The sequence below is a fragment of the Polyodon spathula genome, chromosome 1 (assembly GCF_017654505.1).
Source record: "Polyodon spathula isolate WHYD16114869_AA chromosome 1, ASM1765450v1, whole genome shotgun sequence".
NCBI lineage: Eukaryota > Metazoa > Chordata > Actinopteri > Acipenseriformes > Polyodontidae > Polyodon > Polyodon spathula.
The window spans coordinates 13,175,649-13,705,691 of record NC_054534.1 but is presented as its reverse complement, the minus strand read 5'-3'; the positions used below and the strand labels follow the sequence as shown (position 1 = coordinate 13,705,691).

Below are 530,043 nucleotides of genomic sequence, written 5' to 3'. Positions count from 1 at the left end.
TGTTTGAATCTGGCTTAGCCACAAGTGAAATATGTTCTGTGGTCACAATTTAGCTCAGCATAATTAGACTGGCTACTTTCTCAAAGAGAGAGGCATGGGGCATGAACTGCTGCCTTACCTCCAAGGGGGAGGTTCCTCTAGGCCAGACTCGAAGCATACCAGTTGAGCAATGTGGATGGGGAAGCTTGTTCCCACTAATTGTACAACCCAACTCTGAATAGAGGGTGAATCTCCAATGAAACAAATTCCCTTTAACAAGCACTGAAAAGGTCTGTAAAAATTTTGTGTATTTGTAAAATATATAAATCATTTTGAACAATGTATCAATGTGATAAGCATTTTTCTTGCATACTGGATCAATTTCTCTATTATTTGTTTATTTAGCAGACGTCTTTATCCAAGACGACTTACAGAGACTAGGGTGTGTGAACTATGCATCAGCTGCAGAGTCATTTACAGCAATGTCTCACCCAAAAGACAGAGCACAAGGTGGTTAAGTGACTTTCTTAAGGTCACAGTGAGTCAATGAGTGAGCAAGAAAAGAAAAATTTCCGGAGGAAGAGCAAGCCCAATGTTCAAGCCCAATGAGGTCACTCAGCATGAAATTTAGTTATTTGTAAAAGCCTCAGCCAACACCAGTTATGGTACCAAAGGCCATATGGTCATCTATAGTTGAGAAAGTCAATGTGTCGGTGCTACCAGGGGGGGACAGTCACTGATGAAAAAGTGAAATTCAGCTATTAGGATAGGATGACCTGCGGAGTGAGACGATAACACCTTACCACTGCATCCCAAACAAAGCGACCCTGGGTTTGAATATGCAGTGTTTTCTCCATCTTGCCAGTTTCAGGAAGTGCACCACAGCAGCCATCCTTAGCCAATGACACCTCTGAAGGTGTGTGGTTTTATATAGCTCATAATTCCTCGCTTCTACAATGATTTGCACCTTGTAAGAGAAGGTGCAAAGTTCTTTGAGGGTCAGGAATTGCTCATATGCAAGGCAAACTCCTGACTCCTCATTATAATGTTTGCGCCCACTTAGTATTTCAAATCCCCACCCAAATTCATGTTCTTTTCTTCATTTGAATATATTTAAATATAATTTCAATGGATTAATGATGGTAAAGTGCTGATTTGATAACAGATGCAGAACGGCAGGTGAAAAACATTCTTTACAGGCATTTTTAGTGGCCGCTAATGTTCATCTTTATGGTAGCTAAACACGGTTTGCGCGTGCAAAATGCAGATTTTGGATGCAATATGGGTGTTATGCAGTCGTAAATCACTTTGCACGTATCCTTACGTCTGCCCCTCAGTGTGTGCCCCAGCATTACGGATAAGGAATGATAAATAAGTAAATTTGGACATTGCTTTTGCAGTTTTCTTATGTTTTTTTTCCCAGGGTTATATGCATTAATTGGTTTGCCATTTTTTAAATTTGCTTTACCATACCTGGGCTTTACAATGCTTACCTATGCTTTATCATGCATTCACTATACTTTATTACACTTTGCTGTGCTTTTACTGTAGTAAACTTTTTTTTTAATTTGAATTATTTTTTAAAACTAGAAGTAAATTCACTTCAGTTGAATTGTCATTTGTTTTGCTTGTGTTGTAATATATTTTACCATGACCATTTGTTTAAAAAAAAAAAAATCTTACTTTCACCTTGTAGGGTGATCTTAAAGAACTCAGATGGAAGACCATATGTGACAAAGATGTCACTTACAGAATATGACAAAGACTCAATCACTTTGAGTAAAAGAACCAATCTTTACAGGGAGAGTTAGAAGTCGCATGCTGTAAGAGATTCATGCAGGAGCCATTTTAATTGAGCTTGTTTCTGTAAAGCTCTTTTCAGTCACACAGGGTCATTTTCACATATTCTACTTTTATGGAATTACTTATTCTATTAAACCATTTCCAGTTGACTCTTTCTTCCACAGACTTGACACAAAGTAGCTAAAAAATCAACAGTAGGTTCCTGGTTATATAAATTGAGTGATGAAAGATGCAGAATTTCAGTTTAGTCTTGATTAAATATTTGTATTTGCATATAAACTGTGCTGCTCCTTAGTGTTCTCTTGTCATAACACACTACAGCTGCAACTCAAGGGCTACTCAATGTGCATTCATATCTGACCGTAGAGATGTTTGGAACCCTACTTTATTAACAATTTTCACTTCTGTACAACCAAGATGATAATTCCCCTATTGTCCTACCCAGTCATTAGATGCTCATTAATTTGCAACCTTATGTATTGAACTTGACCAAACTAAGGGGACCCCAATAAAATGAAGTCGGATCAAAATGACCACTAAAAGAATGTATTTACATCTTGTACTCAAATAGTTAAGAATTAAATTGATGCCACATGCTATAATTGTTTTTTGAAGAGGTCAACCTACAAATCCTATTATTACATTACAAATGTGATTTGTACTTAAAAAGAATCAACACATGCACAATTCATACTGTGAAAACAATACACTGTTTAGTTGTTTTGTTTCCCAAAGTTTTTTTATGATTTTTTTTTTTTTTTTTGTGGCCAAATGAGGCAGGCAGCGTTTGCAGCGCTTCAACAGAAACTAAACACTTCGGGGAAACCCAGTTTAAGAAAGCTGGATGGTACCATCAGTCACACAAGGCCAAATTGGAACTCAGACAGAAACATTTAAATATACTATTTAATATATTAATTAGGTTATTTGCATTTGGAAGGAGAATTTCTCTGGCTAAAAGAAAACTACATGGAAACACACACAACCCAAACACTGAAATGAAGACCAGAGCCCTATGAAATCAATAGTACCACTGCATTTTAATCCTGCAAGCAAGCCAGCCAAGTTAGTCCTAGAAAAGATGTGTAATTAATTTCTGAATTAGGATGTTACAAAACTAAATTTTTGAACTGTGGAGAGATAGACCATATTGCCAGTTCTGTCTTCTGTTCCTAGGCCTTGGAAAGTAGCAATAAATACAGCTTTAGTACTACTTGGTTCATTAAGAGAAATAAACAATCCCCTCACTATAGACAAATACGGTATTTGAGAATATAGCAAGGATATCACCATCAAAATTCAAACTAGTAATAAGCCAAAACAATAAAACCTTTTTGAATACAGCAAATATAACAACACTTTAAAAAGCTGGGAATAAGTAAACAGATAAGACCATTTTTTGAGGCTAAAATTACCTGACTAAAGATAGAAATGAAAAAAGAGGCTACTGTAGAAGAAATGTTTAACATTTTTGCAGGATAATTCAGAATTAGACCAAATAAATACACCCAGATATCAATGTCATTCAAGCATGACATTGGTATAACTTACTGTGAAATTAAACAATTCTATTCCCTAGTGTGAACAGCATACCAAATAAAGGCTCATTGAAGTCATGCATTAATTGGGTAGCACTCTTACCATCTTTCTTTTGGGTTGAGAAAGTCTACATTAGATACAACCCAAGTAGAACTTATGTGGTAAATAGCACTAGATGAAGACATTTTTCAGTCAACACAAACTCCTAGGTCTTTTTGATAGATTCCTTCAATTTCAGTATCTCCCATATGATATTTATAACGCATATTTTTATTGCCTGTGTGCAGTACCTTACGCTTTTCTCTGTTGAATGTCATTTGACATGTGTCTGCCCAGTTCTGAATCTTGTCTAGATCATTTTGTATGACCTTTGCTGCTGCAACCCTCCTATTTTGTGTCATCTGCAAATTTAACAAGTTTGCTTACTATACCAGAAACTATGTTATTAATGTAGATTAGGAATAGCAGAGGACCTAATACTGATCCCTGTGGTTCTCCACTGGTTACCTCGCTCCATTTTGAGGTTTCCCCTCTAATTAGTACTTTCTATTTTCTACATGTTAACCACTCCCTAATCCATGTACATGCATTTGCTTGAATCTGTGCTATGTTTAGTTTGAGAACTAATCTTTTATACTGGACTTTGTCAAAAGCTTTCTGGAAATCTAAGTAAATCATGTCATATTCTTTGCAATTATCCATTATCCATGTTGCATCCTCAAAAAAATTAAGCATGTTAATTAGACGAAAATTCCCTTTCCTAAAACCATGTTGACTGTCTCCCAGGATACTGTTACCATATAGGTAATTTTCCATTTTGGATCTTATAATAGAAGTCAGGCTTATTGGTCTGTAGTTACCTGGTTCGGTTTTGTTTCCCTTTTTGTGGACCGGTATTACGTTTGCAATTCTCCAGTCTGTTGGTACAGCCCCTGTGTCAAGAGCGTTGCATGATCTTGGGTAGCGGTTTGTAAGTAACTTCTTTCATTTATTTGAATACTATTGGGAAGATCTCATCCGGTCCAGGGGGTATGTTTATTTTAAAAGCTCCTAGTCCCTTTAACACTTCTGCCTCGGTTATGCAAAAGTTATTTAAAACTGGATAGGAGCAGGTTGACATGTGGGGATTGTTGCCTGTATCCTCCTTTGTAAAAACCTGTGAAAAGTAATCATTTCATATATTTGCTATTTTTTTTTCTTCGTCAGTGATTTTGCCATTTGTATCTCTTAGACATTTAATCTCCTCTTTGAATGTTCTCTTGCTGTTGTAATATTGGAAAAACATTTTGAAATTGGTTTTAGCCCCCTTAGCAATGTTCATATCTATCTGTCTCGTGGCCTTCCTATCTTCCTTTTTTACTTGTGTTTGCAATTCCAAGTACTCTTTCTGTGTACTTTGTTTTTGGTCCCTTTTAAATGCTCTGAATATTTTTTTTTATTGAACTATTAAACCATTTTGGCAATTTAGATTTGTCTATTTTTGAGATTTTGTTTTGCGCCACTAGTACTACATTTTTAAAAACAGCCATCCTTTTTCTGTGGCTGCTCCTATTATTATGCTAGGTTTAACCCACTGAGACTCCATATACATTTTTATGCCTTCATTAGATATAGAACCTCAATAAAAGGAAACACTAAATAAATAAAGAAATTCCAATCCTCCATCACCTGTAAAGAAACTTTATTGTAATGTACAGTGTGCAATTTAAACGGTTCTATACCAAAACATATTTATTAACTCTTAGGTTTTAGATGTATAATTAAAATACAATATACAGTAGAGGTCAGTTGTCATATACTGTTCATATCCAGAGTTCAGATAATTAGGCGGAAGTTACATTGACAATTTATTGGTAGTAATATTACACTAGATGCAAATAACAGTATATAATTTTAGCAAAAGTAAGAATACACATGGTTAAACCAAGTGAATAAACCTCATTCAAAACCGTGAGTATAAAAAAAGGCTAAAATAAATATTTTCATAACTACAAATATTTAATGATTTGTATGGTACTTACCTACTAATATGCCAACTGGTGCATTGAATCCCTGAAAATGGTTAAACACAGTGGACTGTGTCAACATGTCATGACAGGAAACAGGGAAATTTGCTCATACATTATAAATGTTATAATATTTATCACAAATCACCTTCCTATTTATATATCTATGCATAGTGTGGCAGTGATCTGAGTGCAACATCTGCAATCGATGGCTTCCATTAATGTGGGAAACCCAGCCATGTCATAAAACTCCCTTTTAATATTCTGTAGCTGCACCTGATTAAGTGGGATATTAATTTAATCGCTAACCCTATTTATCAATGCAGCCACAACCTTGATAACCACAGAGATAGTAAATAGACCGAGTCCCATCAAAGCACGTGTGACCCATTGAAATGAGCCAGAGAAATAGAAGGACAATGCTGCCAACAAATTAAGATGAGGTGGTACCATGCAACCCCTATTAGTAGGCAATTCAAGGTCTGCCTACAGAGCCCCGACAATAGCTGTCCTATTGAAAAATGCATCCTGGTCATGTTCCTCGTCGGCATTGTCAGCGTTGCAGCCAGGGTCTGTCAATCTCAAGCTCAAACTCAAGCTCTACAATTGAATTTGTTGTTGCAGCTGCCTCTAAAACAAAGGACTTAACCTGCAATACTGTTTGAAGGTGAGTTACACAGTTTTTCATTAATTAAAACCTTCCTTTTCCACAAATAATAAACAAATACAAAATAACACAGGGGCAGAGGGGGAGACCCCGTTCTGAAAATAAACAAACTGGAGGCGGATGCTCGCCCTGTTACAGAGATAAACAAAGAAGACCAACCCTATTGCACCCAAGCCCTATACAGTACAATCTGTAATCCAGGTCTCTGACTCTGTCTTTCTTGCTCTTAATCCAGTGAAATACCACGACCTCCATAACCCGATAGATTGGTTTGGTCTAAACCTCTGGGAATGTCTCAGGCTTAGTCCCAGTGCAGCTATACAAAGTTGTTACTCAGTCTTCTTCCAAGACTGCATTGTCAAGTCATAATACCACTCTAATGCCTGACATTAAGGTTGTAGTCACGTCCTGTTTACAGTAATCCGAGCTGTCTGCTAATCTGGACAAAGCAGAGGAAGGTTCCTGTATAAACAAGGGGGTCTAGGTCGTCTGAATAAAGATCAAGTAATCATTAAGCACACAGTAAATGGGTTCCTTTTTCAAGAGCAGCTGTGAACTACTTACTGTAGGCAGTGCTGTGCATACAGGCAATCATCCATGAAACCTCACATCTTGTAAAATACACCCAGATTTATCATACATTTTTAAACTACTACTGATAAGTATGATACTAGCGCCATTTACTACAACTTTTTTCTTACCAATATACTATCTTCTTTGCCGTGCTTTTACCATGCATGTATATTTTGAAGTTCAAAATAAAAACACAGTATATGCAATTTAGTAAAGTTCTCAGTGTTAAAGTTATGGATGCTTTACAATGTTTAACCATGACACACTGGGGTTTAATTGTTTAAATGCATTACTAGTTGACCACTAGTGATTTGCAATTGAAAATATTTAACAAACTGTTTCTGGGGGGTGGGGTACCTGTTTGCAGCCCTAGTGCACGCCTAGTGATCAGTTTTATACTGGCCTCATTGTAGAAGTGCCACCTTGTTCAAGCTTAGTCAGGGACATTCTCAAAGGTAAAATAAGAAGGATAACGAACAGGGGACTACTCTGGATTTGGTGGCACTTGTTACTTTTAGGAATATATAGTTTTCTAATGAATCCACTGTTTTCTGAAGAAAATTAATTGAAGAATTAATTAATTAAAATATCAAAGGAAGGTGTCATGGAAATGTATTAACATGGGAGCAATGATCATGGTATAATAAACAGATAAGTAAGGTATTAAGTAAGGCAGTTTAATCTTCATGCTATCTATTCAAAGCAGATAGTGCACTAAGGTATAGTTATTTTATTGTTTTTATTTGGCACTTGTGAATTAGTGCTTATGAAGGATGAGGAACAATGTTGAGAGAGCATCCCTTCATTGCTCTGCACCTCAGTCCTGACCTGCAGACTTTCCGAGGAATTTGGGAAAAATTGTGTGATTGTTGTGTGATGTGCACTGTGATCCAATGGGGTAGAATTTGAGATCATTAATTTCATCAGGGCTTAAATCCAGTGTAATTTAGCCACCCAGTGAAGTTTTATAAGATTCAAGATCTTTTTAGCTACCTAGCGGAAGAAATACATGCATAATGACCACATCATGATATGAACAAAAGGATGAACCTTGTTGGATGTATTTCATTCAGCTCTATCACAGGAAAAGGTGATCATAAAACACAATGACAAGCAGTGACATTAGCATCTGTAAATCTTCCCATTAAGTCTTACATAAATGAGGGGGTGGCAGTGAATTTTCTTGTCAATGTGGCAGCAATCCAACATACTCCACTGATCAAAAAACAACAGCGGGAATCAACTTGAGGGCACAGAAGTTATAGGGAAGAGATTATAAAAAAGAATAACTGCAGAAACCAGGGGGGGAGTGAGAAATGAAAAAAAAGGCCATAGAAACCCTACACTAGAGAAGATGAAAACCAAGTGCCAGAGGAGGAGGCACAGTAGTGGAAATAAAGGAAAACGCCCTTACGGCTCTGCGTGAAATAAATAAACACTCTGATTAGAAAAGCGACACCTGGAGCAGCTTCACAGTAAAGTTAGCCTGGGGGCAAATGTGTGCACACTAGAATGCACTGCAGAAATAGGAGGAGTGAGACAAAAAGAATGCAACACAAAGATCTTTAACTTGACTAGCGAAGCACTCCTCCTCTGGCTCTGTGGCGTGCTTGTCCTCCGACCAAAGGGTTTGTTGTAAGTTACTCATTAATAATAAAAAAGAGTGGAGATCATGTATAACTGTTCATGTTTTAATGAAAACTTATCTGGTACTACTATATACTGTGTTATATGAATGCTGCTTGTGTAATCGCAATGCAGTCTTTTAGCTGCATTTTTGAGTACTTTCTACATTTTATCAGAATGAGTCCCCTTTTCTCGTATTAAATATCTGGTTCTTTTCTTGTTTTTATATGAATTAAATTGGTAAATGCATATTAATATAACTATATAGAATTAAAGTTGCTGTTACTTTTTGGTACAAATTACTGCCTGCTGTTGGTTCATCTCTGTGTAATATTTTATTGTCCTGTATATGTTGTTTTGCTCTTTAGGATTGTATTTTAAACATATGTACCGTAAATCAAGCAAAGAACCAAAAGCATTGTGAACCAAAATCCTCATAATAAACAGTGAGAAGGTTACCAAGATTATATTTGTGTTACAACTGCATTCATTTAAAATTCACTAAGCTGCAGAAACGGCTGCATGGTGGGGGTTTGTGGTGTAGTAGAATTTGGCCCAGGGGGTCCACTTTGTGTACCATTAATTTGAGCTAATGTTGCCACACCATTAAATTAGTGCTGATTTCACAATGCAGTGTGTACTATGCAATGCAAATGCTTTGTGGACAGTGTTATAAGGAATATTGAGTATCTCTAGTGATGAAACACCTTTCATTGTCTTAAATATCATTGACTGAAATATCATTTTAAGTTATTCTTTAGTTAGAAAATGGTTGAATAAAACAAACAATAAAGGATATTATCTCTCTCTGTTGAAACCGAAGACTGAACTGTTTTTATTAAACTTATAGGATCCTTTGATAACAGAACTGAAAGGGAATCGTAAATATTAATGTTGTTCTATATACTTATCTATTTTATTAAGAGTATTTGAATGGAAATACTGATACTGTGCAATATAAGGCACTGTGTGTGAGTTAAATATTCTGTTCTTTGAAGTGAAAACAACGATACAGTATACAGTGTGCCATGCATAGTTGAAAAATGTATTTTTTATGTAACTTTTTCAGCTATAACACAAATAAATAAACAGACTGTAATATTGTAAATATTTATTTTTTTCCTCCCTAACTTGTAAGAGTGCCAGAGTCAATGTGACGCTCCCTCTGGAATCCCCAGTGAAGACCGGCAACTTTGCACAGCCAGGGAAGGAACGTATTGTATGACTCACTGTGCACACCACACGTCCTTGCTTTTATCAGGTCAGCCACTCAGGGACCCATGCTGCATGTAACCCGACTAACAAAAATATTCCTTTGCTGTGTGTGCCATTGTATAACCAATACACCCCGGTAATACATTGCAGTATGATATCAACCAGTATCAATGCCCGAAAATCATTGCGCTGACATTGCAGGTGGTGCTTCTGCAATGGTATACCCATGCTGTCTTTGTTTAGTTATTGTGGTCACCTGGACTTTGACTTATCTCATGGTTAATTGAGATAATGATATATTTGTTTCCAGTTGATTTATGACTTTATCACGGAATATTTCAAGAAGTCTGCAAACTGTGTGACAGAAAATGGACTTGGGATCACAAGGTCCTTTCAAACTCATACTCCTATATGTTAAATGTTATGTTTTTAACATGGCAAAGGGGCACAAACTCCTGACTAATTACAGTGCTTTCAATGCACATTAATTAAATAACCCAGCCAAAAGAATTCAAGTTTTCTTAAGAAGTTAAGGGCTTAGAAGAAGGCACAAAAAACAGGATAACAGGAAGCTGAGAGATAAAAGGTTTATTCCAACAGGAAGCTGAGAGATATAAAGTTTATTCTTGTGACGTAACATGTTCCTTTGTATAGGAAGGCCATATTTTAGGTCAAATTCAATTTCACTTACTATGACAAGCACTGTCTTTTTTTGCAAATACTTTTTTTGTATAAACATTTGGTGTTGTAGTCACTGACACATGTGCTTTGTATTAAAATTGTTTTCTACACTATGTTAAATGTATATATGTCCAGAATATTCAAGCGCAACTATAAAGACACAAACAGATCTATATACAAAATGAGCAGCAATCTATGTTTTTTGTATTGATTTTCTTGAACTAAATGCAAGGAACACAAAAAAAAAATGTAAATATTTGCTATTCATAAACACAGAAATCGCGATAAATGATACAAACACACACCACTCCCCTTCGCAAACACACCAGTCGGCAGCTTCTTCAACAAGCTTCTTGGAAAACATTGCAACACATTTTAATTGATATCAGCAAGTATTACAATCAGAACTCTCCATCCATGCTTGGAAGGACCTTTTTCATTGTTCAGTCCTCTGTCACAACACAAACCTATAACTAGAATTCCTGTTCAATCTGCATTGTGTTAACTGCAGTAATTATCAGGAATGTGCATTTTAGTCTTTTTGTCGCTTTGTCGCACATATTTGCTTGTCTCGTCTGGCGTGTAACAGCCTTTACTCTTCAGTTACATTAGGGACGTATTGAACATATGGACAGTTTAACTATTAGAAAGAAGATTCCAAAAATGCAATTATTTGGTTCCATTTCATTAAACAGAATCAAAGACTATAACTAAATGAATTGCCATGAAAAGCAACTAAAATGCTGTTCATGAAACTCAATATTAAATGTCTATTCACAGATTTTATCGGAATATTGACAATTTTTTTATGAAAGTTCCTTTTTTTCATCATTCTATGAATAACACCCTATCAGAACTTGGATCTCAGGCTCTCCAGTGGAGTGTTCTTTTGGCACAGACTGATTCACATGCCATCGCCCCAGTGTGTTGAACAGCAGAGACCACTGCTGAATTGCATAGTTGTCATTTATTTTAATTAACTAAGCTCTTGTTGAATCTGGGCAGGTTTCCATGGAATTACATTTACTCTTTTTTTGGTTTGTTTTGTTTTGTGGTGCTGGGGATATAGTGTTTGGATTGAACTTGGAGGCCAGTGTGTGGCTTTGTTTTGTGGTATTCCTTCCTTGGATCATTTTGTTTGACACTGGCATCTCAATCACCAGATGAAACAAGGGCTTGTGCCTCATACAGTACACTTATTAATCATTTGACACATGGCACTGGCTAATACATTATTTATCAAACCGTACAAGTGAACATAATTAAAGTACACTTTCATGGCACACACTATCAGCAAGTGTCTGCATATGTTTCAAACTTCATAACCAAGTATGTGAGGGTGACCGGCTAATGTAACCTTTCCTTGTTTTGCATTTAACTTAGATACTTAGTTTTTATATTTGAGATTACAGATTGAATTCATTGGTTTAAAAAAAAAAAAAAAAAAAAAATAAAAATAATATATATATATATATATATATATATATATATATATATATATATTCATCCTTTTTATTTAATCTCCTGCTTTAGTGGCTTCAAAGATCCTTAATATTGTGAGATATGCTCTTGCTTACACCATGACAGATGTTCACTTAAATACACATTGATACCTTACATCTCTCGAACGCTGTCACATATCAAATATCACTTATTTTACATTACAACTTGTATTAGTTATATATTAAGGTTTAGTTGAATCATCACATATGTGTAACTGTACCTTTCTCAATTGCACCCATCTCTGTTGTGTTTTATGCTTGTTTTTATCTCTGTGGAGCCCTAGCCTTTTTTGTTAAGATTCTGCCAGCCACCTAACAGTTTACCCAACGAGCACAGCCCATTGTTTTCAGGCCAGCAGTTCTGCAATACAGTGGGCCAACAACAGAATCAATACATTGTCATCTGTTGCAATGGGGGATTTTTGAACAGCTTTAAGGTGTTGTTGTTTTTATACTATTATTTCCTCTGCAAAGGGGATTTTGTGGTGGCGGTCGTATATACGGATATCACACTTCGCACATTCACATCATTCTGGAGAACCATTTATCATCTTGTCATGAACCTTGCTATGAACATTATTAGCATAGTTATTAGCATTCAGAAAATCAGATCCTGGGGATTTTGGAGGGTCTGTGTGCCTGTACATCGGTCCACCTGTTGACTGTATCGACAGCACAGCCTGTTGTATATGCAACATATCTAGCCTACATATATAGAATGCTTGATTTTAATACTGGCAAAGACAATGTAATGGGGAGCAGTATGATGAGACACAAATGGCTTTATTTAAATAGAGCAAATGTATCAAGAGAGTTTGGAGTTTATTTCAGATCTTTTCACATCTCTATGTAAAGCGTACATTTTTCTGTCTCTTTACTATTGCCTTCCTCTGCCTTACACATTGAAAGCATGGTTGACAAGTCTTTCCTTAGAGGGTCCATTTTTTATTTTCTTAAAGTATAACTATTAGTACATTTACAAGAATACACTGTATGAACCTTGCAACCAGAAACTTACAGACTTTGCCAGCTCGTGAACTTGGCTTAACACCTGACAAAACTTATTCAGAGCTGCATTTCTACCATACACTTATACTCAGTCTGCTTAAAAACATTAAGCTGCTAAACTTCCAGCATCTGAAACATTCTTCTCAAAGAGAACGGGATTAAGAATACATCTACGGTGCCACCATAATAGTTCAATTGCCTAAGTTTCAATAGCCATATATTTGTATATTTTAGGTTGCGTGAAACAGTCAGTTTCTCCTAAATTAACTAACTGTTAGACTTAAAAAAAAAAAGAATTACATTGTAATAACTATTATTTTATTTCAAACTGTAGCAGATTATGGGGTAAATGTGCTATGGGCCAGTCGCAATGCAAATATACCGCAATTTGCATTATGGTTACGACAGTTCGCAAAGTGCAACTTTTGTCGTATGCACTAAGAACAATATGTTAATGAAGAGAGCCGCAGTATACTAATATAAATATTATTTGCATCATCTTAGCAAGAGTTGTGCAACATTTTTTCAAATAAAATAGCGGCAGTTGAGTTGTGGTATATATATATATATATAATGTGTATACATGCAATAATCTAAATAACAGTCTTCTGTACAATGCAATCTGTTCTGTCTTCATTGTACCTATTTTAATATGATATATATATATATATATATATTATATATACATTTTGTAAAAATATAAATCTATACAGTAGACCTACGCAGTACAGCAGTAAAATCAAATGAATACCTAGCACACTTTTTTGTAGTTTAGTCTACTGGCAAAACAAAATAAATCATGCTGCTGCATTGTACACATTAGTGTACAATGCGAATAAAAGATTATTTAAAATTGAAACTAAATGATTTTAGATTTTTTACATTTTTTTTATTTTAATTACTCTTTTTAACTTGGTCTATTAGTAGCCTAGACAATTAACACACAATAGATCATAGTCCTATACAGATGCTAATAATGAGCTGGAGGGATTAGTGGCACATGTGTGCAGTCTATTGCTCCCAACACACTGGGAAACCAGAAAACCAGAAATCTCATAGAAATTTGTTTTCAAGGCTTATAAGTACACCCTGACTTTAGTGAAAATTAGGTACTTGGGTGTTCAGCTCAAAAATACATTGAGCACAACTGGCAACACACGAGAAAAAGCGGACTGGGAAATGCCAACATTGCGACTGTTTAAAACATGCTTTCAAAAGTTCTTAACAAATTGATGCAATTGTAAGTGTTGAAATTGCCTGCTGCTTTAGTGCATCTCATTACAATATTCTGCACTGTCTCCACTCTGTTTTTGCGAATTTCTGCAGGACAAAGTTCGGGTAAAGTGCAAAGAAGAACTGTGGCTGCAAAGCATTCATTAAAATGGAGCTAACAGCTTTGCATTTGTTTAGTACATTTCATGCTACACTTCCTACTGGTTTGCAACGATTGCAACAGTTTAGTACATCTACCCCTATATCTTTCCCATCCTTTTTAGACCACTTTTTTTAAATTTAGTAGTCAATTAAATTTTACTCTGTTTTTTTCCCAGTTTGATATATCCAATTGTATTTTAAGCTCAGCCAATTGTGCACCACCCCTGGGAACTCCCGTGCACGGTCAACAGTGGACTAAAAGCAATGACCTCCACACTATAAGGCGCATCCTGCAGTCTGCTTGGAGTGCCTTTACCGGATGTGTCACTCGGGAGCCTGCTTTTTCAGACTATTTTTGGGGCATTGTATCCTTCACGACAAGTGTCATAATCTGTAAGCTATTTTATAAGGAATGTTTCAGCTGTGGCAGAATTAACAAAATACCTGCTTTGTGGATAAACAAGAGGCTTTAAGATTTAAAGCTGGCAATCCAGTTTAAAATTCAACACATACACACACAAAGAAGGAAGTCCTGCGATAATATGATTGGGCTTTGCTTCAAAAGGCATGTTACAAATTTAAAAAAAAAAAAAAAAAAAGAAAAAACATAAAATCAAAAGATTATGCACAAAGGGAGATCCTGCAACCAATCATAATGCCAACAGCGTAGATTTTTCTTATTATTTTTTTTAAATTGCTTTGATATAAAAAACACAGAAAGGCAAACTTTGCTTTTCAGCAGAAATATGTTTAAAGACATAACCCACAAGAAAGATGATGCAGGGTGTGGGCACGTTTATATAAACAAACAAACAAACAAAAAAAAGATTTCCGCAATTACACTTTCAAAGGCCAAGAAGTCAGCCTTTCACAATACCAAACATATTGAAATGTATTACTGCTAATGAACTGCTTTCGCCTGCAACATCAGGCTTGCTTTCAGCAGTTTCATATGTTTCCAATGAAGATCTGGTAGTAGTTTTCTCTGTTAGTTAATTTGCATTGTTCCCCTTTTGCAATGGTACATCTTGCATGGAAATGGTAATTCATGTTGAAGGGTAGCTGTACACAATGCATTATCATTCTTTCAAGATGACAGAGAAGAAAATTGCATGTGAGAAGCGAACAAGTGGCAGCTATCAGAAGTGGAAAGACAACATTGCAGGCTTTTTACAGCAGGCCACAACAGAAAACACGCACCCATTTTCTATAAGGAATGAAAACAAAATGTCAGGCAAAACGTAAATACATAGAGTACATGACGTCAGTGAAATACTGCGCAACCCTTACAGAAAAGAAATACCATAGTGTGAGTGGTTGGTGGGCTGAGTCAGGTGGTGGTGGTGGTGGGACCGGCAAAAATACTCAGGAGCCTTGTTATGGTTTCCCCACAACAGGGGTTTTTATTTGTCTGGCCGAAGGTGGCCGCCGACCAATATTCCAACAACAAAAGAAAAATGAACAACGAAAAAAATAAAAATAGTCAAAATAAATCCCCACCATTATCAACAATGATAAAGGAGGAGACGAAAATAAAAAGCTAAAACTAACAAAAGTCCCGCACACACACTAAAGCAACAACTATAAATAAAGAAGAATATTTTCACTGGCATTCCTGAGCTGGCCTCCGGTCCTGGGCAGGTTCTAGTGCCGTGCCTCCGGTCGTTCTTCCGGGTAGTAGACTGGACAGCCGCCTCCGGTCTCTATGAACACAACACCTTTTTCACAAGCAAATAAATTACACAACACGTCTCCTTTTTTGCTACCCCCAGGACTGAGAGAGCAAGCGCAGGTCGTACCGTCCCTTAAGTACTGCCCGACCCCGCCCTTGGCCTCGGCCCCGGTCGCCGCTGTACCCAATCGGCGTACATAGTAACCCTGACTGGGGTACTTGGCGCGGCTGCCGCGGACTTCCCGCCGGTCTCGTCCTGTTTTGCGCAACGCAACCAGCGATCGGGAGGATCGACCAAAGCTCCGACCCATTGCACCCCCGTCACACATAGAGAAAAATATCACTGGGATATTATTTTATCCTCATGAAATATTGCTATATGGCTAACCCACTTATGGACATTGCTTAATCCAAGGTGTGCAATACAAGCTTTTATACACGCAACAGCAGGTCAAAACAGCTGCTCGCAAGTTTTTTGATAGTGAGATTTATGTCTGCTCTGACCTTGTATTTTACATTTTACACAGCACCCTATACTATTTCAATCTGATACAAATACATTTCACATGGATGTATCACATCAATAAAATGCCGGCAGGTCTATGGAGTTATACATTCCTCTGTGTTTGACCAACAGTGAACAAATTCGGGTTGTCATTGCAAATTCAGCATTTCCTTGTCTTTAGTCCTACCTAAATCAAATTGAAGTCCCTGTAACAGGGGGATGCTACCTGTGTGGGCCGTCACTGAATAATAATGAGTCAGATATAGAGCAGTGGGTGTTGACACGCGGCACAGACGCGCAGATTTAATTACAATACAGGTGCTGCTACTAGGGTACCAGCAATAGCCTCATTAAAAGAGACATCCTGCTCCAGGAACCTACTACACTATGTTACCCTCTCAGCGACTTCAGGTCTTTCCAACAGTCCTGGCGGAGCAGAGCCTTCACAGGCACAGTCTTGCAGTTAAAGGGTTCTGTAGTAGTTATCCTGCTGAGCAGACGCTCTCCTCAATGTAAACAAAGTGCCCCTGTCTGTAGTATGGCGGTGCAGTCGCCTCGAGCTGTGGAGCAGCACGCAGGCTCCTTGGACACACCCCTCAGCCAACCGCAGCTCAGCACTGGGAGAGCCTAACTGCTCAATTGGTTGCCTAGCAACGCATCTCCTGTTACACGTCCCAGCTCCACACATCCATGCAAGAACCAGCGACAGGGTCCTCCCAATGTTAGAAGAGATTATTTTTCTCAAATGACACAAGAGGAGACTTCCAAGTAGATTGAATATTTAAACGACTGGTATTTTCATTTTAGAAATTGCATAGCCCTCAGGGCATAAATTAATCAAATAATATAGGATAACATAGTATAGCAGAAGGTTTGATGTCAGTTATAAGCTGGTAAGTAGCCTACTGCTGTGAACAGGAAATATTGGACAGACTAAGGAGACAGCTGGACAGCTCAGTAATGTCAAGGTAGGATTTTTTATGATTTGACACAATGAGCTAATTGATTCCCTGTACTCCCAGAGTAGCTTCTGATGCATACATTTACATAGCTTTGTAGCAATCGCATGAACAACAGGACCGATTTCTATAAAAAAAAAAAAAGGATGCTTGTTTGAAGCATTACAGAACATGATAATACATGCGTTTTAACCAATTCATTGTGTCACAATGAACTCTTGTGTATTTAAATCTGATAAATAAACTAGAAGAATCTGATGTTGTCAGTTAACATGTGCAGTATGTGCTATAAATACCATGTGTATACAAAGACTCAGTGCCACGAGTCTTACTACAACACCTGTTTGGAATTTGGTAATCCTTTAGGAACAAGTGAATAAAACCTGACAGTGATCCAAGCCTCCGTTTCCCTTGAAACGGCCCACCTCGCTGACTTAACAAAAGTCAGCTCAGGTCAGCTTGACTAGTAGATCAAAGAATTGACCCTGGAAGTGATTTATTAGACCTGGCATTTATTTTGTTTTTCTAAGTTTAGATGGTTTTTTCTTTACCTTCAGTTTATTTGACATGGCTCTGAAAGTAGCTGAGCCTTTCTTTTCATGTTTCATTCTGATGGAAAAGCTGAAAAATAGCCTTTCCGAGCTGTCGCAGAATTCATGGTTCAGTCTTCCCTGCCAGACATACAGTACCTTGAGTAGATTGTATATTACAGGCTAATAAACCCGTCTCTGAGTTTTGAATTGTATTAGCCTGTAAACACATTGTTTATATTTTCTGAAGATAATTGAATGGGTAATAATCACTAAACATTCATCTTTTCCTTGCTTCTCAATTTCATCATTAGGTCAGTATTTCCATCACTTCATTTACTATTAGAAAAGACACACAGACATTGCGATAAACGTATATTGCGATAAACATATAACGCTATATTGCATATAACGTATATTGCGATATATATAGTATATATATATATATCATATATATATAATATATATATATATATATCTAATATATATGGCTGCATGGTCTATTGCATGCATATACTGTATAGTTTTACATTAGAAAGAAGTTTCATTTGTATTTAAGGTGGCTACATTTCCATGCAGTATTCTTTAAATCAACGACTTTATTTAATGATTTGTATGAGTAGGGTTGGGCTTGTTATAGGGTAAGCCCAGGCAAATTGTCTGTAGTAAAATGTTTTCATTAATAGTACTATTCACTGTAAGACATGTCTTATGCTTTGATACTCTGTGATTTTACCAAAACACGAAAGCCACAATAGACAATACAACATTTTCTCTACAATAGGTATTTCTAAGTGATATTTGCCAAGGCCAACTATATTTTAGGATTGCATTATATTACATGTCTATTTGACATACCTCCCTAATCCCATCTCCGGGGACACAATAAATTGCTTACGGAGTTCATTACACAAGGCGCTGTACATAAAAGCACAATTCAATATAATACAATTTAGCTCAATTAAAAGGGTGGTTTTTTTAAGAGGGTTAAATGCAGAATGGGACCCACAGAAATGACTAGTATTTAGCAAATGAGAATGTTACTGACTGATTCCATGGAGTACTCCCTTCAGTAGCACCAAAGTGGGATGCTTACTAATGCCTTTCTCTTTTTCTCATTATTGAAAGCTGCTAGAGATTGAAGAATGCAGGCAGATGTTGGCCAGCACGTTATTTTCCCACCCAAGATTGCTACAACTATCCTTAAAAATGACTTTGTCTAGTGGTTTCACCTTGTTCTCTTGGTGAAAACAACATTGTCATGGGAGGATTCCATGGATGAGGCATACAAGGGGAGGACTTGGCTGCTGAGGTGGAACAGTGAGGATGGAGTCTGGGTTTATCTAGTAGAAGTGGGTTGTTGGAGATTCTTTGCACACCCATGACTGGCCTCTCAGAGTTACTGTATATAGTGGACAGGAGTTTCTGCACATAGTGGCTGTATCTGACAAGGCAGAGAAATAGCAACTGGCTTTGGTTGAGGAGGAAATACAAAGGAATGAGTGGCTGAGGTAAATAAACTGGGTGGGGGATGGAGGGGAGTGGTTTTGGGACTTCAACATCACTGTCAAGCCTTCCCGAGGTGGGCTGGTCGTTGAAACACCAAAGACAGGAGGTGCCCATCTGATGACCCCTGAGAAGGGCCACACCTAGCCCATTCCAGACGGTTGTCATGCTGAGATGCCAGGGAGGTAGAGGTCTTCATGGGTCCAAATTAATCAACCCAACCCGGCCACAAACCGACAATTATTCATCTGACCCAATGTAAAATTCTTGTTAAAATTCTTGTTGATCCGATCTGGCCTGAAAAAACAGTGGAACGCTTTTCCTTTCCCCAGCTTAGTATATGCACTGACTAGATACAGTAGACCCGTGAAGACCTCTACAGGGAGGACGCGCTTTGGTCACGTTGTGGAGGAAAAGCGTTGAAGGCTCATCTATTACAATGAAGCTACATCTTGGTTAGTCCCCACCAATACTAACCAATGTTATCCTGGCGAAAGCCAAGTCCAATATTAGCATGAAGTAAATAGCTTCATAATAAAACTCCTTAATAAAACTGATCATTAGCTGAACTTGAACCAGAGTTGTCTCCTGTCTTATAACCACTGGACAGCTTGAGCAAGGAGACAGAGGTTCAATCTACTGAAAATATTTACTGAAAACAGTTTTTGTTTCAAAATTATGCAAGTTTAAATATTTTTCATATCTCTGTAAGTGTGCATGAAGCTGGGGCATGGTGATTTGTCAGTATTTGTTACGAATCCGAACAGCATTTGGGTTCAGGCCCTGCATGCACTAATAGCCAAGCATTATGTGGAACAGAAGGCTGACACAGGTTATTGGAGTACACAAATCTGCCCCACTATATCAATTGAGTCACCAAACGAGCCAACAAATCTAAAACAATCTGCTCAGCACGCTGTGTCTTGCAGACTCTTGTTCTTCTGTTTCTGATCAACAGATAACAGTCTGAAAATGTCTTATTTTCAAGATTAAAAAAAAACGTTGTTTTCCATCTTGAGTGGATTGAGACAGATTGCAGTGAAAGATTTTCACATTTTTACATGCCAAATAACTAAAAACAAATTATGCATACTGTCATTGAATTAAAGTGAAATCACCACTGACCCTAACAGTAAGACTTTATTAACAGAAAAAATGATGCTTAAATTAAGTGTGATCCCATTGATTTAAATTAAAGTAATTAATGTCTGACACAGTAGTCATTTCCTGGCAACAGCAAAGGTCAATTCTCTACAGGTTAACCATCATGGAGAGTAATAATTATGTTATAAACCAAACAAATGTTATTTCAATGATGATATTTTTTAAATGTGTTTTAAGGTTTATTATGGACTGGATCACTTAGGCTTGGATTGGATCAGGGAGGCTTATTTTTTGAGTGGCTTTTTGTAACAATTACATGTTGTTTACTGAAAAGATGTACAATCCAAGCACTTCAGATGACAAAAAATGTGATGACTTCTAGTTGAATGTAAAATATACATACTTACACATATACACATGTTTATTCATGCATATATGTTACATTACATCGTAAATATAAGAACACTGGTGGAGCTTCCTAGCTGCATACACTATTCCAGTTATTATATGTTATCAACACATTACTCATTATAAGACAAAATATGAAGCAAGCATATGAACAAAAAAAAAAAACACATTACAAAAATGCACTGGTTTCATTCAGATTCCATGCTTTTTGGGGGTGAGCATGGCTCATGGAGCAGCTAAGTAAGCTGTTAAGTAATGTTAAGTAATAAACAATGTTTATTTGAATGAACACAATGGTTTACTAAATCATACTTATTGATATAATTCATTTTTTAATTTGTGATAATGACCCAGACATCCCTTCTGACACCAAAGTTCAGCAAGTCATTTATTAACATGTATTTAGCAGTCCTATTAGCTTTAGAAGGCATTACATCCCAGATTATCAGTGTTTTTAATTGAGAATATAACATTTCTATGAAGTGACAATTGCTAAATGGTGTTCTAAGTCCTGCCTTTTCTCAGCTGGAGTCCTTAATTAAATGTTTCATTGTGTCCATTCAAACATTTTGGATCCTTCCTGAAATTGTACTGTTGTAGTGTCAGGAAAGAGAATCAGCAGGGAATATGACAGATACTCTCTAAGCTCAATAAATATTCCTCTCTGAAGGAATCCTTATGTTACATTCTGATCACCCTGATCTTTCTGAACACGTTTACTGTCTTAAAGTGGCAGTACTCAAATCAGAACATTACATCCCACCTTAACTTTTGAACATATTAAGTCCTTTCAGTCCAATTAACCTATCAGGGGGTATTGCCTGTCAGTCTGAGTGAGGTACAAAGTCCTTCAAGTGAGCAGGTGGTTTCTACGCTGTCCTTTTTAGATAATGTTTTGCAAGAAATTCTTCTGCATCTTGAGGTTCTTCCATCTGGGTGTTCTGTTGTTTATTTGGTTCTGTGGAAGGGACGACAACATCATCATCATCACCTTCCTCCTCAGAATTAGCAGCGGACGTGTGGGCTTTTCCTGGAGAGGTTTGAGATGAGATACGTTTCTGGTTACCACATGGACTCCTCTTTTAGCAGTGATCATTGTGCCATTGATATTGGTTACCTGGTATGGCTAAGGTAAATAGGGTGGTGACAGGTTTTTTTTGTGGCTTCAGGTACCAGTATATAGTCTCCAGGTGTGCGAAAGGAATGTGTGGCTCTCCTGTATTTATCTGCATACTCATTCATTTTCTCTTTGGCTGCTCTGTTCTTCAGAGACATTGCAGGATCTCTCTTTTCCTTAGAGAATGATGGCATTTTAATGTGTGGAGAGCTGCTGAACAATGCTGTCATTGGTGGGACTCCGGTAGAATTGTGTTGAGTTGCTCTGTAGTTTCTGAGGAATTTGTACAGTTCTTGGGTTGGTGTTTTTCCTTCAATGGCAGCTGTGTAAAGTGTTTTCTTTAAGGTCTTCATAAACCTCTCTACTTTGCCATTGGCTTGCGGCCAATAAGGTGTTATCTTCCTGTGCTTGAATCCAAGATATTCTTCAAATTAGGTAAATTCAGTGCTGTTGAAGGGTGGACTATTATTCCTTTTAACAACCATGGGAATGCCAAATGCTGAAAATATTTTGTATGACTGCTTTAGCTGATGTTGTTGCCACTGGCTCAACCTCAGGAAATCTGGATAATCATCCATGACATGTGTGCATGGGCTTGAAGGAAGTTCGGTCATCTTAAAGAAGCTGTTTGGTTTTAACTATACCTTGGTAACCTTCATGTGCCAGGTCAATGGTGGGGTTCTAGAACTTCTGTGGCATGACTAGTCAAACCACAAAGTAGTGTGTCTTTCTTGTGATGAACAGTTAATTCAGACTTAATGTGAAAAAATGAGATCAGACCATTTTTTTCTCATGCGGGCAGCTTTTATGTGACCTGTATTAAGTTTGTCCAGTGTCCAATTTGTACTGTAGTGATTATGAGCTGCAGATAGTTGTCAGAATTTCTTTCAGTTTGCACTTCGTCCAATGTCATCACTTTTGGAAGTGCGTGTGAGATTACAAAATGAACATGTGCTTCAGCAATATCAATTCCTGTACAATTCCCTACTGTGGACAGCTTTGTTTGGTGCCATGAGAGGTAGTCATCTGGGTTGTCTTTACCTGAATGATAAACAACTTGGTAGTCATACGCTTGTAGTTTCAGTAACCATTGTTCGATACAAGCTGGCGGCTTTGACATGGTTTTCTTTGAAGATTGGCTCCAGAGGCTTGATGAAATTGTGGCCATAGAGACAGAGATTGAAGTGAACACATCCCAGAACAATGGCAAGAGCCTCTTTCTGTCTGAGAGCATCACTGTTCAACTGGAGACAGTGTCTTGCTGGCATAGACAATTGTTTGAATTTGTCCTTGTGCATCTGTTTGACATAAAACTGCACCCAAACCAACAGGGCTGGCATCCACAACTAGCTCAGTTGTCTTCTTGGGGTCGAAGTAGGTGATGACAGTTTCACTTGTCAAGCTGTTCTTGAGCATGTCAAGGGCTGTCTGGTGCTGTTGTGTCAATTTCCAAGGTTGATTTTTTTTGTCAGTTCTCTGAGTGGTTGTGCAATTGTGGCAAGGTCAGGTATAAAGTTTTAAGTGTGCTACTTTTTTGGGATCGGCTGACATGCCATTTTCAGATACTACATTGCCAAAGAATTCAAGTGTTTTTCGGTTGTACTCACATTTGCTGGTATTCAGAGTCAAGTTGTTCTCACTCTGACTCTGAAGCACTGATTCCAGGAATTCCAGATGTTGTTTCTTTTTGGAATATTTCAGCAGCCGATGAAATTCCGAAGTTTAGACGCTTGTATCTCCATAGTCCAACACGTGTGGAGAATGTTGTTATATGACGGGACTTAAGTAGAGCTCTAGCTGGTGATAGCCTGCTTTTAAGTCCAATTTTAAAAAGACTTTTACTTTATTTAGGTCGGTGATGATGTCATCTGCAGTTGGTGTGATGTGTCTTTCTCGCACGATCTGTCCACGCACAATCTGATTTTGCCAGACTGCTTGGGCTTTGGTGCTACCGCAATTGGTGAGACCCGGGGGGTTGGACCTTCTATCTTCTCAATGATGTCAAGAGCTTCCAGTTGAGCCAATATACCTTCAACAAGCGCACATGGAATGCAGTGCTATGCAGCTGTGCTGAGGGTCTTGCAGTGTCATTAATATGCAACTTTACTTGATGATGTTTTAATATGCCTTGGAAGACTGTGGGGTGAGCCTCTATTATTTAATTGTGGGGCTGTTGTTGATGTTGTATACCATCTGAATGAGATTTAAGGCAGATGCTGTGTTGTAGCTTAGCAGAGTTTTACCTGCCTGTGGTACATCATGAAATGTGCTGGTGAGATTTCTGTCTCTGGACTCTAAGAATAACTGAAATTTGCACACACTGGCCGTAAGCTGTAGGCATACATTTTCATTTTGGACTGCTCCAGTGGTGTTTTTGAAGGCAATAATTTATAAGTTGCATTGGACATCACATTTCCTGTCTCAATTAAGACTTCTAGTGGGTCTTCTTGCACCAGTATGGTCCGTTTTGGTTGGCTATTGCTGACACGCCGAAGTTTGCAGTTGGAATTTGTGAACATATATGTGCCTTTCACTTCAGAGTCACCAAGCTCCACTTGATTTACGTGGCGCTGGAATGAGCGTTTATCTGTTAGTTTTTGTGAATTTTTCTTGTTTGCATGTTTTTGGATCTGCAAATACCTTTGCAAAGTTGTTGGCTTTGCCACAAATCCAGCAGACTGAACCTTTCGCTGGGCACGCATTAGCATGAGGATATTCACCGCCTCAGTGATGACATGTCGTTGTAGAGTTAATGCTTGACTTATGTCCTTGGCCATGTTTTACAGGCTTGTGTGAAATGGACATGGCTGAGTCAGCGTTAAAACCAATAGTCTCATTTTCAATTTGTTGTGCTTGTGATTCTGACGCTCGAGCAATGTCTAACAGCTTAGTTAGAGTAATTTCGCAGCTTTGTTGAGGAGCACCCCTGTAAAATTAGTATCTTAATTTCTTTGTCTATCTCTGTGAATTCACATGTTGCAGCCAGTTTATGCAGTCTCGCATGGTATTCATCAATGTTTTCTTTTGCTTGTTGTTTTGTTTGTCTGAATTTAAAGATGTCAAAGTCAATATTTTTTTTGGGGGGTGTGTGGCAAAGTGGCTGGTAAGGGGAACAGGTGTAGTGATGATGTGGTGCAGGAGTGATAAGCAGACAACTGTGAATCAGTGAATACGTGTTTATTATTCCTTTTTCCAGGTCTGGTGACCGTCAAATAATAAATCCCTGGCAATACACAACAATGTGTAAAGCACGGGGATGACGAAAAACAAGGCGCAGTCCTGAACAAAAACAATGGCACGGTGCAGGTGCTCAGTGCATTGATGATCTGGACGGTGCTTTCCTTGCAACAGCTCTGGAGGTGTGCTTTAACTGTCTATTGGTGTGACAAAGAACAGACAATTTCTGACAGACAGAAATAACACACAACACGTATATGGGGTTTCTAAACTCTGAGAGCTCCTCTCTCAGTCTTCTCTCTCCCACCTTTTATCCCAAACTAAGGAAAAGATCAGTGTTACCCTGGCCCCTATATGTAATCCCGCACGACATCTAGATAAACGGTTGCAGCTGCCTTATTACTTGAAGCTGCTCCTCGTTTACCTTTCAGGTCAGTACGGTCTTACAATAGAGTCTCGCTTCTTTCCAGGCTGACCGACTTCCAGGCTGACCGACTTCCAGGTCCCAGAAACGAACTGTCAGGCCAGCTCTTCCAGATACTTCTCCCGTTCTTTAGCGCCCTCACAGGTCGGAAGGGAGATTTATCATCAGAAGTCATTGTATTTCTGTCACAGGGGGAGAAATAACTTGTAAGAGATGTGTGGAAGGGGTGTGGGTAATTCACTGACTAGGAGACAGACAGGTGTACTTGAAAACACCACACAGGTGCCCAGTTTTATTTGCAAACAGTTCTTGCTTTTTCCGGCAGAGGGCACTGTTGACCGTGGGCTGCCTATCAACGATGATAGACAGCACCACTGAAATACCACAGCTGGTACGTGAACAGCAAGTGCACTCGCAGGTGCTCAAAGAAATACTAATGAAAACAGAAGGCGAAAACAACAATGGAAAATAAAACAGTAATAAAACTACAAATAAAAGGTGCTGCACTCAGCAGCATTATCCCAGTCGCTACCCACACGACCCGGATCACCGTCCTACTCTGTAGGCTAACTAGCCTGTTCTGTCACAATACGCCGGGGTCTGCCCAAGGGTTCCCCGCTCTCTCTGTCTCGCTCTGAAACTTTTTGTTTCGCCTGATTCCCGGTCCTGGATCAGAGCTTCCGCACTCTCATTGCGTCTAAGTGGGCAGACCTGAGGAAACAACTGAGCGTTAATTTATAGGGCTAACAATCTCCCAAGACGCGCCTCTCAGTCATTCAGAGAGGGGAAAAGTCCACACACCCACTTTCCCACCTCCCCGTGTCACTGCCATGACTCACAGGCGGTTGTTGGACGACAGCAGCCCTCTTCCTGCAGCCCGTGAACACGCCAGCAGAGTCAGCACAGATCTCTCCCTGTTACAAGATGTTTTAGATTTATCATATTCCTTATCCTCTCCCGTATATAACAATGTTTCAAACACATCATATACTTTCTCACCTGCGTAACGTAGCAGCATGGCATGTTTCCTTGTGCTGTCTTTCACATCCATTGCTCTGAGAAGAATTTCAAATCTCTTCAGCCACTTCTCCCATCATGGTGCTGTGTGAGTCGTGAATTTCCAAAACTGGGAAAGAGGGTAGGTCATGAAAGCCATAGCGTTTTCTTTTACTACACCGAAAAGAAGAAAAAAGTCATTTTTTAAATAATTTTTTTATTTTACCTCTTTTATTTTTATCTCTTTTATTCACGCTGATACTTTCACTTTCAGTTTTGAGCTGTCGTCTCTCGGCACACTGAAAACCGCCTTTCTCTCTTTTTTTTGTTCGTTTTCTTCATTTTCTTTAAAACTTGTTTATTTCGGCCCGCTTGCTGTTGAACAATAACTCCTGGTCTTTATTGAACTTTCCCTTTTGACCCCTCACCATTACATTCTGATCACCAGAACTTGATGAAAAAGCTTGCTGTCTTAAAGTGGCAGTACTCAAATAGGAACTTTACAGCCCACACACACACACACATTCTGTCACTATGTTAGGAAGGGGAGATAATAATCCAAAGAAAGGCTATTTAAATTTTCTCTTTCAAAAATATGAATCATGCATTTTATATTACTGTTCTAAAATACAGTTTTAAAGTTATCCACAATTTACATACCAAATGATGGCTTTTCAAGTTAGCCAGTAGTTGAACAAGACTGCCGTGACCTTTCTGTGAATAAAAGGTGGCTCCTCAGTCACATAATTTCATGCCGTCATCAATGGAATTTTTTAGATTTATCTACTGTTATTTACATATGTAAGATTTTTTTGATGAAGTTAGTCAGCTGTCGACATTTATTTTGAAGATGTTGCCTTTGAAAATTGATTACACCATAAGAATAACAAATACAACATGTTTTTACTGAAATTGTTGATGCTGTGTCCATCAAGAAACAATAGAAATAACAAGCAATGACATACAGTAAAATAACGAAATGTCAACTATAATAGCAACATACGGAACTGAGAATAGGTATAGCCTTGAATAGATTATTATTAAATGGAAGTGTGAAAGAGAAAAATGATATATAACTGTGTTGGACAAAACTATTATTTGAACCTGTGTTGGACCACAGTAAGACCCCTAAATCAGTATTATAAAATGATGCATTTCATATCATCTTGGACACACAATTAAGCATGTGTTTGTCATATAAGGCCACCAGATCTCATGAGAGACTCGTACTTTGTGTTCACTTACGTTCATTATGGAGTTTCCTGTATTTTGTTACAACACTATAGAGATTTGAGCAATTCTCAGGATACCTCAAAACATCAGTATGATTGCCCAATACTAGACAGAACTGGAGCCATTCACTTTTTAAATACTGAACAGGTTGCTATTGCTAGGCAACCAAGACAAATAAACAACAGTCTAAAAACAGTTTATTATGACTAGTGAATGGAGGCGAAAGTGCCACTTCTCAAAAACAATATGTTTTGGTCTAAAAAATAAAATAAAATAAAAAAATAAAAAAACATTAGTTTTAAAAGGTTCCTCTGAGATAATGCATTTTACCAGCACTTAAAAAAATGAGTCATTGTATTTTTAGTTTTACAGTTTACACTTAAATTATTGTAGTTTTAGGAAAATGATATACACTAAAGTTTTAGAACATGTTAAATACAGTAGCATTTTGTGAAGCTGTACAAAACATTGGAAATGTTCTTTTTGATTCTTTGATATGCAGTGAGACAAAGGAGAGGGAACCAGTGCCATCTTGCTTAATCATTAATTCAAATGTTCTATTAATCATCAACAAGTTCTAACTTGAAGAAAATGGGCTGTATTTATCTACTGTAAATTTAGAAAAAACTGAAAGGCAGGAATCTTCCTAAAATAATTATAATAATAAGTGGTTTCTGTGTTGCGGTTATAAAGCTAAGAAAAATGTTGAATGTTCACAAGATATATTTACATTTTCCAAGAAAAGGGAAATAGAATTTCTTTCTCACCAAGTTGCCAATCTAAGCTTTGGAATCTACAGGATGTTATTCATTAACCTCCTGATTGGAACTGGGTTACATTGGTGATGAAACTAAAATGTGGTTTCAATTGTAACAAATGTGAAAATAAGATTGAAAGAAATTCCTGGAAGTGATGTCATGCATATAGAATTCTCATCTTAAGGGAATAGAAAACATGACACCATGAATCAATCCATAAGCCTTCAGCGTAACTATCTTAAGCCTTTGCATTTCTATATACTGAATCTCTCTCCCCATGACGCAATGCTCTTCTGGGCAGGTTAATTAACTTTGTCTATGCTACTGTTCTTAAAGTAATTGTAACCAGCAAAATAATTCCATAAATGATACTCATTTTGCACTTCCATTAGCTACATATGTTCTGGTCATCTTGCTACAAAAAGTATATTGCTGCTCTAGAAAGAGTGCAAAGAAGAGCGACCACAGTTATTCCGGGTTTAAAAGGCATGTCATATGCAGACAGGCTAAAAGTATTAAATCTACTCAGTCTTGAACAAAGAAGACTACGCGGTGACCTGATTCAAGCATTCAAAATTCTAAAAGGTATTGACAATGTCGACCCAAGGGACTTTTTCGACCTGAAAAAAGAAACAAGGACCAGGGGTCACAAATGGAGATTAAACAAAGGAGCATTTAGAACAGAAAATAGGGAGACACTTTTTTACACAGAGAATTGTGAAGGTCTGGAACCAGATCCCAGTAATGTTGTTGAAGCTGACACCCTGGGAAGAAGCTGCTTGATGAGATTCTGGGATCAATAAGATACTAACAAGCAAACGAGCAAGATGGTCCGAATGGCCTCCTCTCATTTGTAAACCTCCTCATGTTCTTGTGTTCTAAATGTGCATTTTTTAAAGAAACACATGTTACAGCACACATGTATTTTTCATTTTTAAAAGAGATATCTGGAACCTCACTAGGTTAAAAAACATTGTCATTTTGTTGATCTTGCCTTCCAGGAAGTCTGTTACTACTTTACTTGTTTGTCATTAAACCCAACAGTGTCTTCTGTGTCAAAGCATGTTACTGTTAGCATGTCAGTCGATAAGATGAGTAGCTTTTTGGTTAAGAAGACAGTGAAGGGGTGGGGGCAATGTCAAAGGACCCAGGAAGCACAAGGCAGTCTACAAGCATGGCTTGTAAACATAGATTTGTTTTACCTAGTGTGGTACCAGATATCATGTGTTAAAATGAAAATGCATGTTTTCTAAAAAAAAACTAAAAAAGTGCATGTATTGCATCCTTTATAATAAATGTGCCTGCATGGCAGAGAAAATTATGTAACTGTTGTGTCAGCTACAAATACTTTAAAAGCACAGATATTAATGTAATAAGGCTGTTCTTATAACGGTACATGGGTACTATGAGTCATGTACACCATGTGCAATGTGCTCTTTCCTGAGGTATCAAGTGAGTACTTGTTTGGCTAAACCACTCTAAAGAAGGAATATTTTAGTTGAAAAATTACTTTGGTCTTTGTAAAGCCTCTGTGTATTTGAATTCCAATATCCAATTTTATACAATATAGTGTGTTACTTGATTACATAATAGTTTATGGCGAGTAAAGCAGTGTGCCTTCAATAGATCATCCATCATCTCATAACGTATTCAAACTGCTACCTCTAATTTAAGGATTAAAAACCTATGGTCCTATCTAAATCTTATTAGAATTCCTTAATTGAAATGTAAACCTCATTATAACCACAGAAATCCCTATTTACAAAATGCATGATTATTGTAATGAAGATAAACGTGACAGGGGCTCCCCTGGAATCAGAAATGGCGAGGCAGAGAATACCAGGTTATGTTTCTTTAAACAAAAAGTAAAACAGTTTAGACATTTTACCACAGGAGTTGGAGATTGTAAATCAGATCCTTTAGGATTATGTGGGGAATAATTCAATTACAGTACATGTTTGTTTGTTTCTTTCTTTGTAATGACACTATCCTTTGAGATTGTCTTCAAAGATTCTATAATTAGAAGAAGAAAAAAACCATTAAGTAATTACATGACAAACCAATCTCACAGGCCCAGTTCCCAAACATTTAAAATGGACAAGTAATTAAGATTGAAAGTACAAAAACTATTATCAGTGTTAATGAGTTTAACAAAGTGCAGCACACACAATTAGCCACCTACTTTTTCTCATTACTTTGCAGTGACAGGCAGCAGGGTCCTACACAGTGACCTTTTTTAAACAAGACAGGTGCCTGTACATTCTGTACTTTGTGGTAGTTTACAGGCATCAGAGATCGCTCAAGTAACAAACTGGAGTACAGCAGTGCTAATGCAACTATATTCACAGAGCACTGCATTTGTATCCAGGTGTGAAATACAGCAGACACCACCAAATTGCACACTTTATAATTGCACCCTCTGCTTGGTTGTCTGTACTGTCTTTGCATTATTGCACACAACACGCTTGAGCCACACCTGTGCATGTTTAGTGGTAAGTGGCTTAACTATGTTAGTTCTCATTGTGTTTCTCTTTTACAAGTATAGAATTTGAATAGTTTAATGCATTAGCACCATTTAGACATGGTTAGCAGAACTCTAACACACACACACACACCCTTGTTCCAGAGCCAAGTTTTATCCTGAACTTACTATAAATGGAAGTGTGGTACCAGTCTGGAGTTAAAGATACCACTGAGGAGTGTGATTACCTGCTTGCTCAAAAAGGTGCAAGTGTTGATAATGCAACATGTGCTCCATTAATGATTGAAAATGAATGTGCTCAGTGCTGTGTTTGTAATAGCTAATTTACAACGCCATCCCGATGGATAAGTTAAACACATCACACACAATAGAACAGACAAGAATCATCGGTAAGGGTTAATGTGTATAGGACCTCACAGATACATTACATAAAATATTTTGAAACCTTGTTGGCTTTTTTTTTTTTTTAGCTTCATTGGAGATTAAAATGTCTAGTTTAGTTTCTATACTTGTCTTCAAAACAACAATATTCAAAACAAAGACATATCTTGTGCATTTGGAGCAAGAAAAAGGGGGTGGGGGTGGAAAAAGGTGAATAGATAAAACAAATATGATTGGCTGAAGGTGGGTTCATCTGATTGATGCTGCCCTGGTTGGGTACAGCTCCCCCTGCATTCCATTCTGACGGCCTGTGGCAGAATAAAAGCCCTGCCAGTGTAATGTGTTGGTGTTTGTGGGGAATATTGGGTTGGCAGGAAGGGGGTTGAGTTCCATCCTGCCAGAAACACATGTGTGAATGTGGCTGGGGACTAATTAATTATCAGCTATTTCATTACAGCCCCAGCCACATTCCCACGTGTGTTTCTGCTACTGTTCCTGCCACACGGCTGAAAAGGCTTTTAGCTTCAATATACTGGGCATAGGCAGAGGTGAAGACTTGTCACCAACCTCAGAGCCGTAGAGCAGAGAGGGAGTTGACAGTGTTGAGATTAAGGTTTGTTAGGTTTTACCATTAGATTTTGAGAATATGGTTGTGATTAGGAAAAATTCACGCATAGTACCTTACTCGGTTTGAGTCTATAGCAGCTTTGTGTGCAAACAAAAAGCCTTCAGCCCTGTGACTGTGAAGGTGTGACCAATTGGGTTTGTTCAAATTAAGTTGCAGGGTAGTGTATGGTGTTAATGGCGGTGCACTGTTACCCTACCTTTCTCAATAAGCTTATTTGTAAAGTTCCCAGTTACTCAGTTTGCACTATATACTAGGCTGAACTTTACTTTGGCTGAAATACCATAAAACCTGGTTAAACTAGCCTTAATTATATCTTACACCTCATTACAAACATCAAATAACTTAGATCCCAAGGGCAATGTTCAAACGAGGGTGGACTGTGGCGACTAAAACTTAAAAAAAAAAAATTCTGTTTCCCTTTAAAAAAAAATCTTGTAAAAACAAAGTTATTAAAGTGTGTCCCATGAATTACTTTTCTGTATTAGATACATCAAGCACATTAAACTGGAATAGATCAAAAAGCCCACCAGTTAAACGGTTTCCCCCTTTATTTTTTTGCTTTGACTGGATGCCACAGCCAGTGGGGAGGAGTATGTAGGAGTTTTCCTGTAATGAAATGTAATGAAGCTGAGAGCTTCTATCAATCTACAACGACTTCTACTGTCACACTTCTAGGAAACCTGGGCCGCAGGGCTGGGACACAGATAAACATTTGTGTTTAATTAAAATGTTCCGCTCCAGCCGCCACTGAACAATAGCACTGATAACTTTGCTCTCTCTTACACTTGTAGGCTAACCCCAGTAGAAATTACTATTGTCAAAAGATAAGGCCACAAAGCGCCTGGCACACAAATGTGTCTAGCACTTAATCATAATGACGTCATCCTAAGCATGCTACTTTGCCCAGTGCTGTATGTGTGGGCTGACTTAGCTTATCTAAGCTTGAGTAGTTCACAAGTGCCCAGTCTTTCTACAGTATAGGTAGAGTACAGTGTTCATCACTGGTTAGTGTGCCGCAGGGTTTTTTGTTTTGTTTTGATTAACTAATTGTATATCACAAGGCCAAACTGGAAATTAGCTCCTGCAACTACACCAGGGTAGGATTTAAAACAAATTTAATCTATTATGTCATTTTTGCACTTCCTTTAATTAAAAAAAAAACTGACTGCAGCATTTTTACATGTAATATATCCCTCCTACTCTACACTGTGCCAATTACATAGTTATTATATTACTTAATGCATCACATACTGACTGTGATGTATTAAGTAATATAATAACATACTCTATTCATACTACCTTTAAAAAATGTTGGAAAGATAATTGTGAATGATGCGAACGAATCCGTGAAACATAATTTTGAGAATGAAAACATAAATACGTAAGAACATTATGACACAAATAAAAATATTAAAATGTGATTGTTAATTCAATGAATGGCAAGCATGTTTTTAACATATACTGTTCATGCATTATTAACGTTAGAGGGACTACATTAATCATACAGGTGTATCTCCAAAGGAGTGATTTTCTGAACCCCTTGTGCTTATAAAATGGCCTAATGTAAATGAGTTCACAAGATCCAACCAATGTGGTCATGGTGAGATTTATACATGAACCACTGAGAGAGTGGGTTATTTCAGCTGTCTTATAACCCTAAATTACATTTTAAATACAACAAAAGGTTAGCAGGGGTATTTTATTTTTCACATTTAAATATGTTCAATATTTTTATGGGGAAATGTGACAGGGTAGCATCACAGACCAGGGAGAGAGACTTTTATTAGAAATAAAACTGACAAAATACTAGATAAAACACACTTCACAAAACAAATGGCACAAGGGCCAAAATAAAAGGTTCTACAAAAACTCACGAATGTAAACACAAGACGAGACAGCACGGAACACAAACACGGACCTCCACCTCTATCACCAACATTAATTCTAAATTAACACCCTTGATTATCCTTTTTATACACCTGTGGATGTATTCAATTTTCATCTACAGCCATATCCCCACGTGTTTTGACAGGGAGACATTTAACCCCCTTCCTGTCGACCCGATATTCCCCACACAAACGCACATGTCAATTCGCAAGGATTTTTGCCCTTCTGCATTCCTCTCCCCTTGTGCGCAGTACACATGGCCGCCATTAGCCATTTCCCCCCTTGAAACACCAACCCATTCCCCTCATGTTCATCTTTATCCCATTAGACTTCCATAGGCAGGTTGAAGGGGGGCTCAGTCCATCTTATGGCGCCTTGTCAAAGGGACCAAGACCTGGTGACAGGGGATCCAAATGGGGTGACAGGGGTGACTGGAGTACAGGCTGGTGACCGGGCTGTTGCCCCAGTAGGCAGAGGTGAGAGACCTGGAGATGGCGCAGTGACCTCTGAACCCCCAGGTGGAACCAAGTAGGAGGCAGGGGGAACCTCAATAACATCTGCCAACCGTGTACTGTCGTCTGGGGTTTCAGGGGGAGCACAGTAGGCGACCAGGCAACTGTGCTGGTGGAGCATTGCCCTGAGACCCAGGCCCAGGAATGGGAGGTCCACACACCATAAAAGTGTGTCTAGGGGCACGTGGCAAGGAACCTGACCTACCGGCGGCAGATTGGTGCACAAGGGGTGCTGGTTGGAGCTGTGGTGGATGTGGTCTCTTCAGCTCCTCCAAGCTCTCTATAGATGATGTCTCTTTTCCTCCTTGTTCTGGCCGCAGCATCCCTTGCTCTGGCTGTGGTGATGCTGTGCACTCCGATAGAGTCAACGCTGGCAGCAGTGGAGAACAGACAGTGCTGTGTGAAAATGCTGCTAGTGGCAATGCTGGCAGCGGAAATGCTGACAGTAGTGCAAGGCATTCCAGCAGCAGAAATGCTCCTAATGGCAACGCTGGCAGTGGAAATGCTGACAGTGGAGAGGGGCACTCAAGAAATGGCAACGCTGGTAGTGGTGCGGGGCACTCCGGCAGCACTGGCCTCTCTGGCATTGGTAGTGCTGGCAGCGGAAATGCTGACAACAACACCAGGCACTTAACTTTAAGGATAAAAGGGTTTAAATATGTCACAACTGCATTTGACTGGATCAAGTACTTCAATAATTGTTCATATTACACATATTGTTACAGTATTTAAATACACACTCAACCCTATTAGAACCTATTCGTATCAACTATACTTAAAGAAACTAGTCAAGAGTGCTGCCATATAAATAAAGATGAAAATACAATTCTAAACAAACAATTTATATCTGGGAACATAATCCCAACAAGAACTTGGGAACAGTTACCTCTGAGTTTAAACAAAAAAAATAGCTCCTAATATTCCAACGACTAGCTAGTCAAGAATAGCTAGCCAATCCAATAGAAACCAATCTGTTCTTAAGCAGTTCCAATAATAATAAAAAAATAAATTGAAATGATTCTTTCTTTTTAAACACATTTTTATTAAATGCAGCATTGGTTTGTAGTGACATATCTTCTGTTTGTGTGTCACAGGGATACATGTTATCGTTTTAAGAGTGATGCACCAGCATCCTTTGAAGAAGACTCAATCTGCCTTCAATGTCACATGCCTTACCTACAAAGAACACCTGAGACAGCACTCCTGAAATGACAAGAGTTAACCACATTTCAAATGTATAATATTTCTACAGCTTTCTCCCTGTGTTAAAACTTTTTTGTTATGTTTGTTTTGTTTGAATCTGAAAAACAATAATAAAAAACTACATTCAACATAAATAGTATAATTAAAAAATGCCTCCTTTTAACCCTTTTCATATTTCTTCATATTTGAGATATATTGTACAACCGACCAGAGGTGTTGAGGTTATTTTGTCTTTTTTTTAATTTATTAGTGAGTGAATCACGTTGTTGTTCCTTATTGTTGGAGTATTCAAGTGAGCAATCACTTTTTCCTTTAATACAATATTGCCTTTCTCCAATGTCTGCACTTCTGCCAATACATTGGAGTGTTTTCACTTCCTAAAGCTGTAATGAAAAACAAGCTGCCATGCTGTGGAGGTCATCTTCACCAAGGGTGATGACAGTTTAGTGCGTTTTCAGCTGTGTGGGAGGGAGAGCTTTACTGTTAATTTGCACAGGAGCATTATCGAAGCCAAGCCCAGCTTTGGTGACAGTGGCAGCAGCGTACAGGCCTAGGAGGCCAGACACAGCATCTCTTGCATGCTTTTTACTCTCCTTTTTTTCCGCATTTTTAAAAATTTTTATTATATAAATAAAGACTTCCTGAAACTAAGGCAAGGAATCTGAAAACTTACTTTGGTTAAAACACATTTTTGCTATAAAATGCTTTTCTTTTTAAAAATACACATTTCAAACCTTTAAAGCTAATGGAAGTGCAAATAACATAAGATTTATGGAGTTCTGTGTACGGTACAACCACTTTATGCTCTGGAAGGAGACAGATTCTAATTGTGATGGCAAGCTTGTTTTATTGTTGTAACATTTGCGTTCTATTTTTCCCTCTCTGGTCAACCTGTGGTAGTGAATGCCTTGACTGAGTGTGATGTTTTGCAACAGTACTGTCAGTGTGGTTTATTGCTACATGATCCTAATTTCTATTTGTTTTTAAATGGCTAATAAATATTTAATTATAACTGTTCATTGAAGTAATTAAATATACTTTACCATGCTCATTTTAAACACTTCAGCACTCTCTTACCACTTTACCCGCTTTACATTCACAAGTTGTTGGCTGTTTACTAAAGCTTGGATAGGGAACAATCATAAACATGCGGCCATAGATGAGTTAAACGTATAGTTTAAATGTATAGTTCTGAAGTTTCTGATTACAGTATTCATACAGAAACCTAGTTATTATTAGTTATTATTACTTCTTTGCCACATATTTTGGTATCAGTAGGAACCAACCACAATAACAGCTTTCTGAGAGCCTCCCGCTCATCTTAGAATTACGAATTCAGACTGCTCCACAGACTTGGCCACTTAGATGGCTCCAGACAGATACTGCTCTGTGGTAGCCATAAGTAAATGTTATTTACAACAGGAAGGCCTTTCTTCTTGTAGCAATGGAAAAACAGAATAAAACAGTAAGATTGTGAATTATAAAAATACAGTAGATTAAAAAGTTCTTGATGAAAAACTTCTTATTTCATTTATAGGGGGTTTACACTTAAAGCTCCAGCCTGAGCTGTGTTAGGGTCCATTAGATTAAAAGATTCTTATCATTTGAGCCGCCCGTTGGTGCTCTAAGCTGGATCCAAACCTGCTTGTGCACACATAACCCCCGAACAAATGTGTGTGACCGAAGATGTACCCTGCGGGAGCCAACTCAAGGACCGATACATTCACAGTAGAGCAAAAAATAGACCAAAGCCATCACAAAAAGATATTCATTTTCAAAGTTAGACACATCTGATTTAGATATATGCACTTGTTTTGTAATATAATAAACACTGTATATATATCATATAGAGTAATACACTTATTCACATATCAGTTATTCACACATATACATTTTCATGTCATACTAATAGCCTAAAATGTACAATTCTGAAGTGTTTACAATTGAGTATGGCTATGTTTCCAACGGCTTTTGGCACCCCGAATGGGACGTTCTTTTACCAGAATTTTGATGTCATAATACCATCATTGTACTATACTTTGAAATGTCTGGAGAAGTAGGCCAGGGCCAGATTTGTACGACTGACATTATTCTATGGTTCAAACTGCGTCAAATTCAAGGGACACATCAAACCTGATAGAAATACACTTCCATATCTTAAGAACTGTATACATACCTCCAGACTGTAGCTGATAATACCATTAACATTTCACCAGCAAGCTGAATTCTCTGTAGCTCAATTACTACAGCCTTTGCTTGCAGTATTTAAGGTCATTGTATCAAATCTTGCTGTTGGAAAATATTTTAACACAACAGTATTTATAATAGTTATAGTTGTTGTAGCCTTTTTTGAAAATTTAATTGGTTGGGATATCTTTTATCAGACATATTTTGTTTTAACTTGAAATGAATATTACACTGAAGGTATTGATAATGGTGATAGCATTGTTGAGAGAAGATATTATATTATATTATAGCATATTGTTATATTATAGCATATTATAACTTCCATGGAATTAGTAGAAGTCGCAGTAGCATATCTGTACAATTTTTGCAAAGCACATTAACAAACCTCTTTTGGTCCATGAGGAAATCACAAGGGAAACATTAACAAGTAATTACCATACAATAAGCAGTGATGACAAGAAGAGCTGTTTTGTCAGTTGTGGCTCTCTTTTTAATGCAATGCGTGTTTGATTCATAGAACGGTTCTGATGAAGTTTGTTGTAAACTTATGCAAAAAAAAAAAGAAGACATCATCAAGTGGATTCTTTTCCTCAGGAATAATAGTACTATAGCATGCTACCTATATTACATTTTATTTAAAATCATACTTTTCTCTCAGCCTAAACTTGGCTGGAACTAAGTGTTGAACCAGTAAAATAGTGCATGGTTTTGAGTGCTGTTAACTTATTTATCTGTTTTTGTTTTTCACTTGATTCGCTGACAGTTTTAGAATAGCTGCATAATACCAGTGGTACAATACCTCCTAATTTCTATGCTGTGCTCTCTCTCTTATGCTCTGTCTTTCTCATCCTTTCTGGATATTTTTTTTTTCTGCTCCAATGTTTTTTTCATTGGCAATTGTTTCGTTGTGTGATATTGAATTTGTTAGTTCATCTTTCAGTCAAAACTCCACATTATTTTTTTTAAAAAGAGTTAATTTTGAAGAGTAAAGGGGGTTTCGAAGAAATCAACTCCCAAAAATAATAACAAGCTTAGAATCATCTGAGTTGAGCAACAAACCTTTTTGTTTTTAAAACTTAATCTCATTTTGCTCTTAAATAATATACATTTAAAAGCATTGTATAATTATGTTGTTTTCTATCCTGGTAAGAATATGAATGCTTGCGCTTTTGGGCTCATGACATATACTAGAAAGTCTTTTATTGTTAGTGGTATGAAGATTTGTTATAGTACAACTGGGCTTGCAACATCAACAGCACCACATCTGTTATCAATTAGCACCTAATTTTGTAAGTCTGAGCTCAGAAGGTTAAAGGATGAAAGGCAACAGGATGAAGGCTGAGGCAGCAGAAGATAACTTAATGCAGCTTTGGATTAAGCGCACTGGTGGAACTTTGCAGTATGAGCCACACTGAAGTCTGGTCTGACCAATGGTCTGCACCCTGATGTAACGCTAACATAGTAGGTACTCATTCCAAATGTGATTCAAGTAATAAGTACTTCAATGCTGTAATATTGTTTGTTTGAAATGATTACACTAAGAACCTTCGGTTATTACCGTATAGCAGGTACTTTTAATAGGGGATTCATTTGACTATATTGTACATGTGATAAAAAAACATTGCCAAATATAAATCAGTCAGTTATACTCTATTATAAAATATATGGAAAACCTATGGGAAGTGTTTTTTCTCCAATGTGTAAATAGCTTACTCTACTAGCTGCTTCAGTATTAAGGTATGGAACCATATAAAAATCCCCGAAAATAGACAGACCTAAAGTGCTAAACGAGTCCAAAGACTTATTGACTTAATTGACATAATAACTTAATTGTTTCTATCTACAGGATATTTAAAAATACAAATAGAGATAACTAGTGAGACGTTTAATGTCACAAAAAACTAAAACTGTCCAAACTGTTAAAATAAAAATCACTTATAACACAGGTTAGCCTCTGTCAAATGATCCAGTATACAATATGTTACCATGCTAATATTGCTTTAGGAATGCTCTGTCTATCTAGGTTGTTTCATGAGAAGTACGGGTGAGGTGACGTTTGTTCTACATATGTAAAGTTTATACTAAGTAGAAGGGCTTTTGTCTAACATTAAAAATTGCACTAATGTGAGCTCGCAATGTGCACATCTGTTAATAGCCTGGGGTAGTTTTTTTAGGGTTTTGAAGAAAACCATGTTATAAACTGCTGCTTATATTTTAAAAGAAAACTGTATATGCACTGTAAACTACATAACTTTAAAATAAAGGCAAGGAGTGGTGTCTATTCAAGTTTCAAAAACAGTAGCAAAGCTGGATATGCAGCATCAAATACCCAACAATTGAACACAAAGAAAATACTCCCAGTCAAGGGAAAGTAATACAGAATACAGGGTCCACTATTGGACTGCTTTTCTTTTATTTAACCAACTTACTCTGCAACTATGGGACTACAAAATGGAAAACAAATGTTTATTAAAGAACAAAGAGCCCAGTGCAGGGAAGTCCCAGTCTCTGCTGTAATAAGAATCACCTCAAAGAGATTTCCATTGGGAAGAACAGCTGTTTATGTGGGAGACCAGACCAAGAGTCCCTTCAGAACAAATATACTTTGGGGGAAATGTAAAAAGGACAGTGAAATAGGTGTTTCTGTATAAAGTTAAGCAAGACTCTGGAAGAATGTACTAAAGCTTTAAAATTCAATTTGAAAAGCACACTCAATAACTCAATCTTATTTCTCAAACAATGCCTCTGACACTATTGATCTACGGGGCATGCTACCTATTTCACATCTCTTCCCTTTCCTCTACATTGGTTGCCTACTAACTGTTTATTTGGTATAATGCTGGAATAGTATTGTCCTTACATGTTGTATAGTAAGGTATACTTCCTGTCCCTAAAATGGACTAACAGGTTATTTTTGAATGTCCAGTAAAAGCTTACAGGCTTATATTAATTGTAACGGTATACATGTTTAATTAGAAGGATTTAACAAAGGTGATATTGTGCCTTCCTGTCTGCCTCGCTTGTTTTTGTTTTTGTTTGTTTTTTTAGCGTATTGTGGTAGAGGACTCCAAGACTTGTTCTAAATCTGAGCAGGACCCCAGCTTTCTTGGGCCTAATGCTCCACTGTTCCTATTTGTTTTGCAAAGGAATTACAGTAATCACTCCACAGGTGGGGTCCTACATTGTTTGTGGCTGGCATCTTAACCCTATAACTCCACAGAAACCACAGCAACAACAGGCTGGGTAGTTCAGTTTATCACTGGGGTGGGAAATCTTTCCAGAGAAAGAAGAGGTTTAAATCTGTTTTAAATAGTTTATTTATTTATTTATTTTAGCTCCGTGGAAGTTGCCAATCTCAAAATATAACATCTCCTCAGTAGATGGTCCTTCTGGGGCAAATTTGAGGCATGCTAAAATAAAATAGTATTACAGGTGGGTGAGGTGGCATAGTGGGTAAGTACACTACTCTGAATTTAAATCACTAGTTCTGCTTTGATAAAAAAATTAAACATAATTTGTGAATTAGTGTCAGTACTCCACCTCAAGCTAAGGATAGACATTCAGACGAAATACTATCCTTTACTCACAAGGTTCAAAGTTCTCAAGACACTGTTGAGAGACATGAGCTGAAATCTTTCTATGCTGTATTGGAATTAATAATAGGCAGCAGTTCAATAGCCTAGAAGTATGAGGGAGCAGGATTGATTTTACCAGACCTAATATGTTGTGTTTCAAAGTAACCATGGTGATAGACTTTATGTCGGCTTTCACTATGTCTACAACAGCCACAAAAGAGGATATCGTGGCATGAGACTTGATTTATCATATCCTTTTGCCAATGGCGTGGTAGCTGGTATGTTGAAGCAATAGTAGAAATACCACTGTGTCTTAAGAACATGCGATACCAGGATGCAACTCATTAGTCTTGATGGGGAGCCATTTTCAGCTACAAACCACACTCATCTGCTGACAGAAAGCAAACTAACAAATATCAAGCTCTTTTGTTGCCTCTGGCTAGAACAAGCTGTTGGGAGAAACATTGCAGAGAATGCATTGCCTATGGTAGTAGGTTACTAAGTAAATAATGTTTGCAGTATAGAGGTACAGGGACCTTTAACATATTTCTTTTTTCAGCTCCTACTTGTTAATTTTTATACATTATACATTTTTAACCTCATCACTGTCTGCACCTTTTTCTTTTCTGTCACAGAAGACTGGTGAGCTATGTTTAACAGGTAAAATTACAGCAGCCTCGGAGCCATAGGCTCTAGTTATGGTCTGATGAGCAGTCTGTTTGTTAGCGTGGGGTTCGAAACATGAAGGTTAATTTGTACAGACAACAGTTTTAGACTTGATTCATGTAAGGTGGTATTAAATGCCTGACTTCAACAACAAGCAATCCTATTTGCTAACTCTGCTTCTCGTGTACTGTTCATCACATTTCTCTTTAAAAACACTGGTGATTGTTTTGATATTTTGATGAGGGGGTATTAATTCAACACCTCACTTGTGCTTCACAGTTTTGTCTGAATAAAAAGGCCCTCTCAACCAAACGAAGAAAATAATAATGTGGCTCAGAGCGTTTTTTATTTACATTGAAGTGTGCAGCAACGTCACATTTAGAAGGCCAAACAGAGAAAAAATATCAATGTTGCAGCAGGAAGGATTCATGTAATCTGGAGAACTACTGATAGGAAACACATGTGTTTTTTTTTTCTATGATAATAAATGAAAATGTGAATTAAACCCCACCCCCCAAAAGATAAAAACAAACAAAAAACAGAGATAACCAAAAAGAACACATTAGTAACATGTTGCAACAGACTGTGGAACATAAAACATAATTGCAGAATCATTAATTAGACAGTCATTAAATTGGTACTTAATTGACTCCAGATTGCACAGACAAGACAAGTTATTCCTAATAAACAGCACCAATCTGGCTATCAAACCGAATCCACAACACTCATGCAAACATTTAAAGAGAACAACACCCCTGGCTATAAAACACTGGGTTTAAGCTACTTCATGCACAAATGGAATTTATAAGGTCCACTCTGCTAAAGCATTATTCATTTACCACCATGCTAACTTTCCACCATTTTGTTGTAATATGAAATACACATTTTAATATTACAAGTTGTAGCAATAACTAAGGTACATTTAGAAGCTCTTATATGAACCTTAAATTGAGTAATTTACTGAAAGCTTTGGACATCAACTTTTTTTTGTTTTGTTTGTCTTCTGCAGATTGTAGATTAAAGTAAATGATGTTGCACGTAGAAGTGTCTGGCTAGTGCATAAATTCTCCACTCTAACTGTATGTTTTGTGTCAGTGACAGTTTTAAATGTAGCTCTGTGTGTGTGTGTGTGTGGGGGGGTGTGGGTGTGTGGGGAGGTAGGAGGTTCTGTTTAGGGCAGAGTGGCTGCCAGGTCAGTCAGCCATTACTGAGGGGAAAGCTGAAGCAAGTCTGAGACAAGCTAGGAAAGCCTCTTTATCAAGTGTGCTTGCCTGTAAAGAATAAAATATTACCTGTGTCACAAGTCTTTGGGGTATGTTTCCCATGTTCAATACAAGAACTGAGGGAGCAGTTAAAAGGTTATGGCAGGTCAGTGTTGCTTCCTGGCAATTTGAACTTAGCAGAAGGCAAAAATATTACACTTTTTCTTAAGAAGACATTTCCTCAATACCACAACATTAGGAACACATTTTTTAAATACAGTATGAAATATGCACACTTCAAACCTCTAATTTAGATTCTCTCTCTCTCTCTCTCTCTCTCTCTCTCTCTCTCTCTCTCTCTCTCTCTCTCTCTCTCTCTATATATATATATATATATATATATATATATATATATATATATATATATATATATATATAACCTTTTGTTGTTTTCTTTTCTCTTCAATAGTGTTTGTTATTTTTGTAAAGTATATTAGAAACAGAATATATTATGTACTGTATATGACTGCATGGTGCACATCAGTGGGATGTCGGACTTGTACTCTATAAAATCTTTAAGCCTCACAGCAACCAAATTCCAGCCAAAAAGTGTCCAGGAGTGGAAAGATGAAAGGTTTTAATGAAGCTTTATACTTTTTGTTTAGATGTATTGATATGTTTCACTTTAGAAGCATTGGTACTATATGTCTTATAACTGAGTGCTTTGAATTGGCATTAACAGCACATGACAGTAGGAGCTCAACTAACAGTTTTAATCCACAGTAGAAGCTGCCAGACTGACAGGTAAAGCCAAGGCTTGTATGCTTCTGACCTGTCTTGTGGGAAAAAAGGCAAGAAGACTAATGGTGTCTACAAGAAACTGCCAGACCTTGAGGAGCCACTGCCTCTAAACACTTAAAGCAGGAATGTACCAGTGTCAAGCACATATCATGCTAAACTTACAAAGAAGCACATGCAATACTCTGGCATTCTAACTAGCCATCTAGAACCTAACTTTGGTTCCTGAGTGTGAGGTTCTAGTTTTAAGTTGCTATTCAGAGGCCTTTACTGACTGGAGACCAACAATGTCAGCACCAGTAATACATTACCAGGGCTTTGCTTTAGCACAGAAATGGGTGATGCAGTCTATAATGTCACTTTTTCAGCCTGTTCTATAGTGGCAGTTGCATCCGTTTGTGAAGGAAATTGCAATGTTTAAAGAAGCCAATACATTTTTAGGGGCTGTTTAGGGTTTTTTTTTTTTTTTGATCGGCTCCAATCAATTTAAAATGCAATATTTAAAAAACGGGTGCATTGAGAGGGTAACTGCCAAATACGTTCACATGATGGATTATCAGCTTTTGATGTTGAGGCAACATATATTTTTTTCACTTCACTACTGCCTGTACTATCTCATTAAAAAAGCACATATGGCTAATATAAGGTCTTGTGCTGACATCTGTTAAAACAGATTGCATTTCAAAGACAGGGGTTGACTCTTGTGTGTTATTGCTTACACCATCAGTTTATTTACTAGATAAATATTTGAAACATTGCTTCATGCCACCATTTTTCAGAAACCCCCATTTAATTGTTAATAAACATACAATACATACTATTGCTTTATTACATAAAAAAAAAATCAGGGGCAGAAAGCAGTGACTTTCCATCGTGAAACTTGGTTATGTTTTTGAATGCGATTCTTATTCAACCTGCTTCTTAATTTTGTAAGATGAGAATATACATTTTTGTTAGTGCCTGCTGACTCACACCAACTTCTACCTGAACTTTCAAGAAAATGAACAAGTAGTACTGGACATTTTGCAATGAAATGCAAAATCAAAATGACATGTTTATATCTATCATTTAAATATATTTATCTATTTATAATTTCACACCCCAGGATAGACCACAATTCTTACAGAAAACCAACTACTTTTTTAGATCTGGCCCTGAGGTCAGGGGGTTACAATTTCCAAGATGCTTCTGCGTACAGTACAGTAAACTATGGAAATCAACCTGGCACCAAAAATCTGTGCCATTTTCAAAAAGGCTGCTCATTCGAGGTATCTCTACAAAGTTGTCACATAAAGCTTGAGAGAGCTACAGCTTTTTTCCCCCACTTCTTGCTAATTCCATGATTCAAGTTCCTTGGTAGAAAAAAAATTACTACTCTGGTAATGCTTAAAAATAATGTCCACTAATTCATATAAATTCCATTCGGGTCAATTGGTGATCGTATACATTGTATTATGTGGCAAGAATAAGGCTGCTGGTTTCTTTTCCATGTGCTTAAGCTGCTCTCATGGCTGTGCTGTTGGAGTGGATTTTGGATGCTTTCTCCCCCTTCTTAGAGATCTCACACACAACTTGCCTCATGCACAAGCAGCAGTTTTAAGCAATGTGGTGGGGGGCTTTGTCATCTGGGAATAGTCCTTCACCACAGATACTGATTAGCTGAGCTTCAGATGCTGCATAACTAAGTCTGTTACTTCTGAATATTAACTGCTCCATTCATTAGGATGAAGTCTCAGGCATTGTGCACATGAAAAAAAAAAGAAAATCAGCCCACACCATTATTGAATCATGCCCCCAGTTGACAGCAGGAATTTAGCACTTCATATCACATTTCTCATGCGTTTTTTTCTACGCCCACTGCTTTTAAGTAGTATTAAATTGGATATATTGCTCCAGATAGATGGTTTCCATCGTCAATAGAGGAGTTCCTTCTTTCTGGTGATGGAACCACTGTGGCTTTTTCTAACTGGATTTTGGCATACAAAACAAAGGCACAAACACATTTTCAATGAATAAAAACACAAGCAATGCATCAAAACTAATAAAAAGGTTAAAAAAATGGTGCAAATCATATCCTGGAGAAAAGTGAGAAATCTATCCAATTGTGACTTTCTAAAATAATTATCTAATCGGTCATGTAATAACTAGCCTAAATATTGAGTCAAAGACAGGCTGGATCACTGCATACAGGAAGTATATAGAAAAGTATAGAACGCAAATACTGGGAAGCCCAGCAAAATGATAGCACAATCTATACCATGCTGGGTTTTGGTCCAGTCCACCTCCAATACAAGGTTTTAAAACAAAACTACATTTATGAAACAGACCATAATTAAGTAACAGTAAGAAATACGTTCATACAAAAATACATATATGACCTTGTTGTTTAAGATATTAATAAATACATTGATTCATTAATAAACTAATGAGTGCTAATGGCAGCTGACACTTGGCAAGGGTTAACATGCATTCATCCCATACAGGAAGCTAAGCCAAACCTAGCTGGTTTGAAGACTGAAATATTAGAACATTGACCAAAATTAGCAGTTTGATTCCATCTACCCCCCCTCACCCTGGAGAGGTCATCCCCACACTACATATTAGACACAGAGTACAAGGGTGACAATGCAAGCTGCATTCTGTTATCAGTTCAAAGCAGTGGTCTGGCCCCTCCCTCTGTCGCTGTGGTTACCTCTGGAATTCTTTGAACTGGATGACCGCACAGACACTTCATTATCCTGCTCTGTGGAAGGGGGATCCCAAAAGAAGCCTACGCATGCACTCACACACGCATGCACGCACACACACACACACACACACAGGGAGCAAACTCTTCCATCTGTCACGCCTCATGATCAGCAGTACTATCATCTGGAGTCTGGGTTTCAAGAGGAAAAGGTCTCCTCCTGATAAGGCAGAGTGTAGTGACCCAACTTAGACTCTGATTAATTAAACCCCCCCCCCCCACTAATCTCTGTACTTTAAAAAAAAAATTGAAAGGTGAGAAATGGACAATGCTTGCCACTTGCAAATGAATGGTTAACAAAATAAAATGTTATATATTGTTATTGTTGGTGGTAGCAGTAGCAGTTGTATTACTAAGTTTTATCATTAGTATCTAATAATTATTTGTATAATTAGTACATGTCTTTTACTTTCAATTCTTGTTCCTTAACTGCAACAGTTCTTGAAATGGTCATTAAAAACAAGGTTTATGTATATAATTTAAGGTGAGTACAGTCATTTTAAAAAAATGATGGATACCTATACAAGCACTAAGAAACAATAACATCTAAAAGGAAACATAAAGCACAGGACCAATAGAAACTCATACAAGTGTGAGTTCATTGATTTGTTGTTTATAGTTGAGCAAGGGTCTAGTTAGAATTTCCATACAGAGTATGAATCTGTGCAAGCAGAATTAGGTACTATAAGAATAATATACATGTAAATGTACCTTTTATTTTAATTAAATAGCCCTTTGCATTACCATGTATAATATACTGATTATCCAAGAACAAAGACTTTCTATGAACTTTAATCATGACTACATGGAAACTGAACAGTTAAAGACACTTTATCTGCATTTCAAATATATTCAATATTTTTCTCTGGACTCACAATTTAGTTAACAACAGTAGCTTCTATGGGTTTGTAAGTTACAATGCTATTTTGAAGCAAGAGCAAACACGCAATTTCAGGAAAGAATAAAATAATTTTAACTACACAGAAAAATAACCCTAAAGCTCCTTTGTGAAATCTGTTTATTGCTGTTTGTATATCCTTTAAAATGCTCCATTATTTGCCTTTGTATTTGTTGGAAGAATTGCTCATTCAACTCTTTTGTATACAGCTATGGCCAAACATTTTGCTGGACCTAGAAATTTTAGGATTAAGACATAAGAAAACAAAACTACATGAACATAATTTTGATCTTTTATTTAACATCATGTAATCAAAGAAACTACAAAATGATATCGCAAGTGTCTACCGGAAGCCATACTAATTGTACAGTATTTCATATTAGATTTCGAAATGTCACATTTAAAAAAAAAAGAAAAACTTGTTAAGCATATGGAAAACTACAAAGCGGTATGTAATTCAATATATTAACACAACATTATTCAGCATTAGTTAATTCTATAGGGTGATGCAAAACTTTTGGCCACAGCTGTACATTTGAAGAGGGGGCAAGTGGGGTCCGAGTGTGGTAATAGAAGCAACAAAAGCCCCATCACCATCACCCTTTACTTTTTGCAGGGTAATGTGTAAGTGACTTAAATCATTGTAGCTTGACGATCCAGCATTAGAGCCCTTCCTGCTGTCTGCTTATCTACAAAGGACACATTAATTCAATGTTTGAAAACGTTGCCATTGTCATTTATTTTTGTGTCAATCTGATGTCATGCTGCTCTGGTAAAAATGAAATTATGTGAAAAAATAAAAAAATTGGTTCACGTTTTAAGATTACAGTAATATACCCTTCAGAAATGGTTTACAATTTTAAACTATTTAGATGTTAAAATACTAGAATGTTTTGAAAAACAAATGAAGGCGGTGTTTAGTACAAACTAGTGAACTGTCCAGTTGGTTTTTCGTTTCGTGGATGCTTCATTTCTGTCAGATTCTATCTTGTCTAGTCCCTCAGTCGATCTCCAGATGTCTTTTTTAATTTTATTTTGGTTTTTTTTCTCTCATTGAGAGGTGCTGTCTGGTCTCCTGGCTTTTCTGTTTGAAAACTCTTTGCCAAACAAGGTTTCCACAGTTGTCATGTTGTTTAAAGTAAAATTCACTTCAGGAATTGTGTAATTTATTGTGTTATTGACAGTTGTGGTGGACTGACAAATCTGTCTAAGTTTTCAGTGAGGAGGTTGCTGGTACTAGATCCGTGATGTTATGCTGGGATAACATCACAAGTCTAGTGCAAGGCTAACCCATCAGAGCTCAGGAATTTCTTGCCATTGTATAATGTTTAATAGAGTTTGAAAATTGTTCTTTAACACACCATTGTGCTTTGTATGCATGTTTGAACTTGTTATCATCTGAATATTGAAGGAGTTCCCACCTGAAACAGATACTTTATAAACAGGTTTATTGTGAATGGCCAATCTACCTAGTAGGCTGTTCTAGGAGTGTCCTTTCACACTAAATATTCTAAAATACCTACTGTATTGGGAGAAGCAATAGTGGAAGTAAAAGCATTTGCTTTTTTCTCTCAGGCTGTAGAAAATCATTATAACTTGACAAGGTCAAAGAGATTTTGAGCTCAGTGTTTATATGCGTGTACCAGCTGATGTAGTAAACAGAATCAACTCTTCAAATCAATTATAAAAACTAAAAGGATGATGTTACACTGGAATAATGTCCTGAATTAATTGAACAGGGATAATATTAATATTGGCAACCAATTGCTAGTGTGTAGACTGTATCGTATTGTGTTGTTGCTGTGGTTGTCTTTATGGATGTGGATTCAGCTGTCAGTTATAGAAGATGACATTGTGCAGTGTCATGTTGCACACAATTTTAAACCCAAGTTTGTTTTTGGGAAATTGGGGCACCTATCTCAAAACTAGGACCCAGTGAATACCCAAAGAGATGACACCCCCTTACTCAGAATGGAATTATCTAACTAGCGAACTCAGAAAGTAATTAATCAATTCAAGTGACAAGCACATGTCTCTCTTGAACGTCCTGCAAAAAATTCCACAAGGTCAGGTAACCTGCCTGGAGCTCCAGAACATTGATGTGTAGATTACAAAGGGGGGGTTCCACACACCTTGCACCCCATTGCCATTCCACACAGCGCTCCAGCCCAGGCTGAATGCATCCGTGGTGACACTGCCCAGCTCAATGCCGAGGCGTAGATGGACAGGCTGTTTCCTCCAAGAGAAAGTCTTTAGGCAATGACGAGACACTGTCAATGTGTGGTTGTGGTTCAATGCGGGCTGAAAAACCCTGCTGTTGATCCAAGCCTGTAGAGGGCACATGCACAGGAGACCCAATGGAAGGTTCTTTTATTGCACACAGATGGACTCCATTTAACTTGCTGTGTGAATTCTGAAGGCAATTGGTTGCACCTGAGCTTATTTAGAAGTGTCATAGCAAAGGGGGTGGATACTTATCTAATGAAGACTTTTCAGGTTTTTATTTTTAATTGATTTGTTTTTTCACACCCACTCCCCCATTTTTTCACACATTGAAAGTGTTGAGTAGGTTGTGTAAATCAAAGGAAGAAAAAATCCCATTTGAATGCATCAAGATTTCAGTTTGTAAGACAACAAACTGTGAAAATGTCCAAGAGGGGTGAATACTTCCTATAAGCAATGTACTCAGCCTTGTCTCATAAACTCATGTGCTTTCTTATTTAGTTTGTCTTAAATTTAAAGAGACGAACGTAAAGTAAAAGTTTTACTTTTGTATTGTATTTCCACCATCTTGGTCATTGTTTCATGTTGGCTTTTTGGTTGGAAAAGTATAGTATTCAATTATGTGTAAATAATGCAACTATTCCTATCAGTAACTAATTTATCTATCTAGTTTATGGGTGGCATTTTAGTTTCTTTTGGGAAAAATGGGGCCAAACTTTTAAAAAACTGTTCAGGAATGATACTGTTTTCTTTAAGTACAGTCTACAGTTTATTTAAAAAACAAACAAAAAAACTTAATTAATCAAAACTAACTAATGAGTTAAAGCTTTGTTAACGCTATTGATTAATACTTTCAATATTGAATAGACTGCTTATAAATCTAGTATTGGTGAATAAATCCATGCCTGTGGGATTGTAGGATGATGCATTTATTATTCACACTGCGTGTGTTCATACTCTACTTAGACCTCGAAAAAAAACCAAAGATTAAATATCACTGAAAATGTGCCTTTTCTTTTGCCTTGGACTCACAATGAACCATTTTAAAACAGAATCAGGGCAGTGACAAGCCCCTTTATGTTGCCTTGGTACCAAGTGCTGATTTGTAATAATTATAAGTGAGACACAAGAGATGTCAGTGTTTTGTTAAATAATGCCAACATGGAACACTGCAGCAGGGATGTAATGTCAGAATAAAACAAATATTTGATTTTGAAAGGGTTAACTTCCAATGTATACAGTTTTTTTATTTTTATTTTACTCTAATGTAGACAAAGGCAGTAAATATATCATTTATATCACAAGAGTGGCTGTATCTAGCATGGGATATAACATGCTTATCAGGACCAGTTTCGAATGTGTCTTTGCTTACATTCCAATCCAGTTGTGTGTTGCTGAAATGCAGGCTTCTGTAGTTCAAACAATACTGCCACCCATATTTGTAATTCACACAGAGGATGCGAGGGACATGCACCCCTCACTTTTTCAATGATGGGGAAAAGTCCACCTCACATTGCAGGAGTACTAAAACTTTTATTTCACAATAATTTATTTGTATAATCACTAGTCAGTATAGAAGTCAATGGGAAGAAAAATGGGTCACGTTTTAGTAAACATTTTTAAACTAATAGATAAACATTTGTCATAACAAACATTATCGTAGTTATTATAGTAAAGCAGAGTTCTTAACTGTAAGCAAAACTCATTTAAAGTTTGAGACTGATTGTCTGGAGCTTGGTGTTATTTAAATTATCGTCGATGCACTGTGGTTTGAGGTTCAAGCTACATCTACATATTTTAAGAGGATGGAAGCTGAAAAGCTAGAAGCTGAAGCTTTTTAGAAAACACCCTTTACCAATACAGTACTAGCATCAGTTTAATAGCAAACTGTATTTATTGTAAGTATTTCAATTGTGGGGAAACCTCAACATTTCTAGAAATATATTTCAAGGGTAATTCTCATACCTCTCATTAAATCTGCATTATGCCACACTCGCTCTAGCGCTCAACGCTGCCTCAGGGGCTGCTTGCACTAAAAGGGATCCAGCCCCCAATCTGTGTGGAGCTTCAGTGCTCTTGGAAGACTGAAGTCATGGCTTCATAATTCCATGACTGAATAGCGACTGAATAATACAGCTATTTGCCACACTGTCTTCACTCATGAAAACATTGTAAACAATTTATTGTTTTGAATAATTGCCGCAGGAATGTCTTTGGATCTTTTGATTAGACATACAAGGGATGCAATATTTTGTTATACCAGCTACAGAATCTGCCCCACCCCACACTTCTGAAATTAAAGTTATGCCATTGCTGCTGCCTATATGTGTTGAAAAACAAAATGAATTGCCATAAATGTGATTCTTCTCTGGTCCTGACCCTAACCCTAATGTAAGGTAGGTGTGGGTGTGTTGGAATTAATAACTGATTGTGGCAAAGTGCTCTGCCCCTGGGCTATTTATTTGTGTTGTATGTTAAGTGTAGTGTTTTAATGTTGGTGTATAGTCATTGGTACACGGGATATAAATGGGTCTGTGTAACACGAGTGGTTAAAATGTATATTTGTATTTAGGCATGAGGATTGCACAGCACTTCACGTGCAGGTAAAATGTAATAATATGTGAGAACAGAGAATTGCACTTTTATTAATTCATGTGCAGTTGTACCGAGACTCCAATTAAATGATTGATTAGCAATCGAGTCTCGGTACAGCTGTATAGAAACAGCATGTTTTACTTACTCTGGGTTGTGTGTTCGCTGAGTGGAGAATGGGATTGGAGACGGAGGTAACAATAATAATAACAGTTAAAATATCAGCTCACCGTGTTTGCCTGTGTAGTCCGTTTTGTTTGTCTCTTTATTTTAGCAAAAGTGCCGTGTCCCGTGTTTTTGTTTGTCTTTGCAACCTTTTATTTCCTGTTTGTTCATTATTAAATGCTGAGCAAAAGCAAACGCTCAGCTTCACCAAACTCCACCTCTCTGTTTATTTTGTGTTGGTTCCTGTTTCTGGTCTTTGTGACACTAATTTAAATCATAAACTCAGTATACAAATTCTGTAGTTGTCCCAATGCTGATAAGTCTAGTGTGTCTTTTTACACCTATGCCTTAAAATGGCAGAAATAATTTTAGATATCTATTGTTGTTTTGGACTCCGATTTTCTTGAGAACGAGTTTAGTCAAGAAATGCCAGTTACCAATCTGCCTCCGTCTTACTTATCCAAGCAGCCTGTAGCCCTTTCATTAATACTGGTAACGGCAAAACACAAGAGAGTTTAGTCAAGAAAGGTAGGAAAAAACAGAGAGGAGGTAAATTGACAGACTGAGCTCAAGGTTCTATCTAAAGTAAGATGGTTGAGATTGCGAAGGGGTCTCCAATGCCCGAAGCCCCAGGCTTGACAAAGCTTTGAAATTTTAAGAGGAAATTGTTGATCCGTTGGTTGTTTGGTTTGTCTCGAGAGAAATAAAAATATACTGATTATGTCTCTCTGTTTTCTGCCGCCAGCGAAAAGCTGCAATACATTCCAAATTGACATAGGAAGCACAGTAATATTCTCTGCATCAGGAATTACTGGTGAATGGTCATCGGCTACCGTATGCATAACCAAATAACAAAATAAGTTAATTATCATTAGTTACAGTTAAAGGCAGAGCTGGGAATTCAGTGGAGTAATTACCATGACCTCCCTCATTAAGCTGGACCTTGCTCTGGCTGAAAGCAAACAGCAGCTTCCATTTCTCTTGCAATAATATTTACACCCTGTCTCTAGCCTTAACCCCATCCCAATAATGAGTTTTGGCTCATTTACAGAACACAGTGGGTTAGACAAGAAATCGATGTGACATGAATATCTTTATATACTTTGAGTTTACTTTTTTGTATAAGGTGTGGTGTAACCTTTACTTAATTTGCAGTGTCAATCACCTTACTTAGGGCATCTATTTTACCTTATTAGTATTGTTAGCGTAATGTGGTTTGCTAATGGCTCTGGGTTTTTTTTTTTCAGGGTGAAACAATAGTATTATAGTTGTAACATTTCTTTAAGAGCACGCCAGCAGTATGAATGAGTTGTTTTCAAGAGTCACATTATATTAAAACATTGTCTGCTCAGTTGTTCCTTCAGCTCCTGCATTGTGTTAACGGTCCTGGGTTTAATTTCTGCTGCTGAAGCTGCTTTCCACTGTACCAGGGTTTAAGCAGTTTCATTAGGCCCTCACCTTTAAATCAACACTTCAATTCACAAGCACCAACACAGTATGTGGTGCTGTTTTAAAAAAAAAAAAAATTCTTCCTGATGTTGAATAACAAATGCATTAGGATAATTCCTGGAATGGTATGTTCAGCTTTTATTACTTGTCATGAGGAATTACCGTTTTATTTATTTATTTTTTAAATAGAGTACATGACTGAATGAGGCACACTTCACAGAAGACAAAGAGAGCAGACAGTGAGCTTCCAGGCAGTACGGGGCTGTCAGTGGGGGGGCAGGGTGGGGGGGAAGCTGCTCATTTCACAGCCAGCTCCAGATGCTTCACATTGGTGGTTACTTCGGTGGCTGAATACACAAACCAGCTTTACTGCCACTGTTTCTTCACACTTAAATAGAAACACAGGGAGTTAATAGTGAATTAATTAATCCCACACCTAAGTAGACAATAGTATCATACATACTATCTATCTCTTTTTAAAATTTTTACAATGGAGCTAAAATTCATTCCCATTTTTTAGTGCTGGAACAAAAATTAGAATATTTGAACAAACACTGCTTGTAATGTATTCAGAGACAAAAAAAAATGCCATTATCATTTATAAATGACTATGAATCAGATCTCATGCATAGAAAACCAATGCATAAATGATGCCTGCAATAACTACATTCTATTTTAAATAAGGTAATTACATGTGATGAATTATAATTATTTTAACCCGAGTGATTTTGTTTTACTGTCATACAAAATTATATATTTTTTCATTTACTTCAAAATGACACAATATTCAAAATATATCTGGTTGAATTTTGAAAAGGTATTAAAACATGAAACATGTACTTTAAGTTATTTGAACAAAACTGTAACTAGTAACAGTACTAACACCACTCTCATGCTTGACCTAACTGAATGATCGACCAACCAAATTCAATCATAATATTGAGTTCCAAAAATACCACAAATCAAAAAAGTGTAACTGGCCTGCTAAACAAATGGCACCACCTGTTGCTTTCAGCCATAAAACGGGAAAGTTGAAACATGCAGAAGCCAAGGTTGCTTGCGGGCTTGTCACAGCCATGGCAAAATACTTTAGCATTCCTTTGTAATAATATGACATGTTAAATAAAATATAACCCTTAATTAAATCCATTGTGTATAGGAAAAGTTTTTCACTTGTAAGTAATATTTTAAGGCATTGAAAAATAAATAAATGTGGGAGCTTTGGAGAGTGTGGGTGTTTATTAACCTCTTGCCAGTAATACTGGGTGCGATATGAATAAATGTGGACAATCAAAATTGGGTGCTATTGCGAACATTTATGGTAATGGTTCTGGATAGGTGATTCCAATATGGGCAATAGAGAGAGGTGTCTTTGGATACAACACCTACTAATTTTTTGGAGTCAAAAACAACAAACGAGAAACAAAACAATATTTCTCATGGCTACCTTGTAATATATTACTTGTGCAACTGTGATCAAAATTCAAAGTAACTGGAGCACTCTTCAGCAGCAGTCAATACGAAACTGTTCGACTGTGGGGTGTATCAACTTCAACCTCCATCTCGATTTCCTGCCTGTCACTCAGCAGCGAATGCACGCACCCACACGGCAGACTGTTACCCCGTCACATGCACTAATACCCTGTATCTTTCTGAGCAAGGGATTTAGTGGAGCTTGGTAATAACAGCTGAATCTCAGAACAATAATTGATAAATATAGTAATTGTTACAGCTCTGTATAATGGTATTTAAAACAGGATTAATTTATCCCACTTTTTACATATCTGCCCTTACTCGGGTTGCAATGCAATAGGATACGCAATGAATTACTGTATTAAATGCATACATTTACAAGCATTGTACAAAACCACATTGCAAAAAAAAAAAAAAAAAAAAAAAAAAAAAAAATGTACAAATATAATATTATGTGATTTGTACACTGAGTTATTAACTACATTGCATTAATACATGTCACACAAAGTGATCACACAATGTTTAACAATGCAAAAAAAAAAAAAAAAAAAATGTAAATTGAAAATGTGATTTTGTATAATGAGTTATTTAGTCATGCTATTAATAAATGTCACAGAAAGTATAATACAAAATAATATATATATATATATATATATATATATATATATATATATATATATATATATATATATATATATATATTGCATATGGGGGTGCATAAGGGTCTTTCTCCCAAAAGAGAGTTTCGAAATCAGGAGAGCACTGTGGGTTTAAAAAAAAAAAAAAAAAGAATTACCTGCTGTTCTCAAATATTTCTCATTTGATAAATTACCTTCAATTTCACCAAAAAAAAAAAAAAAGTCTGATAAAAATCATTATCCTTAAAATTTCCAACCTTTTGACTTTCCTGGACTTGTTAAATGGATTACATACAAAATAAAATACCTAAAGCTACTTTTAAGAATGAATAGTACCTAGTACTTAAAATAACTATTGCATATTTGTAGCAATTTAAAGTAATGAAGTAATCTCTTTACTTGATTTTAGTAACATACAAAAAACTTTTTGTCATTTCAAGTAGAACTTTATATATTACAATAAAAAAGAATGTTTTCAGTGCACTCGGAAATGGAAAAACAAATCATCTTAAACTGAGTTTGTAAAATGTTTGGCTGAGCCTGCGCTTCCAGGAAGATCCAAAGGCTTGCCCATCAAAATATATTTATATATGTAAATAAAAATAGCTTGCATTGCGTTAATGCCTCACAAATCTCTCTAGTCCGTATACACTATATTTATGAGTGTATATTTGGTGTCCTGTCAACACCTCTTAACTTTTTTCATTGGAGTTGCAAGGATTTAACTAAACATTAATAAAACACACTGTACATAGATGCACGTTTATAGTATAGTCACCTACCTTTTAACATCCCTTTAACATCTTGTAGTGTACAGTTGGGAGTGGCTGAATTCAGAAGGGAAATGTATTCAAAGTGAGGGGTAATGTCATTGTCAGTGCACTGCTCAAAGAGAAGAGAATTGCCCTTTTTACCAGGGATATCTGTGCATAGTTCCAATGTTGAGGTAACCGAGAGTACCACAGTCATCTGTAGCTGAATGTTCTGAATTATTTCAAGAATAATTTCACCACTTGAGTGAAAAGCTGCATTATTATTATTATTATTATTATTATTATTATTATTATTATTATTATTGTTATGAAACTACCAATAAAAGATTCCCATGGGTATCAAAATAATTCTAATAGACAGAATACTACAATCACAAGATCATAGTTATGCTTAGCAACAAAGACTTCAGGTGCTCCTTCCAGTAGCATAAAATCAAGTTTGTTGGTGAAGATATCAGTTTTTATCTATTATTGTGGCATACCAAACGTTCTTCAATGGATTCCATGAACTTATTGTATACGTTTATAAGTTCTATCAGACTGTATGATGTCACAGCAGCATTGCCCTGGCTACTGTACAGTATGGCTCTGCCAAACTGTTCTGATGGCACTAGGAGCATAAGAACTATAATCCCAGGAAGTTTATCTTTTTATCCTATTTTGGGTAGGTAACTTACAAACAGGTATCTCATCAAATAATAATAATAATAATAACAATAATAATAATACAATAAATGTATAATTACGTCTGGAAGAAACTAAAGGCATGTCTGTTTAAAGGTATCAATTTTCAAAATAAAGTCAACAGAAAAAAAATAAAACATTGCTCAGTTCCCAAAATCTAGCAGAGTAACCTGTCAAGTGTATAAAACTATAGGACAAGTGCACCATGCACTGCCACGAACTGAAAATAATCTCATAAAACAATGGACAAAACCTTATTTTCTTCCCAGATCAAACCATTTCAAAAGTATCAACCATGGTAAAAACAATTTTGCTGTTAACCATTAGTTAAGCACAAGCTTAAGTTCTAACACCAACATAACAATCATGCACAATGAAACACCCTCTTCTGCTAGTGTGCTATGGCTTAACAAGATTAAACAAACTTCTATAATCTTTCAAGAACGAATTTAAGGATTTATTTAGAAGGAACATTGTTGATTGCACTGAAAATAAAAGAAAACCTGTCAATGTTGTACTTACTGTAATGTTTTTACAGTTAATTTGTTCACTGAGTTACATTTCTAATTATAAAAAGTTTACAACCGTCACAGCCCCTAGGGGTTTAAAGAAAAATCAAACCGCCAGCTCTGTGAACCATCATGAGACACTGGAAACTGTAGAATCATTAAACAGTTAATTCAGGAAACCAACAGGTCATGACATCATTTCCTGGTTACCATTGCAGGATGCAAGAAAATGACTTTATAGTTCCCCTAAACCATACTTTAAAGCTTCCACTACAAAACCCTGCAGTAAATATTTCTGAAATAGAAATCTGTTTACATTGTGTTAGCTGTCAGTAAATGATGTATTTTTAAAGCTCAGTTAATTCTCTAAATCACATAAAAAGAAAATAATAATATAAAGCTAAATGTAATCCTATAGTTTATATTAATAAAATAAAACAAGAGTGGACTGAAAAGCAGTGCTCACAGAATATCACGTTAAATCTTGGCTAGGAGATGCACCAATTTTGTATATTAGATAATAACACTTTAGGCATATTCATATGACGTAACAATGCTGGAACATTCAAATAACCCAATGTGATGAAACCTTAAAATGATCTCTCTCATTTCATTATTTTTAAACCTCTTAAAAAGAACAGTGCCCTGAGGAATGTGTGCTTAAAACTGCAAATTTAATAAACCTTCAGTTTGCCCGTATCCTAAAACTAGCACACAATGTGGCAATCAATAAACCCGACGTTCAGTACAAACAGGAAAGTGGCAAAACCCACTAAAGGAAAAGGGATGCATGCAAACTATTGAGGAGGCATAAAGTTCAGCACGTGACCTTCCTGTGCCCTGTTACAACATGGTTATTTTGTCGCAGATAATAGATAGACAGACATAACTATTGATGAATTGAATGATTTTTCAGTCAATATTGTGCAGTATCTACTGTTTAACAAATATGTGCCCACCTGCTTTCGCGATGCAATAACGAACTGCCACTATAGCGTATGAAAATGTGGCATGTTTACAACCAGTAAGGAGTCAACATTCCATTTAAGAGAACGTGTGCGTCTGCAAATGGAGGGCATTTTAAAACCAAAAAAAGAGACAAAAGCGCAAAACAATTAAAAATGTCCAGCAGCCCAAGAGAGGTGGTGCATCTAAGTACAGTATGTTTTATGATTATTCAGTACTGCACGTGATACAGCTGACTGGCTCATGCCTGCAGTATAACCCACAGTACGTTGAATGATCCAGTGGCATAAAATGAGTGCAGCGGGTACCTTTAGTGCTACAGTAACTGTGCTACATACACTGTGTGTCAGACAGTCTCCTCCTCCTCCTCCTCCTCCTCTCTTTGTCTGGTCAGTTTGTCCACATGTGCACCTGATTTTGGTGAGCTAAATGAGTCATATAAAAACCGCAAGGTGTTTGACCAAATTCTCTCTGCAGTCCTGAATCATAAGGATAAAGGTTTGTTGGAACATTCCCAGCTGGTTGACATAAATTGAGAGACAATCACTTTTTTTATAGACATTACCTTATATTGGTCAGCACCTTTGTGAAAATTTAAGCATTGCAGTGCACGAAAGGTTTTTTTGTTTTGTTTAAATATAATTATATATAATATATATATATATATATGATTAGATATATATTCAATATATATATAATATATATATATATATATACAGTGCACACCAGTGCCTTGCAAAAGTATTCAGACCCTTGAACAATTCTCTCATACTACCAAATTACAAATGGTACATTGAAATTTCGTTCTGTTTGATATTTTATCTTTAAACACTGAAACTCAGAATCAACTATTGTAAGGTGACATTGGTTTTATGTTGGGAAATATTTTTAAGAAAAATAAAAAACTGAAATATCTTGCTTGCATAAGTATTCAACCCCTGTGCTGTGGAAGCTCCCAGTTTGCACAGATGAAAGAAATTGCCCTAACGAGGACACAATTACCTTACCATTGGCCTCCACCTGTGAACCATTAAAGTTGCTGTCACATTTTCTGGATAAAAACCCCACTGTTGAAGGATCATTGGTAAGGCTGTGAATCTGAAGGAAAATGAAGACCAAAGAGCATTCTACAGAAGTTAGAGATAAAGTAATACAAATGCATAGATTAGGGAAAGGGTACAAAATAATATCCAGGTGTTTGGATAGCCCAGTGAGCACAGCTGGATCAATAATCAGGAATTGGAAGCTGCATTACACAACCAAGAAAAGGCCGTACCTCAAAACCCAGCCCACAAACAAGAAGGAGACCTATGAGAGAAGCCACAGAGAGGCCAACAATCACTTTGAAGGAGCTACAGAGTTCAATGGCTGGGAGTGGAGTAATGGTGCACCAGTCAACCATATCAAGAGCTTCGCATAACACTGGCTTGTATGGGAGGGTGGCAAGAAAAAAGCCGTTACTCAAAAAGTACCATCTGAAAGCACATCTGGAGTTTGCCAGAAAGCATGAGAGTGACCCAGCTGCGATGTGGGAAAAGGTTTTGTGGTCAGATGAGACCAAGATAGAGCTTTTTGGCCAAAACTCAAAGCACTATGTGTGGCACAAACCTAACACTGCCCATGCCTTAAGACACATCATCCCTACAGTGAAGTATGGTGGTGGCAGCATCATGCTGTGGGGATGCTTCTCATCAGCAGGGACTGGGTATCTTGTTACAATTGAAGGAAGAATGTATTGAGCAAAATACAGGAAAATACTGCAAGAGAATCTGCTTCAGTCCACTAAAAATCTGAAGCTTGGGAGGAAATTCACCTTTCAGCAGGACAATGATCCCAAGCACAAGGTCAAAACAACATTGGAGTGGCTCGAGAACAAAAAGGTGAATGTCCTACAGTGGCCAGTCAAAGTCCTGATCTCAATCCCATTGAGAATCTGTGGCACTATTTGAAAATTGTGGTCCACAAGCGTCATCCAACCAACCTGAACAACTTGGAGCAAATCTGCCGAGAAGAATGGGCCAAAATCACTCCGACCCTGTGTGCAAAGCTGATACATACTTACCCCAAAAGACTTAAAGCTGTTATTGCAGCAAAAGGTGGCTCTACCAAATATTAATGTGTGGGGGTTGAATACTTATGCAAGCAAGATATTTCAGTTTTTTATTTTTCTTAAAACCAATGTCACCTTACAATAATTGATATTGAGTTTAAGTGTTTTAAAATAAAATATCGAACAGAACAAAATTTCAATGTACCATTTGTAATTCAGTAATATGAGAGAATTGGTCAGGGGTCTGAATACTTTTGCAAGCCACTGAATATATACACAGTGCCCATAGATTTGCTTGTCTGTCACTTTAAACTGAACTCCCGACTGATGTTTAGCCAGGCTATTTATAGAGCAAAAACTGCTAATTAAAATGATCCACGAGTGGGAATGTTCTTTTTTTTTTTTTTTTGTAAAAGTATATCATTGATTACATGGTGCTTTATGCATGGTTCATTCACGGAAATTTTTGCTTCACTATATGTGCATTATAGAGCGGGAGTTATTTTATTTTGTATTTTAGTCAGATGTATGTTATGTGTCCGCAGCTCCCCCCACCCCCTCCCCCGTTTATAACACTCATAGTGTCCCGAGACCCGTGTTATAGCGAGGGACACTGTATATATAATACTTTGCATAGACTATGGGAATCAGCTGTAACTATTCAGGGTCATTAACTACATTTATATTTAAAATGTACTACATTTGTCCAATAAACTTTGTGAGATATAGTGTAAAAATCTGATTTCATTAAATTACTGTAGGTGTTAGTGTTAACTAATCCAATATGTATACAGATGTGCTCAAATTTGTTTGTACCCCTCCACAAATAATGAAGAATGCACAATTTTCTCTGAAATAACTTGAAACTGACAAAAGTAATTGGCATCCACCATTGTTTATTCCATATTTAATGAGACTTCTGCACCTGTTAACAGGTAGTTTGGCCCACTCTTCCTGAGCAAACTGCTCCAGCTGTCTCAGGTTTGATGGGTGCCTTCTCCAGACTGCACGTTTCAGCTCTTTCCATAGATGTTCGATAGGATTCAGAGCAAGGCTCATAGAAGGCCACTTCAGAATAGTCCAATGTTTTGTTCTTATCCATTCTTGGGTGCTTTTACTGTGTGTTTTGGGTCATTATCCTGTTGGAGGACCCATGACCTGCGACTAAGACAGAGCTTTCTGACACTGGGCAGTACGTTTTGCTCCAGAATGCCTTGATAGTCTTGAGATTTCATTGCCCTGCACAGATTCAAGGCACCCTGTGCCAGGCGCAGCAAAGCAGTCCCAAAACATAATCGAGCCTCCTCCATGTTTCACTGTAGGTATGGTGTTCTTTTCTTTGAAAGCTTCATTTTTTCATCTGTGAACATAGAGCTGATGTGACTTGCCAAAAAGAGGATTGTGGCTTGTCAATATGCATTTTAGCAAACTCTAGTCTGCCTTTTTTATGTTTTTCTTTCAAAAGAGTCCTCCTGGGTCTTCTTCAATGGAGCTCACTTTCGCTCAAAAAGCGACGGATGGTGCGATCAGAAACTGACATACCTTCACCTTGGAGTTCAGCTTGTATCTCTTTGGCAGTTATCCTTGGTACTTTTTCTACCATTCGCACTATCCTTCTGTTCAATCTGGGGTCAATTTTCCTCTTGCGGTCGCACCCAGGGAGGTTGCCTACAGTTCCATGGACCTTAAACTTCTTAATAATATTTGCAACTGTTGTCGCAGGAACATGAAGCTGCTTGGAGATGGTCTTTAGCCTTTACCTTTACCATGCTTGTCTATTATTTTCTTTCTGATCTCCTCAGACAACTCTCTCCTTTGCTTTCTCTGGTCCATGTTCAGTGTGGTGCACACAATCATACCGAAGAGCACAGTGACTACTTTTCTCCATTTAAATAGGCTGAATGACTGATTACAAGATTGGAAACATGTGTAATACTAATTAAAGAAACAAATTAGTTTGAAATATCACTATAATCCAATTATTTATTATCTTTTCTAGGGGGTACCAACAAATGTGTCCAGGCCATTTTAGAATATCTTTGTAGAATAAGCAATAATTCATCTCTTTTCACAGCTTCTTTGCTTTATTCTATGACATACCACAGGCATGCAAGTATACATGATAAAATGGCTTTTAATTTCATCACTTTTCAGGAGGAATGAAGCATTATTTCAATGAGCTGTAAGGGTACCAACAGATATACGTCTGTATATGTCTGTGCTTATCTCAATGCATTGTGTTTTGTTACTTCCCCCGACCAGTGCACATAATTTGAGCATTCCAAAGATCCCACCCCTCCCCCTAACAGCTTACATATACATTTACCAGTATATTTAAAAAAAAAAAAACTGGACTAAAAACTAGCTTGTGTTTCCACTAGAAATAAGACCACAGCATCCCTTCTTTCATTTTTCATTGATGTTTAATAAGTTATGCTGAATTGGTCAATAGAGAGTCTCGTGGCAGCTGATGGGGCATGTACAATTTCATTTCACATGTTATCACAAGAGAAACTATATTTTTAACCTGGCAAAATCTTGTGATGCTAAATAGAAACATAGTACAAAAAATAAAATAATAATAAAAAAATAATAATAATTGTGCCAATCAAATCAAACATGTCTGCCAGGACTTCCAAATGGAAACAAAAAAACAGGGTGATGACTACATTAAAAAAGAAAATAACAACAAATAAACCCCATGATCGCATGTAGAGATGGATCTGATGACCCTGCACAGAGATAGCAGAATACTTTCATGCAGAAACAGGGTGTAAGGTGACTAATTGCCCAACAGCACTACTAATTTAAGCTTGTCTTCCAGAGTTCATTGAATGGCAGCAAATGCTCAGTCTGAAGAAGGGAATTGCTCAATTTAAAAAAACATATTTTTTCAACCATTGCTCTTTAAAGTGTGAGTCCTAGATATTGAAGTCTTCCAATATTATAATTCTATATTATATACTAGGAAAAAAAATAAAAAAAATAAAATAAAATAAATATATTTAAAATAACATATGCAACCACTTAGCGTGGCCTGTCTACATCTCAGCAGTAAGTGAAAATACTAGAACGGTAACATTTTTATGAGCTGCAAAACCCACTTTAAAAAAAAAAAAAAAAAAAAAAAAAAAAAAAAAAGACAAGTCTGAGATATATGTAAAGAATTTCATAGACGTCCTTTGCAAAATGATTAAAATTACACCCCCACTATTTGAGCAGCTTCACAAGAGCAGACAAACATTAGTTTCTTTCGTTATTTTTTTTGCTGATTGCAGGGAGAAAAGACATTTTCTCCAGCTATTTGCAACACTTACCATCTGTAAGCTTTAAAGACCCCAATACATTTGGTTTAAAACAATGACGCTAAACTCTGAACTGCTGTGGTTCACATGACCTCTGAGCTCCCAAATGGTTAAAAACTTCCCACAAACCCCTTGTCGTTGAATGTCCTCTTTTCCTACGATAAAACTTTATTTAAATTATTTGTAAGCTCTTAACACTATTCTATTCGACCGGTCTTTATTTTTTCTTTTTCTTTTTTTTTTTTTTAAGCGTTTGCCTTAAAACAGTGCAAAATAAAATAAACCTGTGCAATAGGTCTATACTAGAATTCAAATCATTTTTAAAAACGAAAAGAATTTCAAAGAATAATTAACAATAAACAAGAGCTACTGAAAGAACAAGCACTGCTTGTTAAAAGTGGATTGTTTATCTGTCTCATTCTGTGTCTCTCTCATGTCTTCAATATTCAATTTTAAGGTCTGGCTTGGAACGTGCCTTCCATTGTCCTTCCCAGAGACATCTGCCGCTTATTGTCTCCTGCCCGTCGGCCACTGTGGTTTGCACACAATGGCACGAGAACAATACCAAGCCTGGCTTTAGCCCTGTCTTTAGTCTATTTTATTCCCCCATCTTTTTAGAAAGCATCTTGGCTTGAAGTCTGTGAATGTAGCCACTATGATACAAAACCCTGGGGGGGTTGTGAGGGAGGAAGGTTGGCACACGAATTGAAACACAAAAAAGAAGGGACAACCCCCACCTCCCCCACCTCCAGCCCACAATCTCTTCTGCTGAATGATTCCCGATGGCATGCTGGGATGTCTCTCTGCAGTTATCTTTTTTTGTTATGTTATGGTTGTTTATTAATATTATATGACGGTTCACCACCTCCTTGTCTTTTCCGTTTCATCCACCTCCTACCCCCCCTCCAGCCCTCCCTGGCTCCCCTCCCTGCCGTTTCTTCAGGTGGTGAGTTTCTGGATGGTCTGGTTGTAGTACTGGGTGGTGAGGGCCTCCAGTGGGTTCCACTGATGGGCGTGCAGCTCGATGACCTCCATCAGTAGGGAGCGTGTCAGCTGCGACTCCGATGGGCAGAGCATCTTGTCGCGCGCCGCTGCTAGTAGCTCCATCATCATCTCAGGCAGCTGTTCCTCCAGCAGTTTGCCAGTGCTTTGCAGCTGTCGGCACAGAAGAGAGAGAACAGGGGTCAGAATGCAAGATGTATCAACTGAAATGACCATTTACAAAAAACTCCTGCAGTTATTACTGGCTTCCTGTTTTCATGACTCTAGGTTACTCTTGTTGGAATTCTGCAATCCTGTAATTCAGGGATTGGCTACAAATATTCCATTTAAATAAATATGTTTAATACTAAAGTTTAAAAGTATAGGAAATTAAATGGAAACTGATACCCTTAATAAATATAGAACCTAGACAAGGCTGACAAATAATGGTTTACCTAAGGACCAAGTTTATTCCTTTGTAAAACTGTGTACATATATTTACATTAAGGTACCGGATGTATCACTGGCTGTTACAATACATTTATAAGTATAACTATGAAACAAAATATGAATAGTAGCTATGGCCCTCCACCACCACCTCTTAAAAGAGAAAATCAGGGCCTGGGGACTTAACAGCAACCACTGGTGACTACACAGATTAAAAGTCTTTTCATGTAATAATTATAAAAGAAAAACATTCTTTGATTTATACCCCCATTCAGAATGTACTACTAAAACCCATTTAATATAAGTAGTCCCCCATCACTTTCATTTACGAAGCCTTAAACAAGTGGCTTTTTCTCTTTTCTGTTTGAAAAAACTAAAACTAAAAAGATCTAAATATGCTTTGAAAACTAGAATTGTGTGTTTTTTTTCTTTTTGGTAAACAAAACAAAGTATCAGTATTAGAGATTTGTTTTCAACATTTGTATAAGGTGTACAATATATTAAAGCACAAGGATATTTTGTGCAACAATTGTGTTTCTAGCAAAATATTTATTTATGATTTAAAAGGTACTGGGGCATTGTATCTAATCACTATGCAGACATCTCTCCAATGAGGCCATTTCTTATCACAATCTCATGCCCCTTTGTATGGTTTTGAGGTATATTTCCACTAGGGGGCAACCCATTGTGTAATGACAGAGAAAGCAGCAGACATATTTTTGATTGTATTTTGAGCAACACAGAAAAGTTCCTTATTATTACTGTATTAAAAAAAAAAAAAAATATATATATATATATATATATATATATATATATATATATATATATATATATACACACACACACACACACACACACACACACACAATATAGAAAATATATTGAATTAATATTAATTATTTCTACAGATACAGAACAAGGAATGGATCTTTTACTATTTTATATATATATATATATATATATATATATATATATATATATCTATATATATATATATATATATATATAGATCATTTTGTCTAGGTAAGGAACATTCATAGACATTTATCTCATAGATAGAACATAAATTAAAGTTACAAGATATATGGGAATTTTAAATTATTTGTACTGAATTTAAATTTTTAAGTTCCCAAAAAAAATATAGTTTATTATTTGCATTGATTTATTTAAGCAGACCTGTTTTTATTTTATATTTTAGTATAACACTTTTTTATATCTGAATTAATAAATGTATGTAAAAACAAAGTTCATATCAGTTACTTTAATATTGGTCAAATACACTTTTTTTACCCTCATACAATGAAATAGCATTTAAGTTTTTGATAAGCTTCTCCATGCCCAGTATTGCTATCCTTGTGATCACCTGAATACTCTTACCTGTGAATGAACCTTAACATTCATTCCATCTCTAAAAAGTGATGCAACACTTTTATTATAAACAGATTGTACTTACCTCCATTGAACAGCACAGGACAGCATCTTCTTTGACCTCCTGCGAGTCTAACAACTGCAAAACACAGCAAACAAATACAGCATCAACAGCAGCAGACAGAACAACCCTGGATCATCTAAAAGAAGACAGGTGTTACGCACTCCGCTCAAACATAGTGCTGGCTTTTTAAATTAAAATAAATCAATAAATCTGAAGGTTACAAATGTAGGAAGGTGGTAAATGCCACACAAATGCCCAGAGCAGTTCCAATGCAACAGCTGAGCATTACATAACCAACAGAAACTCTATGCCGTTGGGTAACGTCTTCCAATCAACACAATTAACATGATTTGCGGTGTTCGCAGGATTCCATTTTTTCCATGCGGAGAAAAACAACACTGACATCTAGTATGGTGGATTGCATTACAGGGCACTATGCAAGCATTGAATTGAATACTCAATCAGCACTCACTTGTAAAGTTATATTCCACTGGTGTAAACCTGCTTTTAATTATTAGGAGTGATAACTGGCATGGGTTCAGTTGGAAAAGGGTCATTCCATATGAAATCAATCACCAAAAACCTCACCCTCCTTTGATTTGTGATAAAAAATGTCCATGCATGTTTGCCTTTGGGAGAAGTGGTTACAGTGTAAATTTTAGGCCTGAATGACATCTCATTCATGAAATACAGCTCATCAAAGTTGACCCATTTTGGACTCCCCCACCTAACCTTTCCATGGTCATAACTTACTCCATAATTGACACAGAAAGGTAGTTTCAGTGTTGTTTCAAAGTTCTCGAATAGCACTATCTCCTCATTCTATGGAAGTTTCTGTAAAGTGTAAGATTAAAAAAAAAAAAAAGTTGTGTGATTCTGTGACCTTAGACCTCACCCAGGTCAAATCGCATAACCTTGGATTTTTGTCAGTGTTTGATAGATTGCAGCCTAGACCCTTATCTACATTTCCTGCAAGTTTCATTTTCTGCCTGCCTTTGGTTGAGGCACAGCACAGAGTTCAATGCAGAGTGTCAGGTGAATCTTCTCAGTGAAGCAATTACACACCTAATACAATTAAATAAAAATATTTAGTTGTAATAGCGTATACCTCACCTGTTAAATTGAAGCTGCAGTGAATTAAATTCAGATCAGTACTGAAATGTACCCTTTATAAACTGAAAAACAAGATAAACCAATTATAACTAAGGTGACCATATGGCTCTGTGTTCACCAGGACAGTTCAGGCTTTTCAACTCACAACCCAGTACATTCTGTAAGCGTAGTCCTGCTTCTCTTAAACGAAAGAGATCAGTGAATGGTACCTTAGACAGGTAAAACATAACAGAATGCGCTGGATTGCGAGTTGAAAAGCTTGAACTGTCCCATACTGTCCCGCTAAACACGGAGCCATATGGTCACCTTAACTATAACTCAACTAAGGTGTGTCTTTAAACATTTACATATTACACTTATCAGTTTAACATTCTTGACATGTTAGTAGCTTAAATTCCACCCTTCAGACCATCAATGAACCTGTTGAACAGTTCATAAAGACTTTCACAAGCATCTCCAACATCTTCATCAACATGATTTCATCACAAAGATGCAGACTGCATATTAACGGCTGAGGGATGAACTCCTTCAAGAAAATGAATTCCTGGTTGTTGGTGATTTTGCAGAAAATTCACTTTCTTCATGCAGGATAAAGCACAATCGCACCACTGGAACAACTCTCAGACATCCAAACATTCTTTTGTTTGCTATTGGCGAGACAAAGACGGGAATTCTCAGCACATCTTATATGTTGTAATATCAGAATGCATAACTCAAGACACAGTCGCTGTTTATCTATTTCAAAACCATCTTTTGAGGTTCTTGGAGAACAAATTTGGGAGGCACCCAAGAAAAATCCATTACTTTATGACGGGTGTGCAGGGCAATATAAGAACTGTAAAAATGTCCTCAACATTTGCCAGCACTTAGAAGATTTTGGCGTGGAAGCAGAGCGGGATTTCTTTGCAAGATCTCATGGCAAAGGACCCTGTGATGGTGTAAGGGGAACCATTAAACAAATGGCAACAAAAGCCAGTTTACAGCATTCATACCATGACCAGATCCAGACTCCACACCAATTGTACATGTTTGCAAAAGACAACATTCCTGCTTTTGCTGTTGAATACTTCACGATAACACATTGGCAAGCTGAGCAAGATTTTCTGGAGCAATGATTCCTCAAGGTAAGAACTATGTCTGGCAAAAGTCCTTGTATGAGAGTTCTCCGAGTCAACAAAACAAACAGAAGAATCAATCACAGTCAAAGAGGATGTCCTACCATTTGACCAAGTGAAAGGATACAGTGTTCAGTATGGCAGTCACTGGAGGCTCGGGCTGGTGGTGTTTGCTGATCAGCAGAAACGGGAGGCTGAAATTAACTTCCTGCACATGAATGGACCAGCACAATCATCCTGTTTCCCACGCAGTCCAGATAAATTTATTGTAGACATGGGGGATGTGCTGACATGAGTGGAGCTAACAACAGCAACAGGAAGGACATGTACACCCAGAAAGACAAGAAGATGGCCAAAGCATCAAAAGCCTTGACAGGCCTCAAAGGAAAAGGGCAACTTAAGTGGGATGAGTGGTAAATTGTGTTGCATGCAGAAACATAAGGACAGAGCCCTGAAAATAAAATATCTACATTTCTACCACTTCTAACAATACATTTTATTTCCAGGCTCAGTGATTCATTGGATTTGAACAATAGTAATTACAGCTCCTGTAGAACCAGTTTAAAATACCAAACACGCACTGACAGAAGTACCACTGATGGGAACAAAATTAAATATGCACAATTCAGTATTGATTTATATTTAATTCATCTGTATTTGTTTGTTTTAGCCAATTGTGTAAAACAGGGCACCTTGGTTAATTCATTAATATATTAATAGCTGTTACAGTTGCATTAGTTCACTACAGCTTCAATTTAACAGGAGAGGTGAGTATACTCGATTGCAAATAAATATTTTTGTTTAATTGTATTAGGTGTGTAATCACTTCACTTAGAAGATGCACCTAAAACGCTGCATTCAGCTCTGTGCTGTGCCTCAACCAATGGCAGACACAAAATTAAACTTGCAGGAAATGTAGATAAAGGTCTAGGCTTCAAGCTATCAAAAACTGACAAAAATCCAAGGTTACGCAATTTTGACCTGGGTGAGGTCAAAGGTCACAGATTCACAAAACCTTTCTTCTATCTTGTATTTCACAACAATTTGGATATAATGAATATAGTTCTATTTAAGACCTTTAAAACAACACCAGCTTTCTATGTCAATTATGACCATGTAAGGGAAGGTCACTCAGGCCTACACAGTGTAACCATTTCTTCCAAAGTATTTCTTCCAACAACATGTGGAAAAGTTTATCAAAATCAAAGGCGGTCAAGTAAAATTGCCATTTTTTTGATTGATTTCATATGGAATGACCCAAAACAGTTATGTCAAAACGTTTCTCTATACAACCATACTTCAATTCACCAGTTCCTTCAATTCACTGTGCTCTGTCTCTATTGGAACAGGCAACCAACAAATTGTGAAGAAAACATATTTTAAGCAACAGATGGACTTGTATGCTGGGGCCAATTTGTAACACACCATTTCTGCGTCAGGTTCCAAAAGTGGCACCATGGTGTCTTTTTTGCCACCTTATATTTAAAAACGCTGCCGCATCTTGTAAAACCTGGCAGTTACTGTCACCACTTCTTTGTAAATGTACAAGTCAAGTACATAGAATTTATTTACTTTACTGGCAAAAAAAAAAAAAAAAAAAATGTGACATTAGCCTAGAAACCATGCTTTGAAAGTACTCTCAAAAACAAATAACTTATGATGTGTTTAAACAGTCTTTGTGAGAAAAGGCTATTGCTTAGCTATAAAACCTTATGGAACTAAAAAACAAAAAAATGATGGCGCTAAATAATTTGTGATACAGGGTATTATTAGGATCTTTGCAGTATCTGATATTATGATTTCTGAATAAAACATGTTTCTTTATTAGTTGATTTGTGTATAAACAGTAAGTCCCCAGCTCAACAGCTTGGAGGTATCACTGTCAAAACTGCAGTGTCCTGGAGGACTAGATTTACAGCTTTGCTGCTTGGATCACTGTATATCAGGATTTACTTGCACCGCAGCAAATGGGTTCATCAACAGTAGCCAATAAACAGATTTTAAAAGTTTGCCCTCTTCTGCTGCGACGCGCCTGAATAACAAGAAGACATCACACTGTTCACCAGCACATTGAGTTTGTCTGTAAGTCTTGTAAGAGACATCAAGTGTTTTTCATCTAACCAATCATAAATTCTAAAGTAAAACTAAGTAAAGTAGGGAAATACAGTATATTTACATTTCTAGGTCTAAGAACCTGCAATGGGCAGAATTAAAAACAGGCAATAACACAAGTACCTCTTTGTTAATGGTGGGGGCCTTGGATAAAAAGATGATCAAAGCTAGTGAGCAGGTCTGGACACTGTCAAAGAAACGTCTGACAGTTAGAGAAGGGGGAAAAAAAGCTTTCACAAATTATATGGCTGCAAAGAAATAAAAACTCAAAGCTACAGCCACGACCCTAGATAAAACAGGAAACCATGAGCCTGGCAACTCTAGAAGGTTGTTTTTGTTTTAACTTTGGGTAGACTGAGAACAGCCAAAGGTCAGTGGCTATGAACGGGATAGCTTTCATTTTTTTTGTTTGGTTTCAAATGTAATCTCCCATGACATGTTATTTTATTTATACTTCTTGAATTCTGAAGAAGTATAAAATTGAGACATTTTAATTTCCTTTTAAGAATTTTTTCAGTTGAAAAAACTAAAACAAAACCAATATACCAAAAAATAACAACCCATATAATAAAACAAATGAAACACACAATTTGTGGCTTTTTTATTTGCCCAAACAAATTGGCAAAAGGTGTTTAATAATAAGCATGGGCAATTTCAAGTAATGGTCAGTCGAGACCTGGGTGCTTCAAACGAAGGTCAATGACAAGAATTTTAAAAGACAACGCCACAGTCAAACATGCAGTTTTATTAATGGGATAAGTTGGGTTAGATCTAAACAGTTTTCATCAAATTTGTACAATTGTAATGTGTAGAAGAGCTCTCTTCCAAAAAAAAAAAAAAAATAGCAATCAGTTATCAGTACGAAAAATTACACGTGGCCAGTTTTAAACACGCAAGTCCTCGGGCCGTGGACATACCTGAGGACAAGGTCAAGGACAAGACCTGAAAAAATGTTCTCAAACCGGGCTCGAGGCAGAGGATCCAAGACTGCTACATAGACCACAGTATATGTGTACGCATACTGTACACACTGTACTGTGAAACCTTGAAGGCCTGTATCCTTCTCTGACAGCAATTTTATACAACTATGGCAAAAAGTTTTGCATCTCCTAGAATTTAGGATTGAGACATCATAATACATAATAAAAAACACAACAACAACACTATAGGAACATAATTTAGATATTTTATTCAGCATTACGTAATCAAAGATTCTACAAAATGATTTTTCAAAAGTCTACGGGAAGCTCTAACAGTAGTACAGTATTTCATGTTTTATTTTGAAATGTTGCATTTTTCAATTTTTGTCAGTTTTTCATTAAGTATATAAGGTAACATTATTCTACAGGTTTTAGGGCTGTGAGTTATGCTTCAAAATAGCAAATCGATTGATTGGGCATACAAAAATATAATCCTTTGAGTAAATCCAATGACTGTACCGCCCACATACATTTTCGCTGCATTCCACTGTCCGCGACGTTATTTTAATACCACTGCTGTTAAGTTAAAGCTTGTGTACAACAATTGAATGTGTGGGGTAATTACGCCTGGGTAGCTTCAGGACAAAAAATATTTAAATACTTATTCAAACAGATTGTAATCTACATAAATACGAGTTTATGAAAAAACTTATTTTTCTATTAAGTGACAGCTGCAGCATCACGCATTGCATCTATGAAACACAAAATGTGGAAATCCCTTCCTAAAACATAACAATAATAATAATAATAATAACAATAATAAATTGATTTACTTACCATAACAAATACCCAGGAATAAAAGCCTGTCGTCCTGCTTTTTTTTTTTTTTTTTGTTTACTTTGAATACACAGGAGGTGCGTATTTAAAAGCATTTTCAAAACTGATTCGCTGGTAGGATGGGGCTAGCAAATCAGATGCTAGTTAACATAAGCAAGAAACACGGCCACTGCTTGTCTGGCAGAAATACTGCAAATAGCATGGCAGGGCGTTCGGTGCATTGTCATTGCAAAAAATGTAATTATTGAATCGATTATCCAGGATTTATATCGATGTATATAAGGAGGAATTTAACTGTACAGCCCTAGCAGGTTTCATTCAATCTTATGAAACAAAATATGTTAATTCTATAGGGTGATGCAAAACTTTTGGCCACATGTGTACAGTGCCTGTTGACTTGTGGTACCCACTAAATTAGAAAAGAAAAAAGCCAAGGAAACCATAACCTTGAAGCATGAAACAATCACTGCTAGGGTTAACCTTGCACACATTATGCAGTTCATGTAGGCATAGCAAATATTCCTTTGGGGTATACACAGCTATTTATCTCATTTTCCATTAAAAAATATGTATAACTTTAGCTGTGTGAACACTGCAAGATTGATCTTCTCATGTAGTTTGCAGTTTTTTTGTTTAATGTGTTTTATTGTTTTGTGTTTACTATGGATTTTTGAGGGCTGTAATTTAAAGGCTAAAAGAAACAAAGACAGTCATATCAAATGAAAAAGAAAAAAAAAAATCCCAAAGCGAGGCCACCATTTGGAACAGAATTAGCACAGGTTTGGTAAATTAACTGTTTACATGGTAAACCGGAAAAAAAAAAAAGATGTTTCAGATTGTTCATAATCTCCCACCTAATCTGCTTTTATCTAGAAGCGTCCAGTTATTTTAGCATTGCTGCTCTGCAATGATGAAATAAAAACCCAAACAATTTTACACAGTACAGCTTGGAAAAAAACATGTTCAGTGTAACTGCTGCATGTAGTTTTGCTTTAATGCGAGTACCTAAGAGAGAGAGGCCCTGTTCAACCTTTCAATCTGCAATATGCTGGGGAGAAGTTCTAGACAATCAGACAGTAGTAAGCAATCACTTGCTCAGAAAATCTGTATACACAGGGAATATACCTTGCGAAACAGCTAATATTATGACCAACAAGGTGATGTCTTGTTCACTAGTGTGCACATGTGAAACACACTTATATGTAAAACCTAATGCATATGGAGCTCAAAAAACAAACAAAAGGTATGAGTTTGAAGTGAAACGAGTCCTACTTTACCAACTTTATTATTACAATATTTGTTTTTAGCACTTAAGATCTAGATTGAAATACTTATTACAGACACTGTATGTAGAACTACAAATAGATTTTATATTTGCCATATGACAGGTTCCTTTATGGGTAAGCTTAATATTTCCAATCTGCTGAAGCACACAAAGCTCCTGCCATTGACTGATGAATACTGTATTCCACTGCACATAGAAAGCACTTTGGTAGTCTATAATGCACCTGTTTATCATGCCAGAGAGACACAGTTGTATGGATAACAGCAGGGACTTTTTAACTTTACTGTTAACCTATACATGGATCTCAAACCAGCCAAAGCCCTACGGGAAGATCCAGTGTTCCTGGATAGTGCAAATTCTAGCCTAATTGCTCCATTGGACAGTTGGCTGCATCACAAATGGAACAAACTAGGACCTTTGCAGAGTGTCTTAGGTCAGACTGGGGGAATCTAGGGGGGAGCTGACAGTATCAAATGCATTCAGGTAGAATTAATTCTATCATAGTAAGCAGGGGTTCTGTGTTCTTTATGAAGACATGACAGGGGGTGTGAGTAACATGAGATAATCACACCCTTAGGCGTTATGAGGCACAACGCAAAGTGAAGTGCCTTAAACATTTAGAGGTGTGATTATCTAATGTTAAATCAAACAACCCTGGAGTTGTCTTAATGCTTTACTGCAACATAAATCAAAAACATTTAATTTTTTTTATATGTTCATAGAATTTTTGACTGGCATGATTGTCTAGTATGTGTGATGAGGCGGCGGCCGGTGGGCCCCCAGGGATTAATTTACTCCTTCTAGAATGTTGCTAGCCAATCAGAGTGCTTCCTCAAACCATGCCGTTGTATAATAAACAATGCATCCTTTTTGTAAACATAAAAAAAAAAAAAGAACGAACTCTAATTACAAAATAACTACAGGATTTATTTAGTTAACAGTGCTTAAAAGAAACCACATCATAATTACATAATTATAAAGAACAGCAAAATAAACTACAGAGGTTTACTAGGCTTATAAACAGGTTTCAATAATTATCTACAATTGATCAAGCAGTAGGGATCACTTTTTTTTTTTTACTCTTGGCAGACATGTTACATATTTTAATTTACACTAGCAAACATTTCGTAAGGTGAGTTTATTCAGCATGAGCATTTTTAGAGGGTGGCTAGGTGGTCGTGGCAGTGTGCCCCGCCCATGTGTGTATTTTGTATTATATGTTGCGTGTGGTGTGTTAATATTGGTATATAGGTATTGGTGCATGGGATATAAATGGCTCTGTGTAGCTTTAGTGATTTAAAATATATAGATGTATTTAGGCTCGGGGATTGAACAATCACTTCACATGTAGATAAAATATGTAACAGTATTTAAGCACGGGGATTGCACAAATTAGTTCACGTGCTGAGATTCAAGTGAATAATTAATTAGTAACTGAATCCCAGCACAACTGTATGTATATATATATATATATATATATATATATATATATATATATATATATATATAGAGGCATGAAGCACTCACTCGGGGTTGCATGTTCGTAAGTAGAGAGGAGATCAAAATAAGAATAAGAAAATATAGTAACAATTGCTACTGTGCTGGAGGGCCAGCACGATACGTGTCCGTGAGCTATTTGTTAGTGTCTGTTCGTTTTGTTTGTCTATTTATTTTGGCCCAAAGTGCCGCATTTTGTCTGTTCAACCTTTTATTTTCTGTTTAAATAAACCGGCGCAAGCAAGCGCATTCACATTTCAACCTCAGTACTGAGAATTTCTTCCAGGTCTGACGCCACCACCCAAGCCATCCTGTCACAGTGGTTTAATGCAAGAAAAAGCACCCCGAGGCCCATACATATACACACTACAGGGATGCTTAATAAGGATTTTTTAAATCATTTTTTTACTGTTATAAAAGAAAAAGTGGACAAATTAAGACAACATGACTGCTAATAAAACAGTGTACTGTTTTAACATCTGACCTAAATAGATACAAAAACATAACTAAAAACAAGTAGTCTTTTCGTCTAAAATAACACATTTATTATCTAAATCCTAGAATCTTAAATTTGTATAACTATGTTGTAAGAGGGTATTGTGATTAATGCTCTGACTAGTCTTTTACCTATGCAAGGCACAATTAAATCTTGCGAAATTCAAATAAGTTTGATGGGCTCAGATTAACCCTTTGTTGATAGCTGCCCATATCACAATTTTGGCACAATGTACCTTTTCAAATCAGCCACAGAAGAGAGGCCACAAGAGGCCATGGATACTGAAGTGCTCCTTCACCTCAAAGTGAATCTCTCCTGGGAAAACTTAGAGAACTCAACATTATCAGAGTTTGTATAAAGGACTTCTAAGCTCTACCACTCCATCTAGCATCTTGTATGATGCTAGATCCAATCCATTTGCTGCTGAAGAACATGGATTTTCTACGCTGTCAGGGAATTTTTAGTTTTACAACTGGGGCAGAACAAAAAACATGCAAGGCTTTTTTGTTTGTTTGATACCCAAATCAATGCATTTATCGTATATAATCACCAACACAGAAAATTGTTGCTTAAATTTACTTAAACATACTTGTTTAATAAAACTGCTTCCGGTGTACAGAGGTAAAGGTTGAACGAGGCACACTCGTGTTGATAAGTGGCTTGCAGTTTACTTCAGTTATCCAGACGTGCCTTGTTGTTACTGAACAAGCTGTTACAGACGCTGAAAATGATCAGGTCAATGAGTTTGGCAATAGTCATCCAGATGACAAAGACTAACTCAGAGATAAACTAATATGAATACTATATCTTGTTTTTTATTATTACCACACAGACATATTTGTAATGTTTAAAGTAAAATGGTGAGTTTGCTTATATTACTGATTGATTGCACTCTGGTTAGCGTGTAACTTCCTTAGAATTTAAAAGTGTACCAATAAATACTTCCTGTGCTAACTGTTACTCACTGTTTGCGTATCTTATAATGTGAAGAGGGGGTGGGGGTCGGACACGGACAGACACACACTCAATTTTAGCCTTTTATTTTAATTGTGGAAAATTGAAGATTTAAAAACTTATCAGAGGACGACAATAACGACAACAACGTCTTGCTTTTTTTTTTTCTACAAACTTACTGAATTTGTTTTTTCAGTCCCTTACAAGTGACTGGTAAAATTGTTCAGCCTTTGACAATTGTAGGACAACAAATGTCCTCAGCCTGTTAGCACCTAATAAACATACAGCCACCCTGTGCTACAATGAGTAATCTTTTGCATTAATCAATAGCTATTTTCTTAATTTAAGCAAAAAAGCCCTCTATGTGCAGACAAAATTAGTGCAGCTCTGTCAGTAAAATTTTCAAAAAGATAGTATAATTATGAAGTTTCACCATATAAGCATTTTGAAGGCCATATTTAAAAATAAATGCTAGTGACAACTTATTTCAGCTATGCAATATTTCTTTAGAAGCTCAAAAGCCAAAAATGTATAAAAATGTGTGTTCACAGGTCATTTCATTTTATTTAGGAATGTATTGGTTAGAGCTGAAAAACAGCAAGAAAATACCATTAGAACACACACCCTGCTCTTGAAGTTGCTGTTCACTTAAATATTCTAATAGACACTATTGGATATTGCAGACAGTTTATTGCTTAAATGGCAATATGTGATACTGACTAAGTCTGAACTAATGTGTTCTGTTGACAGAAAACAAGCAAAAAAGAAACTTTACACAAATCCCTTTTAGAGTGTTTAGGGGTGTGTTCCCACTGAACCACCAACACAAAACCAACAAATTATACATTATGAGGGGAAATGGTTACACAAGAAAAATATGCAATGAATCACAAAGTTAATTACTGTGTAGAATGTCTTGTTTAAAGCACAGAGAGACTGGCAAGTGCAAAGTTCAAGCCTGTCAAGCTATTTTACAATCACAGTTCTCGTCTCGGCTGTTAGTATAGAATGCTAATTACGAGGTCAGTGATTGATTTGGAGGGGTCACTAACAGAATGTAGCAAATGTAACACACAATTCCTTAAATGCGATTCTTCAGTGAATGGTCTCTAGGATTAACTTAAATGTGTAGTTGGGGACTTTGTAATTGGTGGGCAAAGTTTGGAAATTCCCTTTTATTTATTTATTTGTCTATTTATTTATTTATTTAATTTATATAGTGCTTTTCATAGCATGGTAACTCAAAGCGCTTTACAGACCGTATATATCACGAAGAAGAAAGAAGACAGAATAGTATAATCACACAATTAGCAAAATAAAATGATATTAATAATGATAATAAATAGTAAATATCTAGCTTGGACAAAAATAAAATAAATAAGAACAACAAATAAAATACAAAGTTAGCAGATAAAAATAGATAACAGCAACTTTATATCTAGATTAGGTTAAAAAAGCTGATCTATAAAAATGAGTCTTTAATCTAACAGAGGAAGGCAAAGAGTTCCACAGCTTGGGAGCATTAAAACAAAACACACTTTCTCCTCTCCTTTTCAATTTTACCATTGGGAGGCACAAAAGTCCAGCGATAGCCGACCTTAAAGTGCTCAGAGGTTTATTGAGGGCAGAATCTTTCTTAGGTACTCTGGTGCTGAGCCATTTAGTGCTTTACATGTTAGTAGTGAGATTTTAAAATCAATTCTAAAATGTATTGGAAGCCAGTGCAATGAGGAGTTATATGAGCCTGTTTTTTAGTTCTAGTCAGAACCCTAGCTGCTCCATTTTGAACAAGCTGTAAACATGAGAAGACATGATGTGGAAGTCCTGCAGATAAAGCACTGCAATAATCAAGTCTTACTGAAACGAAAGCATGAATTAGTTTCTCAGCATCAGCCAAATAAAGAAAATACCTAATATTAGCAATGTTACGTAGGTGACAAAATATTTTTTTGAATATGTGCCTCAAACTCAAACCAGAATCAAACATAACCCTCGTTTCTTACATCAGATTTTGTATTAGAGGTCAGGTTGTCCAAATCAATTTTTTAGGGAGTTTGCAAGCTCTAGTTGTTGCTGAGAACCTAACAGCAAGACTTCCGTCTTATCAGAGTTTAATTGCAAAAAGTTTTGAGACATCCAGCTTTTGATGTCAGCAAGATACTGTAGAGTCACCAGGCTTTACAGAAATATAAAGTTGCGTGTCATCGGCATAACAGTGTAATATTGAATAACTCTGATACAGACTCCCCTAAAGAAACAAAATACTGTCTGTTAGTTTGATAGGACTTAAACCAGTGAGAAGAGTTCCAGTGAGTCCAACCCAGCTTTTCAGACGATCAATCAAAATAGCATGATCCACAGTATCTTTTATGACACACTACCATGTTTTCATTTACAAACCTAATGTGGATGGCTCAACTCCTTCACCACCAATTAAGACTACCCTATGATAACTAATTAAAAAGTTTCAGGGTACTACATTGCAAAATGGACATAACTACATATTGGTATATTATACTACAATATATTGAGTTTATTAGTCTGCAATTTTGAGTGGTCAGTTCTGAATTATGTTCTGGACAGAAAAGAGTAGAGAGACTCCTCTCTACAAATACACTGAGGCTTGGTGGTGCTTTGATACTATGAGATATAAACCTAATAAAATAAATAATTAAAACAGTAATGTCAGGTGCTAGAATAATACAAATAACCTAGGGCATTTGGCTCCTCTTAAAGTCTGTGATTAGCACCCGAGCAGTAGGATCTGTGCAGGGGAGTGTGATAAATTAGGTTGGTTTAATGTGGAGGAATGGGGGATGTCCTGAGTGCCTGCCAAATGTATGCTGGGAGTAGGACTGGATATTGCTGTGTGTGGTTTCTACATGATGGAAGCCTTGTGTTAACATACATTTCCATCATGTATCGGCAATAACACAAAAACATCTATTAGCTGTATATAATGCATCCCCTGTAGCACAGCAGTGTAAATGTTACTTCAGATTTTTTATACACAGACATACACATCATTCAGGAACGGACAGCCCTGGAAACTGAAGGAATCCACAGATCCTGCCTTGGTGAGAGAGTAGACCCCATCCTCATCAGATTGTTGAAAGACTGAAAGAATGTCAACGAAGTATTGCCAATTTTTTTACATGGATACCAGTCCAGTAATAACTAGGCTGACAATTACAACAGCCACCAGGTTGCAATGGCCGAGTATAAACTTTATCAGTTGCCTAATTCCACAAGTTACTTGCATTTTCCCACTAGTTGGACATTAACTGCTGACAGAGTTGAAAGGTTTCATATCTCATTGTCAATCCTCTAAGTCACTCAGCTCCTGGGTTTCTATAGCAATACCTGTGTAGCTGGATGTATCTGTCAGTTACCAAGTGCCTAGAAATAGAACAGAAGAGGTACCTCCTGAACCACTGGCAATCTAATTTCCATGCATCCCAATATAGTACCAGTGTTAAAATATTCCCAGGCACTCACCTCCCTGAGACAGGTATAGATGGGACACACAAGGACTCTGAAGGGCTCCCCAGAGCTGCTCCTCATGGTACCGAACACCTCGCAGAGGAAGGTAATGAAGCCGAGCCAGCGCTCCACATCCGACTGCTGCAGCCCCTCCCGCTGTGTGAAGTCCCTCTGCAACACAGCCACACACACAGGGGTCAACCATCAATTCAGTTCAATGCAATAACATTTACCGTTTAACCAGACACAGATATTGTCATTCACTTATACACAAAAAAATTGTTGACATTTGCTTATTTAAAATGACTGTATTGCTTCTTGCACTTCTTCAATGACTACTCCAACCACAGTTACTCAAAACTTGGGGACAGTAACAAAGTATACACAGGTACAGTGTATACAAACAAACAAACAAACAAACAACAACAACATTTGGAAACTCCCAGAAGCAACCTTCATATTTTCAATGTTAACTGCATTCCAAATTAACAGAGTGCAGCAGCAAAATAGTACAAAAAATGTTTGCTTATTTTTTGTTCACCAATGATGCAAAAATTCCTATGCATCGGGACAGAAATCGGGAATGCCCCGACTATATAGGGATTGTTGGAACGTATGGATAAACTAATCGAATGCACTTGCAAACTGCACTGTGAACACAAACAAACTCAGTCCTGAAAAAAATGCAAAAGGGACCAAAAAATCTAACTTTAGCCTGCATCCAAACGAACTTGGTCCCTTTGCTGGCAGATTAGTGTGAACAGCAAGCACATTGATACATTGTTTCAAACCAGACCGAGTCTGTTTCAAAATTGACCAGTGTGAATGCAGCCTTCAAGTACAGGTCTGCTCCTTGTGAACTGGCAACCTGCCCCAACACTGACCAGCAGGGTCTAAATGGTTTAATAGGAGGTTGTTCAGTCTCTCATGCCACTTAATACAGGGAGCCACTACTGGAAAGGTTTTCAGACATGGAAAATTGCACAGCAGTTCTCTGATGTGGACCACATTTCACAAGGGAGGATGATCCAGTGACTCATTTTTACTGCTTAGCAAAGCAAAATATTTAGCCTTTAGAGAGATTTTTTTTTTTTTAACAAAACATCTAATTTATCATCTAATACATAACAAATCTGCATTTCTTGCCCTCTACTATTTTTTATAACTTTTAAGGAAGGGAATCTTTTGGTCCTAGCTCATAGATTGGTGAGGTATTATTTTATGTCCTAGTTCTGATAATAACTGGCTTTAAGATTATAATATGTTTTTGACTATACATACTTTTTTTCACATTGTGTGCGGGTTGTTCCATTTAGCTCAAAGGAGCGGTTGATGGTTGAATGTTTTTATAAGTTTCTTGATGATAAGTGGAGAGTTGCATGTTGGGGGCTGTCCCTTCTCCCTGGTTTACATTTTAAAACTCCATTAATTCTTCTACTAGTATGTCATACACTTTTTCATCACGTTTACTGCATGTCAAATATTTTTTACTGGGAAACATGTAAGTTTTGACTACATTTTGAAGAGGAAACTCCATCTGTGAATCAGAAGAATCCTACCTGAAAGCCATGTTCGGTTTTCAAGGAAACATTGATTTGGACGACACCTTGTATAAATATCTTCTCTCCTACTCTATAGCTCTTTTGGTTTATATTGTAAAAATCAAATTGTTATCCTAACTCTGAAAGGAGTATGATTTTGTGCCACTTTTTTCCTGAAGATGAACTATCTTTCACCTTTTATTTTACTGGAGTTACAAACTCCAATGAAGTCCAGTTTCTTCTAGTTTTAAAGTTATGGATGAAGCTCAAAAATCGTTGTTTGACTAATCGTTTCTGAGAAAAAAAACATGACACTGCTTTTGCTAGACAGTACAAAGGTTAAGTCATGAAATGAAAATATCAGGACAAGTATGGGTGTGTTACAGGTCCAAATGATATATTTTTTGCTAGCATTTCTCCTTCCACTTCCCCTGTACAATTCCCTCTGCCGGCTTGAAGCCTCACCACATCCTGAAAACAGCAACAGCAAGAAACCCAACTCAAAATCTACTTCTTGCATGAAAAAAAGAATATATGCACATCGAAAAGAGAGGAGAAAACAAAACAAAACAAAAAAAACATCACTTACCTAGAAACCACCCTAACCACAATGTACAGACAGTCAGTCTGGCAGAGCTATAGTCAAATTCAAGTAAATAAAAACAATTACTGTTTTGACTTCAGCTCCTTATGTATGAACAGAGTTCTTCTTCATAGAAAGGAACAGGAATATCTTAAAACAGTGTACTCTCACATTATTTTAACAGTAAGTTATACAGCCCAGATTTAATTTCCTTGCTATACATTTTTTTTTTTTTTTTGGGTGATCTGTGATCAACATAACAATAGACACATTAGCAATCATTGTTTATAAAGGATTTTTTTTTATTTTAAAAGTGCATAGGGCACTGTTATAGCGCTAAAGAAAGAGGCCAGATTGTCACTAACTAAATAATTAAAAAAATCATGATTTTATGATACATGCATGTACTGATTCAATGTTTTTGTGTTTGTCAGAAACAGACAAGAAAGACTAGCTAGATAATGGAATAAAGCCAGACGCCAAAATATAGCGTTTAAGTGCCACCATTAAGTGACTCAGTGAAATACAAATAAAGAAATAAAACAGCAGTGTGGTAATTCACGGGGCAGAGCTATGGCCCCTGAGAGTGTTTATTGACAGAGTTAGTAAACATATACACATGGAGAGAGGGGTTCCGCCTCTTCAAGGCCCAACATTTACTTGATCGATAGACAAGATAAACAGGAGGGGGGCCACCTTCTTTGAGGTGACCCGACATATGAGAGGGGCACCGTCTCTGAGGTTACCCGACATACGAAGAGGCTTGCGAACCGGAAAGAAAAACATGAGTTGGTGTTGTTAACACAAAAGAGGTTCCGGCTCTTCCTGACCCAAAATATACAGTAGGGGGGTTCCGTCGCTGAGGAGACCCGACAAACAGGAGGGGGGCCATCGTCTTTGAGGTGACCCGATATACCAAGAAGGGCACCGTTTCTGAGGTTACCCGACATTCGAAGAGGCTCGCGAACCGGAAAGAAAACATAAAGTTAGTATTTGTTAAAACATATAATGCGTGGTGTTCCGCCTCTTCAAAGCCCAACATAATAGAATGGGGGTTCCGTCGCTGAGGAGACCCGACAAACAGGAGAGGGGCCACCGACTTTGAGGAGACCCGACAAACACGAGGGATGCCACCGCTAGGGGACCCTCACAGACGTGAAAGAAGAATTCCAAAAGAAACATACATGCAGATGGAAGGGTTTGGCCGGGGGTCCCCTCTGACTCATGGAGAACCCTCCTCTATGAGGTAAATGAAGCGAAGCTTAAAGGGCTGGAGAAAGTGGAATCACTAACCCCCCAAAGGATGGACCCCCGGCTCCCCGCTGATGCAACATGAAGAAGAAAAAAGAGAGAACCGCCAATGCATAAGAAAGAAGAAAAGAGAAAACATTTAGACTAAAGAAAACAAACACTTAATATGACAAAGGGGTTAGTAAACTGTACACTAATGACTATGTGAAGACCCTCTGCACAGTGGAAAAAAAAAAAACACCTTTTCTTTTAATTTTATTTCTTAGGGGGAAATCTCTGGTGGCTCAGGCAGAAAGGTTGTCCCCACTCCGGACATACTAGCAATGGACTGATGTGCGGAGGATATTTCAGATGATGAAGAACGAATATAAGTTTCGACTAGTGATGAAGTCCAGCGCCCCATATTTTTAATTAAATGCTGGTTAATATTGGCTTTTGCAGCTGAAGTAGCTGCCCCTATTCTAAATGAATGAGGAGTGTAGAATTGCAAAGGAAGACCTGTTCTAGACACTATGGTGGAAAGGTGTGTTGAAAACCAATGCCTTGATACAATGGACCGGCTTGAATTGATAAACAAAGGGTCTGAGGATGAAATGGCCTTGCATTCTGCAATGTACTTCAACATGGAAGTGAAGGGACACAGAGGAGAGCTGATCTTAGAAAGCTGAATACATTGTCCTTGCGCAGTTGATCTGTTTTTGAAATGTGAAGAAATAAGATGAAATGAGAATCTGGGATGAGCTTGAGGTCACTGCAGCGGATACTGAGGGTAGGAAAGCTGGCAATAGAAGGTACTGTATATTCAGAACATCTCAAAAACCCGAAAAATGCAGATAGACATATGACTTCCATAGTTAAATCATCAAATGGAGAAAAACAGCCATGGCGCAGAGTTGAAATCAAGTTACTGAGAAAGTCTATAGAAATAGGCAGGCGAGCAGAAGAAGGAGCCGGAGAGCACTTGGAAATTCCTCGTAAAAGGAGACGAACCGCTGGAATTGATAATAGAGTTGGGGAATTGATGGACATCAAGCGAAACTGATGCTGAATTCCTGACAAATATAGTCTGATTGTAGCTGGTGCCAGATGTAGAGAGTCCTTTGCATGCACTATGAACGCCATGATCCAGTCCTGGTTGAATGGAGTAGGATTAATCCTGCTTTGTACACAAAAAGTTACATAACATGCCCAACCTGTAAAGTACGAGGATCTGGTAGATGGGGCAAGTGCTGATGCCATGTAATCTTGAGCTGAATTAAGAAGTTTATTAATAGTTGGATTTAGTTAAATCAGCTGATTGAACTGTGGCATTGCTGCTGGATATTGCAAAGCTGTGGGCAGCAAACTGTGGAATTTGGAAATTTGTAAACGAGAAAGAGCATCAGCTGCATTATTAAAAATGCCCGGTAGGTGGCGAGCTTGTATTAGGAAATTATTAGAGACTGAAATCCATACTAGCCGCCGCAGCAACTGCATGATAACAGGGGAAGAGAAACGTTGTTTATTTATAATATGCACTGTAGTTGAATTATCACAGTAAAATAGTATTGATTTCTTAGACCAGAGATGACCCCATAGCTGGGCAGCTGCTACTATTGGGTATATCTCTAGCAGAGCTGTGGATTTTAGATGAGGAGATATGTTTTCGATTTCCTCAGGCCATGTACTGCAAAACCATTGATTGTTAAATAGACCTCCGAATCCCAGAGATGAGGCAACAGTAAATAAAGCCATATCGTGTGGAGCTGAAATGAAATCATCATAAAACATAGAGAAACCATTCCAGTGCTGAATAAGCGCAGACCACATTTTAATGTCTTTCCTAGCTTCTGAGGAGATATTTATATAGGAGTCCAGATTTTTTGCTGTTGATGCCAGCGCTAGCAGTCGAGATATAAACGTCCTCCCCTGTGGAATGATACGTATTGCAAAGTTAAAATAACCCAGCAATGAAAGCAGTGCCCGTTTTTTAATTGTTTTACTGATCTGAAAATCTTCAATGAGCAAATGAATATGGTTAAGTTTAGACTCACGCAGGCTAGCTTCAAAACGTTTCTGTATCTAGAATGATTCCAAGGAATTCCAAAGAATGAAGGGGACCGACTGATTTCTCTTCTGAAAGCGGAATGCCAACTTCAGAAAATAAGCTTTTAAGATTGGAAATCGCTTCTGCTGGTGCATCTGAAGGAGGAGAAATTACTAAAAAATCGTCCAGCAAGTGGAGCAAGAATGGGACATGATAGACATTAAGAAGAATTCAGCATAGTGCTTCTGACAGGGTATCAAATATCTCCGGGCTGCTGCGGGCAGCTGAAAGTCAATAGGGTGGAAAAATAAAACTTCCCATGCCAGCATATACCAAACAGGTGACGGAGAGACGGATGGATTGGCATTACTTTAAATGCATCTGATATATCTGCTTTTGCTAACCAGGAACCACGACCTGCTAATTTAATTGAATGTATTGCGTCTGCAATAGTGATGTAATGCAGGGAAAATTGATCTTGGGGAATTAATGAGTTAATGCTGCTGGTGCTTGACCCCCGTGGTGCTGATAAATGAATAATGAGATGCTTTTTTCCTGACATTTTCCTCGTGGCAATTCCGATAGGATTAATTCTATATACTGGAAAAGGAGGAGATAAAAATGGACCGACTATAAATCATTTTATAATTTATTTTTCGATGAGAGATTGCACTAATTGTGGTTCTTGAGTCGCTGAATAAAGATTTTTGCTTTTGAACGAGGAAGAAGGAATTTGAGTCAGACCGGTTGAAAAAACATTTTTTAATCCGTCGATCAGGTAATTGATTAAATTACTGTGGGGATGATTCTGTAATTTACTTGATAATGCCGGGATGTTTATAGGAGTAAAGACTGTGAGCATCGGGGAAAGTCACTTGCGTTTTAAAGGGCAGATTGTATTAGCGTGAGCGTCTCCGCAATTGCTACACATGTGGATAAAATTGCATTGTCTATTCGAACAGAAGCCAGTATTGAAATTGTTGCAGATTTGTCTTCCTCCTGAAAATCTAATACTGCGCCCGTATTTGTCTTTCCTTGTAGATTGAACGAGCGGAGCTGAAAAATGTATAGGATTAGGTACTGAAGATCTGTATGAATTAGCGGCGAAACCGGGTGCTTTAGAAGTTGATGCAATTGCAGATTTAGGGCAGAGGGATGTTGAGTGAACTGTTGAAGCGCAGATCCCACATGCGTTAGCTCTTAGACCACCAAAAATTCTGTTAAATAGATCTGGGTCAGGTTGTGCCCAATTGATGATGTGATTATCTGCTGCCAATATCGCTGCTGCTTTTGCAGAGAATGCTTTATGATACTCAAAAAACATAGTCCCTCCGTATCTGACAGACAGCTCCACGATGTAGTATTCGTAGGAGTCCAATTCAGCTCTGCGGTTAGGATATACCGAGCATAACACATCTCTGAATATGGAGAAAGCAAGGACAAATTCCCCTAATGTAAGATTTTTAAGCAGTCTGGGATCTCTGGATTTTAGAGTTACTGCCAAATCTCCGCAATCCCCTACTCTATGGTCCAAGAATTCCGAAGTCATCATTAATAGTGAAACAAGATTAATGTCCTTACCTTCGAGAATGTTACATCTGATTTGTGGAGATATAGTGTGACGTCTAGCTGTAGTTGGAGAGGAGGACACGTATGTCAAGGCAGTAGCGAGGTTGTCTATTGGAGGATCTGCTTCGCTGGCTGAAATTAGGGCTGGACCGGAAGAAGCTGTAGGCGGCGCTGCAGTATTTGATGCTGGAATTAATGACAGTGCTGTAGATTGTTTTCCCTGTTCCATATTAGACACCCTTTTATGTAGATCCAACAGTTGAGAACTGACCGAAGATAGAGTATCGGCAAAAAGCTGCATAAATGATTTTTATCTCGTTAAATATTTGCGAATGTTAGATTTCAATGGCTGGCTGCTGGTTAGCGGTGCTAGTTGTGGGGGTGATTTGATCCGGAATAGACTGCCTGCTGTCTGTTTTAGGACGCTGAATGGCTGGGCACGGCTGATTATGTTTTCTTGGAGGAAAGACTGGTTCTGCTGAGACTGAATTTCAATAGAGAATAAAAAAGAGACTATCACTCCCTGCTGGAATCGCATTACCGTTTTTAAAGGAGGGTTTTAATCAATTTATTCACGGGCCAGTCCTTCCAAAACAATCGATCCGGAGGGGTGTCCTGAGGCCGAAGTCGCTTGGATCGGCGCAGATTCGATGTTTGAGTGGCAGGAACGGTAGGCAACATTTGAACTGGAACCTGGACGAGAGCCTGGTCGGGAGCCTGATCAGATGTAATTGAAATACCAGAAGAGCAGAAAAAAACGGACGGAGACTGGATGGACCCTGGATTGAGACTGGATGGACCCTGGATTGAAGCTGGAGGAGAATGATCTGGTAATGACAGAAAATCCTGGGAATCCTCTGAATCCGATGACGACTGCTGTAAGTACTCCATTATTGAGGTATACGAAAGTTGATGGGTCTTGAAATCGCTTAGGTTTATGCCAAAACGAAAAAACATAAGACAGCTAGTTAGAGGTGACTAATGTTTAAATAAGGTTGATTTAATTGATGACAGGAGACGATAGGTTGTTGGTGCCTAGCTCCGCCCCTTGAACCCCACATATAGGTTAACATTTCACTAGACAGCTGTGTGATATTTACAGGAGTACCAATCAGACTGCGGAAGCATCACTGTGTTGGAATGCACTGTAATGCCCTGCAACAGTATTAAGAAATTAACATTCCAAATAATGTATTTCTTGGATGTTCTACTTAAGCGATCAAATTCACGAGAATGAACATTTCCCCATTTCCCTGAGTGGGAGGATGACCTGGCATTACCTGTGTCTATATGATCTGCTGACACAAAGCCATGTTGTTCTACTACAATACCACTCTCTTTAACCTCTCAGTACATGAACACACACGATTATGTATTAATGAATGTGTGATGTCAGCAGTGTTTATTACTCTTACCTATTTATACTTCCACGAAATAAGTTCATGAAAAAAACAACCCTAATATAGAGTGATACTAGATGGCATTCATGCAGTTTACATACAGGGGGAGCCCCCCCTCCCAATGTTGTTTAAAGGCACCCCAGGACACTTTACAAAAGTGGTAATAACAGAAGCAAATTTTAGGAAAACAAGTCTTCAGCTTAACCTTAAAAACAGCAGCTGTCTCTACACTCATAATTAAACTGGTGAGACTACCAGAGCATTCAGAGCACAGCACTTGAGCTTTTCTCTTCTGTGCTGATAAAAAGTTTTTGTATCAAATTTGATAGAGGGATTAGAGATGATAATTGAATCTAAAAATATATAAGAGTTCATGGCATGAATTTATAATTTCACACAAAGTAACCTTGACAAAATGTAAAATTACATACTTAAACTAGATATGTTATAAAGGACATAAAGGAGGCCTTTCTTGCACTTGCTTGCAAAACATCTGCAAAACCTCTATTTCATCCCTCAAAAGGAACGACAAAACAAACTGTCTTTAACAGGGTGTTCAGTTTGTCTCCTAATTGAAACTGACTGAAAAATGATTCCTAATGGTCAGCAGAATAACTATCAAAATAATTCTTAAATAAATAAGTTTGGGTGACCTAAGAGTAGAGAAGCCATAAAGAGAATGTAAGTTCAGTATGGAAAAATATTATGCTTAAAATAAGATGATAAAAGATGTTTCTTGCTTATTCTGGAACATTACCAGTTTGTTTGTACCTGCACAACAAAAAAAAAAAATGGTCTGAACGTAGAAGTAAATTCTAATCTGCCCCAGAGCGTTGAAGAGAAACAGATCATAAAGACGATAAAACTTCTGCCACACTATGCTGATCGCAGCTGCCTAAACCCACATGAGAGCATGGAGGACAACTTTGCAAGGTGGTGTGAACACACTCAACTGGTGCCAGACAAGAGGAAGTTCAGTCTGATGCTCAAGAGGAAGATAGAGTTACGATGTGACAATCGGAATGTAACAAGTCTCACGCTTACCTCCTAATAGACACCAGCACTGGTTTGCAGAGAGCTGTGAAACTGCAACAGTGCAGGCAGCCGTGCTTAACCACAGAAAGGAGGTCACAGTGGGGAGGGAGACAAAGAGCAATTTCCGTGTTTGTTTGTTTTCTCATTTCTATGGCAATGAGCCTTCACCCATGAAAAGTAAAACCACATTTCAGATGATTGAGAGCTACACAAGATTCTTGCTCTTCCAGTTTAAAAAACTGCACTTGAGAAGGATTGTTTTTTAAACATATACAGGTAAACAGGACATGGACTGGAGGCCCTTATGCTTCTGCATGGGCAGCCAGTATAGACACAGACATCAGCTCAGGGTCTCTAGAGTTCTACACTGAAGCTAGTTCACTTCACCTTAACCCCATTAATGAGCACAAAATGATATGGTCCTGCATCAAAACTCTGCATTTAAAATACTACATTTCTGTTAAAACAAATATACATCTACATAATACTGAAATTTAAAACAAGATTAAATGTTTTTTTTTTTTTTTTTTAACACAAAATTACAGTCGTAAGGGATGAGCTGAATCCAAGTTTTGGGATTCGGCCGAACACCAAATCCATCTGAAGGAAAACTGAAGGAAACTGTTGAGTGAAAAAACAGACTAGCAGCTACTAACAAGGGACACACACAATCTATATTATACCTTTTAGTTAACAGTATTTTTATTACCTAACGGAAATATATCCCTGAATAAGATTTCAGTTTGAAACGTACACAATTTACTATTAGCCCCCTCTCCCCACAACAGAAACGTCAAAATACAGAACCGTTTACCTTTATAAGAACGGAGAGCTACATCTTTGCCTAACCCACTATTTTCTTTACTGATGTTTCAAACTGTGTCTCCTGATCTGACAGTAGGGATGCAAACAGGCTCCAGAATCTTGGGACACTAAAGAAAATTAGGTTTTGTAACTTACCTCTATAAAATGCAATGTATTCAGTAAAATGAGTGTGAATTGTGTGAACTGTCGCTAAATTAATTTAACAGTTTTACTTAGTTGTTACCAAAAGCACACACATGCCTGAAAGGATTGTTTCAATCAACCAGACCTATACAGCAGCTGATTGGCTCTGACTAGACGGGATTGTGAGAAGCAAGAGATATTAAACAAACAGAAACTTTACCTGCTATCACAAGGTTAAATGAAAGAGCGCAGGTAAGTGCAAAGTTAAGATAGTGTTTACTGTATAAAAAAATTCAAGCAATACGATGATGATTACGAGGCTCTCTGGATAGAATCGCCACCACAATTAAACAATTAAATACATTCACTAAACTGCTGAATCAATTCACACTCACTTTACATGTTGAATACATTGCAGTTTAGAGAGGTGAGTTAAAAAAACCTGGCTGCATTATAAAGTCAATAGCCATCATCTATTGAAGAAAAACATTTGGACAACAAAGCAGATTGTGGTCAAGACAAAGGAGTTGGATTCATGTTTGAGAAAAGCACACATAGCAAACTACAACAAAGGAAATGGCTGCACAGCAGTATAAAAAAATGTTATTTCAAAATGCACAATCACAGCAATAACCAAGAAGTACCACAGAATCAAGTCAACTGAAATGCTTGAAATAATAGAACATTGAAAGAAAAGTACTGGTAGAGCAAGTAGGAGAACCATCGAAGCAGCAAATTAAAAAAAAAAAAAAAGAAAAATCCCAGATTAACACCCAAGGACTTATTGAAAGGTTTTGAAGCACCAGGCACTAGAAGCTGCATGTGTGTATGTGTGCGCATATATTATATATTATATATATATATGTTGTTGTCCAAATATATATATATATATATATCTTGTTGTCAAATTTATATATATATATATATATCGCATGTAGCAGGACTGGGGGCCTGCAATATAAAAATGTTTTGTTATAGGGCAGGGACAGAGTTAAAGCCTCCCTGCGAAGGTAATTGCTTTTATTTAATGTAATTGTTTTGCTTCATTATTAATTATCACCTGCACCTGGTAATTATTGTAAATTAGAGCTAGATGCAGGGTTTAAAAGGAGTGCAGCGAGTTTGCTTGAGGCAGCTGAGAAGGACATGGGAAGGAGCGCTCTGTGTGTTTGATCACTAGTGATATATATATATATATATATATATATATATCTATATATATATTATATATATTATATAAGTTGTGTGTCACGGAAAAGTTGTCATAAGACCCCTGACCAATTCTGTCATATTACCGAATTACAAATGGTACATTGAAATTTCGTTCTGTTTGATATTTTATTTTTAAAACACTGAAACTCAGAATCAATTATTGTAAGGTGACATTGGTTTTATGTTGGGAAATATTTAAGAAAAATAAAAAACTGAAATATCTTGCTTGCATAAGTATTCAACCCCTGTGCTGTGGAAGCTCCCAGTTTGCACCGATGAAAGAAATTGCCCTAATGAGGACACAATTACCTTACCATTGGCCTCCACCTGTGAACCATTAAAGTTGCTGTCACATTTTCTGGATAAAAACCCCACTGTTGAAGGATCATTGGTAAGGCTGTGAATCTGAAGGAAAATGAAGACCAAAGAGCATTCTACAGAAGTTAGAGATAAAGTAATACAAATGCATAGATTAGGGAAAGGGTACAAAATAATATCCAAGTGTTTGGATATCCCAGTGAGCACAGTTGGATCAATAATCAGGAAGTGGAAGCTGCATCACACCACCCAGGCACTGCCAAGAAAAGGCCATCCCTCAAAACTCAGCGCTCAAACAAGGAGACTTGTGAGAGAAGCCACAGAGAGGCCAACAATCACTTTGAAGGAGCTACAGAGTTCAGTGGCTGGGAGTGGAGTAATGGTGCACCAGTCAACCATATCAAGAGCTCTGCATAACACTGGCCTGTATGGGAAGGTGGCAAGAAAGAAACCGTTACTCAAAAAGTACCATCTGAAAGCACGTCTGGAGTTTGCCAGAAAGCATGAGAGTGACCCAGCTGCGATGTGGGAAAAGGTTTTGTGGTCAGATGAGACCAAGATAGAGCTGTTTGGCCAAAACTCAAAGCGCTATGTGTGGTGCAAACCTAACACTGCCAATGCCTCAAGACACACCATCCCTACAGTGAAGTATGGTGGTGGCAGCATCATGCTGTGGGGATGCTTCTCATCAGCAGGGACTGGGCATCTTGTTACAATTGAAGGAAGAATGGATGGAGCAAAATACAGGAAAATACTGCAAGAGAATCTGCTTCAGTCCGCTAAAAAACTGAAGCTTGGGAGGAAATTCACCTTTCAGCAGGACAATGATCCCAAGCACAAGGCCAAAGCAACATTGGAGTGGCTCAAGAACAAAATGGTGAATGTCCTACAGTGGCCCAGTCAAAGTCCTGATCTCAATCCCATTGAGAATCTGTGGCATTATTTGAAAATTGCGGTCCACTAGCGTCGTCCAACCAACCTGAACAACCTGGAGCAAATCTGCCAAGAAGAATGGGCCAAAATCACTCCGACCCTGTGTGCAAAGCTGGTACATACTTACCCCAAAAGACTTAAAGCTGTTATTGCAGCGAAAGGTGGCTCTACCAAATATTAATGTGTGGGGGTTGAATACTTATGCAAGCAAGATATTTCAGTTTTTTATTTTTCTTAAAAATATTTCCCAAGAGAAAACCAATGTCACCTTACAATAATTGATTTTGAGTTTAAGTGTTTTAAAATAAAATATCGAACGAACAAAATTTCAATGTACCATTTGTAATTCAGTAATATGAGAGAATTGGTCAGGGGTCTGAATACTTTTGCAAGGCACTGTATGTATATATATATATATATATATATATATATATATATATATATATATTTTGTCACCTTTTTGCTTGCCACACAGGCTCTCACGGGTTCTTCTCCCTTCCAAATCACGACTCAACACACAGGATTCTACTGAAACAGCACTCACGCGCACTTTTAATAAACACAAAATGAAATAAACACAAAACAAACACCTAGCTCCTATTTGGAGCACTCACTAAACAAACAGGAACCTAACTATCACGCAGGACGGCTAAACCGTTTACCTGCCCCAAACATTCAAAAACACCCTTACACAATACCTCAATACGACTGCTCACTCACACAGTCGGGCTCTTCTCTCAGCAGCAGCCTGGAACAGACTGGCTGCCTCTCTTAAATACCCTGCACCTGGCTCTAATTTACAATTACCACCAGGTGCAGGGGATTACTAAACAATAAAACAATTACCCAATTAAACCCCATAACACCCAAATGTGCATTCTCACAAGGTTTTTAGCAGGGAAGGATTTTAACCCCCCCTCCCTGCTATCTCACAATATATATACATACATATATACATACACACACACACACTTCAGATTGTAGTTAATATTGTAAATCTCAATATTGATAAATAATGCATACGACTTTGCATATTCAGTCACCATTAATATAACAATCTGTATTGTGACTAATGTAATGCACACGTCCTTGTTTGCTGCATTTACACATGATCCAACATGATCACTTCTTTCCACAATAATCGACTGCACTGTCAACACACGCCTTTATCGTATCTTATGCAATAAGAACACTGCTGCAAAAAATAAGATGGCCATATTTACGTTTGCGAATTTCCCAGCTCACTCAACTTCCAGGAATGCAGTGTTTATGTCACTGTTTACATTCCCGACAAGCACTTCGCCGCAATTAAGGCTTCCTTTTCAGCCAAATATGTGAACGCACTTAGGCCCCCTAAAACCTCAACTGTGAATGGAAATTTGAGGCAGGCCAGAGACGGCCCAAGGCAAGGCTAGGTATGAATGGGGTCTTTTTGTAATGGCATTATGTGGCAAATGAGAGCCATGACCATGTCGCCTTATAACCGGTTCCGCAGTATAAAGGGCTGCCTTACAAAAGGATAAATGCAGTCAGATTTTAAGCATAATTTAGTGGATAGAGGTTGTAGTGATTTCACCTTTTTCAGATTTTCATTTTCAATTTACAGCTACGATAGGGGATGCATGTCACTGACATGTTTGTTTAATCAATATTGTCAGTTAACTGCGTACTACCTACATAGCTTCTAAGAATGACTAGTTAATTACTGTGACATTTAAAAACATATGAGGAAAAATATTTAGATCATATTAGCTAAAGTTATTAATGATCGGCCTCAGTATTTGTTAAGCAGACACTGATGTTCGCAGTGACACCACATTCACAGAAATGTACAGACGTGGGGCTACATATCAAACAGAGGCAATCACACATCCCAGTACATTAACAGTAAATCAACCACTTGATGTATTTTGCGCTGCAATGGTGTGAGGAGTTCGTTCCAGGGTGCCACTAATTCTTCTGTATACAGAAGCTGAAATATAATAAACTTCATCCAAGTGCCCGGGCTCGTAAAGGCCACTATCAGTCTCAACAGTCTGAAGACCTCTCTTGATTAGTATCTGGTATTTATTAAAAAACAGGTTAGTCAAAATGAAGCCAGTTCAGTTTTTGACAAACTGGTCTAGTGTGGTCCCCAGTTAACTAAATCCTAACAACAATCTGGGCATTGGCTTAGAGGGAACAGTGCCCCCTTACAGTCACCAACATTACTTTAGCAGGACAAACACTGCCAAGCTTCTGAGGTGTGAAGAAACCAGAATCCAAGCAGATGGTATAACTGTAGGCTAGACTCTTATATAAGTTTACCACAGTATTTTTGCATTGTATTTTTGTAGCTTTCCCATCTTTTCCCATGGTTATAGTATGTATTTACCATAATGTACCCTGAATTGCCATGTTTAATATGCTTTACCATACTTGCATTTCTTTACAATGCTTACCTATGTATTAGCATACCTATGCTTTTATTACTTTAAACTTTGTGGGGAAAATAGCCCACATTTTGAAAACTACCTTAGGATCTAGGCTAACTGGCATCCATTTTCTTAAATCATGAAGCTCAGGGCTGTTAGTGCACTGTACTTTGCTTTAAGCCAAAGTCAAGTTTGTGCCTTCACACATGAGTAAAATGAAAGCGGCAACACTGCAAATGTAAACTGAGACACCATGACAAATAACACAAAAGTATAAATGAAACAAACGCAGTAGGAACATTCAACACGAATTCTGAAAATTGTTTAAGGAAAAGGTCCCATGCATCCAATACTAATCTGGCCGTTATTTCAAAATTAAAAAAAAAAAAAAAAAAAAAAAAAAAAAAAACTACACAGGCAATTCACGGTCTTGTCTGATATAAAATCTGAATGCCAGTCCTGCCACAGTATTCCATCTCTGCCATCTATAATGTTATATTGAGCCCCATTTTCCTTTCTCTTTACATTGTCCTGTATTGCCACAGTACAGAGTAACCTTGAGCCAGGGATTTCCTATTCAAGTTAAAACTTTACAGAAGCAATGGAGAACTGTCCAAAGAAATCAATGAGCAACAAACATACAGTGTATCAGCCCAACTGTTGATACTTAAGTAGCTAAACAAATGGCGTTGAAGACTGCTGCTATGGATTAATCCAGGGCCTGAACTTATCAACAGAGTGTGGATACCGTCTGATAAAGCCTTGCTTTGGCTTGGCATGAGTTGTGTTTATGGAAAGAGATATACTTTGTCTGGCTTTTAATCAGATAGGAGTGCCTTCTTATGTAATTGTTTTACTCCACTTGTAGCAGGAAATGCACGGATAAAACTCCTGTAAGAACAGTAGGAGTCAAAAGCACCCTTCTTCCCCATGTTCTGATATCAAACTCTACATTTACCGGAACACATTCATAAAAAGCACCCTTTGTTTCCCCATGTTCTGATATTAAACTCTACATTTAATGGAACACATTTATTTTAATTAACTAAGCACACGTGGTCAGTGACACACATCTCCTTGAGGCTGTACAGCAATCTAAAAATCTGACATACGTAGTTAGGACCACCCTCGATATATCCTTGTGTATTACAAGCAGGGGATACCCAGGATATTCCAACACTGTTCATCCTATTGTGTGGTTATTCCTCAAATGAGGATGGCTGAATAAACAAGCCACACAGTTCTGTTTATATATCAAGTAGAGTGTATGGAAAAAAAAAAAAAATGGATGAATGAATTCAAGATTCCAAATTAGATCAATTAAAGTAATTCAGGCTGTAGTGTTGAACATTGAAACCGGTTTTCAGTGCAAGATGTTTTAAATGTTGCATAAAATATTATTTGTTGTTTTTTTTGGTTTATATCATGAAGCTTTATATTACTTATATTTCCTTATTAACAATATTTTCCAAAAACGCACGTCTTTACAGGTAGGTTTCATAGCACACACGTGGACTCAGTTACTTTGTATGGTGGCATAAAATCTTTGCTGTCAGTCCAAATCCCTCCTGTCACTATATCAGGTAAGTCCAACAAGAGAACAATACCTGACTTTCTGACTAAAGAGCAGTGAAAAGGCGAACACATGCCTCAGCATTAACTGTACTGTTCTTATACCACATTTAAAACAAAATCTTTGGAAACTGATATGATTAGTTTCAAGAAAAAATATAAAAATAAAACAAAAAATACAATGTCACATTATATAGATAGCATAATACCAAGTGAGACAATGTGAAGCAATTTCTAAATTAAAAATAAGCAGTGTTAATTGGTAGTAAATTTGAATACAGAAAGGTAAGCCATAAGCTGTATTTTTTTTCTATTTTTTTCATGTATTCCATTTTTTCCTTTGCATTTATATATATATATATATATATATATATATATATATATATATATATATATATATATATATATATATATATATATATATATATATATAAAACCTAACAGGACACATAAAGATTTTCACGGAACCAGCCAGTCCTTTACATTTAGTGACACATTAAGTTCCTAAAGATTTTCACGGAACCAGCCAGTCCTTACATTTATTTTTAGTCTTCCAAGATTCTGAGTAAAAATACTTTCCCATGTCGCTGTCTCTCATTAACTACCGAGTTGAACAAACACTGTTGATTTCATGGTTTTCAGAAGTTCGTTTCTGTTCCATTTTCTGTAAACATTAAATCCATTTCACCAGTAAGTTTAATTATTTTATTTCTTCTATTTATTTATTTATTTATTATTCTGTTAACTGTTGCTTGATTAAAATAAACACAAATAACAATAAACAGTGTATTGGCATTTACTTGAACAACGCAGTTGTGAAAGTAGAAGTCCAGTACATAAATATCAAGCTATAGGTATATGAAATGGAAAAACATAGAAACTACTTCAAATGGAAAAGAGTAATGTTGAAATGGAAAATCACTTTGGTGTACAAATTACACATACAAATGGTTTATTAATGTAGATTGTACACACTCTAAGACTTTCAATGTAATACTGTTGTAGCTCAATTTTGCCAGAACGTGTTGCCAGGAGAGACACTCAGATCGATGAGCAACTATACAGGTGGTGAATGCGTAGGAGTGAAAAGTTTCAAGTGTGAAAGCAAATGCAGAGTTAACCCATTCATTAATACCTAGATTTTATACTGTGTATCTACAGATAGTGGACAAAAGAATGGAAACACCTGGGTAAATGAGGGACAACAAGTATATTGAAAGCAAGGCCTTCCACACATGTGTTAATTAAGCAAATAACATCCCAGCATGCTTAGGGTAATGTATAAAAATGCTGGACAGGCCTGGTTGCCTATAATTATGGCTAGCATTTCGATGTGAAACTCGTCCTTGCCAAACTCGTTGCCCTGATCTTTAGGGTTGATTTTTTGTTTCCAGCATCTCTGAACAGCTCTGAATACGGAAGTAAACGGAACTTGAATTACAGAAGCAGTTTTATTAGACAGGTATGTTTATGTAAATTTAAAGCAAAGTTGCCTGTGTTAATGTTTATATATGATACGTGTATTTATTTGGTTATCAAACAAACAAAAAATGCCTTGCATGTTTTTTGCCCCTGCAAGTGTAAAACTAAAGAATCTTCGAAAACAGAAAATCTGCATTTTCCTGTGTTACCACTGAAAATCTGTGTTATTCCGCAGCACAGTGATTCCTAGGATCCCTGGTCATAACTCTGCTCTACAGTTACTGGAACAAGTTTAATACGCTTGTACAATTCAGCCTTTATCACCAACAACATCACTTGTAAGCTTGAAACTGATTGGTCAGTTCATGGTGTCCATGGAAACAGAAGCCCAGAAACGAAATGCTCTCAGAGAAGGAATGTTTTACTCAAGTTACATACATAATGAATTGTGGAAACAGACGCTATTTTACTGGAAGAAAATAAACATTTTGAATACTATTTACTGGAGCTTATGAGCACTGCAAAAACTAGTTTTTTTTCTTCCTTTTGAAATAACTATTTGAGGCGGCTCATCTGGCACAGTAGAGGGCAATTTAACCAGCCGCTGGCTGGAAATGAGAAGGCTGATTACTATTATGGCTTCCAGTAGACTTTTGCAGTTTGTAGTTTCTTCGATTACATGATGTTACATGAAAGACCTAAATTATGTACCTATGTTTGATTTTTTTTTTAAATTAAGTTTCATTCCTAAAATTCTAGGTGATCTTAAACTTTTGGCCATAGCTGTAAATACCACAATCAATTAAAACAAGTACAGAGCTTTGTTACCATTGTGTCCAGCAGACATATCAGCACATATTGCAATGGAGTGGTTTGAGATGTTTCTGATCAATAGTTCACATTAGAGGCCACATTCACATTAAAAGTGGACCTGTGACCTGTTGTACGTTACATGCAGCGTATTACAGCTATTGAAAAGAAAGATACCACAATACACAGTTTAGCATTCAACATTTGTCAAGTGGTAAATATCTGAGGTTTCTTACCGTCATTTCTTGTTATTTGATAAACTGATACAGTGTTGTGTTTTATTTCAGCTTATCTGACATTCTCCACATGTGTATATATATATATATATATATATATATAATATATATATATATATATTATATATATATATATAATATCGTAAAAAATAGTTCAGAAAATAGCATTATAAACAAACCCACCCAGTGTCTCACACAGTGTGGAGGTGGCCACTTTACTACCAAAAAAGGGTCAGTTTGTCTTGTATGGTACCCATGATTGAAACACTCAGAGAATCACATGACACATATGATGTCAGTAAGCATTTAGTCTTCACAGAAACTAAAAAGTCTCATTATCACAATATGGCATATTACATGTAGGTAACAGGTCAAAGTGAAGGCAGCAAAGTTTCCATAACGCTGAGAAGTTAGCATCAGAAATGGTTAACTATATATCGGTGGTAGAGTAACAGTGGTGGCTCAATAAACTAGCACTGTTGTTGGTGCCTAGATAAGAGATTCAATAGCAAAATAAATATTCAAAAAAGTGATTTGCATTTAAGAGCTACATAAAAGAGAGTAGCAAAAATATGAGCTCATTGGTGGATTTTTCAATTCTTTTTGGTCAAAGAAACCCTGGACCATAATGCTATGCTCTGGTACGTACAGCAATGAAAAATCGAAAGAGCACAATCAGTTTGAGGCAAACATGAATACACCGAGCAAAATTGAATGTAAGCTCTGTATGGTATGAAACAGCATATCTTAGGAGGTGTCTATGGGATATGATAAAACCACACTGCCTAAGGCTACCATAAATTATTAAAATCATAACCAATCCTTTTGTGAATCAAACAGCACAAATCTATCTATCGACAGCAATATGCATACATGTTATTTTAGTATACGTCTACCTATCGTAATCTGCCCATCAGCTGTCTGTCCAGCCATTATATACACTATCATATCTGCAATCTGCATTCTGAAAAATGTCACACACAGCTATCTTGACATTTAGTCAGGCACGGTGGCCAAAATGTACTTAAACCATAGAGACTTGAAAAATCGTGTTGGTTGTTTACATCTCTCTAGCCTCTTCCGTGCATGCATTATGTGAGATGACACTCAGGTCCCACTGCTTACAAAAGGTATCAACATCTGCTCTGCCAAGGAGCAACACTAGATATCATAAAGTAATCACCAACGGCATCCAGGGTCCCCAAACGGATTATCTTAGAGGTCAGCTCTTCTCTTATTTATTCCCTATCCTTTACCCAGGCTGTTCATTTTTCAATACAAATGCACACCTACTGTAACCAGAGACTCATTTAAAATACCATAATATTGTGACAGCAGTGAATGTCACTCTCTTGTTATGTTTGCTTTTATAAAACAGAATATAAAATGAATAGCAGTTATTAAACTTGGCAGCTGGTGTAGACCATAGGGATGGCTGGTTCAATATTGTATGAAGAAAGTAGTCTGCTTGAAAAAAAAAAAAAAAAAAAAAAAAAAGTACAGTGGTTTGTTGTCTATGTCTAGTTATAGAACAAGAATGAACACAGCTGTTATTATGCAAAAACAATTTTTAGAGCATGTCTTTTGAGATGCTGTGCATAGGGTGGAAGGTTAATGGTCATGCCAAAATGTAGCTTAAATATGGAAGTCATTTTTGGCTTACTACAGGGAATTAGTCTTGGGAAAAACCTGGCACAATATTTTCTCATGGATCACAAGTGGCTACAAGAACATGGAATAGAAGCTATCCGCTGTATTTAGCATTTATGCATATCTTGACCTAATTTCCCCCACATAACACAAGTAGACCAGTTAAAATACCTGCAGCATATTGAGCAGCAGACTCCTGAACTTGGTCCCCTCCACCATGAACAGGGCCATCTTGTCGCAGAGTTTGGCGGCGGTAGAAGCAAAGCTGCGGTCCGTGGCAGCCTTTTGGTAGATGGTCTTGACGATCTCGGACAGCATTTCCTCCGAGTTGGTTGAGTTCTGGGCCTCCTCCATGAACGTAGTGAGCTTGGAGTCCACGCCACTGCTGTTGTTCCGCATGCTGTTCAGGATCTCGATCAGCTTGTCCATGCGGTTTTTCTGAGGGTTGGTGGTCTCCACCAAGACTTCATCCTGTGATCGTTACAGCAGACAAGGCATGAATGAAAGAAACATTTTAAAAAAAGGTTTGGTATAAAAGTGTGCTAAACCGGACAGAAAGCAGCACATTTTTTATTCTAGTCATGTTCATTTCATACCCACTGGTATGAAAGAGCAACTGCTAAAATAAGTGTTAGGTTGAGAGCTGGTGATGTCACAATGGATTTTTTTTTTTTTTTTTTTTTCTTTGGAAAGGGTAAAAGATGGGAGTCGTGGGTTATAATTGGAGGATATCTTAGGTTGTTTTTTGTCATCCTAAAGCATGTTTTACCCAGTAAGTTAGCTTTTCTCCATCAATGTGGTTTACACTAACATGACAGTAAAAAGTTCAGTTGACCCCTTTGCACACCTGCTTTGGAACAATATCATGGTGGTGCCATGTGACAGGAATGAAAGTTCCAGGACAACCACCATTTGGATATAGGGGGCGCTGTAGCCGATGCATGCAAGTGTCATTGCATTAACTAAATAGAGCCACAATCTGAAGGGTTTCCCTATCCTTTTCAAAATATCTTGTTACATATAACTTTTTTAACCACTTTGTACAATGCTATATGGTTTATCTGATATTTAACAAACACAGTAAACTCACAATAGCCCACGATGACATTAAACATTTCATACGGTCCCCTTCCTATGTCAGCAGAGAGCAAAACAAGGAGAGACCACTTATTTATTTGAAAAAATAAAAAATAAGACCTAACAGTGGAAATACCTTTTGTTTTAGCCTTCTTCGCAGCCTCTCTTTGGAAGACTGAAGCAAGTTGACTTTGTGTCCGTCTGTGAGGCTGCTCTTGCGTTTCACCTCCGAGTTTGCCGGGGCAGACCCCTCTGGTTGGCTGTTGTCCAACTCGGCTTCCGGCTTAGTCCACAGGCCAGCCGAGGGGAGCTCCTCTGTCCTCACATTCTCAGAGTCTTTGGTGTTTCTGTTGGGGGTGTCCTTTTCACTACCACAACCGGGCGCTGGCTGGTGCTTCTGGTTGTGGTGCCAGCGGCGGTTCTGGCTATAGCCATGGTGCGAGGAGCCCTGTCTCCCTGAAGGGTGTGAGGCCTGTCCCTGGTATGGCCGGGGATGCTCCCGGTTGTGTTTAGTGTTGCTCTGTGGATACTCTTGGTGCTGCAGCTGTTGTTGCTGTTGCTGTGGTGGCTGCTGCTGTTGAGGGTGCTGGGCTTTGTTTCCACCTGGAAGTCTCTGTTGTTTCCTACAAGAAGAGCAGGTGTCATTTACCAACAGCACAACACGTGAACCTAGCACCCACAGTTCATAGAAGGCCTCTAAAAAGCAACAGCAGCTCTCTTCCAGTACTGAAAGGCTAATGCTTGCAAGTTCCTAGGGAGCATTCTATTGGCATTCTATAGGGTACTTTGTTTTAGCCCGGTGTCAAAATGGAGACAAGCTTCTTTTCTTTGAGTGTTGTAAAAAAAAAAAAAAAAAAAAAAAAAATTAACTGGTCACCATGGGTAGAACTCACAAGACCTGTACTCACTTCTTCCATGCGTGTCAACACTTAACACCTCATAAACAGGATTAGCCAAAACGTAGCTGATGTCACAATCATGTCTTCAGTGTAGCCTCATTTAAAATAACTGCAAGAAAGTACTTCCAGTTCCTTAAGCAAGGTCTGTTGCAGAGCAGTCTATCTCTGAATTTCATATGCCTTGTGTGACCAAAAGGATGAGCCTTTTTTTGCAGCGTATTATAATCCAATGTCTCTTGTTAAAAGCTTTGCATGAACCCAAAAGTCATTACCGGTGAAGCCCCAAAGACCAATCAAGCTGCAAACTCTTGAAGCAGCATGTCTCAAAGAGCAGTTCTACCCCAAATCGCGTGGCACTACAGTGCTATTGTTACTGTAACAAACAACCAAACTCACTCTCATCATCTTCATTAAGGTCTGGAAGTGTACCACTTAAGTCCTGTAGTTAAGGACTTTAAAAAATATATATATATTGTTGTTAATATTATTATTATTAATATGATGATGATGATGCAGTACTGCAACCACTTTAAAATCATACGGGGACCCAAAACGTAACAAAAAATAGTTAAATTATGATAATTATGATTATTCTGCAGAACAGTAATCACCTGTACTGCCTGCTTAAATAACTGAACATGTTTTATTATTTATGCTGCATTGTTTGAAATAGCAGTGACAATAACCTCAATAGATTCCTCTGGCACGCATTAAAATTTCATGCAAAAACACCTGGTTATAAGGCAAGGTCAACAATTCATGCCTGTCCAACGCATGTTCTTCTGAGTTGCAATAACAGAGAGGAAACCTATTCCAGCAGCACAATCACTCTGTTGCTGTGCACATCTATCGAAGTGCTGTTCAAAAGGAAAACTTGATGAAATAGCTCAGAGGCCTGCATGCACTCTCATGCGGGTAGCAAGCTGTCGTGGCCCAGCTTTTCTAAATTAAGTGTTTCATTCAGCAAAGGCAGTGTGAAATTTGAATGATACCCCTTTGTCCCTATAAGACCATCCTGATACCAGAGATAATAGAAGTCACCTGGAATAACGTGTGCAATAATGTGTGGCACGATTGATCAAATTTCACTAAAATCTCAATCTACTTCCTAATTGTATTCTGAATGTATTTAGTGCATAAACAAAGAGCAATAGTTCTGGCTTTGAAAGCTGGACAATCCTTTTCAATCACAAAGCAAATGTGCCGTCACCATTGCATTTGTTATGGTATTACTTGGTATTTTATGCTTGTCGAGGCTTGGCGACTTATTCTTGTCTGGCAAAACAAATACCAGTGTTTTACCAGAAATAATATATACTAGTAGGCATTTATGTCAACTGCAACGATCATTGATCAAAACTAGATTTTATTATTCATTGTTAGTACATGCCTATTGAAAATGATAATGAAAAATCTATTCAATAAAAGGGAAGTAAAATAGTAGAAAATCCATCCTCCGTTTAGTCTGCATGTGACTGCTGTCCTTATCGGACAAACCCCAATCCAATTCTGATATAGCTAGCCTGTGCTAAAAAGAGGACCTTCATATAAACAGATCTGTTAAGCATTTCTAAACATTATTATTACTTTTTTAAGTGCTTACTGTCAGAGTTTGAATTAATTTCATGGAATAAATATAGAATGTCACCCCTTGACGAAAATGCCCTAATGATGCTGATACTAATTTGAAATAAAGAATGTCCTTTACTCTCATCACAATAGGACAGGATAATTCTAGATATATGAAACCTCTAAATAATACATTAAGGAATTTGTATTGTGTGTTTTTAAGTAGGGGCTGGGTCTTGCTAGTCCCATGTCAGTGATGGTATTTAAGATACTGTATATGAAATGAGTCCCCTCTGAAAGTGTACACACCCCACTCTGTCCTTCTGCCCCATCTCCATTCTTTCTCTAGAATGCAAAGATCAAATGTAAATTAATGCACTGTCAAATACAGTATTCTGTACATACAAAAAGCTTTTTTCTTTTTAAATTGTGCTGCGAGTTCTAGACTAGTTACTAACTGTGAAAGCAACAGAGAGCGGCTGTGCATTAACTAGTCGAGAAGTGAATACTGAATTACAGCTTTGCTATTAAACATGTATTGTGAGTGAATGATATAATAGACACCTAAATAAAGTTGCATTTGGTGTCAGACAGATGGCCTATCATAAGGCTTTCTAAGCTGTTCCAAACATGTGTGGTAGTGTATTTTCCTATGTGAAGTTGCTGACCAGCTGCTCTTGATTTGTGCTACAGGAGAAAGCACTTGCTGTACCAGTTGATCAGTCGATGTACCGTCCCACCAGGCTACTGTAAAAACCCAAAGGAATTCTCATCACTTTAAAGTTAAACACTTTTATTTACAAGTTTGAACTTTAGACTGACAAGCCTAAAATAAGACATCCTAAACGCCTGAGCAAGGTATTCAACAACTTCATGCATGTTAGTGACCTCTGACCCTTCCCATCAATCCCGGGGAACATCTTTCATGCAGATGGTACCTTATCGACTGGCCTAACCATGGCGTCATGGCCCTTAAGAATGTTTTCCCAATAGTCAGTCAGAAGCCTTTAATGTTAACCTTTTAAAAAAAAAACAATGCTTGCAGGCACTTAGGCTTAAACTAAACAAGACAGAGACAGATATTTACGTGTTCCAACAACAGTTAAGTGAACATCAATAGTGTCTGCAATGAGATGTGGAGGACAGTTTAGGTGCACTTTAGCTTCTGCTAATGTTTAATAATCCCAATTACACAACTATATTGACACTGCCAAAAAGATTAAAATGTACTGACCCTACAGTACTTCAGCTCAAAATACAGTACAGTACCTTCAAAAGAAATAGCGAAAAAAATGTGTGAAGGTATGGATTAATTTAAAAACAGCTAACCAAAAATTGTGGAAGAAAAAAAAGCCTTACCTGCTAAAGTAAAATAATACAAAGTGTCTACAGAAAGCAACAGTACAGGTACTTGCCCTCTTCTATTTATCTCATGAATGATCAATAAAAATCAAAAAGCAGTGCAGTTATATTCTTCTGAACCAAAACTAAACGATGAATATACAGAGGCTTCAAATGACGTCAGGCGATTACTCAAAGCTGTGTATCTATTCAATATGTCTGTTTAATATTCTGTTAAACTGTGTAAAAAACAAATTGCCTCGCTCAGGCTGCAATCTGATGCTTTAAAGAAGAACTTGGTAGGGGTATGAAATGTATGTTAACTAATGTACAACACTCATTTTCTTGTTTAGGACCACTTTGATTTTGAATTAAACCAAAACATGATACTAACTCAGTTTGCTTTCAAACTATGGCGACTTTTTAAAAGTTTAAAGCAACCCCATGGCTTCAATAGAGCTCTGAAGTACATTCGGTGTACCCAGAGGCCTAATCCCCTGCTACACACTGCCTCTAGTGGTTAATAGAAATACATCAGTAAGAAATACGACACACATGTGGTAGATTGTCTTACATCCACTAGAGCTTGACCGAGGCTACTAGGTTGCTTTAAACTTTTGAGTTTTAAAAAGTCCGACTGATGTGATGATTGAAACTGTAAATTATACAAAAGTCAATTAAAAATAACAAGACATTAAGTAAGACATTTAGTCACAGAGGTCTTGCCGTCAAAGTTATCTTAATTGCTGTCAATCTCAGACACTTTCTGATGTCTACTTTTCCAAAGCCATTTGACTTTATCTTTGGAACCGCACATGAAGATATACATACCACTCTGGTGCCATGTAAGCATTTTTAATAATAGAGACCGGTAAGAGACCTGCTAAAGATAAAACCTTTTTCTATTACTATCTAAAATGATTTAATACTGTATGATGCTGCATTCAAATTACTATGGACAGAATATTAATGTGTGTAACGCAGTACTGCACTTTGTTTCAGCAAAGAGTAACTGTTGGTCATATATTTTAATAGTTAGTCCTGAAATGGACTAATAAGGAATTCAATCTGTTTGTCATTCAAATACACTCAGATACTCAGCTTTCTGGGAATGAGAGGGGATTCAGTGTTGCACATCAGAAGTCTTGTTCCAGTAATGCATTCATAAAATAACCATATAACCAATAGACCAATGTGATTAGGAAGTTAGCTGGCTTCACTGCAATGCTGTTGTGGAAAAACTGTTCATGTAAGAGTAAAGAAACTTGTCTACTAGGCACTAAATGATAGGGAAGGATTGGACCCCAATGGGTAACCAAGGGCACTATAGCTGATGTTATTGCAAAATTTATCTGGGTAACCATTTTCTCATATTGAGCGTCACGACAAGGTATTTAAATGTTTATGATAAATGTCTATGAAAGTGCAGTGGCAAGTCAAGTATTGCTAAGTGGTTCATTGGTTTAATGTAGTAATTACGTACCAGCAGAGCACAGAGGGTTCACAATAGGTCAAAGTTTAAATGAACTGGATTGAAATTAATCAGGACAGGATTGAGGTGCATTGATGGAGCTGGCTCCTTTAAAAATATCAATTCTGTAGTAATGTAAATAAGGTTGTGCCGATACTGTAATTTTCATACCGTGACGATAATATAAAAACATCGCGATATTCGATAATACCGTCATTTTCGGCTATAATGAACCTGGCCCCTAGACCCCAATAATAATAATAAAAAAGATAATGTGAGGTCTGTGAAGTGCAGGAACACTTGGAGTAGGAGTGGCTGTGTGTCACATCGGTCGAACAGCCTATGGGGGACAGGCATGGACCACAGGAGCTGCTGGTGATTGGACGAGGTGGGACTAGCTGGGTCTAAAAACAAGGGGAGTGTTTGTTGTTGTTGTGAAGCAGAGAGAGAAGCGAATAAACAGAGACAGAATAGTTCCACAGCGACCTGTTAATTGTTAGTTTAACATTGGCAGATTATCTTTGATCATGTATTAGTTAATAAATATCGAGTTAGGCCCTGAATCGACTGAAGGCTCATTCTTACTGCATGAAGGATTCTTCTTACAATATACACACAGTGTCAACATCTCAGTCTGTACGCACGTGATGCCACCTCACAGTGAAGTCAACTGTTTTGTCTTAAGAATGTGTATGTAACTATGCCTCTGAAATGAACATCATTTTATGTTGCAACAAATCTGGAAACTATATTGATCGTTTGAAAAAAAAAAAAGAGTAACGCACGCATAGCTCTGCCATGAATATAGGTTGTCAAAAAGCACTGTTTTTTGGCTTGTTCAGCAACCACGCGGCAATGCAAAATTGATTAAATAAATAACAAAAAAAAAAAAAAAAAAACCAAGGATCTGAATAACTTCTCTTTCATGTCAAACTTTTCATGTCGGATTGATGTGGAGTAAAAGATCAATCTGAGATTCTTGCATGTTGGATTAAGATTTGGTGCACTTCAAAACGAATCATGTCAGATTGATTTTAAATAGAAGTTCAGCTTCAATTCGGGATTTTTGCTTTTTCTACTGCGTCTTAATTCTTTCACGAATTAGATAAAAGCAGAATACTGCATTCATGAGACTAATAGGTACATGTAATTCTACTTTTATTCACTCTCATCTCATCATTAACTTACTCAACAGTTTACCGTTCATTTTCATTGCCTTTTCACTATAATGAACCCCTCGATATAACGAACAAAGGCTTGGACCCCAACAGGGTGTGCTGTACATCTACTCTCTCACTGAGAATGAGTTTCCCCACCAACACCACCACGTCCTGTGTTTTTTTTTGTTTTGTTTTTTATAATTCCCGGAGCATTTAGGGGATTGAAATAATACCTCCAGATCTTTAACCAGTCAGACTCTTTTCAAACCATTTAAAGCCTAGTTGTAAAACCTCTTAAAGGATCCTCACATTTGCCTTTTGTTTCTTCTTTTCAAGCAGCTGTAATGGTTTTGCTTCCTGATTTTCATTGAATGGGATTACAGTTGTCAGCCACAAATGCAGGGGGAGTAATTAAAGCAAAGGTTGTTTGCCTGCCTTACATATGGAACTGGAAACACGCAGACAGACACATGCAAATTCATGCATACTCAGTGAGGTAGAAAAAAATACAAATATAAACAGATGCATGCATGAAAGGAAACAATGCAGGCAAACTCAATCATAAAAGCACGTACAAGTCTGCATGTCAAGTGCTGTGAATTGCTGGATATACAAATTGGAAGTCAACATTAATGTACATCTGGAAGTGCAATGTTACTGATGATGGAGCAGTCATTTCTAAAACTCACTGCAACTGATCCAAAACATCCCTTACTCATCTACCATTATACAGTAAATGACCATTCCTTATACCAAGACCTCATATATTGATTGAAAAAATATTTATAAAAATGTGTCCGATTTTGTTGACTAATGTAGAATGTGGAAGGCTACTCTGGCAATAGCTTACAATAACAAAACAGAGCTGTCTCCTTAGGGACTTGCCTTTCTGATAGCAAGTGACCAATAAAAGAAAGTCAGTTACAGTAAACACATGGTTAAAATTGATGGATTGTACATTTTAGTATATAGTAGAAAGGTGCCTTATTTTAATGCATGCACGTCCTTAAGCTAATTCAGGAGACGATTATAACTATTAAATTGTATGAAACTCTCAATAACAGTATTTTAACTGCTCCTGCAACTAAGCTTCTGTTTTTATACCGTGAAAGTAAAATAAGGTCTTAAATTCATTTAATATTAGATTACTCTACAAGTGAAACTGACAACTATAAATGGAATCTTTGTAAATGTTTTGTCTAACAGGTTATGCGGTTTTATTAGGAAAAAAAAAAAAAAACAACACATATCATGCAGTTCAAAAGCAATAACACCCTCACAGGATTAGCTATCTTTGGAAGTTAGAGAAATAGAGCACCCTCTAGTCCAGATGTATACTAGCAATTAAACTGCCTTTCTATATTTATAAGTATCTTTCTATTTATCTGAACACATACAAAAGTTATACATTTAATGACAAGGAATGCAGAGGGACAAACCTGATCTCGACAATTGGTATAAAAATTCCAAGCAGTGTAGAAATAAATCAAATGGATGAAATGCTAGAATAAAGCTCTCCAGAAAATAAGTATCATTTTTGCGAGAAAAAAAGGGAATGTTTCCTGAATAGAGGCTGTGCTGTAAGAGCACATTCCTGTAAATCAAGACTAGTTCCATACTAGTTGACATGTCGGCTAAATTCAAAACATATGCACGCTTACAAAAACAGCCAACCTCGTGGGCACAGTTTCAGGTTGCTAGTAAAGTACTGATAAACTACACAGCTTTATCACCCTCTCTCTCTCTGTATATGCACTTCATATATTACAATGTACTTCCAATTCATTTAATACAAAATGGACCACAGGTTAACCCTATAATATTTATTTAATTTATTTATGTAACTAGTCTTTTTAGTTTGTCAGTTTTGTGTACCAGACATTAGTTGGCAAAAAAAAAGTCTTGACTATGAAAATGTTGGATTTTAAACCTGTATTGTAAACACAATACACAAAAGACGGTGACTAAGTACTGTGTTGTATGTTAACCATTTGGTTATTACAGGGTTAAAAAGCCACAAAACTGCTTCTGAATTCACCTTTACTGTTAATTCTCCCCAGGACATCTAAAAACCTTGATTTTGGTCGTTATTTTATATAAAGTAAGCTTTGTCTACTTTTTCAAGCTTACACTTGTATGACATATCCTGTTGATCACAACAGAAAAGAACCTCTTTATCTACTTTTCCCCATATTCTAAAGGTGTGGATTTTCATTTTCTTTGGGATTAAATAAATAATGCAGTGAACAGAATAGTCAAAATGACATCAGAGACCTAGTAAGAAGTACCATTCAACCTCACTTTTTCTATTACATTCATTCAACACATCAAGCATAGGCACTTGATAGAGTCATTCATATCTTTAATAGACACCCTCTCTACTAGCTAGTTTTTTTTTTTTTTATTCTCATTTCCCCTTTCTGTCTGGGTCTGCTTTGGCCCCAGAGGGGATAACATGCTAAAGATATACATTTTAGTGTGATTAGGATGCCCAGGGTGTGCTTTTTAAAAACATCTGATTAGAGTTTGGTTAAATGATTTAGATCTTGTAAAGTGCTCTGGTTGCCACCAATCAGATCAATGGACCCATGATTAACACCTGGTGCTATTCAGAGCATAAAACTAATTGCTTGAACCCAGTAATCACTGCTAAAAGTTGTGCAGTGAACACACTTTGCACTGTATTGTAACCACCCAGTAGGGTATATTTGATATTCCCTCCATGTACACTGTTTTGTAAAATGCAAATCGAATCTCTGCTTTCCAATTAGGATAAAGCATAACTCTCAAAAGAGTCTTTAGATCTCTGTTTTTGTTATCTAAATGCAAATGAGTCAGAACAAGCACAGTGCAGAATGATGAAACTTTAATTTTAACTGACACGACCCAGACAAATATTTTTGTGACTCGATATTTTTCTACTGGAGATAAGTTTATACACAGCCTTTTTGACTTTACTTTTAAAAGTAATAATGGCTTCTTAACCGTGTGCACTGCTTGTAAAATGCATTCATGGGTTGACTGAAGAATACAGCGGTTCCATAGCGGCTAAACTAACAACAGTAATGATAACAACTACAAGTAACGTAAGTTAAAGTATTTATTTGGACTTTGAGTTGATGTACAGTAAATTAATTAAATACAGCAGTGAGTCATACATAATACGAACAATTGACAACATCAAGCAGAAATAAATACTGTTACTTCACCCTGTGCAAAAAAGTAGTTTCTCATGTGTGGTCCAAAATAAACCATTTCTTAGTTCTTGCTTTCAATACTGTATCTATTTTAAAATTGCTGATGTTTCTGAAATTATTACACTCAATATAAAATATCTGTATATAACAATTATTATTATTATTGCTCAAGCAATAATGAATAATGTACAAATGGCTGTGGAGTCTTTAACTCCTTCAAAACTGTAGAACACTATAGAGGTCTACGAGGCTTTTCTAGTATAAAATACATAAAAAACACAAGAAAACGATATATACACGTGCCTATGTACTTTAAGGAAATGTTTTGTTCAGTTACAACGCTTCAAATTCACGGACACCTTTGGTGTGAAAGCAACTAGAGAACGTCAAAATACGATGGACTGACGCTTTCACGCGACATGCTTGGTGGAAAAAGATCTTAGAAAATCAGAAAGCGAACCTTTAGAGTACATTTGGTTTGTAGTTTATATTTTTGGGGTTGGACACATGGAGAAGAATCTTGGACCTTTGATGGACAAGAAAAGAAATATAATTTTTAGATACAGTAGTGAAACTTGAAGGTGGTTCAATTGAGACTGACCTCTTCTGTAAACCTACTGACATGCACCAGTATTTACACATGTCCTCTGCACATCCAATACACACTAAAAGGGCAAACCCAAAGGATCTAGGAATAAGAATATTAAGAATACGCTCAAAACAAAGTGACTATGTAAAACAAAGAAATGTATTAAAAACAAATCTTAAAAAAAGAGGATGCAAAGAAAAAATAGAGATGGAGTTAAGTGGATAGACTAAAAAGAGATGATCTACTAGATTATAAAAAGAGATAAAAAAAAAAGTCAAGAGTCTCATTAGTAATGACTTACTCTAAACTTTTGCCCAATATTTCTAAGATAGTTTGGAAACACTTGCGGATTCTACCTAATTCAGAAAAAATGAAAAAAAGTATTTAAGGCCCCAGTTGTAGCATTCAAAAGAGAAGCTAATTTAGGTGATATTTTAGTTCACAGTAAACATAAAAGAATAATTAACAGAAGAGGTTCTACAAATACTTGCACTAGTACATGTAAAGTGTGTAAATACATGGACAAAAGTAAAAATATAATTACACTTAAGAACATATAAAAACACATATTCACTAAAAACTAATACCTACTGTAAAAATAGCAATGTTGTTTATGGACTAGTCTGTGAAAAATGTTATGAAATAAAATATGTTGTAGAGACTGGAACAACTTTATATAAAATAATTCAGAACCACCTTTCATTAATTAGAAATAAAAAAAAATGAATGAACCATAAATGATGTAAAGTTTATAATATTAGAACAGCTAAAATTAGACAATGCAACATATAGAAGAATAAAAGAAAGTAAAAGGATAAATCAATGAACATGATTATGCCAGAGGGACTCAACAGAAAAGAATGAACTAATTAATTCCAATAAATATATAAAAGTTAAAAATAATTAAATAACAAAAATTAATTCAAAAGTTGTGCATGCTGATACGCTGGGGAGACCATATCAATCACTGTATGATAATATAAATGTAAGTTTATATAAAATAATGCTAATTAGAGTTAAAGATTTAAAGACATAAGTAAAAATGATGTCACAATTAATAGAACACCATTACGTCACATAAGAATAAATCACGGATTTGAATATAAACAATAACAAGTAGTTGTCATGCGGTCAAACACCTATAAATACCTTCAATGTTTTGATTCAAACACAGGCTCCTTTGAGAAAGATATGCAGAACATATCGTAACATTGGACAGCTGGCTCTTTGAGCTAATATAATATATACAGTGAAACAACGTACTGCCTTGGGACTGTAAAAACAGTATGTTATAACCGAGGTATGTAATAACCAGATACATGCACTTACCCGCCAAATCAGCACAAAAATCAAAACCTAGTAAAGCACTAATGGATTAATGTACATATGCAATGTATGTAGTATAAAGGTTTATTACAGAAGAAACAATATAAAACAATGTAATGTAACTAGTACTGTACATTACTATACAGTATGTAACATTCTGTGTTTTAATTATTTAATACAGTAATTCTATGTTGCCTTGGATAAAGCTCCAAGCTGTTAGAAAAATAACAAAAAAACATGTAATTAATGTATTGAATAATACTGTACTGTAATTAGTGAAATAAACAAATTAATTTAAAAAAATACAGTACAGTAATAATACATTATAGAAATAATAAAAATGATAATAAAAATAATATAAAAGTCAATACAGTTCAAGTACAGTAAACACTGCCTGTATGCTATTTTAAGAAGTCTTTTAGGCCCTGGCCACATTAGCAATTTAGAACCGAGTTAAGGGTTCAAAACCTGTTAAAAAGTGCTTAAATCTATTTGCATCCACATTAAACACGGTTCATAACTGAGTTCAACAATCGAAACCTACTCAGGAGCTAGTCTCGAACGTGGCTGTCAGCATAACTGGGTTACATAAACTGGTTTAACTGTAATCTGGAAGTGAACCGTGTTCGAGTCTGGTTACACAGTATCCTCCGATATCCCCTAGTGTTTTGCGGTAGTAAATTGCCATAATCCCCCTGGTTACATGAGATGAGAATAAAGAAAAGACAAGCTTGCATTAAAATACAGGCGGATTTACTCTTGTCATATTCCATCGGCAGTCAGATATGCTGATGTACTGTAGTACACAAAACTTAATGTGTCCAAAACACTTTTTAAATGCTCTTAGATTACATCACATATTAACAAGTTAAAGGTCTTTATTTTGACTTTTAATTAAATTAAAGAATGTCTTATCCAGCCAGATTTTCCCTTTGTCCAAATGCCCATCTATTTTGTTTACTATGGCCTGTTTTTTTTTTTTCTCCCCCATATGAATTATTCCCCTTTTGATTACTTAGGCACTTACTCGTAGCTCCTCTATTCTGCTCCTGTGTTCAATGAAAATAAACAACATTTGGTGGAAAAAGTATACATTATAGTGGTTTCTGGGATAGTCATCCAGCAAAGTGTTTTTTCATTACGGCAATCTGGACACGCTAACACTGTTGGGCCAGGGTTCAGGTAAATAGGTTTTGAACTAATTTTTTGCTCCAGTGAGGACAGGGCCTTTAACGACTGCGACAGCGACTGCTGCTTTTTAAACTTGAGCTCTTTGACAACATAATTCTGACTGCTTTCGTCCCTTTAAGATTTCTGCAATAATGTACAGTTTGTCCTTAAGTGAAATGGACGGCCGTTTAGCGCTGACCATGATAATACTGTAGAAATTACAGTAATCCACAGCAAGGTCAAGATCAACACACACACACATGTAGGACAGCTGGCTTTGACTTAATATATATGTGTGTGTATATATGTATATATATATATATATATATATATATATATATATATATATATATATATATATAATATATATATATATGTGTGTGTGTGTGTGCGTAAAAAAAAAGCTTCTCTCATATGGCGTGTTCTACAAAGATGTTTATCATGTTCAACCTCTTTTAAGAAATGTTACTGCACCAAAGTAAACCAGTTCTCTTCCAATATGAAGATGTAGATCACTATGACCTAGATTCGGATGCTCTCTTTAGACATTTCATCACAATGACATAGTTGGCAAGATATAAAAAGTAAGTATGCTATATACGAGTTCCTATACTTATATTTAGCATCTCTTGTCTGTATAGGCTTCAGAAAACAGGCACAAAAGACAATGGGCCTTGTCTGTCCCAGTAAGGACTTAAAAATAGCAGTCTGATTAAGGTTCTGTTCTGTTTCTTGAAATTTATACTTTGATTTTCTCCATGTAGAGATACTATGTAACATTTACAAACAGTTTTAAGAACTTGGAGCCACATTGATGCAAACAAACTAGTGATCTTGCATGAAGAACACTTGCTCAGACTAAAAACTATCTGGATTTAGATTCATTAAAATGTGGTCTTCTTAAGGAGACTCTCACTAACACATGGTGATGTAACTGCCCTATATTTAATTAGTACAAACTTTGCAAGCAGCGGGACATGAAAGTTATCCAATTTATGGATCTGGGGTACCAAAAGCAAGACAGGCTTTACAAAGTTATGTTCCTAAAAATTCTTTGGTCTAAATCTTATAACTTAAGAATGTCCTAATCAAATATGCATCCACGTGCCTGGTTTAAATCAAAATATTTCAAGACTATTTACAACCACTGGTAATTGTTTAACTGTGGCTTAACTAAAGTGCTCAAATTTAGTTAGTGCTATTTTGTGTTGTAAGATACAGTACTCCAGCTTTGCAAGGAAATGGGCTTTAAAACACTGCTATTATAAAAGGTTCAGTCTCCAGAAAGTGTTTATGGGTTTCTGCATGTACAGAAGCTAAGTAATGTGATTATATTCACTTCTAGTGGGAGGTCAGGCTTTTCCTTCATCTCAGAAAGTAAAAGGTGCCACAGGCTTGTGTGAGCCTTCCCCATGAGTGGGTTTAGCATGCTTCTCCACCCCTCCACATGCTGCTACATTTTTTTGTAGAAATTGCACACAAAAGGTTAGAATCACAGCAGACACACACTGTCTACATTCATCAATTTAGAGCACCCTTTTCTGGCTTGATAGCAGGACAAACAGTGGCTGTGAGCAAAAAAAAAAACAACTCATGACACTTGATTATGTCCAGAAAGCTAAGCCAAATCAGCTATTAATCAATAGGCTGAGTGTTCATGTAGGTCTAACTGGTAAAGCATGCACTGCAAACTCTTAACATATTAATAGCCCTTGCATAACCTCTATTACAGCCAAATGTTGAAGCAGTTAAGAGAATCTTTAAAAAAAAAAAAAAAAAAGAAAAAAGAAATACATCAAAATAAAAACAGCATCAAATTGTTACGCAAAAGCATGTTGATTGTATACTTCCAATTTTCAAAATGGCGTTGCATGACCTCAGAGATTCTACAAAACAAGTATATTCCCTCAAAGATGGCAGAATGGCAGCCATTTCTTTCTTTCAGGGAACACAAAGGTACAATATTAAAAATATATATCCGAAAGGACTGTGTTTTAAAATAAGCAGGCTTCCATTTAGATGTCCTGCATGGTTTTGTTGGTAAAGTACTATATGTAATTCAGAACGATAGGTTTCAGAAAATAACACTAGAGACCACACATTAACTGTGATACAGTACATCAGGGTTCCTCAATTGGTGGCCCGCGAGAGCCTTCCTTTTGGCACGTCGAGCGTCAGCTGTCCTTCATTACAAAAGCTGAAATTGCTGATATGCAAGCTTGTAATGCCGCTGATATCTACAGGGTATTTGTAACAAGTGTTTTTGTTTTTGTTTTTTTTTGTGGCAAGCTAATCAGGAACAAGTCAGCATATTCTCCAGCTTTCATTCTGATGAGATTTCATTTTGGCATGCGTGACAAATCTCCGCCCATTTAGCTTAGTGTTAGTGTGATATGAAAACAGCGGAATGGAGTAATACTATTTTCTTTAGTGCGAAGAAACTATCTGAATACTCTTACAAACATTGTTGCCCATTAATACGAAGGCAAATATCCACGTCTGTGTCTAAAATGGCAAGCAATGTGTGGTATTAACACAACATCAATAAAGTGATGCTTCAGACTTGGCAAGCAAGTCTGAATCAGGGTATACAGATGCAGGTAATGCACATAACTCAAAAATGCTTCACACTTTCCAGACACTGGCCAAACTAGCAAGGGAAATGTTATGTATAGTGATCAACGTTTTGTTTTGTTCTGATCCTATTTTCTGTTATGAGGAGAGTAAGAAACGAAAAACAAAATGGTGGTTTTTTTTCTTTGTGCAACGCCCCCTTTTCCACAAAGAGTAAGTTAGATTTGACAGTTCTCACTTGTGTGCACAGCTTAAAAAAGAATATGTCACTTGCCACTTTGTTTATTAGGAAGAAATAATAGCAGGGATAAAATAAATAAATAAATAAAAACCATAAGCGATGTCTACTTTTGTACTGTTTCTGCCTGAAATACACACATGAAAAAGTTAAGTTTTAATATCCTCTGCTTTATAGTTAATTCAGTGGAGCAAAATAAAGCCTTCATAACCTACTCTGGAATATTACCATTTTACATATAGTTTTATGATAAATAGTATTGGAAATCACTTTAATTTCGCTAGATTTAGCTGGGAATTGTACAGCATCTGATTGGAACATGAAAGTGAAAGTAGTTTTTGTATTCATTTAAATATGTTAGCAATGTACTTTGCTTAGGTATTGTTTTAAGTTATATGGTTGATTAACCTATTATGTTTGACCTGGTGTCAGAGCATTTTTTTTTTTTTAATCTTGTAAAACACCAGATTTGTGTCTCCAGTTTATTATAGAAAGGCTTGGGAAGTTGAGAGGGGCTGCTGTATTTTTTAAAATGAGAAACAGTTTGGCTTTATTATAGAAATACATGAAAAACTTAAGTGCATCTGTCTATATTTTCTTTATTTTTCATATTATAAACTGAGAATTTTTAAGAAAACATAGCAATGCGGTAACCAGTAAGTAATTGCACAATACAAGACAGACTGATTTCACATTAGAGAGAATTAAAAAAAAAAAAAAAAAAAAAAAAAAAAAAAAAAAAAAACAACACATGGGCTGTGACGGATATTCTGATAAACTGTAACATTGAAGAGATGGGCTTTATATCAGAAAACTGGTGACTGAGTTGGAAATCGAGTGTGACGGGTGAGTGCATTAAACTGTTACACACACACACACATATATATATAAAATGGGAACTGATTTTATTCTCAATACAAGGATGGTAAAACACGACTGACGTGTATCTGGCTGACTGTACTGTTAATGTATAAAATCAAGCACTCACTAAATACTAAATCTATTACCTTTTTAATACAATTGGACACCTGATTTGAAACATACGTTAAGTTGTAGTTCAAATTTATGCCAATGTCTCCAAAAACTAGAATTACCTGCTCTTATTGGGAGTTCAAAATAAAGATTTTGATGATCCACATACTTTTGTCAAGCTCAATTTGGTAACTAGACTTTATGTATACAGAAAAATGTGAAAGATTTATGTCAGTTAGTTGTATTACAATATAATTGTGTTTCACTAAACATTACATGGCACAGCCACAAAGTTAGTGTTGCAAGACCCCTGCAAATGTGGCACAGCACGTTGGCATTGGTGCAATAAGCAAATCATTAATTAAAAGACCTGTTAATGGGCACTTTTGTTTATATAAAATATACATCAAACTTTGTGGAATTGCTAAGACAGCATGAGAACAGCATTGACCTGCTGTTTAATTCACAAGGTCAAATATAGAATCTACCAGTATACTGTAATTTATCAAACACGATTTAAGTGACTGAGGATAGTTTCAACACCTTAACATAAAAAGTTGGCTTAATATGTTCCATTACAGCATATTTTGTCAGTAATGCACTGAACAGTTTTTTTTTTTAAGTAGTTTCTTAAACCCAACCATTAACCAGTCTTCAAATCAAGTCTTGTGTGGTCTCCTTGGCTGGGAAACAAGGTAAAACAAAACTGCAAGTCTAGCAGCACCTGCCAATCCCACTTCTACAGTGCCAAGCCCAGCACCTGAGCAGATGCCAGCCACACGGCAGGTGGTTAAAGGTCAAAGGCAATTTCTGCCAGGAGGGCAAACAACTCCTTATCTTCCTATAAACACACAAACATGACCTGTTCATTGCTACCTGCAGCATATCTCTCAGCTGCATTCCACTCATCACACCAGTGCACTGTTAACCCAAAAGCTGGCCTACTGGAGGAGGAGGAGGAGGAGGAGGAGGGGGTACTTCTTACACTCTGGAGAGAGATTTGACATGAACAAATTAATTGAAAATCATTAACAAGAATGCTCAAGCACAGGCTCTTAATGTTAACCATTATGTTACTCTGAAAGTAAGTAAAGCTTGAGCGGTATAATGTGCTGCCTTTATTGACTATACACCAGCTCATGTGGCACAGTCCTACTGCTATTCATTGTATTACTTTCTTTTATAAAATCTCTACTGGTCTTCAATTTCCAACATGAAAAAAAAACAATTGTAGGTGTACTGTAAAAAAAGAAAAAAAAAATTGTTGACAACCCATTAAAAAAAAAAAAAAAAAGCAATGCAGGTGGCGTTTTTCAGTATGTTTTTTTTTTTTTTGGCAAGTGTTGTAGTTAATGGTACAATAACGTACAGGTATTTTAGGCAAAATATTAACATTAAAACACATTTAGGCTTAAATTTTGTCCGTCTAATGTAATATTCCCAATAAATAACAGAAATAACCACCAAAGGGAAGGCAATTAATTTTGCTTGCTTTCAAACAATTGAGTAAAAACACATTTGATAAGACATAGTATCTTGGCATAGAAACACAGACACTACTAATTACATTTGAATCTGTGCATTTATTATTACATGGTATGAAAGAAGTTGGAGTCCCCTCTCTAGTAATAACATACATATTTTTACTCAACATACTCCAGCAGAGCTGCAGCAGGGGCTTTTGAGCTCTGCTGCACACTGACTGGTTTCCAGTGGACTGTGTTGCTGTATAGTTCACATTTGCCACAAGTTCAGTGTTTAAATATTATTTTAACAGAAGTATAAGAGAAAAAAAAAAGTTTAATTCATACTGCTGATGCAGCTGTACATAAACAACTGTAGAGTGTTTTTTTTTAATATCCTTTTTTTTGCAATATTAATGACTGTGTAAAAATAAGTAGAAAATGAACAACCATCTGAATAATGTATTGTTCTTCAGAATCACTTTGCATCATTTCTGTTTCAGTCATCGGATCCTGTTGACTTGTTAAAATCAGCAGTTTAAAGTATCCCAATGGCCTCAATACAGCTCTCAGAAATATGTGTCATCTCCAAGACATAAGGACTGTATGAGAGCTCTATTGAGGCCAGAGTTCCTTTAAACTTTTGAATTTTAAAAAGCCACCAGGCTGTGGTGACTGAAAGAGAAACATAAACACAGTGAATCTTTATAAGCAGAATACCTTAGTTCACACAACTGGGGAATTTCATACACTTAATATTGAAGCTTTTTTCTATTAAATGGTAATGCAAGGTCAACAAAGATTTCCATCTTACTAGTTTTTTGTTTGTTTGTTTCAGAAGCCATTAGATTATGTATTAATGTATGCAGCCATTTACTGTTTCAGGAAAACAGAGTTTTACATTTCACGAATATTTGCCACATTACTAAGCATACTACAACACCAGACTTTCCAGCATTGTGGCAGTGAAAAGGCTCTTCATCATCATTTGCCTCTTGTGTTGCATGAAGTGGGTCCACACAATCTTAGAAGGGCTATCATTTTCTCTTTGTAAGCAGTCTTGAACATCTGCTTTTCCTGTATCTGAAATTTATGGTTCCATTTCAATGGAGCCCATAATTGTTGTCACCACAATCCACTATTTGGCTGGGGACTGTACGCCCTCTATGACACAGAAACTTGCATAGCAACACCCAGTGCGTTTTCTTTACACTGCTGGCTCTTGTTCATGTTTCGCTCTTTGAAACCGCAACATAACAAAAAAACAAAAAACAGAATCTAGACGCACATGTGTGTGGTATGGCTTACTGAATTTAAATTGTTGACCTTCAAGCTAGCCCTTTAAACATAACTCATTTCAAGTTTATGTATTCCGATTTACATTTTTATAACTACAGAAAATTGTGTTGAAGCAAGCACCCTGTAGGATGACGGTCAGCGACATTTTCTGAAAAACCAAACCAAAATGATCCAGATAAAAGTAATCTTGATCACAAAATACAGGATTACAAAATCCAGATCACTGTTACCCAGATTAAAAGTTTTGAAAATCTCGCCCCAGGAGATGTAGTAGTTTACAACTACAGAATCCCAGTAACGAAGGGTCTTTCCAATGACCAGACTCATGTTTCTGTGAAAAATCGTCAAACACACGATGAGCTGCATTATCTGATGCTTCTTAAATGAAAGAGTGCAATATTACAAATGAATTTCAACTAGGATAATCACAGTACATGGCTCGACGGTGCACCCAATTGTTTCTGCGACCATCAACTTTGCTTTAAGCGCACGTGAGTGACCAATGCTTTCATGACCTCAAACACCAATTAAAAACACAAATTGTCAGCTTCAAATTATATAAACACACCTGAAAAACAAAAACAAGGTTTGCCAGATACATTCAAGTCAAACAAGTGTTTTTATGACTACAGATCCCACAATCCACTGCTTTTACCCTTAAGTGCATGTAACAGTGTGCTTTGATCAGTGTTGAGTACTAACGGTTTGCTTGACAGTTATAAGGGCATCAAGAACCCAAAATATTTTATAAAATCAAAAGTAAAAAAAGCAGCGGTTTCTTTTTAGTTTCTCATCCACTACCTAGTCAAGATCGGTTCATGTACATTATTGGAAGACTTAATTACGATTCCCAGGATCTGTATAATACAAACACATTTGGGTAATGATTTAAAAAAACAACAAAAAAACACATATTTAATGTTTTAAGTGCATGATAGGTATTTAAATACTATATAGTACACATACATTTAATCCATTCAGATCTATAGACTTGTGTAACATTTTTCAGTGCTAGAAACATCGAAACAACATGATTAAAAAAACACCTCAGTTTAAACACAGTGATTACTGTTAAATGCTGAATTGTACACTTACAACTATATTGTCATATTTTCTATGGGTCTTCTGGTACATATCTATTAGTGGTGCAACAATTAATCGATGCATCGATTATTGATCATGTGTCCTTAAACTTCCTGAGCTTCGATAACATTGGTGAATCGATGCATCAAACTTGAACAGTTTCAAGTCTCCTGTTGCCGGTTTGCATTAAAACCTAGTGTGTGCTTCTTTTAGTGATAATACGGTAGATAAACAATGCCAGCGTGTTGCTAGGATACGCACTTTAGGCCTCTACATTCGCATTGCATATACCCCGTGTAAAATTAGTTGAGCTGCTTCACTGGTAAATCTATGCATTTTTTTGCACAAAAAAAAGTGACAAGAACACAGCATATACGTTTTATGTTATGCATAATTATTTCAAAAGAATGCCAATATTAAATCTACCGATTACCTTCTTTTGTGTTAAAGCATGTTGTGTTTGGATTATATGGCAATTTTATGTAAAAAGAAGCTGAATTTAGTACAGTAGTTCAATTAGTCAGGATTTGTGAGATTAATTAAAATGTTTTGCTTTGGACATACAATTTTAACAGCAATGAACAACCATAGTTCAGATAGAAATTACTTCTGTTAAAATATAATATTTTTTATTAGTAACAATGTAAAGGGACACCTAATGCGGTTGCACGGATATTCTTTTCAGTTGTTAAAAACTCAAGTCCTTCATATACTGTATATATATATATTTTTTATAAATGGGAAGTGTTCTAATTTGAATGTCAATTTTTGTTGAACTATTATGCACAACAGTGTTTTTAGTTATTGGATATTCTGTTAAAGAAAACTGTATTTTGAAAAATAAAATGTCAATGCATCGATTATCGTTGATAAATGCCTATACATAAAGAAATTTGTTTAAATATTTAAACAGGCATGTTATAACGAGTACAAACATACTGAACTACTATATATAATAATTAATCTAATTGATTTTTTCTAAATTAATAAGAATAAGAATCTATTATACTAATGCAATGTTAATGGTAGCAATTAACTAAAATAGCATCAGCGGCCATTTTATTATGGACGATGTGATCGTGATGATAATTGATAACGTACCAATTATATTATTTCTTTATACAACTCCAGGGTTTCCTATTCCATTAATCTGATACCAGACAACACACTGTTATGACTGTATATCATTAAAGTAAAATAGTCTTTTTTTTTGTTCCATGGTAAAACCTCTGTAAAGGAAATTAGCAATTGACTTCGGTTGTATAGTCTGATTTTAGCATGAAATAAACTTAATTGAGAAATAGTAGGTATTTTCTTCATAGAAAAAAAAGGTAGCGCTTTAGATTATGGGGCAACTACTGGCGTAATAAGTGTGTACTTTCATGGAAATGGCATGTACCAAGCAATTACACCAAGTAGCAATACTTATTCACAAGGCCGCTTCCATAGAATTGCACAGTTGTCATCTTGTAGGAGCAGGAACAATCAATAATTACAATGTAATTACTCATGTACACATGCCTTGTATTCTAAAGTGCTAACAAAAAAAATCCTATCTGTTTTTAGGAAAGGGAGAGGGTGAGTGGTAGGAATGAAGATGGAAATGCTAAACTTCAGAGCAAGACACACTTAAGAAGGACAATGTTTTGAGCAATTATTGAAGCAACATATTGTGACAGCTCTTGGGGAAGGTGGGTGTTCTATTAGATTAAGGGAGGGAGGGGATTGTTGCGTTGTTGTTTCAGGGGAAGGCGGGCTTCAAATGGGGCATGCAAGGTGAGTGGTTGAGTCATGGTGGTTAGGGAGCCTGAGTGCCTAGATGGTAGGGTGAGGAAGTGGATCTGCTGTCCTGCAATTATGTGGGGGGTGGGCACGAGGCTATAAAGACTTGAGAGAAGCCGTGGTCCAGGGAGTCTCTAAGAGCGAAAGGGCTAGTTGGGTCACCAGTGGGTGTTCATGTTAGATGACTTCAAGGGTCCAAAAAAACAAACCTGATCCGGAACATTATCGTTTTTACCTGACTGACCCGAACTAAAGTAAAACTCGTAATAATAGACCTAGATACAACCTGAACCCAAAGAATAATGGGTTCGAAACACTACATAAGGGATGTGGACAGAGACAAACACACACAGCGGGAGAGTTGAGAACTCCAGTTCCGAGGTGCTTTGTCTCACACACAAACAAGGTACAAAACAGGAATAATTGAATTAAAAAACCAACAAATAAAAACCCAAACAAAACATAAACTCGCACATATACTTGTATATACTTGCACTTCATTTCAGATTGCTGTTCCAAAATAAAAGATTGTTTAGACAAGTCGTTTCTAGAGAAGCACATCGATTCTCCCGCTTATGACCGGCAATACTAAAAGCAGCCTTGACAGCAACACTTCATGCTGGAACACATGCATATCTCAAAATAATGCACAATTCGGCAGGGTGCAAAAGTTTAGTAAAGGTAAAACAAATATTACCAAAGAAAGTCACCATTCTTTAATAGTAATGCATAGCTTTTTGTATTATGGAAATGGGGTACACTAACTGTACAGACCGGACCCAAACCCGAGTGTTGTGCAACAATGTTCTACCCGAAACCCATTCGGACCCGTGAAGACCTCCAGTTCACATGTTCTGGAAACGTAAGGGATTCAGACAGCCTAGTTCTGTTATTTTTCTACCAGTTCCCCTTCCCTTGCTTTTATTTATTTAGAACTGTAAAATACAATCGTCTTGAGTCTTTTGAACATCACATCTCTTCAGCCTCCATCGTTTCAAACCCTGAAAACGCTACAATATACAAATACTAACTAGCCTTTGTCTTTGGTTTGAACATCAATTTATATGAATTGCTTATGGTCAAAATATTGCAATATATTTTATAAAGGAAACGTCAGAGCATCGGTTGTATATTTGAAGACGATGAAAGACGACAGGGAAAGGAGCAAAGCAAAAAGGCATTTCAGGGACAATGTATAAACAAAACATGCTAGCAACCCTATTCTTTTGTGCATTTCTAGTTTACAATCCAAGTTACCTTCAGGAGGTGCACTGTTCCAGTTCATTAACAAAGATCAATACAATACAATCATAATAAGGCAGATGATGAGCTTCAAAATGCTGTAAAGTTGTAACTCAACTCTGAAACTGTCCCAGTCTCATTATGTTTGACGGGGCCTGACATGTCTGAAAGCAAACCGATCAAAGCTTAAAGCAGACATTCTGCTCTCTGTGTTGCTAAGGCAATGGTTTTTCAAACTCTTGTTTCGTCAATCTTCAGGAGGTATGGTTAAGGCAGGTGCTGCTTCAAAGAGGGCTTTTGCATTAGAGAAAACACACACACACACACACACACACACGGATGTCAGAATGTTTGTTGAATAATGGGGGATGCAGGGATGGACAACTTTGGAGTTCTATGGTGGAATTTAGGTTTTTTTTGTACTTAATAAAATATATTTGATTATGAAGTCAGGTTTATTGTTAAGGAATATTTTTTATTCTCTGGCTCTAGTATGCCATAGGTGTTCTTCTGTGTTATTTGATCAGTTGATTTCACACACTATTTATATCCTTCCAATACTCTAACAGGGACCAATGCTGGAGAGTAACTGGCCATGAGGGACTTCCATAACTCAGCATAGAGTCCTCAGTTTCATCCTCAACAGCAAAATTAGCCTTTTATGGTGCAACTACAGTAAATTCAGACCTCACCCCCTGGGAACACCTATAGCATGAGCTTGAATGGCTACACAAGGATGCTTATTTTTAAAGCTTCTAGTAAAGTTATAAAAACCCTAAATATCTGCAAGAGCAAAGTGCTAAAAAAATCCACAAGGGACCTGTCTCCAAGACTAGTGAATTCCATGAACACGTGAATAAAAGCATTGCCAAAATCATGCGAGTAAATAAATATATAAACCATCATAAAAAACAGGATACTGAAAAGCAACTTGAGCTAACACTAACTAAATAGAACAAGGGAATATTTGTTCGTACTGTTACTTGTGGTTTCCCAAATACTTAATGGAGATTTTCATATTTTGAGTGGTTTTGGTTTATGGACAGTCAGTTCTTTCTTTGCAATCTTTCAGCAGTGTCGGTAGACAAGGGTGTAGATGATAACTTACATTCCATTCAATCCCCTGCGGAGGTTGGATGAATAGCACTTCTGTTTGGTTAATTGCTACACATCCAACCCTCTTTGATGTCCTACCTCCCTCCCAAAAGAAAAAGAAAAAAAAAAAATGGTTTTGTCCACTGGTTTAAGATGTTACTTTTCAACTGCGAATGTTTGGAAAGGGAACTAGCAGGGCCTGTCTGAGTAATCATAGACTTCGGCACAACCCCACCCCTTGGCTGAACCTTCCTTCACTTCTGGGTCTGAGGCTACAGCAATTACAGAGCAGCTTTTGGGGAGTCAGCTCTTACTAACACTACTATGCAACTGAAGCACTTAGGTGTTTTTAAAAGCTCTATTTTTATTGCAGTTTCAGAAGGTCTCACACTACTGCATTTTTGAGAGTGGCAGAGCTTCATAAAATGTAATCTGTGCTTTATGACCCATGGAGTTATTGAGTTTCAGTGGTGGATGTAGAGACTATGCCCATATTTAAATTAAAAAAAAAAAAAAACTGCCTGTTATGTTTTACTTTCTACGATGGCAACAATAATGATCGGTCATCCCTTACATGATTTAATATCCTTTTGTATTCTGTCTTTGTTATCCATGTACTCTGTGAGATTCTCTGACTAACTTTACTGACATCATTGTTGTAAAATGAGAGGTTCTTTCAAGCTATAAATCAGCAGACAACGCTATGACTGCAGGTACAAAAACATTCTATTATTTAATTTTAAAAGGTTTTAACACTTTCTAAATCAAATAATAAAGACAGTTTTTTACAATGGAACTTGAGCTGTATATGCAAACTTCAAAAGGTGTCCATTTCCTTTCAGTCCATCCACCACAACAGAGGCCTGTTCGTTTCAGTGTACAGTAAGAATTATACTCCGTACCAATGGACATAGGCCACAACAGCAGTTTGTTCCCAGAACGATAAATTACTCTTAGATGGTATGACTTTTTTTCCTGCTGGACCAGACCTGAAGAAGCAAAATGTATTTTAAGCTAGTGAATAAGCCTGCTGATTTTCCTAGCACACAACCCCTAATCTCTCGCTACTGAAAATAACTTTAACAAGAGTCATGAAGGGATATAATATAGGTAACCATGACAGAAGAATGCATATGGTAAAGTTTGTATTTACATCTTCATAAAACATACCAGTGACCATAATATGTTTTGAAACTATTATGGGGTTGACAAGATTCATTATTTGTAGGGAAGCATATACAGCTGCAAGGAACAGTCACTCGCCATTCATAACTGAATAACTGAATATATATATATATATATATATATATATATATATATATATATATATATATATATATATGTATTTTTTTTCTAAGTTCTTTTCTATAAAGCCAATATTCTAAGCTTTGTATGCAATTCTGAAAAAAGAATCAAAAAGCTCCCCCCCTCCATGTGCTAAAAGACCTGATTCAGGCAGTGAATCTGAAATGAGGTTTTATCAAATCGGCCCTACAAAAGGACCACCTGCCGTGCATTTGCTAGGGCCGCTGATTAAATGCTGTTGAATTTCGCATGCCCGTCCCCATCGCCTATTCATTTCACGAATTGGGGAGGGTGGTGAAGCACTATGCAGGATGCTAAATGGACGCTGGAATTTTGTACTCACCGCCGATCGTTCCTTCGCCTTCTGAACAGTTTTTTGGTTTGTGCAATTTCAGCTTCATTAGGTAGAGGCTGGTAGACCTGAGGGAGAGAAGAAAACAAAAATCTACTGGCTGGCTATTTACGAGCAGAAGCACATAAACAGATATGAAGTGACAGAGCTGTGACGGACGTCCTGATTGCTGCAGTTTGATTCCTTGGTGACTTTTAGAATATCTTCACAATACAGGAACAGCTATTGTATGGTTGTGTGTGTGTGTTGATCCCTAACTGTGTATAAGTATGTGAATTTATATTATTGGCATGTGTCTTTGCATGTGAACTGTTTTTGACAGAGAGACTGATTCATTATTTATGTGAAAACTGTTACTGTAGAACCACTACAGGTTTTACTATGAACTTCAATATTCACACCTGAACTTACTATTGACAAATCCCTAAAGGCTTTAGTGTGTCTCATTAAGTTCATAGTAAAGTTCAGAATGGCTTCAACTGCTTTATTCATTAATATGTTTGTAACTTACTATTTGAGATCAAACTAGAAGAAGCATTTTGTTAAAATTGTCGTAATCTGTACTGGCAAATTCTGTCATAAATGTGTCCTGTGTAACAGAACTGTTTGCACATGTGTGCCTGCATGTATTTTGGTATGTCAGAATTTATCTAAAGACATGAAAACAAGCAGGCATGCAATAAGCAGGGATGGAAATGAGAAAACAGGACATAATTCCGCATGGACTTCTCCCCTCAAATATGAACCAACAAAGAAAAAGGAACAAACAGATACTAGTAGAAGGCAACATAACTGTTCAGAATCAGGCAAATCACTTATATCCAAATGAGACTTTCTATTCTCTTGGGGCTCTCTGCTGCAATGTCATTTTCCAGACATTTCAATCAAAATGCAAGGAAAGAGGTGTCCTCAGAGGGGACAAATCAATAAAAAAACAAAAACAAAACTAAATCTTAACTGTACTGCAACCAACTTAATTGTGACAGTTGAGTGTTAAAAATAAAATCTATCTGAATGTTTTTTGTTTGTTCTTAAAGCCAGTGAAATGTTTAAAACATCAGTTTTTGTTTCTAAGCTTGTATGTGTCTATGTTTCTATGTATGTAAGTCACTCAGGTACGGACTTAATCCATGTAATAAAACATACATGTGTGTAGTTTAATTCTCCAAAGAAAATAAAATGGAAAAAATCATATTATGATACATGTTTATGACGTTCACACATATATTGTATATAAATACCCCGGTTTGAAATTTCTGGGGCTGACTCCATCCATGCTCACTCTGTAACTGATTTCTAGCAATGTATTCTTTGGAGTCACTGTTGATCAAATCACCATCTACTGTATGTGCGATCTATAATAATAATAATAATAATAATAATAATAATAATAATAATAATAATAACAACAACAACAGTAACAAGAACAAAGGTAACGATAACTATATCATTAGTCTTTGATGTCCACTGATGGTCTACCACACTAAGTCATCAAGAATTGTTCAAACACCACTTAGAAAGTTCCTCTGACTGGACCACAAAAAGTGAAGGTAAAAAGACAAAAAGGGCAATTACAAAGAATATAAATAAAGGTTTATTCTTGCTTCTTCGGTTTGCTACTGCTTGATGTGTTACTCTAAAAAGATAAGGTTCAATTACTGTAAATTAAACCTCTACTGACACTGTGCATTTGAGAGATCTCTTCAGCCTTCTGATTGGAGCTTCCAGGTGCAATCAGCCTTCTGATTGGAGGGATGCTTTGAGAACCCGCATTCCAGGCTGTGCTCTATGTTACTGTTGTCACCCCTGCTGGATTCCATATGGCAGAATTTGTGAAGGGTCTTTAGAATTAGAGGCGTAAGCACAGACTTGCAAGGTGTATAAACCAGAGGCGTAGCTAGGAATAGATTTTTACTGAGGCAAAAAAAATGACATTTTTGTCAAAAAAAACCCTGCATAGCCTGTTCATGAAGCCTGGAGACTATTAATGCAAACTGCAAAGCAATATGAGTCGCTAACTCTTTTTACCCAGTGACCCACTTTGGATGTTTGAAATTTCATGACACATTTTTTCAACAAATCTCCCATCAAAAACAACACCAACCTAAAATTACTCTATTCACACTGTTAGAAATATGTGATATTAAAAGGACAAGACGAATATAACTTATAAATATTAATAAGTAGACAAGTACACCTTCATTGAGACATGTGTTTGGTTCACTGTTACTGAACTTAACGCTGAGAATGGTGACACTGATGCTACAGCTGGAACTGGTAAGACTGGTGCTGCCACTGCTGAAACTGGTAAGACTGGTGATGACACTGCTGGGACTGGTAAGACTGGTACAGACACTGCTGGGACTGATAAAATTGCTGATACAAGTGCTAAGACTGATTGGACTGCTGAGACTGTATGATGCCACAATTAACAGTGATTTAGAAGGCTTTACTTTAAATGGTTTGCCAATCCTTCTATGGCCTGCTCTATGGAAATGCTGTAACACTTCCTCCTGGGGCATGTCTCTGTGGACACAGAGCAGGGAAAGGCCATTCAGTCTATTTTCACCCATACTGCTGCGAGAGCAAATCAAACATATTAAACTGCTTCTGGTGTACAGAGGTCAAGGTTGAACGAGGCGTGCTGTCACATTCATGCTGGAACGTAGCTGCAATTTACTTCAGTATCCAGTGCACTGTTACCACTGAACAAGCTGTTTAAACAGTGGGCATATTTAAAAAAAAAAAAAAAAAAATCTTTTGAAATATGTTTGTATTTTCTTTTCTTTTTTTTTTTTTTAAATGTACCTAGGTGATTGTTACCTTGGCAGCTGCTTCAATGTACGCTAGGCCCCTGTAAGCATGCCGTTCAACACAGAGACAGTCATAGAACAGGAATCAGGCATTTTGGCAATCCATAGTTAATTTTTAAAGTATTAAGTATTAAGGTTTTAAAAATGTAATCTGGGCATCAAATCCAATTATCATCTGTGTTAGCATGCGTTTCAAATACTTGAGTATCAAGTTTCAGAATAGTTATTATATATATTTCATTGTGAAAATTCATGTTTATATTGGTATAACGCATTTTACAGAATTATGATTTTTTTTTATTTTACAAATCGTATGTTAAATATGTTTTTTGAATTTTGTATATATACCCTGGAAACTGGAATGCTATATACGTTATTGTTATGGTATTAGGAAGCTTTAATGCAGAACTAAATTAATAAAGCAATAAAACTACAGCAAGAGCCCAGATATAATCGCTCACTTTTCAGGGGTACAACAGTAAGAACATGAATTACAGTTAAATTACCTTTGCTAACATGACTTCATGCAAATGTTGCACTATATTCAACATGGGACTAGATCTGTATTTACCAAATAGTCCACTCAACACAGTTTTAATACAAAATCCAACTTTACTTGCAAAATAATAAGCATTAAAGTTCTACTGTAAATTTGGGGTCCAATCATTTCATATAGTTTTCTACAGTAATCAGACTTGATTTCATCCCCAAAACTATAACAGTAACATACTTAAGCATTTAAAGGCAGATGTAGAGGCATCTTCTGATAGCCCCACATTCTGATTATCTTCAAGAGTTGGCGCTAAGAAATGTCCTAACCAAGCAGGACCATAGCTAGCCATGAAAAAAATCACAGAAGCACTTATGTATAGTAAGTTACAGTGTCTATCAGGGGCAAGCCCCCAAACCCACTAAACTACTGTCAGAATTGTTCGCTAAACTGCGGGCTACCAAGGGTGTTATTCCTTATTATTAGACTCTATATATATATATATATATATATATATATATATATATATATAATATATATATATATATATATATATATTTTAATCAACATTATTAATCTGCCTCACCTTGTAAAAAAAGTCGCTAATAATCCTTGGTTGTTTCAAAGTCATTCGAACACGTTTAACTAACAGTAATGGTGTATGAACTGAGCCGTACGGTGTCACTATAGTATGCAATGAATGTAAAATATTTTGAAGAACACAGAGGCTATAACAGCAGGACTTTTAATGTATGCACACAGCAAGGGATAAAATGCATTTTATTTTGCGGCAAAGCAACATGTAAAAGAGCTTAAATAAATCATTATTAGTATGATCTGAACCGAAATTCTGTGAAATTCTTCTGACCCTCTCATTTTGGTCAGATGAGTGTGCAGCATTTCAATTAACAGTCTCCGGCGTGATATCTTTTGACTGCCGCACCCTAGATATAGAGTCCTACTTTATCCTACAGATAAAGAGTCAAACTGTGGTTCACACAATTAACTGAAAGCGCTTTAGGATTAACATATTTGATGCAAGGACTGATGCACCATCGTAAGTTTGTCCTCTCATGCAATCCATATCCAATCCGCAATGTACTAAAATGTCTTACTGTCAAGAAAATTGATTCTGCGTCTGTTTTTGGGCAGTCGTGCATTCCAATAAAATCCTCGTGCATGACATAATCCTGCGCCACCCACCGTACTGATAAAAATAACTTGCTTTGCTGACGATGGAGGTTGTAACATACCAAAATTCAGTTTTGACTGTGTCAGCTTTTGTTGTTTAATGGGTGGTCCAACAGATTTTGTTTAAAAACAAACTGCAATGGTCACTTTCAATGGAAAACCACTTTTCAATGAGAACTTCCTACGCTGTGCGCAAAGGATCCCGGTACAGGAGAGCTCGAGTGAACTCTGCACACCGGGATCGTTTGCGCACAGCGTGGTGGAAGGAGGAGTCGTTCCAAAGAAATTCTGAGAATATAAGATCATGTCTTCAACATATCTATTGCTAGTTTATATATACATTTCAATGACTGTTGTTGTTTTGTAATTCTATGTTATTCCCCCCTCACCCCCCCCCCCCCCCCAAAAAAAAAAAAAACACCAATTCTAAAAATGAACACACATAGGTATATAATCATTAGTTTTCCTCAGGGGTGAAATTCTCAACAAACAAGTGCAGGTACTCATATGCACAGCCAGGTGTAAACATTTAAAACATGGAAACAATGAATAAATACTTTTCAAATGTATACATATCGGTAAAGGACAAAATAAGGCTTAAAAAAGAACTTATCAATTATAACCAAGTCACCATAAACAAGGAAGCTGAAAATACCGAAAGCTTTGTACCTCTGCTTGTATCACTCAGTCATGTACTTGCTTTAATAGAACACTTAAGTTAAACCTTAAATGACAAGCATTAAGAAATATTACACTATGTGGTAACTGCTGTAGAGAGGCAGTTTTGTTTCAAGATATCCTAAAAAAAAAGGATGATATAAAAAAAGTATTAAAAAAAAACAAACAACCGTGTTATGACCTGACCATGCTACAATAATAGCCATGGATTAGAACACATGTCTATTTCTTTTATGTATTTTGTACTTATCGTACAATAATATATTGTGTGTGTCTCTGTTGTGTTTTGCGTAGATTGATTACCATTATCTATTCCACAAGAAGATTTTCCAGGCGAGGCCAATATAAAAGAAATATATCCCTGCACCATAATCAAAGTGGCAAAAGACACATTTTTATAATGTAATATTACCGTGGTTTACTTATGCCTTTTTAAAAAAATTATTTATTCATAATGTTTTAGAAAAGGGGGCATTGTACAAATTAAAAACACCTTGGCGTTTTTGGTTTTCTTTATTATAGTCCTCGTAACAGAAAATACTAGGATCACAACAAAACAAAATTTTGAGCACTACGCTTAACATGTACTGTGTAAGTTGGGCCCGTGTTTGAAAAGCGTGAAGCACACCTACATCTGTATCCTGTATTCTTACCAAATCTGAAGCAGCATTTTCTTAATCCTGTTTTTCAATGTTAATCCCTACTGTCCCGCACATCATTTACCATTTTAGCAACTTTCATACAAATTCTGGCAATGTGGTAAATCGGTGCTAGACAAAACGCGTTCTGATAATTATTTCTAATATTTATCTATGGAATTTATGGAGAACACAGATGTGACTTTTTGCTTTCAAATTCATGTGCAGCAATGTTCGTTTCGAATATTTCAGACAGTTTCTCTGCCACACTAACGAAAATAATTATTACCTCATAATAATCAAAATTAATCATCCCGCTGTTTTCACGTTGCACTGCTAAGGTCTTCAACGAATGAGCACTGACAGAAAGTGAAATGGGCGGAGATTTGCGACCTATGCCAAAATGATCAGAATGAAAGCTCGGCCAATTAACATGCAGTGACTTATACTGACGTTAATGGTGGCCACTAGCAGCTAACAGAAACAGAAGCAGTATGAGGAAACAGAATGCAAGCAGGATGAACAGTGCTGAATGAAAGCACATTTTAGAAAGGTTGTGGTAGTGGACTGTGCGAGTGGATGGAATGCATCCGCGTTGGATGGAAAGCAGATCTCGGTCCCAGTAACCAGAACCGGCAGAATTTCACCCCTGGTTTTGCTCAAGTTCTTACAAAAAAACAAAAAAACAAAAACTGATCAAGTAGCTATGACATGGATCAAATAGCAGCACCCTGCGTTATGTGACGAGTAAGAGAGAGAACATAATAGTGAATGAAACACAATCTTGAGAAATACATAGATTTCTGTTTTCATTTATTTTTGTGTAATACATTCGCACGACCTTACATAGTTCTGCTTTTTAACCGATAAAATGCGTGCTTTCACAAAAGGGTTAGAATGTGTATGCTTAAAAACAGCATACCGTTTTTTTGTGGGTTTTTTTTCTGAATCGAGTGTCCACCAATGCACCATAACAAAACTGTAAATCGTTTGAACTGTAAATTTCAAGAACTGTGAAACTATATAAAGTCTCTCAAATGTAACCATCTAACATTATGTACGTCCAGCTGTTCGTCACTGTGATGCACAGCACTCTCCTTTGCCTGACGAAGCTGCCATTGAGTTTTTTTTTTTTAATTTTTTCGAAGCCATGTTGTTTGTACAGGTTGTACATGGATAAATCTTGACAGTTTTCTTCAAAATCTATCTTTAACTTTCCCTTCACAGACATCGCTTATTTGTACTATTGTATCACTAAGGCTGTATTTTTTCATGGTGAGCATGGATTTCACAATTTCCATGAATCAAAACCAGTGCCAATTCTCTGTGAAAATCTCCATTTCTAAAATAATACTATTTTTAACATCTAAAAATGCACTAATTAAACATTCGCTTCACCAGCGAATAACTTGTTATGTGAAACCCACTTGAACTTGCTTACCTTACCTTGTGAAACACACGACACCGAGGGCTTTAAAAAAGCTTTAAATTACACGACAGACAAGCACTATATTTAGCTCTATTTTTGCAGTGGAAAAGTGATCTATATTTTATTTCTGTAACAATTAGTGTGTGAATCACTGAAAGTATTGATTTGTTTTTGTTTGAATTAAAATAGGCTCTCTGTATTTGTATTTGGTTGTTTTATAAATGAGTGTGAAATCACCTTGGTGCCCTTGGGTTGGACTTATGTTTTGCCTTTTTCCTCCCCTAGAACTGCCTTGGTGCCCCTGAATCTTCACGCCCAACGAAGGCAACATTGCCTTGCCCTTCATGACCTTACCTTCATGCCCTGATAATAGTTCAAAATCCGAGAACTACGTGGTTAGGTGTAACTACTGGAGAATTCAATATCTTTACATCTCCGAGGCCTGAGATTGAATTCCTATTAGTCCTAAGTGGACATCAGTCCACACTACAAAATCACCACACATGGCACAATTACCTGTCTCTGCTTGAAGGAGGCCTTTAACTAAATGATAAGGGGGAGGGGGTAAGGTAAGAAATAAGGCAGTGCTTACATTTACACTTACATTTTTTCTATGGGAAATCCTTTTAGTAGTCAAAGCACTTCCAGTCTAACCACTTCTGCAAAGACCAGGATTTATGACTTAATTATCCCACAGAGAAAGTAGGTCATTTCCTCAATAAATGTTAGTGGGTCCCACAGCCATCAGTCAGATCCCACTCCCTCAGGTCTGTCTACTGCCCTTTAACACAGACTTACATGTTACTGGATTATACGGGACAGGGGCTTCAGGTAAGTCTGTGTAATGTGTAGACAGTAGAAATGTACACAGACTTGTGCAGCTCCAGAATAATAAAGCACCTCAACATCAAACAGTGTGGTGACTCAAACAGGCAACAATAGTTTCCTTTCGACTATCCCCTTCATTCACTTAGTCTTTTTTTTTTTTTAAAGAAAAATGTCTTGATAAAATAAAGTCCACTTTCTCTATGGGAGCTTTAAAACTGCTTTCCTCGCTATATATCTGCCAAATGAAAAAATGTAATTATGTATTTTCAAATCTATTCAAATTCCTTGATGTTTAAAATCTATAATGAAAAACCAAAATGGCATGCTACGCATTATATTGTCTTTAAACTCCATCTAAGGAGGCCAGCAGACACAGTTCCTGTCTCTGTGTTAACCGCTAACCTTGGTTGCTATGGTTACAGATGTGCTACAGACACACAGTACTATCAGGGGGGACAGGGCTATTTTTTAAAACAACTCTGTAACTGGTGTAGTGTGTGGCTAAACCAGATACAAGCCTCATTATCTCCAGATCAGTAATGTCTGTACAGGAAGCTATATAAAACCCACTGCTCAAAAAGTCACATTGCCCCTTGCCCTGATTTTTTATGTAACAAACTGTGTAGAACATTTAAAAATGCAGCTCTTAACCAAGTAAGATATCTTTCTTTTTTTTGGGGGGGGGAGTCGCCAATTATTTTACCCACAATTTTCTCCCAATTTGGAATGCCCAATTATTCAACTCAGCTCATCACTGTAACCCCCGCATTAACTTGACAGAGACAAGGTTGAGCACTCCTGTCCTCCAAAATATGTGTGGTATTAACCTGGTGACCTCCAAGCTACAGGGCAGAGTGCCTTTACTGGATGCGCCACTCGGGAGTCTTCCAAGTAAGATTTTTAACTGAAACCTGCTTTAACATATTTGTCCAATGATTAAAGGTGATCTAATGGTAAGAATATATCGAAATATATTATCAACTATAATAAAATACACTGTGTTTAAGTTTCAAAATATATTTATATATACACACTACAGGCCATAAGTTTGGAAGCAATAAGTGATTTCCACAATGACTGAGGGGGGTTGGGATTTTATTCCACATTTTTCCTCACAGACCCCTTACTTACTAAATATTTGGTATCCTTGAATAATCACCTCCTCTATATTAAAAAAAATAATAATAATAATAAATTAAAATGAGCAAGCTGTGTCAAGTTCAGTGGTACCCCAAATATGATCTAATTATTGCAAATGCTGAATGACTGAGTGGAACATTTGTTCTCTATTTTACCGCAGCACACATGGGACAGATTGCTGGTTAAAATAGTTTGTATATATTTAATAAGGGATGATTATCTATTCTGAGTGAGGTTATCGGGCAACAAACTCCCCAGCCCACGTTATTCTGCTCTATCTGTGAGAGGTCTTGGCAATACCATCCCCACTCCCAGCTGTTCACCAAACTATTTGTTACTTCTAAACTTTTGGCCTGTAGTGTACATTTTCAGAAGCATACATTTTTTTTATAGCACTGAAATAATCCTCATTAAAAAAAAAAAAAAAAAAAGGTAAAATCATAACTCAGTTTTTGTTTCTTGGGTGGAAGATTTTTGCACAAACCACATTTTTCATGCCCCCATTTAATGCAGCATATCTATTTTCCAAACTGAGATTTTTCATCAAGGGAGAATGAAATGCTTGAGGAAGAAGGGACAAGGGCCTCGCATTGATCAGTACTTCTTACTAAGTCGGTCAAGTCAGTCGAATGAAATCCAGCAACAGGAAGCAAACCACAGTTCGCAGGATATCAGCACCCGTCATAGACGTGAGGAAGACTTCTGTGGATACAACTAGTGATGAACCTAATGATCCTTGCGAACCCAGTCAGATGAACCAGGGTAAGAGAGAAAAGAACCTCAACGGGCACAAGCCTGCAGTTAAATGGCAAAGAGCTTGTGAGAAAACTGACACAGTAAACACTGATCTCTGTTTTACTTTGGAAAGGTTAAATGGAACAGTTGAAAAGCTGGATAAATTTAGGGACATCATCTACGCATATGTAAGCAAGATTTGGAATTGAAAAAAGGAAGGAAAAAGTACAAACTATTCCTGGAAAGTCTAGACGGCAGCAGGAGATTGAACGCTTAGTTAGAGACAGGAGGCAGTTGAGGAAGCAATGGAGAAAAACAGAATAAAGTCAGAAGGAGGGACTCAATCTGTTACAAAAGGTCATAAAAGATAAGCTTGCAACATTGCGCAGAGCTGAGTGCCTACAGAAACGCTGCAAAAAGAAACAGCGTGCGAGAAATAACTTTTATAAAGATCCATTCAAATTTGTAAAGAAGATATTCAACAGTGAGAAAAATTGCATACTAAAATTATTTGAGTAAGGAGAGATATTTGGAGGAAACACATACAGATTAAAAAAGGCAGGAGCCTATGTCAATTCCTTCAGACATCCCACCTATCAATCCACCCGAATACCAAATGGAGGACTGTGCACCCAAGTGGAAAGAAGTAGAGCAAGCTGTGAAAAAAGCAAGGGCATCACCATCACCAGGGCCTAATGGAGTTCCATACAGAGTGTACAAGAGTGCTTCTGGAGTTCTACGAATCCTGTGGAAATTGACGAAAGTGGCATAGGAAAAACGGGTTGTACCAAGAGCATGGCGCCGAGCAGGTGGAGTCTTTATATCAAAAGAAAAGGATTCTACAAGCATTGGTCAGTTTTGTCCTATTTCCCTATTAAATGTAGAAGGCAAGATTTTCTTCGGCATTACTGCTCAGAGATTGTCAACCTACCTATTAAAGAACTACTTCATTGACACTTCAGAACAAAAAGCAGGCATTCCAGGTTTCCCAGGATGCTTGTAACACATCAGCGTAATCTGGCAACAAATTCAATCAGCAAAAAAGGAGAGGAAGGAGCTCCATGTGACATTCCTGGATTTGGCTAATGTATATGGTTCAGTGCCACATGAACTTCTTTGGACAGCATTTGATTTTTTCAGCGTACCGATGATTATAACAAATTTAGTGAAAGCCTACTTTGGAGATTTGTAATTTAGGTTTTCAACTTCAGAATTTACCAGACAGAAGGATATCTACATCATCAGATGGAAAACAACACAAATGGATGGAGATGCAGATGGATCACATTAGTTTACTGCAAAGCTAAGTCTTAGTTGGTACTTATCTTGGCGAGAGCCGAGTTCAAATCAGCATGAAGTTCAACATCTATTCTCATGTAATGGAAATCTTTTCTGCTGAAATAAAGCCACTGTACTGTTTGCTTGCAAGGACATTTAACACCTTCATATGGTCATTTAATTTAGAAATAAATATGTATTTTGGGAGTTATGTTTCAGCCCTCTTACAGATTTAGTATTATGAACATACACACTGTCATTTTGCTTATATTTTAAATGTATTCTGTAGAATAGTGTCGTAAATGTTATAACAACCCATGTATTATAAAGCAAAAAAGGCAGCCTAGGTTCTAAAGAGGTAGAAATACTGTTTTGGATATGGTAGATTTGAAACGTAGATACCTACAGACGTAAAACTTTACGTAAAATGTAAAAATAAGACAACCATCATAGAAGTAATCAAATAATAAATACAAAATAAACACTTCCCTGTCCAAAGGCACTAGACACAACTGGAAGTCAGGGAGTGTTGTAATTTTTAGGATTTCAAGAGTTGGAGGAGTTGTGCCAGTAGTCTCATTTACCGTTTCTCTGCAAAGTGGTTGTCTGTTTTTCTCCTGTCTTATTTCCTATTTCTGTTAATGTTAATGCTACAGAAAACAATCTTTAGAGGGCCAACATGACCTTGAATTATATCACTCTGTTGTTTGGTTCTATATTTTGTAAAATGAACAGGTGTTTTACTCTGTCAACGAACACATGTAAATTCAGTTATTCTGGTCACATTCAATTGCCAATCACCCGAGACATGAGAACATTTTAAAACCAGCCGTGTCTTTAAAAGGGGGAATCCTAGATAAAACAGAACACAAACACAAAAGACAGAGAAAATAGAAGCCTTTTGGCTCTAGGCCCTTTTCCAAACAGCAAATTTCTCATGTGTCCCTTTGCTCTGTTTGCCAACTACATTGTGTGTATTTTGAAGAAAAGTGGTGGCAGAAAACCTACAGCCTTGACCCAATTTGGATGCAATGAAATGAACCGAGACAATGAAAGGAAACAAGCTTGCAAAAAGTTTCCTTTCCAGCAAAGCTCAGCTGAGAATCCTTCCTCGTTCATTGTATTATTCACTTATCCCTGGAAGGCTCTTTAAACGTTAGCTTTAACTTACTTTACTACCTGCCTTCAATTATAGACATGTGGAGGACCCAAACAGTATCATTCACAGTTTGGGACTGTTGGATTTTAATTGGCTCTTTTACAGCTCCACCCATTAGGACAGGGTCTGGATGTAGCCTAGTTTGCTATTGGTCCTCTTCACATACAGATCAATTCCCCTTATTTCTATTTTAATTTCAGTTTCAATTTCGAGGGATGCACAAGACAAGATGCCACAGGTTGAATGAGACATAAGTCTTTGCCTAGACATGTAACATAATTATATGACCCTTGGGATTCATGGTAGAGTAAAAGGGTTAGTGTTCAATCACCAAACATTTCTGAACATTGTTTATTTTGTTGCCTGTAGACACAAGCTTACAGACTTGAGAGGTAGTGTGTGGTCACACATTCAGCAAACATGTGCACTGGTTTCTACTCTAAGCATAGAAGGAATGCTGAGAAAAGCATGACAATTATTCCTTTTTACAAATTCTGGTGAGGTTTGTGTATTATATACCAAGGTGTGTACAGTATATGATGAGATTTGATAGGATTGTGGGAGTAGAGTAGTAGGCTGTGTGTTTTACAAGGGGTGCGTAGTTCTGGGCATTATACACAGAGTACAAGTAATATTCCACAAAGCTGTCCACTTTGAGCAGGGGGAATTAGAAATTACCACATACAATATCATGCAAACTCTGTATGCATGTAGTCCTATGTAAAATGCAACGTTGCAATACAGCTCAATAAGAACCCTAATGCGTTGACCCCCACCCCCTCTCCCCTCCCATGATGACTATTTAATTAGTTTCTTTTCATTTATTTAACTAGAAAGCGAAATTAAAAGAACATAAGTTGTTGTTAGAGTCTGTAGTTTTTTCCAGGGCATTATTATTAGTTGCTGTTTTCTGTTGCAAATTTAAAAAAACGCTGAAAACCCCCGAAGCAACGCGTTTTTGGCACTGAAGTAAACTCTGCCATCAATGCTGGATACATCACAAACGTCTGTTTCTCAGCTTCTCGTAAAATACAGCCAAGCAGAATCTGGTTTGTGTAGAAGAGTAGTGAAGACTTAACACATCATTAAGTCTGTAAACAGTAAACTGGAACAAAAGCATGAGAGCAACTTCCTCCCTTGACAAGCTGGACTTTGACAATGACAGAGTGAGTGGTTTATGGGATGGAAAAACTACAACAATATTTTATACCGGAAGCCTGAGCAGAGACCAGAACTGCTATACTATTTTGTATACATTTGGCATACAAGTCATCCAATTTTTTTACTAAAGACAAAACGGATTTGGGTCACTTTATGAAAAGGTGTTGCCAATGTATGGTTAGTAAACTTGTATATTACAATTAAACAAACAACAGGACTGCAGTTATAATTATAAATCAATAAGGGGTATATGTATAGATAAATAAGATAACATGAAAGCCAGATGATGTGTCATATTCAACGCACGTTTTTTAACGTGGTGAAATGTGACACAGTAAAATGCCTGTTTTAAATGCACTACTTGCAATATTTTTGAGAGTTTTGTCCAGTAGTTTGGCTTTTGTTGTCTGACCAAATTTATATCAGCGCTTTAGACATTTTTTTTCTTCTTTAATTCGCTGGTGCCGTACCAACTCTGAAGCCGTTAAAACAACACTACATAATAATAAAATAATAGTTTAAAAATGAATCAGGGGTATTTATTGCAGATGATAACAACTCATTAGTTTCTTTACATTGTCATCTAAAAACATGTTTATCTACAAAAAGCCAGACTTAAAAAAATAGATCAGTGTGGCAATGTTGCCTCGCCCCTGTGTATTTCTGTGTTGTATGTTGCGTGTTGTGTGTTAATGTTGGTGTATAGTCGTTGGTACACGGCATGTAATATGGGTTATGCGCACAAGTGTTTAAAATGTATATTTGTATTTAGGCAGGAGGATTGCACAGCACTTCATGTGCAGGTAAAATGTAGCAATATGCGAGCACAGGGAATTGCACTTTATTAATTCACGTGCAGTTGTACAGAGACTCCAACTGAATGATTGATTAGCAATCGAGTCTCGGTACAGCTGCATAAAAGCAGCACGTTTTCACTCACTCGGGGTTGTGGGTTTGGTGAGTGGAAAACGGGTGTGGAGAGGAGAAAGTAAAAAAAGAAAAAGTATTTAATAATAGCTGCTCATCGTGTTTGTCTGTGTAGTTCATTTTTGTTTGTCTGTTTGTTTTGGCTTACAGTGCTGTGTCCTGTGTTTTGTTTGTCTTTACAACCTTTTATTTTCTGTCTGTTTCATTATTAAATGCTGAGCGCAAACAATTGCTCAGCTTCACCAAACTCCACCTCTCTGTTGTTTATTTGTTGGTTCCTGGTTCTGGTCTGAAGTCACCCACTACAGCCGTCTTTGTGACAATCAGCCATTAGCATTACCATTTATACATGATACACATAATCAGAATGATTAAACAAATAACCCATAAGACTGTTTATTTTATTTTTTAATGCTGCTAACACAACCTATAGATTAGCTATTATCTTGCTGAGCACATTGATACTCGATGCAGTTTTGTACTTAAATATAAAAAAAGCTGTACAATTCCAAAACAGGGACGATTTAACAATTTTACTGTTTTTGACCGTGACAAACAATGCTGTTTTTGCTCTACTTGTTCCCTCAGAATATGAACTATACTGTGAACTGTGAACGACTGAGTTCAGCAGTTGTTCACATTGATTTTTAGCAAGTGAACTGGACTTGGATGCCAATCGAACAGAGACCACCTAAGAAAACTGCCGAGCTCTCAAACTGTCCCACAGATATCGATTATGGCTGTGTAATGGGCACAAACCAAAAACATTGATTTGCATGACATTTTTCCAGTTCTTAGAGCGTGCACTGTGCATGTGATATTTTCCCCATTAGTCCTGTGAGATCACAGGTCAATGCAAATCTCAAAGAATTGCAGGAAGCAAATTTGGATTCAAAGAAGTCTACAGTTAGTCGCATTTCCGAAGTTTAGTAATTCTGAGCTGAAAGATCTATGCTATTGAGGAAACGAAAGTTTACTTACGCTGCAGACTTCCTTTAATCACTTATTAACTCTTATTTCAACCAGATTCGTAAGGTAAGAAATAAATGAACAAATATATATATTTGAAAATGCTCAGGACTGATGAGTCAAAATTTGAAATATTTGGCTGTATCAGAAGGAAGTTTGTTCGCCGAAGGGCTGGAGAGCGGTGCATCAATGAGTGCCTGCTGGCAACAGTGAAGCATGGTGGAGGTTCCTTGCAAGTTTTTGGCTACATTTCTGCAAATGGAATTGGGGATTTGGTCAGAATTCATGGTCTCCTCAATGCTGAGAAGTACAGGCAGATACTTATCCATCATGCAAAACCATCAGGGAGGCATCTGATTGGCCCCAAATTTATTCTGCAGCATGACAATGACCCCAAACATACAGCGGAAGTCATTAAGAACTATCTTCAGCGTAAAGAAGAACAAGGAGTCCTGGAAGTGATGGTATGGCCCCCACAGAGCCCTGATCTCAACATCATCGAGTCTGTCTGGGATTACATGAAGAGAGAGAAGCAACAGAGGCTGCCTAAATCCACAGAAGAACTGTGGTTAGTTCTCCAAGATATTTGGGCCAACCTACCTGCCAAGTTCCTTCAAAAACTGTGTGCAAGTGTACCTAGAAGAATTGATGCTCTTTTGAAGGCAAAGGGTGGAGTGGCAGAGCAGAGCTCTGTCCTATATAGATTGCCAGGGATGGGGTTAAATTCCCCTACCTGCCTGGGTTTATTGTGTTCAGGTGGCTGGGGTTGACTAATTAACGACCAATCAGCACCCAACCACCTGACATAAAAGGAGGCCTCAGCTTCCCATTAGAGAGAGAGGAGGGAGCTGAGGAAGCAAGCAGACTGTTGTGCTTGTTGTTTTTAGTTTTGTGAATTTGTCTAATCCAGTGAAGGCATCGCCCAGCCTGGAAACCTTTATTTTTGTAAGTTTTGCTTTTTGTTTTATTATTTGTGTTTAAATATCTTTATTTTGTGCTTATTTATAATTAAAGTATAATTTTTTTGAACTGCAGTCTGTCTCTGGGCCTCTATCCACTTGCCAGTCTGTCTCAGGTGGTCGATTTGATGTAGATTTTTCTTCTGTTCACTCACTTTGCATTTTGTTAATTGATAAATATAAACTACTAACATGTCTATTTATGAAAGCATTCTTACTTTACAACATTTTTTCACACCTGCCTAAAACTTTTGCACAGTACTGTGTGTGTGTCTATATGTAAATACAGTATAATCGTAAATCTCGAAAAACTACTCACTTCTAAATCTTTTGTAGTCATTTTTGTATTACTTTAGTATAAATACATGTTAATCTGGATTCATATGTTTTTTTCTGACTTTATGTGAACGAAAAGACACACATTTGCCTGTTTTCCCACTGGAAATAGTGATATTTTGAAATATCACAGTCCTGGTCACAAAAGCAAAGTTTGTGGGGAATAATACCCATTTTCTATACTTTTGAGGCATAAGCAATTAGGAAATAACACTTACTACCCAGGAACAAAAAAAAAAAAAAAATTGTTACACAGTGTAATTTTCCTAAAGTGTATCCAGATAGGGCTAACTTTCCTATTAGTAAATCACCAAGCTGTTTATAATGGATCAAGGATTTTATTTTTAACCATTCCTATCACTGTTATCGTTGCTGAGAGATCATTTTCTAAACTGATTAAAACTAATTACGTTGTCAGTAGTTTATAGAATAAAACAAAAATGTTCATTTTACCCAAACACATACCTATAAATAGTAAAACCAGAGAAACTGATAATTTTATTTTATATAATGGTTGTGTGTATTACTTCAAACTAAAAAAAGCGTTTTAGTGGGGTTAGAAATGAAGGCCTACGAAGGCAGCCAGATGGTGTGCTTTGGGCTGCACAGCCTTGTACTATAATTACCTGTCCAGTACCTGACAGGCAGCACATCAAGAATAGCTGATTCCTCCAAGAATGAGCTAACCTTTTATTTAACACCTAGTTTAAGCTTAGTAAGGTCAAAGCATTTGTAAACAGGAAAAATGACCTCTTCATTATAATAACAGTCAAGTAATTTGAAAGGCCCAATCTTGGGCCCAAACTTCAGTTACTTTTAACGTTTAAACAGTGCCAAGTTTGCTTTTTCTGAGGGCTACATGGCCCAAGTAATGAGGAGTGATTGCTGAAGCTAATGCAGCCAACACCTACTGAGTTTCACTTGATTTAACTTCCTTTCTAAACACTGAGGAGCAGAAAAGTTGGACATACTTCATAACTTACTTTCCAGCTTTTGATTTGATTTCTCCCTTTTCGGCTCACTCCTGGTTTAGTTATTAAACTTGATGAGCTACCTTTTCCAGCTTAAGGCTTTCTCTATCATCGTCTTAGTAGTATTGACAGTAGTAGCAAAGCATTTTGAAGCGCATTACAAATCTGAGTTTTAGGTTTCTGTTGTTCTTTAAAGATAGCGCATGCTGCTTTTTCTTGTTTATTCACAGATTATCCATAGAGAAGGTACATTTATGTCTAGTTCACTGGTCACCAGAAATAGTTAATTGAGACTTTTTTTTTTTTTTAATGAGCCACAACAGCAGTATGTCTTATTACTATCACCTTTAACACCCACTCCTCTTCCAGGGGTGATTTATTGACCCCTTTATTAACTTCACCTAAATACAAAACACATTTTAGATTAAGATCCATCACTGTTTAAATTGTTAAATAAGACCTCTGTTGTCTACTGGCTGGGCAATAAAAAATCTATGATTACATCTATATCTGACAATGGAAAGGTACAAGTGTTTTAGGTTAAGTTTTAGGTTATGTTGCACCCCCTACTTCAGCATTTACTTAAAAGTTCCATTACACATTAAAAGCTGAATAGTCCACACTTTAAATTGGTTTTAATATCTATGACTTATAGTTTGTTGATGCAGTATAAGGATTAAGTAATGATAATTTTTATGAACATTTAGAAGATTATGCAACGACTGGACCCGATTGCATTTTTTTTCACAGGCGTTCCAAAACTTGTACCAAACTTCAGTTATCCTGGAAGCTTAATAGTAACATTTTGAAAACGCCACTTTCCTATTGAAGCAGCCCTTGACCACACTGCTGAATATAGCAGCCAACGGCACCAAGGAAAACTCGGCATCCTTGAGCTACATACAATGCCCCTTTCAATAGGGAGTGGAACCATCGAGTAACAACATGTCCATGTCATTCTAATTTTCTGTACACCTCAGCATGTTGTCTCTTTACAAGACTGTATCCTTACTCAATGTTCTAAACTGGTACATTGACTAAAACCAACCCTGAAAGGGAGGAGAGTCTGGGCTGCTATGTGAATGCCACACTGCCACCTTTTTTTTAAAGTGCATGCCATTTTTTTTTTTTCTTTTTTTTTTTTTTTTTTATACACCCTGTCGAAATGGTGCCTAGTTTTTAATTGCTTCTTCCAAAGCTAATGGAGTCCCTATCACTTACCGCATGTTAGCTGTGTGTTGGTGATGTCTCCAAGCAACAGTATTGCTGACACTAACACAATCAGACTCTATAGCTATTTATACTGGAGGTATGATGTTTAAAAATGCTGCATCCCTTCCCTGAGCCTAATTAGGCGATATCCCCAAGACTGCAAGGGATTGCCCTGTATTAAATTTCACTTCCCTTACCATTTAGAGGAATTTATATAATCAGTTTTTTTAATTAAATCATCAAAACCCCATCCACATGTACTTACTTCTAATGGGGTATCTGAACTGAAATATGCCAAGTGACCTGTAACTACCAGTAACCTCACTTCCCTCTCTACATTCCTTCCTATATCCACAATTTGGAAACCTTGAATAAAGGTTTTTTTTTTCATTCAACAACCCACGAACTGCAGGAAATTCCACTAAACATCCCCCCACCCATTGCAGGCTTGAGTGTCAAATATGAACCTCTTTGGCATAAATTCTCCAAACTGCTAAACAAGGTAGGTAAGAAGTTGTTTAAAGAAAGATAAAACCACAATGGATCATCATTAAGGTAAATGTTAAAAGATGAGGCGATTTACATTTATAATGCTAAGCAACTGGGTGCTACAAACAGATGCATTAAACTATCTAGGCCTTCTAATTACTTATAATATATATATATATATATATATATATATATATATATATTATATATATATATATATATATATATATATATATATATATATATATATATATATATACATACATACACACACACACACACACACACACACACATATGCATACATATACACACACACACACACACACACACACACACACATATGCATACATATACACACACACACACACACACACACACATGCATACATACATACCTGGCTGGACTGGGGGTAATACAAATGTGGGAGATTTTGCATCAGGAAGGGACTTTTGGTGGGTGAGGAGTTCGAGACGTTAGTCAAAATTGCTGAATAAATGCTTCATATTTCTAAAATCAGTCAACCTGGCCAAGGGGATGCAATATAAATGTGTAACAAACATTTTTCTATATTCTTTAAATACATACAAATGTCATGTTTGTAACATCCATATAAGATCAGTTACATGCCACTGATGTTGATTCATACACTCAAGTATTCACAACATTACTTTCCTGACAGTTATTTTTTAATGAAAAATGAACTGCCACTGCGGCACACTGTCAATTATGGAAATGCTGGCTGGTGTTTGAATCTGGCACAGAAAGAAAAACAAAAGGAAGCTAGTGGAAATGGTAACTATGCAGTTACCTTGCCAGTCAATGTAGTACTCTTCAGGCAAGATAATAATAACTGACTCTATTGTTAGTACCAGAAATACACGGGCTATAGTTCGAGTCTAAAATAAATTAACAGTTGAAAAAAACAAAAAAGTTAAAATTATTTTTGTAACATTATCTAAGTGATCCTATCCTGGTGACATCTGAATTCATTTTAGCTCTATATGGTACTTCTTGCTCATAGAGCAAATGTGGGATTTTTTTGCAAACACAAGTGGCAAAATGTTGCAGGGGTTAAACTTTGGTGTATCTGCTGTACTGAGGGGCTAGACATGTTTCTGTGAGCGCTATTGAAGCCACAGGGTGCTTTCAAATCTTGACTCGCCCAGATGGGAGGACTGAAACAAAAAGTACAAAGTCAACCTAAAAAGAGTTGTACAGTTTATGAAATACCTCACAAATAAAAGTACCTGAATTTAAAATGTTTCTTTTGGTATTTCTAAATGTACTGCTATTGAGTGTTTAAAGTTACAGTATGGAAGAAAATCTATAACAAGAAAAAAATACATGATAGTTCAACGTTATACACGCTAACTGAGATTTCATAACTATGGATAAAACATAGAAGAGAGAAAGTTGAGGGAGAGGCCATTCTATTTTGCCTTTGACAGTCCCAATAAACAGAGATCCACTCAATCCTTTGTACAGCTATACACCAATGTGATCTTTGGATTACGTACTTTCGTGTACAGTAACAAAGTATTTAACATTATACATTTAACTCCATAATGCTTGAAATTACAGAGATACTAAAGTTTCTAGCATCGGTAGGTAACTGGCTGTTTTATTTACCAAGGATGGGCAATAGTTATAAGGTCCTTGGACAACCTCAGGTTAAAATGCTGCATATGCCAGAGGATAAACCAAAACGCCCAGGTGATCAGACCAAGGTGCTACAATTTATACATTTCTCCAAACAGAACAGGGTAAGAATAAGGACACTTTGATATGTATTGCCTTTCAAGGTGAAATTAAATAATAATTAAAAAAAACCAAAACATTAGAGACAGGGTTGCCGCTTATGGCCAAAGAGACTTGAAAGAGATATTTTGAGCAGATTTATTTCCCAAATTATTTAAAACAAAATTTTAAAATGCTTTCACGCAACAAGTTGACAGCTTACCACAGCTGGGAGCACATGAGTAAGAAAGCCTTACCCAGGGCAATACTGAGCTTGTTTTATATTTGTATTCAAATGAAAAGACTGTGCCAGCAGTCAAGTCTCTGCTCATGAAGATAATGAAGAGCAATACACAAACACACACAGCTGATATAACTTTCCTTTTCAGCAAAGCCTTTCAGAATGAACCCCGAGTGCGTATGTCAATTTTCAAGGCAATTATAAGAACTAGGAACTAGGAACGTGTGGCTTTGTGTATCTCTAGCTAAGGTTTTCCACCCAAGCCCTTACTCTTCCAGCACCCAGGCTCAGTAAATTGCAGTAACATGTTGCACTGATTTGATTACAGAGATTACCTACATTTAGTTCAGCTGGTGCTTATGTAATATTTTATTATTTTATTATGCTATATACTTTAGTTTCACTTCGTCAAACACAACCACCAGAAATCAAAACAACCAACAAATTTGAGTCACTTCAGAATTTTGATGAGCAGAACTAACAATAAGAAAACGAAAGGAACAACATCCAGGATCCCATTGACAGTGGTGACCAGACAGCAAAAAGAAGGGAGGTCATGATTGTTGGGGACTCCATATTGAGAAACACAGCAAGTTCAATTCGCTGTTTGGACCCCCTTACTACAACAGTGTGCTGCCTTCCGGGAGCCTCGGTCAAGCACATCACTGAGAACGTGGACAGGCTCCTAGAATGAACAGGAGACGACCCGGTAGTAGTCGTCCACATCGGTACAAACAACATTGGAATAGACAGACCAAAATCCCTGCAAAACAAATTCAGACAGCTAGGAAGGAAATTAAAAGAGAAAACCAAAACTGTGGTATTTTCTGGGATACTACCGGCACCTTGCAGAGGACCATATGGACAGCTGGAAATAATTAATCAAAACGCATGGCTGAAGACGTGGTGCACACGGGAAGGCTTCACCTATCTTGATCATTGGACCACATTCTACAACGAGGACTATCTGTATAGACGGGATGGACTGCATTTAAATAACAAGGGAACCAGTCTACTTGGAGAAAAGATCCTCGAGCAGGTTCAGAAGCATTTAAACTAGAAAGGAAGGGGGGAGAAATCAACAAAAAAACAGAAGGGAGACTGCATCAAAACAAGAACAACAACTCAGGTAAGACAACAATTAAATGTATTTATCTAAATGCTAGAAGTATCAGAAACAAAATTCTAGAACTTGAAGCTACTGCACTAACAGGTAACTATGATGTGATAGGTGTTACAGAAACGTGGTTGTCTGAGAGTGATGGGGACGAATATAATATTTGTGGGTATACACTGTATAGGAAAGACAGGCAGGACAGAAGAGGAGGAGGGGTAGCGCTATACATACGAAACAGTCTTGAAGCCCAGGTGTTAAACCTGGACAAAGAAAATAAAACCGAATCAATATGGGTCAGAATAACGGACAAAAATTCAAAGGGCATAATAATAGGAGCATGCTATAGACCGCCAGATTCAGACGGTGAGCACAATAATCTGTTATACAATGACATTAGAAATGCGTGTAGCAAAGGAGAAGCCATACTAATGGGGGATTTCAACTTCCCCCAAATAAAATGGGAAAACCCGGTGGGTAGCGCGAAGGATGAAATAGAAATGGTGGAAATGACAAATGACTGCTTCCTAACACAATTTGTCAAGGCACCGACTAGAGGGGAGGCATGCCTTGATTTAGTCTTTTCAAATAACGAAGATAGAATAACTAAAACAGAGGTCAGAGAACCACTGGCAAACTCAGACCACAACATGGTCTCATTTGAAGTGTTTTTTAAATCCCCAAAAGTAATGACTAAAGCTAAGGTTTACAATTTTAGAAAAGCAAACTATGAAGGTATGAAACAGAGACTTACAGAAGTAGATTGGAGTAAAATAGAGAAAACACCCACAGAAGAAGGATGGTTGTTCTTCAAAAATGTAGTACTAGAGGCACAAAACAATTCTATCCCTAAAGTAGACAAATCTAAATGTAAAACTAAATTGCCAAAATGGTTTAATAGATCAATTTAAAAAAAATTCAGCGAAAAAAGGCACTTTACAGAGCATTAAAAAAGGACCAAAAAGAAAGTACGCAGAAAGAGTACACAGAACTGCAAACGCAAGTCAAAAAGGAAGTTAGAAAGGCCAAGAGAGAAATAGAAATGAACATTGCTAAGGGAGCTAAAACCAATTCCAAAATGTTTTTCCAATATTACAACAGCAAGAGAACATTCAAAGAGGAGATTAAATGTTTAAGAGATACAAATGGCAAAATCGTAGAGGAAGAAAAAAAAATAGCAAATATGTTAAATGATTACTTTTCACAAGTTTTTACAAAGGAAGATACTGACAACATGCCCCACATGTCATCCAGTTCCTATCCAGTTTTAAATAACTTTAGCATAACTGAAGCAGAAGTGTTAAAGGGACTAGGAGCTCTTAAAATAAACAAATCCCCTGGGCCGGATGAGATCCTCCCAGTAGTACTCAAAGAAATGAAAGAAGTAATTTACAAACCGCTAACCAAGATCATGCAGCAGTCTCTTGACACAGGGGTGGTACCGACAGACTGGAAAATTGCAAACGTAATACCGATCCACAAAAAGGGAAACAAAACTGAACCAGGTAACTACAGACCAGTAAGCCTGACTTCTATTATATGCAAACTTATGGAAACTATAATAAGATCCAAAATGGAAAATTACCTATATGGTAACAGGGTCCTGGGAGACAGTCAACATGGTTTTAGGAAAGGGAGATCGTGTCTAACTAACTTGCTTGATTTTTTTGAGGATGCAACATCGATAATGGATAATTGCAAAGCATATGACATGGTTTATTTAGATTTCCAGAAAGCTTTTGACAAAGTCCCGCACAAAAGATTAATTCTCAAACTGAACGCAGTTGGGATTCAAGGAAACACATGTACATAGATTAGGGAGTGGTTAACATGTAGAAAACAGAAAGTACTGATTAGAGGAAAAACCTCAGAATGGAGTGTGGTAACCAGCGGTGTACCACAGGGATCAGTATTAGGTCCTCTGCTATTCCTAATCTACATTAATGATTTAGATTCTGGTATAGTAAGCAAACTTGTTAAATTTGCAGACGACACAAAAGTAGGAGGAGTGGCAAACACTGTTGCAGCAGCAAAGGTCATTCAAAATGATCTAGACAAGATTCAGAACTGGGCAGACACATGGCAAATGACATTTAATAGAGAAAAGTGTAAGGTACTGCACGCAGGAAATAAAAATGTACATTATAAATATCATATGGGAGATACTTAACTTGGAGAAGGAATCTACGAAAAAGACCTAGGAGTTTTTGTTGACTCAGAAATGTCTTCATCTAGACAATGTGGGGAAGCTATAAAAAAGGCTAACAAGATGCTCGGATACATTGTGAAAAGTGTTGAATTTAAATCAAGGGAAGTAATGTTAAAACTGTACAATGCAATAGTAAGACCTCATCTTGAATATTGTGTGCAGTTCTGGTCACCTCGCTATAAAAAAGATATTGCTGCTCTAGAAAGAGTGCAAAGAAGAGCGACCAGAATTATTCCTGGCTTAAAAGGCATGTCATATGCAGACAGGCTAAAATAATTGAATCTGTTCAGTCTTGAACAAAGAAGATTATGTGGCGACCTAATTCAAGCATTCAAAATTCTAAAAGGCATTGACAGTGTCGACCCAAGGGACTTTTTCAGCCTGAAAAAAGAAACAAGGACCAGGGGTCACAAATGGAGTTTAGACAAAGGGGCATTCAGAACAGAAAATAGGAGGCACTTTTTTACACAGAGAATTTTGAGGGTCTGGAATCAACTCCCCAGTAATGTTGTTGAAGCTGACACCCTGGGATCCTTCAAGAAGCTGCTTGATGAGATTTTGGGATCAATAAGCTACTAACAACCAAATGAGCAAGCCTCTCGTTTGTAAACTTTCTTATGTTCTTATGTTCTTAACTACACTACAAGTATTTTTTTTAAGGTATAACATCACATGACATAGTAAAAGTGTTTTTATGAATAAAATCAAGTGTGGTATTCCTGGAACTGTTCGGCACTGTTGATGGTTTCATTAACACAAAAAAACATATTCAGGAATATTAAACTTATTGTTCATAAAAAAAGACAAGAAAATGAATTAACACTTTGTGAATAGAGCCCATTATTTCCAAACTCACAATAAAACAGAAGTATAAGTGTGCTTGTTTTAAGAAATCAATTTAAAATTGGTAAACAAATATTAAAATTAACCTTTTAATTATCTGAACAAGGATCACAGGATCTTCAAACTCACAGGACACAAAAGAGGCCAGAATGGGGAGAAGAGTTCAACGAAAAAATGGGTTTGCAGGAACCACTAGCAAAAGATGAAATGATAGTCTGTATCCATGAAAAGAAAGGAGGTTTTAGGAGGCGGTAGCTGCAGTACTGTACAGCTTTCAAGGAGTCTGCCCTCTGCTGCACTGCTGAGATAAAAGTATTCACTGGGATGCCCTTTCATGGGGGTGGCAAAGTAGTTATTCATAATTCTTCTTTAAGAAAGGTTAAGTTGCAAAGTTGCCAAAAACCTTTAGCAACGGTTTTTCTGCCTTCTTCACCAAGTGTTGCCCTAGGCTCAAATAATGCTAAACACATTCCAGTAAAGATCCCACACACAAAGCCCCAGGAAACAGGTACCTGAAGGAAAACAATGTATTGGCGTTCTGCTATTTGAGGTACTACAAACTACTACAAAAAGTCTATGGTAGAGGATTTTGTTGAATGTATTGTCAGTAATTGTGAGCCAAAACTACTTTTTTTCACTACAGTGAGATGGACATACAAGTACATCTTAAATGCCAAAGTTAGGACCAAGGAATGTACACACTGAAACCAGCTGACCCCTCCCCCCCCTCACGTCTCCTCACTCAACTTGGCTCTGGAATGTGGGTGTACCACTTCGCCGGTGATTCCAAGATGTCTGCTCACTTACCAGTAAACGAAGGCACCGAATAGCGTTGAGCATTTACAAAAATATATACCCCCTGAGAAAAGCATATTTAATCGCCTTGGAAGAGTACCAGCATGTCAAAAGTTAAGAATTGAAGTTCAGTTCTTGTATTTTCAGGTTTTGTATGTATGTGTGTTTGAGCAGACAATGAGCCATTCCTGGGGCCTGTGTTCCTTGCTAGTCACACGTTGCCGTGACAATGGAAGGAAGAGGGCGTAGGAAGAAGGTGCGGCATGTTGACCCCTATATTGTTCTCTGGCAAGGGGAACGCTTCCTCCTGGCCAAAAGTCAGTGGGCTCTGAATGTTTACAGCCCGTTTCAGACGCACTGTCACGTTTCTGTTGGGCCAAGAGTCACAGGGTTAGGCTCCATTCAGTAGTGTATGCGTCGTTGCACGTAGGCACTGGACCTGGAACCCTGCAAGCAAACTTTCATCCACTTGGGAGGTTTTGCACCACTTAACCCTAGCCTGACCACAGTGCTGCATTTACACTGTGTATATGCAAACTGGCTTGCTAGGGCCTTTAACTGTAGGCCAATATTTATTTTTCAATTTCATGTTTAACAATTTAGTTCTCATGATAGCACAGCTTGACCCTATGTGAGCTTCCCCAAAACAGCACCAACAATGCATCTCAATCCTGACCTGGCTTCTCTTGTCAAACTGTGCATAATTCATTGCACTCGAGCCAGAGATGAACCTCTTCATATTCTATTGTCAACTATACTCAGACGCCTAGAACCTCAATTTAGCTATCCTATATTTCTCATAACAACTATTAAAAAAAGAAAGTTACAGTGCACTACAGTTTTACTTAACTCTCCTATTAGGTTTCGAGTCTATTTGACCCGACTAGTTTCCAATTAGCTTAAATGTTATTTTTCTTTTCATTTTCTCTATAATATTTTATGACACAGAAAACAGAACCTTTGAGATGTTTTTTTGTTTTATTTATTTATTTTTTTTTTTTTAGAACAGGTCATGTATACAAATAAGATGTTTTGGGTCACTGTGACCCGTGGCATTTATCTATGTAGATTTGTGTGCAGGAATTAAACAAACTTCTTCAATTTGTTATTTTATTATTATATTTGGATTATTATCTCTGGAAATGGCTGCACCTGTCTGGAGATATTTATAAACAAAAAAACAAACTATATATACAAGGCAGAACTTAATTTTCACTGTCACTATTGCAGCAGCACCTCACTGGTAAACACACTCCAGAATGAGGAGCTCCCAGGTTGGCAGTCAAATAAGTTTTACTACAGCTCTTGGACTAAGAGAGCATACAAGAGTAAAACCTTTGCAAATAAAAACAGTTAATCAATTTAAGGCTGTTAAAATTAGTCTGAAATTGCATCGGGACAATATGACCCAAAACATAACAGATATACCTAAATTGTGAACATAACAGGAGGGTTAACACCAACATATTTGTATTTTAATCAACAGAGTTAAAACAAGATACTAGTGTAAGATTCCACCTTCAACTGTGATGCACCTGTCAGGAGTATCTGACTGAAAGAAGACTCACAATATCAAAGTGTCTCCACCACCCCAGGAAGAATGAAGACTGGCAATCTCGTAACTGAACAAACTGGCAGTAATTTGTCAAAATCTATATATAAAAATCATATTCGTTTGAAATCCACAGTTAACCTGTCATGTTTACAGTTTATATGCTGGGAATTTAAATAAACATCACCCCTTTGTTAAACCACATCTGGCAGTGGGTTATCAACACTGTCAGTATTTTATTTCTGACCAGATTGAAATCTCACTTTAATGTCTGGTGTACATCCTGGAAGTCTTGTAAATATAAACCTCTACTGTATATCCACAAAACCTGACAGGTCTGACTAAATAAAGCTTTGAAATAAAAGGGCTTTGAACAATTGTTTCAGCTTTAAAAAGTCTAAGAAAACCCAGTGTTGATAATTTAGAACCCTAGTATATACCAAAAAGAAACTACATCCATCACAGCATGTATCTAATGAATGAAATGAACTCAGTAACGTGGTTCCAGTTAAGATGACTAATATGTTAGTGCTCTTTAAAACCTGCTAGGTTTGCTACTTCCAGAAACACATTTTTATTGTGTACGATACACATACAAATCTATATTGTGCTGTGTACTGAAGCACTGAAAACATGGTTTTAAATCAGATGAACTAAAACAAATTAGTTATAAAAACTAGACAAAAAACAACAAAAACACACAAAACTGAAGTATTAGATACAGCAATGCATAAAACATTGACTTCTTGTTGATATGCTGGTCTCATTTTACAGTTTGTAGTTCTACTGAAAACATCTCTTCAGTCAGTCTTCTACATCTTCTTGTTCTTGGAAACGAAGAAAAACAGATTACAGATGAAACAGTCTGTAAAGTTTATAAGCTGGAGAAATGTGTTTCTAGTGTTGTGCTGTACAGAGTTGTGCAATTCATTACACGACTGAATAATAAGGAAAGGCGCCTCAGTAAAAACAGCGCAGTTTCGCAGTCGCTGAACAACTTGCACTGGTCCTCTCAGTTTAAAAGAAGAGATTGCTTGGCTGGAACACCTTTAGTTTGTATACAGGAAGTTTGCTTTGCCAAACAGCTTCCTGCCAAGGTATTTACTGTTTCTGTTTCTATTCTCAGCACATCAAAGAAAAGCTTCAAATAAGGTGTCATTCCCAAGGCACATGACTGCACATCTGGAATACCAGCGACTTTAAAGACAGGCGGCTGCAAGGGCTTCGTTTAGCAGTCTGAGGCAGGAAGCAGCAGTGCTGAAAATGAATGGGAACGCTAGGATCATCCTATTACAAGAAAACTGTGTTGTATTTCCAATGTGTTTCTATTTTATATGCTTATTTGGGTATGATATGTGGAGGTTGTTGGTGTCCTACACTCTTCCTGTGTCTAGTAATCTCTTGAAGTAATATATCTTATTAGCAGTGTGCGTCAAATGTATGAATTGTGAGTATGTTTATTAGAAGGACCAAGAGGGTACCAAAGCTGTAATGGAGAAAAGTTACCAAATGAATTGTTGAAGAATGATGTAACCACAGGTTACGTATTGAGAGGTTTGTATGGAGCTATTTTGTTAGACCAGATAAATGAAAACTCTCCTTATTCATAAAACAGACAAAGTGAAAGACACCTATATTAGTAACTTAAATGCATTTGCCAGGGGCAGCAGGGGTAATATTTTTACTGTAACAATTAAAGCTATTGGTCTTAACAGGAGTGAAAATCAATTCTCTTACCTTATATTAGCTTTATTAACATTCACTATTTATTGTGCTTAGAAACGTTAATTCAGGATATCCAACTATTTCAAATGCAACCTGTGCCTTTGCTGTCAGTGACATGGCCTTACTGCAGTTGGAACATTCCAGTGATTTTTAAATAGAACACCTGAAGTAATTAGGCACTGGCATTGCAGAAACTTTTTTAGATGGAGGGCCTTATATATGTACTTAAACATATGGACACATCACTTTATATTCTTGTTACCAAATTGTAATACTGTACTAAAGAATGGCTAATTGAGTTGAATCACAATTGGATAAGAAAGTACTAATCAAGTTTCATCCCAATTGTATGTCACACTTCTTCAACATATAGTGTATACTTATATATATATATATATATCGATATATATATATATATATATATATATATATATATATATATATATACTGTATACACAGATGCCCCCTCTACTGCATATTAAAGTTGCCAGATACCCATCCCATGCAGGGGATACATGACATTCAGTACAGTTCTGTGCTATCCCTTACCTTTTGCACGATTTGCTTTCTTAACTAATTATTTTGTTCATTTTAACAGCACTGGCAGGAGATCCAATCTTCCACCTCCACACCAGCCAAAAATAAACTAACAATGACAGCTAAGCTTGTAGCTTTAATTTAGCTACCACACAAACCAACTGTGTGATGTAAATAGGACACCTCAGTCAGTGAGTGAGCGAGTGAGTGTGTGCGTGAGTGAGTGTGTGTGAGTGAGTGTGTGTATGTGTGTCTGTATGTCTGTGTGAGAAGTCACATATTAAACTCCACTTCCATTCAACTACATCAGTGTCATCACGGCAAAGCCACTCCTGTAATCCTGCCTTGCCTAACAAGCACCCCGTTCATTACTGGTACCTTACCAAAGTCTTCCACTTCTCTGTTGACTCCACTACAAAAACATACAGATTTTTTGAGTAAATAGCTTATATATTGATAGATGGCAGGCTACGTTCCCTCTAAGAGTTTCATGCCACTGGGGTTAAAGTAACTAACTTAAGTTTTTCCAGTGTAGATAAAACTTAAGCCACTTAACAATACTATAAACAATTTATAAACATACTGTTTCAGCAAGGCAAAAAGATGTGTATTTAATTTGAAAACACGTAGATATTTAAATGCCCTACCCTACACGAGGCTGTGTGGTCCAGTGGTTAAAGAAATGGGCTTGTAACCAGCTGACTGACTCATTGTGTGACCCTGCGCAAGCCCCTTAACCTCCTTGTGCTCCGTCTTTAGGGTGAGACATTGTTGTAAGTGACTCTGCACCTGATGCATAGTTCACACACCCTAGTCTCATATCTTGTAAAGCGCTTTGTGATGGTGGTCCACTATGAAAAGATTATTATTACCCTTTACAATACACAAACAGTACATTTAAAAGTGCAAACTGATTCCCATTTAATAAATGCCAAATTTAGTCCCACGTGAAAAAACGTCACTACAGATTTCCTAAATTCTGAATAGGTTTGCAGAGATATTCACATACAGAATAATCCTTTACATTATTCTGACTGTGATGTGGTTTTCTTTCCACTGTAGAACGGTAGAATGAAATTGTGCCAGTGACAGTGCTGTTAGTGTATGTTAATATGAATGTCTCCCTGACCAACCGCAGCTCTAGTTACACAAGCTTGTACTAATGTGATTAATAATATTACTAGGACTGTACAGCCACTACTGTGTTTACATTTTTTTTTTTTTTTGTGTTCTTTCATCTGGGACTACTGACAGTAATATTGCAACGATTCTAACAAACTCAATAAATCACAGTGAGACAAATCCTGAGAAAAAACAAAAAACAAAAACTTAGCTGTGCTCTTTTGAAGCTGCACGTTCCTGGTATGTTTGAAACATTGACTGCTTCACCTCCCTGTGACTATCCCTGTAATATTTTCACTTTTTTGTACATAGTTGACTGGTATTCCTTGGGCTACGTCTTTCAGAACATGATTCTGTCTGTCCACTGCCTGTTTCTAATTAGAACCTCTGTCCTTTCGCCACACACAATGTTTGTGGCATGCATACGTTACATAACACCGTGTAACAATTTTTTTTTTTTTTTTTGTTCTTGGGTAGTAAGTGTTATATTCCTTTACCTATGTGAAAGAAAAGACACACATTTTCCTGTTTGCTCATTGGAAATTGAGATATTTTGAAATATCACTGTCCTGGTCACAAAAGCAAAGTTTGTGGGGAATATACTTTTGAGACATAAGCAATTAGGAAATAACACTTACTACCCAGGAACAAAAATTGTGTGACATAGTGTAATCAAGCTAACAGGCTTTCGTTGGGCGAAATGAAATCAAACTAAAGAGTCTGTAATGATTAATCTACCAGCACACATTGAAAGTAAATCATGCTGGCAGTCTTACACAAGAATATTTTTCAAAGCCTTAGCCACCGTGGCAAACTTGGTAAAAATGAGATGAGCCACAGAAAACATTCAGCTTGCAGCGCCGTGGCGAGCAGCTAGCGGGAATGTAGGCAGGGCCTATCCAGCTGAATGTATATAAGAAAACATAGTGGCACACTAACTGTTGTCTGAGGTAACCCATATCTACTCTGACAGAGGCGGTGGGGGATGGGGGTTATCCAGATGTGCCAAGGCTCTAACTGGCCTCTCAGCCAAACCATGTAGCTCAGCTGGTTCACCGCCAAGCAAGCATGGCACAGAAAGAGCAGATGTGGGAACACAAGACCACATCTTTAGTAAGAGCCTGGGCTATACCCACTAATGCAAGGTCTTTACTGTGTTACCCCCTGGCTGCCTTGCAATGCAGCTTGTTTTCATCATTTAACAAAAGCTTTAACATATTATAACCAGATGGTGACAAAACCATTGAATGAATTGTAGAAATATTAGCTAGGCTAATTTAGGTATGTGAAAAAACTCACATCTATGCATTCATGTCTTTTTTAATGAGACAATACAAAAACTATCAAATGGGATATGAAGTAGTTTTATTATTAATTATTTATATTATTTTGCATGTATTTCTTTTTTTTTTTAACAACGTTCCTTTGTAACCTTAACCCTTTGTTTTAATTTTCTTCTCCCTGAATTGCGCAGTTACTCTCCATCTCATCTGTTTGGTTTTTTTGCCTTGCATTTTTTACTGAGATTATTCTACATGCTCAAGTTTACATTTCCATGTAATGACTGCTTCTTCACAGTTGGCAGAGTACAAATTAAATACTAACTGTCAACGAAGAACAACCGATTCTTCTGTAGTTACTGTATCTGTATTTTAACATTACACCATTACTCTTGGAGCCTATAACTCTTTTCCTGTGACATGCAGCTTTAGATGATGTTTCTGCCTGGGAGTGCTGATTTGTCATTTTCTTGCATGCTGTGCTCAAAGTAGTCCATTATTCTTGACTCATTTTTGGATACAATATGTTATCTTATAAAAACGTGCTTATAAATAGGAAATACATCCAACAAAAGTATTATTATTATTATTTTGTTACTAGTTAGCCAAAGTGAAACACATACTTTATATGTATCCAATAATACATCTAACATGCCACGGCCAGAGTTGATGGAAAAAGTAGTAGGTAAGATCCATCACCCAGAGAAAACAGAATCTTGTCGACCGTGTGTTTGTTGAACATATTGGGAATATCTGTAACCAGATCAGATAATAAGAAGCCTTCTGCCATATAGACTATATATGTGTACATTATTGAACATGAAATAAGTTGTCCTACATTGCACATTTACTAGATAAACACCAAGGTTAACAGCTTTATGCCCAGCATATTTCTTTAAAAACAGTTAAACATTTAGGCAAAATTCTATACATTTAATACGTAGCTTACATTTAAACTATTACCCCCTAATCCAAGGTGGGGAGCACAATTTGTTTCTCTGGTAGTTCAGTTTACCAGGAAAGGTTAAAGTATTAGTCAGCCTGTAAACACATACAAGACTAATATATAATATATACTAAGAGAAAGACTTTGTTCAGCATTACCAAAAATATCTGCTTAGTTTCCTGATGCAGTACCAAACTTGTCCACAAGAAGCCACTCTACAACTTTGCAACCTTGAGTTTACTGTGCTCAATCCAACATGCACAGTACTCGCTTAACTAGATAAACAAGTCTGATAAACACTAAGGGTAAAATATTTAATAAGACAACAGTTTAACATTAATATCAGTGAAAAAGCCACAAAAAACATCTATTTTAAATTCTAATTGCTGTGTAAAGTATATTGACTACAATATATTCCAGTTTCGTCATAGGTAAACCTTGAAGCGGACAACAAAATTCAGTAATGTTGCAATCTTAAATAAATTGAATCTCCTTGTTGGAATTAAACAGTTAAACTATTTAAAAAAATTGTTTAACATCAATAAACATGTAAATAGAAGCACATTTATTATATACATAGACAGAGATCTACAATTACAAGCCTAAAAAGGTTGCACGACTTACAAGATTTATTGACTTTGTTCCCCTACGATAACCACTGATACAGCACTGATACCCGTAGATACAGAAAAATGAATAAACATACCTCGTGCTGATCTAGAAGTGAACATTATAACTTCCACACAGAATTCCAGAAAGTTACATTCTTATTATTTCCACTAGATGGCAGTCATGATCAAGTACAAATTCCATCACTTTACACAAAGTAAATGGTGAGTATAACTTCCAATAATATTTTGAGTGCCTCTGCATGCCCTCACATTAAATTCTCTCTAATATTGTAAACTAACCTAACAACTATTGCATTATAAATAAACACCTGAAAATCTGGATGCAACATGATGCAACTCATCTTCAAATTTAATGCAAATAATCCTACGGTAATAATTTATTACAATTAATTCTATTTACCTCCAATAGTTAGGCCACCCCCCTATTAAGCTAAATGTGGACTGGCTTGATTAGCATTTCACTGTATTAGGAGAGAAAGACCAAAAGCCAGAAAGTTCAGCATCACATTTGCAACTTTCCTTCTATCAGTTTATGCACAGGAGGGAAGACGAGGCTCACATTCGGCAACAAGTGTGGATTAAGGTTAGCAAATATTATATGTACAAAAGGGAAAAATACACAGGTGGACAATATTAGAGTAAAGAGCAATCAACATACCGGCAAGACTGGCAGGAACTTCTCCATGTCATTTAAATTAATGCCATCATCATCCTCGAACTTCCCTTTCACCATCCTGCAACAGAGCACAAAACAATCACATTATTGGATGGTTACAGCAGTGATGAAGGTTGGGGTCAGGCATTGGGCTAGACTGCCACTGGAACAATTTTTTCTGAAGTGAAATTAACTCTGTTTCTTATTTGTCCTAGAATTGGAATTGTGTCGTTCCATTTGTATTTTTTCTTTTCAGAGCCAGTAGGGGTAAAACGATTTGAGGATCTGGACCACTGTTTTTGGACTTGTGTGTGCAAACACTCTTTCATTATAAAAGCACTGCAGTCCCTATTCTTTCTTTGGAAAGCACAGTGTCTAAGTTAGAAATCCTTGTCACACATTTGGTGCCATCTTTGTTTATTTAAACTGTAAGCCAGGCGGATAACATAGAATGTAACATTTCCTCTGAAAGGGAGAGATTGGGGGACTCTGTACTTGAGGACCAACATGGACAAGCGAAAACATTAGAAATTGCACTTTGAATAAAACAATGATAAGGGGGTAGTTAAAAGGACACTGAACCTAATTAATGTAAGGGAAATACCTTACTGTGACACACTGCACCAAAATAAATCAAATAATTGAAGTTACTTTTTTACCAAATGTAAGCAAATTATTTTAGTGACTTTCTTATTTGAAGCTGTAGTATCCCACATGGTTTTAAAATGATTTACTGTACTTATTTCAACAAGTTGGTAAATGTCCATGTTGAAAATAAAGTAAATAATTTACGTGCATAAGAAACAACAAGGTGTTGCCTTTAGTTGTTGCTGCCTTAGATATAATATGTAAAAGTAGTGGCAAGCAGGTTTCAAGAGGAGGAGTTCACAGAAGGCTGAAGAAGAAATGTAACAAACAGAAAACTAAAGCTGATCATTAGAACTCTACTGGGTCACTAGAAACCTATTTTGTAGTTAAAAGACCAAACCTTGTTTCTTTTTGGGGACTCATACTGTCTGCTGGAATGATGAACCGACAACAAAATCAGACTCAAAACTGAGCCCTAGGTATAGCTGAAAGGCTACGAATTGTAAGTATCAAGACATTTTAGTGAACGGGGGAAAGTAGGCAGTTTATACAGAGTGGGGGGAGGTCTCTTGTTGTACAAGACTTGTGATGAGATATGTAAGGAGGACCAATAAACACTAGTAGTTACTAGGGGTGGGTATTGGGACTGAGGATCTGTATTGCGATATAGTGCAATACTGAAGACAATATTGCGATACACATTGGAATTCAACACTGAATGATGCTGATGTTGATTTTTTGCTACCAAAATAAATCTATGTAAACTATGCTTTTTGTCATTTTTCTGGAATTTAAAGTTAGAATGTAATATGACAAATTAAACTATCATATGACATGCCCAGTAACTAACTTTTGTTCCTCTGAAGTATGTGCATGTGCTCCCAATTTGAAAAATATTACAAATATATGTATTTTTATTTTATATTAAACATGTTTTTCAAAACTTGCATCCTATGCCTATGGTCATAAACATGGGTTTAATGCTGCTTTATATAAATCAGTCAGTGCAGAGACCCAGGGTTTGGCATAAATGACTGACCGTGCTTTTAACATTTAATATACATATTACAAAAGGATAAATAAGTGCTACACATTTATAAAAAAAAAACAACCAAAAAAAAAAAAACTTAATGTCATAAGCTATTTATCTGCTTTGCCTGTTTTTTTCTCAGTACCTGAATCGCTGTTTTTTGGTTTTTTTTGTCTGATGACATCAAAAGACATTCAGACTATAGTGTAGCACTACACTGTCCAGAACTGTTTGCAGTGTGCGCTGGAGATTAACTCAATCGAAAGGAATGCAAAAAACCGTGCACGATACAAACAGCCAAATAATAACTAAGCTACCTAAGACAATTTACCAAAGACATATTACCTCAAGTTCAATGTACAAATAAAAAGTGAATTTGTATAATTTGTTTTAGAAAAATCTATATTTTAATTGTTGTTCCGGTACGATAAGATGTAGGACTACACCACTGGATGTAAGGTTGGTGGTCTTGCCAGCATATTTTACTTCAGCCTTGCATAAACAACATACCACAATGTTTGATGCTATACAGCCATTCTTTTTAGATTGTTATATTAGGAAATGATTCCACACGTGACTTTGCTTTGCAGAATTTAAGCAGCTCTGTGTGCTTCTGCCATATTTTCTTTTGTGTTAGCACTGCTCGCATTATGAGCTCTCATGGGAAGTGATTACCTTGCGAGATAATAGCCGACATTTCCAGCAGACATTTCCCTGAATCAGTAACCAAAAATATCGGAATTGTTGTTGAGAACCAAATTATTGTATTGCCAGATGAATACCGCACTAATCTGTATTATCATTCACCCCTATTAGTTACGTTATCCAAAGCGTGAGCAGGAAGAGGGTCATAACCATAAGAGACAGGGTCAATGGTCATTAAACTTAAAAATGTAAACCAAAATATTAACATGATGAAGGCACAAATCTGCTTGGCTTAGGTTCAGCTCTTAGAATACAATACAAGAGCAGGGCAGAATGTTTAAGAGCTAGACATACATATCTTGTTAACAATGTTTTCAGGGCGGCAATGTGCCACAGGAGGCTAATTCACTAGCCTTTCATCTCTGGAGCCCTGGGTTTAAATCCGGAGCAGCAATCAATTCCCTCAGTGCTCTATATATGAAGTATTCATTTACCCTTCTCTGTCAATGTGAGGGAGGTGCTTTGGTGTTCCCTGGATGGGTTTCCTGTGGAACTGAGTAAAATCCAGTTTCTCAGGCTGAAGATCCCATGTTGCGCCACTGAAAAGAAAATTGGTATTTATTTCCTGTCAATACAACTACATCTCTTCAGCAATCTGCTTTGGCATCCACATACAGTAGTATTCGGCTAAGAGAACACCTCTCGCAAAGCGTTCTCTAAGACTGAGTTTATCACCAGACACAATATTAATAAATAAATAAATATGTATTACTTGTCATGAGGCACATGCATCAACATATGAAATGAATAGAGTAACTACCAGAAAAGCAATAGGCAAGTGTATGTTAAATAACTACAATAATGAAACAGACAAACTAACAATAATAAACTGTCAAAATAAATGATCACAGAACCCCTACACACGTTCAAAAGTGCTTCATTTAAAGAGTCCGGCACAAATCTGCTTGGCTTAGGTTCAGCTCTTAGAATACAATACAAGAGCAGGGCAGAATGTTTAAGAGCTAGACATACATATCTTGTTAACAATGTTTTCAGGGCGGCAATGTGCCACAGGAGGCTAATTCACTAGCCTTTCATCTCTGGAGCCCTGGGTTTAAATCCGGAGCAGCAATCAATTCCCTCAGTGCTCTATATATGAAGTATTCATTTACCCTTCTCTGTCAATGTGAGGGAGGTGCTTTGGTGTTCCCTGGATGGGTTTCCTGTGGAACTGAGTAAAATCCAGTTTCTCAGGCTGAAGATCCCATGTTGCGCCACTGAAAAGAAAATTGGTATTTATTTCCTGTCAATACAACTACATCTCTTCAGCAATCTGCTTTGGCATCCACATACAGTAGTATTCGGCTAAGAGAACACCTCTCGCAAAGCGTTCTCTAAGACTGAGTTTATCACCAGACACAATATTAATAAATAAATAAATATGTATTACTTGTCATGAGGCACATGCATCAACATATGAAATGAATAGAGTAAGAGAAAAAAGCAATAGGCAAGTGTATGTTAAATAACTACAATAATGAAACAGACAAACTAACAATAATAAACTGTCAAAATAAATGATCACAGAACCCCTACACACGTTCAAAAGTGCTTCATTTAAAGAGTCCAGCTGCCAGTTGCAAAATTATTAAGACCCTCACTGTAAAATGACTACATATTGGAATTTCAGCCTAATATCACTCCAATTATCCCTGTCATCACCGCTGGGCATCCATCTTGCAGGTTTTGTATGTGACAATGACCAAAACTGTTGAATGGGTGTGTGTGTGTGTGTGTGTGTGTGTGTGTGTGTATATATATATATATATATATATATATATATATATATATATATATATATATATATATAGTTTATTCAATGAATAGGATATAGCCAGAATACTGGATGCAGCATGCCACAAATAAGTACTGTACTTGTAATTCTACTTTTAGTCACAATCTCACTGCTATTATTATTATTATTATTATTATTATTATTATTATTATTATTATATTTAGTGCTAGTAGTGACAATAATAAATAAAATCAAAGAATAAAACAGATGACTTTAACTTACTCCAGCAGCTTATATTGTTTATTTTGGAATGTCCTTTTACTATAGCGAAAAAAAAAGGCTTTGAACCCAAACAGTGTTGTTATAGCAAGGGTGTACTATTTCATTTTTGTTATTTTTCACCTCCCATAATGTTCAAACATTTAACGGAGGGTATAAAGAAGTTTGGATCAGAATCCACTATCGTCCCTTACAAAAAAGTAATATGCTGCAAGTATACTTGTGCCAAAATTGTCTGGTTTTAGTATACTATTGGTATCCATATACTATCCCACTTTGGCACAAGTATACTTGCAGTATACAACTTTGTATATTCTTTTTGTAAATAATGGAACATAGTTCTCAAATATTGGACATTTCTTAGATTGTAATTTATTTCTCTTTTGCATACCTGCATTGTCTCTTGCTAGATATGCACCTCCATATCTAGCAAATACTTTTAGAAAACTTCTGCTCTGGATCAAAAAGCTAGAATGCTCTGCGGCTGCCCGCCAATGTGGATAACTAAAAAACAAAAAAACTAGTAGAAACGAACTAAAACATAAGTCTGGGAAAAAACAAATGGAAGTCTGGAAAAAGTTTGGGATTTTGATGTTGAAATAGTGTATGAACCCTGAGATACTGTACCTATATTGAGTACAGTGTACTTTGTACAAATCACAGTCCATAGGTCAATTATGGGCAACTTGACTTTTTTTTTGGACAACCAAATGTTTACAATGCACTGCCCAAAGGGCAAGTACCATTACCAAAATTTTGCGAGCCCTGCTATTCCAAATTGGGGAGAAAATAATAAAAAAAAAAAAAATTGGTGACTACTAAAAATAAAAAAATTTTAATTAAAGAGACATGAAAATCCTCCAGTACAGGGGACCCATTTCACTAAACAGCATGACACCCACATGTTTATGCTTGCTCTTGCTTTAGTGTTTACAACTTTGATTAATTATATATAGCTGGAGCATTACAGTGGAAAAATCAGCTTCACGATCTGTATGCAAACCATAAAACTAGGCAATCTAGGAAGGTTTGGGTGTAAAATGGAGTTAGTCCTAACATATGCTTTATTAGAAAATTTTTTAAAAATAACTATTAGAAAACTCTTTATTTGGCCGGACGGTGGTTTCCTTTCCACTGCACCTGCCCTGTGTAATAGTGTGGACTGGCAACATTAACTTTAAGTATCTGGTAGCCTTCTGTACATAAAACACGCCAGGCAAATCAGGGAGCCAGACAATCCAGACTAAGGTTTTGAGTCCTATCTCCAGGTTTAGAGGCCTATGCTTAGACATAATGCCACAAGAAAAAAGGGTTTGGGGTTATTAATCCTCAGGTGTATTTCACAGATACCAGTTTAGAAATACCTGCAATGATTTGTTTTTCCAACATTTATTTATTTATTTATTTTTTTATTTTATTTATTTTTAATAGTTTTTATTTTATTTAAATTGAACAGGCCTAACCTTGCTTAGATACTGATTAGCATGCAATGGCAGAATTTTGTTAAAATTTGTTTAGAAATGGACGCTGATGTATTTTCCATTCTTTTGCAACTTTGATGCTGAACTGCAAAGAGACATATAGTAGAAAGGTCAACAGACATAAAGCCAAACACATTACAGAACCAGGGAGAAATGGTGTGAAAACACATCTACAGTGTGTCTTACCCATGAGACTCAAATGTATTGGCAGCCCAAATGTCTGTTCCAAGGATGTCAAAAGAGTCATCTTTGTTTCCATTCTGAAAAGGAGCCAAAAAACAGAATACATAATGGGAAAAAAAATTCATAACCATAGTACAAAACGGGTTCTATTTTACTTCTCTAAACAGAGATTGTATTTAGATCCACCAGCACCAATGTTTTTTGTTTTTTTTTTATTATTATTTTCAGGCTGCTTGATAATCAGAGGCATGGAAGCACCTCTCTAGTTAAATTATATCAAAGCTCCCATAATAAACACAGGTTTATAAGCAGTTAGCACGGCTTAACTCTTGTGTACTTTTCAAGTTAAAGGGATGCCTAAAAATGTGTTAAATTCCTGTGTTTCAGACCATTTTTTTTCATCGATCCACAGCTCAAAAACCATGAGAAGTATAAACATGCCATTCAGCACAGGCACAGACCACAGACATGAACCAAGCCTTTTGGCAATCGGAAGTGAAAAAAATGTTAAACTAAGAGAGATATTAAGGTTTTAAAAATGTCATCTAGGCATGTGCAGTTCGTTCAAATCAACAGCCCCCAATTAGAACACAGTTTTATGAAAATTCCAAAACCCAACAGACCCTGTCAATCATCAGCCCCAAAACTTTGGTGTGCTCGTGGCTGTATAGTTTACATAATACAGTATAAGCTGAAGGACATAAAACAGTAAAATAATGTATTAAAGCTAATGTTTTGTTGCTGACAGTGGCACTAATGAATACTCACTGATAATGCAAGACTGAAGTCTGTTAAACCATATGCACAAGATACTACTAGAACATGTTACTGTAGTATACTATCGGTATTAACCTCTGCTAATTAAGTCTAACTATTGTTTAGAGCAACCTATGCTGTAACATGTAATTATTTAAGATTTCCTGTACTGCAACGAGCCTTGATGGTCCCCAAACATTTCTTATGTTGTTATCTATGCGTAAGAAAATGACTATTGACTATATATATATGCCTATAGAAAGTCTACAGCCCCTTTCAAAATTTTCATCTTTTATTGCCTTATAGCCTGGAATCAAAATGCATTCAAATATATATTTTTTTATTATTTACCTACACATCAGACTCCACAACTTCCAAGTGAAAATAATATTCTAGAAATTTTCAGAACATTAATTAAAAATAAAAACTGAAATAGCTTGGTTGGATAAATGTTGAAAGGCACAGATCAGGGGATGGGTAAAAAATATCAAAGGCCTTGAATATCCCTTGGAGCACGGTCAAGACGATTATTAAGAAGTGGAAGGTGTATGGCACCACCACCCTGCCTAGATCATGCCGTCCCTCCAAACTGGATGACCGAGCAAGAAGGAGACTGATCAAAGAGGCTACCAAGATGCCAATGACAACTTTGCAAGAGCTACAGGCTTTTATGGCCAAGACTGGTCAAAGTGTGCATATGACAACAATATCCCAAGCACAATCTGGCTATCTATCCACAAATCTGGCCTGTACGGTAGGGTGGCAAAAAGGAAGCCATTATTCAACAAAGCCAACCTTGAGTCCGGTTTGAAGTATGCAAAAAAAAAAAAACCACACCGGAGATTCTGTAGCCATGAGGCAAAAATGCAGATCGTTATGTTTGGCGCAAACCCAACACAGCGCATCACCCAAAGAATACCATCCCTACTGTGAAACATGGTGGTGGCAGCATCATGTTATGGAGATGTTTCTCATCGGCAGGGACTGGGGCACTTGTCAGGATAGAAGGGAAAATGAATGGAGCAAAAAGTACAGAGAAGTGCTTGAGGAAAACCTGCTGCCCTCTGCAAAAAAGCAGAAACTGAGACAGAAGTTCACCTTTCAGCATGACAACGACCCAAAGTACACAGCCAAAGGTAGACTGGAGTGGCTAAGGAACAAAAAGTTAAATGTCCTTGAGTGACCCAGTCAGAGCCACGACCTAAATCCAATCAAATTTGTGGCACGACTTGAAGATTGCTGTCTATCAACGCTCCCCAAGGAACACGACAGAGCTCGAACAGTTTTGTAAAGAAGAATGGTCAAATATTGCCAAATCTAGGTATGCAAAGTTGGTAGATCCCAATATCCCAACCTATCCCAACAGACTCACAGTTGTAACTGCTGTCAAAGGTGCTTCCACCAAGTATTAACTCAGGTGGGTGGAGACTTATCCAATTATCATCTTTCAGTTTTATATTTAATATATAATTTTTTTCTCAATAAAAACTTTTTTCCCCTTTAACAGTGTGTAAAAAGTTCAAGGGGGTGTAGACTTTCTATAGGCACTGTGTGTGTATGTGTATATATATGTGTGTGTGTGTGTGTGTGTTAGTAACATACACTCTGCCACAATTGTAAAAAGAAAATATGATCCATCAGTAGAATGAAAGTAGATCAGATCACCATAACCTGCATGTAAAAATGTACGTCATATGGACAGACTGTTAGACACAAATACCAAGATTTTGATTACATGGAATACAGAACAGTATTACCAGGTTGTATGAATACTGGATAAGCAGTTATCCTTCATGAAATAATCCTTATTCTACTCCACACCCCATATTTGACCAAAAATCCCATTAATTTGCCTAGAATGTTTGTTTACTGTAAACCACGCGCATGAATTTGTTTCAATGTCATATTTCACTATAGTACCATACAACATTATATTTGTAGGTCTGTATCTTAAGACTGTCTTTATACTTGATTCTGCCAAAAGTAGTCATCATATGGTCTGTTAAAAGCCAAAAGTTCAGAAAAGTTATGCAAACTGAGTTATTACCTTCCCTGTAGTCCTGAACTGGTTGTTTCGTCCCCTGCTACCAGACCTAGATCCAGACCCAGGCCTTGAACCAGAGCTGGGTCTTGAGCCAGTACTGTCATTGCTACTGTGCTCCCACTCAACCTGCAAAGAAAGCATTTCTTTCATTTAGAGAATCAGTTTTAATCAAATTGTCTGTTTTATTGGTAAAATAATTTGATTAGTTATATTTGGATTTTATATTGAAAAAAATGATCAAAGAAAGCATGAAAGAAAGTTTAGCAAGCCTATAAGTAAGCCTTATGCTATAAGAGGTACATCTCTGCTGGTAGAGAACAAATGAATAAACCCCTTGTTACTCAAGGAAGCATACAGCCCCTGCATTGCAGCCTGTACATGTGCCTGCTTAAAACACCTCAGCACTGCCATAGCTAGCAGAACAGGGAAGTTTGATATCAGTAAATGTTTGTGTCTTTTTTTACCCCCTACTCAAAGACTCAAAAGACTTGAATTTACTGTGCACTTGATTTCATATTTTTGATTTCGCTTCATCAATGGATTTTTCTTTTTATTAAGAACATATCTACATGACTTTTTCAGAACATAAAAAATAAATAAATGCCAATGTCATACCTACCAATGCATTTAGCATGGGGATTTTTGAAAAATGAACGAATGTCCGGGATTTCGCTAGCTCGCCCCTTTGCTGCTGCAACTTGCAGAACTGCAATTCCTGGCGTGCCTTAATAGCACCATGCCTGCACAGATGGCTGCATTGATCACTGGGGCCGGTTTGAGCCCAAAATCTGACCCTAACTTGATCCTGCTTCAGAGCAGGATCAGAACTGGACCAGAGCTTGATCGAACATTTTTAAAAAAGAGGAACTTAAACTACAGTGGCTCATTCGTAGACAAAGACAAGTGTGTTTATGTTACAGCGTGCTCTCCAATTCTTTAGTTTTGCTTCAAATAAATGCACTGTGTACTATATAGTAAACTGAAACTGGATAACAGGATAGTCCTTTTTTGTATGCACAGAATACATTTGCATCTCGTCCACCAAAACAACAAAAATATACCACTTGTTTGGTACAACTATAATATTACATACGTTGTTAAACAAACCAAATATGTACGCTGTGTCAAAACAAGTAGCCAATTCAAAAGAAAGATCTGAGTTCACATTTTTTCGTTTTTGTTTTTTTGGCCAGCACTAGAAAACTGAAAATAAACAAATAAAAATGATGTAGGCCTATATATTCTATACATATTGTTCTTGTAAATAAATTGTAATTATTTCATTTGGTTGCCCTTAATACACAAATAAGAGATTTGCATAACAAAAGGACTACCGGCTACTACTTTTACCAGCGGAGGCTTGAGACCTTCTAATTTTTATGTGCTGTTTATTATCCCTGAATGCTAAAGCGCGTTTGGCATAATGTAGATACTACTACTACTGTTAGAGCTCCTGCCTCACTGCTCAAAGGTCCTGGGTTCAAAGGGCCTTAGGGATCTGTCTGCGTGGAGGTTGCATGTTCTCCCTGTGTTTGTGTGGGTTTCCTCTGGGTACTCCAGTTTGCTTCCACAGTCCAAAGACATGCAGGCTAGGTGGATTGGCCTCTCTAAATTGCCCCTTAGTTGACCTGCGATAAACTGCCGTCCTACCCAGGGTGCAGTCCTGCCTTGCACCCTATGTCTGCCGGGTTAAGCTCCGGTTCACCGCGACCCTCTATAGGATGAAGCAATTCCAGATAATGGATGGATGGATAATAATAATAAATAATAATAATAATAATATATTTCTGGGAACGCTGAGGTTTAAATACCAGTTTGCAAGATAAATAGTTTGCCATTAAAATGCTACTAGTACCATATTGGTATTTAAGAAAATTGTATCATTTTAAAAAGTACTTTTAAAGTTTCAGTTTACAATCACTTAAAATATGTAGATGTTGCTTGAACGTCAAACTGCAGCAGGGCACAGGCGATAATGTAAACAATACCGGGCTACGGTGAGTTTCCAACTTAAAACGTTTTCTTGTTGTTTAGAGAAGTGCTTTGCTCAGTTCAGCAAATCACAAGAAGTGTGTGGAACCTTGCAAAGTGATGAAGAGTTCAAGAATTTGCTAGCACACCAAAAATGGGCCAAATATTTCGACAGGTCCAAAAACATTGAATGTTACTCAGAACTATTACAGATTGCACAGTTCTTTGCTGTTCCCTCTCACAATGCAAATGTAGAGCAAGCTCTTTCACTGATGCAAAGCCAGTGGACAAATGAAAGGAACAACTTGACTGTTGAGTCTCTGAAAGGGATCCTGCTTGTACAGCACAACTTCAGGCACACATCTTGCAAATACTTTTAGAGCTACTTCAACCACTGCTGAGAAAGATACGCTCTGCAAAGAAATATCCATGGGTATAAAAAGCACAGTTGGAAAGGGATGTCTGGTGCACAGATTTGACAGTTATTTTGCAAAGATTTATGATAGCTAAGCAATAGAGTACTGACTAAAACAGTTATATGTATGTTTGATGCAGGCCATTATACTTTAAATTGAGCTTTTCCATGTTCATTTTGCACAATGAAAGATTCATCTTAAATAAACATTGGTCATGCCAACCCCCCTGGGTAGTGTTCTCTTTTTGAGGTTCTGAAATACGGTAACCCTATCTAAAAAGACTGAGTGTGTATATAATTTCATTAGGACCTGTAATGGGGGGATATGACTGTTTAGTTAATAAATCATGTGATAGTTTTGTATTGTGTTATCTTACATGGTTTATTTTAAACAAGCTCCCCCACTCAATAGGATTCTTGAAATTATTAGCTTATTGAAAATGTTGTAAAGAAGAAACATTTTGTATTTCCTTCCCAATTCCATGAAAGACATTACTCACTTTAGGTAGTCTGTAGCAGCTATTCTGTTAAAGTCAGGCTAAACTTGCACCTAGTTTGCCACTACATTTGACATGCGAGAAGCAACATTGTGTGTGTGCAGCCAATGTGGTTCCAGTGCTGCTGAGCTGTTGTGAGCATGGGTCCTTATGCAAGAGAGGAAGAGAGAGATCAGGTGACTGCAGATACTGTAAACTAGAAGCAGGGAAAAAAGAACCAGCAGTTACTTGTAAAGGCTTCGCAGAGAACAAGAGTAAAAAGTTGTGTAGCAGAGAATGCAGAAACATCACAAGCATTATGAAATATCCACCTTGTCACATTGATTATTCTTCTATACATACACACACACCACATCCCCCAGTCTTATTTAAAATACCTCTGCTAAAACTGTACTTAACAAGGTGTGTGTGTGTGTGTGTGTGTGTGTGTGTGTGTGTGTGTGTGAGACTGTGAACAGGATGGCTTTGCTGGGGAGACGTTAGACCAGAAGGATGAAGAACAACAAAAGGTAGGGCGGTGAATCTGTGATGCTACGGCATCCAGAGTTATTGTAAATAATAAACAAAAGATTTAAACAAGACACACAAAACAAAGGGTGCATTGGCCAAACAAACAGACAGGCAAAACAAATGTGGACGAACCCAACAAGTACCGTGCTGGAGCTTCCAGCACGAAATAGCAATTGTTAATATACTCTCCTTCTCTCCCATTCTCCACTCACGAACACACAACCCCGACTGCATGAAAACATGCAGCTTTTATACAGCTCTACCGAGACTCGATTGCTAATCAATCATTCAACTGGAGTCCCGGTACATCTGCACGTGAATTAATAAAAGTGCAATTCCCCATGCTCACATATTGTTTTACCTGCACGTGAAGTGCTGTGCAATTCGTGCCTAAATACAAAATATACATTTTAAACACTTGTGCTTGTAACCCATATTGATATCCCGTGTATTTTACAAATATACGCAAGAGGCACCAAATGACACAACCAGTATCAATGGCGTCTCTGCACAGTGCTATACCTAGAACTCATAATGTAGTTTATAAAAGCAAAGAGTTAAACAAAGAAAAGCAAGTACTGTTCTTTAGAAGGTAATTATTCCCCAAGTAAGACAGTTCAAAATACTTGTCATGTCAGAAGCACTGGTTAACTAGATTAAAAAAGACTTAATTCTGAAACAAATGCAATGAAGTAATTTATACTGAATGCGTGAGCATCCTGTGTGCATTGCCTAATCTGATCTAACAACATAGGAGAGTGTCACCCTGGATGGCTTGGGGGTGATGTCTGACCAGGAAGAGAATGGACACAGTACTGCGAGTGAAGCACTAATGCGTGTATTTAATAAATATAAATAATAAGAATAAACAAACACTAGACAAAACACAGAGCAAAACACATTAACCGGCGCAAGGGCCAAAACAAGAAAAGATCTAGATTATAATTTACTGGTTTAACTATATTATTCAAAACAAGAGGATTGCTTACCTGAAAGACCTGTAACCATGTCATGGTAAGGCAGTCAGGACTGCACAAAGCAGGGATTATTTTACTGAAGAGGATTCCAGCCTCTTTTATCTCTACATTACAACCTAACTTGACAGAGCATTGTTCAGTCAGCAGAACGCTGTCGCAGAACAGACACAGTCACAGACCCACCCCTGCCTGGGATGTGGTTTCTGAGCTAAAAGGGTTTGCCAGCCCTTCATTAAAACGAAAGTGAAGTAAAAACAGCACTAATGTTACACATGTGCACATATGCCTGTTTCTTTCAAGAAACAAGAGGCTTATTCCCTTACCATTGTGTTCTGCACTAGTGGCTAGAGTTAGAGTAACAAGTAAAGGAATAAAAAGGCACCAAAAACAAATAGTTAGTATTAAAAGACAATGCTGTTTAAATCTACTGGTCTCATTCATAAAATAAAATAAATTGTTAGGTAAAAAATGTACGAAAGTAGCTGCTTTTAAACTAACATACTGTCCACTTAAATTAACAGACTTAAAATAAGTAGATGAAGGTTTCAGCTTGCATCTTCATCTTTTTTAGACCAGCATTGTGTACCCATTTGTAATTGTGTTCTTTCTTCTTCTCTTTGTTTCTACTGATTTCTTCATTGTTGTTTTATTTCATTTTACTATAACTTTTTCATATTCATATTTTATTTTAATTCATTTTAATGTAACTTGTTTTTACTTGTAAAGTGCTTTGAGATACTGCAGTATAAAAGGCGCTATATACATAAACAAACAAACTTATTGTTAAAAAATCTATTTATAGTCCAACTTTCAGCATTAAAGAATCATTCTGGTCGCCAGTTGAACTTCTTGCACTGGCATAAAATTCCCCCAGAATGCTGTTGAGGTTATCTGGATTTATTTCCTTAATTTCTAAATTTTTTTACTGTCTACTATCATTACTGTGAAAGCTGGTGCTGTACCAGTTCTTTCAAGTCTTATCTGCAAATGTGTTAAAAGAATATGGGTGGAAATTCACTCATTTTGTGGTTTTTTAACACATAAATAAAATGGCCGGCAAGCCACATTTGTCTTCAACGGTATGTTTATAAAAAAAAAGTCCTTGTTTCAGATCGGTGACTCCCTAAACTCATTCTGTTTGCGTGTTGTGATAAGTCAGTTACCAAGTTTTAAATCTGTGTTATATATCAAAATGCACAGCCCGTTGCAGCTGGCTTAAAACTAAACATCCAAAGCATTTGATGGACTCAACCACTGTAAAAGATTCAAGTGAATTATTGACGCCCAGGTTAGAGAAGAAATAGAAAAAAAGCGCCCGGGCGCCATTTCAAGCAAATACGGTTTATACCAAATGTTTAGCAGTATCAGCGACTCCTATTCAAAACTTCCACATTGACTCAAAGACACAATTGTTCGAGAACACGCTTATAAATTATGTGCTATTTTGCTTCAACAGCTGAAGCAATCCCAATCACATTTTTAACAGAGCTTCTGGTTCACGGTCGTGTTACTACTGTACACACAATACCTGCAATAATGCCAGCAATGATATTCTCAGAAGTGGTCATTCAATGGTGTCTTTTTACGAAAGCAAAATAGCCATTTCATTAGTTTCCACTTCAGACTGTTATTACTCAAGTTCTCTGTAGTGATTCATTCTGTTCAGAGACAACAATATGTTCTGCAAGGAAAAATAAGATACATCAAGGCGTCTACAACACAATTGGCCAATAAGTCTTTACGGACAGTAGACTGCAAGCAGCCACAAGAGTTCAACTGGTATTCTCTGATCCATCACACAGTAATATCGCTTGATAAAATCAGATGGTTCTTTCCAGAACTCTTCTACTAACAGTCTGAGGCAGAAGAAAAAAAAAGGCAGCTGTAGGAATCATGACATTAGGAATGCGTTTAGGAAATTATGTATCAAGGCTCCTTGTCTAGAAATGAAAACCATTTTCAGTTGCATAACAGTAAGTTGGCTACAGCAGTTATATCTGATGAGGAATCTTTAACAACAAATGTAAGATGCTGCAGTGGCACAGATCAACATTTCCCAAAGTGGCGTCGTTGCCCAAATTTGTGTGGCAGCAAAGTTTCTGATGGGTCACCAACAAATCTAAAAAATATGATGTTCAGTGCATGGTTAAGATTTTGTTTCATTATACCACTTCTTATGCTTATGTTCAAAATAAATATAATTCACATACAAATTATTAGCAGTACTCATGTCATTTAAAAAATAAAGCATAAGGTGACATTTTATGTGTGGTTACTTGTGATTTTGAAACAGTTGTTCAAATGGATGCAAAAGTAAACAGAGCAGCTTTATGGCGGCTTCAACTCATTAATAAACAGTCATGCCACCACATTCGGATCTTGTGCCAAAACAGTACTAGCATACCTGCATCAACAACTAGTCAGACAGAGGGCTTAAATTAAACACTGGGCAGGTGTCCAATTTAATATTTCACAATGTACTGGCTAGGCTTTTCTAAGTATTATGATGAATAAATTAAGGACTACACTGGAAATAAAAAGTACCAAAGCTGGTGGCAGGAAGCTGGTAACAAATAATTGGTTATTTTTTTTAATACAATACTGCCTCTTAATGTATGTCTTTGGTCACAAAAACCAAGTAGTTTTCCAGGAAGTGAAATAAGCATCCACTGAAATAACCATGTCAATTTAAAAACAAGTATATGACAAACACCTTGAATAAGTAGTCACCCATTTTCAGTAACCACACCTTTTGGCCCATCAAATAAAGTTTTACTGTTTGGTAGAAAGATACAAACACATTGGAAATTGTTCAAAAGTCTTGCATTATGTACAATGATGTGGTGTATGAGTACTGTACTCATAAAAAGGCACACATTTAATCTGATGAATTACAAGAAGAAAAAGAAAACAAGGAGAGCAACTCTGACTTCATAACAATCAGTGTCTGACCTTCATGTTATTTACAGGCCTTCTTCAAAGAGTACTACAGCCACCAGAGAAAGGATCCTGTTCATACATGTTTCATTCACACAGTGCATGGGGGAATAACAAATTAAGGCAATGTAGGGTCAACAAGCTCTAGGTTCATTTTATTTTACTTGCTTGGGCAATCAAGTTCCTGTTCTGATTAATTTTTTATGGTATGTGTTTACCATTAAAAAAAAAAAAAAACAGTGTATATCATGGGAAATAATTTGAATAGTAAATGGTTTACAGTACTGCTCATTGTTCAATGGCATAAACTCAAGTTATGATTTTATTTGTATTGCCCTAGTATGCAAATACATGCAAAATGCATTCAAACAAATACAATAATATGTTTAAGAATCTGTTTAAGATACTGTACAAACAGACTTCTCCAAAAGGGCTGTAGATTACAGTACCTTACAATAAAACTTACATACATGCATTATATATATATAATTACCTTCCACTTCTTAAAGATCGACCTGACTGTGCTCCAAGGAATATTCATTGGCTTTTAATTTTTTTTATACCCCTACCCTGATCTGTGCCTTTTCACAACTTTATCCCAGAGTTGTTTTGAAAGCTCCTTGGTCTTCATGGTAGCGTCTTTGCTTTGAATGCACTACCCAACTGTGGGACCTTACAGAGACAGGTGTATTTTTATCTGAAAATCCCATTTAAAATGCATCATGATTTCAGGTTGTAACACAACAAACTGTGAAAACGTCCAAGGGGGGTGAATATTTCCTATAGGCTTTGTAAATACATATGCTCCCAGTCAAGGAATTTAGACTGAAGAACATCTCACTTCTTACCTGATTGTTTGGTTTGGAGGAGCCCTTCCCTTTGGAAGAAGACCAGCTTCCATCTATTCTGTCTCTGCAGTCTTCGTTCCACTGGAGAGAGAATACCAGAAGTGAGAGGGTCAGAAGCATTCAATGATTTAAAGCCTACAATAAGGCTCACCTCACAATTACTAATGTACTGTACATCATTTTAATTATTTTTCACAGGAGGTCTGACTATAAAATCAATAAACATCTTTAGGCACTTTTTTTTTCAAATTATGTGTGTGCTGCCTTTTGTTTGATGAGGGGAATTAAGATAAGTTGATATGTTCCAATATATGTATGCTTGAAGACCTCAGTAGCACTTTGTAAAAGGAACCAGTTAAGTGTACATATTCCTACAGGAAAGTAAGTGACTCTAGAAAGCAGCAGTGTATATTTTGTTTAATCCATAGCGTTAAACTTAATTATATAATAAGTCTTTATTTAAACTGAAGCATCACTCCTTAAGGAGCAGGCTTTACAACAATGCTGTTGCTGTTGTGCTTGCCGGAAATCTAAAAGGGGAAAGCTGTGCGTTGCTGCTGCAGCAGTTTTTAAAGGGAGAAGGGTTGATTAACAGGTCAAGGACCATATTCAACTTAGAGATCCGCAGTGCTATCACTGAGTGAGGATGATGAAATACCACCCTTGTAATAATGTATCACCGTTGCTGTGCTGTTACACTATTGATCTCTGTTGATAAGGTCCTATATTACATCAGTCTGAGCACAAAACGTTTTGCCACATGGCTACAGAATCTCCCGAGTGTTATTTTTGCATACTTCAAAACAGGATTCAAGGTGGGCTTTCTTGAGTAATGGCTTCCTTCTTGCCACCCTACCATACAGGCCAGATTTGTGGAGTGCTTGGGATATTGCTGTCACATGGACACTTTGACCAGTCTTGGCCATAAAAGCCTGTAGCTCTTGCAAAGTTGTCATTGGCCTATTAGTAGCCTCTCTGTTCGGTCTCTTTCTTGCTCGGTCATCCAGTTTGGAGGGACAGCCTGATCCAAGCAGGGTCTTGGTGGTGCCACACACCTTTCACTTTTTAATAATCGTCTTGACCATGCTCCAAGGGATATTCAAGGCCTTTAATATTTTTTTACACCCCTCCCATGGATCTGTGCCTTTCAACAAATTTGTCCCAGAGTTCTTTTGAAAGCGCCTTGGTGTTCATGGTTGAGTCTTTGCTTTGAAATACACTACCCAGCAGAGGGAACCTACAGAAACTGCTTAATTTATCCTGAAATCATGTGAATCACTACAGTTTAACAGGTTTGTGAAGGCGTTTTGTTACACCTGAGCTAATTTAAGATTGCTATTACTAGGTGGGTGGACACTTGTCCAACCAAGCTATTTCAGTTTTTATTTTTAATTAATTTTCTACAAATTTCTAGCATATTTTTTTCACTATGAAGTTGAGGGGTAGGATGTGTAGATAAATGAAAAAAATCATTAAAAATACTTTAATGCATTTCAATTTCAGGTTGTAAGGCAACAAAAGGTGAACATTTTGAAAGGGGGTGTAGACTTTCTATAGGCACTATATATATACATATATATATATATATATATATATATATATATATATATATATATATATATATATATATATATATATATATATATATATATATATATATAGTGAACCAGAGACTCACCACACAGGCTTGTTCGGGTTCTTTTCCCTTCCAAACATGACTCAAATACACAGGAATTGAAAGAAAACACGCTTCCACACATTTTAGTTTTTACAAAAAGGAATCAAAAACAAAACAAACACCTAGTTCCTTCGGAGCAATAACTAAACATTTGTCAGGAAACCTATTCTAATAAGCCAGACAGCTAATCTGTTTACTGGCTGAAAAACACACCATTGTTAAAGATTCAAACAAAAAGGCTTTATACAGTACCTTTTTGTACGATTGAACACACCATCAATCAGGCTCTCCACACAGCAGCAGCCCTGAGTAGACTGACTGCTCTCCTTAAATAACCTAATTTACAATGATAGCCAGGTGCAGGTGATAATAACTAACAATAATTAACACATTTTCACATGTATGGCGGGGAGGATTTTAACCCCCTCCCTGTTGTGTTGTAATGTTAGAAAGTGCAGTCAGTGGCTGGTGTTTGTTATGCAGGGAAACACCCAGGAACAGGTGAAGTTTGGATAAAACCAAATTATATTAAGAACACAAGAAAAAATAAACCTAACTGTACAAAAAACAAACTTTCTTTTTTAGAAAAGAACAAGGCACAAACAAACAAAAAAACTATTTACATTCCAATAGAATTCACCTAAAGCAGGTGCTATACTCAAGACTGAGGTTATTACTGGGCTCCAAACTATCCCCAGGTCTAAAACAAAAAGACTGAACCACTGTCAGTATGTATGTGTGTGTGTGTGTGTGTGTGTGTGTGTGTGTGTGTATGTGTATATATATATATATATATATATATATATATATATATATATATATATATATATATATACACACATACACACACACACACACACATACATACTGAGAGAGAGAGAGAGAGAGAGAGAGAGAGAGAGAGAGAGAGAGGCAGGCAAACCCCTCCCTTAGACTGACCACTGAACTAACTAAATAGGTGGTTATAGAAAGTAAACAAAACATTTTATAATAATAAACAAACACAAACATATACATATGAATAACAATATGAACACCTAAATAAACATTAACAAGCAAGTGCATTAAAAACTACAGCTTTAAACAAGCAGGGGGATACTTAATTAAAATCAGTTACCCACTATTTCATTCTCAATGGTACTGCCTTGACTGCAGAAAGTCAGTACCTAGGGAAGTTATTAAAATTCTCTCCACAAGATGGCGGTTTCTCCACTACCTGTGACAAAAAAGGAGGACCTCACCACCACACCCCACTCCAGGTAGGCCAAACATGCATACAAACAAATGCATAAAAAAATCATTTTGATTTCTCTTTAAAAAGTTATATTAGCAGCAGTTACTGCAATGCATTGTCTTGGAAGTGTGCAGATTTACTTCAAATGTGTTTAGTTCTTCAGGACCCTCCCAACTGCAGGCCATTGTACCCTATATAACAGCTAAGTAAAAAGGTGTTTTTTTTTTTGTTTGTTTTGTTTTTTCCTTGTTAGACACAGATAATACAGTACATAAACATAAAAGGAAAGTCTTTGCAGTCCACTACAAGATCCACAGTGTGAGGGCCTAACCTTCACATAATATATATATACCTTTGCGTTAGTGGCAAGTGCACCTCAATAATAACTGGTGACTATTATTCTCAGGAACTAAATTGGAAAGAAAACAACAACACCATAACAACATTTATGTCAGTGATAACACTTAATTATCCATTAATAATAATAGTGTGAAGTCCAATACAGAATGTGTTTCCTACAGTTATTGGGCAGATGTAGTTTCTTACCAAAAAGATAAAATAAGTGGCTTTTATTTAAAACTAAATAAACAAATAACTAAACTATTGTGAGCGGTGTAGCCCAGAAAACACTGAAAACTGTAAACGTTTTATTTTTTTATTTTAATGAAGTAGATTTACTAATAAAAAGGATACCCACTCCAAAATGCATGGGTGCAAAGTACAAAATTAAAACAGTAGGAGAAAAACAATATTTACGTTTATTTATCAGTTTGCCAAAGAGAGCGGTGAACAATAAAGATAGAGAAGCCAGATGTGGCAAAAAGGGATAAACGGGAAAAGCAAGACCGAGAGAAAGAGAAGTAAGATACTCCTTGAACTACACTGTGTTCCGTTTGATAAAATAAAAAACCTCCATTATTGGAACCTTTGCATCGCCCTGAGTCAATACAATCTATCAATCTTTACTTTATAAAGCGCCTTGCATAGTGGACCACCATCTCAAAGCACTTTACAAGATGCAGTAACAACAAGAAAATCCATACTTTAAATAGAGAAATGCATAATACATACAGTACAAAAAGCATAATACATTAAATACAGTGAAAAATGCTAATACATGATATAGTAGCGTAAGCATATAGTTGTTGCTACATGAAATAGTATAGCAGATATCAGGCTTAAAGACCATGGAAAGCAAGAGAGAACAAGTGGGTCTTGAGAGTTGATTTAAAGTGAGCGACGGTGGGAGCATCACACACCAAAGCTGGGAGAGTTCCAAAGAGTCTGAGCTGTAAAGCTCAATCAGCGTTGTCCAAGTGTGGTGCACGTTTGCTTGGGGATAATAAGCAGGCCAGAGTCGAAGGGACATAGCAGGTCAGCAGGTTGAGGAGGTACTTGGGACCTTTGTGATGAAGGGCATTGTAGATGAGCAGGAGAGTTTTGAAAGTAATCCTGAATTTTACAGGTAGCCAGTGCAACTGGGCAAGACGGGGGGGTAATGTGTTCATGTTTTTTACATCTGGTAAGGATCCTGGCAGCGGCATTTTTAACTAGCTGCAGTTGGTTAAAGGTGCGTGCCGGGAGACCACCATAAAGAGAGTTGCAGTAGTCGAGTCAAGAGGACACAAATGCACGACAAAGTATCTGTGGGAAAGGGAAAGGTAGGGACAGACTTTGGATATGTTTTGAAGATGCTAGAAGGAAGACTTGACCATGGAGGAGATATGGGCGTCAAAGGAGAGGTTACTGTCAAGAGGCACACCAAGGCTTCATACTGTGGGGGAAGGCAGAGGGGCTACCAGGGTCGAGTTTTAAGTAGAGCATAAGAGTGAAACATGAGGCTGTGTTGAAGGATGAGGTGACTTAAGGGAAGCATGTATAGAAAGGGCTCAAGAACAGACCCTGGGGGACACCACTGCATCCAGCATAGAAAACAGACTGTATGTGTCCAGATAGGTAAGAGGACATCCAAGAGAGACAGGTTCCAGAGATCCCAGCACACTTCTGAAAGCGGTCATGAAGAATGCCATGATCTATGGTGTCAAAAGTGGCTTTTAGGTCAAAGAGGACAAGCACAGAGGGAGGACCAGCATCATCCGGAGATCATTCACGATCGGGAGCAGAGCAGTTTCAGTACTGTGATGCGGCCGGAAGCCAGACTGCAGATATTCAAGCAGATTGTTATCCATGAGATGTTTCATCAGCTAACTGGCTACAGCCCAGGGCTCTATGTTTAGATTTTTAACTACTTGCCCCTCGGGCTACTGAGCTAGTGTTTTTAATGGCCCGGATGCAATTTTATCTGGCCCAATATATTTATATATTTTTTCATGATGGTTTTGATTTTCAGTATGTTTCTAATTCTATTAAAACAATATTCATAACACAAAATACTAACAATCCTACTTAGAGCGTTGTCGTATCTGGGTATCCATTGGGATATATTACTGTGAGACTGGATATAATGTAAACGAAATGTTGAATTCACAACAAATAAAGCTGCTGCTTTATCTGCAAGTCTGGGAAACTGATGCCAGACAAGGCAAAACGTTACTTTTTTTTTCTCTGTCATAATGAAGCCTCCACTCTAAATGTTAGTCTTCATTTTTTTCATAATTACATTCTTTATGATTTATTGATTTCAGCGTTTTCCTTTTGGCTTACTGGTTGTCTAGTTGTAGAAAACCTGATTTGTAAAAGATTTGCCGCGGGAAAGAGTACCAACACAGCACTTCTGTACGCAGTCTAAGATTCTGACTGTACAACAAATATGACGCGGGCGGGAAAGTTAGGATAAGTTTGTAGTTATTTTTTTAAAAAATGGTTTGTAAATTCATTTTCAGCTTTTTAACACACTGGCCCGTTTTCCTGGATTCATGAAACAGGAGCCATATGCACTATATATTATACTAGTTAAATGTAACCGACCCAGTCGGGCCTGTGGTGCTTCATAACTACCGGCCAAACTGCACTATATACCAGCCCCGGGCCACCAGGCCATAATTAATGTCGAACCCTGCAGCCCTTTCGAGAGTTTGACAGAAAAGGGAGATTGGAGATGGGACGGAAATTGGATAAGTCAGCAGGGTCGAGGGAAGATTTTTCGAGTACTGGTATAACTCAGGCAAGCTTAATGGCAGCAGGAACCGAGCCTGAGTCCAGGGACAGGTTGAGAGTGTGCATAATGGAAGGAGCAAGATCAGAAGCACAGAGACGGACAACGTTAGTCGGCCAGGAGTACAACACATGAAATTAACAACAGCAACACAGCGTAATATGGCAAATAGCTGTAGCAAAGAATCGTGCATTATGAAGCACATTTAACATTTAAATATATATGATGCACTTAAAATATGTGGGTTTTTTTTAAGCATTACCTGAAAAAGACCCGGGTATCCGGGAATTTTTTACGACGGGTACTCGGTTCTGGATTTTCTACCAATGCCACCTCTTTATATATATATATATATATATATATATATATATATATATATATATATATATATATATATATATATATATATATATATATATATATATATATATATATATATATATATATATATATATATATATATATATATATATATATATATATATATATGTGTAATCTCTATCACACACGTACACACACTCTACAGTGCACAACTATAGTTGGAACAGGGTTAAAATGAGCTACAGGAAATACACTACTCTCCAGCACCCCTTCCCAATACTTTTTCAAGGGTAGTGTATTATACACACCTAAACTTGTGTATTTTCTGTGGCACAACAAGAAAGCAGCTCCCAGAGACTGACCTGCGAGACGCTGCATTGGGTCTTGTCACCCTCTCCGTCTGCCTCTGCCTCCGTCTTATCGGTCAGGAGCCCTTGGACCTGGTACTCGAGGACGTAGCTGTCGATGAAACGCTCCAGCTCCTCAATCTCTTGTGAGCGTGTGCTGCCAGCTTCAGAGGAAGCAGAGGCTACAGATGAGTTCTCCATGGTTGACTGCTCAGGGGGCGAGGGAGGGAGGGACAGGGCCTACAGAGACATACAATACACCATTAAATAAAGACAACAGAGTAACACAGTAAATAGGAACGGGCATTTCTGTATATTTTAATAATCGTATACACGTCATTTACTAAACGATTAAACTACTCTACTTTACATCAACATGCCACTGGCTAAAAATAATGCTTATATAATACCAAAATTCAATATGTAAAATAAATAATTTCCAATGCTTCAATTAGTAGCTCTCTATTAACAGGAACTGTAATACAAGTACAGTATTTAATTATTCATTTATTTAACCCTTCAACAGTGCTGGTAGTCACTGTATCTTTAGTGATCATTTCATTAGGTTTATTATTCGCTCCTCGGTGGAGTGAATTTTGTGGAGCAAGCTGTAATGGTTCATTGTGATTTTGCGGTACTTCTGCTGCTTGTACAAGGCATACTCTGTCTCACAGTCAACAGGCTTGCAACTGGGCCTCTCTCTGCAGGTTGGTGGTACATACTTGCATTGTAGGTGGTTTAACGTTGTCCCTGTGCTGTTCATGTAGCTCTCTCTTTAATTGCAAAGTGTGAATTTTACTTTAGTGTTTATTTTGGTAAAATGTCCCCAAACAAAACTCTATTTTATTTTTTCAAATCAGACCAGAATTTTTTTTAAATTTATTGGCTGCAATCTTGTTCATGTTCCATTTGTATCGGATTGATTATTAACATTAACCACAGGGTTTTAATTATAAATTATACCATGGCTGCCAACAATACTGCAGTGTACAATAACTCTTTTTTTGTAAAATACCACTATTTTGTAGTCTCTTGCATTAACTACATTGAATAATTAAATTCAGTTTTAATTTGTGTTTTGAATTGATTAATTATGGATCAATTAAATCACACCTGTGGGCTTTGACCGATTAAAAAAACAACTGGTCGACTAATCTTGCGGTCTCAAAAAACGGTTCACAAAAAATAAATCAAAATAAAAAATACATTGTGAAATTTCTCAATTGTGACACCATTGCTGAGGTCTATCTAACATTATTATTGTTATAGAGTGTTGTTGTAGAGTGCTGTGAAACACTCCCTCCTGTCCTCCGAAGACGGAATTCTTGACCGCGAAAAGGAGCCAATCTGAATGAAATGAATATTTTACATTTTATTTGTATTGCTATATGTAACTTAGAATAATCTTCATGCATGCCTCAGCCACAAAAACATAACATCTTACCTATATAGGATACTGACTCGGTACTATAAAATATTTTTTCTAACAGAGGCAAAAGGCACCTCCGAATCGGTTTACATCATTCTCAAAATGGAAGTGAGCTTGCAAACAAAAGTTCCTGAAGCAGAAGACATGTTTTGATAAAACCTCTGCATGAAAATCCTTTGAACAGCGCATTAGGCTCAAGGAAAATTCTAAATTATGTAAGACCATGCTAAAATTAAGTGTGTGCACAAGTAGTGTAATATCTGAATTTTAATATTGTCTGTACCACATAATGTTTGTAACTAATTTCATGAAAACTTATTCGGCAAGTAATGTTTACTTTCAGAGGCTGAAATATAACTAACAAATAACACATTTATTCATTTCCTCAATCTTCCACTGAATTTTTTGGTTATTTTTTTTACTTACACATTCAAAATCAGAGACACATGCATATGTACTTCCCGTTCATGAATGTTATAAAAGTTGCAGATGTTACTCTCCCCCAGAAGCAGCCGATGCCTGCTCTCCTGTAATCCTGCTCTACAGTACTTGGCAGATATCCACCAGCAGAGGCAGTAAAAATGTAATACTTGAACAATTTAGAGCACAGAGCAATCAACAAGTAGGCCTAAACCATGCAAAAGCTGCCAAGCGCTCTTGGGTTAAACAAACATCACTTCCCTACTTCTACAAACGGAGAGCAGAGGCTGTTCTATAAAAGCCTTTTGTTATCTTTCGGCCATTCAGACCCTGTAACCACTACTCATGCAGTGAAAGGCCCAGTAATCCTACCCTGCACATGAACCAGCTCCCTCCCTGAGTTCAAGCGACCGGACCATTCCCTTACTGTGCTAGGGACAGACCCAGCTAACATGACCCGGGACTGACAAACAAGACTGCAGCTAATCCCATGTAAATCATTGCTGGCAAAGAGGATTTGTGGCTGCAGTCACAAGCGTCTCGCTAATATTTATAATCCGTTTCATCCAAGGGCAGGGGTTATGACGAGAAGCTTTCTTAACATACTTGCATTTGAGGAGTTTTCAGGAGCTTGAGCTTCTTAAAACGAATAACAATGCGCACTACAAGCTTCCTAAAAGGACTACATTATTTGACAAGGGAGCATGTGTGGCCGCAATGGACCCTTTATTTTATGCAGCCAATTTATAAAAAGTTTACCACTGTCCATGCTGTATAAATAAACAACAAGCAGCTACTGTCAAGTCACATTTACAGTTTTGATGAAGTAAATGTTTAAAACTACTGTGCACAACAAAAACAAGCTTATTCAGCTTACATATTTTAGAAGGAGAAGACACTCATAATTTTCACATCAGGCTGACGAATAGTCTTGATCATAGCTTTGTCAATCGCTGTTTTTTATAGTTTTATAGATCTGGCAGTCTGTCGCATCACATTTGTGTCGCTTAAGGTGTGTAAGGTCATGCCACTGTGAAATTATCTTCTTGCCTGATTTAAAAAAAAAAAAACAGTTTTTGTAGAAATTTGTATTCCCATGGAAATGTAACCGCATAACACCGTGCCTTCAAGCTTATGAACTGTGTTTTATTAATGCAACCCACTTATTGAACCATTATTTGTACTAATGATACTGTAGCAATAAATCTAGAATCTAATAAAAGCACAAAAATACTCTGTAGTATTATTAATCCGAGTTTCTAAATACCCTGTCTGCTAAAAGACAGCTACAGTAGCTGCAGCCATTACATTTAGTGGTCTGTTTGTGAAGTGGTTGTTTCGCAACCTACCTGAAACCTTTTCCTGACAGTTTTAAAATCAGTAAGGCATCTGCCACAGCTCACTTAAATGTGAAAAATATGTTCCAGGTAAAAAACTGTACTCCTAGGTAGAAGGAAAATTCTAAAATGTGCAACAAAAATGAATGTCCCTCTTCAACAGCATGATTGCAGCTGTCTGTGGGCTGTTCTGAGCACAAGCCAAACTTACTCAGAAAGAACAGGTGCAGACACCTGTGAATGATTCACACTCAGAGTGCCACGAAACAAGTGTTAAGCTTTTGTGGAAGGAAATATTAAAATCACCTGGATGAGAGCCAATTGGTGTAGCACAGAATTCACTTGACAGAAATATGAATACACTGTGGCACTGATAGCAGAGGTTTTTTTTGTTTGTTTTTACCGTACATACGAAACTTTGTGCTGTTTATTCTGGGTAATAGATCTGGAGTCTTGCCAGGCCAGGGTTGAACTTTTTTTTTGTTGTTGTTGTTGTTGTTGTTATATACCATATGAACACACATGTGCAGGGTTCTCCCCAGGTCTTTTCAGCTGGGCGGAGCGTCTGTCGCCGCCGAGGTGGAAAAACCCCATCCGCCCATCTTGCAGATGCTGCTGTGCCTTTAACAGACTAGATCACTTGCACGTTGTTGGGTGTAATAAATAAATAAATAAATAGGGATACCACACGTTTTGGGACACTAGAAAAAAGTGCACTACAATGATCAATTCTAGATGAAACAAAGGTATGCATTAGTCTCTTGGCATCAGATACGGAAATAATTGGTCTAAGTTTGGCTATATTTCTCAAATGGTAAAAAGATACTTTAGTAACTTCCCTAATAAGAGACTCAAATGACATCAGGGTAAAAAATGACCGCCAAACTCTTAATTTCTAGTTTAAGTTTTTATGAGAAACTGCAAGGGTCGAGCTCATGTAATCCCACAATTCCTTTTAGTTGGTTCTGTAAGCCCACTAGCATCACCTCTGTTAAATCTGAATTCAACATTAGAAAATTCTGTGACAGCCAATGCTTGATGTCTAAGGCAAGTAGCTAATAACATCCAGGCAGCAGAAATTCCTGGCTTTAAAGACAAATATAGCTGGGTATCAACAGTATAGCAGTGGAAGTTCACTCCATGACTGCGGAAGCCGTCACCTAACGACGAAAATGAAAACAACAAGAGACCTTGAATGGAGCCCTGTGGAGCACCACAGACAACTTCCCATAATACTGATTTTACCTCCCCACTAAAAACAAACTGAAACCTATCAGAAAGATAGCATTTGAACCAGGATAGGACAAGGCCAGACAGACCTACTGTGCTTTCAAGATGATTCAGGAGGATGGAATGGTCTACAGTATCAAAGGCAGCACTTAGATCTAGAAGATTTAAAGCCCGAGTCAGAGCCTATCAGCAGATCATTCTCAACTCTGACAAGGGCCGTCTCAGTGCTACATGCAGCACGAAATCCAGACTGAAACTTCTTGAATATCCATTAAAGGTTAGACATTTCTGTAATTGAATTGCAACAACTCTCTCTAGAACCTTATCTAAGAATGGTAGGTTGGAGATTGGCCTATAGTTATGGAAGACTTTTGGATCCAAATTATAAAACTATACCAGAGGAAAGTCAACCATTTATAATTTTTAAAATGTGGGTATTAGTAAACACCAAGAACATCTTTTAATAGTTTTGTAGAAATAGGATTAAGTGTGCATGTTGTATCTCTCACATGTTGAACTGGCTCTGTCAGTTCCTGTAAGGTAATCAAAGAAAAAGCCCCCATAGTAGCCTTAATAGGTATAGTTTGTAAAATTGTGCTGGAGTCTTCCTTAACATTTATACCTATCACTCTAAATGTTTTACAGATACGTACATTAACCAAAACAACGTAAATAAATAAATAAATGAATAAATAAAAATCAAAGAATAACTAATGAGTTTATTATGAAAATTATCCTCCACTGATAAGGTGGCAGTATTTTAGTAACTGATTATCAGCGAAATCTTGATCCTTGCATCATCTCTCTTCTTTGCAGGTGCAGCTTGTTCTCGCAGCTACTTTTGACAATTCTGCAGGGATTTGTGCTACTAGAATGCCACCAACTTCCCTAGAAAACAAGTCGTCCTATTTTACAGACACACTTTGACCCTAACACTTTTCCAGTATTTCTTATTGGAAATAAGTGATAGCTCCTAAATGAAAACAAAAAACAAAGCAAGCATATTCTTTAATGTAATGTTTGTAATAATGAAAAAAGTATGGAGGTACAAAGGTTAAATTACTTACCAATCCTTGAGCGAATAATAATAATAATAATAAATTCTAGTGCTTACCATTTTTTGACAAAATGACCAAGCTGCAATCCTGGTTTTACAAGAGTAGTTTAACTTTGAAAGGTATCCAGCTTACCACTGGTTGACATTTTAAATCGCTGTAAACATATTGTGATCTTTATAAAACAGGCATTGGCTTTTTAGGGACATGTGCCAATTTTCTCAGTACTGTGTGCATACTACTGGGGAGCGCTCTGTGCCGTTCAAAAACTCCCCTGATCACACTGCAGCTCAACGAATGGGTTTTCAGGAGTACAGACAAAAATGAATAGCATCTTGCTGTGAAGGATGTGGTTTTGAAAGCTGGATGAAGTGTGTGTTAATCCATGGAAACATTTGACGAGTTCTATTCGGCTCTCCCCTGGTTTGGGTCATTGGTGTTGATTAGGCTAATATACCATTCCAAGTGAACATGTGAAGAAACAGCTGCTTGGATTTGTGCAGACTGCTGTTCTCCAGAGACAGAAAAGCAGCAATCACCGCAAATCTAACAGCATAAAATCTCCCATATCATATAACTTGTTTGCTGCATGTTTATACTTGTAAAGGGAATGGTTGTTTGTAAATGCTTACAGAAATCAACGATCCATAAGCTTTCAGAGTGCTCAGTCAGCTTCACAGTGTGTTAATAAATGCACCCACTGTTGGAGAAATGAAACATCAATACTTTCCATTATTTTATCAGAAAATAACCTGTTCTGTTCCAATTATTTTTTCACCAATGAAAACGAGAGGGTGGCGTTTCAATAGAAGCTTCACAAGGCAATGATGGTGTGATTGACAGAGGCAGCAGCCAGTCGGTGCAGTTGTATTCCTTTGATTTTCCAAAGGAACGAACAAAGGAAGATGTTGAAAACATCTGGGCTGTGGTTCAGCAAGCAGGTCGTACAGGTTGGCACCCAGAGCATCAAACAAAGAAATGCCTAAATACATAAAGACTCTCAGTGATTGATTAGTGTCCTCCCCTCATGAGTAAATGCCTCAAAACCTTCCCTGCCATTGCACAAGAACAGTGTGTTTGTACTCACTGCCTCCCTTGCCTGAAGGGAACATGCATGCCTTCTTTAGACAGTAATAACCTTAAATATCCTGAGGGGGGAGGGAAGCTTCCTAGGGTAACATCATGAGGGCAAGGCTACTTATCGAGAAGCTGCCGATTCCTATTATTGGAGCTGCAGTGCTCTCTCTTCCAAGGCTACAATCAAAAACATTGAGCACTGATTGAAGAAGAAAAAACAAAGAGAGAAGGTGATGGAGCAGTTTGAACTAAACAACACGTATGCAGCTTTGAAGTATAAATGCTGTCCAGTTTGCAATGCAGTGAAGTTGCATCCATGTTAAATCCATATCAATACTGCATGTGCTGTTAAAAGCAGGACAGAGTGAGAAAAGAAAGTCAGCAGGGGGCTCTTTACTATGTATGAGGACTATGTATGTAATAATAGTGCCTGGTTTAAGTTTTAAGCCATTAACCCTAAAAGCCATATTTTTATATATTTTATAGTGGACCACCATCACAAAGCGCTTTACAAGATACGAGACTAGGGTGAGTGACCTCTGCATCAGCTGCAGAGTCACTTACAATAACATCTCGCCCAAAAGACACAGCACTAGGAGGTTAAGTGACTGGCTCAGGATCACACAGTGAGTCAGTGGATGAGCAGGGATTTGAATCGGGGATCTCCTGGTTATAAGCACGTTTCTTTAACCCCTGCACCGCACAGCCTCCTGATCATGTGGTCACAGTCATGTGGTCTCACAAGACAAAATCCTCCATTGTGAACACCTATGCCTGCTCCTTTTATAACATTACTGTCACAAGACATGTATGTCCGGTAAAATATTACTGTTTGCTCCAAGCTTAATCTGAATACTGGGGAAATACAGTGTAAACAAATAAAAACACAATCTTCCACCATGGAACAATACATAGCATTTTAATTTAATGGTAGCAGTACTGTATTCTATTTGCCATTTACATGATTGCCTTTACCTCATTGTCTTTTATTTATAAACACATTTCATCGGTCCAAGAAAAAAACCTAACCCAAGCTTGTTGTCTGTCTATTGCCTTTCAGATTCTTTATTCCCCATGTGCTGTGTGAATGAAAACTGTTGGGAGGCCCACTGATAATGTGATGAAATGAGTAACATTGGCTTTTTTTAAATTTTAATCTGGTTTCAGTGTAATAACCCAAGTAAGAAAGGTGTTCCTGAAACTGCAGATATTGATCCACATTTAAATACAGTACACAATTCAAATTAACTTAATAATGTGTGTTTTGTTTTTTTTATTATTATTTTAAAATATGAGTTTTGTATAGAAAATAACACATTTACACTGGTTGAAACTTTCTGAATGTCATTGTTATTGAGAGATAATACTAGACAGGTTATAGAAAAGCAGTTGGTGCTGGAAATAGACATTTAGCACACAGATAATTAACCTATACCATTATTTGGAGAAATCAACGACTTTTATAAAAAATAATTATCACTGTTATTAAGCATTTAATAAGCTTCAAAATCACTGGATTTACTTTGAGACAACAGCTGTTCCACTGAAAGCGAATGCTCTTCACAACATGAACGTGCATTACTATCAGCAGAGGCTACCTTCACTAAATCCATCGGTGACGTTTCTGCACCAAATGCCCCAATTATTTTATATACATATATATTCTTCATTTTGTATAAAAGTACTCAAAAATAAATAAATAAATCAAAACACTTTAAAACGTTCTGTAAATTTGTAACAAGTCTATCTGACCAACACCACATAAATTTCAGAGACAGTCAATTTATTCCTCAGGTCAGAGGAGCAGTTGTACAGCTATGAAATAAAGGGTGAGAGAGGCAGAAAATGAACAACTAACTAGAAAGTCGCAATTAAACGAAATTGGTGATTTTTAACTGATGAATCGCAAACTGAAAATGTAATTATCGTTCAAGCTTGTGTCACTACTAAACTGTATGACAATTTAATCATATGATCATTTTAACTGCATGAATGCTGCTGTATCAGTTTTATAATACTCAAGAAGGGTCAAAACCCATTACAATGAAAAGCAATTTATTTTTTCAAACTACTTGGAGATCACAGAGGTAATGTAACAGTACTATAGCTAAAAACAAACAGCTGCCTTTGTTTTGATTCTAACAATACACTGTGCAATGCGTCACAACAAAATCATAGAGCTAATGGATTTCGCCGAGTCAGACAACAAACTGTTCATCCCCCTATCGGGACCACCAGCCAGCTGCCCCCAAACAGACAAAACACAGCAGCCTGAAAATATCACTGTGGCTTCATAGAGAACATTGTGGTTCGTAACCTGTTGCTTCATAACACACAGCTGTTTCATCTCGCTGGGATAAATAAAAACTGCAATCTTGGAAACAAGATTTAGATGTTGAAATAACACCCTTTTACGTAAGCCCAACATGAAAAATGATGAAGCTATAAGGATGCTGCCGCCTTTCATTCATTACTTTCATTCAATGAATTACAGCAAATACTAAACAAATGCACAATTGGTCCAAATTAACATTAGTATCAGCTAGTATGTACCATTATACAACAAAAGGGGTGATTGTAAGTAGAACAAAATAGGCTATTATATTAATGAACTTTACAACATTATTTTTAAATAAATAAATAAAAATAGCAGGACTTCTGCCAATGCATGGCTTTTTGGTAGAAGCACTATTTTCTTCCCCCGATATAAAGAAAATAAGCCACACCACTCCCACGTACCTTTGTATCCAATAGCAACATATTGCATATTTATTCATAACTATTATTATTATTATTATATGCTGCACTGGTTGCGTACACATTGAGTTAAAGGATATTCATGCCAACAGATAATACAATATTAAAATACCAAAGCAATACCTTGGACTGGCAGTTGTTTCTCTACAGTGGCACAAGAGATAAAACCAAGAGCATGGGCCACTTTCCCAAGGAACTGCTTCTCCAGGTCTGGCTGACGAACAATGAAAGTGCTGTGTGACAGAAGTCAGGGCTGTACATCGACAATGAACGGGATTACTGTGCCTTCAGAATCAAAGTCAATCATGAAAGAATATTAACACTTGCTCTCAGCTCCCTTTGTCTAGTAGCCCAAACTGCTTCATTTGTTTATTTTTTATTTTTTTAGTTGATAGCCTATTTTATTCAAACATAACAATAACATGAAAAACAAGGAGTAATAGTTGTATTACCACACAATCTCAGAGGTCTTCTATGTGGACTGGATATTTAATTAAAATCACTCGCTAGAAATGGGAGGCATAAAGAATTCCCAGAGACAAAGTAAAGGTGAATGGCACACCAGATCAAATACTTTGTGAAAATGAAGTGAAATGCGTATGTGAAAAAGATCTGTGTCATTGTGTCCAGAGGTTAAAACAGTGTGGTTGTGAAATGGTTAGTTTGACTGGAGAGCAGTGTTTTCACTGGTCACTCTCGTCAATTCCGAGTGTTTTTTGAAAGTAACAAAAGAAAGTTAGTCCAGTCATCACTAGTGATGACTACTTATGTTTGCATGTTGCTTGTTTCATTTTAAAACAGTTACCAATCATGTGTTGGTAGCTTAAACACAATTACATAATATGACTTTTTTCTTTTCTTTTTTTTTTTTTTTTTTTTTTTTTTTTTTTACTAATCTCAATGGAAACATTTAAAACGTCACTATCGGCGTTCCATAGATCTCAGTGGTTTCAATTGTTTTCTTTCTTTCTCTTTCTTGAAATGCACAGTACTCAAAATTCAAGAACCTGAAAAACTTGGAATTACAGGGGATAATGTAACCTGAGGGGGGGGGGGGACACATCGCCACACAAAGTTTAAATGCATCAGACAAAACAAGAAAAGAATTGGCAAAGTTTCAGACAAACTGGAAATCTCTACTCCTATGGGTTGTCTATAATGCAGAAAATATTCTAATAAACTGTAGTTCATTAGCAAAGAAAGAATGCATTTACGAAAGGCTGCCAAGATTTTGTAAAAGAATTTAACAAAACACGGCTGTACAAAAGAGCACATGAAGCAAAAGCAATGCAGCCATGTACAGAGCGTGCCACCGTCAAAACCTTCAGCAAAGAAAAGGAAGCTGTTATATCAGCTATGTGGACTGCAGATTACCTGGCCAAGAACGGATCGAATTCAGACTTTGGGGTTCTAATTATGTTCCAGTGAAGTCAGGTAAGAAACATTCAATTCATATATAAAAGTTAAATCTCACATAACCGTCACGCCAGAGGTTACTATGAAATTAAAAAGCCAAAATTATTAGCCCCAATTTGCTTTCATTGACTTCATAGATCTCCAATAAAGCCACCATTATTTGCAGTCCCAAACCAAAACCTGTTCATTACTACTGGTACCTCACTAGAACCACCTAGTTTTCCCTACATAACTAAAATCAACTCCACTTGTAAATATAGTACCATTATCAACAGTTAACTGTGAGCACAGTTTCAGCCACTGCAATACAATAAAAACAAATGTAGGAAATCAGCTTAGAGTGACACACGTAAACTTGCTAATGATTGTTGACACGCCAAATCTTGATAACATTTCTGAATATGCTTTTGACAAGGCTTTCCAATGTTGGTGCAGTGACAAAAAGTGCAGCGTTATGATTTGAATGTATTGCAGAGCTGCTGAAAATCCTCTTCAGTGTTGGAAAGGTGAAGCAAATGTACATTGTGCCAGATAGTATGTGTGTTTTGTTCAAAACAAATCTTACATAGCATTTGAAATGTAAATTTTATCAATGGAAAAGTCTACTATTTCTAGACTTTATTATTGAAAAGATATTTATGTTTTGTCAGAATATAATTAAATGTATGACTACATTGGAAAGGAATGGAATGTTACTCCACACCACACACTTGTATTTTTTAAATGAGATTTTAGTTACTGCCTTGTAACAACCGTAATATATTCTTAGTGTCCTGTTGATATGCAGTGCCTTTTAACCCTTAGCGATCCATTTATTCAGCGCTTGTCAGGCGCGTCTGGTCTAATTTATTTTCACACACGCTGTTTCATTTTTTTTTTTTCCCCCCAGAGGAAAACAGGTTTCAAGAGCGCTGCATAAGAAAGGCCATTCAGCCCCACCCCTTGTTTGCAGCATTTTTTACATACCTCTTCATAGTAGTGCATACTGATAAATCCTCTCCTGATCACTCATTTTATCACCAAACTACTCAATAATGCGATCTAAGTCATTATTTTATTACTATAATATCTCAAAAAAAGCTCTGCAAATGTCAGTGTTATTCTTTGAACTATCTTCTTTGTTTGTGTCTGTGTTGTCACTATGGTGCAGGGGAAATATGTATTGCACAGATAGGCCCCCTTTTTATTTTTGCTTCATTCGGCTCCTATCGATCTCACTTGGCCATTGAAAGGTTTTCTCAGCTATTTCCGGAAAAAAAAAAGACTATAGACATCTGCTTGATGTCTTTTTGATGATGTCGGACGTCGGACTGGAAAGTGAAAATTGCAATGTCGGATCTGGTCCCACATAGGACCGCAAAGGGTTAAACCTGTTTTACTATGAATAAAATTATTTAAGCAGCGCGTGTAAAATAAACATTGGACCCGACGTGCCTGACAGGTGCTGAATAAATGGACCACAAAATGGCAGCCCTTTTACAGTAGGTCATGGACTAAGGTAAAGTCTTCTGAAAGGACTGCACACACAACTTTTGCTGTCAGTGTAATGAGTGTCAGATGGTTTATAAGATGTTATTTCCAGGTTGCAACAGAAAAAAAAAAAAAAATAATAATAATTTATGTTGCGTGCATGGGTTGTAGTGCAGATGCTTTTTTAAGCTCCACTCAGCTGTCCTGGGCAGACCCCCAGCCAATCCGAACCTCCCGAGGAGCTCAGCACCGGGCAGCCCACCTCCTCAATTAGTTGCTTAGCAATGAGTCTCCTGTTATGCGTCCCAGCTGCTTCTCTAAAGGCACACATGCACTCCAAGAACCAGCTACAGGGTCTTTCAGGTAGCAGCAGCGTTCCCTCTAAGGCTAAAATGCGTGCATTTTTCACAGTAACTGGCAACAACCTTCGCACTCGGTTTACTAACTTTCGCAAGTTATTATCATAAATATCAACCTCAATCGAGACTCCAGCCTCTCGAGGTAAACCTATTATTTTGAGAACATTAGTGCAAAGCATTAACATAAGCATATTTTTGTCTGTCTTGCAGCTGATTCTCTGATTTCCCTCTGTAAAAATGCACGTCACATTAGTGCAGCACTCGCTCGGACACCAGCAAGTCCCGCGATTCTGCCTCTATAGAGAGTGCTGCTCACGAACTTTACAGTTTTTAACTCGTCATATAATTGAATACTAAAGTCAGTGAAGCACAATCTTCCTGCATTATTTAGAAGTATAAATACTCAGGTAAACAAATATAAATCACCACTCAAACTTTGACTTTTATTTCCCTTTTAAAAAACTACCATTTCAGAACTAATTTCAAACGTTTTGAAACTGGTAAAAATGTAATCAGCACATTAGTCGAAAAAACACATTTAAATGTAGAGTAATTGAAGAAGACATACCATGTCCATTATTTATTTTTGGCAAGTTTACTCATCATGTGACTTCACTCCATGTCTGCTGAAACTCAACATGGCGGCTGCACCAACAAAGAAAAAAAGGAATGTTTCTGTAAGACAGAGCTAAAAGAATCTGATTATCTATATGAGGATGATGGGATAGTATTCTCAGTTTTGCTATAATTAGCGTTATCATGTACAAGTAAATACTATTAAATATCCTAATGCCAGTCCCATAAACACACAGAGAATAAGAAAGCAAATAAGATGGCAACAATGGCAAAGCACTGCATTCTATTCTGAAAAACTAAGACCTAAGGTACTGCACTCAAGGCAGACCTTTCCCGAAGTTTATTTCTTTCCACGCTACCTGCTTTTAATGAAACTATAATTAGCAATTTAAACCATGGCCGTTTAATTGAATTATATTTTCTGACAACTAAGAAATGAGCTCAAAAGTATTTTTCTAGCTACACAATCCTTAAAGGAAATTGATCACTTTACTGTGTAAAGGATGTAGTCACTACACTACACACCGTTGGTTTCATAAAGACACTCTGTCTGGAGGCAGACCTCTTTAAATCATGCAAATAACACTGCAGAATTAGGAAAGAAACAACTGAGAGGATTAATTATGCATTTACGTTAAAATGGGCACTATTTAAATTACAAATCGAGTAATACACAGCAGTGAACCTGTTTTAGAGCAAAGAGTCAGTCAACACGCCTTTATCAGTGTTTCCCATTTTATCCTGATTATTATAATGCCAGTAAAACACTAAACTTAATTTGTGAAATACTGTACATGGGATTACTCTCACATGACATTGCTGGACTGTTACTAAACTGTTTCATAGTTTTTATTGTTATTGTAAATGCCAGCAATAAGCTAAACAGGTCTTTTCAAAACACCTTTATTTGTAGACTGAACTACTGTTAGCAGAAGACTCTCACAACTGAATATCATTCTCACAGCTGTGCTGGACATTTGGTTTTCTGAACTGAATATAATCCTTAGGTTTTTATGTTTATTTTAATGCCAGTAATGAGTCAAGTGATGACTACAAAAGATTTAGAAGTGAGTAGTTTTTCGAAATTTACGATTATACTGTAAATACAGTATAATCGTAAATCTCAAAAAACTACTCATTTCTAAATCCTTTGTAGTCATTTTTGTATTACTCTAGTATAAATACATGTTAATTTGGATTCATATGTTGTTTTTTTCTGACTTTATGTGAATGAAAAGACACACATTTGCCAGTTCCCTTACTACCCAGGAACAAAAACTGTGTTACATAGTGTTACCCTTTCTCAGGCAAAATGGCAAGTTTATCAGTATCTAAAAAGCTAAGAGGGAACACTGGGTAGCAGTGACAAGGAGCAAGCAACAAAAACAGCAAGCAGTTTCAGATCATGACAAGGTATTCTAAACGTTCCATTAAGCATCACTTTGAATAACTCATATACGGTATTACAATACTCCATACAATTGCAGTCACTTAGCCACATGAAGGGCTCTTGACAGAACAGTGTAGCAGTAGGGGAGCAGGGGGGCTTTGACTCTGTGTGTGCCTTTATTTTACAGCAAGTTGTCACACTACGTAACATGTTAAAGTAAAAAAAAATATCCCAGGAGTAAAGAATACGTTGTGTAGGCCTTACTTTAACCCAGTGAATTAACTGCAAAACAGACGATGCCAAATAGCAGCTCAAGTTAAACTGTTTGTTTATTCCCAAAATAAATAGTACATAAAGTTGACACTGTATTTACTTAATTTTTGTACTTTTTTTCATTCCTTGCCATTTCCGTCTCTTCACAGTTAACAGCAGCCATATCCTCCCTCACAAAATGACAGACTTTCCTTGTATGTGTGTGATTATTTATATATATATATATATATATTACACATATATAGATATATATATATATATATACACACACACATACACACACACATATATATATATATATATATAGGAGAGAGAGAGAGAGAGAGAGAGAGAGACATACATTACACTGGGCTATGATTAGGAAACATTAAAAGGAGAGCAATACATTAAAACTGGTAATGAAAATATTACCTATTTATATAAAATAAAATGCTCTCTCACAGAAGGATAAAAAGTAATATATAGCATTTGAATATAAAAACTATTAACTTTAGTAAAATTAGTCATACAGACACTGCTCGCTTCCTGATTCCTCTGTCAACAACAAACAAAGAAGGGTGTCTCCGCCTCCTCTACACTCCCACAGGCCAGAATCACCACTGTCTCAACTCCCATTGGGCAGGCAGTGTTTCTGCAGCCTGTTCTGAAGTCTTTAGCACAGTGTCAGTATTCCCTGATTGCTATTTTATTTGGGCCTATTATTAGACTTCCTAGCCAAAGGCTGGGAAGCCTATTGTTATTGTTAAAGTTTTTTTGTTTATTTTTTGTTTTTTTAATATTATTTTTTTCTTCCCAAAACTTTAAACTGCTGCTGCTTCAAAGCTGCGTGACTGATCAGGTTCTGACTTTGCAGTTAACAAGCTGGATACGTTGACTGTCAGATGCTGAAAAAATTTTGCTGCTGCGTCCTTGCAATTATCGCTGTGACGCATTTTTCGATAAAACTTTTCGAAATCTTCTTCTTGGGAACCGGTGAAGCGATTGATCTGAAACTTGGCATATATCATCAGCATTCAAACCCGCATCAAGTTTGCGAAGCAGAAGTGATAAATTTTCATGTCAAAATGGCTGCCACAAATCTTATCGAAACGCTCCCCTAACAACAAACTGCTGCTGTTTGAAAACTGTTTGTCCAACAAACTCCAAACTTGGTAGTTATCGTCCCAGTAACAATGGGATACAAATATGTCAAAATGGTTATGTTTTATAAAACAAGATGGCCACCAGGTGTAAGTTTACATCTGAAATTTAAAACTGCATCAGTTGACAAACTGTTGGTTTACTTGACTAACTCAAAACTTCACAAGCATCATCCTTGACACTGTAGCAATACAACTGACTTTTAAGAAACTCGCATTCAACAAGATGGCTGCCTGACGCATTTTTGAAAAAAAAAAAACTTTCAAAATCTTCCGTGGAACAGTTGAAGTTGCTGATTTTAAACTTGGCACATTGAGAACTAAACACGCTTAGACAGGTACTGATACTGGGGCTTGGGAGCCATAAAATTGCCTGGCAGTTCTAGTTATTATTATTATTATTATTATTATTATTATTATTATTATTATTATTATAAAAGTTTCTTTTTTTCTAAATTGTGTTTAACTTTTTATTATTGTTAAGTCATGTATTTCATGTTTTTGTCCATATCAGTTTTCATTAATGGTTGTACCCTTGAATTAAATTAAATTAAAATGAAGAACTCGCCATTGCTTCCTCTACTCCAGCTTAAATTCCAGAAGCATCTGACCAGCTCATTGCACAATGGGATATGTCTAGGATCAAGTGGAGATGAAGTTCAACCAACCCAGATTTTTTCTTTCGTGATTTACAGTTTATTAAATGTGGCATATTAGCTACTCATTTCAAGCTTGTATCGCAACACACGAATGGTGTATCGTATCGTGCTGTAGAGTATCGCAATACATTGATACACGTATATATCTCACCCCTAATATATGTATGTGTGTGTATATATATATATCCTTCATTAATTAGAAATAAAAAAAAAAAAACGAACCAATAGTACAGCACTTCACCAGTCAAGGACATGACATACATTATGTAAAGTTTGTAGTATTAGAACAGCTAAAATTAGACAATGCGACATATAAAAGAATAAATGAAAGTAAATGGATAAATAGACTGAACACAATTATGCCAGCAAGACTCAACAGAAAAGTATGAACTAATTAACTAATAAACAAAAATTGTTCAAAAGTTGTGCATGCTGATGCGCTGGGGAGGTCAAATCAAGGCTGATCCACACAGCCAGCACTGCATGATAATATAAATATAAGTTTATATAAAATAATGTTAATTAGAATTAATACAGATTTAAAGATAGAAGTAAAAATTATGTCACAATATATAGAACACCATTACATCATGTAAGAATAAATCATGGATTTGAATATAAACAGTAAATAGTTGTCATGCCGTCAAAAACCTATAAATACCTCCAATGTTTTGATTCAAACACATGCTCCCTTGAGAAAGATATGTACAACATATCGAAACGTTGGGCAGCTGGCTCTTTGAGCTAATATATATATATATATATATATATATATATATATATATATATATATATATATATATAGAAATGAAAGAAAAAGTTTAAAAGATTAAAAAATCTTTTATTTTCAGGACGTTTCGGGCAACAGCCCTTCTTCAGCTGTTTAAAAAGAAAAGTAAACAGGGCAGTAAACTTGTTGTCATTCAAGAATTGTAATTATACAAAAATTCTGTGGATGGTGTCATGATTATTAGAATAGAGTTTTCATTCCCAGAGGTTTCAAAGTTCCCAGTTTGAAGATAGATGAAATGATAGCCGTATTAGTCCAGAGATGATAGCCAAAGAGAAGGAGAAGTGATACCTTTTATTGGACTAACTAAATAATAATTATTCACAAGCTTTCAAGACCTCAAAGGTCTCTTCTTCAGGTGAAAGTAGGAAAGAGATTGATGTTTTACCAGTTTGAAGATAAACTGTCGTTCCTTTTGTTTCCCAGCAACATTTGTTCCATAGCACACTGATTGATCACACAGAATGTGATGTCTTCAGAAGTGTGATCATCAGTGATGGGCTTCATCAGAAGATACATGCTTCTTATGTGTTCTGCAAACCAGTCTGCTAAAAGCCTTTTAGTTTCCCCAATATACAATGTGTTGCATTTCTTGCAGATAATGCAGTAGATACACACACACATGTACAGATCACACATCAGTAGTGTTGTGAGTTTTGTAATTTGTAGTAATTTGGTCCAATCAGAATACAATAGTTATCCTGACTTCGCACCTCGAAGCTATAACCAATAATGTCATGCTAAACACCACAAGCTATCCTCAAACCAGTCAATGGTTTTGTTGCAAAATCCAAAAGTGTTACACTGCCACCCTCATTTAAGTTACACAGCACGCTGGCAGGGTAACTACAAGAACCTAACTGCCAAAAGTCTATTTTGCCAAACTGAGAAATCATATTCATTTCAACTGCATACAAATACAACCAACTGACGGGAACACTACTGTATAACCCAACCACAATAATATTAATTACATTCTACGATATATTACTAGTATATACTATATGCATATGTACTATAATGGCATCTCAGCCCGTACAAAAAACGAAAAAAAAAGTAATAAGGGCTCTTACATCAAAAAGGGAGGACCATGAATACAGCACCATGCCATCCATTAATTAAAAAGATTACTTTTAACATCTGCAGCATTACAAATATGACAGTTAACTGACATCAGCCTCTTGATGCAAGAGCCGTGGACTATAGAAAAGGCGTTTTACTAATCACTGGAGGAGGGGGAGGGATCAGCGGACTGCATTTCTGATAAAAATAAATAAATAAATAAAAACACAAATCACATGCGGTCTCGGTGCAGTTCGCCGTCTGGTTGGCCGATCGTCAACATTAACATCCCAGTGAGACGCTGTATTACATGCCAATTTAATAGTCCATGCGCTCACTTACGTGGCAAAGCTTGGCAAACAAACAACATCCTCCCATCTGCAGGACTTCTGATCCAATTTCCTTTTCCCTTTTTTTTTTTTTTTTGAAAAAAAAAATCTGGCTTGGAAATAAAAATGTCGATTTGTTGACTGTAAATCCTTTTTGTCATTATTTTATCTCGGACATGAACCACACCTATACATAATGTATATAACATTGTCAATTTCCATCGCACAATGAAATAAATGCAAAAAAAAAAAAAAAAGTGTCACGCATGTTGCCACTTTTCGTACACCTGTTCAAAAAATAAACTTTGTAACAACCATCTGCGTATGCACGATTTGTCATGCTGTTGTAACGGTCTGCAATACCTTCTGCCACAAGAAACACAGGACTTACAACAATGCTTGTCAATACCAGGGTTGTTATTTTGAAAGCATGCATCTTTCTTTGTCCAGCTGCACGAGCTGATGTCAATACTACGCGCAAAAATATCGACCGACCGCTCCAGTTTTAATTGTAATGATGTCCGTCTGGCTTTACTTGTATATATTGTAAAATACTTTGCAAATGAAGACATGTTAATGGAAAATCAAACATGATGGCATGTATTTATGTTACATTCTAAATATACGTGTTTTAACGTTAACAATCAAAGTGCATACCATACAGTTGCAAAACACAGGAGTATGTAAAGTATGTGCGATATGCAGTCAGTCAAGTCACCAAGGTTCATAATATATTTTATATTGCACACATTTGTTTTTTGTTGTTTTATTTTATTATTTTTTGGAGGGGGGGGGCGGTTACAAAAAATATATAATCATAGCGTTATTATGTAACAAAAATCCAGAATACGATACGATATATATATATATATATATATATATATATATATATATATATATATATATATATATATATATATATATATATAAATAAAATGAATGTTGAAACTGCATAACGGTACCATGAGTATCCACAAATTTCTGTCCGGCCTACATGAATGCGTCCCCCGCCCTAACGTTTAACGCCAGTGTCCGCCACATTCTATTTCCAGTACTTCCAGTAACACTGATTCTTCAGCCTGTGACGGATTTTGTACTTTTGTAATTCTCCTTTGTTAAGCAGCAAGCTCGTAAAACATGGTTATCATTGAGAATTAAACCTTTCATAACCCATAGAAAATCACTGCAGAGGACAACTTTTGACATCTACTATTTAACACTAGTGCTGCGTTTGAATGCTGAAAAACACAATTCCCATATTGTCAACTTCAACAGGTGAAATAAACATGTTGTTATAATAAAAAACAAACACATTACATTAAATAATAAATAATAATAAAATAAAATAAAAACCATAATGATAATGTCCATACTGTCATGTTATTAAACCCACCTGGCAGCAAGCCGCAACTACAGTTTCACAGAATCCAACCCACTGCCTGTCTCCACTGTAAACACTTAAACTGCCCGGCAAAGGAGGCTTTAAACTTGCGCAATCTGAATCATATAAACAAAGATATTCACCTAATACTGGGCTTCTAATTGATCTGGAGTGCGGGACAGCCTCCTGGTTTTAAATCCCTGGTTCCAGTCTCATGTCTTTGCTGGGTGTGTTACTGCGGAGAGAAATGTGACCAGAAGGAAAGACTGGTCCCTGACACACAGAAAAAAATGCAGGAATGTGACGTTCAGTCTGTCTTAAAACAGGACATGTGCAAAGACAAAGTGGGAATTCTGGGAGATGTAGTTTTTTTTTTTCCTCTTACCGCGGTACCGAGATACAGGGGGCAGTTGCTTCGTCCAGACGATCATATAGCATCATGTCTTCCACTTTTTGACCCCCCTCCGACATAATATAATCACTTATAAAATAAGATTTCTTCTCAAACGAATAAAATAATTCTTCATTCTTTTCTAATCTAACCCGGATCCCGGAAAGGCAACTGTTGCAATGTGATGTATTTGCTATGTGATTGTACTAAATGTTAATTAATTTATTTATTTTTGATTGATAGGTCATGGTTGTCCAGTGATTATATCGACAACACAAAACTATTGTATTCTATTATTTCTATAATAATAATATTATTGATATCACGATTAGTTTAAATGGAAATGTCTTAAATGTTTGCCACGGGGCTTTGAAGAAAAGGTGCTGGCGGGTGCAGGGGAAGGAACGGCACTCTCGGTGTTGTGCAGTGGAGTAATTACGATTCTAAGGCAATTCATTTGGATCAGGCATAAGTACAAACTCAGACCACGTTGTTTCTAAGTTTGCATTAATCTACACAGATCCAAGATGTCAGCACATTAACAGGCCATCTACTGCTAAGCCCCAGTACTACAACACCACATAACTACGTAATGTGTTTGTGATGTCATTTACTACATAATGAATAATATAACAATCTACTATCCCTTTCTAATTCAATCTTTACACATAATGGTATTAAGTCTGTATCAATTTATTTTCTTTTATTCTTCTGTATTGTAAATTACCTAGCTTTCTTTCCACACAGCTGAAGAAGGACTTCTGTTCAAAAGGTCCTGATATATACTGTCTGCGTTAACCGAGATGGTTACAATAATAAGTGCACAATTTTTTTTTTGTATATATATATAGATATATATATATATATATATATATATATAGTATGCATGGGGGTAGGCAGCAGCAGGGCTGGTAGGTGACGTAATCACAAACAGAGACATAAGCCCGATATTTGCTCCTTGCAAAGGAGCCGGCTCTTTTGTACAGCGGTATCGGTGCTATGCTTCAGTGCGAGAGGTCCCGGGTTTGCGCCCGCCCTCCGCCTGTGTGTGGATTGCCTCGCCCTGTGTGATGCGCCTGCCTGCGTTAACCTATTCCGCTACAATATAACCTATATCCGCTATATATATATCCAAAAAAAATGTGCACTGCATAAAATGAAATAGCAATAAATTATTGATGAAGGAACAAAAAGCGGTAGCAAGAATCTTACAAAACAATAACACGTTTATTGTTAAGGCAAGTATATCAGGTTACAGCAATCTGCATGCTACTCACAGCATTTTCCAAACACCAACCCCAACTACAACACCAACCCCAACTCTCAGCTAGCTCACAGGGTGCGCTTTTATAACCCTCGTTAATCATCATCATTTTACATCTAGTCTCATGCAACACTAAAAGCCACTCACAAGTTTATGCGCTTCTAATCTCTACAATATGGTAAAATTAAAACATCTCGAAGTATGGGGGATTCTTTTTATTTTATTACTGCAGCCAGGTATTTCAGAATGGAAATGTAGTGAACTTAATTCAAATTCCTGTTTTGCTTTTGCTTTTTTTTTTTTTTTTTTTTTTTTTGGTCAGTTCAGATTGCAATAACACATTACCACACCTTGGAAATCTGCTCTCTCAAAACATGCATACATGCAAACATGCATACAATAAGCTGATATTCTTAGAGAGCAGAAATACGTTAGCAATCATTTTCCCAGCCTGCCCCCCAAGTTTAGCTTGTGCAGTTCAATAGCCTGCCATTCTGTTTTTATTCAATAAACTCATAACTGAAAGCAGCCAATCCTTGTGATGGAGCTGAGGGAGTAAAACATTACACCATTACAACCATTACAATGTTCTGGTTTTGGGAGCAGTATACAGGTAGTGTGATAAAAGATAATGTGCTGCTTTAATCTACAGTCACCCTTGGCTGCATCAGTCTGGCATCTGTCACTGCGTACTGTGTGATTATAATCTGCGTGACCTGAAACTGCCAAGAAAGGTGACAATACTGTGCTGTGGTTTTTCTGCACAACACTCGTGTTTTTGCGGATGTGGGCTGACAGCAGCACTAGATCGATCTTTGTTTACACCACAATAACAGGCCAACTAATGTTCAGCAGACATTTGTAAAAAGGTCCAAACACAAAATAAAAATCCCTTGTATTTGAAGATTGCACAAATAGTTGTCTAAATCTTTGTTGGTGGGCTTTTAATAAATGTACTAACTTGTCCATTTCAGAAGTGTAAGTCTGCTTTAATATTTCAGCTTAAACTCGATTTTCTATTTTGCTCAGTGAAATGATAAATTACACCAATATGCAACAAAAAAGCTTTTTTTTTTTTTTTTAAATCAGAAATGTACAGCAGTTCTGTTATTGTCAGTACTATGCTTGTAGTACTCAAAATAATGTTTGATACTGTTAAAAGGATACATACAATAGCCAGTATAACCCTGGGATCCTTCAAGAAGCTGCTTGATGAGATTCTGGGATCAATAAGCTACTAACAACCAAATGGCCTCCTCTCATTTGTAAACTTTCTTATGTTCTTATGTTCTTAAATCCTTCCTTGAATGCAGATCTGTTCACTAAGCTAAGGTCTAAAATTCTTAGTTATGAAATGTCCCCTCTTCATAGGAAAGTTTATTTGATTTTTTTTTTTTTTTTTTTTTTTTTTTTTTTTTTTTACTAAGTCTACTAGCAGCCCTTTCCAGTCACTGTGGCTCCTATGTCTTTTGTCTGTGAGATAGGCCTCTTAAAAAACAACCTGTAAAAATGAAATGTACCTTTCCCAGGAAGTGTGATTCTTGCACCTTGCTGGAGTGTGCTCTCTATACCAGGCTCTGAGCACAGTCATAATAGCTAGTATTAAATAAGTGGAAATGCAATACTTAAAGAAATATTGCACAAATGTTACACAGCATGTTGTACTTTACATGGAATGCAGTGACCACTGAATTCATTACATCTTCTTGTTTAGTAACGGTTCCAAACACACACACACCGGCTCCCTCCAGTGGTGAAAGAAGCTCTTGCAGTTTTAAACTGAATCATGCTGTTTAAAATAAAGGCTCGTTACACAGTAAACCTAATCTCTATATTGAACTTTAAATGATGGCTGTCAAAAGGCCTGGATTTAGCACTTTATATATTGATGACAAATAAACAAGGAATATTCCCATGACATGAACAATGAAGTGAATGCATGAAGTGCACTTCCTTTATATTATTTATCTGTGTGGCTATATGATGTTTGGAAGGGGCTATGTGCCTTTTGTGGAAAACCGACTATTTAAGACACAATTGTGAGGTTAGATGAAATGGGCTCCTTACACAGTTATTTTAAGAATGTTTTTCTCAAAGTTTGTGTGATGCTCTCGGCTATGAGTGGTTTCATAAACAACAGTAGAAATTGAACTGTTTCATATATATTAAACTGTATTTGTATTCATAAAAACAAACTTTGAAAAAAAAAAAAGTCTTAAAATAACTTTGTTACATATTAACAGTACACTAATAACCATCAAATATAGCTAAATAATAATCTATACGTTTATTCTGATTAATATTGATCTGTATAATAGTGATCCGTTATGTAGAACCACCAACATTTAGGTAAATTTGCGTATAAAGATTAAAAATGGTGTTGAATGATATTGTACTCCAATTACGTAGCAGTTTGATGAAAAATAACATTCTGTTAAATGTGTATTTAAATAATCACACTTTGGTTATGATGACGCAAAACGCACTAAATACAAGTAGTGAATAGATATTGTAGCCTGCATTGGGGAAGACAGCAGCAGGACTGGTAGGTGACGTAATCACACACAAAGACATGAGCCCCATTTACGCTCTTTTGTAGAGGTCCCGGGTTCGAGGCAGCAGTGTCATGAGGGAGGAAGCAGGCAATCGGCGATGACATCAGGGAGTAGGGGCTGGCGCTCTGCAATGCAAACAGAGGGGCAGTGCGTCATCCACATCGGCCGCAACGAGGATAACACTATGTAACACAATTTTGTTCCTGGGTAGTAAGTGTTATTTCCTAATTGCTTATGCCTCAAAAGTATAGAAAATGGCTATTATTCCCCACAAACTTTGCTTTTGTGACCAGGACAGTGATATTTCAAAATATCACTATTTCCAATGGGTAAATGGGCAAATGTGTGTCTTTTTGTTCACATAAAGTCAGAAAAAAACAACATATGAATCCAAATTAACATGTATTTATACTAAAGTAATACAAAGATGACTACAAAAGATTTAGAAGTGAGTAGTTTTTCGAGATTTACAATTATACTGTATTTACAGTATAATTGTAAATCTCAAAAAACTACTCTTTTTGTAAATACATGTTAATTTGGATTCATATGTTGTTTTTTTCTGTTATGTGAACCAAATCGGAAGTGATGGTAGAAGGAGGAGCAAAGGAACCAGATCAGCGACTTATCTCAGCATCCCCAGGACCAACTGACAAGTTTGATTACAGATGGCTGAATGAAGTGACGCAGAAGAACTCCTACCCCCTCCTCCCTATCGACAAGTTGTTGGACATGGTGGCTAGCTCGAAATAGTTGATGGACCTTAAGAGCGGGTACTGGCAGGTAGCTTTTGCCCCATTGGCATGACCGAAGACAGCCTTCTCCACAGATCAGGGTCTCTGGCAGTGATACAAGCTGGATAAAGACTGCAAGCTGGTGGCCTCCGCCACCGGCAGGAGCAGAGCAGCAGAAGCTACCACTGCCACCTCCACCGCCAGGAGCAGAGCAGCAGAATCCACCTCTGCCTCCTCCACTAACAGAGGGTGAATGTCTGCTGGTTCCGTCTCCACCAACGTGGGAGAACTGCTTGCCGCTCCCACCTACACAGCAGAGGGTTAATACCTGCTGGTTCCGCCACCACCATCGTGGGAGGACTGCTTGCCGCTGTCACCTCCACCACCAGGGGAGCTGGAGCTACCTCCATCACCCGAGGGAGAGGAGCTGCAGCTGAGTTTGCCATCACCCGGGGATGCCTTCACGTCACCGCCTGGGGGAAGCCTTCATATTACTGCCCAAGGATGCCTGTTGCTCTGTATCACCCAAGGTTACCTGCTGCTCCGCATTGCCTGGGGTTGCCTGCTGCTCTGCATTGCCTAGGATTGCCTGCTGCTCCACATTGCCTGTGGAGCCACTGGTTACAGGGTACGAGGGAGAAGTGGAGCTCCCGCTGCCGCCTCTATGGCCAGGGGCTCCCCTCTCGAGTTCGCCTCCCGAGGGTCCACTGCTGCCGTCGCCTCCCAAGGGTCCGCTGCTGCCATCGCCTGGGGTCGCCAACTCTGCTTCCTGAGGGCAACGTCAGCCCTGTTTTCTCCCACAAGGGGGAGCTGCTAGCTATAAAGAAGGGAGGGGAGGTCAGGAGACCACCCCCACAGGCAACTGGGCGGCCGCAAAATTGCCTTGGTTGGAGGAGCTGGCCTGTGCAAGGTCAGCCTTGCCAATGCCAGCAGGAGGGCTGACTACCTTGGCCATTGTGGGCCAATGGAAGCCTCTGTCCCCACCCATGGAGCAAAACTTTTGGGGCTTTAAGGGGGAGGTGGCCGTTGAGGCCATGTGTGTTACGCATATGTGGCGAAGTGCCCGTCCCTATGTATATAGTGTATGTGTGCCGTTATTATTATTGTGTTATTGTTGTTGTTGCAGCGCGGACGAAAGCCACCACCATTTTTGTTGTTGTTTTTTGTGTTTTTAGAACCTTGTGAGGATGCGTGACTGTGGACTACTGAGGAGTTCATCAGCTGACAGTCGCGCATCGTTATTAAACTAGTGCAGACTCTGGCTGAGGGGTAGTAAGATAATAACTAGGTAGTTAAACCCATATGCCCAAATATAAAAGACCTGCAGATTGGCTGCAAGGGGGAGAGTGTCAGTGGACAGACGTGAGTTTAAAGTAAAGTACAAATATAACAATTGCTAACATGCAATATAATATATGTTGTAAAAGAATCTCGCACTCACACGGTTTGCTGCCCCTTTAAAATAGACCCAGGACACAGAAATGGAATTTTCTTAGCGCTGATGCGCACTTTTAATAAACATCAATCAAATAAATTAAACAAAACAAACAAACACCTAGCTCCTTCCTGGAGCACTAACTATACAGTCTGAAACCTAACTGAACCAGGACGGCTAAGCTGTTTACCTGTAACTCAAACTCTCACAGTTTCCTACAGCACTTTACCTTGACTGCTTGGAAGCAGACCACAACTTCTGCCTCCTTACACACACCAGCCCTGAACAAACTGCCTGTCTCTCTTAAATACCCTGCACCTGGCTCTAATTTACAACTACCACCAGGTGCAAGGGATTACTAAACAATTAAGCAATTAAACCCAAATGTGCATTCTCACAAGTTTTAGCAGGGAAGGATTTTAACCCCTTCCCTGCTACCTTACAATGTATATATGTATATATTGTTTATACATATATACAATGTATATATTGTTTTGTATTGTATATTTTGTGTACATGTATTGTGTGTATTGTTTTCTTTTGTTTTAATAAAAGTGCATTTTTTAAAATATCTTTGTTATTGATGCAATAGTTATTTGTCTTTAACTCACACCACACAGGGATCTGGGGTTCTTTTCAGGGTCTTGGTTTATTCACCAAAAATAGGAAGAAAGAAGGGTTGAAGAGAGGTAATACAGGGGAAAGGGTACAATTGAATAGTGTGGGTAAAGATAGAAATACAAGATGTGTGAATAATCTTATTCAGAGCAAGAGGGTGGTGGTGGCCTCTATAAGAAACAGATACACATTATCATCCAGGCCCTGTCGCCCCACACGTTACATCATATCTTGACAGAGAAGTTCAATTTAACACGTTCTATGCTTAATACAAAACACAGTATGGTACTTCATCAACAATAACACAAATTCTTTGTTATATCACATGAAATTATGCACACCCACTATCTCACTTTTCAGGGTTCCAATCTACGCAACAGGTGCTCCTAAATATAACTCTCTCTCCATCCAGAGATTTTCACGCTCTGAACAATATGTTCTGATGCAACCTCTCTTAACTCTGCCTTAAAGGAATAGTCCTGCATTTGGCCGACATAGAAAACAACTCCCTTTTTACCACCAGGTTAGATTGAGAAATGTATATAGACATAAGTATTAGTGTATGGTATGCAATAAATGCTGTATGATATCTACAGTGCCTATAGAAAGTCTACCCCCTTGAACCTTTTTCATATTTTGTTGTGTCAGTGCCTCAGAGTTTTATTAATTTAAATGATGATTTTTTCCACTTATCTACACACTATACTCCACACTGTTAAGAGGAAAAAAGGTTTTATTGAGAAAAAAATTATATATTAAAAATACAAAACTGAAAGACTCCACCCCTCTGAGTTAATACTTGGTGGAAGCACCTTTGGCAGCAATTACAGCTGTGAGTCTGTTGGGATAGGTCTCTACCAACTTTGCACACCTAGATTTGGCAATATTTGACCATTCTTCTTTACAAAACTCTTCAAGCTCTGTCAAGTTCCTTGGGGAGCATTGATGGACAGCAATCTTCGAGTCATGCCACAAATTTTTGATTGGATTTAGGTCGGGGCTCTGTCTGGGCCACTCAAAATTATTTACCTTTTTGTTCCTTAGCCACTCCAGTGTAGTTTTGGCTGTTTGCTTTGGGTCATTGTCATGCTGAAAGGTGAACTTCCGTCCCAGTTTCAGCTTTCTTGCAGAGGGCAGCAGGTTTTCCTCAAGGACTTCGATATACTTTGCTCCATTCATTTTCCCTTCTATCCTGACAAGTGCCCCAGTCCCTGCCGATGAGAAACATCCCCATAACATGATGCTGCCACCACCATGTTTCACAGTAGGGATGGTGTTCTTTGGGTGATGCACTGTGTTGGGTTTGCGTCAAGCATAACGCTTTGCATTTAGGCCAAAAAGTTCCATTTAATTTCGTCAGACCACAAAACTTTTTGCCACATGGCTATAGAATCTCCTGAGTGTTTTTTTGCATACGTCAAACGGGATTCAAGGTGGGCTTTCTTGAATAATTGCTTCTTTCTTCCACCCTACCGTACAGGCCTGATTTTTGGAGTGTTTGGGATATTGTTGTCATATGCACACTTTGACCAGACTTGGCAATAAAAGCCTGTAGCTCTTGTAAAGTTGCCATTGGCCTCTTGGTAGCCTCTCAGATCAGTCTCCTTCTTGCTCAGTCATCCAGTTTGGAGGGCCGGCCTGATCTAGGCAGGGTCTGGGTGGTGCCATACACCTTCCACTTCTTAATAATCATCATGACCATGCTCCATGGCCTTTGATTTTTTTTTTTTATACCCATCCCCTGATCTGTGCCTTTCAACAAATTTGTCCCGCAGTTCTTTTGAAAGCGCCTTGGTGCTCAAGGTTGAGTCTTTGCTTAGAAATGCACTAACCAGCAGAGGGAACCTACAGGAACTGCTGAATGTATCTTGAAATCATGTGAATCACTACAATTCAACACAGGTGGAGGCCGCTTAACATGGTGTGTGATTTTGAAGGCAATTGGTTATACCTGAGATAATTTAGGATTGCTATTACAAGGGGGGTGGACACTTATCCAACCAAACTATTTCAGTTTTTATTTTTTATTAATTTTCTACAAATTTCTAGCATATTTTTTTAACTTTCACTATTTTAATGCATTTTAATTCCAGGCTATAAAGCAACAAAGGTGAACATTTTGAAAGGGGGTGTAGACTTTCTATAGGCACTGTACATTATAATCATGATATGTTTATATTTGATTAATGAGATCTGTTGTAAAACATACCATAATATAATTTAACATAACGTTAAGAGCAAGTTATTACACAGAGTTTCACATAATAATCTTCTTATGAATGTGGACTTTTATTGTAGAAGTGAGGACCAGAGATTTGCACAGGGTACTACATTAAATTGGAGAGCTATCTGAATTATTAGTACAGTATTTGGTGCTCTGCGAGTACATCCACCATGTCAAGTAGGATTACAGATGTTCACATAAGTAATAGAATTGCACTTTAAGACAGTATGTATAGGAAGCCAATCATTTTATGCGTTTCTCAAATTATATATATACCTTAAAACACCATCTTCCACAAAAACTTGTACATTTTCTATATTAACAGGTTTAGATATCCCACGTAGACTTGATTACGTCAAAAACATTATTCTCTACATGAAGAAAAGTGTTTGTACCGACTTTCCCACTCAATTTATTGAAAAGCTTCCAAGTCACCGAGCAATTTGCCATGAAAATAATATAACTTTGTTAAAGTGAGCTTACATAAACACTTATTAAACATTTGCTTACCCCACAGTATATGACATGTCCATGAACAACATTTTTTAAAGGGAATACACATTTGGTAAGTAGTGATTTTAACTATGCATAGACATTGATTATACCGTTTATAAATATATTTATTATCTATACACCTTCTGCACCCCTACTCTGCTAATGCTGGGACCGGAGTTGTGCACCCCAGCAAAGATGGTGTTTGGCTGACTGCCAGACACATCTACTGTTCCCTCTGGTCCTGAGTATGGCCGAAGGCTCCAGGATCACATGAAGGAGGCCCATCGCTTTGCCCGGAGCCAGATGGAGACTGCAGGCTTATGATAGAAGTACAATTATGATGTCTGGAGGTGAGGTATTTGTCGAAGCTTGACAGCCACTGGCTTGGACCATGCCAGGTCCTGGAACACATCGGAGGTGTGTACCGGGTCCAACTACAACCCAGAGGACGCCTGACAGTTCTCCACAGGGATCGACTTGCCCTCTACAGAGAATAGGATCAGGCACAGCCTGATCCAGCAGTACCTGACCCCTCCTTACCTGACAGCCCCCTTCCACCATCCCCTGCCTCTGACACTCCTTTGCCTGACGACCCCATTGCTTAGCCACCTGTTCCTGAATCTTGCCTGGGAGCCCCCCACCACTTGCCCCTGACTGCAGTCCGTCGCCTGCAGTAGCCAAGAGCCTCAGGCCATCAAGGAGACAATGGCCCAGATGACAGCGCAGGCTCCTGGGTAGTTTTCTAGACTTTGTCGTTCCCTAGAGGATGAGGAACTAAGGGGGAACTGTGTAATGACTCAGGCAGTTGCACTACAAAAGGACTTGTTGACTGTCCTGTTTGTTTGTACTTTAAGGCAGATGGAGGTGGAGGCAAGGAGATAGATAGGAGTGCATGCCAGAGTGTGCAGGGAAAGTTGGAGAGTGAGTGACAGACAGAGCGCTTACGGAGCTGGACGTTGACTTAGTGAGAGTGACAGGGAGTGGTCCATGGCAGACAGTGGTGCATGGCAGACAGTGGTCTTTACTTGTTTACTTGTACATGTTAAATAAATATCTTGTTTGGATTATCCTGCCTGTGGAACACTACAATATATACATACATACAGTAAATATATACATTACTGTTTCTTTATGTTTGCCACCATTCAGATTGGTTCAGGTTGAAACTTGATCCAAAATAGTTGCTCACTAGATGGCGCTGGCTCTTACTTTTATAAAGACACTTTGACTGATCTAACCTATGTTACATATATGTCTATGGCAGATAATAACTAAAACTGAAATCTATCTTAAGCACACGTCAAAAAAAGACAAAATTTCAATAATTACAATAAGACCTCACAGAATTTAAATCATACTTTTATTTATGAAAATGTTATTCAAACCTACTTTTCTTGAAAAGAAAAGATTCTAGTTAATTTTAATGGATTCATTGATTATTTTTCTTTTACTATAAGAAAAATGACATCCATTAGTTGAAAAAGATCAAAGAAGTGTTAGATATTTTTTCAGTTTTTTTTTTCCTTTTCTAAAATGCGAATTTATTGCTCATGAAACTGAGAAACAAAGAAAACAATTACTGATTAAAAATATGCTTCTTAATTTTATCAATTCTATTTTGATTTTTTTTTTATCACAGTGATACAAATGTGTATTTAATATATTGATAAAACAATGTATAATTATAACAGTAACATTTTTTCATATCAAAATTGTATTGCTCATATTGTGATATCAGAAGATTGCACACACACACACACACAATTTAATTCTGCCGCCTGCTGAGTTCATGTTGAGTTGATCAAACTCACTAGGGATCTCTGGTGGCCATAAATGTAAATGCAGTTGTTCCTAGCAGTAGCTTGTCAGATTGCCAAATGTCAACTGTCAAAATGTATACACTTGAAGTGTATTTAATGGATCATTTGAAACAGTCGTTATGTTTCTGAATCGGCTACTTGGACTGCATTTCTCTTTTTCAAAAAACTGTTTGGAGATTAAAAAAACAAAAAAAAACAACAGTAACTACATGTTAAAGTGGTTATAGCTAGTGAATCCAGCCCTCCCATTCACTAACTCTTGCCTATTCAACAGCAATTTCCCCAAATTATTACACTGAATTCAGAATCAAAGCATTTATCTTGTCATTGTGGTAAGCTAAGATGGCATTAACCCATGGCAAAACCTAGCCTGGTATACTGGTGGTCAATTGCATACATTATCTTTGCAAGCACAAACTTTAACAAACACAGCAGTTTTAGACGGTAGTTATATTTTTCCCTTCCAGAATGTTATTTTCAGGACCTTTAGTCCTGCCCTGGGTGTTCACAGCTGGAGGTGAACCCACAACGTATAGATATAGATCTATAAACCGTACTTTTAAAAAATACTGTGACCAGGCATCGTAAATCATCATGCCAACAATCTATTCTCTCTCAAATCTTTCATGTTTCCAAAATGGCTTTATCATAACACTGTCCATTTCGAAATTTGACTGACTTTTGGTGTGTCTTCTTAAGCCACAATAAAGTTGATTCTGTTAAATCTCATTACATGTATGCCTATATTACCTTCCAAATTAGAGCCACCACTAATTAGCATAAGAAAGCCACAAGACCATCAGTTTTACTGTATCCTCCTTATTTTCATCACAGTTTTCCATTTTTAATAACAAGGTCCAAAAGCCAAAAGAAATACACAGTATCTGGTTCAAATTATGGTTTATGCTTGAACATTGGTTTACACTCTAAAATATATGATTTTTGGCAACTCTTGCTGTTTCTGCAATATTTTAATTTAGTGTAATACTGTTTTTTTAGCTGCCATTACTGAGTTTCAAAAACAAATCCATAGTTTTCAGAATATGTGTCTCTAATGGCATTGTAACTACTCAGCAGCTATTCAGTGGCAAAGGTGCAGTTCTACATTCAGCTTTCTAATAGTTTTTCTTCAAATTTCCACATTACAAAAACAAAACAAAAAAATTGCACTGCTCACTCTTGCACATATTTTGCAATGAAGAAACAGTATGCCAGTGCTCCATGAATCCTGACACTTTCTACAATTCCATATTTCAAGAAACACATGCTCATATCACAAGAGAAATACCAAAACAATTGTAAAATGTATGGCTTTGTCTTGAGGTAATGTTTATTCTTAATTTCACTTCATTTTGGGTTTAATGTACACACATGTTTCACTGGCCATCTGAAGGAAAGGGCCACCTGCAACAGAACCCTCAATAGCCTCTTGCACGAGGAATCAACATGTTATTGGACTTGGCTTGGATTTGTTTTTGTCCTTGTTTCGTTATTGTGCACAGCCGGTTTTACTCAACTAGATTCAGAATGTTGATTTCGTCAACTGATAGTCACACCTTTTATTTTTAACAGTAAAAGATAACTGTTTTTATTTTAGTCGCCATCTGCCATCACCAGAGGTTTCACTTTGTCATGTATGAATGTTGCAAAAGAAGCTATCTTCATTAATAAAGTCAGTATTCTCACATGATCAGTTACGTGAAGTTTGCTTCTGGCAATTACACCAGATGGTGTGATGCTTTTTTATCAGTTGATAATGAATCTGCCTGGTGTGATTTACATACTTCCAGGCCCTGTAACCCAGCAGTATCTGTCTCCGCTGTGATTCCAGCCATTACAGTAATTACATACTGACAATGAATAATAACTAGGTAGAGTTTGGTTTTGCAAAAGGCCAGGTGTCTGTGCACCTGTTTTTTTTTTTTCTTCTTAATAATTCATTTATAAAATGTCCAGTTATACAGGGTCCAGCTATTGTGTTAGGAACTCTCCCTTAAGTTAATTATGTACAGCTGCAAATGGGTGACACTTCACAAGGCTCTTGTAGTCATAAGGTGGAGTGCCATCCCACAGTTTTGTCATTTTTTGTTTTTATACTATATGCTGTCAATATTCTACTTAAATTAATTATATTTGCACGCTGCTATTTAACTTTTAAACTAATATTTTTGCATATATATATATATATATATATATATATATATATATATATATATATATATATATATATATATGACACTGGAGAGGAGGGCTATAGTGGAAAATTATTGACCCGAGGGAAGACTATTGTTTACGACAGGGGGTTATATTTAAAATAAATAAATAAATAAATAATTGCCATAAACTTGATTTATGCTTTTTTTCAAATCCACTATTTGACATGGTTTATAAATTTGATAAGGACATTCATGGAGGATATGTAAGGATATGTGACAAGGCAGAGGTCCTGTCTCTTTAAGTGTGAAGGTCATGTGGCTGGTGACCATCTTGGTTCAGGAGCGGAGGTACAGCCTGGAGCCAAGATGGCCACCTTTGCACAGCCATGTGACCTTGATTAGAATAACTTGATATTTAGTTATGGGTTAATGGTTTAATTGTTAATTGGGAAACTGATCAGTTGGTTAAGACACCTGTGTGCACTTACCTCTGCATAAAAGCAAGGCAGGGAAACCCTGTTGTTGGGTGTGGTGAGGCGAATGTGTCAGTGGAAGAAAGCCAGTGAAGGCTCTGCTTGTCCTGGCAAACAGAAGCAAATAAAACAGCATGAGATAAAAGAAAAACATTGAAGGCTTTGCCCAGCCTGCTAGTTTAAAGGTGTGGTTTTGTTGGGAAAACAGTTTAGCCATCCCAGTCATTTAGTTAGGGAAACCATTGTTTTGTTTAGGGCCTAAGAAGGACTAGGTGTCTGTTTGGTTTGACTTTAGAACAGTTCGTGTGGCAGAAGTGAGACAACAAGCAGTGCAAGTGTTGAAGAGCATAGACAGCAGCGCTTTACCGGGCAAGCTTAAACTCTGGGGCTTTCAGATTGGTCTATTGCCAAGACATCTGTGGCCACTCACTGTGTATGAGGTTTCCTTGACAACAGTAGAGAAGCTGGCAGCATTAATCAGTTCATATGTCAGGAAATGGTGGGACTATATGGTAAAGGGATCCTACAACTGCCAGTCTCAGCTCTAACCAAAGAGTTTAAGCACGCCAAGGTTCGAATGGAAATGACATTGGTAGAGTCACATGATGAATGTATGAGGGAGGCAGCACCTGTGTTGAAATCTGGAAGAAAGTGGGCGGCAAAGGAAGCTGTGGAAGATGCAAAGGCTGCCCTTCTTATCAGTGATATCATAGGGCAAGTACAGCATGGAAGAGGAGGCCTTGGTCTCAGTTCAGCACCTCCTACATGGCACAAAGCAGCCCCAGCTCAACGGAGGAAACTGGTAGTCAACAAGGTGCAAAAGCAGAGGGAGAGGATGAGGTGCGTAAAGGTAAACAGGGAGAATGGATGAGATGGGAGAGTGGAACAACACAAGATTGTCTGACAAGATCTATGGACAATGGAAGAGATCAAGATCAGTTTCCTCATCAGGTCAACATATGAAGTTCTCCCATCACCACAGAACCTTAGTCTATGGGTAGGTGAGGATCTGTGGTGTCCTCTGTGTTCATCCGCAGCTACATTGACACATTATGACAGGATGTAAGGTGGGTCTTAGCCAGGGATGGTTTACTTGCCGTCATGACCAGGTGCTGCGAAGTATGGCCTTAGCATTGGAAGATAAGTGCAGCATGACCAACAGGTTGCCACCAGTTCCAGCAATATATGACTGTGAACAGGCTGGCTGTAGGGTAACATCAGGCCAGAAAGGAGCATACAGAGACGAGCAGTACTGGCAGGTGAAAACTGAGACACTACGGCATGCAGTGCGTTTATTGCAAATAAACAGTTTAAACAGAAAAACAGCATATGGCACTTGAGGCCAAATTAAACAGACAGACAAAACAGTGGATGAACACTAAACAAGTTCCTTGCTGGTGCTTCTAGCACGTTGTAGCAATTGCTACATTTACTTTTGCTTACGTTTCGTTTTTACTTCGCTCCTCTCCACACCTGTTCTCCACTCACTGAATACACAACCCCGAGTGAGTAAAATATGCATCTATATATACTGTTGTGCCGGGATTCAATTACTAATTGATTATTCACTTGAATCACTTGAACTAATTTGTGCAACCCCATGCTCACATAAAATTAAATACCCTAAATGCATGTGAAGTGCAATCCCTGTGCCTAAATACAACTATATATTTTAAATCACTTGTGCTACACACTTGTGCCACTAACTGGTAGAGTTAATAGTACCATGGGGGGATACTGTGGATGTGGAGTATGAAAGGAAGAAACTTCAGTACGCTCAAGCTGCCGAAGCAGAACAGCGAGGATGGAGAGTCCAGGTTTAGCCAGTGGAGGTGGGTTGTCGAGGATTTGTGGCACACTCCACAACCCGGTTTCTCAGAGACATCTGATTCAGTGGTAAAGAGTTGCGAAGCATAGTGAAGAACTTATCTGAAGCAGTAGAGAGCAGCAGCAGAGGTTCTGGTTGAGACTAAAAGATTCTGATTGGGAATCTCAATTAAAGTAGAAAGAAAACAATGTTGATGTAAAGGAAGGTAAGTAAGCTGGGCTTAGTTGAGTGGGGGATGGAGGGGGGTGATGCTGGGATGCTAGAATCACTGTCGAGCCCACTTAAGGTGTCGTGTGCTAGTCATTGAAACACCAATGATAGAAGGTCCCCACTGAAGATCCCAGAGAAGTACCCTACTCAGCTCAGTCCAAATGGTTGTCATGCTGATGCACTAGGAAGGCTGCATTGTGGTTGATCCCTGGAGTCAGCATTACAGCCATTGTGTGTGCTGATGCGCCAGTGAGGCAAAATACGCTGATCCCTGGAGCCAGCATTATACTTCAGCCATCAACACCAGGCAGAAAGATATCTACATCATCAGATGGAAGGAAACGCAGATGGATCACATCAGTTTACAGTAAAAGTAAACTTAAAATATTCTTGGTAACTAGGACCCACATAAAACAATGGTAAAGTCCTGTATCACATTATGTGTGTGTGTGTGTGTGTGTGTGTGTATATATATATATATATATATATATATATATATATATATATATATATATATATATATATATATATACACACACACACACACACAGTGGCTTGCAAATGTATTCAGACCCCTGACCAATTCTCTCATATTACTGAATTACAAATGGTACACTGAAATTTTGTTATGTTTGATATTTTATTTTTAAACACTGAAACTCAGACTCAATTATTGTAAGGTGACATTGGTTTTATGTTGGGAAATATTTTTAAGAAAAATAAAAAACTGAAATATCTTGCTTGCATAAGTATTCAACCCCTGTGCTGTGGAAGCTCCCAGTTTGCACCAATGAAAGAAATTGCCCTAACGAGGACACAATTACCTTACCATTGGCCTCCACCTGTGAACCATTAAAGCTGCTGTCACATTTTCTGGATAAAAACCCCACTGTAGAAGGATCATTGGTAAGGCTGTGAATCTGAAGGAAAATGAACACCAAAGAGCATTCTACAGAAGTTAGAGATAAAGTAATACAAATGCATAGATTAGGGAAAGGGTACAAAATAATATCCAAGTGTTTGGATATCCCAGTGAGCACAGTTGGATCAATAATCAGGAAGTGGAAGCTGCATCACACCACCCAGGCACTGCCAAGAAAAGGCCGTCCCTCAAAACTCAGTGCTCAAACAAGAAGGAGACTTGTGAGAGAAGCCACAGAGAGGCCAACAATCACTTTGAAGGAGCTACAGAGTTCAGTGGCTGGGAGTGGAGTAATGGTGCACTAGTCAACCATATCAAGAGCTATGCATAACACTGGCCTGTATGGGAGGGTGGCAAGAAAGATGCTGTTACTCAAAAAGTAGCATCTGAAAGCAGGTCTGGAGTTCACCAGAAAGCATGAGAGTGACCCAGCTGCGATGTGGGAAAAGGTTTTGTGGTCAGATGAGACCAAGATAGAGCTTTTTGGCCAAAACTCAAAGCGCTATGTGTGGGGCAAACCTAACACTGCCAACGCCTCAAGACACACCATCCCTACAATGAAGTATGGTGGTGGCAGCATCATGCTGTGGGGATGCTTCTCATCAGCAGGGACTGGGCATCTTGTTACAATTGAAGGAAGAATGGATGGAGCAAAATACAGGAAAATACTGCAAGAGAATCTGCTTCAGTCCGCTAAAAAAAACTGAAGCTTGGGAGGAAATTTACCTTTCAGCAGGACAATGATCCCAAGCACAAGGCCAAAGCAACATTGGAATGGCTCAAGAACAAAAAGGTGAATGTGCTACAGAGGCCAATTCAAAGTCCTGATCTCAATCCCATTGAGAATCTGTGGCACTATTTGAAAATTGCGGTCCACAAGCGTCGTCCAACCAACCTGAACAACCTTGAGCAAATTTGCCAAGAAGAATGGGCCAAAATCACTCCGACACTGTGTGCAAAGCTGGTACACACTTACCTCAAAAGACTTAAAGCTGTTATTGCAGCGAAAGCTGGCTCTACTAAATATTAATGTGTGTGGGGTTGAATACTTATGCAAGCAAGATATTTCAGTTTTTTATTTTTCTTAAAAATATTTCCCAACATAAAACCAATGTCACCTTATAATAATTGATTTTGAGTTTAAGTGTTTTAAAATAAAGTATCGAACAGAACGAAATTTCAAAGTACCATTTGTAATTCAGTAATGAGAGAATTGGTCAGGGGTCTGAATACTTTTGCAAGCCACTGTGTGTGTGTGTGTGTGTGTGTGTGTGTGTGTGTGTGTGTGTGTGTATATATATATATATATATATATATATATATATATAATATTCAAGATTAGTTATATATATATATATATATATATATATATATTCAAATGATTTATTCAATCGTTTTAAATGTGACTTGTCATTGCAAGAATGTCTTCAGGCACATTGATTGGTTTATTCAATCTTTCCAGAACCTTCGTCATATCTTTACCTTGTTTCGTATTCCGATTTCCACGAATGCACCTCATCAGTACCAAATGGTATGTAAATAAATGGTGAAATGCGCCGCTGTGTCACTTGTTAAATAAACCTGAATAAGACACAAGTCAATTTGCTGTTTTCCATTCTGGCGAGTTGCTTCACCATTCTTTTAAATAATTCCATGCTTTTTTTTTTTTTTTTTTTTTTTTTTTTAATACTGCTCCTGTACATGTATTCATAATGAATTTAGAACTACTGCAGCATTTTTTAACGTGTGTAGGGGTGCTGTGTTAATTTAGTTTGACAGTTACTTTATTATTATAGTGTATTAACATACACTTGCATATTGCTTTTCCTTTACTATTTTTATAGATGTATTTATTTACTGATTGATATTGTGTCTGGTGGTCATCTCCACCTTGAATAACACTTCAGCTAACAGAACACTTTGCTTGCTTCCTGACGGGTGTTCTCTTAGTCGGACACTACTGTATACAGTACATACATATGTTCCTCCATGTTAAGAAACCTCTATCCCTGATTTTATGGTAATATTACTTTACTTTTTATTGGTAAAATTATACACATTTTTCAATATCTTCAAAAAGTACTACGTAATTGAATGTCGAAAATATTGCAATTTTTAGGGGGGGAAATGATAATGTTCTACTATATTTAAACCTGCAGTTATAATTGTAGACCGTACCAACAGTCTTTCATTTCATTGAGGATCTCCTTCCAATGCGTAGGATACTGTAACCAATCCTGTCCTAAAATTTGAGTGAAAAGGTTTGGCATCTACAGCCCAGGAAAGAGCTATAGTACCAAGACTTAAATTTAGAGGAAGACTAGGCCTTATAACAACCTTCACATGCATCTGTGACCACATGTAAGACTGTGGTGGACAGTGCGTTAAATAGGGAATCCATAAAAACAAATTACACAGTGAAATAGCTACATATGCTACAAACTGTCTCACCCCAGCAAACTAAATCGGGTAGCAGCATTGTTTGTCCAACCCTCATGTGTCTAAAATGCGCTGTATTATAAAAGACTATCACAAAAATGTTCTACTTTAAGCAAAATGTCATATAAATGTCTCCCAACTGATTTTCTGTATGCTAAATTGTGTCTCCTGGGGAAAAAAACAAAAACATTTAGGAACAGGACTAGAAGAAACTAGTGGGGTTTGCGATCCATTACACTGAAGTAAGTGACTCAGTTTTTCTCATGCCAAAAACAAGATTGGTATGAAATAACCAGACAAACATTTGATCCATATATAACATAGTAAACATATTTGAACACCCCATTACATTTGTATGACGGGTCCAGAGCTCATTTGCTCTAATATTGATATTGTTGTTTATAGCTGTCATCTTGCTTGCTGGTCTGTTGTGTTACTATGCTTTTTTGCTTCCTGATTCTCAAAAAACATGTGATATTTTATTGCACAGTATATAAGGTGGTGTCAAACCGAGTCCAAAAGTCACACGATAACATGATTACTGAACACCATGCAGGCAGTAAGCAATAAGAGGAATTAATAATAAAATCTTGTTAGAAAAACATCATCATAAACTATTAATATGTTGTTTGAAACTCGAGATGAATGTGTTTTTTTATATATACAATTCTATAAACTATTAAAGGTAAATATATGTATTTATAGATGTAAGTCTATATCTGGCATCCCCCCCCCCAGAAAAAAAATAAAACAATGGAGCCTAAGAAAGGGTGAAACAGCACAGCAGACACCATCCAGTGCTAATAGTGTCTCATTTAATGCTAACACAGGAAAGACAATGGGTTCCAAATGTTAGATTATAGCTGTAAACAACAACAACAACAACAATAATAATAATAGGAATCACTACAACACATGACTTTAGATAAAGATAATGTACTAAAGCTATTTTGGTTTAAACCACTGTGCTTTGAAACGTTAACAACGATCTGTATTTAGGTAAGGTAAATAAAGGGCCTATTGTGTAATAAGTAATTAAAAAAAATTTAACCTACTGGTAGAAAAAAAAAGTGAGCTATCTGTTTTTTTTTTTTTTTTTTAACGGGCCAATAAAAACAGCACACAACTATTACGTGTTAGTATTAAAATGTATCTGCCATCTGTCTCACAGCTGCGCGCGCACTTAAACTTCCGTGAAATAAATGTACAAGTGACCTGAAGTGACCCGTAGGGCGTGGGGTTACACAGCTTCGGAGATGCAGGACATTTCACAACAGCCATTTATAAAGCCTAATAGTTTTTTTTTTTTTTTTTTTTTTTTTTTAATTCCTAACGATACTTTTACAACGCTGTTATTGTAGCGTGCGCAACTCTGTTGCATTTGCACCGAAGTGTGAACTGTCAACACATATTCCTGGCACTAGGCTATGCTAAAGTTTAAATCACATATTGTGAAAACGAAGTTAGAAGTACTGACTGCCCTGCAAACTTATCTGCTCATGACAGGCTCTTCCTAAACTATACATAATGTCACAGCACCACAACTTTGAAACCAAAAAAAAACCCCTGAGCCCACCAAGCACCCAGTTACTTCCTGAGGTCTGACCCCTCCGTGTTGTGATTGGTACCCTTTCTGTGAGTTACGATGACGGAAATTCTCGGATTGTTTTTTGTGGAACCGATAACCACACTGATTTTGCAATGCGGTCTTCTGTGCAGTTGAATTTGTTTTGGTGCAGAAATCACGCCTTACCCTTGTTCTGATTGGATAAGAGTTTTGCTCTGCCTGAAGAGCACGTTTCTATTGGTTCATATCCCTGAACTCCGTGTAAAGAGGAGGGTCTATGTCTTCACACACACGCCGGTCATTTCAATTTTGCTTGGTTTGGGGGCTCAAGATATGCGTTAAACATTCAAAACGGCACAACATTGAGTTGTGAAATAATCAATGCAAGTACACGGTATTCCGCTTCAAAAGTCCAACTAATAATCAAAACGCGTGTAAAATGAATTTATTTAGCAACTACATTTTTAAGACCAGTACTTTTAAGCCAAGTAACTACATTTCTGTACTGTTTCGTGAAAAGTTTTTAGATTTGAAGTCAGCCACAGAACTGTGCAAATTATAGAAGGCGAGTGGTTTGTCTACTGTGGTCTCCGATGTTATCACTTTAAACCAAAAATAAACTCATGGAGGTGGGTGAGGTCCCCGCTGCTCTCTACATTATACATATATTAAAATACTACACAAGGGAGGAGGGAGGAAAAGAGACATCCGGGCCCTTTCCCTGGTCCCACTGTGCACTGACACAGCAAGCAGCTGGCACAGAGCATGAAAATGAAACATCAGAAGTGTGGTTCGTGCAGGCGACAGGGCTTTAACCCAACAGGTAAGATACAGCAGTATTTCCACTACACTATATATATATATATATATATATATATATATATATATATATATATATATATATATATATATATATATATCGTGGGCTTTTCTGTGTACGGTATGGTGTGCATGTTGCAGATTGTACTCAGAATGGTGCTGAAGATTGTCATTTAGGGATGACACAAATCCCGTATGTATAGTGTATACAACTGTATCTAATATAAGTGCCAGCTAGACCAGTAACAGTGCAGTTGGCATAGTGATGGGTTGGGTTTGTGATATACTGGGACATGAGGAAAAGTGAGAGTAGTTTGGTTGCTGCCAAAATGCAAGCTGACGCTCCAGTGTTTACGGTAAAGATTTAAGTGAAGAAGCGTGGGTGGTAGAAGAAAGTTAAAACTGGATTTATAGAGTCGGGACTACTGTGACACGGCCACACCGCACCTGCTTATAATTGAATGCTAACGATTTTGATTACAGACAGTATAATTCGCCTACTCTGTAGCTGTTTAACTCGCGAGCAGTGGGTTCACTGGGATGGGGTATATTGCGCAGAGCAACTTATGTCCGTGGACAGAATTATTGTTGTTTGGGAGGTTTAGATTTTTTTTTAAATGAAGACGTTTTTAGACTTGATATTTAAAGTTTTCAGATTGAGATAAGGTCTAAGAAGGGTGATCCATTCTTTATGCTATTGTGGCATTGGATAACGGATAATCCATTCTTCATTTTAGTGCGCCACCTTCCATCATACATACATACATAACTTAGCATACATAACATAAATAGATTGTAATAATAATAATAATAATAATAATAATAATAATAATAATAATAATACAAACTAAATGTATCCGTTGTGGTCCTTAAGATCCAGTTTGTGGGCACATAGTAATTCCCACCCTTGACACGTGTCCTAAAATAGAAAATAGCTTGTATTGCTTCAGTGTGCTGTACTCTGTGTGGCAGATACATCAAAACAATGGACCCACAAGCAGTTTGATTGAAAAGTGATGACGTTCTATTGATAGACCTGAGTTTGTCATTACATTCATTTATCATGATGACAAGTGGCAGAGCTGTTTTTATACAAGACAGCCTACGTGTTCAGGGTAGAACTAAAGCCAAAACAGTTTTGAAAAGAAAAACCTAGACACTCTCATTTACCTTTTTGTGGAGAAAACTGTTTTTTCTTATGTCAGTAGGTTTGTGCAATTTCTATTATAACTGTAACAATGTAAGGGCCATTTAAAAAATGTATTTAGCTCCCTCCCACATGGGGTCATTTTACATTTTAAATCAGTGATGTGTGAGCCCCCACAACTCCCTTTAGATTTGTATGATTCCCTTCACTAATGGATTGTCATAGTGTGCTTGTGACTGATAGTAGCTATGGAAATGGTTTTCAGAACATTTTTAGGCAGCAGCTTTAAGGGAGGTGTCAGTGTCTGAGGCTTACTAATAACGTTATGCACACACAGTGGCTTTGGTTTAGACAGATGTTTTAGGAGGTTACCTTTTATTTGTTTTCTCATCAGTGGAATTGTTTTTTTTGTTATTTATACTGTCTTTGTTTTTTTATATTTATACTGTATATACTGTAGCTTATTCCAGCTTAAATCTTTTATTCTCAAATGAAACATTTACACACACTTGTAACAACAGTGGCTTTTCTGTCTGGTAAATCCATCTCAGTTACATAAGTGAGCAGGGGGATGATGTTAAAAGTAGTTCTGAGAGGTCCATGCGGGTACATGGGAAGCCATCTTGAGGCAGGGAATGCAATTTAGAAGTTTAAAAAAGTGGTCATAATGTAAAAAAATTAAAACAATACACACACCTTACGTAAACAGTTGTAGCAACACATGGGAACATGTAACACAATAAAATAAAAAGGTCCTTATATACCCTTTAACTAATAAGTAAGGACACATTCATTTTTTCTGAAGAAATAAGTTACCTTTTTTCTGTAACGTGCCTAACGATGATTACAGAGGCACTAATCTGGATGCAAGTTAACACATTTCCAATATCTTTCACACCCAGCTGTTCAAACTAGGGCAATTTAATTTTATTTGAATTCTTCTTCCCTGGGTGAGGGGGTCCACAATCATTTGCACAAACAGGAAATTTGTGTTAAGTGAATCATATTGTAAGAAGTAATTTATAATAAGTGACTGCTAAACTTGGCTGGTTATTATCAGGAAATCTGTTTAATCCGAGTTTGTTTTAATGAGAAGAGCAAGGTTGCTGAATACAAGAGCATCACATTTTTGGACTTGTACACATGTAAAATGCTTCCCCTAGTGGGCATTTTATGTGCTGCTAAAATGAAAGCCCTTTGGGAACAGTGTGCAACAGTTCATGGATTTGGAGTGCTATGCTGTAGTGCAGATAGTGATATGAGTGGGTTAAAAGAAGGATGGAGGAGAGGTTCAAACAGTATAAATTAACTCAAGTCTTTGGTTTGTTCATAAAGGATGTTGGAGAGGAAGAAGAAAGTGCCAGGTAAATTTAAGGGGAACTGGAACTTGTGATGTTTTATTGATTTTTATAGTGCACTTTGTTTTTCATATTTCTGCTAATAAGCAATATAAAACAAAATATTGAGTATAATATATGCTAAGTGCCATAGCCAATTCCACATTAAACATCAGCATATTGCAATATTGTTCACTATGGGACTCTTTTGTGTGGTTTACTGATACACTTTAGTATATAGGTCTTACAAATTGGTTTGCAAAGATCAAAGAAGTAGTGTTAGCTTCTGTATTCTTCATATTGATTACATGTACTAAATAATGCTCCATTTCAGTCACAAGTCTGATGACTAACAGTTAGAAGTTTACCCCCCCCTCTCATTTTGAACAGCTAGTACACTCAAGTGTACAGTATGCCTATTAACTCTCCCCCATGTAACTCTGACCCCCAGTGGACACTCTCGTAACTCACCTTCAAAGGCATTGCAGTTGTATTACGTACTGTTGGGTGTACATTATTCCTTGTGTTTCTCATTTCAATTTTAGACTGTTATTTCTTAGTAGGACACATGCTTCGATGAAGAGCTCTGATTGCTTAGCTCCTTTGCTGTCATACCACATATTTGCAATAGAATTCAATGCTTTTTTTTTGTATGGCTCCAGTGTCACCCTTTGTGTGAAAGTCTAATATAAAAAGTCTAGCTTATATTATTTTTGTTGCATGAAGAAACCACAAGACCTAACACAGTAGGAACTTCCATCTGGTAATGTTTAACGAAAACAGACATTACCTCAGATACTGTATCTACAGTATTAGTTTTGCTAAGTTATTGTGCATGCAAAATAGTCTATAATGGCAAAAGAGTACATCCAGCTAGGGTGGATAATGGTTGCATAGTCTAATGGTTGAAAAGTATGAAATAGAAGTTTATGCTGATTCTATTCAGTAAAAGTAACATATATTGACCTAGGTCATATACTTCTGCTGCAGCTCTGGCACAGTTAAACTACAGATATTGTAACATACTTTACATGTTTGCTAACTTCAGTTTTGTTTTATTGTACTATTATCATACTTTTATTTTCAACGGGACGGCCGTAAAAGATATGAGGAACACACACAATGAATTGTCCAAATGTAAGAGTGCAAATGTGTTTCATGTTGCTCTACCTTGGAGGTCAAAGGCTACACCATTGTAGGAACATCCACAACTTTTTTTTTCTCCCTTGTTCTGACAAGAGAGCAGTGATTTCCTGTAAACTGTTTGTTATTTTCGAGAAAGCACTGAGTGAATTTGTAAGCATACCATCGGACAGACCCTTTTCCTCTCAAGAGATCAGAGAGTAGGTAAACCAAGGAAACTATTAAAACAAAGTAATTATTTATAGCAAATGTATATCATAGTTCCTAAATTTAAAATGTTATGGCTTCTGTTTTCTACAGATGAAACCTCAGGACAAATGTGATATTGATTTTAAAATAATTTAAGTTGAAGTTGTGTCTGTGCTGCACTTGGGTTAAATCATCCTTCAGGGGTTGCATGTCTCTTAACTCTATGTCAGGGCACTGGAGCGCTCATTTAATTAAGCATCATATTGGTGACAGGAGACAAGTGAAGCAGGAAACTTTACTTGTCTCAGGTATAGTAGCTGGGAGGGGGGTAGATTATCTTTTGCATCGGGGCTTGTGAAGCATGGCTTAAAAATATTCAAAAAACATATTTGATCCAAAGTTTCCTGTATAAAATTGTGGAAATGTAAGACTGAACCAATAACATGATTAAGTTGATGGTATCAGATTGAGAAATGTAGCTGTTTTGAATAAACTATATCACTGTTTGATATTGATAATAGGAAAATGCATTTAAAAAAAAAAATAAAAAAACAAGTGCTGATGCATGTAAACTCAACATTTGCATAATGTGGTGGGTTTTTTTTTTTTTTTTTAATTGTATCTGATAACTCTAAGCTTCATCATAAAAGACTGAAATGTTTCTGTGGCCATCTAGTGTTGTACATGTCAAGGGGAAAACTGGGGAACCAAGCAGGTGAATTAAATAGTGTTTTGTATACAGTATGCTTTACTGTTCCTGTGGTGGCATAAGGAAATTGTCTTTTCTGGAGGCTTTAGTATCCAGTATTCTCTGTGTGATCTTTGACAATCAGTATATTTCACTGTGGCAGGAATTTATCAGCCTTACAGTACTGTGTTAGTGAACATGAAATAGATTTAACCTTTAAGAAAACTACATTTTTTTTAATCCACTACATTGAGCTTCCAGTTTTCTGTCAACTGCTTATCCTTCTAATCACAGCAACATACCCAGGCACCAGTCATATATATATATGCTTAATATCTGCAAGCATGCAGTACCACAGTGCCAGCTATTGACTTAAAACATTAACATGCCATGGCTTTATACAAATTATGAATTGTGTACACGTGTGACTAAAGCACCAAACACTCTGGGCATTAAAAGTACATTCCATGAAATTGTTTGTGAGCATATATATATGAAACACACACACACACACACACAGTGCTCCCTCGCTATAATGTCGGTCTCGGGAGACACACAATGTGAGCGTTATAACTATAAATGGGGGAGGGGGTGAGGGGAGCCGCGGGGACACATAACACACATCTGACTAAAATACAAAATAAAATAAGTCCCTCTCTATAATGCACATATAGTGAAGCACAAACATTCTCACTCATGGATAATTTCTATTAGCAGTTTTTAAACTATAAATAGCCTGGCTAAGTGGTGGGAGTTGGGAGTAAAGTTGGAAATGACAGACAAGCAAACCAAGTGCGAGAAGGAGGGAGAGAGGAAGAGGGAATGGGCTCTCCCCAGGGCCGGCTGCGGTAGCGGGGCTGAAGCGAAGCTGAAGAGTATCGTCTCCTGGATAAAGCCACAGCCCCTCTCGCAGGAAAAAGTAAATCCATTAGGAAAGATAACCAAGTAATATGCCTAATATTTATTTAGTTATAAAAGGAATGTGAATAAAATGTCTTTGTGTTATAAAGAGCCAGTGTAGCTTTTCTTCAGTTCAGATACTCTATCAAAAGGGAAACACAAACAAATTAGACTGAGAAGTTGTTAAGAGTTTGAACAACACTGGTACTGTATTTATTGTAGAAATATTGCATGAATCACTAGTATAGGGAATTGGATGCTTTAGGAGCCTTATATCCAAGGTGCGTTTTAACCGAGAGCCTTATAACGAGGGAGCACTGTGTGTGTGTGTGTGTGTGTATATATATATATATATATATATATATATATATATAAAATGCATGCATGCATGCATGTTTATTTATTTTTTTAAAGAATAAATCCCTTTACTTTCCTGAATATGTGAATGTTATTAGCCCAATATATAAATCACACAGGCCTGCATTATTAGATTTTTGCATGTTTGGTTTTTGAATTCTAGGTTAATTACATTGCACTCACATAACATTAATTCAGATGAAATCCCTAACAATTGATACATCTGTAACAATTAAGTAGAATATAGTGTCTACTTCTAGAACACATATGAAAATATTTGTAATATTAGTTAGTATATACAGAAATGTTAAACAAATGGATTTCTAGCAAATGTCGTATTGCTGTAATACCTTAGATTGTAAAATGTAGATCATGTACCACAGTATTGTTTTATTTTGCGTTTCTCATCGTCATATATTTTTTGTTCACTACACATTGTATTCTAACTGATAAATGCCTATCGAGATCATACCCAAACAATCTTCAGTGTTACATATAGATCTAGCTTACACTTTTATTTATTTATTTTTTACATAATTTACAGTTCACTATGAGCTCCCTTGCCCAGAAACTCTCATAATCTGCAAAGCAAATTCTGTTTAAAAGACTGAAAAGGTGATGATAGCAATGCTGTCAGGTAGGGAGACAGTCAACAATGTGTTAAACAACTTGGCAAAGGCCAGAAATGTGTGAGAATTTGTTGATAATTTAGTGGAAAATTGATGACCCAATTGGGTACACTGTATTTAGCATTTGCAAAACTATCCAAACAGTATTTTGTTGGCTGTGCCTCAGGTATCTGAAGCCAGTCTACATGGAACTGGTTCAGCCACCTGGGGTGGGCTGGCTTGGGAGGTGGGTAGTCATGCTATCACTGGCTGTGTTTGGGGCAGCCCCAGGGCAAAGCTAATGTACTGTACTTTAGCTATCTAAATAATTCCATTAAATCTTAACTAATGTGACTTCACTTCAGATTTCCCTATAAGAAAAACCCACATATTATGGTAAAAATGTAGTTATATATTTTTTTGTATTGCAGTTAGACAAGCAATATTTTCAGACCTCTTTCAGTCTTGCACTTGCGGTTCTACCTCAGGAGGATCTGGAAGTTCTTGAAAAAGGAAACAAATGGTAGACATCAAAAAAATGTATATGCTCAAGAAGGGTCCTATCTAAAATTGAATTTTATTTTTTACATATTCCAAATTGTTTTTATGAATCCTGCGAAGGTAACCCTTATGAGACGAAGAAGAAGAGTAGCATGTATTGCACAGTACAGTGCAAATGTTTTCATAAGCATCCATTACGCATCAGTTTCCACTGGCACTATTGTAGGATGCCTAACAATAAAATCAGATCAATATAACTTTGACATTTTCGTCTTTCTCTAACAACAATTCAAAAGTCAGTATAATCCTGGTTTAAGGTTAGTTTCCTTGATTGCATAGATATTAATGTTTTTTTTTTTTTTGTTAACATAGATTTTTAAATCCATTTCTTTGTTTTTGTAATTTCACCTTTTATAAGCACTAAATATCAGTAACTTTGACAAGTGACATCTTGGCATTTTGCTTTAATATATAGTCATTATACCCCTCAATACTGATGTGTTTGTTTTTAAATTATTTGTTTGTACACTAAACTTTCATATTTGAAAACAACATTGGTATTATAAAACAAATGTTTATTATAAATAAACTACATGTTTATTTATTTTTTCTTCCACCAAATATGTAGACTAATCAAGTCCCTGCAACAAACATCTAAATTGATCTACTGTGCGAGAGTTCTGGAAATTTTGAACTAAGGCCCTGCTAAATCCAGCATACTAAACTTAACCTTTATATTGTACTGTTCCCCTTTTGTGTTTCAGATGTGATAGAATTGGGATCGTACTGAAGATAAGGAGTAAAGGTATCTACAATCACTTACATTTGCAGTCTGCTGAGTTAGCACAAAACTATTGCTTCCCAAGGACCAAGTTTGTTTGAAGGTAATGGTAAATAATACACTCATCTTTTTGTTGCAAAACTGAAATGCTGATGTTTTAAAAAAAGAGATAAAAGAAAAAACCTCTACAATGTAATCAGTGGTAATCACGATGGAAATGTATCTTTGTGTGATTACAGACGGGAGAGCAGAAACAACTCTTTTCTTCAGATTTTGTAAAATACAAATTGAGAGAGAAAAAAAGATGCCAACAACAGATAATGATTGAGAACACTGAGAAGCAATTGGCCCCATTGAGTACTACAAAGTTTAAAAAAACAAACAACACAAAAACAACACTGCAGTTATAGATCAGCTTATAGAAAGACAAAAGGAGCACAAATATACTGTCTGCATTTAAGAAAAGACTGAAAACTTTTTTTTTTCCCCTTCATACGGCTATATTTTTCAACACAATCCAGATTCCAGATATTTATATTCACACCTCAGGTCATAAGTCAAGACATTTCTCATCTTTTACACATTCACCATGAGACGGAGAACTTGTCTTTTGAGCATCAAAGTGTATCCAAATCATGCTCCCTCCTGCAACTGTGCCTGTTTTTTGTTACACAATAGTGCTGTAGTTAATTTAAATCAGAAGATCAGGATTGTTGCCGTATGTGCCAATTCTTGATGGATTTTTCTAGTGAGCAAACCTGTTAGGGACACCTTCTGGATGTTTTGTCTGGAAGTAATTTGTTTCAGACGTGTAATGGGGATGTTGTGCACAGTATTTACATAAAAGATAACACCCTGTGCCAGGAAGGTATTTAGACTGCTCTATTTCACTTCTGTTTGGTAATGGCTGCTAATGGAGTTTTCTTCACAAGGTGCAGTTAATACCCTAAGGTATTGGGTCGTCTCAGTATAACCACAAACCTTCAAGTATATTTTTGTGCTTATTAAATGGCCTATGAAAAATAAAATAATATCTTAAAAGAATACATTGTCAGTCCCTCCAGTATTCCACAATCAAAGAAACCCACACAGAATTCACACTAGAATGATGTATTCCGGTATCTGCTGCCATTATCTTATATGAAAATCAGGGTAGGCACATACAGAGGGTCATCATAATCGTGTGTGTGTGTGTATATATATATAGTAAACGATCCTCACACTCACGGATTTCGTTGCCCCTTTAAGACCAGACCCAGGACACAGAAATGGAATTTCTTTAGCGCTGACGCGCACTTTTAATAAACACCAATCAAATAAATTAAACAAAACAAACAAAACAGAAACAAACACCTAGCTCTCTCTTGGAGCTCTAACTAACATTAACGGGAACCTAACTAAACATTCAGGACGGCTAAGCCGTTTACCTGACAACAAAACCAAATACAAACTCACACAGGCTTCACGCCGTACTTCACCTTCGCTACGACTGCTCACTCACACAGTCGGGCTCTTCTCTCAGCAGCCTGGAACAGACTGGCTGCCTCTCTTAAATACCCTGCACCTGGCTCTAATTTACAACTACCATCAGGTGCAGGGGATTACTAAACAATTAAGCAATTACACAATTAAACCCCATAACACCCAAATGTGCATTCTCACAAGGTTTTTAGCAGGGAAGGATTTTAACCCCCTCCCTGGTACCTTACAATATATATATATATATATATATATATATATATATATATAAATATATATATTTATATGGATTGAATGATAAAAGTTTGGTGACATTTCTTATTATACAGTTAAACGCTCCAAAAATATGTAACACAAGCAATGAAAAACTATTAAGAATATCTGTGTTTTACAACATTACTTGTCTGCTGTAAAGATGACGTAAACATGCAAAGAAAAATGTTTTTAACTTCCATGTTTTATTTTGACATAACTTCCATGACCCCTGGCACAATATGTGTAATAATTACATTTGTATTTCATTGTATTTTGCCTCTTCTGTACTGTATCTAATATTTAATTGAACGTATTATCATGAATAAATAAATATTTGAGGGTTTCACTACCCATATCTACTGTGGGTTAATCTAAGGAATCATTTTTTGTTTAGTGTTTTCAAATTCACAAAAGCAATAGGTACAATATGCTATACATCAATGTTTTTCATATCGACAGTGGTGGTGCTGTATTAGTGAGATAATGTAGCAAGCAAATTGGTATTGTCATGTAGTTCTCTGAAATTCACTATTTTTTTATTATTATTATTATTATTATTATTATTATTATTACATTTTCTCTTTCAGTTTTGACTAGCCAGTACAGTGCTGTCGTGGCTGCATTGCATTTACTGACAGGAATCCATTTTATGTATCATAGACTTTGAAATAGCCTCTTTGAAATGTACAGAACTCTACAAACGCCTCTGTATGTATTTGCACCAAGACTACACATGCCACATGGCTGAAAGGAAAAATAATATACTTTTTAATAAAAACCCAACTACCTAATTACTTCCTGTGGCAGGATAGCGTGAGGAAAGACTCTGAAACAAGAAAAGCTGCAGTTTAAGTTCTGTTGCACACTTTTATTAAAGGAACACAAATAAAACGGAAACAAACAAACCGGGCACAAGGGCCAAAATAATAGATTTAAACAAAACAATACTGACCACAACCACTAATGTCAAGCTGGGCATTCACCTTCACCTTCACCTTCACCTTCACCTACATACCTGCACACCTGCACACCTACACACCTACACTCTACACCTTATCCCCCTCCCTCTAAATACATGTGGCCACTCCCAAATTAGCACTTACTTACCTAATTGTGTAATGGCCACACCTGTGATTGCTGGCAGGGACAGATTTAACCCCATCCCTGCCAACATTACATTTCCACACACACACACACACACACACACACTATTTATATGAAGGGCTTTCATCCTGCCACACTTCCCTTTGGAACTTGTGTCATCATAGGAGAATTATACTGATGATGCGAGAGTTAATCTATGCTAGGTGTTTAGGTCGTGTGTATCAGTAAATCGATATAAACATGAGGTCACCTTTACAAGATTCCAAATACTTACTGTTTCTAATGCACTACATATTGTTGCAAATGTATTTTTAAATTCATTTCGAGTTTGTGTTTATTTTGGCTTTCAAAAACTGCAACATCGTAGAAATATTAGGCATATTATGTGAAAAAACAAACATATAAGCAATCTATGAAAAGCATATTTCAATAACAAACCATAGATATGAAAGTAATAAATTAACTTACCACACATGCTCTTCAAAATTGCTGTTGCACTTTCTTGCAGTTTTTTTGTCTCATTTTTGTAAAGTTGTGGTTTGTGTCATATAACACCATTTTTTTTCCTGTGGAGTATGCAGTATTTAATGTAAATATTTTAAGTGTGGATTTCAGCTGGCTTTGTCAAGTATATTTAGGGATTATATACACTGTACCCAAATAATCCAAAGAACTGTGATCAGTCAGCTTAAATAGAGGGTCAAATGAATAAACGCTCATTGCTGTTCAATAAGATTTATTTTACAAGATAATGTTCTCAAATGTTGGAATACACTTCTCATGCTAAATGCTGTGACAAGAGAATGACTTGAAAAGGAACATTCAATTTTGTGTTACACTTGCTTTAGAAAATGTATACTGTGCGGGGGTGAAAGAGGTGATAAAGAACATAAAAAAACAAGCACATCTGTAACCTTTAAGTCACAAATTACTGACATGTTACAGTAGATAACAATGCAGTTATTATTATTATTATTATTAGAAGAAGAAGAAGAAGAAGAAGAAGAAGAAGAAGAAGAAGAAGAAGAAGAAGAAGAAGAAGAAGAAGAAGGTGTTTGGTTTCTACCATCGGCATCCGAATAGTTTATTAAATAATAAAACTAAAGATTTAAGTAAACCAGCACGTTTTAGCAATTGTTATTTTCTCAGTTTAGATCCAATTATCTTTTATAATTTGTGACCGAGGGACTAACCAACTGTCAATTATTAAATTATCCCATGGTCACATTCTGCTTGGGTCTACCAAGTGTGCGTGACTGTCAGGTAGTTAAAAAATCAGTAGATGACAGTCACGCATTCTCACAAGGTATTTAAAATAATAAATACAAAACGATACCATGGTGGGCGGCGTGTTGCTCGTTCGGCCAAACAATACATAAAATACAAAATAATAATAAACAAAGGGGCGGGACAATCGGGCACATGCCATCATTTCATAGGTCTGAGATTTTCCTATTTGAAAAAATGCACATATTACTTTTTTTAATGGTCATATTTAAAGCTATTAGTAATATATCATTGATATTTCTTATTCTATACTATTCTGTACATACCAGTGGCAGGGCGGAAAAAAAACTCTAAACATAATTAGAGGGTGCAGGGCAAAGCCCCGCATGGAAATTAAATGTGTTGTGTTTGTTTGGCATGTGTGAATGTGTTGTAAATGAGGTATTGTTTTGGTTTAAGAATGGGTGTTGTTGTTGTGGTATGATTTAAAATGCATTTTGTGTGTATTGTAATAATACAATTTTTTAACATTTTTTTGTTATTGCGTGGCAGCATGGATGGGTTAAAAGCCCCATCCCTGTAAACTTGTCTGGAATGTGTCCATCTCCGGATTGAATAATTTAGTGTTAATCTGGAGATAAAAACCTGCAGCTCTTCTGTGTTTGGGGTGGGCGTTTGAGAGGAAGAACGTGTGTGTGAGAAACACAGAGAGAGCAAGGAGAAAATGAAAGTAAAGTTAAGAACATAAGAACATAAGAAAGTTTACAAACGAGAGGAGGCCATTCGGCCCATCTTGCTCGTTTGGTTGTTAGTAGCTTATTGATCCCAAAATCTCATCAAGCAGCTTCTTGAAGGATCCCAGGGTGTCAGCTTCAACAACATTACTGGGGAGTTGATTCCAGACCCTCACAATTCTCTGTGTAAAAAAGTGTCTCCTATTTTCTGTTCTGAATGCCCCTTTTTCTAAACTCCATTTGTGACCCCTGGTCCTTGTTTCTTTTTTCAGGCTGAAAAAGTCCCTTGGGTCGACACTGTCAATACCTTTTAAAATTTTGAATGCTTGAATTAGGTCGCCACATAGTCTTCTTTGTTCAAGACTGAACAGATTCAATTCTTTTAGCCTGTCTGCATATGACATGCCTTTTAAGCCCGGAATAATTCTGGTCGCTCTTCTTTGCACTCTTTCTAGAGCAGCAATATCTTTTTTATAGCGAGGTGACCAGAACTGAACACAATATTCAAGATGAGGTCTTACTAGTGCATTGTACAGTTTTAACATTACTTCCCTTGATTTAAATTCAACACTTTTCACAATGTATCCGAGCATCTTGTTAGCCTTTTTTATAGCTTCCCCACATTGTCTAGATGAAGACATTTCTGAGTCAACAAAAACTCCTAGGTCTTTTTCATAGATTCCTTCTCCAATTTCAATATCTCCCATATGATATTTATAATGTACATTTTTATTTCCTGCGTGCAGTACCTTACACTTTTCTCTATTAAATGTCATTTGCCATGTGTCTGCCCAGTTCTGAATCTTGTCTAGATCATTTTGAATGACCTTTGCTGCTGCAACAGTGTTTGCCACTCCTCCTACTTTTGTGTCGTCTGCAAATTTAACAAGTTTGCTTACTATACCAGAATCTAAATCATTAATGTAGATTAGGAATAGCAGAGGACCTAATACTGATCCCTGTGGTACACCGCTGGTTACCACACTCCATTCTGAGGTTTTTCCTCTAATCAGTACTTTCTGTTTTCTACATGTTAACCACTCCCTAATCCATGTACATGTGTTTCCTTGAATCCCAACTGCGTTCAGTTTGAGAATTAATCTTTTGTGCGGGACTTTGTCAAAAGCTTTCTGGAAATCTAAATAAACCATGTCATATGCTTTGCAATTATCCATTATCGATGTTGCATCCTCAAAAAAATCAAGCAAGTTAGTTAGACACGATCTCCCTTTCCTAAAACCATGTTGACTGTCTCCCAGGACCCTGTTACCATATAGGTAATTTTCCATTTTGGATCTTATTATAGTTTCCATAAGTTTGCATATAATAGAAGTCAGGCTTACTGGTCTGTAGTTACCTGGTTCAGTTTTGTTTCCCTTTTTGTGGATCGGTATTACATTTGCAATTTTCCAGTCTGTCGGTACCACCCCTGTGTCAAGAGACTGCTGCATGATCTTGGTTAGCGGTTTGTAAATTACTTCTTTCATTTCTTTGAGTACTATTGGGAGGATCTCATCCGGCCCAGGGGATTTGTTTATTTTAAGAGCTCCTAGTCCCTTTAACACTTCTGCCTCTGTTATGCTAAAGTTATTTAAAACTGGATAGGAACTGGATGACATGTGGGGCATGTTGTCAGTATCTTCCTTTGTAAAAACTTGTGAAAAGTAATCATTTAACATATTTGCTATTTTTTTTTCTTCCTCTACGATTTTGCCATTTGTATCTCTTAAACATTTAATCTCCTCTTTGAATGTTCTCTTGCTGTTGTAATATTGGAAAAACATTTTGGAATTGGTTTTAGCTCCCTTAGCAATGTTCATTTCTATTTCTCTCTTGGCCTTTCTAACTTCCTTTTTGACTTGCGTTTGCAGTTCCATGTACTCTTTCTGTGTACTTTCTTTTTGGTCCTTTTTTAATGCTCTGTAAAGTGCCTTTTTTCGCTGAATATTTTTTTTAATTGATCTATTAAACCATTTTGGCAATTTAGTTTTACATTTAGATTTGTCTACTTTAGGGATATAATTGTTTTGCGCCTCTAGTACTACATTTTTGAAGAACAACCATCCTTCTTCTGTGGGTGTTTTCTCTATTTTACTCCAATCTACTTCTGTTAGTCTCTGTTTCATACCTTCATAGTTTGCTTTTCTAAAATTGTAAACCTTAGCTTTAGTCTTTACTTTTGGGGATTTAAAAAACACTTCAAATGAGACCATGTTGTGGTCTGAGTTTGCCAGTGGTTCTCTGACCTCTGTTTTAGTTATTCTATCTTCGTTATTTGAAAAGACTAAATCAAGGCATGCCTCCCCTCTAGTCGGTGCCTTGACAAATTGTGTTAGGAAGCAGTCATTTGTCATTTCCACCATTTCTATTTCATCCTTCGCGCTACCCACCGGGTTTTCCCATTTTATTTGGGGGAAGTTGAAATCCCCCATTAGTATGGCTTCTCCTTTGCTACACACATTTCTAATGTCATTGTATAACAGATTATTGTGCTCACCGTCTGAATCTGGCGGTCTATAGCATGCTCCTATTATTATGCCTTTTGAATTTTTGTCTGTTATTCTGACCCATATTGATTCGGTTTTATTTTCTTTGTCCAGGTTTAACACCTGGGCTTCAAGACTGTTTCTTATGTATAGCGCTACCCCTCCTCCTCTTCTGTCCTGCCTGTCTTTCCTATACAGTGTATACCCACAAATATTATATTCGTCCCCATCACTCTCAGATAACCACGTTTCTGTAACACCTATCACATCATAGTTACCTGTTAGTGCAGTAGCTTCAAGTTCTAGAATTTTGTTTCTGATACTTCTAGCATTTAGATAAATACATTTAATGGTTGTCTTACCTGAGTTGTTGTTCTTGTTTTGATGCGGTCTCCCTTCTGTTTTTTTGTTGATTTCTCCCCCCTTCCTTTCTAGTTTAAATGCTTCTGAACCTGCTCGAGGATCTTTTCTCCAAGTAGACTAGTTCCCTTGTTATTTAAATGCAGTCCATCCCGTCTATACAGATAGTCCTCGTTGTAGAATGTGGTCCAATGATCAAGATAGGTGAAGCCTTCCCGTGTGCACCACGTCTTCAGCCATTCGTTTTGATTAATTATTTCCAGCTGTCCATATGGTCCTTTGCAAGGTGCCGGTAGTATACCAGAAAATACCACAGTTTTGGTTTTCTCTTTTAATTTCCTTCCTAGCTCTCTGAATTTGTTTTGCAGGGATTTTGGTCTGTCTCTTCCAATGTTGTTTGTACCAATGTGGACGACTACTACCGGGTCGTCTCCTGTTCATTCTAGGAGCCTGTCCACGTTCTCAGTGATGTGCTTGACCGAGGCTCCCGGAAGGCAGCACACTGTTGTAGTAAGGGGGTCCAAACTGCGAATTGAACTTGCTGTGTTTCTCAATATGGAGTCCCCAACAATCATGACCTCCCTTCTTTTTGCTGTCTGGTCACCACTGTCAATAGGGTCCTGGATGTTGTTCCTTTCATTCTCTTGTTGTTGGTTCTGCTCATCAAAATTCTGAAGTGACTCAAATCTGTTGGTTGTTTTGATTTCTGGTGGTTGTGTTTGACGAAGTTTCTTTTTTTCCCTGCTTCTGCCTACCTGAACCCAGCTGTTCTGACCTTCTATCTCCCTGGTGGCTTTCAGTCTGTTAGGGGTGATGCAGACTTCCATGAATTGTGTGTGTGCCAGTTCCTCAAGATCCTGTTGCTGTCTCACTTCTTCCAGCTCCATTTCTAGCATACTTACTAGTTTATGCAAATCCTGGATCGCGCGGCACTTTACGCACACTTGGTTTAGCTCCGCTGGGTTTTCTCGGATTTCCCACATCAAGCAGGTGTCACAGATTACTGGCTTGAAGACCATGTTGAGGTTTTTTTTTTTTTAAGTTTAGTTTCTTCTGCAGCCGTCAACCTGCTTTCAAACTGCTTCGAAACTGCTCTGTACTTTTCCACGCCTGTACTTCCCCCACTCGCTGTCGCTTCCACTCGCTGTCGCTGGGAAGACTGCCTCGTTTAACTGCGTTGTTCTGCTGTGCTGTTGGCTCCTCCCCTCGCCCGTGTCTCAAAACGGCGCTGAATTTGAATCAGCTGCTCCGAGTTTCAGCTTGTTTGTTATCAGAAAAACACACGCGGCTGTTTGACTTTGAGCTGCTGCTGTGTTTCCCCAATGTCCTCTGTTTTCTGATTAAAGCAATTCAAGATGCAATTTCTCCTTTCTGCTTCGAAACTGCTCTGTACTTTTCCACGCCTGTACTTCTCCCACTCGCTGTCGCTTCCACTCGCTGTCGCTGGGAAGACTGCCTCGTTTAACTGCGTTGTTCTGCTGTGCTGTTGGCTCCTCCCTATTAGTTATCTAGCTATAGGATCAGTGAAGGTGACTGCCCAGCCTGACCTAGATATCATGGTGCGTTATGTGTTCAAGAGTTTGTTTTGGTTTAAACCATTTATTTCGCACTGTGGGCAGTGTTTTTATTTTAAATATTTATTACATTTTTTTTAATAAAAACGCTCCGCAGCATTTTCACCCGCAAGAACCTGTGTTGTGTCTCTGTCATCTTTCTGGTCTGGGGACGTAATCACTGGGCTATCCTGTGACATTACTGTTGATATATGTAGTTGTCATACATTGTCAACTCATTTTATAATGCAATGCAAAGGCAACACACTGCGTGCAGTCACTTCCTGTATAGCCAAGAATGTATTTATTAAATGTTCACAGGGTAATGCAATCTGTTTTACAAAGGTATCCTAGGTGACAGCAAAGTGGTGCAGCAATTTACTTAAAATCTCTGTTTCATACAATGCACATCAAAATTGCAAAGTATTACAAAATGAGTTGTAGATGAAGACGTTCATTAGATAAACAGTTCCAGGAAGAGTCTGTTTCGTGAGTTGCAGCAACTGGGCTGTGGAGAACGAGGACACAATTTTGATATGCTGGTGGAAACAAAGCATCAACTGAGTAGGCTGTGGCAGAGTGGCCCCTATTAAAAGGACAATAGCATCTTTGTGGTTCTGAAAGAAAAAAAAAAATACACACGCAGAGTTCTTTTGCTGAGATGGGCAGAAAGTATTAATTCAACGTTTTAACGTGTATGTGAGAAAACATTTTCCCCATAACTAACATTATACAATAAGCCCATGGGTTTATTTACTGTAACTTGTGCATAAAAAGGGCTTTCTGACATTTTCTTTCCCCAGTAAGCATCCCCTTTTCTTGTTGTAGAAAGAGCCTTTTCCCCCAATTTTATTCTGGATCATAGCCTGTAATTGTCTTAAGGGCCAAATATAGAAATTGAAATGTTAGGGTGGGCTGCCTGTGTGTCACACAAAGCCTCAGAGTAGGGTGTTGCCTGCTTTTTAATATCCTCCATAACCACTTTTGTTAGTTGCGTGGAAACGCAGTGATTGTACACAGTTCTGCTCCCCACTCTCCACTTCAGACAAGATTGTGCTCATAAAATCAGCCTGATTTAGAGGTTCCTCAGCCTAGTGCAAAATTATGTATGCTGTGTTTATTGCTTTTCATAAGTAAAAGACCTTTTTTCTTTTTGTAATCTTCAGAAACTGCAAGCATGTTTTTTTTTTTCCTTGTAGCATAATAAGTCATTTAAACATACTCATACACTTGTTAACCATAAAAGTACAGCCTGGTTTGTTGGATGTAAAAGTTATACGCAATTTAAAAGTTGGATGCAATAAGCTTGTCTGGATATGTTTTTATTGGGAAACTATTAGGGTTTTAGTTCCTTCTCCATTATTGATAGGGATGCAGTTTTACTGAAATGAGTTTTATACAATCAATTAATGAAGTACAGTTTATAAGGTTGTTGATTCCATTATGAAATATAGTTTTGCCAGGAATCATGTTGTTACCGTACATTGTGTAAATGTGGAAGTGAGCATTTTTACATGGTGACAGTGTTTTATAGTGTTTTTAGATCCACTTTTTAGATTTTAAAGTTTATTTTGGACAAAGATTTGTCCATTGGTCGCTCTCCAGGATTAATAAGTTAGTAAGTGAAATGCCTCTACACTTATGTTATCCAAACAGATTTCTATAACCAGTTCTAAACTGGGAACCTCAGTCTGACTGACAGTACAATATAAAACAATGGTGATCAACTCAAGGAGCCACATGGGAATTACAGTACATATTGGTTACCTGCAGACTTATTTTGCTGCTATGCTAATGTACACTATTCCGTTTTTTTTTTTTTTTCTGAATAGAGAAAAGTATGAAAATAATTAGTTTTCATCATAATATCTGGTACAGGCCAAAGGTGTAGTAAAAACATACCTGTGATAACCCAGCCCTTTAAAATCTGCTCCTCCTGAACTCACTTCTGTCACAGCAAGTCACAGGACTAAGAACTATAAATAAACATTTTTTTAAATGAACGAAATACATTACAGCCTGCAGCTGAAAACTGAATGTTTGTATGATGTACAGTGGTTCCTCAAAAACTCCACTCTTAATGATCCATTGAACAGAAAACTGAAACCAAGGCTAACCGTGTAAAAGATGTGGAGCAGACAAGGGAAATAGTCTATGAAACTAAATATTTTTCAATCCTTATAGGTTTGGAGAACTTCATTTTTGTTAAAGCTGCAAACTAGGCGCTGGGTTTGTAAAAAGTTTTGTGGTGCCCAGAGGTCAGGGGTCAGATTCCCCAATATTTTGGGTTAGCTGAAAGAATGTAAAATAATCTCTTTAAGAGATGTGTTTTTAAGCAACAAAATGTAACATTTTCAGTAAACCCAATATGTAAAATGATCATCACTGTGAACTTACAATGTCTAATTTTTGTGTCTATAGTATATATTGCTTGTCTATGGCACAATTTTGTACTATAAAATGGTGCTTATAGAGGGTAAATGATAAAGGCCTATTGAATACAGTCAAATATACAACAAAGTGGATGGATCTGTCACCCACAAAAGCAAAGTTAAGTGGGTTATTTGATCTTTCTGCAAAAATCATTAAGGGTCTTTTGAACTTGCAGAACTGCCAAGTGATTCAGTCGTCCTTGACTCATACATAGTGGTTTGCAAGTCCTTTTTCATTTTGTTAGGCAGACAACACACTGCCATAATATTGAATATAAAAATAAAATACACAAACATAATACTGAATATGGAAATGACAAAAGAAAGCACCCTGACACAAGCTGACCCTTTCTGGTTTCGTCACTTTATACGAGAGCCGGTAGTCTGTGAGACATGAAAGGCTTGTGTGAATGACTAGGGTTCCTAACGAAGGAGAAATAATGCTGATTTCCTTATTAAATTTATCTGTTGTGAAATGTTATTCGATAGGTACGCTGTTCCTTGCGTGTTTATGTTGCATATAAAAATATCATTCTAATCAAAAGGTTTGTAAAATTATTACATATAAGTTCAAACGTTGGTGGTGCTGGGCCCACTTTCCAGAATATTGGTGGAGCACAAGCTCAACCGGTCCATATAACCTAGTGCCTAAAACAAACAAAAAAAATATTAAAACTGACAGCTAATACCAGTAAATCCAAGTTTTATAATTGCCCCTGTCAACTGCATTCATAAAATTGCATTTTTCATATAGATTATGGTATGTAGTCATTATCACATATTATGTTTTTTGTCATGGCACCCTGGGCATCAATAAGATAAGCTCAAAGCAGCTCAATCTGACCACTCCATTGTCTCTCCAATAGAAAATCTTCTTCCAAGCTCTCTATATCCCACAACCCGTAACCGTAACGGAGGTCCCCATAGAGAATTAGTGGAGTTCAGTATCTTGGGGTAATAAAATATCTTTGATGATAGATATATTGCAACAGGATAGGTCTTGTACTGGTGTTGAAAAATGAGTTAAGACAGACAGAAAGTGGTATCGTATCGATATATTCAAAACACAAACTAATTTTACCAGTATCGTTCCTATACAGGTGTGAACAGGGCTTTAGATTAGCTGAGATTCTAATCCAAAATCTCAATTCGTAGCTCAAACCACTAGGCTACACTGCCTACAGTGGTATAAAAACATATTACCATATGAAATACTACATGGGATGTCAAAGCACAAATTCAAGTAAGTACAAAAAAGTACAAAAAAACCTAAATCCAGTTTTTATAGTTAGTATAACAGTTATGCATAAATGATAATACTGAAATCTTTGATAAATCACTCACACCTACAGTGCTGAGAAAGTTTGTGAACCCCAATGATAATTATGGAAATTCCATAATTTTACCATGATAGCCTTCTTGAATCAAAATCTTTTCTTAAATATCCAATAGGGTTTATATTAACCAATTCCATGTCTTTTGAAACAAAAAGATGTATGAATTAGACAAACAATGAGTAGTTAAGATTCAGGGTATCGGAAAAAGTAAGTGAACCCCTGGTTTTATCAGCTCAATTAACGAGATAATCAGGTTTTAAAATAATTAGGTAGATCTTCAGGGGTGAGTTTGGGAGGCCCCAACCTATGTAAAGATCAGAAACTTTGTGAGTTTGATCTTCACCATACAGGTGTGTAGAAGCACGTCATGCCACGATCAAAAGAAATCTCTGAGGACCTCAGAAAAACAGTTATTGATGCTTATCAGTCTAGAAAGGGTTACAGACAATTTTTAAGGATTTGGGGCTCCACTGTTCCACTGTCGTCCTACCAAAATCTCTCCATGAACAAACCGGAAAATCATCAAGGAAGTCACAAAGAACCCCAGAGTAACATCCAAGGCCTAGTCAAAGTCCGGACCTAAACTCCATCGAAATGTTTTGGCCCGACCAGAAGCAAGCTGTCCATGCATGGAAGCCCTCAAATGTCACTGAGTTTAAGCAGTTCTGTAAGGAGAATTGGCCAAAATTCTTCAAAACTGATGTTAGAGACTGACCAACAGTTACAGGAAACGCTTAGTAGAAGTCATTGCTGCTCAAGGGGGAGCCACCAGTTACTGAATCTAAAGGTTCACATACTTTTTCACACATGGATATTGAATGTTGAGTCATTTGAGTATAAATAAATGTTGAAAAAGTATCTGTTTTTTCATTATTTGTTTAATCAGGTTATCTTTATCTATTATTAGGACTTAGATTAAGATTTAATAACATTTTAGGTTTGAAATATGTGAAATATGTGAAAATCCTAAGGGGTTCACAAACTTTTTCTCGGCACTGTATATATGTAACTGGTTTACTTTTTGTAGCTTTTTTTTTCTCCCCAACAATCCACTCTTTATAATCTTCACCATTATATTACTAAAATGATTTGTTTATAAAGTTGTTTTATACAATACTAGTGGGTCTATAGGGCTGTAACAGGGATGTTACCTGTGTGGGTGGCCACTGAAAAATAAGGAGTCAGACACAGAGCAGTGGTTGCTGACACACCGCATAGGTATTTACAATATATACAATATAAACTCCTGCCCTACCACAAGGGCATAAAAGAAAAAAAAAAATCTGTAAAACAGTGCAGCTTGTATACCACAAATTACCACAACTATTTCCTACTAAAGTGAACAATAATAGCTGTTGTCTCTGATTTTGTACCGAAGTTCAAAGTAACATTGCAGTTAAAATGGAGGGCTCTTTTTTAATGCCTACCCCATTACCATTGAAGATTGTACATTATTTATCGAGATTACTTATGACTTCAAGGTAATGTTGCATTTTACTCTCTCATTGTTAAAATTAGAGGGTAAGTTACTCCAGGACCCAAAGTGACTTCACAACAGCACACAAACTGGCAGTTAATGAAAATAACAACCAGATTTCAAAATGTTACAGATGAAAACAGACGAGTTTGTTGAAAATCAGGAACATTTTGCCACAAGAAAAAAAGACATTGAGTGATATACATTTACTAAAACTTTTAGTAAAAGTGTAACTGGAAGAAAATGGAGAAAACAGGAAACTTCATCAAATACCAGATCAGCAATTGACAACATTGAAGCCAAGACTGGTATTTAGCGCGACACAAATATGAAGGTTCTACTATGGTAACCAAACGGACTTCACAAAAGCAAAATAAAGTTTAGTGGCAAAACAAAAGCATTACAAACAAAATAAAAACAAAGGAAGGTAAATGGCCATATGTGCTACTTTTTCAAGCTATTATAAACTGCTACAACGAAATAATAACAAATAAAGTACACCAAAGTGTGCAATAGAAAACCTGTTATTGTATATCTGGCTTCTGCTGACATGGATCCTCCGCCTTCGGTCTTGTCATTTATCTTGCCACCAGAGTTTATTCCTTGTATTATTATTATTATTATTATTATTTATTATTATTATTATTATTGATGTTTTATTTTTTTAAATGCTTGTTGTGTCACATGTAACAATTTTTTTTTATGCGCAATGCTTAGGGGAAGAGTAATGATTAGTTGTGATTGTAAGAGTAAAATGATTAGAAATGGAAGCAGCATTAAATATTTGCAAGGTAGTTTATCCTGTAGTTTGTACTGTATTTCAAATAGGTTTTTTGTATCTTTTCTTGTTGTTGTGGACTATTTGGCTGTGTAGTGTGCAAGGTATATTTGTATTTGGACTAGTTTAAGTTGTAATCGTATAATGCCTTATTTGAATTCAAAATCGTGTAGAACCCATCTCTATTGAAATAATCAGACTGGACAACACTTCTATTATTGAATACAAAGGACCAGTTTATTTGAAAATAAAACTAAATAAAGGACAAATTAAAGGTGCAACAACTAAACAGAAATACAGAAAGGAAGAATTAACTAAACTAAACAGTATAGAAAAGAAAATGCAAAGAACAACACCCCACTCCGGATAGCTGATTAGCGATCCAGAGCAATCTATGGCAGATTCCTTTAAAGGTTACAACCACATTCCTGACAGTTACTTAAGATGAAGGTTAGTCTTAACAGGTGTGTCATTACATTAATAACACAAATATTTACTTTCGTTAGTATTTAGTAATCAAAGCATTGTTAATCAGTCTCATATAGATGTGTTGGTTCAGAGGGCAATTCTTACCCTTGTGGGATAAAGACGCTCTTTGCATCCAGACAACCTTATGAGAATGATCTAATATCAAGACATCTAAATTTGGATTCTAGCTTTAAATGCAGAATGATAATTGCTTTGTAAAACCCACATCAATTTGTATGCAACACATACAACTAAACAATTAATATAGTGTTCATTAACTCAAAGCATGAATTGATAAGCAATAATACTTTTCTTACATTCTACCTCAAACAAAATGTAATTTTTAATTTATGGTTGGCTTATTCTCGAGTTCCTAAGAGGATAAAACACTACGTGTTGAATACTTAACAGACTTTCGCTCCTTTTCAGCTGCTCAAGGTTCTCCTGCTGGCAAGGAAAGGTCCAGGTTCCGGGGCCTGCCTCCCTCGCATTGTGTCTCCACACCAGGGGATGAAAGAAATGTTTTTTGCAAAAACAAGAGTCATTAACTATTTAGGTATTCCACTGAAACAGCAATTCCTCCACCAATATGTGCACTTTTCATCCGGTTATGCCTGGGATATTCCACCACAAAGCTGCTCTGCTAGCTCAATAAAAGAGATTTTATATATATATATATATAGTAAGATAGCAAGGAGGGGGTTAAAATTCCTCCCTACTAAAAACATGAGAGAATGCACGTTTTGGTGAATGGGCTAAGGGTTTTAATTGTTTTATTGTTTAGTTATCCCCTGCACCTGGTGGTAATTGTAAATTAGAGCCAGGTGCAGGGTATTTAAGAGAGGCAGCCAGTCTGTTAGAGGCTGCTGAGTGAAGTCCCGTCCGTCCCGTCCGTCCGTCCGTCCGTCCGCGTCCGTCCGTCCGTCCGTCCGTCAAAGAAAGGTATTGTGTGAAATCTGTGTAAGTTTTTGTGTGTGTCAGGTAAACGGCTTAGCTGTCCTGCGTGTTAGTCAGGGACCTGTCGGTGTATAGTCAGAGCTCCAAAATGGTGTTAGGTGTTTGTTTCTGTTTTATTTATTTTGATATGTGTTTATTAAAAGTGCGCGTCAGCACTGAAAAATCAATTTCCATGTCCTGGGTCTGCTTTTAAAGGGGCAACGAACCGTGAGAGTGCGAGGCTCTTTTACTATATATATATATATATATATATATATATATATATATATATATATATACTAGGTCTGATCAGTTAGGATATTTGATTCAATACTTAAAGGAGGTTGCCTGAAAATCCTCCCAGATACAGAATGGATGCCTGAGGGTGTTGTTCAGGAGTTTGTGGCCCAAACAATAGGGCATAGTCTCATCTGAAAGTGGTATCTCTGTTCAAGCCAATTGCAGACGGTGAGTCGTCAGATTTTCATAGATTACAGCCTTGTTGTGCGTGTGAAGGAGACTCGATTGAAAGTCGCGTCTTTTCTACTACTCTCTTCACCCGATGACTGGATAGTTTGTTTATTTAGGGCGGTGCCCGAGTCCTTGTGCAGTGTTTTCCCATTGGCTATTCTCATTCTGAGACGGCCCAGCGTTCTCAATTGGTCCGCTGTTTTGCCCCTGTCGGCTGTATTTATGAGGTGGGCTGTTTTCTGTCCGAGGTGTCAAAACATTCAAAAGCATCTGGTTTGTATGCTCTTGGAAGACACCCCTGGTGCCAAAGGATTTATTCAGAGATTGTGAAGATAAACCACTTGTCCAGTTTTTAGACAACTCTTTCTAAAAGCATTCTTTGTCAGTGGGGGAGTTTGTGACAAAAAACCAAGCAGACACAGAGAATGGACCCCCCTTCCGTGTATATTCCATTTCTGTTAATTTCATAAACAGAATGATATTATGACCCAACTTGACACTACAGCTGTCACTGTAGTTGCTGTTCTGTCTCGATGGCAGCTCACTGTGTTTATTCATTTTTAGAAAGGGAAACTCAGGAAAGAACAGGAATGCAGCACTGTGATGGCTGAAACACTTTGCAGAATGTTGATTATCGGCATGAGATGGGATGTTGGTGTGGTTCAGTTGTGCGTACCATGTGAAAGATTTCTGGGGGCGTGCCTTATAGAGGGTATTGCATCATTAATTTCAATAGGGATTTGGTTGGGACTCAAAAATTGTGCCATATTTTACAGAATGCTGGTTCATAGAGGGGCTGGATTAGATGCTTTACTGTATACTACAGTACAGGAACAAATGTTTGAATACTCTAACAAATATTTCTTGTAGGTCCAATTATTTTATCCCTATTAGAATATCCTGTTATGTTCTCTCAGTGCAGCTACTTCCCGGAACAGTTCAGGAGAACATGGCATTTGCCTCTTGACACCCAGGAGCTCTATAGTAGATACCACCAAGCTACCGACCCTTGGAGGACAAAGACCAGCCCGGCTGCCTGCCAGTAGGCCCTGCTAGAGTGTGGTGAAGTGACTCGGTCCCTGACGATTCTGCCACCCTAAACGGGGGGAACTTCACACAGCCAGGACTCAAACCTGCGCTCCTCAGAAAGTATGACTCGCTATGCACACCTCATGGTTGTGTCTTTATCAGATGAGCCACTTGAAAATCCCAGAAGTATTTTATTTGTGTATTTGGAGGTACAGTAGCTCATTTCCATTCACAATGCTAAATGAGAGGTGGAAAGAATCTATATTTTGCATATATATCACAAGTGTGGCTATGTCTATCATGTGATTTGGACTCCAATTTCCTTGAGAAGGAGTTGAGTCAGAAAATGCCAGTTAAAGATCTGCTTGCGCCTGACTTACCCGAACAGCCTGTAGCCCTTTCATTAACACTGGTAACTGCAGGAAACAACAGAGAGGCTGCAAATTGACAGACTGAGCTCAAAGTTCTATCTAAAAAGTCGATTACGAAGAATCCATGAACAGGGTTCGAAATCACTGTGCGTCTAAGCATAGTATGTTGACAGTAAAAGTAAAGATCCACCAGGTAAAATAGTCCCTGGATTAATTGATTAAAAATAAAAAAATGTTCCTGCTATTTATTTAAAATATATAATTATGGTATAAATAGAATACCGAATGATCATTTGTGATATCCAAAAAATGAAGAGAAGCTACAGTTAATACTGTTTATTTGTTTGCCAGCTAGAGCAGAAATGACTATGAAATATACCCACACACACATATGCGCAAACTATCCTATCCTATTAATGAAATTTGAACCCCCCCTCCTTTTCATGATGATGGTTTTCATTCTCCCACACCTCCCCTGAGGGATGGAATGGTCAGTGTAAACGCTTCACTCAAAGCCGATTGTAATGTCAGTGTCTGAATAGGGAAATTCACAAACTTAACAAAAGTTGAGATTAGTGCACACATACATTAGCTTTTGTCATGTGCTCACAACGAACACCTACCTAGTAGGAGTGTTGTCAGAAGCAGCGGTAACAAGGGCATGGGTGGTGCGGGCAGGAATTAGAGACTCACTAAACTCCCTTCTTCCCACACAAAATATGTCTCCTCCGTTGTACAGTTATACAGTATGACGGTCTTGTAATCTTAGCCTGTCTCATTTGCATAACAGAAGTTGAAATTCTCCAGAACACATAATCTCAACCTGTACTACTAGAGTCTTTGGTTTAGGATGACGAACTTTCACTGATGTCCCGGGGTGCCTCAGTACAGGCCACAGCCAGGCTGCAGAATGTATTGCCTTCAAGATTTTGACAAGGACTAATTTCAAGATATTGCTATTCTCTTATAAACTGTACTTGGTATGGTGCTCTGAATTACCTGATCCCTTTGAACTCTCAAGATAAGGATTTCAGTTTCTATGCTGCTAGACTAGAACTCTCTTTCTGTCTCTGTTAGCGACTCAGTGGATGTTTTCAAATCTAGACTAAAGGTCCACTGTGGCAGGGTAGCCCTACAGCCCAAGATGTTACTGACAGGAGAGAGAGTCAGAGACAGGCAAGCTGTAGTGAAGCGCTAAATGCGCACGTTTATTACCAAAAACAAACAAACTGTACGAGGGCCAAAATAAAAGGTTAAACAAAAGAATACAATAAACACCGGTTACCTAAGTAGTGAATGGCCACACCTGTGATTGTTGGCAGGGATAGATTTAACCGCATCCCTGCCAAACATACACCTATTTACTACCGACAGCCCTTTTTAAAAATATAGCATTTTTAGATTTTTGTTTTTATTGAATTAGTTTATTAGGAGTTTGTTGTGTAGACCTCTGTAAGACTGCTGTGAAATGTGCCTGTCACAGAGACGGCCGAAGTGGGCGGCGTCAGAACCAGGAAAGGTAAGGCAATACACAAAACACAGGACGGATGAAATGAAATGATGAAGACGCCTGTTGGCGCCGGTTTAATACAAAATAAAAGGTTTAACAAACACGAAAAACACAGGACACGGCACTCTACGCCAAAATAAATAGACAAACAAAAACAGACTAAACTTAACAAAACGGTGTACGGACAGACACGGTGAGCGGATACTTTCTCCTCTTATTATTACTACGACTACTGCTTATTTCCTCCGTCTCCAATCCCGTTCTCCGCTCACCGAACACCCAACCACCCGTATGTGACAACGTGCATCTATATATACTATTGTGCTGGGATTCAATTACCAATTAATTATTCACTTGAATCCCAGCACGTGAATTAATAAAGTGCAATTCCCCGTGCTCACATATTACTACATTTTACTTGCACGTGAAGTGCTGTGCAATCCTCGTGCCTAAATACACATATACATTTTTAAACACTCGTGTTACACAGACCCGTTTATATCCCGTGTACCAATGTCTATACACCAACATTGAAACACACCACACGCAACACATAACAGATAATATACACAGGGGCGGGCACTTTGTTACAGTGCCATTTAAGTTCAAGACGTTGTTCCAGTCTTTCATGTACAACGTATTCACAAACTTATCTAATCAGCTATACAGGAGCCGAAGGAGGTGGCCCAACTTGCTAATTGTGATGACCACATGGGTTTATGTCCTAGACTTGAATCTTGGACATCGGGTTTGAAGAAGCAAATTAGCCTGACCAGCTGACTGACGAGACTGAAGAAGACTAATTCTATCAGCATGTCATCACATTATATTAGCCATCACGTACATATTATCTGTTTAATTATTTATTTTTCAAAATGTCTAAAGTGTCGGGTCGCTGAATCGATACAGTATAAAATGCTCTTACAGTTTGAGTATAAAAGAATATATCAATACATGCTAGATCTGCACTTATATACCGGTATCTAAATTTAAGTACCGCATACACTTATTTATTTATTTATATAAAATTACAGCTCTCAATAACATAATTTCAGTCAAATGCTCTTTGAAAAAGCAACTATGTGTGTTTGTGTGTGTGTGTGTGTGTGTATATATATATGTATATATATAAGCATGCATGGGGGAAGGCAGGTAGTAGGGCTGGTAGGTGACGTAATCACATACGAAGACATAAGCCTTCTAATACTCCTTGCAAAGGAGCCAGCTCTTTTGTATAGACGCTACGCTTTAGTGTGAGAGGTCTCGGGTTTGCTCCCGCCCTCCGACTGTGTGTGGATTGCCTTAATGCGTTAATGGCATAAAAGGAATATTCCGTTAACCATGTAAACGCAGAATATGAAAAGAATAAGAGAATTCCGCATGCATGTATACAGAGCGTTCGGAATATTCTAGTATTCCAGATAATTCATATTCTGAATACTTGTGCCATGGACGCAGACTGATTGACTTTTTGCATTACCTTCCAAAGCCACAAAGTTTAAAAAAAAAAACACTAATGAACCCCTACTCATCCAATGGGTTTTAACAAATACTTACCAACTGCAAAATGTAGTAGTAACATTTATATTTGTTTTTAGGCAAACAACAAAACCCGTCTTTGTTGTCCATAGAAACCTGGCCGAAGTAGTTCCTCAATTGTAAGTATATATCTAGTATACATCTACACATAATGTGGTGATAACAGTGAACAAGGACATGCTGTGTTCATATCCCTTTATCCATCAGTGTGTAGGGTCCAAGCTAGAATTAAACCATTAATATGAGCATTTTCAGTTTTCACAGTACTGTGAAAAATCTCTAGTTTCTTGTGTTGTTTGCTTCTTTCCAACACGCATCCCCTGAAATATAAGTTTTAATTCCCTGTACTGGTAGAAAGCCAGCATGTTGTAACAACTTGGATGGACTGGGTTACTGCATTCCAAAGGCCCCTGATTAAAAGTCCTAATTAGTACTAAAATGCGTCAAACCAAACTGTATTACTGACTCATAAGAGGCTTGTTTATCATCATGAATGTATGAAGATACTGTATATAGTGTAAGGTTATGCACTGTAGTCTTGAAACATGCTGCAGCGACATGTTACCAGGACAGCTATAGTAGAACTCTTTACCATAACTTATGGTATATATAGCTTTGAACATTGTATAACATTATGGGTTGTGAAATAATTCATTGAAAGAATATTTGTATTATTGTGTATTATACATAGATCCATGTTATTAATTTATTATTTTTTTAAATAATCATTCAAAAACAGCTTCCATTCTGAGTAAATAATTAGTTTTCATAATATTGTATTATTTTTCATATATGCATGGATAAGGAGAAGAGAATAATTTCTGAAGGTTATCAATGGTACCATTTGGGGGAAATTCACAATTAATTTGCTGCATAGTTTAATTGGCACCGTTTTGCTCTGGAAGGAGAAATGGATGTTAGATGTTGTAAGTGATGAGAGGTAATGGAAGGATTTGATGGGACACAGTTACAAAGTGGTGGTTTAGTGAGTGGTACATACATGAGTAAGACCTTGTGACGGCATGGAGAGACAGCTGACAGGAGGAAAGAGACCCCATTGGGACTGGCAAGGGTTAGCTACCCCGGTCGTCAGTATCCAGCTCTTTGTTTTCAAAGGTAAACAGGATGCTGGCAATGGAAGGTAATTATTAGGGCATCAAAATGGATAGTTGGAGGAGAGCACTTGGCTTCTGCGACTACCACCAATTCGAGCATACATAGATGACATGACAACAATGACTACAACCGTAGCCTGCACTAATTGGTTATTGGGCAAATTAACCAATAACATTGAATGGGCATGAATGCAATTTAAGCCCACTAAATCAAGGAGCATCTCTATAATTAAAGGCAAAGTAGTAGATAAAAGGTTCTACATTAATGTTGAGGCAATACCAACAGTGTCTGTGAAGCTAGTGAAGTCTAGGGAGAAGTCTAGGGAGATGCTACACCGGGGATCTAAAGGACACAGTTTGTGTGGGAGAAGTTAGACAACAAGCAGTGGAAGGGTTAAAGAGCATAGACTGCAGCGCTTTACCAGGCAAACTGAAACTTTGTTGCTTTCAGTTTGGTCTACTGCCATGACTGCTCTGGCCACTGGCTGTGTATGAGGTTTCCTTGACAACAGTTGAGAAGCTGGAAGCTTTAATCAGTTCATACGTCAGGAAATGGTTGGGAGTTCCACGCTGCCTCAGCAGAGTGGGACTTTATGGTAAAGGAATACTGCAGCTACCAATCTCTGCCCTAACCGAGGAGATTAAGTGCACCAAAGTCCAACTGGAAATTACATTAGTAGATTCACACGACAAATGCGTAAGGGAGGCAGCACCTGTGTTGAAAACTGGAAGAAAATGGATGACAAAGAAAGCTGTGGAAGATGCTAAGGCAGCCCTTTGAATCAGAGATATTATGGGGCAAGTTCAGCATGGAAAAGGAGGTTTTGGTTTCAGTTCAGCTCCTCCTACATGGCACAAGGCAACTTAAGCTCAATGGAGGAAGCTGGCAGTCATTAAGGTGCAAAAGCAGGAGGAAAGGATCAGGTGTGTAGAGGCCATTTCCCAGGCCAAGCAGGGAGAATGAATGAGATGGGAGAGTGTGGAACAACGCAAGATCGGCTGGCAAGACCTGTGGACAGTGGAACAGAGCAGGATCAGTTTCCTCATCAGATCAGCATATGATGTTCTCTCATCACTACAGAACCTAAACCTCTGGGTGGGTGAGGATCCCCCCTGTCCTTTGTGTTCATCATCTGCAACATTAAGGCACATTTTGACAGGATGTAAAGTGGATCTTAGCCAAGGATGGTTTACTTGGCGCTATGACCAGGTGCTGCGATGTTTGGCCTTAGCATTGGAAGAAAGCATAACCTGACCAATAAGTTGCCACCAGTTCCATCAAAGCATTACACACAAAAGACAATATTCCTCCATCCAGGAGAGCAACCACCAAGAAAAGGTGTTAAAACCAAGCCTCGCCCAGGACAACTGGAAGTTGCTAGAGACTGGAAGATGCTGGCAGATGTTGGTCAACGGCTTATTTTTCCACCTGAGATTGCCAGCAGTAACCTTCAACCAGACATTGTCTTGTGGTCTGGATCAGCATGCCTTGTTCATCTGGTAGAGTTAACAGTGCCATAGGAAGACGCTGTGGGTGAGGCATATCAGAGGAAGAAACTTCGGTATGCTGAACTAGCTGCTGAAGCGGAACAGCAAGGATGGAGAGTCCAAGTTTACCCAGTGGAGGTCGGTTGTCGAGGATTTGTGGCACACTCTACAACCCGGTTTCTCAGAGACGTCGGGTTCAGTGGCCAAGAGTTGCATTGCACAGTGAAGAACTTATCTGATGCAGAAAGGAGCAGCAACTGGCAGTGGTTGAGATGGAAGGATTCTGGATGGGGATCTCAAGCACAATAGATAGAAAGCAACACTGATGTACAGGTAAGTAAGCTGGGCTGAGCTGAGTGGGGGATGGAGGTGGGTGATGCTGGGACGCCAGAATCACTGTTGAGCTCTCTTGAGGTGTCGTGGGCTAATCAACGAAACACTGAGGATGGAAAGTGCCCACTTGAAGATCCCAGAGATGTACCCTACTTAGCTCAATCCAGACTGTTGTCATGCTGATGCGCTGGGGAGACCGCACTGGGTTGTTCCCCGGAGCCAGCATCGCAGCCGTTGTGCGTGCTGATGCGCTGGTGAGGCAAAATGAGCTGGTCCCTGGAGCCAGCATTACACTTCAGCAATCAACACCAGACAGAAGGATATCTACATCATCAGATGGAAAACAATGCAAATGGATGGAGATGCAGATGGATCACATTAGTTTACTGCAAAGCTATGTCTTAGTTGGTGCTTATCTTGGCGAGAGCCGAGTTAATATCAGCATGAAGATAAACATCTACTCTCATGTAATGGAAATCATGAGCCTCAGACTGGAACTCGTATTGTAGGTATTTAGTTTCCTGAATTGATACAGATTTGTATTGTATTGATGAAATAGTAGTTCCTGTTTGGTTCAGTACATTCTATGAACAGAATCAACAACAAATATAAAGCAAACACATGTGACTGTTAAAGGATTTAGCTTTGGGATATGCAATATTTTTATTTTATTTATTTATTTATTTATTTATTTATTACCAATTTCAAAATTTAGAACCCATTGCTAATACATATACAATTCAATTTCTGATGGAAAACTTCCATCACAAAAAAAAAAAAAAAAAAAATCTTCCTCTGTTTACCAGGAGTAATCATTGGGACCAATATTAGTGTAACAGTCCTACAGTTTAAGTAAAACATTGAAGTGACTCTGCCCATATCTTTCATCTAGTAGGCAAATTATGAACAGGGTGGTGCATTATGAGGTTGTAAAAGAAAATCTGGTTTTACAGATCTGACACATTAACAGACCTGTTAGATGAGCAAGGCGGTTGAGGTGACTGTTGTCACACTTTTCCCCTATGGGTAATTCCTTAGGCTATTGGTAACCATTTAAAAATGAAATGAACGTGCTGTACAAATCGAAGACAGGGTCCAGTGTCTACCTTACCTGTGATGAGTGGTGTGCATATTGTCTTTGGTTCATCCGCAAAACAGATTCATTTTTAAGAAGACATTAACGATAGTAATGATAAATATTACAAAGCTTTGCATTTACCCACATGCTTTTGTTAAATAGCACCCTATTGAAGTAAATGAGCATATTTTATTTCAGTGCTCTAAAAAAAGGTCTGCTGTCTGAACCAAAAAATGTAAACCTCAAACAAAAAAAACCCTCAACTTTACAGGTTTAGTATTTAGATTTGAACAATTCTTACATCACATTGGGTGTGTATACAGTACCTCTCCTTTGATGTAATCTTCAAAATGAGTGTGTCTAGAAATGGGGTGTGGGGTTACTTTATTTAGACCTGAACACTGTAAACTTCCCCACACTGACCCTTCCCCTGGGAGTGGTTCAATTAATATTCTTGGTCTCTCCTTTTGAGACTAACATCAGAGCAAATGAGTCCTAAATAGATACTCGGATAGATATACACGAGTAGAGATTCTGCAAGACTTCCAGAGATTGTTCTTTAAAGATACTTTCTATAAAAAAGACTTAAGTACTGTATCTGAGTAGCGATGGTCAGGTGAAATGACCTTGGATCATGCCCTGTTGCATAACCATCATGCTTGAGGCTTTACTCATGTTTGTTTCAGATAAAGTCAGAACCCCCTCCCCACTCTTGCACACAGAATAGAAAAGAGATATATAGCTTTAAGGATGAAGCTCTCAGTATATTTTAAAGCTAAGCCTAGCTCCACCCTAATACTTTGTTAGATTAAGTTTTGCATCTCAACCACTAAATAACCATGTTTTGAGTCAGTGGCCTTCAAGCATCATTTGCCTACGTGTCAATTAATGGATTTAATGCCCAAAGGAGTGGATTTTTCTGAATTCAGGTCTGTACTGAGGTGAGCACTCTCTTAGCTTTCTTTTTCATACAGCAATGGTGCAGTATCCCTTTTAAGGCTGTGTGTCCTATACTGCTAGGTACAGCACAGACACCTAACTCTTCCTATAATGTACTGTTGTTTTCTGGTTTTAGTGAAGTGTGTGAGAACAATTCCTCATGCCCCCTGTGAACACAGCCAATGTGGTTAAATGTTGTAAGATATGATGTCACCTTTTAACTTATTATGTTGTAAATTTGATTAAATAAATCCTGGTACCCCTTAAGATGGCACATTTGGCAGTACAATAAGTTCAGTACCACTGTCCTCCTGCCACTTAATTCTGTGTTCAGATTTTGCTGCAGCAATTATAAATACAGCACATTACTGGTATGACGAGAAGCATGTCTGGGTTTGCAAGCCAGATTGTAACAGCACTAGGTTCACTAAGAGGATGTTATCTTGCAACATCTACCTCTCATGTTCACCAAGCACTTAGTCCTGCCTAATAACAACCCACCTGGGGGAGTTTTGTACAGTAAATTAAAAAAAAAAGCAACGTGGGCTAGTACCACTTATAAGGCATAGGTCTGATATTCTGAGAAGGGCAACAAAAAGGCATGCAAAAACTGGTCTGCATTCATATAAGGTCAGAGTTCCGCTTTCATGTCTTTTTTTTTCCACGTCGAGGAAAGTGTACAGAGATATGAGAACAGGCAAGATGAAAAAGATGAAAAGGTGCGTTGGTGTTTTGGGGGACTTTTAGTCGGGGAGTTTTGTTAATAAATGTCTGTATTAATTTAGGAACTAATCAAAGATTAGGGACAGGGAGTAGGGTTGAAACTGATTCAGTTCATGTGGAGCACATAAAAATGGGCTTCCTTTGTGTTCACTCACAGGAAGAACAGGAAATAACCTGCCGTTGGCATATCTAGGGTGTCGAGTTCTGGGCCACTATTGTTCCAGTGTTCTGTACAAGATGTGTTTTAAAAGCTGGAGGGTGGGCAGTTTCCTTTCTTTCTCAGTAACACCGGCAGTGGCCCTAGTTAAAGGATGAGTCAATGGCCCACATATAACTGAAGAAATTTCCCTTGTAAATTAGATGCAGTAATGTTGTGAAGTTACTTAAAATGTAAAACAAAAACAAGAGTATATTTCAGTAGTGACCATGAATACATTCTGCCATTCTGAACCTATTTCCGTTACAACAAAATATCGATCACCTAAATAGGACTGCACAGTTACAATGTACCAAGTAATCTTCATAAAACTTATATTTGGGTATGGCATGGAACCTGGCTACCTGAGACTATCAAAACCCATTTTTCTTCCATACCAAAGCAACGCCAAGCAGTGAAGCCCAAGGAACATACTGAAGCAATTAGTGGCATTAACTTTTCTTTTAACATTATTTTTTCAATTTATTTCATTTATTAAGGCAGCTACATTATGATTTACCATTACCAACTGTTGCCGTCGTTTTAAATTTAGAAGGTAGCATAACTTGTTACTACTAGAGTAAAGAAAAAAGTGATGCAATATTCTCAGCCAACACAGAATACTATTGTATTGGGAATAAACCTTGTTGTGTGACAGTGGCTGGCTTGTGAAAACCAGCTTTTCATTTCAGACTCAGCCATGGCTGTCTGTGCCCTTTTCTGCATGCTGGAACAGATATTGAAAACTGTGGGGAAAAAGAAAAAGTGTAAACCACTGGTAGCTGCGAGTTATCTAAGTGAGAGCAGCTGTGTGAGCCATGAACAGTGTGGGTGGTGTGGCAGCGTGGCAGGGTGAAAGCCCTGCCAGTGCATGTGGGTGTGTGTGGGGTGGGGGGTGGGGGGGGAGTATTATGTGGCAGGGATGGGTTAAATTCCTCCCTGCAAAAACACGTGGGGATGTGGCTGGAGCTGTGAGTTGAGTAAGTGATTGTGGCAAAGTGGTTGTAGTGTACAGGTGCTGTGTGGTATGTAATCAGGAGACAGACAATTGTAATCCACAATGAACAGGGTTTTAATTATAATTCTGGTCTGGTGACCAAAAAATAATTCCAGGCAAATACACAACAATGTGTAATGTACTGGAATAAATAAATGGGTTGCAGTTCCAAATAATACATTGTGCATCTCAGCTTGTTGTGCACTGATGAGGTTGTACCTCTCCTAATGTTGTTGATAAACGTCATTCAGAATGTCAGCAAACAAGCAGAAACCAATAATAAGTGCAGGACTGCTGTAGGTGGTGCGTGCTTGGTGTTCACTGGCACAATACTGTGCAAACAGAGGGAGGGGTTGGGAATACTGCAGAGAAAGCTGTCAGAATGGAAAGTCATTTTTGGAAAGTGATGTAAAAAATACCCCTTTGTTCTTATTAGTACAAACATTTGTTCAGTAAGCTGACTGGTTCAAATGGGGAGGGAAGTATGATAGCTGAATGGATATTTAAATGTCATATTCAGTAGTATGTGTAGCAGGGTGATGTTACATTCATGGGTCATGACTGAATAATACTAAGGCAGACACAGAGCATTGAGTGTTGACACGTTGCACATGCACGCAGATTTAATTACAATACAGGTGCTGCCACTAGGATACAAACAATGGTAGCCCAAGTGTCAGATTTAATAAAAAAACCAAAAAAAACAAACAAAACAAAGCAAAAAAAAAAAAAAAAAAAAAAAAACAAACTCTACACTGTTTGGGGTCAACCTCCCCTAATCTCATCTACTTCTGGGCTCCCAGCGTCCCGGCATCCTCACAACGACTCCGGCCTCTTCAAACGGCCTTTTCGAATGTCCTCGGCTGGGCAATGCCTTCTCGAGCACCGTCTTGGAGTGGAAGGGTTTTGTGCAGTAGTTCTCTCCTCCTAGATGTAGTCCTCTGAATAGTCACTTGGGTGATTGGGATTAGAACTCTCTTAATGGGTTACTGTCATTTATTAAACTAACAGCTATTTTTCATGTTTTTAAAAAGTATTGAAGTACCCAGTATGTAACTTGCGTTCATTTCTTTTTATGCCCATGTGGTCTAGGAAAATAAGACAACAAAATTATAGCTTTCCTGGGGAATGATTAATTGCAAATTATTCAAAGAGCATTGTCATTTTTAAGAAATTATTTAAAACTACATCTTATAAACCAGGCTAATATACCTCTCATTGTATTCAAATAGTGACAATGTCTGTGACATTTGTAACCATTACAGAGGAAATATGTGTGTGGGTCATTTATGCAAGTCTGAATATTTCAGTTTTTCTAAAAGAAAGAAAACTATTGATGACTTTTAATGAAACTGCTGTGTTCATACTTCTTTTTTACTGAATGGAAAATAGTTTTGGGTCCTTATTTGAAATGCAAAAAAGGCAAGTACTCCTTCCTGTTACTGTTATTTCTTGCTAGCTTTGTACCTTGAAAACGGTCATTTTAGTATTAGTTTTGCTGCTTTGTTGCTGCATACATAATAGGTGTTAATTCAAAACTTATTTAAAGCTGTACATGTTATAATATATGAAACTACAAATTCACCTTTTCATTTCCTGGGATCAGCACAATTCAGTATCAGTACAAACAAAGATCTGGTTATTAACATTGTATCAGACATTCCTAATGAAATAGGTGTTTATTTTAATACAATTCATTTGATTTAACAAGATATAATAACTAATACATATTTTTGGTTATTTAGATTCATTTTATGTCATTTTTTGTTTGAGACATCCTGGTGCATTTTCAAAAGTTTGAAAACCTCCTGCGGCAGTGTACCATCTGGTACCCCAGCGTGTTATGATTCGCTCCTGCAATGCTCTTGACTCGAGTGGATGCAAGAAATACCACATCAGTTCGATGTGATGTTTCTTACATCCACTAGAGGGAGTGTTGCAGGGGGTGGTTTAATGGTTGCTCTTTTGTACCGGATGTGCTCAATGGTTAGACATGATATCTCACACCCAAGTTCCTCTTTTAAAGTGCATTACATTTGAAAATGAAGTAATAGCATATAATGGTGATATAATGTACACATATTGAATCACAACTATGTTTAGTAAAACTGAATAACGGAAAGTGACGCACAGTGCACAGCCAGTATTGATTTTTATTTTGGTTTTCAGTAGAATGGAATTTAACTAGTGAATGAATGGGCTCATCGGATCCTGTTACCATTGTGACCCCAAAGAGGTTTGGTATAGAGACATGTAGAGGAATATTTAGTGGGTGTTATGTGTCTCATGCTGCCGACACTTTCAGTACCCTGGGCAGGAGTTTGCTTGAAACTGCAAGGTACATGTTCTGCCTTTTGTTGCAGCAGATATCAAAGAGATCTCAGGGAGAATCCATCAGAATCTTTGATGTAACCTGCTGCTTTTAAACCACAAGACATTTGATCACCCTACATTTTCCTTTACATGCTTCATTAAAAAACACAGCGATGTTTACCATTTTTACAGTATACTACTCTCCAGCAAAGATTGGGACAGAAAACGTTGATTCAACCTCAAGGCGCAAAGAAAATGCTTATATCATATACAGCACTCTCAGTGCCCTGCAAAACAGCTATGGTGGAGTCTGACTAAATCGGCACCCGTGTTGAACTTCATACATTAGACAAATTTCAACTTAATGTAGTTACATTTTTTTGGACTCTACAGTAAGTGCAAATGTTAATATTTGATGGAAAGTCAGTCTTTTCTGCTTCCAGACTCAGAGATATGTGTACCAAGCTGTGTGAATTTGAACTCCCAAAAAACATTTTGCTACACTCCCATTCAAAGGCTTAATTGACAAAAACAACATTTGCAACCCAGGAAAATTTTACAGCAGCTTCCCCATTGTTCCCCTGAATAATCCTTAAGAACACTCTCAGGGGGTGGAAGAAGCAGTCCTACTGTATCACACTCCTGTCTCTTCCAGTCTGCCCAGTGTCAATTGTGCCACATAGTATGGTTGTTTTGTAACCAGCACTCCTCTACTCTGAAGACTGGCTGAGCGCAGGATATTCATTTTAAATTTGACTAAGGCTATACTGAAAATCAATTAACACACAATATCCCCCCAAAGCTTAAATTTTCATGGTCACTCCCAAAATAAACTAATAATGTTAACTACCCTGTTCACTGGCTTTCCAGAACGGGGTGTTGCATTCATGGATTTGTGTAGATTTAGATCTACAAGTTACAAGTTGTGGTTAGTTTTAAAAAGCAGTGCTCACCTAACCTTTAAATATTTAATTTAAACCAGAAATGAAATTAAAACAAACACAAAGCCCAATTCCTCCACAAAGAGAAATTGTTTTCACTGTTACTGTATGTTTTATATGTTAGAGCAGACACTGGTGAGAAGACTCCCACCACATACAGTATTCATTTCATTATACATAACATTGACTCAGTACTGGCGTTATCAAACTTTTTTTTTATTCAATTAATTTTTGATAAAATCCATCCTACATATTTCTGTTTCCCTTATTTCATTATGTCAAGCTCTACGTAAACCTTTTGCTTAACATCTTGTAATCAAACTACAAAAAGAGATCGCAAAAGGCTACCAGAAGCCAAAATAGTAGTACAGTATTTCATGTTAGATTTGTAAATGTCACATTTTTCAATTTATCAGTTGTTCATTAAACATATGGAAAACTACACTGCGATATGTAATTCAATATGTTAACGTAACATTATTCAGCAGGTTTCATTCGACTGTAAGAAGCAGAATGTGTTAATGCTACAGGGTGATACAAAACTTTTGTCCATAGCTGTTTGTCAATTATAGGCCAACCCAGTATAGATTAAACACACACAACCATCACAAGCACTCAAAATTTATTTTTTGGGGAGTAAGACTATTCAATATTTATTTGGAAGAACCGGTTTAGTTTAAATTCAGCTTCAGGAAAGGTGCTACAGATGCCTGGAGCTCACAATGTTGCTTGTGGCTGGTTTTTAGCATACAACAAATATTGACATTTATATTTTAAAACAGTAAAATGGAAAGGACAGTACCAGATTGGTTTGGCTTGACCACAGAATGTATTTTATTTTTAGTTTGGGGTTTTAGTGAATATTTTTTCTTAAAATGGAGACAGATACCACCATTTTGGGGGCTTTCCATTAACTTAATCATCAGAAATAGATCATGCTTTTAAAGATAACATATATTCCCGGGTGTTAAAGAAAATTGGAACTCCCTTATGAATGATTTTATTAACTGATACTTAATCTTGTATTCATGTTAAAGTTTTCAAAGCTTTTGTTTAAATGAGTTGAACTTGTCACCGCTACAGTACTCTGTAGCAGATTCACAAAATACATTTCAACAAAATCTTTGGAAACTGAAAAATTTGTTAAAGTCACATTCATATTATCAGTAACCAACACATCAAGGATAAGTTATCATCTCTAGTTGAACAAAAAAGCTTGAGGCAACAGGGCTAGGTATGATTAAACATTAATAGAAGCATTGTACAGTCTGTAAAATAACCATGGCAACACGTGCAATTTAGCACAGTAATAATGGCTTTGACCAAGGCTTACCTTAGATATGCATTTCAGTGTGATACAGCAATTTATGATTATTTTTTTTTTTTTTGAAATTCTGAAATAGAAAACCTATACCACAGCCGTACATCTCAATATCAATTAAAGAACTGTAGGACACTGTACAGAAGTTACATCCATAACAAATAATGAGGGTGCTAGATTCCAAAATAGCTGCACCCTTGCTCTGTGGTCAGAATTTGAAGATCCAGTCCAGTCATATGTTTCCAAGGCATCACTCCCTTTTGCCTCTGCCATTTTGGTTAGCTTCTTTTCTAAATGTGTCACTGTGTTCCTGTAATTAGGCCACTAGCTTCTTTTTTTTCTTCCAGGCATACTACTGGATTTAGATGTCTCTGCCTTTGCATTGTGTAGAGTACCGATTTCAGAATTACTTTATTTATGAGTAAGGCTGTTGGCCCAAGTAGTGGCAGTTTTTGTATTACCTTCGCCCTGAAGTGCTGAATATGCAGTGAAAAAAAAAAGTGTGGATTGTATGATATGCAATTTAATATGAAAGAAATGTTACTCACACCAGACTTGACGTATCACATTTTAATTTGCTATGAGTGGTGTTTCATCTACTGTGTGTACGAGGGCCATTTATATTGGTACCCCCTAGCACATTTTCCTTTTGGACTGAACAAAGACTTGCATAAATATACCACAAGATTAATCAGATGTTACATTATGAAATGGCCATAAAAATATATGCTATTAATTTTTTCCCCCCTGCGTCTGACCACACTTGTATTAGATTCATCTCTAGCAGGGTAGCCAGATCCTCATAGACATGTAATAGATTATACATTCAATAAATAGGACAGTTGCCTATTTTTAATACACTGTTGTACAAAGGGTAATAATATTAACTGAACTGCTGTAAGGTTATATCTATAACTACTTTTAATTTAGTGTTCAGTCTGTCTGTCATTTAGACCAAAAACATGGTGTGCAATACATTCATAGGGAGCATATTTTGATACTAAACTACAGCTTTCCTTAAATTGCTTTCAGAAATCAAATACTCATTGAATTAAAGGGTTCAGAATATCTGTGGTTTGTACAGAATTTTCAAAGCTACTTTCCTACGCATAGGTTTTACCAGTCTATTTATTCATGTTCTTTTACATTTACTTAAGCATTTCTGAAACTATCTGAGGTACGTATTTTGGTCATGTAAGTAGCATAAGCAGTATTCACAAGCCCATTAAAAAGCCAGCAAATGCATAATGGTGATGTGCATTTGCTGGTACATTTTTGCTTTAAAAAACTGTGTCTGTTTATTAAATTAATTTGGTTTTGTACTCTTGACACTTTCTTTTGAGTTTTGTTAACAGCAGCCTACTCTAACATAAATTTGAGTTGTTTTTTTTTTTTTTAACTGTGTCTTTTCAAGCAAAAATCTTTTAAAATAAATAATTAAATAAACCATTACCTTCTGGTGGTTAAACAGTATTTCACAATTAAAAGTACAAAATACACTCTTCCAGTATTAACGATTAAGGTGTTTAAAATGAGTATTCAGAAAAAACACAAAGCTAATTTGAGAACAATGCGCTGTTAAGGGCATACCAACTGAAGTTTTACATTCATCAATAATCTCACACTGCAAAAAGATGCAGATTATCTGGCATTCTGAGATTGAATTTGCTAGCTCAGGTTGACTTTTACTAAGGCACTGCACACTTTGGTTTTGATATGTTTTAAGTAAGTAAAGGATACAGGGGCATTCATGTACACTGGTATTTCCTTGCTGCGAAGCTGAACACTTTGTGAAAAGAGAACAGGAAATGATGAATAATGAATATGGCTAATCACAGCCTGGCATGAAAGAGACAGGAACGGGAAATAGAGGAAAGAAAAACATGAGATGTTATGAGTTCAGAAATGAGATATGAGAAATCAGCAGGAATATAATTTGCTCAACCTGCTTCTAGTAATAGAAAGACTGGACATCAGACATTCATTCAGCAGTAGACAGACTAACATCAATCAATCCATCAAATCACATTTTTGCAACATTATTAGGTTGAAGTTTTTACAATATTAAGTAGACACATAAAAAATATAAGTATTACATTACAGTGGTTCGTCGCGTATCTGACTGCAGTGGAAGCAAATAAGGGATATGTAAAAAGTTGGATAAATGAATCCTGTTTTATATACCATTATACACAGCTGTAACAATTACTGTATTCACACAATTATTGTTTAGAGATTCAGCTTTTATTGGGGCACTCCCCTAGATCTCTTATTTAGAAAGATACAGGGTATTAATGCTTTTTTGTGACAGAGTAGCCGTCTGCCATGTGGATGCGTGCATTCACTGCTCACTGATAGGCAGGAGATCGAGGAAGAGGTTGATACACCCTGCAGGCGAACAGGATTTATTTACATTTCAACATACTGAAGAGCTCATGTGACACTACCAGCAATGGCAGCGCACAGAGTGCATAAAACACAGTGTACGAAAACTTTGGTAGGATCTACAATCTTTGGACTAATCTTCTCTGTTCAATAATAAACATTGCTGAAGAGCTTGATCATGGCGGATATGTGATGGGTGGATACACGATGGATTACTGTATATAGTAAATTCAGTATGAATTACAAAAAAATGCAAAACCATACATAACCATACATAATGTAAGCAATGTTAATAATATCTGAATAATGTTACATGTAATGAGTACAATGTGAACGCAAACAAAGCATTTCAAACACTATGCCACTAATTGCTGTGTTATTTTCTCCGAAACTGTGTTTTTTGCTTTTAACTTTTAGTGTCAAAAGGAATAAAGGATCCAATTATTTTAACTTTGAGCAAAAAAAAAAAAAAAAAAAAGCATTTTAGGATACAATCAATAGAGCGAATGAGAACCATTTTTGATTAACACTTGATTAACACATCCTCGATTAATTAGTCAAAATAAAAATAGATCAATATTCACTGTACATTTCATCAAAAACTAATTGTAAAACCCATTATGAAGAGAAACATGCTTCAGCAATCATGGCAGGTTTTACAGTACCAGGGAATCTACTTGGACTGCAATTATACTTATTTTTAGTGGCGCGTACTAACTAATGTCCTTATTAATCTCTGCCTCTGAAAAGACACCTAAAAGCTGAATTTTAGGAAGGAGGCAGTTTGAGAAATGGCCACTAGGGCATATATATGTAATAAATATATGTGGAACTCCTGAAATTGTTTTTGTTTTGTTTAGCTATTTTCAGTTCACTAACTCACTGTTGTGACATTTGAGTACCCCTAGAGGTCACTTTTAAAACTTTTCATCTTTTCTGAAACAGACCCATGGTTGAAAAGAAAGAACAGTAGTTTGTAAGCCTTGTAAAGATGATGTAAACAGAACCTGCAATAGGTATTTATATAAAAAAAGCACACATGCCATGATATTAAAATTGCTGATGCTTTATACATGGGGATTCACTTGTCACCTATGCAAATGTAGTGGTGGATGGTTCATGCAGGTTATTATGGCTACTCAGGTAAAAAGATAATACATCGTAATGTTTTTAATAAATTTAAGATAGGGGACTACAGAGTGGTGCATCCAGTAAAGGCACTCCGCTTGGAGTACAGGATGCACCCTGTAGTCTGGAGATCGCAGGTTCAAATCCAGGCTATGTCATTGCCGACCGTGACCTGGGGTTCCTAGGGGGTGGCGCACAATTGGAAGAGCGCTGCCCGGGTCAGCAGGGCAATCCATGGTACACTGCACACCAGCAATCCCTGTGGGTGATAGGGCTGATGTGCCTGCAGGTCTGCAGTGGAGCCATTCAGATCTGCAGTGTTCTCCGACACTGTAGGTCTGGTGGCTTCGCTGTGGATCCGCAGTGCGAAAAATGACAGCTTGGCAGGAACACGTTTCAGAGGATGCATGTTTCAGCCTCCAGGGGGTGGCAGCGATGAACCTGGATACAAAATTATAATTGAGCATTCCAAATTGGGGAGAAAACCAGTGTAAAAACCATTGGCAACATACTAAATTTAAAAAAACAAATAAATATAAGAGAATATATGACATATATAAAATCATTTGGAATACATCTATAAGGCCTGCAACTTAATTTATTTGTGCAATATCCCCTTTTGTTATCTGCTTGAGGAAATACTGCTTTGTTGTCCGTTGGTTGGTGCTTTTTGTGGTGTTGAACTAAAGGAATGAAGTGAAATTCACCTCCTTCTACTGTTATTAAGGCCTGTATTAAATATAAATCATTGATAAGCTTCCATACTGTATGTGTTGTAGCTTATTTTAAATTTCTCTGACAGTTATTGCAATGAAAGATACATCTATTCCTACAAAACCCTGTAGTTACGGGAAAAGTGCTTTCAAAACAGCTTGCTTCATGAAGAATTATTTTAATGTTTTCTAACTAGGGAAAATTTGGGGGGAGGAAAAAAAAAAACATATAACTGCTGTTTCTTTGCAAAACCACAGCCTTAGTAGGACTTAGTCTTGACATTCTGTAGATAAAGACAACTGTAACCTTTAAAATAATTTGATGTGAAAAAGAACAATTGGCCCACTTCCTGTGTCTAGGAAAATCCCCATAATCAAAAGATAAAAAAAAAACTAAAACATTTGTGCATATTGGTCAAACATACAGCCTCACAATCTGTATAGACAGCATTGATTGTAATCTTTCCACAGGTGTGGGCAGCAACAAAATCAGTCAATGAGACTGGAGAGCTGTGACTTCACAGTAGTCTTTAAAGACGGCAACAGTTTTGAGGAATAAATGAAAATATCATTTTAAAAATACACTTTTATTTTGAACAAACATCGTAACAAAGTAAAAGTATACACAGGGTATAACCGCACTGGTTTCCCAGCTGTGCACATGTTCCTTGTATCAAAAAATGTGGGGGCGTGGCCTCCCCAACCCCCCGGCTCCAGTGCCCCTGAGAACAGGAGTCCACATTCCTACACTCTATACCACTAATTGGCACCTATGCTGACTGCCATACAAAGAGACATCTTGCAACTCTTCTACAGTACATATGTATCCTCAGAAAGACACTTATTATTATCTGGACATGTCTGGCTAACATTTACGGTCTTGGCAAACAACAAATTCAGATACAAAATATTATGTCTGTCTCATTTACCTTCACAGTTAATGTTGCAGAAACAGGATGTTGTCACGAAGCCTGCACCTATTTCATTGGTAGGAAACCTCTACTTGGCCACAACCCCTTTAAACTTCAGTACAATGGAGGTTGCAGGAGGTATATCAAAGAAGCAGAGGGTCACATGCAACAGAATAGGTGATAATTAAACCCCAAGTTAGGGTGCCCGCTATTGGAGAGAATTAAGGAATCTTCAAGGAGAACTTGATATGGTTGGGAATGTCAGAGCTATCTTGACTAATGTGTTCTTATTTTGTTTAGATTCACTGTTTCAGTTAACACATCCAGGTGTACTCAAGCTCTTGGAATCTGGTACACTCAAGGGTAAATGTTAACCTCGCCCCCTTCAACTCTGTCTCTAGTAGATGTAAGAAGTACATTATTTAGAAGAAACACATAGGTCCAGGGGGACAGGCTACACTGAGGTTACACCTGATTATTTCAGAAATTAAAAAAGTCACCAGGATCACTGAAAGCTATTCTGGCAGTGTAGTCTGAAAATAAAGATGGAATTCATTTAAAATAAATAAAACATAAAAAAGCAAGTAAAGCCAGTAGTGAAGGGTTAACTAGCTAAGATGTTAGAGCTGCACCCCCTCCCCTAACCTGGGTGGGTAGGATGTTAATTCTGAGCTGTGTGAAAATGTGTAGGAGAGGCTAAGAAAAACATTCTGGCTCAGACAGGGAGATTGTTACAGGGGAGGGGGCAGGGAGGTGAGGTAATATCTTGGAGTGCGTGGTTAGATCACATTCCTAATTCTGTCTTCTCATGCAATGGGCTATAAGGGCTGGCAGAGACAGGAGAGGTGGGGAGAGCCTGTCCAAACCAGCCTGACAACGAAAGGGGCGTTACCTTGGCAGTGCCTCGCTGAGAACCACTGGCACTTCTCGAACCTCCCCTCACAACCTATAATAAACTTCTGGGGAATTGTTTTAACCCTCTGTTGGCTTGGGCCTGCCTCCATGAGTGTTTTAAAAAATACAATAGTCTGAAAGTTGCTTTTTTTTCAGAAAGGATTTGATTATAGACAAAATGTGTTTAATTTTACAAATCAAGTTTGTGTTAAATATGGCAGGGCTGGGAGGTTAGAATTCTCCCCTTGCCTAATTGACTAATTGACTATCAATTAGCCCTGGCCACATGCTTTTAAAAGAGTCTGAAAAGCCAGTCCTTGTTCTTGGTTCTCCATTTTTGCTGTTCTTTGTTAGCAAGCTGGAGGTGAATTAGCTGGGAATCCTGATGACTGCGTGTTTGAACCAGGGTGAGCAAAGAAAGCAACCACTCATCATCATTATGTGTGTTAACCGGGGTCCCTTTAAACCCTTAATTGAACTAATAATGTGGTTAATTAGACCATTTTAATTGTTCTCAGTTGAATTAAAAAGTTGCAACTATGCAAACTGTATAGTTGACTTGAAATCTCCAACTGTTTAAAAGCTGAAAACAATTAAAAAGGTCTAATTAAGCTAATAAATAGTTGAATTAAGGGTTCAGTTAAGTAATTGAGAACTCAGCTGGAATGAAAACCAGCAGACTCATGGTTCCCCCAGGACAAGAGTTGGGAAACCCTGATTTAGGGGATTTTAAAATGTGTATTTTAGTTTGTGCAGGGAGCTGGTTCCCGGGCAGCGTTTCAACGTCAACCTCCGTGTCTCTCTCGTCTATCAGCAGATAAACAATCGTAACAGAACACCCGTGTTACAGACTGTGGCAGGGGAATGGGGTAATAGTGTGTGGGGTAATGCCGGGTTGGCAGGGATAGGGTTACATCTGTCCCTGCCAACAATCACAGGTGTGACCATTACACAATTAGGTAATTGGGTGCTAATTAGGGAATGGCCACCTTATAAAAGGGGAGAAATTCTTTGTTTGTGGAGAGGGGAGTTAGGTGATTGTAACTGTAATTGTAACTAACTGTAACTGTGTTTTGTTAGTGACTTTTATAGTGAAGGTGAATGAACAGCCAATATTGTGTAGTGTAAACCTTTTGTTTTGGCCCTTGTGCTTTTTTCTTTGTGTTTCTTTTTATTTAATGTGTGCAACAGCACTTAAACTGTCTCTGTCTCTGAGTCTAATTCCTGCCAGTAACATCTTGGGCCATAGTGCTATCCTGCCACATTTGGTGTTAGAGTGGGTTAGAGCCCCCTAGCTGTTGAGCGTGTTTAATAAAAATGACCATGTTTGTTTATGTTCATATAGCAGAATTGTGTATGAAAAAGATATACAAAGGAAACCTGCATAAATGATGTCTGAAATAAATAATATACATTCTACACTCGTGTATACTCTGGTTTCATTAACAGTTCATTTGATAGGTTACCAGTTTTTTGTTCACATCTGAGATACTTTTTTTAAATGTAATATGATATGAATTAAATATTTGTTTCCAGCTAATCCAAAAAAATTTTTTGGAAAGAATGTTCCAAATTGAAAAACCCATGTTCATCATAACGCTACCTAAAATATTAGTCAGCAATACCACGTTATTTCTGACACTGCCATGCATACCAGCAGGAAGGACAGTTGGCCATGCCGGGGGCCACCCTACCCCTGGATGAGCCTGTCAGGTGGAAGCAGGAAAGATTACGGTTTGATCTGTGACAAAAGCAAGTACAATAAGGGTGTAGTTACTGTATATGCTTAATGACATCAACAACCAAGGTGGGGTTTCATTCCAGAACATCAGAATAAGTTTCTGTATTTAGTCCAAGTCAGATGATACTGAGAGGTTATAGGGACATTCAAAATCACTTGAGAAATGGCATAAATCAGTTACTGTACCATCTGGGTACCATATAGTGCATCAACATGTATTGTGTCAATTAGTATTTTTTTTAAAAAACTACCGAAATGTCAAAACTGAATAAAATGTCTCCATCTTTCTGACCATAAGATCTGTTGCTTCTGTTACAAAGCAGTAGTTATGTATCCCATTCAAACTTTAAATAATAAAAAAAAGAACAAAACAAAACAAAATAAATGTTTCCTAAGTAACTGAAAGTAAAGAAATCTTTTAAAAAGGAATCGGCTTTAGAAAGACTCGTAACAATTAGTATGCTTAGTAACTAACAAAAACGTCTGATTGTGAATACACAGTGGCAGAGTTGGTAGGTGTTTCCCTTGGTTCTCTCCCAGGTATGCTAAAACTGAGATAAGGTCCTACCACCACTAAGGTCCTAAATCTGATAACAGTAGAGTTCGTTAAGAGTTTGTACCTGCTTCTACAAAAAATTGAACACATTTCACTTGGAGCAGGGAGTTCACTGTGGTTTTGGAACTATCTGAGAGCCAGTCTAGATTTTGTCTGAACAAACCCAGTGTTCTTATATGAGTCACTTTCACTCAGTGGGGTGTGGTCTGTCCTGAGGTGACCCAGAACCATGGTTTGCTTGTGATACACAATCATAAGAACATAAGAAAGTTTACAAATGAGAGGAGGCCATTCGGCCCATCTTGCTCGTTTGGTTGTTATTGGCTTATTGATCCCAGAATCTCATCAAGCAGCTTCTTGAAGGATCCCAGGGTGTCAGCTTCAAGAACATTACTGGGGAGTTGGTTCCAGACCCTCACAATTCTCTGTGTAAAAAAGTGCCTCCTGTTTTCTGTTACGAATGCCCCTTTGTCTAATCTCTATTTGTGTCCCTTGGTCCTTGTTTCTTTTTTCAGGTCGAAAAAGTCCCTTGGGTCGACATTGTCAACACCTTTTAGAATTTTGAATGCTTGAATCAGGTCGCCGTGTAGACTTCTTTGTTCAAGACTTAATAGATTAATTTCTTTTAGCCTGTCTGCATATGACATGCCTTTTAAACCCATAATAATTCTGGTAGCTCTTCTTTGCACTCTTTCTAGAGCAGCAATGTCATTTTTGTAGCGAGGTGACCAGAACTGAACACAGTATTCAAGATGAGGTCTTACTAATGCATTGTACAGTTTTAACATTACTTCCTTTGATTTAAATTCAACACTTTTCACATTATATCCGAGCATCTTGTTGGCCTTTTTTCTAGCTTCCCCACATTGTCTAGATGAAGACATGTCTGAGTCAACATAAACTCCTAGTTCTTTTTCATAGATTCCTTCTTCAATTTCAGTATCTCCAATATGATATTTATAATGCATATTTTTATTGCCTGTCATTTTCCATGTGTCTGCCCAGTTCTGAATCTTGTCTAGATCATTTTGAATGACCTTGCTGCTGCAACGTTTGCCACTCCACCTATTTTTGTGTCATCTGCAAATTTAACAAGTTTGCTTACTATACCAGAATCTAAGTCATTAATGTAGACTGTGATACACAGTTGGACTCAGTGAAGAAAGAACTAGTAAGAAAACTACAGTGGAAATAAAGTGACATGTCACTTGAATTTGATATAAGTGTGAACCCTGGCAAGTTTTATTTCAGCCTTTGCCCAACATGAGAGCTTGTCTAAAGCCAGTAAAATCACACAGCACTTTGTTAGAAAGACCTACCATTGAACCTAAAACTTCACTCCTTCTTGGGTATGAGAAACATGCATAAAATCAATTTTCACTCATCATCTTGCTCACTGTAGCTTATAAATGTGTGGGTGGGTGCTCAGCCTCTTACTTGTTTGTACGTGTTCGTCTCCACTGCATCAATATACAGAGTTTTGTTCTTTCTGCATTCAAGTACTGGCTATATCAATGAATCTATGGCAAAGCTGGTTTGCTCATCAGTGCTAGAACACTATAAAACTAACCCATGTTTACTGTTCAAAATAAGTAGCAAAGGGCTTTAATTACATACATGCTGCATGACTTGTTAATGTTTTTATGCTTTCTAAAAATGGGGAAAAGATACATGGTTGCTATGAAAATGGCCACAGGTTTAGAAAACCTCATCTTGAAACTTCCATCTATGTGCTGAAGGTTGAAGGCCATCCCCACTTAACTTTTGAGCTCTGATATGGTTTTCATTTGCAGGGGGAGTAATCGATTCCATTCAACCAATAGGAACCCACAGCAAAAGGTTATGTAGGTCCAAATAAATTTTAAATAAAATAAATTTTATTTTGAGTGAGTGAGAAAAATAAATATGAGTACATAACTTTAATTTACACTATTAGCTTCCATCAATTTGATTTCCTTCATGTTTAAACATTTGGAGGGAAAAGTGTCAGGGTAACACGTGAAGCTGATTTTCCCATTTCTTGCTAAGATTGCCCTAACCTTCATAGCCTCAAAGGTGTTAGTGGAGTGAGACCTAAATGATAATTCTTGTGACATGCTCTTTCTAAAAGCAGCACTTGGTTTCTGGTGCTGCTAAACTGCCTGCTTATCAGGTAGAACTCTGTATGAGGGGGTTCAGGACAGGACCTGTAGCTGGGCTTTACATGCCAAACCCTTGAATTATTTATTCACTGGTGTTATTGCTTACACTCCTCTCATAATTCTTTTCTGGGCTATTTATCAGGACAACCCACACAGTCACACCTCCCCCTTCAGCAAATGGGCTGCCTCGCCTCGCCTCATCGCAAATTGTCTCTGTGCCAAGGTGATGCTTTTAGGTTAATATGCCTGCTATGAGGGCACCTTATAGTTTTCAGTAAAGCATGTGAAGACCGTGTTTGTCATGGTTTGAAAGTCATTTTTGAAAACTTGCACAGTAACTGGACCATCGTCCTGGATAAACCTGTTAAATTGTTATACTCCTAGAATACATTATCCATTGTGTTGGTGCTTCCACCTGATACAGTAAGTCCCATTACTCTGCTGTGATTTTTTTTACCCCCAGAGCTGCATTATAAAGGGACTAACAGCCTTGAAGATTACCCTGTATATATTAGCAAGATAAATCGTGTCAATATAGATTCATCAACTTTCAGTATTTAATATGCAAGAACATCTGTCATCTGTACAACAGGATGAGGCTTTGAGAAAAAAGCAAAATCCAACATTTAGCACAACTAATGGTTGGAATTAACATCAGATCACTAATGTTGCAATAGACTTGCATGTTAATTAAAAACCATATAAACATCAAATGTAACCACCATATATTACTGTAGTTTTTTGTACTTGCTGTTTAAAAGATTAGAATGACAAAATGTGTGCATTTTTTGTCCTAAAGCCATCTTGACATAATTCTTCAAGTTACCAGTATACTGTATAGGCTGTGGTTACAGTAGCTTGCTTGTCAGTACTTCAGTGAGCCACAGGTGTGGTAAGAAATAATTATGGTGGCTTTGAAGGGGCCACTCTCCCTACAGAGTCACTACACAAAAAAAAAAAACAGCTCATGAAGTGGTTGGAATTGAAACCTTGAGAGCCGGGGTGTTACCCCTAGTGTCCTAGATGAAGTCGAATGCATGGCAAACATTTTCTTGCATGACTAGATTCCATCTGGACTATTTCTTTTATTCCAAAAAAATGTCAATGTTTCCTCGACTCCTACAAATGAAAACAGTTCCATATCAGAGGGTCTGTACAGTACAGTGCCTGTGTTAAAATATGTGCTTTTAAAAGTATATTATAATAATCCAAACATACTTTTTTTTTTAAATAATAGGGCGATAACGGAATACTTATTGTAAAGATGTTGCCAATTAATAAGAAACTCTCACAATATTAGCAAGGTCTTGTTTCTGGCATTCAACAGTTTCTGAAGGAGTAAATATTGCCATTAAGAAAAACAAGCAATTTGCCAAAAAGCACTTGAAAATCACAGCCCATCAGTTCAGTTATTTACCAGCTGGCCATTTAAAAACTATCAAAATACAGTCTGTCTGCTACGTGGGGTGGATTTAAATCCACCAGTTGATAAGGAAAAGTAGCAAACGATTCTTCTTTTCCAGGCACAAAAGGGTCTAGTTTTGGTTTCTGTAAAAATTTTTTAAAGTGTGGGTGAAATTTGCATACAAATGGTAATCAGTGACTTATGTCTCTAACATTTGTATGTAAGTTTTACATCCAAGCTTTAAAAATCATTAGAAGTAGAAAACAGAAAAAATCCCAATTAACCAATAATCCAGGAATGAACACGTTTAGATATTTTATCAATCAAAAACTTAAAAACAAAAATGTTTTCAGTGTTTGTAAACAAAGTCCACAGCAAAGCCGAGTTTACTGAGTTGAGTTCTTAGGGAAAGGTGTTTTAATAATAACAAAATATGTTTTAATATAACTACATTTCTGATACCAACAATATTCTGTACCTTATGATATATTTAATTACAATACTGACATAAATAAAAAATATTACTTATATCAGAAATATATGGTTAATATCTGTGCATGCCTTAGAATTTCTGTTTCTCTTGGCCTATAAAAGCGTTGGAGAGCCAGACACAGCGACCGGTTTTCCCATCACTATGTTGCTCATAGTTTTCTTTTTATTTGTGGACCCAAAGCTTTACACACACGTTTTGCCTCCAAATACTTTATGTTTTTATTTTTTTTGTTTGTTTTGCCTTTTTTTGGATTTTTTTGGAATGCTCAAAAGGTTGTGAAGTTACATTTTTTATGAAAAATGTTCCACTCATCATACCAGAAGGTATCGAAATGTAATTTTTTTTGTAATAAATGAAGTTCATCCCCACACCCTTAATATTCACAATGACTCCATAAAGCCCCACCTGTTTCTCTGCAATTCTAATCAATGAAGCAAACACCCCCATTATTGACATGCTGCACACACACTATTAAACCAACCTACTGTAGCAGACACACACACACACACACACACACACACACACACACACACACACATATATAGGCATACAAAGCTTTCCCTTATGAGTACATTTATATATTTAAAGATATGTACATTTAAACAACCTCACTTTTTGATCTGTCATCATTATTTTGGCCTCTCTTGTTACATTGTTTTTTTTTGTGAGGTCAGAATAAGGACTTTTTGACATCACAACAGTGACTTGATTATAGCCATATACAGGTTTCAGTTCTAGCATTAATTCACATATTATCAAGCAATCACTAAATTAGTAAATTATTTTTTTCTTCCTCAAATATTTACAATCATTATATATACTTGTATTTAACATTAGCCAAACAAGTTGGCTTATGCACGCACCCCAAAAGCTTGCAAATAAGCATGATTTTAAGTTGTCTTTTTAAAATTATTTTATAGTACTGTGACGCTAATATCTTGGTTTGACCACGAGAGTCTTCCCACATACCAACACTGCCAAGTTAGTGTGTGAGCTGCAGATTTAAAACCTAACTTGCCTGAGTGTTATTAACTGTTCAACAGCACAGGTGGACTTGTGAGTATTTGTGCCAAATACTTTTGGTTTCGAGGTAGGGGTGGGTGTGAATTCTTATAACCGTCTCTAGGAATTTTCCTCACATGAATCAGTGACAATGTAGTACCTCAAGCACAAAGTTAAGCACTTCCCTTTCATGCTGTGAAGGATACAACAATATTGCCTGACAACAGACGGAAAGAGAGAAGATAGAAACCGACAGGCCTCTGATAAAAGGTTAGCACTGTTTTCTTTTTTGTTTTTTGTTTATATATTAATTTTTTTAAAGCTATGCTGTACTTTAACTTAAAGTGTTTTGCCTGTGAGCTAGAGATTCACTCGACTGTAGTACAGTGCCAGTGTTCTTACATTTATTGTATAGCTATCTGTGTAGAATCACAGAGCTTGGGTTGCAAAATTATTATTTATACAGTGGGTCCTCATGCTTGCTCAGCAGATTTATTTAATTTATATTTGTGTAAATTATGGTTGTGTGTGTAGGTAAGATGTGTGGACTGATTGCTAGGGCCTTGTATAGTCCGGCATATGACTAATTGAATTGATGAACTGCCACTGCTTATTGTTATCCCTTGTGTGTGTGTGTGTGTGTGTGTGTGTGTGTGTGTGTGTGTGTGTGTGTGTGTGTGTGTGTATATATATATATATATATATATATATATATATATATATATATATATATATATATATATATATATATATATATATATATAATTTTATATTATTATACAATATTTTTGTCCTTTTCCTCCCGATCTGATATTTCAGTTCTATTGCATCCCGTTTGGGCATCTGACAATATTTTCTGTTTTTTGACAATGTTTTTTGTTTATATAATTATTTATTTTGTAAAGATATGCTGAACTTTAACTTAAAGGATTTTGCCTATAAGGTAGAGATGTGCTAGGCCATAGTTTTTGTAACCTTCAAAAAAATAAATGTGGTCTGTGGGATTCTATTCTGATCTTGGGAATGTGCAATCTCTTGAGAGATAGAGGGGTATCTCTCTCTCCGTACCCCGTCTAACTCTGCAGTAAGCCACACTTACATTTTTCCTTATGTCTAGATAATCCCCAAACAAATTGTCTTGAAACTTGTTTTACGTATCCTGTACTGTTGTGTACATGTATGTATACTCTTGATATATGATGTGGTCATCAACTTTTTTGTCATACTGATAGGTCTAATTTACAGCTGTGGCTGGGTATGTGTTTTAGTGACATACTTGTTAATGTATGGCAGACATTTTAGAAATAATCTTTCATGCAATATAATTTGTTAGCTATCACGCAGCTACTGTTTCTGAAATCCTGTCCAGAATTCATTATTTAAAAAAATAAATAGTTGTGTGCTTGAAAAACTCTGTAATGCCCTTTTCTACAATCATGGCCTCTCTGCCCTGCCAGTCTGGCGTTGTGTTTGTAGAGCAGTTGATTGTCTTTTCAGAAATACCAGCATATTCAATAAGCAAGTGGTCTGAGGGAATCACAACAACACTTGTTTACATTGTTGTGCAATTAAATCTAACTTTAAATTAATCATGGGCTGGCCTTTCCATATCCTTCTAAGAAAGTAATAATGCTTTGCAGTGAACTCGCAGGTGTCCAGCTGAGCTTGTGTGTTTATTTGTGGTTTTGCTCCATAGCTACTCTGCAGTACAGGTTTGGTGAGTATGAATTGTGTCCAGTTTTTTTTTTTTTTTTTTTTTTTATATGCACATGTTTTGGTGTTGGATGACTATAGGGAGGGGCACATTTTTGAGAAGGTGAGGGGGTGGGAGGAGAGTTTTTGCCAAACCCTTTTCCTTTTATTTATTTATTTATCTTTACAATAGGTTTCATACGTATTTTCTAATTGCCTTAAACAGAGGAGGTAACTATAAATAACATTTAAGGTATATTTGTGACATTGCAAGAGATTGCATCCCTTTCCACTAAATGCTACTGTTAAGCAATAAGCCATAACAGAGTGTTGTGTTTACCATATTAATTTCATATGATGTAATTTAGAATGATGAATAATTAATAAAAATCTTGGTTGCCTAAATGATCATTGGCAGCAAGTATAGTTTTCATGGTTTTGTGAATAATTGCCCAACGCTCATTACAATGAACCAGAGGACCATGTTTACTATGTATTGCAATAACATGCTGTATTATACCACAATTGTTTTCTTTTGTGGCAAGTATTTTACTAAAATTGCTTACTATTACTATTGACTATCTAAGAAAAAACTATAGATGTGTTTTCTCTTTTTTAAAGTGTTTATAAGAGTATATGCCTACTATTGTGGTACTGAAAGCAGTGGCCCTCAACTTGTGGCACAGGAGCCACAGTCTGCCTTGCAAAGCAAGGATGTGCAGCACCCATTAATCTATACCCCTCACTGGCAACCATTTAAAGAACCTCTGTTTCTGGCGAAGTTTCTGCTAAAAGTCAACACAGTTATTCCTAAAAATGATTAGGCTGTAGAGCAACCGGGTCTGTTGGTTGTGTTGTTTTTCATTTTGTACAGTATTGGCTAGATTACCTACCATTGCCCACCTATTATGATTCTTAAATTATTAAGAAATAGTTTAAGGCTGCTCACAAGTCCCTAAATTAAAACTTTGAGTTCTTTATTTCTGGTTTGGTACCTTTGTGGGTGTTTTTCCTTTCTAAAAGTGTGTAATTACAATTTGGAATAAATTGCTTTCAGTTGCTTGATCAACTGGGACCATATCATGTTAATGTTTTGGAAACCATTATTTGTAAGCGACTTTCATTGCTCAAACACTCATACCTAAATGCTGGGTACTGCGAAATACCTGTGTTGCAGCATATAATGTACGAATCAGTTTTCTGTATCTGCCATGCCCTGTCACTGTCTCTGTTGCCCAAGCTTGTTAGGTCTGGGTGATTGACAGCCCCATGGTTTCTCTGCCCTTCCAGGCTGGCTCGTATTAATTAGTAGGTGCTAGAAAGCCTGAGGGGAAGCAGAGGTGGCAGGCAGCTGAAATGTAGGTCTAGCTGTGCAGTATCTGAACAAACTGCCAGCTTATGAATGACCCATTAGCACCGAAAAAGGTGTCCTTATTCAGCATTCAGGATTTTAAATTGTAAATTTTAAATACTGAAGGTAATCTTCAAGAAACAAGTTGCTGCCACGAGAACTGCAGTGAAGTTACAATTTCTGTTGTTTTCAAAGTCTGATACCTTTATAAAAGTTTCCCATAGTAAAAGCATAGCAAAGTGTACTAAAGCATGTTGAAAACATGGTAAAGCACAGGTAAGCATTGTAAAACACAGAGAGGTTGCTAAAGCATATTTAAAAAAAAAAAAAACATGGCAAATCAGGGTAAACTGTGGTAAATGCGTAGTATAACTGTGGTAAAAGCATGTAAAAGTGCAAAAATATCATGGTAAACTTTTATAGTGGTAATGCAATTGAATTTGATATCATATGTTCCTAACTGTAATAACAAAATAGAATACAGAAGAATATTATGCAATACATAATGCATTAGCCAAAGTTATCACTGGACCCATTTCCTTCTGCTGAACATTTTTGGCTTCTTGTATTTTATACTTACATTTGGAATATGCATATATGCTTATGATAATGGTAAACTCATTCTAGCTAATGGTCTTGTTGCAATCAGACCATGTGACCTACATCAATGGTAACATGATGCAGCAGATTATGTAGCGTTGTATTTTAAATAATTGCATGCATCTCTACATACAAAAAAAGAAGTGAACACCTTTAAAGCTTGGGTTAGCACTCCTGGAAGATGTTGTAACAGCACAGCAGTTTAAACTAAAACTGTACAGGACTTATATCCTAGAAAGTGGTTGGAGCTTACAATACCAAAATAAAGTGGGACCCAAATTCCCAAGTGGTTTTTATGAGCTGAATCACCCCCAGAGTCCCACACACACACCCCCCCTTCAACTGGAATAAAAATGGCAAATTTAAAATGTCAGCACAAAGCAGTTCTCTCTATAGTATGTTCATGCAATGACCTCCCAGCAACTGCAGATTGAGAGCTGTGGGGGTGTGGGTGTTGGCCTTGAATTATTGAACACAAGGCTTTCTGTATGAGGGAAGGGAGATAGTGAATTCTGCATACATACGCGTCTTGAGAGTCAAGGAGTTTGCTACTGCTATTGCTCCTGAACCAGAAGCGAGCAATGGTAGACATTGACCTTGAAGAACTTTCCATTAATTCCCATCCAAAGCTACCTTTGCATAATTTACTACAGGCTGTTGAAGGTGGTGAGGAGTCCCTTCTGGAACAAAAGGTGCGAATGATGAACTTTGGTGCCAGTATGGAAAGAAGGCTGAATACAAAGTAACATAGACTGTTTCCAATTACTGAGGTTTGCTTTCCAGGACTGAACTCTTTCACATACCACGCATTGGCTGAACTGGTATCACAGATTAAGATCTCCATAATGTAATGGTTCAATGAAAAGCTTCAACATTGATATTAATGCTCAAACACAATCCAACACTGGAGAATAATTGGCAGAAGAACAACACATTATAAACCATTGTTGTGTATAGAGGTTGAGGCCCAAATAATTGCCTCTCTCTCACCTGTAAAAAATATGTGTTAAAAGTACTTCCTCATCTTTTCACATGCAGACTTACTTGTACATTGTAAGGAACATAATCTATAAGCAAACTAGACACCTCCAACATGTCTCTTGTTGGGTAGAGATGATCAAAAAGTATTTCTTAAACTATTTTTTATTTCTTAAATGAGTCACCTGAGTTATTTATTGTAAGCTTTAACTTATGAATAGTGGGTTAATTACAGGCACCACCTGACAGGATGGTTCTGTGAGGGAGGTATGGACTAAGAACCCATTACATTTGTATTTTGACCCCCACAGAATGTCACCAGAAATATGGTTCTAATCTATAGAGGGCTAAAGAAATGTGAATCTCTCCCCTGCAATGATGGTTTATTTACAATCAGCCCGATGTGATCCAGTACAACTTCCAGTTTAATGTATTGAATACCAAACCTTATATAGGTGACATAGATGCATTTAAGTGAAAAAAAAACTATACATTCAGCTTATGAAGGAACAAAATAATTCAACAGTAACTGCTGGTAACATTAGTAAAAAGTGGTGGTGTATTTTCATACACATCTTTTAATGGCTGGTCTCTTTTCTAATATGGCTCTTTTTGTACATTTGCTCAGATGTGTGTTTTTTTTTTTTAATCAATGATTTGTTGCAATTTAAGTGTGTGCTAGTTTAGAGAAACAGACAAAATTGGCAAAATCTTGATCTTTTTCTCCTTGTTGAAGGAGTTCAAGAAAGGTGGATTTTCCTGAAAATGCTTTCTTATTGAGGTTGGAGTGAATTAACAAATGTAGAATGTAAGAAACTTAAAGCAGTTTTCGGTGTGTTTCTGGAGTATCTCAGTGTGTAGTGTGTTTCTGGATTATCTCAGTGTGTAGTGGCCCTATGTTTCCACATGTGTGCAAGAAGTTTCAGAAACAAGGAATCACGTTTTTCCAGAGTACTTTTAGCCAATCAGGAGTTAGTTTGCCCAAAGGAAGAATATTTATTAGGTATGAAGAGAACTATTCCTACTTTACCTTAGAGTAAGTGGGGAAAATGAGAGCTATAGTTCTTTCCAGAAGGGGAACGGTCAAGTAAAATATAAAAGCCTCACCAATTACACGATGAATGTAATTATTATATATATATATATATATATATATATATATATATATATATATATATATATATATATAGTGAAAGATCCTCGCAACTCTCACGGTTCGTTGCCCCTTTAAAAGCAGACCCAGGAAACAGAAATGGACTCTAGCACCTAGCTCCTTCTTGAGCACTAACTAAACACACGGGAACCTAACTACCTTACAGAATGGCTAAGCCATTTACCTGTCAAATAAACACTAACACCGTACCTTACTCTTGACTGCTCGAAACCAGAGCACACTTTCTGCTTCCTACCCCTCAGCAGCCCTGAACAGACTGGCTGCACTCTTAAATACCCTGCACCTGGCTCTAATTTACAATTAACACCAGGTGCAGGGGATTACTAAACAATAAAACAATTAAGTCCAGTTGCATTTTCACATGTTTTGGCAGGGAAGGATTTTAATTAAAATTAATGATATATATATATATATATATTATATATATAACTATATATATATATTATATATATATCTATATATATGTTGGGTTTTTTGTTTTGTTTTTTTGCTACATCCTATTACAGGATTCTAGCGCAAAAAAGTTAAATGTCACTCCGTCCTACTTTTTCTGGCAAGGTACTTTTTGTGGGTGCCTTCAGCTTACTGTTTGTATCAACACCCCTCTTCAGCAATCCTTGGCACGCTGTTCCACACCTGCTCCACACGGGAGTATTTTGTTTGTTTGTGGCCTATGGAGTCTGTGGAATTCTGTGTTTGGCACTGTCCTCAATTCTTACCTCAGAATTGGTAGGTATATTGTAGTCTATCTATACCAGATGTAGAATTCACAACAGTAGTGTAAATTCTACGCAAGAGAATATTTTGAGAAAACTAAATCGTATCTCATTTGTATACTAAAACATTCGGGGAAATGAGGACACAAATACTGTGAATACTACCCAGCATTCACATGGAGTAGAGCACATGCACACACACACACACACACACTAAGTATTACTACTGGCATGTACTTTTGTGTTTAGTTATGGGTGACTTCAAATAAAATGAATCACTGTGACCAACCAGATCACAACATAAAGACCAGCTCACCATCAAGACCACGCTACTATGTCAGTCTTTTTCAGAATATTGTTCTCCGTCCCTTTGGTGGCTGTATAGGGGGATTCCACAGTTTTGACTCTTTTTTCTCCTTTTCCTGTTACAGAAAGAACTGCCTCAATTAGACAAGAAAACTGGCTGCTGTGCAGAAACGAGAGACGGACATCCAAACAGGAGTAACACATGTGAGCAGCAGGTAGTGCTTCTTTTTGCAAACACACCAATCACAACCAGCCTGGTCCAAAATGATAGTTATCTGCCAAACTAACACATTGGAAAGGACAAGCTAAATGCATCAAAATGAATGTTTACCAAACTAACAAGAAAAGGAAAGGGGTTTTGTGTCTGAAGCGGATGATGTGATTAGTTGAAAGCCATTTCCTCACAAGTTTTTATTTTCATGTTGTAAATGATTAATACCTCCACTTTTAATGCCTTTGGTCATTGTCTCTTTATTTTAACTGTTTGCTTTTGTTGAGCTCATACAAGAAACATGGCATCTACCTTTGTCATAATTTTAAACAATGTTTCAGAAAGACACTGATAAAGACTAATCTAAATGTTTGTCCAAGATTGTACTATAATTAAAGGTTAGTCCAAATTATGCAAAAACTGTGTTAAATTATTCCACAAATCAATGGATTAATTTTCAGTCTCAGCTCTGTTTGGCAAATACCTACAGATAATTTGAGGATAAGGTACTTTTGTTCAAGGGTTACTTACTACTATTTCCAAATATCTGTTATTGAGGTACACCAGGTGTATTGAATATTCGTTTTTAGTTCTCGGCTGTATCTCCAACCTGATCTGAGCGTCCTTTTAAGCAGAGACTGAAAATTGTGTTGTAGTGAATTGTGTGATGATTTTGTGTGGTGAGGTCCACAGGGGCTCAGTTGAGGCCAGCAGCCTCAATTGGTTTAATGTTTCGTCGACCAACTCTGAAACGCGACACTGAGGTCTAATACATGGCATGTGCCCAGGTAAAGATTTCCACTGAGCCTACCTTGTGCCTGTGCCCAGCTCTGTCCAGGAGCCAAGTGTACTCACGACTCGAGGATCTTCACAGTCCTATCAGAGGGTAGCCCTGCAGCAGGTCTGAGTTCCAGACTTAAGCAATCAAGAGCAATGGCTGTTTTGCCAGTCAGTATTTAGTGGGTTTCGTGTTTATTTACCCTATGTACAGCCAGGAAGAGGTTTGCGGTCTTGGTTAAGACTCCTACGGGACTTGCCAAATGAGTTACAAAAACATGCAATATACTTTAATTACAGGATCCCACACATCAAACAATTTATGGAATCATTAGATCTGTGTATTAATAAACAGATAGTCCTTGAGTTAGCAATTCAAATGTAGAAATCAAAAGAGAGATCATACAGTAGAGTAGTTTAACGTGGAACAATTGATTTATCCTCAACTGTGAGAGAAGTCTCATAGAAGTAGATTATGTTATATTATTAGTTACTGCATTTAGCCCATACATAAAGTTTGACCTGGCACTATAATATGGGGGGGGGGGGGGGGGGGGGGGGGGGGGGGGGGGGGGGGATTGGGGTTGGGGTGGGTTCCCAAGGTACAAAAATACTTGGCAAGTTGCCGTGGTACTTATTATAATTTGTCAAATGGGTTCGTTTACAAATTTTGAAAAAATTTTAGTTGAATGAGTCTTTTTGCACCATATCTCAAAAAGTTATCGGATATAAAATTAATATTGAACGTGGGAACAAAATGAGTAGTTTTTAAGTATACAAACTTGGCTCCCTTGTTTGAGTACATGAGGTTCTATGAACAGGAACATTATGTGCATGCATACAGTTTACCAACACACACAAAAAAATAATCTCCTTGGTCAAAATCCTGTGACTTATTCATACCATATTGTAGTCATGTGACATTAAAATTTATGAATGATAAAGCCACATACATACATACAGTGCCTATACAAAGTCTGCACCCCCTTGAACTTTTTTCACATTTTGTTGTGTCAGTGCCTCAGAGTTTCGTGCATTTAAATTAGGATTTTTTTCCCACTTATCTACACACCATACTCCACACTGGTAAGGGGAAAACGGTTTTTATGAGAAAAAAATGATATATTAAAAATACAAAACTGAAAGATCAGAATTGGATAAGTCTCCACCCCCCCCTGAGTTAATACTTGGTGAAAGCACCTTTGGCAGCAGTTACAGCTGTGAGTCTGTTGGGATAGGTCTCTACCAACTTTGCACAACTAGAATTGGCAATATTTGACCATTCTTCTTTACAAAACTGTTCAAGCTCTGTCATTTTCCTTGGTGAGCGTTGATGGACAGCAATCTTCAAGTCATGCCACAAATTGTCGATTGGATTTAGGTCAGGGCTCTGACTGGGCCACTCAAGGACATTTACCTTTTTGTTGCTTAGCCACTCCAGTGTAGCTTTGGCTGTGTGCTTTGGGTCGTTGTCATACTGAAAGGTGAACTTCTGTTCCAGTTTCAGTTTTCTTGCAGAGGGCAGCAGGTTTTCCTCAAGGACTTCTTTGTACTTTGCTTTATTCATTTTCCCTTCTATCCTGACAAGTGCCCCAGTCCCTCCCGATGAGAAACATCCCCCATGTTGTTGCCACCAACATGCTTCACAATAGGGATGTTGTACTTTGGGTGATGCGCTGTGTTGGGTTTGGGCCAAACATAATGCTTTGCATTTAGGCCAAAAAGTTCAATTTTTATTCCGTCATACCACAAAACTTTTTGCCGCATGGCTACAGACTCTCCGGAGTGTTTTTTGCATACTTCAAATGGGATTCAGGGTGGGTTTTCTTGTGTAATGGCTTCCTTCTTGAAACCCTACAATACAGTCCAGATTTGTGGAGAAGACATTTGATGAAAACTAAGTAAAAATACAAACTGAAATAGCTTGGTTGGATAAGTGTCCACCCCCCCTTGTAATAGCAATCCTAAATTAGCTCAGGTGTAGCTAATCACCTTCAAAATCACACACCAAGGTAAGTGGCCTTCATCTGTGTTAAATTGTAGTGATGCACATGATTTCAGGATACATTCAGCAGTTCCTGTAGGTTCCTTCTGCTGGGTAGTGCATTTCAAAGTAAATACTCAACCATGAGCACCAAGGCCTTTCAAAATAACTCTGAAACAAAGTTGTTGAAAGGCACAGACCAGGAGATAGGTATAAAAAAATATCAAAGGCCTTGAATATCTCTTGGAGCACAGTCAAGATGATTATTAAGAAGTGGAAGGTGTATGGCACCACCAAGACTGTACCTAGTTCAGGCCGTCCCTCCAAACCCAAGCACTCCACAAATCTGGCCTGTATGGTTGGGTGGCAAGAAGGAAGCCATTACTCAAGAAAGGCCTCCTAAAACCCTGTTTTTGAAGTATGCAAAAAAACATTCAGGAGATTCTGTAGCCATGTGGCAAAAAGTTTTGACGAAATGAAACTTAAATGGAACTTTCTGGCCTAAATGCAAAGCGTTATGTTTGGCGCAAACACAACACATCGCAGCACAGAAAAGAACACCGTCCCTACCGTGAAGCATGGTGGTCAGCATCATGTTATGGGGATGTTTCTCATCGGCAGGGACTGGGGCACTTGTCAGGATAGAAGGGAACTTGAATGGAGCAAAGTATAGAGAAGTCCTTGAGGAAAACCTGCTGTCCTCTGCAGGAAAGCTGAAACTGGGACGGAAGTTCCTTTCAGTATGACAACGACTCAAAGCACACAGCCAAAGCTACACTGGAGTGGCTAAGGAACAAAAAGGTAAATGTCCTTGAGTGGCCCAGTCAGAGCCCTGACCTAAACCCAAACGAAAATTTGTGGCATGACTTGAAGATTGCTGTCCCAAAGGATCTTGACAGAGCTTGAAGAGTTTTGTAAAGAAGAATGGTCAAATGTTGCCAAATCTAGGTGTGTAAAGTTGGTAGAGACCTATCCCAACAGATTCACAGCTGTAATTATTGCCAAAGGTGCTTCCACCAAGTATTAACTCAGATGTGTGGAGACTTATCCAATTCTGATCTTTCAGTTTTGTATTTTTAACATATAATTTTTTTTCTCAATAAAAACTTTTTTTCCCATAACAGTGTGGAATGTCAGGTGTAGATAAGTAGAATAAAATCCTCATTTAAATGCATGAAACTCTGAGGCACTGACACAACAAAATGTGAAAAAGGTTCAAGACGGTGTAGACTTTCTATAGGCACTGTATATATATATATATATATATATATATATATATATATATATATATATATATATATATATATATATATATGTTTTCACAAATAGTCACACATTTTTGCTTTGACTGTGCTTTATAATACTTTGCTCTGCAGTTATCAATAATATACAGTGCAATAAAGTTTTTTAAAGGCAGTTGGTACCTCCTAATGGAATTTTTATTATCCTGTAGCTTCATTCCAGCAAAAGATCGGTCCTACTATATTATATCTGGCAGGTAAAGACAAAAACTGAAAACTGGATAAAGAATAACAGTTGAGAAACAGTGGAATGAAATAATCATATTTTAATTATGGCACCTGGGTGCCACCATAACCATAGCTAAAGGATTTAGTCAGTATGCCAGCCATTTTGCAGTGTCCTTCTCCAGACAGCAGGCAGTAGCAGCTGTGTGTGCTTTTGTGATTTCCAGAGAACAAATGCAGCATTTCCACTGGACACATCCATGTTTTTATTTCAAATACTACAGATGAAATGATTGCTTATTTCAGGCAAGCTAATTATCCTTCCCTGGGGAATAAATTGAACTATTCCAACACCAGAAATGTCCTTGAGTGGCACTTTGACAAATCACATGAATATGCATGATCAGTTGTAATAGAGAACATATAATTTCTGTATCAGTTTCAGTTTGGCATTCTGGGCAGTTCTTAGGTAATAATAACAATTATTAATAATAATAATAATAATAATAATAATAATAATAATAATAATAATAATAATAATAATAAATAATGCTCACTGAACATATTAAACCCCACAGGGTCAGACACTAGGTAAAAGTGAGAGCTAACTGACATTTTATTAAATCCTTGTTGTCCTTTTTTTTAGTTAATTTTCATTTGTTTGCTTTCTCACCATTATAACGAGAGAGGGTTCTGTTAAAGAAAGCCTGTATTTGTGTGTCTTTGAGGGTATGATTTTGGAAGGGGAGGGGGGGGTGCTCTTATAGCCCCAGCCAGGATTTCAGGCCTGACTGACTAACAGTCCATATTAATTGTTGCAGCCTGCTGCTTGCTGGGTTTTATCTTTGCAAATTATGCCTGAGCCTTTCTTGTTGGTGTCATGGGACAGTTTAAAGCTAGTGCTATTAAGTGCTGCCTTGCTGTGCTGTATGGGATTTACAACATCCTAAACCAAAGGCTGCTTTCTAAAACTGGGTAGAGCTTGCCAACTTTAGTAGCAAGGAATTATTCTTAATACAATATACTTGCTTTTGATGTAAAAGCTGTATCTCACTTTGGTTGAGAGCTGAGCCTTGGAAGGCAAGACCTTAAATGAACTGTTTACAACTAGTTAAAAACAATTTTTTCTTGCTGGTTTGATGCTGTTGCAGTTGCTCTATTTCTAATTATCAGAGCTTCGATCGAGATAAAATCTGCAGTACTGACTGCCCCCTTAGCTTTCTCCTATGAAATGTTGGACTATGGATCCTTTGACCATTGCTGTTTATTTTATCTGTTTTTTTTTGTTTTTTTTTATCTGAACAGCCGTTCTCTTTACATGCGTATCGGAAAACAGTGGCTTCCCAGGTGATTGTAGATGATGATACTTCACTCCTGTAGCAATCACTGATGTAACTGGGTGGACTCCACTCATCAGTATCTTGCCACTGAGGAGAGGTAATTAAAAAAAAACAAAAAAACAACAGAATGCAAGGTTGCATACATAGACAATAGTGTGTGTTTTATAATGCTATAATTCACTTAGAATACTGTATAAAATACATTGTTGTGCATAAGAAGGTAGTTGAAAAGGAAAACTATTGGTAGGTAAATCCAGTGCCTAATGGAATAAGATTTGAGGAAAAAAAAATAAAAAAAATCTCTAATATATACTTCCAAGAATATTCTTCAGTGGTTAAATGAGCTTCAGGTCATTTGATATTCGTCAAATAATGTTTTAGCATTAATGCATATTGTACTGTTAAGTGTTTTATAGCTGTGTGTATACAAAGCCCTGGCTGTGGAAGTGCCTGGTACTCTGTACATACATGCTTATCCAAAAGTGGAGGATATTTCTTATTTCATCTGGGAATATATGGAGGTTCCTTCCTATCTGTCTGTAGATGTTATGTATGTCACATTTACATTTTCATATCTTAGGGACGTAGATCATGATCTACTTTTTTACCATACAGATTGCTCTTTTTGTATTTACAGCTGTAGCAAAGAAATCAACTTGCCTAGTATCAGGTGCATCTTCCCCTTTCTAAATTTAAGTGTATATGAATACCCCCTTATTCATAGAGCTTCCCTTGGAACAGCTGTGTTGTACAGAAGTTCCTGTTTTTAGTTTTGTTAGTTTTAGTTTTCATAACTGTGGTGTAAGACCATTATTAAAATGATTATAGTAGCCATGGAATCTTGCTTGTAGGTATCACTTTTTATTTATTTATTTATTTTATTATGAATTGTTTTTAGCACCACCTGGAGTCTGTAATTCTCCAATACAGAATGGAGATGTTATGCAAAGGAATTAAACCTGTGTTTGACTATGCATTAGGTCTGGAGCAGTTGGCTTTTAGAAGTTTTTCAATGTTCAGCCAGCTGTATCTACCAGAGCAGTTGGATGTTTTTTCATCATTGAAGCACAGGGGTGTGAAGCCCTTTTTAAAATGAGTGTTTTACACCTTTAGGAGTCTATGCTGATAGATATATTTGTTTTTGTCTGTGATGAGTCACTATCAGTCCTGTTGGTTAGAGACGGAACTGAAGGAAAATGTGCTTTCAACAATACAAAATCTACTTTAGAAACTATAAAAGACATGTTTCTGGGGAGACAGCTGCATTGAATTTGGCTGCGAAGTTATTTTATCTGACACCAGTTCTCGTGTGGTCTCATATCGACTGAATTCAGATGCTCTCAGTCAAGTTCTTCATTCTTATGTCAAACAACTGCCTTAAATTGGCACTCATTTAGAGTAATGAGTAGTTTTTGCTCGGTAGGGGCTGTCGATTGAAAAAGCAACAAGACTGCATTACCCTCCAATCAGTGTAGACTGTGGTCTCTCAGTGTGGCTTCAGGGTGGAGAATATACCCACTATTATACACCTTTTTGGCCTTAGTTGCACTTGAGACTAGTCTACGTGTTCAGATCCCAGATAATTACCTATAAGCTTTTTTCCAGTTACGTGGCTGCTCAAGCTATTTAATAGTTTTGGCTTAACAAAAAACACATTAAACAATCTTACCCAAAGTAACCCCCTATAGAACATGTTCCATAGCTAAAAGAGAAATTGTACAGCAGTCCACAACCATGGTTCTATTTTACAGAAAAAGCATTCTTGACAAGATTGGATGACCTGTGTGATTCTAAAACATATATCTCTGACAATTGTTACTTTATGAAACCATTGTGAAAATTTTGTAACGCTCCAATATGCAGGTATCTAATATAAAATGTGAATATGAGAACCGGAAATACAATCCTAGAACTCCCAGATTTGCCGGAACTCACTTATTTGAAGTAGAACTCACTCGTTTTAGCAGATACATTTTCCTCCATTTTAAAGTGGCCTCACTCTTCTTGTAAAAGAAAGGAAAGTTAATGCATTTATTTAGTATTCAAAAACCGAACAGCTATTTTATTTTCAAATCCATCTCATTTTGACATTTTGCCTTTGAAATCTCTGGTTTCCTATTATTGGTTAGTGTTGATACTGGCCCCATGATTGTGTTAGTTTTAGGTTTATGCCTCAGGTTTATGCGCATGGCCCTTAAATGACATGTGCTGTGTGAAACTGTCGTTATAGTTTACTATCGGGTAAATTTCCTTGTCGACTTTAAAAGCACAGAGCTAAAACACATAACTCCAGTCTCTTTCATTAGTGTGATAAGTGATTATATCAATGCCACGACTCCCTACACTATCACAAAATAATATACATTAAAATCCATATTTTTATGGACATATAATGACTGTTTGGTTATAGGGATTTGCAAAGCATAATATGCTGGTGATCGTCTCCACTGTGTTTTGATCTATTGCTTCATGCTGAAGTATTCCAGGTTAAATGTTACATTAAAATATTTGTGGATGTTTAGTATATTTTTTACCTAGTTTAGTCTTCAATGCACTGTACTCCATCTGTTTAGTTTATGTTAAATAAAGGTAATTTTAGCTGCAGAAAGTCACATTTTAAAAGGGGAATACATTGCTTAAATGTATTTTTCCTGTACTAAATATAAAAAATAAAAAACTAACAAAAAAAAAACAAACAAAAACAGAGGGTCATATTACTTAAGTTGGTTTAAAATGACATAGTTTTCGGTGGCTTTATCAAAGGTTTGTGGCAAAACCATTGGTTGTAAAGATAGAGATTGCAAAAAATAAAAAAATAATAAAAAAAAATAAATAATAATAATAATAATAATAAATAATAATAATAATAATAATAATAATAATAATGTACATCCCTCCCTTTTCCTACTTCTAGAAAGAAATACCACAGGGCTCCAATTTGTGTTGGGGCCACATTTACAGTATTGTGAACTTTCTTTTTTGCCTCCTCCTGCCAAAGTCATTTTAACGGAAAACTAAAAATTCATTTTGTCTGACCTAAATCAAAGGGCGTCTGAGCCATGAGCTTATTACATACTGTGCTTAACTTGTTTTGTGGAGGAGGATGGGGTGTTATTATCTTTCAGCTACCCACCCTGCTATAAAAACTGGTGGCGCGACATCTCAGCATTGCAGTGCTCTTACTTTCCTCCCTGCTGTGGTACACAGGCTGCATTCTTGCTTCTATATTCCCTTCCAGGCTATTTTAAAGGGAATTGCATCTTATTTCTTTTTTACCTGGATATTCCATTTTTTTCCATTTTTAATTGGTGTATGATGAATTTCAGTTGTGAATGCAAAGCTGGCTTCTCTGTGGTCTGATGTAGAGATGAGAAAGGTCACATTGCACCTACTTCTTGCCTCAGGGAGAAACTTGAACATCTAAAAGGTGGGTGGTGTTTTTAACAACGAATTATCCAGCTTGCTGATGGTTGATTTGAAGGGACACAGGTTGCTGTGCAGCAGGATTTTTTTCTTTGTGTTTCAAAGCTTTGAAATAGAATTACAGCAGAGCAGCATGTGTTCACAAAAACACAGTATTATAGTGGCTCACAGAAGTATCTGGGCAGTAACACAGACAGCGTCTCAAGAAAATTAAAATGCAGCATTTATTTAAGATCAGGAAAATACACACCTAGTACCGTTAATGAGGGTTTGTTTTACAGTACTTCAGAATACTATAATTTGTATTTCAAGTGAGCAATATACTGTACATTTCCATGTCCAAGATTTTAGCCGAGCAAAACACACTGCTTTGACCCCAATAGAGAACATTTATTTTACTCCAGTGTGCAGTTTGCAGCATTTTTGTGAAAGGGAGATTAAACTATCAGTTTTACAAATTAGACAGATTTTTATTTTATTTTAACGATTCAGAAATTCGCTTCATGTTAAGTAGTTTGCTAATAGTTTTGTAAAATTACAAAACCAGTGTGGACTTTTTGAAAATAATATGAGGCACCCTGTTTTCAATAGCTTTTATAAACATCAAGATTATGTGGTATATTTTATTGAGACATATACAAAAAGATTTTCTCTGTCTTACTTTCACTCTGGTAACTGTATGTGTACTGCGTTGATGAATGGGAGTGGGGGCGGGAAAGACTAAAAAAAGCTTTTTGCTCAATGTTATCTGTTCTTGTTAACATTTTAGGTGTGGTGTACTTAATAATAAGTCACTCTATAGATAATGGTACAATGCCTGACACTAAAGCATGATGTGGTTGGTTCAGCAGTGTATTTTGTTAGCTCACAGAAGTATCTGCGCACAAGACACCCAGGTATACCAGTGATCTTTGCTCAATATAATCACTTGAGCAGAATTGGTGTGGGGGTGGATGCAACAAGAACACAAGGTCAACAGCACAGGGAGGCGTGAAAAGAGTGCTCAAACGTGTACGTCGCATTTGCAATTTGTTGTGAAGTCCTGTGTGGTTTTCACTTTTGTTTTCACAAAATATTGTTTTGTTGTTGGTCTTGGTGTAACTGTCCCTCAAATAACATTATTTAGTAGTTTTGTTGTCTTTCGTTTCAGCAGTAGATCTTATACTGCATGTGGAAAAAAGATGCACAGCAAACATGTGTTTTTTTTTTTTTTTTTAATATATCTGGTTCCATACACATTAAAGAAAGCTCTAATTGTGCAAGCCTTACTTTCTGTTACTGTGCCATTTCCTTGATCATTTCATCTCACAAGTATCTTCAGGGATAAAGCAAACCACTGGCTGAAAAGCATGCCAGTCATTAGGGGAAGCAGTACGCAGCAAAGCACACAGAAACCATATCAAAGCATGGTGCATGGTAATGTGAGTTTTGGAAAAGCTGGTGGTACACTGCTTAAAGAGTGAGTAGCTTCAAAAGTTAGTGAAATTGTTTTTTTTTATATTTTTATTTTTATTGTAGGTATTAACAATTATTCAGGGTTTTGCTCCAGTACCGAGTTATTTTCATCAGATATAGGCAGAAATAATAGGTGGAGGCTGGCAAAGTTGAAAGATCACATTGACACATGATTTGAGTGGAATAAGAAATAAAGCCCCATCCCTTCTCCAGTCAAGCTCAAAGCATTATTTAAAAAGAAATGGTAATCCAAAATGAAATGTGAGTTTCCTGACGACTGTTCTGTACAGAGATAGTTGTTAAGAACTTGCTATGAATTGAAGTCCAGCAAGCCTGCAATGTCAGAGAGATCTCTAGCTCAGGTTGCCTTTGTAAGTTAACCATAACAGATCCCACATGTTACGTCTTTTTTATGTCCTGGTTCAGTGTTGTTACTGTTTTATGGTTGCCTGGGGACAGGTACTGTGTGACCTGTGTGGTTTCCTTCTGTTCAATAGTTGGAACATGGCTTACACTGTCATACTTATTAATAATATTCTTCCAGTCCTCTTCAGTGCCAACAAATTAATTTCTCAACCACGTTATTTCCAAGCGAGACCTTTTTAGAGTTAATTGACAAGGTCGCATATGTGAACTGAAGGCCTGCCTAATTTTGTTATGGTTTCTAAAACATCTACACTACCCCATTGTGGTATGAAGCATTTTTAGAAACGGAGAACTATTAATTTGTTCATCATGAAAGAAGAGCTTAACCAGCATTTCTTATAAAAAATCATAAAAGACCATGTGAACCATGCTTTTTTGTGTGTGTGTAATACTGTGGCAGGGTAGCACTGTGGCTCAAGCTGCTACCAGCAGGAAGGAGACAGGCAGGAAAGCTGCAGTTTAAGCACTGGTTTTCCCATATTTATTAATTAAACACAAAAAAAACAGGAACAAACAAAGCGAGTTCAAACACAAAACACAACAATAAGGACAATCGCTACAAAACTTAAAAGGGTCAGGCTGGGCGAGGCCTTCATTGGTTTTTCTCCTTGCACACATGGCCATTCTCCGATTAACTATCAATTACCTAATTGGGGAATGGCCACATTGCATCTGTGATTGCTGGCAGGGATGGGTGTAACCCCGTCCTTGCCAAATTTACATTCATACATTCCTTTTTACACTGGCAGGACTTCTGCACTGCCACACATACATTACATGTAAAGTGTGCATTTACTAATATAAAGTGGTCTTGTTGCTGACACTATTGCAGTGGTTCAAATTACATATAGATAATTAGCTGTCCTGTTGCTTAACATTAAGATAGTGATGCAATGCATAATAAAAGCTACACCTATTATTTTCAAAGATGTTAGTGATACATGTGGTGTAACATGATTTGTTTGGAAAAAGTATTAAGGTAGAACAGGAGCATTTCAACATAGCACTGTAATACCATGGTTTAAATTGAAGACTTGCTGGTGGGATTAAACTTTGCATTGCAGTGTTTATATGCAGTAATGTTACAGCAATTCGGCTCAAATGTGTATAAATAATTAAGCTTTTTAAAGGATTGCTGTCTCGTGATTGTATTTCTTATGTCAGATTACCTCTGTTCTTGTATCCATTCACCATAATTAGAGCGCAGACATAAATTACAGAGAAATGGTGTGATTATGTTTATTAATGGCATAAGCTAACATTGACAGCATGGCTCATTCAAGAGATAACACCCCCTATAGAAAGTGTAGTCCACCTTTTGTGAAATGTGACTAGAGTCCTGGGCAGGTTGTGGACAATTTAAGTAGGTCTTTAGGATCTGGTCAGGGGTTGTATTCATTCAGTTTAGTAATTAAATATGTAAAACACAACTCTAGACCTCAGTGGCCAACTTTGCTATATAATGCCTTCCTAATGTACATATATTGAGTTGAGTCATAAGTGGAAACTTCCCTAAGGTTTGAAAAAGTCTGACAGTAGGTTGTGACTTTTTTAACAAAGAGACAAATGTTTCACTCTAAAAGTCTCAACTCCAGTAAATACACATTTATATTTTAGTCAAGCATTATATATCAAGTTTTACAATATATATTTTTTATTACACTAGAGTAAAGGCCACTGGTAAATCCTAGCAATACCCCTGATAAAAGAAGAAATGTGCATTTTAATCCACTCCACTAGGACCAGTTTGGGGAGCTGTAGGGTTATGAAATACTTTACATCCTGATATGAAGCAACATCCAAAAGATAAAGGTAAACCATAATGATATGTCTGTGCAGATTATCTGTGGTAGGACTGGGGATTTAGAGTCCTAAAGGCATGGGAGCTACAAAACAGGACTGTGGTAGAAAAGACTTCCCTCTCCTTGGCTATGTGGCACATCCCCCTCAGATCCTCCTTGCATTACAATTAAGAAGAGTTGCTTTAAACAAACACAGTGCTGTGCCTTTTAAGGGCGGGTGAGAGTTTTCTGCAATGTAAATTTCTGTTATCAAGGTTGTTGTTTCAGCCCACCAATGTTTGAGTTGGCTGGGGTTTCACCATGGGTGTGGGGACCGGGAGTGCAACCAGCCTCATGTTTACTGAACTGGTTGTAAAGGGAAATCTCTGGCTTACTGGTTTCTCTTCCTTCCTTTTAATGGCTAATATTGTATTTTAGAAAACCTGTTGCCATACCTTATAAGCCATGGTGAACATACACGTTCTTTTAATTATTCTTTGTAAAGCATTTACTGTATATGTATAGTCCAGATTGGATGTACCTCTCTGTCAATATACAATATTTACATTGTTACATATACATACACTTTGTTATGATAACTCTGATTTTTGTATTTACAACCATGGTGGGACATTTTTTTTTATATATATATATATTATTCCAAAATGTGAAAATTGTGTGATTCTCTAAGAAGCTATAGGGTAGATGGGGGTGTGGGAGGTGTCTCTGGGTGGGTAGTCATAGCAGGATCACACCTGTTTGGCTCACAGAGTGATGTATCTGCAAGAGGTAAGAAATATACCTGAAACAAAAACTACCTTTGGTAAACAAAAAGGATGAGGATTAAAGTGAAGGTTCAAAGCCATGGAATCACGTTTTGGAATAAAACTGAGCATGATTTTGAGACGTGGCAACTTTCACATTGGGATATGATTTCAGGCTTCTGCAGTCATTTGATATGTGAGTATAGTAACACAAGTGCTAACATAGCAGTGCGTGATGTTGAAGCGCAAAATATTTAATAAGTTACACACAGTAGGGGTCTATTTTAACAATCTAAACAGTGACAGATTTTAAAATCATTGTCTAATAATTTCATAAAACTGATTTATTGTGAACCTCATTTCACTGTATTATTCTTCTATTATCCTTAAAATCTGCTTAACCCTGTGCTTGTTCCTAACTCAAAACTGATAGTAGGTTATTGTTATGTTCTAAAGATGACCCAGATTATTTGTAGGAAATATTTTAATAACAGTGTTTAACAAGGTTAACACTTTCTCTGTTGTGCACTTAGCTATGTCAGGCTATGTTTACAACAAAAATAGAGGCAGCACGCTATGACTGTAGTGCTATTGTTCATGAAAAAAATTTACCCTGTCCTTTTTTTTATTATGCTATAAATTAAATGTGCAGTGCTTTAAACTAATGATATTACAGAAACATTCTAATTGAACTAATCATGGGCAGCCTGGTTATTAACAGGTTTAACTGGATCGTTCTACTTGTCACTGAGGATAATAGTTAATATGTGTTTCATGCAGATATCGCTTGTCAGCAGTGAGATCATCAGGATTAGCTTCACTGTAATATGAATAAAGCTTTGGTCAAATTTTTACAGCTTTATTTTCATCCTTTTCAACAGCAGTATTAGAGGTTATGATTCTATGATATTAAGGACCGTAAACTAAGGCTTTCCTGATTATAGCTACATGGAGAGCGCTCCTTGCTGCTCTATTTCAGGGGTTTATCACTGATAGTCTGGAGATGTGTAAATGTCCTACTACATATTGTATTTGTGATTTCTATTTATAAAACAAATGGATAGTACAAACATATTAGCTTGTTTTGAGATTATTCAGAGAAGTCTGTATAATGTACTTTTGTCAGTCATGGGGCAGCACTGTGTAGCTGTGTGATGTTTCCCTGATTGGCATACTCTGATACAGAGTTTCATTGGCCCTTTTGTAATTTATTCAGACTTTGTGTGATAAGCATTTCTTAACACGAGATTTGCAACATGATTATAGTAGATAAGGAAGATGATTCTTCAATTTTTCCCTTGAATTTGATTCATTTTGACCCAAGGAATGACGTCAGTCATGCCAAATTGGCACTGGCTAACCTCCACTGGGTGTTCCACGCTTGGAGCGTTCATTTCCAAAATCTAGAAAAGTGTAAAAAAGAATGTTCCAATCTGGGTGCCAAAAGTCGGTCTATTAATAGCAATAATCCACAGTGCATGTCTTAAAATATAAGTATTTCTTGGATTAACTTAACCAAATGTATTTCATTGTGAATTTAAGTGGTATTGGGTGAAAAAAGCTACATTTTACAGAATGTTGAGATGATGAGACAGGATACCTTGGGTGTGTTTGTTTACATTGGCCTTCACTGACATGAAGATTGGTCTGCAGTGTAGGAAGATGGGACCAAGGCTGAAATCAAGCTGTAGAACTCTGCTGCAGACATTTAAATGTCAACAGATATTTGCCAGCTTAATTTTTAAACAGGTTGTCTAGAAACAATAACACAAATGGCTTGAAAAAAGAATTGATTATTCCAATATGCTTAATCACGCTTTTCTGTACCATTCATCCTGAACCTTGGCTAGGTAACCTTATTTTAACATTTGTTCTATCGGAAAAATGGCATAACTTTTGAAGATGTCCTCCATGTATAATGCAAAATATTATCACAAAGGATATCTTTAAGTCCCAGATCAAAGTTATACTGTTTTTCCTTATAACCAATATTAGATTGCCTAGCCAAGTTTCAAGTACATTGATACAGAGTAGAGCTATGGGCAAGCATGAAATTGATATTTTCTGTGAATGGTGAATTTTCAGCTGTCAGTTCAGGATAAAATCAGCCCTAGATTATGAACCCTATGTTGTTCTTATTTAGCAGCTTTGGAGGAACAGTCTGAAAGTATCTGCACCTTTATGAGTGTCTGTGGCTGAGTGTCCCGCCCCTTTATGTTTATTAAGGTGTTTTATGTTGTATGTAGTGTGTTAATGTTCGTGATTATATATAAAATACACGGGATATAAATAATGGTTACGAGCACAAGTGTTTAAAATGTATACTTGTATTTAGGCACAAGGATTACTCAACACTTCACGTGCAGGTAAAATGTAATAATATGCGAGCACAGGGAATTACACTTAATTAATTCACATGCAGTTGCACCGAGACTCCAATTGAATGATTGATTAGCAATCGAGTCTCGGTACAGCTGCATATAAACAGCATGTTTTCACTCACTCGAGGTTGTGTGTTCGGGAAGTGGAGAACGGGTGAGAGAGAGGAGAGTGATTTAAAAATATAAACAAATGCTACTCGTGCGAGAGGACTTGCATGATACTTGTTTGGTTCGTCTACGTCTGTCTTGTGTGTGTTTGTTTGTTTGGTTGGCCAACGGGCCCTTTATTTTCAGTGTTGTGTATTTTGTTTAAATCTTTTTGTTTGTGATTATTATTATTATAATTTACAATAAAACTCTGGACGCCTCAGCGTCACAGATTCACCGCCCTACCTTTGTTGTTCTTCGTCCTTCTTCTCGTCTGACGTCACCCCCGCAAAGCCATCCTGATCACAGTGTCTGAAACATTTTACAGTTCAATACAAGCACATTGTCTTTGCCTTCTTTCAATTACATACAGTGGCATTTACAAGCAAACAAATGCAAGACACAGCATTTAGCAATAAAAAGTTTATGAACATGTTGTGCACCTATGACCGTATTCATAAAGAATTGGTATTTCTGCCATAAGACTTCAAAGCTACTGGTGTACTGCTGCTTTGTAAATCCAGCCTTGGGTGTTCTTCAGCACACAAATGTAGTTATTGTTGAATCAGTGATTGCTGCATTGAGATACACCATGATCAACTCCAGATACAACACTAATATAATCTCTGGAGATTATAATAAATGTGGTCCTCAACCAGAGCCACAGCAATTCCAGAAGTTGGACTACTTATTTTGAAAATGAAGTTATGAAAACTCATGTTTATGTTAAGACCGTAGCATCTTACTGATTACCTTAAGTAAGGCACTCACAACTTCTCTGAAGCCAACTCCCATCCTGTACATACAGGAGAGAATCACGTCAATGCATAGATTTTATCAATAGAAGAGTGGGTGACACGATGGACTTTGCTAGATTAAAGATGAAGATATCATTTTTAGAAAATTGTAGATGACCCCTTTTTCCTTCCTGTGTATTTTTTTTTTTCGTAACTCGCTTGAAAAACTATTATTAATGTTTGATGGACTGCCTTGTGTAATTTCTCTGCACAGGTAATAACAGGCAGGATATTCAGTTTTAATTGATGATCTGGTACAGTCGCTCATAAAAAAAAAAAAAAAAAAAAGCATAATTCTCTTATTCTCTGAATATCTTGTATATCTGGTACCTGTATTACTCTCTGTATATACTATGGGACCAAAATGATCGAAACAGTAGCAGATCACGCACCACTGAGATAATTAACATTTGAGTGCTAAGGCTGTAAAAACTCCTTTAGGGCATTTCTATCTGTAAAGAAATATGTAAAGCACCAGAGAGTGAGTTAAAACACAAAGGTATTTAGAGGGCCAATCCCCTCCAGGTTTAACAGGTACTATAAAATAATGAACTACATTACGGCCTTGAATGAGGTTTCATTGGTTCAATTACACAATGTAGGACGTGGTTGGAACAAAGAGCTGGTCTGGAAGGGCCAGCTTTGCCCACCTCAGATTCAGATCAATTCAATAAACCCCTGTACTCTCTCGTGTCTCACATACCATAAGGCTATGTAATGAGACTTGCCTGTCCATTTATGATCAATCTTGATATTTGAACTCCTTAACACTATTTCTCTAGGCTAATCTAGGCACCCTACCTTTCAGTTATATAAATAGTAGGCCTAATGAAGGCTATGTATTCAGAACCCAAACTTGAGGAAACTTTGCGAAGGCCTTTGTTATAAAAAGCTATTCCGCATACTAGATCTTTTTCATGTCAATATTTTCTCTCTCAGTGATGGGTCAGGTGGCTGTTAAAGAATATCATAATTAGAAGATGGATGTTTTCTCTAAAAATCATTCTGGACAGCTCTTTATATTCATTGCATGCAATCAGGACGCAACTAAGCATTGCACATTAGAGTCGTTTTGGCACATCAGTTTCAGATTTAGTGAAAATTCAGACAACAGCAGAACTAGTGCAGTTGGCAGTGCTTTTTATCAGCATAATTACCCACTTGATGAATAGGATTCAGTGGAAGTCAGTCTCCAGTGCTAGAAATATAAGTTGAATAAGCAGTGCTTATTCAACTTCATGATGCATTTTGCTTGTGCGTTTCATTCTTGTTCATATGTACAGTATCACAGGCTGTTTGAGTAGCTGTTGCGAGTCGACTTGTTTTTGTTTGAAGCTGCAAAGTGAGTCTGGATTTTGCAGATTGTGGTTGTTGTAGGTGTTACCCTACTGCTGCAGCTGCAGTGCCATACATGAGAGTCGACTTTCCCATGGCCTTGCTTGGCCCACTCCTTCAGTGCCCTCATCACCAGTGACTGTGAGAGGGTGGGCGAGGAGCACATAGCGCCACAAGGTCATCCAGCCCTTTCAGCCACAGTGGGAAGAAAGAAATAGAACAATAAATCCCTGGTTCCCTTATGTAAGTTTTGACAAATCAATGTTACACATTTTGACGTAGGATTAGGCTGTGATTTCAATATAATTCTAGTGTTGCTATCCTTATAGCAGTTTTAAAATGATGGTAATACTTTAATTTATTTTGTGCTATTTGGTATTTCTTAAAGCCAACCTTAATATAAGTATATAAGATTAAATTATAAGTGTAAATGACAGACAAATGTTCCAATAGGATTGATATAATTGTACACATAGAAATGGTATAGATTGTTGGTTGTGCCAAGAAATTACAATAAACAAGTATCCATAACAAGTATGATGAGTAGAGGGACAAAACAAGTAAAATACAATTTTTGCTATGGAAATATGCATGAGGTACAGGTTATATCTTAAAAGATGTGTATTATAAAAGGGGCCATACGTGAGGGCTCGATAAACACAGGTACATTATATTTCATACACATTGAAACAGTAACACGCACTAAAACCTAAAAAAAAAAAAAAAAATCTTAAACAACCAAATTGTGGGGGCTATGAAAAGAACAAAGGCTTTGACGTAATATTTGACTATTTTTCGCAGTTTCTGCTAAACCAAGGAACTGGATTTGGTATCTCTTGTCAACAAAAATAGGCCAGGTAATGTTTCTCCAACATATTATTTTGTACATGTGTACTGCATGTCTGCTGATTCCAATCAACTGTAAAAAGGTAATTGATAAACAGGGTTTGTCATACGCAAAGAATTAGGGTGGACTGACTTTTTCAATGAGCAAAGTTGATGATATGTTAACAATGAAAAAAGGGAGGCAGAGGGAGTGTAAGACATAAGCATTTGTATTTTATTTTGCAGATTGCATTGTTCTTAAGTACTAGTAGAACTGCATAAATGGGCACTGTGACACACACACACACACACACACACACACACACACACACACACACACATACACACAACCAGGAAAATTTATCAGGCGTTCAATGGTATTTTACATTGTAAATGTAGCTTGCCAGTTTTATTAGTTGGCAGTCATTTATTTATAATAGTGGTACAGAGGATGGTAGCATCTTTTTTACTCTGAGAACTGAATGGATTAGTGCAGCTTTCCTTTGGTTTCACAGACATCAATTAGCACTGGTCTTGGACTACTTTACCTAAGTTAGCATTGGGTAGCCCAAGATTAGCACAGATTTGGTTTTGTGAAACCAGCCAATTATGTCATAAATATTAAAACCATTTTTGCTTGTGTAGTAAAATGCCTCTTTATTCTAAATCATTTTTTATGTGCTTTTGGTGCTGCAGCTTAAAGCATTCGGGTCAGAACAGTGTGACAGAATGATCAAGGTCTTTGCTTTTTAAGTCCAAATTGCATTTCTGTGAAAATAAAATTAGAAATGTTAGTTGGGGGGGGGACAGACGGACAAAAGCTTCTCGAAATATCAATTAAAGACTCTACAGATATTTTGAGAAAATAAAAATGTTTAAAAAAAATTAAACATAATTTAGATATTTTAATGTCATGTAATAAAAAATTACAAAATTATATTGCACATTTTTTTTAACGGAAGCCAAAAATAGTGGTACAGAAATTTTATGTTAGATTTCGAAATGTCACATTTTTCAACTCTTTGTCAGTTTTTTGTTTAGTACATTGAAAACTACAAATCAGTTTGCAATTCAATATGTTAACATAACATTATTCAACCGGTTTCATTGAACTTTATGAAGTAAAATCAGTTAATTTTATAGGGTGGTGCAAAACTTTTGACCATAGCTGTAAGTTGTTTGTTATAGACTTTTAACATTTAACAGTGTGATTTCCGTTTAATAATGTTTCAAATTTTGACAAAGACCTAAAGGTACTGATTTTACTCTCTTTAGTCTGCTCAGAGACAGCCTCTACCTTGTTCAGGCTTCTCACATGTTACCTGGTACCTACATGTGTTAGATCTCCAGCAAACTCCCCCCTGCTTTGCTCCATGTGAACTGAGTTTAACTCCAGGTGTGGAGCCTGAAATAGCTGAAGGGTTTGTTTGTGTTTTACTTCTGCTAAATCAGCTGGTGACATGAGCATTCAGTGGGTGATTCAGTATTGATAGACCGCTGCCCTTGATTTATAGGGCACACACCCAGACTCAAAAGCAAATGTGTCACTGTTGTTATGAAATTGTTTCAGTAGCAACTAAAAACTCCACAAACAACCTGGCCTATTGTGCTAATTATTGGGTGTAGTGTGTAAGGTATATTTGTATTTGGACTAGTTTAAATTGGAATAACTGAATACCTTGTTTTGAATTCAAATCATGTAGAACCTGACCTTTTATCAAAATAATCAGTTTGGACCATTTTTCTAGTGAATAAATAATACAAAAACGAAGAATTAACTAAACAGTACAGAAAATAAGGTTCAAACAACAACATTCCCACTCCCGCTGGTTGACTAGCAATTAGTGATCCAACGCAATCTATGGGAGATTCCCTTAAGGTTACAACTGCATTCCTGACAGCTATTTAAAATAAAGGTTTTAGTCTTAACAGGGGTATCGTTAGTAACACAAATATTCACTTTTGTTAATATTTGATAATCCAAACTTTGTTAAATCAGTCTCATATATATAGTTTTGGTTCAGAAGGCAATTTTCACTCTTGCAAGACAGACGCTCTGCGTCCAGACAACCTATCGAGAATTATCTATTATCAAGACAGCTAAATTTGGATTCTAGCTTCTAAACGCAGAATGATAATTGCCTTATGAAACTCACATCAATTTGTATAAATCACATACAAATATATACTATAGTGTTCATTAACACAAAGCATGAATTGAAAACAATAATACTTTTCTTACATTCCACTTAAAACAAAACATTAATCTTACTTTAAGGTCTGTTTATTCTCGAGTTCAAAAGCACTACTCATTGAATACAGACTTGGGCTGCCTCCTCCAGCTGTTCCATGTCTTCAACAATACAGGCGCTCGAAGCTCTCCTGCTAGTAACGACAGGTATGTTCCGGGGTCTGCCTTCCTCTTGTTTCGTCTTCACTTCAGTGTATGAAAGAAATGTCTTTGCAAAGAACTAAGAATCATTAACTATTTAGGTATTCCACTGAAACAGCAATTCCTCCACTAATATATGCAGTCTTCGTCTGGTTTTGTCTGGGATATTCCACTGCAAACTCTGGCACTACTAGCTCAATAAACTGAATATACTTCAATTTATGTCGACTTCAAATGTTTATCTAATTCTTTCTCTGGTGATCAGTCAGGACTAAGTTAGAGATTTGATTACAAGTACTTCAGGATTTTAGACTTCTCACGCAGCAGATTCCCACACCAAGGCAAACACTAGAATAGTTATCTCGTATTAGAGTGTCTGAAAACCCTATCTCTGTCCCAGCTGGTCGCAAGCTGGATCTCCAGGTTATCACAGTTCAAAGACTGGTTTGTGTATTGGAGCCTTGGATTTCATGTCTGGAGTGTTGTTTCAATGTCGCGGTCATATTTTTGTAGGCCTTTCTCTACCTCTGTGATTGGATAGTTGAGTTAATTTGGGCAGTGCCTGAGCCCACGTGAAGTGTTTCTCATTGGTTGTTATTGTACCGACGCGGCCCCTTGTTCTCCATTGGTCCGCTTTTCTGCCCCCTGTCAGCTGGATGTGATGGACTGGTTCCTGTCTAAAGTGTCAAAGCACCTAGAACTGTCTGGGTTGAGGCGCCGAAAGCGTCATTCTACGATCGTGAAGATAAGCCATGTGTCCAGTATTTAGTTTATGACTCGTTTTAAAAGCATTCCTTGTCAGTGAGGGAGCTGGTGACCAGAAACCAAGAAGACACAGAGAATGGTTTAAGATTCCCCCATGTATATTCCAATTCTGTTACTTTCATGCACAGAATGATATGAAGACCCCCCTTGCTGATACATGGGTCTTATCAGATTGCTAAAGTCCCAGAGATCATTAAGGCACTGATAGAGTAAATCCTGTAGCGTGAAAGTCTGCTGTTAGTCTTTTTTTTTTTTTTAATTACATGCCCAGTGTTGCAACAAATTAAAACTTTACATATGTCATTTTCTTGTTGTAATGTAGTAAAGATAACCAATAAAGTAGCATTTATTGTAGAAACACCAGAGTCTTTTTTTTCACTAGTAAGAATGTAGAAATCAGTGTTTTATATTTTATCGGTAGCTACTCCCTAGTTCAGCAATGAGGTTTGCCTCTTCAGTAAAGACCCATTTTTCATTAGGTCACATTATGTGTAATTTAATATACTTAAATTGTCACTTCATTGCAGTAGAAAAATGTAGCATTTTTATTGAAGGCATTGTTAAAGTAATATTAGTTTTGCTCACTACATTTTTGTATGTGTTTTATTTTGCAGAGCTTTTGATGAAAATATGGCCATTGGAGATGATGACCTCATTGGGATCCCTTTCCCCAACCACAGTAGTGAGGTGCTTTGCAGCTTGAATGAGCAGCGGCACGACGGACTGCTCTGTGACGTCATCCTGATCGTGAAGGACCAGGAGTATCGCACCCACCGGTCAGTGCTGGCTGCCTGCAGCCAGTACTTTAAGAAGCTTTTTACTGTGAGCACTGCTGGAGAGCAACACAGTGTTTACGAGATCGACTTTGTCACCCCAGAATCCCTGGCTGCCATCCTGGAATTTGCTTACACCTCCACGCTCACCATCACCACTGCCAATGTCAAGGACATCCTTAGTGCTGCTCAGATGCTGGAGATCCAGTGTGTCATTAATGTGTGCCTTGAGATAATGGACATCAACAGAGAGGCTGATGAAGAAGGAGAAGCAGAAGAAGAAAAAGAAGATGAAGAAGAAAAAGAAGAAGATAATGCAATGGAGGCTTCAGAGAAGAAGGAACCACAGGAGGCAAGCAACATCCAGGATTGCCCACCAAGCACTTTGAAACCTGAACATACAGAGGGTCTCTTCAGTGAAACGCCAAGGGACTCCGAAAGTGTAAAACAGTTCACAGAGAGACGAAAGGAATCAGAAAGCTTAGAGGGTGGAACATCTGGGCCTTTAAGGAACTTCTCGATTGAATCCTTGCTACAAGAAGGGCTTTATCCAAAACTGACCACCCAAGACAGAATGTTGACTTTTTCCCCACTTATACCCAGTTTCCTTCCACCTATGTGGGCTGGGGAGTTCCCAGGCTTGCCCCAGATCTTGCACCACCATCACAACCACCAAGAGGTTGAGAACAGACCTTTGGATTTGGTCATCAAAAAGGAAAATATTAAAGAGGAGCTCAAGGAAGATCATCCCGCCAGTGGGTTCCCTAGTGACTTCTTGAAAGACATCATGGGCATCGGAGCCAGGAGTCAGCTGGGGCACATCAAAGAGGAAACAGACTTTAGCTCCTACCTGAACTTCTTAGGTGCCTCCCACCTTGGAGGACTCTTCCCCCCTTGGCAGTTGGAGGAGGAGAGGAAGATGAAGCCCAAGGCATCTCAGCAATGTCCCATCTGCAATAAAGTGATCCAGGGGGCAGGGAAACTGCCCCGCCACATGAGGACTCACACTGGAGAAAAGCCATACATGTGCAATATTTGTGAGGTCCGCTTTACCAGGTGGGTTGAAGCATTTCTGTTACATTGTGGTGCTGAGAAACCATCACCATTATACACCCACACACACAAACATACACACACTGATAATATTTCAGATACCTAAATTGTATATAAAGTGACCACCGGCAATGAAGTACATAAATCATTGTGTTGTAAAATGAACACTAGCATTTTTTTTTTTTTTTAGTGTCTTATCAAATGTATATTTTAATTTTAGGAAACACTTTTGAAAGCTTTCATGAACAGTTTGAAAAATTGTATTTTACTGATACAGTCTGTATATGACATTTAAAAAATAGTTTTTGTTTATTGCCATTCTAGTGTGTTATAATGCACTTTTAAAATGCTTTACCATACCTTTACATTCCTTCTGACATACCTCGCTATTACCATTATTGACAAATATCGTAACCCAACGTTACTACTCTATGCCAGCTACATTTCTGTGGTCCTATACTTGCACCTTACAGACCTTATTTTTTTTATGTATGCTTTAATGGACCAAATTAAGTTAGATATTGTTTAAACCATTCTAGACGTTTTAGACTAACAGTCCAGACAAGGTGGGTCAAATCAGGTTGCCAGGTTGCAAAATGTGAACTTCAATTTAAATATGGTGATAGATTTTAAACGTGCCACGCTGGTGACCTAAGCATTCACTCTATATACAACAGAACTTTGGCTCTAAAATAAAAGGCTTTCTGCTTCAAAACTGGCAGAATCTGCACCACCCCTTTTGATCTTTCCTACCCAATCCTTTTGAACTTGTGGAACCAACCCCCTTATCTTGTTTTCATAGTAATGTTCACCAGCCAGTCAAGAGGATAGAACAGCAGAAATGATCATTCCGAATTAATTCTGCTTTGTCTGCAGTTCGAAAGAGACAGCTATTGCCATGTATTTCCAAAGTAAATAGATTTTGTTGTCCCAACAAGGGGCGAAGGGAGTGTTGAGGTGTCTGTATATCCCTAAGGCCCAGACAGGGGGATTCTAAATAAAGGGACAGCTTTTTTAAATTTCCCCCTGCTGCTGGAGAGCCACACCGCTACATTTTTTTCACTGTTAGTTACCGATTGCCGTGTACTGTGTATTTCCCTCTGACAATTCCCATTTCTGAAGGAATAGTGGTTGATGCCGGACCATGTGCCGGTGCTGTAGCGCTGCTTCTACTTGATAAAAGCATGAAATGAACAGTGGAGGTGAAGTTTAATGTGAAATACTGTAAGGAAAATAATATGCATATTAGGCAGTCAATACATTTTCACACATTAACATTATTCTTTATATTTAAATGACTTGAACACGTTACTTTTTCCACTCGCCTTTTTCCCAGCGCTAGGTTTCGTGCCACTGGTTAGTGAATACAGCAGGTGTACAGTAAGCCCCTTTACTGTGTGCAAAACACATTAGTGCTGTTTAGTGAATGAGGCCCAAAGTGATTTGTTCAGAACAGTTTCATGAATGTCAAGCTTGTTTTTTATTTTTTAATCATAAACGGTAAATCAGTTTGATTTCAGTTTTCTATTTAATCTTTCTGTTGTATACAATAAAACCTGTCAGTATAAATCTGACTGCAGCCAACTCAAGGTAATATTATTTTTCTTTTCTAAATTTAAAACTAGTATAAAAAACAAAAGCAAGGTGTATTGTATATGTTATGTATATATTGTGTATATGTTGCGTATATGCTGTGTATATGTTGCGGTCGACATTCTGACATTCTGAATTGTTCAGTTGTTGAACAGCATATAAAATGTCTAAAAAACACAATGGGTTACCTCTTGAAAGAACATTTGCACTTATTAAAAAGGCTGAAGGCCAAAACCAACAAAAAAAATCGAAGTGAACAATTCAAAGTCGCAAGCAAACAATTTCAGACATTCTGAAAAGAAAAGAAGCCTACTTAAAAGAAACAAAGAGAAAACCTGAAAGCCAGCAGAAAGTGCTTGAATGCCTTTTGCAGGTACGAACAAGAGAATGGCTTTCTAGGCTTGTGCTAATAACAGGTAAAGATTTTGTTGAGACTTGTGTTCAAAGTGTGTGTGTGTGTGTGTGTGTGTGTGTGTGTGTGTGTGTGTGTGTGTGTGTGTGTGTGTATATATATATTTTAAAGTTCATATAGTTATCATTTACATCTTTTTTTACAGTTATTTATGCACACTGGCTAATCTGCCACAATTTTCCGGTCCCAATCGACGTCGGATTGGACAGGTTTTACAGTATCAGATTAAAGCAAAGGTCCTGTACAGCAAACACAGGCCTGTAAACGAGGGGTTTGCAGTGCGCAGGTTTACAGGTGATGCAAATGCTCCAAACAATGACAGACACAAAGTTCACTGTTCAAACAGGTCTTTTAATGCTGTTCACGGTTTGAAACCATTAACTAATAGTACTGGCTCTACACAGTGATGTGTATCGCCAGCATATAAACCACAGGGTTCAGTCCCGAAATAATACAACAAGAATAACACGCAACAAAGACATGGTCACTTTTCCTGATAGTGAGTGCTCTTAATGCAGATGCGGTGCAAGGCAATAATAGTGACAGTGGTGCAGTGTAGTCCGGGCTTGATGCGGTTCATGTTAGCCGTCTATCAATGACAAACACAGACAGTTAGCAACAAACAAACCAAAACACTTAACACTCACGATATGTTTCAACACTCTGTTTCCTTTACCGGTCCTTATAACAACCATAACAAAGGAACAGATTGTATCATCACATCCCTTGAAATACCCTTAGTCACGCCCCCTGCGATAGCTAGTTCAATCACGTATACTCCAATCCATGACTGACACATTGCATACCGCATTAGGGCGATGACTTCTGTCGTTGTGACTCCGTCCCCTTACTAGTTGGCTGGCTTGACTGACCCTGGAATGAACTGCCAAACCATCCAGTACGTGGGGCACACTGTTCCTGTTATACCGCACCCTCACAGGTCGGGAGGGAGATTGTTGACTAGGATTCATTCACTCTCTGTCACAAGGTCACATTGACTTTCTTTTTTTTTCTCCTTTAGGCAAGACAAACTAAAAATTCACATGCGGAAGCACACAGGAGAGCGGCCGTATATCTGCATCCACTGCAACTCCAGGTTCGTGCACAACTACGACCTGAAGAACCACCTGCGCATTCACACCGGCATGCGGCCCTACCAGTGTGAACACTGCTACAAGAGCTTCACGCGCTCCGACCACCTGCACCGCCACATCAAGAGGCAGAGCTGTCGAGTCTCACGCCCCCGGCGAGGCCGCAAGCCTGCAGCCTGCCGCTCTGCTAGCTCACTGTATGCTCAGAGTTCCCACCACAATGACAGACCTCTCCAGCAGGAGCAGCAGGCCGGAGGCAGGCACCTCCCCCTGACCCTTGGCATGGATATCGCAGTCTCTGGTGACAAACACTTCTTGGAAGAACGATGTCACAGCAGCAGCAGCAGGAATGGTTTGAGCTTCAGTGTAGAGGATTTGGACAACAGCATAGAGAGTTCGGCGGTCAAGCTTTCTGAAAGGAAGCACCTTCTGGAAGCAGAGCGCAACCGAGGGGTCTTCACTTTTGCTCTGGCCCATGAGGATAGCCTCCCGCACCGCCCCTTCTTCTCCGCTGGTGACCCGTGGGGCATAAGGCTTGGACACACTTCTTCCATACCAGAAGCCAGTAATTAAAAAAATTATAATAAATATACACATGCACGAAAAGGGGAAAACCAAAACATGGACTTGCAGATATGATTCCTGACAGCCCCACTTGATTGAGTGATTCAGGGTTTATTGGTGCAAGGCAAAAAGTCTTTGTACCACTTGCCAGCAACTAGCCGGCATTATTTTAGAACCTTATTTGTTTTGTTGGGTAGCAGTGTACGTTTTCACACAAACATGTTTCTAATTGTGAAGCATAATGAAGGCAATTGTTTTTAAACTTATTTGCTTGGCCATCTGACAGGAACTTTGCCCTGTCCAGCCATGTGCAAATATTCATGCAGATTTGTTTGCATTTACCTGGGTGTAAAAGTTTTATTGGGATATGTAACTTGTGTCAGAAAGTAGGTTTTCTTATGTTACTGTTTCATTTTTTTAAAGGCTAATAAAAACTACATTTTAAGTTCTGGAAGCTATTATGTTTGGTAAACTTCACTAAGTATCCAGCACAACTTTGTTTACTGGACCTTAAGCATTGGTTCTGTTGTAAAATGTGCTTCTGAACCTTTTTGCCTAGCACTCGTACACTTCAAATGGATGGCCATGTTTTTTGTTAGGTTTAACTGAACTTGTGCAGTACAGATCATCCAAACTCATGTATTGTAAACTTGAATCCCTTCACTTTGACAGTCTGCTTTGTTTTCAGTCCAGTTTATTTTTAGCAGGTAACTGCCACCCCAGGGTCACACAGTAAACAGCTATTGACTACTGGAGCACCACAAGACTACATTCAAAATCAAGAAATGGCATGCTGAAAACACACGCACACACCACCCTACAAAAAATAGGTTATGTGGTAAAGAAAAAAATAAAACTTTCAAATAAACTAATAAGGTATGTTTCGCCTTTTATATCATTATTTAAAGAGATAATGTGGAGCACTATTTACAACTAAAAAATGCACTCAGTATTTGTCCTTAAGTCAGTGTATCAAACTAATCCTTTTAGAGCCATCTGCTTCACAGCTATTTTTCTTGATTTTGATGAGGATTTGAAACTGGGGCACATTGATTCTGTGTATAGACGCTGAAGTGTTGCACATCCCATAATCCTGCCTTCTGGTCAGGGAAGGCACATGTGAGTGGGTAGTACTGTTTAAGTTTCTGAGATGGTTTTTGTAACCTTTTCTGGTGACCAGCAGGTTTTAGTTATGAAAAGTAAGTCCCTGTCTTATTTGAAGTGTTTCCATTCTTGAACTATGTGTCCTTGAGTGGCATTTCACTAGGGATTCAGTTTTGCAACATGCTTCATGAAAAAATAAATAACATTACCCAATACTATGTTTTGTATATTATGTACAGAGGGGGAAATGTGTAGCCCTTAAATCTACATATATAAATATGGAAAAGTGTAAGTAAAGAATATGTAACTTTAAGGAGCACTCATTGCAGAACGAAGTTTAGAAAATTACTTCCAACAGTTTGTCTCAGTAACAAAAAAGGGGCAATTGTCAGCCCTGTTTTTTTATTTGTTGTTATTTTTGACCTGTATTGGCCTTATTTGTTCAATGGATGACATTTCTAGATATTTATGAATATTTGAATTTGCCTTTGCTATATTTTAATAATAGAATTTTTACAATTTCCCGAACACTTGGGAGTGTCGAATGGGTCTGGGACCTGTGTTTTGATCTCTGTTCCATGCAAGCTCAAATGTACACTTGAACAGTCTTACATTGTTTGAATTGTCCTGGGTACTGACCATAAAGGTCTCCACACAACGGATGTGATGCGACAAGCGATTGTGTCATACGACACACCACACCATGACAAGCGGGTGACGCTGAAGCAACACAGAAGCGATGCGAACAAAATCGGATTGGTGTCTAAGTTTGCAATTTTGTCACACAGCAGTTAGGGAACTAACCAATGAGGAACAGCTTTCCTTGTGTGCCTTCACTAAACAATGGCCGAAGAAAAAAAAATTCTTGCAGTATCTAAATACCCAGAGTTGTACAATAAAGGACACAAAAATGATAAAGACACTGTAATGAGGGACAACATCTGGGTTCATTCCCAGGATGCTGGATATAGCTGGTGTGTGTGATTAGTTTACCTTTACTGAAATAAGCATTCTGAAAAGTTATTATGTCTTCGACATTTTTATTAGCTGTATAACAGGACTATCATACGTGTGATTTTTTTTCCAGGCGATGATACTATCAGAAGAGAATCAGCGATCACATCGTATCAAACAGTAAAAAACTAAAATATATTTGTGTGTTTTTTGTTAGTATTTAATTGTAGTATTTATACCTAGTTATTTATCATTTCTGGATGCTTCACATTACATGGTTCTGCATGTGATTAAATGCATAACCTTTACAGTTAAACATATAAAACATGAAATATGGTTTAATTACTATATATATATATATAATATATATATATATATATATATATATATATATATATATATATATATATATATATATATATGTTGCTATTTGTAATATTATATTGAAAAACACAACTCATTTGAATACATTTGAACTCATTTTGTCTCATACAGACACATTGATGGTTGTTTTGCCACGTATTAATAGCATTCTGTTTATATATATTTTTATTGCGGGGGTGGGAGAAATTTGCCATGACATTGCCACTGGTGTAAAAGGTAGTGTCACAGCGAAAATACCATTTTATCACTGGACAAATCACATCCTGTCTGATGTGTGGAGACCTTAAGAGTTAGGGCTGACTTCCCCTGGTCTTTAATGGTTTGATACAGTTATTCGGTGAAGGAGGTCTTAATATTTTACCACATTAATTTTGTATTGTTTTTATAGACCACAGTTATATGAGTTAAAACAAGAGCACCTAGTTTATTTATTAGAAAAAAAATGCAACAGTAAAAGGAACAGTGTACAGTATGTGGAAGCACATTCCACTGGTGGCATACAATTATTGTTTTCTATCTTATAAGTACTGTCATGGTCTATCCTTTTTTACAAAAATGAATCAGCAGCAGGGAGCACTGTTCTATTTTTTTGTAATTTATTTTTTGGGACAGAGTTTGATCTTGAAATCTAGTTTGATTATAGGTTGCAGTTGAGATATTTCTTAAAGCAAAAAAACAAATATCCCTGGAGAGGTAAGACCTGTTAACACTGTGTCTGAAGCAGTCGAGTTCTCCCTCTGCTACCCTAATGGGTCCTGACTGCTGCTGATCAGCTGCTGTTCTCAGTTTTACAACTACATTATAAAAAGTAGATTTCATTTTATTACTATCAGTTACTATAGGTTCCGCTGTCTATCTATCTATCTGTCTATCTATCTATCTATCTTATTTATGCGAGTGTGTAGGGATTCAAAATGCACAGCTTTATATATATATATATATATATATATATATATATATATATATATATATATATATATATATATATATATATATATTATTATATTTTTTTTATATATATTTTTTTTTATAATTACAAGTTTTTTTTTTTAGCTTGCTTGTAATAACTGTGGCCTACAAAATGATGTCTTATATTCTGTGGAACAAATTGTTTTACTTGACTTGCACTAATTGCTTTAAATTCTGAATAGTAGCTAGATTCTTTTCATGTATTGCAATTCCTATTGGTTGGCAGGACGACGGTTTGTGACACACCTATTATGCACTTTATCGTTCGAACGTGAAATACGGTTACAAAGAAATACATTGGAGTTTTAATAAACTATTCCAACCCAAATATATTCTGCTATTGAATTTAAAGCCGCTTTTTTTTTTTTAAAAACAGGAATATATATATATATATATATATATATATATATATATATATATATATATATATATATATATATATATATATATCTACAAGTCTACACCCCTTGAACTTTTTTCACATTTTGTTGTGTAAGTGCCTTTAGAGTTTCATGCATTTAAATGAGGATTTTTTTTCCACTTATCTACACACCAAACTCCACACTGTTAAGGGGAAAAAAGTTTTTATGAGAAAAAAATGATATATTAAAAATACAAAATTGAAAGATCAGAATTGGATAAGTCTCCACCCCTCTGAGTTAATACTTGGTGGAAGCACCTCTGGCAGCAATTACAGCTGTGAGTCTGTTGGGATAGGTCTCTACCAACCTTGCACACCTAGATTTGGCAATATTTGACCATTCTTCTTTACAAAACTGTTAAAACTCTGTCAAGTTCCTTGGGGAGCGTTGATGGACAACAATCTTCAAGTCATGCCACAAATTTTCGATTGGATTTAAGTTGGGGCTCTGACTGGACCACTCAAGGACATTTACCTTTTGGGTGTTAGGTTTGTGCCTAACATATCGCTTTGCATTTTTGCCAAAAAGTTCAATTTTAGTTTCATCAGACCACAAAACTTTTTCCCACATGGCTACAGAATCTCCTGAGTTTTTTTTGCATACTTCAAACGGGATTCAAGATGGGCTTTCTTAATGGCTTAATGGCCAGATTTGTGGAGTGCTTGGGATATTGTTAATCCAGTTTGGAGGGACATCCTGATCTAGGCAGGGTCTTAGTGGTGCCATACACCTTCCACACCTTAATAGTCGTCTTGACCGTGCTCCAAGGGGTATTCAATGCCTTTGATATTTTTTTTTATACCCATCCCCTGATCTGTGCCTTTCAACAGCTTTGTCTCAGAGTTCTTTTGAAAGCGACTTGGTGCTCATGGTTGAGTCTTTGCTTTGAAATGCACTAACCAGCAGGGGGAACCTACAGGAACTGCTGAATTTATCCTGAAATCATGTGAATCACTACAATTTAACACAGGCAGTGGCCACTTAACTTGGTGTGTAATTGTGAAGGATTTAGGATTGCTATTACAAGGGGGTTGACACTTATCCAACCAAGCTATTTCAGTTTTCATTTTAATAAATTTCTACAAATATCTAGAGTATTTTTTTTTCACTTGGAAGTTGTGGGGTAGGAGGTGTAGATAAATGAATATATATATATATATATATATATATATATATATATATATATATATATATATATATATATATACACACACACACACACACACACACACACACACACACCACACACATTCCAGGCTGTAAGGCAACAAAAGGTGAAAATTTTGAAAGGGGGTGTAGACTTTCTATAGGCATATATATATATATATATATATATATATATATATATATATATATATATATATATATATATAAATGATGTCTGTTCTTCACAGTAAAATAAAGATTCCCTTATTGATCTGCAAATGCTCATTTTTTATTTTTTTATTATTAAGTTCTGGTATGTGTGTCCTTGTCCATAATGAAAGAATAATGGTGCTCGCTTCAGCAGACTGCCGACTGGGTTTTCAGGTTTCCGCAGCATGCATACAAATGCATTTGAATTTGTCTTTTATTTGCAGGTTTTACCTTTGATGTGCTTTTTTTATAAACCCAAAATATACCTACAGTACATCCTTACTTTTCCTCTATATAACTTATCAAAAAATCATGAAATACAGAAGGCAGTAAATTAGTGGGCAGGGGGGGAACTACACGTTTAGTACAGTTAGGCTGTGACCTGATAGTTTACAATAAATTGAGCTTAATGAAACATACTATAAAAGAACAACATTCTAGATATAAATGGAAAAGCTTAATTTTATCCTCATACAGCACTGGTGTTCTGGCACTGACCTCTGCTGGTTGCCTACATTTAACAACCTTTATTTCACAGCCTTCCCAGGTGCTGTATCTCACAGACAAAAATGCTAGACTGTAATAATAATAATCTTTATTTTTACATAGCGCCTTTCATAGTGAACCACCATCACAAAGCGCTTTACAAGATATGAGACTAGGGTGTGTGAACTATGCATCAGCTGCAGAGTCACTTAAAACAACATCTCACCTGAAAGTCGGAGCACAAGGATGTTAAGTGATTTACTTAGGGTCACACAGTGAGTCAGTAGGTGGGATTTGAACGGGGGACCTCCTGGTTACAAGCCTGTTTTTTTTTTCCATACTGGACCTCACAGCCTCCTATCTGTACTGGTGTGAACACTGTAAAACAAGGAATGTCAGAGGCTGTGCAGTGCATCACCTAAAAAATTTTTACTCTGGTTGGAATTTATATCAAATGGTACATGGTAGCATACAGTGACTTTATTTAGTCTCTAACCATAGAAGTAACATTTTGAACAAAAGCCTCTTTCGCTCTATGCCCTTTAATAAGAAGTGCACAGTTTTCATGTCTGTTAAATGCTAATAAAATAAAATGACAAAGAAATAAGCAAGTGACACAGATAGGCCAAGACATTACAAACCTTCTCTCCCTTTATATTAAAACACAGTGCAGAATATTCAGGTGTGAACTGATTTCAAGTGGAGCCGGGATATCCTTTCAGTCTTATAATGTTACCTTTTAAATTTAGGTCACATGTTAAAAGTATGTTACAGTCAATTAAAACCATGATCGTTCTTGTTTTTTTTTTTAGCAGTTTAGCCCCTCATTCTTACTGTGAGCAGAAAGATTCTGTAGTGATTCGTAATCTGCATGAACTGGAGCTGGTATGGGTATCTGAAGCCATCAGATATCTGATTTGTACAGTCTTAGATTTAGAACCACCTGCTAACCAAACACCTGTTATTGGTCTGCCAGTATCAAAGCCTCCATATCTTTAAAAAGGCAAACAAAGAACCTCATATTTCAGCACAACCATGATAATGTTACTACAGCTTATAAAAGGTAGAAAAATAGGAATTTCAAAGCGGGACAATGATCGTCACCTTTTTGTACGTTTCTTGAATGATATCGTTTTTTGTATGTTTTGTATGTTTGCCATCATGTCTTGCTTGGAGTGGGAACAGTACATTTTCAAAATGACTGGCCTAGCAATTACAACAAAGTGCAATGGAGTCTGACCCTTAACAGCACACATTCTGAATTATAATTAACACTAACAACATTAGCACTGTCCTTTCAGTAAGTCTAATTCTTAAACAAGATTGTAAGGTGACAGAAATATTGATAACCACTTTGGGCAAACAAACAAGGAAGATTTGAGCTATTCTCATATGGAGACAATTGTACATACATGTTGAACATTATTGCACTATTCCAAAAATTCTATAAACTATATTAATATAATATATTAAAAAGTAGTACTTTTTGGGATGTGGATATTTTTTTTTTTAATCATAAAATGACTAAAGTAGTAAGCAGCCAAATGGAACTGATCATACCAACTGGAAAAAGTATACATTTAGGAATATCTTTTATTTATGTTACATATTTTATTTAAATTTCTTTGCAAAGATATCTACAAGAAGGTTTTTGACACCTTGTAAACGTTCTGAAAAACAGGGAAAGAACCACATCCCAATCTCACCAATGTAATAAAGCCATTGAAAAGGAGCAGCTGGGATCTTACTGAAGCGGCAGAGGCCTCAAAGCAGAAGGAGTTTAACATGTAAAATACAAAGAAGGATTTTAACATATAAACAACAAAAGAAGGATGTTTTAAAAACATGTTTACCCTGCAGATGGCGCCTGTGTCATTAGAAGCACAATTTCTTGGATTTATTTATTGTATCTTATTTTGAAGACAGAACAATTTTCACCACCAACACTTTAAAAAAATATAACTGATTGATTTTTTTAAATGCAATATTTTGGGTGGGAGTCTTAATTTGACTTACAGATGTAATGATTGATTGTGCCCTTATTACTGAATTTACAGTAACATTTTTCCATGGTTATAAAAGGCATTTACAATAGTTTACCATGTTTTTTACATGCTTTACGATACCGCTCTGGGATTTACATAATGTTATCTATACTTTATGCTTCCACAATTTGCCATGTTTTTACTATGGTCAACGTGTATACGAGCTCCACCTGCTTTACCACAAAGCAAATGGAGCCAACAGTATTCAAATGTCACATTATCACAAACTAGCTCAAGAAACTTGTAACCACAGGCACATGACAGCCAGTTAGACAGAGCAATAGAGGAAAATGATACAAAAAATCTTGTGATGGACCACTGTAATGTACTCACTGCCTTTGACACTGAGTACATTGTGTCACTACTACAATAACCACTTATATTTCCAGTTCCCAGAGGTGCATAATTATTGTCGTGGTATTGAATAAACATAACCAGACGCGTAATGGTACCTAATGCATATCTGTAATATGTGAATAAAGAATCGGTTGGTGGTACATCCCTATTGTTTACCTTTCACCGCTCTTTGGCTGTTCCTGTGCTGTGACAAATGTTTGTTTTGCAACGCATGGAACAAACGACAGTGAAAAATATGTAAAACCTTTTCCCACAATAAACTTTATTTACATTATGAAAAAAGGTTGGCATCATTTTTTTAAATACTTTTTTTTTTTTTTTTATTAACACCAACGCTTTGAAAACTACAAAAAATTTAAACAGGAATAAAACAAGTAAAGTGTTATCTTTGTAAGGAAGTTATTTGTAGGCAGCTCATCAAAGGTCAAAGGGGTTTGAAAATGGAAAGCTTTCAAGGTTTCGAGGTTACTGCAGTGTAGCAAACCACATGCATTATATATTATACAGTGTATCTGTATGTGTGTGTGTGTGTATATATATATATATATATATATATATATATATATATATATATATATATATATATATATATATATATATATATATATATGATATATTATCTAATTATTTGTGTCAAATAATTAGATTGGTTTGTACTAATATCAACATGATTAGCTATAACCAAAGTATATGGTAAACTGTATTGGTTTGTTGACCATTAAACGAAACTTTAAAGTAAAACAGTTTTACTTGTAGCATATGTAAACATAGTGATGTGCTAATGATTATATTTTTATATTTGTTTAGTTTGTTGTCTTTATGGATATGTAATTATAATAAACTGTAAAAGCTGTACTCTATGATTTCTTATTTGTTGTTTAATGTCAATTACTAACTATGAGAAAAGACATTAAAAGTATAGGCTTGGCTACAGCTTTTTTCAGATCAGTCCAAAACATTTCTATTGGATTGAGATCTTGTGATTGTGAAGGCCATTCTAGAACTTTTATCTTTGTTTTCTTCAAGAATTCCAGAGTTGACTTAGCCATATGTTTTGGTCATTGTCTTTTTGGAAGATAAATTGTCTGCCAGTCAGCCTACGATCAGATGATCTTCAATCACATGAATGCTTCCAGTCCCTGAACTGCTAAAGCACCCCGATTATCATGGCCAAACCACCTTTATGTTTAACTATAGGTACAAGGTTTTCTTCATTGAAGGCTGTCTCTTTTTGTTCTCTAAACATACTGTGGTCCATTTTGAGGGAAAGGTTATATTGTAGAGTCATTGGACAAGAGAATTTTGTTAAAGAATGCTTTAGAATCCTCTTCATATTTCTTGGCAAATTTTAGATGGCTTGTATTATTAATTTTCTTAAAAAGTGGTTTGCAGTGATGTCTATGTGTACACAGCTGTTCTGTGTTCAATTGTCTTTGTATAGTTATTTTGTGCACTATTATCCCTGTTTTTTTGTTCAGCGGCTCGGATGATTGTCAGTACCTGTCATTTTCTTTGGACGTCCACTTCTTTCAAACGTTTCAGTTGAATTTGTTCTGTGCCACTTTATTGCTTTGATTGTGGATTTTGGTATTCCATATTTTTTTGATACTGTTCTGTAGCCTTTTTCTTTGTTGTAGTTTTACATATGAATCTGACTCCTGTGTCTTGACAATTGTCTACTGCATTGCCAAACATTCTTCTTCAGCAGATAATTGCCTCTTTTTCTGGCTATTGACTTTATAATGTAGCTTAATTACTGTGTCGGGAACAAATATTTGAAACTGCTGAAGTGCTTTTTTAAATTTTTATAACACTTGTTTGTTAAACTACCAGAAATTATGTATGTTGGTCTTTGTCATATTAATTATTGGCTAAATGTTAACTAAATGTTCTATTTCATATGTTTTCTTGAATTATCTTATATTAAGAGTAGGGTGCCAATACTTTTGTCTGCATCTACATGTCTGAATAGTAAAATACACACAGTTTTGTTAGTACAACGACACATGGGTGGATGGATGGAGTTTTCCAGCTTCACTCAAACATTGGCTACCTCCCCCCACAAGTATTTCACGGTCCTGGTCTAATTTGCATATAAGGCAGACTGGTGGAGTGATACAGACCAAGAGCCCAACAACCACCCGCAGTCCATCTGTAGCACTACGAACAAAGCTGTCAGTCAATATCTAACTAGAGCAGGGTTTCCCAGTCCTGGTCCTGGGGACCCACTGTGTCTTCTGGTTTTCATTCTGAGTCATCAATTACTTAATTGAACCCTTAGTTGAATTATGCATTAGCTGTGTAAGATTTTTTTTAAATAGTTTTCAGCTTTTAAAAAAATGGAGAGTTCAAGTTAACTATATAATGTCATAAGTAACTTGAAAATCGACAACTTTGTGGGAGTTGAAAACAATTAAAAGGTCTAATTAAGCATATTAGTTCAATTAATGGTTTAATTAAGTAATTGAGAACTCAGTTGGAATGACAAACAGAAGACACAGTGGGTCCCCAGGACCATGATTGGGAAACCCTACACTAGAGTATAGAACTCTACTGTGGTCACTAGAGGGACCCATACCATTGCAGCCAGTGTTGGCATCATGGGAAGGGTTAAATAGACCTACATTGACCTTAACAACTTAGCTAATCAATAAACTGAAAATGTGGTTGTGGAAAATAAAAATAAAAATGTAATAAAAATACTAAGAAAGATACTTGCACACCTTGTAGATGGAATTAATGCATCACAAAATGGAAATAATAAACAACTAGAAACAAATAAAGATTTGATGTACCTTTATTTTGCAGTTATGGATCATTATTTAGGTAAACATTATACCTTTACACATAATACAATTTATTTTGAGCTTGCCTCTGAGTGCCAGTCATCTATTTGTCTTTACAAATAGAGTGAGAGTCTGGAAAGATGAGCTAAAGCAGAAAGAAAGCGAATGGTCAACCATGGGTGGGGGTTTGGTTTTGTTTCTTATTATACTCTGTCACTGGACTGATTAAGCCTGTGTTCAGACTGCATTTAAAATGGTGTTACCTCAATTATCCATTCAGTTCGAAGCATCTAGTGTATTTGTTGTATACAGAACAGGAAAGCCCCTTCCATTAATCCAGGACAGCTGGTCCCCCCACCCTCTGGCCGAGATATCATTTAAGACAGCAGATGGATAATATACTATAGGCTTTAAGATCTGTCAACAACAGTACCCATTGGTTCACAATAATGAAACAAAAGCTATAATCAGGATTATGGGAATGGGTTTCTTGCTGTTAAAATTGTGCTAACTATGAAATAAAAAAAAGTTATTCGAATCTCTATCTATCTATCTATCTATCTATCTATCTATCTATCTATCTATCTATCTATCTATCTATCTATATAATTTGTATAAAAGTTACAGTATGCTATTACTATGACTTAATAAAGGGGAATAATGATAAAACTATTAAATGGGGCAAGCTTGCATTTATAATTATAAGTCATACCAGAAGCAAACTCCTGACAGTATTTATAGGGTTACAAAAGCCCTGTAAATTCCAGCACTGCTCTGTGTCAGAGTTGCTACTCTTGTTGTTGTCTTAACAGCATACAATTTATGTAAACCTATACTGTGATTGTATATATCTGCTGGGCATCCAGTGTGAAGTATGTGCATGTGATCCTATTTCCAAATCATGCTGGTGAGTAACAGTGCCATTGACCAGTCAGTTTTGTTTGATAAGGTGAATAGTGGCATGGGCAATGCTTTACATAATTTTATTATATATATATATATATATATATATATATATATATATATATATATATATATATATATATATATATATATTCGAGAAAATAAAACATCACCTAAAGCATCACCTCCCATCTCAATATAGTATTTTAGTTGCTTATATAAGAGACTGACTGAGCATTCTGATCTTATCGTGCCCCTTGCGCTCCCTTGTCAGCGTTGCAGGTGGTCCTGGTACTGTGTGCTTTACATATTCCTAACAATAAAAAGCATACGCCAGTGGGATTCAACTGAGTACATTCAAATTGAGACGGCGACGATTCAACAGGAATTCACAAAATAAAATAATAATAATAAAAAAAAGTTTAATTCAACAGTATTCATTTTGGCAAAGCAATCCTTTTGTATACGATTAAAACGTGACCTATGTTAATATCCTAAACAATAACATAACAAGCATGGTTTTAGTTCACCATTCACGTTAGGAGAGCTATAGAAGGTGTTACATAACTAACTGAAATCGCATTTATCAAATAATTTACTGTTTGATTTATTATTGTTAGTTTTCAGCAGTATCGACCACGTGTTCCTTTTTTCATCAAACTTCAATTTCCTGAAGGGCCTATATTGTTTCTTGCGGAAGAACACGAGTGTGCTGCAACACAAATGTTTTGGGACGATTCAACTTAACCCACTGTCCTTCTGTCCCCGCCCCCTGTGAGCCGAATCTATTATGAAGTCTTCTGACAGACAGTTATGTTCACGAATCGCATCATGACTTTGAATCGTTTAACCGTATTGATAGTCCATTCCTCCCAATCGTTTTATAGGATGGGCGGGATAGACTGTGAGATTAGTTTGGTGTTGACAGATTTTGATTGACCGTCAAAGTACACCAATTAGAAGCAATCAGATCCATAGCGCCCCAGGTTGAAAGCCCAAAATCACCAATAGAAAATTAGGAGGTGGGATTAAGTGCGGGAAAGTGTAGCGTCGTCAGCTTGGGCAAGGTAGGTTGATGTGTGTTGGGGCGACAGGAAAAAAAAAAAAAAAAAAAAAAAAAAAAAAAAAAAGAGAGAGAGAGAGAGAAATGAAATCACGTTGAAATTATTTAAAATTCCGCAACCAGAAAAGTTTCCATCTTTTTGCCCTTTGCATGCAACATTTCACCCTGGGCGTTTTTGCTTGGAAGTAGTGGCTTATTTAAAATATTTCTTAACCTTTTTTCCGACATAGAAAGTAGCATAATAATATATATTTTTGTCATTTTAAAGTAATATTACTCAATCGGATTTTTTGGGGTTATTGCTGTTGTATTTTCTTGTTGTTTATTTTTTTTTTAAATTTTATTTATTTTTTATTGCTTTTAAAATTGTATGCTGTAATATCGGGGGTGGTTATGTGTTTTATCGCACGAATTTATTGTTGTATTGTCGCTCCGTAAGCAACAGGACAGGAGAGCCCGACAGGAACTGTTAAGTGAAAATTATTTTTACAATCTAATTTATGCCTCAGGAACTTTTATTTGTCAGGGTTATTTGCTAGTCGGTTGGGGTAAGTGTGTTTTCTTATTTATATACGTGTTACTGTGAATGTTTTTGTTGCACATCAACAGTGGCCTGGCCTTAACGTTATGCATGCTTGCCTAGAGTCTTCATAGTTTTTGCAATTGTTTTCTATCAGGTTGTGTTGATTTGATGTATGGGTAACTCCCATAATGACATTTCTAACATAGTCACTGTTATTTTTGTTGTTTTATATACCTGGTAACGTTACGTACCGTACGTGTAAAGTTGTCTTTACCATTTTCAGTAATGTGGCTCCGAAAACGTTTTGACGTTTTTCATAAAATCAACAACGTAAACACAAGCCCGAAAACGCCACATGAGCAATTGTTATGGTTTCTGTTTAATATAATAGGAAATACCTGTAGGCATATTCAAAAGCACCGTGGATTATTTTATTTTAGTTGCATTTTGTATTTCATTTTTTAATTCTTTAAACTGTTTTTTATAGTAAATTCATCAAGCTTTTAAACTGCATCGGCAATATTAAATTAATTAATATTTTTTATTTTCATAATATTGAAAGGATTAGTCACCGTTCTAGCCATGTAGCTCAATTCTTAAGGTTTTCATTAGAACAATAATTGTCTATTTAAGAAAACAAAACTCCTCTTTCCTCTTGTATGCATGGGCGTTTGTTGGGCAATAGAGTATTTCCCTTTTCTGCTACATTGTACATGCCACCATCCCCCAAAGTATAAAAATATTGGTTTAATGTCTGTAGTTAAGACTTGCGGCTTAAATATTCTTTACCTTTTAGTTCAATACTGCAAGGCAACCATTTAGACACAGGGCCAATAATACAGAATATATGGAAGTTGTACCCAGATTTCTTAAGTGATAATAAAGGTAACATCCATGAAGACATATTCCGTGATGGGATAATATAGAGAAATCTGTAAATCAGCGTAATTCCTAAGAATACCAAATGTTGAATTGCAACTCACTTGTTAAGTTTTAAAGTTTGTTGCAATAATATAGTGTACTACTTGTATGCTTCTTGCCTTTGACTCAAGTTTGAAGTTGGAAAAAAGTAAGCAGATACTAAGAGATGTACATTATGCACATGAAATTTGTGCTAGAATATGAGCAAATGAAAGCTTTTCACAATGAGATATAGAACTATATATTTTAGGTCTTTTTTTGATTTTGTAATTCTTATTCTTTCCCCCTTAGGTTGCCCAAAGGCAGGCGCTACCATTTTGTGGTTGTGTGTCTTGGATATACAATGTCCTCAATCCTGCCATTCACCCCACCGGTTGTGAAGCGCTTGTTGGGGTGGAAAAAATCTGCCAGCGGGTCAGGGGGAGCTGGTGGTGGAGAACAGAATGGACAGGAGGAGAAGTGGTGTGAGAAAGCAGTAAAGAGTTTGGTTAAGAAGCTTAAGAAAACAGGACAGTTAGATGAACTGGAGAAGGCCATCACCACTCAGAATTGTAATACCAAGTGTGTTACCATACCAAGGTAAGGAGGATTGGAATACAGGCTGTAACGGGTACTGCAATGGAAATTAACAAAGTTTCATTCCAGGGAGGGGTTCTGGTTTAATTGTTAGTGGCAACAAAGTAGCATTTTACAAAACCTGAAAAATCTTAACTGGGCAGCGTACATTTTACGTTTTGCTTCTTTCACACCACTCGCGTTTTCATTTATCCAGTGACAATCCAGAACATGGGCTGTAATGGCACAGTGACTGAGTTTATTGATATTTTCTAGTTTTTATTCTGTGCTCTGCTGTTACTATATGTCAGTGGTCATTGTATAATAGGTGTAGGCTAGCTGTGTTAATCTCATAGCGCTACCTTGTGTATCTTTTCAGAAGTGTCTTTAAGAATAGTATAGAAGTGTTTTTTATCCTGTGTTCTACCATATCATATGTGCTGACTCAAAGTAAAACATTTGCATTGATGTCAGTGTGAATCTCAAATGTGTTTAATCTCTTATGAGCACTGGAACTATAAACATTCCTACGACTGTATAATATGGCAGTTAATTCGATTTGCAAAGCAAGTAAGACTTAAACCTGAACAATCGTTTTTGTTAAAGTAATGTTGATGGAAGTAGGGGAAACAGGTTTCCAAAATATAGAAATGGGCACTAATGGTAAAATGTCTCTTTTTGTTTGTTGTGGTCCCAGTATGTTAACTGAGTGTCAATGACCATCTAATAGCGATGTTTAGAGGTCGATGATCTCATGTCTCAACAGGAATTCGTCAGAATGGTTAGACAAGTGGTCTTCGTACAGGTTTGACTGCATTTCTAAAAACATATGGTTAGGATTATTTGTAGCTGATCAATAAATTTACTAAGAATGGAAATCAGATGCCATTGCATCATTTTACATAGCAGCTGACAAATCTTTACTGCCTGCCATGACAAGCCTGTTGCAGTATGTATTGAGATTGCACTTACAAAACTGAAATACATCTGTAATGTCATGGAAAATGTTGTGCAAGACTTGTTTTGTAGAAATTTGGCTGTGCATGTGCCTTTTTATGTGTGTTGTACTTTCTCAGCTGTAGGAAAGAGCATCCGTTGCTGGAAGTGCAGCAAAGTTAAGTGTAGAGTAAACTATTAACCTTTGCTAATCTTTGCTAAAGCTGTTGAATTGAATGTAACTATTTCCCTGCTGAGGATGCCCATGTCTTCGTTGACAGGAATATAGTAGAGGCATATGTTATTAACAGCACTGAAACTTTAAGGACAATCTGTATTTTTAGCTTTTTCTATCAGAATCTCAGGGGTAAGAAGACTGTTGGTACAAATAACATTTCTAAAGAAACACTTGTCCAAGTATGAGAGATTTGCCAAGTGTGTTAAATAATTCAGTGTAGATTCTGGGGGTATGAGGAGGCATCTAAGTGTATTTTAGACTAACGTTTTTACATAAGCAGGGCTCTACATCTAGACTTTTTTTTACTACAGTTCCCTTGGACCACTGAGGTAGTGTTTTTACTGGCCTGGATACAATTTTAACTGGCCCAATAAGTAGTACAAATCTGGGCGCATTGTTTTATTCACTGCTGCAAATGTATTGGGGAGCTGGAAGTACATCCACCGATGACTGGATTAAAACAATAGTTTGGTGACATTAAATATAGGAAGTAGTACTAGAATTGTTCAAACGTTATGTCGGTCAGGGTGTATTCGGCTCACCACGCACCCCTGTAGACTGGCCGGGAGCCTGCGGGCTTGCCTGTAAGCTGCCCAGAGCTGCATTGTCCTCTGACACTGTAGTTCTGAGGTGGCTCCATGGTGTGCCTGCAGTGTGAAAAGACGCCGACAGCACACGTTTCGGAGGACAGCGTGTGTTCGTCTTCACCGCTCCCGAGTCAGCGCGGGGGTGGTACCGGTGAGCTGAGCCTAAAAATAATTGGCTATTTCAAATTGGGAGAAAAAAATTATATTAAAAAATAAATAAAAAATTAGTGACTGCTAAATAAAATAAAATAAATAAAATATAATATCATTTGAATACTTAAAGGTTGAAAAGTTCCTAAATTATTGGGATTTGGTAGAACTTTTATTAAGTCACAATTTACAGTATTCTTAGCCACTATACATTTAAGTTGGTCTGCCCACAGTCCACATTGACAGATTCCATGGGGGGGATTTATGTTGTCTATACATTGTTTATGGTGAATCTCGCCGGCATGAGTCTTGTGGCTGACTTTAACGACAGTTCGGTGAGCACATAGGCTCACCGGTGGAGCACCGGTGAATAAAACAATGTGCCCACTGTATCGCCCTGCTCGGCAAGTTAATAGCAGAGTAATGTATTAGGTTATGCGCCATTCAAATAAAATAAACAATCTTATGGATTATTTGTTTAACCATTCTGATTTTGTGTATTATATGTTTAAATGGTAATAGCTGATCTATTTTTTTTTAAAATCTGGCTTTATACATTTTAACATGCTTTGATTAGATGACAATATAAAATAAATAAATAAATTCACCCGATGTTTAATTTTTAAACTATTGTGTTATTTTACATACTGTTATTTTTGGCTTCAGAGTTGCTACGGGGTCATTAAATTTAAAGAAGAAAAAACCTCCGAGTTTATTTTCACTCTGGAAATCTGATAATCCTAAAATACAAGTACAGTGTGAGAAACTGAAGCTCTGGCAGAAACTTTGGTCAGACACCAAAATCTTGCCGAACTCGACAAAACTCACAAAATAGTAACAGTCAACCTTTTCTCAAGTTGCTTTGTTTAATGCCAGCATTAGGAGAGCCGTGCAGAATTGGGTAAACTTCATTATCCTACTGTAGGCATTCAAGAAATGTATTCATTAAATTAGTGAAGTGCTCCCCAGTGCTTTCTTCCACAGCAATGTGTAAGAATCTGAAACATGCTATATTAAAAACCAGAGCAATACATCAATAGCTGCCATCTTTCAATAGGCCTTTCACACACCATATAAACGAGCTGAGTGCACTTGCAAACTGCATTATGAACACAAACAGACTTGGTTCTGAAAGGAGGAAGAAAAAATTAGCTTGCATGCATATTCTTTCATGATGGTTTTTAATTTCCCTCTGTTTAATAATGTGTACTATAACCAGAGAGAGCCCATGTCTCAAATAAAGTGGCTAAGCGAAGCCTTTCAGTATATGCTATTGTAGTTATTTCAGTCATTTAACATGCACATATTTGCATACTTGTCAGAAAATGTAAATACTGTATTAGAGATTTGAAAATGTATGTGTACAAATGGTACTCATATTTTACAAGCAAACTCGCACCAGAGATGTTAGCAGCGCTAAAAGTTTAATGGATTTCTACTAATTACAATAGTAAACAAAAATCATAATACAAAATAATCGTTCTCAGATTGTTGTCGCTTGTAGCCTCTCCCAAGTCGGCACCAATCTTGCTGTCCTGTAAAGACTGTGCATGGCATTTCTGATCTGAACACATTGTATCCTAAGTCAAAATGTTAGATAATTCATCCCGTTGTCCAGCTTCCATGTGGCGTACCTGGGTATCCAGTGGTGTGTTTTTTTTTTTTTTCTCGCTGCATTCGCAGCAGCAGCAGACAAACACCTGCTATCTTGCGGACTGTTACTGTGAGACTGGATGTGAGGGCAACTAAATGTTGAATTCCCAACAAAAAAGCTGCTGTTTTATCTGCACGTCTGTTTAACTGATATTTGTTTCAATATCATCATGAAGCCAGATTAAGTGTCTTTTCTGCTCAACTCTTATCATTATTGGTTTAAATACTTTACTTTTGGCTTATTGGTGCAGTTGGTTGCTTAGTTGGGGAAAAAAAAAAATTGCCATGTTGAGGTAATGAGTATTACCAACTGCACTTCAGTACATAGTCTTAGATGCTGACTGGACAACAAATACGATGTGCGGTGGGAAAGTTTGTACGACTTTCCAGTGTTCATAAAACAGAAGTCACGTGGACTATACTATATACATTATACAGTTAAAAAATGTTACTGGCCAAGTTGGGTATGTACTTTTTTCTGCTGTCCCAGAATGTGTGTGATATCCCTTTTGCAGCATGTTCAGAATACTGCCACCAGAACTGACTTAAACCAGGAAAAGTAAACATATTGCCCATGTTTTGGCCTCTTTACACTGGCTCCCTGTGCAGTATAGAATTGATTAAGATTTTGCTCTTAACTTACAAGGTCCTGAATGGATTAGCACCTAGTTTGATGCAGGAGTTAATGACCATGTATCTTCCAAACTGTACTGTGGGATCACAGGATGCGAGGCAGCTGGTTATTCCTAGGGTCAACAAAAGCAACACGGGAGGGAGGGCTTTTTCTTGTAGAGCTCCTAAATTATGGAATGCTCTGCCTTTGTTAGGGAACTTGGGACAGTTACAGTTTTCAATTCAAGACTGAAAACACACTTTGTTTTTTTTAAATGACTTTGTTGGCATAGTGGTTTTTAATGTAACTTTAAAATTGCTGCTTTTGTGTTGTGTATAGTGTTTTAAATGTGTTATTTAAATGGTCTGACTGTGGTAGTTGTATGTGTGACATGCTGTACAACTGGATTCTGGTATATAATTTTTTCTGCTATGTGGGTTCTATGGTCATGTGACCATGGCCATGATAAAAATAAGTTGTTGCATGTATCAAACATATCTTCACATTTTTATTGGATGGTGTATGTTTATGCATGCTGTATTTTTGTTCACTTTGTGCCTTTTCTTTACAGCCATTTAAAGCTATTGTTAAAGCTGTATTTTTTCTATATTTTATATTTGCCGCTAGTTAAATTGACAAAGTTAATGGCAATGTGCGACAAACATGTTTATACTACACGCAAGGTTTACTTTTAAATGTCCAGTAATTTTAATTGATTTTGAGTGCCCAAACACACAGCTTTAAACTGAAGTGACATCAGGGTGTTTGTTTAATCACCTAATACAAAACACTTTGATTTCACTTATCATTTTGCATCGCGTTACTTGAACAATTAAGGACGCACTTTTTTTTTTATATTTATTTATTTTTACCAGTTTACATGTCGTTGTCCATCCATGAGCAGTCCAAAGCACCTTTGACCATTGTTCCATAGTCCAAATTTTGTGTTCTTGTGCATATTGTAGCCTTTGTCTTGTTCCCCTTTCTTAACAGAGGTATTCTTACTGCAACACATCCTGATTTCAAGAGTGACCTTCGTACTGTTGATTTGATGGACAACGACACCCGTGCCTTCTGCCAGTTCTGTTCAATTCAACGCTTGTCTTTCTATTCCTTAAGGATATTATCTTTTAAGTATTTCTCATCCTTTTTAGACAGCTTTTTGTGCCTTCCAGTCCTGGGCTTGTCAATTACAGATGCTGTTTCTCTGTTCTTGTTTATTATGCTTCGGATACCACACCTTGAAAATCGAGTGATGTGAGCTGTTTTACTTAGTGTTTTTCCTTCTTTATGCAATTCAAGGTTTTTATAGTAGAAAACACTAGCAGAGGCTTTTGAGTAACTTGTTGATGCTCATAATGCATCAGTAGAAAAATGTCAATAATATAGTGTGAGATTTTGGATGTTTTGGATGCAGGTCCTACAAATTAGACTTTTGAGAACATGTAAAGTGACCCAGCAATGCTTGTCCATTTCTGGCACATTCATAATGTGAGTTTCTTTGGGCAACAGTTTTTTTTATTTTTTTTGGGTAAGACTTTGATCCATGGAGTTAACAGGACACAGTTTAAAAAGCTCTTCATCTAATTAGTCTATTGTTCCTTTAATTCATTAAATGAGTCCATAACACTGGAATTGCCCACGTAGCGTGCATTGTGATACTTTTGTATAAAAAGCGCTATATAAATGCAATAAATAAATAAATGATGACTTTCATTTTGGAGTCATGGTGTGGTATGTATGTTATTGTCGGTGTCACATTCTGACACCTTTTAGATGGAAGCATTAACTACGGTAGTTCTTAACATTACGCTATGGATGGTCACGGTTCAACATTAACCATGGCCCGGCATTCCCTAACATTCTTAACCATATCTACTTCAAAGCTGATTAGATAAGGCACAGGCCACAAACTGTGTTAGCTCTTTGAAGCTTGCCTTCCAAAATGCTATCTGATTGTCTGGCCTCCTAAGGTGTCATAAAACTTACCAAGGGAAGCTATAGCTACAGTGCAGTTGTACCATTATTGTGTTAAGGTAGTTTAAAATGCTTTAAGAATAATTAATAATACATAATTTGAGAAGTTTAATAGTTATTTTAAGTAAGTTTCCCAATAAACCTGTTTTAAGTGAATATTATAAACTAAACTATTTTTAAATATTGTCCTTTGTATTATGATGTGTTTTATATGCTTGTAATCATAATTTTGTATAGAGAATGAAATTCGTGTGCTTCTCTAAAGAATGTAACTAAAGTTATATTGTATAGGAGGTTTAAATGATTTAAATCCTTTGACAACGAAATAGATGGATACATTCCATTTCTAACACACCCTTTTTGTGTGACACGCAACTGTCTGTCAAATACTGTGAACCAATGGTAGGACCAACAAGGATTTGTTTACAGTACAAGGGAACTCCTATACATCATGTTATTTAAACTTAAAACAAGGATTTTCTTCTCTCTGGGCGCTCTCTGGATTCGCTCTTTCTTCAAAACATCTCATCGCTCTCAACTCCTCAAACATTGAAGTTCTTCAACGAAGATGCAATGATGTAATCTTCAAAGCTGACCCGGAGAAGATGGGCTCCATCCAGAACGACGAAAGCTTTGCCTACAGACTTCAGAGATACCACGCTGGTGCACAACTAACTTCTATAGCGAGTACAGCTGTGTTAAGAAGACTTTGTTTTAAACCTCGCACCAACAGAATACGTATCAAACTTATATTGTGTGTTTACAAGTAACTGAACTGAAGCCATGATATTGATATCGTCACAATACGTAATGTGTGTCTATCCAACTAGATGCTGAACATTGTAGATGCGCACTAAGCCACGTGGAAGCTGGTGTGTGTATGTATATGTAAGTATATGTAATGTGTGACTGAACCAACCAATGCATGATGAACTGTAAAGACTGCTTCACTAATGCAGAACTCTGACCAGAGAGCACATCAAGGATTTATGAACATTTAACAATGCATTACTTTTCCTTGAACGTTTTTATTTTGTTCTTTATACATATGTAACTGTGAAGCCTAACATTTATTATTCTTCCTTTGAGAATATGAATAAATGTAATAGTAATTTGGATTGTTAGGTTTTCTTTTTGTCTTATAACAAATACACATCTGTAATTGATTTGAAATAATTAAACATACATAATATTAATTGTTAATCTCTCTTTTCATCTTGAATCTAGGGATAATTAAGCCAGAATTGCTAGTTCTTATTGAGGTATTGTTTATTATGGTTAATAATTACATTATTAGCTATAATGGGTATTTTCTTTAATGGTAATTGGCGAGGACACAGTTGTGACATAAACCCTAGATGTACAACGTAAATATGCACGACAACAATCTTTACATGACACGTTTGTATCAGCAGCAAGTGGTGCTGACTTGGGAGAGGCTACAAGCGACAACAATCCGAGAACGATTATTTTGTATTATGATGATTATTGTTTTAATGTGGATGAAGGAGGGAAGGGCTGCCACCCTGGGAATGATGGTGGGAGGGGTGAAGTGGGATTGATATTGGCTCGTTCGACTACCAAAATAATAGAGAATTTATTCACAAAAAAATTGTTTTAAATAGTGTTTATTATGAGTAGTTTAAATCAGTTAACCTTTTAGCGTTGCTAAGAGCTAGGTTGCAAGTTTTCTTGTAAAAAAAAAAAAAAAAAAAAAAAAAAAAGCATCATTTGTACACATACATTTTCAAATCTTGAATACAGTATTTTCATTTTCTGACAGGCACGCCAATGTGTGCATTTTAAATGGCTGAAATAGCTTCAGTAGCATATATTGAAAGCTCTCTTTGGTTACTGTACACTATTAAACATACAGAAAATAAAAACAGTCATGAAAGAATAAGCATGCAAGCTAAAGGTTTTGTTTTTCTGAAAAAATCTGAGGGGGAAGAACAGTCTGTTTGCGTTCATAATGCAGTTTACAGGTGCACTCGGCTCGTTTATGTGGTGTGTGAAACTGGTGTTTACAATATCCTGGAAGGCATATTGAAAGATGTCAGTTATTGATGTATTGGGTTTTTTAATAAGCATATTTTAGATTCTTGCATATTGCAGTGGGGAAAAAAGCACTGAGGGAGCATTTTGCTGATTTCTTGGATACATTTCTTGAATGCCTACAGTAGGATAATGCAGTTTACCCAACTCTGCATGGTTCTCCTACTGTCAGCATTAAACAAAGTAATTTGAGAGAAGATTGACTGTTTTACTATTTTGTGAGTTTTGTCGAGTTCGGCAAGATTTTGGTGTCTGACAAGTTTGTACCAGAGCTTCAGTTTCTCACACTGTCCTTGTAGTTCAGGATTACCAGATTTCCACAGTGAAAATAAACAAGGATTTTTTTTTTCCTATACCCCTCCTATTATGTTCAGAATTTAGATACATCTGTTATGTTTTGGGTCATATTGACTCGATGCAATTTCAAACTAATTTAAACAGCCTTAGATTGACTGATTAAATTAGATTTTTATTTGCAAAGGTTTTACTCTTATTCTCTTAGATCAGGAGCTGTGATAAAACTTCTTTGACTGCCAACCGGGGAGCTCCTCATTTTGGAATGTCTTTACCAGTGAGATGCTTTTGCAATACTGACAGAGAAAATTAGGCTCTGCCTTGTAGATATATATTGTGTGTTTTTGTTTTTATATAAATGTCTCCAGATAGGTGCAGCCATTTCCAGAAGTAATAATATAAATACAGTAATAAAATAATAAATTAAAGAAGTTTTGTTTATTCCTACATACAAGTCTACATAGATGCATGCCACGGGCACAGTGACCTGAAACATCTTATTTGTACACATGACCTGTTCTAAATATATATATATATATATATATATATATATATATATATATATATATATATATATATAATATATATATATATATATATATAATTTCTCAAAGGTTCTGTTTTCTGTGTATAAGTTCATGACCCCAACTTAGGAAAAGTCATAAAATATTATAAAGAAAAATAGCATTTAAGCTAATTGGAAACTAGTCGGGTCAAATAGACCTGAAACCTAATAGGAGGGTTAATTTACTGACCCCGTAGCAACTCTGAAACCAAAAATAACAGTATATAAAATAACACAATAATAGTTTAAAAATTAAACATTGGGTGCATTTATTGCAGATAACCATTTTATTTTTATATTGCCATCTAGTCAAAGCATGTTAAATGTACAAAATGCCAGATTTAAAAAAAATAGATCAGCTGTTACCATTTAAACATATGATACACATAATCAGAATGGTTAAATAATCCATAAGATTGTTTATTTTATTTTTGAGTGTTGCTAACACATAACCCAATACATTATTCTGCCATTAACTTGTTGAGCAGGGTGATGCAGTTAGTCAGCCACCAGACTCGCCAAGAAAAAATGCTGGTGAGATTCACCGTAAACATTGTATAGACAACATGGACACCCCCCCATGGAATCTATGTGGACAGTGGGCAGACTAAGCTAAATGTATAGTGGACAAGAATACTGTAAATTGTTAAGTAGTAGTCCTACCAAATCCCATTAATTTAGGAACTTTTCAACCTTTTTAAGTATTCAGATTATAAAGCAAAAATGTATTTGTTGTGGGTTTTTTTTTTTTTAATTTAATGATCGTCAATTTTTTTTAGTCATTTTTTTTTTCTCCCAATTTGGAATAGCCAGTTATTTTTAGACTCAGCTCACCGCAAAGACTATAGGGGTGCGTGGTGAGCTGAGGACATCCTGGCTGACCATAACGTTTGAACAATTCTAGTACTATTTGCCATATTTAATGTCACCAAACTGTTTTAATCCAGCCACCAGTGGATGTACTTTCGGCTCCCCATTACATTTGCAGCAGTGAATAAAACAATGCGCCCAGTTTTGTACTTATTATTGGGCCATTTGAAACACTACCTCAGAGGCCCAAGGGGCCAGTAGTGAAAACATCTCAATTTAGAGCCCTGATAGTGTTGTGTTTTAATTATTTTTAACTACTGTGTGTACATGTAGCCTGCAGTAGCAATGTGAAATGAGGCATACATGGATTCAATAACTTTTTCGCAAGCAAACCTGCTCTACTGTACTGTCCCCCTCTGCTGCTGTGTAGACGCTGTGGGGTGATGGATGAGAAAGATGGTAAAAGTATGTGCAGCACAGTCGTTGACTGGCTAGCTTAGTGTAGGAGGGTGATTTTTTTTTTTTTTCCCAGAAATTAAACCACAGTACATGAGTGTCTTGTAGAACTGCAGGACGCCTGGTATTTCACAAAAAAGAAAATGTCACATACTAAACCTGTACGTTGTCCCATCCATAAAGTATTCAAATCAACAAGTAGGGGGCATACATAAATATACAATTTGAAGTTGTGTTTGTCACTAACTCAATCGACTGTGAAAAACTGCTATAGACACTACAGGAGGCTTTACACCATGGCTAAATATTAACATTGACTATTTCAGTTGATCATGTGTGTTGATTTAAAACACTTTAATACTACTATGTTACAAAAGGCATACAATGTACAGAATAAACTGTACATGACAGAAGCACTAAAAATGATTTAAAGTATGATTTACTTATTGCAACTTTGTTTTAGTTAAAACCTAGTTCTGACATGGTTTTTCCATCTAATTTATATGTTGACCTCCATACAGACCAAAACATTTCTGACGGTCTGCATATGAAAACTGCCGTATTTATTTGAACCCATAATTGTTTACATGGGCAAAAATGTCTGAATGCTAGGGTACAGCAAGACTTAAAGTTTGAGGATGTGTTCTTACGGGCATGGGGAAACTTGGTGTTAAGCCAGGGAAGTTGTGCATTTAATTTTGATATTTGTTAGTGCTGATTAAAAAAAATAATGTACTGCTGTTGATGATCTATCTGTTCCAGTTGTACTTGGACATAAATTGTTCTGTAGCTGTCTGGAAGAAGAAAAAAATGCCCACCAGTCTTTCTAAATTTCATAATACTTTCATTTTCAGTGTGTTAATTTTCTTTTTATAAGGCATTTAACTGACTGTCTCATTGAAGTCGCTTTCTTCCAGTGCTTACCTGTGTGGTTTTGAAGAAACTATGGCATAATGTACTTTTTCTACAAAGATGTAGGTCATGGTGACTTTCATGGTAATGATACTTGTAGTGATGAATTATCCTTGCCAGGATATGCTATTTACCATTTTTTCATGCAATTAAAGTGACTATACCTTTTAAGGGTAGACCTGGTTGGGCTTTTCGATAATCTATACATTTATTGTAACTTAATGTCCTTTTGCATTAAGACAGTGCCTTGCAAAAAGTATTCAGACCCCTGACCAATTCTCTCATATTACCGAATTACAAATGGTACATTGAAATTTTGTTGAATCAATTATTGTAAGGTGACATTGGTTTTATGTTGGGAAATATTTTTAAGAAAAATTAAAAACTGAAATATCTTGCTTGCATAAGTATTCAACCCCTGTGCTGTGGAAGCTCCCAGTTTGCACCGATGAAAGAACTTGCCCTAACGAGGACACAATTACCTTACCATTGGCCTCCACCTGTGAACCTTTTTAAAGTTCCTGTCACATTTCCTGGATAAAAACCCCACTGTTGAAGGATCATTGGTAAGGCTGTGAATCTGAAGGAAAATGAAGACCAAAGAGCATTCTACAGAAGTTAGAGATAAAGTAATACAAATGCATAGATTAGGGAAAAGGCACAAAATAATATCCAAGTGTTTGGATATCCCAGTGAGCACAGTTGGATCAATAATCAGGAAGTGGAAGCTGCATTACACCACCCAGGCACTGCCAAGAAAAGGCCGTCCCTCAAAACTCAACTCTCAAACAAGAAGGAGACTTGTGAGAGAAGCCACAGAGAGGCCAACAATCACTTTGAAAGAGCTACAGAGTTCAGTGGCTGGGAGTGGAGTAATGGTGCACTAGTCAACCATATCAAGAGCTCTGCATAACACTGGCCTGTATGGGAGGGTGGCAAGTAAGAAGCCGTTACTCAAAAAGTACCATCTGAAAGCACGTCTGGAGTTTGCCAGAAAGCATGAGAGTGACCCAGCTGTGATGTGGGAAAAGGTTTTGTGGTCAGATGAGACCAAGATAGAGCTATTTGGCCAAAACTCAAAGCGCTATGTGTGGCGCAAATCTAACACTGCCCATGCCTCAAGACACACAGTCTCCTTACAGTGCAATATGGTGGTGGCAGCATCATGCTGTGGGGATGCTTCTCATCAGCAGGGATTGGGCATCTTGTTACAATTGACGGAAGAATGGATGGAGCAAAATACAGGAAAATACTGCAAGAGAATCTGCTTCAGTCTGCTAAAAAACTGAAGCTTGGGAGGAAATTCACCTTTCAGCAGGACAATGATTCCAAGCACAAGGCCAAAGCAACATTGGAGTGGCTCAAGAGCAAAAAGGTGAATGTCCTACAGTGGCCCAGTCAAAGTCCTGATCTCAATCCCATTGAGAATCTTTGGTACACAAGCGTCGTCCAACCAACCTGAACAACCTGGAGCAAATCTGCCAAGAAGAATGGGCCAAAATCACTCCGACACTGTGCAAAGTTGGTACATACTTACCCCAAAAGACTTAAAGCTGTTATTGCAGCGAAAGGTGGCTCTACCAAATATTAATGTGTGGGGGTTGAATACTTATGCAAGCAAGATATTTCAGTTTTTTATTAGGTTAGCTGTATGAATCGGCATAAACATTAAGAAAAAAAAAACAAAAAAAAACACATTTTATTTTATTATGAAGGTGCCACAAATTCAAAGCACCACCAAAAAGGTAAATCACTTTTATATATTGTACTGTTTCATAGAATTTGACAGGCATTTGTGTTTCTTCATTTGATTACTTGCGGGTTTCTATTTTAAATCAGTCTCCTTTTAAATAAAACTGTTTAGAAAAGGGGTTTCGCCCTGCCTACCTGTCCAAGGCTCTTGGGGAAGCACGCATGTTTTGCAGAGACTGTCCGGTTTGCAGTTGTCTGCGTGCCCAGGATGCGCGTCTGATGCAGGCAGCCTGCAGATAATACAGCTGCACTGTGAGGTGCAAGTCTCCTGGAGCCATTAAATGAAAACTGTGCAAAATGTACAACTCAAACGACAGCAGCGAATGGAAAAGTAAAAAAGATAAATTTAAGCCACATGAAAAACAAACAAGTAGGTAGTGAAATTATATTCCTTCCTTATGATAAGCGTTAAATTATGGTGGCCCAGCAAGTGAAAGAAATGAAGTGCTTTTTTCATGTTTACCCAGTCACAAGCCCAGAATGACACTTCAGTATGATCATGTTTACACGGTGACAAGCTGTCTGTGTTGCTTGGAACTGCGCAATTGAATTTTGGGAGTTGTTTTGTGGACCACCTGGAGTTTACTTGCAGACCCCAGGTTGGGAAAGGCTGGGCAGCTAGCACATTTGTTAGGCACGGGCAGATGAAGTTCGGAGATTTGCAGGACAGAGCTGAATTAAAATCTTTAAGTAAATCTCCAATAGAAAAAAGCTAACTTGTTTGTCATTTTCAGGTGTTAGGTTAAAACATATTAATAAAATAATTTCTGTTTTAAATAAAAAAAATATGCTTTAACGCCCTGCTGGTAGTAGTGGGTTTTTTAGTTTGTCCGTCAGTACTTGTCTTTGCCTCCTCTGGTCACTCTGGTTTTTGTGGTCTGCCTGCAGCTGTGAAAGCAGCTATTTTTAATCCAGTGAAAACATTACAATATGAATCTTATTTTTAAAAGAATGTATTTCAAAAAACTTACATGTTTGCTATGTTGATAACTGATATATTTACATAGCCACTGTTAATCAGACTGAATTTTTTTTGTGACCGAATGGTTGCACACTACAGTTTTGATGTCAACTGTAGTGACCAAAGGTGATATAGTGGGTCTCAAAAATAAGTCATATTGGTTGTCCTTGACTTATTTAATAATAAATGTGCTGTACATGTTATCTTATACTTCTGAGAAACAAATGTTTCTAATTTCTGATGCAAGTAGTTGGGTTACTGTTTAAGCAGTTCATTAGTAACGCATACAAAATATATCCATGGAAAGTCTTATCTTCTTGCTGGCATTACAATAACAAAAATATTACAGTTTAGTAACAGTCCAGCAGTGTCATGTGAGAGTAATCCTATTTACAGTACTCCACAAATTAAGTTTTTCATTTTACTGGCATTTAAAATAACCAGGATAAAATGACACAAATATTTTAAAAAGTCTTGACTGACTCGTTGCTCTACACAGGTTCATTGCTGTATATCACCCGATTTGTAATTAAGTAGCTCCCCTTTTAATGTAAGCACCAGTGTAAGTACCAGTGGTTTCTAAGCTAATTCTACATTCTTATTTGCTAAGTTAACAAGAAATGTCTCCAGAAACAAACTGTGTGTTGTGAGTATATCTTTTTCAAGAGATCGATTTCCTTTAAGGAACTGTCACGGATTGCTCGGCTGGTGACGTCAGACCAGGAAGACAATGGACACAGTCTGGTGCAGTGAATGAGCCGGTTTATTGTAAATAAAGTTTAGACAAAACACTTTTCGAAAACAAACGGGCACATTGGCCAAAACCGATAAACACACACTAAACAAACATTAAACACAACAAGTATTGTGCCGGTATTAAACCAGCACGAGTAGCAATTGTTATTCTCCAAACTGAACACCCAACCCCATGTTTGTGAAAAACACTGTTTTATGCAGCTGTGTCGAGACTCGATTGCTAATCAGTCATTCACTTGAATCTCGGCACAGTCTGCACGTGGACTAATTGTGCACTCCCCGTGCCCCCATACAAATATACCCACTTTAATCTACATGTGAGGTGATTGTGCAATCCCTGTATCTAAATACAAATATGCATTTTAAATCACTTGCGCTGCATAACCCACACTCTGTGCACCAAAACATACACATCACAAAACACAAAAAAACTTACAGGGGTGGGGCAGCCCGCCACAGGAATGTATATAGCTAGAAAAATAGCTTTGAGCTTGTTTCTTCAATTTAATTAAACAGGCATGGTTTAACATTGCTAATTATAGCTTCATTAAAGGGAGGTAGAGTGGAAAGAAATAAACTAAACAATAATTAAATATCCAATGCATTTAGCTTGCTTACTTTGGGAAAGCCCCACCTTGAGTGCAGTACCTTGGGTCTAAGTTTTTCAGCATAGAGAAGAATGTTTGCTGTTGGTGCCATCTTTTTGCTTGCTTTTTGTCCTAGATGTTTATGACTGGCAATATGATCTTTTATGGTATTGACTTGTACATGATCAATCAAATGACAGCAAAACTTGCAGACTAGTATCCCACCATCCTCCATATAGATACTTGGACATAATTGTTTTTAGCTCTGTCTTTTGGTAAAACATTGCATTTTTTTGTTTGTGCAGCTGCCATGTTGAGCCTAAAAATACTATGTCGTCACTGTTCCCTCTCAGCTTTTTAGATACTGAGAAACTTGCCGTTTTGACTGAGAAAGGGTACATTATCAATGAGAAAACTTTGGCCATGCATCAACCCTTTCAATATATTTAAAAGCGTTTAATATATACTTGGCTCATTGCTGGCATTAACCCTTTGCAGTCCATTTATTCGGCACTCGTCAGGCAGGTCAGGTCCAATTTATTTTCACACGTGCTGTTTATTTTACATGCGCAGTTTAAAATATTCAAAGGTTCAAAAGGCACTGAATCACAAAAAAACTCAGTACTGTATCTACAGCCAAGCCCCACCCCTTGTTCGCTGTATTTTTCACATACCACTTTATAGAAGTGCATACTGATAAATCCTCTCCTGATCACTCATTTTATCACCAAACTCCTCAATAATGTGATTCAAGTCATTGTTTTATTAGTGTAACATCTCAAAAAGCTCTGCAAATGTCCATGATATTCTTTGAGCACTGGATGCAGAAGCAGCTACCTCCTTTGTTATGTCTCTCTGTAATGCATGGGGCTATGAGATACGCCCTTTTATTGATTCAGCTCCTATCGGTCTCACTCTGCCATTGAAACGACGAGACCTGTGCTTTTATGTATTTTTGATGATGTTGGACAGGGTCATTAGACTGGAAAGGGAAAACTGTAATGTCAGACCTGGTCCGACATGGGACTTCAAAGGGTTAAAATAAGCAGGAAAACCTAAGAATTATAGTACAACAGTTCAAATGTTCAGCACAGTTGTGAGAATCATATTTACAGTCTTCCACTAATACAGTAGTTCAGTCTACAAATAAAGGTGTTTTGAAAAAACCTGTTTTAGCTTATTGCTCATTTACAGTAACAATAAAAAATGTGAAAGTTTTGTACCAGTCCAGCAATGTCATGTGAGAGGTAATCCTATGTACAGTACTCCAAGTTTAAGTTTAGCACTTTACAGGCATTATAATAACCAGGATAAAATATGAAACACTGATAAAGGCGTGTTGACTGACTCGTTGCTCTAAAACAGGTTCACTGCTATGTATTACCCAATTTGTAATTTAAATGGTGCCCCTTTTAACGTAAATGCATAATTAATCCTCTCAGTTGTTTCTTTCCTAATTCTGCAGTGTTATTTGCAAGATTTAAAGAGAGTCGTGTCTCCAGATAGAATGTCTTTATGAAACCAACGGTGTGTAGTGTAGTGACTACATCCTTTACACAGTAAAGTGATCAATTTCCTTTTAAGGATTGTATAGCTAGTAAAATAGTTTTGAGCTCATTTCTTCGTTGTCAGAAAATATAGTTCAATTAAGAAACTGCCATGGTTTAAATTATAGCTAATTATAGTTGCTAATTATAGCTTCATTAAAGGCAGGTAGCATGGAAAGAAATAAACTAATCAATAATGAAATATGCAATTAATTTAGCTTGCTTACTTTGGGTAAGCTCTGCCTTGAGCGCAGTACCTTAGGTCTTAGTTTTTCACCATAGAAGAATGCAGTGCTTTGCCGTTGTTGCCATCTTACTTGCTTTCTTATTCTCGACATGTTTACGACTAGCATTATGATCTATGGTATTGATTCGTACATGACAGCATGAACTGCAGCAAAACTTTATGAATGCTATCGCACCATCAGAGAATCCAATTTCTTTTAACTCTGTCTTACTGAAACATTGCTTTTTTTTTTTTTTTTCCTCGTTGGTGCAGGCGCCATGTTGCGTTTCAGCAGAGACATGGCGTGAAGTCATATCAGTAAACTCTTAAAAAAAAAAAAAAAATAATTAAAAATAAAAAAGTTCTGTCTTCAATTACTGTACACCTAAATGTGTATTTGACTACTGTGCGGATTTACATTTTTACCAGTTTCAAAACGGTTGATTTCTGAAATGGACGGTTTTTAAAAGGGAAATAAAACAAAAAACGTCAGTGTGAGTATTGTGATTTTGTTTTTTATTTGTTTATCGGAGTATGTATACCTCTAAATAATGCAGTAGGATTGTTTTTCACTGATTTTCGTATTCAATTATACTACAAGTTAAAAACTTCATGAGCATGAGAGAATCTCCAGACACCTGCTTCGCCCACCCTGTATGTTGTACTAACTGTAGGTGATTGTGTAAGACTAAGGATATTTTGCATCGAGGTGGTCTTGTCAACTCTGTCAGACTGAATCTGATGGAGCTGACCAATCTTGTAAAACTCCAAACAAAGCAAACATCTTGCTACACTGCAATGTCAAGGTGACAGCAAGTGCATAACAAATGAGCTATTTTAAGTGTGAAATGATTTCGTCTGCAAAGCGTACCGAGTCGACAAGCTATGCTTGTGCCCATTTGTTTGCTAAATTAAGAAAACCATAATTAGTTTACAAGGCCATTTGGTAATCTGTCGAGGAGAATTCAGCAAAGTGCAAAAATGTTTTTTTTTTTTTTTTTTTTTTTAAACTGACAGCAAGGAGGAGGGATTTTCTGGTGGGTACAACTCTTAATTGTTTTATTTTTTCACTGTATAACTATTTCATGATTTTTATTCAGTACATCTTTAATATAACCTAAAGATATGTAGCAAATTATTTTATATTAGATGTATTGATACTGCTTGATCATGCGCTTTGAATCTGAGCTACTGTCAAGTAGAATGTTTGTTTTATTTATTTATTTAGGGTAAATGTAAACACCGGTTTCAGCAATAATTGTTGTAGATGTTTTGTTGTATGGGTAATCTTAGTTTTTTTTTTACTGCAAGTGCAGTATAGTACTGTAGTGGTGTTCATTTGTTCTAGCAGAAAGTTAAGCATTTTTGTATTGCAGAGCGGAGACCTGTGCTATGTCGGCACCATTCAGCATTCTGAATTATACAGCTAAGTTTTACAGTGGATGATACCTCTGCTTAATAGATTTTGAATGTACAGTTCATTACTTGGCTAAAAAGGCAAAAGAGTTGGCAGAAGTGGACTGTGTAATTGCCAACTTGTAGTAGCTTCCCTATCGGCCCTTAGGGGGTGTGGGGGATGGAATGCAGTCCTCACTGAGGCCGCTTCTGCTGTTTTGATTGAAAGTGCATGTTTCACATGTGTTGGATCAGGTGGTGGTGTAATACCAGGAGTGATTCAGTTTCCTGCTTGTGGTTATCTGTCAACTCTGGTGATTAGCTTGTCTCTGTACAAATATCCCATAAAAGTAGGTTTAGAAACGAGTTTTGGTGCAATTATTTTTTTTTACATCACATGTAACAAATTGAACAAATCCATTTTTTAATTAACTTTTCAGTTTGATAACTTTTGCCAGTGGTTTATCAGATTTTCATGAGTGATCTGCTAGATTGCCTAGATTATTCCTTGTGTATAGATTATCAAAAATAAGTGCTCTTGAGGCCCTGCATGCTTAATGTATGTTTTTGTGCCAAATAGGGAGGTTGTACTTTATTAATTCTCATTTTTACAGATATGTATGGAAAGCTGCAGTATCTCAAGCTTTACTGGAAAGTTAATGACATTGTGTGAAAAATGTATATCTATTGAAAAGTCAGTTTGGCCAGCTAGGATTAATATTTTATTCAAACTTTGTTAGTGGAAAGAATGAAAAATCCATTTCTCACTTGAACATGAAGCAGGACCGTAATAAGGTAAGTCTTGAATAAATATTCACTGCTAAGGCTATAACTAGCATGTTGAAAGCACCATTCAGTACCTTAATTGCTTTGCCATGTTAACGGTACAAGCAGTTTCCACAGTGTATTGACCGTGCCGTACACTATGGTCCCGGTGGTGGTACAAGCCAGGTTAGAATCAAAAATAACTTTGAAATGTTTGAGAAACCTACTGTGTCTCAATATACAGTGCAGATCCAAATTGTGTCTGCTGTTGCCACAAAGAATCAGATTAGATAATGAAGTAAGTTGTTGGTGAGTTGTTGAAAAACTTTCTGGGCAGTTTAATGGAAACGTTTGCGTTTGCCATGGGTATTGTATCTGTGCCAATACCAATATTTAGCAGTACTGTGTAAGGGGCTGATTTGATCAACATATACTGCTAGGGTAAACCAAAACTGGATGTAGTGGTGTAATTTTGCAGCACCAGGGAATCCCCACCTGGATTGAATCAACCACCCACCTGATCTGGTTTTTAAAAAAAAAAATAAAAAAAATAGTGCCGCTAAAATTAAATGATTGCTGCAATCCGAGAGAATTCACTAGTGGTGTAAAAAGTAAATATCTATTTTTTTTTTGGTTGTGGCAATCGTGCCATGGGACAACCCCCTTAGGTTCTGGCCAATGAATTTACAGCACCAAGTAGCCTACACAAACTCTGAATGTATCCAGATATCTAGGGAACATGTGTAACTGCTTTCTCTGTATGGATCTGAGAAGTGAACATTTGTTCCCAGTATGACTTCTTGGCCCTGTTGGCCTGAAAAGCATTGCATCACATTTAAGCAAAAATAATAACTTCAGACTTTGGGTTTCTACTAATTTCTAGGTAATTTTTCTGTAAAGTGCTCATAGCCAATCAGGTTTAAGAAATGGCTTCCCTGTAGAAGTTCGATATTTTCCCTATATTTTGCTGTTCAGAAAATACTACATTCAAAAATAATTGACAAGACTACATTTAGTGGTAAAACCGATTTCTCAATGGGCTGAAATGTATTTATTTAATTATTGTATTTGTTCATTCCCCTAGGCTCTGGGTATGTGGGAGGCTTTTCATGATGGCAAACAATTTAAGAAAAAAAAAATGTATTGTAACTGTTTGGTTCCATGTCAACTAGCTAATGTAATCATTACCAAATGGGTATTAACTTCCTGAAGACCTGAATCTTGAATACCTTATACCAAAGCTGCTCTTTGAGCCTGTGCCTCGTGATAACCCTGCCCCTGATGGATTAAAAGAACTGCAGCTGCAGGTCTCTGTGCCAATTTTTCCTTTCAAGGCTGACGCGATCGGAGAGCCTTGTTCAGATAAGTGGACTGTTGCTAATATCTGCGTATTTAGCATTTTATGGAAACATAAATGGCTATAGATGCATATAGCAAAATTCTGTAAGAATGCCATCGGACACATCCTCCTCACTGAACTTGCAAGTTACCCCTGGATGTTAGTGGCAGCTACATAAAATATAATAATGTTATTATTAATAATAACATTATTTCTATTGCGTGACTCTGCAGCAGAGTGCTTCTGTGGGGAAACAGCAGCATCTCCATTGTTGTGGGCAAATCCTTGTTGCCCTCGTTGCCAGGGGAAATGCTTCTAATTTCTATATCTAATATATATATATATATATACACAAAAATAAAAATAAAAAAAGAATCCCAGGTTTGTTTACATCCTGGAGATGTGATGTAAACACAGATGCAGTTTCATTGAATTACAGCCAGACCACACCACCCCCACATTCCACTGAAATGCCACCTTCCGTTTGGGCTAGGAAGGAAGTGGGGGTGGGGCTTGTATAGCCTACAATAGTATTATTTTAGTATACAAAAAAACAAAAACATGTATTGTAATATGCGTTAAAATGACGTGCCTGGTGTTTCTAGGTAGGAGGTGCTCATACATTTTTTTTTTGCAAATCTGCCACTCAATCGCCATTAGGATATAGTATACATTGCATTGTTTGTTCCTTCCATCATTCCTGGGTTCCTTCCTTGTGAGACTTGGCAAATCTGCCTACGGAGGACAAGCACGACGGGTCCCAGAGCATGCCAAAGAGGTACTAGTTTCCTATTTGAATACACAGGGGCCAACATTTTCGTGTATTCGAATACCCAAAATAAAGAATAAAAGGCAAATATGTGTGTGTCCTGTGGCAGACGTAAAAAGTGCAAACCTCTAAAGTTTATAAACAGTTGTAGCAAGACATGGGAACATTTAACACAATAAAATAAAAAGGTCAATATGTACCCTTTAAGTCTTTGCAATGTTAAAACATTTGCTTGGAAAATACTAACCAGGGCTGTTAGCATACATGTAATGTAAAGTGTATGTAGATATTGTTTAAATGCTGACACTGCATAGCATAAACGATTATAACAATTTACCAAAATGCATGTTTCTAGAGCCTACCGCCTCTCCCAAATTCCCCCTAGTTCGTCTGGATTTTGTATATGAAATTCAGTCTTCCTGGGATCATCCAGCAACAGCTCCTGCAGTTTCCTTTATGATGGATGCCCTATATAGGGTGCATGATATGGAAAAGCTGGGGCTGGCCCTTTTTTTTTGCTGACTGAGGCATCCACTGCTGCCTTGGTCCCGGCACCTAATTTGGCAGTGCTATGCAATTATAATAGCATCCTGGCAGCCTACAGTGCCTATAGGAAGTATTCACCCCCCTTGGACATTTTTACAGTTTGTTACAACCTGAAATCTTGTGTGTACACAGGTGACTAATTTTAACAACTATATTCACCACGTGTTAATCAAAAATTAGACTCTAAAAGAAATCAATTAACTTTTAGATCTTAAGTAAAAAATAATATTCAGTCCCTATAGGAAGTATTCACCCCCCTTGGATGTTTTCACTGTTTGTTACAACCTGAAATCTTGTGTGTACACAGGTGACTAATTTTAACAACTATATTCACCACGTGTTAATCAAAAATTAGACTCTAAAAGAAATCAATTAACTTTTAGATCTTAAGTAAAAAATAATATTCAGTCCCTATAGGAAGTATTCACCCCCCTTGGATGTTTTCACAGTTTGTTGTGTTACAACCGGAAATCTTGATGCTTTAAAAGGGATTTTTTCTTTTCATTTACATGACCTACTTTCAACTTTCCTACTCAACACTTTCAATATGTGAAAAAAATGGGGGTGGGGGTGGTGTGTGAAAGAACAAATCAATTAAATAAAAACCTGAAAAGTCTTCATTAGATAAGTATTCACCCCCTTTGCTATGACACTTCTAAATAAGCTCAGGTGCAATCAATTGCCTTCAGAATTCACACAGCAAGGTAAATGGAGTCCACCTGTGTGCAATAAAAGTGGTTCACATGATTTCAGATTAAATACACCTCTAAGATCCCACAGTTGGGGAGTGCATTCAAAGCAAAGATACTACCGTGAAGACCAAGGGGCTTTCAAAACAACTCTGGGATAAAGGTGTGGAAAGGCACAGATCAGGAGAGGGGTGTAAAGATTTCAAAAGGCATTGAATATCCCTTGGAGCACAGTCAAGTCGATCATTAAGAAGTGGAAGGTATATGGCACCACTCAGAATCTGCTTAGAGCAGGCTGTCCTCCCAAACGGAGCAGCCATGTAAGAAGGGCATTGGTCAGAGAAGCCACCAAGAGGCCAATGACAACTCTGAAAGACCTACAGTGTTCCATGGCTGAGATGGTAGAAACTGTCCATGTGTCCACAATAGCTGAGGTACTCCACAAATTTGGCCTGTATAGAAGAGTGGCAAGAAGGAAGCCATTTCTGAAAAAAGCCCATGTAAAATGCTGCTTGGAATTTGCAAAAAGGCATGTGATAGACTCTGAAAAGATGTGGCAAAAGATTGTTGGGAGATGAAACAAAAACTGAACTATTTGGCCTGAATGCAAAGCGTTATGTCAGGCGCAAAGCCAACACAGCAAATCGCCCAGGTAACGCCATCCCTGTTGTGAGGATGCTATGGGGATGCTTTTCATCGGCAGGGATTGGGAAGCTTGTCAGGGTAGAGGGTAAAATAGATGGAGCTAAATACAAGCAAATCCTTGAGGAAAACCTGCTTCATTCTCAGGGGGGTGAATAATTATCTAATCAAGACATTTCCGTTTTTATTTTTCATTAACCGTTTACACAACAAATTCTCTTGCCTCTTTCAAAGTGTTGAGTAGGTTGCGTAAATCGAAAAAAAAAAATCCCATTTAAATACATCAAGGTTTCAGGTTGTAACACAACAAACTGAAAATGTCTAAGGGGGGGGGTGAACACTTACTATAGGCACTTTACCAATCTCATTTGCTGCAGTCCCTCTCCACAAACCACAGGCCCTCGCCACAACAGCTGAATGAGTTGTGCCTGGTGAACAAAAACCTGCTCCGGTTGTCCAAACTCAGACAGGCTATAGGCAGAAACCTGGCTGTGCTGGTAGCTGACAGCAGGCAGCTGTGGCTTTCCCAGGCATGGGTGCTTGACAAGGACAAAGCACTGCTGTTGGACGCCCTGGTCACTCCTGGGCATACGTTTGGTCCCACAGTTGACTAGATGCTTTAGCGCTCTCATTGCATGCAGGAATCCACTAAGGAGCTGGTTCGCCTCCTTCCCAAGCGACCACCTCCGGCACGTAAACTAACAGCAGGCTGCCGTCCAAGGGTACAGCAGCCACGAAAACTGGCACAGCCGGCTGTGCCCACTACCAGAGGCGATGCTCAGGACCGGCCCACAGGCTTTCATAGTAGGTTCCATTTGCTCTTCTGCACAAGTGCCCTCTGCAGGCCTGGTTCAACCGCAGAGTGTTCCAGACCATTTTGAATCACGACCACCTATTGACAGTGTCCCACCTCTGTGTAAGAGCACTTTCTTGATGGATCAGACGTCCCGTCTACGTCTAGGTGTAGCACTGGGTAGCGTCACCAGAAGGGAGGTCGTCACCACAGAAGGTTCCAGCCTAGGCTGGGGCGCTGTGTGGAATGGCCGGGGTGTGGAAGGTGTGTGTAACCCTGCATGGAAGGGTGTCCACATCAATGTTTTATTGCTGCCGACAGGTTTACCTGGCCTTGCAGGATGTTCAAGGGAGACATAGGCTTGTCCACTCAGACAACATAATAGTGGGGACCTACATCAACCACCAGGATGGCCTGCGGTGGCCCAGTCTCCTTGTGGCCCGCAATCTTTTGCTATGGGCGCACAAGAACCTCCTCTAACTGTGGGCAGTTGATGTGCCCAGGGCGGTGGACCTCTCAAGGAGAGTTCACAGCGCCTCAGAGTGAGCGCTTCACCCAGAGGTGGTGAGCAGAGATAGACGTCTTTGCCTCCCAGGAATCAACCCGCGGTAATGGTTACATTTCATACTTGAAAGGGAACGTTAGGTTATTATCATAACCCTGATTTCCTGAAATGGAGATATAACCATTAATCGTCAAGGTCGCTCCGTCCATTATTTGCAGCAGGCTTAAAGGAAAAATGATACAGAGATCTTTGACTGCACGTTTGATCCCTTGGGACGGGGTCACGACTGCGTCGCGTGCTCAACGAGCAGCTTTGGTATAAAGTATTCAGGATTTGGGTCTTTAGGAGGTAGATAGCCTTTTGGAAATGGTTACATTTCTATTTCAGGGAATGAGCGTTATGAGAATTACCCAATGCTTTGCAATTTCGCAATTTGTTGTGCATAACTTCAGGTCAATTTTTTTGTTTAATAGAGGCCTGTAAAGTACACAGGAGACTCGCACAACTGTTGGCCTCAATGTCACTGGTCATATATAAAGTAGATTTAAAGTTAACTTCAAATGTTAAAAAAAAAAAAAAAAAAAAAAAAAGTTGAAATTCAGTCCCATTTCAGAGAGTGCCGTAGACAATGAAATAATCTTGAAAGGGGCAGGGCTTCATTCATTATATATCGGATTCTGATGATGTACCTCCAGTATATATTGTCACAACCATCAAAGTATTCACAAGTCTTGTTTTCCATTCCATATTTTGTTTCTGGAACTGCTCCTGTTTGTCCATTGGCAGTTGTATTTAACATCCATACATATGTCAATATGTTTCTGTATCTTAACTTTTTTGTATCCCAAACTAGTCTATCATAAGGAGGCTCAAGTATATTAATGTTTCCCTAAAATAAAGCATCGTGATGTATTGTTTTAATTGCCGAGAAGATTTAAGGTTAAATCTTGAGGAGTTTATCAAACAAAAAAAAAAGGTGGACTCGAGTTTTATAAACGTTGTCTTGGTTATTCAGCAGTATTTTAAAAAGCTCTGGTGGCACTAGGGGGTTATTTCATGGAGCGGTCTATAACAAACGTTGTGTTTTGCTTTATTTTTTCATATTAAAATGTTAATGTAAGTAACCTGTTTACCTTTCTCCAAAATGTAAACCTAAATGTCATCTCATTCTGAAGTCTCCTAGTTCAACCACAGAGCTGTAATGCAACTGATTACAAAGTTTTAGCTATGGGAACTTTTTTCCATTTCTTCGTTGCATGTTTTTTGTTTCTCCATTCTGCAGGCCTCTTTTATATGAGAACTTTTTTTAAAGTGAGTTTAAAGTGAGATGGTGTACTTTACCAGTATAAATTAGATTCCTTACAAAAACTCAAATGAAAGAGGCCATTTTTGTGTGTTTTTTTTTTTGTCCATGTTATAATCTCATCATGGTATTTTTGAATGAACCATGCCCCATGTTTACATCAATTTTTTTTTTTCAATTTCTGTGCACAGCAATTGCTCTGAAATTTGGGGACTGAGTACACCAAATACGATAGATCAGTGGGATACAACAGGCCTTTACAGCTATCCTGACCAAACCAGGTGAATATTCTAAACTGTCACATGCTACTGAACAACCTCACACTAAATGGGATGCAGAAAGTGAACTTTTTTGAAATGCAAGTTCTGCAGGTATCAACCTGTTCTCTCTTCAGTGTAATGTTAAGCTTTGATTTTGCTGTTAAAGACCACACAGAGGAAGGTAATTCTCATATTGCTTGATTTAAACAAAAAAAAACCTGCATATTTACTCAAATACTGACAAGAAGAAAATTCCAACCAAAAATTTTGCTTCTCCAAGTTGTCTATTTGTAAAAAAAAAAAAAAGCAAAACTGTACTGTATGTCGATCAGTAGAACAATTCCAACATAATTCATAAAAAATTGGCTTTTTCACCACCTTCAACAAATTTCACACAAGTATAAAATATTTACTGTAGTATTTCCTTAGGTTCCCGAGGAAATTGTTAATAAACATCACAAATTAAATCTAAAAAGTTAGAGTCCAGTTAGTCATACCTTCTCGGACTTAAATATAAAACTGTACAGCAGAATGAATACTACTCTTCAGTCTGAAGATAGGGAGAATGTACTGTTTTCCTTTTGTTTATCTTATGCTTTTATTTAATTTGTCCTCCTGTCCTTGGCACTGCTGATTGGCCCTTTCTTGACCAGTAAGAGATGTAGTTGTATAATGGCTAAATCAGCTCTGCAGTAATTAAGACTGTTTATGAAAATATGATGCTATTAGGTCATTTTAATGAATAATTAAGTTTACTAGGAGACCACTTGGTCCCAATATTTTAATTTTTTATTCCTTCTAACAGCAGTATTGCATTGATTTATGAACAGAATTAATCAACTAAAGCTCTGCAATTTTACTTATTTTTCCCACCTATTTCTTTAAATTTCAGATCTCTTGATGGCCGACTTCAGGTTTCTCACCGTAAGGGTTTACCGCATGTTATCTACTGTCGATTGTGGAGGTGGCCAGACCTGCACAGTCATCACGAGCTACGAGCAATTGAGACCTGTGAATATGCTTTTAATCTTAAAAAGGATGAAGTGTGTGTTAACCCTTATCACTACCAAAGGGTGGAAACGCCAGGTATAAAATAGTGCAAAAAAGGTTTAGTGCTGTGCTTCCCTCTGTCAATGGATTTGCTTATGTAAATGCATTATTTGTTCTACTGAACTTTTTTTTTTGATCGCAGCTGTTTTTTTACTATAATGCACTTGCTTTTAGTTAGATGATGGTAAAGTGCTTGTTGAGCCTTGTTTTGAAGGTATTAAGTTAGTTGTAGTGTTTGTGGGTTTTAGGATGATGGAAATCGAAAATAGTCCAATAAAACCTGGTGGCTTTAATGTATGGTTAAATTGCTGGGTTGTAAAGGGTAATTACTTGGTGTCTTATGTAAAGCTCTGATTTTCACTTTTCATCTCTTACTGTCACTTTGAATATGAACATAAATGATAATTTTTTTTTTTTTGTTTTCATTTAATGAGGGGAGGGGGTGCAAATGTAATTTTGTAGGCTTGCTTTTAACCTTGTTTTCATTAGGAATTTCTTTCAAATGCAATTGTGAAAGAACATTTTGTTAGTTAACACATTCCCTTCACTATGTCTTTGTTTCAGTTTTGCCGCCTGTTCTTGTGCCAAGACACACAGAGATTCTAACAGAACTGCCTCCACTTGATGACTACACTCATTCCATACCTGAAAACACTAATTTTCCAGCAGGAATTGAGCCACCAAACAATTACATCCCAGGTATTTTTTTTAGAACAGTAATTAAGGGAGACAATAACTTTGGCATACAACATATCATCTTGCAGTGAAGCAAGTGTTGGGGCAGTTTTAACCTTTGCGGTCCTATGTCGGACCCTGTCCGACATCATCAAAACGATGTCAAGCACAGGTCCCTGGTAGTTTTTGCTCCGGAAAAAAGCAGAGAAAATCTTTCAATGGCTGAGTGAGGGCGATAGAAGCAGAGAGAAGCCAATAAAGAAAAAAAAAAACGTGGTGTCTCTGAGCAATACGCATAGTCCCTTCACAACGGACCATAAACAAGATAGCTGCTTCTGCATCTTGCACTCAAAGAATATCATAGACATTTGCAGAGCTTTTTGAGATGTTATAGTAATAAAATAATGACTTGGCTCACATTATTGAGAAGTTTGGTGATAAAACGAGTAATCAGTAGAGGATTTATCAGTATGCAGGTCTATAAAGAGATGTGAAAAATACAGCGAACAGGTGATGGGGGTTGGCTGGAGATGCAGTACTGATGTCATTTTGCCATGCAATGTCTTTTAAACCTGTTTTACTCTGTGGGGGGGGGGGGGGGGGGGGGTATGTATATTTTAAACAGTGTGTGAAAATCCATTGGACCTGATGTGCCTGACAAGCGCTTAATAAATGGACCACTAAGGGTTAAGGAAGTGTTTTCTCTTTGTATTTGTAGAAACACCACCTCCTGGATATATCAGTGAAGATGGAGAAACAAGTGATCAGCAGATGAACCAAAGTATGGACACAGGTACATGTCAGACTTGCAGATTAAAGATTTGCAAAAGTATTTTTTGTAGAAAACAATAATTGTGCTAGGTGTCTTCATTATGGTTAACATTTACTGGAAGATTTTAAAACTATTAGCAGCTTTGGAAAGTCTGGTTGCCAGAAGTAAATCCCTGGGGAGTGCATGCTGTATGAATGCATTTGAAGATTTGTCAGCTGGGAAACTTGTTTTAGGTTTTTATAGCAAAACAGGGTTACCAAAGTTAGAAATAGAAGAGTTTGTGTATTTAAAAATAGCATAACTTCCACACTCTTCCTCCGTTTTCAGGTTCTCCAGCAGAAATGTCACCTAGCACTCTTTCACCTGTCAATCACAGCATGGGTAAGAGCAGACATTTCCAAATAGCTTTTTTTTAAATATGCTCCTGTTTTATGCACAATTCAATGAAACAAGGATTTTAGCAGAGTTATAAGCATCCTTGTAGGGGAGTAGTAAACCACACGCAACCTTTCATATACATTGACTGCCAGCAGTTAGTGCCAGTGGTAAGTATTCACCCCCCACCCCCTTCCTGGACATTTTCAGTTTGTTGTGTTACAACCTGAAATCTTGATGCATTTAATTGGGATTTTTTTCCTTTGATTTACACAACCTACTCAACACTTTGAAGAGGCAAGAGAATTTTTATTTTTTGAAGAACACTTAATAAAAAAATTAAAAAAAAAGAAATAAATATTCACCCCCCTGAGTCAATACTTGGTAGAACCACCTTTGGTAGCAATTACAGCTGAGAGTCTTTTGGGGTAAGTCTCTACCAGGTTTGCACATCTGGATTGTGCAATATTCGCCCATTCTTCTTGGCAAAATTATTCAAGCTCTGTCAAGTTGGGTGGGGATTGTTGGTGGACATCAATCTTCGTCTTGCCATAGATTCTCATTCAGGTTTAAGTCCGGGGTTTGACTGAGCCAGTCCAGTGTCGCTTTGGCTGTATGCTTGGGGTCATTGTCCTGCTGAAAGGTGGATCTTTGTCCCAGTCTTAGGTCTTTTGTAGACTGAAGCAGGTTTTCCTCAAGGATTTACCTGTATTTAGCTCCATCCATTTTGCCCTCTACCCTGACAAGCTTCCCAGTCCCTGCTGATGAAAAGCATCCCCACAGCATGAAGCTGCCACCACCATGCTTCCCAGTGGGGATGGTGTTACCTCGGTGATGTGTTGGGTTTGCGCCAGACATAATGTTTTGCATTTAGGCCAAATAGTTCAATTTTTGCTTCACCGGACCACAGAGTCTTTTGCCACATCTTTTTCAGAGTCTCCTACATGTGTTTTTTGCAAATTCCAAGCAGGATTTTACATGGGCTTTTTTTTTTTTCAGAAATGGCTTCCTCCTTGCCACTTTTCCACACAGGCCAGATTTGTGGAGTACCTCAGCTATTGACACACAGACAGCTTCTCCCATCTCAGCCATGGAACGCTGTAGGCCTTTCAGAGTTGTCATTGGCCTCTTGGTGGTTTCTCTGACCAATGCGCTTCTTACCCGGCTGCCCAGTTTGGGAGGACGGCCTGCTCTAAGCAGATTCTGGGTGGTGCCGTATACCTTCCACTTCTTAATGATCGACTTGACTGTGCTCCAAGGGATATTCAATGCCTTTGAAATCTTTTTATACCCCTCCTCTGATCTGTGCCTTTCCACAACTTTATCCCAGAGTTGTTTTGAAAGCCCCTTGGTCTTCATGGTAGTATCTCTGCTTTGAATGCACTCCCCAACTGTGGGATCTTAGAGGTGTATTTAATCTGAAATCATGTGAACCACTTTTATTGCACACAGGTGGACTCCATTTACCTTGCAGTGTGAATTCTGAAGGCAATTGGTTATTTAGGAGTGTCATAGCAAAGGGGTGGTTACGTATCTAAGACTTTTCAGGTTTTTATTTTTAATTGATTTGTTTTTTCACCCCCCCCCCCATTTTTTTTTCACACAAAGTGTTGAGTAGGTTGTATAAATCAAAGGAAAAAAATATCCCATTTAAAGCATCAACAATACTTCCTATAGGCACTGTATATTATTTTTTTACTTAATCTAAAAGTTAACTGATTTCTTTTACAGTTTAATTTTTGATTAACACTTGGTGAATATAGTTGTTAAAATTAGTCACCTGTGTACACTGTTTCATTACGTTAATCACTGTCAATATTGCCAGTCAGTTCAAACTACTTGCTTTGTACAGGATGGGAGTTTAAAATGAAAACAATTTGATATACAATACTGTGATCCGGCAGCTTGTTCAACCAATACAAACTGAAAAAAAGAATTCACTTTCTTTCAAAATAAACAATTCTAGATAAAATACATGTGGTTTTCTGTACTATGCTAGGGGGTGGCATTCTGTTACAGGAGTTTAATCCGTCTCACTCCCTCATCCATTTTTACTTTTAAAAGTCCTTGCCCACATGGAAGTAAACGGCACAGTGCCACTGTTGAACTGACAGGAAAGAAGGACCAGAGTTAATTTGAGTGCAGCATACAGTCCCTTTACAAGTAATTGCAAACAATCAAGGTTAATTAAGGGAAATACATTTAAAAGATTAGATAATTGATTTAAGTGTCTGCTTGCAGCACGTCTTTTTTTTTCTTTTTTTTTCCCTCAATTTCCAGTACGAAACTTATGAAGAGATCTCATCCTGGTATTTATTTTAGCAACACATTGATCATTGACTCCAGACTTTCTGTAAAATGATGTACATTACATAGGTCACCAACGCCAGTATACAGCTCACAAATGGAGTGTACTTGATATAACCTAATAGCCTGTGTTAAAGTACTGTATTGTATACGCTTCCAAAATCGAACAGTATAAAGCCCTGTTGACACTTGTATCGGAATGATACCGAATTTGTTTTGGTTCAGAATATACTGATTTACAATGCCACTTTCTGTTCTAATTCACTTTTCAACACAGTACTAGACCAGTACAAGCTGCATTATATCAATATACTTACATCTGTCCGCCCTTGAGTTGCTCCGAGTCATATCGCAACTGTACCGGTATGAAACATGCTCATGGTTTCATATCGATAGTTATACAGGTACCACACTGATAACAGCTCCACTGTGAAGAAGCATTGCAATGCTGTTCATCAACGATACCGGTAGAGAGATGCTAGTGTGAACAGGACCTTACACCACATCAGCATGCATATCAAAAAATTCAATCCTTACTCCTTGAGTGCTGCAGCTGCATGAATCAGTACACCCCTAATTCTAGTCACATTTACAACACTGTTCAAGAAATGTGTTTTTTTTTTTGTCGTTTCATAAAGTGGTTTACATCCGTTACTATTCTGTAGTATGTTAAGTTGCTGCTTGTGAGATTTTATATAATTTTGTTTTTGTCTTGCTTTTAGATCTACAGCCAGTGACTTATTCAGAACCAGCATTTTGGTGTTCAATAGCATATTATGAGTTAAATCAGCGAGTTGGAGAAACTTTCCATGCATCTCAGCCCTCCTTGACTGTAGATGGGTTTACGGACCCATCCAACTCTGAGAGATTTTGCCTTGGTTTGCTCTCTAATGTAAACAGAAATGCAACCGTTGAGATGACCAGAAGACACATAGGTAAGAAGTTGTATTCAACTAAATTAGCCTTTTATTTGATCTTAACTGCAATGTGAATGGATATGTGTGTCTGCAAGCTGCTATTGTTATTGCAGTACACCCTCGCTATAACAAACCTGTTGGGGTCCAAGTCTCTTGTTCATTATATCAAGGGGTTCATTATGATGAAAGGACAATCCAAACGAACTGTAAACTGTGGATTTAGTTAATGAGATGAGGTTGTGAATACAAGTAGAATTACACGTACCTGTTCGTCTCATGCATGCAGTATTCTGTTTTTGCTTTATCCTGTTTGTTAAATTAAAATGCAGTACAAAAAAAAGCGCAAATCCCAATTGAAGCTGAATATTTATTCAAAGTTAAGCTGACACGAATAGTTTCAAAGTGTACCAAATGTTAATCCTACATGCAAGAATCACAAACTGAGCTTTTATTGCAAATCAACTCGACATGAAAAGTTCATCGGATCCTCAAGTTTTTTTTTTTTTTTTTAATTTTTTTTCTTTTTCTTTTAATCAGTTTTGCTTTGCCGTAATGGTTGCTGAACAAGCCAAAAAAGTGTTTTTTGACAACCTATATTCACGACAAAGTTTAGTTTCAGAGGCGTAGATACACAGCGTGTATTTGTTAGTAAGACAAATTTGGGGTTCAAGGGCCAGACTCGTTTTATAGCCGACGGTCCGTTATAATGAAGGGCGTTATAGCTAGGGTGTACATTATTATAATAATTATAATAATAATAATAATGTAGCATTTTCTTCATTTTAATACAATGGTTATTTTTTTATGGAGTCACAGCCTACTTTTAGTATAAAAAAACATGTTAAATACAAGCATTCGGTGAACGTTCACCATAGATTAATATGACAAAGACCAAAATACACTTTCTGGTAGTTTAACAAACTTTCTTAAATGTTTTGCTTTTTGATAATTATTTTGTCTGCAACATGTGTTTTTATAATATGTTACCTGATATTTTGTTAAACATGGGTTACTGACTTGACTTTCAGGGAGAGGAGTGAGACTGTATTACATTGGCGGAGAAGTTTTTGCAGAGTGTCTTAGTGACAGCGCTATCTTTGTCCAGAGTCCCAATTGCAACCAGAGATACGGCTGGCATCCTGCAACTGTTTGTAAAATTCCACCAGGTAAAAAAGAGTACCTTTTAATATCCGGGTTATATTTCCATATACTGGAAAGTGACGAAGATTGTTTTGTTGTCTTTGCAGGGTGCAACCTAAAGATCTTTAACAACCAGGAATTTGCTGCACTTCTTGCTCAGTCGGTGAACCAAGGATTTGAGGCAGTTTACCAATTAACCAGGATGTGCACTATTAGGATGAGTTTTGTCAAAGGATGGGGTGCAGAATACAGGTGAGTGATCTGTTGGGTCATTTTATTTTATTTATTTGTTTATTTTAAGTTAAAATTGCTGGATGTTTTCACATATTATGCATACTTATTTTATAAGAAGTTGAGCAGATTCTTGAAATATTTGACCTGGATAGTGAGTTTAAATGGCAGTTGCATCCAGAAATAAGTCACATTCACCATTTGGAATAGTGCAAGTAAGAATGCAAATATACTTTGTTTATGTGGGAATTTTGTATTTTCTAGGGTGTATTCAAGTAATAAATATGTATCAGTTTTGAAATGTGTTTTTTTTTTTTTTAAATGCTAGTTTTACAGCATATTTAATATGGCTGTCTTACTGAGTTACTGTATTGAGTTTCTGGGTTATAGAGGCAAAACACTTCAGTTATTGTTGTATTCACAATTGAATTCTATTTTGTTTTCAGACTTTTTACCACTGACCACATCAATACAACACTATTAATGAAATTGCTGGCAATACTACATTTTAATGAAGCAGTTTCCAAAGTGTGGCATCATAGTTCAAGCAGTGACTTTTTTTCACATGAAAGTCTAATGATTTATTTGGGTGGTCAAAAAACTAAATGTAAATAAAACACATTTAACAAGTCAAAATATATACTTTACAAAAATCAACCTGTATCATGATAAAAAAAAAATTGCAGTAAAGATTTTTTTTTCTTTTATTGCAACCCTAAGAGTTTTGCAACAGTCTTGTTTCACTTCAATTCATGCGGTCTTCTTTCATTGCATTGATGAGGATATTTTTTGGTCTAACATTACCCTTTATTTCAGACGACAGACAGTGACGAGCACTCCTTGCTGGATTGAACTTCACCTAAACGGACCGCTGCAATGGCTGGATAAAGTGTTGACACAGATGGGCTCCCCCTCAGTCCGCTGCTCAAGCATGTCCTAGTACCGTTTTCTGGACAGAGACAAATATAACTGAGTCCAAATAACAGGCTTAATTTCTTTCATAGTACTTGTTTGTGACCCTACAGACTGTTCACTGTTAAAAACAGAAATGGCACTTGATGTCCCATCAGCTTTATGCACCTTGTTTTTATTCTGTCCCCAATCCCCTGAATAGTAAATGTTTTAGTCTCTAGAACTCAATTATAACTCTACTTAAAAAGGTAGGGTGGGATGGACATGGGGAGGGTGTTCCTGTTTATTACATGCATAGCATTGAAAAAATGTCTTTTTTAAATGTCTAAATCAAGATGGATAAACAATAAGTGGTAAACTTGATGGATTATTATCCAAATTAACTTATACTGTCTAGCCTTTTTTTCCCCCTTCACAAACAAATGTCAAAACTGCTATATATATATATATATATATATATATATATATATATATATATATATATATATATATATATATATATATTTAATGCACGTTATGCCCCTGCCAAAAAGAAAGAAAACCTCACGGTACCGTACAATAAAGTTTTTATTGATCTTTATATTGATCCTTTAGGTTAGGGTAAGCACAAAAGCTGGCAATGAACTTGTATTACGTACCTACAGTGCCCAGTAGAATTCCTTTAAGGCTACCCTTTTCTATTGTAATCAAATTGCTTTTATCTTTTTTTTTTTTTTTTTTTTTTTAATAAAAGCTAGTCCAATTCATTTTTTTCCTTTTTATTAAACATGTTTTTAGACCACATCCTGTTTTTTTTTTTAAATGGATCTGCTTAAATGGAAGCAAACAAATGAAACAAGTATGAATCATCTTGAAATAAGCTTACTTGTGGTTTTTTATGTGCTTTCAGTAGCACTGAATACTGCCTAGTTAGCCAACTTTTTTTTTTTTTTTTCTTACTGGCAAACTGACATCTCCTAGAATTAATTGGCTTTCTCTTTTCTCCTCTTTATATAATGTGCAATAAAAAGGTCTTTCACAGCTCCATTAACTTGAAATGCCTTTGACCTGCGTTTTTATTCTATTACATGGCAGAATAATTAATGTGTTTTAAACATGGGGCATGTTGCCTTATGAAGTAGATTCTTAATGAACTGTGATAAAGTAACGGCTATTTCAAAATAATTATTAGATCCTTTATCTTCATACAGTACCCATTGTGAAGCCTTGGACACTGAGCAAATTTGAGTCATCTTGATGTTCAAGCAGTCTGCCTAGGGGACGAAGAAGTATATTAAGACTGCAGAAAGGGTTTTTTCTGTAACTTGTAAAAATAACTTTTATGTACACCTTACTAACGACTCTTGATCTAGCTGTCTGTCATTTCTTTCCCTATTGTGGCAGTAGCAAGATTTTTAAATGTCTTTCCTCTTTTCATTGTTGATTCCTATCTTATTACACTAGTAATTGTACTTTGTAAGTGCAACTAGTGGTGATTAGCTTTGGGAACAAAAATGTGGCCAGTGTTATAGCTTTTATTATACAGTGGTTGTATAGAGGCCAAGAGAAGGTTACTTTTGCCATAAAGGAATGGGTGTGGAAATGATACCAAATAGCAAAGAAAATGGGCCAGATTTTTTTTATATATATATATATATATATATATATATATATATATATATATATATATATATATATATATAATTTTTTTTCTTCTTTTTTTTCCTTTTTGGTGAAGCATTTAATAGTTTGTGAGCTTGTTTTACCAGTAGAATGATGTATTGGTAGAACACGTGAACCTCGGACAATAAGCTTCAAGCGTGTTGCATATGCAGACTACATGAATACACTAATAAAGGTTTTAATTCTCATGACCTTGGTGACTTCTGAGTGTTCTTGTCTAAATATAAAAGACATTGACTGTTAATATCCTGAAATTAACACTTTTGGATTTTTTAGCTTCCTCTTATTTATATATGCTAGTAAATGTTTTAAACCACACTGACTGACTGCAGTAGTTGTATAAATCCACAGCTTGTCCTATGAACTCTAAATAATGGACTTATAGAATACAGAACATTATTGCAGTACCTACAGTAGATGCAACTATTGGATTATTTTTTTTTTTTTTTTGGCACCTATTGCTATAGTTGCTAAAACAAATTTTATTTATCAGGAAATGTCCTAGCTGCATCCTGTATTGGCAGTTTTTTTCTGTTCGGTTCACAGAGCTCAGAGACTTTTTCAAAAAGGCAGCAGCTATGTTCACTAGAATAGTCTTTGGCTCTGTGATAATAGTGACAAAAGTGTCAGAAGCTGTTTATGACCTGCTTAGCTCATTACTCTGGGCATCCGTATGACTGAAGTTTGATACAATATTTCTCATAAAGTACCACCTTCAATCAAAACAATACTACACAGATACAGAACCATACATTTCTAGCAGGAATGTAGGAGTTTAATTTGAACTAAAGGTGGCACTCTATGATCCAAACCTTGCAACTGTTCCCAGAATTCTTTTTACAAAAACTAAATCAAAAAGTTTTCCATTCAAGTCCTATGATCATACAAGTGGAAAATGAGTTGTAAATAAAAACTTATCGTATACCCCTTTGACAAACAAATCTTTTGAGTAGTACCCTAGCCTACCAATTGCCCAACAGCCTAATCTGCACCATCAACGTGTTCTACTTCCCCAAAACACAAATCAGATACTTCTATTGTGAATTTTTTTTTTTTAAGCAATTATCCTTTTTGAAGTCTAAAAAATATGCAGAGTATACAATCAAACTAATGAGTTCAGAAAATATCCTACATGACTGCCAGCAGCAACACCTTACACCATTTTATTAAATGAGATGTGGTAATTGTAGAATTTAAAAACAGTGACTCCTGTTTTTTACATATTTGCACAGACTTATCAGTAACTTACAACAAACTGAATGATCAAATGGTAATTACTGTTTGAAGTAGGCACCTGTAAAGTAGTCTATGGCTTAAAACCAACCTTAAATTACAGTAAAAGAAGAGGAACTGTCAGATGGGAATATTGCCTACAAATAATGGCCTAAAATTTAGCTTTCCTGTGATCGTTTTATGATTTCCAGATTATGCATTAGCAATGGTCCCTTATTTATTTATTTATTTATTTTTAATGTCTCTAAAGGTGACGTTATTTTTTCCATAACATATAATGCATTACCACATTGTTACCTGAAAAATTGTATCAAGTTAGAGTAATGTGTTACTCCTCAACACTGTACTTGACTGAATTGCACACAATATACTTTTGAAAAGTTTGTATTACAGTACTAAAGATTCAGTACCTTATGTCTGAAAACAGACACTTGTCAAACGTCCATCGAGAAGACGAAGAAGTTTTAGTTTATGACTGATACAGTTCTGGATGACTACTTTTAATGCTGGGTAATACCTTTTGATAATAAGTTTAATAATCTGTTGTATAGCATCCCTTCAGCAGCAGACTTCACTTTGAAAACAAACAAACTGAATGGGAGTTTGAAAGATGGATGGTTACAGCGCAATTGTAGATCAATAGGTCAACATCGGGAACACTCATTCACGTAGATTCAGGGCACACAGACTAATGAAGTAAATAATAAAACATTTAAGTTTTTGTTAAGATACTTCAGATGATGGAATAAAAGGATGAAAAAAAGAGTATGTGCAGTAAACTGATTTGTTATTTTTTAAAAAGTTTAGCAGCGAAATGCAAGACCATCCTAAAGGCTTTAGTCTTATTAGAGAACCAGGAACACATACTGTAGCATTTTATTACAACCAAATAAAATCAAAATGTTACAAATGAAACAGTAAAAACAATAGTATTAAAAAAGGTTTATCAGAGTGAAAAGTAGCTGACAAATGATACATGAGCTGTAAAAGTAAAATGTAACAATTGTAATCTAGTTTTTAAAACATTTGTACAGTAGATAGCAAATCCGATATACAGTAGTTGTTTCTGTGAGATGTATGGATTTAAACGTGATACCATCTGCCTGTAGAATGAGATGGATTTGCATTGTGTTTTTATGAAAACAATTGAGTTGCTTTGCACCCAATAGCTTTGTGTAGTAACTTCACTGACAGTTGGCTCACTGCTTATTTGCCAGTTTGTAAGCTTTTAAAAAAGTGAGTATTTTATGTTGTAGTTTGTAATGCCCCCTAGGGGGCATAAAAGTAATGTATTTTAATCTACATTACTTGATACTGGTAAATGTGCAAGGTATTTAATTATTATTATTATTATTATTATTATTATTATTATTATTATTATTAGTAGTAGTAATATTAATACTATTATCATCAGATGAGTTTATAGGATTATGTAAATCATATTTTGACTTCATCAACACATCAGTAATAAACAGAAAACGACTTCATATTTTCAGTGTAAAAATACTCTTCACTTTGACCTGTGGCCTGCCATGTTGTAGTCATGGAACTTTTTGATTCCTGGATGATAAAAATTCAGACAATAGCATCACATCCAGTATACAAATCTTTAAACTGATGCTGTAGGTCAAAGTCAGGGCTGGAAGAAATCACTCCTGGTTTTCTGCATAAAAGATACTGTGCGAAATTATGTGTCCAGTAAGACTCTAATAAATGCCTGTGCCAATTGCCCACACTTGGCTAATCTCCATTTGCTGGAATTTTTAGCAGGGTTATTGTGGTACTGGTCAGCCTGTGTAACACATTTAAAAAGGACCACATCTTGGAAAACCTCTTCTGGTAATTAGTACAATGAGGGAGTAATACAGTCTATTAAGTGTATCTGGCTGTCCGCTGAACCAGAACACTAGAGGGAGCAAGAGTCTTGCAAGTCAATGGGCTGAGTTTTAAAGGTTATCATTGCAGAGTATGAACAATTTAAACTTGAAAGAACCTTAAACTAATATGTTGTTATCATTGAGCATCATTTAAAAAAAAAAAATATTGGTTTCATAAGCATGGTTGGGTTTGAATGGAAAGTTCTTTTAAATATGGTTGTTATAGTTAATAAACACATACCGGTATATCTGGTAATGGTGAACATTTCATTCATTTTGTAAGTACACATTATCCTGTGTAAATGTGCTTGACATTACCTCTTGCATAATGCTAAAGGCAAGCCTGATAACCTAAAACACAGATTTCTGACTAAAAATGATCTAATAAAAATGAAAAATTAAAATGACAAGGACTATTTTACTATTTTACTTCATTATGAATTACAGCATATAAAAAACAATAAAACAATAAACGCTTCATTAACGCCTACCAGAAACCTAGAATACTGCAAGTCCTGAAAAAAGTGAATTGTCCTTTTGCTCTTTAAAATATATCAGATACCAACATACTTAAGTTTGATTATTATTATTATTATTATTATTATTATTATTATTATTATTATTACTTCAATGTTTTTGTTTGCACACTTTTGTCATAAACAGTTGTTGCCTTTGAAAGTCGTTTCGTTCCGACACTCCTTTACACTACACCCCTCGCCTTTTCCCAAAAGATTTGGCATGGTGTATCACACTACAATGCACACACTGAGAAGTGTTATTGCCGACATAATGAACACAAATCCTTACTGTACTCCTTACTGTGGGTCTGGTGACATGACATTTTTCAATTTCTCTGGTTCCTTTTTTGAAATGTGTATTGCTTTCATGTTCCAGTGTTGTTGCTTTTATCAGGTACGTTTGAAAGAGTGACATTGGGGTAGGCAATTATGTTTGCCAACTGTTAAAGCAGTCCTTATATCTTAATGCCATGTTATAAGACCTGTAGTACACCTTAGTATACAAGAGGCTTTAATTGCATCAAGGGTTCTGGTCACGTGATATAGGTTAACTAACCCGTGCCACTAGAAACTGAAGATGAAATTATGACTTTACTGTTTGGTGTATTATTTTTTTTTTTTGTATAATTAAAAGTAAGATGCTATTAAAGATTAACAGCAAATATATTGTTTAATTTTGACTTCAGCCTGATTTTATATCCCACGGATGCTTGAAGAGCAAAAGTTGCTCGATGTAAAATCACTTCTGAGGCATAGGTTTTGAGACCCTTGTTTAATTGATCTTTGAGCTTTAGAGTACAGTGTTAGCTTTAATTCAACTCAGATGGCTCCAGTCAACGTCAAGGCATTTTATAACAAATGTAAGTGGTTTCTTAATTGCCCAAAGACTTGCCTTTAACAATTATACTCCAATCTTATGTCCGGAAGCTGAAAATATTACTTAATGTAAAAGACTTTGTAGAAGGAAACAAATCTAAGTGTAAACATCCTGCAAAGCTTTAATAGAGTTTTTGAGGGACTGAGTGGATGCTGCATAATGGTGAGCGGTCTAAAGGCCTCAGCTACAATGTCTTTTTATGTGCTTAACAACCAGCTATTTCCTAAACGACCCAGCAAAGTTGGCCACAATCCACTCGCATTTTCATTAGAAGGTGGAACACAAATAGCACAGAGATATAGAACCTTATTCATCAAACATTTGCAAATGTAAATCCATTTTTCATTGACTGACTAACCAGGTTTCAATAACTAAAGACATTCAAAAAGACTTCTAGTTTAAACAAGTTTCCTTTAGTATTTCTAAATGCACCACTACTGAATGATTCATAGGTATGGATGAGTAACTGACAGCTGCAAAGAGCTGTAAAGCACACCATTCTGAGAGATCCAATTGTGTGGTGAGGGGGCTTGATTAGCTCAGGGTTTCATCATTTAGCACTGTTAGGCTCTCTGGTGCTAAACTTTTAAAACAGTTTAGCACCAATTTTCAAAATGATTTGAAAAGGGCTGTAAGCTTGTTTGCACAATGTTTAAATGGAATAAATGAAAAGCTGAGTTTAACTCTCACACCCACTTCTCTTCAAAGTCACACAGCCACTTTTAGTTAGAAGATTCATAGAATGAATCAGTCAAAAGATCAAAAGGTGATGTTACAGAAATGTTTTAAACTATAAAATTAGACAGTAGCGTCCACATTCTCCACACACAGTGTATTTTGTGATTGAGTTTTGTACCTAATCAGCTCATTCTGGTTGTGATAATCTCATCAGATCTGTAACATATTTTAAGAATGCATTGTTGTTGCCCGTTTACCATATTAAGCTACTTTTAAAAAAGATCTTGTAGAAGAAGCAATGTGGGCTTGAAACAAAGGTAAGCCAAACATTTTAATACCAATTACATTTGACAAGGAAATGTATAATTGATTTCTTATTGCCTTTTTGTAATATGCCAATTCATGTCTTAAAGCAAAATTATCCAAATAGTCATAAACAAGTGCATATAAAAGGGGAGATATTATTCTACATTTTCCTGGAGCACTTTTTTGTTTAACTTTATGCTTGTTTGTTTAAAATGACGCTAAGCACGGTCTATAAAACTAGATTTTTGAAAAATAAAATCAACAATAAAATCAATGTATCTAATCGAAAATAGATGTACTATTTAAAGGTTCCAGACTGATGGAACAAGATATCTGTCTTGCTATAGTATAGTGTCAGAGCTCACATCATTAATGAGCTTCGAAAATAAAACTGAATAAAACTCAGTCGTTAATTTGCCAAGTAAATCCACAAGAACACAAAAAGGGCTTTGTTAATTTTATGAGCATAAAGAAGAATCACAATCATGTATAAGTTATAACTCCTAATTAAGGTCATAACCTATACTTGACCGAAAAGACAACACAATAACTCCTCTGAACTCCTTTGTTTACTTTCTCCTGACTTGGCCAGTGTCAAATGTTGGATACTGTTGGGTTATATTTTGCTACCCTTTTGGCAAAGGTGGAACCCTGTAACCCGATGATGAGAGCCCACCAAAAAATTAATCAGGCTGAAATGAGTTTTCCATTCAACGCAGGCTGCCACAAAGACCAGGATCTTAAGAGCACAAAAAGTCATACAGTCAGCCATGACGTGGCTCTTCAGAACAGTGTCCTTTGCAGCTCTTTACGCAGTTATTGAACCCTGGCTAGGCTTCTGTATGTCAATCAAAGAAAAACAAATTAACATTTGGTTTGAGGAAGCATGTAAAAACCCTTTTATTATCTTGGGACAGAGCAAAATTGTGATAATAACTAGCTATTGCAACTAGGTATTCCATTGACAACAATAGTGTTTAGTTAGTAATTTACAGAAATACTATATAGTGTAAATTTGCAGTGTGCAAAATTGTCCTACGGTTATATGAAACATATAAATATGATAAGGAATTCAGTTGTTTTAATGAGTGATATTAACCAGTATGTGACAATAACTGGAAAGATACAATCAGGGGCCTGTTTTCCTTGACTTCAATTATATTCTAGCCAGGATAGTTCAGTTAGGTGATCGCTGCATATAAGTTACTTTATCGCTGCATAAGCCAACTGGTATATAGAACTTTTTTTTTTGCTATTGTGTCCAGTTTTGAAATACGGCCAGGGAATTTATTTTTATTTTTTTTACTCTAACATACCACAATAACATTTCTAATTACTTCTGACTGACTAATCTCAGTAAACGGACTGCTAGGTCAAAATGATAATAGGAAACAAACAGTACTCTTAATTTACCTTTAGATGGCAGCAGAGCAAGGCAATGGTCAGGGAATACTGTACTGTGTCAGCAGCCTCCAACATCTGTGTTCTGTGGAATTATTGCTTCACACTTGCTGTTAGCAGGGTAATTTAAAGCAATTACACAGATAATTATTGCTTTCCTAATTAGAGCTTTTCTTAGTGAATTAGGCAAGCTTTTATTAGAAGCTACATGCTGCTGCCAGTTTGTTAACCACTTACTGGAAGGCGTTGGCAGCTGCCCTGCTCTCCCTGCAATGTTTGACCCACCACCTTTAGGACAATGAAGCCAACTGACCTGCTTAATTAAAATCTGCTTGTGGTGCTTTGTTTTATGCATCCATGCAAGTGCCAAATCACAGTTGCTGTTAGTGTCACTTTGCAACTTCCCCTGAATAAATTTATAAAAACTACTTAAGCCTGAATTGCACTAGCGATGTTAAATAACATAGATCAGCCAACCTAGATACATGTTTATTTGATACCACAGTATATCATCACAAAAAAAGAAAACTAATAGGAAACAAATTATATTTCAAATATTTTTTAGTTAGTGAGAATTCAAGACATTAGATAGGTAGACTACTGAGGTATATATGGTAATTCCAAAGTTGTAATGAGATTATTATTATTTTTTGTCCATGAATGTTGTATTGTAATTGATTTATTGATGTCACTACAGGGGGGTATAAATGACACCTTAATAAAAGCAAGTTCTGTTAAGTATCCAATTGTGTTTGGATCATTAAAAATAGACTCACTTTAATAAAACATTAAAGCTTAGTTATTATTATTTTGTTTTCAAATTACAGAGTAAAAAGTTTCATATGTGAACCCAGAAATATATGATTTTAGGTAAATTGATAGTCAGATATCAAGTTCCCCCAGATCAGTTACAGTTATTATTAAATAAAAAAAAAAGGTTTTACCAACTACATATTCAACATTTATTTAGATTTTTATCAATGACAAATGCCAGAATGAAAATACATTCTCCCAGACAAAAAAAAAAAAGTTTATGTATAATCAAAGATAGGATTTAGAAATGGATTTGATAGGATTTGTTTTTTGGGTTTAAAAATAAGTTAATTACCAATGCAAACCTGATAATGCATAGGTCCGTACATACATATATACATACATATGAAATATGACAGTACTTTATATGATTTGGAGATATATGATGTAGTGTGAAGATACAGTAAGTACTTCATTCTGAAGTCTAGATATTTGATCATTATTTAATGTAACAAAATAGCTAAAATTGAACAGTAAATAGTTATACAATGTGAAATAAAATATAAGGTTACACTCATTTTGAACATGTAGCAATTTTAGCTATGTTGTTCTACAGTACATGATTTATATTAAGTATAAATGACAAAGTTTACTGCAAATAAATGGCTACTGTTGGATTTCTAATGGGAATTTATTTTTGTTCAATGGCTCACCTCCATTTTCCTTTTCTGTTAAAACTACTCACACATTTTTATGCACATAAAAAAAGTTAATTAAAATAAAATTTAAAAAAAGTAAAAGTAAAAAAACTGAAGCAACAGAACTGAATTCAGCCCAAAACACACTCTGAGGCTGTACTATAAACACACTACCAAATACAACAACCTGGCAACTGATTAAGAGTAATCAATTACAATCATGTTTGTTTACCATCGTTTTATAATTTTACAGACTCCATACTTTTGAGCTTACATTAAAAATGGTCAATCAAAAAACTGTTGCTATGGAATGTAACCTTGTGTAGATATGCAATCTCTCCAATTAGAAATGAGATCCAACCCATGGGTTGTACTTGTTTAACCATATGGGATTGGAACGTCATCAGCCAATCAGTTCTGTGTAGAACTTTATTTCCACCCCAAAAGTTTGGACTGGGTGGTTTTCTTATTCGTGTATCATTGACAGCATTGCTTGAACTGTTAATCTGTAGTTCCAAAGGTTATAGGATCCAAAGTTTGGAGTTGACTTCCAAACATTCAACACTTGGCATGGAGTCTGTTTGGGTATAAGTCATCTTAATGAAAAAAACACGATCTTTAAGAAGGACCACAGAACTAAGCTGTCACGCTAGGATTCTAACCAGTCAGTGTCATAAAACAAGATTTGAGCCAGTCACTGGAACATATTGGAGGCACACAGTGTTACATTACTCTATTCCTGTCTTACTCTAATCAGTATGTTTTGCGTTTTGGCTTTGCCCACACCTAAAAGAGTTCTTCTGGTTTAAATGCAGGTTTAAACAAATATGATTTTTTCATTTCCATGCAGCAGACAAACAGTAGATATCAAGCACTCAGTGTTTTTGTTTTTTTCTCCTTGGATCATTTTCTGTCGAGTACTGTTTGCAATAGAAGCTGTTATGCACTGAAATCTGAATGATCAGTATTAGGGTTACTTGTGCTTGCTGAGGCTGCCCTAACCCGAGCAGCCTCACTATTACAATTTATTCAAAGGTAACACCCAAGTGGTTTGGTATACCCTCTTCCACCTAAAGAATTAAAAGAAAAGAAACTGTTACATTTAATAATTGATGTATTGCAATTCCATCAATGTTATATCAGAGCGAGGCTAATTAAAGGTTCCAATGGATTCCCTATAGTAATTTACTGACTTGAAAAAGTTTATTCCCTTTTTTTATTCAGAGGATTCTCTATTTCAGGAACAAAAAATGACTAACCCTGCCAGCCACCGCCCACCCAGGGACACGAAATAAATGCAATTAATATCCTTACTTTACTGGATGCTAATTATTAAATTAAAAAAAAAAAAAAAAAATGAGATCCTTTTACTGCAGTCTAATTTAAAGTTCACAGATTTTGGTTTTAATTAATTAAATAAAAACTACTCCTTAAACAGGACTAACAACCTTTGCATACAAAGTGTGACTGGAAATGGATAACAGATCTCACTTGGTGGGTTTTAAATATAAAAATAAACTGAAGTGATAATACATATGCTGTAAAAAGCAGTCTAAGAACTACAACAAACTAAGACGAAACGCTGTAGTGTCAGTTGACCACTTTTAATATGCTTTGTATTTAAAATGCTACATTTTCAATGCGGCAGCATGCCTGGGGTTTATTTAAACGAACAAAACAGTGGTGAATGTACCGTTACCTTTTAACAATCTATTAATGCAATTGGTGGTTTTCTCCAGGAATGACTTATTAACATTATCATATACAATTACAATATGGTGGAATAAGAGTGACAGAAAATTGGGTTTTTAAAATGTAGGTCACCCATCCTATTTACATACAAATTCTAAGATATTCACTGAACTAAAACAAATACGATATCTGATCTAATTTCATTGGCAAAAATGGTTGGCAATTGGCAGAGTATTACTTGTTTATTTAGCAGATGCCTTTATCCAAGAACACTTAATGGATGTGTGAACTATGCATCAGCTGCAGAGTACTTACAACAACATCCCACCCGAAAGACAGAGCATAAGGAGGGGAAGTGAGTTGCTCAGGGTAACACAATGAGTCAGCAAGTGAGCTGGGATTTGAACCAGGGACCACCTGGTTACAAGCCTTTTACTTTAACCACTGAACCACACAACCTCCTTAATAAGAGTGTTATACTGCATAGATACACCTTTAAATAAATAAAGGTAAAGAACCGCCAGGATGGTTGTTCCATGTTTATTCCACATATACGGATGTTGGTACACAAAAGACTCATCCTCACTTGATGACTAGCCCATGAATGACCATACATTATCGTCAAATTATTCCATGGGGTAGGTAATACCCAGGAGAGCTCCTCTCACCTGCTGAGCACATCCAAGATGGTAAACCAAAGACCGGCAGCAGTATAATTGTAAGCTGGAGTTTTTTTTTTTTTTTTTTGCTTGCAAATACCAGGGTTTAGCTCTTGTGAATAATATGTGTAAACATGTGAATACAAATATCAAAACAATTAACTTGCACATATTACAAGAGATATTGTTGCACACTACAATGACTGGAACAGAATAGGTTCTTCCTTAAGAAGTAGACGTCAAAACACCAGTTTGATATTCTACAATCCAAGGGCATGCTCTGCCGAAAGTGGTAAATTATATATTATACAAATATATATATATATATATATATATATATATATATATATATATATATATATATATATATATATATATATATATATATATATATATGATACTCCTGCCATACATTAGGAATGGATGGCTGTCTTTGTGAATGCTGGAATGTCTAGCGTACTCAGCTTCTCACATGCACAGTGTTCTGTTTTAGGACTTCAGCACAAGGTGGCAAGTTGAAATGATTATTTGTTCCTAAAAAAATAAAAAGGACAGAAGTCGAATGCACATTAAAGACAATGTTTCGACATTTTGCGGTGCCCCTGTAAAATCTGAGAAGGAGGCCTTTGCAGACATTTTTTTAAATCTCCTGTTCCTATTTTCTATTTTTACTATTTCATTTAAAAAAAAAAAAAGGTATTACAGGTTTCTTTTTTTTTTTAAGTCATCCCTATCTATGGGAAAGAAATATAAATTTTCTGCCACAACTAAATGGAAAACAAAACATGCATTGGCAAAATAAGACATGAAAGACCTGGACAAGAGTAAAGGCTGAATGGGTCCCTGGTGGTCTCAGGTGGTGGAAGGTATACTCATTACACACTGAGCAATAAGAAACAGGTTTTCTATTAGTCTGACAGCCTTCTTCCTGACTTTGATGAAAATAGTCTTTTTAACATCTGAAAATTAAGACAGAAAATGAAAAAAAATAAAGACCCTTACATGTTGGAATATTAAATATGAATTAATTGTGCAGCCTCGTTCTAAAAGAAATCTAAGCCACTGACAATAACCAGTGTCCTCTCAAGATAGCTCTGAAGTACTTATCTGATTAAACGACTATGTTCCAGACTGATTCAAACGCATATTCCTTTTATTTAAGTTATTCGTTGAAGAAGGTCATTGCCAAGGGTTGGTTCAAATCTGTGGAAAACGCAGGTAAAGCATGTACAGCGAGTCAGAACTCTGTGTGCTATTTGGAGTCTCGTAATCTTTCCATTTTTCATGAATATTTTATTGAGATTGCATTGCATTATTTTATCTGCCTTCAATTTGAGCCATAATGTGAAAACGTTAGGTTACGGATGGAACCCTGGTTCTTTGAAAGAGAAGACAACCACCAACAATACTTTTGGAATATGCCTGCCACAGGTCAGGTATTCACTGAGCATTTTATATCACAGCTGTCAATAGGCCCCTCCAGGGAGTGACGTCCTCGGTCCTGCCTCCCAAGGGAACAAATAGTCACTGCAAGTCACTGAGTTCTGGAGTAGTTCCACCAGCATTTAAATATGCCATGGTGACTCCAACTGAGCTTGCCAGACTGTCGCAGAGTTCTCGTCCTGTCAAAATAACATCTGAATGCCCGAACCGGGCAGAGGGAGTTTAGTCTTCAATCCTCCTCTGAAGAAAACAGAGCAGGATGGAAAGCCTCCAGCTCCATTGACTGATTCAAGTGGAAAGCCGTAATCACCATAGGGAGGAATGCGGGGTTCGTACGAAATGATACCCTATTTCCATTGTCCTAGATGCGCCGTCACGAACGCCGTGTGGGCCACTGCTCCTTCCTGCAACTGGGAACAGATCAATCAGTTGTCTAGCCAGCCGCAAGGGGGCCAGGATGGCATCCACTCATTGTGAGAACGTGCGGAGGGGCTAAGGAAAGGCTGAATGGCAGCACAGAAAACTCGGACACTTCCCTGAAAGACAAAGCGGAGATACTTCCTGCAAGTGGGACAAACAGGGATAAGAAAATATGCATCCTTTAAGTCCACAGTGGTAAACCAGTCACCCTGCTAGACAGACTGCAGAATGTGATTGTGTGTGACCATCTGGAACTTCCTCTCTCTCAAGAACCCGTTGAGGTGTCTCAGGTCTAGGATGGGGCGAAGGCCGCCATCCTTCCTCGGCACCAGAAAATACCACAAGAATCCCTCATCTTGGGAGGTGAATTCTACGAGGTGGATGGCTGTTTGAGGCTACTTTTGCTTGTAAACGGGATCCCTCGAAAGGGAAGAGGACAAGCGCAGAACTGAAGTGCATAACCAGTGTGTACGGTGGCGAACACCCAAGTGGCTAAGGTGCAATTGTGGCAATATTGCAGCTAGTGTTGTGAGTGGGTCTGAAGCTGCAAGCCTTCAGGGGCCCAGATTGGACTACTGAGGCTGTGGCGGAGCCTGCTGCGGGGGCGGCCTGGGGCGTTGGTGGAACTGCCTCCAGGAGTGCTGTTGCGTTGGGGCCGCACGTCTGGTGCTGCTCCTTCCTTGTGGGTGGGCGCAGCTGTTAGCTGGTAGGTGGCCACGATTGAAATCTTGTCCTGGTCTTTCTCAGCCATAGCAAAGTCTGGCTCTGAAATGTCACAGGAGAAGACTGGTAAGGGCGGGGTCAGTTTCCAGGGTGGGTGCTAACAGAGGGGCCGGGGCCACAGCAGGAGGTTGGGCCTGCTCCCTGGCCAAATACTCCAGGACTTCAGCAATTTGGTCCTTTAAGTCAGAGATGTCCTGTGCCTGCTTTGACTGTCTCGCCTGCTTAGTACTCTGCACAGGAGACCTAGAGCGGCTACGAGAATGAGGTACTGGGACCATGCTCTGTGAGGTGCAATGGGATAAATGGAGGATGGGGGAGACTGGGGCTGAAGCACTGAGGGGCACCGACCACCAAGGGTATTTAAATGTTGGAGCGCCGAGGCCCAGAGGGCGATGAACCAACGAGGGCACTGTGCACCAAGGCTATGGGGCCCTGAAGTGCCGAAACACACAGGTTGCGCAACACCGAGGAATGCAGTGTCTAAGCACTGAGGGCGCTGAAGCACTGAGGCACCAAGGATGCTGAGCGCCAAGGGTGCAAGCACAGAGGGTACTGGGGATATGCACCTAGCCTTAACCGCGTGCAGTCACACAACCCAGGTTAGCGTGTAGCAAACCCCGGGGAAGATACACAGGCTTGGGTGGCTGCGGTTAGGCAATGGGAGAGCAATAAAAAAAAGTGCAACCACACACACACACAAAACAGCCAAGCTGTGGGGGTAGAACAGTCACCACGCCAAGCGGGTGGACTGTGAAATAGAGGGCGGGTCGAGCAGTAGAAAATCACACACAGCAGATGTTGTGGAGTTAGAAAGCAGTCTGCGATGCATAGCGATGCAGACTGCTGAAAGAAAGAAAGAAAGATTTAATGAAGCGCAGTTGTACAACAATTATAGGTCAGTTCACAGAAGCGGAGTTACTAATTCCAGGGAAGTGGCAAGCCGACTTCCAGCAATATTTTCTTAAAATAAATCAGGGAAACTCCAGTAAACTCATGAGAGCTCTTTCATACAGACTCAGTCACATCAACTGGACAGGTTAGTACCTTACCTTACCGTGGAGTGACTATTTGTTCCCTCAGGAGGCGGAACAAAGGACGTCGGCAGCTCTGACATAAAATGCTCTGTGAATACCTGAACTGTGGCAGGCATATCCCAAAAGTATTGTTGGTGGTTGTCTTCGAATTGAAAGGGAATCTATTATTGTATTTATACTGTGCTTTGTATCGAAGGGATTATAATAATAATAATAATATTATGTCAAGTTTACCTCTTTTTAGCACTACATTGTCACTAGAATAATGTATTCGTAGTGAATGCATTTTGGATTTTGCCTTGTAAATTATGAGATATTTTCATATTATAGAATTTAAAATGTCTGTGCCTAATGGGTACCAAATCACTTTACGTGTTATCAGTCAATTTCTGTCCATTGGTCTATATGTAACCAGTGAATAAATGCCTGAATAAAGATTCAGTTTCATTTCTTAGATGTGTAGGGCTGAACCCATGGAAAATGCTGCTCATGCATATACCTTAATACATATACCTCATTCGTCACAATGTTGATCAAACTTAAATACTTCATTATTGTATCAATTGGTGAAAAATTCAGGCTGTGTACTGCAAGTTCTTTCCTGGGGGGGAGAGGGGGGAGAAAATAAAAAAAAAAAGTTAAATGAAGCTATTAGCCACAAACCTGCATTAGACCTCCATTAGATAGTGTATCTGCTATAGGTGCTCAAAGAGAAGCCGTGGATGAGATGCAGTCCTAGAACAAAAACACAGCAGGCAAGTATTGCTGGAAAGACACCGAACTGCATTATATTCAATTACAACTTAAAATATTCATGTGGCTGAAGACATCATTTAGACAGTGGCAACAAGGGGAAGTAATCACTGCAGTTATTTGGACAGCTATTAACATGCTGCTGTTAAATGGGTTGATCCCATACTGGGAGAGTTTACCAATGATCTTATTAGCTCAGTATCACACAATTAGTGGAAGTCATGTATCTATGCTACATCCATTTACATTAGACAGCCTTTATCCACACTGTACACCCATGCACCATAGAGAAAAATAACGTTCTGCTGTGGTTTCCACCAGTATGTTAATGCTGAGTATTAAGAGACATATACAATATTACATTCATTTGATTTCATAGCATTGTAAATTGTTCAACTACAGTTGTACATAGATGGTACTGCAGCATCCAACAATATAGTACTATATATAGTATATAGTATAATACTGTACTGTATGTCATATACTGACAGGGGTGAAATTCTCAACAAAAAAGTGCAGGTACTCATATGCACAGCAGAGTGTAAACATTTAAAAAATTGAGACAATTTGAGTGCCAATGAATAAATACTTAAAAGGGTATGCATATTGGTACATGATACGTTTATAAATACAAAATAAGCCTTAAAAATAACAGATTGATTATAACCAATTCACCATAAACAAAGAAGCTGAAAATACTGAACGCTCTGTGTCCTCTGCATGTATCACTCAGTCATGTACTGTAATATAACACTTAAGTTAACCCTTAAATGACAAGCTTTAAGAAATATTATACTATGCGTTAGCTGCTGTAGAGACGGAGTTTTGTTTCAAGATATCAACAGTATAAAAAAACAACTGACAAAAAGGTCTAACCCAAACAATGCACAACAGGGGCTAAAATAACCCTCAATTTTTTATGTAACAGGCACTACCACTACTAATGATGTACTTGACTTGGCCATTTTAATCTCCATAGTATTCTCTGAAATCATCCCCATATTTTCCAGACCCTGGGTACTCACCTACAACAGGACCTGGCCTTGCTACAATAACAGCCTTGGATTAGAACATATATCCCTGTTTCTTTTATTGATTTTGTACTTATCTTAAAATTGTATGTTCTGTGTGTTTTTCTGTTGTGATTCTGTGTAGATTAATTATCATGATCTATTCCAGAAAAAGATTTTCAGGCAAAAACAGAATAAAAGTAGACTTTGTATTTTATTTTATCCCTGGTATTGTGGTTTCTGCACAAGAAACAAAGTGGCAAAAGACACATTTTCATAAAGTAATATCATTACTGTGGTTTACTTCTACCTTTTTTTAGATGTGCCCACAAGTGAAAATTCACATAAATAAGCTCTTCAGAATGCTTTAGAAAAAGGTTCATTGTACAAAGAAAAAACACCTCACTGTTTTGGTTTTCGTTTATTACAGTCGTCATAACAGACAATACTAGGATCGCAACAAAACAAAATGTTGATCCCTATGCTTAACATGTACCTTGCAAGCTGGTCCCGTGTTTGAAAAGCGTGAAGCACACCTCCATCTGTATCTTAATTCTGACTTGCTTCTCAAATCTGAAGCTGCACTTTGATCCTGTTTTTTATGTTATTGTTAAACCCTACTGTCCCACACATCACCTGCCATTTTAGAAACATTTATGCAAATTCTGTCAATGTGGTAAATCGGTTCAAGGCAAAACGCGTTATGATAATTATTTCTAATATTTATTAACTATGTAATTCGTGGCAAACACTGACGTGGACTTTTGCCTTCAAATTCATGTGCAGCAATGGTCGTTTAGAATATTTCAGCTAGTTTACCCACCACACCATAGAAAATAATTATTACATCATAATAATGATAATTATTCCATACCGCTGTTTTCACGGTGCACTGCTAAGGTCTTCTCTCGTTGACCAACGGATGAGCACTGACACAAAGTGAAATGGGTGGAGATTTGTGACTCATGCCAAAATGAAATCTGACCAATAGCAGCTAACAGAAACAGAAGCAGTATGAGGAAACAGAATGCAAGCAGCATTAACTGTGCTGAATGAAAGCGCTTTTGAGAAATGTTGCGCTAGTGGACTGTGTGAGTGGATGGAATGCATCTGTGTTGGATGAAGAGCAGATTAAATAAGTACAGGTACAGAGTACTGGTGAGTACCAGCAGAATTTCACCCCTGTATACCGGCAGAGTTTTCTCTGAAAGTGTTATGTGTTCTGTTAAACACATGCAATATGAGTACTGGGGCGTGCAGTGACTTTTTAGAAAGCCAGGTAACAACTTTTAGATGACAGATAAAAAAAAAAAATAATAATAATAATTTTAACCAACTACCACAGCTCCACTCACAAATTGTACACAGCTTTTTTGAAATACTGTTTCAACTGTTTTCCTGCGTTTCGTTTTAGTTTCTGGCCTTCTGTTTTTGTTACAAAGTCTATTATAATAAACGTCAACAAACTTTTCACTTAGTTTTCCATTTTGGTTTTGACGACAGACTTCAAGTCTACAGTTGCACGCCTTGCCTCTGTTTTCCATCGCATAGCCACCAGGAAGTGAGGTGCACGCTGCATCCTGTTGCCTAGGCAACCTGATGCAACTTGGAGTTTTGCATGCCTTGACCAACAAAACTAGAAGACTGCCGAGGCGAACAGATTACTTGAACATGTTGTGGAATAAAATATATTCCAAGGCATGCTTTGCATATCTAGACGGCACGGTACTAATGGGAAATGACCTAATGTGAAGCCACAGGTTTGAATTATAATCCTGACTGTTAGGAACACTTGATTCCAGTGAGCACAGAAATCCTGTACTGTATTAGCTACACATTGAAAACAAAATAGTAATATCATTGTTTTAGGAAGTATTTTATTATATCAAGACAATATTATGTCTGGTTTAGAGCAGAAAACTATTTTTAATTTTGTAATTAAAAAATAAAATTAAAAAAAAAATTGCATGAAAAAGTTACAACTGAAGGTTAGAAAATTAAGCTTCTTGCAAGCTTTCAACTACCTGAACGTATGTATGTGCGTATGTATGCTCTCTTTCTATAGGAAGACATGGCCTTTCATTTATTGCACCCAAAGTGACATAGAAACACAGATACCATACCAATAGCTTGTGCTGATTGTTGTGCATTCAGTTTCCACAAAGACTACTTACAGAGAACAATATCTGCAGCACTGTCCTCACACTAAGATTGAGAATCAACTGACACTTGTCTCTCGCTTGGAATTCACATTCAGGTCTGCTGGTCCAGTAAGGGGAAGGGGGTAAAAGAGCATAAGCCCACCACCAGTCCATAGTGAAAGTTCTGAAAGATTGGTGGGCTGTAATGATGTGCAGTGCATGGAAATGCCCACCAGCGATCCACAGTGTCCTGTCTGCTTAAAAGGGATGTGGCATCCATCTAGAGGCGTGCACATTATTGATGCTCTTGCCTGAGGGAGGGCATTGATAATGGATGTGGGATGCAGGCTGTGCTTGTCTTCAAACAAGGGGCCTGAAAGATGTGCGCTGGAATATTATTAGTCATTTGTTGATCAAGATGTAATACTACCATGGCCCTTTTTTTCTTTATTAACAAGAAGGTCCTTTAATGCTGTGTGTGGACAGCAGGAGTCATTGACCCTCCTAATGCTGATGCAAAAGAAACCAGAATCTCATCGACCTTCACCTTCTACTGTTTCAAACAGACATCCTCAAAGAAATCTGAAAGCCCTTCACCCCCCTCCATTACCCTTGTGTCAAAACATTCAAACATACATATATCCTATAGTGCCTGTTTGCTTGTGGTGTATCAATAACAGTACAATAGCTTGTTTCCTAAAAACCTAATATGCTTTGGTTTTGGTTTTTGAGGGCTTTTTTCAGTTATGAAATATCTTAGAAAATAGTCAACTGTTTTGCACAATACAACAATGGATAAAGAAATGAGTTACTGTAACAAAAACAAACCAGTGTGACAAAATAAAACCTTAATTATCCAAACTCTCATTGTCTGAACACCTCTGTTATATGAACAGACTCTTGGTAACCTGTCTTGTTGTGTGCTGTGCTTTTCTGCCATTGTCATGAAAAAGGAGCTCAATCTCAGTGCTGTACTGCACTGCATGTTATATACAATCAATTCTCATTAAACGAACTCCGATTACACAAATTTCCTACGAACTACGAATTCTCTACGTGGTTCTGGCCAAATTTAGCAGTTGCTTGCTGTAAATTAATTTTTACAATACGAATTTATGAATTCACTGAACACAAATTTTTTGTTTGTGCAAATTACTTTGGAGACCCCCCAGGAAGAAAAAAATATATATAAAATGACTTGCCCTAGTTCAAACAGCTGAGAGCAAAGTATAATGTGAAATGTATTACCTTCAACAGATTAGCGCCTCTGTTCTGTATTTCAGTGCTGTTTTGGGACTATTGATCCTATGATGCATTTCGAGTTGCCTTAGTGCTCATGCATCAATGCCATTTCCATGAAGCATTGAAACCAGTGACCAGTGCAAAAAACTTGCATTATATTTGCAGACAAAAGTGGAGGTTTTGAAAGAGGTGGATAATGCACCACCGTGCAGGAAGGATGTTGCTGCAGATTTCAGCATTCCCACAAACACTTTTTCAACCATTCTGAAAAACGTGATATAATAATACAGGCCTATGAACAGCACACTATGGCAGGATTGGTCTTTGTCAACTTTAGCTCAGACAGCGTACCCTGTAGACAAATGTACCCTGCTTTTCAAATGTACCCTGCTTTTCAAATTTTGTGAGAAATAGCAATGGCCGCAAACCCTTCATTTCCGCTCAGACATGACGTTATAGCTCCCAACATGGCTGCCGCCGATCAAACTAGTGTAAATTGTTTGATTATCTCATGAGTTTCCTCTAGCAACACCATCACCAGGTTTCACGTTCTGATCATCATTATTGCCCATATTGATCCATAAACAATGTTAGATTATCTAAAAGTATTTCAACAAGTAAAATAATTTGATCTCACATGCACGTTCTCTCTCGCTGTGGCACTTCCGCTATCGTATGTAGGTCTGGCAAGTGTCGTAACAAAGGGATGTTGTAAACAGCTAGCAACACGAAACGAGTCTTGATACCAGCGTACATTTCTACCAAACGATAGCTTTCTCTAAACCAGGGAAAACTTTAATATATCGAAATGAACCCAGTGTACATTTCAATAGTACCCCGGTTTACAAATGTTGAGGACGCCCTGATTTTGTGGTTTAAAAATGCCCGTGATCAGAATTTGCCTGTATCTAGGACCACTCTAAGACACAGAGTTGAAAAATTTGCACAGCAGCTGAGACGTGTATATTTCAAATGCAGCTCAGGGTGGCTTGAACGGTTTAAAAGTACAGTACTGCAATGTACTTTTAAAAGTTTTTAAAAAATGTACAGTACTAATAAATGTATAACACTTTTCATTGCACTGTAATAGAAATGTGACAGGAGCTTCAATAAAAACTGACAGTATGCATTTGGCTTAGATTCCTTATAATAAGACTAAGAACAAACTTTTTGCTAATCCCTTGAAATTCATATTAATCAGAGTTAACTGTTTTCAAAGGGCAAATGGGTTGTATTATATCATTTGAGGAGTTTTATTGATGCGAAAATTCATAAAGTATTTCACAAGTATTTTTACTGTAGCCTAGTGGGGAATTTTCACATCACTTGATCCCAATCTGTTGGGCAACAGAAAACCCTAAGAATGGAGAGCAAAGCGTTTTTTTTTTTCTGAAATGACAATAGTGTCAATTCTTAAATGTTAGTTTCAGTTAAGGGGTGCTGCTTTGGAGTAATAGTAGTCTTCTTTTGTATGTGTCTATTGCATTAACCTTAAAAACTGCATCATTGTCTGAGTAACAGTCTGCCCGTGCAACACAGTAAGTTTAGTCCCCTGGATGCTGCCTTTTCCAAATAATTCCCAGAGGTATATTCATATGCTTTTAAGAACAACTGCTGTGGATTATCTATTCCTTAGCACTATGTGTCTTTATAGGAACCTCTATTAAAACAAAAAATCTATGAAGACTGAACCTTACATATCATTCTGAAGTGAATCTCTGTCTCAGGTTGAACCAGGCCTAAACAGTATTTGTTTTAGAGTGTAATGTTATCTATCCATTAGACCAGAAACCTTTTTTTATGTATGACCCTGGTAGCTGACCTATAGTAAATACAGTGTCGAATTCATCCTTTTTAAATAGCACAGTCCTCCTGAATGTTTTATAGTGGGGTAAATATCATATGCTGTTAACTTATTTACATCCGCACAGCAGCGCTGAAGCCTTGTCTGTATGAAATATTAATAATGATGTTAGCGAATCTATGCCTCTGTCAATACTGTACTCACCACATATCCTGGGCTCCACACATCTTGAAACCACAGCACACTTTTTCAAGACTCGGGACAGTGAGGTTACACTAAATTACATTCACTTTACATGTTTTTTTTTTTTTTGTTTTTGTTTTTTTACAAAACTTGCCTCAAAACTTTCTTAAAATATGTCCCTTTAAGCCTTGTGTTTTGCTTAATAGTGTATGGTTACACTAAAATTATTTATAACTTTTATATTTCTCCTTAACATATCTATAATATTATACTCGTATTTAAAGGACACATGTGTTCTTAGGTAGAAGCAAGTACAAAATGCAGACTATATAATGAGCAGAAAACTACTGAAGCAGTGCCTTAGTGTAGTTGATAGTATTTAGTCAGCTTTTCATTGTTAATATGGATATATTTTTTATGGCTTTTACAGAACTCCCAGATAATTAGTTTTATCCAAAAAGGACAGACAGTTCTGACCTAAATTGATTACTGTGTTAGTGGTCAGGCAAACGAGTGAGTACAGATAACTCGCACAACTGAGCTAAAAGTACTGAACAGAGTCATTACATATACATTCTCTAGTCACTGATTTGTTTATCTATTGATTGCATGTGGAAGTATTCATTCCAGTGTAAGACTATAGAGCTGGAGAGCATGCATACAATGTAGTGTTGAAAGGACTAATTGTACATTTAGCATTTAATCGTTGACTTGTAATTGTTGCTGGTGGATCAATATGACCTCCAAACAGTTCACTGTAAAGCAGTCTCTCAGTGACTGGCTTTCATTAACACTAGTGTTCCCCATAAATTTATAATGCAAACATTAATATTGCTGAAACTGTCTGCTTTGTAAAAAGAGAATATAGAGTAATACTTGCATTAAAACACAGACCTCTGAATTCACCAATGATACAGATTATTCCATCAGGAATATATTAGAGGAAAGAGTCTGTTATTAAAAAGAGCAGGAACAGATTGAAGAATTCACTTTTTAAAGAGCCATGTTACTAAAATGAAGACCTAAGGGAGTAGAAAACACACACACACACACACACACACACACACACACACACACACACACACACACACACACACACACACACAAAAGCTGAAGTCATGCAAATTAAGGTTACTAATTTTGACAAACTCAAGTGCCAAAATGCTCATATCAAGTTCCATTACAACTGGATGAGCAGTTCTGCATATGTACAGTATCTGAAGATGTAAGTACTTACATATACCTCCTCAATATCTCCTTATAAAGGAATACACACTGTAAAATACTTTGCAGACAACAAAGAGTCCAAACGTTTTCCATAGGAGGCCACTCTTGCTGAATGCTGAGCATTTCTGTGTTGTACCTTCAATACATTTGTTATTAATGCATCTATTACTCTAAATTTAAAGACAGATCAAATTGATTAAGGTAGTTCCCTTTCAATTTGAAGATGACCACCAACATACCTATGGGATATGCCTACCATAGGTAGGTATTCACTGAGCATTTTATGTCAGAGCTGCCGATAGGCCCCTTCCTGGGGCCAGGTCCTTGGTCCCGCCTACCGATGGATTTAACAGTCAACCCGCAGAGACCATTTTCTCTTTTGCCTCTCACCTAAGGTAAGGTAAACTTCAGTATTACTACATTGAGTGTGTTTTTGAGTCGACTGCAGTTCCCTGATTCAATAGGAGGCAACAGTACTTTTGGCAATGGACTTGCTGGGTCTGATGCTGGGTCACATCCGCGAAAGTGCACATAAATGCGTTGTTCAATGCGAGCAGTTCATTGCTCCTTTACGCATTCCCGCCAATACCGCTGCTCCTGGCCTTCCTAGAGAAGGTCCGGTTAGAGAAAACGACAGTTCTCCTAGTGGTCCCCTGATGATTTTTGGTTTTTGACCCTGTGCCAGCTCCTACAAGGCCAGCCCTGAGAGACCCCGCTTCGCCTGGATCTCCACAGTCAGACGAAAGGCACTCTCTGGCATCCGGAACCAAGCAGGTTCCAATTATGGGTCTGGCCCCTGAACGGGACCGCTGGTCAGCCCTACGGCTATCTAACATGGTCATTGGCATGTTGCAGAATGCTGCACTAGGTCATTATACGCCTATAAGTGGAGATACGTTCAAAAGTTGTGTCTGACTAGAGGTCATTACCCCGTATCTTGCCCTTTGCCAGTTATCTTGCAGTTTCTGCAAGAACTGCTGGATGCTGGTAGATCACCTTCTACTTTGAAAGTGTATCTGGCGGCCATTTCTGGGTGCCATGCCCCCATTGATTCTGTATCTCTGGGTGAGTATTTCTTTGCGACACGTTTTCTCACGTTTTCGATTATGCCCTCCACGGAGGGACGTTCTCCCCGAATGGAACCTTGATATTGTGCTGGTGGCTCTCACGAAAGCCCTGTTTGAGCCCATACACTCCATATAGTTGAAGTATCTGTCTATGAAGACAGCCTTCCTCTTGGCTAACACCTCCGCAAAGCAGGTCATTGAGCTACAGGCGCTGTCGGTGTACAGCTCCTGTATGTGTATTTGGGATTATGAACAAACCGCGCTTTCCTCCCTAAGGTGAGCACAGCCTTCCACATGAACCAGTCTGTGGAACTGTAGTCTTTCCATCCACCTCCGTTTTCTTCAGAAGAGGATAGGAGATTGAACTCCCTCTGCCTGGTGTGGGCATTGAAGTGGTAAGGATAGGACATGTCTGTCACGGTATACAGATCTATGGCAGGCATATCCCATAAGTATGTCGGTGGTCGTCTTCTCTTTCAGGGAACCAGGGTTACGGTAAGTAACCGAATGACTGGAATGGTTAGACAGTTTGGCCGAGGTCCTCAGTTGTGACAAATCAAAGGTCAATCAAGGTTGCGTGATGTGAGGTTCACTTTTTTGCACACTTCTAACACCCTTTTGCAAACAGCTCAAGAGAAGAATCATTTACTGATCAATATTTTATACCACAGTATTGACTTGAATTCCTACGCAATGCCACAGAAACAGAATACTGTATTTGTAGTAAATGTCTGATTTTAAAAGGGTGTTTATTTCTTTGAATTTTTCATCATTTTTCAGTGACTTGTAACTGGTTCCTTTTTCAGACAGGTAACAAACTGGAAAAATAATGTAGTTACTTTTAGTTACATTTAAAATGTATGTATTATCATAAAAGGGGACAGTAAAAAAGAGAAGATGTAATTGTGAGATACATACTCTAGTTCATGATAACTTAAGAATAAGTTATTAATAAAAGGGTTTGCTGCTCTAAACACCCATCAAATATATATTAATATCTCTCTTAATTAATTATTAATATATAGCACACTACATTTCATGCTGTATGGAGTTTTTGCACGTGTGCAGTTCACCTAAACAAGAAACTTCAAGGGGAATACACAAGTTTTCGAGTAATTTATCCTTACCATCGAAAAAAAGAAAACAAACAAAAAAAAAACTCATAGCTAACTTATCCAAAGAGCTGAAGTGAAAACTCCACAACATGCAACCATTAGCTTAAGAAAGAAATGTGTTTCAAAAGAATATTTGTACCACACAGATTATTTTTTCTTTTAAATGGTACTAACATATTCTGTAACTTAATTTGTAATTTTGTTATTTATAAAATAAAAAGCTTTCCACTAAAATTAGTCAGCTGTCTTGCATAGTTCAACATGACACTTTTTGTTAACAAAAAAAAACACACTAATGCAATTGGAACACAAGACATAGGAGTCTTTAAGTTGTTTCTTAATGGTATTTGTAAAGTTTTCATACTGCCTCCAGCAAATTGCTATTAAAAGATAAGGCCTGAAGTCTTGCGTCCATTATGTCTTCCTCAAATGTGAATGGGAAATACCACAGAAATACCCAGGAGGATGACATTCTCTTAACCATTATGATGCACATATTCTTTAACCTTTTCTCCTTTCCTATACGAATTCTTTCCCACAGCTAGAGTTTCACATCACTGCAGCCCCAGGTGTTTTTCTCATTACCTTATTCATGTATTTAATTATGTTTGCTCTCCATATTCTTCTTTTCTTTCAAATTGCCTTCTGCCATCACTTTCTTTTCATTTTCAAGAAATTAAGGTCTTCATTTGAGCCTCTTTTACAAATGATCTAGTTTAGCATTTTTTCATGTTCATTAATATGCTTTATTATACCCCTACAGGTTTTACAATCATGCTTTCACTATGTTTTTACTATGCTGTGTTTTGCTATGCTGTGCTTATTAGGAATATGACACAAATACATCCCTTTTGTTTCTTTTTTTTTAATGCACCTGCATATTGTTAAAACACTATACAGTATATGCCTGGTTTAATTCATACCCAGCTTGTATAAGTAAAAATCTGAAAGGCTCATTTTGGTATGGGAGGATAGGCAAGACACATACAAGTAAACAACCCCAAACAATATTTACATTTAAATGTGCCACATAAAAACATCATGATGTCATTGAAACAAATTCTAACATAAAAATGCTATTGTATAACATGACTGTGTCCTGGATGCCAACCCTAATCTCTCCATTAAGACCTTATTTTATCCAACAATAAAATAAACATACCACATATTTATTCCTGGGTACCAGCGGCTTTAAAAAACCATTAAAGGCTCAGTCCTCTTAGATGGTGGTCATGAAAAATAAAGATGCAGTTTTTTTTTAATTCCTGAGGATTTCCAGAAGACTGGGGGACATGTCTGCCCTGACTTTGAGTTGATTTTAATTTGAGTTTATTTGTTTATTGTAATGTAAAGGGAAATGAAGCCTCTTTTATATAACAATGGCAATGGACACAAGTCAACTGTCATCAAACATTTTCTTGCTGCGTTTTACATTTTGAAGATATCATCAATGGTTTATGGATATGTACTGCAAAACGTAAATTGTAAATTAAAATGTAAATGATTTCTTAAAATTTTATGGCCCACCGTTAGGGATTACATAATAAGGCATAGGCCAAATATATCATTTTACAGTCTGGGATTGGCATTACATATTTATGAAATAGGTTTAATAACCCACTAATTACAACAAACATATGGTTTCAACATGTGGATGAACGTTTGGGGAGTATCCTCTATTGAGGCCTGCAGTATATTGAATTATTCATTTTATTGTACTGGGGAAGCTACAAAAAATACAAACCTGTCATCAAGAAAATAATATGAGAAAGTGCAACACACTACCAAACACACATTTCCAGGTGTGCCATGATCCCCAAAACGATGATACTTTTGTGCGAACCATAACACATTATATTTAACTGTGTGTTACTAGCAATACCCTGTAGCAACATTATATATTACGTTATGTTCAATTTCAATGCAGACAACCTAACTTATTTGGATTTCTACAGCAGCCCAGCAGCATTTTATGAATTGAAAACCTCACCTAAGAATAGTAAGCAGTTCATATGCAAACTTTGTGAACCAGGACACAGAATGAAATAGATGTTTCTCTGATTTTATAACCACATGACATTACAAGCAGCGCTAGGAACCATTATTATAATTAGTGTGTGTGTGTGTGTGTGTGTGTGTGTGTGTGTGTGTGTGTGTGTGTGCTACAGCTGGATTGCCCTGAAGAAACAAACCCAAGCCAGAACCATCAGTAGAACATATCACCACCAGTATTGGCAAAAATACATTTTCAACAAATACTGCACAGTGCTCCTGATAGTAGTTTATAGCATATTGTGATACAATTGGTACCTGTATGTCAAAATATGAAAAAGTCACAACTGTAGCTGCCCTACAATAAGTCATTTATAAGTTATAAGCATAGCACACTTTAATAGAAACATATATGCACACATACCTGCAAACAAACAATGCATATACAGTGCCTTGCAAAAGTATTCCGATCCTTCCTATGGTGTCCCATTTTGTGAAATTACAAAATGATGCATACACATTTTTTTAAACTTAATATTTTATTCAAAACTTGAATGCTCAAACTGAAGACTTCTAAGAGTAAGATAAGTTACAGTAAATATCAGCAAAAACTAAAGAGAAAAAAAACTGAAATATGTTGATTTTGCATGAGTATTCAGACCCGTCAACTGAATATTTGGTTGAAGCACCTTTGGCAGCAATTACAGCCGCATTTCTTTTTGGGTAAGTCTACCAACTTTGCACGCTGGCTTGGTACAATTTGTGCCCATTCTTCTTGGCAGATTTGCTCAAGCTCTCTCACGTTGCTTGCGAATCACTTATGGACAGCAGTTTTCAAGTCTTTCCACAGATTCTCAATAGGATTCAAGTCAGGACTGTGCCACTCAAGGACATTCACTTTCTTATTCTTAAGCCACTCCAGTATAGCTTTGGCCTTGTGCTTTGGATCATTGTCCTGCTGAAAGGTAAATTTTCACTCCAGTTTTAAGTCTAAAGCAGTCTGAAACAAGTTTTCCTCTACTTTTGCCTGTACTTTGCTCCATCCATTCTTCCTTCCATTCTAACAAGCTTCCCAGTCCCTGCTGAGGAGAAGCATCCCCATAGCATGATGGTCCACCACCATGCTTCACTGTAGGGATGATGTTGACTGGTAGATGTGCTGTGTTGGTTCTGCGCCAAACGTAACGCTTGGGATTTAGACCAAGAATTTCCAATTTGGTCTCGTCTGACTACAACACCTTTTGCCACATTTTTGCAGGATCACTCAGGTGCTTTGTTGCAAACTCCATACGGGCTTTGAGATGGCTTATTTTTTAATAATGTCTTCCTTCTTGCCACACTGCCATACAAGCTACTTTTATGAAGTGTTCTAGATATTGTTGTCTGATGCACATTTTCTCCCATTTCAGCCTTTGAACTCTGTAGCTCTTTCAAAGTTGTCGTTGGCCTCACAGTGGCATCCCTCACCAGTTTTCTCCTTGCCCATCTGCTCAGTTTGGAGGGACGGCCTGATCTAGGCAGTGTCTGTGTGGTACAATGCACCTTCCATTTCTTGATGAGTGAGTAGACTGTGCTCACAGGGATATTCAGAAACTTCGATATTTTTTTTGTACCCTTCTCCTGATCTGTGGTTTTCAATGACTTTATCCCTGACTTGCTTTGAAAGTTTCTTGGTCTTCATGGTGTCTTTGCTTGACATTCACTATCTGACCAAGGAAACTCACAGAGACAGATGTTTTTTTTCTGAAATCATAAGAACCACTAATATTGCACACAAACAGAAGCCATTCAACTAGTTGTGTGACTCGTTAAGGTCATTTTGTGCACCTGAATTAATTTAGGGTTTGAATACTTATGCAATCATGACTTTTCCATTTTTATTTCATATTAATTATCTATTTACTCATTTCTTTTAGCTTTTGCTTTGAATGTGTGGAGTAGGTTGTGTATATAACACATAATAATTCCTACTTCAAAGTGTCATGACTGCAAGCTTTAAAGCAACAAAATGTGAAAACTGTGAGAGGGTCTGAATACTTTTGCAAGGCACTGTATAGTAGGGAATTATTTTAATATTGATGGTGTGGTATATTTGAATGTACGTTAACCCTTTTATCAGAATTTGGGTTAACTTACAATTACCTTGACATATTATAAGTTAATGTTAATAGTGGGACTAATGTAATAGTTAAAAAGTAAAGAGTGACAAGGAGAAAGTAGTGTTTTATTACATTCTAATGGGGCTCCAATAAGATGTTTGCCTGGTGCTGCTCATCATGAAGACATGGCAGTCTTGTGTGGGGCTTGACTAGACTGACGTTAATGGTTAAACACAGGAACTAACGCAAAACTTAAAGCACATTCCTCCTCTTTCCCTATACCCAGACTCACCTTCACTCAGCACGTATACACTGCCAGACAGGTACTTTGCCCAGCGGCCGGCCGGGGACAACCCTGGTGACAGCCCTTGTTTCCCCCACTACAGCCCGCAGTTGTACACAACCCAGCCACTGGGACTACAAGATGGCCACAGCGGCAGCGGCAACCTGGGGTCGGAGGTGGGGGTGGGGGGGTCTGGAATAGTGGGGCTGTGCTGTTGTGGTCCACTTTTTCCTACAGCAACACCAGTCTGCAGCTATTGCAGGCACGGAGCAGGGAGGCAGCACAGAGAGGCTGCTTGCATTTGCTCCAGGGTTGCGTACAAGAGAAACAGAGCCTGCAGGGGCTACCACGAAAAGACCCCATACGCTGACGTTGGTGCATCTCTCTACACCAGCAGTGTCTCCTTGCTGTCCGGGGATTCAAGGGATTCAGGGGATTCGTGGGATGCACCTGGACTAAAAGAATGGATGGAGGGCCCGGGTGGGAAAATGTGATACAAATTTAATATTTTTGTTAGAGGGCTTAAGGTTGTTAAGGGGAGCTTGCAAGCCCCTTGAGGGAGAGTGTGAGGAAGCTTGCTGTGTGTGTTGTGTGCAGTGTACTCAGTACAGAATTGCCGTTCTGGTGCGAAACTAGTCTCCTGTCTGATCTCTAACACTGTTCTTGAAAATTTGATACGCTACAATATTATACATATATATGGAGGGTGTGTCTCAGACAGGAATTTGAGGGCTTTATGACCCTGGGGAATAAGGGATAATGCACTCCATTTTTGTAAATGGCAAAATGAAGCTAGAGGCCTGATCATTAGTGTGGGTTAATCAGGTAATTGGTAAATTCTGATCAGTTGTGACTGATCAGGTTGGGGTAGTAAAAAGGCCACAGTTGGTTTGTTCTTAGAAGAGGGTTGAAGAGAGTTGGGGGTGTATGGAAAAGTAAGGAGAAAAGACTGGTGAAGAAAAACTAAAATACAAATGAAGAACAGTGGTTTTGGTTGGGTGGACCAATTGGTCTAAACAAATGTAAAGTTTAGGACTCCTTGGAGATATTTTGTCAGTTTTGTTTTGTAATTGGCTGGGATGCTACACCACTATATATGTATATAGTAATAACCCGTGCTCTTGGAGGATAAAGCAGCAAACGAAGACATTGCCAAGTGCGATGAAGAACTAATTTATTGGTTGAATTGACACAGCCCATGTTTGTGCCCAGACCATGCTACAAAAACAATAAAAGTCTCCCACTTTCCCTTAGAGGCACTCACTCTCTCTCTCTGGCTTTTGTTCTACACCCCTCCCAGGTTTCGTTCACACACATTCTCTCGCAGACCCTCTTTCACTGTAATTGTCCCATCTCTGCGCATTCATCCACTCACCACTCGAACCTGCAGCTCCCTCTATCCATTTCATTCCCACTCGGTTGGTATTTATACCCCCCCCCCCTCCCCACTACTCCTGCCCACTCCACCTGGACCAACACCCCCCCATTTTCCTCTGCCTATCCTAAATGGTGTGGTGGCACCCTTACACTACGTGCAACACATACACCGGACAAGGCAGACAAGACAAACATACAGGACAACATAAAAGTCCAGCAGACACAGAACGGTGCCTGGGTCACTACAACACACACACACATATATATACACACACACATACACACATATATATATACAAACAGACACACACACACACACACACACATACTTACTTGAGTTTATTGTCTTTGTGCATACATATATTTTTCTTTCATCTTAGAGCATGTAATGACTTAGTTAGAAATAAGTATGGCTCAAAACTCCCTGGACACTGTGTGAGAAGATGGAATTAGTGCAAATGTAATACAATAGCAGTGGCAGCAGAAACTGTAATAACCATGAACAGACCTTGACAGAGTTTAATTCCTTGGTGAAGGAAAGTTGTAAAACAAATTAAGTCACATTTGCCTTGTAATGGAGAAACAGGCCGACACAAAGTTTTGATACAATGGTAGGCTTCTTGCACTAAAACTAGAAGCAAGACTACAACAGCTTACAAAATAATGATTGAAGTGTGTTTTCATTTCACAGCTTGCTTACGGTGTGGTGCATGTTTTTCTTGTTTAATTAACCATATACATTACAGTATTGTGGCACAGTGGCATGGTGGTTAGCGTTGCTGCCTGCCCAGGGTCCTGGGTTCGATTCCGGCCTAGTGGGTCTGTCTGTGTGGAGTTTGTATGTTCTCCCTGTGTCTGGGTGGGTTTTCTCCAGGTACTCTCATTTCCTCCCATAGTCCAAAGACATGCTGTTCAGGTTGATTGGTCATTCTAAATTGCCCTTTTTGTGTGTGCGGTACCCTGCAATGGACTGGCGTTCTGTCCAGGGTGTAGTCCTTCCTTGCACGCAGTGTCTGCCAGGTTAGGCTCCAGCTCACCACGACTCTGTAAAGGATTAAGCGGTTAATGATAATGGATAGATGGATATACACTACAGTAGCAGCTCCTGACTAAGTGGGGAGGCTAAATATGACCTTTATTGTTATTTGTTCCTCAATTGAAAGTGAGGAAAATGGCACACGAATTAAAAAAAAAAATCTACTACATGGAAATTGAAATTTAAGCAAGGAGCAACAAATTACCCATAATCTGCCTGGCAACAGATACATCAATATTAAATCTAATTATGAGTGATAGAGGCTAGCTGCAAACTTGCATCGTGTAGCCAATACAAATACATTACAACTTGACAGACAGATGGTGATTGCTGATTGAAGACACACAGAATCTCACCCATTTTGAAGCTACATTAGCCAATAGCAATACAGTAGACCATGAAAAGCATGATGTAAGGTACACTTTTTTTTACTTTTATAAAATTACACGTAGGCTTATTCCTCTGTAGCATCTTATGACAAGCCACCACTGATACACTAACATCCAGACGGCTATATAAATCCAGAACAAGTGGAGAGGGGTGATAGATGCCCATTTTACTAAACTTTAGTTACTATTATCATATCCCTGAGTACATAATCATCTTCCTGCATTCTGTTAGTGTCCCAGTAAATTTCAGTAAATAGTATGTGCAAAATCCATCTCACAAATAAATAGGTGTGACATTTGTCATACCAGTTTTGTGCACACAGTAGTATCCCAATAATTTATAACACATTTATTCTTTTGCCGGTGTTCCTTTTGTTTTTTCTTCTCTGATCTTCTGGTTCCTCTTGGGTTCTGCTGGAGAGTCACCTACAGAAATGTTCAGTAGATAAGGTGTTGTTCCCGGATTGGAGAGGGCCAGCAGTGTCTAGTTAAGCGATAGTGCCGGTTGATGAAGGCTCTATCCTGTGGTGGTAGACCTTGACTTTCATTAGCGCCCTTGCCATTCGACTTGGGATGCATAACAAGAAGGCAATATCGCTATTAGAAAACAATTTTTTTTGCATTATTTTCTTTAAAAAAAAATAAACACTTGAAAACCTACATTTACTTTTAACTTGTAATGATTCATTGGGTACCCTTCCACTGATAAAAGCTTTAGGAAAATAGTTTCATAAAGCATTTTATACATAATTTGAGAAAAAATTATGTGAACTGAGCTTTCATTAAAGCAAGTCAAAATGAAAAAGCCGGTACTTCCGCGGATTGATTTTAAATTAGATTTTAAATGCTATGATGTTCCAGCAGGCATCTACAGTACACACACATGGGGTTTCCACGCAAGTTTTTTTTTTTGAACTTGAGACATTTACACCAGAAAAATTGCTTTTTTGGGTTTCCATTCACTCAGTTTATTTTACTCGAGTAAACCGGGCTTTTCACCCAACGTCATGCAAATTAATGGGAAAGGTGGGGGTTGATTTGTAAATAAGCTATGCATAAAGTACTCATGCTGTTTTTGAAGATTACTAGTGAAATTTTGTGAAAATGTGATTTCCATGCGCAGAGAACTGGTACACGAGTGAATCTAATCTGCTGTAATAAAGCAAAATATTACATAATTACATAATGTGTTCTACTGCTCTTGCCCAAATTGTTTATTAAATGTAGTGAATACTGTTTCATCTAAATTATCATACAACTCATTAATTAAAATGAACTCGAAGGTATAAAATGAAACTGACCAACAGGTATTGCAGATCACCATGGCTGTAACCTGGCGGAGACGTTATAGATTTCCTTTTCATTCAGGCAATACAGCATATAGGGGACCAGGTGATGCTGTGTATATTACCCTGGCTTAGAAACCCTATTTATTAACGTGAAGGGCAGACACGCATTGTCTTTGGACATGGCTGGGATCAAAAATAGGACAGGAATGAATTCAATTAGACATTTAAGCAGCTCACTTGCTCTTCATGTTTAACTTTAGCATAGTTTTTACAGCAATGGTATTCTCAAACAGCTGCTTTAATACTATAACAAGGGCATAACACAGTTCATGGTACTGTAAGTAGTTTTATACAGAACTGTAAAGCCACAAGAGATATACAACATGACAGTCCAGACAATAATAAAAGAAGCTGCCCGCATTATTATTAAGATGAACTACACCACTGCTAACCATAAAACCGCCCATCAGTCACTTGCTTTTTGCCGTCTTGCAATCCACAGTAACAACTGACCTGCTACCTTGCAATATTTATAGTGATGTCTCTTAAGGGTAAACAACTCATTCACATCGCCATTTCACGTGTAAATTGATCCACATGGAAACCCTTACAGAGCTACTTACAGAGACTATGGTGTGTGACCTATGCATCAGCTGCAGTGTCACCTACAACGTCTCACCCAAAAGACAGAGCACAAGGAGACTTGCTCAGGGTCACACAGTGAGTCAGTGAGTGAGCTGGGATTTGAACCGGGGACCTCCTAGTTAATGTTGCACATTGTTTAATATACAAACCTAGAGGGATTATTAGTAAAGGAAAACTTTAATTTGATTAAAATGAAGGGTTAAAGAATTTCAGCCAACCTTCAAATAACAATTCTAACACTTTTGAAAACAAATCCAAGATTAAGTGCATGACTCTTAACTCCAGCTATTGACTCGGTGATATAGCTTAACCACGTTCTCCTTGGTGCTGCAACTACTTCGCTGATTAAGTGGTTACATTTCTTTGTGTGATTTCCATGAAACAAAAACGCTTTCTCCCCTTTTTGCACAAAGGGGCATTATATCCTTGCTCACAAATGTCTTTAAATGCTGGCTATAATCCTTGTGCATTGTGTCTGTAAAAAGCCTTTTTTTTTAAAACTGGGGGGAAGGAAAGCTTATGTTATTCGAATCTGATAATCTTTTTTTTTTTAAATCAATGTCGTACGACTTGCTTTTATTTTTCAATTTTAGTTTTTTATAGAACAAAGTATTACACCAAAAGACAAACATAATGGCTTGTATGCACTTAAAAGCTTATGGATAGGAAACTTAAAACTCGGCAGATTCAGCACAAATCCTATCAGATTTTCTTCGTTTGGTTAAACCTTTAATCAGCTCCCATGGGGCATTTTGTGAGCCATAAAATATGAGATTAGAAGACACATGAACTACTGGAATTATGACAATTTGACAGAAGGATGATGTACTTGTATTAAGTTGAAAGGAAAGGAGGAAGAAATTGCTAGAAATACTTGGTCGAAAGGGAAAGACAGACAGAAATTATTCAATTATTATTTTCATTACCAGACATACCTGACAATAACATTTTAACTGTTATCGTCATAAACCATACATTTCATTATAGAAAGTATTTTTTCTTCTAAATTACCTAAACTATTCTTAAGTTGCTTCTTAATTATTTTAAAATATGAATGTCTTTTTTCATACACTTTGGAGGCAAAACCTTTGAAAATAACCGTTAAAATAACCCTATAAAATTCCTATTGTTTAGGCCTCTTTTTTATTTATCTTGTACTATTCGCACTTACAGACACAGGTTTCATTTTTCACCTTCTGATTGCCTTTAAAGCAGAAGGAACGTTACAGGTTTGCAATTATTTGAAAACAGATGTTGTTAGAAAAGGGGCACAGGGTGACTTTGTTCCAAGTTGTTTCAGTCATTTTGACTTGCAAGGTTTGACTTATCTGACAGTGGTGGAGGCATTGCAGCCCAGGGTGAAATTATGATAATAAGAGAAAGAAAAGCTATTACTGGCACTGTGCTTTCATTATGCAAATGATATTAAGACAGGCCGCATGGATCGCCCATGGCTACATTATAATCTCCATGCAGTGATTACAATGTGTCAAACTTAGTCGTTTTGATTATGACATGTTAATTACATGCCATCCTCACACACGCACGAATATTACACGCACTCAAAACAAAAATAGGCAAACAAGGCTTTGTTAACACTTTGAGGTTCTAAATAAAGAAAATTCTAATGAACTAATTAACTGTGTGAGATCATCTATGACAGGCTTGGATTACAAAGTTTGTTTGACTGAAACGAAGCCGCTCTGAACCTGTCATCTCCACTAATGAAGGAGGGACCTGAGCTCATTCAATGCCTACTATAAATGCAAACCTAAAGTACTTTTACAAAGGAGAAATTACTTTAGCCTACATTTATCCAGGTAAAAACCCATTACAATCTCCCATCAAGAGTGACCTGGCAAAAGTACAAGTTCAAAATACATACACTTACAATTGCATCAGCTTGTTAGAACTTTTGAAAGTATATTTTAAACAGTCACAATTCTTGATGACATTTCCCAGTTCACTTTTTCTTGTGCATTGCCAGTTGTACTCAATGCAGTTGAGGCAAACAGCCAAATGCACGTTTTTTCCTAAAAGCAGGCTGTACTTACAAGCCTTGAAAACAAATTTCTATGACATTTCTGGTTTCCCCAACATGTTGGGAGCAATGGACTGCCCACATGTGCTGCTAACCCCTCCAGCACATTCTCAACATCTGTATAGGACTAGGAAACACACCTATTCTATTAATGTGCAGGTGGTTTGTAATTGTGCACAATTTAGCACTGCACCACTGACTAACTCAAATAAAAATGGACAGTATGCATTTGGCTTATAGGCTACTAATGGTAATATAAATTAGTGGTATAATGCTAAATGTATTGCTGGTCCTTTGAAATTCGTATTAACAAAAACTGACTGTCCTGTAACTTGAGTATGATAACTTGTCAATACGGCACCATAATCTATTTTGTGTTAATAATAATAATAATAATAATAATAATAATAATAATAATAATAATAATAATAATAATAATAATAATAATAATAAAATCATTTAGTTTCAACTTAAAATGATATTTTATTCAACACACAATACACCAATGTGTACAATGCAGCTACATGATTTATTTTGTGTTACCATACTGGTAGCCTATGGGCTAAAGTCAAAAGAAAGTGTGCTAGGTGTTCATTTGATTTTACTACTGTACTGTATAGGCGTACTGTACAGACTAATATTTTTGTTAATAATGTAATGTGTGGCCTACCCAAAACACATTAGTGTTATTTCAGCGCAATGATTTAAAACACATTGAGCACTGTAAATATATGTGTGTGCAAACCCGACACCTCCTAATGTCGGACAAACATCCTGTTTAGCAAGGTGCTACTGTATGATTATGAAAAGCTTTTTGATAGAAACACATTTTTTTTTATTTGGGGATGAAGGTGGGGCCCCACTATAGACTCTGATGGGATTAAACTGCCTTTATACTGTATATACACTACTATGCAAAAGTTTTAGATGTTGCATTTTTTTACTCTGATGCATCAACATCAACAATTTTTACTCTGAGCATCAACAATTTACTCAAAGCCTCCAATAGTGTTTTCTACTATTATAACCACCTTTACTTGCAAAAAGGAAAAACATTGAGTGAAATAGCTCGCATCACTTGATTTTCAAGGTGTGGTATCCGAAGCATAATCAACAAGTACAGAGGAACATCATCTATAATTGACAAACCCAGGACTGGAAGACCCAAAAAGCTGTCTAACAAGGATGAGCGATACTTGAAGATAGTATCCTTAAGGAATAGAAAGAAAACAAGCGTTGAATTGTCAACAGAACTGCTAGAAGGCATAGGTGTCGTTGTCCACCCATCAACAGTCCAAAGCACCACAGTCGAATTTGTGTTCTTGTGCATATTATAGCCTTTTAGTCTTGTTCCCCTTTCTTAACAGAGGTATTCTTACTGTAACACATCCTTTAAGTCCTGAATTCAAGAGTGACCTTCGTAATGTTGATTTGATGAACAATTACACCTGTGCCTTCTGCCAGTTCTGTTGTCAATTCAACGCTGCTGCAGCAAACTCTAACTCAACTCCCGCTGTTTATTTGAACGATGTCGCCCGACTCTCGCAGTAGAGATCTCGCTAAGATGATGCAACAAATATTTAAATTAGTATATTGTGGCTCTTTTCATTAACATATTTTCTCTTAATACATACGCGAATACATACTTTGCTAAGTGTCGCAACGAAAATGCAATTGAGGTATGTTTGCATTATTCAAAGCACCTCACTTCAGAAATTTAGAAACAGACTCGGTGGTTGAAAAGTTACATAAACTAGTAAGTCTGGTATATAATGATCTAAGCAAAAACAACAATAGGCTATGGCCGGGTTTTCACGCAATTCTCTCTCTCCACTGTCATGATTTATGTGGCACACTCATACCATGCACATTCCTCACACCATAGGAAGTGAGTGTCTAAAACACTGTACCAGTGGTGGGTAAATTGCTTACTCATGCTAAAAAGTTGTACAATTCTATATCATCTGAGATCTGCTGGAAGTTGCCCTGGCAAGCTTCTTTGACCAAATAGGAAAAAATAAGCACACAGTACGAAGGGTTTACAGACTTTTTTCTTATGTGACTCCATTTAGTTAACGTTTCAGATTGTTATTTCACTGATAAAAAGTACATATGTGCAGGGCTTGTCTATCAATATAATCTAGATGGTGCAAACAGCAGAGTTAAAGGCAATACGCACACATTTGGGCTCTATGCATCAGTATTAGGTGGTTGCAATTAATGTGCACTGCTTACTTAAATGTGTTCGAAAACTAGATGGCTACAGAACTAGAACCTACATGTAGCAAACAGATTGTTTATGTGTGTTTTTATGCCACAGCTCTTAAGGGATTCATAAATATTGATTGTACTACAAAATGAATGGACTCGATAGTGGTTGAGCTGGGGAATAAACACAATTTTTTTTAAACAGATGAAGTCTACATGAGGTGAGATTTATCTTTCTAAATTGTTTCTCACCTTGTCTCTTTGGGTTTTAATCCCCCTCCATCCTGTTTGCTAAGATGCGGCACATAGAGCTGTTAACCTTTATTGCAATTCCTTCCAAAAGGTAAATTTCTGTGTTAGGTATCAGTCAGGGGCATCAAAAGGATAATTCATTAGGATATTAGAAACACAAAATGCGCTTGTTATATTTTCAATAAATTGCAGCTGCAGCAACATAGGCATTCATTCTCATTTCAATCACAATGCTAGAGAAAGTCACAGGCTTGTTACATTGGTTTTTTTTGCTGCAGGTTTCTTGAATGTTCAACACATTCAGTGAATATTCTGGGTGTAGTACTTTTGGTAATCTGTTCTCTTTATCTGTGCCTGTTATAATTCTTGTGCACCTTCACTTAGTGAATCTATGTCTGCACTAAAATAAATGCAAAAATGATACATCAACGGCTGGTTTCACAGACCCTGATTATCATTAACCTTGGAGTAACTAACGTTATTTTAGGTAAAGTAGTCCAAGACTAATGCTAATCAGGGCATGTGAAACCAGCCGTTGGACTTTTATTAAGAACAATTTTAAACTATTTAGATTAAATTCTGAGGTAAAACCAATCCCTTGTTCACATCTTGATTCAATTCCAGACTGGGGCTGAAGGAGACCCAATTCAAACCAGCTTGATCTCAGTCGACTGACACGCTTCTGGAAAGGTGCTTTATTTGAGTTCCAAGATGCGTATGTCTTGACAGTTATAGCATTTGTCGTCATGCTAGATTTATGAGGAAGAAGTTTCCCTCTATTTTGTAACTATGCACTTCTGGTATAGGCTACCTCTGGCAGGGTGAAAGCTCTGCCAGTGCACAGGTGTGTGTGGGAAATATTGGGTCGGCAGGGAGGGGGTTAAATTCCTCCCTGCAGAAACACATGGGAATATGGCTGGAGCTGTAAATTGAACACGCCTGTGTGTGAACAGGACAGCGTCACTGGTAAGGCTGTTATTACCAGGAAGTAAGACTCAGTAGCTGCAAGTTTAGCCCCAGTGGACACTTTTAATAATAAATAACAAAACAACAAACAAAACACGGGAACAAAATAAACAGGCACAGTGGCCAAAAAAACTCCCTAAAACACCAACACACATACACCAACTCTTCTAGTCTTACCTTCTCCAACAGTAACTCACCCTCACCTTAAACTCTAAACCCAACATCATTAACTCCCTTCATGTACACAGTGACTGGAGCACAATTATTCATCACTGATTCAATTTACGGCTCCAGCCACATTCCCACTTGTTTCTGCAGGGAGGAATTTAACCCCCTCCCTGCCAACCCAATATTCCCCACACACCTGTGCACCAGCAGGGCTTTCAACCCGCCACACTACCTTTACTATTATTCTCTATAGTCTAGGAGCCCAGAGGTTCTAGTACAGTGAACTACTGAAATCAGTGTTTTAATAGAAAAAATACATATAAGCTGCTTTTGTTTTATTTGACATTGTAACGAAAATCACCAAAATACACCAATGTGATGAACTGTAGGCGTATGCTGCAGTGCAAAATTGATTTGCAGACTAGCTCAAGTATAACATCTTGGAGATCTGATTTCAAAAATATTCAAGTTCCCCATACAATGGTTTTAAAAAATAAAATTTGGCAATTGAATTCAGAATGACACCCTAGCTAAAAAGAATTGTCATCCATCATAGTTTCAGATAGAATTGACAAACCATTTCTGTAATTGGGGTGCAACCAACTCTAAAAACTAAGCTTCTTTTTGAAACTGGCTTCTAGACTAGGTAGCACAGTGAATCATCAGACAGGCAGTAAAATTAATGACAGTGGGCACAGAATTCAGGTTGTGTGCCAGGGTCACTTTTGTAAACATGCCAGATGAATAAAATGACAATTTTGAGCACCCACCTTCTGGCAGTGGTTCCTTTATGAACAGAACATATTCTGTTCTGTTAATGTGCATCATGTCTGTAATGTTGTGTATCCTATCAACAATGTGAGTGTCAGTTTCCCAGGAACAGTGGGGTCCCACTGGCCCCATTCTGGAGCAGACTGATCTGTTTACCAAGTTTTGCGAAACCTCCAATGTAAGGCCTGATGAGAATAAATAGGCAGACTTATTCTCTATATTTAGAACACCATTAGTAAGCCACACATCTTAACTATGTTATGTGTTATCAAGAGCTATTAAAGTTTTAACGATTTTCAAATCTCATCACTTTCAGCTTACATTTGTTAATTCCCTCATTGAAATTCTGATAGCTGATAACTGTCTAGTACCAAAGTAATTCAAAAGGCAGCAGTATATTAGGCAGCAGACAAATGCAGATTATCACTTTGTAGGATTTTTGTTAATTTAAAAAAAAATGGAACAGAATATTGACTAATGAAGATAGAGCAATAGCACCTAAAGATTTTTATATATATATATATATATATATATATATATATATATATATATATATATATATATATATATATATGTATATGTATCCAACCTGAACTACTTCTCCATCTGGATCGGATCGACCACATCGGGTTGGGGTTAATTAAATTTTTTAGAATCCCGATCAAGGTGGGGTTGTCTTGCGAATGACCCAATTGCAATGCAGAACATTCTCTTAACCTGACCCCGATCTGAATAAGATCATCCGAAAACTCAACAGGTGAGCAGCAACGTCACAGTGTGCGCCAGTCTTCAGTCTTGTCATATATATAACAAGGCGGTGTGGTTATTTGCCTCATAATGCCATTACACTAATACTAGTATTCTCATTATAATGTGAAACACAAATAACACATTCTCTTAACTATGGATCCCGACTACTGCTTTGTAAAGGGGGAGCACTATATTTCAAACTGGGCACTTTGGAGCCATTTGGAATGAACATTCTATTCTGAGACCATTAACATCATCAACATTCTCGAATTTTGTTTAAAAGATTACTTGTTTGTTTTTTTTATCAACTTCTTTAAGTACTGTTTTTATGTATTCAGGCAATGAAGGACTTATAGTATGAAACATCTTGATAATTGATTTGTAATCAATTATTCTACCTTTTTAAGTACCCAAAATAGCCTTTTCTTTTTTTTGTTTTTCTATATATATATATATATATATATATATATATATATATATATATATATATATATATATATATATATATATATATATATATATATATATATATATATATGATATATATATATTATATATTAAGTTCAAAATTCTAAGATTTAAATTTATTGAATGTTTTGTTTTTCAACTGGGTTATAAATAAACCATGTTCATTGGATTTTCTAAATAAATTCTCAGAATTAAAAATAACTTACTTTTTTTTTAAACTTAAACCAATTTTTGAGAAAACGGAATTAAAATAAACAAAACGTAAAATGCACAAGTGCCTTCCATAAGTGTGGACAATAGTGTTTATTAATTAAAAAAAATATATATTCTGTCAACCAATTCAATCATAACATTTACAAAGTTTGCACAGATGGCAAGTGTATTGTAAACTTAAATGGTTCACCTTGACCTCGCCAACCTTTTGTGAAAAGTAAACTAAAAGGTTAAAATGTTTCCCAATTCTCCAGAATTTTGTAAACAAATTGACTTTCCACTGAAATCCGGGTAAGAGTTGAAGCTTTATCCTTTTTATAAAGTCACAAAAGTTTCAAGGATTCCTGTCAGCTAAGGAAACCACGGTGCTGTTTTCTCTAAATTAGGCACCTTCATAACCAATGCTTGAATTGTCTGCAGAGTATTCTCCTCCTTCGCACCAAATGAAAATAACTTATTTAGTACCTGTCACCTCTCCTTAATAAATAAGAATCTCTTTTTAGGTTGCTTTTGTCTCTGCTACTGGCTAGGCCAGGCTTGTGTAAATGCTTTGCTGATTAAACATCTTGTCTTGCAAGGCAGGCACTAATGAATAGCAATAGAGATTCACTGCCATTTAATGAACAAGACACAGCTTTCTACTGGGCACAATTTATTGGGCCAATTCCCCCTGTCTATCACCCTGGGGACCGCTGTGATTCTTCTCCCTCTCCTCCTTGTTAGTTTGTCAAGAGCATGTAAAATTGAGCAATGCTTGGAGAGGTGAGGACTCTGACTCAATTTGTGGAATGACATCTCTGATCTTGCTCCCTGGATCAGTAAGCAATTCTGGCAATGAGATGCATGGAAATTAATTACTCTGCCTGCAAGCCCTGCACCCGGCCCCCTCACTGCTGATAATAGATCAGTTTACATATGTTTAAAAATGGACTGCTGTGTCACTTTCTGTTTGCTAACACAATGTCAATTGGAATTTTCTTTGCCCCCCGCCCCGACCCAGTGTGGAGCAGATTTTATTAACCCTGTCAGTGCTGGAAGACATTTATTTTTGTGGGACAATGGTGTGGAGCTTTTTTTGGCACTTTTTAGGTTTTATTTGCATTTAAAATGAATTTAAAATGAATACTTAAAAAAAATAAAAATATTAACAGCTTGAAATCTGAATACAATAGTCAAAATAATACCTACAATATTTATTTAACTAAAAGGGGGCCTGCTTATAATGAACATTTTTGTATTTTATTTTTTAACTTGAAATGGGTTGAATTTTGATTGAAGAATTCACAAAATTGAGTTTCCACTGTGGTCACCTACACTGGTAAATCAACCTTACTGTAATGGTTGCATTATAAAGTGTGGTAGTAAAACTATGGTACAGAAAAAGTATGGTAGAGCTTTGGTTAACCCTATAAACTCCAAGCCATTTTTGCCTGTTTTTCATTGTTTTTAGTTTTTTACATAAGTCCTCAAAACTATAGGGGTCACATGCAAGTGCTTCATATCAAATAAAAGGGGACAAACTGGGGATTCAGGAAAATATATCAAAAACAATCCTAGACTCAGCATTGTTATAATAGGCTAAAAAAAACCACAAAAAATAATAAACGCTTTTTAGAAAAAATGTTAATTTATTGTTTATAATTGTTTTGGGTTAGGGTTAGAAATTCCAGCTCAAATATAACTATTTACAACAAAACTTCAATATCTAAGGAACATTTGGTAAAAAAAAAAAAAAATTGAACAAATAAAATACATCTATATTCTTTTAGTTGTTGCTGAAGTGCTTGGAATTTTTTCAGTCTCTTCACTATAAATGAATAAATAAATAAACAAATAATAATGATAACATGTTAAATACATGTATTATTATTTAGACAGTATGATTTATTTATAGCTGTTATAGCATCTATATTATACAGTGCAGAGCTTATAGAGTTAACCATGATAAAGCACAATAAATAGTCATGGGAATAGCATGGAAAACAGCAAAATTACTGTGCACATTTTCAAGATAATTTTAATAGGCCTCTAGTGGCATGCATTTGTTTTATTTTCACTTACATTTCCTAAAGGAAACTTGCAACTTGATGGGGCTTCCTGGTTTTTAATTGTAGTCAAAACTATATGAATAGACAAGTAATATAAAAACAGAGAGCAAGATGTGTTATTAAAGCTAAGAAAGACAAATAGACATGTACAGACATGCTGCAGAAAATACAGGTAGGGATGGGTACAATATCTGGAATTGGGAACCCACCCTGAAAAATAACCGGGTGCTCTTTCAGGTAAATTACATCTGACAGCATAGCTTTAAATTAAATATGTAAATTTCCCCCTTAGGGTCTTTTAAAAGTTTCCACAGCTTTTTAAGTATTACAAGCTTTGAGAAAACACATTTTAACACAACAGAGGCTGGAGGTTGACAATTTTGGACAACTAGCTATTACGGACTTAAAATGAATAATTGGACATGAGATACAAGACGACACACACAATAACTAGATTGCAAATGTATTAAACTTTATCTGCCTATTAACATTGTAACTGTTAGAGTAGTGTGGGGATATTGGCATGTGATCTGATTGTGTGGCACATATGCTGATACAATAAACCAAACATAATAGTCTAATTAACTGACAAATTAAGATTTATCTGGTTAAAACTACCAGTAACCCCTTTCTTTTGGCAGGAGATAAATGGTATTTAAATCATAATTGTAGGAATTACTTTTTACCACACTGGTAATGATCAACTAGAATAGGTAAAGGACACAAGGTGATGCTGAGAATAGTTTTATCTGGTCATTAATCCACTGGTGAAGGACCAACCCAGCCTTCATTATTGTAACACTGATGTGCTATTCAGGGTGCAGGAGCTAGGGCTCCTCCCCCATTCTGTCCCACCAAAATATCTGTCAATCTTCCTATTTAAACACTGTCACCTAAGATATAAATTTAAATTTAGAATTTAAATGCTTATTTGTTTAATATTGTTGACCTGTCTGTCAGGTATGGCGGCACCATATCTATTTCTTCCATATAGGTGCAGCAATCTGTCAACAGGACTTCCACTGCAGTGGAGTCTCATGTTCATTCCTCGTTCCACAATATACCTTTTGCCCAACAGAGTATTGCTAGTAGGCCTGGAGTGGGGACCCTCTCTCTGACGGGACCAGAGGTTTCCTCCATTAGGGGGGTTTTCCTCTCCACTGAGCTGTTAATCTTTGCCCTGCTACTGCTTCCAGATCTGCCTCCTCCTCTGCTGGCATTCTTTATCTACAGCGTAGCATTATTGAAGACTCCCTGGTTCAGACGCTGGTTTGTCGCAGTCATAGCATCACCGTATGAGGGACCAAGTATATATATGATCTCATACGATATATTCATATATATATTATCTATATATTTTCTATTATATATTAATATATTATGTTGGTCTATATATATATGCGCTTGGGAGCCGGGGGTTCTCTTTAAGGGACAAGGAATGTTTGGCTGTCTAAACTATTTTTTTTTCAAAATGGCTACTGGAAGAAAAACATATGACATACAAATACAGTTTATAGTATGGTACATCAACCTTCTGGTTTAATTAAAATCTCCAATTATTATTATTTATTTTTTTTAAAAAGCACTTTTTGTTTAAATCAAACCAATTTGAACAACAATGCATTTATAAATCTGTTTTTGGCAATTTAAGAATGTATAATTCTGATTACATTAATTGGTCAAGTATGATATGTGAAATGTTAGTGTTTCTGTCTCGTTAGTAGAAAAGTACAGTATGAAGCGTGCTAGGCCAAGGTCTTCTCTTCTCATTGAAGGTAATTATATTCTGATATTATAACCTGTTTAGCAGCGTAAAAATTCTCCGTAATCATTTAGAATTTTGTTACATGGTTGCTGGTAGATTATATACATTTTTTCATGTTTAATCAATTTAAGACAAGCTGGAAGACTGTGGTAATTTAATGCTGTGAATTTCAGTACTTTACACACCTGATTATGCAACTTGAGAGCGTCCTTATCTTTATTTATTCATCTAGCAATGAAAAGGTCATGGCAAGAAAGATCTTAGTGTTCATGTGACATGACACTCATTTAGAAGATCATGGTTAACAAAGAATATCTAAACACCATTTTATGCTTATAGGATGTCTGCCAACCATACATGTCTGTGGCTTTGTCTTGACCTACCCTAAATCTATCAGCATTGCCTAGTTATAATACACACATCACTGTAGCAATCATATTAATACTGCACTTGGCTCCAGATGACAGTGTTATAGTAAGGGTGGAGTGTAATTACATTACAGCCCATTGATATCTTGAGCTTTATATTGTATCTTCATAAATTCATCATTACAGTAGGTGTCTGTAAAACCTATGGTGAGCAACTGATCGCTTGGAAGATCAAGCTGACAGGCAAATACAGAGAAAGTCAACCATGCTTGAAAATCCCTACAAACAAATATGAAAGAAAAATGGGTCATTTCACCCAATACATAACGATGTCATACCTCATTAGAGAAGACACACTGACTGCTTTTATCACAATACATTCTGGGCAAAGTGACATAACTGTACACAGACTACTCTAGTATAGTACATAGATATATAATAAAATAATTAACTAATGTTATATTTCATTATACATTACCCTAAATAAAAACAACAGACTATACTGTACAGTACTATTAGGATTTACTAAAAATGTTATTAAAATTAATTATTCACCTAGCCACTCTCTCTCTCTCTCTCTCTCTCTCTCTCTCTCTCTCTCTCTCTCCACACAAGGCAGTAGCCAGATATGAGACAACCGCTCTCTTTTGCAAATCTTTTGCAGTAATCTGAGGATTTTAGCTGAGCTGCTCGAATGATACTTCACTCAGATTTTGCAGACATCTTTATTGGTCTTCAACACCTGGAGCCAGCTGCAGTAGTTCCTGTTCTCCTGTGTTTGTCAACAATAGCCCACACAGTGCTTTTTGGGTAACCAAGTCTTTTTGCTATTCTGGTAGTTTCTCTTTTTTCGTTTAGTTGTATCACTGCCATTTTGAGAGTGTTGCTGTATTCTTTAGCTTTAACCATTTTTGTTGTTTTTTTAATCCAATTTATTTCTCAGCTCTTGATTATTATATATTTATTTATTCTATAATTATCGTCAGGTTGGTTTTCAATCATGATCATTGTCAATAATTAGCAACAAATGGGTTTTATATGAAATGTTGATTGCCCAGATAATTTTGCCAAAGTATGCAATTAGTTTTTGCATGTTATTTTATTTATTTTATTTCTTTAACTGCCCAAATAGTTTTGTCTGCGATGGTATGTATATACATAATAGTAAACAGAATAACAGTCATGAATTTCCTGTTTTTTTTGTTTTTTTTAGTATCATTTTCTTGTATATCAAATACCGGTATGTACTTATTTATTCCTTATGATTTAATTACACACTAAAAGATACAATCAAATATTGTTGACCCCACATAAAAAAATGCAAGCTAGATTTTAGTGCACCTCACAACTAAAATAAACCTGTGCACAGGCCTTAAATGTGGCCACTCAAACGAGATTATATGTCTTTAAAAGAAAAAAAAAAGAAAACTGCTGGATTCAGCACTGGCAGGCATCTTGTATTCTGATGGCACGGCAATTAAAATCTCACCATACTCGTCACGCCTGCAGCCAGTGACTCTTGATGTGCGATTGTGAAGTTCCGTCCGCTTGAGCATTGCCTGCACATGAATCAATTAACCTTACAGCTAGTTCTCTAAGTTTGAGCTAACTCAGACCCTTAGTTAATTGGCAGTCTGGCAGAGACAATTAAGTCTGATCAGAGGGAGCGAACAGCTGGGACAGAATCATTAGCATATCCTGTTAAAGCTTACAGTGCGTGTGAAAGTTCTCCCGTTTTCAACAATGTATAAAACAATTAGACCAAAGGAACCCATTTAATAATTGCAACATGCTCTGCTTTACTGATAAAGGCTGTTCCACTGATGTGTGCCTGCTGTGGGTTTCTGAAAAAAAATATTTTTTAATCATTAACAGACATCGTTTTAAACAGCGAGCTGCCACTTCCAACTAATTCACAGAAATAAAGAGATACAGTAATTATTAGAAACTCACAGCATTTAACAGCCCGGCTAATTGCGACTTAAGTAAAACTCTTAACCTTTAGGGCTAATTTTCTTTATTATCCATGCTGTTTTTTAGATGGCTGACTGTGGAACAGGAACACTTTGAGGAATTGCATTATTACAAATAAAGAGTTAATTCTATAGGTACAGAATTGATTTGTCTCCACCTGTGTTATGAGTTCAGCAATGTAAAAATAGTTGCATACTTGATCATTGGTCCCGGTCCAGGGGTCCAGCGTCCCCCCTACCACGGGGCGCCCCCCCCCCCGGGATGTGACTGCACCGGACCCAGCCTATCTGGGTGGAGACGACCCCCCGGGTATTCCAGTTTCTATAAGGTCTATAGAAGCGCGTGTATGGTTAAAAAAAAAAAAAAACATTATGGGGAACTCAGGTAAATACCTTTTTGGTGGTTCAAAAATAAACCCTGACTGGCAAAGTTGTGCTGTCAGTCAAAACACACATTAGCAAATCAGAGCTACGTAGGCGGGACTCAGCGCAAAACTTTATAATAGGTCAGTGTCGATTAAAAAAAGCAGACTGCTCCATCTACGGGGGGGGGGGGGGGGGGGCATTTCTTTCACAGCTGCTGTTTATAAAGATTATAACAAACAGTTTACTAACAAGGTATATAATCACAAATACTTCTGAAAAAAACAACACATAGGCCTATCAGCCAACTTTAATTTTCTGTGCGAACTCCTAAATCACGCCCTCATTTTCCATAATAGACTTGCCTGGTAAACAAAATAAAAGTAAAATAAAATAAAAGTGCTCGGAAGTAGGCTAACTTTTCCACAGTTGTGGTAATAAGTACATAATGTACGGTATATCGAATATGCCATCAAAACACAAGTTTGGTTATTCAAAGCAAAAAGAGAATAAAAGACAGCTAGAAATTTCCCAAAAAGAAGCAGAAAATACTAAAAAAAAAAAAGGGTACCGTAAATGGTTTTAAAGTGGGCTGACAACAGCAGAGGTATAGCATGGCAGCGGAACTGCCAACCTCCTCCTCGCAGGAAAAATAAACAACAGTTGAGCTGGAGGAAAGTCGTGAATCAGAGACATTGGATTGGAAATGTACAACAACAGCAAATACAAAGTACTGAATCATGTATTGTAAACCCTGTACCCAGTCAGGCACCTTTATGTGATTTTTATGATTCCAGCTACTTGGCCTGACTTTTGTACCAAAGAGCTAAGATTTGAAGTCATGAAACATAAACCTGTGCAGCTAAATAAACTGACGTTGAATTCCAAAAACACTCAAATATATATATTTACTTAATGAAATCTCTGCTAAAACAGTATCTCATTTACAGTTACAAGGAACCATTACAGGTACAAGAACTGAAAAATGTAATCAGATTACAGTAATGATTTACATGCAATGCGTTACTCCCAAACTTTGGATAGATGCATTGTGTAAGCAATATGTAAAAAATAACCCAGCTTAGTATGTTATTCCCTGTAAAAATAGGTTCTGAAATATCCTGATGTACAAAAGAAACCACAGGTCAAATCTCCAAGCACTGCATTTTGCCCAGAGCAAAACTCTTTCTGCCTCCACAGAAAGATTCCCCACTGTTTTCTATAAATTTCTTGGTTACTGGCATGAAAAATTACATAGAATTGTACAATTGTCTTTCATAAGGGCACAAAAGGAAACTCTATAATTCTACGGAAAGGCAAACAATCCTTGTGAACTTGGATAGCTTTCATTCCTGGTGTTATTCCTCTTCCTGTTTATACAGATTTTTTAGAATAAAGAAAAGCTTGAATGAATCTCAAATCAATTACGCACCCAGACTGTATTTTCTGTTTTTATAAAATATTATATGCTATACTCCACCATGATGACACACCATCAGAAATTGTTGCCTACTGTAAGTGATAAAAAATGAAAGGGATGGAATTGGAATCATGTAACTTTTGATTGATTGCTGTTAGGGTTCTAAGTAGGATTCTCATTTGCTTATTAAGGTCTTGTAGGTTTTATTGAAAACATTTTTTTTTTTTTTTTTTACTGTTGGAAAATGTAGAAAATACTTAAGTTATATTACAGCGGTTTGATCTACATCTGGATTCTTTGTTCAGATTTAAACAACATTGTTCCGGCCCCATTTCATGTTCTTTTATTATGAAAAAAGAAATCCAATTCTACAGCTTCTTTGCTTGGCTGTTATTGGAAGATCAATTTCTCCTCTCAATGTAACAAAAACATTTGCATCTCATTGCTGTCATATTCCAAATTCATTTGAAACCACCACGATTCAGTGGAGGCTTGTTTAGTTTAAACATAAAACATAAAAATAAACATGGCTGATCGAAGTAAAGATTTAACCACAGTAATTAATTTAGTAAATTCAGTAATTTGGTGAAGCTGAGCGATTGGTTTCGCTCAGCATTTAATAATGAAACAGACAGAAAATAAAAGGTTGTAAAGACAAAACACACAGGACACGGCACTTTCGCCAAAATAAAGAGACAAACAAAACAGACTATAGAGACAAAACTCGGTGAGCTTGTATTTTAACTATTACTACGATTTTGACCTCACTCTCCAATCCTGTTGTCCACTCACCAAACACACAACCCTGAGTGAGTGAAAACATGCTGCTTTTATGCAGCTGTACCGAGACTCGACTGCTAACCAATCATTCAATTGGAGTCGCGGTACAACTGCACGTGAATTAATAAAGTGCAATTCCTTGTGCTTGCATATTATTACATTTTACCTGCACGTGAAGTGCTGTGCAATCCTTGTGCCTAAATACAAATATACATTTTAACCATCTCGTGTTCCACAGACCCATTTATATCCCGTGTACCAATGACTATACAACAACATTAACACACAACTCGCAACATATAACACTGAAATACACAAGGGGGCGGGCAACATTGCCACAAAGCCCTAAAAACAGGTGGCATTTTTTTTGCCTGCATTTCAGAGGGTGTCCAATTTGTTATCTCCCCTGCTCTTTCAAACAAACATAAATATGCAGTGGTGCCCAAGTTTTGACATCCTCTATTAATTACAATGTTATTCTCTAGGGTAACATGCAATAAATGTTGATTTTGATGTATCTTTGATTTATAGAGACACACAGTAAATCAGTACTGAGCAGTTTGAAACGGCTCACATGCTATTTAAAGTTGTTTAAAGCTGTGATAAATTTAAAGAAGGTTATACCAAAGTCCAGTAAAGATACACTGAAGGACTGGCAGTGCTTCCTTTATTATTGTTCTAATGGTAAAATAATATGCATTGATAGTGAAATCTTTGTCACTGAAAGTTCATTAAATATTCAGATAACTCGTAACACCACTTTCAGGCAGCTAATGGTATAGTATTATAGTATCTGACTCAGGATGAAATGGGCAGGCTCTACAATAAATACTGAATGGAAATTTGAACCGAACATTGTCTCACACGTGTGGCTGAGAAACTCATAGAATAACTTTTAGCTACTCACATAGTCAGAATACCTTTACAAAATAATATGTTCTTATTTGTGCAGCCATGGTTTTCAGTCAGCAGACCTGCACAGGCAAGAAAGTCACTACTACTAATTAGTAAAACAGGCGCAAATATCTTGGAGTATTGCATATACCTACACACAGTTAACGGTACGCGACATAGATCTGAGATTGAATATGACCAATATGAGGCACTTCCGAACATAAACACTGAACAGATACAGCCAGTGCTTATGTCACTGTAAACAGCAGAAAACAGACAGGATTTAACCTAATTTTAAAATAAGAAAAATCTCAAGGTACATATGCCAGCTTGTAGCCATGGAAAGTTTATCAGAGGGACAAGCTCTTACATTATATTATTATCAGAACCCCAGACTTGGGGACTCTGAGACTGACACCCCATTGGGTATAACTGGTATGTGTGAACCTTCAGATGTAGCTCTATCATTTCTTTTAGATGGGATTACCCTCCAATATATGCATTCATTTGAGAAGGATGAGTAATTATTAATTGTGTTTCATGTAAACCCATGTTGTCATTTTGAAAAACAAATGTGAATTTGTGATAGCAAATGTTAATGAATGCAATTTCACAGGAGAGTAAGTGCATTTAGCCACATCAACTACACTGTAATTTTAATATCCTACACCTTATAATATCTGAATATTGAATAGGTGAAAAAGATTGTCTATTACTGCATTTCATTTGGAAAGCAATAGTTACAATTTACTGTAAATGTATTACTGAAGGGGTTTGCACATTTAATAACAGTTTTCAAATAATAATCTTTTAGATATTGCATAGATATTGCGATGGTGCAATGGTTAATACATACCACTTCATGAAAGGTGGTCCCTTGTCTATCTATCATTTACTTCAATCTGTAGCTCTGTATTTGCAAAAAACAACCTGGAGTGCCTTTTTTTTACAATGATGATCCATAAAAATGAATTCACTGTAGCCTGCCAACATGGCAGGATGCTGCTGCTGCAGCGCTCAAACGCTTTGGATAGGGGACCTCCTTGTCCCATGCCGTGAGCTTAATGGGTTCCACTCAGAAACAATTTGCATAAAGGATAAATATAAGCAACACAATGTGAAGTTTAGTCATTTTTAAATCCTGCGGCGTTTTGAATGAAGGCCAAGCTTGATTTTTTTTTTATTTTTATGGCGTACCATTAATGCTCAGAGCTCTGTCTAATGTCACTTCTGCTATTGCGGAGGAAGCATAATGTGCACTATCTGGCTTGCACTAAAGTATCGTTTGCAGGCGTACAAGTCAGCGAGGGAACCAGGAAGCGTATATTGCATTGTCGTGTTCCAGTCTTACACTAATTTGCTGTAACAGAGCCAGCACATCACATAGCAAACATATTGATGCTCAGGAGGACTCAGGGGGATCTTTACCCTTCCTTGGCTACGGAGCCACATATCCATGTAAAAAAAGAAGCACTCACAGTGAGACTCTTGTTATGCAAGTATATCTCGTATTCTGTATTCCTCCAATTAGTTAGAAAACCTCAGTTTTTCGAAATCTAACTTAACTTGTTGGTGGTTTTTTGTAATTTCATGTACCGTCCCTTAACAAGTTTTATCAAGCTGTTTGTCTCTGTTTTAAGGTATTGTTGAAAGCGAAGATTCATTCATTCATTGATCAACACTTATTTAATTGTTCCTCAGGTAGAATGTGCCTATACTGTCTTGTTACATAACCAAGAAGGGATGGTCTTTTTTGATAAAGTTTATTTATTGCAAATGGTGTCACACAGCTTTTGAATATTATATATGGTGTGAGGTACCATGGTGTTATAGTGTGTTCATGTAACAAATATTTATGAAATATATGTATTTGATGAATACTGTAGTGTAGTAAATTCCTTTAGTTACTGTACAGTCCATAGTTTGCATGACACACAGCTTGTGTAGGAAAAAGATGGTAACGTGTGTTAGAGACTAGAAGATGAATACAAGTTAGCTATCTAACAACACCTGTGCGTGTGTTTAAAAGCTGAGTCCCCGCTATCCTACAAATACAATAAATAGACAAGTGTGAGACTGAGCACCAATCAGAGATGTCATGTCTTGATAAATCAGGACCAGGTCATTGTATTTATTTTTATTCATTTATTTTTTGTTTGGAAAACCAGTTTAACCTTTCATGTTACACACAGATGTAATCTTTCTGACACATATCTAGGGGGACACATTTCTTCAGGCAAGAGTGACAATGGCCACTCTTGCCTGAAGAGTGGCCACAGCAGAACAACGCAGTTAAACGAGGCAGTCTTCCCAGCGACAGCGAGTGGAAGCGACAGCGAGTGGGAGAAGTACAGCGTGGAAAAGTACAGAGCAGTTTCGAAGCAGAAAGGAGAAATTGCATCTTGAATTGCTTTAATCAGAAAACAGAGGACATTGGGGAAACACAGCAGCGTGTGTTTTTCTGATAACAAACAAGCTGAAACTCGGAGCAGCTGATTCAAATTCAGCGCCGTTTCAGCAGAAACAACGCAGTTAAACGAGGCAGTCTTCCCAGCGACAGCGAGTGGGAGAAGTACAGCGTGGAAAAGTACAGAGCAGTTTCGAAGCAGTTTGAAAGCAGGTTGACGGCTGCAGAAGAAACTAAACTTCAAAAAAAAAAAACCCTCAACATGGTCTTCAAGCCAGTAATCTGTGACACCTGCTTGATGTGGGAAATCCGAGAAAACCCAGCGGAGCTAAACCAAGTGTGCGTAAAGTGCCGCACGATCCAGGATTTGCATAAACTAGTAAGTATGCTAGAAATGGAGCTGGAGGAAGTGAGACAGCAACAGGATCTTGAGGAACTGGCACACCCACAATTCATGGAAGTCTGCATCACCCCTAACAGACTGAAAGCCACCAGGGAGATAGAAGGTCAGAACAGCTGGGTTCAGGTAGGCAGAAGCAGGGAAAAAAAGAAACTTCGTCAAACACAACCACCAGAAATCAAAACAACCAACAGATTTGAGTCACTTCAGAATTTTGATGAGCAGAACCAACAACAAGAGAATGAAAGGAACAACATCCAGGACCCTATTGACAGTGGTGACAAGACAGTAAAAAGAAGGGAGGTCATGATTGTTGGGGACTCCATATTGAGAAACACAGCAAGTTCAATTCGCAGTTTGGACCCCCTTACTACAACAGTGTGCTGCCTTCCGGGAGCCTCGGTCAAGCACATCACTGAGAACGTGGACAGGCTCCTAGAACGAACAGGAGACGACCCGGTAGTAGTCGTCCACATCGGTACAAACAACATTGGAAGAGACAGACCAAAATCCCTGCAAAACAAATTCAGAGAGCTAGGAAGGAAATTAAAAGAGAAAACCAAAACTGTGGTATTTTCTGGTATACTACCCGCACCTTGCAAAGGACCATATGGACAGCTGGAAATAATAAATCAAAACGATGGTTGAAGACGTGGTGCACACGGGAAGGCTTCACCTATCTTGATCATTGGACCACATTCTACAACGAGGACTATCTGTATAGACGGGATGGACTGCATTTAAATAAAAAGGGAACCAGTCTACTCGGAGAAAAGATCCTCGAGCAGGTTCAGAAGCATTTAAACTAGAAAGGAAGGGGGGAGAAATGAACAAAAAAAACAGAAGGGAGACCGCATCAAAACAAGAACAACAACTCAGGTAAGACAACCATTAAATGTATTTATCTAAATGCTAGAAGTATCAGAAACAAAATTCTAGAACTTGAAGCTACTGCACTAACAGGTAACTATGATGTGATAGGTGTTACAGAAACGTGGTTGTCTGAGAGTGATGGGGACGAATATAATATTTGTGGGTATACACTGTATAGGAAAGACAGGCAGGACAGAAGAGGAGGAGGGGTAGCGCTATACATAAGAAACAGTCTTGAAGCCCAGGTGTTAAACCTGGACAAAGAAAATAAAACCGAATCAATATGGGTCAGAATAACAGACAAAAATTCAAAAGGCATAATAATAGGAGCATGCTATAGACCGCCAGATTCAGACGGTGAGCACAATAATCTGTTATACAATGACATTAGAAATGTGTGTAGCAAAGGAGAAGCCATACTAATGGGGGATTTCAACTTCCCCCAAATAAAATGGGAAAACCCGGTGGGTAGCGCGAAGGATGAAATAGAAATGGTGGAAATGACAAATGACTGCTTCCTAACACAATTTGTCAAGGCACCGACTAGAGGGGAGGCATGCCTTGATTTAGTCAAATAACGAAGATAGAATAACTAAAACAGAGGTCAGAGAACCACTGGCAAACTCAGACCACAACATGGTCTCATTTGAAGTGTTTTTTAAAACCCCAAAAGTAATGACTAAAGCTAAGGTTTACAATTTTAGAAAAGCAAACTATGAAGTATGAAACAGAGACTAACAGAAGTAGATTGGAGTAAAATAGAGAAAACACCCACAGAAGAAGGATGGTTGTTCTTCAAAAATGTAGTACTAGAGGCGCAAAACAATTATATCCCTAAAGTAGACAAATCTAAATGTAAAACTAAATTGCCAAAATGGTTTAATAGATCAATTAAAAAAAATATTCAGCGAGAAAAGGCACTTTACAGAGCATTAAAAAAGGACCAAAAAGAAAGTACGCAGAAAGAGTACACAGAACTGCAAACGCAAGTCAAAAAGGAAGTTAGAAAGGCCAAGAGAGAAATAGAAATGAACATTGCTAAGGCAGCTAAAACCAATTCCAAAATGTTTTTCCAATATTACAACAGCAAGAGAACATTCAAAGAGGAGATTAAATGTTTAAGAGATACAAATGGCAAAATCGTAGAGGAAGAAAAAAAAATAGCAAATATGTTAAATGATTACTTTTCACAAGTTTTTACAAAGGAAGATACTGACAACATGCCCCACATGTCATCCAGTTCCTATCCAGTTTTAAATAACTTTAGCATAACTGAGGCAGAAGTGTTAAAGGGACTAGGAGCTCTTAAAATAAACAAATCCCCTGGGCCGGATGAGATCCTCCCAGTAGTACTCAAAGAAATGAAAGAAGTAATTTACAAACCGCTAACCAAGATCATGCAGCAGTCTCTTGACACAGGGGTGGTACCGACAGACTGGAAAATTGCAAACGTAATACCGATCCACAAAAAGGGAAACAAAACTGAACCAGGTAACTACAGACCAGTAAGCCTGACTTCTATTATATGCAAACTTATGGAAACTATAATAAGATCCAAAATGGAAAATTACCTATATGGTAACAGTATCCTGGGAGACAGTCAACATGGTTTTAGGAAAGGGAGATCGTGCCTAACTAACTTGCTTGATTTTTTTGAGGATGCAACATCGATAATGGATAATTGCAAAGCATATGACATGGTTTATTTAGATTTCCAGAAAGCTTTTGACAAAGTCCCGCACAAAAGATTAATTCTCAAACTGAACGCAGTTGGGATTCAAGGAAACACATGTACATGGATTAGGGAGTGGTTAACATGTAGAAAACAGAAAGTACTGATTAGAGGAAAAACCTCAGAATGGAGTGTGGTAACCAGCGGTGTACCACAGGGATCAGTATTAGGTCCTCTGCTATTCCTAATCTACATTAATGATTTAGATTCTGGTATAGTAAGCAAACTTGTTAAATTTGCAGACGACACAAAAGTAGGAGGAGTGGCAAACACTGTTGCAGCAGCAAAGGTCATTCAAAATGATCTAGACAAGATTCAGAACTGGGCAGATACATGGCAAATGACATTTAATAGAGAAAAGTGTAAGGTACTGCACGCAGGAAATAAAAATGTACATTATAAATATCATATGGGAGATATTGAAATTGGAGAAGGAATCTATGAAAAAGACCTAGGAGTTTTTGTTGACTCAGAAATGTCTTCATCTAGACAATGTGGGGAAGCTATAAAAAAGGCTAACAAGATGCTCGGATACATTGTGAAAAGTGTTGAATTTAAATCAAGGGAAGTAATGTTAAAACTGTACAATGCACTTGTAAGACCTCATCTTGAATATTGTGTGCAGTTCTGGTCACCTCGCTATAAAAAAGATATTGCTGCTCTAGAAAGAGTGCAAAGAAGAGCGACCAGAATTATTCCGGGCTTAAAAGGCATGTCATATGCAGACAGGCTAAAAGAATTGAATCTGTTCAGTCTTGAACAAAGAAGACTACGTGGCGACCTAATTCAAGCATTCAAAATTCTAAAAGGTATTGACAGTGTCGACCCAAGGGACTTTTTCAGCCTGAAAAAAGAAACAAGGACCAGGGGTCACAAATGGAGTTTAGAAAAAGGGGCATTCAGAACAGAAAATAGGAGACACTTTTTTACACAGAGAATTGTGAGGGTCTGGAATCAACTCCCCAGTAATGTTGTTGAAGCTGACACCCTGGGATCCTTCAAGAAGCTGCTTGATGAGATTTTGGGATCAATAAGCTACTAACAACCAAACGAGCAAGATGGGCCGAATGGCCTCCTCTCGTTTGTAAACTTTCTTATGTTCTTATGTTCTTATGTGTATATATGTTATTTTTATGCTGTGCTAGATTTTTCTATTGACAGCCTTTTTTGTACGATACAAAGGGTTCACAATTCTATATCAATGAGGGTGTTGAAATTTCAATGTCTCCTGTGTCACATTTAGCCTAGCACACTAATCTTGTCCTGCAAGCAACCAAATCTGGGATTTCATGGAGTTTTGAAAGTTAGCATAAGAAAAAATAAATAAAAAAGGTTTACACGAGGAGTCCTGTAGTCATGAAAAAACAATCAAACCATATAGTTCCTGTAACATCTTGCATCTGTTTTCAAAAGCACTGTCCAGGCATCTGGGTGCTGAAACTAACACACTACATTTGATGGTAGTATAACTGTAAAATATGCACATGTGTTTACATTCTTAAGCTTGTACTGTTATATATTTATAAATATATAAATCTGGCCTGAAAACAAAAACCTATGTACTGATTGTATATTTTGTAATTTTTGTTTCTAATTTGTGTTTTTCCTCATTTTGGTGTTATTGGGATGAACAGCAGCGACTTTCAAACTGATTTATAAGTAGGTGCCCCTACATTTAGGAGATTTCAGATTACAGCAAGAGATAACATACACTGAATGCAGGAAAATGGGACATTCTCCTGGGAACTCCTATCTGAAAAGCAACAAAAACTGAAGCAAAAGTCAACGATAATGTGTTAACTGAATTGATATTGACATCGTAGCCCATTTTCCGAACGCTAATTGAAATTGAAATTGGGCCCTAAGTCAGTGCTTTACTACTTCATTGCAGAGTATGTGACCAACTACACCGGCTTGAAGCAATATAACTGTAATGTTTTATTCTTTTTGAAGTTATTGTTCAAATTATCAAACATGAAGTCAGAGTCTGACATATCATTTCCAAAATGAACTTTCGCTATTGCTCAGGGTAAATAGATTTCAGGTTTTATGTTTCAAATCTACATTTGTTTTAAGTCTTTGATTCCATTCCAATGAATGGGATATAAGCTAACTGCCCATCCTTTATTGTGAAGACCAACTTCATTAGAACACATTTCCTGTATTAGCACCATTGTAAAGGTTTTTGCTGCTTGAGTTTGGATGGATAAATACTTGGTATAAGATGCGAACAAAAGAACCATCCTTTTGAATAGGATAACACATTTCATACTTGTTGAGTAGCAAAGTGGTTTCCCTTGGATCATAAAATGAACCCCTAGAATGATGGGTCAACTTATACTAGTGTATGGATTGCCAGCTCATATCAGCATGACATGTGGACTCATGAGTGTAACTCTGCTCCATTAGTTTGACAGTTTATTCTGTGCTGTCCTCAAGAGGGGTAGATTAAGCATCCAACTCATCCATATTTTTAAGACCGGTTGAATGACACTGGCTTTCATTCTTAAGTATCATGACGATACAAAAAAGATAAAATACGATATGAACAAAAAGGTTTCAAAATTCCCTTCTGTCTTCCAATTTTTTAAGCACTTTGCAATGTTTAAACTATTTTTTAGTCATAAGGCATAATGCATTCTGATCTTTTAGAAGATTTCGTTTGGTTCAAAAGAAATTACTTTAAATTGAATTTATATATTTGTAAAAGTAAAAAATAAAGTTTACTTTACGTCATGTCTTTCCAATGTCTACTGTATTGCTATTGGCTAATGTACCTCAGAATGGGTGGGATTCTGTGCGTCTTCCATCTGCAATCACCATCTGTCTGTCAAGTTTTAATGCATTTGTATTGGATGCAATTTTGTGGATAGCCTCTACCACTCAAAATTTGATTTAATCTTGACGTATCTGTTGCCAGGCAGGTTATGGGTTACATGTGGCTGCTCGCTTAAGTTTCGATTTCCATACAGTACGTTGCAGATAATGAGTTACATCTATGATTTGAGCAGCCACCCTTTCATCAAAGAACATTGTAGATTTTTTTTTAATTCATATGCCATTTTTCTTGCTTTCAATTGAGGAAAAAATAAAAATAAGAAAAATAACAATAAAGGTCATCCAAAGCTTAAATGGAACCTTCAACAGGGAGGACCAAAACAAAATTGCCTTTTTAATTGCTCATGGTACGAAAAAAACAAAATGGTTGACTGCGAGTATTCGCTGTTTTGTTTTTCAAACTGGCTCGGTGATGCCGAGTTGTGAGGAATGTGTTTGTTGTTTTGAACTTCTTCACATAAAGCACAGAATTCCTGAAAAATTTTTAGGCCAAGGTCCGCCTTACATCACGCAACCTGTTGCTTTTTACACAGAAACCTGAGCTAACTGTTATATGACCCATCGCCAGTAGGTAGCTATAATAATAATAATAATAATAATAATAATAATAATAATAATAATAATAATAATAATAATCCCCCTTCATAGGTATTAAAAAATATATGTAACAGTGTGACAGAGATCGAATGATTCTTGATGTTAGAACTCCCTCCCGACCTGTGAGGGCACTATTTATAAGGAACAGAGTACCCTTAACTAAATGGCATGACAATTTATTCCTTAGGGTAGGTGAAAGTCGGTCATTTAGGAAGGGGGTTGAGCTACGGCACCCAAACTCAACGACTCGGACAGGAAACGGCGTGGCATCCGAAGATTGGAGGAGCGGATGCACTCGTTAACCTAGGGGTCATGAGCAAGGGTATAAATAGGGTGCATAGTGTAAGTGATCTGTTCCTTGGTAAATGGTTAGTGTTTTAACCTACAAGGAGTCTGTTGCTGTATTGTGAATTGTGAGTTTTGTCTTGTGTTTGTTAGTGTTTGTTAACTGTTGTCTGTTTCTTAATAGACTACCAGTAGCACGATCCGGAGCTGTAGTGAAAGCCTGCATAAACCCGGACGTCACTTTCACCCCTGCATTTTCACCCCTGTAATACACCACTAGCACTTATTCACTGTCACCAAGAACTGTGTTTGTGTTTTGTGTTTAGTGTTGGTGTGTAAAAACTGGACTTAGGTTGCGGGTCAAACCCGTGGGATTTTTACAAACAAAGTGATACACACCACTGTATTCACTTCCATCATTTATTATTTACAGATGTTTTCCATAAGGCTTTGGACATTGCATTACCTTCAATAAACACCCTTGTACATGTTTGTAATTGTTTGTGTGATTCTTACCTGCACTGCACCACACTCATCTGTACCCACTCACCACTTTGCCACAACCTGCTTTAATGTTTTTTAATTAAATGGTAAATTGTTAATGTATTATTAATACTTGATTTACTATTATAAAAGTTTTATAATTTTTTCCCCATGTGTATAGTTTCTTTCTCACGAAACGACACTGCTAAAGCCACCTCTTGTCCACCTTTGAATCTTTATTGTCACTGTATGCAGAAGCCTAAGCACCATACATATGTGTGCATACTCATTCTCCCTAGTTACCACATGTGCTGTTCAAAGATCTGATAAAAAAAAATCAGCTTTGTACACAGACACCTTTGAATGATCCGGCTAAAAATGAGCCAGGATCCAATAGTACAACCAGCCCCAGGTCACTGATGCCAAGTGCATTTACTTTACTACCAAGTACTATGAACAAAGGCGGATTACAGTTTGATAGGCCGCAGAATTTAAACAGCTCATTTGACAGATACTGATCAACAAATCAAAATAAACTTGAGATTACTTTGCTTTCCCATCTATTTTATCGTTTAGAAACAAACCCACAAGTGTTCCTCATTGCCTCTAAGGTACGCTTCTCCTTCAACTTTTCCGATTCCCTTAAATAATAGGAAAATAGTCTTTTTATGTGGTCTAGGGTTATAATTTGTATTTATTACAGCCTCCTGATTTGTTAAAAGAAGATCACTTATCAATTTTTCAAAAGTGCTCTCCCTCATAAAAGTGAATGTTAAAGAGTACGTAGAGCAGGGTTCCCAAAAATATAGTGTTACACGTCCCCATGTGTTGCTACAACATTTTAAATAATGTACCTGTCAGTTTTATTTTCATTGTTAACATCCTGGTAACTTTTTACACTTATACACTTATATCTGTTTCAAAGCTCTTTTCAAAATGTACCCTCTAGTACATTGGGGTTTGAGATCTGTCCAGGAAGAGCGATTAAAAAAAAACAAACAACAAGCGCTCTGGCTTTTCTGTTCTGTACCACACGAATCATTATTGCTGTGTTACCTGTTTGACAATGTGGGCAATAATCTTGACAGTGTGGGCAATAATCCTTACACTATCTGTGCACTAGAGCAGACGTTTTGAAACAAGCTTTGAAACAGACTTTAAAGTTATGTGTAAAAACCTGTCAGCTCAACAAACACAGAGAGACATTTTTCTAATCTGTTTATTACCATCCAAGTGTCTGTCCCCCAGGCTTCCTCTTTATATGTAAATGTATTACTGGCTACAGCTCCTATTTACCCCAAAACACCATTTCAATTGCTCTTGCATTCTCTATACTCTATATATTTGTTTGTCTGTTTGTTTAATTTTCATACATATTTGTTTCCTATGTGACTATCTCAAAGTTTAGATTCCTTTTATGAGCACTGAATGCATTAGTTAAATGTTTATGAAAACATCAATAGCAAATCAATTATAATTTGGGGTGGTAGTGGTGCTGGGGGGTTGCATTTTAAAAAGCTGAAATATTCAATATTTATATTACATGCATTTAAAGCTGAAGGTAACAGTTATAGTGAACCTATATGCAAAGATAAAATGGTGTTCTATATTCATTCTATATTCACTTTTACAATTTAAGAAAGGCTAATTTGCAAAGATACAATGTAGTTTCCTGACCAGATTGCTATAAAGGTTTATTTGTTTTTATTTTGTACACTGCACATTGCTGAAAAAGAGTTATTTGTTAGTCTTTAACTGCATTCTATTTAAGTTGGAGAAAAGAGAGATGGCATCCTGTAAAACCTTAGAGATGCTGCTTGTCTCATTTTTTTTTTCTTAACATATTCTCAGAAGACCTCCCGGGTTAAGCTCTTTTTTTTATTCTCCTTCCTTTCTTTCAGAGTAAGTTGTTTGTGCTGTCATCAGCTGTTGTTTTGGTAAATGGCGAGTTAAACAGATATATCCAAGCGTAAAATCTAAAAATGTCCCCTGTGGGTGCCTGGGGGGTGTTGTTTGAAATCAACTACATATCAATTGAACAGCGTAGAGCAGATCCAATGATAAATTCTATTCCTCAGACGCGCTATAAATTACATTTTTTCCCCCAACCCTGCTTCATCTCACCTCCCCAGAGGCTCTTAAACTGAAAACTATGATTGTGTTGTAGGAACATTTTCGCAGCTTGAGTAACGCCATTAGCATTGCATGTGCCAGAACGCCTCCACCCCCACCCCCCCCCTGGACAAAATGCAATATGCGCCTTGTAATTTTTCTGTTCATTATCTCATTGTTTTCTGTAAGTACAAGCTTAGATTGAATTACTTGAGGCTCTATTGTCTATTTGTAATTCTCCTTCCATGCTGCGCTGCTAATGAATGGGCAATTTAGTCTATCTTTGTAAAGGCTTCTTCTGTGCACCAGCCACTTAATTACTCTGAGTCTTTTCACTGCTATTATATTACATTACAAACATGAACTTGTTCTGGGCTAGTGGACAGGGATGTTTTTTTTTTTAAGGTAGAATTGTGTTTAAAATTAAACTATCACTTGAATCAACAGGGAAAAAAAGATTCAAGGCACAAATATGTCTTGTTTCCTTATAAGAATACTAAAACATTTGCTTGCTTGTTTTTTTTGCCTTTTCCCCCCTTTTTCATTTGTTAGGGTAAAAACCATGGAATTAACTTTTAGTTTTTTGTTACTAAGGGCAATTTAGGGAACTGAGTCATGCACCAAATAAGCCTGAATTCATAATACCTTGTCACATTCTGTAACAGGAAAAGGGGTATACAGTAGTGGTACTAAGTGCCACATTGATATCCCTAGTGCCACACAATTATTTAGCACATTATTGACTGTCATTGAACCTCATTAAAATAGTTCAGCTGTAACAATAACAGAATATAATATTCTCGTGACTAATTAGTATTAGTCGTGACTAATTTAAGAACACTTGCAAGAGTGTAGCCAGCAGTTTATAATGACATTGGTGTAACCCAGGAGAGGCTAAGTGGCTTTCAATGTCTTACTCAGATGGGTGAAACTGACACAAAGAAGTCAAGTGACTTGCCATCACAGGTCACTCACAGTGAGTGAGTGATGATGGCTGAGGAATCAAAAAGGAGTCTAGCTCTGTCCACTGCTCTAAAAAGAGTATCTCTGTCTTTTTGAATGTCCTACAAGAGAAATTTAAACTCATAAAATGTATCACTGAGACAATAGTATTATCCATATGTTTAAATTATACAATGCTGTGTTACGATCATAATTTATCCAATGGATATTCTCCTTGACCAAATTTTTAGGAATTAAAATGACGCTTAAAATTAAAAACAAATTAGATACAATGAAAATAAAATTCTGAGCTACGAAGTTAATTGTGATGCAGTCAATTAGTTTGACTGTATTACTGAAATACACAGTGGCACTCCTCTAGGCGCTCTGTGGAAGATACTTTTTATAGTGTTGGGTATTTCAGTTCATCCAGGATTATACCTCAAATATGGCTGTTCAGATAACAGAGGTGTTTGAATTATCGAAATTCAGATAATCAAGATTTTACTGAACAAAAAATACAAGTTATGTTGAAAGTATGCTTGTAACTTTCTGTTCAAGAGTTTTGGTTTCAATCTCTCCCCATCCATAATTTTAAAACCTCAATCATAAATTCTGAGGCACAGCTAGCAGTATGCAAACATTTTGACAAAAGCGTTCACCAGTGTAATGACATCACTAGCTGAAGCATTTGTTTGATTTTCTTACAGTTTAACTCTAAATCTAACCACAGAAAAGGTACAGCACAGGCAATCTTACAGAGAACTGTAATACCGCAGAACATTCTATGGAATACAGGGTAGGAGAAAGTAAATAAAGATTGAACAAAGGAGGTTGAAGTGTTTCCTTACAGGGGAATGGATTATAAGTGCATCTTGTAGTAGAGCTGTATCATGCTCATGTCTGCCATAGACTTTGGTTTATTCAAACAACTTGATGAAATGGAGTGGTCTTTGAGCTTTGAAAAAAAAAAAAAAACTGTTTTTGTTTTGCAATTTTGGTATACCACTAACAGTACAGTATGATTTTAAAGACATTTCATCTTATCACATTAGATACATTGGTAAACATCTTATTTATCAATCCCCCCTCCCACCCCATTTTCTTTGTCCAAGATTGACACCTTATTAGTACGATATGCTTATTTGAAGTGACAGTTTGATAACCACATAGTTTTTTTTAAAGGAAGTGACCCAAGCTCTGGTCACTGATTTACAATGGATGCAGGCTGTCAAGAGCGGTAGTGACAGGCCAGGTCAATGGTCATCTTTTGAATGAAGATCTGTGTTACAACGGCCCACATTTCTCTTGATTTTCAGAGAATTTAAAGAGATGTTGATGCCATCAATGCAAGTTAATGTTTTTAGAGAGCAGACAAGTGTCTGACATTTAAGTCAAGAGAACACTTAATCTTCTCACAGGATAATTAAGAACAGTTTCTTCAAAAGATGTGTTAAAAACAACTTGAAGAATTATGTTTGGTTATGGTGCTACAACATCATATCTTATAGAGATTCGAGTCTCTGTAGAGAAGAGTAATTATCCTAACTGACAAACATATATATATATATATATATATATATATATATATATATATATATATATATATATATATATATATGTTTGTCAATTACTCTTCTCTACAGAAGGGCACTGCAAAATGACCTTTGGAAGACTATATCGTGGTGTTCTCTGAATGCTGGTCAAATTTTGGGCAACGGAATTATATCAGGAGAAATCATACAGTTGATTAATAAAAGGAGCAAAACATAACATTTTGCATAAGAATCTGCAATAACCAATCAATAACACATCCTTTGTTGAGTTATACAGGATGTTCTAATTAATTTTAGACAGTTAATAATAATAATAATAATAATAATAATAATAATAATAATAATAATAATAATAATAATAATAATATCAGGCTATATCTATTTGGTGTCATATCTACAGCAACAGTTATAAGTAGTTTTACACAATACATAAAAAATATTATCATTTTATAAACAGCAATACTTATCATTAGAATTAATAACACTGAAATAATATGTTCTTGTTATAAGAATGTTGTAATATTAAAATGTGATTTGTGTATATAAATATACAGTAAGGCATTTAAGAGCCCATATACCAGGGCATTACTTATTATACAAGTAATGTGGCATTGACATGTCATTGTAATGAACTCTTGTTCCTTCTAAATAAACCTTTAAGATCATTATAGATGTATTATGAATTAATTTATACTATGGTGTAGCCAACATAACAATATAATGGAGTCTGTGACAAGTAGTTAGAATATTTAAAGTCAATGGGTGTTTTGATAACAGGTATAATTAAGTGATGATGTGTTCTTTAAAAAAAACACCTGAAAACCTAGATTTACCTTTAACTTGTGTTGATTCGTCGGGTACCTTTCAGCTGAAAAAAGACGTTCTAAGAAAATAGTCCCGATCATTTTTAAAATCAAAAACAAGGATGACATACATATAAAGAGAAAAACACATAGTTTTTAATTAGTAAATCAATTTAAATTTTATTTTTATTAACTTGTAAAGTTTTAAACCCTTATTTATAATCTGGACATTTCCTGAGAAATGAACAGAGCAATTACTGAACAGTCTTTGTACGATGGAGTCTGAACTGCTTGTTATTGGAGTGTCATTTGAGTTGACGTGACAGGGATTGGATTGGATTGGTTGGTGTGGTGCAGTAGTGACAAGAACAGGATTCACTACTTGATTGAGTCTTGTTTGGAGGATCCAGCCGAGGATAGTATTGTAGACCAGTTATGTTTTTGCTGAACATTTGTTGTCCAATAGCTGTGACTTGAACTTTCATTATGGTGTCCTGTTACAGATTTGATTTCTTTTGTCTCCAGACCAGAATCAGATAGAAGTTGAACAGCTGTTGCTCTCACAGAGTGATTTGTGCACCTTTTGGTGAGGTTGGCTTTTTCACTGATGGTAGCCATTAAATTGCCAAGCGTGTTTTTTCCCAGTGGTTTGTAGGTGTACCAAGTAGGTTGTGTGGCAACATTTGGCTAAAGGTAGAAACATAGTGATTTAGGAGATATGTAGGGTGGTATTTAATGCCATTTTAAAAAGTCAATATAAACACAGATTGATTTTAAATTTGATTCACAGTTGGTGCTGAGATGTTCCAACGGGCATCTACCGTCTGTTAGAGCCCGCTAGCTGATTGGCTGATGGTACTGAATCATTTTCTAATTCTTAATATATAGACCAAAGATTTGAAGTCTAGTTTTATGATGAGTTTGTGTAATTGTTTCTAGATTTAGATATGAGACCTTTAGGTCCACTTGCAGTTTCCAGAATAAACATTTTATGTTATATTTCTTTACTCACTTAGCCTATAACATGAAATCTAAACTACAAATGCAAATTTATATAAGAAATACTATTTTGAATGTAGCATATGGCTGCTCAATAACACAGCCTAAAAACATTTGTAACAGGGAGGAATCCCTGAGGTAATTTGCAAATCTCCTGAAATCCTGAACCAGCTTTGATTTAACAGGCGCTTGAAATGGCTTTTATTTACTGTCTATTGTGGGCTAAATGACATCTTATAAAGAGACTTTATCCATTACCACAGAAGAAGAGATGTCTGTGTTAGGGACATTTTATCCTCTTCATATAAAACAAGTGTGTTATTGCAAAATGTAAAATCAATAGTAGAGGCACAGATACAGTTAACATTTCCTTTGACAGTACAGTAGCCTTCGGCTAAGAGAACACCCCTCGGGAAGCAAGCGAAGTGCTCTCATCAACCTATGAAATAAACTGAATAAGTAAAATAAAAGCCATCAGCAAGTGTATGGTAATAAACTATAATAATAAAGTAACAAGCAAACTAACAGTTCATAATCTAACAATCAAACTCAATTAACCCAACACCCCTACACATGTTAAAAAATGCAGCAGCAACAAGACATGCATATTATTTAACAGAATGGTGAAGCAACTCACCAGAACAGGATACACCAAATTGCTCTGCAACTTGGTTCTGACTTTCAAGAGCTCGAACAATTTCCAACTTTTTGTAGCAAGAAAAACGGTGGCGCATTTCGTTGTTTGTTTACATGCCATTTTGCAGCGATCAGGTGCACTCACAATACAAAACAATTCAATGATATGATGGCAGTTCTGGAAAGATTTAATAAACCAATCAGTGTGCCTCAAGACACTCTCGCGATGACAAGTTGCTTTTGAAAAGACTGAATACACCATTTAAATTTAAGTTTGATGATGATGTTATCAGGTTATAAAACAATACTGTATCCGTTGTGAACAAGTCGCTATCTGTGTCAAGAAAGTGTTCTTTTAAGCAAAGTTCCTGTTTCTTTAGCTGGAGCATTACAATGGGAAAAATCTGTTTCACCACAAGGGTGTTCCCTTAGGTGAAGTGTTCTCTTAGGAGGAGTTCTTACACATGGAGACTATTGTACCACTATTTCAGAAATGCCATTTACAATAAAAATTGACTTGACATCCAAAGAGATTTAGTTCAGAAACATAAAATAACATGTGTATGAAAAAACTGCTAAAATTCTAATAAAAGGTAAAAGGTAAAGAAGAGAAGGTTCTAGTTTGCTATAGATCCTGTTTTATCAGTTACAATTTATAATGTTTCATTACTTGCAAAAATAAACTATAATGTAGACATGCTTTCAAGATCTATTTAAAATCTTCAAAATATCTCATAAATTTAACATTAGTCCATACTGTTATTATGCTGTATTGTAGTAGTTCTTAAAATTAACTTGATAGCCATCTATAATGACCACACTTAGCAAGAAGGTATGACTTCTGGACTTTTAAACAGGGATAACATGTATGTAATCTGACAAGGAACACCAACATGCTTCTGCACATAGAGAAAGATCAACCCATGCATCTACATTATAAAAGTCCGAACTAAATGTAGTTAACCAACCCTAGCCTCAACATCAGGCACCTCCAATGAGATAAAACTGCCCAAGCCCCTTAGTTCTGATTTAAAATACCATACCTTCAAGAGTTTTTAAAATAAACACTGTAGCAATGTTCTTGCAAATCCCTTAACAATTTAATGCAAATTGTTTATTTTTCCAGGCTTTCCTTTGACTTCTGAATCAGAGCCTCGTGCACTAAATGGCTGTAAATTAAAGTTCTGTGTGGTAAGAGAAACCAACACTGCACGCAAAAAGGCAGGCGTGGCCGCTCTATTCCCTAACATAATCATATGCACGAATAAGGCGAGCTAAGATTAATTTGCCATCCATCCTAGCACGCGAAATGCTGCACGCATTATAACCCTTTTATTTTAGTATATGGGAACTCCAAAGGACAGGTAGTCCATCTGTCATTCTGTCAGACTGATAGAGACCAAGGAGGCAGCAACCGGCACCAGCTACATCTTGAGTGGGTCTCCGTAGGATGAGGGGAGGCGGCCCATATTACACAGATTTGTGTATCCACATAGAATTCTGTAACCCCTTAGATTTGACACCTGCGTAGATCAAGATCGCTATACGTGAACGCTTGATGTTTCTGAAAAGTATTTACATGTGATAAAATTAAAATGTGTCTTAAAAGAAAAATACAGTTTTATAAGGTTACTTTTAATCAAGGGTATCCTTTATTGAGCAACGCAGGAGGCTGAGTGTACTGTAGAAAATCAGTGGTGTTAAATGTGCTGTTTTATTTTGCTACAGAATTAGTTTGGTCTTGTGTGGCAGGCTGGCGAGTGGATGGAGACCCAGAGACAGTCTGTAGTTCAAAAAAATAATTATTTTATTATAAATACACAAAAATAAAAGGGCATAAGGGCCAAAACAAAGCGATTTAAAAACAAAAAGAAAGACAAAAAGCAAAACTAACAAAAATAACAATTTCCAGGCTGGGCAATGCCTTCACTGGATTTATCAAAATTCAAAAATCACACACCAAAAAACCACCAACCTACTTCCTCAGCTCCCTCCTCTCTAATGAGAAGCAGAGGCCTCCTTTTATGTCAGGTGGCTGGGCGCTGATTGATCGTTAAACTAATCATCTAATCAACCACAGCCACCTGAACACAATGAACCCAGGCAGGTAGGGGAATTTAACCCCATCCCTGCCAATTTCTAAAGGGCAGAGCTGTGCTCTGCCACATCTTGTTTTCAATATTTATTGCAAACTGCAGCAGAACACAAAGGCAGTGGTTGGGAACACAGTGGGACTCGGGCACAGTTATATCGAGCATCCATGTCCAGCTTTGAAAAACTGCATCTGCACAGGCATGGAATCATGCAGGGATACGGAATACGAATACGGAAACACAGATACGGAAACACTGGTTTGAGACGGTCAAAATGGAGAAACAGAAAATAATTAACTGAAAAAAATATGTGTTTGTTCACCTTTATTCCCTCTGGTTTATTTTGAAGGTACCCAGGTACCAAAATGTTGGCTAAATATAAATGTTTCTTTTAAAGGGATTGCAAATGTGTGGTTTCTTTCTTTTTTTCTTTTAAGAAACTTTAACCTTCCAGCTGCTTAACCGCGATTTTGAAGTGCTTCACAGGCTAGTCACAATTTGTGCTGTACTCACTGTTGTCTTTTCCATGACAAAAATGCTGATGTTTTCACGGCCGAAATAATTCGGTGTAATTCATGTGTTAAAAGAGGACGGCTGTCTCTTGGCTGTTTCGGCAATACAACGTCATAATGGAGACATTTTATACAGCACTGTCTATTCCTACAATGCATCATGCACTGAGAAATACATGGTTGGAACTGGAATAAAGGAAGTGATTATGTAATACAGTTCACGTGCAGTCATCTTTTGGTAAATTGCATTTTCCAAATTTTAGTATTACAACACCATATGCTAAAATATTGCCTTCTTAATCCACAAAACCAACAAAGTACATCTTATGTAGCCTATATTTGACATTTTATTTGTAGTGTTCTGTGGAACACGGGTACTAGTTTATCCATAAAAAAAAAAAAAAAAATACAGTCACTGATGTACGTGTCTATCATGTTTCCCACACAGCACTACTTCTGGTCTGCTCTATTTATATTGTGATTTAGACAGACACTGCCTGGTTTTTCAATAAGCGGTAACACGCGCTGAGTCACTTAGGAAAGTTAGCACCATTAAATAAATATGGTTTTTATATCAAGTCCCTCCCTCACGATATTAGGGAAGAGAATTTGAATACATTTCCATGGATTACCATTATTATTTGTATGTAAATGACTCTTAAGTGGTATCTTTTTCATGTGATTAATTTTGTGTGTCGTGTGCAAAGTCATTTGCCGCTGGTTATTGAATAAAGCAGGTGTACAAAGCACGCAGTAATGGGCTTACTGCATGGTAAACTGGTTACCGCTATTTAGTGCATGAGGCCCTTAAAGTCCTGTATGCATCAAAGGATGCTCATGTTTCAGCTGGTGTCCCAATACTTGTTGCAGGGGGACTGAATCAAACTTGTTGTGGCAGGCTAAATGGACTTCAGTCAAGGCAAAAATAATAATAAAAAAGTTGTTATGCTAATGAGACCTGAGAACATGTTTTTAAAGCTTGTTTATTACCTCTATAATATTAACTGAATACCTTTACACAAACTATGATCCTATAAGTTATTGCAATTAGAACATGGTAAACATTGCTTTTATTGCTGCTTTAAACACAGTTACCTGGAGTGCTGATATACTGTACAATTATAAACCTCACTGATCTTCTCAGCCAATCATGTTCTGGGTATAGCGGTCATTATGTTACATTAGATTCCCCTCTATAAGATATAGAATCTTGAAGCCTGGTTTAAACTGCTACATAAAATTAAAGCTGCCCAACCTAAGTGATTCAGTCTAAAATATAACCTAACGGGGCACCTAACTGTCACCACTGTCTAGCAGGCAGATACGGCATAAGAAGTAGAAATGTGTTTCCCTACATGGACATGCCATGAGGCTGTCCTGGAGGTACCCCACTCTTAGAGAATGGGGAAACTACGTGCATCTCCATGACTTGTGCTATTTGTGCTGAATTATGTGGTGGTTTACAATATGAACTACTGTCTATTGAAACTGAGATCACGAAACTCATTTTACTTGTATCCTAACTGTATTTGAACCTAAGTGTCCAAAACTGATAGTCAGCGCTCCAACAACCATCCAATTAGACAGCAATTATGATTTTTAGCTGCCTTTTAAATCAATCTAAACAAGCATCTATTGATATCTATTCATTGTTATATATCCTGGTATTCCTTTGGGAGCTTATACTGTATTTAGTGTTAAAGTTTCTCTGAAAAACAGAACTCAGAAATGAAATGAGAATGACATTAGGGATAGCATTGCTTGAGAAATATTTCCATGCCTTTTATTTGCTTACTAAAAGCCCAACAAATTTTTTTTCCTGTTTTGAGTTTGTGCAATATACAGTATATCAGAAAGAATTCCACTAAAACCAGATTGATCCCAGTTGATTTCCTTGAATGGTAATATAGATTACTTTAACCTTTATAGTTTACTATTTTATGATAAAGAAATACTGATTTATTAAAACCTTTCTGTTCTACTGGCAGTAATACAGACATTATAGAAAAAATAGCCTTAGATTATTATTATTATTTATGACAATCAGGTTGAACGCCCCCATCCCAAATGTACATTTCATGGCCAAATTCCTCAAGTACTGTATAACTTATAAGTGTTGTTAACAAGATAGAATTGACTGCGATTCAGCAGCTTTCTGTGAGATGCATGTATGCAGTGTTATAAGCGACTCAATTAACTAATGTCTCGTAGTTCATAGATTCCTATTTAAAAGTCCAAGAACCCATAATTACTTATTGATGTATTTTTCTTGACTATGTCTAAATCTGACTGAGCGATGGTCCATTGTGCCTCAAGGTATGTGCTTTGTTTCACTCACTTTCCACTCAAGTAATGGGCTCAGTGGGGATTTCAGGAGTTACATTCAGATTATGTGTGGCACATTACTTTCTTTAAACTCCATAACATATAATAAGACCTAAAACTTATGCCTCACAAAAATAAAGCAGTATTGTATCAAACATTGATCTCCATTGCCAGTTAGAAAAGATAAACATTTGAAGACATTTAAATTTTAGTTTTACAAAATGGCGATTTTTCTTGTCAGAACCCAGTTAATGCATGTTGTTCAATATTGCTAGTTCTAGGTATACCAAGAAAGACAGGGGTTTTGTCAGCTGGCTAGAGAATATTACCAACTAAAGACAAAAGCGATGAGTACGTGCAGTTGAGTTCAGTGCAGAGTGGATTAATCACATAGACAATGATTCACATGTGCAAAGGTGTTTATTAATGATTATAATGTCCAGAGCATTATGGCAAAACCTGTAAATAATAATAATGATGGAAGTTGTACAGTGGCATGTATCACTTCTGTTTTTGTAAATTCCATGGGTTTGACCCGCAACCAAGTCTCGTTCTTTTTCACCCACACAAAACACAAAACACAGACACAGTTCCTACAGTGCGTGAATTACTTGCTTGTGGTGCAAAGACAGTTCCTCAGTATAAAGTGAGTGTTGATGTCCGGGTTTAATTCTGGCCTGCAGCTGCAGCTTCGGATCGTGTTAGTAATCTTGAAACAGACAATACAAGACAAACTAACAAACACTCATAGTTACATTCACAATTCACAGTACTCCTTCTAGGTTGTTTTGCTAACCATATACAAAGGAAAAGATCACTTTCACTATGCCCCCTATTTATACCCTCGCTTGACCCCTAGGTTAACAAGCTCATCCGCTCCTCTAGTCCTCGGATGCCATGTCATCTCCAGTCCAAGTCATTGAGCTTGGGTGCTGTAGCTCAGCCCTTCCTAAATGACTGACTTCCACCTATCCTAAGGAATAAATTGTCATGTCATTTAGATAAGGGTATTCCATTCCTTTTACATGGTGCCCTCACGGGTCGGGAAGGAGATCTAACACCAAGAATCATTTGATCTCTGTCACAGGCCCTATTCTGAGGAAATAAGTGCAATCGCACACACAGTGGTTAAAGTCAATCGCGTCTGCCCTGCAGGGAGTGGCTTCACCAAAAGTGTGCTTCTGATGAAATTAAAAACCCAGCGCAAGCGCGTTTAGTGGCACATTGACAGCGCCCAGCCAATCAATGCTGAGTAGGTTGGGGAATCTGCTATCCAATCAGAGCCAGGCAACAATGCCTTTAAGAGACAGAATGCCCTTGTGTCACCCCAAGGCTCCAGTTTTGAATGTAGAAGTGGCGATTATGTTGAGTGCAGTAGCACAGAGCAAGAACAGCCAGCACAAGCCAGAACAGCAAGTGGTAGATCGTAAAACATAGGTAAACCACGTTCACGACACAGGAGGTTGCTATATTAATATCTGTTAACATTTTCACATTCGTCCACTACTTCTAGTCCTAGCTATTAGCTGTGCCCTACGTTATTGCTTTATGTGTCTTTCCCACTTCTTTTTTTTTTTTTTTTTGGTTCTGTGTCATAATGTGTGTTTTATGTATTCTCTCCCAATGGCCTATCCTTGTTTGTGCTGACTAGGTCCACATGCTGTGCTAAAAATCATAAATTATTTTCTTTATGTACTGTCATTTTTGTTTCAATAAACCAGTTAGCCTAACTATGTTGTTCCTTTTATAATGCATTAATGAAAATAATATGACATACCTGATATACCCTTCCTCTCAATGGATGAAATTATAGTGCAAGTATATCATCCATGATTATATTAGGGGTCTACTTAAATCGCAGAGAATTTACATATTTTTCACGGGTAGGTTATGGAATATAATGTGCATTTCACGGACATTTCACTGACCTGTTCAAACATTAAATAAATGTAAGTAGAGTCTATATATGCAACACATTTGTTGTCATGTTGTTTGTCCCATCCAGGAATTAATTGTATTAGTACTAAGTCAAAAGAATGAAAACGTGCTATTTGGGTCTAAAATTCTAACAGCGTCTAAAAACTGTTGTTTGAAGCAAGGTGGCTGTGCTAGATCATACCTGCAGTACTGATTTAACTTGGATACAACTGAAAGGAATAATTTTTGCCTGCGCTGACTTTCAAGTTTGTTTTCTGAAAGCTGTTATTTGTTTTACTTTCTCTTTAGCAGCCTATATAGGAGCGTTTCATTTAATGTGTGATTCTGAAGCTAAATATCTCCATCTGCATGTGAAATTTCTTGACATGATTTGCAGCCGAAATATACTTTGCTTTTGTTGCTTTGTCGTCCATTTTTGGTATTTTACCTCCATGCTTAAAATGTTAGGTTACTTACAGTAACCCTGTTTCCTGAAAGAGAAAATGACCAACAACATGCTTATGGGATATCCCTGCCTATTGGTAAGTATTACTGAGCTCTTTAAATCAGAGCTGCTGATAGGCCCCTTCTTGGGGTGACGTCTTCGGTACCTCCTAGCGAGGGATCAAAACAGTCAACCCATAGAAAACATTCCTCTTTTTGCATCGAACCCATGAGGGTGACCGATGAGACCCTATAAGGTTTGTTGATCATCCAGGGGATTGCAGCACGTCCCATCAGCGCTAACATAGAGCTCAAAATCGGGGGCAGACTACCTTCCGAGGCAACCTCAGAGCTAGGCTCTGTCTCAACAGAGAGTGCAGACTCCTCACCCCAGGAGGCCGCTATTGATAGTGCATCCTCCTCTGTCTTCTATGATGACGCTTCTCGTTCACCCTGATCCCCCTTGGGTGAGACAGGGGCTGGTACTGGGGTGGGCGATAGTGAAGCTGGGGCTGTGGCTCGGACCGCAGGTGCCTTCCGCTTCGTCAGTGGACCTAGGCCATTTGCGCCTTGAGGTCCATTATGTCCCTCACCTGCTTCAATCGCTTAACCCGTCTCGCTTGTGGAGATGGGGAGCGGCTATGCAGGGCGAAGCCCGATGCTGCTCGCAGGGGATGCCCTGGGGGGATTTTGGATAACCAAAGGAGCGGGGGACCTGAGGCTCATAGGGTCACTGACGGCTCGGCCAGAGGAGATGAGGCCTCCATCCCCGTGACCCTAGCTAGTCTATTGTGATTCACCCAGGGCTGAAAAGTTGCAGAGATGTCGCAAAGGGTTTCATCCCCTAAGGCTAGAATGGTGTGCTGGATACCCAAGCACACGGCACACAAAGTATGCCCATCCTCATGGGGTATGTTTGCCCTACAGGACATGCAAGCATGGAACCAGGACATGCTTGTCATCACTGTACTAATGCCACCTGATTGTCTTACTTTCAGGAAGTCTGCAATGACCCAGGAAGTGAAGCAGTAACACTAGCCTATGTGACACACTGAGGACTTTCTTTATCCTAATATGAAAACATGTTGTCAAAACTGTTCCACTGTATTTCATTTCTAAAGGAGCAAATAAGAGTTTTTGCACATAGCCCAAGAAAGACTAGTCACTCCATCAAACATTTAGTGCATGAGGGTTGATTGTTCCCTGGTAGCTACAGCCTGGTATATCCGCCAGGCTTTTGTCATGTTAACTGCAACCGATCAATGGATTGAGGTCAGTGCTTCTGATATAGGTGAGAGCTTAGAGGAACAAAGTCTCCAAGATTAATTTTTTCTCATCTTGTAACATGCCGGTCAGTTATTTTTCTACGGTTAGCCCCCACTGCTCTAAGTGGATATTGATCAGTTGCTTTAATGCAAACCTGTCAAATTAATTTTGTAGAGGTGGGATAAGACTGGCCCCAAAATTGCCTCTGCATCTGTTCGCTGCCATGAGCCTATGAATTTTAATCATGGCCAGAATGGGATGTTGGCATTTTTTTGTTAAAAAGTTGAATGGAAAAGGCTTTAACTGTGAATGACAATAAATGGTGCTGCATTATTCCTTCCAGAACCTGCATCTAGGGTCAAAGAAATAATCACTTCTGTGTAGTCTCATTGTAATAATGAGGTATGTTAGGATTTGATATTTTCAGAAAGCAATGAAAGCATGCATATGGTCTCTGACTTACAAAAGAGTGGCTGTTTTGTTGATACTTCCATATACAACTAATAGGACTACTACTGCTACTACTACTACTACTACTACTACTAATAATAATAATAATAATAATAATAATAATAATAATAATAAATAATAATAATAAATCAAGACTGGCTTTGAGATAATTAATTCCATTGAACCATATAGATTATTCCATACATGTTGTTTTTTAATCCTTTTTATAATTTAGCACAGTTTTAACGTATTGAGGTATACTATCAGAGGCTGTAAAATTCTTAGCCAAATTCTTTTGATAAAATATATCACCCAGTTGCCTCACAGACTGAGTGTTAGTCATGCTTGGGTAACAGCACAATGGGTTGAATGTGACTTTATGTTGAAAGCAAGTAGTTTTCTATTTTTTGACATCAAAATGGTAAAAGGGTTACAAAATACAACAAACTTACCACTACGCCTCCTCTCTTGTATCACATACATTGAATGAAGTTGAACACATTTCTCCAACATCTGTAGGAGCTTGGAACAGCTAGGAAAGTTTAGTTTAGTTTCATCTCGCTGTGCTTATATCCAGATGCCTCCTAGAAAGACTAGGGATGGGAGGTTTTTTTTTTGTAGCTATTAATTATCACATTTGTTTATTTGCTTAATTCGTTGTCATTAAGCATATATATATATATATATATATATCTATATTATAATATATATATATATATATCATATATATATATATATATATATGAATTAAATCCTCAAGGAATGCAAAAGGGTGGGTTTTTTAAATTACGTTATATTGGGCTGCTTTAGTACCACAGTTTAGACTATTAGTTTTTCTGGCAGAAAGAATGGAAAACTGAAAGTTTCAAAGCCTGAAGCTATTTGTAAACTGAGCTCCAAATCATGCTCAAAAATCAATCATGTAATAGCTGGAGAGAAAATAAGAAAGTAAAAGCACAGTGCATATTTACTTACATAAGGATTGTGTGTTAATGAAGGAAATACAGCTTTATGTGCAAAAAGTATATGGCTCAATGAGCTCCCCAATATGTCTAATAAAAGTTTCTAACTTTAGTTGTGGAGGAAGGCCTGCTCCCATGCTCATTACATCTTCTACTAATCAATCAGTATGTTATAAATAATCTTATGCACCACTGATTCACATGCCTCCACCTCTCCCAGTTGCCGCTTCCTTTTGTTTTTTTCAATATCCCCTGTTCTAAATCATGTGGACCTGTCACCTCAGGTGGGCTTAATGACAAGTGATTCATTTGTATCACATTCCATAATCATCAATAAAAATATCACTCTTCTGAAAATGCAAATAAATGGATGCTGCGTTTAAACATGATGCCGCATTATAGAGCTGGAACCTGCTTAAAATCCATGGTTCTAACAGCTTTTAACAGATTTCTGAGTTACCAGTCTACCAATGACCCATGTGATGTCATAGATGCCCTAATGCAGTGGTACTCAATTCTGGCCCTCGAGATCCAATCCAGTCCAGGTTTTTACTCCAAGCATGTTCCTTTTTTTTTTTTTTTAATTTAGTCATCACCAATTATTATTTTCTCCCCAATTTAGTCGTGTCCACTTATTTTTAGGCTCAGCTCACCGCTACCACCCCTGCGCTGACTCTGGGAGGGACGAAGACGAACACATCTGTCCTCTGAAGTGTGTGCCGTCAACCGACACACTGCAGACTAACCACGCAACCACCTCAGAGCTACAGCGTCGGAGGACAACGCAGCCCTGGGCAGCTTACAGGCAAGCCTGCAGGCGCCTGGCCAGACTACAGGGGTCCCTGGCCAACCTAGCCATAAGATATAACATAAGTCTAGCTTCCAGGTTAAAAAATAAAACATTTATATGCTACATTTTTCACAAGAGGGACATGTATTCCACACAGGCCACATCATATAACTAAGAGATGTGTGTGGTGTATTGGTACTACAGTTATATTTGTTAGAACTGAATCTTGATTTAAAATCTTGAAATGGAATGCTCACTTTACCATAGATTTCCCATGTAATTTTTTTGTGTGTGTGTTTGCATACTAAGGTGCTTTTCTCTCCTGGTAGCTGAAGAAAAAGACTCATTCAATGTTAACATTTTCTGTGAACAAACTGAAATGTATTTTGAGTAGAGGTGATTGCATCCTTGTCAGTTGAAAATTGTCATTACATTTCTGGGTTTCATTTGTACAACTTGAGAGCCAAGGGAAAAGCACACATCCTATCTATCTTTTATATGCACCAGGTAACAGATTATCCTTTTGTAAATATTTTTCTAATGTATATTATGTGTGCATACTATCTTAAATGTAACTGTATTTGTTTAAGTAAGGAGAATATAATTTAAGTTGTTATTTTGCCCTGGAATTTGTCAGTTTCATAAATCCAGGGCAAGTTGGTTATTTGTTATTTCCAGTGTCATGTTAGCAATTATTTTTTGTGAATATGTATTCATTCTTTTGTTCATTAAAGTTACAATTGAACAATTGAACTCAACAATCTGCTCACTGAAATGTATTGTATCTAAGGTATATAATGGTAAAATAGACTTAAGTATACAGTTACAAAAGAAAGAAAGCCTACACTCTTCCTCTCTGGCTCACTATAGTTTATTGTAAATAACAGCTATACACTAGCAATGTATTTATTTATTTAAACTTTCAAGTCAAGGCCACCTATTGAGATGTCTGTTTTTATTAACAGTGGGGACCCAGTTGGTAGCAGAGCACAGTTTAATTACTAAGAAATATTGAAATAAGAAATAAGATACTCGAGCATATACATACAAGAATAATTTCCCTGGACATCTTGCATAAAGGACAAATATCATGTGAAAGTCCAAGGCTAATATAAGCTGATAAATAAAATAAATCAAGATATAGTGTATCAGAAATATCGATTCATCTTGGCACGAATGCTGTAGTACTGTGAATGTACATCTCTGCATTAAGGTCAAGAGGCAAATCCATCAATCTAGAAAGCTAGAAGTTATTATATATACAGTACCATAGCAATAAAACACTTCAGTAAAAAAAAAAAGTACAGCTATAAAGATAAAGGACTACAGTGTGGTGCAGTATGTTAATGCATTAATTTCTACTACAGAGGTCTGACTTTGAATCAGGATTGATTACAAATTCAATTTGGTGGTCACAGGTTCACTTTCAGTGGGCTGATGTCACCATTATACAATTATGTTACTAATTGGATATGCAGTCTAAAAAATACATTTCAAGTGCACGTTATTACACTGTAGGCACAATTTACATATGACTATTATTTGCACCTAGTTGTAGGCATGGAAATCCATGAATTACCAGCATGTATTTAATAGTTATAGTTATAGTATTATATATTATCTATAGGGTTTCTGATTTTCTGTGTTTTCCGTTGACTTTTCTACTCTCCTTTAAAAATTCAATTGATACCTGTTAAGCCTTTTGTGTATCTCAAACACAACTGAGAAACATGTTAACAGTAAAATGCATTTAATTTACAGGGTTTTTATATGAAACAACTAAATGGGCTTTTAAATTGTAAGTCTTTCTTTTTCATTTCAAAGCAGAAGCCACTCTTCTATATTAATATAAATACAGTCACACAGAACTATTGTAATATAGTCTGTCCAGCATTTTTCATATAGCTTTAATTAAGATTAGTCGCTTATTAACATGTTGCGATCTCGGGTGTACATTGTGCTGGTTAATCAGAAATGAAGGCTTGGCCAATTGAAAGCCCATTTAGATGTTTCACAGAAAAAAAACAAAACAAAACTGTAAATGAAATCAATTTTACAATGAACACTTTTCTCAGTTGTGATTAAGATACACGAATAGCTTAACAGGTATCAATTGAATTCTTAAAGGAGAGTAGAAAATTCGGAGTAAAGCACCAAAAATCAGAAGCCATAACTATATAAAATTATATAATTGATATAATTCTGTTGTACATGTATTAAATAATAAAAGTGTAAGTACATTGTAGCTACATTGTAATAAATGTACCTGAATTTGAAGTGTCTCAAAAAATATATCAGGAAAACTGATGACATTACATTCGGCAGATACATTTAAATACTGAATTTGTTTTAGTGTAATGTCTGCCTGTTTAACATATATTAACGTATTACTGAGAGTGATACATTTACCAGCTATTCTCTTCACTCAAAGTTTGATCGAATTCACAAATAGAAAGGTGTGAGCTGCTTTTCAGTCCATTGATAGCCATGACCCAGAGGACTGGGGAATATATAATCTGTGCTGATTTTCCTGCTTTTTTTAATTTGATGGTGCATTGTGAGCCACAATTTTGATGACCGCAGGGAGGTTAAGTGGTGAAGTTCTATTCTGTTTTGTCAAAAGTCCTGAAGGAAACGCTTTATTTTCTGCTGTGAGTTGTGGCCTATACATTTTGTAACACTGTACAGAAAGTCTAGTTTCCCTTAGAGCTCCAGAATTTCCATGGACAACAACAATCGAATTTTTTTCTTCTTTTACACAAAGAATATGCATAGCTGTAAGTATCCATGTTTCCCATCGAAGCAGAACTTGTAAGCTAAACATCCCTGGCTCTTGTGCTTTATTGACTAAAACAATTGCACAATTTACTTTAGCTTATACTATTGCTTTACTATATCAAACCTCAGGAGGTCCAAGTCATAAAAGGATGTGTCAGCCAGTTGATGATTATATCTATTTTTTTTATTTTTATTTTTTTTTTATTAAACACAGCATTGCAATGTATCATGATATTATATGCACATCAGCAGTAAGCAATGCCACCTGCAGCAGCCTTGAGCAGAATAGTAAGGGAATGTCAGAAACAGTGGCAGGTAACAAGAAGATATTTTTGAGAAAACATTCAAAAAGGCATGTGGGCAGCAAAATGAAAGGAATACTTCTAATATAAAGACTGACTGAAAAGGAAAATAAAACTCCCACCTCCTTATGAAAATGTATAGTTCTGTAGGTTTCCTTGACATTGTGCTGTGGAATGTAATAACAATTACCTTGACTGCTATCAGTTTGTCCAGCCTCATCAAAACCATTGCTTTTGTTGCCTGTCACTCTCCATTTACATCATTGGAGGTTTGTATCCAGGAAGATATGATATTGCTGTAAAGCAATCTCTCTCACTGAAGAAATTAATTTGAAAAAGCTGTCCAATGTATCAAATTCAGATGTATACAGACACATGTTCACATGCTTCATTGTATGTTGTCCTTGGCCTCTTTAAAGGTTGCCATTCAAATGTAATGCTTCAGATGATTTTTTGCACTCTAACCTTACATATGCAAAACACCACATATCTATTCATGGACAATGTTAAATAGAGGCAGAATAGTGGGTATTGCAATCAAAGATGTAACTTGCTTTGCAGGTTAAGCATAGGGATGTGTTGAATAAAACCATGGGTCCATCCTCCCCAATATCCCAACCCCACCATTAAAATGCTTTGGTGACATTCGTTGTCTTGCTAGGTAGACTTCAACTTGCTTTATATTACCTTGCGATAACTAACTAATAACATTATTGGTTTCCCAGTAATAACCTATATTGATTTGATTATGGCTGGGATTGAGGCAAGGGTTAATGTAAAGAAAAGAAGTACAGTTATTTCCACTTAATCAGGATACTGATAATCGGGATTGCTGCTTAAATGGGATACAACTCTGGGAGACTGTTCTTCCCAATGCTATTTATGTTGTTTAATTGGGACGTCACTTTTCAGATAAAGACAGGTCGCGTAGCACAATGCAGTGAGTACATGATTACATGTGACTTGCGTAAATTGCATAAACCATGTTGAACTCTTGAAGGCTCTGGAGTCTCCTGTGGTTTCTCAGACTGATGTTGCAAAGAAAGTTAGTGTGTCAACATCGTAGGCGCGGTTCATTTTGTTTAGGAATAAAATAAAAAATGGAATCATATATTAAATGGTATATATAACATGTAATCATAATGTGATGTGATAGCTTTCTTTTTCTTTTCATTAAGAATCAAAAAAATGTGACTAAGGTTGTCTCAACTGCCTCTTGTTTAATTGGTACAGCCGCTTATCGGGATATTTTTCCTTCTCCTGAGGCGTCCTGACAAAGCGACGCCGACTGTAATACAAAATTACTAATAGCTTATAACCATTATTATTAAAGGTAGTTATTGCCCTGTTAATATAAAGCATTACCTGTGTTTGGTTTTGCTGAGGAACCTCAATATATACACAACTACAAAACTATAATACAGTTTTATTTAGAAATCAAACTATAAAATCACAGAAAGCGGTTATGTTTTAATGATTCAAGAAACAGGTTGGGTGACGTGTTAATTGGTCCATACCCAGTTGCCACCTGTAAGGGAGTTGTCCTCTAGAAGTAAGACTAGATTTGAACGTTGAGGTGTTGGTTTGGTGTTGCCTCCGAACCCTTTCCATGGGACTTTACAACATGTCCTTTGATTGATCTTATTATTATTTTTTTGGCATACCAAGTGCCTGTAGCCAGGCTTCGAGTGAGTCTTCACTATCTGTCAGGGTAGAAAGAAAGTTTGATCAGATGTTCAGTCGCAGTTTTAATATGTTGCAATGGTGAAGCCTCCATTAATTTTATGTGCAACGGTACTCACATCATAAGACCCCAAAGCTGTTGTTTGAGCAGCTCTCTTTATCTTTGTGCTGCTTGGGAAGGTAGAGGCTCATGACAAGAAGAAAATCAATCAATGTTCTCTTCTTGCCAATGAAGCTGTCTTCCTTTACACAGAACTCTAACCATAGTCCATTTTGTTTTATCTTACTGTCTGAACCCCTTGTATAATAGAGATATCCTTTCATGGTATTTCAAAAGTCCGTTTCACACTTGTATCGAAATAACACTGGTAAAATTAGTTTTGGTTTTGGTATATACCGACATGATAACACTTTCTGTCCTAACTCACGTTTAAACTCCTGTACAAGACTGATACTGTTGCGATATACCTGTCCACATTTAAACTGGTTTATATTGATACACTTACATGAAAGATATTCTGTGTAACACACTTCACTGATTCTCTATGGGGACCTCTGTCATACTGCTCACAAAGGGTTGTGGGATATAGAGAACTCAGGAGAATATTTTCTATTGAGAGTCAATGGAGCCTTGTCTGATTGAACTGCTTTGAGCTTATTTCATCGATGTTTAAAAATATAAAAAACACGTGAAGTCTGTTTTAGTATTGCCCAGGGTGTCTTGACGAAAAACATAACCTGTGGAAATGTTGACATATCGTAATCTATACAAAAAATGTACTTGTCAGTACCAGAGATGAGTGTTTCACAATACTGGAGTAGACGGGTGCAATTATAAAATTTGGATTTTTTGGTATTAGCTGTCAGTTTTTATATGTTTTTACTACTGTAACTAATCTGTAAATATAAATAACAATACATTAATTAAAGAAGCATGAGTGAAGTAAAGGCGGAGTTGAGAATCCTGGTAATATAGAATATCCTTACTGTAAGGGTGCGCCTGTATCCGTTGGGTTGTACCGATCCACCTGTCCACACGGACCTGTTCAGAGCCAACTGTACCGGTATGAAACATGCTCCTGTCTAGGTTTTGTATCCATAATTATACCAGTATAACAAGGCAATTATACAGTGAACAAGGCAAAAATCATTGCACAAAAAAACAAAGGTAATACAGTAAGGTTCTTGCGCCAAATATGAATCCTGTCTTCTAATTCTTTTTGTTGGGGTTATTTATCATTTTTTTGAATTATTTAAAAATGAAAATGTATTTACCTTAAACATTAATTCATTAAAATGTGATTATTATTTCAAGTAATTGTTTTTCAGTAAGAAAAAGATCATCTTAATAGAGAATAAAAGGTGTTTACCTTTGTAGTGATATGTATTTTCTGGACATAACTGCAGAGCTTTGATGAAAGTGAGAAAGTGAAAAAATAGGTCATTTTGGTGTCAGTTAATTCACTTACAAATACATTTATTAAGCATGTTTAAGGTCAAAACCATCAATTTTGAATACATCAATTAAAGTAAGATTGAATGAATTATTATTAAGTCTAAATATTTTACTTGGGAAACCAACAAACATAATTATTAATTCATTTATTAGCTTATTTGATTACACTATGTAACACAATTTTTGTTCCTGGGTAGTAAGTGTTATTTCCTAATTGCTTATGCCTCAAAAGTATAGAAAATGGCTATTATTCCCCACAAACTTTGCTTTTGTGACCAGGACAGTGATATTTTGAAATTGACCTATTTCCAATGAGAAAATGGTCTTTTCGTTCACATAAAGTCAGAAAAAAACAACATATGAATCCAAATTAACATGTATTTATACTAAAGTAATACAAAAATGACTACAAAAGATTTAGAAGTAAGTAGTTTTTCGGAAGTCTTGAAGGTACTTGAAGGCTGCCGACTCCTTATCTAGAGCTCTGACAAATTGTTTCATAAGGCCCAATTTGATGTGCAATGGTGGCATCAGCACCTTCCGGGGGTCCACCAGTGGCTCCCACTTGACGTTGTTCCTCCCCACAGAGAACTGGGTCCGCTGTGGCCAGTCCCGCCTGTGGTAGTGCGCCTTGGTGTCCCTGCTGTCCCAAAGGCAAAGATAGCAGGGAAACTTGGTAAAACCGCCTTGGAGACCCATCAGGAATGCCACCATTGCAGCCTCTTGATGCCGTCTCAGAAGAATGCAGATATGTATCCACTTAGGCAGCTGGAACTAAACTGAACTGGTGGGCTTAAGGCCCCTGCATTTATACTACTATTTATATTACTGGAAAGTTCTAGAAAGTTCTAGACGTTACTCCAAGTTTACTCAGCACTGAATCTATCTGGAATGTTCTGGAAAATAGGTAAATTTCAAAATATCACTGTCCTGGTCACAAAAGCAAAGTTTGTGGGGAATAATAGCCATTTTCTATACTTTTGAGGCATAAGCAATTAGAAAATAACACTTACTACCCAGGAACCAAAAAAAAAAAAAAAAAAATTGATTCACGGTGTTATCAAATAAAATATGAAAATACATAAATACAACTGTGTAGACTTCTGAATAATTGCTACTTTTATATATTTTATCAAGGCCACAAATATAAAATGTCCTTATTAGTGAAATAGAAATATTTAAAAGTCATTGTAATGCTTATATAAGGCATGTGTGGAATCAAGTATGTTTATGAACGTGTTCTCTTCGGAAGAAATGAGTTTCTGATCTTTGGGACTCCAAAGGTCTATATGAAATAAAAGCTGCTTAAAGTGCACTTACTGCATATATCCAGGGTCCCTTCATGGTAATCTGAACATTATGCATTTGGTGTATTAGCTGCTCTGCATTTCAAAAAAACTACTCTGAGATAGAAGAGACAAAAGAGAATAGATACAATCAAATGGAGATGTATCAGAGGACAGATGGGACCCACCTTTTAATGCAACTTGGCCTATTCATGAAAATCCCTCTTCTGTAAGCAGAGTTGGGAGGGAGGGGGTTGTAGATATTAATAAAAAAAATGTATTGGTTGTGAAACTCGGCTACAAGGATTCACAATGTTTTTGCTTTATGTATCCTATCTGTTGTCTTTTAACCACTTGTAGTCCCTATTTTTTGTTTTGTTATTTTTTAACCTATTTTAATATACACCATTTGAAATTAACCCAGTTGGAAATCATCACTGTTTTTCCAACAAAAAAGGAGCATATTAACTTGCATACTATATCTTGTATCCTTATTTGTCAGAATTGTTGTATGGCATGTGAAGCACCAACATTTAATGTAGCTTCCCATCCGTTTTATTTAGAAATGGTTTATAATTCCCAATACAATTAAAAGAAAAAAACAACAATTTAATTACATATCCTTCCACTTTGGAGAAAAAAATAGTCCCTCAAACAAGGTTCTATTTGTATTAAACATTAAACTGGAGGTTTTCAACGTTTCCATTTATTGTAATTAATTAAAATGAATGACGCCTCTGCGCTGGTCTCAATAGCTCCTCAAACAGAGTGGACATAGCCTGCAATGTTAGCCTCGTTAGTGACCAAGCATTTAAAAATGTCAATCATGGATTTTTGTTGATAATGAAAAGATACAGAAAAGGTGGCAAAGACAAAGTTCACTATCCACACATTACTACCACTGACCTGGAGAAACCAATACAAAAAAACATTATTGGCATTTTTTAATGCTTCGGCAAAAATCATTTCCGCCTTGCACTGCACTATTTAACTGAATAGTAAAAAATCCTCAACAGCCAATCAGCATGCAGCATCTAAACATTCAGTTTTATAAATAAAGATTATAGCTGGAGATAAGAACATAAGAACATAAGAAAGTTTACAAACGAGAGGAGGCCATTCGGCCCATCTTGCTCGTTTGGTTGTTAGTAGCTTATTGATCCCAAAATCTCATCAAGCAGCTTCTTGAAGGATCCCAGGGTATCAGCTTCAACAGCATTACTGGGGAGTTGATTCCAGACCCTCACAATTCTCTGTGTAAAAAAGTGTCTCCTATTTTCTGTTCTGAATGCCCCTTTGTCTAATCTCCATTTGTGACCCCTGGTCCTTGTTTCTTTTTTCAGGCTGAAAAAGTCCCTTGGGTCGACACTGTCAATACCTTTTAGAATTTTGAATGCTTGAATTAGGTCGCCACGTAGTCTTCTTTGTTCAAGACTGAACAGATTCAATTCTTTTAGCCTGTCTGCATATGATATGCCTTTTAAGCCCGGAATAATTCTGGTCGCTCTTCTTTGCACTCTTTCTAGAGCAGCAATATCTTTTTTATAGCGAGGCGAGATTCATAGCTCTGACTTTCGGTATTTTACCCTGACTTTTCTACTCTCCTTTAAGAATTCAATTGATACCTGTTAAGCCATTCATGTATCTCAATCACATGAGAAACGTGCTAATAGTAAAATTAATTTCATTTACAGTTTTTTTTTTTTTCTGTGCTACAACTAAATGGTCTTTTAAATAGGCCAAGCCTTAATTTGTCGTTTACAAGCAGGACAAATGAGATTGCAATGTTGATAAGCGACTAATCTTTATTAAAGCTATATTGAAAAATGTAATATTTTATGTTGGACACGTCTTTATTACAATTGTTATGAGTAATTGTATTTAGATTCATAAAGATGAGTTGCTTTTGCTTTTAATAGAGTGGGCAGAATAGGGCGTGATCATATTATTACCTGAGGACAGTGTGTGCGAATCATGAATGCAGCAAGATTATCCTCGTAATCATCAATGCAAAATAAATAGATTTTTTAATACAACTTTTTGTCCACTACACGTTTAAGTATGTTTTATGTTTACACAGGTCTAAAGTCACTACATATCGCAAAAGACAATGAAACCTATTGTATTAATCGTAATAAAGATTTCTCAAAATATTATATAAATCTCATAAAATATCATTTTTTAATGTAAAATTAATCTATATTACATTCGGCACAAACCAATTGTATTTTTCTAAGTGGATTTTATTATATAACAGTTTGCTTTTAAGGCAAGCAGCCACTGCTTTTCCAGACTCGCCCGCGGCACCATGTCTGTGGAGTGCTCAGTTTCTGTTGCGGTTTACCTATTTTCGAAAACCCCACACTGACTTTATTATATTATACATACAAACTACTTTAAAATAAAAAGTAATTCATTTTAATCTTTCTGAATCCATGTTTCCACATTAGTTAGTTTATATTTTTTGGGCCAGTAATTCGAAAACGAAACCAAATTTCAAACAAAAAACTTATGACCATTCTTTCGGATTACCCCCTTTTGTTGTTTGCCTGGAAATGGAATCGCCAATTGCAGATCTCCTTCCATCCAATTTGGAAGACAGCCCCTTGATGCCGGCGTCCAAATGCAGCAGCAGCTTCGGCAAGTCAGAATCCAGACCAGCCGTCTATTACAGAGACCCAGGGCGTCATCTTACTGGTGTCAGTGGCTGCATCCACCAGGGCTGCCAGTATCCATAAAGAGATATTTGCTGACATCAAGGGCCTCCTACAGCCTGGTAGATTCAATGTCTACCTTTAACGCCAGGCTTGTTGCTCCAGAGAAGTGGCCTGCTGCGGCAGCAGCCCCTCTCCCCAGCACTTCAAGCATTCTCCAGGCTGAAGCTCCTCATCCAATTTGGCCTCAGTTTCCGCTGCAGCTCAGCTCACAACAGCCATCAGATACCACTCCATATTACCCCAATAGCTTTTAATAGCATCTTTGGAGTTCCTTGGTAGATTCTGGAGACCTGGCAGTAACACTGAAGTCCTGCTATCCACGCCTCTTGAAGGATCTTACAGTTGGAGAGTTTGTAATTGCATTTTCTATCTACCGGGACATACTGTGCAATGTATACCCACATAGACATCAGGAACTCGACCAGTATATGTTATATCTGACGGAGCTGGCGGTCAGATACGGAGGAGCTATATTTTATAAATATCATAAAAGCTTCTCAGCAAAAGCAGCAGCAATTTTGGAGACTGATAACATAACTGTCAACTGGGCACAGCCTAACTTGGATTTGTTCAACAGAATCTTCAGCAGCTTGAGAGCACACGCTTGCGCAGTCTGTTCATCCACCACCTATGAATCATTGTCCAAAGGCAGCATCATTTTCATCCCGCACCCATTCTCCACCTCAGCACCAGGTAGTAACCATGACTCCGATTCATACGTCAGCCCCTCCAGCCACCTCTGCTGCTCATGACAAGTACAGTAGGGCAATAGTTTATAGGATCCTGGCAGGCCTCTGCTATCGATCTGCTTGAATTATGCACATCATCAGGATCAGAACCTTCACTGCAAACGCTGCTCACCGTTCGCAACACCAATCAACATCCCTGCCCTGATGAAGGCCCTTTCCAATCACAACGACCGGTACTTGAAATTTGCAATCCATGCAGTTTGGTCACATTGCGGCCCATGGTCCCACGGTTGCCTTGCTATGAGGTCCTCTGCTCTGTAAACTTTGGGCACCCCTGGGCTCGTCTATTGTCTCATTAGCACCAAGTGACTTTGTATGCATCCAACATGTGGCTATTAGCAGCAATTGCAAAGACAGACAGACAACACATTTGCAACCCTCCTTTCTAACCTTGTCTCTGAAAGTTCCTAACCGGTCTTGTGATGACTAATAGGGTCAATTGTAATGCTAATTATAACTTGGCAAAACAGATCGCATTTGCCACAGCTACTCCAGCTCTGAGGCAACTCGAATTGTGTCATCAAATATTTAAAGCTGTTTTATTAAATCAGAAATTATTCCCCAGCATACAATAACATCAAAAGAAAAGTACTTTCAAAGTTATGCAAATAGAATCTCAGTTGATTAATTACTAAGCTATTTAATTACAGCACTATGTCATAGTCTGAATCAACTGAAATGGCACTTTATCATGCTTATTGTCAGAAGCCTCATCAGCCTGTCATTTGTATGGCAAGGTTGTTTTTTTTTTTTTTTTTTTTAATTAGAGAAAATCTGTCAGCGATCTGCTTCTAAGCAGTAGAACCTGATATTTAAACACTTTGCAGTTACACATCTGTGGCCCGAGCAGGTTTGTACCATACATACTGAAAAGTTTCTTCTACTCATGCTTGGTTAAACCATTAGTTCTGTGGATACACAGAATCTAATTAAAAATATGCAGGTCACAAACATGAAATCCAGTGAACAAACTGCATATATAAACGTCAGAATTCTTTTTTTGTTTTTAGGTTTTGAGATGTAAATGGTAAAACTTTTCAAAACTAATATACCTGTATATGGTCAGGAAGGGACCGCTATCGCTATACCCAGTGGAATAGTGACACAATGCAACTACTTAATCATTACAACTCTGCAGTTTATGAAAACAAAAAAAAAAAATCTAATTTATGCTGATACATCTTGAATGCCACAACTGAACAGCTTGCTTGATACCATCCTAATCTACTTATTATAAAAACTCTTAAAATAGGTTTTAAGTTACTCACCCATATGCCAGTGCGTTCATTCTAATACTGCGAGGATACAGATTCTGGCTTTTGTGGCACTTTCTTAAAATAAGCGAGAATGAAAATAGGCTTTGCTGTACAAAAGCGTAAACAAGGAAAATAATCCAAAATAAATCTTGAGTTAATATCATATGTGGTAGAAAATGTTCTTTTTTATATTCAGACAGATTTAAGTGTCATATAAAGGGCCTGTTTTAAGTGTTACTCACCAACTATTAGAAGATCCTTTAAAGTAACACTTAACTATAAAAAAGTCAAGCTTATTAACTTCTCCAGCCTTCCAGTTACTCCTACTACCCAGTTTAGTAACATATCAGGTGCCAATATGCAATATTCTTTTGTCCCAAAATTCCTTTCTCCCCTACATAAACATTTATCCTGGTAAGAGTAGTAGACTGGCTTCTTGCTAATTTGGGTAGACAAAAATAACTGGGCCTTTGCTAGATTTAGCAGCAGATGTAAGCTTTTTCTAGATGGAAGGCAGAAAATAACTGATGAAAGTCGAATAAAGCAAAGTTTAGGAAGATAAATAGGCTTACAGGCAAAAACAATTGTAGCATTTACTGTGATTTTAGCTGCACATCCTTTTTTTGCTTCCCTCTCTAAATGATGTACTGGCAGTAGAATGATGTATTTCTTTTCTCCAACTTACTGGGAGCTATTCCATAGTTCTCCAATTAATAAAATACTAGTTAATGTTAGTAAGTAATTTCTTTAAAATCTTTTAACACTTGATCCGCCGCGGTTATACTCCTACCTAAAACCGCCACCGGCAGTCATTATGATGCTTACATTTTATACAACGTCAATATGAAAGACAAACTATCGGCTACAATGCAAAAGTTTTATTCAAGCACGTCATATGAAACATCTGCACAGCCAAAGCACTGTATCTAAAAAAACAAACAAACATAAGAGTTTATTTTCTAACTTACCACATATAAAGCACTACTTCAAAAAATGAAACAGGGTGTAAACAGGGATATGTACATACAAAACTTGTAAAAAGGAAATTATTTTTTTAATTTAAAATGAAAGTAACATGTGTATTCTCTTGTGCAGCACTGAATCCAAGTTGAGCTGCTGCAGCCTGCTGCTTTGTAGTTTTCTGATCAAAATGTTTCTGGCAAAGCGCTGTGGCTAGCTTCAAAATGAAATCTCTCCTACTGATATTTTCACAGTGCATTTCTTGTACAAAACAAAGGAATTGATGGTTGCCCGGTCCAGTAGAGATAACAACAGCCTTGTATATAAAACAAAATAGATTATTGTTGATTATATTCAAAATAAAAAAACATGTATTGCAAAAGGCAGTCAAAATGACTGCTTTGGCGGTTTAGAGGGGCGGGATTATAACTTCCTTATAAACGGACAACCGAATAACTTTCAAACACACAGAGTAACTTACATCTGAAAACCTCAAACCGTCAAAATGACTGTCATGGTGGTTCTAGTGTTAAAGATATTAAGTTATAATAATGATTGTTGAATTCTTTTTTTTTTCTCTTACAAATTGGACTTTGGAGTAAAACACATTGAATTAGCCCCTGTTGTAGAGCAGAGGCTCTACCCATGGGAGGGCACAGGTGTGTGGGTGAGCATGTGTGTGTGTGTGTGTGAGTGAGTGAGTGAGAGTTTGGTGGCTGGCAGCAATCTTAGTGAAGGGACAGTCTGTAACCAAGATGGCCACCGTTTGCACAGCCACATGGTTGTTGATTGTTTGATTGAATGATTAATTGTTTGATTGAGAGTGAATGGTAGAATGTGGAATGTGGCCAGGTGGTGGTTGATTGAATGGTTAATTCTCAATCAATCCTTTATTTAGTCTATATATATATATATATATATATATTAAACATAAGTATTAAACACATTAACAATTTTCTCCAGAAAGGTAATGGGGATTATTATTATTATTATTATTATTATTATTATTATTATTATTATTATTATTATTAATAAACCTTTTCTCTGTCACAGTGGAAACATAAAAATGAAGTTTCAGTGATTTCTATGATAATAAGAATTGTATGTTGGAGTGATTTTGTTTATATAACCTGGCTATTGTCATTATACATACCATTTTAAAAAGCATTAGCTATAAAACAAACAGAAAAAAAATATGTAAAAAAATAAATTAAAAAAAAAAGAAAACAAAAAAAATTCAATGGCAGGGTTCTTTCCACGTTAAGCTAGTCAACGTCACTTTAGGACTCTTAGCCACAGAATGTCACCTGATAGCTACTGTGCAGCCAGATCAACCAGTAATTAAACAGTTATTTCACATCAGTAACACAAATAATATTTTAAGCCATAATTCCCAAAATACTGAACATTTTCACATCACTTTTCTAACATTATTGTTTTTTATTGCCCTTGTACCTCTTTATGATGTTTCCAATAATTCTGAGCGGTTCTTATTGCAATTACTCAAATATTCTATTCAATTACATTTTTGAGCTCTCTGAATTCAGGAGCAGTGAAAAAAAAAATCTGCAATTCTCAATTCATCTGACACTCAACAGCTGCTCTTGAACTAAAGGTCAAAGCACTTTAACATAGAGTACATCACAATAAATAATTTAATACAAGATTTGAGTAATTACCTATAGAAAAAAAAAAAAAAAACACTTAGAATGATTCATTAATTATAAAAGAATGGCAGAGGATATTAAAACCAAAAACTAGGACCATGTAATTAAGCTACTTACTCTGTGTGAGCATTTTACACAACATTTCATTTTGTATGGGGTGCAGTGCACCCAACACATTATAATAATGTGAATAATTGAAACTAGTTTCAGTAACACATGGAGCAGTCAATGTAAGTTTGTACATATAAGTTTCTTTTTCTAACTTAGAAGACCCATGTAATGAAAAAACACATTACCTCATATTTTAGATGTAAATTAAGCTTATATCCTTTCACTTAATTACTGTCTTTAGTGTGACATACCACCACATTTTATTCTCATATGATTTGTAGTTTGGGAATAAATGCACTGAACAGTGGATGAATACCAGATGGGTGGACAGACACTCTGTATCACCCCCCACTGGTTGCTGTACTCCTCTGTAGCTTTGCTGATGGAACTTAATAAAGCAGAACTGATTTTTTTAAACAGTATTAATTTTTTATGTGTGATAGACCCCTAAACAGAATACCATACTGTCCTGATCTGACACACCACTTATTCAAGACACTCTTGAAAGATTTTCACTCAATATTCTAAGCTGTTTTTTTTTTCCTTTAAGTTTCAGCTGTCTTTTTTGTGCAATAGTCACCTCAATGTTTTACATTAAGGCTCTCAATTTGTAAGAAATGTTGTAGTTATTGGGTTAATGCTATAGATTATCTTCTGCCACTGTCAGAGCTTTCCACTTTTGCAATTTTACAGCCTCACAGAGATTTTATTGTAAATCATTTTAAATATTACAAAATTAATAAAACAATGAACTTGCAAATTATTGTATTAAGGACCCATAATTTTCAACATTTTGCTTTACATATAAAGAAAACTCCAGAGTAGTGGTTCCCAGCTTTCTTGGCAACATAAGGTATCCTGATTGAGGGCCCCAATCTAATGAATGTTGGATAATGGTACATGGTTCTAGCCATGTATATTACATTACAGTTATCTTTTGTAAAGAATGCAAACAATGGAGCTTCCTAATTGGTGAATGAAAGTTAGTTTATAATTTGGGCAGAACCTGCTAATTAATCATTTCAGACTACTATTAAATAAATCAGCTAATGGACTGATACCATTAATGGATAAACTTGACATGGTTCTCTAGGGTAGCCTTTCCCTTTTAAGGGATAGGTAGGGACAAGTTTATATAATTCTTAAATTCTAAAGTGGAAAAGTGCGATCCATGTTATAGACAGCTCCAGGCCTGTTTGCGAACAGTGTAGTGATACATAGTAAAAGTACAGTGAGCAAGAAAGTCATTCCCTTATTGTGGATGCACTTTTTTTTTTAATTTGCCTGAGGAGGTGACGTAAAAAAAAAATAAAATAAAAAAGATTCCTTTGCACTGTAGTGCCCTTCCTTGGTAAGAATTTTATTAAGGAAAGGGAATAGCATTATGCTTTTATGTTTGACAGCTTAGAATTACAACACAGGCAGTTCAAGTTAAAAGGATCTATTTATTTATGCCACAGAAGTGACAGTCAGAGAATGGGAAAAAAAAAGCACAAATGCAGGCCTCCGAATCGATGAGCGGAGAAGCGCTTGTCCAGCGCCCAGAGGGATAAACCCAATGATAGCCTTTTCAGCTGCTTAGCAGATAATGCATGTGCTGTTGGTATGCTTGTAATGTGTTTTTTTGCTTATTTTTATTTAGAGGAATGAATCACATATAAGAAGAGCTGAAACAAGATTTTCGACCCATTGCCTTTGATTAAGTGATTTAACATGCTGGTTCTACGACCAGCAATAATACTAATGGAGTGGAAAGCATGGGGAAAAATCTATGGTCAGCCTTACCCAAGCTACATTATCCTGGGATAAAAGAGAAAGTGATTATAAACTTAGACATGCTCCCTCTTAGCTATCTGTTGAGTGAAGTTTAGTTGGAGAATTAGGTTTAAGCCTGCTTTATGTTCACGCAACTGCTATTAAAGCTCAAGCCATAAAAAAAAAAAAAAAAAAAAAAAAAAAAGCTTTCCAAAAGTAAATGTACTTGTACAAACAAAGGTCTTTCCTGTAAGTGCATCTGGAATACATTTGTATACTACAACATTCATCAATATTCATCCGTCTAGGTAGCTTACAATATTTCTGTAAAATTCTCAAAATGCTCAAATCCGGGGCAAATTTTTTTTTTTTTAATTTTAAAAAGTGTTTTTCCAAATGGCTATTTTAAGGTTTTACATATTGGAATTCCAATGCATTTATATTTGTTTTTGTGGATTCAAACCTAATACTTGGAAGGAAAGTGTTTTTTTATTTTTTTTATTTATTTAGAGTGCACACATACTTTGCCTTGTTTTCTCCCAAATTGAGAATGTCCAATTATTTTCCCTCATCACAGCACAATTCAGGAGAAGTGAATGTCAGGGGACAACCCCACTAACCAATTACATCAGCAGATATCAGCAAGATACTGGCCCCTGGAGGACAAAGGCCAGTCCTGCATTTTTGTGGCTCAGTTCACCAGGCGCCAGGACTATGGGAGCGCCAGAGCCAATGTAACCCTACCGGAGGAATCCCTAGCAAACATTTGCACATCCAGGATGCAAACTTGTACCCCACTGACTGTATAACTCACTCTGCACACCACAATGCCATTCCTCTAGCAGGTGAGCCAGTGGGGACACTGTAAAGAACACCAAACTTAGTATCAGGCTGTCTGAAAAAAAGCATCTATCTTTTCTGTTGCCAAAATATAAAAGCATACAGAAGATTCATGCCTATAGGCAGATTTTTCCATATGAAATAGCAACTGAGACAGTATTTATCCACATCTTTTAAAAAGTGTTTACATAAATGCGTACAATTAATTAAATAAAAAAATGTGCATTAGTAACTGTTATAGCTGAGAAAGCTATTCTCAGCCAAGGTCTTATCTGATCAGAGATGGACACCAAAGCTAAACACAATTAGCAGAGCTTAATTAATATACAATAAAACCTGCAAAATAACATTCAAGTTTGTTGTAAACACAATGCATACTTCTTGTTTTCCCATACAGTTAAATTACGCACTTGTGGTTCTTCCAGTACATTCCAGTCATAAACCTTGTCGCCTATTATTTAACCCAACACTTTAAAAAGTTCTTCAGGGGATACAAACAAGGACTTGTATGTCCTCATTATCATGTTGACTGAAGTGACTTTGAAGACTGCATGATTGCAGTTTCCTGTTGGGAAGATTAGTGTCAAGACTGCTGTATGTGTGAGTGACAGGCAACAGAGTGGTACACTATGCTACTGTCTACTGTCCTCTCTCTTCTTACTGTGCATGACTGCTGAAATGTGGAATTTACTGTTTTTTATGGAATTGCGTAATCCCTGTAATTGACACAGGAACCTAACATCAAGTGAAATTAAAATGAAAGCATGTGCTTAACCCTTTAATGTAAAGAGAGACCAAATGATCCCACGTAGAAAACATTTATAGTGCTCCTACATTATTCCATAAATCTGGCAAATTCGCTGTTACAGAATGTTGACAATATATTTTACATACAGTACTGTATGAGGGTCCTTCACGATCTCAATTAATATAATACTATCATATACAAGTATTTATGTGAAATAAACACATGCAAACCAATAGTAACTAATTGTGGGTTATAAACCCATAGTAGGGTGCAAAAAGGGGCTTTCCAGCATTTCTTTAAAACCTGGCCCTCTTTTTTTCTATAAGATGTTAATGATTGCAACCCAGTTACAAAAATACCTCTAACAAATATGGCAGCTACTTTTTCAGGCAAAAGAAATCTACAGTACAAAGCTAACCAATAAACTGGAGACATGCAGAACATTTTTTAACAATGTAATTCTGCATCAAATATTATATAAGTGGCTCTGAGCATTACAAACACACACACACACACACACACACACACACACACACACACACACACAAAAACAGTCTTGATGTTCTCTACTGTACACTTTTACATTTGTTGTTTTTATGCAGATGAAAAGCTAAGGAATGTGCCTCTGGTTTGTTATTGTTAAGTTCTGAATAATACAATAGGATTCTGAACTTTAAATGAAATAATTTAGTCAGTATCCTTTGTTAGTTTTAGTATTACTCAAAGCATTGAAACCTTCCAGATATAATACTTTCTGCAGGCTATTATGTGGTTTTCATGGAAGTGGCTTCCAAAGAACATTACCGGTAATTATAGGAAGCAATAACTGTAATGATCAAACTGGGACCTTTAACACTTAGAGGAGCAATTAGAAGTTAATCAACTAAAGAGAGAGAATAATTATGATGGCATCGCGTGGTGTTTTCTTGAATTTTCTTCCCACCATTTTATATCAAATCCTCTCAAGCTCTGCTACTCTGCTTTATTCAATTCTCAGTCTAATTTTAATAACTATTTACGAAACATTTCTTGCACTGACGTTTAAGTATCACCTTAGCATTTCTAAAATGAATTTGTGCCTAGGCAAAAAGGTGTTTGTGATGTCTTTCATATAAGATCTTCTCAGAAAGGTCCTCATGTGCTTTTTTCACATCTTCCAACTACGTTATTGTTTAATATGCTGTGCATATTACAGTGTTTTATGAGATGCTGCACCAAGGTAAACCCTGCAGATATTAAAGTTCCCATGACACTTGAAGTGGAAGTGTTAACCCCATTGCACCATGTATGTAACAAAATCCCAATACAGATTGTAATAAGCTCCATATTCCCTCCAGTAGCTGACTGAGATGTGCAATATGAAGTCATGTCTTCTCTTTTAGCATTGCAAACAGGTTTCTAAACATGGAGGATACAAGGATTTGATACTCAGCTGGTACCTCTACATTGTAATTACAATGTTGATTCGGTGTATGCCAATACCCGTAATACTGAGTAATTCCCTTTAAGAAGTTCTATGTTGTTAGGTATTAATTAAATGGAATACAATGTGTTAATTACAAAAAACTAAGCAAGGCGTTCTTTTGGTTGCCCTTGTTTACACAATTACACATTGGAGTACCAATCAATAACAATCTGACAGAGTGATTTGATACTCTACCTATCAATTAAACCAACTAAAAAAACTCATATATAATATGTGTTTATTTGTCTTATTTTTCTTTCAACCTTTGATAAAAAATAAAAAAAAAATCTGCAATTAATTGTGGGATTGTAGTCTTGGCAAGATGTAACCTCTGATTAAAATATGATATATATATATAGATATATATATATAATATATTATTTATATAAATATATATATATATATATATATATATATATATTCTAGTCAGGTTCCAGAAAGGTCTAAGGGAACATCGTGTAAGTGGTGTACATAAAACCATGTAATTTGCTAGTTTGCCCAAAATCCACGTATTGTTTACGGGGCCTCAGTACGGCATTTTGAGAATTGCAGCAGTTCACTTAGTCGGTCTTGCGAGGGAAGAGGAAAATATCCTTCCAGTTGGCTTTTAAAATCACTCAGTGGAGAAGTTAATTGCCATGTTGACGTGCATGTCAAACTCCCTTATAAAACCAGCCTGAATAATTCTCAAACCAACCTCGTTTCCCTCCCTTGAATCACCAAGTAATAACTATCTATTCTTAGTTGATTGTAAGCGGTGAAGAAATGGGTAAACAAACACATATAGACTAAAAAAAATCATAACTTGCTCTTATGTTCTTGAAATTGAGCAGGTTGTGTTAATGTCATGTGCAAACACCTAGAGCCACACAGGTATCACCAGAAGAGGCATCCCACTCTTCATTTTGGGTAATGGCTCGTTCTCAACAAGACCACCTGGCGAGAACCTCCTAGATGGCTGGAAGTCTAGAGTGATTAATCTGGGGAAAGACAAGGCTGAAATCAATCATTCAGGATAAATAGAGGTCTATTCCCAGGGCCTCATTTAAAAACCTGTCCAGCAACACCCGCTGAGGCTTTTTCTTATGCATAAAGTAGGACATTTTAACCCTCAGCAGACAACCCTGTTTAAAAATGGAACAGTCCCTAAATTGTCTTTCCAAGACTAAACATCTGTATTATTACAGTTATTAACAAATAACAGAAGTCTTTGTATCTCATTGAAGCTCAGATACTGTATGTTTTGTGAATGAACAGTATGTAAAACAAACAAAGGAAATACTGCTTTAGACTTTTTATAAACCTAACAGAAACCCTTTCTATGGTAATCTATTATCTTCCTGGTATACTTTTACAGACAGAAATACACTAAAGAGATTCACATGTACTGATAAATGTTTGATTTTCATAACCTTATTTTATTGTCTTAACAATGATAGTTCTCAGATCTGTTCAGTTTAATTGATTAGACTGTGGGTTCAGTCTGATTAACAGCCAGGTTGACTTTCAAATATGACTATTATTTCAAATGTTTTTCAGAATGACATACTTAAATAAAATGTCTTAACATTATCAAGATGAATGAGCGAGGGTCTAATTGTCATAATTGGTTCTCAGAGCAATTATAGGTGTAACCGTTGCACCAAAGAGGTAATAATGCTAGTATTTAATTGTACTGAGCAAAAAGCAACTATTTGCTTAATTAAGAAGAAATAATTAGCATTGCATTAAAAAGACAGACATCATCCATAATTAAAGAATGTTTGTTATACAATACAAGCAATGCTCAGCTGGTTAATGAGTGCATACCTGCTCGGTGCATGTGCAGTTTGAGTTTCATTACCTTAATGGGAGTCATGCAGGGGTTTTTCTTTAGGGAATAATATAGTCAAGAAAAAAGACAGAATGACATCTCTGCAGTAGGGTTAATATATATTGTGATAACTTGATGTGTGGTCAAGGATAGCCAGTGGCAAAAATAACAAACATCCAGAGACAGTACTGCAGTTCAGTGCCTTGGCACACTTGTAATCACCACAAAATAAGGGAGCAAAATAAACAGTTAAACAAAACACTACTCAAACAAAACACAACAGCACCCAAGCACAGCTATTCCAGTGCACACTCACGCTCACACTCACACTCACACTCACACTCACACTCACCATGTGCTGCTCCAAACAAACATTTCATTGTCTGCTTTATAGAGTGTGGCCAGGGGTAATTGACAATCAATCATTCAATTACCACCTGGCGACACACACTTTTCAATAAAACAATTACACAATTTATCACGAAAACAATTAAACACACTCAGTGCACACCCACACCCACGTGCGCCCATGTGCATAGCCTCTGCTCTGCACACATCCTAGCCCTACTCTATGCTTCTTTTCTCAAACTTTTCTTTACCTGGGCGGTTATTTGGATGAAGTGATAATTAGTCACTGTGAAATATCGAATATATTTTCTTGACAGTAAGCAGGTTGTGTTAATGTCATGTGCAAACACCTAGAGCCACATAGGTATCACCAGAAGAGGCGTCCTGGACTTCATTTTGGGTAATGGCTCGTTCTCAACAAGACCACCTGAAGAGAACCTCCTAGATGGCTGGAAGTCTAGAGTGATTAATCTGGGGAAAGACAAGGCTGAAATCAATCTTTCAGGATAAATAGAGGTATATTCCCAGGGCCTCATTTAAAAACATGAAAGCTTGTCTGTGAGCTACAAACAAAGTGGATGTGGGGAAATAGCAGAGAGAATTTAATCCAACATTTTTTTTTGTAACACTGTGTCACAATATAACTAACAGTTTGCTTACATTTGTACATATGCTATCATCACAAAATAAACCCTCTTATGATCTCAAACACTTTGGTACATGTTGTTTTCAGTCATGAAACAGGAAAGTTGAATCATAGCATAGAAAACAAGGTTACTTGGCTTGCTGGCTGGAGTCACCATAGCAAAATCATTTGTTATTTTTATTCCAAATAAACAAAAAAAAGATGTCAATAATACTTAATTAGTTTAATTGTTTATAAGATATTGAGAAAATGGAGGGGGGGGGGGATTGGACAGCATGCACAATTATAAACCTTTTGACATGAAAACTGGACGTTAATATGTATAAGGGCATACAGGTGAGACTGGGCCCTAGGCTATATCAGCATACACGGTATATAGTCGGTAAATCTATCTATATTCTATCTATCTATCTATCTATATATATATATATATATATATTATATATATATATATATATATATATATATATATATATCTTGTAAAAAAGAAAAGTCAGAATCTGGTCAATCTTAAGTTTTATTGGTAAATAAGGTGGTAAATGTCTGAAATTATGAAGAAATAAATAGCTTTTCAGACATTTACCAGCTAATCTTATGATTGGTAAATGCAGGTATATCATCGAAGAATGTATTTATTCCTGCATATAAATACTCAATTAACAAAATAATAAGTAATGTCGATCAATGTATTTATTTCTGCATGCACATTTTCCATTTTCAAAATAATCATTAATGAGCATACAGTAATGCATAACTGAACAATTCAACATGGTACGAAATAATATTGGGATCCATTTATGTAGAACAACCAACATTCTGGTAAATTTGAGTATAAAACAATTAATATATTTTCCTCCAAATACACAGTAGTTTGATGAAAAATAACATTCTGTTAAATACAAATGAAATAATTCACGAGCTTTTTCAACAGAGAATCACACATTGTTTATGACACAAATACACAAACTGAATAGATGTATTTACTTATTACAGCATAGTAGACTCTTGTGAAAGCGAGACTTCGGTCTCTAGCCAATGGCACTTGGTTACTCTTGAGAGTTACTGGTACATGTCTGAAGTAAATTGTTATGTTTATTTCTGACATTTACTGTTTTGCTTGGCAATTGTCGACATTTACCAGTAAATCTTAAGAGTTGCCATTCAGACTTTTACTGTACCATATATAACAAATGGGATTTGCAATAAATCTGAATATTTAAAATTGTAGTCAAACATTTAACAGTACACGTGAGTCACTGGAGTGCTTTTCTCTCCTTAAAAATATATAAAACAACAAGGATTTTTAATGATTCAGAGGAGGGCGATATTTAGATCAGCCACAATTTAAAATCAACTGAATAGACCCTCAAGGCTTTGTTTTTGATTATTATAGATATTAATACTGTTGTGAAGTGTTTTGAAGTGTGCCCTTACAAATTATTTTTAACAAAGACAATGCAATGCTTTTTGTACTAGGGCAATGTTAGTAAAGGTATTACATTGCATGGTAAAGGCCATTGATAAGAAGGTTTAACTGCATTACAGAATTAAATATAAACAGGGGCGCTGGAACTAGGGTTGCTAGGGGTGCGGTGCTTTGCATGGCTTCCATTATATACAGGGGTTACGGTTTTGTTCAATGGCTTTCAGCATCCCCACTTTAAAAATTGTTCCAGCTCCACTGAATATATATTTTTTAAAAATCTTCATGAATGTGCACAAAGTATAATAATAAATAATCCATAACTATTGAACACTCAATTTTGCTGAATATAGAAATACGGAAAGAAATGTAAATTTAATAAAAAGGTTTGAGTTCAACTCAAAAGTTTCTTTTGTTTTCAAAGATTGAAAACATATATAGTATATATATATCTATATATATATATCCCATATATTAATCTAGATTATCCCTTGGTATATATTATATATGATATATATATAATATATATATCTTATATTATATTTCAGATATATATAATATGTTATGTGGGTAATTGCCTACAGGACACCATTCGGTGGCGTACTACATAATGACAGTGCATTTTCTTGTAGCTTACTTGTTTGACCTATCTAGCAGCAAGATTACTAAGGACAACAGTCATTGACTATTGTCTTTAATGAGTCAGACTCAATAGCCCTGTCTACTGTTTGAGCGACCCTTAACCACAATGTTGGCAATATACTTAACAACAGCAGGTTGACATTAATAATATGCAGGTATGGAAAAGCAAGTTTTACAGGGATTCTGAATCCTGTCACAAGAGTTGTGGATGTTGACACTCTGATCAATAACAAATTGTCACCCAGGTCTTCAGGAGTAGTTTTTTCTCCACTCACACCCCCTTTAAAAATAGTTTATGAGCCTGTTACCAGTAAGCTGCGGGCTCCAGCCTAATTAATCTGTCACTGTGGTATTGACTGACATGCCAGGCTAAGTGATACATGTGATTCCGATTGACTCCCTAATTACTGCTGCTGTTATGTGTTGCAGACTGCCGGGGCAGAGGTTAATAGTTTTGATGTCCTGCTATTGCCGGCTCTTGAAGCCGAGTTAAACTAGCTTCTCAGAAGTCGATATCTGAATCAAGTTCTCAAGGCTACCGCAGAAGCTGATCAATTAGGCTCTTGTTTCTTGTGGTGCTGCTTGACAAGGTGTCTGATGGGTAGGTTTGTGTGAAACAGGCGCTTAAGGTAGCTCATGTCCAATTCTTACAAAACAGGAACCTTTTTTTATTGTTGAACTTTCATCTTAAAAGTAAAGTTTATTATTTTCGGCATGTTGTCATGAACTACAATTTACCCTATTCTGATTAGTTTGTAAATGATGAAACCATGGTTACATATACCAATACTGTGACATCTATAAAAATAATATATTACCTTAATGTGAAGCCATGTACATTCTAAATGAAAGGTGATGTAGTTGGCCTGACCAGTCAAGCCTTCACTTCAACTCTGCTTTTTTAATTGAAAAAATTAAACAAATAAAATATTCATATTGGTCAATACTGAAATACTGAAATATTCCATTTCTAGAAATTCTGCCATTAAAATTGTAATGTTAGGCAAAACATATTTGAAGATAATTTAATTATGTACATTTTTAAAAACTTGATGCTATTTCAGAAAACATTTTCAATTTGCGCCGGTTCCAAATGACACATACAGCGTTATATAATTATTACCCAGCAGTGTATTTAACTTTTTTTTTTTTTTTAAATGTTGGATTCTTGTCCTAATTTTGAGACAAAACATGATTCATCAGGCCTATCTCTAATGAGGTGCAATCAGCAGTACGTATCTGCAAATTGATTTTTTTTTTGCCATGTAGTTAAACAATTCAGCATCTGTTTCTCTTGATTCATTAAGCACTTTGATCATTTCTTTTGAGTTTTAATTAAAGCCAACTCAACCCTGCTTTGAAAACTAGGGTGCTGATCACAACAAACCCTTAGCTCGTTTAGACAACACAAGTAAACATACAGGAAATCAGATAAATATACACTGTACAATATAGTTGTCTTTCAGTTACTGGCCTGAGTGGATGCTGTTGCCACATTTAAATCCATAAAGGTTTTTTGAAGATGCCATTAATGTTGTACTTGTGGCAGGATTCTGTTTTGCTATAGTTATGCAATAATTATTGCCCTGTTTCTGGTCAGAAATCTAAATCTAGTGGAGATTATTGTTCTATATCCTGTTGTAACAACAAAATGAACTATGGAGACAGAGACAAGTGTGTGGTTCTCTGGTTTTAAACCTTACCCAACCAGCATGACCAAAACAGATATCAGGTGAATCACCAAGCAGCCGGTGTGGTTCTGAATCACTAATATTTGGAGTCTAGGCTCATGTCCTATCCATTTATGGTGTCTAAAGATTCCATCATTATTATGTCAATTTCAGTAACCCTTCTATGGAGAAATTACAGGCCACTTGACAATTACAAACTGCTTTTCTAGAACATTTAGATACAGTGGCTCTCAAAAGTATTCACTCCCCTTGGACTTTTCCACATTTTATTGTGTTACAACATGGAATCAAAATGGATTTAATTAGGAGTTTTTGCTACTGATCAACACAAAAAAGTCCATAATATCACAGTGAAAAATAAAATCTACAAATTGTTCTAAATATAAAACAGAAAATAATTGTTTACATAAGTATTCACCCCCTTTGCTATGACACACCTAAATTAGCTCTGGTGCAACCAATTGTCTTTAGAAGTCACATAATTAGCCGAATGGCATCCACCTGTGTGCAATTAAGGTGTTTCACATGATTTCAGGTTAAATACACCTGTATCTGGGAGGTCCCACAGTTGGTTAGTACATTCCCTAACAAAGACTACATCATGAAGACGAAGGAACATTCAAAGCAAATTCGGAATAAGGTTCTTCAAAAGCACCAATCAGGGGTAGGATATAAGAGCATTTCCAAGGCATTGAATATCCCCAGGAGCACAGTAAAGTCCAATATTAAGAAATGGAGAGGATATGGCACAATTGTGAATCTGTCTAGAACAGGCTGTCCTCAAAAACTGAGTATCTGGGCGAGAAGGGCACTAGTCAGGGAGGCCACCATGTGGCCTATAGTAACTCTAAAGGCGTTACAGTCTTCCATGGCTGGGAGACACTGTGCATACGGCAACAATAGCTCGGGTGCTTCACAAAACTGGCCTTTGTGGGAGAGTGGCAAAAAGAAAGCCATTGTTCAAAAAAACTTACATCAGATCTCGGCTAAAGTTTGCCAGAAGGCATGTGGGAGAATCTGAGACCAAGTGGAAGAACATTCTATGGTCTGATGAGACCAAAATATAGGTTTTTGGCCTCAACGCTAAGCTCTATGTTTGGCATAAGCCTAACATGCACATCATCCTAGGAACACCATCCCTACCGTGAAGCATGGTGGTGGCAACATCATGCTATGGGGATGCTTCTCTGCGTCAGGGCCTGGAAGGCTAGTGAAGATTGAGGGCAAAATGGATGCAGCAAAGTACTGAGAAATCCTGGAGGAAAACCTTCTGAAGTCTGCAAGAGACCTGGGACTTGGGAGAAGATTTATCTTCTAGCTGGACAATGACCCCAAACATACAGCCAAAGCCACACTAGATTGGCTTAAAAAACAAAAAGTCAATGTCCTGGAGTGGCCCAGTCAAAGCCCAGACCTCAATCCAATTGAGAATATGTGGAAAGAGTTGAAAATTGCTGTTCACCAAAGGTCCCCATCCAACTTGACAGAGCTTGAGCAATTTTGCAAAGTAGAATAGGCAAAAATTGCAGTGTCCAGATGTGCAAAGCTGGTAGAGACTTATCCAAATAGACTCATGGCTGTAATTGATGCCAAAGGTGCCTCTACCAAATATTGACTGAAGGGGGTGAAATCTTATACAATCAATTAGTTTCTGTGTTATATTTGTAATTCATTTAGAACAATTTGTAGATTTTATTTTTCACTTTGCCATTATAGATTGTTTGTGTTGATCAGTGGCAAAAACTCCTAATTAAATCTATTTTGATTCCATGTTGTAACACAATAAAATGTGGAAAAGTCCAAGGAGGGTGAATACTTTTGAGAACTACTGTATAGGCTATTTTCAGCATTCCTCCTTATTTGATATCGTTGTTATCAAATTGATAACAACTATTTTTTTGGTTGTTTTATAAATAGAATCATTTAGTCTTTTTTGTATTTTGTAATGGGTCTGTCCTAGTAAAAAGACCATCAAAAAGTCTTATATTAATGACTTTTATCTATTTTCTGTGGAATGGAGTATTTCAAACACTGACCGTCAAATTTAAAACACCTTTTCATTGTTTAAAAACATAGGCCTTATGACATGTTTAAGCTAAATTCAGACCTGCTGTGCAATGCTACCTGCAGTAGGAGACCTTTGACCTTTAAACTTGGTTGGCCCACCTTCTCTATGTTATAAGTCACATCCTATTAGAAAAAATTGCAGAACAGCCATTGGGAAAAGGAGGCAACTGGCAGTAAAATTGAGGGTGCTAAGGTAACTTGAACACTTTTGTAGATAACAAATACTTATCTGTTTATAGGTGTTCTGTGACTACCTCATGTTGGGAGAATACATGCACTGAGAATGGCTTCTCACACTATTTGTTGTATTGGACCCAAAAATAAACATATAACAGTGTTGAAAGATCACAGTAAATTGTGAGTGAAAATAGAAAGTATAAAAAAAGTTATCCACGTTTAGTCTTAAATAAACAAATTCATCTTTCATTTTAATGTATAGTGCCTATAGAAAGTCTACACCCCCTTGCACTTTTTTTCACATTTTGTTGTGTCAGTGCCTCAGAGTGTCATGCATTTATAGGATTTTTTTTCCACTTATCTACACACCATACTCCACACTGTTAAGGGGAAAAAAGGTTTTGTTGTGAGAAAATATGTATATATTAAAAATACAAAACTGAAAGATCATAACTGGATAAGTCTCCACCCCCCTGAATTAATACTTAGTGGAAGTACCTTTGACAGCAATTACAGCTGTGAGTCTGCTGGGATAGGTCTCTACCAATTTTGCACACTTAGATTTGGCAATATTTGACCATTCTTCTTTACAAAACTGTTCAAGCTCTGTCAAGTTCCTTGGGGAGTGTTGATGGACAGCAATATTCAAGTCATGCCACAAATGTTCGATTGGATTTAGGTCGGGGCTCTGACTATGCCACTCAAAGACATTTACCTTTTTTGTTCCTTAGCCACTCCAGTGTAGCTTTGGCTGTGTGCTTTGTTGTCATGGTTAAAGGGGTCTTCCGTCCCAGTTTCAGCTTTCTTGCAGAGGGCAGCAGGTTTTCCTCAAGGACTTCTTTGTACTTTGCTCCATTCATTTTCCCTTCTATCCTGACAAGTGCCCCAGTCCCTGCCGATAAGAAACATCCCGATAACATGATGCTGCCACCACCATGCTTCACAGAAGGTATGGCGTTCTTTGGGTGATGTGCTGTGTTGGGTTTGCACCAAACATAAGGCTTTGCATTTAGGCCAAAAAGTTCAATTTTAGTTTCGTCAGACCACAAAACTTTTTGCCATATGGCTACAGAATCTCCTGAGTGGTTTTTTTTGTATACTTCAAATGGGACTCAAGGTGGGCTTTCTTCAGTAATGGCTTCCTTCTTACCACCTTACCATACAGGCCAGATTTGTGGAGTGCTTGGGATATTTTTGTCACATGCACACTTTGACCAGTCTTGGCCATAAAAGCCTGTAAAGTTGCTATTGGGTTATTCAAGGCCTTTAATATTTTTTTATACCCATCCCCTGATCTGTGCCTTTCAACAACTTTGTCCCAGAGTTCTTTTGAAAGCGCCATGGTGCTCATGGTTGATTATTTGCTTAGAAATGCACTACCCAGCAGAAGGAACCTACAGTAACTGCTGAATTTATCCTGAAATCATGTGAATCACTATATCTTAATACAAGTGGATGCCACTTAACTTGGTGTGTGATTTTGAAGATGATTGGTTACATCTGAGCTAATTTAGGATTGCTATTACAAGGGGTGGACACTTATCTAACTAAGCTATTTCAGTTTTTATTTTTATTTAATTTTCTACAAATTTCTAGAATATTTTTTTCACTTGGAAGTCATCGGGTAGGATGTGTAGAAAAAACTATTTTAGTGCATTTTAATTCCAGGCTATAGGGCAACAAAATGTGAACAATTTGAAAGGGAGTGTAGACTTTCAACACTGTACCTTGATAATTAATGGAAAATTGAAGGTAGGACTATGAACATTCTGTAACAAAAAAAAAAAAAAACACACTGAAACAGATTTTGACCTTCAGTTTTGAATGATTTGTCAAAATTACCTTGTTTTTTCGTGATACCTGAGCGCTTTCCTTGAAATGATATGAAAAACGTAGCTGCCACTCAAAGAGACAAAAATGACTGGTAACTGTAGCACTTCAAAATGTAGTGATTAGCTAGTTATTTTCTATGTATAGAAATGTACCCCCAAGTTATACAGAGTTATACATTTTTTAGATATGGTTTACACCTTGTATTTTGCACATGAAAAAGCTATTCTGCATGTCTGTCAAGTATGACTAAGCTGTAGGTCTGTCAAGTATATCCAAGTCCAATGGCAAGTTAAGATCTGAAAACTGCAGTTGGTACATAATAATTTGTGAGAATGAAACCTTTTCATGAATAAAACATTTTTTTTGTTTTTGAAATAAAATTGTTAAAATCCAATTTTATTGGTCATTTTTACTTTCAAACTTGTTTTGACAACTTAAGTACATTTTTGAGGCCTTTTCACTTGCGCAAAATGTTGTTTTGACATGGGTACACAAATCTTGCATTGACATATCTTGATACCACTTTACAACACCCTACAGTATACTTATATCTTAATAAGTAATAAGAACTTTGTGGTACCGGAAAATGTGTTATAAGTTAGAAAATTACCTCATATATTTTAGAGATTAGAGAGGGAGAGAACATGAAATCATATCCAATTAATTTTAAAGGAGTTGCCAGAACTTCTAAAATATATTATTCACTTAAAGATAAGAGCTACTATAATAGACCATGTGTTTAGATTGAATTAAGTCTTCTGACACACAAAGCAGAGGAAAAGTTCTATAACAGCCAAGACAAGACTACAGGAGGTTTGGTCCATTCGCTGAAGATCTCTCAAAAAGCTGGTTGCTGTTTGGTCGTATTCAGAAACCTCTGTCTTCAAAGAAAGCTCTTGTCTATATTTATATTCTACACAAAGCTTCCATATATTGGGAGGTAAGCATAATCTTGAATTTATATCTCACTTATATTGAAGCATTGCTATAAGGGATAAGAATTATATTTTAAGCTTTATAGAGTAACGTATTAGATGCTTTAAGATTTTTAGCAATGGGCGTTTATTAGCATTTCGCATGTCTAGCAAAAAATGTTATAAGAATAATTGTTTAAAGTATTAACTCTGTTACATTTGTAAAGGCACTGGATCGCTCAGACTGCCTGTTAGCTAGGATCTGACGTGGTCTGTAACCACTCGATCCATTTTTAAGCATTTAATAAACTAAAGGAGTACTAATAATGTTCTGAATCGTTGAAACTTCAAATTAAATGGGTCTGTGTGATTATTCTTGATTAAAGGTTGTCTAAGGTATTACACTGCAAGCCAGTACAGGAACTATGCACTTTATGGTTTGAACCATCTATATATCTCCCCGTTAGCCTCCCCTGGGTTCTCTGATCAAGAAACAATGTGGTGCTCGAAGTGACAGAAGTCTGAATGCAAATCTCTACATTCTAAATACCAATCATATTCATCGTGCACTCTGGTACTAAGTCAGCAAAGGCTAAAGCTTTCATGCCATAATTCTTCTAGCTAAATTTTATCATACAATACTGCTTACAAATATTCTTTTCATACCAGCAACTTACCACAGCATATCCATCAAATGCAAAAGCTCACGTCGTTAGTTCTGTTTTAGCTCTCTCCACATAGAAATGGATGCTCATGCAGGGATATGTTTTAACAATTACTTTAAAATAACTCAAGGTACCTGAAATGACTTTACAAGTATTTGTCAGCTCCATGACTTCAGAATCCTGCACAGTAAGCTGACCTACACTTTATTCTAATGCCGGGCTTTCATAAACCCATCACGCTGTTGGTTATGAGCTACCTTAACAGGAGGGTCCTTGTCCTTGGTTTTATTGGCAGAGGGTTGTCAAACACCCTGCTTCCAGCTCCAAAAATCAATTTCAATCAGCATGGAGTGTAATATTATCAAATGTCAACCGATGCTGCCATGTGCTTTGAAAATTATCCTTGACAGCTTCTTGTCGACTTAATTAAGTGCTCAAAAAAGTCAAAATAGCTCAATCGCTTGCTCTTTTTCCTTGCTTCAGAGGTTCTATTGACAGCTCGGAAAATGATTGCCTTTGGGGTTTTTATTGATAGGCTGGCCCGGCCTGCCTGATATTGAAATGATTTCTGGGCAGATAAATCACATTTAGATTTGTTTGTAATGGAGGGGAATTGATCGAGTTGTGAGCATGGTCTCCAAGGGAGGTCTTTGCACTCAGGGGGACTCAGGGGCTTGGATGAGAGGATCTCTCTGGACAAAACAGATAAAGGTTTAATTGCTTGTATAACTAAGTATAGCTGCCACACAGTGTCCTATAGAGAAGAGAGGCACTATGTCAGACAAGAGTTCAGGTTTTCTAGATAGATAAAAACCCCACCCCCTTTAAAGTTTACTGCTGTCATACATAGGGAAACTGCACTTGGAAAGTATAGTTGTTTTAAGGAATTGCCTGCAGCCATCATTTAGTTCTGTGTTCACATATCATTGTTTTGAAATACAAGCATACATTAACACCCATACAATCCTTATTTAAATAGATTCTGACAAATCACTTATTACTATTATATGATGAAATAAAGATATTCAGACTGCACCATGAGCTAAAGATCAATATTTGGTCAAGGTAGTAAGAAAGGGGAAAAAAATTACTGCTCTGACCAAAATGATTAGACATGATGGAAAATTCTGCCAAGGCAGGTTCCCTTTCAATTCGAAGAATACCAACAACCGATACTTTTGGGATATGCCTGCCACAGGTCAGGTACTTACTGAGCATTTTATGTCAGAACTGCCAATAGGCCCCTCCGTTTTAAATTATTGTTATTATTTTTTTAAATACCTTACTTCAACAACCTACATTGCTTGCCGACTATACTCTGCTTTCTAACATTACAGCATCTGCTGTCTGTATTTTTCCTCTGCTTTTTGCAGCTAGAGAAAAATATTTCTCTTCCTGTCTCTTTTGTTCTGTATACTGTCTGCAGGCTGTGCTCCGTGCCACTGTAAGCTACGCACTGCTCTGATTGTGTGACTATACGCGGTCCAGACTTATACTCTCTGTAGGCGGTGCTCCAAATCGCTGCAAGCTGCACGCTGCATCGGTTGTGTGACTGCACATGGTCCAGACTAGACACCTGGCCCAGCAACCTTGGTGTTGTCTCTGCGCTTCAGAACATCGGTGCCTCGATGCCCTCAGTGCTCGATGCTCGAGCCTTGCCACTTCAGTGCTTTGGTGCCCTCGGTGCTCCAGAGCCTCGGTGCTTTGGTACTTAAGAACATAAGAACATAAGAACATAAGAAAGTTTACAAACGAGAGGAGGCCATTCGGCCCATCTTGCTCGTTTGGTTGTTAGTAGCTTATTGATCCCAAAATCTCATCAAGCAGCTTCTTGAAGGATCCCAGGGTGTCAGCTTCAACAACATTACTGGGGAGTTGATTCCAGACCCTCACAATTCTCTGTGTAAAAAAGTGTCTCCTATTTTCTGTTCTGAATGCCCCTTTTTCTAAACTCCATTTGTGACCCCTGGTCCTTGTTTCTTTTTTCAGGCTGAAAAAGTCCCTTGGGTCGACACTGTCAATACCTTTTAGAATTTTGAATGCTTGAATTAGGTCGCCACGTAGTCTTCTTTGTTCAAGACTGAACAGATTCAATTATTTTAGCCTGTCTGCAAATGACATGCCTTTTAAGCCCGGAATAATTCTGGTCACTCTTCTTTGCACTCTTTCTAGAGCAGCAATATCTTTTTTGCTGCTCTAGAAAGAGCACCCTAGTCATACAATATTTTAGGCACGCATTTCCTGTGGCGTGCGGAATGTGTGTGTTATGTGTATGCTGCGTTACATAAATCATGACGTTGGAGCTTCTAAGCTGCATGGAAACCCGACCAATGTTTATTGGGTATAGCAAAAATGTGTATGCTCTGTTATTATATGCTTCTAGTTGTAGGACCCATGAGCATATACTGCATTTTATCTCTATTAAATATATGTTTAATAGAGATGACTGTATTTGTGATGTGTCCTCAATAATTGGGTTATTCTCTGTGCTTAGTATGCTGGTCTGAGTTGTTCTTATGGCTCAGACTCTGGTTGATGGAAAATTGAGTTTTATCCCCCACAAATTATATAACTCTCTTTTTTAATATTTTCATGCTATTTTCATGTTAGAGTCTTCAGGGCACTTCAAAACCTACCTGTTTAACAGCACCTGCTTTTAAACTTTTGATCCCTGCTCAGCACCATGACATGATTTCTTTAAAAATCTGACAGTATGGTCTGTAGTGTGCATTTGTGTGTCTGGGTTGGGGGAGTGGGTCAGTGGGTTGCTAAGTGATTTAGAAGTAAAAACAATGGCCTGCTTTGGGGGCTGCAGTATAAAAACAACAGACAAAGCGATTTTCAGAATTCCGCCAACAGCGTGTCTGTGTAACCAAGCATGCATGCAGCCCCACAGGCTACTGGCCACATATATCACACTCTTCTACCGGTTAACCCACGGGACAATATTCACAGTAGCCCCGTAGGCCATAGCTAGCAATTGCTTAGGTTCTGCTGAGCGCATTTCAAATTTGTGATACCAGTGTGGGCTGCCACAGATCTTGTCATATTGTGGTGCCCTGTGCAGTATCAAGTAACAAAATGTTATCTCTGCATTGTACATATATTTTTGAAAATATTTGAGGCAAAATTATGGATTACTGATTGATTAACTTGTTAAAAAGTCTGGGGTTACCACTGTCAGAATCCACCTTTAAAATGTTCTAAATTACAGTAGTTTACAAAATGCATTTAAATGAGGATTTTTTTTCCCACTTATCTACATATCATTCTCCACAATGTTAAGGGGAAAAAAGTTTTTATTGAGAAAAAATTATATATTAAAAATACAAAACTGAAAGATCATAATTGGATACGTCTCCACACCCCTGATTTAATACTTGGTGGAAGCACCTTTGGCAGAAATTATAGCTGTGAATCTGTTGGAATAGGTCTCTACCAACTTTGACACACCCACATTTGGCAATATTTGATCATTCTTCTTTACAAAACTGTTCAAGCTCTGTCAAGTTCATTGGGGAGCGTTGATGGACATCAATCTTCAAGTCATGCCAAAAATTTTTGATTAGATTTAGATTGGGGCTCTGACTGGACCACTCAAGGACATTTATCTTTTTGTTCCTTATCCAATCCAGTGCAGCTTTGGCTGTGTACTTTGGGTCGATGTCATGCTGAAAGGTGAACTTCTGTCCCAGTTTCAGCTTTCTTGCAGAGGGCAGCAGGTTTTCCTCAAGGACTTCTCTGTACTTTGTTCCATTCATTTTCCCTTCTATCCTGACAAGTGCCCCAGTCCCTGCCGATGAGAAACATCCCCATTACATGATGCTGCCACCACCATGCTTCACAGTAGGGATGGTGTTCTTTGGGTGATGTGCTGTTTTGGGTTTGCACCGAACATAACGATTTTCATTTAGGACAAAAAGTTCAATTTTAGTTTCGTCAGACCACAAAACTTTTTGCCACATGGCTACAGAATCTCCTGAATGTTTTTTTTTGCTTACTTCAAAACAGGATTCAAGGTGGGCTTCCTTCTTGCTACCCTACTATACAAGCCAAATTTGTGGAGTGCTTGGGATATTGTTGTCACATGCACACTTTGACCAGTCTTGGCCATAAAAGCCTGTAGCTCTTGTAAAGTTGCCAATGGTCTCTTGGTAGCCTCTTTGATCAGTCTCCTTCTTGCTCAGTCCTCCAGTTTGGAGGGATGGCCTGATGTAGGCAGGCTTCGTGGTGCCATGCACCTTCCACTTCTTAATAATCATCCTGACCATGCTGCAAGGGATATTCAAGGCCTTTGATATTTTTTTATACCCATCCCCTGATCTGCGCCTTTCAACAACTTTGTCCCAGGGTTTTTAGAAAGCGCCTTGGTGTTCATGGTTGAGTCTTTGCTTTGAAATGCACTACCCAGCAGAGAGAACCTACAGGAACTGCTGAATTTATCCTGAAATCATATGAATCACTACAATTTAACACAGGTGGAGGCCATTTAACTTAGTGTGTGATTTTGAAGGCGACTGGTCAGTTTTTATTTTTAATTAATTTTCTACAAATTTCTAGAATAGAATATAATAGGTATGTATCATATATATATATATATATATATATATATATATATATATATATATATATATATATATATATATATATATATAGAGAGAGAGAGAGAGAGAGAGAGAGAGAGAGAGAGAGAGAGAGAGAGAGACACACACACACACACACACACATATTGGTCTGTTTACAACGGTAAAAATTGAATGTCTCCTTTGGACTGGAGCCTGTAGTTCTGACTCTCCTAGATGCAATCACCTCAACAAGCCTGTGCTAACCATTCTTCCCAGCCTCCCTAGAGTTAAATTGCCTGAACAGAGTAGAAGAGATAAGTAACAGAACAGAGTATTGCTAAACGAGCAAAGCAATTTTGCGGTCTTGTAGGACTTAATGTTGTTAATAAAAGGAAGTGCTCTGGTAGAATCCTTTTCACTCTGCAGTATTTAGAACTCTAATGAGCAGCTGGTAATTGTTTAACATTACATTTGTACAGGGAGATTACGCAGGGGTCATCAACGTACATTAACACTGACTGCTAAGTACTCCTAAAAAGCTCAATTAGATTAAACTCTGCTTTTCACCAATAGTCTCTGCTTCACAAATGTATTTTTTCTTTTTATCTAGATCCTCTTAACTCAAAACACTTTAAATTACACATCAAAACACTTGTTTTATTCAATTTACAGCTGTATTTACAAGGGATAATGTAGCTACATTTAATGTGACAAATGTAGTTACATTATCCAACTATTCCCATGGAAAACTTTAAAAACAAATGTGGGAAATGTTGCAGTAACAAAAAAAGCAGTTGTTTTTTGATGTCATGTCAGTATTTATACAGGAATATGGATAAGAAACTTCACAATCTTTTGCAGTTCAATACTATAAAATGTCAATGTTAGAATCCTAATGTGCTAGATTTTATTTCAACAAAGTAAACTTGGAGTTGTTATTTTCAAGTATTGAATAGGCCCAGTCATGTATCTCTGTTTATGCTCAAAAAGCTTAATTAATATTAAATAGAAGACATTGAGAAAGACTTCTAGTGCTGAAAATTAAAAGATAATTGAACGCACACACACACACAAATATATTACTATAATTTTAGGGAAATAATTTAAACTCTCTTCCTGGTCGAATACAGCTGCGTACATGAAATATCTCAGGACGTTGTTAACCAACGAATGCCTGTATTACATTTGTCCCTTAAACTAACCCTATTCAGTCTAATGAACTATATTTAACTAATTTCAAATGAAATGTTGATGTTTTACAGTTGTGTTCTACCCCGTTTGTTTGTCACCTGTATATAGGAGGCTGTATGGTCCAGTGGGTAAAGAAACAGGCTTGTAACCAACAGGTACCTGATTCAAATCCCTGATTCATTGTGTGACCCTGAGCAAGTCACTTAAACTCCTTGTGCTCCGTCTCTGGGGTGAGACGTTGTTGTAAGTGACTCTGCAGCTGATGCATAGTTCACACACCCTAGTCTCGTATATTGCTTTGTGATGGTGGTCCACTATGAAAGGCACTATATAAAGATTATTATTAAAAGAGTGATGGTTACAGGCAATTGACAACAGACATTTCACCAATCAAACTTTTGAGGTTGTGGCAGGGTTCTGGCCTTTCACATGCAAATATTGTGTTTGGTTGGGTTTTTGTAAAATAAAGTTTATATATTTTTTATTTAAATGTGGCAGAGATTAGGTTAAAATCTCAGCATGCCATGTGCAGAATGTGGCCAGGTGTTGAGTAATTAGTTGCTAAAATGCTTTAAAAAGGGGCTGAAGACTGTGACTATGTGTGTGTGAATATCTCCAGGGTGAGTGAATCAAATACGTGATCACCATGTGTTTAATCAGGGTCGTGAGCGCAATTAAGAACAACCGCATGCGTCAGGGAGAAGGTTCGTGTAACAGGACCTTCCTTTTAGTGGCAGCATATTGTTGTACTGCATGTCTGTGTGTGTTGTGAGACACTAGCCCATAAGCCAATTGCCTTGAAACACCCAGAAGTGGGTTTTTGCACTTATAAAATGGCTCTATATTTATTTTATAAAGCGAAAACAACAACAACAAAAAAACAAACAATAAGCTTCTAAACTTGAAATTAAGTTTTATTGAATGTATCCTTCCACCAGTGCAAATAGCTCTTATATTTGTCATTAGAAGCTACACATTTGCTAAAAAAATATATAGTAAAAAAAGTAACTGCTTTCATGTTTTATACACTTTGATAAGTAAAGCTAATGTTTGAAAGCCCTGTTTCCCTAGTAAAATAATCACATTCTGCGTCTCCAAACATGCTTCCTGCATCTCTGTGCAACACTAGTTTAACTTATCCAACAACTGCTGAACCCAGCCGGTCAGGCAGGCACTCATGCAAAATGTCACTCGCATCAGTCCCTTCTTTGCTAAGATCTGTTAAGATCCAATAGAACCTCTCTCCACCCCGATTTCAGATCCTGCAATTTGGCTGTTTGACTTGCAAATCAATAACATGGAAATTTAAATGCACAACAAGTGGGCCTATATTATTGCTTCACACAGGAGGTTGTGTGGTCCAGTGGTTAAAATGGGCTTGTAACAAGCAGGTAGCTAATAAAGATTATTATTATTATTATTATTATTATTATTATAAATGTATGAAAAACTGAAAAAATCATGATCTTGTTGAATGGTAAGAGAAGACAAACCAATAAAGAGATTGAATTTTCAGATGATCAACAATTAACTTAAGAGGGTACAATTAGTTGATCAGTGTTCTTAGGGCTTCAATTACATATTGTCTTAGTTATTACTTGCACTTAAGAGATGGGAATGATAGAGTAACTTCTAACAAAATTCAATTAATTTTAATTGTAAAATTCCTGTTAGAGTGTATTTGTAACTGTGTATTGTGTTGTCACAATGAATATAAATATAATAGAGGTTTTGCATAATACTAGAGGAAGGCAACTACAACTCTTTGCTAATTATTGGTTTAAACAAATTGCTTGAATAAAAAAAAAAAAAAAAAAAAAACAAATTCTCATTCCCTCCACTCCCTTAGGCAGACATTCATACATACAGATTCATTATACTGCATTAATCAAAGTTGCTTCAAGAAAATCAATTTAAACGAATGTTGAATATGCTACACCCTGATGCTGAAACATTTCCATCAGGAAAAGGTAAAAGCCATCATTCACAGATAGTATAAATGAGTTAATCAATTACCCACTCCATCCATCAATGACAACTGACCCCCATAAATTCATCAAGTCTTATTCAGACCAGTAGGCTCTCCTGTACAATACTCATCCCATAACCATTTTAAGTGTTTGGTGAAATGGCCTTCTCTCACTACTTCAGACCTGTGAAATGAATCCCACAGCATCCGCTGGCCTTCTGCTCGATCTGGGTTTTTAGCACTTACAGCATCCATTTTAGCACCATGGTTCTCACTGTCTTGCCATTCTGGACAGTGCACTAATGGATTAATGTGCATTATCTCTTTCATCTGTGCTTAAATATTTATCAGGCCATTAGGTGTAGAGTTGAGGCTGCAATCATTGCGTTAGTGAGCAAAAGGGTTAATTACAGATAGGGTAAATTTCTGTGATTTAAAGCTCTTCAGATTAGGAGGTAAAATAAAAAGCAGGGTATCTATTAATGTGTGTAATAAACAGAGCAGTAGAAACTACTATATTTAGACCTTTATCTTATAGCATTTTATATCTTTAGTTAACATGGAGTAGTTTTTACTTGTCACAAATTGTTTCTGATGTACACACAGTGAGTAGAAAGTGAATTAATTTACCAATAATAGACTACAGGTTTTGAACTTAGAGCACGCAAGAACATTTTAGTTTCTTTAATAGTATATAAGCTACAAAAAAAAAAAAATACCCTGTTATTACTTAAAAAGAGTGTTAGTTGATCAATAAACACAGCAAAGAAAGACTTGAGACATTTGAATCTATTTTTGTAAACCCTTTAAGAATGCATCCCAGTACCTTGCAACCTTCCCACACATTCAGGAGGATCGTTCCAATTCCCTATCACCAACACCAAGCAACTAAATCAGTTATTTGACACAAGTCAAGTGTTCTTTGCTGTGTTCTTTACTGTGTTACTGCTGGTATATGCATAAGGGACATTCACAACATGTTATTGTTCTTGTCCGGGTCTGGAAAAGGTAATATGTCAAATTAGGTTAAACAGATGCCCTGTCGTACCAATGTTGTTTTTCAGCTTACTGTCTTCCTCATTTGCCACTTTATAATAGACACAAACAACAAATGTCCAATTGCTTGGTATTACAAAAATTAATAAATCAAGGCGCCGCTCAAAGGGCATTTTCCATAAAGATTGCAAGGGGTGTCATTTTGCATAGTGTCATTTAGGATAGAGAATTGTGGGAGTCTGGAACCCACTCCCCAGTAATGTTGTTGATCTGACACCCTGGGATCCTTCAAGAAGCTGCTTGATGAGATTCTGGGATCAATAAGCCAATAACAACCAAATGAGCAAGATGGGCCGAATGGCGTCCTTTCATTTGTAACATGTCTTTATGTTCTTATGTTCTAACACATAATTTGGTAAGACAGGTCGTTGAGGGACTGTTTGCAGGCTATATGAAAAATATTTCATACTGTATAAATCTATTAAGCTGAGATGTTAATTGTTAATGTTAGATTTATTAATTCACTAAATGAGCAAAATATACAGTACATAAATACATTCTCCCTATTGAGCTGGCTACCTGCTTGGTGGTTTACAATAAGTTTATTTTATATTTATTTTACTATAGTGTATGGGCCAAATGTATTCTAATTCAAACTTTCATTAAACTCTACCAATGGAAACACAGGCAATGGAAATCCAATAGTTTCATGAATGCACTGTAGAACCTCTTCAAAGTTATTAATATCGTTAAAGCCTTCTGTGCTGTTTAAATGAGTTTAACAGCAGCTACAGCATGTGTTTATTGGTGCTGATGTTTTTCACATGCTCCTGATCTCAACATGTAGCACCCAGACTATGGAAATGTGCCTTTTCTGAAACTTAAGGGATTTTAATCCTTGATGATAACAAAATAACCAAACTTTAACTGCAATGCTGTATTTAATAATTTAACCTTCTTTATTTTCCTGAAGCTGAATATCAGTGCATTTGTCAACTTGATACAACTACAAACCCATTGCACTATAAAACCAGAAAATATTTAATGGATGCAAGTACAGTACTCCACCCATGCCATTAGACCTCCTAGTCACCCTCTTATGACCGCAATGCGGTACATTTCAGTTCATTGCTAAAAGCTTTTGCTCAAACACCTCAGATATGAAGTTAATTAGTACTGTGCTCCTAACTGAACCCCTAACTTGTTATTATATTTATTAAGCATCTGTTTTTCTATCAGGCAAGATCAACGTTCCATTCCTAAGTGCCTGTTTACTTACCACAATGGTAGAGACCTTTACAGACCTGCATTAGGCTTTTGCTTGAGAAGCTGCCATTATTTGTGTGTGTGTGTGTGTGTGTGTGTGTGTGTATATATACACACACACACACACACACACACACTCATTACTAAGCTTTTACAAGACATAGTTTTTGTGTTTATTTTATTATAATCTATGGATAAGTAGTATAATTGAATCTCAGCCCATATGACATCAGAAATTCATAATGACTTTCCCTACTGTTTTTTAAGGAATTGACTGTTGACTGAATTTTTATTAAAAAAAAAAAAAAAAAATAGAAATTCCAAGCATTTTTAAATTCACAGAAAAAGCCAGAGAATTATTAATTTGTATTTTATTTATGTGTGATGTCTTATCGGGCTTAGATAGATTAAAAATCTATACATTTTAACAAAAGTAATGAAATCCATGTATTACATAAAATAACAAATGGGGCTGAAGTGAATTTCTTTGTGTTATAATTGCATATCATATGATTTCCGCTGGATGCAATTATAACCTTGTAATTAACAGCAGCCCATTACTTATTGCTATATTATTTAAAAAAAGCAAGAAAAAAACACACAATAATAACACACACACACACACACACACACACATAAAAAAGCAATGACACATGTGAAATAAACATATACTTCACAAACCAGTTCTAATGTCTGTGTGCGTAATTACAAAGTTAAGATTTTCAGGACTGAAGTTTTTTTTTTTTTTAAACAGACAGGAACACATTATTTAATGATACATATCTTTTTAAGTATTACCTCACATTACTGCAGATATTTACCTGGATTGTGTGCTACATTTACCCCAATTAACCCTGTAAAGCCCATTTCTGTATCACATACAATACAATGCTTAGCCACCCCTCCATACTATTATTTTTTAAATCCAGCCTCACAAGCCAGATTTTTCATATGCAGTACATTATGTGTGCCAGGCAGGAAAATTGTGTTTTGTACAAGAAATGGAATCTAGTTACATAAATAAAGTAGATTTTCTCATTTAAAAAATGCTTGGGGATTACTGGGTTAATAGTGTAGTTTTTAAACTTAAATTTAAAGGAAGCTCTGTATGTTGTATACTGTATATGGTTTAATATTTTAGACATGCAAAAAATTTGATTTTTTTTTTAAACTTATTTTCTCTCAACATAAGTTATTATGCCTTGACGAGAAGTGTAGGAAAGCATGCTTAAACAGCAAAAAGGATGACAGCCCATGGCAGGTTAATGCATAGCACTGTATAGGTGTGCAGAATTACAGTTCAATTTACCATGTTGCACTTTTCAATTGGATCCTTCCATACTGTATGCTTATAGTTCTTCTAATTTTAGGAGGTTTATTCTATTGTTTTATGTGCAAACTTGCACAAGGAAAGCTTTCTTTAAAATACCTTCAATGAGGTTTTACACCATAAACACTCTGATTGTTTTTATCATGTTTAAATCTGTCATGGATGTCAAATACTGCCTTCTTTAGTGGACTTTAGTGTATTACTGGCTGCTGCGGTTAGGCGAGGCAGAAGAGTATCTCCCTTTTATGTTCTTAAATATTCATAAGTAGCTTTGCAACATTAATATCTTAGATGGCTTACAAGAACACTTAAATAATATCGAGTCCACCCCACCACCCCTTTTTCTCATTTGTGTAATGCATTTGGCCATTTTAAAAATTGTTTGGGGATTAATTCAGTGGCTCTATAGTTTAGTCATACAGGGTGTAATTATTATTAAGAAGGCTCTTATCTCACACTAATCCTGGTTGTTTTACAAGCAGAAAAGATAAGATTTGTAATGGCAAGCATAGGCCAGGGTTAATGCACAGGGATTTAAGTCAGGTCTGTGTTTCTGTTTACCCTCATTTCTGTGTCTATAGTCATTTTGACAGAAAAGAAGATTAGTGGTTGTGCACCATACGGTTAAATTGAATTACTACCCGTTCCAAGTGTCTGTTTCTAGTTAAGTTAAATATTTGTTTTTTACTTCATATTACATATACTGTATGTGAAATGTCTACTTTTTTCCAGTAATTTTATACATATCTGCTTTAAAGGCAAATTATTAAAGCATAACAACACAGAAAAGACACCAGAAGATTATCATGTAGTAATGCAGATATGTTTTATACAGTATATGAATCAATATAAAATACATCAGTTTTATCCATATAGATTTTTAGAAGCTTACACTTTTTTATCTCACCAAATTGATACCCTTCGTAACTACCTGAAGCTTTAACATTCAAAGAATTATGTTTTGCACCTTAAGTTCTCTGATTGTCTTTGTCATGCTTAGGCACATTTGTCAAAAATACCTTCTTAGGGTTCTTTTTCTAATCACAATATATCATGCAACATAGATCACATATATTACTGTACCTTCAGTAGGGTACAACATTATGAATCCACTTGCAGCACTCAAATAAGTAGTCCTAAAAGGACTCTCAGCAACAGAGGGGCAGAAATAGAAAGTAACAACCTAAACAGAGAAGGTCAGAGAAAAGAAAGCTTTCCAGGGGAGCAATCAAAACAGCATGATTGATGCTTGATGTATCATTTTTTGCTGGGGCCAGTTGTTGACTTGAAGCATGAAGGTTTATAGCATCCACCAAAGGGGAATTTGTTTTGGTGAACTTAAGTTTGACCTCCTGTATACGGTTGTCAGGAGGTTGAAGGGCGATCTTGAAATTGTATTGAGCGATGTCCCTTGATAAAGATGACTGGACCTATTTGACTTTTTAATTGATGTATCTCATATGAGGTACATATGGTATGTCCATACAGGTGTTAAACTGCTTTTAGTTTTTGAGATCTCTTCTAGGTGGATAGATGTGTCACTTTTTTACTCGCAAAACGCCATACAAAATGGCCACCTGTAGTCCTCCCACACATCATGCTGGGGCGTTCACGATGAGGGGAGTAGGTTTTACAGCAGGAATCAAAGCTGATCTAGCAGCATTTTAACACAGACAACTTTTATTTGTTTGATTTGTCTTTTGTTTTCAATCCATCACCAATATATCTAAAGCAAAACAAATTAATATTTTCATTGAATGTCAATTAAGTTTTACCATAATTTTGATTTTGTTTCTCCTTTTTGTGTTTTTTGTGTTTATTTTTATTTTTTTACAGGAAATGACGATTCCTTTCCTGTATCTTTTTAATGACCCATTATTCCTCATTTGTTGTTGTTTTTTTTTGTTGTTGTTATAGCTACAATACTTCTTCACACCTCCACTTTCAACTGATGAATAGACAGACCTACTATATGAAGTCTTGAAAGCTAGTGTTTTAACATTACATATTGTCACAATTCAGGAACATGTGTAACTGATGTTTATATTCTCAAAATGGTGCTACTACTGTAGATTAATCTGTTGACAAAAACAAACAGAAGAAATGCAAATATCCCCTGATAATCTTTGTAACTCTGCTTTACTATCCACAGGAATGTTTTCTGAAGCTTTCTGGAGTGCACAGAAGATTAAACTATAGAATAAAACAATAAACACAATGATGTTTTATTGTAAAATTGAATATGATTGTGAGACAATACACTGTAAAACCAAATGCTGAAAAACTAAACCAAATGTGTTTATTTTAAGATTATGGAATATACTTTAGAAGCACAAAAAACATAAGTGTTACCAAGTATATAAATACACTAGAACATTTTGGTCCACATATGTGTGAAATCCATAGATAAATGAGGTGCCATTGAATTTGACTAGAATGCATGAATAAAATACAAAAACTAGTAATGTAAATCCAGTTAGCATTTACTGGAGCTGTATGCAATACAATATATTACAAAGACAGAAGAATGTTTTAAAATGTGTTTATTTTGACAGCGATACTCCTAGCTAATTCTTCTCAAATGTGATACACCTCCAACCCCCTAAGGTTCCCTAAGTTCAAAGGGATACACACACACACACACACACACACACACACACACACACACACACACATATATATATATATATATATATATATATATATATATATATATATATATATATATATATATATATATATACAAAGCTACAAGATCATAAGCCATTTTATGAAGGGAATAAGGGAATACGCTATTTAGACCATCAGAGCTCATAATTTTCCTATAAAGTCATGTGGCTAGCAGCTAGAAATATCACAAGGTATTATTGTTAATTTATTCCACTAATTAATGTTAAACAATGGTAGCTAAGTGTTACTAGTTTTCTGGGATTTCAAATGAAAAATACAATTCTATAAAAGTTTTTTTTTTTTTTTTTTTTTTTTTAACTTTAACTTTAAAACTAAATAAACAAACCTGCTGTGTAATTTAAACTTGTCTTATATTTCAGCAAAATATGTACTAATAGAAGAGGGTTTTTTGTAACTTTTTTTAAACAATTCATTGCTACAAGTCGTTCTTTTAAACCTTGACAAAGTCCATCACAATCTTTTGTTTTGGTGAGGCTAAATATGTTTACTGGAACTGCGTCAAGAAAACTAATTTAAAATAAAAATAAAGAAATGAATCCTCACATCTTTAGTGCTGCTGTCTTGACATAAACTCCACAAGTTAGACTGATGCATATGTGTGTGTGTGTGTGTGTGTGTGTGTGTGTGTGTGTGTGTGTGTGTGTGTGTGTGTGTGTGTGTGTGTGTGTGTGGTGGGCATTAAGTCTACATTGGCAATAATGTACTGTATTTTAGAGATAAAAGTCATCACTGAGCCGCAGATGAACAAGGCACGGATAAATTAGGTTCTACTGTGCTGAAATGTATTGAATAACAATCCATTCTTAAACATTTAGTTAACGGTGTACATCTTCAAAGTGATGTCAGTTAACGCAGGCAGGCGCATCACACAGGGCGAGGCAATCCACACACAGGCAGATGGCAGACGCGAACCCTGGACCTCTCGCACTAAAGCGTAGCGCTGATACCGCTGTATAAAAGAGTTGGCTTCCTTGCAAGGAGCGTATATCGGGCTTATGTTCCAGAGTGTGATTACGTCGCCTAGCAGCCTTGCTGCTACCTTCCTCCGTGCACTCTACACTCTACCCTGCCATCCTCCAGTCCGCCCCAGACTTGCTTACCAGGCTACAGTCCAAAATGTGCATGCCGGGGTACCTGCAACCCACTGCAAAAACCAATGTATTGATTTCGGTTAATGCAGGCAGGTGCTTCACACAGGGCAAAGCAATCCACACAACGGCGGAGGGCAGGCATGAATCTGGGACCTCTCGCACTAAAGCATAGCGCCAATACCACTGTACAAAAGAGCCCTTTTATCAGGGGTGTCCAATCCTGGTCCTGGAGGGCCGGTGTACCTCCTGGTTTTTGTTCCAACTGTGCCCTAAATTACTCAATTAGAACAATAATTGATAATAACAATAGGCTTCGCAGCCTTGCTTGGAAGCCTAATAATTAGGACACAGTTGGAACAAAAACCAGGAGGGACACCAGCCCTCCAGGATCAGGATTGGACACCCCTGCCTTATATGCTGATCGTATAGGTCTGCATGTCTGTTTGTCTGTCACACAATACCTACTAAACATGATAACTGCCTTAATTGTGTATGAATCTTTGCCAAACTATTATGAGACACTCCAAGCCTCCTTTAGAGATTTCAATTTCTCTCTCTCTCTCTCTCTCTCTCTCTCTCTCTCTCTCTCTTCTCTATCTCTCTCTATATATATATATATATATATATATATATATATATATATATATGTGTGTGTGTGTGTGTGTGTGTGTGTGTGTGTGTGTGTGTTTTACAATTAAAGAGATTGAATTACAACTGTAAAACAGTTTTTATGACTAAAAAGCTATAATTCGGCTGTATGGCAGTGTAAAAATCAGAGACTGAGGGTGAAAAAGCTGGATGCACGCAGTAGAGAAGCAATCCGTTTAAACAACTTGTACCTATCCAGTTAATGGTGAACACAGAGCAACACATACTAATTTAACCTTCTCTGTGCCAATACTCTTCATTTATAGCATCTCCCAGTGCCTTGTCATTATTATATTGTTAAAAATAAAGATGGTAGAAGTTTACAAAAAAATAAATGTGGTCTCTTTAAAAATACACTTTAATCTTGTTGGGAAATTACAGATGCAGAAGGGAACAGCATTCTGTACTGAGAATATTTTTGAGTGATCTGCTTCACAAAACTTTTATGACAGTGACAACAGGTACAAACCTTATAAATGTATAAAACACATTTTAGAAGGGGCACATCCTATTTCTTACAATATTAGTTGTTAAATATTTATCTGTATTTGTAAGCAATTTGGATTTGACAGCACTGTTTCTGAAGCTCAGTGTAAAGCGTTCTGCTACAGTTTTCTGATATCCTGTCCACAATCTATATTTTATCACTGCAACAAAGTGTTTTCACTTAGATTGTATCAATAATTTAATGTGATTGTAAAATGTTAAACAAAGGTTTTAATAGCATGCTGTAAAGTGTCATTGTTATCTTGGTACAACAGAAGGGGTTAGTACAAACATTAACATTTGGTCATTTCCAGTAGGGCAGAGTAAAACTGTTTTTTTTTGTGTGTGCGTTAAAAAAAATGCTATATACTATATGTTTATTTTGGAAAACATTAAGTATCAGAAATTAAAACCAACTTATTTGTCCTACTGCAAAATACTACAATGGCCATTAAACTCATTTTAGCTCTGTAGATTTTATTTTATTACAATCAGTTGAAGTAATGATGCCCCTTATGTCCTACTGAATAATGAATATGCTTTAAGAAGCATATCAAGAGCCAATGACAGCGCTGTCAATTACAGTTTTATGGAACAGAGACCAAAGTAAACTCAAGGCAAGGTGGCCTCTTACTAGAATGATATGTATTACAGCGCAGCTTCCTTCAATAAGACAAATTTGTGCAGGAGTGGCCATGCTTAGCTGGGGAAGCCATTTGGAAAAGAATGATAGGGCCCAGCCACTGAGGTTCATCAAAGTCATTTGTTTTAGTGAAGCTCATTTTTCACCGGCTGAGAGGATGTTTACCTGGAGTACACCTATAAGGTACATCGGACAAATTGAACGACAAGCTGCTCTATCATATTTCACACCCCAACGATTTAGCATGATGTGAAGTGTAAGAAGAGAGATGCACTGTGGTTTCAGGGCAACAATACATTTACAATCTTTTTTTTTTCTTCTTTTTCTTCCTCTCACCAATATTTTATTTAGTTTTCAGAGTACAGACTATAGCAATACATACAGGGTGCTGCAAGAATCAATATTAGCAGAGAAACAACTGCACAAGGAAGCTCAGCAGTGAGAGAAAAGTTATGAGAAGGGTTTTTGTTATATACAGCTTTTTCATCAAATATCAATTGGCTGAAACATGCAGTACTGTTGTTTTTGTGGTGTTATTTTGAATAACAGCGAGGCATGAGGGCTAAGGTACAATTTCAAGGATATACTGTATGAGGAAAAACTAGATAACACAAAGATTTCAGTTTTATAAAAATGACATGTTTTTATTTCTAATAAGAAGCAAGGCCAGGTTATCTGCCTCAACTAATTTTTCAGTTGTAAAAAACTCACCTGATCAGTCAGTCACCTGATATAACAATATTATGATTCAAACATTTAGATAGTTAAATAAAATAAAATGTGAAGCATTCCCTTCAGGCTATGTAATTTATTTATTTAGAAATGTTTAACTAGGTAATGTCCTTGAGATCTAATTTGCAAAGACGGTCTGGGATAGAGGGGGAGGATTAAATTGTGCATTAGAAAATAAAACTTGCAATATAATACCTAAATAGAATATAGATAACAAGATAAAAAAAAAAAAAAAAAAAAAAAACAGTCTTCACTTATGAACGCTACAGCACATTTCAAATTTGTGATATAATTATTTTAAATCATACAGTTCCACATTTCAGTGAATGTGTATGATTTAGTCTTGTTACAGATGTGCAGAACATTAAAATGTTTAGAATGTTTATCACTTGTATATGCATACTTCAATTCTATAAATATCAATCTAAAGAATAAGAAACAAGAAATCAGTTTGTCAGTTCAAAGACTGTGAAACATGAATTGCCATATGTGGCTCTTAAGACAATTTGTTTATTCAAGGTACCCCTGTAAAAAAAAAAAAAAAATCTTATATTCTGGGGATTTCTGGTTGGTAAGAACTGTGGATTTTCTCATATTCACAAATCTATTTTTGCCTTATTATTTTCCTGCAGTTTATTTTAAATCCTTATTGCAAGAAAATGTTTCATGTCTGGACATGCACCACCTGAGGTCACTGTCCCAAGACCTATTTGTATTCTGGGTCAAATAAATGGGCCATCTTTGTTGGCGGTAAGACTACATACAAACAACTAAGCAGAAATTGCTAGAAACATTCTGCAAGCATTCACCAGAAATAGAAAGCCAGCTAGTGGACATCTGTGGGTTCATTTTGTAGCTTTTTAACCAAGATTTGACATTTATATACTTCATACACCTACCTGCAGGAAAACCTCTGGGTGTAAGAATTTAAATTTGCGGTCAGTAATTGGTGCTATAAAAATTAAATGCTAGACCACTTTGTGCTTTAATTAGACATCTTAAACAACTTCTGAAAAGTCTCCTGCATTTTATCATTTGTGGCTATATGTATGAATCCCATTAAGACGCTTGCTTCAATTTCAACTTACAATCAAGAAGTTCTTATGCAAACTATAATTTGTGATTTTAAGAACGATATCATCCAAAAAGGACAAAGCAGTTAACTCAAATCAACCCAAATTAAACAAGCATGTACGAATCACATTTGAATTGAAATATGCCCATTTGCCAGGTCAGTATAGAGTGCAATGTATTGCTTATCCTCCAAGTACTTCCCTTACTTGTTCTGACAGTTTAGACCCTTATGCAATTAGGTCCTTTGGTTGTTATGGACGTTCAAGAAAATGTACCCTGATAACATGTTTACATTTTATTTATAGAGCAAATTTAATACATTTAACGGAAAGCACCTTTCAACGGCTTTAAAAATAGTTAAATCACAAGGCCACAAAAAGTATTTTCAGTAACTCTTTGCTTATTTGTCTATTAAAAGTATTCTCTCTCATTAATTATATGGTTACAAATATTTTGCACAAAGGTTTCTAGAAACAAATGCCTAACTCAGCTACATTTATTCGTACAGTATAATGCATGGCACAATGTACTGTATTGTTATTTTTGTAAAATTAGACTCACTGGTAAAGTATGATATGATTCAAATTAGACTAAAACACACTTGCTAGGTCATAGTCATTTTATACCGCACATGTGAACCATTTAAAAGATAATGTACAATCGACTGTCCATTAATTGATCAATATCTTGCCACCCTAGGGGGTAGGGTGGGGGTTAAGGATTACTGCATGTGTCCTGAAATCAATTAGCATTGTACCCTACCCTTTAATCACACTCCTCCAATGCCCCCATTTCCATTTTAAGTGAAGATGGACCCAAGCTTTCTGGTGAGCGTCATCATTTATAAATGACAAGTTACCAAAACAACAAACCAAATCTATCAGTAACAACAGAACAGAATACACTAGGGGTCATTTACAATTCAAGTGGCATCTGTTTGTTTCAGAAAAAAGTAAAGGGTCAGCAAATAATGGGAGTGATAGACCTGATTTAGTTTGGTGAAGCAGAATACAAAAAAATGCTTGAAGGACATGGGAGCCAGATTTTTCTAAACCAGTAATAATCAGCGAGCTGTCATTGTCAAAATCGAGGTCATAAAGGGAAGTTCATAAAATCGAATGTAACTTTGAATAAAAATGTATACTTATTTTCAATAGAGTACAGTGTATATAAATTGAGAGATAAGCCTGTGCATGTAAACCAAATTTAGGTGTAGATTCAATCAAAAAACTACAGAACATCTTTATGATCCACCTAAACATATCATTGCATTAGCATTCTATATGCCCTTATTTGAAAACCTGCTATACATTTACACACAAACTTTGGAAAGTATACAATAAAATCAATAATGTTATATGTTTAGATATGCTCTATTTTACAAATAACAGTGCTTATACTTGAGACAGGAAATACATTGGCCATTACATAACAAACATGTTGTGAAAAACTATAATAGTTGCATGAAATGTAGGACAACATTTCGCGGACCCCCTCACAAAATAATAACATCTCTCAGATATTTCATAACTGAATATTAAAGTAGACTTTGGAGTAATTTAAACTTTGCAAGAAATAATTGCAACCTGATTTTGTCATTTAAACATTGTCGTGTTTAAAAGAGACCTGCTTCTCAGTAGAGACAAGTTACAAGTATTTCAAATTATTATTATTATGCCTTCCTCACAACCTCAGTTTAATCTTGTAATCCTTTATATCAGTGCACCAATGTAATATCATCACCGAAGTTGCTAACAGTTCTATACACACAGATCCATCCCTTTGTTTGCCCTCGCTAAAGTTTAGGTCTCCTCTTGAAACAACTCTATTATGTCTGACATGTACAAACTGTTGCCTCCGGGTTGCTGTTTGTTTGATTTTCTGCAGCGTGAAGGTTGAGTCCAGTCATTTTGCACCCAATTACTTTGCAGTAAATTTGTCGGATGGGTCTTGTCGCGCTGTATTGATCCAGCATGTCACCTTGAACTTGTTTATTGACACATCAAAGGAGCTGCTCAATTTAGTGCCGTCCAATTATGGCATTTATATGATGTCACAGAAGCTGCTTGTCACTTTAGATTAGAGACATTTTTCTGCCTTTCTCTTCTCCGTTCGCCTGAGACATTGCTGCCGTCTTATACTGACCTTTTTCAAGACGGATGGCACTTTGTAAAATACATCATTAGCACACTTGTCATATTACCTGGCCTTGTTTTTTTTTTTTTTTTTTTTTTAAGTGAAAGGTACTTGTTCAACAAATGGATTTTCAATTTGCTTGCCACAGACAGTTTGTCTAAACAGTTTTCCTTAGCAATGAGAAAAATTACTTTGAGCAACAACAACAACAAAAAAAAAATTAGAGACAAGTAGCAGAGTCAGAGAGCCATTGATTTTGGCTCTTTTCTAGGATGAAGGTATTCTTCAATGTTTTAAGAATTGTTCTGGGGTTTCTATAAAAAATTTGAATATAGATCTGGGTAAGCTGGTTAGGCTGGTCCCCAGAGGCAGCTAGAATCTTAATTTTATTATGTTTTACCTTATTGTGTTTTAATGGATTTTAATGGGAATATTTAATAATAGACCTTAAAAGTTTCTCTCTCTCTCTCTCTCTCTCTCTCTCTCTCTCTCTCTCTCTCTCTCTCTCTCTCTCTCTCTCTCTCTCTCTCTCAGACATACACCTTTCAGCTGAACACAGAAGAACATGGAAGAACATTTGTTTGAATTATAGCCTCTTCCCAGTCAGCCAAGTCTCCCTGTTCAATTAATTGAGTCTCTGAGCTGGTTCTACAGTGGTACTGCCACCCCAGCTTGTAACTTAGCCTGATTGAACACCTTCAAGGGTGGTTAAATATGGTCTGATATCAGCAGACCTAGGCTGTTTAATGACACTTGGCTTGGCCTTTTGCTGACCAACAACCCAATGCATGTGGTATTGGACCATATTTGAATACCCTGTCATGTGTTATTGCTTTCATATTCTGAGTTTGTACACAAATAAAAAAAAACAAAATTGTCATTTTATTTTTAAGGAGCGCTATTTTAGTTTAAGAACTGTTTCCTAACACATTACTAAAATAAATTAATAATCTATTGTGGCAAAGTGCCCGTCCCTGTGTGTATTTTGTGTTGTGTGTTAATGTTGGTGTATAGTCATTGGTACACGGGATATAAATAGGTCTGTGTAACATGAGCGTTTATAACGTATATTTGTATTTAGGCACGAGGATTGCACAGCACTTCACATGCAAGTAAAATGTAATAATATGTGAGCACAGGGAATTGCACTTTATTAATTCACGTGCAGTTGTACCGCGGCTCCAATTGAATGATTGATTATCAGTCGAGTCTCGGTACAGCTGCATAAAAGCCACTCGGGGTTGTGTGTTCAGTGAGTGGAGAACGGGATTGGAAACAGAGGTAATAAATAATAAAATAATAACATAAAGTTAACATATCTGCTCACCGTGTTTTGTGTAGTGTTAGTCCGTTTTGTTTGTCTCTTTTGTTTTGGCGAATGTGCCGTGTCCTGTGTTTTTGTGTTTGTTACAACTGTTTATTTTCTGGCTGTCTGTTCATTTATTAAATGCTGAGCGAAACCATTCGCTCAGCTCCACCAAACTCCACCTCTCTCTGTCGTTTATTTCCTGTTTCTGGTCTGACGTCACCCACTGCTGCCGTCTTTGTGACATCTATTTATAAAGTAATACAAAATGTAATTAAAATACAACTATTTTAAACCCATTTCAATGACATAACCCCTTGATTTGCCCTAAGTAGTAATCTCAACAGTTTTATCTGGCATTTGTATTATTGATATTATTTATATAAATAGTTTGCTATATATTAACTAACCCTAAACAAAAAACCACCAATCAATGCTTTTGGGATATGCCTGCCACAGGTCAGGTATTTACTGAGCATTTGCATCGAACACTTGTAATCAACTGATGTGGCCTCGAATGGTTTGGTGGTCTTCTCTTTCAGGGAACCAGGGTTACATCTGTAACCTAACATTCCCTTTCAATTCGAAGATGACCACCAACCAATACTTTTTGGAAAAGTATACCAAAGCCATCGCGAGGGCGCGTGAGTGGAAACAGCAGACAAGGGACGTCTCGCTGCTGCAAAGCTAATGTTTGTAGTGCGAGTGTGCAACCTCAAGGACCCTTGTGCCTAATGAAGGCATAGAGGTACAACATGGTGAAAGTATGCAGAGTAGCCCAGCTAGCTGCAGTACATGTATCAGCCAATGAGGCTCCTTTAAAGAGTGCCCATGATGTAGCCACTCCTAGTGTAGAGTGCATGGCCAGCATTAGTATACACAGTCAAAACTGTGTCCACAATCCAGTGAGACAGCTGTTTCTTCGAGAGGACTTGACCCAGGGCCCTTACACCATAACAGACGAAGAGCTAGTCTGACTGACATGAGTGTCTGGGGACATCGAGTCTATGGGGAGATGGCACACAGATATGCTGCCAAGTACACTTTTAGCATAGAGGGTGATTTACCCGCCTCTAGCAGTTCTTGCAGGAATTGTAAAATGACCGCTATAGAGCAAGAGATAGGGTCATGACCCTTGTTCAGACACCAATCTGGAAAGTACCTCCATTTGTAATCGTACAACGACCGTGGAGGAGACCCTAGCATTCTGCAATGTACTAACAACTGCGTCTGAGAGCCCTAGGGTGGACAGATGGTCACGTTCAGGATCCAGATCCATAGTTGGAGTCTGCCCAGTTCTGAGTTCTAGAGAGTACATTTTCTCTCTGGACCTTTTCAAAAAGGGCCAGGAGCAATGATATTGGCTGGAATGCGTACAAGACCATCATGGGCCACTCATGGGCTAGGGTGTCGATGCTTAGTAGACTTGGGGAACCATAGGGGGCAGTAAGTCATCTCTGCTGTGACAAAGAGATCAACCGTGGTCTTCCCGAATCGAGATGGTGGAGTCGCCATTCTGACAGATGAGGACCCTACCTCAAAAGGAGGTCTGCCGCTCAATTCACCACTCCGGGAAGGTGAACAGCCCATAGGTTTTCGTTGTGCCCAGGTCAGTAGCCGGATGCATCCCCGGGGACCAAAGTCCTCCCCAGTGGTTGACATATGCCACTACTGACAAGTTGTCCATCCAGACAAGGACATGTCTCCCTTGAAGCACCAGAAGAAAATGTTGGAGAGCGAGGTGAACCATTCACAATTCAAGTGCATTTATATGCAGGGATGTCCAACGGCCTGTCCAGGACCCATGGAATCCTCTGCCTGCCCAGACTGCACCCCAACATAAGTTGGATGCATCTGTTATCACTACCTGATGACTGTGGATCACCACAACCCTTACACCTTCGCACATGTGAGAGGTCTGCCTCCACCAGCGCAGGGCTTCCCAGCATATCTGAGACACGGTCAGCCGACCGTGTCTGTCACGTTTGGGATGCAGCCAGAAGACATTGAGCCATGCTTGAAAAGGGCGCATATGCAGTAACCCCAGCTATAGGGCTGATGCCATCAGACCCAGGAACTTCTGACACAACACCAAAGGCACTATGTGAAACAGTGGGCACAGAGTTAGAAAGCAGACTACAGTCGACATGAGATGCAGGTGGTTGAAAATAAAATAATTTAACGAAGCATTGTTGCGCATCGTTTATATCTTAGTTCTCAGATGCTGAGTTTCTGATTCCAGGGAAGTGGCAAGCTGACTTCCAGCAATATAAATATTGCAGGGGAACTCCACAAAAATTAGAGTGAGAGCTCTTTCGCACAGACTCAATCACAGCAACTGGAGAGGTTAGTATAACTATCTTATCTACCTGATTGTGAGAAGCAAAAGAGGAAGTGAGCTCTGTGGACTATTTGTTCCCTTGGGAGGCAGGACCAGAGATATCACTCTCCGAAGGGGCCTATCAGCAGCTGTGACATAAAATGCTCAGTAAATACCTGACATGTGGCAGTCATATCACAGTATTTGGTTGGTGGTCATCTTCAAATTGAAAGGGAACTGTAAATCTGTCACAAAAGCAGAATTGTTGCATGTGTCCCTTTAATGGAGGTTGTTACTTTCAAGGTAATTTGCCTTAACTTACCAACAGTGCTTTGACTGTGTTTCTTTTGTAAGTATCGACTTACTGAGGAAGAATAAATCAGTTAAATTATACCTCCATTTGACCAGCCTAATTAACTGCTTTAAATATAAGAGTTTATACAGTACAGCAATTAGTGTGTTAAGTTTTAATCATTAATTAATTGAATGTTTATAACATTAACTGATTTTTACTAGTTTTTCAGGCCCTGGGGGCAGGTCATAGAATTACATATCTTCAGGCTAGAAGAAAAAAAAAAAAACTTAAAAGGTGAAGTAAAAACAGTGAAAGCCCATTAAAAATGTACAGGAACATAAGAAACAAAATGTATTCTGTTATGTGGCAACGTAATATGATAGGCCTTAGCAGCCCTCATAATGTCCTTATTCTTATTATACAAGCAGAAAATTCTGACAATATTTACATAGTAGACAAATACAATGTGTACCGGTATCTGATTTGTGCACTGTAATGAGAGAAATGAGAGGGTATTTGCTATGAAATAAATAAAAACCAGCTAGCTGTTATTCACAATCATATACAATCATAATGTAATAATCACACAGTAATTGATACCCACAATGTGACTAACTACATTAGTAAATATAGGGTTATTAGGCTATTAGGTTAGTGTTCAACTCACATACCAACACGTGGCGAGGTATCTAGCGAAACTAACTTGAGGAATGACACACAAATGAACTCCGTAGCACTATTATATCAGCTGAAAATGCTGCAGCATGATATAAGACAGTATGACCAATGTTACTTATAGCATTACAATTTTTGAAAGAATTGTATCTGGGGTTCGCCAAACACCAGTATGCAGCCTCTAGCCCCAGTCTTAACTATTACTGTCTGCAAAACTTTAACAAAGCAGAATTTATTAGGCAGACTTTAGCTGATATCTTGCTAGAGGCAGGAGTCAAATTTAGTCGTCATTTAATCGGGTCCCTTTAGAACATTTCTCTGTGTTGAAATCCTAAGGAGCAGATGTAATCTCATACTGTGCATTCGAAGTGCATCTGAGGTCTTTTCTTTCTCATTATTAAACCATGCATAGAAGGCAAAGAAAATTACAATTTGTTCATTGTTGATTTTAAACATATTTTGAAACATTAAAGCTTGTATGGTTGTTTCATAATTAGATATAGGTGTTTAATATTAGTCATTGATATAATTGTCAACTTTTATTAAGATCAGAGGTTTTAATACAGCATAACAGTTATCAGCGCTGATAGAAAATAATCTTTATTTATCTAAAACTTTTAGTTTTTTTCATGTTAATATTTAATAAAACAGCCATAGTTAATTAGTTAAAAAAAATATATATATAATGTAACTGTTTTCACTAGGGTTGTCTAACAATTTTACTTTGATATAATTATTGCTGACTTGTGGCTATAATCTTCAGAGGCAGAGTTCTAAAAGTAATGAAAGTCATTCCCCTAATATATAATATATGCACACAACACTTTGTTGCCATGACGGTTTAAATGTAGTTAGACAGTAGGTGCCATGTAAGAGCTTGAGTTATTTCTAGTCACACGTGTATTACAGTGCTGTTACATGACTATGCATGGTATGCAATCTAAAGTATAATTTTGTGAAAATGCCACACAGGGGTTATAACGTGATTCTTCCATGTTTTATTAATATGCAGTACGTTACTTTATGTTATTAAAATATCATTTTTAGCATATTAATTGAATAAGCTACCAATAAAAACTAAGAAATCATTACTGTTTATATTCCATGCTTTATTGTATAATTGTCTATGTTATTTTTTATTTTTATTTTTTTTTACTGCTTATGACTAAAAGAGAAACCTGATATGTCCACTTGTTCCTGCAGAGTTACATGACAGCAAATGGTGGAAACAAGGGAAGCCCACTTATGTTGTTTCCTGTCTTTCACCGAGTAAATGATGACAATTTAATTTTCTATTTAATTAGACATTGGTTATTTAAATTCCGTCGTTTGTTATAAAGGTATTAGAGCTGACAGATTGTCCAAGTTACTTTGGTTTGTAATCACAGGGCTGAAGTGAGCATCACTGCTAATAGACATTTCCTCAATTCCCCCAAATGCCTCCTCTTGATCACGTTAAATTTATTCTTGCTGTAAATAACATTTAATCATCTTATCAGTGTTCATTTACATAATGGCATCAGTTGGGCAAAGCTTAGCCTTTTTTTCTTTTCAAATTTATCTCCCATGTTTTTTTTTTTTTAAATAATATATGATTGTAAGTAAAATACTCTCACGGCCTCATCAAATAATTTAATCGTAAATAGAATGCAATTTTGATGATTTTATAGATATTAATAGCACTAACAAGAGGTCAAAATCTACCTAGCTTAGCACTCCTTTATCCTGTAAAACTATTGTATATAAATAGAGCACTCTTTGGTCAGTGTTGGTTAATTATAATGTTAATCACATGTTCTAGGGTTATAGTTACTGGATTTTACTGGAATTGTATTGCTTGTGCCCTGGTGATTAAGTTCAATGGAAACAGTCCTCTTTATGTTTGGCACCTGTTTTTAATCCAATCAGGAGACATATTGGCCCACATCGCCAAACCATTGCTAAATTCAGGCACTGAAATAGAGCCAAAAAGTATTATGTGTATTACTGCTGTATCTGCTTAATGCAAGCAATGCCTGTTTATTTGTCATGTATTCTGAAGTAACATATAGGCCTAGTTATTCTGTTTTCCAAACTAGTGTTTTGTTGTCTGTCAAATCTATTTGAGCTATTTATGTTCTTTTCTGTATAACAAAAGGTTATTAGACTTTGATACTAATAGACTTCCTCTCACCTGCTTTTATTCTTGCATTATTATTATTATTATTATTATTATTATTATTATTATTATTATTATTATTTATTATTATTATTAGGGCTGTCAAGCAATTACAAATATAATTATGCTTAATCTTGAGATTTAAAAAAATGTGTCTAAGTTGTCTTGGTTTTAATTGCATATTTAATTGATACAATTACTACATCCATCTCATTTAAATTTTATTACTGATGCTATTATTATTATTATTATTATTATTATTATTATTATTATTATTATTATTATTATATTGTTATTATCCTCCAAAAAACAACCAAGCATAAAAACCCTGTTTTCCTATTTCTGGATTTGTATTAGTTTTATTTACAATCCATTACTATTATTACACTGTGTAACAATTTTATTTTATTTTTTTGTTCCTGGGTAGTAAGTGTTATTTCCTAATTGCTTATGCCTCAAAAGTATAGAAAATGGCTATTATTCCCCACAAACTTTGCTTTTGTGACCAGGACAGTGATATTTCAAAATATCACTATTTCCAATGGGAAAACGGGCAAATGTGTGTCTTTTCGTTCACATAAAGTCAGAAAAAAACAACATATGAATCCAAATTAACATGTATTTATACTAAAGTATTACTTCAGTAATATTATACTGTAAATACAGTATAATTGTAAATCTCGAAAAACTACTCACTTCTAAATCTTTTGTATTCATTTTTGTATTACTTTAGTATAAATACATGTTAATTTGGATTCATATGTTGTTTTTTTTCTAATTTCAGTATCTCCCATATGATATTTATAATGCACATTTTTATTTCCTGCATGCAGTACCTTACACTTTTCTCTATTAAATGTCATTTGCCATGTGTCTGCCCAGTTCTGAATCTTATCTAGATCATTTTAAATGACCTTTGCTGCTGCAACAGTGTTTGCCACTCCTCCTATTTTTGTGTCGTCTGCAAATTTAACAAGTTTGCTTACTATACCAAAAATATGCGTTTTGTTTTGCGACCCAGATGGGACTCGAACCCACAATCCCCAGCTTCGGAGGCTGATGCCTTATCCATTAGGCCACTGGGTCACCATGTGCCACTGTATCACTTCCAACATTATTATTATTTGCAGGTTTGCTATAAGGTTCTGGACATTGAATTCATTTAATAAACACCCTTGCACCTGTACATCATCGTCTGTGTCATTTATCCACTCTGCACTGCACTCACCTGCACGTATTCACCACTTTGCCACAAGGAAACATGCCTCATAGTCTCATACTTTACTGTATGCACCACTTTTATTTATTTATTTGTTTGCTTGCTTGCCACATTTATTGAATCACCTCATTATTTTTTTTATTAAGTTATAAGGATGGACATTATATTACTTTTTTTCTGAAGACACGAATAATGTGTGTCAATGTGTGTGGCAGAGAAAGTTACTTTTTTTTCAGTAATGTTCCCAACTCTGCAACCGAATAGTGTATGGAGTGAAATACAGAGATAGATAGATAGATAGATAGATAGATAGATAGATAGATAGATAGATAGATAGATAGATAGATAGATAGGATACTTTCTGAAATTCCCATATGATAGAAATAATAATAATAATAATAATAATAATAATAATAATAATAATAATAATAATAATAATAATAATAATAATAATGGCGGGACACTCCTCCACAGGGGACTACACCAGCTGCTCACTGGCGCTGCTCAAAGACAACCGGTGAAAGAAATTCAGTTTAGCACCCCCTAAACTAAAGGGGATGCTAACAAAGACTGGCCGTTAACTAATTAAATGAAACATGGCTCCGCAGTCAAAGAGACCCTCCCCGGTGATCAGTACTAGTAGCAGTAGAACTCGTAGCAGTAGTAATAGCTTAACTGTTAACAACCGCAGTAGCTTATAACACGTTAACAAACAGTGTGTGACTTTTCAATGTAAGACCCAGTGGGATGCAAGAATAACAAACAGGCCTGAAACATATGCCGCTATAACCAGAGAATACATTTGTGCCAAACACAGATTTCTCAAAAATCTGGCTGGCCCAACCCTAGCCAAAACACCAGATGAACAATTTGAATTTGGAAAGATTTCGAATGAATCCAGGCACTTTCATATTCAATAGTTCAATTATTAGTTATGTGGGATATTTGGGTAACTATACAATCTGATTCGGGTTTCACAGAGAGGGAACTCTTAAGCTAAAGTACAGTCTTCAATTCCTGTCTTACATGAACAGGTTAATTGGAAATAGACCACAGATCTAAACTCCTGAAAAGTTTAATAGTAAACGTACACCCGGAAGAGCTTTAAGGCCTACTTTCACAACATCTTCCCTCACCTAATTGCAAAACTCCTGTTTTCTTCTTGCTTCTCAATGCTTCGAGCTAAAACATCGAGCCTAATTTCATTTCAGTTTGTCTTTGGACAACTCTTTAAATGTTAAATTCAATCCCAATTTTCTGTAATCAGGGAAAAGGTTTCCCCTGAGGTTAGGCCGAGCATGTCAAACCAGCAGATTACAATTTGCAAATGTAATTGGTCTCATTTTTTTCTTTTTCTTTCTTTTTATTTTTACCCTTGGAATTATTAACTAATATCACTTTTTCATCTTTTAGTCTTTCTTTTTAGATAGCAAAAGCACAGTACATAAACACCCCTCCTATCAAGAAACATCACCCTTATTACCTCAAGGCTGGTTGCAACGTTATTGTAATTTCATATTTCTGAATTTACAGCCGCTGGAAATTGAGTACAAAATCCATTATCATTTGTATATTTTAATTATGCAAATGAGGCTTCTCAGCTGGCTGTCCAGGACCTGCAGGGATGCCTAACTTCATTCCGGGTGATTACAATTTATCCAGTCGAGTCACTTTAATTGTAACAAGCTAATTACCTTGTTTCATTTAGTTTTTACAAAACCAAAAGAAAAGGGAGGCCTGATAGCATGCTTACGAATAGCTGACAGCTTTAGGAATAACAAGAGATAGTTTAATCCAGGAGGAGGTGCTAAGACAGGCTTCTTTAACCCTTTTTTTTTTTTAGCAACGTCTTTTGACATCACAAGACAGCAGCCCATTAAACAATTTTTTAACACATCTGTTGCTATATTGCTCTACTATGTTGAATGAATTGCAGCCATAATTGTCACAATTTGCACACAAAAAAACCCCCAACTATTTATTTGGAGATACATTTAATCAGTTATCTCCATTTATATATTTAAACATCATGCTGATATGAACAGATACATTCCGAAGGAACTTATGACAGCAAGCAGCATAGCTACTATTTTTGACTGCATTGACTGTCTTGTTCTCAGTAGCATGGCAGTTGTTAATGCAGTGAGCTGCTGATCCTACAGTCCTGTTCAATACATGCCTGGCTATTGCAGATACAGGGTAAGCTTATGGTTACTGAGTTATTTGCCACATCTGCATCTCTTACAGTATCAATCCACTCAATTATCACTTCTACTTTATCACTGTTGTCTATTTAGTTATTTATTTTCTGGGTTGTTTAATTTGGAAACAGTTAGAGCATTACTCTATAACACATCATAGAACTTATACCTTCTACAGGTTTTCTATTTATTTTATTGATAGGTCATTGTCACAAAGACAGCTGTAGTGGGTGACGTCAGGCCAGAAACAGGAACCAGGAAATAAACAACAGAGAGGTGGAGCTGAGCGATTGGTTTTGCTCAGCATTTAATGAATGAACAGAACAGTAAATAAAAAAGGTTGTAACAAACAAAAACACAGGACACAGCACTTTCGCCAAATTAAAGAGACAAACAAAATGGACTACACAGACAAACACGGCGAGCTGATATTTTAACTATTAATTATTATTATTATTATTATTATTATTATTATTATTATTATTATTATTATTATTATATTATTTATAACCTCCGTCTCCAATCCAGTTCTCCACTCACCGAACACACAACCCCGAGTGAGTGAAAACATGCTGCTTTTATGCAGCTGTACCGAGACTCGATTGCTAATCAGTCATTTCATTGGAGTCGCGGTACAACTACATGTGAATTAATAAAGTGCAATTCTCCATGCTCACATATTATTACATTTTACATGCACGTGAAGTGCTGTGCAATCCTCGTGCCTAAATACAAATATACATTTTTAACACTCATGTTACACAGACCCGTTTATATCCTGTGTACCAACAACTATACACCAACATTAACACACAACACAAAATACACACAGGGGCGGGGCACTTTGCCACAGTCATGTATTGACTCCTCAGTAACTTTACCTAATACAATAAACAATACAGTGGAGAGGAGAAATTTGATCAGGTTTACAAGTTTTAGGATAACTGTACAGTTAGCGCCGCTTAATCGGGACACCTCGGGAGAAGTAAAACTATATAGAATAAGCGGCTGGCCCAATTAAACGATAGTCATTTGAGATGACCTTAGTCGTTCTTTTTTGTTTCTAAATGAAAAGGAAAAGAATGAAATCACATCACATTATGATTAAATGTTAAATGGATATTTTGTTTTGTTATGCCAACTTTCTTTGCCACAGCAGCCTGAGAAACCACAGGAGACTCCAGCTCCTTCAAGAGTTCAACGTGGTTTACACAATTTACAATTTCACAACGTAATCACCTTCTCACTGCACTGTGCTATGCAAACCTGTCTTGCTCTGAAAAGCAATCTCCATTCGTTATTTGAAAATACTGTATCCCAATTAAATGAAGTGACGTCCCAATTAAACAACATAAATAGCATTGGAAAGAACCGTCTCCCAGAGTTGTATTCCATTTAAGCAGAAATTCCGATTATCAGTATCCCTTATTTGTATTAAGAGAAGGTTTAGCTAACTTAAAATAGATCAAGCAAACTTAAAATTGAATTTGTATCTAATCCTGTCTCTGACAAAACAGGGAGAGATCTGTGCTGACTCTGCTGGCGTGTTCACGGGCTGCAGGAAGAGGGCGGCAGTCGTCCAACAACCGCCTGTGAGTCATGGCAGTGACACGGGGAGGTGGGAAAGTGTGAGTGTGGACTTTCCCCCTCTCTGAATGGCCGAGAGGCGGGTCTTGGGTGATTGTCGGTCCTATAAAATAACGCTCTGTTGTTTCCTCAGGTCTGCCCACTTAGACGCGCTAAGGGTGCGGACACTTTGATTCAGGACCGGGAATCAGCGAGACAGAGAGAGAGAGCGGGGAACCCTTGGGCAGACCCCGGCGTATTGTGAAAGAGCAGGCGAGATAGCCGAGAGAGTAGGACGGTGATCCGGGTCGTGCGGGTAGCGGCGACCGGGATAACGCTGCCGAGTGCAGCACCTTTTATTTGTAGTTTTATTACTGTTTTATTTTCCCTTGTTCTTTTCGCCTTCTGTTTTCATTATTATTTCTTTGAGCACCTGCGAGTGCATTTGCTGTTCGTGTACCAGCTGTGGTATTTCCGTGGTGCTGTCTATCATCGTTGATAGGCAGCCCACGGTCAACAGTGCCCTCTACCGGAGAGAAAAAAAAATACAAGGAAAGAAAAAGAGCCGGCCTAAAATAAAACTGGGCACCTGTGTGGTGTTTCCCAAATACACCTGTCTGTCTCCTTGTCAGTGAATTACCCACACCCCTCCCATTGTGATGTAGGGTTTCCATGCATTAAATCATAAAGAAACAGTACTTACTTGAACCCTTTTCTATGAAATGGAATAAAAGTGCTAGAATGTTTACTGTAACAGCCACAAAAGGAATCTTGACTGGTGGCCACCGTCACACTTTTCACTGAAACACAAGTCGTGAAAGTTCTAAACAAACCTATGGAAGGTTTTTAACCCTTGGACAGGCAGGACCTCCCTCTTGTGTTGTGCCATGGATGGAATCTCTGGACATGACCATAAAATGCATCAAAAGTTTTGATCCACAAGCTGAAAGCTGATTATATTGTTTGGCATTGTGAGTTGGCATTAGCATGTTTAATTGCCTCCAGATTGTGTGGAATTAACCTAACTGCGTAATGCCATTTGAGATCCTAAGGGTGATGTAAAACAAAAACAAAAAAAAATCCAAAGCTAATGCATATCTGACATTAAGGATTGAATAACAGAAAAGAGAGGTAGAAATCCCATCCAGTGTGTCTGCAGCCTGTCATACAGTAGATGTGTTGTAAATAATTAAAGAGAATCATTTTGTAATGCGCTGACCCTTGTGAACTACACATAATTCACTCTGATATGGTCTGTAATATGTCGCCTATATGAACCCACCGCCATTTTAGTGTTTGCACATTAATGTCCTTTTATTAGAATTAATTGATGTAAGGCCTTCAACTGGGTTTATTTGTTGAACCATCATTAATGTTGTGGTGCAATTAGCCAGGAAGGGCCTCATTTTCAAGGCTTGGAACTTACTTTTAGTATTTACTTCAACAATATATGCTAACTGAACAAAACGAGGCACTACACAAGTTGAAATCAAAAGCAAATTTATACTTAATGTTCATTTCCAGAAATTAACTTGCACACTTAATGCAATAACATCTGGTGATACAACAGAACAAACAAATGAGTTAAAAAAAAAACAGTTTAGAATTGAACTCTTTCTATGTATTTTGCAAAATCTACTCTAAAGTATTTGAAATACTGCACCGTTTTCATTGTCCATATTGTTAGATTCGCCTTATTGGCACAACTTTCAAATAAGGACAATGTCTCGACATTAATCTGACCTTTGATACCTCTGCCCAGCCACACTCAGTTAGGCAGTAATATGGTACAGTATTTTGCACACTTCCCTACAAGTACTACTTCATCTGGCAGGCTATCCCATGCATGTATAACTTTCTTTGTAAACTGGGCACAGTATTGTAAATGGGTCTGTCTAACAATAGGCCATTTGCTTGTGACTACTGTTGTATCATTTGCATTGGCAATCCATTCCGTTACTTTGCCAGGGTTTTAACAATCAGCAGAAGCCCCTTGAGATACAAATGCCTTTAATGAGATAGCAGTGTCTTACTTTACTGATGAGTGTTAATTCTAGCCACATTACCCATCACTCAATGATGCATGTGATTCACATCAGCACTAAAACAGTTTGAGGACAAACTGGCTGCAGCTATACATGCACCCAGAATCCCTCATGAAACCGAACCAGATGCGATCCTCTCCTGTCTTTACAATATATTACACATGTCAAAGAAAATTAATGTCATTAGTCATTGCAAAAGGCAAACTACAGCCTCAAGGTGAACTGTTTAAGAAGGAAAGTTTATATTAGGACTAAAACAGCAGTAAACATAGCTTTAGAATTTAAACTGGTATGCATGTGTTTGTGTGTATATAGGGTTTCTTAAGCCAGTTTTATGGAAATCTTACTTGACAGAGATGTTTTCATAAGAAATAAGGGATGCGGTTGGATTGTATTATTTAGTTGATTTTTTTTTCTTCTGCAAAATAAGTACCTTTATTATGCTATAGGGTAATCTCCTTCTTTTGACTTGAGGAATATGTATTATTTCATAGTCAATGTGAAGATCCTAAGGTTAAAATTATATGCAGGAGCAAGCATTTACTCCAGTCTAGAAAAAAACAGACCTAAACAAAAACAAAATGTGATATATTTTCCTAAGATTTATTGAGACACATTTTCTACGGTCTTTTTTTGAAAGAGGTAACATGCCCGTTTGTTTTTCAAAATTAGAACCAAACAACTAAATAATATAACCCAAGTTCTCCTCAGCACTCTCATTGTGTTTATTTCTCATTTTGTAACAGTAACAAGATGTTTGTCTCCTTTAAAAACATAGGAGTTAAATAAAGAATTGGGGAAGCACTTTAAAAATACAACCCCTTGGTTTTTATTTAAAATTCAACTTGAGTGTCCTTTATTGAAAAACAAAAAAAACACACGCCTCACATTAGCAAGCAAGTATGCCCTTTACAGTAAATATTACATAATTTAATAATAATAATCTATAATGACAATTTGTTAGATTGTGGGTTCTGTTAAAATGATGCTACACCACTGTTGTTTGAATCATGAAAATAGGACCCTCTCTTGGGTTTAACATATTTTTAAGGGCAGAAATATACTAAAGGGAGTCACATACATTGTTAATAGTGAGATTTAGATTTACCATTAAGTAGATTTATTGTATAGACACATGTAGATCTGACAACCAAGCAGATTTAACATTTAAGTAGTTAGGATACAAAATAATCAACATCTCGTCTTATTCCTTGTTTCCAGTTTGCAAGATGACTAAAAAGATGAAGGGTGCTCTCCACATTCCCAGTGTAAGTAGTTTTTAATATTTTAATGAATAGAAAGATCTGTATGTTTGAAATTGGGGATATTGAACTGGAGATATGGGGCAGAATAGGGACAGCAGAGGCTACAAAGTAGTATGTCCCTAGAAAATCAGCAAATGTGGTAATTTCTGCAAATATTCCATATTCAGTAATAAATCACTAGATGTTTTTTATGCATGTTGTGCCATGTTAAATAACTTATAGATTAGAGATACAATGAATGTACATCTGTTCAAATGATTTATACTTTGCAATGATCCTGATTTTAGCGTTCCAAATTTGTTTTTACCTAAATCTCACACATATGTCTCAGATTACCACAGGGACCTTTGGTACTATTTTCCATAATGTACAGCTGGAAAAAAAAAAAAAAAAAAAAAAAGATAAGAATATTATCAAAATCTATAAATAAGTAATTCTAATATTATTAGAATGCGATATATATATATATATATATATATATATATAGTATATATATATATAATATATATATATATTATATCTATATATAAATATTTGGTTTTTTTTTGTGGTAAGATTCTTCTAAATGAAATTAATTGCAACATCCAAATATTTATTTCACTTAATTACAATTTGTAGATCATTAAACATGTAACTATTTCTGTGCTTGTACCAAACAGGTGGGGGTCAAAGGGAATCTAGTTTCCTGTGGCTAAATTAAAATTGAATCGCTTTTTATGTAATTGTGTTATTCTCATGTTGTGAAATGGTATTATGCAAAAACACAGAAATGTTGTTCAGTGGCCCAGTTTTGATGGCTTGTGTTTATTGATTGCCGTGATAATTGCATGCATATTACCCTTGAGGGGGACAATAAGAAAACATTAGAGTGTGTATACTAGACCTATTATATTAACTATCCTGCAACACCCCCTCTCCCTCATACCACATAAAATAAACGCCCTGTAATATTCACCTCTGCCATTACAAACGAATATGTTGATTTATGCTGAGGCATTTGGCAATAACTTGCAGAATAGAAATCCAAAAAAAAAAAAAAAAAATGCAAAAGATATTTAAAAGCATTAGAACAAAAAATTTAGTCAGAACTTCTTTACTGGACCGACAACATCCAATTTCTTTAAGAAATGTGGTATATCATGGTAGAAGTATGGTGAACCACAATCAAATGCATCTAACTAAACTGCTCAGCCTGTTAGCACAGTCCCGTACTGTGACCAAGCTGGTCTGTTGTGTTGATAGCTGATGCTTTGTAGTGAAAATGGAATGAAAAGAGAAACCTTTTTTTCGATCAATAAATTAAGAAAACTAACATACTCCCATTCATCTTATTATTCCAGCAAAGGAATATTAGCTGGTTTGTGAGCAAAGGAAGGGTTTAATGTATCCAGTACTTTATTAAAAAATATGAATATATTTATGGTAATAAACATTGTGAGCAATAATGAAACAATTATATCCTCCAGTTTCTTTTTCTGCTTTGTATCCTGCTCTACAACTTTTTAGTAATTCATTTAAGTGGATTCTATTACTCTGAGATTTTCATTTTTAGCTTTAAAAAACATCTGTGTGTGGATATTTCACTGTGGGAGTGGGTGTCACCCTGTAATAGCACTATACCATCTACACACTTCATAAAATAAGCAAGTAACATTTTCAAAACTGCGCGTCTAATTTATTTCTTATTTTACACTGATAAAACAAGAATGGCCATCATTAGAAAGTAAAGCGGTGTTAACAACAGCAATCAATAAGAAGCCATTATACTTTAGAGAGCTCTTCTAAACATTAAGTGGGTTTTTTATCCGCTAATGTAAAATTAATGACTAAACAACATGCAGCTTAACAGTTTGACTGTGCTGCTGCCATATTGATACTTTGCAAACGCAACTAATTTTCATATCGTTTCAACGATTACACTGTTTTAACCAAAATGTTTCAATTTTGGCTACAGGTCTAAAAAGAATGTTAGTGGTTGCTACATTTGGTCTATAGTATTTCCCACAAATAAGCAAGGTTAAATGACCATTCGCGTTTATAGAAATTCACTTTTTGACCAGTCTATTTATTAAGAGCAACGGTAGTTCCTCGCGAAGTGCGAGAACTGCCAGTGACTAATATACAGCCAGTGACTAATATACAGCACAGACAGTTTACCTGTTTTCAGGGTATTGGTACAGCAAAAGTAAATCAGCCAAAAGCACCATTCCACATTTAATTTGTAGTTCCCAACACTCTTATGCGAAATGTAGAACAAAAAGTAAATACCTGTCATACAGTAAGAAAAATAAGTTGCCAAAGAAGGTAAACATACCCTAATAAATAAACAGGTGAGAATGTGGCTGGAGCCTTAATAAGGTAATTGTTTAATCAATGGGTAGTTAAGGCTCCAGACAAAGAGAAAGTGTTGAGGAGTAGTGAACAGGAGTGCGCAGGTAAAACAAACCAAGTAGAAACAAAACAAATGTTAAGCATCCTGGCTCAAAACCAGAACAATATTTGTTTTGCAGCGAGTTATTATTTGTCAGTTTTGTTTTGGCCAACAAGCCCTTTTGTTTTATAAAAGTGTTCTTGTTTAAAGTTTTCATTTTGGGAAGGCGTTTTTATGATTTTTTGGGATGTTTTATCTCCTTGTTTCTTTTATGCATAATCTGTTTATTTATTGCAGTACTATTAATTGTGATGCGCTCTGCGATGACTGCTTTTAAGGGCGCTATAAAAAATAAAGTTTATTATTATTATTATTATTATTTTTATTAAAGAACTGCACGAGCAGCGCCTTTTCATACCCCAGTACTGCCTCTCGTATCTATATCTTCCGGGTCTGTGACGTCATGGGACACATGGTAGAGAATGGTTCAGCTCCCCTATACCTTTTTATAGTTATACAGTAATTATAAGTAAACACGCTTTGTCTGGTAAATAAACACACTATGTCTGGACTATGCAGAAAACATAAACATTCTCTTCAAGCTAAATATTTTCTGCATTTTGTTTCCGAATTGCTTCATGGGTTGTGTCCGATCTTTAGATAAGAAATCCTGCTCTGTGCGAGTCAAAATCATTATCATTATGGAAACTGGACCTGATGGGAACAGACGTTGTTAGTTGCTGTTTAGTCCCCCATGTTTGCAAAAGGGTTGCAATGGTGAAGTAACATAAGAATGGAAATTTTTAAATTGGGTAGAAAAACAGGGGTAAAACTGATTTAAAAAAGAAAAAAAAGAATATAAAGCTTGTAAGGTTTTCAGGTAGGAAATCTAATGTGTCTTGAATGCACTCCCTAGTACAGCACATTTATTCTTTGGTCAATCTACAAGCCAATTGCTAGCAAGTTCCCAACAACCTATCAGGTATAAAACTTAATTTGTAAACATAGTCTTTCAACCATTGTTTGGGTTCAGTGTTTTTGGAAATCTACATGATTTTGTATTATAATAAAGGTAGTTATTTAATGAAGATTGTCCTGACTGAATACATAGATTTAAAAAAAAAAAAAAATACATTTTGGACAAAAAGCTGGATGCAATGCAGCAGGTGAGGTTTACAGATTGTAAGTTTATGAATGGACTGTACAGTATTGTTTAGATTGACAGGTAGAATACCTTAAAGAGAAAAACCTTTTTGCCACAATGCCCACATTTTGCATATTCCCACCTTAATGAATTATTTTTTACTCCTGCCAGCCGAAGACATGCAAAACATGATCTAAGCCAAAACCTGCATAAGTAATCATAATTGTACATATTCAGCAATTAATATAGATTTCAGCGATATATTCATCAAATCATAATTAGGGACTGACACCATCATTTGTTTCTGTCAGGCATACTTAATAATGCTGATTATGTGATTAAAGAGAAACAAGTGATTCGTTGGGATGAAGGTGATTTATTAAAAAGCAATATTTAGGTATACCGCTGCTCTGTGTATTGACTAGTAGGTGTCTGACACTTATTAATACAAAGCTAGGGACTGCCATCATGACGAAATACTGCCAGATATATCACATAGCTTTGTCTGAGCATTAGGTTATTTAAAGGTATTTTAGCATAAGTTACGCAATACATGAAGTAATGTGATGGGCTCAACACAAAATAATGGGGGTACAGATTATGAATGCCCTGACCTGGATTCCACACATAACAATGGGTCTCAGGATTTAATACGACATAAGTATATGTGAGTGCAAGTGACACACTTTCACCCTCAAAGCCAAGCAAGCAATCGAACCATCGAATAGAAATGTACAGAACTATAGACACTCAATCACCTTGTAAAATATTCCTTATTGTACAAATTAAAACTGATAAAAGACACTGGAGTATTTTAGGGTGAAAGGGAATCTACATCCTTCCTTTTATCTGACGTGATCGAACACTATTAAGCACTGAAGAATGTTGGCCGTTTTCCTAAATGCAAACGAGAAGTTGAAAATTTCCCCTAATGTCGGGTGAGTTTACACTGCCTTTCAGAAAGACCTAAGCTGGCGCTGAGCCACGTCTTTAGTTGACCATTTTAGGACAGCTGAGAATCGGCTGTGTGTATTTACACTGTAGAAAAAAGACCCAAGATGGCCCAAAGTCATCCTAAAAACAGGCAGTTCCTAAAAACAGGCAGTGTAAATGCACATACAGTATCAGAGTATTTAATGCTGAAAGATCTGGATGTGGTAATTCCTTTCCTTTAGCAAAGATGTGTGGACTTAAATGTGAAATGTCACAAAATGTTCTTCAAATGTTTCAGAACAACAATGTGGAAATGTACTAAACAAAGCAGTTTACCATGATTTTGACTTGACGTGACCAGAAGGTTGGAGTTGCTTTTTTTTTCATGTATCTAATAGGGGGTTCAAATATTTTTTTCCTAATATGATAAAAATGTCATTATCGCTGAATTCACTTAAAAATTTGTGTAGAATTGCCCAATGGTAGTTTTGCAACAGTTATTTTCAGTTTTTTTAGAAGAATGTGTAAATATTATTTGTTTTTGATTTTTTCCAAGCAGGTTAATGTCGTTAATGTTTTAAAAAAAATAGTTTTAAAAAAATAGTTCACACTCTTTTTTTTTCTAAATAACTTAACAAATAAGAAAGATTAACTTAAGTAGTAATCTTTTATTTTTGTATTCATGTGTTTGTTGAGTTGTTTGTTTGTGTCTATGATGTTAGGGATTCTGCTTTTTAAGTAAATGTTATGGTGTAACAAAATATATGATGAAGGATACCACTGTTTTTTGTTGAACCCCACAACACAACACAAGTCACAACACACTGTACAGATAACTGAGATAAGCTTAATGTAGTCTGCTTGTCACTATTACTGAACAGACAGCAATTATAAATAAACATAATTAAAATGGAGTTGAAGACCCCTCCCTCGTCTATATTTTTCTATTTCATCGACATTGATCATTAGATGCAATACAGTTTTGGTCAAATCGTATTACATTTCACTGATCACCCTTTTAAAATGGTAAATTACATTATCTTTTCTGTTTTCTTTGTTTCACTCAGACAGCTATAATGGGATTTTTTTTTTTTAGACTAAATTATTTTCACAAATGATTTCATTTGTTTATTAATTGTTATTTTCTGTGTATAAAATGCACTTTGGCGCTTAATTGATAATCCAAGACACTAGTAAAAGCTTGGCTGATTTCTAAAACTGCATTATTAGTACATTGTTTGAAGGTAGTTTAAAGTATCCTTGTGGTTCAATTATGGCATGTGAACATTAAATGTACAAGTATAAAACAAACGGTGGAAACCTATATTGATTCCTATGGTCTATTGCCTGTGATAGACTTCAAGGATTGAGCATCTTTTAAACTCTATATGCTAAACTGAACTGAATGACATGCATACCAACAACAAAAACAGAATTACTTTCAAGGCATCTTTCATGAATCATGCTATTTCAAAAGTATTTAATCAAAGGTGTTGTAATGTTCATAGCATTTTGACAATACAACACTTTTAATAAGGCATTTCATAATACAATACACGTGAAACAGAGAAGCTGATTAGCTGGCAGTTTCTGAATCCAAACTCAACCTCTATTTTGTAAATATAATTTGTAAATATCAAGTACTGTGTGGATCTGTGCTTTACATATAGAAATATCAGAAGTGGCAACACAGTGCATTATATATGTCAATTATATATGTAGCTGAATATGTGTAACCCAATTGTCAACTGATAATATCTCATAATAAACTTGAGATGCGTACTATTTTTTATGTATTATGTAAATCCTTTGGTCAAAATCTTATTGTGATTATGTGATTTGTTTTGGTTTCTGTATGTTAATTACACAACTGTATTCTATGATTCTCTCTAGATTCATTATGCTGCCAGAGCTTCATATCTTAGAGACCATTTGAGGTAGAGACTGTGTTTGTTGGGTTATATAAACACTGTATGCTAAATTTATTGGTGACCGTGGCATTTGTCTAAAATAACATGGCTGTGTTATTGAGGTTATGTGTCTTTATGATTCTTTGGGGTAAAGAGACAGAAAAGCTGTATTCTGTGATTTTCTAAATTAATCTCCATTACAGATGTTGTCAACTAAAAACAAACAGTTTCACATTCTGACTGTTTTAACCAATGTCCATTCCATATCAATGAAAGAGATTTTTGTTACATACTCATATAACAAATTTTCATCAGAGATGCCATTTCCCTTACAATATGCCCTGCCTTATTTTATTTTATTTAAAAAAAGAATTCACAAACCCCATGTTTATAGTTTTTATTTGTATTCATAAAATTAAATATCCATTAAGTATCCCTCTCTAGCAAAAATGCATCTGTCATAAACACTTTAATCTGTAACCCCTTTTTTGATCTATATGTTACAAGGGATTAGGCCTTGGATTATATGATTACATGATAAATATGAGTTTGGGTGTATGATGGGATGCTCACCCCTTGTGTGTATTATTATTATTATTATTATTATTATTATTATTATTATTATTATTATTATTATTATTATTTTTATTATAATATATTATGTTTGTGTGCGGACTGATGAAAATCGTCTGTAATTATTATTTGTTATTAGAGACTAGTGAAAAGACGTGGTTAGCATAATGGGGTTGAGTCCCCATTCTGAGTTGCTCGTGGGAATGTGGCTGGTGCCTTAATAAGGTCACTGTTTAACAGGTAATTAAGGCTCCAGCCACAGTATAAAAGACCCACTCACTCAGAGTAGAAGAGTGTTAGAATTAAAGAGAAAGAGAGAGAAAATGCTACCGTACAACAAATGTACAATTTTATTGATAATAATTGTTAGTGTGTGTGTGTGTGTGTGTTATTTTACTTTGGCAAATATGCCCTTTTTCTTTTGGTGTGTTTTGTTTAAACTGTTTTGTTTTTATAATTTAATAAATATGCTGCTTCGGCAGTTTCAACCCCGTATCATTTGTGTTTGTGCTGCTGACGTCACCACCCACACACACCACTCAAGCCATCCTTTCACAGGGTGGCATGACATCTTTATTTCTGACATGACACTTTCAGCTCTGATACCTAGATTTGAATCTGACCAGGTCTTGCCAAATGATCTTCAATGGCACTACAATGGGAATGCAATTGTTCTATACTGAGGGGCAATGACAGCACAAAGAAAGCTACTGTACAGTGCTTTAAGACACTGACAGAATGATACCACAGTGGAAGCTTTTTTATATATTTAGACAATCCAATGAGTTCACAATGGCAGTCGCAGTACCATGGTACCAAAGTACCAGTGCGATACAGGTGCACTCTGCAATATTTTGTTGCCATTGCTACTTATGGTGTGCTATTGGTTCTGTTAGGGTTTGTAATGCACTGGTATTTTTCAGGGTTAAAGATGAGTAGGACATTTCTACGTGACAGCAATTCTTTTTTCATTGCAAACAGAACTTTATAAGTGTTCACAACTATCCTGATGAGACATTTCACAATGACATGAAAATACACTTCGGTGCTCTGCCCACAGGGATCGGTTACATTAATTTATGATAATTGAATGGAAAAATTTCTCAAACTTCTGACTGGCTATTACAAAACAATGAGATTCCAGGGTCCCAGGAAACCCACCTCCTGGACGATTTCTCCTGGAGAACAGCTGCCACTCTTTAGCTAAAGCTTTTTTGTGGTGCCCTGACAGGTCATTTTGATACTGTGTCTGGCATGTATCGGATCCTCTTGAAGCTTGTAAGATCGCAGAATATGTCGATGAGGGTCAATATTTTTTTATATTTAAATACTGGCATTGTTATATTAATAAACAGTTAATAAAATACATTTCAGTGCACACTTTAAAAAGTGTAGAATGTATATTGGCTGAATCAGAGGTAACATTGTTAATTTAGCCATCTAAAAAACAGCTCTTGCTGCGTAAAATGGAAACTATGTCTCATAAAGAAGAATGAACCCATAGGCTTGGGTTTCATTGCAGAATGAATGACTCAACCAGGGTTTCCTAATCATCCACTAGTAGCCACAAGTTGATGTTGTTATGTTTTTACTTGGGGTCCATATAAATATATAAACTAGTACATTCATGAGGTTTTGACTATTTCTACATTTTAATATCACTGCTGACGGAGACCAACAAGAACATCAATGGTAATGCCAAACTTGAGCATTTTCCTGGCCAAATACCTGTATTTGTATGCAGTTTAATGCAGCATGGTGTAGATGTTATACAGTAGAGTTAACAGTGTAGTAATTTTTTCTTTCACCATATTTTTCTAATATAATAATAATATAATATAATTAATGTGTGGACAACTTTAGAAATACCTCTACTTATGACTACTGTATTTATATCCTTCATTAACTTGTGATTTTCATTGTTTAAAATACCATTACATGAGCCATTAGATTTCACTCTATCATAAAAAGGAGCAAAATGTCAACCAGCGGTCAATAGTTCATCAACTATACTCCTCTGGTGTCACACCCCTACGGTTCCATCTCATAGTCTTTCCCAGAATGGCTGAACTGCTGACCACTGAATGATTTACACAACTCTCCAAAGACAAATTCAACTATAATATGTTTCAAGGACAGTAAAAACTTAATGTTGGTTGCAAAAACATCATTAACATTGTTTCTGATGTTTCTACATAGAAGACCATATCAATTAGAAGATGCTTGTAGAATAATATAGTCTTGCCTAGTCAATATTCAAAAGCTAAACATGGGGGATCTCCAATGAACCACAACAGAAAATGGTGTTGGTTCTTCTGTATCCAAACATCATACCAAAGCCCCATAATAATTATTCAAGGGCTGTGGGGCTGTTTGGAGATGCTGTCTCTCAGAAAACTGAGGTCCTCTCCACTTCCCATATGAACGAAAACCAGAAGAGTAGGTGCACTGACCCTAGTGTCCTGGTTGAATGTAGTCCATTCAAAGTTCAAAATATTGATACTAATGGAAGCTGATGTGTTAAGTGCTGAAGCAAAAGAGGTGCCATCTTTCCCTCGCTGTAGTAGCCAAATGTCTGTAGTTGCTTGTTGATTATTAAAATAGTTGAGTCATTGATGTTTAGTTAAAGTGTTTTATAATTTTAAAGTTCCTATATTAGTTCTACACCAAAGTTTGACTGCTCTTTTTATTAACAATGTAGTAACTTTAGATAATAAAAGTGACCAACAACTATGAAGTAACTTATCTGACCACCAAGGCAATAGTTACTGCTGTACATGTATTACAGCCTACATCTGTGGAATATGAATTTAGTGTGTTATAGAATATTATGGTCAGTGTAAGCAAGCTCCTTATAAACACAACATGTATTTTTTTATTTAAATTGCAATATCAATCTAATACAGACGCATATGACACAAATATAAACATCTATGTTCTTCTATTGTCAATTGTCTATTAACAATGACCTGTGTCCTCAGTGATATTTTGAAATTTACCTATTTTCCGGAACATTCCAGATAGATTTAGTGCTGAGTACACTTGGAGTAAATTCTAGAACTTTCTAGAACTTTCCAGTAATATAAATAGTAGTATAAGTACAGGGGCCTTAAGCCCACCAGTTCAGTTTAGTTTCAGCTGCCTAAGTGGATACATATCTGCATTTTTCTGATGGCATCAAGAGGCTGCAAGCATCCGGCAGACGCATTTTGCTGCTGCCAATTTATCAAGACAAGAGCGAAAAAGTACTCAGTGGAAGCATCTGCTAAGATGTGTGAAGCCTACAAGGCAAACCCTGGACACCTCATTTCACCTGTGAGCACTGCAAAAAAACTCTGGAAGGTAATATAGACAATTGTTGCTCGGAATTTTATGTTATAAAATTTGTTAAAATTTTTAAAATTTTAAAAGTTTTTAATTTTAAAATGTGTTATTGAAAAAATATATCATATATGAAAAATGTTGCGAGAATCTCTTACACATTAGTCATGGGTGAAATAAATGTATTTTTGTAGGATGGTACAGAGGAGAAAAGAGAGCCATGAAGTTCGCTATCCCAAGAATTTGACGGGAACCCACTGACCACTCAAGCAACTGCTACTTCTCCATGGTAGACCCTAACAAATGTCAGACTGGTAAGAATGCACCTGCTATCATGTATCCAGACCTTCCTTCATCCATCGCCCCGGTGCCACACTGCCATGAGCTCCTTGTACCCACTCTTCCGGAGAGAGAGCAGCCGTCTTTAGAAGTGAGCAGCAAGTCAGAGAGGGAGGAAGACGTTGTAGATCCAGATGACAATTTCAGAGGTGGAGCTGAGGAGAGAAACCCATACTACCCCAACCAAAAAGACCTCAACGACATGATTAAAGATCTTGGTCTCACCAAGTCCAATTCCGAGCTTTTGACGTCTAGGCTCAAGCAGTGGAACTTGTTGGATGAAAGTGTGCAAGTCGCAGATCAGAGGAAGCGTCACCAACCTTTTTCCAGCTTCTTCACCCGTCAAGATGGGCTCTGCTTCTGCCACAATGTGACCAGTCTGTTCGAGGCAATTGGAATCGCCTGTAACCAGAATGAGTGGCGCCTCTTCATTGACAGCTCATCCAGGAGCCTCAAAGCCGTGCTGCTCCATAATGGTAACAAGTACCCGTCTCTTCCACTGGCTCACTCGGTGCACCTCAAAGAGGATTACAACAGCATCAAGACCTTGCTGGACGCCTTGAGGTATGATGAGGAGACTTCAAAATGGTGGCATTCCTGATGGGTCTCCAAGGCGGTTTTACCAAGTTTCCCTGCTATCTTTGCCTTTGGGCCAGCAGGGACACCAAGGCGCCCTACCACAGGCGGGACTGGCCACAGCGGACCCAGTTCTCTGTGGGGAGGAACAACTTCAAGTGGGAGCCACTGGTGGACCCCCAGAAGGTGCTGATGCCACCACTGCACATCAAATTGGGCCTTATGAAACAATTTGTTAGAGCTCTAGATAAGCAGTCAGCAGCCTTCAAGTACCTTCAAGACGTCTTCCCTAAGCTGTCTGAGGCAATGGTCAAAGCCTGTGTCTTCGTCAGACCACAGATAAAGAAGATCCTGGAGTGCAATGAATTCCCCAAAAAGCTCACTAGTAAGGAGAAAGCGGCTTGGAACAGCTTTGTCACAGTTGTTCAGGGCTTCCTGGGCAATCACAAGGCCGAAAACTATGTGGAGCTGGTTGAGACTCTGGTGAAGAACTACGGCACAATGGGCTGTAGGATGTCCCTCAAAGTCCATATCCTTGATGCTCATCTTGATAAATTCAAGGAGAATATGGGAGCGTACTTGGAGGGGCAAGGCGAGCGCTTCCACCAGGATATACTGGACTTTGAAAGCCGCTACCAAGGACAGTATAACGAGAACATGATGGGAGACTACATTTGGGGGCTGATTCGTGAAAGTGATTTACAGTATAATCGTAAATCTCGAAAAACTACTCACTTCTAAATCTTTTGTAGTCATTTTTGTATTACTTTAGTATAAATACATGTTAATTTGGATTCATATGTTGTTTTTCTGACTTTATGTGAACGAAAAGACACAAATTCACCCGTTTTCTCATTGGAAATAGGTCAATTTCAAAATATCACTGTCCTGGTCATAAAAGCAAAATTTGTGGGGAATAATAGCCATTTTCTATACTTTTGAGGCATAAGCAATTAGGAAATAACACTTACTATCCAGGAACAAAAATTGTGTTACATAGTGTATAATTAGTAGTTGATCAGTCATGCATTCTAACGGGGTATTAAAAATAACAAACAATGGCTGGCGGCACCTCGCTCATCCTGCCAAACATAATAATACAACAAATAGAAAATACAAAACACATTATTCACAGGGGTGGGGAGTACCCCATCAAAGGGGGTGAGAGGGTTGTGGAGAAAGAGTGAGAGAGATCAAGAAGCATAAGGTAAGGAAGACATCTTCTATCCGGCTGGATGCATTCCAGCCGTTATTTGTGCTAATTACTGTGTTTGTTATTGTTTGTTTTGGCCAACATGCCATTTTGTTTTATGAAAGTTTTTTCATTTCTGTTTATTTGATTTATTTTAATAAATGCACGCTTCAACCCGCAGTACTAAGTCTGTGTATTTCCTGGTCTGCTGATGTCACCCATTCAGCCATCCTGTCACACTCACAGATACCCTCTAGGTCATACAGCAGCAGATTATCAAATTATGATATGAACAAATAACAACAGCTTTCCTGGTTACTTATTGACATTCAGTACATTTCCTTTCTGCTGAAGAAATTTATATTGTATGCAGCTAATTATAAAGTTCTCTAATAATATACAAGTATAAAGCAATTTTAGGACAATGGAAACATAACATTTGGTCAAGTAAACCTTTCCTACAAAACAAATAATCACTACCAATAAATGGTTAATTAGTCCGCCCATACTCTTTAAAGAGGCATGCTAAAAGAGATCAGCTGAACAAAATTCAGCTGTCTGTTCAGCATTAATCATGGCTTTAAAAGTGTTTATTAATGTCTTGTCAATCATTAGCAGTAAAACAAGGCTGCTCTCCACCCAAGCCAGAGATGTGCAAACAATGGTGATTAAGCAGCAGATTAAACATCTTCATTAATAATTAAAAGGGCTGTTTTTGAAAGTTTCCTGTCCTTTTACACTAATAGCCCCATTAAACTGTTTACAAGCCAGTGGTGAGAGTTACTGCGTGCATTTAAAAAACTAGAGTTCCCCTGGAGAAGCACTCCAACCACGTGATGATAAAATCTGATCAATAAGGTTCTTAAAGTAAGACTGTCTGTCTAAACCCAATGGAAACTGCATAATAATAAAGACATAAAGAACTGGCTCAGTCCCAACTTATTAATTAAGGTGGTACAAGATAGCAGAGCATGCTTAACCATGCTCCAAATCCACTGTGACTGTAGCTGAAGAGCATACTGATCCAGCATACCTAAACCAATTAGAATTTCTGTGCGCTCAGTATTTTATTAAATAATAAAATAAACAGTTTAAACAAAACAAAAGACTTTACAAAATAAAGAGCATGTCGGCCAAAAGAAACAAACAATAATAATGAAACAAGTACTGTGCTGGCTGTTCCAGCACATGTAGCAATTGTTATTTTTAGTTATTTCTTTTTACCTCTCTCTCTCCACACCAGTTCTCCACTCACAAACACCCTTGTCGTGTGTAGCTACAGCTGCAGGTCTTAATAGTGGTGACCAAGGGATTAACTAGCAAACAATTATCTCATCAACCCCTTGCTGACAGTCATGCATTCTCACAAGGTATTTTAAACAATAACAAACAAATAGATGGCGGATTTAAAAAAAAAAAAAAATTACAACTTAATAACCCTACATGTGTATCACAGAGAGCAAATGAATCCAAGACAACAATCTCCCTACTGACCTGTGAGGGCAGTGCATAACAGGAACAGTGTGCCCTGGACTGGGTGGTTTTATAGTTCATTCCAGGATCAGTTGGAAGTCGGCTAAGTCGGAAGGGGGTGGAGCCACAATACCAGAAGTCATCGCCATAATACAGTAGGCGATGTGTCAGTCATGGATTGGAGGAGACGTGATTGCACACGCTACCAAAGGGGGCGTGACGGAAGGTATATTGGGATGTGGCCAAGTGATCTGTTTCTCTGTTATGGTTATAGACTGACCATGAAGAGTAA

At 36.9% G+C, this 530,043-nt stretch overlaps 3 protein-coding genes and 1 non-coding gene across 18 annotated transcripts; 2 read left to right on the top strand and 2 right to left on the bottom strand.

The window, feature by feature from the left end:
• Window positions 1-54,195: 54,195 nt before the first annotated feature.
• ctif (CBP80/20-dependent translation initiation factor) lies at window positions 54,196-208,042 on the bottom strand. Of its 6 annotated transcripts, none has more exons than XM_041247598.1 (13): window positions 207,887-208,042; window positions 187,610-187,834; window positions 180,900-180,980; window positions 172,748-172,870; window positions 169,948-170,021; window positions 167,379-167,483; window positions 163,947-164,022; window positions 129,142-129,218; window positions 103,160-103,646; window positions 102,118-102,417; window positions 81,042-81,197; window positions 67,236-67,289; window positions 63,454-65,509 (listed from the first exon to the last, which is right to left on the bottom strand). In XM_041247598.1, the coding sequence occupies exons 2-13, from the start codon at window positions 187,793-187,795 to the stop codon at window positions 65,294-65,296; spliced, it is 1,935 nt and encodes a 644-aa protein (XP_041103532.1). In that variant the 5' UTR covers window positions 187,796-187,834; window positions 207,887-208,042; the 3' UTR covers window positions 63,454-65,293. The 6 variants fall into 6 exon arrangements, with proteins under 6 accessions (XP_041103561.1, XP_041103532.1, XP_041103542.1 ...); XM_041247608.1 differs by lacking the exon at window positions 207,887-208,042 and adding an exon at window positions 207,756-207,870; XM_041247588.1 differs by lacking the exon at window positions 207,887-208,042 and adding an exon at window positions 200,713-200,742.
• Window positions 208,043-229,601: 21,559 nt separating this feature from the next.
• Window positions 229,602-318,729, top strand: LOC121314353 (zinc finger and BTB domain-containing protein 7C-like). 8 transcript variants are annotated; one of them, XM_041247539.1, is made up of 7 exons: window positions 229,602-229,697; window positions 237,328-237,447; window positions 255,359-255,590; window positions 258,950-259,009; window positions 290,646-290,735; window positions 313,404-314,618; window positions 317,642-318,729. In XM_041247539.1, the coding sequence occupies exons 6-7, from the start codon at window positions 313,420-313,422 to the stop codon at window positions 318,282-318,284; spliced, it is 1,842 nt and encodes a 613-aa protein (XP_041103473.1). In that variant the 5' UTR covers window positions 229,602-229,697; window positions 237,328-237,447; window positions 255,359-255,590; window positions 258,950-259,009; window positions 290,646-290,735; window positions 313,404-313,419; the 3' UTR covers window positions 318,285-318,729. The 8 variants fall into 8 exon arrangements, with proteins under 8 accessions (XP_041103473.1, XP_041103492.1, XP_041103483.1 ...); XM_041247558.1 differs by lacking the exon at window positions 255,359-255,590; XM_041247549.1 differs by lacking the exons at window positions 255,359-255,590; window positions 258,950-259,009.
• Window positions 318,730-331,086: 12,357 nt separating this feature from the next.
• On the top strand, window positions 331,087-367,986 carry smad2 (SMAD family member 2). 3 transcript variants are annotated; one of them, XM_041247492.1, is made up of 11 exons: window positions 331,087-331,108; window positions 332,840-333,127; window positions 359,116-359,205; window positions 360,077-360,270; window positions 360,799-360,933; window positions 361,628-361,702; window positions 362,009-362,062; window positions 365,086-365,298; window positions 366,309-366,446; window positions 366,528-366,672; window positions 367,468-367,986. In XM_041247492.1, the coding sequence occupies exons 2-11, from the start codon at window positions 332,892-332,894 to the stop codon at window positions 367,589-367,591; spliced, it is 1,404 nt and encodes a 467-aa protein (XP_041103426.1). In that variant the 5' UTR covers window positions 331,087-331,108; window positions 332,840-332,891; the 3' UTR covers window positions 367,592-367,986. The 3 variants fall into 3 exon arrangements, with proteins under 3 accessions (XP_041103426.1, XP_041103416.1, XP_041103435.1); XM_041247482.1 differs by lacking the exon at window positions 331,087-331,108 and adding an exon at window positions 331,166-331,652; XM_041247501.1 differs by lacking the exons at window positions 331,087-331,108; window positions 359,116-359,205 and adding an exon at window positions 331,166-331,652.
• A 140,650-nt stretch (window positions 367,987-508,636) lies between these two features.
• On the bottom strand, window positions 508,637-508,709 carry trnar-ccg. Its single transcript has one exon. It is a non-coding gene; the product is annotated as a tRNA-Arg (tRNA).
• Window positions 508,710-530,043: the final 21,334 nt, after the last annotated feature.

What these genes read in the sequence shown, in the direction of transcription:
- ctif (XM_041247588.1), bottom strand. An exon ending in CCTCACATTGACAGAGAAGG is followed by an intron (nt 164,023 to 167,378) that starts GTAAATGAATAC and finishes GCTCTGTTGCAG; the next exon opens with GATGGTGAAAGGGAAGTTCG. An exon ending in GAAGAAGGCTAAAACAAAAG is followed by an intron (nt 102,418 to 103,159) that starts GTATTTCCACTG and finishes TAACGATCACAG; the next exon opens with GATGAAGTCTTGGTGGAGAC.
- LOC121314353 (XM_041247549.1), top strand. Translation starts at nt 313,420, where the DNA reads ATGGCCATTGGAGATGATGACCTCATTGGGATCCCTTTCCCCAACCAC. An exon ending in TGTGAGGTCCGCTTTACCAG is followed by an intron (nt 314,619 to 317,641) that starts GTGGGTTGAAGC and finishes TTTCTCCTTTAG; the next exon opens with GCAAGACAAACTAAAAATTC.
- smad2 (XM_041247492.1), top strand. Translation starts at nt 332,892, where the DNA reads ATGTCCTCAATCCTGCCATTCACCCCACCGGTTGTGAAGCGCTTGTTG. An exon ending in GAACCAAAGTATGGACACAG is followed by an intron (nt 361,703 to 362,008) that starts GTACATGTCAGA and finishes CTCCGTTTTCAG; the next exon opens with GTTCTCCAGCAGAAATGTCA. An exon ending in GATGACCAGAAGACACATAG is followed by an intron (nt 365,299 to 366,308) that starts GTAAGAAGTTGT and finishes CTTGACTTTCAG; the next exon opens with GGAGAGGAGTGAGACTGTAT.